This window comes from Petromyzon marinus, chromosome 56, assembly GCF_048934315.1.
Source record: "Petromyzon marinus isolate PM22_M1 ecotype Great Lakes invasive population chromosome 56, UKy_Petmar_22M1.pri1.0, whole genome shotgun sequence".
NCBI classification, from domain to species: domain Eukaryota; kingdom Metazoa; phylum Chordata; class Hyperoartia; order Petromyzontiformes; family Petromyzontidae; genus Petromyzon; species Petromyzon marinus.
The window spans coordinates 7,261,318-7,838,033 of record NC_133722.1 but is presented as its reverse complement, the minus strand read 5'-3'; the positions used below and the strand labels follow the sequence as shown (position 1 = coordinate 7,838,033).

The 576,716-nt window shown below is 50.5% G+C and overlaps 7 protein-coding genes across 16 annotated transcripts; 4 read left to right on the top strand and 3 right to left on the bottom strand.

Moving 5' to 3' along the window:
- Nucleotides 1-109,766: 109,766 nt before the first annotated feature.
- Nucleotides 109,767-344,189, bottom strand: LOC116954816 (growth/differentiation factor 8-like). The gene is made up of 3 exons (XM_032975654.2): nt 343,256-344,189; nt 122,102-122,475; nt 109,767-110,158 (listed from the first exon to the last, which is right to left on the bottom strand). Exons 1-3 carry the CDS (start codon nt 343,701-343,703, stop codon nt 109,778-109,780), a joined length of 1,203 nt encoding a protein of 400 aa, XP_032831545.2. The 5' UTR covers nt 343,704-344,189; the 3' UTR covers nt 109,767-109,777.
- A 15,492-nt stretch (nt 344,190-359,681) lies between these two features.
- On the top strand, nt 359,682-379,361 carry LOC116954814 (lariat debranching enzyme A-like). The gene is made up of 11 exons (XM_076052530.1): nt 359,682-359,888; nt 361,619-361,892; nt 363,129-363,253; nt 363,394-363,474; nt 368,647-368,732; nt 369,950-370,174; nt 371,942-372,022; nt 373,660-373,805; nt 376,363-376,620; nt 377,078-377,337; nt 378,527-379,361. Exons 2-11 carry the CDS (start codon nt 361,696-361,698, stop codon nt 378,766-378,768), a joined length of 1,701 nt encoding a protein of 566 aa, XP_075908645.1. The 5' UTR covers nt 359,682-359,888; nt 361,619-361,695; the 3' UTR covers nt 378,769-379,361.
- A 6,002-nt stretch (nt 379,362-385,363) lies between these two features.
- Nucleotides 385,364-419,942, bottom strand: LOC116954673 (melanocyte protein PMEL-like). Of its 2 annotated transcripts, none has more exons than XM_032975371.2 (12): nt 419,756-419,942; nt 402,201-402,353; nt 401,025-401,171; nt 400,193-400,333; nt 399,132-399,293; nt 398,314-398,808; nt 397,213-397,324; nt 395,767-396,158; nt 395,162-395,261; nt 393,116-393,327; nt 392,101-392,194; nt 385,364-388,557 (listed from the first exon to the last, which is right to left on the bottom strand). In XM_032975371.2, the coding sequence occupies exons 1-12, from the start codon at nt 419,835-419,837 to the stop codon at nt 388,386-388,388; spliced, it is 2,262 nt and encodes a 753-aa protein (XP_032831262.2). In that variant the 5' UTR covers nt 419,838-419,942; the 3' UTR covers nt 385,364-388,385. The 2 variants fall into 2 exon arrangements, with proteins under 2 accessions (XP_032831262.2, XP_075908644.1); XM_076052529.1 differs by lacking the exon at nt 419,756-419,942 and adding an exon at nt 407,713-407,804.
- Nucleotides 419,943-434,613: 14,671 nt separating this feature from the next.
- Nucleotides 434,614-521,594, top strand: LOC116954674 (voltage-gated delayed rectifier potassium channel KCNH8-like). The gene is made up of 18 exons (XM_032975373.2): nt 434,614-435,685; nt 455,804-456,037; nt 458,603-458,737; nt 466,310-466,449; nt 468,475-468,568; nt 473,933-474,082; nt 477,916-478,073; nt 481,091-481,298; nt 483,061-483,258; nt 485,411-485,610; nt 486,495-486,647; nt 489,070-489,166; nt 489,770-489,984; nt 496,441-496,599; nt 497,814-498,289; nt 514,270-514,379; nt 518,763-518,848; nt 520,515-521,594. The coding sequence occupies exons 1-18, from the start codon at nt 435,610-435,612 to the stop codon at nt 521,319-521,321; spliced, it is 3,696 nt and encodes a 1,231-aa protein (XP_032831264.2). The 5' UTR covers nt 434,614-435,609; the 3' UTR covers nt 521,322-521,594.
- A 9,693-nt stretch (nt 521,595-531,287) lies between these two features.
- LOC116954815 (uncharacterized) lies at nt 531,288-543,370 on the top strand. Of its 2 annotated transcripts, none has more exons than XM_032975653.2 (9): nt 531,288-531,571; nt 533,259-533,408; nt 534,661-534,837; nt 535,264-535,380; nt 535,663-535,821; nt 536,882-536,985; nt 538,730-538,888; nt 540,335-540,396; nt 542,705-543,370. In XM_032975653.2, the coding sequence occupies exons 1-9, from the start codon at nt 531,464-531,466 to the stop codon at nt 542,809-542,811; spliced, it is 1,143 nt and encodes a 380-aa protein (XP_032831544.1). In that variant the 5' UTR covers nt 531,288-531,463; the 3' UTR covers nt 542,812-543,370. The 2 variants fall into 2 exon arrangements, with proteins under 2 accessions (XP_032831544.1, XP_032831541.1); XM_032975650.2 differs by having other exon boundaries at nt 531,289-531,571; nt 540,248-540,396.
- Nucleotides 543,023-556,233, bottom strand: LOC116954811 (zona pellucida-binding protein 2-like). Of its 7 annotated transcripts, none has more exons than XM_076052523.1 (10): nt 555,934-556,233; nt 550,842-551,345; nt 550,203-550,319; nt 549,935-550,078; nt 548,436-548,669; nt 547,772-547,860; nt 547,422-547,596; nt 546,615-546,776; nt 544,980-545,064; nt 543,023-544,709 (listed from the first exon to the last, which is right to left on the bottom strand). In XM_076052523.1, exons 1-10 carry the CDS (start codon nt 555,983-555,985, stop codon nt 544,481-544,483), a joined length of 1,791 nt encoding a protein of 596 aa, XP_075908638.1. In that variant the 5' UTR covers nt 555,986-556,233; the 3' UTR covers nt 543,023-544,480. The 7 variants fall into 7 exon arrangements, with proteins under 7 accessions (XP_075908638.1, XP_075908641.1, XP_075908640.1 ...); XM_076052526.1 differs by lacking the exon at nt 555,934-556,233 and adding an exon at nt 555,873-555,892; XM_076052525.1 differs by lacking the exon at nt 555,934-556,233 and adding an exon at nt 554,846-555,032.
- A 1,355-nt stretch (nt 556,234-557,588) lies between these two features.
- On the top strand, nt 557,589-576,359 carry RAB18 (RAB18, member RAS oncogene family). 2 transcript variants are annotated; one of them, XM_032975658.2, is made up of 7 exons: nt 557,589-557,962; nt 563,973-564,028; nt 565,340-565,401; nt 566,152-566,224; nt 571,115-571,233; nt 573,138-573,204; nt 574,270-576,359. In XM_032975658.2, the coding sequence occupies exons 1-7, from the start codon at nt 557,895-557,897 to the stop codon at nt 574,452-574,454; spliced, it is 630 nt and encodes a 209-aa protein (XP_032831549.1). In that variant the 5' UTR covers nt 557,589-557,894; the 3' UTR covers nt 574,455-576,359. The 2 variants fall into 2 exon arrangements, with proteins under 2 accessions (XP_032831549.1, XP_075908643.1); XM_076052528.1 differs by lacking the exons at nt 557,589-557,962; nt 563,973-564,028 and adding an exon at nt 564,087-564,577.
- The last annotated feature ends 357 nt before the right edge of the window (nt 576,360-576,716 follow it).

Sequence of the window (576,716 nt, the reverse complement as noted above, 5' to 3'; positions counted from 1 at the left end):
CACAGAGACCAACAGAGACCCACGGAGACCACAGAGACCCACAGAGACCCCAGAGCCCCACAGAGATCCAGCGAAACCCACAGAGACCCATAAAGACCGCAGACAACCACAGAGACCCAAAGAGACCCACTAAGATGCCAGAGAACAAGAGAGACCCATAGAGACCGACAGAGACCCCAGAGATCCAAAGAGACCCCAGTGATCCACAGAGATTCCAGAGACCCACAGAGACCCACAGAGACCCACAGAGACATCAGATACCCTCAGAGACCCACAGACACCGCAGAAACGCACAGAAACCCCGGAGACCCCAGAGACCCCAGAGACCCACAGAGACCTCAAATACCCACAGAGACCCATAGAGATCCACAGAGACCCCAGAGAACCCAGAGACCCACAGAGACCCCAAAGCCCCACAGAGACCCAAAGTGACCGACAGAGACCCACAGAGACCCACAGAGACCCACAGAGACCCCCGATAACCCAGAGACCAACAGAGACCCCCAAAACCCAAAGAGACCCACAGTGACTGACAGAGACCCACAGAGACCTACAGAGACCCCAGAGACCCACAGAGACCCACAAAGACCCCAGAGAACCCACAGAAGCCTTAGAGACCCCAGAGACCCAAGAGACCCACAGAGACCCACAGAGACCCCAGAGACCCCCGATACCACAGAGACCCACAGAGACCCCAGAGACCCAAGAGACCCCAGAGACCCACAGAGACCCCAGAGACCCCAGAGACACCAGAGACCCCAGAAACCCACAGAGACCCCAGAGACCCCAGAGACCCCAGATAACACAGAGACCCACAGAGACTCCAGAGACCCCAGAGACCCCAGAGACACACAGATACCAACAGAAACCCACAGAGACCCAGAGACCCACAGAGACCCACAAAGACCCCAGAAAACCCACAGAGACCCTAGAGACCACAGAGAACCAAGAGACCCACAGAGACCCACATAGACCCACAGAGACCCCAGAGACCACAGAGACCCCAGATCCCCACAGAGATCCCGCGAAACCCACAGAGACCATAAAGACCGGAGAGAACCACAGACACCCACAGAGACCCCAGATATCCACCGAGACCCCAGGGACCCACAGAGACCCACTAAGACGCCAGAGAACAAGAGAGACCCATAGAGACCAACAGAGACCCCAGAGTTCCACAGAGACCCCAGTGATCCACAGAGATCCCAGTGACCCCAGATACCCACAGAGACACACAGAGACCCACAGAGACATCAGATACCCACAGAGATCCGCAGAGACCGCAGAAATGCACAGAGACCCCAGAGACCTACATTGACCCCAGAGACCCAGAGAGACCCCAGAGACCCACAGAGACCCCAGAGACCTACATAGACCCCAGAGACCCACAGAGACCCCAGAGACCACAGAGACCCCAGAGACCTACATAGATCCCAGAGACCTACAGAGACCCCAGAGACCCAAAGAGAGCCACAGCCCCATAGAGACCCATAGAGACCCACAGAGACCCACAGAGACCCACGGAGACCACAGTGACCCACACAGACCCACATAGACCCACAGAGATTCCAGAAACCCACAGAGAACCCAGGAACCCAAAGAGAACCCAGAGACCCCAGAGACCCACAGAGACCCACAGAGACCCAAAAAGACCTCAGATACCCCCAGAGACCCACAGAGACCGCAGAGACCCACAGAAACCCCGGAGACCCCAGAGACCCCAGAGACCCCTTAGACCTACAGAGACCCCAAAGACCCACAGAGACCCCAGAGACCCCAGACATCCCAGAGCCCTACAGAGACCCACAGAGACCCCAGAGACCCCTTAGACCTACAGAGACCCCAAAGATCCACAGAGACCCCAGAGACCCCAGAGATCCCAGAGCCCTACAGAGACCCACAGAGACCCCAGAGACCCACGGAGACCCAGGGAGATCCCAGAGACCCACAGAGACCCACAGAGACCCACAGAGGTTACAAAGAACCACAGAGACCCACAGAGACCCACAGAGACTCTAGAGACCACGGAGACCCCAGAGACCCACAGATACGAACAGAAACCCACAGAGACCCAGAGAACAACAGAGACCCACAAAGACCCCAGATAATCCACAGAGCCCCACAGAGACCCCAGAGACCACAGAGACCCCAGAGACCTACATAAACCCCAGAGACCCACAGAGACCCCAGAGACCTACATAGACCCCAGAGACCCAGAGAGACCCCAGAGACCCACAGAGACCCCAGAGACCTACATAGATCCCAGAGACCCACAGAGACCCCAGAGACCACAGAGACCCCAGAGACCTACATAGATCCCAGAGACCTACAGAGACCCCAGAGACCCAAAGAGAGCCACAGCCCCATAGAGACCCATGGAGACCCACAGAGACCCACAGAGACCTACGGAGACCACAGGGATCCACAGAGATTCCAGAAACCCACAGAGACCCCAGAAACCCAAACAGAACCCAGAGACCCCAGAGACCCACAGAGACCCACAGAGACCCAAAAAGACCTCAGATACCCCCAGAGACCCACAGAGACCGCAGAGACCCACAGAGTCCCCGGAGACCGCAGAGACCCCAGAGACCCACAGAGACCTCAGACACGCTCAGAGAACCATAGAAAACCACAGAGACCCCATAGAACCCAGAGAACCACAGAGACCCCAAAGACCCACAGAGACCCACAGTGACCGACAGAGACCCACAGAGACCCACAGAGACCCCAGAGACCCACAGAGACCCACAAAGACCCCAGAAAACCCACAGAGACCCTAGAGACCCCAGAGACCCAAGAGACCCACAGAGACCCACAGAGACCCCAGAGACCACAGAGACCCCAGAGACCCACAGAGACCCACATAGACCCACAGAGACCCCAGAGACCACAGAGACCCCAGAGACCCACATAGACACAAAGAGACCACAGAGACCTCAGAGAGGCACGGAGACCCACGGAGACCACAGAGACCAACAGAGACCCACGGAGACCACAGAGACCCACAGAGACCCCAGAGCCCCACAGAGATCCAGCGAAACCCACAGAGACCCATAAAGACCGCAGACAACCACAGAGACCCAAAGAGACCCACTAAGATGCCAGAGAACAAGAGAGACCCATAGAGACCGACAGAGACCCCAGAGATCCAAAGAGACCCCAGTGATCCACAGAGATTCCAGAGACCCACAGAGACCCACAGAGACCCACAGAGACATCAGATACCCTCAGAGACCCACAGACACCGCAGAAACGCACAGAAACCCCGGAGACCCCAGAGACCCCAGAGACCCACAGAGACCTCAAATACCCACAGAGACCCATAGAGATCCACAGAGACCCCAGAGAACCCAGAGACCCACAGAGACCCCAAAGCCCCACAGAGACCCAAAGTGACCGACAGAGACCCACAGAGACCCACAGAGACCCCCGATAACCCAGAGACCAACAGAGACCCCCAAAACCCAAAGAGACCCACAGTGACTGACAGAGACCCACAGAGACCTACAGAGACCCCAGAGACCCACAGAGACCCACAAAGACCCCAGAGAACCCACAGAAGCCTTAGAGACCCCAGAGACCCAAGAGACCCACAGAGACCCACAGAGACCCCAGAGACCCCCGATACCACAGAGACCCACAGAGACCCCAGAGACCCAAGAGACCCCAGAGACCCACAGAGACCCCAGAGACCCCAGAGACACCAGAGACCCCAGAAACCCACAGAGACCCCAGAGACCCCAGAGACCCCAGATAACACAGAGACCCACAGAGACTCCAGAGACCCCAGAGACCCCAGAGACACACAGATACCAACAGAAACCCACAGAGACCCAGAGACCCACAGAGACCCACAAAGACCCCAGAAAACCCACAGAGACCCTAGAGACCACAGAGAACCAAGAGACCCACAGAGACCCACATAGACCCACAGAGACCCCAGAGACCACAGAGACCCCAGATCCCCACAGAGATCCCGCGAAACCCACAGAGACCATAAAGACCGGAGAGAACCACAGACACCCACAGAGACCCCAGATATCCACCGAGACCCCAGGGACCCACAGAGACCCACTAAGACGCCAGAGAACAAGAGAGACCCATAGAGACCAACAGAGACCCCAGAGTTCCACAGAGACCCCAGTGATCCACAGAGATCCCAGTGACCCCAGATACCCACAGAGACACACAGAGACCCACAGAGACATCAGATACCCACAGAGATCCGCAGAGACCGCAGAAATGCACAGAGACCCCAGAGACCTACATTGACCCCAGAGACCCAGAGAGACCCCAGAGACCCACAGAGACCCCAGAGACCTACATAGACCCCAGAGACCCACAGAGACCCCAGAGACCACAGAGACCCCAGAGACCTACATAGATCCCAGAGACCTACAGAGACCCCAGAGACCCAAAGAGAGCCACAGCCCCATAGAGACCCATAGAGACCCACAGAGACCCACAGAGACCCACGGAGACCACAGTGACCCACACAGACCCACATAGACCCACAGAGATTCCAGAAACCCACAGAGAACCCAGGAACCCAAAGAGAACCCAGAGACCCCAGAGACCCACAGAGACCCACAGAGACCCAAAAAGACCTCAGATACCCCCAGAGACCCACAGAGACCGCAGAGACCCACAGAAACCCCGGAGACCCCAGAGACCCCAGAGACCCCTTAGACCTACAGAGACCCCAAAGACCCACAGAGACCCCAGAGACCCCAGACATCCCAGAGCCCTACAGAGACCCACAGAGACCCCAGAGACCCCTTAGACCTACAGAGACCCCAAAGACCCACAGAGACCCCAGAGACCCCAGAGATCCCAGAGCCCTACAGAGACCCACAGAGACCCCAGAGACCCACGGAGACCCAGGGAGATCCCAGAGACCCACAGAGACCCACAGAGACCCACAGAGGTTACAAAGAACCACAGAGACCCACAGAGACCCACAGAGACTCTAGAGACCACGGAGACCCCAGAGACCCACAGATACGAACAGAAACCCACAGAGACCCAGAGAACAACAGAGACCCACAAAGACCCCAGATAATCCACAGAGCCCCACAGAGACCCCAGAGACCACAGAGACCCCAGAGACCTACATAAACCCCAGAGACCCACAGAGACCCCAGAGACCTACATAGACCCCAGAGACCCAGAGAGACCCCAGAGACCCACAGAGACCCCAGATACCTACATAGATCCCAGAGACCCACAGAGACCCCAGAGACCACAGAGACCCCAGAGACCTACATAGATCCCAGAGACCTACAGAGACCCCAGAGACCCAAAGAGAGCCACAGCCCCATAGAGACCCATGGAGACCCACAGAGACCCACAGAGACCTACGGAGACCACAGGGATCCACAGAGATTCCAGAAACCCACAGAGACCCCAGAAACCCAAACAGAACCCAGAGACCCCAGAGACCCACAGAGACCCACAGAGACCCAAAAAGACCTCAGATACCCCCAGAGACCCACAGAGACCGCAGAGACCCACAGAGTCCCCGGAGACCGCAGAGACCCCAGAGACCCACAGAGACCTCAGACACGCTCAGAGAACCATAGAAAACCACAGAGACCCCATAGAACCCAGAGAACCACAGAGACCCCAAAGACCCACAGAGACCCACAGTGACCGACAGAGACCCACAGAGACCCACAGAGACCCCAGAGACCCACAGAGACCCACAAAACCCCAGAAAACCCACAGAGACCCTAGAGACCCCAGAGACCCAAGAGACCCACAGAGACCCACAGAGACCCCAGAGACCACAGAGACCCCAGAGACCCACAGAGACCCACATAGACCCACAGAGACCCCAGAGACCACAGAGACCCCAGAGACCCACATAGACACAAAGAGACCACAGAGACCTCAGAGAGGCACGGAGACCCACGGAGACCACAGAGACCAACAGAGACCCACGGAGACCACAGAGACCCACAGAGACCCCAGAGCCCCACAGAGATCCAGCGAAACCCACAGAGACCCATAAAGACCGCAGACAACCACAGAGACCCAAAGAGACCCACTAAGATGCCAGAGAACAAGAGAGACCCATAGAGACCGACAGAGACCCCAGAGATCCAAAGAGACCCCAGTGATCCACAGAGATTCCAGAGACCCACAGAGACCCACAGAGACCCACAGAGACATCAGATACCCTCAGAGACCCACAGACACCGCAGAAACGCACAGAAACCCCGGAGACCCCAGAGACCCCAGAGACCCACAGAGACCTCAAATACCCACAGAGACCCATAGAGATCCACAGAGACCCCAGAGAACCCAGAGACCCACAGAGACCCCAAAGCCCCACAGAGACCCAAAGTGACCGACAGAGACCCACAGAGACCCACAGAGACCCCAGATAACCCAGAGACCAACAGAGACCCCAAAAACCCAAAGAGACCCACAGTGACTGACAGAGACCCACAGAGACCTACAGAGACCCCAGAGACCCACAGAGACCCACAAAGACCCCAGAGAACCCACAGAAGCCTTAGAGACCCCAGAGACCCAAGAGACCCACAGAGACCCACAGAGACCCCAGAGACCCCCGATACCACAGAGACCCACAGAGACCCCAGAGACCCAAGAGACCCCAGAGACCCACAGAGACCCCAGAGACCCCAGAGACCCCAGAGACCCCAGAAACCCACAGAGACCCCAGAGACCCCAGAGACCCCAGATAACACAGAGACCCACAGAGACTCCAGAGACCCCAGAGACCCCAGAGACACACAGATACCAACAGAAACCCACAGAGACCCAGAGACCCACAGAGACCCACAAAGACCCCAGAAAACCCACAGAGACCCTAGAGACCACAGAGAACCAAGAGACCCACAGAGACCCACATAGACCCACAGAGACCCCAGAGACCACAGAGACCCCAGATCCCCACAGAGATCCCGCGAAACCCACAGAGACCATAAAGACCGCAGAGAACCACAGACACCCACAGAGACCCCAGATATTCACCGAGACCCCAGGGACCCACAGAGACCCACTAAGACGCCAGAGAACAAGAGAGACCCATAGAGACCAACAGAGACCCCAGAGTTCCACAGAGACCCCAGTGATCCACAGAGATCCCAGTGACCCCAGATACCCACAGAGACACACAGAGACCCACAGAGACATCAGATACCCACAGAGACCCGCAGAGACCGCAGAAATGCACAGAGACCCCGGAGACCCCAGAGACCCCAGAGACCCACAGAGACCCCAGAGACCTACATTGACCCCAGAGACCCAGAGAGACCCCAGAGACCCACAGAGCCCCCAGAGACCTACATAGACCCCAGAGACCCACAGAGACCCCAGAGACCACAGAGACCCCAGAGAGCTACATAGATCCCAGAGACCTACAGAGACCCCAGAGACCCCAGAGACCCAAAGAGAGCCACAGCCCCATAGAGACCCATAGAGACCCACAGAGACCCACAGAGACCCACGGAGACCACAGTGACCCACACAGACCCACATAGACCCACAGAGATTCCAGAAACCCACAGAGAACCCAGGAACCCAAAGAGAACCCAGAGACCCCAGAGACCTACAGAGACCCACAGAGACCCAAAAAGACCTCAGATACCCCCAGAGACCCACAGAGACCGCAGAGACCCACAGAGTCCCCGGAGACCGCAGAGACCCACAGAGACCTCAGACACGCTCAGAGAACCATAGAAACCCACAGAGACACCATAGAACCCAGAGAACCACAGAGACCAAAAAAGACCCACAGAGACCCACAGTGACCGACAGAGACCCACAGAGACCCACAGAGACCCCAGAAAACCCACAGAGACCCACAGAGACCCCAGAGACCACAGAGACCCCAGAGACCCACAGAGACCCACATAGACACACAGAGACCCCAGAGACCACAGAGACCCCAGAGACCCACAGAGACACAAAGAGACCACAGAGACCTCAGAGACGCACGGAGACCCACGGAGACCACAGAGACCAACAGAGACCCACGGAGACCACAGAGACCCACAGAGACCCCAGAGCCCCACAGAGATCCAGCGAAACCCAAAGAGACCCATAAAGACCGCAGAGAACCACAGAGACCCACAGAGACCCACAGAGACCCACAGAGACCCCAGACATCCACAGAGACCCCAGGGACACAAAGAGACCCACTAAGACGCCAGAGAACAAGAGAGACCCATAGAGACCGACAGAGACCCCAGAGATCCAAAGAGACCACAGTGATCCACAGAGATTCCAGAGACCCCAGAGACCCACAGAGACCCACAGAGACCCACAGAGACATCAGATACCCACAGAGACCCACAGAGACCGCAGAAATGCACAGAAACCCCGGAGACCCCAGAGACCCCAGAGACCCACAGAGACCTCAAATACCCACAGAGACCTATAGAGTTCCACAGAGACCCCAGAGAACCCAGAGACCCACAGAGACCCCAAAGCCCCACAGAGACCCAAAGTGACCGACAGAGACCCACAGAGACCCACAGATACCCCAGAGAACCCAGAGACCAACAGAGACCCCAAAAACCCAAAGAGACCCACAGTGACTGACAGAGACCCACAGAGACCTACAGAGACCCCAGAGACCCACAGAGACCCACAAAGACCCCAGAGAACTCACAGAAACCTTAGAGACCCCAGAGACTCAAGAGACCCACAGAGACCCACAGAGACCCCAGAGACCCCAGATACCACAGATACCCACAGAGACCCCAGAGACCCAAGAGACCCCAGAGACCCACAGAGACCCCAGAGACCCCAGTGACCCCAGAGCCCCACAGAGATCCAGCGAAACCCAAAGAGACCCATAAAGACCGCAGAGAACCACAGAGACCCACAGAGACCCACAGAGACCCCAGACATCCACAGAGACCCCAGGGACCCACAGAGACCCACTAAGACGCCAGAGAACAAGAGAGACCCATAGAGACCGACAGAGACCCCAGAGATCCAAAGAGACCCCAGTGATCCACAGAGATTCCAGAGACCCCAGAGAACCATAGAGACGCACAGAGACCCACAGAGACCTCAGATAACCACACAGACCCAGAGAGATCACAGAGACCCACAGAGACCCCGGAGACCCCAGAGACCCCAGAGACCCACAGAGACCTCAGATACGCACAGAGAACCATAGAGACCCACAGAGACCCCAGAGAACCCAGAGAACCACAGAGTCCCCAAAGACCCACAGAGACCCACAGTGACCGACAGAGACCCACACAGACCGACAGAGACCCCAGAGACCCACAGAGACCCACAAAGACCCCGGAAAACCCACAGAGACCCTAGAGACCCCAGAGACCCAAGAGACCTACAGAGACCCACAGAGCCCCACAGAGACCCCAGAGACCCACACAGACCCACATAGACCCACAGAGACCCACAGAGCCCCACAGAGACCCCAGAGACCCACACAGACCCACATAGACCCACAGAGACCCCAGAGACCACAGAGACCCCAGAGACCCACAGAGACCCCAAAGCCCCACAGAGACCCAAAGTGACCGACCGAGACCCACAGAGACCCACAGAGACCCCAGAGAACCCAGAGACCAACAGAGACCCCAAAAACCCAAAAAGACCCACAGTGACTGACAGAGACCCACATAGACCTACAGAGACCCCAGAGACCCACAAAGACCCACAAAGACCCCAGAGAACCCACAGAAACCTTAGAGACCCCAGAGACCCAAGAGACCCACACAGACCCACAGAGACCCCAGAGACCCCAGATACCACAGAGACCCACAGAGACCTCAGAGACCCAAGAGACCCACAGAGACCCACAGATACCCCAGAGACCCCAGAGACCCCAGAAACCCACAGAGACCCCAGAGACCCCAGAGACCCTAGATAACACAGAGACCCGCATAGACCCCAGAGACCCGAGAGACCCACATAGACCCACAGAGACCCCAGAGACAACACAGACCCACAGAGACCCCAGAGACCAACAGAGACCCACAGAGACCCCAGAGACCCCTTAGACCTACAGAGACCCCCTAGACCCACAGAGACCCCAGAGACACACGGAGATCCCAAAGACCCACGGAGACCCCAGAGACCCCAGAGACCCCAGAGCCCTACAGAGACCCACAGAGACCCCAGAGACCCACGGAGACCCCAGAGACCCCAGAGACCCCAGAGACCCCAGAGACCCACAGAGACCCACAGAGACCCACAGAGATCCCAAAGACCCACAGAGACCCACAGAGACCCACAGAGACTCTAGAGACCACGGAGACCCCAGAGACGCACAGATACGAACAGAAACCCACAGAGACCCAGAGACCCACAGAGACCCACAAAGACCCCAGATAATCCACAGAGCCCCACAGAGACCCCAGAGACCACAGAGACCCCATAGACCTACATAGACCCCAGAGACCCACAGAGACCCCAGAGACCTACATAGACCCCAGAGACCCAGAGAGACCCCAGAGACCCACAGAGACCCGAGAGACCTACATAGACCCCAGAGACCCACAGAGACCCCAGAGACCACAGAGACCCCAGAGACCTACATAGATCCCAGAGACCCACAGAGACCCCAGAGACCCACAGAGAGCCACAGCCCCATAGAGAACAATGGAGACCCACAGAGACCCACAGAGACCCACGGAGACCACAGAGACCCACAGAGACCCACATAGACCCACAGAGACCCCAGAGACCACAGTGAACCCAGAGACCCAGAGAGACACACAGAGACCACAGAGACCCCAGAGACCCACGAAGACCCACGGAGACCACAGAGACCAACAGAGACCCCAGAGACCCACAGAGATCCCAGAAACCCACAGAGACCCCAGAGACCCAAACATACCCCAGAGACCCCAGAGACCCACAGAGACGCACAGAGACCCACAGAGACCTCAGATACCCACAAAGACCCACAGAGATCACAGAGACCCACAGAGACCCCGGAGACCCCAGAGACCCCAGAGACCCACAGAGACCTCAGATACGCACAGAGAACCATAGAGACCCACAGAGACCCCAGAGAACCCAGAGAACCACACAGTCCCCAAAGACCCACAGAGACCCACAGTGACCGACAGAGACCCACACAGACAGACAGAGACCCCAGAGACCCACAGAGACCCACAAAGACCCCAGAAAACCCACAGAGACCCCAGAGACCCCAGAGACCCACAGAGACCTCAGATACGCACAGAGAACCATAGAGACCCACAGAGACCCCAGAGAACCCAGAGAACCACACAGTCCCCAAAGACCCACAGAGACCCACAGTGACCGACAGAGACCCACACAGACCGACAGAGACCCCAGAGACCCACAGAGACCCACAAAGACCCCAGAAAACCCACAGAGCCCCACAGAGACCCCAGAGACCCACACAGACCCACATAGACCCACAGAGACCCCAGAGACCACAGAGACCCCAGAGACCCACAGAGACCCCAAAGCCCCACAGAGTCCCAAAGTGACCGACAGAGACCCACAGAGACCCACAGAGACCCCAGAGAACCCAGAGACCAACAGAGACCCCAAAAACCCAAAAAGACCCACAGTGACTGACAGAGACCCACATAGACCTACAAAGACACCAGAGACCCACAGAGACCCACAAAGACCCCAGAGAACCCACAGAAACCTTAGAGACCCCAGAGACCCAAGAGACCCACACAGACCCACAGAGACCCCAGAGACCCCAGATACCACAGAGACCCACAGAGACCTCAGAGACCCAAGAGACCCACAGAGACCCACAGAGACCCCAGAGACCCCAGAGACCCCAGAAACCCACAGAGACCCCAGAGACCCCAGAGACCCCAGATAACACAGAGACCTACAGAGACCCCAGAGACCCAAGAGACCCACAGAGACCCGCATAGACCCCAGAGACCCGAGAGACCCACATATACCCACAGAGACCCCAGAGACCACACAGACCCACAGAGACCCCAGAGACCAACAGAGACCCACAGAGACCCCAGAGACCCCTTAGACCTACAGAGACCCCAAAGACCCACAGAGACCCCAGAGACCCCAGAGATCCCAGAGCCCTACAGAGACCCACAGAGACCCCAGAGACCCACGGAGACCCAGGGAGATCCCAGAGACCCACAGAGACCCACAGAGACCCACAGAGATCCCAAAGACCCACAGAGACCCACAGAGACCCACAGAGACTCTAGAGACCACGGAGACCCCAGAGACCCACAGATACGAACAGAAACCCACAGAGACCCAGAGAACAACAGAGACCCACAAAGACCCCAGATAATCCACAGAGCCCCACAGAGACCCCAGAGACCACAGAGACCCCAGAGACCTACATAGACCCCAGAGACCCACAGAGACCCCAGAGACCTACATAGACCCCAGAGACCCAGAGAGACCCCAGAGACCCACAAAGACCCCAGAGACCTACATAGACGCACATAGACCCACAGAGACCCCAGAGACCACAGAGACCCCAGAGACCCACAGAGACCCCAAAGCCCCACAGAGTCCCAAAGTGACCGACAGAGACCCACAGAGACCCACAGAGACCCCAGAGAACCCAGAGACCAACAGAGACCCCAAAAACCCAAAAAGACCCACAGTGACTGACAGAGACCCACATAGACCTACAGAGACATCAGAGACCCACAGAGACCCACAAAGACCCCAGAGAACCCACAGAAACCTTAGAGACCCCAGAGACCCAAGAGACCCACACAGACCCACAGAGACCCCAGAGACCCCAGATACCACAGAGACCCACAGAGACCTCAGAGACCCAAGAGACCCACAGAGACCCACAGAGACCCCAGAGACCCCAGAGACCTCAGAAACCCACAGAGACCCCAGAGACCCCAGAGACCCCAGATAACACACAGACCTACAGAGACCCCAGAGACCCAAGAGACCCACAGAGACCCGCATAGACCCCAGAGACCCGAGAGACCCACATATACCCACAGAGACCCCAGAGACCACACAGACCCACAGAGACCCCAGAGACCAACAGAGACCCACAGAGACCCCAGAGACCCCTTAGACCTACAGAGACCCCAAAGACCCACAGAGACCCCAGAGACCCCAGAGATCCCAGAGCCCTACAGAGACCCACAGAGACCCCAGAGACCCACGGAGACCCAGGGAGATCCCAGAGACCCACAGAGACCCACAGAGACCCACAGAGATCCCAAAGACCCACAGAGACCCACAGAGACCCACAGAGACTCTAGAGACCACGGAGACCCCAGAGACCCACAGATACGAACAGAAACCCACAGAGACCCAGAGAACAACAGAGACCCACAAAGACCCCAGATAATACACAGAGCCCCACAGAGACCCCAGAGACCACAGAGACCCCAGAGACCTACATAGACCCCAGAGACCCACAGAGACCCCAGAGACCTACATAGACCCCAGAGACCCAGAGAGACCCCAGAGACCCACAAAGACCCCAGAGACCTACATAGACCCCAGAGACCCACAGAGACCCCAGAGACCACAGAGACCCCAGAGACCTACATAGATCCCAGAGACCTACAGAGACCCCAGAGACCCAAAGAGAGCCACAGCCCCATAGAGACCCATGGAGACCCACAGAGACCCACAGAGACCTACGGAGACCACAGGGATCCACAGAGATTCCAGAAACCCACAGAGACCCCAGAAACCCAAACAGAACCCAGAGACCCCAGAGACCCACAGAGACCCACAGAGACCCAAAAAGACCTCAGATACCCCCAGAGACCCACAGAGACCGCAGAGACCCACAGAGTCCCCGGAGACCGCAGAGACCCCAGAGACCCACAGAGACCTCAGACACGCTCAGAGAACCATAGAAACCCACAGAGACCCCATAGAACCCAGAGAACCACAGAGACCCCAAAGACCCACAGAGACCCACAGTGACCGACAGAGACCCACAGAGACCCCAGAGACCACAGAGACCCCAGAGACCCACATAGACACAAAGAGACCACAGAGACCTCAGAGAGGCACGGAGACCCACGGAGACCACAGAGACCAACAGAGACCCACGGAGACCACAGAGACCCACAGAGACCCCAGAGCCCCACAGAGATCCAGCGAAACCCACAGAGACCCATAAAGACCGCAGACAACCACAGAGACCCAAAGAGACCCACTAAGATGCCAGAGAACAAGAGAGACCCATAGAGACCGACAGAGACCCCAGAGATCCAAAGAGACCCCAGTGATCCACAGAGATTCCAGAGACCCACAGAGACCCACAGAGACCCACAGAGACATCAGATACCCTCAGAGACCCACAGACACCGCAGAAACGCACAGAAACCCCGGAGACCCCAGAGACCCCAGAGACCCACAGAGACCTCAAATACCCACAGAGACCCATAGAGATCCACAGAGACCCCAGAGAACCCAGAGACCCACAGAGACCCCAAAGCCCCACAGAGACCCAAAGTGACCGACAGAGACCCACAGAGACCCACAGAGACCCCCGATAACCCAGAGACCAACAGAGACCCCCAAAACCCAAAGAGACCCACAGTGACTGACAGAGACCCACAGAGACCTACAGAGACCCCAGAGACCCACAGAGACCCACAAAGACCCCAGAGAACCCACAGAAGCCTTAGAGACCCCAGAGACCCAAGAGACCCACAGAGACCCACAGAGACCCCAGAGACCCCCGATACCACAGAGACCCACAGAGACCCCAGAGACCCAAGAGACCCCAGAGACCCACAGAGACCCCAGAGACCCCAGAGACACCAGAGACCCCAGAAACCCACAGAGACCCCAGAGACCCCAGAGACCCCAGATAACACAGAGACCCACAGAGACTCCAGAGACCCCAGAGACCCCAGAGACACACAGATACCAACAGAAACCCACAGAGACCCAGAGACCCACAGAGACCCACAAAGACCCCAGAAAACCCACAGAGACCCTAGAGACCACAGAGAACCAAGAGACCCACAGAGACCCACATAGACCCACAGAGACCCCAGAGACCACAGAGACCCCAGATCCCCACAGAGATCCCGCGAAACCCACAGAGACCATAAAGACCGGAGAGAACCACAGACACCCACAGAGACCCCAGATATCCACCGAGACCCCAGGGACCCACAGAGACCCACTAAGACGCCAGAGAACAAGAGAGACCCATAGAGACCAACAGAGACCCCAGAGTTCCACAGAGACCCCAGTGATCCACAGAGATCCCAGTGACCCCAGATACCCACAGAGACACACAGAGACCCACAGAGACATCAGATACCCACAGAGATCCGCAGAGACCGCAGAAATGCACAGAGACCCCAGAGACCTACATTGACCCCAGCGACCCAGAGAGACCCCAGAGACCCACAGAGACCCCAGAGACCTACATAGACCCCAGAGACCCACAGAGACCCCAGAGACCACAGAGACCCCAGAGACCTACATAGATCCCAGAGACCTACAGAGACCCCAGAGACCCAAAGAGAGCCACAGCCCCATAGAGACCCATAGAGACCCACAGAGACCCACAGAGACCCACAGAGACCACAGTGACCCACACAGACCCACATAGACCCACAGAGATTCCAGAAACCCACAGAGAACCCAGGAACCCAAAGAGAACCCAGAGACCCCAGAGACCCACAGAGACCCACAGAGACCCAAAAAGACCTCAGATACCCCCAGAGACCCACAGAGACCGCAGAGACCCACAGAAACCCCGGAGACCCCAGAGACCCCAGAGACCCCTTAGACCTACAGAGACCCCAAAGACCCACAGAGACCCCAGAGACCCCAGACATCCCAGAGCCCTACAGAGACCCACAGAGACCCCAGAGACCCCTTAGACCTACAGAGACCCCAAAGACCCACAGAGACCCCAGAGACCCCAGAGATCCCAGAGCCCTACAGAGACCCACAGAGACCCCAGAGACCCACGGAGACCCAGGGAGATCCCAGAGACCCACAGAGACCCACAGAGACCCACAGAGGTTACAAAGACCCACAGAGACCCACAGAGACCCACAGAGACTCTAGAGACCACGGAGACCCCAGAGACCCACAGATACGAACAGAAACCCACAGAGACCCAGAGAACAACAGAGACCCACAAAGACCCCAGATAATCCACAGAGCCCCACAGAGACCCCAGAGACCACAGAGACCCCAGAGACCTACATAAACCCCAGAGACCCACAGAGACCCCAGAGACCTACATAGACCCCAGAGACCCAGAGAGACCCCAGAGACCCACAGAGACCCCAGAGACCTACATAGACCCCAGAGACCCACAGAGACCCCAGAGACCACAGAGACCCCAGAGACCTACATAGATCCCAGAGACCTACAGAGACCCCAGAGACCCAAAGAGAGCCACAGCCCCATAGAGACCCATGGAGACCCACAGAGACCCACAGAGACCTACGGAGACCACAGGGATCCACAGAGATTCCAGAAACCCACAGAGACCCCAGAAACCCAAACAGAACCCAGAGACCCCAGAGACCCACAGAGACCCACAGAGACCCAAAAAGACCTCAGATACCCCCAGAGACCCACAGAGACCGCAGAGACCCACAGAGTCCCCGGAGACCGCAGAGACCCCAGAGACCCACAGAGACCTCAGACACGCTCAGAGAACCATAGAAAACCACAGAGACCCCATAGAACCCAGAGAACCACAGAGACCCCAAAGACCCACAGAGACCCACAGTGACCGACAGAGACCCACAGAGACCCACAGAGACCCCAGAGACCCACAGAGACCCACAAAACCCCAGAAAACCCACAGAGACCCTAGAGACCCCAGAGACCCAAGAGACCCACAGAGACCCACAGAGACCCCAGAGACCACAGAGACCCCAGAGACCCACAGAGACCCACATAGACCCACAGAGACCCCAGAGACCACAGAGACCCCAAAGACCCACATAGACACAAAGAGACCACAGAGACCTCAGAGAGGCACGGAGACCCACGGAGACCACAGAGACCAACAGAGACCCACGGAGACCACAGAGACCCACAGAGACCCCAGAGCCCCACAGAGATCCAGCGAAACCCACAGAGACCCATAAAGACCGCAGACAACCACAGAGACCCAAAGAGACCCACTAAGATGCCAGAGAACAAGAGAGACCCATAGAGACCGACAGAGACCCCAGAGATCCAAAGAGACCCCAGTGATCCACAGAGATTCCAGAGACCCACAGAGACCCACAGAGACCCACAGAGACATCAGATACCCTCAGAGACCCACAGACACCGCAGAAACGCACAGAAACCCCGGAGACCCCAGAGACCCCAGAGACCCACAGAGACCTCAAATACCCACAGAGACCCATAGAGATCCACAGAGACCCCAGAGAACCCAGAGACCCACAGAGACCCCAAAGCCCCACAGAGACCCAAAGTGACCGACAGAGACCCACAGAGACCCACAGAGACCCCAGATAACCCAGAGACCAACAGAGACCCCAAAAACCCAAAGAGACCCACAGTGACTGACAGAGACCCACAGAGACCTACAGAGACCCCAGAGACCCACAGAGACCCACAAAGACCCCAGAGAACCCACAGAAGCCTTAGAGACCCCAGAGACCCAAGAGACCCACAGAGACCCACAGAGACCCCAGAGACCCCCGATACCACAGAGACCCACAGAGACCCCAGAGACCCAAGAGACCCCAGAGACCCACAGAGACCCCAGAGACCCCAGAGACCCCAGAGACCCCAGAAACCCACAGAGACCCCAGAGACCCCAGAGACCCCAGATAACACAGAGACCCACAGAGACTCCAGAGACCCCAGAGACCCCAGAGACACACAGATACCAACAGAAACCCACAGAGACCCAGAGACCCACAGAGACCCACAAAGACCCCAGAAAACCCACAGAGACCCTAGAGACCACAGAGAACCAAGAGACCCACAGAGACCCACATAGACCCACAGAGACCCCAGAGACCACAGAGACCCCAGATCCCCACAGAGATCCCGCGAAACCCACAGAGACCATAAAGACCGGAGAGAACCACAGACACCCACAGAGACCCCAGATATCCACCGAGACCCCAGGGACCCACAGAGACCCACTAAGACGCCAGAGAACAAGAGAGACCCATAGAGACCAACAGAGACCCCAGAGTTCCACAGAGACCCCAGTGATCCACAGAGATCCCAGTGACCCCAGATACCCACAGAGACACACAGAGACCCACAGAGACATCAGATACCCACAGAGACCCGCAGAGACCGCAGAAATGCACAGAGACCCCGGAGACCCCAGAGACCCCAGAGACCCACAGAGACCCCAGAGACCTACATTGACCCCAGAGACCCAGAGAGACCCCAGAGACCCACAGAGACCCCAGAGACCTACATAGACCCCAGAGACCCACAGAGACCCCAGAGACCACAGAGACCCCAGAGAGCTACATAGATCCCAGAGACCTACAGAGACCCCAGAGACCCCAGAGACCCAAAGAGAGCCACAGCCCCATAGAGACCCATAGAGACCCACAGAGACCCACAGAGACCCACGGAGACCACAGTGACCCACACAGACCCACATAGACCCACAGAGATTCCAGAAACCCACAGAGAACCCAGGAACCCAAAGAGAACCCAGAGACCCCAGAGACCCACAGAGACCCACAGAGACCCAAAAAGACCTCAGATACCCCCAGAGACCCACAGAGACCGCAGAGACCCACAGAGTCCCCGGAGACCGCAGAGACCCACAGAGACCTCAGACACGCTCAGAGAACCATAGAAACCCACAGAGACACCATAGAACCCAGAGAACCACAGAGACCAAAAAAGACCCACAGAGACCCACAGTGACCGACAGAGACCCACAGAGACCCACAGAGACCCCAGAAAACCCACAGAGACCCACAGAGACCCCAGAGACCACAGAGACCCCAGAGACCCACAGAGACCCACATAGACACACAGAGACCCCAGAGACCACAGAGACCCCAGAGACCCACAGAGACACAAAGAGACCACAGAGACCTCAGAGACGCACGGAGACCCACGGAGACCACAGAGACCAACAGAGACCCACGGAGACCACAGAGACCCACAGAGACCCCAGAGCCCCACAGAGATCCAGCGAAACCCAAAGAGACCCATAAAGACCGCAGAGAACCACAGAGACCCACAGAGACCCACAGAGACCCACAGAGACCCCAGACATCCACAGAGACCCCAGGGACACAAAGAGACCCACTAAGACGCCAGAGAACAAGAGAGACCCATAGAGACCGACAGAGACCCCAGAGATCCAAAGAGACCACAGTGATCCACAGAGATTCCAGAGACCCCAGAGACCCACAGAGACCCACAGAGACCCACAGAGACATCAGATACCCACAGAGACCCACAGAGACCTCAGAAATGCACAGAAACCCCGGAGACCCCAGAGACCCCAGAGACCCACAGAGACCTCAAATACCCACAGAGACCCATAGAGTTCCACAGAGACCCCAGAGAACCCAGAGACCCACAGAGACCCCAAAGCCCCACAGAGACCCAAAGTGACCGACAGAGACCCACAGAGACCCACAGATACCCCAGAGAACCCAGAGACCAACAGAGACCCCAAAAACCCAAAGAGACCCACAGTGACTGACAGAGACCCACAGAGACCTACAGAGACCCCAGAGACCCACAGAGACCCACAAAGACCCCAGAGAACCCACAGAAACCTTAGAGACCCCAGAGACTCAAGAGACCCACAGAGACCCACAGAGACCCCAGAGACCCCAGATACCACAGATACCCACAGAGACCCCAGAGACCCAAGAGACCCCAGAGACCCACAGAGACCCCAGAGACCCCAGTGACCCCAGAGCCCCACAGAGATCCAGCGAAACCCAAAGAGACCCATAAAGACCGCAGAGAACCACAGAGACCCACAGAGACCCACAGAGACCCCAGACATCCACAGAGACCCCAGGGACCCACAGAGACCCACTAAGACGCCAGAGAACAAGAGAGACCCATAGAGACCGACAGAGACCCCAGAGATCCAAAGAGACCCCAGTGATCCACAGAGATTCCAGAGACCCCAGAGACCCACAGAGACCCACAGAGACCCACAGAGACATCAGATACCCACAGAGACCCACAGAGACCGCAGAAACGCACAGAAACCCCGGAGACCCCAGAGACCCCAGAGACCCACAGAGACCCCAAAAACCCAAAGAGACCCACAGTGACTGACAGAGACCCACAGAGACCTACAGAGACCCCAGAGACCCACAAAGACCCCAGAGAACCCACAGAAACCTTAGAGACCCCAGAGACCCAAAAGACCCACAGAGACCCACAGAGACCCCAGATACCCCAGATACCACAGAGACCCACAGAGACAACAGAGACCCAAGAGACGCCAGAGACCCCAGAGACCCCAGAGACCCCAGAAACCCACAGAGACCCCAGAGACCCCAGAGACCCCAGGTAACACAGAGACCCACAGAGACCCCAGAGACCGAAGAGACTCACAGAGACCCACATAGACCCCAGAGACCCCAGAGACGCACAGAGACCCCAGAGACCCCAGATACCACAGAGACCCACAGAGACTCACAGAGGCCCAAAGGGACCCCAGAGACCCACAGAGACCCAAGAGAGCCCAGAGACCCAGAAAGACCCACAGAGACCCCAGAGACCCACAGAGACCCACAGAGACCGCAGAGACCCACAGAGACCCCAGAGACCCACAGAGACCCCAAAGACCCCAGAGACCTACTGAGACCCACAGAGACCCCAGAGACCCACGGAGACCCAGGAAGATCCCAGAGACCCACAGGGACCCACAGAGACCCACAGAGATCCCAAAGACTCACAGAAACCCACAGAGACCCACATAGACTGTAGAGACCCCGGAGACCCCAGAGACACACAGATACGAACAGAAACCCACAGAGACCCAGAGACCCACAGAAACGCACAGAGACCCACAGAGACCTCAGATACCCACAGAGACCCACAGAGACCGCAGAGACCCACAGAGACCCCGGAGACCCCAGAGACCCCAGAGACCCACAGAGACCTCAGATACGCAAAGAGAACCATAGAGACCCACAGAGACCCCAGAGAACCCAGAGAACCACAGAGACCCCAAAGACCCACAGAGACCCACAGTGACCGACAGAGACCCAGACAGACCGACAGAGACCCCAGAGACCCACAGAGACCCACAAAGACCCCAGAAAACCCACAGAGACCCTAGAGACCCCAGAGACCCAAGAGACCCACAGAGACCCACATAGACCCACAGAGACCCCAGAGACCACAAAGACCCCAGAGACCCACAGAGACCCCAAAGCCCCACAGAGACCCAAAGTGACCGACAGAGACCCACAGAGACCCACAGAGACCCCAGAGAACACAGAGACCAACAGAGACCCCAAGAACCCAAAAAGACCCACAGTGACTGACAGAGACCCACAGAGACCTACAGAGACCCCAGAGACCCACAGAGACCCACAAAGACCCCAGAGAACCCACAGAAACCTTAGAGACCCCAGAGACCCAAGAGACCCACAGAGACCCACAGAGACCCCAGAGACCCCAGAGACCCCAGAAACCCACAGAGACCCCAGAGACCCCAGATAACACAGAGACCTACAGAGACCCCAGAGACCCAAGAGACCCACAGAGACCCACATAGACCCCAGAGACCCCAGAGACCCACAGAGACCCCAGAGACCCCAGATACCACAGAGACCCACAGAGACCCACAGAGGCCCAAAGGGACCCCAGAGACCCACAGACCCCAAGAGAGCCCAGAGACCCACAAAGACCCACAGAGACCCCAAAGACCCACAGAGACCCACAGAGACCGCAGAGACCCACAGAGACCCCAGAAACCCACAGAGAACCCAGAGACCCCAGAGACCTACTGAGACCCACAGAGACCCCAGAGACCCACGGAGACCCAGGAAGATCCCAGAGACCCACAGGGACCCACAGAGACCCACAGAGATCCCAAAGACCCACAGAAACCCACAGAGACCCACATAGACTCTAGAGACCCCGGAAACCCCAGAGACACACAGATACGAACAGAAACCCACAGAGACCCAGAGACCCACAGAGACCCACAAAGACCCCAGATAATCCACAGAGCCCCAAAGAGACCCCAGAGACCACAGAGACCCCATAGACCTACATAGACCCTAGACACCCACAGAGACCCCAGAGACCTACATAGACCCCAGAGACCCAGAGAGACCCCAGAGAACCACAGAGACCCCAGAGACCTACATAGACCCCAGAGACCCCAGAGACCTACATAGATCCCAGAGACCCACAGAGACCCCAGAGACCCACAGAGAGCCACAGCCCCATAGAGACCAATGGAGACCCACGGAGACCCACAGAGACCCACGGAGACCACAGAGACCCACATAGACCCACAGAGAAACCAGAGACCACAGAGAACCCAGAGACCCAGAGAGACACACAGAGACCACAGAGACCCCAGAGACCCCCGAAGACCCACGGAGACCACAGAGACCAACAGAGACCCCAGAGACCCACAGAGATCCCAGAAACCCACAGAGACCCCATAGACCCAAACAGACCCCAGAAACCCCAGAGACCCACAGAGACGCACAGAGACCCACAGAGAGCTCAGATACCCACAGAGACCCACAGATACCGCAGAGACCCACAGAGACCCCAGAGACCCCAGAGACCCACAGAGACCTCAGTTATGCACAGAGAACCATAGAGACCCACGGAAACCCCAGAGAACCCAGAGAACCACAGAGACCCCAAAGAACCACAGAGACCCACAGTGAACGACAGAGACCCACACAGACCGACAGAGACCCCAGAGACCCACAGAGACCCACAAAGACCCAGAAAACCCACAGAGACCCTAGAGACCCCAGAGACCCAAGAGACACACAGAGACCCACAGAGACCCACAGAGACCCCAGAGACCACAGAGACCCCAGAGACCCACAGAGACCCACATAGACCCACAGATACCCCAGAGACCACAGAGACCCCAGAGACCCACAGAGACACACATAGACCACAGAGACCCCAGAGACGCACGGAAACCCACCGAGACCACAGAGACCAACAGAGACCCACGGAGACCACAGAGACCCACAGAGACCAAAGAGACCCACAGAGATCCAGCGAAACCCACAGAGACCCATAAAGACCCGAGAGAACCACAGAGACCCACAGAGAACCACAGAGACCACAGACATCCACAGAGACCCCAGCGACCCACAGAGACCCACAAAGACCCCAGAGAACAAGAGAGACCCATAGAGACCGACAGAGATTCCAGAGATGCACAGAGACCCCAGTGATCCACAGAAACGTAGAGAGACACCAGAAACCCACAGAGACCCCAGAAACCCACAGAGACCCCAGAGACGCAAAGAGACCCCAGAGACCCCAGAGACCCACAGAGACCCACAGAGACCCACAGAGACATCAGATACCCACAGAGACCCACAGAGACCGCAGAGACGCACAGAGACCCCGGAGACCCCAAAGACCCCAGAGACCTACAGAGACCCACAGAGACCCCAGAGACCCACGGAGACCCAGGGAGACCCCAGAGACCCACAGAGACCCACAGAGACGCAAAGAGACCCCAAAGACCCACAGAGACCCACAGTGACTGACAGAGACCCACAGAGACCTACAGAGACCCCAGAGACCCACAGAGACTCACAAAGACCCCAAGAAACCACAGAGACCTTTGAGACCCCAGCGACCCAAGAAACCCACAAAGACCCACAGAGACCCCAGAGACCACAGATACCACAGAGACCCAGAGAGACCCCAGAGACCCACAGAGACCCACAGAGACCCACAGAGACCCCAGATACCCCAGAAACCCACAGAGACCCACAGAGACACCAGAGACCAAAGAGACCCACAGAGACCCACAGAGACCCAGAGGGACCCCAGAGACCCACAGAGACCCAAGAGAGCCCAGAGACCCACAGACACCCACAGAGACCCCAGAGACCCACAGAGACCCACAGAGACCGCAGAGACCCACAGAAACCCCAGAGACCCATAGAGACCCCAGAGACCCCAGAGACCCCAGAGACCTACAGAGACCCACAGAGACCCCAGAGACCCACGGAGACCCAGGGGGACCCCAGAGACCCACAGAGACCCATAGAGACGCACAGAGACCCCAAAGACCCACAGAAACCCACAGAGACTCTAGAGACCCGGAGACCCCAGAGACCCACAGATACTAACAGAAACCCACAGAGACCCAGAGACCCATAGAGACCCACAAAGACCCCCGATAATCCACAGAGCCCCACAGAGACCCCAGACACCACAGAGACCCCAGAGACCTACATAGACCCCAGAGACCCACAGAGACCCCAGAGACCTACATAGACCCCAGAGACCCAGAGAGACCCCAGAGACCCACAGAGACCCCAGAGACCCACAGAGACCCCAGAGACCCACTGAGAGCCACAGCCCCATAGAGACCCATGGAGATCCACAGAGACCCACAGAGACCCACATAGACCCACAGAGACCCCAGAGACCACAGAGACCCCAGAGACCCACGGAGACCCACGGAGACCCACGGAGACCACAGAGACCAACAGAGACCCCAGAGACCCACAGAGATCCCAGAAACCCACAGAGACCCCAGAGACCCAAACAGACCCCAGAGACCCCAGAGACCCACAGAGACGCACAGAGACCCACAGAGAGCTCAGATACCCACAGAGACCCACAGAGACCCCAGAGACCCACAGAGACCTCAGATACGCACAGAGAACCATAGAGACCCACAGAGAGCCCAGAGAACCCAGAGAACCACAGAGACCCCAAAGACCCACAGAGACCCACAGTGACCGACAGAGACCCACACAGACCGACAGAGACCCCAGAGACCCACAGAGACCCACAAAGACCCCAGAAAACCCACAGAGACCCTAGGGACCCCAGAGACCCAAGAGACCCACAGAGACCCACAGACACCCACAGAGACCCCGGAGACCACAGAGACCCCAGAGACCCACAGAGACCCACATAGACCCACAGATACCCCAGAGACCACAGAGACCCCAGAGACCCAAAGAGACACACAGAGACCACAGAGACCCCAGAGATGCATGGAGACCCACGGAGACCACAGAGACCAACAGAGACCCACGGAGACCACAGAGACCCACATAGACCCACAGAGAAACCAGAGACCACAGAGAACCGAGAGACCCAGAGAGACACATAGAGACCACAGAGACCCCAGAGACCCCCGAAGACCCACGGAGACCACAGAGACCAACAGAGACCCCAGAGACCCACAGAGATCCCAGAAACCCACAGAGACCCCATAGACCCAAACAGACCCCAGAGACCCCAAAGACCCACAGAGACGCACAGACACCCACAGAGAGCTCAGATACCCACAGAGACCCACAGATACCGCAGAGACCCACAGAGACCCCAGAGACCCCAGAGACCCACAGAGACCTCAGTTACGCACAGAGAACCATAGAGACCCACGGAGAACCCAGAGAACCCAGAGAACCACAGAGACCCCAAAGACCCACAGAGACCCACAGTGACCGACAGAGACCCACACAGACCGACAGAGACCCCAGAGACCCACAGAGACCCACAAAGACCCAGAAAACCGACAGAGACCCTACACACCCCAGAGACCCAAGAGACCCACAGAGACCCACAGAGACCCACAGAGACCCCAGAGACCACAGAGACCCCAGAGACCCACAGAGACCCACATAGACCCACAGATACCCCAGAGACCACAGAGACCCCAGAGACCCACAGAGACACACAGAGACCACAGAGACCCCAGAGACGCACGGAAACCCACCGAGACCACAGAGACCAACAGAGACCCACGGAGACCACAGAGACCCACAGAGACCAAAGAGACCCACAGAGATCCAGCGAAACCCACAGAGACCCATAAAGACCCGAGAGAACCACAGAGACCCACAGAGAACCACAGAAACCACAGACATCAACAGAGACCCCAGCGACCCACAGAGACCCACAAAGACCCCAGAGAACAAGAGAGACCCATAGAGACCGACAGAGATTCCAGAGATCCACAGAGACCCCAGTGATCCACAGAGACGTACAGAGACCCCAGAAACCCACAGAGACCCCAGAGATGCAAAGAGACCCCAGAGACCCCAGAGACCCACAGAGACCCACAGAGACCCACAAAGACATCAGATACCCACAGAGACCCACAGAGACCGCAGAGACGCACAGAGACCCCGGAGACCCCAGAGACCCCAGAGACCTACAGAGACCCACAGAGACCCCAGAGACCCACGGAGACCCAGGGAGACCCCAGAGACCCACAGAGACCCACAGAGAAGCAAAGAGACCCCGAAGACCCACAGAGACCCACAGTGACTGACAGAGACCCACAGAGACCTACAGAGACCCCAGAGACCCACAGAGACTCACAAAGACCCCAAGAAACCACAGAGACCTTTGAGACCCCAGCGACCCAAGAGACCCACAAAGACCCACAGAGACCCCAGAGACCACAGATACCACAGAGACTCAGAGAGACCCCAGAGACCCAAGAGACCCACAGAGACCCACAGAGACCCCAGATACCCCAGAAACCCACAGAGACCCACAGAGACACCAGAGACCAAAGAGACCCACAGAGACCCACAGAGACCCCAGAGACCCCAGAGACCCACAGAGACCCCAGAGACTCCAGATACCACAGAGACCCACAGAGACCCACAGAGACCCAGAGGGACCCCAGAGACCCACAGAGACCCAAGAGAGCCCAGAGACCCACAGACACCCACAGAGACCCCAGAGACCCAAAGAGACCCACAGAGACCGCAGAGACCCACAGAGACCCCAGAGACCCATAGAGACCCCAGAGACCCCAGAGACCCCAGAGACCTACAGAGACCCACAGAGACCCCAGAGACCCACGGAGACCCAGGGGGACCCCAGAGACCCACAGAGACCCACAGAGACGCACAGAGACCCCAAAGACCCACAGAAACCCACAGAGACTCTAGAGACCCGGAGACCCCAGAGACCCACAGATACGAACAGAAACCCACAGAGACCCAGAGACCCATAGAGACCCACAAAGACCCCCGATAATCCACAGAGCCCCACAGAGACCCCAGACAACAGAGAGACCCCAGAGACCTACATAGACCCCAGAGACCCACAGAGACCCCAGAGACCTACATAGACCCCAGAGACCCAGAGAGACCCCAGAGACCCACAGAGACCCCAGAGACCCACAGAGACCCCAGAGACCCACTGAGAGCCACAGCCCCATAGAGACCCATGGAGATCCACAGAGACCCACAGAGACCCACATAGACCCACAGAGACCCCAGAGACCACAGAGACCCCAGAGACCCACGGAGACCCACGGAGACCCACGGAGACCACAGAGACCAACAGAGACCCCAGAGACCCACAGAGATCCCAGAAACCCACAGAGACCCCAGAGACCCAAACAGACCCCAGAGACCACAGAGACCCACAGAGACGCACAGAGACCCACAGAGAGCTCAGATACCCACAGAGACCCACAGAGACCCCAGAGACCCACAGAGACCTCAGATACGCACAGAGAACCATAGAGACCCACAGAGACCCCAGAGAACCCAGAGAACCACAGAGACCCCAAAGACCCACAGAGACCCACAGTGACGGACAGAGACCCACACAGACCGACAGAGAGCCCAGAGACCCACAGAGACCCACAAAGACCCCAGAAAACCCACAGAGACCCTAGGGACCCCAGAGACCCAAGAGACCCACAGAGACCCACAGACACCCACAGAGACCCCAGAGACCACAGAGACCCCAGAGACCCACAGAGACCCACATAGACCCACAGATACCCCAGAGACCACAGAGACCCTAGAGACCCAAAGAGACACACAGAGACCACAGAGACCCCAGAGATGCACGGAGACCCACGGAGACCACAGAGACCAACAGAGACCCACGGAGACCACAGAGACCCACATAGACCCACGGAGAAACCAGAGACCACAGAGAACCGAGAGACCCAGAGAGACACATAGAGACCACAGAGACCGCAGAGACCACCGAAGACCCACGGAGACCACAGAGACCAACAGAGACCCCAGAGACCCACAGAGATCCCAGAAACCCACAGAGACCCCATAGACCCAAACAGACCCCAGAGATCCCAGATACCCACAGAGACGCACAGAGACCCACAGAGACCCACATAGACCCACAGATACCCCAGAGACCACAGAGACCCCAGAGACCCACAGAGACACACAGAGACCACAGAGACCCCAGAGACGCACGGAAACCCACCGAGACCACAGAGACCAACAGAGACCCACGGAGACCACAGAGACCCACAGAGACCAAAGAGACCCACAGAGATCCAGCGAAACCCACAGAGACCCATAAAGACCCGAGAGAACCACAGAGACCCACAGAGAACCACAGAAACCACAGACATCAACAGAGACCCCAGCGACCCACAGAGACCCACAAAGACCCCAGAGAACAAGAGAGACCCATAGAGACCGACAGAGATTCCAGAGATCCACAGAGACCCCAGTGATCCACAGAGACGTACAGAGACCCCAGAAACCCACAGAGACCCCAGAAACCCACAGAGACCCCAGAGACGCAAAGAGACCCCAGAGACCCCAGAGACCCACAGAGACCCACAGAGACCCACAAAGACATCAGATACCCACAGAGACCCACAGAGACCGCAGAGACGCACAGAGACCCCGGAGACCCCAGAGACCCCAGAGACCTACAGAGACCCACAGAGACCCCAGAGACCCACGGAGACCCAGGGAGACCCCAGAGACCCACAGAGACCCACAGAGAAGCAAAGAGACCCCGAAAACCCACAGAGACCCACAGTGACTGACAGAGACCCACAGAGACCTACAGAGACCCCAGAGACCCACAGAGACTCACAAAGACCCCAAGAAACCACAGAGACCTTTGAGACCCCAGCGACCCAAGAGACCCACAAAGACCCACAGAGACCCCAGAGACCACAGATACCACAGAGACTCAGAGAGACCCCAGAGACCCAAGAGACCCACAGAGACCCACAGAGACCCCAGATACCCCAGAAACCCACAGAGACCCACAGAGACACCAGAGACCAAAGAGACCCACAGAGACCCACAGAGACCCCAGAGACCCCAGAGACCCACAGAGACCCCAGAGACTCCAGATACCACAGAGACCCACAGAGACCCACAGAGACCCAGAGGGACCCCAGAGACCCACAGAGACCCAAGAGAGCCCAGAGACCCACAGACACCCACAGAGACCCCAGAGACCCAAAGAGACCCACAGAGACCGCAGAGACCCACAGAGACCCCAGAGACCCATAGAGACCCCAGAGACCCCAGAGACCCCAGAGACCTACAGAGACCCACAGAGACCCCAGAGACCCACGGAGACCCAGGGGGACCCCAGAGACCCACAGAGACCCACAGAGACGCACAGAGACCCCAAAGACCCACATAAACCCACAGAGACTCTAGAGACCCGGAGACCCCAGAGACCCACAGATACGAACAGAAACCCACAGAGACCCAGAGACCCATAGAGACCCACAAAGACCCCCGATAATCCACAGAGCCCCACAGAGACCCCAGACAACAGAGAGACTCCAGAGACCTACATAGACCCCAGAGACCCACAGAGACCCCAGAGACCTACATAGACCCCAGAGACCCAGAGAGACCCCAGAGACCCACAGAGACCCCAGAGAACCACAGAGACCCCAGAGACCCACTGAGAGCCACAGCCCCATAGAGACCCATGGAGATCCACAGAGACCCACAGAGACCCACATAGACCCACAGAGACCCCAGAGACCACAGAGACCCCAGAGACCCACGGAGACCCACGGAGACCCACGGAGACCACAGAGACCAACAGAGACCCCAGAGACCCACAGAGATCCCAGAAACCCACAGAGACCCCAGAGACCCAAACAGACCCCAGAGACCACAGAGACCCACAGAGACGCACAGAGACCCACAGAGAGCTCAGATACCCACAGAGACCCACAGAGACCCCAGAGACCCACAGAGACCTCAGATACGCACAGAGAACCATAGAGACCCACAGAGACCCCAGAGAACCCAGAGAACCACAGAGACCCCAAAGACCCACAGAGACCCACAGTGACGGACAGAGACCCACACAGACCGACAGAGAGCCCAGAGACTCACAGAGACCCACAAAGACCCCAGAAAACCCACAGAGACCCTAGGGACCCCAGAGACCCAAGAGACCCACAGAGACCCACAGACACCCACAGAGACCCCAGAGACCACAGAGACCCCAGAGACCCACAGAGACCCACATAGACCCACAGATACCCCAGAGACCACAGAGACCCCAGAGACCCAAAGAGACACAGAGACCACAGAGACCCCAGAGATGCACGGAGACCCACGGAGAACACAGAGACCAACAGAGACCCACGGAGACCACAGAGACCCACATAGACCCACGGAGAAACCAGAGACCACAGAGAACCGAGAGACCCAGAGAGACACATAGAGACCACAGAGACTCCAGAGACCACCGAAGACCAACGGAGACCACAGAGACCAACAGAGACCCCAGAGACCCACAGAGATCCCAGAAACCCACAGAGACCCCATAGACCCAAACAGACCCCAGAGATCCCAGAGACCCACAGAGACGCACAGAGACCCACAGAGAGCTCAGATACCCACAGAGACCCACAGATACCGCAGAGACCCACAGAGACCCCAGAGACCCCAGAGACGCACAGAGACCTCAGTTACGCACAGAGAACCATAGAGACTCACGGAGAACCCAGAGAACCCAGAGAACCACAGAGACCCCAAAGACCCACAGAGACCCACAGTGACCGACAGAGACCCACACAGACCGACAGAGACCCCAGAGACCCACAGAGACCCACAAAGACCCAGAAAACCGACAGAGACCCTACAGACCCCAGAGACCTAAGAGACCCACAGAGACCCACAGAGACCCACAGAGACCCCAGAGACCACAGAGACCTCAGAGACCCACAGAGACCCACATAGACCCACAGATACCCCAGAGACCACAGAGACCCCAGAGACCCACAGAGACACACAGAGACCACAGAGACCCCAGAGACGCACGGAAACCCACTGAGACCACAGAGACCAACAGAGACCCACGGAGACCACAGAGACCCACAGAGACCAAAGAGACCCACAGAGATCCAGCGAAACCCACAGAGACCCATAAAGACCCGAGAGAACCACAGAGACCCACAGAGAACCACAGAGACCACAGACATCCACAGAGACCCCAGCGACCCACAGAGACCCATAAAGACCCCAGAGAACAAGAGAGACCCATAGAGACCGACAGAGATTCCAGAGATCCACAGAGAACCCAGTGATCCACAGAGACGTTCAGAGACCCTAGAAACCCACAGAGACCCCAGAAACCCACAGAGACCCCAGAGACGCAAAGAGACCCCAGAGACCCCAGAGACCCACAGAGACCCACAGAGATCCACAAAGACATCAGATACCCACAGAGACCCACAGAGACCGCAGAGACGCACAGAGACCCCGGAGACCCCAGAGACCCCAGAGACCTACAGAGACCCACAGAGACCACAGAGACCCACGGAGAACCAGGGAGACCCCAGAGACCCACAGAGACCCACAGAGAAGCAAAGAGACCCCAAAGACCCACAGAGACCCACAGTGACTGACAGAGACCCACAGAGACCTACAGAGACCCCAGAGACCCACAGAGACTCACAAAGACCCCAAGAAACCACAGAGACCTTTGAGACCCCAGCGACCCAAGAGACCCACAAAGACCCACAGAGACCCCAGAGACCACAGATACCACAGAGACTCAGAGAGACTCCAGAGACCCAAGAGACCCACAGAGACCCACAGAGACCCCAGATACCCCAGAAACCCACAGAGACCCACAGAGACACCAGAGACCAAAGAGACCCACAGAGACCCACAGAGACCCCAGAGACCCCAGAGACCCACAGAGACCCCAGAGACTCCAGATACCACAGAGACCCACAGAGACCCACAGAGACCCAGAGGGACCCCAGAGACCCACAGAGACCCAAGAGAGCCCAGAGACCCACAGACACCCACAGAGACCCCAGAAACCCAAAGAGACCCACAGAGACCGCAGAGACCCACAGAGACCCCAGAGACCCATAGAGACCCCAGAGACCCCAGAGACCCCAGAGACCTACAGAGACCCACAGAGACCCCAGAGACCCACGGAGACCCAGGGGGACCCCAGAGACCCACAGAGACCCACAGAGACGCACAGAGACCCCAAAGACCCACAGAAACCCACAGAGACTCTAGAGACCCGGAGACCCCAGAGACCCACAGATACGAACAGAAACCCACAGAGACCCAGAGACCCATAGAGACCCACAAAGACCCCCGATAATCCACAGAGCCCCACAGAGACCCCAGACAACAGAGAGACCCCAGAGACCTACATAGACCCCAGAGACCCACAGAGACCCCAGAGACCTACATAGACCCCAGAGACCCAGAGAGACCCCAGAGACCCACAGAGACCCCAGAGACCCACAGAGACCCCAGAGACCCACTGAGAGCCACAGCCCCATAGAGACCCATGGAGATCCACAGAGACCCACAGAGACCCACATAGACCCACAGAGACCCCAGAGACCACAGAGACCCCAGAGACCCACGGAGACCCACGGAGACCACAGAAACCAACAGAGACCCCAGAGACCCACAGAGATCCTAGAAACCCACAGAGACCCCAGAGACCCAAACAGACCCCAGAGACCCCAGAGACCCACAGAGACGCACAGAGACCCACAGAGAACTCAGATACCCACAGAGACCCACAGAGACCGCAGAGACCCACAGAGACCCCGGAGACCCCAAAGACCCCGGAGACCCACAGAGACCTCAGATACGCACAGAGAACCATAGAGACCCACAGAGACCCCAGAGAACCCAGAGAACCACAGAGACCCCAAAGACCCACAGAGACCCACAGTGACCGACAGAGACCCACACAGACCGACAGAGACCCCAGAGACCCACAGAGACCCACAAAGACCCCAGAAAACCCACAGAAACCCTAGGGACCCCAGAGACCCAAGAGACCCACAGAGACCCACAGAGACCCACAGAGACCCCAGAGACTACAGAGACCCCAGAGACCCACAGAGACCCACATAGACCCACAGATACCCCAGAGACCACAGAGACCCCAGAGACCCAAAGAGACACACAGAGACCACAGAGACCCCAGAGATGCACGGAGACCCACGGAGACCACAGAGACGAACAGAGACCCACGGAGACCACAGAGACCCACAGAGACCCAAGAGACCCACAGAGATCCAGCGAAACCCACAGAGCCCCATAAAGACCCGAGAGAACCACAGAGACCCACAGAGAACCACAGAGACCCCAGACATCCACAGAGACGCCAGCGACCCACAAAGACCCACAAAGACCCCAGAGAACAAGAGAGACCCATAGAGACCGACAGAGAACCCAGAGATCCACAGAGACCCCAGTGATCCACAGAGACGCACAGAGACCCCAGAAACCCACAGAGAACCGAGAAACCCACAGAGACCCCAGAGACGCAAAGAGACCCCAGAGACCCCAGAGACCCACAGAGACCCACAGAGACCCACAGAGATGCACAGAGACCCCGGAGACCCCAGAGACCCACAGAGACCTCATATACCCACAGAGACCCAAAGTGACCGACAGAGACCCACAGAGACCCACAGAGACCCCAAAGAACCCAGAGACCAACAGATACCCCAAAGACCCACAGAGACCCACAGTGACTGACAGAGACCCACAGAGACCTACAGAGACCCCAGAGACCCACAGAGACTCACAAAGACCCCAAGAACCCACAGAGACCTTTGAGATCCCAGAGACCCAAGAGACCCACAGAGACCCACAGAGACCCCAGATACCACATAGACCCACAGAGACCCCAGAGACCCAAGAGACCCACAGAGACCCACAGAGACCCACAGAGACCCCAGATACCCAAGAAACCCACAGAGACCCACAGAGACACCAGAGACCAAAGAGACCCACAGAGACCCACAGAGACCCCAGGGACCCCAGAGACCCACAGAGACCCCAGAGACCCCAGATACCACAGAGACCCACAGAGACCCACAGAGACCCACAGGGACCCCAGAGACCCACAGAGACCCAAGAGAGCCCAAAGACCCACAGACACCCACAGAGACCCCAGAGACCCACAGAGACCTACAGAGACCGCAGAGACCCACAGAGACCCCAGAGACCCACAGAGATCCCAGAGACCCCAGAGACCCCAGAGACCTACAGAGACCAACAGAGACCCCAGAGACCCACGGAGACCCAGGGAGACCCCAGAGACCCACAGAGACCCACAGAGACGCAAAGAGACCCCAAAGACCCACAGAGACCCACAGAGACTCTAGAGAGCCGGATACCCCAGAGACCCACAGATACGAACAGAAAGCCACAGAGACCCAGAGACCAATAGAGACCCACAAAGACCCCCGATAATCCACAGAGCCCCACAGAGACCCCAGAGACCACAGAGACCCCATAGACCTACATAGACCCCAGAGACCCACAGAGACCCCAGAGACCTACATAGACCCCAGAGACCCACAGAGACCCCAGAGACCCACAGAGACCTCAGAGACCTACATAGACCCCAGAGACCCACAGAGACCCCAGAGACCCACAGAGAGCCACAGCCCCATAGAGACCCATGCGACCCACAGAGATCCACAGAGACCCACGTAGACCCACAGAGACCCCAGAGACAACAGAGACCCCAGAGACCCACAGAGACCCACGGAGACCACAGAGACCAACAGAGACCCCAGAGACCCACAGAGATCCCAGAAACCAACAGAGACCCCAGGGACCCAAACAGACCCCAGAGACCCCAGAGACCCACAGAGACCCCAGAGACCCCAGAGACCCACAGAGACCCCAGAGACCCCATAGACACACAAAGACCCCACAGACCCCAGCGACCCACAGAAACCCACAGAGACCCCAGAGACCCACAGAGACCCCATAGAACCCAGAGACCCCAGAGACCCCAGAGACCCACAGAGACTCCAGAGACCCAAAGAGACTCCAGAGACCCACGGAGACCCAGGGAGATCCCAGAGACCCCAGAGACGCACAGAAACGCTAAAGACCCACAGAGACCCACAGAGACCCACAGAGACTCCAGAGACCCCAGAGACCCCAGAGACCCCAGAGACCCACAGATACGAACAGAGACCCACAGACACCCAGAGACCCACAGAGAACCACAAGGACCCCAGATAATCCACAGAGACCCACAGAGACCCCAGAAACCACACAGACCCCAGAGACCCACAGAGACCCCAGAGACTCCAAAGACCCCAGAGACCCACAGAGACCCAAAGAGACCCCAGAGACCCACAGAGACCCCAGAGAACACAGAGACTCCAAAGACTCACAGAGACCCACAGAGACCGACAGAGATTCCAGAGACCCCAGAGACCCCAGAGACCCACAGATACGAACAGAGACCCACAGAGACCCAGAGACCCACAGAGAACCACAAAGACTCCAGATAATCCCAAAAGACCCACAGAGACCCCAGAGACCACGGAGACCCCAGAGAACCACAGAGAGCCACAGCCCCATAGAGACCCATGGAGACCCACAGAGACCCACAGAGACCCACGTACACCCACAGAGACCCCACAGACCACAGAGACCTCAGAGAACCACAGAGGCACACAGAGACCACAGAGACCCCAGAGACCCACGGAGACCCACGGAGACCACAGAGACCAACAGAGACCCCAGAGACCCACAGAGACCCACAGAGACCCACAGAAACCTTAAAAACCCACAGAGACCCACAGAGACTCCAGAGACCCCAGAGACCCCAGAGACCCACATATACGAACAGAGACCCACAGACACCCAGAGACCCACAGAGAACCACAAAGACCCCAGATAATCCACAGAGACCCACAGAGACCCCAGAGACCACACAGACCCCAGAGACCCACAGAGACTCCAAAGACCCCAGAGACCCACAGAGACCCACAGAGACCCCAGAGACCCACAGAGACCCCAGAGAACACAGAGACCCCAAAAACCCACAGAGACCCACAGAGACCGACAGCGATTCCAGAGACCCCAGAGACCCCAGAGACCCACAGATACGAACAGAGACCCACAGAGACCCACAGAGAACCACAAAGACTCCAGATAATCCAAAGAGACCCACAGAGACCCCAGAGACCACAGAGACCCCAGAGACCTACAGAGAACCACAGCCCCTTAGAGACCCATGGAGACCCACAGAGACCCACAGAGACCCACGGAGACCACAGAGAGCCACAGCCCATAGAGAACCATGGAGACCCACAGAGACCCACAGAGACCCACAGAGACCACAGAGACCCACAGAGACCCAAATAGACCCACAGAGACCCCACAGACCACAGAGACCTCAGAGAACCACAGAGGCACACAGAGACCACAGAGACCCCAGAGACCCACGGAGACCCCCGGAGACCACAGAGACCAACAGAGACCCCAGAGACCCACAGAGACCCACAGAGACCCACGGAGACCCACAGAGACCCACAGAGAAACATAGAGACCCACAGAGACCCACGGAGACCCCAGAGACCCACAGAGATCCACAGAGACCCACAAAGACCCCAGAGAACCCACAGAGACCAATAGAGACCACGGAGACCAACAGAGACCCATCGAGACCCACAGAGACCCACAGAGACCCACGGAGACCACAGAGACCACAGAGACGCCAGAGACCCACAGAGACACACAGAGACCACAGAGACCCCAGAGACCCACGGAGACCCACGCAGACAACAGAGACCAACAGAGACCCACGGAGACCACAGAGACCCACAGAGACCCCAGAGACCCAGAGAGATGCATAGAAACCCACAAAGACCCATAAAGACCCAAGAGAACCAAAGAGACCCATAGAGACCCACAGAGACCCCAGAGATCCACAGAGACCCCAGAAACCCACAGACGCCCACAGAGACCCCAGAGACCCATTGAGACCCCATAGACCCACAGAGAACCCAGAGACCCACAGAGACCCCAGAGACCCACAGATACCAACAGAAACCCACAGAGACCCACAGAGACCCACGGAGACCACAGAGAGCCACAGCCCCATAGAGACCCATGGAGACCCACAGAGACCCACAGAGACCCACGGAGACCACAGAGACCCACAGAGACCCACATAGACCCACAGAGACCCCACAGACCACAGAGACCTCAGAGAACCACAGAGGCACACAGAGACCACAGAGACCCCAGAGACCCACGGAGACCCCCGGAGACCACAGAGACCAACAGAGACCCCAGAGACCCACAGAGACCCACAGAGACCCACGGAGACCCACAGAGACCCACAGAGACACATAGAGACCCACAGAGACCCACGGAGACCCCAGAGACCCACAGAGATCCACAGAGACCCACAAAGACCCCAGAGAACGCACAGAGACCAATAGAGACCATAGAGACCACAGAGACCAACAGAGATCCATCGAGACCCACAGAGACCCACAGAGACCCACGGAGACCACAGAGACCACAGAGACCCCAGAGACCCACAGAGACACACAGAGACCACAGAGACCCCAGAGACCCACGGAGACCCACGCAGACAACAGAGACCAACAGAGACCCACGGAGACCACAGAGACCCACAGAGACCCCAGAGACCCAGAGAGATGCATAGAAACCCACAAAGACCCATAAAGACCCAAGAGAACCAAAGAGACCCATAGAGACCCACAGAGACCCCAGAGATCCACAGAGACCCCAGAAACCCACAGACACCCACAGAGACCCCAGAGACCCATTGAGACCCCATAGACCCACAGAGAACCCAGAGACCCACAGAGACCCCAGAGACCCACAGATTCCAACAGAAACCCACAGAGACCCACAAAGACCCCAGATAATCCACAGAGACCCACAGAGACCCCAAATACCACAGAGACCCCAGAGACCCACAGAGACCTCAGAGATCCCAGAGACTCGAGAGACCCCAGAGACCTACAGAGACCCCAGAGACCACAGATACCACAGAGACTCAGAGAGACTCCAGAGACCCAAGAGACCCACAGAGACCCACAGAGACCCCAGATACCCCAGAAACCCACAGAGACCCACAGAGACACCAGAGACCAAAGAGACCCACAGAGACCCACAGAGACCCCAGAGACCCCAGAGACCCACAGAGACCCCAGAGACTCCAGATACCACAGAGACCCACAGAGACCCACAGAGACCCAGAGGGACCCCAGAGACCCACAGAGACCCAAGAGAGCCCAGAGACCCACAGACACCCACAGAGACCCCAGAAACCCAAAGAGACCCACAGAGACCGCAGAGACCCACAGAGACCCCAGAGACCCATAGAGACCCCAGAGACCCCAGAGACCCCAGAGACCTACAGAGACCCACAGAGACCCCAGAGACCCACGGAGACCCAGGGGGACCCCAGAGACCCACAGAGACCCACAGAGACGCACAGAGACCCCAAAGACCCACAGAAACCCACAGAGACTCTAGAGACCCGGAGACCCCAGAGACCCACAGATACGAACAGAAACCCACAGAGACCCATAGAGACCCACAAAGACCCCCGATAATCCACAGAGCCCCACAGAGACCCCAGACAACAGAGAGACCCCAGAAACCTACATAGACCCCAGAGACCCACAGAGACCCCAGAGACCTACATAGACCCCAGAGACCCAGAGAGACCCCAGAGACCCACAGAGACCCCAGAGACCCACAGAGACCCCAGAGACCCACTGAGAGCCACAGCCCCATAGAGACCCATGGAGATCCACAGAGACCCACAGAGACCCACATAGACCCACAGAGACCCCAGAGACCACAGAGACCCCCGAGACCCACGGAGACCACAGAAACCAACAGAGACCCCAGAGACCCACAGAGATCCTAGAAACCCACAGAGACCCCAGAGACCCAAACAGACCCCAGCGACCCCAGAGACCCACAGAGACGCACAGAGACCCACAGAGAGCTCAGATACCCACAGAGACCCACAGAGACCGCAGAGACCCACAGAGACCCCGGAGACCCCAAAGACCCCAGAGACCCACAGAGACCTCAGATACGCACAGAGAACCATAGAGACCCACAGAGACCCCAGAGAACCCAGAGAACCACAGAGACCCCAAAGACCCACAGAGACCCACAGTGACCGACAGAGACCCACACAGACCGACAGAGACCCCAGAGACCCACAGAGACCCACAAAGACCCCAGAAAATCCACAGAAACCCTAGGGACCCCAGAGACCCAAGAGACCCACAGAGACCCACAGAGACCCACAGAGACCCCAGAGACTACAGAGACCCTAGAGACCCACAGAGACCCACATAGACCCACAGATTCCCCAGAGACCACAGAGACCCCAGAGACCCAAAGAGACACACAGAGACCACAGAGACCCCAGAGATGCACGGAGACCCACGGAGACCACAGAGACGAACAGAGACCCACGGAGACCACAGAGACCCACAGAGACCCAAGAGACCCACAGAGATCCAGCGAAACCCACAGAGCCCCATAAAGACCCGAGAGAACCACAGAGACCCACAGAGAACCACAGAGACCCCAGACATCCACAGAGACGCCAGCGACCCACAGAGACCCACAAAGACCCCAGAGAACAAGAGAGACCCATAGAGACCGACAGAGAACCCAGAGATCCACAGAGACCCCAGTGATCCACAGAGACGCACAGAGACCCCAGAAACCCACAGAGACCCGAGAAACCCACAGAGACCCCAGAGACGCAAAGAGACCCCAGAGACCCCAGAGACCCACAGAGACCCACAGAGACCCACAGAGACGCACAGAGACCCCGGAGACCCCAGAGACCCCAGAGACCCACAGAGACCTCATATACCCACAGAGACCCAAAGTGACCGACAGAGACCCACAGAGACCCACAGAGACCCCAAAGAACCCAGAGACCAACAGATACCCCAAAGACCCACAGAGACCCACAGTGACTGACAGAGACCCACAGAGACCTACAGAGTCCCCAGAGACCCACAGAGACTCACAAAGACCCCAAGAACCCACAGAGACCTTTGAGATCCCAGAGACCCAAGAGACCCACAGAGACCCACAGAGACCCCAGATACCACATAGACCCACAGAGACCCCAGAGACCCAAGAGACCCACAGAGACCCACAGAGACCCCAGATACCCAAGAAACCCACAGAGACCCACAGAGACACCAGAGACCAAAGAGACCCACAGAGACCCACAGAGACCCCAGGGACCCCAGAGACCCACAGAGACCCCAGAGACCCCAGATACCACAGAGACCCACAGAGACCCACAGAGACCCACAGGGACCCCAGAGACCCACAGAGACCCAAGAGAGCCCAAAGACCCACAGACACCCACAGAGACCCCAGAGACCCACAGAGACCTACAGAGACCGCAGAGACCCACAGAGACCCCAGAGACCCACAGAGATCCCAGAGACCCCAGAGACCCCAGAGACCTACAGAGACCAACAGAGACCCCAGAGACCCACGGAGACCCAGGGAGACCCCAGAGACCCACAGAGACCCACAGAGATGCAAAGAGACCCCAAAGACCCACAGAGACCCACAGAGACTCTAGAGAGCCGGATACCCCAGAGACCCACAGATACGAACAGAAAGCCACAGAGACCCAGAGACCAATAGAGACCCACAAAGACCCCCGATAATCCACAGAGCCCCACAGAGACCCCAGAGACCACAGAGACCCCATAGACCTACATAGACCCCAGAGACCCACAGAGACCCCAGAGACCTACATAGACCCCAGTGACCCACAGAGACCCCAGAGACCCACAGAGACCTCAGAGACCTACATAGACCCCAGAGACCCACAGAGACCCCAGAGACCCACAAAGAGCCACAGCCCCATAGAGACCCATGCGACCCACAGAGATCCACAGAGACCCACGTAGACCCACAGAGACCCCAGAGACCACAGAGACCCCAGAGACCCACAGAGACCCACGGAGACCACAGAGACCAACAGAGACCCCAGAGACCCACAGAGATCCCAGAAACCAACAGAGACCCCAGGGACCCAAACAGACCCCAGAGACCCCAGAGACCCACAGAGACCCCAGAGACCCCAGAGACCCACAGAGACCCCAGAGACCCCATAGACACACAAAGACCCCACAGACCCCAGCGACCCACAGAAACCCACAGAGACCCCAGAGACCCACAGAGACCCCATAGAACCCAGAGACCCCAGAGACCCCAGAGACCCACAGAGACTCCAGAGACCCAAAGAGACTCCAGAGAGCCACAGAGACCCACAGAGACCCACAGAGACTCCAGAGACCCCAGAGACCCCAGAGACCCCAGAGACCCACAGATACGAACAGAGACCCACAGACACCCAGAGACCCACAGAGAACCACAAGGACCCCAGATAATCCACAGAGACCCACAGAGACCCCAGAAACCACACAGACCCCAGAGACCCACAGAGACCCCAGAGACTCCAAAGACCCCAGAGACCCACAGAGACCCAAAGAGACCCCAGAGACCCACAGAGACCCCAGAGAACACAGAGACTCCAAAGACTCACAGAGACCCACAGAGACCGACAGAGATTCCAGAGACCCCAGAGACCCCAGAGACCCACAGATACGAACAGAGACCCACAGAGACCCAGAGACCCACAGAGAACCACAAAGACTCCAGATAATCCAAAAAGACCCACAGAGACCCCAGAGACCACGGAGACCCCAGAGAACCACAGAGAGCCACAGCCCCATAGAGACCCATGGAGACCCACAGAGACCCACAGAGACCCACGGAGACCACAGAGACCCACAGAGATCCACGTACACCCACAGAGACCCCACAGACCACAGAGACCTCAGAGAACCACAGAGGCACACAGAGACCACAGAGACCCCAGAGACCCACGGAGACCCACGGAGACCACAGAGACCAACAGAGACCCCAGAGACCCACAGAGACCCACAGAGACCCACAGAAACCCTAAAAACCCACAGAGACCCACAGAGACTCCAGAGACCCCAGAGACCCCAGAGACCCACATATACGAACAGAGACCCACAGACACCCAGAGACCCACAGAGAACCACAAAGACCCCAGATAATCCACAGAGACCCACAGAGACCCCAGAGACCACACAGACCCCAGAGACCCACAGAGACTCCAAAGACCCCAGAGACCCACAGAGACCCACAGAGACCCCAGAGACCCACAGAGACCCCAGAGAACACAGAGACCCCAAAAACCCACAGAGACCCACAGAGACCGACAGCGATTCCAGAGACCCCAGAGACCCCAGAGACCCACAGATACGAACAGAGACCCACAGAGACCCACAGAGAACCACAAAGACTCCAGATAATCCAAAGAGACCCACAGAGACCCCAGAGACCACAGAGACCCCAGAAACCTACAGAGAGCCACAGCCCCTTAGAGACCCATGGAGACCCACAGAGACCCACAGAGACCCACGGAGACCACAGAGAGCCACAGCCCATAGAGAACCATGGAGACCCACAGAGACCCACAGAGACCCACAGAGACCACAGAGACCCACAGAGACCCAAATAGACCCACAGAGACCCCACAGACCACAGGGACCTCAGAGAACCACAGAGGAACACAGAGACCACAGAGACCCCAGAGACCCACGGAGACCCCCGGAGACCACAGAGACCAACAGAGACTCCAGAGACCCACAGAGACCCACAGAGACCCACGGAGACCCACAGAGACCCACAGAGACACATAGAGACCCACAGAGACCCACGGAGACCCCAGAGACCCACAGAGATCCACAGAGACCCACAAAGACCCCAGAGAACCCACAGAGACCAATAGAGACCACGGAGACCAACAGAGACCCATCGAGACCCACAGAGACCCACAGAGACCCACGGAGACCACAGAGACCACAGAGACGCCAGAGACCCACAGAGACACACAGAGACCACAGAGACCCCAGAGACCCACGGAGACCCACGCAGATAACAGAGACCAACAGAGACCCACGGAGACCACAGAGACCCACAGAGACCCCAGAGACCCAGAGAGATGCATAGAAACCCACAAAGACCCATAAAGACCCAAGAGAACCAAAGAGACCCATAGAGACCCACAGAGACCCCAGAGATCCACAGAGACCCCAGAAACCCACAGACGCCCACAGAGACCCCAGAGACCCATTGAGACCCCATAGACCCACAGAGAACCCAGAGACCCACAGAGACCCCAGAGACCCACAGATACCAACAGAAACCCACAGAGACCCACAGAGACCCACGGAGACCACAGAGAGCCACAGCCCCATAGAGACCCATGGAGACCCACAGAGACCCACAGAGACCCACGGAGACCACAGAGACCCACAGAGACCCACATAGACCCACAGAGATCCCACAGACCACAGAGACCTCAGAGAACCACAGAGGCACACAGAGACCCACAGAGACCCACAAAGACCCCAGATAATCCACAGAGACCCACAGAGACCCCAAATACCACAGAGACCCCAGAGACCCACAGAGACCTCAGAGATCCCAGAGACTCGAGAGACCCCAGAGACCTACAGAGACCCCAGAGACCACGGAGACCCCACAGACCCACAGAGAGCCACAGACCCATAGAGAGCCACAGACCCATAGAGACCCACATAGACCCACAGAGACCCCAGAGACCACAGAGACCCCAGAGACCCACAGAGACACACAGAGACCACAGAGACCCCTGAGACCCACGGAGACCACAGAGACCCACAGATACCAACAGAAACCCACAGAGACCCAGAGACCCACAGAGACCCACAGAGACCCACGGAGACCCACAGAGACCCACAGAGGCCCCAGAGACCCACAGAGACCCACAGAGACCCCTCAGACCCACAGAGACCCAGAGACCCACAGAGACCACAGAGACCCACATAGACCAAAACTCATATGTAAGTATTTTGAACTTTCTTTCGCACCATACGCAGACAAACCGTTCGAATCGAAGGTGTGGGGGAGAAGGAGAACAAACTAAACACACAGAAAGCAGTGTCTGAAAGAAATGAGTTCGTCAATCGAGATCATTTCAAAGTTCGTGGCTCGCAGTTGCTTCCTAATATCGGAAGGGGAAATAAAGAAGCAACCTCCTTGTGGCGTGAGGTCAAAGGTCACTTCCTTTATCACGATGGCTGAGCACAGTTGCCCAGAGGTGCAATACGCCGAGCCGGCCAGCAACAAGCAGCACCATTCAAGTTGTAACGGATGAAAGTCGACACGTTTCTGGAATTGATAAAGGTTGTTCGTAGTTTGAGAGTGGGTGGGGGGGAAGAGACGACGGTGATGATGGCGATGATGATGGGTGGAGGAAATTCCATAGTGGAGCGGTGAGGTGATCTGCAGTGTGGTGAGTGAGTGGGTGAGTGGGTGGGTGTGTTATTATGACCTGCAATGTGGTGAGTGGGTGAGTGGGTGGGTGTGTTGTTGTGACCTGCAATGTGGTGAGTGGGTGAGTGGGTGGGTTGTTGTGACCTGAAGTGTGGTTAGTGGGTGGGTGTGTTGTTGTGACCTGCAGTGTGGTGAGTGGGTGGATGGGTGTGTTGTTGTGACCTGCAGTGTGGTGAGTGGGTGGGTGGGTGTGTTGTTGTGACCTGCAGTGTGGTGAGTGGGTGGGTGGGTGTGTTGGGGCAGTTGTGGAGAGAGTGGAGAGTTTCCCATACCTGGGCAGTGTGCTTATGACCGGCTCCAGTTTAACAGCAGAGGTCTCACTCCGAATCAGTCGAGCGGCAATATCTTTTCATCGGTTGCGTAACGCTTTGTGGAAGCTACCTGGTCTGTCGCTCCGCACTAAGCTTCATGTCTTCTCGGCCATGGTCATTCCCTCCCTCCTCTACGCCTGCGAAACGTGGACCCCCCTAATGGAACATCTTCGCCGGTTGGAAACACTTAGGCTAGCCTGCCTAGATCCATCCTGGGTTTAACCAGGCTGGATTGTGTGAGGAGCTCACAAATCCTTGACAGATCTGGGCAAGGTCCCATTGGTGAACTCCTCCGACAGGCAAGGCTTCGTTGGCCGGGTCATGTAGCCTGCATGCCCAGCCACCGCATGCCGAAATAGCTTTTGTACGGCCGGATCGAGGGGGCTAAACGGGCGCGGCACGGGCTAGAGAAGAGATGGAGTGATGTGGTACAGGAGGACGTGGAGCTGAGTGGACTTGCCGATGACCGGTACCAGCGGTGTCAAGATCGGCTTCTGTGGAGCAGGCTCGTGAAGGATGCTACTGGGAAGTTGGAGGCAGTCGCCCTCCAACAACAACGGAGGAGCGACGCTCACAACAACGAGCGGAGCGCCGGGTGGCTAAAGCACAGCAGGTTGCCACAGTAGGGGGCACAGGTGGTGCATCAGCCAGTCATCTCAGTCATCTCAGTCATCTTAGTCAGTCGACCCGTGGCACTTGGGTCTGCCCGTGACCTCCTACCAGCGGGCGTTCGACACTTCAAGTGGCTTCAAGGTGCACATGGCCTGGCACAAGCGTCGTGGTGACGTCACCGCCACTTAGTGGCGAATGGCGGTTGTTGTTGTTGTAACCTGCAGTGTGGTGAGTGGGTGGGTGGGTGTGTTGTTGTAACCTGCAGTGTGGTGAGTGTGTGGGCGCATTAGTGAGTTGTGACCTGCAGTGTGGTGAGTGAGTGAGTGAGCGGGTGGGTTAGTGAGTTGTTGTAACTTGCAGTGTGGTGAGTGGGTGGGTGAGTGAGTGGGTGGGCGCGTTATTGAGTTGTGACCTGCAGTGTGGTGGTTATGGTTAGACGCGGTGTGGATCCGATGAAACAGTTTGGCAGACGGAGTCGTCAACACGTGCTGAAGAACCCGCATGCGAAGTTCACGGCGATGATGATGGAAGGGAAGGCGGGTCGGAGCGGTGAATTCGTTCTGTAATATCCGCTTCTGCAGGCAGACCTTTAAACTCGGTGTGGGGGAGGTGGGGGGGGAAGAGGTGGTGCATCGCTCCGATTGGACGCTTTCATCTCATGACATATCGCCGACGGCGCAATTGGAATTTGAAAAATTCGGAAAATAAAAATAATAATTGTAAAAAACAAATCACGCCGAACGTATTTCTTCTCTTTCCCCCCTTTTTGGTGTTAGCCGGTGAGTGAACTTTCACGATATTCCCCCGCGTGGGTGTGCAATTACGTGCACCCCCCCACCACACACACACACAACCAAATCAATCTGAAGTTTTTCGCCAGTGTGGCAGGAACTTGATATTTCAGACGGTAACATATCGCGCAACGCGCGTCGCCCGGTGGTGGTGTGTGAACCCCCCCTCCCACCACCCCCCCGGTGGAGGAATGTTAACGAGCTTAAGTGAAATGTGCCGCCGAACGCGCACTGGAGCCTGAAAACAAACACCGTGCGCTGGGCCATTGGTTTAAAAGGTGACCTTCCCACTGGCACGGCTGGTGGAGCATCGCTTTCGTGGGGTGACTCGCGGCCTCCCTCACCCGCCACGGTGGTTAGGAGATGTTAACTACCTCGCCTGGTATGGAGGAGATTCGGCGGGTTCGATCCCGGCCCCTGACGATGCCTGTTGTATATTTGGAGGGTTTTTTTTCTCTCTCTCTCACCGTGGCTGCTGTAAATGTCCACGTGGCGAGCGATCATTTGTGAGAGCCACGTCGCTTCTGAAAAATAGCTGTACAGCTCAGTGGGCCTCACTTGGTAGAATAAAATTGTTCATAGTTTTAGCTTTCAGGTTGTACCTCGTTCTGTATATGACCCACACAGCAAAGCCACTGCGGTCTGCGCTCATTCAACAGAGGAGGAGGAACAGCGACACGACACGAACTCTCTCTGCTGAAGCCCTCTCGTCGTGGCCAGCAGCAGCAACAGCAGCAGGACCTCGACATTGGCAGCGAGCTCCTGAGTGACATTGCCGCTGCCATCGTGACGCACGATGTCCGACGTTCCGCTGCACCCGCCCGAGAGCTTCTTCCAGGAGAAACCTCCTTGGAGGAAGTGAATCGTTCCTGAAGAAGCTTCCCGTTGCGCTCCCACCCCCCCCCCCCCAAGCGGACCGCACGTGACATCAACGAACCGAATTTCTCTGGCGCACGGGAGACCGAAACGTCGGAACGTCGCGGCACGACCCGGGAGCAGAAGGCACGCGTAGGGAGAGAGCGTGGTAGAGCGAGAGGGAGCGAGCGAGAGAGCCGGAGAGTGAGAGAGAGAGCAGCAGAGTGCTGCCGCCTCCGCCGTGGACATAAGATACGTTGCCGGCACGAGGAACCCCTTTTCTGAATTTCCATCACGTTCGTGCGGGCAGGCGGGGGGTGGGTGGGTGGGGGGCTGTTTTTCTCCTCCTCCTCCTCGCCTTCCCCTCCACCGCCACCCCCCCCACCACCAAACCGCTCCCCACTTAATCCCGACGAGCGGCCGTAAATTGAGACCGAGTCAAAGTGGGCCCGGCGCTGAATGTGGAGCGAGGGCTCACGGTATGCAAATAACGCCCGCCGCTCCCTCACCGTGGGACACCCGCGGGCCCGACTCTGCGCCCGCGGGCTTCGCGTGGCTATTGAGAACGATCTCTCCTATCTCCCTCTCCTCTCCCTATCTCCCTCTCCTCTCCCTATCTCCCTCTCCTCTCTGCTCTCCCTATCTCATCTCCCTCTGCTCTCCCTCTACTCTCCGCTCTCCCTATCTCCTACTCTCCTATCTCCTCTCCCTATCTCCCTCTCCTCTCTATTCTCCCTATCTCCCTCTCCTCTCCCTCTCTGCTATCCCTATTTCCCTCTCCTCTCTGCTCTCCCTATCTCATCTCCCTCTCCTCTCCCTATCTCCCTCTCCTCTCCCTATCTCCCTCTCCTCTCCCTCTTCTCCCTGCTCTCCCTATTTCCCTCTCCTCTCTGCTCTCACTATCTCATCTCCCTCTGCTTTCCCTCTACTCTCCGCTCTCCCTATCTCCTACTCTCCTATCTCCTCTCCCTATCTCCCTCTCCTCTCCCTATCTCCCTCTCCTCTCCCTCTCCTCTCTGCTCTCCCTATCTCCCCCTCCTCTCTGCTCTCCCTATCTCTCTCTCCTTTCTGCTCTCCCTATCTCCCTCTCTTCTCCCCCTCGTCTCTCCCTCTCCTCTCTCACCCCTCTCTCTCTCTCTCTCAGCAGCTCTTGTCGCACACGTGGCCCCGACCATCACCACCGGTTCCGCAATATCGCAGCGAAAGTTCGTAACTTAATTGGCGGGGCATGAATGCCGGCCGAGTGGGGTGGGGGGGCAACGGCCAGCCGACGAGGAGGACGAGGAGGTGGGGGGGGGGGTGCGTGGGTGGTCGAGGTTCAGTAGGGGGCAGGGGGGGGGGCGTAAATTAGCGGGCGCGTCCCGAGCGAACTGACCGAGGTGGACTCCTTGGGACGGCGTTCGACGTCCCTCGTTGTTGTTGTTGTGACATCGGCTCGCACAGTCCGGTGTATTTTGGTGCGTCACGGTGGCCAGAAAATGTTAACTACCCATTCTGGTATGCAGGGGGTCGTGTGTTCGATCCCGACCCTGACGCCTGCTGACAAAAAGAAGATCCGCACAGCTAATTCAGTGGGGACTTACCCTGGTAAAATAAAAATAAGTAAATGAAATAGTTCGGTTTAGAACTTTTTATAGTTTCGATCCTGGAGGAGGATTCGAACCGGCTAGCCGCCGCATGCAGCTTCCCCGTTACGAGCGTTGTGGCCGCACTTTGTGACTTAAAGAAATTATAAGTTGGGGCTGTTGGTGGTGGGGGCGTTGTGTGGGGGTCCAGCTGTGTCCACTCGTACTCGCTCGCCCTTTGTTCCGTCCGCCCGTCCGTCCGCTCGTACGTTCGTCCGTCCGTCCGTCGGCTCACGTGCCGCGCGGGGAATCCGCGTAATTGGCTTACAAATATGACCGCGGCGCGCACAGACTCAATGGGGAGGGAGGGGGCCAGGGGGGGGGTAACGCAGAGTTGAGTCTTGAACCGTAATGTCGAACATTCGGGTGAACAGAACGGGGGGGGGGCGGTAGGGAGGGGGGGTGGCTGCGGTAAATAAAATAACGGAATGCAATTGGCGTAAATCTGCAACGCGACGCCGCGTGAAACATCAAACCCGATATCACACATTCCCGCTCCGGGGGATTAATCTCCCCTCCATAATTTCGTTTCAACACTCTGCTCGCTCTTGATGCGAAGCTTTCGTGACTGCAGGAATCCACACTCTATGGTTCTTTCGGTAGAGTCACGTAGGTACAAAAATAATAATAATAGATCACGACGTTTAGATCGCAACGCAAGCAAATCGTCATCAGGCGGGACAAACGACAGCAATAAAAAAGAAACTGCTGAAGTTTTTGTCACTCTGCTCGCCGTATATACACACTGTGTGTGTGTGTGTCCGTCGCTTTAACGATATCCAAGTATCTGTCGCCCGCCGCACTTGCACACTTTGCATTGCGCTTGTCCTCGAATCCCACGAATACAAAACGTTATTTTTAGATCCAGTTGTTGTGTGTGTGTGTTATGGCCAGCTCTCGGCCACGGTCATTCCCTCCCTTCTCTACGCTTGCGAAACGTGGACCCCCCTAATGGAACATCTTCGCCGGTTAGAAACATTTAGGCTGGCCTGCCTACGATCCATCCTGGGTTTAACCAGACTGGATTGTGTGAGGAGCTCACAAATCCTTGAAAGATCTGGGCAGGGTCCCATCGGTGAGCTCCTCCGGCAGGCAAGGCTGCGATGGCTGGGTCATGTAGCCCGCATGCCCAGCCACCGCATGCCGAAACAGCTTTTGTTTGGCCGGATTGAGGGGGCTAAGCGGGCGCGGCACGGGCTAGAGAAGAGATGGAGTGATGTGGTACAGGAGGACGTGGAGCTGAGTGGACTTGCCGATGACTGGTACCAGCGGTGTCAAGATCGGCCTCTGTGGAGGAGGCTCGTGAAGGATGCTACTGGGCAGTTGGAGGCAGTCGCCCTCCAACAACAACGGAGGGCGGAGGAGCGACGCTCACAGCAGCGAGCGGAGCGCCGGGTGGCTAAAGCACAACAGGTTGGCACAGTAGGGGCCACAGGTGGTGCATCAGCCAGTCATCTCAGTCAGTCGACCCGTGGCACCTGGGTCTGCCCCGTGACCTCCTGCCAGCGGGCGTTCGACACTTCACGTGGCCTCAGGGTGCACATAGCCTGGCACAAGCGTCGTGGTGACGTCACCGCCACTTAGTGGCGAATGGCGGTTGTTGTTGTTGTTGTTATGGCCAGCTATAAACGAATTGCGCCGTACTGCTGGCAGTGGTGTGACCCGGGCATTGCATGGCTGCGCCTTTACTCCCCCCCACCCCATCCCTTTTTCACCTGTCCAGGTGTGAGCAGTCCACGTTGATGGATTTTCAGGTTCGGTTCGTTTGAATCGCGTCCACGTGACGGTTAATTTCACGCAGTCAACGATGAAGGGCTTTGTATGTGTGTCTGTTGAACTTCTTTCGCACCGTACGTAGCTGACCATGCTCATCGGAGGAGCGGGGGGAAAGACAACAAACTAAACACAAAAAGCAGTTCTAAAGGAATTAGTTTTCAATCTAGATGATGATTTAAAAGTGCAAAAACTCCCAGTGGCTTTCTAATATCAGAAGAAAGAGACCCATAGAGAGCCACAGAGATCCAGAGACTCATATAGACCCATAGAGACCCACAGAGATCTAGAGACTCATATAGACTCATAGAGACCCACATAGATCTAGAGACTCATATAGACCCATAGAGACCCACAGAGATCTAGAGACTCATATAGACCCATAGAGACCCACAGAGACGGAGAGACTCATATAGACCCATAGAGGTCCCACATAGATCCAGAGACTCATATAGACCCATAGAGATCCACAGAGACCCAGAGACTCATATAGACCCATATAGAACCACAGAGACCCAGAGACTCATATAGACCCATAGAGACCCACAGAGACGGAGAGACTCATATAGACTCATAGAGGTCCCACAGAGATCTAGAGACTCATATAGACCCATAGAGACCCACAGAGACGGAGAGACTCATATAGACTCATAGAGGTCCCACATAGATCCAGAGACTCATATAGACCCATAGAGATCTACAGAGATCCAGAGACTCATATAGACCCCTCCCCCACGCTGTCGTTTGTTTTGTTTGATAATACTTCAACACGTTGGCAATGTGGTGTTAGTGGTAAAGAAGGGGGTGGGCGGGTGGGGGGTGAGTCGTGGGGGGAGGGGAGGTGGGAGGTGCCCAGACTGAGAACCGGGCGACCGAAATTTCGATTCCCAACCACGGCGACCACGAGGCTTCACCGACCGGCATTGACCGGCGCAGCGAAGTATGGTCAAAACAAGCGGCACTGACTGACACGGCTCAGGGAGGGAGTCCCCTCATCCATCAGTGGCTGGAGACAGGGCCGGTCATTATTAATATGATTAATTCATTAATTCATTCATCGGCGTCCCCTTTAGCGGTACTGCCCCAGCGATCCTATTCAAGCCTGACGTTCGGTCTGACACCTTTCCTTTGTGTTGGCTTTTTGTGTTTTTTTCCTGCTCTCGAAATTTTTGGGACTTTCACAGTTCCCATGGTATGGAAGCCTAGAGCGAGAGCGTCGCGGCCTTGGGTCCGGACGGTAGAATGGGCACGCGCGTGGGCAGGCCTGCCACCTGTTCCATCGACACAATTTTGACCAAAGAATCGCTCCTTCCAAGCCGTCGAATGGAAAACTATTTGAAAAAAAAAGAAACATTGACACTTTCTTTTTTCGTTACCAGGTGAGGCCCGCTGAGTCTAGCTCCGCAGCACTTTTTTTTCAGAAGCTACCTGGCCATCACAAACGGTAGCTCTACGAAGTGGCACATCATCACGTGGAAACGTGTTGCAGCCAAATGACTCTAGACGCGTGGTCATGTTGATTCTGAATGTGGAGAAAAAACAAAACCGGAGGACCCGGAGAAAAATCCACGTGACCACAAGGAGAGGGAGAGACACGCAGACTCCAAATATACAGCAGCAGCAGGCGTCAGGGTCGGGAACGAACCCACGCCCGCCTGCAAACCAGGCGAGGTAGTTAACATTTCCTAGCCACCGTGATGATGATAAGAGAGAGAGACACGCAGACTCCAAATATACAGCAGCAGGCGTGAGGGTCGGGATCGAACCCACGACCCCCTGCATAGCAGGAGAGGTAGCTAACATCTCCTAACCACCGTGATGATGATGAGAGAGAGACATGCTAACTCCAAATATACAGCAGGCGTCAGCATCGGGATCGAATCCACGACCTCCTCCATACCAGGAGAGGTAGCTAACATCTCCTAGTCAATGTGGTGCCGTGTGTCCCGTGCGTCAGTACGTAAATGCGGCGAAGTTTTCTCACTGCCCGTCAAAACACACAAATAATATTACATCAACTTTTAAATTTTATCTATGGTTATAATATGTTGAGGTGGCATCGGGCACCTGGTAAGGATGCCCCCCCTCTCCCCCATGGACTCCCCCCTGGAACTCTACCGGGCAGCAGCAGCAATGTCCCACTGGACGAAGACCCCGGGGCCGGCCCAGGACTGCGCTACTGGCGGGACAACGTCGCTCGGTTGGCCTGGAAACGTCGTGTAGTGTATAGTGTAGTCTATAGTCTAGTGTATAGTAGTGTATAGTGTAGTGTATAGTGTAGTGTATAATAGTGTATAGTAGTGTATAGTGTAGTGTATAGTGTAGCGTATAGTAGTGTATAGTGTAGTGTATAGTGTATAGTAGTGTAGTGTATAGTAGTGTATAGTGTAGTGTATAGTGTACTGTATTGTAGTGTATAGTGTAGTGTATAGTGTAGTGTATAGTGTATAGTAGTGTATAGTGTATAGTAGTGTAGTGTATAGTAGTGTATAGTGTAGTGTATAGCAGTGTACAGTGTAGTGTATAGTGTAGTGTATAGTGTAATGTATAGTGTAGTGTATAGTGTAGTGTATAGTAGTGTGTAGTGTATTGTATTTTAACACGTAGGCTTTCTTGACCAATATTATTCATAATAAAGGTTTTTGGGTTAGAGCACGTTATTTATAAATGTGTCGTAACCCTCCACCACCCGACACGGCCAATCAGCAAAAAAGTGTCACGTTGACAAAAGACAATTAGTTCACTACTTTAGCCCACCGGTGTGTTGAAGAGTGAATCCACAACATTTACAGTTTGAATACGACGTTTCGCTGGCAATTACATCGGGCGATGAAGGCCACTTGTGTTGTGGCCGAAACGTCGTGAATTTGTTTTATTTTTTATTTTTTTTATTTTTGTTGTTTTTTACGTCACTTTACCGAATAGGACCAAAGAGTATGGGGTCCTTGCAGTCACGAAAGCTTCAAATCTAGAATTAGTAGTGTAGTGTATAGTAGTGTATAGTGTAGTGTATATTAGTGTAGTGTATAGTAATTATTGTAGTGCATTGTAGTGTCGTGTATAGTAGTGTATAGTGTAGTGTATAGTAGTGTATAGTGTAGTGTATAATAGTGTAGTATATAGTAATTATTGTAGTGCATAGTAGTGTAGTGTATAGTAGTGTATAGTGTAGTGTATAGTATATAGTGTAGTGCATAGTAGTGTCGTGTATAGTAGTGTATAGTGTAGTGTATAGTAATGTATAGTGTAGTGTATAATAGTGTAGTGTATAGTAATTATTGTAGTGCATAGTAGTGTAGTGTATAGTAGTGTATAGTGTAGTATATAGTATATAGTGTAGTGCATAGTAGTGTCGTGTATAGTAGTGTATAGTGTAGTGTATAGTAGTGTAGTGTATAGTAATTATTGTAGTGCATAGTAGTGTAGTGTATAGTAGTGTATAGTGTAGTGTATATTAGTGTAGTGTATAGTAATTATTGTAGTGCATAGTAGTGTAGTGAATAGTAGTGTATAGTGTAGTGTATAGTATATAGTGTAGTGTATAGTAGTGTAGTGTATAGTAGTGTATAGTGTAGTGTATAGTAGTGTATTGTGTAGTGTATAGAAAGGGAGGTCTGGACCGCCCTACTCAGCACGCTGCTGCCACCGTGACCCACACCAGGACAAGCGGACTGAGAAACGAACGAACGGAATGAATATCTACGGTGACCTTTCATGCTATATTATATCTACGGTGACCTTTCATGCTATATTATATCTATGGTGACCTTTCATGTTATGTTATATCTATGGTGACCTTTCATGTTATATTATATTTACGGTGACCTTTCATGTTATATTATATCTACGGTGACCTTTCATGCTATATTATAGCTACGGTGACCTTTAATGTTATATTATATCTATGGTGACTTTTCATGCTATATTATATCTATGGTGACCTTTCATGCTATATTATAGCTACGGTGACCTTTAATGTTATATTATATCTATGGTGACTTTTCATGCTATATTATATCTATGGTGACCTTTCATGCTATATTATATCTACGGTGACCTTTCATGTTATATTATATCTACGGTGACCTTCAATGTTATATTTTATCTACGGTAACCTTTTTTTGCCGCTATCAAAAAATGATGAAAAGTAAGAATTTGGTGTTCGCCAAGAAACAGGCGGTGTGTTAAGATGTCCAAACACCCACAATCAGATACCTGCATGAACCGCACAGCACTTGGGGCAAACACATGCAGACGAAACGCACGCTCCGATGATATAACGAGGAAATCTATTTGGGTGTTTGAACATCACCAACACCACTCGTGTCTCATTGCCGGAATAGGCGGTGTGCACCTATCCAGCGCAACTATTGACATTCCTGGCAAGCGCTCAACCCCCCGTTGGCGGGCGACTTTCCTCCGGCTCACGGCTCCTGCGGTGGCTCACGCCACATGCCTACGGCGGAAGACAATCTCCGCCAGGGACGGCCACCGTTGGTGCCACCTTCCGAATGAAGCGGTACACAACTTTATCGACCCGCCAACCCATCCCCCGCGGGGAGGGATGATGGGTTGAGTCAACTCCCCCGCCCGCTCCCTGCACTCCCCCCGCCCCCAAGCCTGCTAAGCGGGATCTGAACTCGCATCCTTCCTACTTGGGAGGACACCCCCCGCCGATCCTCCCTCCGTTCGGCTCTCGTGCGGCTCGTGGAGCCCCACCTGGTGGCACCCTGCGCCCTCGTGCAGCAGGGAAACGGAGGAGGTGGCGTGCCGGTGGCTGGGCGCTTGAACGTCGACAAAACAAAAGTACGCGGCGGAGAGGAGGGTTGATCTATATTTATTTATATATATATATATCTCCCCCCCCACTCCCCCCCCCCGAAATAGGGAACAGATGGCAACCCGAATGTTCAATGTGCCATGCCACCCTCTTCGCTTTTGTGCATAGAAACGGTGGAGGGGGCCTCCTTTCTTCTTCCCCCCCCCACCACCACCACCCTTCTGCCCCCCCCCCCCCCCACCTTCCAGCTCTTCGTTAGCTATCCCGCTCGCCTGCCTATTTATTTATTTATTCGCCGGGGACAATCCGCGACGAGGTCGAGTGGGTGGTGGTCTCCTCGCTCTCTCCCTCCTCGCTCTCTGTCCGTGCGTGTGCGGACGTTCTCATGCGCCGCCGCTGTCAACGGCTTAGCAATGACGGGCAGTCAGCGGTGTCATTCTTGGAAAACAAGCAGCGAGCGCCGGCTGCCCCTTGCACCCGACGGGCGTACTTCAAGCCGTCACTGAAAAGGGGGGGGGGAGGGTGGGGGATAGGGGGGGCGCTTTTTTTCTTTGGCTGCCCCCCCCACTCCACCCCCCCCCAGCTTTTTAGTGTGGGAGCGTGCGCCCATACTCCAGCCGCGTTGGATGCGTGCCAAAGCGCCCGGGGTGGGGTTTGCCTCTCTCCCGCCATCAATTCACGGCGGACGATCGCGTCCGTCGCCCGGTGTCGCGTGGGGGGGACGGCGGTGGCGACGGTGGTGGTGGTGGAGCTCGTGGGGTGATGGGGTGTGGGTGGGGGGGTAGTGGCAGCTGTGGCGGTTGTTCGACGCTCGCCGGTTCGCAAATGCCGCACATCTGTGTCGGCCCGCACGCACGCACGCACGCACGCGCGAATCTCTCTCGACTGCCCGCCCGCTCGCCCGCCCGGTGTTGTTGATTCCGTCGGCCCTACCACTCGAAATGCTTCGCGTTTCACGAAACCAGGGGTGGAAGGGAGAGCTCCCGGGGGGGGGGGGGTGGGTAAGGGGGTGGCGCTTTGGGGTGGGCTGCAGCCTTTTCTCTTCGAAATGAATAAATACACGACTCCAGCGGCTAACAGCGGCCAAGCCCCACCGCACGTTGGCGCCCTCGATTGCCGCCCAGCGCCCCCCTCCCGTCGGGGGCTCGCAGTGCCAACGGGCGAACTGGGGTGGGGGGGGTGTCGCGCGTGACGTTGCCAAAGAATTTGAAAGTATGAAAAGTAAGAATAGGTTTTTACCCTCTCTGGCCATGAAACGAGCGTTGTTCATGTTCGAACTCCCAAGGAATCGACTTAATAGGTCTTCTTATTTTGTGTCCTTTGATACTGTCGCACAAAAAAAAGGTTCCCGTGATATTAAGTTCAACGTAGATTACGTACTTTAGCTGATGTCCAAACCGGGGCCCTACACCCAGCCACGGCGTGTCCTGCCCCAAGCCCAACTTACATTTCTTCAACAGCCAGTCAGTGCGGTGTCTCTAACTGGCGTGCGTTATTCGCGTGACTGCGGTTCTTCCTTCTATGTATGTACGTTGTATGTACGTCGAACTTCTTACGTACGTCTGTCCAGCACTTGCTGGCGGGAAAAAAAAAACGGGGTGGGGAGTGGTGGTGCAGCGGTTAGCGCGCTGCTGCGCTAACTAACCCGGCGACCCGAGTTCGATTCCCGCTCGTGGCCAACACCACCAGTGACGATTATCTCAACCGGTTCGGCGTCTGCGGTGTGTACAAACATCGCCCACTGGGGAGACAAAGGCGGCCCGGAGTGGTGTTGGCCACCCACTCCCTCGTGTGCCGTTTCTGGCCTTCATAGGTGGTGCTACTCGCTACAGGCTATACGGGCATCTTTGTCTTTGGGGTGGGAAGGGCCGGGATAAGAACGGTAATCAGCGTCAGAATATTAATTGAGACTGGAGGTGGAGGAAATCCGATGACCTATGAAGCTCTTGTTCACAGATGTTCAGTATGGGGGCACGGGGTCAGCCGCGCGTTGATGCCCGGTAGGACCGCAGATGAATCAACCAAAAAACAAAGCGACAAAAGTTCAAAATAGAGAAAATGGCCAAGCGAGTCGCTAAATATTCATGCGTAAATGTGCTTTTTTATAATCCCGTTCCGTCAACGGAAACCATCCTCGCTGAGTTTCCAAATCCGCACCTCCGATTCGCACGTTTGGCTACATACGGTGCGAAAGAAGAATTCCAACATACGCACGTATGCACGTGCACACACACACAATCACGCACATAATCGCCAACGGTCATGCCCTGTTGGTGCACCGCATCAGCCTTCAGATTCCGCTCCTCCTCGGCGTCGGCCTAAGGAGCGGCCGAGCCGTCGAATGTCGACAACCACAGGGTGGGGGGACCCACGGTGGATTTCTTTGGAACGATCCCATTCCACGCCGCACAGCACGGCCAAACGTCCAGGTCCCACCGAGGCCGCGGGCGGCCAAGGCGAATGTCGCAAACGGAGGTGTCTTAATAACGCAGCTCTTTTCAGAGTTGTTACGACGACGACGACGACGGTGGCAGGCCAGCGAATAGCCGCAAATTCGGAAGGAGCCCCTCCCGACTGCGTCCGCTTTTCAAAGCCTCCCGCGCGCGATCAAAATTTTTTTTTCTTCTCTCTCTGAAGCAACCTCACGTATACAGAGCGTGTTGGATTTGCTCTCCAACACACAAGCGGTGGTGCTGTACTAGTGACGAATTGGCCACGTTCTGTTTACGTGACACAACCTCACTAATTGGCTGTGCCGGGCGGTGGAGGGTTTGACGACACATTTACAGTACATTTGCGCGATTTCACCCAAAAGGCCTGCGTTATGGATGATATTGGTCGCGAAAGTTCCTACGTGTTAAACGGAGGTTGATTCAGAGAGAAAAAAACTAATAATAGGGTTTTTCCCCTTTTTTCTGAGAACAAAACTGAAACCTTTTTTTTACTAGGATTCATGTCTGCATTAACCATAATACCTGCAGTCAAAATGTAAACAAAACACACACTATGATAATATATGCATTGTCCTTGAAACTGATTGGTCCACACCAAGGGACAGCTTTCTTTTGAGCCTCGGCCCAATTGGTGCTCGACCCGATTGACGCCAAAAAAAGGGGAAAAACCCTATTATTTTTCGATTTAAAGCTTTCGTGACTGCAAGGATTCATCTTCTTTGGTTCTTTCGAGTTCTGTCGTCCCGATAGTTTTCTTGTTCTTTCACCTGAAAGAAGGCCGCTTGTGTTGTGGCCGAAACGTCGTGAGAATTGTATTGTTTCATTTTATTATTTTATTCTCATTCTACGTGACTTTACCGAAAGAACCAAAGAAGATGAACCCTATTATTACATTTTGGTACTGGCAAAGGAGGTCTAATGATGTGGAAAAAGTAAGTTTTACCGCGCGCGGGAGGCTTTGAAGTGCGGACGCAGTTGGCAGGGGCTCCTTCCAAAATTGTGGCTATTCGCTGGCCTGCCGACATCGTAAACCGCCAGCGTAAATGTCACACACGGAACCCGAGTTGCCTAAAGTTTGTTGCCGGTGGGTTTGACTCGCCGACGCGCAGCCGGTGTGCTGCTGAAGTAGTTGACCGAGTGGCCACGTTTTGTTAACGCGACAAACCCTGGCAAAATTAGGTCGGGTGGCGGTGGCGGGTTTAAAGACACATTTATGCGATCTGACCCCCCCCCAAAAAATATATATATTTATAATGGATAATATCGGTCGCGAAAGCCGGTATACGTGTTAAACTGACCTGTGACCTCCGTTCGACAACTGCCTTGTTGTTATGAAACACTTGTCTAATTTCCAGAAAGGGGTAATTACCTCTTAGCTTCTTCTTCCTTTTCCTTCATTTTGATACTGGCAGCAACAACGACAACGGGGGGAGAGAGAGGGAGAGGGGAGAGCGAGAGAGAGGAGAGAAAAAAAAGATGAGATCGTAAAAACAAAGTATGGATTTTTTTTTTTAATCCGTGTTTGTTCGGAGCACTTTGCACAGCGGACGCCAAATCCGCAGTCAGCGGAATCGAGCCGCGCTCCCTCTGCCCCTCCCCCCCTCCCCCCTCCCCTTGCGCGTACGTCTGGACACGTGCGTGGCAAGTGTCGCTGAGTACTCCTGCAGGTGGACGCTCGTAGCTGGACCCAAGGCGGAGGAGGACGCGCGAATGGCACCCCCCGTGCAAGACGCTGACTCTGTGAGCTTGAAGAGCACTCCTCCGACCCTTTCCACCGCTGCGGATTCTCTATGGATCTCCCTGTTCTATCTCTATGGGCCTCTGTTGCATCTCTAGCGGTCTCTCTGTCCTATCTCTATGAGTCTCTCTGTTCTATCTCTATGAGTCTCTCTGTTCTATCTCTATGGATTCACTATGTGGGTCCAAATTTTGGGTTGAATGGCCACAGTCGCACCGCGGCCCTACCGGGCATCAACGGCGGCCCTCACCACCACGCCGTGAACCACGAGCACACCCCCCCTCTCACCCATCCCCCGAAGGATCAGCGTCCCCCCCCACGGCCCGGCCCGGCCCCTACCAGCACCCCCCCCCCCCCACTTTTAATTCCTCACAGTCAAACCACGAAGTACAGCCACAACGCTCGTAACCGGGACGCGCACCGCAGGGCTCGCGGCGCCGAGGCCGCCGGTTCGAATCCACCTCCGTGCCAGGCAGCGGCTTGACACAACAGAAACGTGGGGGGGGGGGGGTGGGGGGCAAGGTTTCTTAAATCCACCCCCGCCGCGCCCACGGCCTCTGTGAGCCGTAGCAGCGATGTCTTCGTCCACCGTCACCAACCTCATCCTCTCCCCCCCACAAAGACAATCAAACATCCCCCGTATAGACTGCAGGGGCAAGTGCGGCGAGCGAGCATCTATGAAGGCCAGCAACGGCACACGAAGGGGTGGGTGGCCAGCACCACGCCCGGCCGCCTTTGTCTCCCCAGTGGCGACGTTTACACACCGCACCAAGTACTTATTTGAGGCTGAGTCGACTTAGGGGAGGCCCAGGACCGGTTCAGATAATCGTCACCGGTTTTGGCCGTGAGCGGGAATCGAACTCGGGAGACAAGGTTTGTAGTGCTGCGAGCTAACCGGTACACCACACACCCATACACACACAACAACAACAACCGCCATTCGCCACTAAGTGGCGGTGACGTCACCACGACGCTTGTGCCAGGCTATGTGCACCCTGAGGCCACGTGAAGTGTCGAACGCCCGCTGGCAGGAGGTCACGGGGCAGACCCAGGTGCCACGGGTCGACTGACTGAGATGACTGGCTGATGCACCACCTGTGCCCCCTACTGTGCCAACCTGCTGTGCTTTAGCCACCCGGCGCTCCGCTCGCTGTTGTGAGCGTCGCTCCTCCGCCCTCCGTTGTTGTTGGAGGGCGACTGCCTCCAACTGCCCAGTAGCATCCTTCACGAGCCTCCTCCACAGAGGCCGATCTTGACACCGCTGGTACCAGTCATCGGCAAGTCCACTCAGCTCCACGTCCTCCTGTACCACATCACTCCATCTCTTCTCTAGCCCGTGCCGCGCCCGCTTAGCCCCCTCAATCCGGCCAAACAAAAGCTGTTTCGGCATGCGGTGGCTGGGCATGCGGGCTACATGACCCAGCCATCGCAGCCTTGCCTGCCGGAGGAGCTCACCGATGGGACCCTGCCCAGATCTTTCAAGGATTTGTGAGCTCCTCACACAATCCAGTCTGGTTAAACCCAGGATGGATCGTAGGCAGGCCAGCCTAAATGTTTCTAACCGGCGAAGATGTTCCATTAGGGGGGTCCACGTTTCGCAAGCGTAGAGAAGGGAGGGAATGACCGTGGCCGAGAAGACCTGAAGCTTAGTGCGGAGCGACAGACCAGGTAGCTTCCACACAGCGTTACGCAACCGATGAAAAGATATTGCCGCTCGACTGATTCGGAGTGAGACCTCTGCTGTTAAACTGGAGCCAGTCATAAGCACACTGCCCAGGTATGGGAAACTCTCCACTCTCTCCACAACTGCCCCATCACCGATTGGGAGTTGTGGGGGTGGAGTGTCCGATGGTACAAAATACCCAGGCAGGTGCTTAGTTTTGGTGGGGCTGATGGTAAGGCCCCACCTCTTAGTGGCACGCTCCAATCTCAGCAGCAGCGTCTCCAACTCCTCCTCTGACTGAGCAGCTATTACCAAGTCATCAGCATACATAACGTGGTTGAGCAATAGGGAGCCATCCCTTGACCGCACCCGGGCATCGATTAGCCTCCCATTATATCTGTACCATATGGAGATTCCCCCGGTACAGCTATTGAAGGCTTCACGAACTACGTGGTCAAAATAGATGTTAAATAATGTGGGAGCCAGAGGACATCCCTGTCGCACCCCAAGGTGTACAGGGAATGGCTCTGACTCCCGGCCACGTAGTTTTACCCGGGCCCGCTCACCATCATGAAGGTCCTTAATGATCGTGAGCAGAGGGTCAGGTACTCCAAAAGCACGAAGAACGACCCAGAGCCCAGGCCTACTGATGGTATCATAGGCCTTGACCAGGTCAATAAAGCAGAGATGTAGGTCTTGTTGGAATTCCCTACACCTCTGCTGTAGCAGACGGACAGAAAATATGGCATCTGTGCAGGACCGCCCTTTCCTGAAACCGCATTGGGGCTCCGCAAGCCTCTCCTCAGCGTGCCTGGCAAGGCGATGCTGAATAATCCTTGCCAGGACCTTTCCCGGCACACTGAGGAGTGAGATGCCCCTGTAGTTGTTACAGTCTGTGCGGTCCCCCTTCTTAAAAAGGGGGACCACACACACACACAGACACACACACAGACACACACACACACAGACACACGCACACACAGACACACACACACACACACAGACACACACATACACATACACACACGCACAGACACACACACAGACACACACACACTGAAATTCCGCAGCCCCTCCTGCCACGGTGGCGAGATGTTAACTTCCTCGCCTGGTATGCAGGAGGTCGTGGGTTCAGTCCCGAATCTGATGCCTGCTGTATATTTGGAGTTTGCGTGTCTGTCTCCACTTGGTCGCGAGGATTTTTCTCCGGGTCCTGCGTTCGTAGAGTATTTAGCTGCTATAGATGCCTACGTGATTATCCACTGTATTGGGCTATCATTTGTGGCCAGAGCTATGTAGCTTAGTAGGCCTTACCTGGTAAAAAAAAAATAGTTTTAATAGAATACATTCCGAATCCTACAAACCCGATGACAGCCGTGCGTCTTTTATGGTGCCACTCGTGGTAATGTCACCGATCGCAATCTCTGGTGGTGAAAGAAGCTCAAAATACACGCATGCAATCGGAAGCCACTGGAGCTTTTTTTAAACTTATATTCAAAACGTATTTTCTTTTGGAACTTTGCGTGTGTTTAGTTTGTTGTCCTTCCCCAGGCAACCCCCGAATCAGCGCGCTTGGCTTCGTCACGGCGGGACGAAAGGTCAACAGGCAGCCGGGGGGTCGCGCATGGTTTAACCGGGGGCGCTGGTACTAGTAACGCATTGTGGCACGTTCTTGTTGGTGACACAACCCTAGCGTGTATGGTGGTTGAGTTAACGACCCAAGAGAAACGCAGAACGAACAGAGAGAACGGAAAGAAAGAAAGAAAGAAAGACAGCCTCCCTCCCTCCCCTCCCTCCCTCCCTCCTCTCCCTCCCTCCTCCCTCCCTCCCTCCTCCCTCCCTCCCTCCCTCCTCCCTCCCTCCCTCCCTCCCTCCTCCCTCCCTCCCTCCCTCCCTCCCTCCCTCCCTCCCCTCCCTCCTCCCTCCCTCCCTCCCCTCCCTCCCCTCCCTCCCCCTCCCTCCCTCCCTCCCTCCCTCCCTCCCTCCCTCCCTCCCTCCCTCCCTCCCTCCCTCCCTCCCTCCCTCCCTCCCTCCCTCCCTCCCTCCCTCCCTCCCTCCCTCCCTCCCTCCCTCCCTCCCTCCTCCCTCCCTCCCTCCCTCCCTCCCTCCCTCCCTCCCTCCCTCCTCCCTCCCTCCCCTCCTCTCCCTCCCTCCCTCCCTCCCTCCCTCCCTCCCCCCCCTCCCTCCCTCCCTCCCTCCCTCCCTCCCTCCCTCCCTCCCTCCCTCCCTCCCTCCCTTCCCTCCCTCCCTCCCTCCCTCCCTCCCTCCCTCCCTCCCTCCCTCCTCCCCCTCCTCCTCCCGCCAAGCAGACAGAAAGAAAAGCCTCCCTCCCTCCCTCCCTCCCTCCCTCCCTCCCTCCCTCCCCCCCTCTCCCTCCCTCCCTCCCTCCCTCCCTCCCTCCCTCCCTTCCCTCCCTCCTCTCCTACCCCCAACCACAGCCCTCGCCCTCCCTCCCTCCCTCCCTCCCTCCCTCCCTCCCTCCCTCCCTCCCTCCCTCCCTCCCTCCCTCCCTCCCTCCCTCCCTCCCTCCCTCCCTCCCTCCCTCCCTCCCTCCCTCCCTCCCTCCCTCCCTCCCTCCCTCCCTCCCTCCCTCCCTCCCTCCCTCCCTCCCTCCCTCCCTCCCTCCCTCCCTCCCTCCCTCCCTCCCTCCCTCCCTCCCTCCCTCCCTCCCTCCCTCCCTCCCTCCCTCCCTCCCTCCCTCCCTCCCTCCCTCCCTCCCTCCCTCCCTCCCTCCCTCCCTCCCTCCCTCCCTCCCTCCCTCCCTCCCTCCCTCCCTCCCTCCCTCCCTCCCTCCCTCCCTCCCTCCCTCCCTCCCTCCCTCCCTCCCTCCCTCCCTCCCTCCCTCCCTCCCTCCCTCCCTCCCTCCCTCCCTCCCTCCCTCCCTCCCTCCCTCCCTCCCTCCCTCCCTCCCTCCCTCCCTCCCTCCCTCCCTCCCTCCCTCCCTCCCTCCCTCCCTCCCTCCCTCCCTCCCTCCCTCCCTCCCTCCCTCCCTCCCTCCCTCCCTCCCTCCCTCCCTCCCTCCCTCCCTCCCTCCCTCCCTCCCTCCCTCCCTCCCTCCCTCCCTCCCTCCCTCCCTCCCTCCCTCCCTCCCTCCCTCCCTCCCTCCCTCCCTCCCTCCCTCCCTCCCTCCCTCCCTCCCTCCCTCCCTCCCTCCCTCCCTCCCTCCCTCCCTCCCTCCCTCCCTCCCTCCCTCCCTCCCTCCCTCCCTCCCTCCCTCCCTCCCTCCCTCCCTCCCTCCCTCCCTCCCTCCCTCCCTCCCTCCCTCCCTCCCTCCCTCCCTCCCTCCCTCCCTCCCTCCCTCCCTCCCTCCCTCCCTCCCTCCCTCCCTCCCTCCCTCCCTCCCTCCCTCCCTCCCTCCCTCCCTCCCTCCCTCCCTCCCTCCCTCCCTCCCTCCCTCCCTCCCTCCCTCCCTCCCTCCCTCCCTCCCTCCCCTCAAACAAACCTCTTATGGACAACATCCACACACACAACCGACCCACCCCGTGGGTTCCAACCTACAACGGACAGCTTGGGACAGCACCTCGACACCTTCTGGAAGACACAGGGCCCAGGTTCAAGGAGATTGTGGCCACCTGCCGCCAGATCGTGATCGTGGCCGTGGCCACCCGCTCAGAATTGGACGACGGTCGCCCCACGTGCCACCGAACTCTCGGGCGAGTGGAAGTTGGTGGGGGGTTGGGGGGGGGGCTGTACGATAAAATCGGTATCCGTTCGTGGGAGAAGTCCAATCAAGCGGGCTTTCCCACGGATGTACTCGCCCCGCCACCGCCACCGCAACGTGGAATTCCCACCAAACCGCCGGAAGGGGGTCGTGAACGGTTGAGCCGAGCGAGCTCCGCCTTCGAATGCTCACTTTGGTGCGAAGGGGGCCCGCTAAATTATGACATTGAGTGCATTACACGCCGCTTAAATGGCATTATTAATGAAGTGAGAGCGGCATTAAAACTCCTTACAACATAATCCGCGGAATTTCTATCCCTCTCTCTCTCTGCACCCCACCCCCCCCTTCCCCTCCTAAGCCCTGCGTGCGCGCGCGCGCGCGCTCACACCCACACACGAAGACAAAGATCCCGCGTGTAGTCTTAACAGACTGTTGGGGCAAGTGCTGTTAGCGAGCAGCACCTACGAAGTCCGGCACGGCGCACGAGGGGGTGGGTGGCCAGCGACCACGCCCGGCCGCCTTTGTCTCTACAGTGGTAATGGGGGGAGATAAAATACCAGGTACTTATTTGAGGCTGAGTCGACCTAGGGGAAGCCCAGGACCGGTTATTGAACTTGCTGCGCTGGATTTGTAGCGCAAAGCGCGAACCACGACAAAAATTGCTCCAAACTCAGCATATCTCACGCGCACACAAAAAGACAAAGATCCCCCATATAGCCTGTAACAGACTGTAGGGGCAAGTGCTGTTAGCGAGCACCTATGAAGGCCGGAACGGTACACGAGGGGGTGGGTGGCCAGCACCACGCCCGACCGCCTTTGTCTCCCTAGTGGCGATGTTTACACACCGCACCAGGTACTCATTTGAGGCTGAGTCGACCTAGGGGAGGCCCGGGACCGGTTCAGATAATCGTCACTGGTGTTGGCCGTGAGCGGGAATCGAACCCGGGTCGCCAGGTTCATAGCGCAGCGCGCTAACCGCTACACTACACAGACACACAGACACACAGACACACACACAGACACACAGACACACACACAGACACACAGACACACACAGACACAAAGACAAAGACAAAGATCCCCCATATAGCCTGTAACAGACTGTAGGGGCAAGTGCTGTTAGCGAGCACCTATGAAGGCCGGAACGGTACACGAGGGGGTGGGTGGCCAGCACCACGCCCGACCGCCTTTGTCTCCCTAGTGGCGATGTTTACACACCGCACCAGGTACTCATTTGAGGCTGAGTCGACCTAGGGGAGGCCCGGGACCGGTTCAGATAATCGTCACTGGTGTTGGCCGTGAGCGGGAATCGAACCCGGGTCGCCAGGTTCATAGCGCAGCGCGCTAACCGCTACACTACACAGACACACAGACACACAGACACACACACAGACACACAGACACACACACAGACACACAGACACACACAGACACACACACAGACACACACACAGCCACATACACGCACGCAGGCGCTGGGGTACTCCCCTCTCGCCGTCCTCCTCGCCTCGCATGCCCCGTGCACACAGCCCCCAGATCTGATCCACGTTTACCAGCACACAAAGCAGAGGCGATTGCCGCGCGGGTGCAGCTCACAGCAGGTGACTGGCGAGCCGGAGAAAGAAGGTGGCAGAGGGGAGGGGCGGAGAGAAGTTGAGGGGGGGGGGGGGTTGGGGCGCGCGCGTCGTGGTGGCTATGAGATGTTAACTACCTCGCCTGGTATACAGGAGGTCGTGGGTCCGAATATGACCCTGACGGCTGCTGTATATTTGGAGTTTGTGTGTCTCTCTCTCCATGGTGAGCTGTTAACTACCTCGCCTTGTATATGGGAGGTCGAGGGTTCGATCCCGACCCTGACACCTGCTGCTGTATATTTGGAGTTTGCGTGTCTCTCTCTCTCTCTCATCATCATCACGGTGGCTAGGAGATGTTAACTACCTCGCCTGGTATACAGGAGGTCATGGGTTCGATCCCGACCCTGACGCGTGCTGCTGTATATTTGGAGTTTGTGTGTGTCTCTCTCTCTCTCCGTGGTGAGATGTTAACTACCTCGCCAGGTATACAGGAGGTGGTGGGCTCGATCCCGACCCTGACGCGTGCTGTATATTTGGGGTCTGCGTGTCTCTCTCTCTCCCCGTGGTCGCGTGGATTTTTCTCGGGGTCCTCCGGTTCCCCCCCCCCCACCCCCTCCACATTTAGAATCAACATCACCCATTTTGATTATTTGGCCACTTCTGAATGTCCACGCGACGATGATGAGCGGCTGCGTTGAGCTATCATTTGTCAGAGCCAGGTTGCTTCTGAAAATAGAGCGACGTAGCAGCTCAGTGGCGCGTTACCTGATCAAATAAAACTATCGTTTATAGGGCACTCAAGTTGAAGTGAGCTGAATGGTTTCAGCCCAATTGGCTCTCGCGATGTTTTTTCACCAATTTTTTTTAGGGTCACGAAATTCCGACCACGGCGGAATTAAAATATTTCAAACGCGACGTGACGGAAGCAACACTTTGTGTGCACGGGAGGTCTCTCACTCGCGGGATGTATAAACTGTAAATATCGGCTTTGACTGCCCCATAAGCGAAACGCTGATCTTACCGGAGAGAGTTGTGGGAACGCATCGCATCCTGTCGCGTCAAGGTTGAACACAACATGGAATCGCACCCTTCGAAGGGGTGGGTGGGGGGTGTTTCTCCAGAAGAGCTTCTGGGAAAATGTGCCTCGCGCGGCCGCGCAAGATTTCCCCGAATGGATGTTCGTTCCTGGTCTATCGTGAGATAACGCCGGGTGATAATTAAATTTCGGTCGAAAGACTTCGACGTCGCAACGGCAATAACGAAATGCAACGGCGGGGGACGGTGAGGCCCCTGGCAGGCTGCGGCGTCTAACGAGAGTCGATGAACGGTCGGAACGCGCCCGTCTGGAACGCTCTTCCTTTCCTATGTAAGGATGCGACTACGAGCTATGCACTTTCAAATCGTCTCGGTTGTAAACTCATGTCTTTGCAACTGCTTTTTGTGTTTCGTTTGTTGTCCTACCCCTCCTACCCCTCGCAAACCGATTAGTTGGCTACGTACGGTGCGTAAGGAGTTCAACTTGCATGCATATGAGTATGGGTCTCTGTGGGTTCCTGTTGGTTTCTGTGGGTCTCCGTGGTTCTCTATGAGTCTCTGGATCTATGTGGGTCTCTATGGGTCTATATGAGTCTCTGGGTCTCTGTGGGTCTCTATGAGTCTATATGAGCCTCTAGATCTCTATGGGTCTATATGAGTCTCTAGATCTCTATGGGTCTATATGGGTCTATATGAGTCTCTAGATCTCTGTGGGTCTCTATGGGTCTATATGAGTCTCTGTGGGTCTCTATGGGTCTATATGAGTCTCTAAATCTCTGTGGGTCTCTATGGGTCTATATGAGTCTCTAGATCTCTGTGGGTCTCTATGGGTCTATATGAGTCTCTAGATCTCTGTGGGTCTCTATGGGTCTATATGAGTCTCTGTGGGTCTCTATGGGTCTATATGAGTCTCTAAATCTCTGTGGGTCTCTATGGGTCTATATGAGTCTCTAGATCTCTGTGGGTCTCTATGGGTCTATATGAGTCTCTAGATCTCTGTGGGTCTCTATGGGTCTATATGAGTCTCTAGATCTCTGTGGGTCTATATGAGTCTCTAGATCTCTGTGGGTCTCATTGGGTCTATATGAGTCTCTAGATCTCTGTGGGTCTCTATGAGTCTCTAGATCTCTGTGGGTATCTATGGGTCTATATGAGTATCTGGATCTCTGTGGGTCTATTTGAGTCTCTAGATCTCTGTGGGTCTCTGTGGGTCTATATGAGTCTCGAGATCTCTATGGGTCTATATGAGTCTTTGGATCTCTGTGAGTCTCTATGGGTCTCTATGGGTCTATATGAGTCTCTGGGTCTCTATGGGTCTCTATGGGTCTATATGAGTCTCTAGATCTCCGTGGGTCTCTATGGGTCTATATGAGTCTCTAGATCTCTGTGGGTCTCTATGGGTCTATATGAGTCTCTGGGTCTCTGTGAGTCTCTATGGGTCTATATAAGTCTCTAGATCTATGTGGGTCTCTATGGGTCTCGATGGGTCTATATGAGTCTCTAGATCTCCGTGGGTCTCTATGGGTCTATATGAGTCTCTAGATCTCTGTGGGTCTCTATGGGTCTATATAAGTCTCTAGATCTATGTGGGTCTCTATGGGTCTCTATGGGTCTATATGAGTCTCTGGATCTCTGTGGGTCTCTATGGGTCTATATGAGTCTCTGAATCTCTATGGGTCTCTATGGGTCTATATGAGTCTCTGGATCTCTATGGGTCTCTATGTGTCTATATGAGTCTCTGGATCTCTATGGGTCTCTATGGGTCTATATGAGTCTCGAGATCTCTGTGGGTCTCTATGGGTCTATATGAGTCTCTAGATCTTTGTGGGCTCTATGCGTCTATATGAGTCTCTGGATCTCTATGGGTCTCTATGAGTCTATATGAGTCTCTAGATCTCTATGGGTCTCTATGGGTCTATATGAGTCTCTAGATCTCTGTGGGTCTCTATGGGTCTATATGAGTCTCTAGATCTTTGTGGGCTCTATGCGTCTATATGAGTATCTGGATCTCTGTGGGTCTATATGAGTCTCTGTGGGTCTCTATGGGTCTATATGAGTCTCTAGATCTCTGTGGGTCTATATGAGTCTCTAGATCTCTGTGGGTCTCTATGGGTCTCTTCCTTCTGATATCAGGAAGCCGCTGGGAGCAATGCACTTTTAAATCATCCAGATTGACAAACGCATTCTTTTAGAACTGCTTTTCGTGTTTAGTTTGGTATCCTTCTGCTCCCCGCTCAGCATATCTCACGCGCACAAAAAAGACAAAACCCCCCGTATAGCCTGTAACAGACTGTTGGGGCAAGTGCTGTTTGAGAGTAGCTCTTATGAAGGCTGGAACGGCACACGAGGGGGTGGGGTGGCCAGAACCATCCCCGGCTGCCTTTGTCTCCCTCGTGACGATGTTTGCACACCGCACCAGGTACTCATTTGAGGCTGAGTCGACCTAGGGGAGGAGGCCCAGGACCGCTTCAGATAATCGTCACTGGTGTTGGCCAGTGGTGAGCGGGAATCGGGTGGTCGGGTTCGTAGCGCAGCGCGCTAATTGCTACACTACCAGTGACTATTACACACACACACAGGCACACACACACACACACCTACGTACGGTGATAACGAAGTTCAACGTACGTACATACACACAGACACACGTACGTCGGCCGTGGAAATTAATCTCGTGTTATTTTTTTTCCCCAGTTAAACGCCAGCCGCTGCATTCGCCCTTAATATTTGTTGATACAGAAACCCACGTGTCTGGATCGCTCCGCGGCCGGTTTGCATACATTGGCCCGCTTTGGCATTTGCCATCTTTTACTCGGCGCCAGCCGATTCGTGCGGTTACGCTTGGATCGGCACAATATGAGAGGCTTGTCGTGACTTGTTCCAAGAACGGCACCGAACGCTGACGCTCCGCAGACTGCGCGGGCAGTCGCTGCTTTGTGTCAGCGGAGAGAGCGGTGGACTTATCGCTCGCTCTCTCTCTCTCACTCGCCCTCTCACTAGCTCGCTCTCTCTCTCACCCTCTCACTAGCTCGCTCTCTCACTCACTCTCGCTCTCTCACTCACTCTCGCTCTCTCACTCACTCTCGCTCTCTCACTCGCCATTTCACTCACTCGCCCTCTCACTCACTCTCGCTCTCTCTCTCACTCTCACTCACTCGCCCTCTCACTAGCTCGCTCTCTCTCTCACGCTCTCACTAGCTCGCTCTCTCACTCGCTCTCCCTCTCACTCTCGCCCTCTCACTCACTCGCCCTCTCACTCACTCGCTCTCTCATTCACTCTCGCTCTCTCTCTCACTAGCTTGCTCTCTCACTCACTCTCGCTCTCTCACTCACCCTCGCACTCTCACTCACCCTCGCCCTCTCACTATCTCGCTCTCTCACTCACTCTCGCCCTCTCACTCACTCTCGCTCTCTCACTCACTCGCCATCTCACTCACACTTGCTCTCTCACTAGCTCGCTCACTCTCGCTCTCTCACTCATTCTTGCTTTCTCACTAGCTCGCCATCTCACTCACTCGCTCTCTCATTCACTCTCGTTCTCTCACTAGCTCGCTCTCTCACTTACTCTCACTCTCTCACTAGCTTGCTCTCTCACTCACTCGCCCTCACTCACTCTCGCTCTCTCACTCACTCTCGCTCTCTCACTCACTATCGCTCTCACTCACTCGCCATCTCACTCACTCTCGCTCTCTCACTCACTCTCGCCCTCTCACTCACTCTCGCACGCTCACTCGCTCTCTCACTCACTCTCGCTCTCTCACTCACCCTCGCTCTCTCACTCACTCGCTATCTCACTCTCTCTCGCTCTCTCACTCACTCTCCATCTCACTCACTCTCGCTCTCTCACTCACTCTCCATCTTACTCTCTCACTCGCTCACTCACTCTCGCTCTCTCACTCACTCTCCATCTCACTCACTCTTGCTCTCTCACTCACTCTCGCCCTCGCACTAGTTCGCTCGCTCACTCGCTCTCTCACTAGCTCGCTCTCTCACTAGCTCGCTCGCTCACTCACTCTCGCTCGCTCACTCACTCTCGCTCGCTCACTCACTCTTGCCCTCTCACTCATTCTCGCTCTCTCCCTCACTCGCCATCTCACTCGCTCTCACACTAGCTCGCCAGTGGAAACAAATGTACAAGTCTCCCGTAGCCAAACGCTGCGGTGACCTCCAGTGGAGATTGGCATACTCCACGTTGCCATCGGCCGTGTGGCTCAGCCGAATCTCGCCGGGGGTAACAGACTTGTGCATTTCCTGCGGTGCCAGGGAGGATCTGCCCCACCAGTACTTACGCTGCCAGCGGCTCAAACCAATGTTCTGCCTTTTGGGGGACATTTTCAGGAAACTGGGGGTACCCTTCTACAACAGCAGCTTCGTATATGGGGTGGTGCCTTACCTGGCTAACAAGCGCCATGACCTCGCCAACTTCGCCTGTGCTCAGGCGAAGTTGGCGGTGTACAGAACAAGGAAAAAGATGCTGCAAGGTGACACTGACGGCTGATCTGTGCTGCTTCCAGTGTTAAGAGACCTGCTCAAGGCGCGGCTCCGGCTGGAGCACGCCACGTACCACACACGTGTCGGTGATGTGCAGCGCGTCTTCTTCGAACGCTGGGGAGCCGGACAAGCCCCTCTCTGGACCAGCGTGCACGGCACCCTCCACGTGTTCACCTTCTGAAGCGCTCGTTCGTCACCTTAGCGTGCACGATGACCACCACCACCACCACCACGTGACTTTTCTTTCGTGTTGTGCGTGGTGCATTTAGCGCCACAGCGCGTGGATTTATAGCGTTTGTTTTATGTATTTGCGGTGACTTTGTGTGTTTGATATCGGAATCGCCTCCAGTGCTGTTGCTGCTGTTGGAAATAAAAGTTGCTTAAAAGTCAAAAAGTCTCTCTCTCACTCACTCTCTAGCTGTTTCGCTCTCTCACTCGCTCGCTCTCTCACTAGCTCGCTCTCTGTCACTCTCGCTAGCTCTCTGTCTCTCACTCGCTCTCTAGCTGTTTTCGCTCTCTCACTTTCTCGTCCTCTCACTCTCCCGCTCGCTCTCTGCCTCTCTCCCGCTCGCTCTCTCTCACGGGGCTTGAAATGAAAAGTTCAACCGTGCTTAAGCAAGCTTCTGCCCCCCCCCTTTCGCTCTACTTCTCACAAAGTGACGGTGTAGGGCAATGGTCCTCGCATTCTAAGGGGCCACTGGCGGGCCCGTTTTGGCCTTTAGTGCTGCCCCTGACATGCAGGCCCCCTCCGACAACACACAAACAGTGACAACACCCCACCCCATCATCATCATCGTGCTGCTGTCAAACCCCAACAATGGTTTCAAACGGTGTGGCCCTTCAGCCAGCGGTGGCGTGCGCGGGTAACCGCTGCAGGGCTGCCCCCCTCTGCCTCGTCAACGACAACTCCGGAATGGTCTGTCAGCGTGGGCCCCGTGTTGGTCATCGCAAGGCCCCCGCGGGGCCACTAGCGGGCCCCTGGTGGCCCCTTAAGTGAGGCCTCCCACCCCCCCCCCCCCCGACAATACACAAAAGGTGACAACACCTCCCATCATCATCATCACCGTGGTGGTGCTGCTGCTGCTGTCACAAACCCCGCAATGGTTTCAAATAATGCGTGGCTGGGCCCTCCTCACTCGCACTGACGAGGTCTCATCGCGGGGCAAGTGGCACCACCCCCGATCTCCTCTGGCGCCCTTCGCCCTCTGAATACTAGTGAAGATCACCAGGTGAGGGACATGTCTCTCTCTCTCTCTTTGTCTCTGCCTCCTCCCTCCTGTCGCCACCTCCGGAGCGGCGCCTCATTCGTTTCTCTTTCCCTTAACCGACCGTACCGCGCGCACGCATGCGGTGTCACTGGCGTTCATCAGTAAAGATGCATTTCATTTTTTTTTGTTACGGATATGAAGTCGTCGATGGCACCAATTGTTTGAATTCCTTCGCAGCCGAGGAAACTGTTCTCAGCCAGTGTCGGTAATCGATTCCTGCAAAAGCTGCCCGCGTTGTTGCTGAACCACGGTGGCTATGAGATGTTAACTCCCTCACCTGGTATACAGGAGGTCGTGGGTCCGAACCTGACCCTGACGCCTGCTGTATATTTGGAGTTTGCGTGTCTCTCTCTCATCATCATCACGGTGGCTAGGAGATGTTAACTACCTCGCCTGGTATGCAGGAGGTCGTGGGTTCGATCCCGACCCTGACGCCTGCTTTATATTTGGAGTCGGCGTGTCTCTCTCTCTAACCATCATCACGGTGGCTAGGAGATGTTAACTACCTCGCCTGGTATACAACAGATCGTGGGTCCGATCTAGACCATGACCCTTGCTGTATTATTGGAGTTAGCGAGTCTCTCTCTCTCCCCCCGTGGTCGTGTGGATTTATCTTTGGGTCCTCTGTTTATCCCCCTCTCCACATATAGAATCAACATCACGGGTTTAGAGTATTTGGCTGCTCCCATAAATTGCCAAGTGATACGCTATCTGTGATAGCCAGGTCGCTTCTAAAAAATAAAAGGGCTACATAGCTCAGTGGGCTTTACCTGCATGGTGAAATAGAATACAATTGTTGAGCTCCGTTGATAATACTCCAGAGGCAACAAAGACAAAGATCCCCCGAGTAGCCCGAACAGACGTTTGGGGCAAGTGCTGTCAGCGAGTAGCACCTTTGAAGGTCGGAACAGCAAACGACGGGGTGGGTGGCCAGCACCACGCTGAACCGCCTTTGTCCCCACGGTGGTAAAGGGGGGGGGGGGGGGTAAAGGCACCAGGTACTTATTTGAGGCCGAGTCGACCTAGGGGTAGCCCAGGACCGGTTACTGAAGTTGGCCACGAGTGGAAATTGAACTTTGCTGGGCCGCGACGATCACCGCTCTCAACTCGGCACCGCTCACACACACAGACAGAGACTCCCCCCGTGTAGCCGGAACAGACTGTAGGGGCAAGTGCTTTTAGCGAGTTAGCACCTATGAAGGCCGGAATGACACACGACGGGGGGGGGGAGGGGTGACCAGAACCACGCCCGGCCGCCTTTGTCTCCTGAGTAGCGATGTTCACACACCGTACCAGGTACTCAGTTGAGGCTGAGTTGACCTAGGGGAGGCACAGGACCGGTTCAGACGATCGTCGCTGGTGTTGGCAGTGAGCGGGAATCGAACCCAGGCCGCCGGGTTTGTTTCGCAGCGCACTAATAGCTACACTACCGCTGCACACACACGCGCGTGCACACACGCGTACACACATCCACACACGCGTGTACACACACGCTTACACACACTCGCATACATACACACACGCTTACACACGCGCGCGTACACACACGCTTAGACACACTCGCGTACACACACGCTTACACACACTCGCGTACACACACACGCGCGAACACACACACACACGTGCGTACACACACATACACGTACACACCCGCGTGTACACACACGCTTACACACACGCGCGTACACACACGCACGTACACACACACACGTGCGTACACACACATGCACGTACACACACGCGCGTACACACACGCTTACACACACGCGCGTACACACACGCACGTACACACACGCTTACACACACGCGCGTACACACACGCACGTACACACACACGTGCGTACACACACGCTTAAAGACACACGTCCACACACGCGCGTACACACACACACGCGCGTACAAACACGGACGTACACACGCACACGTACACACACACGCACACGTACACACGCACGCGCGTTTCGCACACACTGACGCGCGCGGTTGAAGAAGCAAAGTGGGGAGCGTCCAAGCAGACATCGCTCTGCCATCTCCTCGTACGCCGGGCGGAATGCGCGGCGCAACGAACCCTGTTGGCATTCACCCCGAGTGGATGATCCACTGTGGTGAGATCTCTGTACCCCCTTCGTGGGGGGGGGGGGGGGCAGTCTGGCATCGAGCCAAACCATCACTCTGCCAAACCGAACCGCTGCGTTTCACACCTCCTGATGAATCGCCACTTCGCCCATTGTGCGTCTTTGCATTCCTCATTTTCTCAAATTCCACCTCATTTTCAATGGGCGTTTGAGGATAGAGAGGAACGGGGGGGGGGGGGCTGGGGAGAGCTTGGGAGGGGAGAGGGTGGGGGAGAAGAGAGAGAGAGGAGAGAGACGAGAGAGTAGGGCGAACACGTTTTTTTTTGTGTGTCTGTGTGTGTGTCCTGTCACGCTATCACACTATTGAGACGACACACATGCACAATAAGGTGGGGAGCGTTGAGAGCGCGGGCGAGCGTTGAAGTGGGATGACGTCCGTGAAGCTTTCCCTCCCGGTCTAGTTAAAGACTTCGCCGCGATGTTTGGAAACACTGGCGGCAAATTTGCGTTGGCCTGGCCGCACCGAGCCCACGTCTGTTAACTCGCGCCCCCCCCCCCTCACCCCCACGCTCCCCCCCTCTCGAAGCGGCCGCTAAGAAGGTGCCGGGTGGCGAGTTGGGAGCCTCGCTAGGGTGGCGGTGGTGGGAAATTAAAACCAGAGACAACAAATCGCCCCCACCCCCCCCCCCTCGACATTGAGCAAAATTAATCGATAGAGCAAGCGAGCAATGGAACTGTTCACCTTGCGTCAACTGCCTTTGCTGTGAGCTCGCTAACCACTTTGCTATCAGAAAAACAAAGACCACCCTCCTACCCCGTGTAGCCTGTAAAATACTGTAGGGGCAAGTGCTGTTAGCGAGCAGCACCTATGAAGGCAGGCACGGCACACGAGGGGGTGGGTGGCCAGCACCACGGCCGACCGCCTTTGTCTCCCCGGTGGCGATGTTTAACACACCGCACCAGGTATACCCGTTTGAGGTCGAGTCGACCTAGGGGAGGCCCAGGACCTGTTCAGCTAATCGTCACCGGTGCTGGCCGTGAGCGGGAATCGAACCTGTGTAGCCAGATTCGAAGTGCAACGCGCTAACCGCTACACTACCGCTCCCCACTTGGCTGTCCACACACACACACAGACGTAAATCGCAGGCACAGTCGCCTGGGCAGTAATGTCGTAAAACACATTTGTATTTTGCCGCTTTTGCTCTTGAAAAATATTACCGATGCAAGCAAATCGCTGCCCGAGAGACCTCGTGCCTGGCAGCAGCGATGCCGCGGATGGCGAGATGTTAACTGGCTCGCCTGGTATACAGGAGGTCGTGGGTTTCATCGCAATGCTGACGCCTGCTAATATATTTGGAGTTTCCACGTTCTCTCTTTCTCCCCGTGGTCGCGTGGATTTTTCTCCGGGTCCTCCGGTTTTTCACCTCCACATTTGGAATCGACATCGTGCGTTCAGAGTGTTAGGCTGCTGAAACATTTCCACACGACGATGACAATGATGATAAGCTTACTTCGTTGAGCTCTCACTTGTGATGGCCATTTCCCATTCTGAAAAAAAGAGCTACGCATAGCAGCTCAGTGGGTCCTTGCCTGGTAAAATAAAACAAAATAGTTTATTTTTTTAAATGTTTATTTTTTTAATCTGCCGTCGAACTGCGGCACCCACGGTGAGATGGCAGCCCCCCGCCCATGGCCGCTCCTCTCTCGCGAGAGTTCAACGCTGGCCCTCGCACCCCATCGGCAGTGACGTCCGTGGAAGGTGTGGGACACACTTCCAAACATAGAATGGAAAATTACCGAGAGTCTAGTTTGCGACTGGCGGTGGTGGCGTCGGTGGTGGCGCGGCATCCCGGACCGTGCAACGCATTGCGAACGGGCTGCCCAAATTGGATCATTCAGCGGCGATCGGAAAACAAAATCCACGGTCCCCCCCAAAAATGCCATGCGAAAGAAGAAGAAACGACGTCAAATATTAATGGATGTGATATCAGATCCCAACAAACCTCAACAGAACGTGCGACTCAATCTAAAACTAAACTTTTCTTTTTTTTTACCGGGTAAGGCGCACGTGGCAGCTCCATAGCTCTGTTTCAGAAGCGACCTGGCTATCACGAGTGATAGCTCAACGAAGTGGGCTTATCACCACGTGTAAAGATAAAACAGCCAAATACTCTAAAACGCGTGATGTTGATTCTAAATGTGGAGAGGAAAAACCGGAGGAACCGGACAAAAATCCACGCAACCACGGGGAGAGAGAGACACACGCAAACTCCAAATATACAGCAGCAGGCGTCAGGGTCGAACCCACGACCTCCTGCATACCAGGCGAGGGAGTTAACATCTCCTAGCCACCGTGATGATGATGAGAGAGACACGCAAAATCCACATATACAGCAGGGGTAAGGGTCACGATCGAACCCACTATCTATATGTACCAGGCGAGAGAGTTAACATCAATCGCATCTGCCTAACCCACAATGCCAGCGACGGTAGCCCCTTTTCGTCTGCGGGAAATCAAAGGATGCCCCGAATGTGGCCACGGGAGACCGTCGCCAAACCGTAGAGTGCAATGTGAACTGCCATCGGTTACGAGTCAGCATGTGGCCCCAGCTGTGGCATGAAAGGTAATGCCACTGACTGCCTGCTGCATGCATTTGATTCTGTTTTTTTATTACTTGAACTCAACAGGAAAGTTCAAATCTCTGTAGGCTTAACTACTTCCTCTTTAGGCCCCATCCCTTCCTCTTTAGACTCCACTCCCTTTATATTTATACCCCGCCCCATTCATCTTTAGGCCCCACCTCTTCCTGAATAGGCCCCCCACTCTTTTCATGATTATAGTAGAACACCTCTTAACGACCACCCTTGTTAACGGCTAATTGCTTAATGATGGGCCTCTATAGAGCCCAATGTGTAGTGTATAGGGTAGTGTATAGTAGTGTAGTGTATAGTGCAGTGTAGTGCCTCCATAGAGCCCAATGTGTTCGCTTACCGACCATTCCCCTGTTAATGACGGGCTGTTGCAGGCGCAGTAAATATTAGTGCATTGATTAACCGTGTTTATTTTAATACAGAGTGCTTAAAAAAATTTCAGTCCTGACAATTTGCAAGAAAACCACAAGAAATGATGGCGAACAAGTGGGAGACTCTTTTACTTTTTGAAGCTATTAACATTACACTTGTTATCGTGTTGCAGTGTATTATTCGTTCTTTTTCTATTAAAAAAAACGATAGTCCCATGTAAGTATTAACATTAAGCCTTTTAACGTGCATTTTCTATATTCGTTTCACGACCAAATCGCTTAGCGACCGGTTTTGCGGAACAACTTACCGTCGTTAAGAGCTGGGGTTCTACTCTATGCCCATCTTCCTCTTCCGGTTTTGCACCTTTCCTTTTAGGCCCCGCCCCCTTATTCTCCAGGCCCCGCCCCTTTCTGTTTAAGCCCCCTCCCTTTCTGTTTAAACCCCGCCCCTCCCTCCGGACAACCGTGGTGGGGCTGGATTTGGGCAGTGATGGGGGTTATATAAGGTGGTGGGGGGGAGTGTCCCTGTGGTAGTAACGTATGGAGAGCGGTGGTGCAACGGTTATCGCTGTGCTGCCCCGCGCGAAACAATAACAACAATAACTAAATTCCAAATCCTAAATGTCCTTAATCCTGAATCCGCATCAGTGATACTACAATACATTATTCTTTATCGAGTCAAAAAGAAGGGGGTGGTTGTTGGTGTTTGGTGGTGGTGTTGGTTGTGTTGGTGGTGGGGTTGGTGGTGGTGTGGGTGGTGTTGTTGGTGGTATTGGTGGTGTTGGTGGTGGTGTTGGTGGTGAGGTTGGTCGTGGTGTTGGTGGTGGTGTTGTGATGTCCTGGGGGAGGGGAAATCACACAGCCTGGACAACATCTTGGGACAAAGTGGGGATGACCCTGCTGAGGCTGCGGTCCCTCAAATATTGGAAGAAGAAGTCACCCCCTATGAGTGGCTGGCTGAGGTGCCATCTGTTGAGGAAGTACTGAAGGCGATCCAGAGTCTGAGACCAGGAAACGCACCGGGCAGAGATGACCTCCCAAACGAAATGCGGAGGGTTGGTGGCGTTTCTGCACAGACTGCCCTACATGGCATCATAACAACAGTCTGGACCACTGGACGGGTTCCGTAGGACTGGAAGGATGCCCTAGTGGCCCCCCTCTGTAAGAAGGGGGACCACACAGACTGTAACAACTACCGGGGCAATCTCACTCCTCAGTGTGCCGGGAAAGGTCCTGGCAAGGATTATTCAACATCGCCTTGCCAGGCACGCTGAGGAGAGGCTTGCAGAGCCCCAATGCGGTTTCAGGAAAGGGTGGTCCTGCCCAGATGCCGTACTTTCTGTCCGTCTGCTATAGTAGAGGTATAGAGAATTGCAACAAGATCTACATCTCTGCTTTATTGACCTGGTCAAGGCCTATGATACCATCAGTAGGCCTGGGCTCTGGTTTGTTCTTCGTGCTTTCGGAGTCCCTGACCCTCTGCTCACGATCATTAAGGACCTTCATGATGGTGAGCGGGCCCGGGTAAAACTACATGGCGGGGAGTCAGAGCCATTCCCTATTCACCTTGGGGTGTGACAGGGATGTCCTCTGGCTCCCACATTATTTAACATCTTTTTCAACCACGAAGTTCGTGAAGCCTTCGATGGCTGTACAATGGGCGGCTGATCGATGCCCGGGTGCGGTCAAGGGATAGCTCCCAATTGGTCAACTATGTTACGTATGCCAATGATCTGGTAATTGCTGCTCCCTCAAAGGAGGAGTTGGAGGCGCTGCTACTGAACCTTGAGCTTGCCACTAAGAGGTGGGGCCTTACCCCCACCTCTTAGTGGAAAAACTAAGCACCTGCCTGGGTATTTTGTACCATCGAAGACTCCACCCCCACCACTCCCAATTGGTGATAGGACAGTTGTGGAGAGAGTGGAGAGTTTCCCATACCTGGGCAGTGTGCTCATGACCGGCTCCTGTTTGACAACAGAGGTCTCACTCCGAATCAGTCGAGCGGCATTATCTTTTCATCGGTTGAGTAGCGCTGTGTGGAAGCTACCTGGTCTGTCGCTTCGCACGAAGCTTCAGGTCTTCTCGGCCAGTCATTCCCTCCATTCTCTACGCTTGCGAAAAGTGGACCCCTCTAATGGAACATCTTCGCCGGTTAGAAACATTTAGGCTGGCCTTCCTACGATCCATCCGGGGTTTAACCAGGCTGGATTGTGTGAGGAGCTCACATATCCTTGAAAGATCTGGACAAAGTCCCATCGGTGAGCTCCTCCGGCAGGCAAGGCTGCGTTGTCTGGGTCATGTAGCCCGCATTCCCAGCCACCGCATGCCTAAACAGCTTTTGTTCGGCCGGATCGAGGGGGCTAAACGGGCGCGGCACGGGCTAGAGAAGAGATGAAGTGATGTGGTACAGGAGGACGTGGAGCTGAGTGGACTTGCCGATTATTGGTATCAACGGTGTCAAGATCGGCCTCTGTGGAGGAGACTCGTGAAGGACGCTACTGTTCAGTTGGAGGCAGTCGCCCTCCAACAACAGAGGGCGAAGGAGCGACGCTCACAACAACGAGTGGAGCGCCGGGTGGCTAAAGCAGAGCAAGTTGGCACACTAGGGGGCACAGGTGGTCCATCAGCCACTCATCTCAGTCATCTCAGTCAGTCGACCCGTGGCACCTGGGTCTGCCCCGTGACCTCCTGCCAGTGGGCGTTCGACACTTCACGTGACCGCAACGTGCACCTAGCCTGGCACAAGCGCCGTGGTGACGTTACCACCACTTAGTGGTGAATGGCGGTTGTTGTTGGTGGTGGTGTTGTTGGTGGTGGTGTTGGTGGTGGTGGTGTTGGTGGTGGGGTTGGTGGTGGTGTTGGTGGTGTTGGTGGTGGTGTTGTTAGTGGTGTTGCTGGTGGCGTTGTTGGTGCTGTCAATCTCAACAGTTTCAATAATTGAGTTCCCCGTGCCCCGCAATAGCCTCGCCGGCCATCCGGGGCGGAGTCGGTTCAGTCGACGGATACATTTCGTCCCATCGAGGCGACCTTCGGAGGCTTAGCTGTTTGGCAGATTCCCCCACCCGGGGATCATCCCTCGCCGCAAAACGGTCTTCATTCCGAGCCGCCCCCCCCCCCAAACAAATAAAATGGCACCGTGCCAGGGAAACAGCTGCACGCACAAAGATTTGCATCAGTAATTTCTATCCCTCCGCCCGCCCGCTGCACAATAACAACCCTAAACGCATCCCAGCTCCCTTGTTTTGTGCACGCGGAGGAGATGGTGGTGGAGTGAGAAATTTACACCACCACCAACCACCCAAACCGCCCATTTCTTAACTTTACAAAACAGCTACGCGATTAGAACACATTTATTTTGGCGATGATAATTCATATATATTCACACGTGGGTTACGTGTGTATTTATCACAGTAGCTGAGCATAGGACCCGATAGCATCAATTAAAACAAGCAGCCAACGATTATGAATGACATATACTGCTGAGGCTATAGATGGCTACACAATTATAACAGTTTCTTTGGTGGTGGCTAGGAGATGTTAACTACCTAGCCTGGTATACAGAAGGTTGTGGGTTCGATCCCGACCCTGACGCCTTTGGGTCATTGGTTAAGTGATTTTTGTTGTGACCTGCAGTGTGGTAAGGAGGTGAGTGAGTGGGTGAGTGAGTGAGCGAGTGGGTAGGTCAGTGGGTGGGTGGGTTAGTGCTGTTGTGACTTGCAGCGTGGTGAGTGAGTGAGTGGATCGGTGAGTGGGTGAGCGAGTAGATACGTGAGTGGGTGAGTGAGTGTCGTAGTGACCTGCAGCGTGGTGAGTGAGTGGGTAGGTGAATGAGTGAGCGAGTGGATAAGTGAGTGAGTTAGTGAGTGTTGTGACCTATGGCGTGGTCAGTGAGTGAGCGAGTGGGTCGGTGAGTGGGTGAGCAAGTGTTATTGTGACCTGCAGCGTGGTGAGTGAGTGAGCGAGTGGGTCGGTGAGTGGCTGAGCAAGTGTTATTGTGACCTGCAGCGTGGTAAGTGAGTGAGCGAGTGGGTAGGTGAGTCGGTGAGTGAGTGTCATAGTGACCTGCAGTGTGGTCGTGGTTGACCACGGTGTGCAGGACGAGACTGAGTCCTGAACACGGATGGAGGAATCGGAGAGTGAGGCTCATGGCAGTAGCGATCTAAGAGTGATACGGAGGTGACTGGCCACTGGTGAGTGCTGGATCGTCTTGGTGACGGCGTGAAGTATGCACATTCTGCACACCGCAATTAGACGCGTTCATACAGGGCAAACGAGCTGCGTGTGTGTTTATGAGCGTAGCGTAGCGGATAGCGTATTGCACCCGCAAACCCGAATTCGAATCCCACTCACGGCCAACATCGTGACGATTATCTGAACCGGTCCAGGGTCTCCTTTCGGTCGACTCGGCCCCAAATGAGTACCTGGTGCGGTGTGTAAACATCGCCACTGGGGAGACAAAGGCGGCCGGGCGTGACCAACCGACCGTCTAACTGTGGTTGTTTTTCCCTGCCGTGCCGCTTGGATGGAACGGAGGCGGTGACCTCTGGGTTGCAAGCCCACAGCAGCTGCATGCAGAGATAAACCCTAATTGGTGCCACGATGTTAACTACCTCGCCTGGTGTACAGGAGGTCGTGGGCTCGATCTCGACCCTGACGGCTGCTGCTGTATATTTGGAGTTTGCGTGTCTCTCTCTCTCATCATCACGGTGGCTGGAAGATGTTAACTCCCTCGCTGGTATACAGGAAGTCGTGGGTTCATTCCCGACCCTGACGCCTGCTGCTGTATATTTGGAGTTTGCGTGTCTCTCTCTCTCATCATTATCACGGTGGCTAGGAGATGTTAACTACCTCGCCTGGTATACAGGAGGTCGTGGGTTCAATCCCGACCCTGACGCCTGCTGCTGCTGTATATTTGGAGTTTGCGTGTCTCTCTCTCTCTCTCATAATCACGGTGGCTAGGAGATGTTGACTGCCTCGCCTGGTATACAGGAGGTCGTGGGTTCGAGCCCTAACGCCTGCTGCTCCTGTATATTTTGAGTTTGCGGTGTCTCTCTCTCTCATCATCACGGTGGCTAGGAGATGTTAACTACCTCGCCTGGTATACAGGAGGTCGTGGGTTCGAGCCCTAACGCCTGCTGCTGCTGCTGTATATTTGGAGTTTGCGGTGTCTCTCTCGCCGTGGTCGCGTGGATTTTTCTCCGTCCACATTTAGAATCGAGTATTTGGCTGCTTAGAAATGCCCACGCGATAATCCTGACAATAGGCCGTAAAACTTCGTTGAGCTATCGTTTGTGATGGCCAGGTCGCTTACTGAAATATAGCTACATAGCAGCAAAGATTTTTTTTTTTTGGGGGGGGTCCTTACCCTGGTACTTTTTTGTTAAATTAAATAGTTTAGTTTAATAATAATTGGGTGACGAAGGATGTCGAGGGTTAAAAGCACGGATTCATCTTCCGCCGCCGCCGCCTTCTGCGAAGGCAATGCCCCGTGGCCGGTTTCTAATCCCCCCACGGCTCGATGCCCTCCGTTAAAATTTATCGCCGCAAATGTCTCGTGCGTTATTGTTCGCATCACGGGGGTGGGGGGCTGTGGGGGGGGGGGGGGGGCTGGAGGGGAGGCCTCCTCAATTGCTTAAATTGTCACCGTCTCCCCCGGCCACTCACCACCTCCCCCCCCCCCCCCGTTTCACGAGCACCCAAGTTACGGACCGTCGCCTGCGCTCTTGATAGATTCGCTCGGCGGTCATCCCGGTGGTGGTGAAATACGAGGCCATTGATACTTCATCGCGGAATATTTAACCCGCTCCAATTTGCATACCCTCATTGAGACGGATCGCTGCGTATCTCTTGATAGGAGGGGGGAGGAGGGAGATTAATTCACCCCCCTCCCGTGCTCCCCCCTCACCCCCCCACACATAACCGACCCCCCCCCCACCCCTGCGGGTTTGATGTTTTGTTGTTGTGGATATCGCCGTCGTCCAGCAAGCACCGGAGCGGCGCTGAAGCAGTGCGGGTGGCGGAGGGGTGTGCAACACAGAGGTTGTTGTTGTTGTTGTTTGAGAGGTGGGGGGGGGGGGGTGGTGCCCCCCCCCCCCCACCTCGCAGAGCTCAAATTCAGTTCAGTTGCGGTTGATTTTGAAGTTCCTTGTGAGCTTTGAAGCTCTCTCTCTCTCTTGAGTCGGGTTTCATCGGTAAAGAAACACACCGTTTGTGGACACAACGGACGTCAGAGAAACGTTAATGACCAGCACAAAATGAAGCACAACAACAAACTTGGCACTGCGTCTTTTGTTTGGTTTTAAAATATTTTTTTTTATTTCTCCCCCCCCCCCCCCCCCCCCACCAAGCAGAGGGAGGTTCACCGTTCCCGGTTGTCCAGGGATCAATGCGCAGAGTGGACGGAGCGAGTCCCTCTCTTCCACACCCCCCCCCACCCCCAGCCAGCCAGCCCCCCCCCCCCGTCATCAAAAATCTATTCAAACATCAGCTACCCGCGACGTGGAAACGTATCAGACGTGAAACCGGAGAGAACAAACGCGACACCTCGCCGAAGGCAGAGAGGGCCGAGAAGCGATTCGCCGTTGCGCGTTGCCCTGCTCTCGTACGCCACGCTCTCGATCTTCTTTCTTTCGCCAAGCGCGCTGATCGGAGGCACGCGCGGGAGAGCGCTTTCGCATGTCGTGCGTTCCGTGTCGGGCTTTCACACAGCCATCTCTGTGACCAGTCACAAACTAATCACTGAGCTATTTCAATGCTGAATTGTATGCTAATTCCTTTGTCAAGGCGCTCTGTTTCTTCTCTCACAGCTTAAAGGTCGCGATCTGAGCTTGGCTGTGTTCGCTCCAGCGCTGTCCTCCAGACAGTCTCGTCCCTTCACCTGATGAAGGCCGCTTGTGTTGTGGCCGAAACGTCCTGAGAATTTTATTGCGTTATTTTATTTTATCAATTTATTATTTTATTCTCATTCTACGTGACTTTACCGAAAGAACTAAAGAAAGTGGCAGACCGTTAAGGTTTTCGGGGGGCGGGGGGGGGGAGCAAAGGCTCAGCGCTCCTGACAAGCTTGAAGCGGTCCCGGGTTCGTGAATACTGTACAATGCTGTACAATGTGGGTGCGTCAATAGCGGCCTTTTTGGGTTGGAGAGCGTGAATACATCAATGTGTCGTTAAACCCGCCACCACCCGACACAGCCGAAACTAGTAAGGGGTTGTCACGTGAACAGAACGTGGCCAATTCGTCACTAGTACAGCGCCACCGGTGTGCGAGAGAGTAAATCCGCAACATTTACTAGTAACGAATTGGCCGCGTTCGGTTTACGTGACAAACCTTACTAATTGGCTGTGCCGGGTGGTGGCGGGTTTAACGACACATTCACGCTCTCTAACTCAACAAACCTCTGTTATTGGATAATATTGGTCGCGAAAGCCTGCCACGTGTTAGTTAAATTGACTAACCTCAATGTGGGTGCGTCTCGAAATTTGCCATCCTGATGAGCACCAAAGCTGATTAGTTCGCATACAACGGGCAGTTTGGCCGCTCTCTCGTCGCTGCTCTGCACCACTGGCAGGCGATCGCAATTATTTTGTAAACACGTACACGGCGTCCCAACTCTTATCGAGCACTCTGCCCTCTCGACTGGCCTCTCCACGTGCTCTGAAGAGCGGCACTCGTCCCAGCAGTCTGTCAAGGCCGTACGTGGGGGGGGGGGGGGGGAGATCCTCGTCCATGCATTTTTGCATTGGCCTCGAACGAGCACTGCGGTGTGCAATAAGCACTGGGGGAGACAAAGGCGGCCGGGCGAGGTGCTGGCCACCCCACCCCCTCGCCGCACCTACCTTCGTGGGCGCTGCTACACGTTTGCGGCACTTGCCCTGCATTCAGTCGAAGGCTATGGGGTGGTGGTGGTGGTGGGGTGGGATCTTTGTCTTTGTGCGAGTCGGCAGGCGGAACGCACGCGGGCGCACGCGCTCTCTCTCTCTCTCGCTACCCGCGCCTTCGCCATAGAATTGCTCGAGAAGCCCCTTGAAGAAGGGCCGATTGTGGCAGCGACACAAACGGGGCTCTTGACTCCGAAGCACTTCACACCACGCCGGCGAAGTGGCGCAACGGAGAGGGACTGGAGGAGGATCTTTCGACAATTTACAGCCGTCGCCTGCCGAGGCCGGTTGTGGTTGTTGTGGATGTGGTTGTTGTTGTAATTGGGTTTACCAAGGCCGTAGCCATGGAGTCAACATTGGGGGCGGGGGGGACTAAATCTTCCAGAAGGTCTAGGGGTCCCAACCCCCAGAAAAAATCTAAATTTTAAAACTAATTTCCTGCCTAAAATATTAAAAAATTCACTAACACATGGGATGGACTTTTCATTTATTTTTTACAATAATGTCTAATAGTGTGTTATATTTACATTGCTCGTTTTTAAAAATCTTTTCTTGTTTCATTGTATGTAATGGCAGAGATTAGGGATTAATAAAGTACAACCATAACCACAATCATATAAACAGACATTTGTGCATTGTTATATGAAGACAAGTCCAGATATTGTGGCCAAGGTTTAGCAAATTGTTATTTTTATTTACATAGCTTAGCAATTATATATATTTTTTATATTGTTTATAGCAATATTTGAATATTGGGGGGGATGTGTCCCCCCTAATATATATTACAATTATGGCCTTGGGGTTTACTCTCCAACACACTGCTGTGCTGATCTAGTCACGAATTGGCATGTTTTGTTACGTGGCAAACCTTACTAATTGGCTGTGTCGGGTGGTGGCGGGTTTAACGACGTATTTATATATTTACACCACTACTACTACTGTGTGTTAAACTGACGGAGAGAAAATCCGATTGAGGAATTCTGCGCGGTTGCGTCAGTCAGGGTGAGCAATCCTCGCGTCCGACGGACGGGGGTGGCTTGGGGTGGCACTTCATCCAGCAGTGGATTGAGATGTTGACTGCCTCGCCTCATGTGAAGGAGGTTGAGGGTTTAATCCCGACCCTGACGCCTGCTGTATATTTGGAGTTTCTCTCTCTCTCTCTACCCCCCCGTGGCCTCGTGGATTTTTATACGGGTCTTCCGGTTCCCCCCCACCCCCCCCAGACAAATAACGGTCCTGAAAAACATCCCCTTATGAATGGTTCTGAAATATAAAAATCAGAGAACCTTTCCCGGACGAGGTAAACCGGGACGCCGCCCAAGGTACCAGGCCTGGGGGTGGTGTTCACGGGAAAGCGCCTGGTGGCCGGGTGACCAACGTAGCCCAGTCCGAAATGGCAACGTGGCACCGTCCTGTGGGCCCTCCACCCGCAGGACGAAGGGTGAGGGGCGGGTGCGATGGCAACATGGCAGGGAGAGGGACGGACTGAACCTTGGCAATGGACAATCGCTATTGGGGCACGTGATGTCACGTCACTGGGGGGGAGGTGTTGTATATGCCGGGTATTGAATTTTTTAAAAAAAATTATAAAAATTAAATGATTTTTTTTTTAAATGCGTAATTATCCGAAATTATGTTATTTGGTGTCATTATGCGCATGAATTATGCTAATTGTGGAGGTGTAATCGTATAAAGTTATGTAAATGTATGTGAATAGGCTAATGTACGCAGTTATGACAATTAGGCTCAACCTCGTTGTCGAGGGTAGTATTATCAATCGGGATCATACAATTAATTATATGAAGTTATGCAGGTGTGGTGTAAGTATGCTAGATTAAGCTCGGCTTCGTTATGCTAGATTAAGCTCGGCTTCGTTGTCGTATTATCAATCGGTATAATACAATTATTCTCGCTTTAACATTTACTGATTATGTCTTAGTGTTTTATATCAGGTCTCCGATTTCAAATCTCACCGCAGGATACAGTTCTTATAATTAAGATTATTATGCATGAACTTAGGAAGGCACCACTCAGACACTTCTGTGTTAAGCAATTTTAATTTCTAAACAAAACTTTAACACTCTAATATGCGAACTCTTATGCTTGGAATTGTCAACACAGTACTCCTGGAGATGTTCCCATCATTGATCCATAGATTTAACCTTCAATGATCACGTTTGTTAAACTGGGTAACAGAATAATCGATTAATTCCTTAGAGTAACGCGAGCATATACGGTGATAGGAAAAAGTCCTTAAAAATCCATGCAACGATATTCATACGAAGGGCAAGAAAGAAACATGTCCCGAAGGCAAGAGTAGCTATCAATTAATTCATTGGCAAGATTATGCAATTAACAAAAACGAATGACTAAAATACTTCTACAATCGTATTCATGTAACTCGACGGGCAGCAATGTTCTTCACGATCAGTTGATATTTAACGCACCACCTTGGAATGGCAACCCTTCTTGAAACACAAAGATAACTTTTTGTAACAATCTTATTTGTCCCGATATGCGTGTTGTGTGTGTGTGTGTGCCTTCTTTGCCACTTGTTCAATTCTTTGCGTAAAGCAAACGCCGAGGTTGGGCATCTCTTGTATCAAAAATGTGTTTGTTCCCTGCGGAGCGGTGGGGGGTGTAAGGGTGTGTGTATCATACGGTCAGCTTGGCACTCCCTCTTTCACACGGGCGGCCACAGTTTCTATCCACAGCTGGCTGGAAGAGTCGGCACGACGCTCGCCGTCGGTGCGCGATGATCCGTCGTCAGATAGCGCCCGCAGCTTATCCACTGGCAGCTGGCACCCTTGCTTGGTGACGCTGGTGTGAGTGTGGGTCGAACCCACGGCGCTCTCGCCGGCGCTCTCTTCCTCACGGGCGGCTGGTCAGGCTCTTTCCCCTGCTGGATGAGCCGAGTCGGCACAGCGCTTGTCCGCTGGCAGCTGACACCCTTGTTTGGTGGCGCTGCTGTGCGCTCTCTCCGGCTCCGTGCTCTTTGGCGATGCTCGATTGCGCGTGCAGCTCGTTCGCTGGTGGCTGACACCGTTGCTCGGTGGAGCTGGTTCTCTGTGATGTTGGCTTGGTCGATGCTTGGCGCTTTCCGCCCTTTATCCAGGTTGATTGCTTGTCATCGCTCGGCACTCTCTAATTTATCTTGCTCTCTCCTTGATCGTGCAGCTGCCAGCTTCACACGGACACCCGCCCTTACTTCAGGGCTGCGCTTTGTCGTTGCTCAACTTTCGTGCTCTTCTCCCTTCTTCCAGGAGGGCTCTTGCTGTGAGCTGCTCGTCGCTGGCTGGATCACTCACTCTCAAAACTTGAAAATTGTATTTGCACACCTCTTACACAACTCTGATAGCTTAGTACAATACAGCTTATCGCAATCCTCGATTCTGCAAGCGGCTCAAAACATCAGGATGAATGTAGAATCAATGAGACTTCGGGTCTCAGAAAGGTAGTGGGTTGGAGGGAGTTTTATTTATTTATTTTATCTATTATTATTTTTATTATTATTAAACAAATGGCAGAATCATTCTTAATATTTTTTTTTGGAAAAGGCCTATATATGCAACAGAGGGGAGGAGCTGGAGCTGGTGGAAAGGTGTAGTCTAGATATAGTCGGTCTCACCTCCACCCAAAGCATTGACACTGGAACCAAACTTCTCCATCGGGGGTGGTCTCTCTCCTATTCCGGAGTAACCTCTGGTGAGAGGCCCCGGGCGGATGTGGGGATACTCACAAGCCCCGGGCTGGGTGTGGTCCAGTTGGAGTTTGTCCCAGTTGATGAGAAGGTTGCCTCAATGAGACTTCGGGTCTCAGAAAGGAAAACTCTGACTCTTATCTGTGCTTATGCACCAAACAGCAGTACAGCGTTTGCAGACTTCTTGGAGATGGCGGGCTGAGTGCTAGACAGAGTGCTGCCTTACTGACTCCAACGTCTGACTGGGCGACTTGAAGGCTCACGTGGGAAGCGATGGACATACCTGGAGAGGCATCATTGGGAGGGATGACCCCCCCCCCCCCGACCTGAACCCGAATGGTGATATTATTTGAATTCTGCGCTAGTCACGGCATATCAATTAAAAACACCATCGCGACCAATATTATTCATAATAAAGGTTTTTGGGTTAGGTCGCGTTATTTATAAATGTGTTGCAACCCTCCACCACCCGACACGGCCAATCAGTAAAAAAAATGTGTCACGTTGACGAAAGACAAATAGTTCACTACTATAGCCCACCGGTGTGTTGAAGAGTGAATCCACAACATTCACTACAAATTTGTGGATTCACTCTTCAACACACCGGTGGGCTAAAGTAGTGAACTATTTGTCTTTTGTCAACGTGACACATTTTTTACTGATTGGCCGTGTCGGGTGGTGGGGGGTTGTGACACATTTATAAATAACGCGATCTAACCCAAAAACCTTTATTATGAAAAAAACACCACGTTCGAACACAAGGATGCTAATAAGTGTACTTGGAACCAGAGCACCTTGTGCTGAAGGTCAATGATTTGCTTTATAGATGTATTATCGGACCTAAGGCCGTATGTTCTGGACACTCAGGTGAAGCGAGTGGCAGAGTTGTCAACGGACCACCACCTGGTGGTAAGTTGAATCTGAGGCTTGGAGCACTGAACAGGCAGACATGGAAGGGCCAACGAATAGTGCGGGTTTTCTCGGATTCTCTGGAGGAAGACCCAGTGCAGAAAGATTTAAACTCCCACCTCTGGGAAAATTTCTCCTACACTCCAGGGGAGGTAATGCACATTAAGTCCGAGTGGATGGTGTTCAGGACCTCAATTGTCGATGCAGCTGCAAAAGGCTGTGGCCTGACGGCAGTTGGTGCCTGTCATGGCGGCAACCCCAGGAGCCGCTGGTTGACACCAGTGGTGAGGGAAGCTGTCAAGTTTAAGAAAGAGGCTTTCCAGGTCATGCTTGGAAAAAGGTCTCCCGACTCGATTTAGAGGGACCGGCTTGCCAAGAGGGCGGCAGCGGTTGCAGCCGCTGAAGCGAAAGCTCCCGGGCATGGGAGGAGTTTGGAGATTCCATGGAGAGGGACTACCTTCCTAAGACGTCGGATGGCAAACCATCCGACGTCTTAGGAAGGGTACAGATGGGATGTAGCCCAGGCAGTTCTCAGTAAGGGTGGGTGTCGTGATATTTACCTCAACTAAGGAGATAGTCGAGAGGTGGAAGGAAAATTTTGAGGTGCTCCTTAGCCCGGCGGACATGCCCTGGGGGGGGGGGGGGGGTCGGATCCGTCACGGCTGCTGAAGTCGCTGCAGAATCGAGGACCTTCGTAGTGGTAGAGCTGCTGGGGATGACGAGTTTCGCCCAGAATTGTTGAAAGCGCTGAACAGCCTAGGAGTGCCGTGGTTAACACGCCTCTTAAATTTTGCATGGAAGGCGGGTCAGTATCTCTGGAAAGGTGACCAGAGGGTTCGCTCCAACTACAGAAGGATCACACTCCTCAGCGTCTCAGGTAAAGCCGATGCCAGAGCGCTGGAGAGGAGGCTCTGCCCAGTGGTCGAGCCTCAGATTCAGGAGGAACAATGCGGATTCCGTCATGGTCGTGTAACAATGTACCAACTTTTTTCCTCCTCACAGATATTTGAGCGGTCATGGGAGTGCTTCTCAAGTCTACCTCTGCTCTGTAGACTTAGACAAGGCACGTGACCGTGTTCCCCACAATGTCTTGTGGGAGGTGCTGCGGGAGTAAGGATGTTCCGGTGCCTGCTTTTGTGTGCTATCCGGTCCCTCTAATTCCGGAGTGAGAGCTGTGTCCGTATTTTTGGTGTTAAATCAACGTCGTTCACTGTGGGTGTTGGATTCCGCCGAGGGTGTTTCTCGTCTCCACTCCTGTTTGTGATTTTCATGGACAGGATATCAAGGCACAGCCGAGGTATGGAGAGTATCCGGAGGTGGCATCGGGGCTTTTTGCAGATGAAGTTGTCCTCTTTGCCTCGTCAGTCTGTGATCTCCAGCGTGCACTTGAACGGTTTGATGCCGAGTGTGAAGCGGCTGGGATGAGGATCAGCACCTCCAAATCTGAGGTCATGGTTCACTGCCGGGAGATGGTCGATTGTGCTTTCCGGATGAGGGGGGAACAGCAGCCCTTAGTGGGGGAGTTTAAGCTCCTCGGGGTCTCTTTCACGAGGAATGGCAGGTGGGGGCGGGCGGATCGGTGCAGTGTCCACAGCGCTGCGGGTGCTGTACCATTCAATGGCAGTGAAACGGGAGCCGAGTTCTCGAACAAAGCTCTCGGTTTACAGGTCGACCTATGTTCCCACTCTCAGCTATGATGGCCATGAGCTTTGGGTAACTCAACATGCTGCCACCGTGACCCTCAACAGAACAAGCGGATTCAAAGACGAACGGACATTTAGAATCAACGTCACACGTTCAGAGATTTTGGCTGCTATATATTTCCACATGATGAAGATAAGCCAGTTCATTGGGCTATCATTTGTCATAACCAGGTCGGTGTGGAACTCTACCTTGGTGTGGAACTCTCCCGTGGTGTGGAACTTTACCCCTTTGCACAACCGCAACATCAAATGCACTCTGACTTTCAAGAAACATCTAAAGGCCTCGATCTGTTCGGGTCAGGGCTTTCGAGCAGCCCCGAACTTGGCTCTTGAGTTGTTGACTTGTCCGCAAAAATGTGGCGCGTTATAAATGCCATTATTATATGAGTAATAAAAACATATAAAACGTAAAAACAACAAAGCCAGTGGTGCTGCTGAAGCAGTATTACATTTGGCCGCGTTTGAGTTGCGTATGACACTTTTATTAACTGGCCTCTGTGTCGGGTGGTGGAGGGGTTTACAACATGCGTATTTACACGGTGACCGAGTTCCAAAAAAGGAACCAATGGCGAATCGTAATATTGGTCGTGAAAGGCCTTCGTTTAAAATCCAGTCGAGTTCCTTTAAGGCAGTGGTTCTTAACCTTTACTGCAGCCTTGTATCTATTTAGTTCTCAACCGTATTTTTATATGTTCATAAACACATTGGGTTTGATGAACCAAAGTAGTTACACTTACGTGCCCATGCTCAATTTGTGTCTTCGATTATATACCTTCTAAACAAATCTGGCCATGTCTCGCACCCCCGAAAGGGCATCTTGCACCCCCAGGGGGTGCTGCGTGCACCCCAGGTCTAGAACCACTGCTTTAAGGCTACGTACGGGTGCAAAAGAAGTCCAGCGTACATACATACAAGAACAAAAAAAACTCCTCCGAGCACGTGGAGTGAAACGCCTGACACATCGTAAAAGCCGATGCGTGGTGCGATCCAATAGGGCATCGGAGAATTCGCCACCGATGTTTCTCGCGAAGGGTTTTCCCTCCAGACTCGAGCTGAGGCTGGGAATCCAACTGGGGCCACCCAGGCTTTGTGGTGCAGTGGTGGCGCTCACTGCAGTGGCACTGCAGACACTGGCCACCAGCACGCGCCCACCCCAACTTCCCATCGACGACACGATCAACGCAAGTACAGAGAGATTCATCACTTTTATTACATTTGTACATACAACATTTCGAGAGAGAGAGACTTTTACTCTGTCCACACATAGGACTATAAAATGTACAGATAAGTACAATAGTTTGATTTATTTTAAGTTGTATCGCCGTGCTTTACATTTTTTTTTTACTTATTTGTTCGTTTCAACTCTAAGACATTGTTCCCGCTCCCCCCTCCCCCCCAATAGTGCTTCTATAGTGCAAACAACAATTTCGTAACGGAACAATGTATCGGCGCGAACGGCAGCCGTCGCTTAACGTGAGTTGAAAAGTCTTAAAATCGCGCGCGGCCCTTTTAAAATGCCACGCCACATCCGGAAACTGCCGTCCATTGACAATGCGCGCGCGCAAACAAAATTTTACAAACCCCCCCCCCCCGCCACCACGTTAACCGATGTACCATGCGATGCGGGGATGGCGTTCAACATTGACAAGTAAATGCTTTGTAAATAATAATGTGAGAGAATATGCGTTGACTATTAGTTAGAGACACCGCCCGCCCGCCCGCCCACCCCCCCCCCCTCCCCAAGAGATCAACGTGATGCTTTCTGGCAATGTCGAAGTGGACGATGCAAGTGCAGCTCGTGTCTTGTCATCATTCAAAGGACAGAGCGGTGGCTAAGAGTGTGGTTTGGATATTAATGTGTGTGTGTGTATGTGAGAACGAGCCCATGAACAAAAAATAACTCAGCAATTCATAAAAATTAAACACTTACGCATTCGAACTATATTTCATTTTTTGACGAAAAGCTGCTCAATTAAATGAACCGAGTCTTAATGTTAAACAAGGCGAACGAATTTTCAGGCAGGCTCAACCCTCAACACGTGGTGAGGCTCGTAGCCCCTCCCCCTCTATGCCAGCCCCGCCCACTGCCAATGTAGCCGCCGCCCACTGCTCAGGTAGCCCCCCCCCCCACTATTCAGGTAACCCCGCCCCACTGTTCAGGTCCGGTGACTCCGCCCCACTGTTCAGGTGGCCCCCGCCCATTATTCATTCAACCCCCCGCCCACTGTTCAGGTGACTCCGCTCCACTGTTCAGGTAGCCCCGCCCCACTATTCAGGTCAGGTGACTCCGCCCCACTGTTCAGGTAGCCCCCGCCCATTATTCATTCAACCCCCCGCCCACTGTTCAGGTATCTCTGCCGCAACTGTTCAGGTAGCCCCGCCCATTATTCAGGTTCCCCCACCCACTATTCTGGTAGCCCCGACCACTATTCATGCGACTCCGCCCACTGTTCAGGTAGCTCCTGAACATTGGCTAGAGTTTCGGCGACAGCGGCGCCGACTTCCTGAATCCAACCGGATCTGTCCCCTTCGATCCCAGGACGTTTGGTAGCCTTGGATCGGCGATATTCAAGGGCCACTGGGTTGATTTTGTTTGAGCTTTGCCTGGTAGGATTGGGATGATTTAGTTTAAGTTGTCTGTGTTTGTGTGATCTGTTGACCTTTCTTGCACTTTGCACTACTGCCGTATTTTTGTTTCTGTTTGTTGGTGTAACGTTCATAGCCCGTGCCCCTAACTGGACATCGGTGAAAAAAGAGCTTCATGGCTCATCGGATTCCTCCTCCAGTATGAATAAATATTCTGATTCCTGATTCAGACTGCAACGGGAGCATTCCATTGTGGCCGTTACGAAGATTTTTTTTATTGGTGGCTTCGCCCTTGTACCGTACTGCAACAATGTCCCGCATCAATGTCCATAGGATAAGCCGCTTCCGTTGAACCATCATATCATTTGTGATGGCCAGGTTGCTTCTGAAAAAAGAGCTGTATGGGGACTCCTCTATTTTCAAGAGAGTTAGGTTCCAGAGGTTTGTTCATAAGTCGATTTGTTCGTAAGTCCAACTTCACTGCTGTCCATTTCAAACACGTTGTAATGGCGTGTACACTAAACACGGGGAATGAGCTTTTTAAAGTTGTATTAGCCCCTGCAGGTGTAGATGCCACTAGTTCTTCACGTTCTGCAAATGTAGATGCCACCACCGCGGTCTAACTCGCGGTGGTTGAACTTACGACTCTCGGTCCGAACGGTCAACCAGACGGGTTTTGTTGGTATCTCTGAAAGTTCGTAAGTCGAATTTTCCTAAGTAGAGGAGTTCCTGCAAATATATAGCTCGGTGGGGGCCTTATCTGGGTTAAATTAAAAAATAAAAATTAGTGAGGAGCTTCACAAATCGAGAGTTCCCAAAGAAGCTGCGAGGTAGCGCGGAGAGCGAAACGTCGGACATTGTACCGAACACAACGCGCGGGCACAACCCCCCCCCCCCCCCTCCGGAAGGCGCGCATCCAAAGGGCTGCATACGGCACAACCGCAAAAAAACAAAGTTACGCAGAGCGGTGAAATGTCCTGTTGAGCTGCTAAAGCCTGCCGAGGATTCCTGCGGCCTTGAAGCCGGTCGCTCCGTTGTGATTCAACGAATCGTTTTTTTGGAGATTTTACTGAATAATAATCTTGTTGTTTTAACATAAGGTACATTATACTACTGGATTTTCCGACCTCTAGCCCTCATCGCACCAGCCCCCCCCCCCCACCCCACCCACTGCCTCCCGTGAACATTTGCCCGATGTATTCGTCGATGTTATCGGATTATTAGATTAATTTTTACTTCCCCCCCCCCACCCAAAGAAAGGAAAACGTGAGGGTAATTCGACGTTTCAATAAATATCTTTTCCAACGTGAAAATGTGCTCGGTCTAACCCGGGCCTGTCATTCGTCGCCTTTTTGTTATTGTTGTTGTTGTTCTTGCAAAATGTGTCCAGGAGCGTTTTATAAGCGAGCAAGCAAAATCACCCTCGGTGTCACCAACCCTGCAGGGTCTCATCAGCAAAAGTCGGACTGGTCCAACAACCGAGGCTGGGTTTAAAACCACCAGACCCACGTGGCGAAGACGAATGTGACGCCAACGGCGTCCAGAGGTGACGAAATAAATAACAAACTAACGGTTAGCCGACGGCATCTGCGGAGACGCGGTGGGCCTCGCTTGCTATCATTCTCAACGGCGATAGTTATTGCTACAACAAAAGACGCTTAACAGATATCGCAATGCAAAGAAGTGCCGCAAGAGTACACGCACGCACACACACACACACGTAGGTAGTATCAAAGTCAAGGGGTCATCATCAGCCATCGCTGTTGGTGCCACCGCACCACCGGCAATTGCTTCGCCCCTTTCGCGAGATGCCGGAACGTCAATTAGCCCACAACCTTCGAGAGACCACTTGCACAGTCCTATCAGCACCACCAACACCACCACCAAAGCCAGCAGCAGCAGCAGCAGCGTCTGGCCGTAGGTCTTCTCTTTCCTTTGGTCGTTGATCCTCCGATGCTTGTCTCAGTAACCTACCCCCGCCTCCTCCTCCTCCTCCTCCACGCTGCCCACGTGTATCCACCACCCATCGCATCTCGACTTCCTTTCTGGTTCAATCTAACACAGACTTCCATGTCACCTCCAAGTCACTTCCCAGACAGCAACACGGACGTCACCGCCACCTAAACCCATCGACCCGTCCACCCCAACAGCGACGTTGAACAATCTCCACTCATTCCAAAGCCGGCTTCTGCGTAGTCCGTGCGAAAATAGAAACCCGCCCCGATCGGGCTCGCATCACTCTCCGCACTTCTCCACACTTGACCTCTCCACACTTGGCCTCTCCGCACTTGACCTCTCCACACTTGACCTCTCCACACTTGGCCTCTCCGCACTTGACCTCTCCACACTTGACCTCTCTACACTTGACCTCTCCGCACTTGACCTCTCCACACTTGACTTCTCTGCACCGCACCTCTCCACACTTGACGTCTCCACACTTCTCCACACTTGACCTCTCCACACTTGACCTCTCCACACTTGACCTCTCCGCACCGCACCTCTCCACACTTGACCTCTCCACACCTCTCCACACTTGACCTCTCCACACTTGACCTCTCCGAACTTGACCTCTCCACACTTGACCTCTCCACACTTGACCTCTCCGCACTTGACCTCTCTACACTTGACCTCTCCGCACTTGACCTCTCCACACTTGACCTCTCCGCACTTGACCTCTCTACACTTGACCTCTCCGCACTTGACCTCTCCGCACTTCTCCGCTCCGCACCGCCGTGATACGCAGCCACCCCCCCCCCCCCCCTTGTACCGCACATTCGACGGCTGTACACAAAATACAAAACAAAAGTTATCTCGCTACGGCCGCATGCCGCTGCCTTTCCGCCGGCACCTGTGGCAAAGGTTTGCACGGGGGGGGTGCCGTCTCGTCACCGCTGTCAGCCACTGTTATTATTATTAGTATTATTTTTGGGGGAAAGCTCCTGTTAAGGCCTTAAAGTGTCCAGCCTCAAAACCGTCGAAGCTCGCGAGATCCTCGCCCAGGCAGTGTTCCTCACTCGTTTTCAGAGATGGGGGTGGGCAACTCTTGCCGACGAGACATCATCGGGTGTGAGTGAGCAGGGCACCGCCACACCGTTGTGAAACCATTGCTGGGGTTTGACAGCAGCACGACGAGGACGATGATGATGGGGATGATGATGGGGATGATGATGTGGTGTTGTCGCTGTTTGTCTATCGCAGGTGGGGGGGGGGGGGGGGAGGGGGGGGAGCGCACGTCAGGGGCCACACTCAAGGCCACCAGGGAGCCCGCCACTGGCCACCAGAGACCCGCCAGTGGCCCCCGCGAGGCCTTGCAGTGAAGCCCACCGCTAATCGCCAGCGTGGGCGGCGGGGGCTACTCTGCACGTGGCCTGTAATCCGTCAAAGGTTGGTGGGTCACCGCACAGATGTTCCGAGATTTCATTTTCCCCGTTGGGCAGGCGTCGAGGAGGAGGTGCCCGTGCCCCCTGGCTCGGCAGGAGAAGGCGGGGGAGCAAAGTGTGGACTAATATCCATCTGTTCCACACTTCCTGTGGGTGTCAAGGAGGTGCCCGTGCCCCCTGGCATTGGTTCCCAGGACAATGTGGGGTCCCGTGCTGCTGCTGACAGGCGTACGAGGCGTTAAAAGGCCTCGCGCGGCTTTACATTCAACAGCTGATGCGCCGCACGCACGCGCGCACCGTCACGGCCCTTGCCGTCTGTCCAGGACTCGACTCTGTTACCTGGGGTGACCGAGGGTGAGTGAGTGGTAGAGTGAGTGAGTGAGTGGGTGGGTGAGTGGGTGAGTGGGTGAGTGGGTGAGTGAGTGAGTGGGTGAGTGAGTGGGTGAGTGAGTGAGTTGGTGAGTGAGTGGGTGAGTGAGTGGGTGGGTGCGTAAGTGAGTGGGTTCTTGAGTGAGTGGGTGAGTGGGTGAGTGAGTGAGTGAGTGGGTGAGTGAGTGAGTGCCTGAGTGAGTGGGTGCGTAAGTGAGTGGGTGCGTGAGTGAGTGGGTGAGTGAGTGAGGGGGTGCGTGAGTGGGTGGGTGAGTGGGTGCGTGAGTGAGTGGGTGCTTGAGTGAGTGGGTGAGTGAGTGAGTGGGTGCGTGAGTTAATGGGTTCTTGAGTGAGTGGGTGAGTGGGTGAGTGGGTGCGTAAGTGAGTGGGTGAGTGAGTGGGTGCGTGAGTGGGTGAGTGAGTGAGTGGGTGCGTGGATGAGTGGGTACGTGAGTGAGTGGGTGAGTGAGTGGATGAGTGAGTGAGTGGGTGAGTGAGTGAGTGGGTGAGTGAGTGGGTGAGTGAGTGGGTGAGTGAGTGAGTGAGTGGGTGCGTGAGTGAGTGGGTGCGTAAGTGAGTGGGTGCGTGAGTGAGTGGGTGAGTGAGTGGGTGAGTGAGTGGGTGCGTGGATGATTGGGTGGGTGAATGAGTGGGTGAGTGAGTGAGTGGATGAGTGGGTGACCGAGTGGGTGAGTGAGTGAGTGAGTGGGTGAATGAGTGAGTGAGTGGATGAGTGGGTAGGTGAATGAGTGGGTCACTGAGTAGGTGAGTGAGTGGGTTAATCGGTGAGTGAGTGGATGAGTGGGTGGGTGAATGAGTGGGTGACTGATTAGGTGAGTGAGTGAGTGTATGAGTGGCGCGAGCGAGGAATTGCAAGGGCTGCCACCTTTTACAATTACTTCTACACACACACTATTTATATAAAACTAATTTACCACCACGAGGCAGACATTCTTTCCCCGCGCACAGGCGGTTAATTGGGCCCCGGGGCGGACACGCTGACGATGAAGTCCTGCTGGCCGATGTGTGCGTGGGGAGCGGTGGCTTAGCGGTCAGCGCTGCACTGCGCTACAAACCCGGCGACCCGAGTTCGATTCCCGCTCAAGGCCACCACCGGTGACGATTATCCGAACCGGTCCTGGGCCTCCCCTAGGTCGACTCGACCTCAAATGAGAACCTGGTGCGGTGTGTGGTAAACCTCGCTACTGGGGAGACAAAGGCGGCCGTGGCGTGGTTGCTGGCCACCCACCACCTCGTGTGACTCTTCCTGCCTGCATAGGTGCTGCTCGCTAACAGCACTTGCCCCAACAGTCCGTTAAGGCTGTACGGGGGATTTTTGTCTTTTGCGGGGGGATATCGCAGCTGATGCGTGTCTCCACGAAGCACTTGGCGGTGGTGTTGGGTGGGGGTGTGGAGATTCAGGCCATAGACTTGCGGACGTCTCACACGAGGCCCACCAATCGATCGGGTCACCTCCGTCCGTGTCTGTCCCGTCCACAGCAACCCCGCGAGCTACGGGGGCCAGAGCAAGGAGTCCCTCGACAGGGGCCAACGTCTATCGAAGAAGTACATCTTCATCCTCATCACCACCACCACCACCAACACCACCAGCACGTGGGAGACGCCATGTCACAGGATCGCCGCGGATGGAGGCAGTTCCACGCACGTACGTGCGTTGAACTTCTTTCGCGCCGTACGTAGACGACCGCGCCAATCGGGGAGTGTGGGGGAGAAGGACAAACAAACTACAAATTAAACAACAATAATCTATCGGCGCTCCAGAGATCTCGTCGCTTCGAGAAGCTCACGGCCCACGACGACAGGAGGATGTGGAGGAGGATGAGGATGAGGAGGAGGATGAGGAGGATGAAGAGGAGGATGAGGAGAAGGATGAGGAGGAGGATGAGGATGAGGAGGAGGATGAGGAGGAGGATGAGGAGGAGGATGAGGAGGATGAGGAGGAGGATGAGGAGGAGGATGAGGAGGAGGATGAGGAGGATGAGGAGGAGGATGAGGAGGATGAGGAGGATGAGGATGAGAATGAGGAGGAGGATGAGGAGAATAGAGAGGAGGATGAGGAGGAGGATGAGGAGAATAGGGAGGAGGATGAGGAGGATGAGGAGGATGAGGAGGAGGAACCGTGTGGAGTTGCAGACGCAGCAGCGCGTGCCGCTGACCGTTTTAGAGTCAGGGGCCATCCATTAAGCGCGTACACATGGAGGGGGGAGTGGGGGGTTAACCCAAACGCGTACACTTGCCTATGGGGGGGTCTCCTGACAATGTGCGTGCGCATAGGAAACGGGGGGGGGGGTGAAGCCTCGATAATAATTAATTTGTCTACATTGGCCTTCAAATGAGTTAGATAGTCCGGCGGTGGACTATCTGTTTGCTTAAACACGTTCATATTATTAATCCTTTATCGCTTCTGCGTTGATTAAATATCGGCCGTTATATAGGATTGGGGTGGGGGGCGTGGGGTGTAAAAAGTCCGCGTGCGTACAGGGAGCGGGGGGGGGGGGATGGGTCAAGTTTTGACAGATTTTTGCGTACCCACTAAATGTATGTCGCCTCATTTGACCGCGCTGCTACTAGCCACTTCGTCGAGTCATCGTTTGCGACGGGCAGGGTCGCTTCTGCAAAACAAAAGAGGGGCGACGTGGCTACTCGGTGGGGCCTTGCACCTGGTAAAAATTAAATACTCAGCAGTTTAGTGTAGAATCAATAACCCCGGGCACCACCCATCATCTCTCCAAACCTCGCAAACACTCTGCGCCCGAGCCGGTACGGCGGAGCCGAGTCGATCCCGGATCATCTTCGGAGCCCGACCGGGGTGATGGGAGACATCGACGGCAGCGGACGAGTCCTCTCTTACGGAGCCAACCTCGTCTGGGGGCGCGTGATCGCCGTGTCGACGGGAGGGCGGCGCAACGTTGGGCAATCGATGGGGCGTCGGGAGCGCGTGCGGCGACGGCGGTGGAGCACGTGAGCGGAGAGCAATGCGGGCCCGATGGTGGGCCTGCTGCCACCGCCACCGCTGCCACTGCTGCCGCCACCACTGCTGCCACCACCACTGTCACTGCTGCCTCCACCACTGCCACTGCTGCCACCACCACTGTCACTGCTGCCACCACCACTGCCACTGCTGCCACCACCACTGCTGCCACCACCACTGTCACTGCTGCCACCACCACTGTCACTGCTGCCACCACCACTGCCACTGCTGCCACCACCACTGCCACTGCTGCCACCGCCACCGCTGCCACTGCTGCCACCACCACTGTCACTGCTGTCACTGCTGCCACCACCACCACTGCCACTGCTGCCACCACCACTGTCACTGCTGCCACCACCACTGTCACTGCTGCCACCATCACTGCCACTGCTGCCACCACCACTGTCACTTCTGCCACTGCTGCCACCACCACTGTCACTGCTGCCACCACCACTGTCACTGCTGCCACTGCTGCCACCATCACTGTCACTGCTGCCACCACTGCCACCAGCACTGTCACTGCTGCCACCACCACTGTCACTGCTGCCACCACCACTGTCACTGCTGCCACCACCACTGTCACTGCTGCCTCCACCACTGTCACTGCTGCCACCACCACTGTCACTGCTGCCACCACCACTGTCACTGCTGCCTCCACCACTGCCACTGCTGCCACCGCCACCGCTGCCACTGCTGCCACCACCGTCACTGTCACTGCTGCCACCACCACTGTCACTGCTGCCACCACCACTGTCACTGCTGCCACCACCACTGCCACTGCTGATGCCACCACCACTGTCACTGCTGCCACCACCACTGTCACTGCTGCCACCACCACTGTCACTGCTGCCCCCACCACCACTGTCACTGCTGCCACCACCACTGTCACTGCTGCCACCACCACTGCCCCTGCTGCCACCACCACTGTTACTGCTGCCACCACTGTCACTGCTGCCACTGCTGCCACCACCACTGTCACTGCTGCCCCCACCACTGCCTCTGCTGCCACTGCTGCCACCACCACTGTCACTGCTGCCACCACCACTGTCACTGCTGCCACCACCACTGTCACTGCTGCCACCACTGCTGCCACCACCACTGTCACTGCTGCCACCATCACTGTCGCTGCTGCCACCACCACTGTCACTGCTGCCACCACTGCCACTGCTGCCACCACCACTGTCACTGCTGCCACCACCACTGTCACTGCTGCCACCACTGCCACTGCTGCCACCACTACTGTCACTGCTGCCACCACCACTGTCACTGCTGCCACTGCTGCCACCATCACTGTCACTGCTGCCACCATCACTGTCACTGCTGCCACCACCACTGTCACTGCTGCCACCACCACTGTCACTGCTGCCACCACCACTGTCACTGCTGCCTCCACCACTGTCACTGCTGCCACCACCACTGTCACTGCTGCCACCACCACTGTCACTGCTGCCTCCACCACTGCCACTGCTGCCACCGCCACCGCTGCCACTGCTGCCACCACCGTCACTGTCACTGCTGCCACCACCACTGTCACTGCTGCCACCACCACTGTCACTGCTGCCACCACCACTGCCACTGCTGATGCCACCACCACTGTCACTGCTGCCACCACCACTGTCACTGCTGCCACCACCACTGTCACTGCTGCCCCCACCACCACTGTCACTGCTGCCACCACCACTGTCACTGCTGCCACCACCACTGCCCTGCTGCCACCACCACTGTTACTGCTGCCACCACTGTCACTGCTGCCACTGCTGCCACCACCACTGTCACTGCTGCCCCCACCACTGCCTCTGCTGCCACTGCTGCCACCACCACTGTCACTGCTGCCACCACCACTGTCACTGCTGCCACCACCACTGTCACTGCTGCCACCACCACTGTCACTGCTGCCACCATCACTGTCGCTGCTGCCACCACCACTGTCACTGCTGCCACCACTGCCACTGCTGCCACCACCACTGTCACTGCTGCCACCACCACTGTCACTGCTGCCACCACTGCCACTGCTGCCACCACCACTGTCACTGCTGCCACTACCACTGTCACTGCTGCCACCATCACTGCCACTGCTGCCACCACCACTGTCACTGCTGCCACTGCTGCCCCCACCACTGCCACTGCTGCCACCACCACTGTCACTGCTGCCACCACTGCCACTGCTGCCACCACCACTGTCACTGCTGACACCACCACTGTCACTGCTGCCACTGCTGCCACCACCACTGTCACTGCTGCCCCCACCACTGCCCCTGCTGCCCAGCGTGCTCCGCTGTGCTAGGGTGACCCTGCCAGAAGAACCGTCCACGAGTTCCGAGTTGCGTGCCGCGCGGGAACGCTGTGGCCAAAGTTCGGCTCGCCAACCCCCCCCCCTCTTCCCCTCCCCCGCCTCCACGGGGGGATCGCATAGCGGCTTGGCGATACTCGTGGCGACGGTTCGCGGCCGTGGGCCGTGGCAGGCATCTGCGCTCATAGGCCCCGCGGGGGGGGGCGGGGGGGCTCGGCTAGAAGCTCTACCCCCGGAGGAGGCAGCGCGGGCTCAGCCCCCCCCCCCCCTGGTCGATGGCGTGCCCGGTGGGTCGGTGTCTGGCGGGTCCTACGATCTCGACGCCGCACGTCGACACTCAAGCGGCTGCTCGTAGTTGTTTCAGCTTCACAGGATGCGTCGTGGCCCTGCCCGTACCCCCTCCCCCTCTCCCCTCCGCGCTACCTCGTCACAGGCAGGCAGTGCCAATGCGTAACCCCTTCGTGGTTAAAGCGTTCAACAGCAACACCAGAACACATGGCAACATTCTCTTCTTCTTCTTCTTCGGCTTGTAACAGGAAGCAGCAACTTCACTCGCTCGATTCCTCCACCCACGTTGAGGACACCACGAGCACCACCACCACCACCACCACCCACCAACACCCACCACCACTAACCAACACACTGCAGGTCACAACACTGCGCTCGACGATTCCGCATCACCCTGTGCAGGGCCTCGATCCACCAGACTCGCCTGCACTGCTCAACCGCTGCAATCCACCCCAACCATCGTCGTGTCTTCACGCAAACTCCGGTTGTCTTCGCATCATCATCATCAGCAGCAGCAGCGACAGCTTTTGGCTCGGCCATCGAACAAAGACGGTGGTCGCCGCATCGCACGGCGCTTTCAGATGCGCTTCCTGTGGCCGTCTGGAACGCTCTCTTCCTTCTGAGTTTAAGAAGCCACTGGGTGCCTATGCACTTTTGAATCAGCAAGGTTGAAAACTCATTTCTTTAGAACTGCTTTTCGTGTTTAGTTTGTTGTCCTTCCCCCCCCGCGCACCTCCGATTATCACGGTTGGCTACGTACGGTGCGAAAGAAGTTCAACGTACAATCTCCCCCCCCCCCCCCCCACCGCCGTCGCCACCCACCCTCACCCACAAATTCTATAAATCGTGGCTCGATTCAAGGCGCTCCTCAGCTCTCTAAGCAGCCGACGAGCAACAGCGCTCTATTGGCAGCTACTGCGGGCCTCTGGGGTGAGGGGTACAGTGATTACGTAGGCAATGCGGTCTTGCCGTAACGTGCCAGCTTGTGGTATTATTATAATATATATTTTTTTGTACAGAGCATTTCCTCGCAAAAGCGAACGCGTTTGGGCAAAGATGTCCGCGTCGTTTTTATTTTTATTTTCATTTTTTTGTTGTTGTTTTAGTTTTAGTCCAGCCGACCAAGCCAGTCATAATTTGGCGCAAATTTTGTGGGTCTCTGCGAAAAAAAAAAGGAAAAGAGAAGTAGAGTCGACCGATGGTAGCGCTCGCTCCCTCGCACGCTCGCACGCACGCCCTCGAGAGATTGCTGATGGCACGGAATCATCTGGCGCGCTCAAATAACCGTCGACATGAAACGCGACAGTTGCAGCAAACAGAACAAATACCAAAATAAAAAATAAAAAACTTGCGCTCCCCTCTGGAAGAACTTCAACAAAAAAATTGTCAGCCCTTTTTTGTGTTTGCGGTACAGGGGGACGGGCAACTTTAATTCTGAGCGACGAGACGACGTTCCGGGGTCGGATTCTCCTTGCGGTGGCGGCCAAAATTCCCGCCAACCTCACATGGCACCCCTGGGAATTTTCTAGTGGCCGTGTTGGTGCGACTACGTATGGGGAATCGTCGCGGGCAGACGCTCTGCGTGACTCTCGCTGTTAGGCGTCCTAGCTTGGCCGGGGCCAGCCCACGAGGGAGGAACATTATCCCACGGTGGTGAGGAGTGAATTTTCTCGCACACCACTACGGGTGGCGTCACTAGCGAGGGATGGTCTTTAATATTTTCTCATCGTCACCGTATTCCCCTTCATTATAAGACACTCCGGTGGAAGGTGTTGTCGCAGCCTCAAACGTTGGTTGGGTCATTTCGCCTTATCGTCGGGGGAGAATACGCTGCGATGGGAAGCCTTCCCCCATCGATCCGTCGATGATTACGATATCCTCTGGAAGAACGATTCTGAGCAATTGAATGGAAGTAAATAGTGGAGATGCACGCCCGACTTTTTGTTTTAAAATACAAAGGGGGCGGGCGATGGGGGGGGGGGTGGAAGAAGCAAAACTGAAACTCCTCGGCATCTTATAATCCGGAGAACACGCGGTAAAAATGCTGTCCGTGGATCGGTTGGGTGGGTGGGTGGCGTCGGTGTCTCGAGAATCGGTGGGCAGCTCTCAAATCCTCTTGGCTCACCGTCGGCTCAATTGGGCGCGATCGCCAAAAAATTTTGACGTCTGCCCATGGACACCGAATCATCGTCGTAGTAGACCCAATGTTATCGACAACAGCGCGAATATAAACGCGTCGTTAAAACCCGACACCACCGCCCTTGACCTACGCGGAGTTGGGAAGCCTTCGTCCAGCAGTGTATTGACAAAGGCTGCAAACTAATTATTTATTTCCATAATACAGGTTTTTTTTCGGTTCAAACCCGCCTCCACCACCCGACACAGCCAATTCGTAATGGTTTGTCACGTGAACAAAACGTGCCAATTCGTGACCAGTTCAGCACTCACCGGGTTGTTGTGCGTTGGAGAGTAGACCCCCACGCCAGCATCTACATTTCGAGCGCCGTGGCGTTTCGCCGCTCATTCGCTTTTGCTTACTTGCGATGGGGTTTTTTTTTTTTCCACCGCCACCGCCGTTACGTCCTGAGCGCGGATTCATCGAGGCGACTCATCTGTCGCTCCTTTTGTTGTTGTTGCTGTTGTGTTTTGTTTGTTTTGTCGTCGGAACCTCCGCTGAGCGGGTCACGTCACGTGCGTTACGCCACGCGAGACGGCGCACCTCCCGCTCTCTCCGAGGCCGCGTTTTTTGCCACGATGCCACCCTCGAGACGTCTTACACCCCGGGACGGAAATGATGTGAAGGCAAGACGGAGGGAGGGGGGGGGGGGTGCTGGGCAAGGGGCAAGGGTTCCTCTTCTAAGGATGCTCGAGCACTAGGCAAAACACGTGCACGTGCTTCCAAGGGCACGAGTCGACGTGCCGAGGCTCCCACAAGGCCATGCGGGCGGGCGGCACAACTCGGCACCAGCCATCGTAGAGTGGCGCGGCGGTCGTGTCGCTTACGGTTCTGAGCGGCGAGTAACGACGCCTTTGAAACGCAACGGCTGCTGCTTGCTGCTGCTTGCTGCTGCTGCTTGCTGCTGCTGCATGCTGCTGCTTGCTGCTGCTACTTGCTGCTTGCTGCTGCTGCTTGCTGCTGCTGCTGCTGCTTGCTGCTGCTTGCTGCTGCTGCTTGCTGCTGCTGCTGCTTGCTGCTGCTGCATGCTGCTGCTTGCTGCTGCTGCTGCTGCTGCTGCTTGCTGCTGCTGCTGCTTGCTGCTGCTGCTTGCTGCTTGCTGCTGCTGCTTGCTGCTGCTTGCTGCTGCTGCTGCTTGCTGCTGCTGCTTGCTGCTGCTGCTTGCTGCTTGCGGCTGCTTGCTGCTGCTGCTGCTTGCTGCTGCTGCTTGCTGCTGCTGCTGCTTGCTGCTGCTGCTTGCTGCTTGCTGCTGCTGCTTGCTGCTGCTGCTTGCTGCTGCTGCTTGCTGCTTGCTGCTGCTGCTTGCTGCTGCTGCTGCTTGCTGCTTGCTGCTGCTGCTGCTTGCTGCTTGCTTCTGCTTGCTGCTGCTACACCTCTCTGAATAAAAAAAAAGGTCGCTAGGCTGCTCGCGCGCGTTTCCGAGATTCGGCGGCGAACGGCTGCACACGACCTGCCAAGCTGCGGACGTCATCGGAACGGGACCAGGGGTTAACATTGACTGCGTTGTCGTGCTCCCCCACCCCCACCCCCTCCATCTCTCCCCCAGCCTCGCCCCTCCTGAGTTTTTATTTACTCCCTCCCCCAGGCGCCAAGGTCACGCTACAGGGCCACATTGCGTGCGGTTAAGGGTGCGAACAGACCGGACTTTGGATTTGTTTCATGTGAGCGGGGAAGGCAGGGGTCAGCCTTCCCCACGCCCGTCGATTTGAGGAGTCGCTGCCGCCGCCGCCGTCGTAAGCCGCTCCGGGAGGACGCGGAACGTCGTGTCGCACCCACCCCCAGCGCCGGAGTCGTCAAGAGTCGTCGAGAGCCGCGGACTCGCCCGCCGTCCGTCGACGTGGGAGGTGCCCGATCAGGAGTCTGGACGTCCTCTAACGTCTCACGTCTCACTTGGCCGTTTTGCGGACGATCGCAACACGCACGCCAGCGCAGTTCGGCAAATTGGTGCAAGCTGCACCGTTATTTTGTGTGTGTGTGGTTTAAGTTTCCCCCCCCCCATGATCCCCCCATTATGCCCACATTCAGCCACTGCCAGGGCCTACAGAGTGGCCAAAGCAGGCTTATTATTTTAAGCACAATTGTGTATTGTGTATGTATGCGTGTGTCTGTTTTTTTCTTTAAAAAATCCCAAACAACGGCCGCGATTTACTGGACATTGTGAAAAAAAAAAGAAGCTCAGAGGCTCGTCGAAAATTCCTCCCGTCTCAATAAGGACACTCTCCTTTCTGAAAGGTTCTGAATCTGAATAAATGCCAGGCCACGTTGCCTCTGCGGGAGACGGATCGAGAAGGAATCTGGAGCCTCTCCCCCCCCCCCCAAAAAAAAATCGGCCGGCATTTTCATCGCACCTCTGCCCCCAAACGACGAGCGCAGGCTGTTCGAAAAGAACAGCGAAATGGAAACGCCTAAAAAAAAACCCCAACAAAATACGAAATTTGAATTCTCGTGTCGTAGTCGTCGGAGGTCCACGCCCGGTTGAATTGGGCACCGCGACCTCGAGAGTGGGCGCCCGGCGTACACTTCGCAGCAGTAGCAGCAGACGATGCCGCTTCGAAAAGAAAAGATATATATATATATATAAGCTCCCCCCCCCCACCCCGTGCCACCCATCCCGCAAGAAATAGCAGTCGAAGGGGAGGTTGGGGAGATCCGGGGGCACCACGAGAGCTCGTTACAATCCGCCGAGCCTGCCGCCGTTTGGTGGCGGGCCAGCTGACCCGGCGAAAAGAGTTCGGGGCTGACCGGCCACCTCCGCTTCAACAAATTAAAACAACAACAACAATGTACAAAATTAAACAAACAGCCCCCCCCGCCCTGCCCCGCCCTGCCCCGCCTCCCCCCCACCAAAAAAAACCCCCACCAAAACTAACCACCTCCTTTACATCTTCTTTGCATACCAGCTAACATCGTCATCGCCGTGTCACCCGGTGCCGGGCGACAAAAATTTAGCGGCGTGGGGGGAGAAAATAACCATCGCGACCCCCCTCCCCACCAATCCCCCCACGCCGGCCCCCCACTCGCACCCCCCCCCCCAACCCACCACCACCACCTCATTCCCATCTCTCAGTCTCGGCGGTGGCGTCTTTCGTTCCCCCCCCCCCCCCCATTTTTTCTCTCCTCCTCCTCTCTCCTCCTCCTCCTCCCTCCTCCTCCTCCTCTCTCATGAGCACCCGCAGCGCTCCACCACCATGTCGGGGATCTTGCCGAAGATGATCTGCTGCTGGTCGTTGAAGTAGAGCATGGAGATGGCCGACATCTTGGTGGGCGCGCAGCAGGGCCCCGCGGAGCCTCGCGGGTTCGCCTTCTGCACGAGGTGCGTGTGCGGGTACTTCTGCAGAAACATGTTCTCGCACTGGCCCGAGCAGTAGTTGGCCTTGTAGCGCTTGGGCGCGATGATCCAGTCCCAGCCGAACGCCTCGAAGTCGACGATGAGCTGGTAGCGACAGCAGCGCGACTCGTTGGACGCCTCGCTGCAGTCGAGGCCCGGGGCACGGCGCGAGCGACGGAGCGTGTCGCTCAGCTTCAGCTCCAGGAAGGGTTTCTGTGGCCGGCGGGGAAAGTCGGCGGCGGGCACGCGCACGGACGGGTGGACGTGACGCGCACGAGACCAGATGGACGGACACGTGGACCCACAGGTGGACGAGTGGACGTGACACGCACGAGACCAGATGGACGGACACGTGGACCCACAGGTGGACGTTACGCACACGAGACGAGATGGACGGACACGTTGACCCACAGGTGGACGGGTGGACGTAACGCACACGAGACCAGATGGACGGACACGTGGACCCACAGGTGGTCGTGACACGCACGAGACCAGATGGATGGACACGTGGACGCACAGGTGGACGGGTGGACGTGACGCACACGAGACGAGATAGACGGACACGTGGACCCACAGGTGGACGGGTGGACGTTACGCACACGAGACGAGATTGACGGACACGTTGACCCACAGGTGGACGGGTAGACGTGACGCACACAAGACCAGACGGACACGTGGGTGAACGGACGAACGCACGGACGGACGTGGCGGATTGGTGAGGGAATGGATGGATGGACTCACACACACACACACAGACGGACACACAGATAGACGGACACGCAGGCAGATGGACGCACGGATAGACACGAGGAAACGTGGATGGATGAACACACACAGACACGTTGTAAAACGGACACGCGGACACAGGGACAGACGCACGGACAGACGTGGTGATAGGTAAGCGCATGGACGGACGAACACACGGACGGATGGTCGCACACGGGCAGACACACGTGGAAGAAGGGACAGGTGGACAGACGGGTACATGGATTGACATGGCGGTAGGTAGGCCAACGGATGTCCACACCGTGTGTGTGTGTGTGGACAAATGGATGGACAGACACGGACACACAGACACAGACACACGTGGTGAGTGGGACAGTCACTGGCGACCAACGGACAGACTTAAAAACATTCATCATTACTATTTACTACGACTAAGCAGTGTTGTGTTTTTTTATTTTACCAGGTAAGGCCAACTGAGCTGTGTCGCTCTTTTTCGGAAGGACATTTGTTTTTTTTTAAATCAACCAAATACTACGAACGCGTGACGTTGACTCTAAATGTGGAGGGAAACCAAATCCACGCGACCACCGGAAGAGAGAGAGAGAGAGAGACACGCAAACTCCAAATATACAGCAGCAGGCGTCAGGGTCGGGATCAAACCCACGACCTCCTGTAAACCAGGCAAGGTAGTTAACATCTCCTGGCCACCGCGAACTCGGCTCGCCGGGTTTACAGTTCGGTGCGCTAACCGCTGCGCCACCACTCTCTCAGCAAAAGCGGTGGCGGTGGCAGCCTCGCGCGTGACATTCGAATTGTTGGCTGATGGGCGGCGTGCGGCATGTCGTGAAATCCCCCAGTAATTCCACGTTTTCGCTGTAATTGATATAATGGCACGGTGGCGACTCGCTTGTTTTTCCCGAACAAAAAAATGTGTTGGGTGGGGGTGGTGGTGGGTGGTGGTGGGGATGGTGGTGGGTGGGTGGGGGGTGGTGGGTGGATGGGGGGTGGTGGTGGGTGGATGTGGGTGGTGGTGGGTGAATGGGGAGGGGTGGGTGGATGTGGGTAGTGGTGGGTGAATGGGGAGTGGTGGGTGAATGGGTAGTGGTGGGTGAATGGGTAGTGGTGGGTGGATGTGGGTGGTGGTGGGGGGAGGGGGACCTCCCCCACCTTCGCGCGTACCGAGGAGGAGGAAGCGCGCGTCCGTGATGAACACCGCCAGAGCGAGCGAGCGAGCGCTTAACCCCACGCGAATTAAAGGATTTCTCGCGACATCATTTGTAAATTCCAGCGCGGAGAGCGATAACATCGGCGGGCCGGCGTGGGGGGTGGTATGTGTGTGTGGTGTGTGTGTGTGGTGTGTGCGTGTGTGTGTGTGGTGTGTGTGTGGGGTGTGTGTGTGGTGTGTGTGTGGGTAGTGTGTGTGTGTGTGGTGTGTGTGTGGGTGGTGTGTGTGTGTGGGGGTGGTATGTGTGTGTGTGGTATGTGTGTGTGTGTGGTATGTGTGTGTGTGATGTGTGTGTGTGTGGTATGTGTGTGTGTGGTATGTGTGTGTGTATGGTATGTGTGTGTGTGTGTGGTGTGTGTGTGGTATGTGTGTGTGTGGTATGTGTGTGTGTGGTATGTGTGTGTGGTATGTGTGTGTGTGGTGTGTGTGTTATGTGTTTGTGTGTGGTATGTGTGTGTGTGTGGTATGTGTGTGTGTGTGTGGTATGTGTGTGGTGTATTTGTGTGTGTGGTATGTGTGTGTGTTTGGTGTGTGTGTTATATGTGTGTGTGTGGTATGTGTGTGTGATGTCTGTGTGTGTGGTATGTGTGTGTGTGTGCGGTGTGTGTGTGTGGTATGTGTGTGGTGTATGTGTGTGTGTTGTATGTGTGTGGTGTATGTGTGTGTGTGTGGTATGTGTGTGTGGTGTGTGTGTGGTATGTGTGTGTGTGGTGTGTGTGTGGTATGTGTGTGCGTGTGGGAGGGGACGGCGGTAGGTTCCGGGGGACCACCCCCACCAACTCACTGCTGCTAAGCCTGACACCTTAATGAGGTTGGCTAATGGCAGGCTGCTGCTGCTGCTGTGACGACGGCGAGATACAATGACGGCCCCAGGCAATTTTCTCCCCCCCCCCCCCTTGGATGACCCCCAAAAACAAAGACAAAGATCCCCCGTATAGCCTGCAACAGGCTGTAGGAGCAAGTGCTGTTTACGAGCACCTATGAAAGCCGGAACGGCAAGCGATGGGGTGGGTGGGCAGCACCACGCCCGGCCGCCTTTGTCTCCCCGGTGGCGATGTCTATTACACACCGCACCAGGTACTCATTTGAGGCTGAGTCGACCTAGAGGATGCCCAGGACCGGTTCCGATATTCGTCGCCGATGTTAGCCGTGAGCGGGAATCGAACTCGGGTCACCGGGCTTGTAGCGCAGCGTAGCGCTAACCACTACACCCACCGCTCCCCGCTTGGATGACCCTCACCACCGCCACACACGCTTATGTACGTGCGTGTGTGTGCGTGTGTACGTTCAGCGGGGAGCGGTGATGTCGTGGTTAGCGCTACGCCGCGCCACAAACCCGGCGGACCCGAGTTCGATTCCCGCTCAACGTCCAACGCCGGGTGACGAACCATGATCCCGGGCATCCCCTAGGTCGACTCAGCCTCAGAATGCGTACCTGGTGCGGTGTATAAACATCGCCACTGGGGGAGACAAAGGCGGCCGGGCGTGGTGTTGGCCACCCACCCCCTCGTGTGCCACAGTGCCGGCCTTCATAGGTGTTGCTACTCGCTAACAGCACTTGCCCCTAACACTCTGTTAAGGCTACACGGGGGGAATTTTTGTATTTGTCCAGGTTGAACCCTCGGAATTCGTCGTGCCTCTGTTCAAATTCCTCACCCTCCCGGTCTACAAATCCCGTCGCCGTCTTTACCCCACCGTGATGATGATGATGATGAGAGAGAGAGACGCGCAAACTCCAAACATACAGCATGCGTCAGGGTCGGGATCGAACCCATTTCCTCCTGCATACCAGGCGAGGTAGTTAACATCTCCTAGCCACCGTGGCGTCTTGGAAGACGTGGGAATGCCCACGCTTTACCCCACCACAACCACCAACAGCACGACACGTGACCTGCCGATCTACTCGCCGCTTGTTACCCATTCATACGGCCGTGTTACTGAACACGTGACACGGCACGTGTTGTCGTCCTTGCTGGCATCGACGGATGGGCAGGGGGCTTGTGCCGCATTCGCGCTCTCACCGTAGCGCAGCGGAATCACAGCTGAACTCGCCCTTCCTCTCGCTCCGCGAGCCGCAAGCGTTAACACTGAACCCACCTAATCCCAAAGGTGCATTAGTCTGGCTTTTCAGAGCCACGGGCGTTAACACTTCCTCCAGAATCCTACCGGTGCCTTAGTCTGCCTCTATGAGCCTCAGGTATTAAGACCTAACCCTAGGGATCCCTAAAGGATTAGTCCCAATACAATACCTCACTTTTCTCTAAACAGCCACTTGCTATACACATGGGGTTAGCGTGCATGCCTCCTACTCACGTACCTACGTGCATACTCCAGTCTACCCGTGACCTGAAACATATTTTCCCTATCCAGCACACCACATCCAGTATACATCTCGTTTCTACTAGTCATGGCTGTTTCTACTAGTCACGTGCCAGCTACTCCAGTCTTGCAGTGACCCAGCCAATATATATGTCCAGCCCCAGTACGCCACCGCCAGTATTCATCTCACTTTCGATGTAGCTACACGTAATGCACCACAAACTTGAGTCTTTCAGCGACCCAGCTAATATATATCCACTCCCGGCACACCACATCCAGTATGCACATCGCTATGGCTGTAGCTACGAGTCACGTGCGAGCTATTCCAGTCTATCAGCGACCCAGTTAATATATATCCACCCCCAGACCACCACATCCATGGATTTGGCTCATAGCTTGTCAACCCCTTATCAGTGCCCTACCAGACCGATTCAGACCTCATTGGTCACACCTTGCCCCTTATACATCTCAACGTTCATCCTACAAAGTCCCGTCACAAGGCAGAAACAAATAAGACAAATATTTGTGTTGCCCTATTAAAACGGCTGTACGCTGTATTGACCTGAAAACTAAATTTTTCCTGTACAAAAATACGGGTAACCCGTATGGGTTGACAGGTATATACTAGTTTAGTGTATAGTAGTGCATAGTGTAGTGTATAGTAGTGTAGTGTTTTGTAGTGTATAGTGTAGTGTATAGCAGTGTAGTGTATAGTAGTGTAGTGTATAGTAGTGTATAGTGTAGTGTATAGTAGTGTAGTGTATAGTAGTGTATAGTAGTGTAGTGTATAGTAGTGTATAGTGTAGTGTATAGTAGCGTAGTGTATAGTAGTGTAGTGTATAGTGTAGTGTAGTGTATAGTGTAGTGTATAGTATTGTATAGTGTAGTGTATAGTAGTGTAGTGTATAGTAGTGTAGTGTATAGTATAGTGTATAGTAATGTATAGTAGTGTATAGTGTAGTGTATAGTAGTGTATAGTACTGTAGTGTATAGTGTAGTGTATAGTAGTGTAGTGTATAGTAGTGTAGTGTATAGTAGTGTATAGTGTAGTAGTGTAGTGTAGTGTATAGTAGTGTATAGTGTAGTGTATAGTAGTGTAGTGTATAGTGTAGTGTATAGTAGTGTAGTGTATACAAGTGTAGTGTATAGTAGTGTAGTGTATAGTAGTGTATAGTAGCAGACCTGTCAACCCCTTATCAGTGCCTACATTATTAAGGACCAAACTCAGACCTCACTGGTCACGCCGTGCCCTTATAAATCTCAACGTTCATCCTACAAAGTCCCAGCACAAGGAAGACACACAAACAAATAGACATTTCTTTCTACCCGTATTGAAACGGCTGTATGCCGTATATGGACCTGAAAACTCAATTTCCCTGTACAAAAATAAATGGTAACCCGTATGGCTTCACATGCGCCACCCACTCCAGTAGTAAATGGGAAGTCATCGCCTTCAAATTGCCGACACACTCGTACTTTTAAGGAATACCCTGCAGCGTTGTCCCTTACAAAATGCGCGTTAACAAATCGTTGCGCTGACCGATGAATAAATGAATCGGTAATTTAAAAAAAAAATCGCATGCTCTTTGCTGGACGGTGCCTGCTGCTGCTTTGCCACATTTGTTGGGGCGCGCGGGGTTAATTGACCATACTTCACCACGCCGGTCAGTATGGGCTGGTAACAGTCTGGGTAGGGAGGGGAGGAGGGTTGGGATGGATTGATTATCGCTCTCCGCTGACTTTTTTTTAGGGACGTTAACCACCTTGTTGATCAGTTTCACATGTAGGCTTTCGTAACCAATATCTCCATAATATAGTTTTTTTTTTAATTACCCACTTCGCGCAAGAAGAGCGCACAGACGTTGTCATCACATCTACCCTTCTATTTAATGAATGAAACAGGTGGAGTTCTGCACAAATCTGCCTCTCGCCTGATGAAGCTGTTTGTAATTACTTGCGAAACGTCGTACTCAGATTGTAAATGTCGTGGCTTGGCTCTCCAACACACAACCGGTGGTGCTCTACTAGTATACTACACTATACACTACTATACACTACACTATACACTACACTACTATACACTACACTACAATACACTACACTATACACTACACTTTACACTACACACTAGTGCTGTACTAGTGACGAATTGGCCACGTTCTGTTCACGTGACAACCCCTTGCTAGTTGGGCTGTGTCGGGTGGTGGCGGGTTTTAACGACAACATCGATCTATTTACAGCTTGTTGATGTCCACCTGAACCCCGTAATGCGGTGGCGTATCGCCGGAATCCTCGAGTCGACCGCCAACACCCTGGCTGCTTCGTGTCGTCACCCCACATCACTTCACCCCACCGATCCGCCGCGACAGGCAATCGGAGTCGGCTGATATATTAAAGTCTGCTTTGAAAACCACATCCTCTCTGTCTTGCTGCCTCCCCTCTTTAGTCGAGTCGGTTGCCCCTGGTTCTGTTATTTTTTCCTGATTTTCATGCTTTGCGTATTGGGATCCTAGGATGGAATGCCGCATTATACATTTGCATTATTATTATAATTAGATGCAGGTAACCTGGTGCACAAATGAAAATTAAAAAAAAAACTCCTGTAGTAGTTGATGGTGTGCGGAAAAGTTTGTTTTATAATATTACTTATGTATCCCTCCACGTGCGTGTTCGGTGGAGTGTTCGCCTGCCGCTAGTAGACACGGGGACGTGATGCACGACGAAGCCGCTCCGTTGGCCTGGTGTGATCATTTGTGGCCAGGCCGCTTCTGAAAGAGAGAGCTGTTTATCTTCTTTGGTTCTTTCGGTAAAGTCACGTAGAATGAGAATAAAATAATAAATTGATAAAATAAAATAACACAATAAAATTCTCACGACGTGAGAAATTTATTGAGTTATTTCTCATTCGTTATTTCTCATTCTACGTGACTTTACCGAAAGAACCAAAGAAGATGAATCCTTGCAGTCACGAAAGCTTTAAATCGAAAAGAGAGCTGTTTAGCTCAAAGGGCCTTCTGGTTGCCGAACGAAACATGTTTGGGAGGTCGGCACTCATTGCGCACGCACAAAGCAGCCTGCCACAAATGAATGGCAATACCGCGCTCATCTCGTCAAGGAGCATTAAGCGTCATCACGCGAGCTCCGTTCCTCCTCGCAGCGGCTCTTGGCTCAACCGTCGGACAAAGGGGGTAACCGCATCGCGAGGCGCTTTTTAGATTCGCTTCCGCAGCCGCCTGGAACGCTCTTCCGTCTGATAATAGGAAGCCATTGGAGCTACGCACTTTGAAATCATCTAGATTGAAACAATAATTTCTTCAAAACTGCTTTTTGTGTTAAGTTTGTTCCCCACTCCCCCGCACCACAGATTAGCAAGGTTGGCGAAGTACGGTGCGAAAGGAGCTCAACATACATCCATAAATAGGCTCAAACAGAGACCCTTAGACTCCTCACACAGAGACCCATAGACTCACAAGGAGACCCAAAGACTCACACAGAGGCCCATAGACTCCTCACACAGAGACCCATAGACTCCTCACACAGAGACTCGTAGACTAACACAGAGACCCATAGACTCACACAGAGACCCATAGACTCCTCACACAGAGACCCATAGATTCCTCACACAGAGACCCATAGACTCACACAGAGACCCATAGACTCCTCACACAGAGACCCATAGACTCACACAGAGACCCATAGACTCCTCACACAGAGACCCATAGATTCCTCACACAGAGACCCATAGACTCCTCACACAGAGACCCATAGACTCCTCACACAGAGACCCAAAGACTCACACAGAGACCCATAGACTCCTCACACAGAGAACCATAGACTCCTCACACAGAGACCCAAGGACTCACACAGAGACCCATAGACTCACAAGGAGACCCAAAGACTCACACAGAGGCCCATAGACTCCTCACACAGAGACCCATAGACTCCTCACACAGAGACTCGTAGACTAACACAGAGACCCATAGACTCACACAGAGACCCATAGACTCCTCACACAGAGACCCATAGATTCCTCACACACAGAGACCCATAGACTCACACAGAGACCCATAGACTCCTCACACAGAGACCCATAGACTCACACAGAGACCCATAGACTCCTCACACAGAGACCCATAGATTCCTCACACAGAGACCCATAGACTCCTCACACAGAGACCCATAGACTCCTCACACAGAGACCCAAAGACTCACACAGAGACCCATAGACTCCTCACACAGAGAACCATAGACTCCTCACACAGAGACCCAAGGACTCACACAGAGACCCATAGACTCCTCACACAGAGATCCATAGACTCCTCACACAGAGACCCATAGACTCCTCACACAGAGACCCATAGACTCCTCACACAGAGACCCATAGACTCATCTTCTTTGGTTCTTTCGGTAAAGTCACGTAGAATGAGAATAAAATAATAAATTGATAAAATAAAATAACACAATAATATTCTTACGACGTTTCGGCCACAACACAAGCGGCCTTCATCAGGTGAAGGGGACGAGACTGTCTGGAGGACAGCGCTCCTCACACAGAGACCCATAGACTCCTCACACAGAGACCCATAGACTCCTCACACAGAGACCCATAGACTCCTCACACAGAGACCCATAGACTCCTCACACAGAGACCCATAGACTCCTCACACAGAGACCCATAGACTCCTCACACAGAGACCCATAGACACCTCACACAGAGACCCATAGACTCCTCACACAGAGACGCATAGACTCCTCACACAAAGACCCAAAGACTCACACAGAGACCCATAGACTCACACAGAGACCCAAAGATTCACACAGAGAACCATAGACTCCTCACACAGAGACCCATAGACTCACACAGAGACCCATAGACTCACACAGAGACCCAAAGACTCACACAGAGACCCATAGACTCCTCACACAGAGACCCATAGACTCACACAGAGACCCATAGACTCCTCACACAGAGACCCATAGACTCACACAGAGACCCATATACTCACACAGAGACCCATAGACTCACACAGAGACCCATAGACTCCTCACACAGAGACCCATAGACTCACACAGAGACCCATATACTCACACAGAGACCCATAGACTCACACAGAGACCCATAGACTCACCCCCCTTCGCGATCGCTCAGCCCTAGACACATCGTTCACCCACGAGGGGCCGACACGCGCGGTGTCGTCACGTGCGCGCGTTCGCCGTAACGACAGTGAACGTTTACTGAACTTCCATTCCTCCTGAACCCTCATTCCTACTGAACCCTCATTCCTACTGAACCTTCATTCCTACTGAACCGTTATCCGTGGCCAATAAAACCCAAAATGCTCATTCACATCGTTAATAATGGCTTTGACCCTTTCTGGCAAACGAAACATTTGCGTTCAGAAGCACACTAACAAATGCAATGCAAGTATGAAAGTATTAATATCTCGGGATGAGCAGTCATATCTATCTGGCAACAAAAAATAAAAAGGTCCCGTAGATATGGCGGCCGCTCGTGCCGTGACGCTGTGGCGGTGGAGAGACTTTGGTGTGCCCCAAAGTCGCCACCCGAGAGAGCCGCAGTCGGTGGGAGCTTCGGGCTCCTGGCAGGTTTAACCCTCCCGGATTGGTTTCAGGCGAGAGGCCAGACGAAGGCCAGAGGCACGGGACCTCCCAAGTTTGGGGGGGATTGAAGTGTGGCGCGAACATCAGCCACCCCGTAAAACTAAAAAAAACTACGGAAAGTTACAGAAACTGCAAATAAAAGTTGTATCGCCAGAAAAGGGTAAAAACAAAGCATTGTTATTTTTCATGTCGTGATAATAATAATAATTTATCACGGGGCCTTTTTTTGCCAGCATCAAAAAGTAAGAATAGGTTTTACTCTTTCTGGCAATGAAAAACAGGAGTTGTTTTCAAATGTTCGAACACCAAACAGAAACCTTTTGCAAAGAATCAAGTTACTTAATTTACCGAAAACGGTACTTTGTGGTGAACATGCAAACAGAACATGCTCTGATAATATGAGAACAGGGTTTACCCTTTCTGGCAATGAGACACGTGTTAAGATGTTCAAACAGAAAACATTAGCAAGGAATCATGTCTGCATTAACCACGCATGTTCACCACATGTTCACCGCATGTTCACCACAAGTGTGTGTGGTTAATGCAGACAGGATTCCTTGCTAAAGTTTTCTGTTTGGTATTTGAACACCTTAACACCTCTTCTTTGGTTCTTTCGGTAAAGTCACGTAGAATGAGAATAAAATAATAAATTGATAAAATAAAATAACACAATAATATTCTCACGACGTTTCGGCCACAACACAAGCGGCCTTCATCAGGTGAAGGGACGAGACTGTCTGGTATTTTATCAATTTATTATTTTATTCTCATTCTACGTGACTTTACCGAAAGAACCAAATAAGATGAATCCTTGCAGTCACGAAAGCTTTAAATCGAAACCTTAACACCTATATATTCTTGGTTCTTTCGGTAAAGTCACGTATTATTTTATTGTTTCCCTTCTACGTGACTCTACCGAAAGAATCAAGAATATGAATCCCTGCAGTCACGAAAGCTTTAAATCAAAATTTAACATACCTTAACACCTGTTTTATTTCCAGAAGGGTAAAACCTATTCGTATACTTTTAACCTTGCAAGAAAAGTGCCATGTTGATGCTCTGATAATATTTGCATTGTCTTTTAAACCGATTGGCCTTACAGTTCTCGATGGCCTAGTCTCACTAATCACTTACCAACAACAAGGACAAAAATTGCACGCAACTCGAACTTTCTCCTGCGTCTCCGCGAAGGGATTTGTGTGCGTGTGCCTTCATCGTGGGCTCTTATCCACGCGCCCTCTCATCATCTCCTCCTCTCTCGTGGTAGCTCCCGAGCGCGGCGAAATCCATTCGTGTGCCTCCCCGCGCCCCTTTCAAGATCTTTTCCTAATCGTGCGACTGGAGTTAACGCGCCGGTCTAAATACTCGACTTCGAAAAGGAGACCAAAATAACGATGAATCGTAATGATAGTAATAATATGCCGATGGACGAAAAACTCAAAATCGCATCGCAACAAAAATATCCGCGCTCATTTAAAAAAAAAAAATTGCCCTCCCCATCGCCAATTTCTTTCTTAGTTTGGCATAATTCGTAATCGGCGTCATTTTTTTTTTTGCCGGTGCACCAGAAGAGGTGTCTTAGCAGCGTACATCGCAGCACGCCGGCCGATCAAATGAAAACCTCGGCTACTGCCAAGCAAAAATGAAAAAAAAAAAGCGATCGAGCAAATCAAGAGATGGCACAAAATCCATCTCCACGCCTGCACGGTAAGCGAGGTCTGCGTTTGACGTCTCCTCCACGGGGTGGTATTCGTCTGTCCTTGACTAACTCGCCCAGGAGGTAGAGCCACACAGGGTCACGGCGCGGACTCTTGATCGAGCGATAATCCTGGCGTTGCATTGGCGGCTTGTTTTTTTTGTAACGATTTAACTTGAACTCACTCAATTCTAGATTTGAAGCTTTCGTGACTGCAAGGATCCATACTCTTTGGTTCTATTCGGTGAAGTCACGTAGGTAAGAAAAATAAAACAACAAAAATCACGACGTTTCGGCCACTTGTGTTGTGGCCGAAACGTCGTGATTTTTGTTGTTTTATTTTTTTTACCTACGTGACTTCACCGAATAGAACCAAAGAGTATTGAACTCAATCAGCCAGGAGGAGAGCCAATCGCCCTCCCGATCGCCCTCCCGATCGCCCGCCCGATCACCCACCCGCCCAATCGCCCGCCCGATCGCCCGCCCAATCGCCCGCCCGATCGCCCTCCCGATCGACCTCCCGCCCGATCGCCCTCCCAATCGCCCTCCCGATCACCCGCCCGCTTACCAGGCCGTCCTCGGCGGCGTCGGGCGACGTGACGGCGTAGTCGTTGCCTTCGGCGTCGAGGCCGTTGATCTCGACGCCCCAGTTGGCGTCGGGCTGCCTGAACCAGTTGTGCACCACGCGCCTGAAGTCGATCTCCTCCCAGCGGCCGCTGCGCGCGTCCACGCTCACGTTGCGCGAGCACATGTGCACGTGGCGCGGGGCGGCGCCCGCCACGGGCTGCAGGCGCGAGATCTTCACGATGACCGAGGTGGACTTCTTGGCCGGTCGCAGGTACACCCAGAGGCGCGCCTTGATCACCTGGTTCTGCATGCTGCGCGGCGTGAACTTGAAGAAGCAGCACTTGGGACGCCCGTTCGACTGCACCTTCTTGTCGGCTTTGGGGGTGCAGAGGGGGGAGAACACGCACGGGCAGACAAAGGGATCGGAGTGTTTGCTTTATAGTGCAGGAGGAGGAATCGGTAGAGCTATGAAGCTCTTTGGGGCCGTCCATAAATGACGGCATGCGATTTTGGACGATTTTTGACCCCCCCCCCCTCCTTCGTCACACGACGTCACAATAAATCAGACTCATCCTCAAATATGACGTCACAAAGCTCTGCCCCCCCTCCCCCCCAAAAAATAAATAAAAGAAACATGCTTCAAATCGCTTTAAACTATTGTCATTGTAGTGCGTATTTAATGTGGCGCTGCACTCTGATGTTGTAGGAGACAACATTTATGAAAAAGTTGTAGGAGATAACATTTATTAAAAAGTCTATTTAATTAAGTAGAACGTCTTGATTTAAAGCTTTCGTGACTGCAGGGATTCATATTCTTGGTTCTTTCTGTAAAGTCACGTAGAAGGGAACCAAGAATATAAGTAGAACGTGTTGTCTATATTTATTTAAAGTTGCGCATTTTTACGTGACGTCACATTTCTCAAACACCCCCCCTCCCCGTCTTCACACATCGTCACAATGTCTGACCCCTCCCCCCCCTAGGTGCGTGACGTCATTTATGGACGGCCCCTGTTGTCCCAGTGAGGGGCCACGGGGTAAGAACGTTACAACGACAAACGGTACAAAAAAAAAACACCACAAGAGTGGAAAGTATAAAGAAGGTAAATAAATCACCCATAATCAATCGAGATTTGAAGTTTTCGTGACTACAGGCATCCATACTCTTTGGTTCTCTCGGTAGAGTCACGTAGGTATAAAAATAAAATAAATTAGAACATGACGTTTCGGAAGCAACACAAGCGTCCGTCATCAGGTGGAACAGCCACAACAAGAAACAAATTTGATGTAGTGTACCCAGACATGTACAGATACAACTGAACCATCCGCATCCTGCCGGGTATGGCTCACTGAGCTGATATACAGCTCTTTTTCAGAAGCGACCTGGCCACAAATGATAGCTTGACAAAGTGGCTTATCACCTGGACATTAATAGCAGCAAAAATATCTAAATAGTCGAAACGCATGTTTATAAATGTGGAGGGATCGCCCGCTTAGCCTGAACACTGTTGGGACATGTATTGTTAGCGAGCAGCACCTATGAATGCAGGCATGGTACACGAGGCGGTGGGTGGCCGGCACCACGCCCGGCCGCCTTTGTATCCCCGGTGACGATGTCTCACGCATCGCACCAGGTACTCATTTAAGGCTGAGTCGACCTAGGGAAGGCCCAGGACCGGATGAATCGTCACTTATGTTGGTGTTCGTGAGTGGGAATTGAGCTCGGGTCGCTGGGTTCGTAGCGCAGAGTGCTGACCGTTACATTACCGCTCCCAATTCGCACGCACACGCGCACACAAAGACAAAGACCCCCCCGTATAGCCTGAACAGACTGTTGGGGCAAGTGCTGTTAGCGAGTAGCACCTATGAATCCAGGCATGGCACACGAGGAGGTGGGTGGCCGGCACCACGCCCGGCCGCCTTTGTCTCCCCAGTGGCAATGTTTTTACACACCCCACCAGACACTCATTTGAGGCTGAGTCGACCTAGGGGAGGCCCAGCACCGGTTCAGATAATCGTCACCGGTGTTGGCCGTAAGCAGGAATCGACCTCGGGTGACCGGGTTCATAGCACAGCGTAGCGCTAACCACTACACTACCGCTCCCACCAACACACACACACAGGCATACACACACACGAATACCCGGTTCGATTCCCCGTGGTGCAAGTTCCTTCAACCATGGCCCTACTACCTTCCACCCCTACTACCCCCCCACCCCCACTAGCTTCCACCCCGACTACCCTCCAGCCCTACTACCCCCCACCACTACTACCCTCCACGCCTACTACCCCCCACCCCTACTACCCCCCACCCCTACTACCCCCCACCCCTACTATCCTCCACCCCGACTACCCTCTACTCCGACTACCCTCCACGCCTACTACCCCCCACCCCTACTACCCCCCACCCCTACTATCCTCCACCCCGACTACCCCCCACCCCTACTACCCCCCACCCCTACTACCCCCCACCCCTACTATCCTCCACCCCGACTACCCTCTACTCCGACTACCCTCCAGCCCTACTACCCCCCACCCCTACTACCCCGCACCCCTACTACCCCCCACCCCCACTACCCCCCACCCCTACTACCCTCCACCATCCCCCCCCGAACCTCCGTCCACCCAACAGCCACAACTGGGACTTGTGGAGGCTCCACGTTCAATTGCATCTCCCGGCACGGTGATCTAAAAAGATCTAAAGAGCTTCGCAACAAGTTTTCCTGAATCTCCTTCCCGAGCCTCTTGTCCACCCACCCAGTAAATTTCGATTTGAAGCTTTCGTGACCGCAGGGATTCATATTCTTGGTTCTTTCGGTAAAGTCACCACGTAGAAGGGAAACAATAAAATGCTCGTGGTGGGCGAGTGGGTCGGGGTGGGGGTCGGGGTGGGGGGTGGTGGAATCCAAGCGGGGTGCCCCGAGATGAAGCTGGTCTTGCCAAGCTTCCGAGGCCGAATGTTTACGGCTCGACGTTGATTTTCGCCAGGACGGATGGGCGCCGCCGCCGCCGCCGCGCGCGCGCGCGAGAGTTACTAAGCCAACGCTGTGTGTCATGCACCCCCTCCCCCCACCACTCCGCCACACAACACGGCCAAATAGATAAAGTTGTCACGTGGTGAGCAAACCCGTGCGAGTTGTTTCTGCTTCAGCGAAGCGACAAACCCGGTGCATTGCTGTAGAGCGTTCTCACAAGCCGCGGTTGATAGGGGATGTTAACTACCTCGCCTGGTATCCAGGAGGTCGTGGGTTCGATCCCGACCCTGACGATGCCTGCTGCAGTATATTTGGAGTTTGCGTCTCTCTCTCTCTCTTTCATCATGATCACGGTGGCTAGGAGATGTTAACTCCCTCGTCTGGTATGCAGGAGGTCGCGGGTTGGATTCCGACCCTGACGCCTGCTACTGTATATTTGGAGTTTGCGTCTCTCTCTCTCTCTCTCTCTTTCATCATGATCACGGTGGCTAGGAGATGTTAAATACCTCGCCTGGAATGGAGGAAGTCGTGGGTTGGATATCGACCCTGACGCCTGCTGCTGCTGTATATTTGGAGTTTGCGTGTCTCTCGCTTTCCACCGTGGTCGAGTGGATTTTTCTCCGGGATCTCCGCTTTTTCCCTCCACATGTAGAATCGACGTCACGCGTTCGAGGTGATTTGGCCGCTATTAATGTCTAAGTGATAACGATAAGCCCACTTCGTTGAGCTATCACTTGCGACGGCCAGGGTCGCTTCTAAAAAAAAAAAACTACGTAGCAGCTGAGTCGGGGGGGGGGGGGGAGGGGGGGCTTACCTGGTTAAAATAAAACAGTTTAACATTAAATCTAGAATCTAGTTGAGTAACTACGAGCGGAGATGTCCCTGCGTGTTAGACGCCTGCAGGTTGCTGTCCATGGGGCCCGTGGTGCTGAAGCAGCTGTAGGCTGGCGTGATCGCTCACGTGACGACTCTTATCTAAATCTTGACTTAAAGCTTTCGTGGCTGCAGGAATGCATGTTGTTTGGGTCTTTCGGTAAAGTCACGCAGATAGGTTCAAAGAACAACAAAACATTTAACAAAAATTTAACAAAAATATTTTATTTTTATTTTTTATTTTTATTTAATTTTTTGTTGTTTTTTTTAAGTGACTTTACCGAATAGAATCAAAGAGTATGGATCCTTGCAGTCACGAAAGCTTTAAATCTAGGAAGGTTCAAAGAAAATAACCAAAAAATGCGACGTTTCGATTGCAACACATGCAATCGTCATCAGGTGGAAAAATGGCGATTGCTTGTGTTGTAATCGATGAGTCGTAGTCTTTGTTATTTTCTTTTAACCTATCTACGTGACTTTACCGAAAGACCAAAACAATATGACTCGTATCTATTCATCCGTGTCGGGTGGAAGGAGGGTGTCATGACACGCACCTGCTTTGGCGATCGGAGCCTTACAATCGATAAGTGGATCACATTTGCGTCTCCTCGGCTGTTTGGCCAGGGTCTGTTGCGTGTCGCCAATTCGATTTCCGCCAAAAGGAAATGACACAGGAAGCATTGACAGTGTGTTGATATGGATCTAGTAAGGACAGGGGTTTTTTTGGTATTGTTGTTGCACAGATTGTAACATCTAGATGAATGAATAATAGTTTAATTCGTAGGCTTTTGCGACAAATATCATCCATAATACAGGTGTTTGGGTGGTTAGATCGCGTAAATATATAAATATGTCGTTAAACCCGCCACCACCCGACGCAGCCAATTAGTAAGGTTTGTCGCGTAAACAGAACGTGGCCAATTCGTTACTAGTGGGTCCGCAGTGCAGTGTGCTAACCGCTGCGCCACCACTCCCCCTGAGCTGTTTCCCCCAAACCTGAAATTATCGTTGTTTAATTCTCAAAATATTCGTCAGCAACGCTGCCCGAAAAGAAATGTAAATATATATAATCAGCGACCGTTTCGGGCAATGGCCCTCCTTCAGAGCAGAAGTGATTTCTGCTATGAAGGTGGTGATTTTTTTTAAATCTTATGATGATGCATCACTGGCGAATAGAAAATCACGGAAAATTAATAAAATGTTTGATTCTTATCATTTGAATCTGCTTCGAAGAGGGGGACATTAGACTCTTACGAGACCTTTTGAGCATATTGCATGTACGTATGTGTATTGAACTTTTTTTGCACCATACGTTGCCAACCATGCTAATCGGAGGTGCGGGGGGAATGAAAACAAACTAAATACAAAAAGTAATTCTAAAGAAACGCGTTTTCAATCTCGATGATTCAAAAGTGCATAGTTCCATTGGCCTCCTAATGTATGCACGTATGAATGTTGAACTTATTTCACACCGTGCGTAGCCAACCGCGCTAATCGGAGGTGCAGGGGCAGAACAACAAATTAAACGCACACAAAAGCAGTGCTAAAGAAAAGAGTTTTCAATCTGTTCTCTGAGCTTTACCTGGGAGCCGGTCTTGCTCTCTCCGTCTCCCCAACCTCACCATCGTGGTGAAGTATTGTCAAAATCATCGTGGTAAAGTATGGTCAAAATCATCGTGGTGAAGTATGGTCAAAATCATCGTGGTGAAGTATGGTCAAAATCATCGTGGTGAAGTATGCTCGAAATCATCGTGGTGAAGTATGGTCAAAATCATCGTGGTGAAGTATTCTCGAAAACATCGTGGTGAAGTATGGTCAAAACCATCGTGGTGAAGTATGGTCAAAACCATCGTGGTGAAGTATGGTCAAAATTATCGTGGTGAAGTATGGTCAAAATCATCGTGGTGAAGTATGGTCAAAATCATCGTGGTGAAGTATCCTCGAAATCATCGTGGTGAAGTATGGTCAAAATCATCGTGGTGAAGTATGCTCGAAATCATCGTGGTGAAGTATGGTCAAAATCATCGTGGTGAAGTATGCTCGAAATCATAGTGGTGAAGTATGCTCGAAATCATCACCCATGGCACGGGATGGGCTACTTTCACCAGTAGGTGGATTGGCTGTAATTTAGTCATCACGATGATTCAAGTTGTTCAATTTACCAGGCAAAGCCTCCCACTGTCCATTTTTGTATTTATTTATTTTATTTATTTATTAGGTATAGCCCTGTGAGCAATTCGGCTCTTGAATCGGGTGCAACCGCAACAAAAAACAACATGAACAAGAGAACTGCTGTGTAGCTCTTTACCCAGAAGCGAACTGGCCGTCGCAAATGATAGCTCAACGAAGTGGCTTATGGTCATCGCGTGCAAACGTGTAGCAGGCAAATGCTCTTACAACCGTGCTCGATTCAAGAAACGTATTACTCGACCTTCTTACCTAACTCTTAACGGTGCTGTATGCTGCTGTCTGCTTGGCATTATGAGTGACTAATACACAATCTTATGATATATTCCAAAAAAAAGACTTTCAACTACTTTCTGCCCACTTAACCACCGATGAGTGCAATAGTTTGCCAGTAAATGTCAATGACTCCCATCGTCGTCATCATCATCAATCAGTCATTGCCTATCCACTGCTGGATGACTGCCACGTTAACCGATTAAATTGCCCGGGCGGGCGGGGCGGGGCGCGTGGGTTGGGTGGGTGGGGTGGACGGGGTTGGTTGGGGGGGCGGGATGGGTGGGGTGGGTTGGGTTAGGTGGGTGGGTTGGGGTGGGGTGGGTGGGGTGGGTGGGTGGGGTGGGTGGGATGGGTGGGGCGGGTTGGGTGGGTGGGGTGGGTGGGGTGGGGTGGGGTTGATGGGTGGGGTGGGTGGGGTGGGTGGGGTGTGTGAGGTGAGTTCGGTGGGTGGAGTGGGTGGATGGGGTGGGGTTGGTGAGGTGGGGTCGGTGGGTGGGGTGGGTGGGTTGGGGTGGGTGGGTGGGGTGGGTGGGGTGGGTGAGGTGGGGTGGGGTTGGTGGGTAGGGTGCGTGGGGTTGGTGGGGTGGGTGGGGTGGGGTGGGTGGGTGGGGTGGGTGGGGTGGGTGGGTGGAGTTGGTTTCGGCCTTCCTCTGGGCTGCCATCGCGTTACCGGTTCATTTCGCCAGTAAACAAAATTAGTTTTAAGCGAAGAGAACTTCCGTTTTGCCACGGGTAATTTGTGATTAATGCAGACTTCATGCCTTGAAAAGGGTATCCATTTGGGTATTTGAACATCATAACACCTGTTTTATGTCAATTCTCATTTTTTCACACTTTTGACACGAGCAAAAGGTGTTCCATAGAGTCTTATTGCATGATACGTAGCTATTTTCCGAAACTGTACTTATATTAAATACCCCTAGCTACTGGGCAAGCACTGAGCCTGCTGCTCGTGCGCTGATGTGCACCAAAAGGTTCCATCATCAGGACGATCGGCACCTTGTCGAAGGGAGATAAACGTTGCAAAATACCGGCTCTTTTGTTGTTATTTTTTATCCAAAATATTGCGGGTGTCTCTTAGCCACATCTCGCACTCGTTACACGCACACACACACACATGCAAGTGCTCGCCACAATTGAACCAGAAATACTTCGCTGCTGATCTCGTCTAGGAGCTACACAACCATCACCACGCCACACTCAGCTGATCATCCTGGCAGCAGCAGCAGCAATGGGCAGCGGCGGCTTTTGGCTGCCAAGCCATCGAACAAACAGGGAGATCACCGCACGGCGCGGCGCTTTCACATGCGCTGCTTCCGCGGCCGTCTGGAACGCTCCTCCATCTGATGTTCGGAAGCGACTGAGAGCTATGCGCATCATCATCTGGATTGTCAAACTCATTTCTTTAGAACTGCTTTTTGTACTCTTTGGTTCTATTCGGTAAAGTCACGTAGGTAAAAAATAAAACAACAAAAATCACGACGTTTCGGCCACAACACAAGTGGCCTTCATCGTGACAGTACGGTCCCTTCACCTGATGAAGGCCACTTATGTTGTGGGCGAAAAGTCGTGATTTTTGTTGTTTTATTTTTTACCTACGTGACTTTACTGAATAGAACCAAAGAGTATGGATCCTTGCAGTCACGAAAGCTTCAAATCTAGAACTGCTTTTGTGTTTGGTTTGTTCTCCATCCCCCGCACCTCCGATCAGCACGGTTGGCTACGTACGGTGCGAAAGAAGTTCAACGTACATAAAACATAAATAGACTCACACATACACCCATACATACATCCATAGTGTATAGGTTCTCGCTTTGGCCCATAGACTCACATAGAGACCCATAGACTCGCATAAAGACCCATAGACTCCGCGAAGAAAACCATAACTTCTACAAAAAGGAGGGGTGGGGGTGTTCAAGCACTCACTGTGTCTGTGCACCCCTTGTGTTCATCACAGGAACCTCAACAACCACCATTTGACCCCCCCCCCCCCAACCGAAGCTTGGGAATTGATGATGCACTTTGAACTGATATACTTTATTAATGTATTTAAGAGGCGAAACGGTGGTGGTGATGTTATCTTCCTCGCGTGGAAATGCAGGAGGTCATGGGTTCGATCCCGACCCTGACACCTGCTGTATAGTTGGAGTTTGCATGTCTCTCTCTCATCATCACGGTGGCTAGGGGATGTTAACTACTTCGCCTGGTATTCAGGAGGTCGTGGGTTCGATCCCGACCCTGACGCCTGCTGCTGTATATTTGAAGTTTGCGTGTCTCTCTCTCATCATCATCATCACGGTGGCTAGGAGATGTTAACTACCTCGCCTGGTATACAGGAGGTCGTGGGTTCGATCCCGACCCTGACGCCTGCTGCTGTATATTTTAAGTTTGCGGTGTCTCTCTCCCCGTGGTCGTGTGGATTTTTCTCCGGGTCCTCTGGTTTTTTTTCAACTCCATATTTAGAACCAACATCACCACGCGTTTTTGAGTTTTTGGCTACTATAACTTCCCACGTGGTGATGATAATAAGCCCACTTCGTTCAAGGCCGCTTCTGAAAAAGAGCCTCAAAGCAGCTCGGCGCGTCCTTACCTGGTAAAATAGATCCCGACCCTGACGCCTGTTGTATATTTGGAGTTTGTGTGCCTCTCATTCTCATCACAAGGGTGGCTAGGAGATGTTAACTACCTCGCCAGGTATACAGGAGGTCGTGGGTTCGATCCTGACCCTGACGCCTGCTGTTGTATATTTGGAGTTTGCGTCTCTCTCCCCCCGTGGTTCGCGTGGATTTTTCTCCAGGTCCTTTGGGTTTTTCCCCCTCCACATTTAGAATCAACATCACGCGTTTAAATATTTGGCCGCGATACATTTCCACATACTGATGATGATGACGATAAGCCCACTTTGTTGAGCTATCATTTGTGGCCAGGTCGCTCATGAAAGAGAGCTACATTGCAGTTCAGTGAGCCTTACCTCCTAACGTAAAAATAGTAAATAAAAAAAATTGCTGTGGTTTTCCCACCTGATGATGATTGCTTGTGTTGCAATCGAAACGTGATTTATTTTATTTTATTTCTAACTACGTGACTTTACCGAAAGAACCAAAGAGTATGGATTCCTGCAGTCACAAAAGCTTCAAATCAAGATAGTAAATAGTTTTAAGAGTATCGTACGAGACCGCTGGGCGGACGGAATGATTTAAATTGGAAACGCGGGGAGTAAATTTCAAACAAATGTTTTAAATAGTTGTAATTAGTTTCAACTCCAGCGCAGCGTCCTGGTTGTGTGTGCAGGGACTTCATCTCAGCCTGGGTCTGTAACAAACGAAACAATTTTTTTTTTTAACCAGGTAAGGGCACAGTGAGCTGCTATGTCGCTCTTTTTCAGTAGTGACCTTGCTATCGCAAATGATCGCTCAACGAAGTGGCGGCTTTTCATCATCACGTGGAAAGTTACAGCAGCCCAAAAACTCGAAACGCGTGACGTTGATTCTCAATGTGGAGTTTAAAAACACCAGAGGACCCGGAGAAAATTCCACTTCAAATATACAGCAGCAGCAGGCGTCAGGGTCGGGATCGAACTCACGACCTCCTGTACACCAGGCGAGGTAGTTAACATCTCATAGCCACCGTGATGATGATGAGAGAGAGACACGGAAATTCCAAATATACAGCAGGCGTCAGGGTCGGGATCGATCCCACGACCTCCTGTAGACCAGGCGAGGTAGTTAACATATTCTAGCCACCGTGATGATGATGATGAGAGAGAGAGACACGAAAACTCCAAATATACAGCAGACGTCAGGGTCGGGATCGAAACCACGACCTCCTGTATACCAGGCGAGGTAGTTAACATCTCCTAGCCACCTTGCCGATTGATCAGCTGTGCCGGCTTCTTACTGCCCGGTGGACAAAGGTGGTGGTGGGTGGTGGTGGTTGTTGGTGGGTGGGTGGTGGTAGGCGGTGTTGTGGGTGTTGGTGGGTGGTGGTGGGTGGTGGTGGGTGTTGGTGGGTGGGTGGTGGTGTTGTGGGTGGGTGGTGGTGTTGTGGGTGGGTGGTGGGTGGGTGCTGGGTGTTGGGTGAGTAGTGGTGGGTGGGTGAATGGTGAGTGGGTAGTGGTGGGTGGTGGTGTTGTGGGTGGTGTGGGTGGTGGTGGGTGGTGGGTTTTGGTGGGTGGGTGTTGGTGGGTGATTGGGTGGGAAACTTGCTCCATCATTTCGACTGTGGAAAAGGGCATCAGAAATGAATGATGAAGTGATAATCAAAACAATTTTCATGCGGCAGATACTGACCCCGCTAAAATTTCAAAATTTTTCGATTATTGTGTTTGTTTGTTTCCCCCCCCGCTACCCCAGTGCGTGCCAAGGCCAAACTTAATTTAATTAAACAAACAAAAATAAATCGTGGAATGTTGAAACAGTTCAGGTCATAGGCCAACCCCCGTGGATAAACGCATCGAATATCCGTTGGTTGGGTCGGCTACGTACGGTGCCGAAGAAGTTCAACACACGCGCGTGCACGCACACGTGGGTTGTGAAGGAATTGGCGGCCTTTAGCGGTGGGCCGCAGCTATCGCTGATGCGTTGGGCACATTTACGTTGTCCGTCACGTGGTTCAACGCGACACGTGTGATGGTGTTGGTGTCATGTGGTTAGGCGGTGGTGGTATGAGGTGATTGGGTGGTGGTCGGTTGGGTGGATGGTGGTGGTGGTGGTTGAGTGGTGGTGCTAGGTGGGTGGTGGTGGTTGGGTGGTGGTGGTTTAGTGATGGTGGTGCCAGGTAGTTGGGTTGTGGTGGTGGTAGTTGGGTGGTGGTGCCAGGTGGTTGGGTGGTGGTGGTATCAGGTGGTTGGGTGGTGGTTGGGTGGATGGTGGTGGTGGTGGTTGAGTGGTGGTGGTGCCAGGTGGGTGGGTGGTGGTGGTTGGGTTGTGGTTGAGTGATGGTGGTGGTGCCAGGTGGTTAGGTTGTGGTGGTAGTGGTGGTGGTTGGGTGGATGGTGGTGGTGGCTACGCTGCTGCACGTGGCTTCGCTGTCATCCAGCGCTGCGCAGGACCGCAGCAGCAGCAGCAGCGAGGGGTGGTGGATCACCGCAGCGCGCACAACAGACGGTGGTGTCAAAACTCGCGCTTCCTCTCCGTGGGCGTCGAGAAAGCTGTCCATGGTGACCCCCCCCCCCCCCCCCCGGGCTCTGCCACGAGAATCGCGGTACTGAAGAAGAGGGAAAAAAATGGACTAATCCCCGCCTGTTCCATCCCGTATGGGATCCGGTATCTGCCCGCATGTGTCGCTGCGTTGCGTTGCGGCACTCTCATTGTCAAGTTGCCGTTGTGACTTAGAGACAGATGATTGTGTAGGAGTTGTACTCAAGCGAGAAGCCTGCAGGCGGGTGGAGTCTGGAGAGAGGTACGAGAGAGAGAGAGAGCCAGCGGTCGATGTATCTAAGAACATAAGTCACGTGTTCCAGTACTTACATCATTTCCCCAAGCTGCACAAATACTAGCCTGGTAAGATGACAAAAAAAACAATAGTTTCGTTTTATTTGTATGTGTTTTAAAAATATTTATATTTGTTAACTTTCCGAAAATTTGCGCTCCGATCGTGGTTTTTTGTACCGTTTGTTGTTCTAACGGTCTTACCCCGTGACCCTAATGGACATCTGTGAGAAAAGAGCTTCATAGCTTATCGTATTCCTCCCGCAGTCTAAATATTCTGATTCTGGTAACCACCCCCACCCATACCCATACCCCCATGTCTCACGTCACTCCAGAAACCACGTGCCGAGGATGACGGCTCACTTCACGCGTCACCCGTGAAATCGATAGATAAAAAAAATAACCAACGGCGCCATCCTTGTTGAATGTAACTTGACAGCAAGGCGGGGTTGGGCGTCTCTCCGCTTTCTAATCCACCGTTCTTGTCCAAAAGGGGCACCTTTGAGCGAAGACGCTCGAGAAATATCAACGACGTCGACGCTGACGTGGGGAGTTGATGTCATGAGTTTGCCACCGCGCTGGAGATTAAAGCCCTCGGCCCGCGCGCGGCTCTGCCGCACGCGGGGAAAGCAGCGCACGCCACGTGCTCCTGAGCCGTTTGCGGAAATTCCACATTACTGTGGCGAGGGACTGTATCGACAAAGAATATCTGTTGATGTGATATTTTTTGGGACCATGTGTCTTCTCCTTTTCACAACAAGAGGCCTCTTAGCCGCTTGTGGAAATTCCACATTACTATGGCATGGACCAGAATCAATAAAGAACATCTGTTGATGATGTGCTATTTTTTTGGGACCATGTATCTTCCCCTTTTCACAACAAGAGACCCCTGAGTCGCTTGCGGAAATTTCATATTGCTATGGCAGGGGCCACTCTCAAACGGAAGGGACGATTCGATGGATTGTCAGGAAATGGAGATTCTTCGATTTTTATTTTAAAAAAATTCGACGTTTGTTCGACCGTTGCAGTGAATATAGTGACATCCGGTGTCTGCAGTGATCATCGTCACCCGATTGTAACACTCAAATGAAAAACGTGGATTTGTGTTGTTGATGTTGACACGAGCAATTCGATGAATGTGTCACGGGTGAGCTGGAATAATCCGATGAGCTATGAAGCTCTTCGACCAGAGATGTCCAGACGACAAGCTGGGGTCGTACATATGAACTCAGTCGTACGTGAACTCAGTCCTACTTTAATAATCTCAACAACAATAACAATAAACCCCAGCTGGACAATAAACAGGAAGGAAAATATCAGCAATAGTTGTAAAAATAAATAAAAAGGAAAAAAAATCGCACTTGTCCACTCATAGCTGAAAATAATCCCCCGAATATATAGCCTGTAACAGACTGTAGGGGCAAGTGCTGTTAGCGAGCACCTATGAGGGCCGGCACGGCACACGAGGGGGTGGGAGGCCAGTACCAAGGCCGGTCGCCTCATTTGAGGCTGAGTCGACCTAGGGGGGCCCAAGACCGATTCAGATAACAATAAATACACACAGAGACGCATAGACTCACACAGAGACCCGTAGGCTCACAGAGACCCATAGACTCACACAGAAACCCGTAGACTCACACAGAGGCCCGTAGACTCACACAGACCCATAGACGCACACAGAGACCCCTAGACTCACAGAGACCCATAGACTCACACAGAGACCCGTAGACTCACACGGAGACCCGTATACTCACGCAGAGACCCATAGACTCACACAGAGATCCGTAGACTCACACAGACCTATATACGCACACATAAACCCATATACTCACATAGACACCCATAGACTCACACAGAGGTCCGTAGATTCACAGAGAGGCCAATAGACTCACACAGAGACCCATAGACTCACACATACCTATATACTCACACAGAAACACATATACTTACACAGACACCCATAGACTCACACAGAGACCCATAGACTCACACAGAGACCCATAGATTCACACAAAGACCCATAGACTCACACAGAGACCCATAGACTCACACAGAGACCCATAGACTCACAACGAGACCCACAGACTCACACAGAGACCCATAGACTCACACAGAGCCCCATAGTTTGTTGTCCTTCCCCCGCACCTCCGCATAACACGGTTGGCTACGTACGGTGCGAAAGAAGTTCAACATACACACATACATAAATACTGACAACAGCAAGGCACACCTCAACGAGTTGAGCCATATCTGTGGGTAACGACCACGGTTAGCCGATGGGCAGTTCTCGGCTGGTGGGGTAAAGTGTGTGTCACCCTCTCCGGCGACGCCTGGCGAGCGTGGAAGAGTGGGGCCACCACGCATGGAGCGCGTTGATTGAGTAGATTCGGCGTTACGATTCAAATGAAAGCTTCAGCTATTATTATTATTGTAGTTTCATTCTGGAATCCAAATAACAGGAGTCACGGAGGGGATAGATTCCGCGCGTGCACAACATACTCGGTCCGCATCAATTATTATTCTAAAAATATTTGTAATAGAGAATTGGCAGTGCTGGGTCATGTGGTACAAATTCCACATTTCCTGCGGCGGGTGTTAGTTTGCCCGTAAGAAATCCACGCGCTCGAGTCTTTTTTGAGTGAGATCGTTATTTTTTTTTGCTGGCTGGCAGCACCCCATACTTTACCCCACCACGCGCGGGTAGCACAGGGGGTTTTACCACCGTGGTGGACAGGCAAGAGACCCAGCTGAGTGGCGGATTTAAGAAACTTGCACCACAATATTTTTCAGCTGGCACGCCGAGAGTGGGAGTCGAACCGTTTGCCCTGCGCATTGCAAGTCCGGCGTTGCTATCGTTTACAAGGCAGTGGCATTCTGCTGTAGTGGTGTATATATATACACACAGGGTGCTACGAAAAAACGTTAACACGTATATGACATTATCTTTGTGAATGAAAAAAAGAACGATTAATAATAATACACTCTAACATGATAAGACATTTTTATTTAAAGCTTTCGTGACTGCAGTGATTCATATTCTTGGTTCTTTCGGTAAAGTCACGTTGAAGGGAAACAATAAAATAATAAAATATATATAAAACAATAAAATTCTCACGACGTTTCGACTGCAACACAAGCAGTCATCATCAGGTGTTTTCACACCTGATGATGACTGCTTGTGTTGCTTGTGTTGCAGTCGAAACAATTTTATTGTTTTATATAAATATTTTATTATTTTATTGTTTCCCTTCAACGTGACTTTACCGAAAGAACCAAGAATATGATAACAAATGTTTCTTAATAGCTTCGAAGAGTCAAAGAGTCTCCCAATTGTTCGCCAGCGTCGTCAACGCGTGGCGCCTGGAATCTTGTCCACGTGGTCCTCCAGAGCCCGGAGGCGGCGGCACATTTCTAGTGGCGTCGTTGCAAAATTCTCCAAAGTGTTCACATTTTTTTGAAGCAGCCCATATTATGTTGTAAAATGTTTTCTTTACCTTCCCTATACTTTGCACTCCTGTCGTGTTTTTATGTTGCTTGTTGTTGCGACGTTCTGACCCCCCCCCCCCCACCTGCCCCCGACTGGACATCTGTGAAACGAAGAGCTTTATAGCTCATCGGATTCCTCCACCCCCAGTATAAATAAAAGATTCTTATTTGCTGGACTCGTGACACCGTGATAACGTTGAACGTGATAATGTTGAACGTGATAATGTTGAACGTGATAAAGTTGAACGTGATAAAGTTGAACGTGATAATGTTGAACGTGATAAAGTTGAACGTGATAATGTTGGACGTGATAATGTTGAACGTGATAAAGTTGAACGTAATAAAGTTGAACGTGATAATGTTGAACGTGATAATGTTGGACGTGATAATGTTGAACGTGATAATGTTGAACGTGATCAAGTTGAACGTGATAACATTGAACGCGATAATGTTGAACGTGATAATGTCGAACGTGATAATGTTGAACGTGATAACGTTCAACGTGATAACATTGAACGCGATAATGTTGAACGTGATAATGTTGAACGCGATAACGTTGAACGTGATAATGTTGAACGTGATAATGTCGAAGGTGATAATGTCGAACGTGACAATGTTGAACGTGATAATGTTGAACGTGATAATGTTGAACATGATAATGTTGAACGCGATAATTTTGAACGTGATAATGTTGAACGCGATAATGTTGAACGTCATACTGTCGAATGTGATAATGTTGAACGTGATAATGTTGAACGTGATAACGTTGAACGTGATAATGTTGAACGTCATACTGTCGAATGTGATCATATTGAACGTGATAGTGTTGAACGTGATAAAGTCGAACGTGATAATGTTGAACGTGATAATGTTGAACGTGATAATGTTGAACGTGATAATGTTGAACGTGATAATGTTGAACGCGATAACGTTGAACGTGATAATGTTGAACGTGATAATGTCGAAGGTGATAATGTCGAACGTGACAATGTTGAACGTGATAATGTTGAACGTGATAATGTTGAACATGATAATGTTGAACGCGATAATTTTGAACGCGATAATGTTGAACGCGATAATGTTGAACGTCATACTGTCGAATGTGATAATGTTGAACGTGATAATGTTGAACGTGATAACGTTGAACGTGATAATGTTGAACGTCATACTGTCGAATGTGATCATATTGAACGTGATAGTGTTGAACGTGATAAAGTCGAACGTGATAATGTTGAACGTGATAATGTTGAACGTGATAATGTTGAACGTGATAATGTTGAACGTGATAATGTTGAACGTGATAATGTCGAACGTGATAAATTTGAACGTGATAATGTCGAACGTGATAATGTTGAATGTGATAATGTTGAACATGATAATGTTGCACGTGATAATGTTGAACGTGATAATGTTGCACGTGATAATGTTGAACGTGATAAAGTTGAACGTGATAATGTTGGACGTGATAATGTTGAACGTGATAAAGTTGAACGTAATAAAGTTGAACGTGATAATGTTGAACGTGATAATGTTGGACGTGATAATGTTGAACGTGATAATGTTGAACGTGATCAAGTTGAACGTGATAACATTGAACGCGATAATGTTGAACGTGATAATGTCGAACGTGATAATGTTGAACGTGATAACGTTGAACGTGATAATGTTGAACGTGATAATGTTGAACGTGATAATGTTGAACATGATAATGTTGAACGCGATAATTTTGAACGCGATAATGTTGAACGCGATAATGTTGAACGTCATACTGTCGAATGTGATAATGTTGAACGTGATAATGTTGAACGTGATAACGTTGAACGTGATAATGTTGAACGTCATACTGTCGAATGTGATCATATTGAACGTGATAGTGTTGAACGCGATAATTTTGAACGCGATAATGTTGAACGCGATAATGTTAAACGTCATACTGTCGAATGTGATAATGTTGAACGTGATAATGTTGAACGTGATAACGTTGAACGTGATAATGTTGAACGTCATACTGTCGAATGTGATCATATTGAACGTGATAGTGTTGAACGTGATAAAGTCGAACGTGATAATGTTGAACGTGATAATGTTGAACGTGATAATGTTGAACGTGATAATGTTGAACGTGATAATGTTGAACGTGATAATGTTGAACGCGATAACGTTGAACGTGATAATGTTGAACGTGAGAATGTCGAAGGTGATAATGTCGAACGTGACAATGTTGAACGTGATAATGTTGAACGTGATAATGTTGAACATGATAATGTTGAACGCGATAATTTTGAACGCGATAATGTTGAACGCGATAATGTTGAACGTCATACTGTCGAATGTGATAATGTTGAACGTGATAATGTTGAACGTGATAACGTTGAACGTGATAATGTTGAACGTCATACTGTCGAATGTGATCATATTGAACGTGATAGTGTTGAACGTGATAAAGTCGAACGTGATAATGTTGAACGTGATAATGTTGAACGTGATAATGTTGAACGTGATAATGTTGAACGTGATAATGTTGAACGTGATCATGTTGAACCTGATAATGTTGCACGTGATAATGTTGAACGTGATAATGTTGAACGTGATAATGTTGAACGTGATAATGTTGAACGGGCAAGGCAAGCAGCTATATTGGGGGGCCGAGCTCACTCAGCCAAGAGAGCAGCAGGGGTCATGACAGACATGATTTGTAGATAATTAATAAAAGGGTCCGTTAGCTTTGCCTCTCTCTCTCGTCCAAAATAATTGGAGGGTGATGATGGCTGGATTGCTTAAGGCGTCGATTACAAAAAAAAAAGCCAGCGACCTCCGGATGATTACGGGTCCCGTGGGTGTTTCTGTGGGTGTGTGTGTGGGTGTGTGCTGTGGGTGTGCTCGCAATGAACTTGACACCAAACGGCAGCGACCCACGATCCCAAGATTTCCTAACCCTAACCAAAAGCACCCTCAAGTGCAGCGGCAGTGGGGGCGGCAGCCCGCAGCGCTGTGGCGTCATAGACTGAGTGGGTTACAGCACTGGGTCGAGCATGGGACTCCGGGTGTCGTGGGGCTTGAGCATGAGATCTAGTGTAGGGTCGAGCATGGGATCGAGCATGGGGTCGAGCATGGGGTCGAGCATGCGATCGAGCATGGGGTCGAGCATTGGGTCGGGCATGGGGTCGGGCATGGGGTCGAGCTTGGGGTTGAGCATGAGATAGAGCATGGGATCGAGCATGGGGTCGAGCATTTGGTCGAGCATGGGATCGAGCTTGGCGTTGAGCATGAGATAGAGCATGGGATCGAGCATGGAGTCGAGCATTGGGTCGGGCATGGGGTCGAGCTTGGCGTTGAGCATGAGATAGAGCATGGGGTCGTGCATGGGGTCCAGCATGGGGTCGAGCATGGGGTCGAGCATGGGATTGAGCATGGGGTCGTGCATGGGGTCGAGCATGGGATCGAGCATGAGATAGAGCATGGGGTCGTGCATGGGGTCCAGCATGTGGTCGAGCATGGAGTCGAGCATGGGGTCGAGCATGGGGTCGAGCATGGAAATCGCGATTACTTCTCTCCATTCCTGTTCCACAACCCCTCTTGTGTGGCCAAGCACACGCCCAGGCGCGACCTTATATGGAGGCACGACACACTCACACACACTCACTCACACACTCACACACAACAACAACAACAACCGTCATTCGCCAATACGTGGCGGTGACGTCACCACGACGCTTGTGCCAGGCCATGTGCACCTTGAGGCCACGTGAAGTGTCGAACGCCCGCTGGCAGGAGGTCACGGGGCAGACCCAAGTGCCATGGGTCGACTGACTAAGATGACTGAGATGACTGGCTGATGCACCACCTGTGCCCCCTACTGTGCCAACCTGCTGTGCTTTAGACACACGGCGCTCCGCTCGTTGTTGTGAGCGTCGCTCCTCCGTCCTCCGTTGTTGTTGGAGGGCGACTGCCTCCAACTGCCCAGTAGCATCCTTCACGAGCCTCCTCCACAGAGGGCGATCTTGACACCGCTGGTACCAGTCATCGGCAAGTCCACTCAGCTCCACGTCCTCCTGTACCACATCACTCCATCTCTTCTCTAGCCCGTTCCGCGCCCGTTTAGCCCCCTCGATCCGGCCGAACAAAAGCTGTTGCGGCATGCGGTGGCTGGGCATTCGGGCTACATGACCCAGCCAACGCAGCCTTGCCTGCGGAAGGAGCTCACCGATGGGACCTTGCCCAGATCTTTCAAGGATTTGTGAGCTCCTCACACAATCCAGCCTGGTTAAACCCAGGATGGATCGTAGGCAGGCTAGCCTAAATGTTTCTAACCGGCGAAGATGTTCCATTAGGGGGGTCCACGTTTCGCAAGCGTAGAGAAGGGAGGGAATGACCGTGGCCGAGAAGACCTGAAGCTTCGTGCAGAGTGACAGACCAGGTAGCTTCCACCATGCAGCGTCACGCAACCAATGAAAAGACATTACCGCTCGACTGATTCGGAGTGAGACCTCTGCTGTTAAACTGGAGCCGGTCATAAGCACACTGCCCTTGTATGGGAAACTCTCCACTCTCTCCACAACTGCCCCATCACAGATTGGGAGTTGTGGGGGTGGAGTGTCCGATGGTACAAAATACCCAGGCAGGTGCTTAGTTTTGGTGGGGCTGATGGTAAGGCCCCATCTCTTAGTGGCATGCTCCAGTCTCAGCAGCAGCGTCTCCAACTCCCCCTCTGAATGAGCAGCTATTACCAAATCATCAGCATACATAACGTGGTTGAGCAATAGGGAGCCATCCCTTGACCGCACCCGGGCATCGATCAGCTTCCCATTATATCTGTACCAAATGGAGATTCCCCCGGAACAGCTTTTGAAGGCTTCACGAACTACGTGGTCAAAATAGATGTTAAATAATGTGGGAGCCAGAGGACATCCCTGTCGCACCCCAAGGTGTACAGGGAATGGCTCCGACTCCCGGCCACGTAGTTTTACCCAGGCCCACTCACCATCATGAAGGTTCTTAATGATCGTGAGCAGGGGATCAGGTACTCCAAAAGCACGAAGAACAACCCAGAGCACAGGCCTACACGCACGCTCACGCGCGCTCACTCGCGCTTACAAAGATCAAAGACAAAGATCCCCCGTATAGCCTTAACAGACTGTAGGGGCAAGTGCTGTTCGCAAGCACCTATGAAGGCCGGAACGGTACACGAGGGGGTGGGTGACCAGCACCACACCCGACCGCATTTGTCTCCCTAGTGGCAATGTTTACACACTGCACCAGGTACTCATTTGCGTCTGAGTCGACCTAGGGGAGGTCCGGGACCGGTTCAGATAATCGTCACTGGTGTTGGCCGTGAGTGGAAATCGAACCCGTGTCGCCGGGTTCATAGCGCAGCGAGCTAACCGCTACACTACACTCACACACACTCACACACTCACACTCACGCACTCACACACACTCACACAATCACACAATCACGCATACTCACTCACACACACTCACACACACTCACACACTCACACACACTAACTCACGCACACTCACGCACACTCACGCACACACACACTCACTCACGCACACTCACGCACTCACACAATCACACAATCACGCATACTCACTCACTCACACACACTCACACACTAACGCACACACACTCACACACTCACACACACACTCACACACACTCACACACCGACTTTCACATTGTCATCATGTAAGCCCTCCAACACTTCACAGACCTCCAATCTATCGCTGAACAGCCCCCTCTTGATTACCCCTCCTTGCTCCAGGGCCCACTCTGAGACCCGCGTGCCACCGCTGCTGTTGCTGCTAGCCCCTACTGCTGCTGCCCCTACTGCTGCTGCCCCTACTACTGCTGCTGTTGCTGCTGCCCCTACTACTGCTGCTGCTGCCCCTACAGCTGCTGCCACCGCTGCTGTTGCTGTTGCCCTACTGCTGCTACTGCCCCTACTGCTGTTGCTGCCACCGCTGCTGCCCCTACTACTGCTGCCCCTACTATTGCTGCCCCTACTGCTGCCCCTACTGCTGCTGCTGCCCCTACTGCTGCGGCTGCCACCGCTGCTGTTGCCACCGCTGCTGCCCCTACTGCTGCCCCTACTGCTGCTGCTGCCCCTACTGCTCCTGCTGCCCCTACTGCTGCGGCTGCCACCGCTGCTGTTGCCACCGCTGCTGCCCCTACTGCTGCCCCTACTGCTGCCCCTACTGCTGCTGCTGCCACTACTGCTGCTGCTGCAACCGCTGCTGTTGCCACCGCTGCTGCCCCTACTATTGCTGCCCCTGCTGCTGCTGCCCCTACTGCTGCTGCCGCCGCTGCTGATGCAAGGGCCCTGGTTGAAATTAGTGCACAGCGCGGTCCCCTCATTACAATCACAAAGGCCCTGCTGAAAAGCGAGGTCTGGTAGAGCCACCACATTTATAAAAGGTGGGGGGGGGGGGGGGTTGGTGGTGGTGATGGGGGGGGCACCTCCTGGCGTCGTCTTCTCGATACGTGGCCCCTACCTTCATCACAATGCTCGCGTGCTCTGCAAGGCCGCGATTAATGAAATGCTTCCAGATAACAAAAAAGGTGGGTGGTGGGGGGGTGGGGGGAGAGAGACCCCCCCCCTAAGCATTTTAGGAGACCAATAAAAGACAAAGATCACCCGTATAGCATTCACAGCTTGCTGGGGGGCTGGGGCAAGTGCTGTTAGCGAGGGGCAGCGCCACCTATGAAGGCTACCGGCACTGTGGCACACGAGGGGGTGGGTGGCCGGCAACCACGCCCGGCCGCCTTTGTCTCCCCGAGTGACGATGTTTACTACGCGCCGCACCAGGGTGCTCATTTGAGGCTGAGTCGACTTAGACCGGTTCCAGATAATCGTCACTGGGAGTTTGGAGGCCGTGAGCGGTTATCGAACTCGGGTCGTCGGGTTCTGTAGCGCAGCATAGCGCTAACCACTACACGACCGCTCCACCCCACACACACACACAGAGATATGTGTGTGTGTACATAAAGTATTTGTTCGATGATTCCGTGTTGCACACACAAACAACAAAAAACTCAATACACTCGTCGACGCTATTCCTATTCTTGCGGAATGATAGCAGCAGCAGCAGCATCTTGAGCAAGATGTTCACGAGCTCGGTGCCAATGTGGAAGGTTCTGCTGCTGCTACTGCTGCTGCTGGCCACGACGAGAGGGCTTCAGCAGAGAGAGAGAGTTCGTGTCGTGTCGCTGTTCCCCTTCCTCCTACTCCGTTGAAGAAGCGCAGACCACAGTGGGTTTACTGTGTGGTCTGTATGGGTCTTTATGGGTCTCTATTGATCTCTTAATGTATCTGTATGTATCTATAAGTTTACTCTGTGGGTCCATAGTTTAGGTTGTGTGGTCACAATCGCACTGCTGTGGCTTAATGGGTCTGTATGAGTCTATATGGGTCTCTATGAGTCTACATGGGTCTCTGTGTATCTCTGTGGGTCTCTATTGATCTCTTTATGTATCTCTATGTATCTGTAGGTTTACTCTGTGGGTCTCTATGGGTCTCTATTGATCTCTTTATGTATCTCTATGTATCTGTAGGTTTACTCTGTGGGTCTCTATGGGTCTCTATTGATCTCTTTATGTATCTCTATGTATCTGTAGGTTTACTCTGTGGGTCTCTATGGGTCTCTATTGATCTCTTTATGTATCTCTATGTATCTGTAGGTTTACTCTGTGGGTCTCTATGGGTCTCTTTTGATCTCTTTATGTATCTCTATGTATCTGTAGGTTTACTCTGTGGGTCTCTATTGGTCTCTATTGATCTCTTTATGTATCTCTATGTATCTGTAGGTTTACTCTGTGGGTCTCTATGGGTCTCTATTGATCTCTTTATGTATCTCTGTGTATCTGTAGGTTTACTCTGTGGGTCTCTAGTTTGGGTTGTGTGGTCACAATCGCACTGATGTGGCTTGTGTATTCAATGCATCTTTGTGGGTCTCTATGGGTTTCTATGTGTCAGTGGGATTACTAAGTGGGTCAATAGTGTGTGTTGCACGGGCACAATCGCACCGCAAGTGGGCTCTGGCTTGTCTCTAACTTTCAATTCATGAAGGAGTTGTGTGCACGTCTGACTGAAGACAAAGTGTCGACAGTAATAGGCGACGTTTCGAGCATTGGCCCAACGTGAGGCCACAGACGGAGAGTCTATTGACCGTAAAAAGCGGTCGCTACGCGATTTGTTCGTTAAGCGAGTCAAATGAAATGCACGTGAAAAATAATTAATTCGTTCCGACAGCAACGAAAGTTACCATTTGTAGCCCAAAAAGTGCACTTGATAATATTTAATGCAATGGATATGAATACGTAAAGATACCGACAACATTATGAACACATAAAATTTAAGAAAACATGGTTAATCAATGTATGAATTAATATTTACTGTACCTACAACAGCCCGTCATTAACAGGGGGATGTTCGGTAAGCAAACACATTGGGCTCTATGGAGGCACTACACTACACTATACACTACTATACACTACACTATACACTACACTACTATACACTACTATACACTACACTACTATACGCTACTATACACTACACTATACGCTACTATACACTACACTACTATACACTACACTATACACTACACTATACACTACACTATACACTATACTATACACTACACTATACACTACACTTCTATACACTACACTTCTATACACTACACACTACAATACACTACAAGACACTATACAATACACTACTGTACACTACACTACTATACACTATACACTACACTAATATACACTATACACTACACTATTATACACTACACTTTACACGAATTTACACTACAATACAATACACTACACTATACACTACTATACACTACACTACACACTACAATATACTGTACACTACTATACACTACACTATACACTACACTACTATACACTACACTATACACTACTATACACTACACACTACACTATACTGTACACTACTACACTTCTATATACTACACTATACACTACAATACACTACAAGACACTATACAATACACGACTATACACTACACTACTATACACTACACTATACACTACACATTGGGCTCTATGGAGGACTGTCGCTAAGCAATTTGTCGTTAACAGGGGTAGTCGTTAGGAGGCGTTCTACTATACATATAGACAAAGTTTAAAAACAAAGTCAAAGATTTCCGCCTCAATTTAATATCGAAACGTTGCTCATCTGCTGTTTACAACCCAGAGCTAGCCATTGGTGGACATTCCACATTCACATGACCGGGGCGAGTGTATCCATAGAACATCCACTGCTGGTACGCGTACGCACTGTATAGTAGTAGACTTAGCCGTAAGTGCGTAACGCTGTTTGTGAATAAATTGTGGGTAAATATCCCCACCTGATTAATTGCACTTCCGCCTCCATCTCACCGCCTTAATTTGGTCCTCCAATTATAATCTAAATCTCTTACTATGATTGCAGGAATGTCGTGAACAATAATACAGCGCTGCATCGTTGTGGATAGGTGTTACCACCCTGTCGCCTAATCTAGTGGTAGTGCCTTGTGCCGATAATCCTCAACTCCAAAGCCCAGCCTTAGCTGCGTTCTGGAAAATATCGCGTGAGAAATATATCCCCGTGTACATATACAAACACGTGTGTTCTACGTGTATGGACGTGTTTATCCACTGCTGGATGGATTACACTCTCCCCCCCCCCTCTCCACACCACCCCATCCGCTCTGCACCAATGACCGTTCGTGTCGGTCATCAGCGCGAGTTGATAACAGAGCGACCAAGGATGGAATGGAGGGGGGGGGGCAGGGTGGGGTGGAGCATTTGGTGGGACAGAATCGGTTCAAATATCACTCGCCACTGATGAGTGGCAGTGGCCTGGAATGGCAACCCAGGTGGCCGAGGTTTTAGAGTGCAGCGCGCTAACCACCGCTCCACCGCACCAACACCAATGCCCACTAAGTGACGGCGTTTGTGCCAGGCCGGGTGCACTTCCAGGCCACGTGGAGTGTCAAAGACCTCGCTGACAGGTGGAGGTCACAGGACAGAGCCTGGCAGGTGCCATGACTCGACTGAGTGAGATGACCGGCGGACGCACCACCAGCTGTGACCCCCTACTGTGCCAACTTGACGCATTTTATCCGCCCGCCGTCCGGCTCGTTGTTGTGAGAGCGTCGCTAACCTCCGCCCACCGTGGTCGATGCCGGAGGGGCGACTGCCTCCAACTGCCCAGCAGCAGCGTCCTTCAAGTGCCTCCTCATGCCACCACTCCACACCCATCACACCATCAACACTCCTCCTCCTCCCCCCAATATACTCGACATGTCGTATTTACCCATCGGGCCCATTGTTTATAGAGACTCTCTCCCCCGCCCCACACAAACACAAAAGGGAGCCCCCCCCCCCCCCTCCGATCTCGCGTGTACTACTTCTGCCCCCTCATCCGCAGCCTTTAGCTGCTGCGGGCAAAGTGCCACGGTGGCTAGGAGATGTTAACTACCTCGCCTGGTATACAGGAGGTCGTGGGCTCGATCCCGACCTTGACGCCTGCTGTATATTTGGAGTTTGCGTGTCTCTTTCTCTCTCTCTTACCGTGGTCGTGTGGATTTTTCTCTGGGTCCTTGATTCCAGATTTAGAATCGACGTAACGCATTTTAGAACATTTGGCTGCTATAAATGTCAACGTGATAATGATGATGATGATAAGCCCACTTCGCTGAGCTATCATTTTTAATATAGCCAGGTCGCTTCTGAAAAGGAGTTATGTAGCTCAGTGGTAGGATAGGGATGGTTTCGTTTGATTTGTGTGTTTAACACGTGGTCGGCTTTCGCGAACAATGTAATCTATAATAGAGGGTTTGTTTTGGGTTAGATCGCGTAAATATAATAGTGTGTCGTTAAACCCGCCGCCACCCGACAACACATCTACGCCTCTATATAAAAAAACAAAACAGGTGGACTTCTCCACAAATCTGATGAAGCTGGTTGTAATTACAGGCGAAACGTCGTACTCAAGATTGTAAATGTCGTGGCTTGGCTCTCCAACACACAACCGGTGGTGCTGTACTAGTATACTACACTATACACTACACTATACACTACACTATACACTACACACTAGTGCTGTACTAGTGACGAATTGGCCGCGTTCTGTTTACGTGACAGACAGCCTCTTACTAGTTGGCTGTGTCGTGTGGTGGCGGGTTTAACGACACACCATTTATATATTTACGCGATCTGGATTTATTTGTGTGTGTGTTTTTTGGAGCGATTTGTTTACCTTTCATGCACCTTGCACTACTAGCATGTGTTTCGTATTGTTTGTTGTGGCGATGTTTACCATGCACTGTACCCAGGGGCGGATTAAGGCACGAGGGCTTTAGGGCCTGCAGCCAAGGGGGCCTTCGCCAGCTGGAGGGCCTCCAGAGATGAAGTGAAAAAGTTATTTCATTTGTGAACGGTGAATCAGGCCCTGACTTTACCAGGTACTCATGTGAGGCCGAGCCGACCTAGGGGAGTCCCAGGACCGAATCAGACAATCACTGGTGGTGGTGTTCGAGGGCGGGAATCGAACACAATGAGGCTATTTAGATTACTATGCTGCTATAAATGTCCAAATAATGGGTCACTTTGTTGAACTATCATTTGTGGTGGCCGGGTCGCTTTTGAAATAGCAAGTTTGTTGTCGCAAAGAGCTTTATAGCTCATCGGATTCCTCCTGCAGTACGAATACATATTTAGATTCTAAGGTGCCGTTGCGGGGTGGAGTGGGCCAAGCCATAATCCCCGGCCACCGTTGTCTCTCTCTGTCTCTCTCTCTCTCACTCGCTCTCTCTCTCTCTCTTCCCCAGTGGGGTGAATGTTTACACACCCGCATTCAGGCGCTCATTATGTAAGGCTGAGTTGGGGGGGGGGGTTACAGGGGGCAGATGCCCACAGATAGATGAATGAGGACACCTCCCTTGCCACTGATGTTAGCCGTGAGCGAATTTCTAACCCAGGTGGCTGGGTGGGTTGGCAGCGCAGTTTCGCGAACCGCTGCACCACCGCTCCCACGCACGTGAACACAAGATAAAGGTCCCCCGTATAGACTCTACATACTTTTGGGGCAAGTGCTGTTAGCGAGCACCTATGAAGGCCGGCACGGCACACGAGGTGACGGGGGAGGGAGGGGGAGCGGTTGGCTGGACAGCACCACGCCCGACCGCCTTTGTTTCCCCATTGCTGAGGCTTATACACCGCACAAGGTACTCATTTAAGGCTGAGTCGACCTACGTGAACACCGCACCAGCTACACCACCACCATCGACAACAACAGTAGCCGCCATTCGCCGCCACTGCGTGACGTGGCGTCGCGGCAGCACTTCGTGCCAGGCTAGGTGCCCCTACCCCCAGTATTTCAAGGGCCTCAATGCACGGTGGGTAAGTGAATATGAGAGGGTGGTGAGTGACGTCACGACGCAGTCCCTGAGTGAGCCCCATGCGGCTTCGGAGCCGCAGTTATTTTGACCCCTGCCCATGGTGAATTGGACTCCCATGGTGAACTGGACTTCCATGGTAAACTGGACTCCCATGGTAAACTGGACTTCCATGGTAAACTGGACTTCCATCGTGAATTGGACTCCCATGGTGAACTGGACTCCCATGGTAAACTGGACTCCCATGGTGAACTGGACTTCCATGGTGAATTGGACTCCTATGGTAAACAGGACTCCCATGGTGAATTGGACTCCTATGGTGAACTGGACTTCCATGGTAAACTGGACTTCCATCGTGAATTGGACTCCGATGGTGAACTGGACTCCCATGGTGAATTGGACTCCCATGGTAAATTGGACTCCTATGGTGAACTGGACTTCCATGGTAAACTGAACTTCCATGGTGAATTGGACCACCATGGTAAACTGGACTCTCATGGTAAACAGGAATCCCATGGTGAATTGAGCCGACACTGCCGACCCACGTGGCCCAGACGCTCTCACGTGAAGTGTGGAACGGCTGGCCCGCTGACAGGAAGAGGTCGCGGGGCAGACCCCCGCAGGTGCTTGGAGTAATCTGACTGAGGATGACTGTGCCAGATGCATCCACCACCTGTGCTCCACGCGGTGCCATCTGTGCCACCTGTGCCAGCCAGTTACACCGTAGACAAAGATCCCGCCTGTTGTAGCCTTAGATTGTTGGGGCGAGTGCTGTTTGCGATCAGCTATTGAGGCCGGGGCTGCACACGAGGGGGTGATGTGGCCAGCACCACGCCCGGCCGCCTTTGTCTCCCCAGTGGCGATCTTTACACACCGCACCAGGCACTCATTTTAGGAGGCAGAGTCGACCTAGGGGAGTCCCAGAACCGGTTCAGACAACCGCTATCACCGATGGTCGTTGGTGGCCGTGTGCGGGAATCAAACTCAGGACAGACTGCCAGGGCAAGTCCTGTTAGCGAGTAGCAGCAGCAGCAGCACCTTTACAGGCCGGCAAGGCACACGAGGCTGAGTCGACCTAGGAGAGGCCCAGGACCGGTTCAGATAATCGTCACCGGTGTTGGCCGTGAGCGGGAATCGAACTCGGGTGGCTGGGTTCGTAGCGGCAGCGCGCTAACCGCTACCCTACCGCTCCCCACTTGTGAAACACAAAACAGACAAAGATCCCCCGTATAGCCTTAACAGACTGTTGAGGCAAGTGCTGTTAGCGAACACTTATGAAGGCCGGCACGGCACACGAGGGGGTGGGTGGCCAACACCACGCCCGGGCCACCTTTGTCTCCCTCGTGGCGATGTTTTACACACCGCACCAGGTACTCATTTGAGGCTGAGTCGACCTAGGGGAGGCCCAGGACCGGTTCAGATAATCGTCACCGGTGTTGGCTACGAGCAGGAAGCGAACTGGGGCGGCCGGGTTCATAGCGCGGCGCGCTAACCGCTACACCACCGCTCCCCACTACACACGTTCATTTTGCAATGCAAACTTACAACACCGCTGTGGATGTTCTGTATCGAGCGTACATCGACGGGCAGACGCGGTCACAGCCACTGCACGAGTGGAAGGGGATCGTGGGCTCTGATGTACGCACGAGCGATTCACTTCTTTCGCACGCGCCGCGCGTGGCCAAACCCGTGGCAAGCGCTCATCGATGAATTGACGAGTAATGGCGAAGCTTGGGGGAGTTCGCACGGAGTCGCAAACACACACCTACTCCTTCTCCTCCTTCTCGTCGTCGTGAAGGACGCGATGGCGCAGAAGATACCCCTGGCTTTAGATCTCCACCCTAAAGCTCATGGACCACGACACCCTGAACCGCATTGTCCACTGCACGAAGCATGGCAGCAGCAGCAGTAGCTGATGGGGACACTCGACGATGACGATGATGATGACGACGACGACGACGACGATGATGACGATGGCGACGATGATGATGAAAATGATGACGACGTTGATGATGACGACGATGATGACGATGATGATGACGATGATGCACAAATGGGAAATTACAAACTCACTATGCAGTGTGCGGCGAATGTGGTCACCACCGAGAACGAGCGTGGGATAGAGAACGACTCAACGGCAGGGTCACACACACGGAGCAGCAAGAGGGGGAGGCATCATCATCGTCAGGGCAGCGATGATTCACCACCCATCGCTGCTATCAACATCTACCAAGAGGACAGAGATCTGTCGACTCGCATAGAGACCCACAGACTCGCACCGAGACCCAGACTCACACAAAGACTCATAGACTCACAAAGAGACCCATACTCTCACACCGAGCCTCATAGACTCACATAGAGATATATTGACACACACTGAGACCGATAGATTCACAATGCGACCCATAGACTCAAACCGAGATATCTATAGACTAACACCGACACCCAGACTCACATTGAGACCCATAGACTCACAGCAGCGATGGTTCACCACTCCGCTACTCCTCCTGACGCAATCATCTGGACTCACTGAATCACCTCGATGTCAAACAAAAAATAATCCACAGCTGCTGCCCTCCAACAACAGCAGCAGCAACATCACCGAGGGTGCGCAGAAGACGGAGAAGAAGCTCAGAATCAGAGCATCATTATTTATTTATACTGGAGGAATCCGATGAGCCACAAAGCTCCCCCCCCCCACAGATGGCCAGAGGCGATAATAACGCGAGACTCAATGCGTATCCGGGACCATTGTGACGTGTCACCCTCCCACACGCCACCGCGTGCCGTGCGTGTGTGTGCGCGTGTGTGTGTGCGTGCGTGTGTGTGTACCGTGTGTGCGTGCGTGCCGTGCGTGTGTTTGTGTGCGTGTGTGCGTGTGTGTGTGCGTGTGTTTGTGTGCGTGTGTGTGCGTGCGTTTGTTGCGTGAATGTGTGTGCGTGTATGTGTGTGGGGAGCGATAGTGAAGCGGTTAGCGCGCTGCGCTATGAACCCGGCGACACGGGTTCGATGCCCGCTCACGGCCAACGCCAGTGACGATTATCTTAACCGGTCCCGGTCCTCCCCTAGGTCGACTCAGCCTCAAATGAGTACCTGGTGCAGTATGTAAACATCGCCACTAGGGAGACAAAGGCGGTCGTGCGTGGTGTTGGCCACCCACCCCCTCGTGTACCGTTCCGGCCTTCATAGGTGCTCGCTAAAAGCACTTGCCCCTACAGTCTGTTAAGGCTACACGGGGAGGTCTTTGTTTTCGAGCCTTACCCAACAAGGTGAGTGGGAACTTCACTCTACAACCTCCACTGTGCCCTCTGTGATGCCGCCCAAACCTTGAGTCAATGTGAGTCAATGACTAAATGTGTCAATGTGAGTCAATTAATCAATGTGTGTTATTGAGTCAACGTGTCAATGAGTCAATAAATCAATGAGTCAATTTGAGTCAATGTGTGTCAATGAGTCAATTTGACAACGAGTCAACGGATCAATGAATCAATGTGTGGCAATTAGTCAATGATGTTAATGAGTCAATGCATCAATGTGAGTCAATGTGAGTCAATGTGAGTCAATGCCCAGATGCTAGAGAGTGGATTGCTGCAGTAAACGTGAATTGTGACTCCAATCCAGCAGTGGATTGACCATGGATGATGACACAATCTGCTTGACCGCTCCGTATTGGGGTCAGTGTGAGTCACCTATTAGATTCATCTATAACATCTATCTATTATATAAATCTTTTAGATCGATCTATGAGATATGTCAATCTATTAGATAAATATATTAGATGGATTTATGACGTATCCATCGATTAGATATATATTAGATCTATGATATATATTATATCTATCTATGACATATATAGCTATGACATACATCTATTGGATCTATCTATTCGATATATCTATTCGATTTCATGATGAGATCTATCGATCTATTATATATCTATTGGATCTATCTACAGTATCAATTACATCCATCTATTTATTCTATTAGATCACTCTGTAGTATCTATTAGATCGATCTCTCAATTAGACCAGTGGTTCTAAACATTCACTGCAGCCTTGCCACCCCCCATTGGTTCTCAAGCTTTCTAAAAATGTATAATATTAATAAATAAATACCTCGGGTTTGATTAAACAAAGTAAGTTGTACGTATGTGCACTACGTAATTTGTATTTTCGTTGATTTAACTTACAGAAAAAAAAATGCCCAATGTCTCACACCCACAGAAAGGGCATCTTGCACCCCATGCACCCCCACGGTGCCATAGATCCTCGCTGCCATAGACTCTCAGTGCCCTAGACTCTCACTGCCCATAGACTCACACTGTCCATAGACTCACACTGCCCATAGACTCTCATTGCCATAGACTCACACTGCCATAGACTCACACTGCCATAGACTCTCACTGCCCATAGACACTCACTGCCCATAGACTTACACTGCCATATACTCTCACTGCCATAGACACTCACTGCCATAGACTCACACTGCCATAGACACTCACTGCCATAGACTCACACTGCCATAGACACTCACTGCCATAGATTCACACTGCCATAGACTCTCACTGCCCATAGACTCTCACTGCCATAGACTCTCACTGCCATAGACTCTCACTGCCCATAGGCCAGGGGGTGGGCAAATTTTTTGACTCGCGGGCCACAATGGGTTCTAAAGTTTGACAGAGGGGCCGGGCCAGGAACAGATGGATGGAGTGTTTGTGTGAACTAATATAAATGACATGTAAAAATCATTACATGAAAGGATTTGGCCTTTAACAGGTAGCAAAGCATTTATTTGCAAGGCAATTTAACACATTGCACGAACATGAACAATACAAAAACATGTCGTAACGTGACTGATCAAACATCATGGAAACATCTGAGACCTGCGCCCAAACCAATTACCTCACTTGAACTTACTACTGAGCTGCCGTTTTGTATGTATAAGATGTGCGTGTTTGAGCTGCCGCTCTCGCTCTGGCCCCTCCAACCTTATTTACTATTTAAGCTTCTGTTCATCCCTCCGGCACCCCCCTCTCTCTCTCTGCCTCCCTGTCCGTCTTTCCTCCCTCCTTACCTCTTGGTGGACTTGTATATGTATTTCTACTGACCGTGTACCTCGTATGTTTTCATTCTATCTATGCTGGTATGTGCAATCCAAAGGTTGAACACGAAATTTAACACTCTTCTGAAATTCGTGGTCCGCCAGGAAGTGTCTAACTGTGTTGTTGGCCTGACTGGATGTGCTTCACATAATGTTTTTTCAGGTTTGTTGAATTCTCGTCTCTCATCTTTTTGTTGTATTTACCTCCGTGATTTGTCCTTGACACCTGATGAAGATCGCTTGCGTTGTGATCGAAACGTCGTGATTGTTTTAATATCATTTTATTGTATTTCTACATACGTGACTCTACAGGAAAAAAAACAGCGAGTAATTTTACGCAGTCACGAAAGCTTTAATACTTTATTATCACTTGAACTTCTTTATTATCTACATTAACAGGTTAGAGCAGCCACGCAGGCTGTCTGTGTCGGAGATTTGGCTCCAACCTCGCTGCAGCAACACATCATCACTTTCAGTTCCAGTGGGAACAGTGTTGTTGATCTCCCATTTTGGCCAGTGCATCCAAGTCTGGAGTTATTTTGGTTGTGGCAATTCTCAGGACAGATCTGAGGTGCTGATCCGTTAACTTTGATCTGTGACGGGCTTTGTTGGCGTTCATGACGCTGAATGTCTGCTCACACACATAAGTCGAGCCAAACAAAGTCAGCATCTTCTGTGCAGTCCTCCGGAGGTTTGGAAACGTGGCTCTGTTAAGTGAAGCATAAAAGTCATTCAGTTTAACAGAGTTGAACTTCTCCTTTAGGACGGAGTCAGACTGAAGATCTATCAGTTCCAACTGCAGCTCCTGTGGTGATGTTTCAGAGTCTTGTGACAGGGGACAGGACACCAGCTGAAGTGACTGTTCAATGTTTTCGAAATCAGAGAACCTACGGCAGAATTCTCCGTGCAGGTCCTCAAGTGATTTGCTGTATTTTTTGCGTTTCGCGGTGCCTCTTCCTGCATGGCAAGTGTGGGGAAATGAGCGAAAGATTTGTTCGCAATTTGTCTGGAGAACAAAGTGAGCTTAGATTTGAAGGCTTTCTTATGTTTGTACATGTCGTGAACAAACTGATCTTTCCCCTGCAGTTTCACATTCAGCTCATTCATGTGTGAAAATATGTCCACAGCAAACGCAAAGTCACTAAGCCATCTTCTTTAGTTCTTTCGGTAAAGTCACGGAGAATGAGAATACAATAATAAATTGATAAAATAAAATAACACAATAAGCCAGTTCTTGTCGCTTAGCTCAGTTCTTGTCGCTTAGCTCAGGGAATTCGTCAGATTTCTCCATCAACTCCAAAAATACGATGATGTCCTCTTTCAGCTCCCACACTCGTTGTAACGCTTTCCCCAAACTTAACCAGCGGACACGAGAGTGGTACAGCAAGTCCTGATGATCCGCATCAGTTTCCTCCAGGAACGTAATAAACTGACGGTGCTGAAGTCCCCTTGCTCGTATAAAGTTACCAAGTTTTACGCCTGGATTCACGACATGATTAAGCTGAAAAACAGACTTACACAGGGATTCTTGATGGATGATGCAGTGAAGGAAAATCAGATCCTGGTCAGGGTTTTCCTCTTTCACTTTATTCTGGATTCTTTTCAGCAGCCCAACATGTTTTCCAGTTAAATTTGGCGATCCATCCGTTGTGACATTGACAAGTTTACTCCAAGGTAGCTTCATTCTTTCAATGACAGCAGACACCTGGTTAAACAAGTCCTCTCCCCGCGTTGTTACTTTCAGGGACTCCATGGTCAAAAACTCCTCTGTTATCGCAAAACTGTCGTCAATGCCTCGGATAAAAATGAGGAGCTGAGCATTGTCTTTTACGTCCGTACTTTCATCCAGTGCTAGTGAATATAACTCAAAGGAATCAGACTTTTCTTTAATTGGCTGGCTATATTTTCATCAATCAGTTACCCACGGCGAGTCACAGTCCTGCGTGATGAACTGACTTTTTAAAATTTGCTTTTGATCTCCGGACACAAAATGTCTGCTGTCTGTACCATGCATTCTTTTACAAACTCGCCTTCGGAGAAACCCTTGCTAGCCTTTGCTATTTCGAATGCCACCAAAAAACTTGCCTTGGTAGTTGACTCTTGAATCGCAGTTTGTCGGTGCAAAAAATGTTGCTGAGTCTGTAAATTATCCGCCAACCTCTGAGCCGTAGCCGCCCGTTCTTGCGTTGACTGCTTGCTAGCGTAGTTAGCATGCTTCGTAGCAAAGTGACAGCTGATGTTGTACTCCTTGAAAACTGCGACAGTTTCTCGGAATATCAGGCATACAGCCTTCGATTGGACTTCAGTGAAAAAGTATTTTGTTGTCCACTCCGTGTTAAACACTCGCCACTCATTTTCCACTTTTCGTTTCCTTGATCCGCTCATTTTACAGAAGGGCTCAAAGGGCAAAGCGAAAAAGTGAAGGGAGCACCGTATATAACTCATCAATGTAAACAAATCCTGAAAATGGCGCTGACGGCCCACAATGCATTGCGAGATCATGTGCCCTTTCGAGCCCTATACACCACACTCCCGGTAAAAGTGCGCCATCAAATGGGGAAATGGGGGCATTACAGGAGAAAAATAAATTTTTATTTAATTATAAAAATATTTGGACAAGTTCAGCGGGCCGGATTAAAAAGCCCAACGGGCCGTGTACGGCCCGAGGGCCGTACTTTGGCCATGTCTGCCATAGACTATAACTGCCATATACTCTCACTGCTATTGACTCTCATTGCCCATAGACTCACACTGCCATAGACTCACACTGCCCATAGACTCTCACTGACCATAGACTCTCACTGACCATAGACTCTCATTGCCCATAGACTCACACTGCCCATAGACTCTCACTGTCATAGACTCACACTGCCCATAGACTCACAATGCCCAAAGACTCTCACTGCCATAAACTCACACTGCCCATAGATTCTCACTGACCATAGACGCTCACTGACCATAGACACTCACTGACCATAGACACTCACTGCCCATAGACTCTCACTGCCATAGACTCACACTGCCCATATACTCTCACAGCCCATAGACTCTCACTGGCCATAGACTCCCACTGCCCATAGACTCTCACTGACCATAGACTCTCACTGCCCATAGACTCATACGGCCCATAGAATTTCACTGCCCATAGACTCTCACTGCCATAGACTTTAACTGACCATATACTTACACTGCCCATAGACTCACATTGCCCATAGACACTCACTGCCCATAGACTCACACTGCGCATATACTCTCACTGACCATATACACTCACTGACTATAGACCATTACTGCCCATAGACACTCACTGCCCATAGACTCTCACTGCCCATAGACTCTCACTGCCCATAGACTCACACTGCCCATAGACTCACACTGCACATAGACTCACACTGCACATAGACTCACACTGCTCATAGACTCGCAATGCCCACAAGACGCTCCCAGCTCTAGACACAAAATGCACATAGACTCACACTGTCCATAGATTCACACTGCCGACAGACGCACACTGCCCATAGACGCACATTGCCCATAGACTCACGCTGCCCATCGACTCACACTGCCCATAGACTCACACTGCCCATAGACTCACACTGCACATAGACTCTCACTACCCGTAGACTCTCACTGCCACAGACCCTCACTGCCCATAGACTCACACTGCCCATAGACTCACACTGCCCATAGACTTACACTGCCCATAGACGCACATTGCCCATAGACTCACACTGCCCATAGACTTACACTGCCCATAGACTCCCACTGCACATAGACTCACACTGCACATAGACGCTTACTGCACAAAGACTTACACTGCCCATAGACTCACACTACCCACAGACTCATACTGCCCATAGACACTCCCTACTATAGACTCACACTGCCCATCGAAACTGCCCACGGACGCACACTGCCCATAGATTCACACTGCCCACAGACGCACACTGCCCATAGACTCACACTGCCCACAGACGTCAATTGCCCATAGACTCACATTGCCCAAAGACTCAACACTGCCCATCGATTCCCACCACCCATAGACTCGCACTGCACATAGACTCTAACTGCCCATAGACTCACACGGCACATAGACTCACACTGCCCATAGACTCACACTGCACATAGACTCACACTGCCCATAGACTCACACTGCCCACAGACGCACATTGCCCATAGACTCACACTACCCATAAAGTCACATTGCCCATAGACTCTCACTGCCATAGACTCTCACTGCCCAAAGATTCACGCTGCCCATAGACTCTCAATGACCAGAGACTCTTTCTGATATAGACTATCACTGCACATTGACTTTCGCAGCCATAGACTCTCACTGATCATATACTCTCACTGCCCATAGACTCTCACTGCCATTGACTTTAACTGACCGTATTCTTACACTGCCCATAGTCTCACATTTCCCATAGACACTCACTGCCCATAGACTCACACTGCTCATAGGATCTCACTGACCATATACACTCACTGACTATAGACTCTTACTGCCATAGACTGTCACTGCCCATAGACTCACAATGCCAATAGACTCACACTGCACATAAACTCACACTGCTCATAGACTCGCACTGCCCATTGACTTTCACTAACCGTAGACTTTCACTGCCATACAATCAGACTGCCCATAGACTCGCATTGCCCGTAGACTCTCACTGCCATAGACTCTCACTGCCCATAGACTCGCACTGCCCATAGACTCTCACTGCCCATAGACTCACACTGCCATAGACCCTCACTGCCCATAGACTCAAACTGCCCATAGACTCAAACTGCCCATAGATTCTGACTGCCCAAAGACTCACACTGCACATAGACAAACACTGCCCATAGACTCACACTGCCTATAGATTCACACTGTCCACAGACGCACATTGCCCATAGACTCAAACTGCCCATAGACGCACACTGCCCATCGACTCCCACTGCACATAGACTTACACTGCACATAGACTTTCACTGCACATAGACTCACACTGCCCACAGACTCACACTGCCCCATAGACGCTCCCTACTATAGACTCACACTGCCCATCGATACTGCCCATGGACGCACACTGCCCATAGACTCTCACTGCCCATAGACTCGCATTGCCCGTAGACTCTCACTGCCACAGATTCTCACGGCCCATAGCCTCGCACTGCCCATAGACTCTCACTGTCCATAGACTCAAACAGCCCATAGATTCACACTGCCCATAGACTCAAACTGCACATAGACTGACACTGCCCATAGACTCACAGTGCCCACAGACGCACATTGCCCATATACTCACGCTGCCCATAGACTCACACTGCCCATAGACTCCCACTGCACATAGACTCTCACTGCCCATAGAATCTCACTACCCGTAGACTCTCACTGCAATAGACTCACACTGCCAATAGACTCGCATTGCCCGTAGACTCTCGCTGCCATAGACTCTTACTGCCCATAGACTCGCACTGCCCATAGACTCAAACTGCCCATAGATTCACAATGCCCATAGACCACACTGCACAGAGACAAACACTGCCCATAGACTCACACTGCCCACAGACGCACATTGCCCATAGACTCACACGGCGCATAGACTTACACTGCCGATAGACTCACACTGCACATAGACTCACACTGCCCAGAGACTCACACTACCCACAGACGCACATTGCCCATAGACTCGCACTGCACATAGACTCACACTGCCCATAGACTCACACTGCCCACAGACGCGCATTGCCCATAGACTCACACTGCCCATAGACGCTCACTGCCCATAGACTCCCACTGCACATAGACTCACACTGCCCATAGACTCACACTGCCCACAGACGCACATTGCCCATAGACTCACACTGCACATAGACTCACACTGCCCATAGACTCACACTGCCCACAGACGCACATTGCCCATCGATTCACACTGCCCATAGACCCACACTGCCCATAGACTCCCATTGCACATAGACTCACTCTGCACATAGACTCTCACTACACATAGACTCACACTGCCCATAGACTCGCACAGCCCATAGATTCACACTGCCCATAGACGCTTACTGCACAAAGACTTACACTGCCCATAGACTCACACTACCCACAGACTCACACTGCCCATAGACGCTCCCAACTATAGACTCACACTGCCCATCAAAACTGCCCACGGACCCACACTGCCCATAGACTCTCACTGCCCATAGACTCGCATTGCCCGTAGACTCTCACTGCCACAGATTCTCACTGCCCATAGACTCGCACTGCCCATAGACTCTAACTGCCCATAGACTCAAACTGCCCATAGATTCACAGTGCCCATAGACTCTACCTGCACATAGACTCACACTGCCCATAGACTCACACTGCCCACAGACGCACATTGCCCATAGACTCACGCTGCCCATAGACTCACACTGCCCATAGACTCCCACTGCACATAGACTCACACTGCACATAGACTCTCACTGCACATAGACTCTCACTGCCCATAGACTCTCACTACCCACATACTCGCATTGCCCATAGACTCTCACTGCCCATATCCTCACACTGCCATAGACTCTCACTGCCCATAGACTCACACTGCCCACAGACGCACATTGCCCATAGACTCATACTGCACATAGACTCACACTGCCCATAGACACACACTGCCCATAGACTCACACTGCCCATAGACTCACACTGCCCACAGACGCATATTGCCCATAGACTCACACTGCACATAGACTCACACTGCCCATAGACTAACACTGCCCATAGACGCACATTGCCCATAGACACACAATGCCAATAGACGCACACTGCCCATAGGCTCCCCCTGCACATAGACTCACACTGCACATAGACTCCCATTGCCCATGTACTCACACAGCCCACAGACGCACATTGCCCATAGACACACACTGCCCATAGACTCACACTGCCGATAGACTCAAAGTGCCCATAGATTCACAGTGCCCATAGACTCAAACTGCACATAGACTCACACTGCCCATAGACTCACACTGCCCACAGATGCATATTGCCCATAGACTTACGCTGCCCATAGACTCACACTGCCCACAGACTACCACTGCACAAAGACGGACACTGCCCATAGACTCCCTCTTCACATAGACTCACACTGCACATAGACTCTCACTGCACATAGACTCTCACTGCCATAGACTCACACTGCCCATAGACACGCATTGCCCGTAGACTCTCACTGCCATAGACTCTCACTGCCCATAGACTCGCACTGCCCATAGACTCTCACTGCCCATAGACTCACACTGACATAGACCCTCACTGCCCATAGACTTAAACTGGCCATATATTCAGACTGCCGAAAGACTCACACTGCAGATAGACAAACACTGCCCATAGACTCACACTGCCCACAGACGCACATTGCGCATAGACTCACACTGCCCATAGACTCACAATGCCCATAGACTCACACTGCACATAGACTTATACTGCCCATAGACTCAAACTGCCCATAGATGCACATTGCCCATATACTCACAGGGCCCATAGACGCACACTGCCCATAGACTCCCACTGCAAAAAGACTCGCACTGCCCATAGACTCGCACTGCCCATAGATTCACACTGCCCATAGACGCTTAGTGCACAAAGACATACACTGCCCATAGACTCACACTACCCACAGACTCACACTGCCCATAGACGCTCCCTACTATAGACTCACACTGCCCATCGAAACTGCCCACGGACCCACACTGCCCTTAGACTTACTCTGCCCATAGACTCTCACTGCCCATAGACTCGCATTGCCCGTAGACTCTCACTGCCACAGATTCTCACTGCCCATAGACTCGCACTGCCCATAGACTCTAACTGCCCATAGACTTAAAGGGCCCATAGATTCACAGTGCCCATAGACTCAAACTGCACATAGACTCACACTGCCCATAGACTCACACTGCCCACAGACGCATATTGCCCATAGACTTACGCTGCCCATAGACTACCACTGCACAAAGACTCTCACTGCACATTGATTCTCAATATCCATAGACTCACACTGCCATAGACTCCCACTGTCCATAGACTCAAACTGCCCATAGATTCACACTGCACATAGACTCACACTGCACATAGACTCACACTGCCCATAGACTCAGACTGCCCATAGACTCACACTGCCCAAAAACTCACACTGCCCATAGACTCCCACTGCACATAGACTCATACTGCACATAGACTCTCACTGCACATAGACTCTCACTGCCCTTAGACTCTCACTACCCGTAGACTCTCACTGCCATAGACCCACACTGCCCATAGACACGCATTGCCCATAGACTCCCACTGCCATAGACTATCACTGCCTATAGACTCGCACTGCCCATAGACTCACACTGCCATAGACTCTGACTGCGGAAAGACTCACACTGCAAATACACAAACACTGCCCATAGACTTACACTGCCCATAGACGCACACTGCCCATAGACTCCCACTGCACATAGACTCACGCTGCACATAGACTCTCACTGCACAATGACTCACACTGCCCATAGACGCTTACTGCACAAAGATTTACACAACCCATATACTCACACTCCCCACGGACCCACTCTGCCCATAGACTTACACTGCCCATAGACTCTCACTGCCCATAGACTCGCATTGCCCGTAGACTCTCACTGCCACAGATTCTCACTGCCCATAGACTCACACTGCCCATAGACTCAAAGTGCCCATAGATTCACAGAGCCCATAGACTCAAACTGCACATAGACTCACACTGCCCATAGACTCACACTGCCCACAGACGCATATTGCCCATAGACTCACACTGCCCATAGACTCACACTGCCCATAGACTACCACTGCACAAAGACTCACACTGCACATAGACTCTCACTGCACATAGACTCTCACTGCCCATAGACTCACACTGCCATAGACTCTCAGTGCCCATAGACTCAAACTGCCCGTAGATTCACACTGCCCATTGACTCACACTGCACATAGACTCACAATGCCCATAGACTCAGACTGCCCATAGACTCACACTGCCATAGACTCCCACTGTCCATAGACTCAAACTGCCCATAGATTCACACTGCACATAGACTCACACTGCACATAGACTCACACTGCCCATAGACTCAGACTGCCCATAGACTCACACTGCCCAAAGACTCACACTGCCCATAGACTCCCACTGCACATAGACTCATACTGCACATAGACTCTCACTGCACATAGACTCTCACTGCCCTTAGACTCTCACTACCCGTAGACTCTCACTGCCATAGACCCACACTGCCCATAGACACGCATTGCCCATAGACTCCCACTGCCATAGACTATCACTGCCTATAGACTCGCACTGCCCATAGACTCACACTGCCATAGACTCTGACTGCGGAAAGACTCACACTGCAAAAACACAACACTGCCCATAGACTTACACTGCCCATAGACGCACACTGCCCATAGACTCCCACTGCACATAGACTCACACTGCACATAGACTCTCACTGCACAATGACTCACACTGCCCATAGACGCTTACTGCACAAAGATTTACACAACCCATATACTCACACTCCCCACGGACCCACTCTGCCCATAGACTTACACTGCCCATAGACTCTCACTGCCCATAGACTCGCATTGCCCGTAGACTCTCACTGCCACAGATTCTCACTGCCCATAGACTCGCACTGCCCATAGACTCAAAGTGCCCATAGATTCACAGTGCCCATAGACTCAAACTGCACATAGACTCACACTGCCCATAGACTCACACTGCCCACAGACGCATATTGCCCATAGACTCACACTGCCCATAGACTCACACTGCCCATAGACTACCACTGCACAAAGACTCACACTGCACATAGACTCTCACTGCACATAGACTCTCACTGCCCATAGACTCACACTGCCATAGACTCTCAGTGCCCATAGACTCAAACTGCCCGTAGATTCACACTGCCCATTGACTCACACTGCACATAGACTCACAATGCCCATAGACTCAGACTGCCCATAGACTCACACTGCCCAAAGACTCACACTGCCCATAGACTCCCACTACACATAGACTCTTACTGCACATAGACTCTCACTGCACATAGACTCTCACTGCCCTTAGACTCTCACTACCCGTAGACTCTCACTGCCATAGACTCACACTGCCCATAGACACGCATTGCCCATAGACTCCCACTGCCATAGACTATCACTGCCCATAGACTCGCACTGCCCATAGACTCACACTGCCATAGACTCTGACTGCGGAAAGACTCACACTGCAAATACACAAACACTGCCCATAGACTTACACTGCCCATAGACGCACACTGCCCATAGACTCCCACTGCACATAGACTCACACTGCACATAGACTCTCACTGCACAATGACTCACACTGCCCATAGACGCTTACTGCACAAAGATTTACACAACCCATAGACTCACACTCCCCACGGACCCACTCTGCCCATAGACTTACACTGCCCATAGACTCTCACTGCCCATAGACTCGCATTGCCCGTAGACTCTCACTGCCACAGATTCTCACTGCCCATAGACTCGCACTGCCCATAGACTCAAAGTGCCCATAGATTCACAGTGCCCATAGACTAAAACTGCACATAGACTCACACTGCCCATAGACTCACACTGCCCACAGAAGCATATTGCCCATAGACTCACACTGCCCATAGACTCACACTGCCCATAGACTACCACTGCACAAAGACTCACACTGCACATAGACTCTCACTGCACATATACTCTCACTGCCCATAGACTCACACTGCCATAGACTCTCACTGCCCATAGACTCAAACTGCCCGTAGATTCACACTTCCCATTGACTCACACTGCAGATAGACTCACAATGCCCATAGACTCAGACTGCCCATAGACTCACACTGCCCAAAGACTCACACTGCCCATAGACTCCCACTGCACATAGCCTCATACTGCACATAGACACTCACTGCACATAGACTCTCACTGCCCATAGACCCTCACTACCCGTAGACTCTCACTGCCATAGACTCACACTGACCATAGACACGCATTGCCCATAGACTCTCACTGCCAGAGACCCTCACTGCCCATAGACTCGCACTGCCCATACACTCTCACTGCCCATAGACTCACACTGCCATAGACTCTCACTGCCCACAGACGCACATTGCCCATAGACTCACACTGCCCATAGACGCATACTGCCCATAGACTCCCACTGCACACAGACTCACACTGCACATAGACTCTCACTGCACATAGACTCACACTGCCCATAGATGCTTACTGCACAAAGATTTACACTGCCCATAGACTCACATTACCCACAGACTCAACCTGCCCATAGACGCTTCCTATTATAGACTCACACTGCCCATCGAAACTGCCCATGGACGCACACTGCCCATAGACTTACACTGCCCATAGACTCTCACTGCCCATAGACTCAAACTGCCCATAGACTCACACTGCCCACAGACGCACATTGCCCTTAGACTCACACTGCCCATAGACGCACACTGCCTATAGACTCCCCCTGCACGTAGACTCACACTGCGCATAGACTCACATTGCCCATAGACTCTCACTGCCATAGACTATCACTGCCCATAGACTCGCACTGCCCATAGACTCACACTGCTATAGACTCTCACTGCCCATAGACTCAAACTGCCCGTAGATTCAGACTGCCGAAAGACTCACACTGCAAATAGACAAACACTGCCCATAGACTTACACTGCCCATAGACGCACATTGCCCATATACTCACGCTGCCCATAGACTCACACTGCCCATAGACTCTCACTGCACATAGACTCACACTGCCCATAGACTCGCACAGCCCATAGATTCACACTGCCCATAGACGCTTACTGCACAAAGACTTACACTGCCCATAGACTCACACTACCCACAGACTCACACTGCCCATAGACGCTCCCTACTATAGACTCACACTGCCCATCGAAACTGCCCACGGACCCACACTGCCCATAGACTCTCACTGCCCATAGACTCGCATTGCCCGTAGACTCTCACTGCCACAGATGCTCACTGCCCATAGACTCGCACTGCCCATAGACTCTAACTGCCCATAGACTCAAACTGCCCATAGATTCACAGTGCCCATAGACTCTACCTGCACATAGACTCACACTGCCCATAGACTCACACTGCCCACAGACGCACATTGCCCATAGACTCACGCTGCCCATAGACTCACACTGCCCATAGACTCACACTGCCATAGACTCTCACTGCCCATAGACTCACACTGCCCACAGACGCACATTGCCCATAGACTCATACTGCACATAGACTCACACTGCCCATAGACGCACACTGCCCATAGACTCTCCCTGCACATAGACTCACACTGCACATAGACTCACATTACCCATAGACTCACACTGCCCAAAGACGCACATTGCCCATAGACACACACTGCCCATAGACTCACACTGCCCATAGACTCACACTGCCCACAGACGCATATTGCCCATAGACTCACACTGCACATAGACTCACACTGCCCATAGACTAACACTGCCCACAGACGCACATTGCCCATAGACACCCACTGCACACAGACTCACACTGCACATAGACTCTCACTGCACATAGACTCACACTGCCCATAGACTCACACTGCCCACAGACGCATATTGCCCATAGACTCTCACTGCCCACAGACGCACATTGCCCATAGACTCACACTGCCCATAGACGCATACTGCCCATAGACTCCCACTGCACACAGACTCACACTGCACATAGACTCTCACTGCACATAGACTCACACTGCCCATAGATGCTTACTGCACAAAGATTTACACTGCCCATAGACTCACATTACCCACAGACTCAACCTGCCCATAGACGCTTCCTATTATAGACTCACACTGCCCATTGAAACTGCCCATGGACGCACACTGCCCATAGACTTACACTGCCCATAGACTCTCACTGCCCATAGACTCAAACTGCCCATAGACTCACACTGCCCACAGACGCATATTGCCCTTAGACTCACACTGCCCATAGACGCACACTGCCTATAGACTCCCCCTGCACGTAGACTCACACTGCGCATAGACTCACATTGCCCATAGACTCTCACTGCCATAGACTATCACTGCCCATAGACTCGCACTGCCCATAGACTCACACTGCTATAGACTCTCACTGCCCATAGACTCAAACTGCCCGTAGATTCAGACTGCCGAAAGACTCACACTGCAAATAGACAAACACTGCCCATAGACTTACACTGCCCATAGACGCACATTGCCCATATACTCACGCTGCCCATAGACTCACACTGCCCATAGACTCTCACTGCACATAGACTCACACTGCCGATAGACTCGCACAGCCCATAGATTCACACTGCCCATAGACGCTTACTGCACAAAGACTTACACTGCCCATAGACTCACACTACCCACAGACTCACACTGCCCATAGACGCTCCCTACTATAGACTCACACTGCCCATCGAAACTGCCCACGGACCCACACTGCCCATAGACTCTCACTGCCCATAGACTCGCATTGCCCGTAGACTCTCACTGCCACAGATGCTCACTGCCCATAGACTCGCACTGCCCATAGACTCTAACTGCCCATAGACTCAAACTGCCCATAGATTCACAGTGCCCATAGACTCTACCTGCACATAGACTCACACTGCCCATAGACTCACACTGCCCACAGACGCACATTGCCCATAGACTCACGCTGCCCATAGACTCACACTGCCCATAGACTCCCACTGCACATAGACTCACACTGCACATAGACTCTCACTGCACATAGACTCTCAATGCCCATAGACTCTCACTACCCATATACTCGCATTGCCCATAGACTCTCACTGCCCATAGCCTCACACTGCCATAGACTCTCACTGCCCATAGACTCACACTGCCCACAGACGCACATTGCCCATAGACTCATACTGCACATAGACTCACACTGCCCATAGACGCACACTGCCCATAGACTCTCCCTGCACATAGACTCACACTGCACATAGACTCACATTACCCATAGACTCACACTGCCCAAAGACGCACATTGCCCATAGACACACACTGCCCATAGACTCACACTGCCCATAGACTCACACTGCCCACAGACGCATATTGCCCATAGACTCACACTGCACATAGACTCACACTGCCCATAGACTAACACTGCCCACAGACGCACATTGCCCATAGACACACAATGCCCATAGACGCACACTGCCCATAGACTCCCCCTGCACATAGACTCACACTGCACATAGACTCCCATTGCCCATGTACTCACACAGCCCACAGATGCACATTGCCCATAGACACACACTGCCCATAGACTCACACTGCCCATAGACTCAAAGTGCCCATAGATTCACAGTGCCCATAGACTCAAACTGCACATAGACTCACACTGCCCATAGACTCACACTGCCCACAGACGCATATTGCCCATAGACTTACGCTGCCCATAGACTCACACAGCCCACAGACTACCACTGCACAAAGACGGACACTGCCCATAGACTCCCTCTGCACATAGACTCACACTGCACATAGACTCTCACTGCACATGGACTCTCACTGATCATAGACTCTCACTACCCGTAGACTCTCACTGCCATAGACTCACACTGCCCATAGACACGCATTGCCCGTAGACTCTCACTGCCATAGACTCTCACTGCCCATAGACTCGCACTGCCCATAGACTCTCACTGCCCATAGACTCACACTGACATAGACCCTCACTGCCCATAGACTAAAACTGGCCATATATTCAGACTGCCGAAAGACTCACACTGCACATAGACAAACACTGCCCATAGACTCACACAGCCCACAGATGCACATTGCCCATAGACACACACTGCCCATAGACTCACACTGCCCATAGACTCAAAGTGCCCATAGATTCACAGTGTCCATAGACTCAAACTGCACATAGACTCACACTGCCCATGGACTCACACTGCCCACAGACGCATATTGCCCATAGACTTACGCTGCCCATAGACTCACACTGCCCACAGACTCCCACTGCACATAGACTCACACTGCACATAGACTCTCACTGCAAAAAGACTCGCACTGCCCATAGACTCGCACTGCCCATAGATTCACACTGCCCGTAGACGCTTAGTGCACAAAGACATACACTGCCCATAGACTCACACTACCCACAGACTCACACTGCCCATAGACGCTCCCTACTATAGACTCACACTGCCCATCGAAACTGCCCACGGACCCACACTGCCCTTAGACTTACTCTGCCCATAGACTCTCACTGCCCATAGACTCGCATTGCCCGTAGACTCTCACTGCCACAGATTCTCACTGCCCATAGACTCGCACTGCCCATAGACTCTAACTGCCCATAGACTTAAAGTGCCCATAGATTCACAGTGCCCATAGACTCAAACTGCACATAGACTCACACTGCCCATAGACTCACACTGCCCACAGACGCATATTGCCCATAGACTCACACTGCCCATAGACTCACACTGCCCATAGACTACCACTGCACAAAGACTCACACTGCACATAGACTCTCACTGCACATAGACTCTCACTGCCCATAGACTCACACTGCCATAGACTCTCACTGCCCATAGACTCAAACTGCCCGTAGATTCACACTGCCCATTGACTCACACTGCACAAAGACTCACAATGCCCATAGACTCAGACTGCCCATAGACTCACACTGCCCATAGACTCAAACTGCCCGTAGATTCACACTGCCCATTGACTCACACTGCACAAAGACTCACAATGCCCATAGACTCAGACTGCCCATAGACTCACACTGCCCAAAGACTCACACTGCCCATAGACTCCCAATGCACATAGCCTCATACTGCACATAGACTCTCACTGCACATAGACTCTCACTGCCCATAGACTCTCACTACCCGTAGACTCTCACTGCCATAGACTCACACTGACCATCGACACGCATTGCCCGTAGACTCTCACTGCCAGAGACCCTCACTGCCCATAGACTCGCACTGCCCATACACTCTCACTGCCCTTAGACTCACACTGCACATAGACTCTCACTGCACATAGACTCACACTGCCCATAGATGCTTACTGCACAAAGATTTACACTGCCCATAGACTCACATTACCCACAGACTCACACTGCCCATAGACGCTTCCTATTATAGACTCACACTGCCCATCGAAACTGCCCATGGACGCACACTGCCCATAGACTTACACTGCCCATAGACTCTCACTGCCCATAGACTCAAACTGCCCATAGACTCACACTGCCCACAGACCCACATTGCCCTTAGACTCACACTGCCCATAGACGCACACTGCCTATAGACTCCCCCTGCACATAGACTCACACTGCGCATAGACTCACATTGCCCATAGACTCTCACTGCCATAGACTATCACTGCCCATAGACTCGCACTGCCCATAGACTCACACTGCTATAGACTCTCACTGCCCATAGACTCAAACTGCCCGTAGATTCAGACTGCCGAAAGACTCACACTGCAAATAGACAAACACTGCCCATAGACTTACACTGCCCATAGACGCACACTGCCCATAGACTCCCACTGCACATAGACTCACACTGCACATAGACTCTCACTGCAAAAAGACTCGCACTGCCCATAGACTCGCACTGCCCATAGATTCACACTGCCCATAGACGCTTAGTGCACAAAGACATACACTGCCCATAGACTCACACTACCCACAGACTCACACTGCCCATAGACGCTCCCTACTATAGACTCACACTGCCCATCGAAACTGCCCACGGACCCACACTGCCCATAGACTTACTCTGCCCAAAGACTCTCACTGCCCATAGACTCGCATTGCCCGTAGACTCTCACTGCCACAGATTCTCACTGCCCATAGACTCGCACTGCCCATAGACTCTAACTGCCCATAGAATTAAAGTGCCCATAGATTCACAGTGCCCATAGATTCAAACTGCACATAGACTCACACTGCCCATAGACTCACACTGCCGACAGACGCATATTGCCCATAGACTTACGCTGCCCATAGACTCACACTGCCCATAGACAACCACTGCACAAAGACTCACACTGCACATAGACTCTCACTGCACATAGCCTCTCACTATCCATAGACTCACACTGCCATAGACTCCCACTGTCCATAGACTCAAAGTGCCCATAGATTCACAGTGCCCATAGACTCAAACTGCACATAGACTCACACTGCCCATAGACTCACACTGCCCACAGACGCATATTGCCCATAGACTTACGCTGCCCATAGACTCACACTGCCCATAGACTACGACTGCACAAAGACTCACACTGCACATAGACTCTCACTGCACATAGACACTCACTGCCCATAGACTCACACTGCCATAGACTCTCACTGCCCATAGACTCAAACTGCCCGTAGATTCACACTGCCCATTGACTCACACTGCACATAGACTCACAATGCCCATAGACTCAGACTGCCCATAGACTCACACTGCCCAAAGACTCACACTGCCCATAGACTCCGACTGCACATAGCCTCATACTGCACATAGACTCTCACTGCACATAGACTCTCACTGCCCATTGACTCTCACTACCCGTAGACTCTCACTGCCATAGACTCACACTGCCCATAGACACGCATTGCCCGTAGACTCTCACTGCCAGAGACTCTCACTGCCCATAGACTCGCACTGCCCATAGACTCTCACTGCCCATAGACTCACACTGCCATAGACTCTCACTGCCCACAGACGCACATTGCCCATAAATTCACACTGCCCATAGACGCACACTGCCCATAGACTCCCACTGCACATAAACTCACACTGCACATAGACTCTCACTGCACATAGACTCACACCGCCATAGACTTACACTGCCATAGACCCTCACTGCCCATAGATTCTCACTGCCCATAGACTCTCACTGCCCATAGACTATCACTGCCATAGACACTCACTGCCTATAGACTCTGAATGCCATAATCTCACACTGCCATAGACTCACACTGCCATATACTCTCACTGCCATAGACTCTCACTGCCATAGACTGTCACTGCCATAGGCTCTCACTGGACATATACACTCACTGACCATTGACTCACACTGCCCATAGACTCTTATTGTCCATAGACTCACACTGGCCATAGACCCTCACTGCCCATAGTCTCACATTGCCATAGACTCTCACTGCCCATAGACTCAAACTGCCCATAGATTCACACTGCACATAGACTCACACTGCACAAAGACTCACACTGCCCATATACTCACACTGCCCACAGACGCACATTGCCCATAGACTCACACTGCCCATAAACTCACACTGCCCATAGACTCACACTGCCCATAGACTCTCACTGCCCATAGACTCACACTACCATTGACTCTCACTGCCCATAGACTCAAACTGCCCATAGACGTACACTGCACATAGACTCACACTGCCCATAGAGTTGCAATGCCCATAGATTCACACTGCCCATAGACGCTCCCTGAATAGACTCACACTGTCCATCGAACAGCCCACGGACGCACACTACCCATAGACTTACAATGCCCACAGACGCAAATTGCCCATAGACTCACACTGCCCATCGATTCACACCGCCCATAGACTCACACTGCAGATAGACTCACACTGCCCATAGACTCACACTGCCATAGACTCTCACTGCCCACAGACGCACATTGCCCATAGACTCACACTGCCCATAGACGCACACTGCCCATAGACTCCCACTGCACATAGACTCACACTGCACATAGACTCTCACTGCACATAGACTCACACTGCCCATTGATGCTTACTGCACAAAGATTTACACTGCCCATAGACTCACACTACCCACAGACTCACACTGCCCATAGACGCTTCCTACTATAGACTCACACTGCCCATCGAAACTGCCCATGGACGCACACTGCCCATAGACTCTCACTGCTCATAGACTCGCATTGCCCGTAGACTCTCACTGCCACAGATTCTCACGGCCCATAGACTCACACTGCCCATAGACTCTCACTGCCCATAGACTCAAACTGCACATAGACTGACACTGCCCATAGACTCACACTGCGCACAGACGCACATTGCCCATAGACTCACGCTGCCCATAGACTCACACTGCCCATAGACTCCTACTGCACATAGACACTCAATGCACATAGACTCTCACTGCACATAGACACTCACTGCCCATAGACTTCCACTGCACATAGACTCATACTGCACATAGACTCTCACTGCACATAGACTCTCACTGCCCATAGACTCTCACTACTCGTAGACTCTCACTGCCATAGACTCACACTGCCCATAGACACGCATTGCCCGTAGACTCTCACTGCCATAGACCCTCACAGCCCATAGACTCGCTCTGCCCATAGACTGTCACTGCCATAGGCTTTCACTGGACATATACACTCACTGACCATTGACTCACACTGCCCATAGACTCTTATTGTCCATAGACTCACACTGGCCATAGCCTCTCACTGCCCATAGCCTCACATTGCCATGGACTCTCATTGCCCATAGACTCAAACTGCCCATAGATTCACAATACACATAGACTCCAACTGCCCATAGACTCACACTGCCCATAGACTCACACTGCAAATAGACTCAACACTGCCCATATATTCACACTGCCCATAGATTCACACTGCACATAGACTCACACTGCCCATAGACTCTCACTGCCCGTAGACTCACACTGCCCATAGACACACACTATCAGTAGACTCGCACTGCCTATAGATTCACTCTGCACATAGACTCACACTGCCCATAGACTTACAATGCCCATAGACTCAGACTGCCCATAGACTCACACTGCCCAAAGACTCACACTGCCCATAGACTCCCACTGCACATAGACTCACACTGCACATAGACTCTCACTGCACATAGACTGACACTGCCCATTGACGCTTACTGCACAAAGATTTACACTGTCCATAGACTCACACTACCCACAGACTCACACTGCCCATAGACGCTTCCTACTATAGACTCACACTGCCCATCGAAACTGCCCATGGACGCACACTGCCCATAGACTTACACTGCCCATAGACTCACACTGCCCATAGACACTCATTGCCCGTAGACCCTCACTGCCATAGACTCTCACTGCCCATAGACTCGCACTGCCCATAGACTCTCACTGCCCATAGACTCTCACTGCCACAGATTCTCATGGCCCATAGACTCACACTGCCCCATAGACCCTCACTGTCCATAGACTCAAACTGCACATAGACTGACACTGCCCATAGACTCACACTGCCCACAGACGCACATTGCCCATAGACTCACGCTGCCCATAGACTCACACTGCCCATAGACTCCTACTGCACATAGACTCACAATGCACATAGACACTCACTGCACATAGACCCTCACTGCCCATAGACTTCCACTGCACATAGACTCATACTGCACATAGACTCTCACTGCACATAGACTCTCAATGCCCATAGACTCTCACTACCCGTAGACTCTCACTGCCATAGACTCACACTGTCCATAGACACGCTCTGCCCATAGACTCTCACAGCCCATAGACTCACACTGCCATAGACTCTCACTGCCGATAGACTCAAACTGCCCATAGATTCAGACTGCCGAAAGACTCACACTGCAAATAGACAAACACTGCCCATAGACTCACACTGCCCATAGACTCACACTGCCCACAGACGCACACTTCCCATAGACTCACACTGCCCATAGACGCACACTGCCCATAGAATCCCACTGCACATAGACTCACACTGCCATAGACTCTCAATGCCCATAGACTCAAACTGCCCATAAATTCAGACTGCTGAAAGACTCACACTGCAAATAGACAAACACTGCCCATAGACTCACACTGCCCATAGACTCACACTGCCCACAGACGCACATTGCCCATAGACTCACACTGCCCATAGACACACACTGCCCATAGACTCCCAATGCACATAGACTCACACTGCACATAGACTCTCACTGCACATAGACGCACACTGCCCATAGACGCTTACTGCACAAAGATTTACACTGCCCATAGACTCACACTACCCACAGACTCACACTTTCCATTGACGCTTCCTACTATAGACTCACACTGCCCATCGAAACTGCCCATGGCCGTACACTGCCCATAGACTTACACTGCCCATAGACTCTCACTGCCCATTGACTCGCATTGGCCGTAGACTCTCACTGCCAGAGATTCTCACGGCCCATAGACTCGCACTGCCCATAGACTGTCACTGCCCATAGACTCACGCTGCCCATAGACTCACACTGCCCATAGACTCCTACTGCACATAGACTCACAATGCACATAGACTCTCACTGCACATAGACTCTCACTGCCCATAGACTCTCACTACCCGTAGACGCTTACTGCCATAGACTCACACTGCCCATAGACACGCATTGCCCGTAGACTTTCACTGCCATAGACTCTCACTGCCCATAGACTCGCACTGCCCATAGACGCTCAATGCCCATAGACTCACACTGCCATAGACTATCACTGCCCATAGACTCAAACTGCCCATAGATTCAGACTGTCGAAAGACTCACACTGCAAATAAACAAACACTGCCCATAGACTCACACTGCCCATAGACTCACACTGCCCATAGACGCACACTGCCCATAGACTCCCACTGCACATAGACTCACACTGCACATAGATTCTCACTGCACATAGACTCACACTGCCCATAGACGCTTACTGCACAAAGATTTACACTGCCCATAGACTCACACTACCCACAGACTCTCACTGCCCATAGACTCTCACTACCCGTAGACTCTCACTGCCATAGACTCACACTGCCCATAGACACGCATTGCCCGTAGACTCTCACTGCCATAGACTCTCACTGCCCATAGACTCGCACTGCCCATAGACTCTCACTGCCCATAGACTCACACTGCCATAGACCCTCACTGCCCACAGACGCAAATTGCCCATAAATTCACACTGCCAATAGACGCACACTGCCCATAGACTCCCACTGCACATAGACTCACACTGCACATAGACTCTCACTGCACATAGACTCACACTGCCATAGACTTACACTGCCATATACTCTCACTGCCATAGACTCTCACTGCCATAGACTGTCACTGCCATAGGCTCTCACTGGACATATACACTCACTGACCATTGACTCACACTGCCCATAGACTCTTATTGTCCATAGACTCACACTGGCCATAGACTCTCACTGCCCATAGCCTCACATTGCCATAGACTCTCACTGCCCATAGACTCAAACTGCCCATAGATTCACACTGCGCATAGACTCACACTGCACAAAGACTCACACTGCCCATATACTCACACTGCCCACAGACGCACATTGCCCATAGAACTCACACTGCCCATAAACTCACACTGCCCATAGACTCACACTGCCCATAGACTCTCACTGCCCATAGACTCACAATACCATTGACTCTCACTGCACATAGATTCACACTGCCCATAGACGCTCCCTGAATAGACTCACACTGTCCATCGAACTGCCCACGGACGCACACTACCCATAGACTTACAATGCCCACAGACGCAAATTGCCCATAGACTCACACTGCCCATCGATTCACACCGCCCATAGACTCACACTGCACATAGACTCACACTGCCCATAGACTCACACTGCCTATAGACTCACACTGCACATAGCCTCAACACTGCCCACAGATTCACACTGCCCATAGACTCACACTGCACATCGACGCTCCCTGCTATAGACTCACACTGCCCATCGAAACTGCCCATGGACGCACACTGCCCATAGACATACACTGCCCATAGACTCTCACTGCCCATAGACTCTCACTGCCCATAGACTCGCATTGCCCGTAGACTCTCACTGCCACAGATTCTCACGGCCCATAGACTCACACTGCCCATAGACTCTCACTGTCCATAGACTCAAACTGCACATAGACTGACACTGCCCATAGACTCACACTGCGCACAGACGCACATTGCCCATAGACTCACTCTGCCCATAGACTCACACTGCCCATAGACTCCGACTGCACATAGACACTCAATGCACATAGACTCTCACTGCACGTAGACTCTCACTGCCCATAGACTTCCACTGCACATAGACTCATACTGCACATAGACTCTCACTGCACATAGACTCTCACTCCCCATAGACTCTCACTACCCGTAGACTCTCACTGCCATAGACTCACACTGCCCATAGACATGCATTGCCCGTAGACTCTCACTGCCATAGACCCTCACAGCCCATAGACTCGCTCTGCCCATAGACTGTCACTGCCATAGGCTCTCACTGGACATATACACTCACTGACCATTGACTCACACTGCCCATAGACTCTTATTGTCCATAGACTCACACTGGCCATAGCCTCTCACTGCCCATAGATTCACACTGCCCATACTCACACTGCACATCGACGCTCCCTGCTATAGACTCACACTGCCCATCGAAACTGCCCATGGACGCACACTGCCCATAGACTTACACTGCCCATAGACTCTCACTGCTCATAGACTCGCATTGCCCGTAGACTCTCACTGCCACAGATTCTCACGGCCCATAGACTCACACTGCCCATAGACTCTCACTGCCCATAGACTCAAACTGCACATAGACTGACACTGCCCATAGACTCACACTGCGCACAGACGCACATTGCCCATAGACTCACGCTGCCCATAGACTCACACTGCCCATAGACTCCTACTGCACATAGACATTCAATGCACATAGACTCTCACTGCACATAGAGACTCACTGCCCATAGACTTTCACTGCACATAGACTCATACTGCACATAAACTCTCACTGCACATAGACTCTCACTGCCCATAGACTCTCACTACCCGTAGACTCTCACTGCCATAGACTCACACTGCCCATAGACACGCATTGCCCGTAGACTCTCACTGCCATAGACCCTCACAGCCCATAGACTCGCTCTGCCCATAGACTGTCACTGCCATAGGCTTTCACTGGACATATACACTCACTGACCATTGACTCACACTGCCCATAGACTCTTATTGTCCATAGACTCACACTGGCCATAGCCTCTCACTGCCCATAGGCTCACATTGCCATGGACTCTCATTGCCCATAGACTCAAACTGCCCATAGATTCACAATACACATAGACTCCCACTGCCCATAGACTCACACTGCCCATAGACTCACACTGCAAATAGACTCAACACTGCCCATATATTCACACTGCCCATAGATTCACACTGCACATAGACTCACACTGCCCATAGACTCTCACTGCCCGTAGACTCACACTGCCCATAGACACACACTATCAGGAGACTCGCACTGCCTATAGATTCACTCTGCACATAGACTCACACTGCACATAGACTCACACTGCCCATAGACTCTCACTGCCCGTAGACTCACACTGCCCATAGACACACACTATCAGGAGACTCGCACTGCCTATAGATTCACTCTGCACATAGACTCACACTGCCCATAGACTCACAATGCCCATAGACTCAGACTGCCCATAGACTCACACTGCCCAAAGACTCACACTGCCCATAGACTCCCACTGCACATAGCCTCATACTGCACAGAGACTCTCACTGCACATAGACTCTCACTGCCCATAGACTCCCACTGCCATAGACTCTCACTGCCCACAGACGCACATTGCCCATAGACTCACACTGCCCATAGACGCACACTGCCCATAGACTCCCACTGCACATAGACTCACACTGCACATAGACTCTCACTGCACATAGACTCACACTGCCCATTGACGCTTACTGCACAAAGATTTACACTGCCCATAGACTCACACTACCCACAGACTCACACTGCCCATAGACGCTTCCTACTATAGACTCACACTGCCCATCGAAACTGCCCATGAACGCACACTGCCCATAGACTTACACTGCCCATAGACTCACACTGCCCATAGACACGCATTGCCCGTAGACCCTCACTGCCATAGACTCTCACTGCCCATAGACTCGCACTGCCCATAGACTCTCACTGCCCATAGACTCTCACTGCCACAGATTCTCATGGCCCATAGACTCACACTGCCCCATAGACCCTCACTGTCCATAGACTCAAACTGCACATAGACTGACACTGCCCATAGACTCACACTGCCCACAGACGCACATTGCCCATAGACTCACGCTGCCCATAGACTCACACTGCCCATAGACTCCTACTGCACATAGACTCACAATGCACATAGACTCTCACTGCACATAGACTCTCACTGCCCATAGACTTCCACTGCACATAGACTCATACTGCACATAGACTCTCACTGCACATAGACTCTCAATGCCCATAGACTCTCACTACCCGTAGACTCTCACTGCCATAGACTCACACTGCCCATAGACACGCTCTGCCCATAGACTCTCACAGCCCATAGACTCACACTGCCATAGACTCTCACTGCCCATAGACTCAAACTGCCCATAGATTCAGACTGCCGAAAGACTCACACTGCAAATAGACAAACACTGCCCATAGACTCACACTGCCCATAGACTCACACTGCCCACAGACGCACACTTCCCATAGACTCACACTGCCCATAGACGCACACTGCCCATAGACTCCCACTGCACATAGACTCACACTGCCATAGACTCTCAATGCCCATAGACTCAAACTGCCCATAAATTCAGACTGCTGAAAGACTCACACTGCAAATAGACAAACACTGCCCATAGACTCACACTGCCCATAGACTCACACTGCCCACAGACGCACATTGCCCATAGACTCACACTGCCCATAGACACACACTGCCCATAGACTCCCAATGCACATAGACTCACACTGCACATAGACTCTCACTGCACATAGACTCACACTGCCCATAGACGCTTACTGCACAAAGATTTACACTGCCCATAGACTCACACTACCCACAGACTCACACTTTCCATTGACGCTTCCTACTATAGACTCACACTGCCCATCGAAACTGCCCATGGCCGTACACTGCCCATAGACTTACACTGCCCATAGACTCTCACTGCCCATTGACTCGCATTGGCCGTAGACTCTCACTGCCAGAGATTCTCACGGCCCATAGACTCGCACTGCCCATAGACTGTCACTGCCCATAGACTCACGCTGCCCATAGACTCACACTGCCCATAGACTCCTACTGCACATAGACTCACAATGCACATAGACTCTCACTGCACATAGACTCTCACTGCCCATAGACTCTCACTACCCGTAGACGCTTACTGCCATAGACTCACACTGCCCATAGACACGCATTGCCCGTAGACTTTCACTGCCATAGACTCTCACTGCCCATAGACTCGCACTGCCCATAGACGCTCAATGCCCATAGACTCACACTGCCATAGACTCTCACTGCCCATAGACTCAAACTGCCCATAGATTCAGACTGTCGAAAGACTCACACTGCAAATAGACAAACACTGCCCATAGACTCACACTGCCCATAGACTCACTCTGCCCATAGACGCACACTGCCCATAGACTCCCACTGCACATAGACTCACACTGCACATAGACTCTCACTGCACATGGACTTACACTGCCCATAGACGCTTACTGCACAAAGATTTACACTGCCCATAGACTCACACTACCCACAGACTCTCACTGCCCATAGACTCTCACTACCCGTAGACTCTCACTGCCATAGACTCACACTGCCCATAGACACGCATTGCCCGTAGACTCTCACTGCCATAGACTCTCACTGCCCATAGACTCGCACTGCCCATAGACTCTCACTGCCCATAGACTCACACTGCCATAGACCCTCATTGCCCACAGACGCAAATTGCCCATAAATTCACACTGCCCATAGACGCACACTGCCCATAGACTCCCACTGCACATAGACTCACACTGCACATAGACTCTCACTGCACATAGACTCACACTGCCATAGACTTACACTGCCAGAGACTCTCACTGCCCATAGATTTTCTCACTGCCCATAGACTCTCACTGCCCATAGACTCACACTGCCATAGACTCTCACTGCCCATAGACTCAAACTGCCCATAGATTCAGACTGCCGAAAGACTCACACTGCAAATAGACAAACACTGCCCATAGACTCACACTGCCCATAGACTCACACTGCCCACATACGCACACTTCCCATAGACTCACACTGCCCATAGACGCACACTGCCCATAGACTCCCACTGCACATAGACTCACACTGCCATAGACTCTCAATGCCCATAGACTCAAACTGCCCATAAATTCAGACTGCTGAAAGACTCACACTGCAAATAGACAAACACTGCCCATAGACTCACACTGCCCATAGACTCACACTGCCCACAGACGCACATTGCCCATAGACTCACACTGCCCATAGACACACACTGCCCATAGACTCCCAATGCACATAGACTCACACTGCACATAGACTCTCACTGCACATAGACTCACACTGCCCATAGACGCTTACTGCACAAAGATTTACACTGCCCATAGACTCACACTACCCACAGACTCACACTTTCCATTGACGCTTCCTACTATAGACTCACACTGCCCATCGAAACTGCCCATGGCCGTACACTGCCCATAGACTTACACTGCCCATAGACACTCACTGCCCATTGACTCGCATTGGCCGTAGACTCTCACTGCCAGAGATTCTCACGGCCCATAGACTCGCACTGCCCATAGACTGTCACTGCCCATAGACTCACGCTGCCCATAGACTCACACTGCCCATAGACTCCTACTGCACATAGACTCACAATGCACATAGACTCTCACTGCACATAGACTCTCACTGCCCATAGACTCTCACTACCCGTAGACGCTTACTGCCATAGACTCACACTGCCCATAGACACGCATTGCCCGTAGACTTTCACTGCCATAGACTCTCACTGCCCATAGACTCGCACTGCCCATAGACGCTCAATGCCCATAGACTCACACTGCCATAGACTCTCACTGCCCATAGACTCAAACTGCCCATAGATTCAGACTGTCGAAAGACTCACACTGCAAATAGACAAACACTGCCCATAGACTCACACTGCCCATAGACTCACACTGCCCATAGACGCACACTGCCCATAGACTCCCACTGCACATAGACTCACACTGCACATAGACTCTCACTGCACATGGACTTACACTGCCCATAGACGCTTACTGCACAAAGATTTACACTGCCCATAGACTCACACTACCCACAGACTCTCACTGCCCATAGACTCTCACTACCCGTAGACTCTCACTGCCATAGACTCACACTGCCCATAGACACGCATTGCCCGTAGACTCTCACTGCCATAGACTCTCACTGCCCATAGACTCGCACTGCCCATAGACTCTCACTGCCCATAGACTCACACTGCCATAGACCCTCATTGCCCACAGACGCAAATTGCCCATAAATTCACACTGCCCATAGACGCACACTGCCCATAGACTCCCACTGCACATAGACTCACACTGCACATAGATGCTCACTGCACATAGACTCACACTGCCATAGACTTACACTGCCAGAGACTCTCACTGCCCATAGATTTTCTCACTGCCCATAGACTCTCACTGCCCATAGACTATCACTGCTATAGACACTCACTGCCTATAGACTCTTAATGCCATAGTCTCACACTGCCATAGACTCACACTGCCATATACTCTCACTGCCATAGACTCTCACTGCCATAGACTGTCACTGCCATAGGCTCTCACTGGACATATACACTCCCTGACCATTGACTCACACTGCCCATAGACTCTTATTGTCCATAGACTCACACTGGCCATAGACTCTCACTGCCCATAGCCTCACATTGCCATAGACTCTCACTGCCCATAGACTCAAACTGCCCATAGATTCACACTGCGCATAGACTCACACTGCACAAAGACTCACACTGCCCATATACTCACACTGCCCACAGACGCACATTGCCCATAGAACTCACACTGCCCATAAACTCACACTGCCCATAGACTCACACTGCCCATAGACTCTCACTGCCCATAGACTCACAATACCATTGACTCTCACTGCCCATAGACTCAAACTGCCCATAGACTTACACTGCACATAGATTCACACTGCCCATAGACGCTCCCTGAATAGACTCACACTGTCCATCGAACTGCCCACGGACACTCACTACCCATAGACTTACAATGCCCACAGACGCAAATTGCCCATAGACTCACACTGCCCATCGATTCACACCGCCCATAGACTCACACTGCACATAGACTCACACTGCCCATAGACTCACACTGCCTATAGACTCACACTGCACATAGCCTCAACACTGCCCATAGATTCACACTGCCCATAGACTCACACTGCACATCGACGCTCCCTGCTATAGACTCACACTGCCCATCGAAACTGCCCATGGACGCACACTGCCCATAGACATACACTGCCCATAGACTCTCACTGCCCATAGACTCTCACTGCCCATAGACTCGCATTGCCCGTAGACTCTCACTGCCACAGATTCTCACGGCCCATAGACTCACACTGCCCATAGACTCTCACTGTCCATAGACTCAAACTGCACATAGACTGACACTGCCCATAGACTCACACTGCGCACAGACGCACATTGCCCATAGACTCACGCTGCCCATAGACTCACACTGCCATAGACTCACACAGCCCATAGACTCGCTCTGCCCATAGACTGTCACTGCCATAGGCTTTCACTGGACATATACACTCACTGACCATTGACTCACACTGCCCATAGACTCTTATTGTCCATAGACTCACACTGGCCATAGCCTCTCACTGCCCATAGCCTCACATTGCCATGGACTCTCATTGCCCATAGACTCAAACTGCCCATAGATTCACAATACACATAGACTCCCACTGCCCATAGACTCACACTGCCCATAGACTCACACTGCAAATAGACTCAACACTGCCCATATATTCACACTGCCCATAGATTCACACTGCACACAGACTCACACTGCCCATAGACACACACTATCAGTAGACTCGCACTGCCTATAGATTCACTCTGCACATAGACTCACACTGCCCATAGACTCACAATGCCCATAGACTCAGACTGCCCATAGACTCACACTGCCCAAAGACTCACACTGCCCATAGACTCCCACTGCACATAGCCTCATACTGCACAGAGACTCTCACTGCACATAGACTCTCACTGCCCATAGACTCACACTGCCATAGACTCTCACTGCCCAAAGACTCACACTGCCCATAGACTCCCACTGCACATAGCCTCATACTGCACAGAGACTCTCACTGCACATAGACTCTCACTGCCCATAGACTCACACTGCCATAGACTCTCACTGCCCACAGACGCACATTGCCCATAGACTCACACTGCCCATAGACGCACACTGCCCATAGACTCCCACTGCACATAGACTCACACTGCACATAGACTCTCACTGCACATAGACTCACACTGCCCATTGACGCTTACTGCACAAAGATTTACACTGCCCATAGACTCACACTACCCACAGACTCACACTGCCCATAGACGCTTCCTACTATAGACTCACACTGCCCATCGAAACTGCCCATGGACGCACACTGCCCATAGACTTACACTGCCCATAGACTCACACTGCCCATAGACACGCATTGCCCGTAGACCCTCACTGCCATAGACTCTCACTGCCCATAGACTCGCACTGCCCATAGACTCTCACTGCCCATAGACTCTCACTGCCACAGATTCTCATGGCCCATAGACTCACACTGCCCATAGACCCTCACTGTCCATAGACTCAAACTGCACATAGACTGACACTGCCCATAGACTCACACTGCCCACAGACGCACATTGCCCATAGACTCACGCTGCCCATAGACTCACACTGCCCATAGACTCCTACTGCACATAGACTCACAAAGCACATAGACTCTCACTGCACATAGACTCTCACTGCCCATAGACTTCCACTGCCCATAGACTCAAACTGCCCATAGACTTACACTGCACATAGATTCACACTGCCCATAGACGCTCCCTGAATAGACTCACACTGTCCATCGAACTGCCCACGGACGCTCACTACCCATAGACTTACAATGCCCACAGACGCAAATTGCCCATAGACTCACACTGCCCATCGATTCACACCGCCCATAGACTCACACTGCACATAGACTCACACTGCCCATAGACTCACACTGCCTATAGACTCACACTGCACATAGCCTCAACACTGCCCATAGATTCACACTGCCCATAGACTCACACTGCACATCGACGCTCCCTGCTATAGACTCACACTGCCCATCGAAACTGCCCATGGACGCACACTGCCCATAGACATACACTGCCCATAGACTCTCACTGCCCATAGACTCTCACTGCCCATAGACTCGCATTGCCCGTAGACTCTCACTGCCACAGATTGTAACGGCCCATAGACTCACACTGCCCATAGACTCTCACTGTCCATAGACTCAAACTGCACATAGACTGACACTGCCCATAGACTCACACTGCGCACAGACGCACATTGCCCATAGACTCACGCTGCCCATAGACTCACACTGCCATAGACTCACACTGCCCATAGACACGCATTGCCCGTAGACTCTCACTGCCATAGACCCTCACGGCCCATAGACTCGCTCTGCCCATAGACTGTCACTGCCATAGGCTTTCACTGGACATATACACTCACTGACCATTGACTCACACTGCCCATAGACTCTTATTGTCCATAGACTCACACTGGCCATAGCCTCTCACTGCCCATAGCCTCACATTGCCATGGACTCTCATTGCCCATAGACTCAAACTGCCCATAGATTCACAATACACATAGACTCCCACTGCCCATAGACTCACACTGCCCATAGACTCACACTGCAAATAGACTCAACACTGCCCATATATTCACACTGCCCATAGATTCACACTGCACATAGACTCACACTGCCCATAGACACACACTATCAGTAGACTCGCACTGCCTATAGATTCACTCTGCACATAGACTCACACTGCCCATAGACTCACAATGCCCATAGACTCAGACTGCCCATAGACTCACACTGCCCAAAGACTCACACTGCCCATAGACTCCCACTGCACATAGCCTCATACTGCACAGAGACTCTCACTGCACATAGACTCTCACTGCCCATAGACTCACACTGCCATAGACTCTCACTGCCCAAAGACTCACACTGCCCATAGACTCCCACTGCACATAGCCTCATACTGCACAGAGACTCTCACTGCACATAGACTCTCACTGCCCATAGACTCACACTGCCATAGACTCTCACTGCCCACAGACGCACATTGCCCATAGACTCACACTGCCCATAGACGCACACTGCCCATAGACTCCCACTGCACATAGACTCACACTGCACATAGACTCTCACTGCACATAGACTCACACTGCCCATTGACGCTTACTGCACAAAGATTTACACTGCCCATAGACTCACACTACCCACAGACTCACACTGCCCATAGACGCTTCCTACTATAGACTCACACTGCCCATCGAAACTGCCCATGGACGCACACTGCCCATAGACTTACACTGCCCATAGACTCACACTGCCCATAGACACGCATTGCCCGTAGACCCTCACTGCCATAGACTCTCACTGCCCATAGACTCGCACTGCCCATAGACTCTCACTGCCCATAGACTCTCACTGCCACAGATTCTCATGGCCCATAGACTCACACTGCCCCATAGACCCTCACTGTCCATAGACTCAAACTGCACATAGACTGACACTGCCCATAGACTCACACTGCCCACAGACGCACATTGCCCATAGACTCACGCTGCCCATAGACTCACACTGCCCATAGACTCCTACTGCACATAGACTCACAATGCACATAGACTCTCACTGCACATAGACTCTCACTGCCCATAGACTTCCACTGCACATAGACTCAAACTGCACATAGACTCTCACTGCACAAAGACTCTCAATGCCCATAGACTCTCACTACCCGTAGACTCTCACTGCCATAGACTCACACTGCCCATAGACACGCTCTGCCCATAGACCCTCACAGCCCATAGACTCACACTGCCATAGACTCTCACTGCCCATAGACTCACACTGCCCATAGACTCACACTGCCCACAGACGCACACTTCCCATAGACTCACACTGTCCATAGACGCACACTGCCCATAGACTCCCACTGCACATAGACTCACACTGCCATAGACTCTCAATGCCCATAGACTCAAACTGCCCATAAATTCAGACTGCTGAAAGACTCACACTGCAAATAGACAAACACTGCCCATAGACTCACACTGCCCATAGACTCACACTGCCCACAGACGCACATTGCCCATTGACTCACACTGCCCATAGACACACACTGCCCATAGACTCCCAATGCACATAGACTCACACTGCACATAGACTCTCACTGCACATAGACTCACACTGCCCATAGACGCTTACTGCACAAAGATTTACACTGCCCATAGACTCACACTACCCACAGACTCACACTTTCCATTGACGCTTCCTACTATAGACTCACACTGCCCATCGAAACTGCCCATGGCCGTACACTGCCCATAGACTTACACTGCCCATAGACTCTCACTGCCCATTGACTCGCATTGGCCGTAGACTCTCACTGCCAGAGATTCTCACGGCCCATGGACTCGCACTGCCCATAGACTGTCACTGCCCATAGACTCACGCTGCCCATAGACTCACACTGCCCATAGACTCCTACTGCACATAGACTCACAATGCACATAGACTCTCACTGCACATAGACTCTCACTGCCCATAGGCTCTCACTACCCGTAGACGCTTACTGCCATAGACTCACACTGCCCATAGACACGCATTGCCCGTAGACTTTCACTGCCATAGACTCTCACTGCCCATAGACTCGCACTGCCCATAGACGCTCAATGCCCATAGACTCACACTGCCATAGACTCTCACTGCCCATAGACTCAAACTGCCCATAGATTCAGACTGTCGAAAGACTCACACTGCAAATAGACAAACACTGCCCATAGACTCACACTGCCCATAGACTCACACTGCCCATAGACGCACACTGCCCATAGACTCCCACAGCACATAGACTCACACTGCACATAGACTCTCACTGCACATGGACTCACACTGCCCATAGACGCATACTGCACAAAGATTTACACTGCCCATAGACTCACACTACCCACAGACTCTCACTGCCCATAGACTCTCACTACCCGTAGACTCTCACTGCCATAGACTCACACTGCCCATAGACACGCATTGCCCGTAGACTCTCACTGCCATAGACTCTCACTGCCCATAGACTCGCACTGCCCATAGACTCTCACTGCCCATAGACTCACACTGCCATAGACCCTCACTGCCCACAGACGCAAATTGCCCATAAATTCACACTGCCCATAGACGCACACTGCCCATAGACTCCCACTGCACATAGACTCACACTGCACATAGACTCTCACTGCACATAGACTCACACTGCCATAGACTTACACTGCCAGAGACTCTCACTGCCCATAGATTTTCTCACTGCCCATAGACTCTCACTGCCCATAGACTATCACTGCTATAGACACTCACTGCCTATAGACTCTTAATGCCATAGTCTCACACTGCCATAGACTCACACTGCCATATACCCTCACTGCCATAGACTCTCACTGCCATAGACTGTCACTGCCATAGGCTCTCACTGGACATATACACTCACTGACCATTGACTCACACTGCCCATAGACTCTTATTGTCCATAGACTCACACTGGCCATAGACTCTCACTGCCCATAGCCTCACATTGCCATAGACTCTCACTGCCCATAGACTCAAACTGCCCATAGATTCACACTGCGCATAGACTCACACTGCACAAAGACTCACACTGCCCATATACTCACACTGCCCACAGACGCACATTGCCCATAGAACTCACACTGCCCATAAACTCACACTGCCCATAGACTCACACTGCCCATAGACTCTCACTGCCCATAGACTCACAATACCATTGACTCTCACTGCCCATAGACTCAAACTGCCCATAGACTTACACTGCACATAGATTCACACTGCCCATAGACGCTCCCTGAATAGACTCACACTGTCCATCGAACTGCCCACGGACGCTCACTACCCATAGACTTACAATGCCCACAGACGCAAATTGCCCATAGACTCACACTGCCCATCGATTCACACCGCCCATAGACTCACACTGCACATAGACTCACACTGCCCATAGACTCACACTGCCTATAGACTCACACTGCACATAGCCTCAACACTGCCCATAGATTCACACTGCCCATAGACTCACACTGCACATCGACGCTCCCTGCTATAGACTCACACTGCCCATCGAAACTGCCCATGGACGCACAGTGCCCATAGACATACACTGCCCATAGACTCTCACTGCCCATAGACTCTCACTGCCCATAGACTCGCATTGCCCGTAGACTCTCACTGCCACAGATTCTCACGGCCCATAGACTCACACTGCCCATAGACTCTCACTGTCCATAGACTCAAACTGCACATAGACTGACACTGCCCATAGACTCACACTGCGCACAGACGCACATTGCCCATAGACTCACGCTGCCCATAGACTCACACTGCCATAGACTCACACTGCCCATAGACACGCATTGCCCGTAGACTCTCACTGCCATAGACCCTCACAGCCCATAGACTCGCTCTGCCCATAGACTGTCACTGCCATAGGCTTTCACTGGACATATACACTCACTGACCATTGACTCACACTGCCCATAGACTCTTATTGTCCATAGACTCACACTGGCCATAGCCTCTCACTGCCCATAGCCTCACATTGCCATGGACTCTCATTGCCCATAGACTCAAACTGCCCATAGATTCACAATACACATAGACTCCCACTGCCCATAGACTCACACTGCCCATAGACTCACACTGCAAATAGACTCAACACTGCCCATATATTCACACTGCCCATAGATTCACACTGCACATAGACTCACACTGCCCATAGACTCTCACTGCCCGTAGACTCACACTGCCCATAGACACACACTATCAGTAGACTCGCACTGCCTATAGATTCACTCTGCACATAGACTCACACTGCCCATAGACTCACAATGCCCATAGACTCAGACTGCCCATAGACTCACACTGCCCAAAGACTCACACTGCCCATAGACTCCCACTGCACATAGCCTCATACTGCACAGAGACTCTCACTGCACATAGACTCTCACTGCCCATAGACTCACACTGCCATAGACTCTCACTGCCCACAGACGCACATTGCCCATAGACTCACGCTGCCCATAGACTCACACTGCCATAGACTCACACTGCCCATAGACACGCATTGCCCGTAGACTCTCACTGCCATAGACCCTCACAGCCCATAGACTCGCTCTGCCCATAGACTGTCACTGCCATAGGCTTTCACTGGACATATACACTCACTGACCATTGACTCACACTGCCCATAGACTCTTATTGTCCATAGACTCACACTGGCCATAGCCTCTCACTGCCCATAGCCTCACATTGCCATGGACTCTCATTGCCCATAGACTCAAACTGCCCATAGATTCACAATACACATAGACTCCCACTGCCCATAGACTCACACTGCCCATAGACTCACACTGCAAATAGACTCAACACTGCCCATATATTCACACTGCCCATAGATTCACACTGCACATAGACTCACACTGCCCATAGACACACACTATCAGTAGACTCGCACTGCCTATAGATTCACTCTGCACATAGACTCACACTGCCCATAGACTCACAATGCCCATAGACTCAGACTGCCCAGAGACTCACACTGCCCAAAGACTCACACTGCCCATAGACTCCCACTGCACATAGCCTCATACTGCACAGAGACTCTCACTGCACATAGACTCTCACTGCCCATAGACTCACACTGCCATAGACTCTCACTGCCCACAGACGCACATTGCCCATAGACTCACACTGCCCATAGACGCACACTGCCCATAGACTCCCACTGCACATAGACTCACACTGCACATAGACTCTCACTGCACATAGACTCACACTGCCCATTGATGCTTACTGCACAAAGATTTACACTGCCCATAGACTCACACTACCCACAGACTCACACTGCCCATAGACGCTTCCTACTATAGACTCACACTGCCCATCGAAACTGCCCATGGACGCACACTGCCCATAGACTTACACTGCCCATAGACTCACACTGCCCATAGACACGCATTGCCCGTAGACCCTCACTGCCATAGACTCTCACTGCCCATAGACTCGCACTGCCCATAGACTCTCACTGCCCATAGACTCTCACTGCCACAGATTCTCATGGCCCATAGACTCACACTGCCCCATAGACCCTCACTGTCCATAGACTCAAACTGCACATAGACTGACACTGCCCATAGACTCACACTGCCCACAGACGCACATTGCCCATAGACTCACGCTGCCCATAGACTCACACTGCACATAGCCTCAACACTGCCCATAGATTCACACTGCCCATAGACTCACACTGCACATCGACGCTCCCTGCTATAGACTCACACTGCCCATCGAAACTGCCCATGGACGCACACTGCCCATAGACATACACTGCCCATAGACTCTCACTGCCCATAGACTCTCACTGCCCATAGACTCGCATTGCCCGTAGACTCTCACTGCCACAGATTCTCACGGCCCATAGACTCACACTGCCCATAGACTCTCACTGTCCATAGACTAAAACTGCACATAGACTGACACTGCCCATAGACTCACACTGCGCACAGACGCACATTGCCCATAGACTCACGCTGCCCATAGACTCACACTGCCATAGACTCACACTGCCCATAGACACGCATTGCCCGTAGACTCTCACTGCCATAGACCCTCACAGCCCATAGACTCGCTCTGCCCATAGACTGTCACTGCCATAGGCTTTCACTGGACATATACACTCACTGACCATTGACTCACACTGCCCATAGACTCTTATTGTCCATAGACTCACACTGGCCATAGCCTCTCACTGCCCATAGCCTCACATTGCCATGGACTCTCATTGCCCATAGACTCAAACTGCCCATAGATTCACAATACACATAGACTCCCACTGCCCATAGACTCACACTGCCCATAGACTCACACTGCAAATAGACTCAACACTTCCCATATATTCACACTGCCCATAGATTCACACTGCACATAGACTCACACTGCCCATAGACTCTCACTGCCCGTAGACTCACACTGCCCATAGACACACACTATCAGTAGACTCGCACTGCCTATAGATTCACTCTGCACATAGACTCACACTGCCCATAGACTCACAATGCCCATAGACTCAGACTGCCCATAGACTCACACTGCCCAAAGACTCACACTGCCCATAGACTCCCACTGCACATAGCCTCATACTGCACAGAGACTCTCACTGCACATAGACTCTCACTGCCCATAGACTCACACTGCCATAGACTCTCACTGCCCACAGACGCACATTGCCCATAGACTCACACTGCCCATAGACGCACACTGCCCATAGACTCCCACTGCACATAGACTCACACTGCACATAGACTCTCACTGCACATAGACTCACACTGCCCATTGATGCTTACTGCACAAAGATTTACACTGCCCATAGACTCACACTACCCACAGACTCACACTGCCCATAGACGCTTCCTACTATAGACTCACACTGCCCATCGAAACTGCCCATGGACGCACACTGCCCATAGACTTACACTGCCCATAGACTCACACTGCCCATAGACACGCATTGCCCGTAGACCCTCACTGCCATAGACTCTCACTGCCCATAGACTCGCACTGCCCATAGACTCGCACTGCCCATAGACTCTCACTGCCACAGATTCTCATGGCCCATAGACTCACACTGCCCCATAGACCCTCACTGTCCATAGACTCAAACTGCACATAGACTGACACTGCCCATAGACTCACACTGCCCACAGACGCACATTGCCCATAGACTCACGCTGCCCATAGACTCACACTGCACATAGTCTCAACACTGCCCATAGATTCACACTGCCCATAGACTCACACTGCACATCGACGCTCCCTGCTATAGACTCACACTGCCCATCGAAACTGCCCATGGACGCACACTGCCCATAGACATACACTGCCCATAGACTCTCACTGCCCATAGACTCTCACTGCCCATAGACTCGCATTGCCCGTAGACTCTCACTGCCACAGATTCTCACGGCCCATAGACTCACACTGCCCATAGACTCTCACTGTCCATAGACTAAAACTGCACATAGACTGACACTGCCCATAGACTCACACTGCGCACAGACGCACATTGCCCATAGACTCACGCTGCCCATAGACTCACACTGCCATAGACTCACACTGCCCATAGACACGCATTGCCCGTAGACTCTCACTGCCATAGACCCTCACAGCCCATAGACTCGCTCTGCCCATAGACTGTCACTGCCATAGGCTTTCACTGGACATATACACTCACTGACCATTGACTCACACTGCCCATAGACTCTTATTGTCCATAGACTCACACTGGCCATAGCCTCTCACTGCCCATAGCCTCACATTGTCATGGACTCTCATTGCCCATAGACTCAAACTGCCCATAGATTCACAATACACATAGACTCCCACTGCCCATAGACTCACACTGCCCATAGACTCACACTGCAAATAGACTCAACACTGCCCATATATTCACACTGCCCATAGATTCACACTGCACATAGACTCACACTGCCCATAGACACACACTATCAGTAGACTCGCACTGCCTATAGATTCACTCTGCACATAGACTCACACTGCCCATAGACTCACAATGCCCATAGACTCAGACTGCCCAGAGACTCACACTGCCCAAAGACTCACACTGCCCATAGACTCCCACTGCACATAGCCTCATACTGCACAGAGACTCTCACTGCACATAGACTCTCACTGCCCATAGACTCACACTGCCATAGACTCTCACTGCCCACAGACGCACATTGCCCATAGACTCACACTGCCCATAGACGCACACTGCCCATAGACTCCCACTGCACATAGACTCACACTGCACATAGACTCTCACTGCACATAGACTCACACTGCCCATTGATGCTTACTGCACAAAGATTTACACTGCCCATAGACTCACACTACCCACAGACTCACACTGCCCATAGACGCTTCCTACTATAGACTCACACTGCCCATCAAAACTGCCCATGGACGCACACTGCCCATAGACTTACACTGCCCATAGACTCACACTGCCCATAGACACGCATTGCCCGTAGACCCTCACTGCCATAGACTCTCACTGCCCATAGACTCGCACTGCCCATAGACTCTCACTGCCCATAGACTCTCACTGCCACAGATTCTCATGGCCCATAGACTCACACTGCCCCATAGACCCTCACTGTCCATAGACTCAAACTGCACATAGACTGACACTGCCCATAGACTCACACTGCCCACAGACGCACATTGCCCATAGACTCACGCTGCCCATAGACTCACACTGCACATAGCCTCAACACTGCCCATAGATTCACACTGCCCATAGACTCACACTGCACATCGACGCTCCCTGCTATAGACTCACACTGCCCATCGAAACTGCCCATGGACGCACACTGCCCATAGACATACACTGCCCATAGACTCTCACTGCCCATAGACTCTCACTGCCCATAGACTCGCATTGCCCGTAGACTCTCACTGCCACAGATTCTCACGGCCCATAGACTCACACTGCCCATAGACTCTCACTGTCCATAGACTAAAACTGCACATAGACTGACACTGCCCATAGACTCACACTGCGCACAGACGCACATTGCCCATAGACTCACGCTGCCCATAGACTCACACTGCCATAGACTCACACTGCCCATAGACACGCATTGCCCGTAGACTCTCACTGCCATAGACCCTCACAGCCCATAGACTCGCTCTGCCCATAGACTGTCACTGCCATAGGCTTTCACTGGACATATACACTCACTGACCATTGACTCACACTGCCCATAGACTCTTATTGTCCATAGACTCACACTGGCCATAGCCTCTCACTGCCCATAGCCTCACATTGCCATGGACTCTCATTGCCCATAGACTCAAACTGCCCATAGATTCACAATACACATAGACTCCCACTGCCCATAGACTCACACTGCCCATAGACTCACACTGCAAATAGACTCAACACTTCCCATATATTCACACTGCCCATAGATTCACACTGCACATAGACTCACACTGCCCATAGACTCTCACTGCCCGTAGACTCACACTGCCCATAGACACACACTATCAGTAGACTCGCACTGCCTATAGATTCACTCTGCACATAGACTCACACTGCCCATAGACTCACAATGCCCATAGACTCAGACTGCCCATAGACTCACACTGCCCAAAGACTCACACTGCCCATAGACTCCCACTGCACATAGCCTCATACTGCACAGAGACTCTCACTGCACATAGACTCTCACTGCCCATAGACTCACACTGCCATAGACTCTCACTGCCCACAGACGCACATTGCCCATAGACTCACACTGCCCATAGACGCACACTGCCCATAGACTCCCACTGCACATAGACTCACACTGCACATAGACTCTCACTGCACATAGACTCACACTGCCCATTGATGCTTACTGCACAAAGATTTACACTGCCCATAGACTCACACTACCCACAGACTCACACTGCCCATAGACGCTTCCTACTATAGACTCACACTGCCCATCGAAACTGCCCATGGACGCACACTGCCCATAGACTTACACTGCCCATAGACTCACACTGCCCATAGACAAGCATTGCCCGTAGACCCTCACTGCCATAGACTCTCACTGCCCATAGACTCGCACTGCCCATAGACTCGCACTGCCCATAGACTCTCACTGCCACAGATTCTCATGGCCCATAGACTCACACTGCCCCATAGACCCTCACTGTCCATAGACTCAAACTGCACATAGACTGACACTGCCCATAGACTCACACTGCCCACAGACGCACATTGCCCATAGACTCACGCTGCCCATAGACTCACACTGCACATAGCCTCAACACTGCCCATAGATTCACACTGCCCATAGACTCACACTGCACATCGACGCTCCCTGCTATAGACTCACACTGCCCATCGAAACTGCCCATGGACGCACACTGCCCATAGACATACACTGCCCATAGACTCTCACTGCCCATAGACTCTCACTGCCCATAGACTCGCATTGCCCGTAGACTCTCACTGCCACAGATTCTCACGGCCCATAGACTCACACTGCCCATAGACTCTCACTGTCCATAGACTAAAACTGCACATAGACTGACACTGCCCATAGACTCACACTGCGCACAGACGCACATTGCCCATAGACTCACGCTGCCCATAGACTCACACTGCCATAGACTCACACTGCCCATAGACACGCATTGCCCGTAGACTCTCACTGCCATAGACCCTCACAGCCCATAGACTCGCTCTGCCCATAGACTGTCACTGCCATAGGCTTTCACTGGACATATACACTCACTGACCATTGACTCACACTGCCCATAGACTCTTATTGTCCATAGACTCACACTGGCCATAGCCTCTCACTGCCCATAGCCTCACATTGCCATGGACTCTCATTGCCCATAGACTCAAACTGCCCATAGATTCACAATACACATAGACTCCCACTGCCCATAGACTCACACTGCCCATAGACTCACACTGCAAATAGACTCAACACTGCCCATATATTCACACTGCCCATAGATTCACACTGCACATAGACTCACACTGCCCATAGACTCTCACTGCCCGTAGACTCACACTGCCCATAGACACACACTATCAGTAGACTCGCACTGCCTATAGATTCACTCTGCACATAGACTCACACTGCCCATAGACTCACAATGCCCATAGACTCAGACTGCCCATAGACTCACACTGCCCAAAGACTCACACTGCCCATAGACTCCCACTGCACATAGCCTCATACTGCACAGAGACTCTCACTGCACATAGACTCTCACTGCCCATAGACTCACACTGCCATAGACTCTCACTGCCCACAGACGCACATTGCCCATAGACTCACACTGCCCATAGACGCACACTGCCCATAGACTCCCACTGCACATAGACTCACACTGCACATAGACTCTCACTGCACATAGACTCACACTGCCCATTGATGCTTACTGCACAAAGATTTACACTGCCCATAGACTCACACTACCCACAGACTCACACTGCCCATAGACGCTTCCTACTATAGACTCACACTGCCCATCGAAACTGCCCATGGACGCACACTGCCCATAGACTTACACTGCCCATAGACTCACACTGCCCATAGACACGCATTGCCCGTAGACCCTCACTGCCATAGACTCTCACTGCCCATAGACTCGCACTGCCCATAGACTCTCACTGCCCATAGACTCTCACTGCCACAGATTCTCATGGCCCATAGACTCACACTGCCCCATAGACCCTCACTGTCCATAGACTCAAACTGCACATAGACTGACACTGCCCATAGACTCACACTGCCCACAGACGCACATTGCCCATAGACTCACGCTGCCCATAGACTCACACTGCACATAGCCTCAACACTGCCCATAGATTCACACTGCCCATAGACTCACACTGCACATCGACGCTCCCTGCTATAGACTCACACTGCCCATCGAAACTGCCCATGGACGCACACTGCCCATAGACATACACTGCCCATAGACTCTCACTGCCCATAGACTCTCACTGCCCATAGACTCGCATTGCCCGTAGACTCTCACTGCCACAGATTCTCACGGCCCATAGACTCACACTGCCCATAGACTCTCACTGTCCATAGACTAAAACTGCACATAGACTGACACTGCCCATAGACTCACACTGCGCACAGACGCACATTGCCCATAGACTCACGCTGCCCATAGACTCACACTGCCATAGACTCACACTGCCCATAGACACGCATTGCCCGTAGACTCTCACTGCCATAGACCCTCACAGCCCATAGACTCGCTCTGCCCATAGACTGTCACTGCCATAGGCTTTCACTGGACATATACACACACTGACCATTGACTCACACTGCCCATAGACGCTTATTGTCCATAGACTCACACTGGCCATAGCCTCTCACTGCCCATAGCCTCACATTGCCATGGACTCTCATTGCCCATAGACTCAAACTGCCCATAGATTCACAATACACATAGACTCCCACTGCCCAAAGACTCACACTGCCCATAGACTCACACTGCAAATAGACTCAACACTGCCCATATATTCACACTGCCCATAGATTCACACTGCACATAGACTCAGACTGCCCATAGACTCTCACTGCCCGTAGACTCACACTGCCCATAGACTCACACTGCCCAAAGACTCACACTGCCCATAGACTCCCACTGCACATAGCCTCATACTGCACAGAGACTCTCACTGCACATAGACTCTCACTGCCCATAGACTCACACTGCCATAGACTCTCACTGCCCACAGACGCACATTGCCCATAGACTCACACTGCCCATAGACGCACACTGCCCATAGACTCCCACTGCACATAGACTCACACTGCACATAGACTCTCACTGCACATAGACTCACACTGCCCATTGATGCTTACTGCACAAAGATTTACACTGCCCATAGACTCACACTACCCACAGACTCACACTGCCCATAGACGCTTCCTACTATAGACTCACACTGCCCATCGAAACTGCCCATGGACGCACACTGCCCATAGACTTACACTGCCCATAGACTCACACTGCCCATAGACACGCATTGCCCGTAGACCCTCACTGCCATAGACTCTCACTGCCCATAGACTCGCACTGCCCATAGACTCTCACTGCCCATAGACTCTCACTGCCACAGATTCTCATGGCCCATAGACTCACACTGCCCCATAGACCCTCACTGTCCATAGACTCAAACTGCACATAGACTGACACTGCCCATAGACTCACACTGCCCACAGACGCACATTGCCCATAGACTCACGCTGCCCATAGACTCACACTGCCCATAGACTCCTACTGCACATAGACTCACAATGCACATAGACTCTCACTGCACATAGACTCTCACTGCCCATAGACTTCCACTGCACATAGACTCATACTGCACATAGACTCTCACTGCACATAGACTCTCAATGCCCATAGACTCTCACTACCCGTAGACTCTCACTGCCATAGACTCACACTGCCCATAGACACGCTCTGCCCATAGACTCTCACAGCCCATAGACTCACACTGCCATAGACTCTCACTGCCCATAGACTCAAACTGCCCATAGATTCAGACTGCCGAAAGACTCACACTGCAAATAGACAAACACTGCCCATAGACTCACACTGCCCATAGACTCACACTGCCCACAGACGCACACTTCCCATAGACTCACACTTCCCATAGACGCACACTGCCCATAGACTCCCACTGCACATAGACTCACACTGCCATAGACTCTCAATGCCCATAGACTCAAACTGCCCATAAATTCAGACTGCTGAAAGACTCACACTGCAAATAGACAAACACTGCCCATAGACTCACACTGCCCATAGACTCACACTGCCCACAGACGCACATTGCCCATAGACTCACACTGCCCATAGACACACACTGCCCATAGACTCCCAATGCACATAGACTCACACTGCACATAGACTCTCACTGCACATAGACTCACACTGCCCATAGACGCTTACTGCACGAAGATTTACACTGCCTATAGACTCACACTACCCACAGACTCACACTTTCCATTGACGCTTCCTACTATAGACTCACACTGCCCATCGAAACTGCCCATGGCCGTACACTGCCCATAGACTTACACTGCCCATAGACTCTCACTGCCCATTGACTCGCATTGGCCGTAGACTCTCACTGCCAGAGATTCTCACGGCCCATAGACTCGCACTGCCCATAGACTGTCACTGCCCATAGACTCACGCTGCCCATAGACTAACACTGCCCATAGACTCCTACTGCACATAGACTCACAATGCACATAGACTCTCACTGCACATAGACTCTCACTACCCGTAGACGCTTACTGCCATAGACTCACACTGCCCATAGACACGCATTGCCCGTAGACTTTCACTGCCATAGACTCTCACTGCCCATAGACTCGCACTGCCCATAGACGCTCAATGCCCATAGACGTCCACTGCCATAGACTCTCACTGCCCATAGACTCAAACTGCCCATAGATTCAGACTGTCGAAAGACTCACACTGCAAATAGACTCCCACTGCACATAGACTCACACTGCACATAGACTCTCACTGCACATAGACTCACACTGCCCATTGATGCTTACTGCACAAAGATTTACACTGCCCATAGACTCACACTACCCACAGACTCACACTGCCCATAGACGCTTCCTACTATAGACTCACACTGCCCATCGAAACTGCCCATGGACGCACACTGCCCATAGACTTACACTGCCCATAGACTCACACTGCCCATAGACACGCATTGCCCGTAGACCCTCACTGCCATAGACTCTCACTGCCCATAGACTCGCACTGCCCATAGACTCTCACTGCCCATAGACTCTCACTGCCACAGATTCTCATGGCCCATAGACTCACACTGCCCCATAGACCCTCACTGTCCATAGACTCAAACTGCACATAGACTGACACTGCCCATAGACTCACACTGCCCACAGACGCACATTGCCCATAGACTCACGCTGCCCATAGACTCACACTGCACATAGCCTCAACACTGCCCATAGATTCACACTGCCCATAGACTCACACTGCACATCGACGCTCCCTGCTATAGACTCACACTGCCCATCGAAACTGCCCATGGACGCACACTGCCCATAGACATACACTGCCCATAGACTCTCACTGCCCATAGACTCTCACTGCCCATAGACTCGCATTGCCCGTAGACTCTCACTGCCACAGATTCTCACGGCCCATAGACTCACACTGCCCATAGACTCTCACTGTCCATAGACTAAAACTGCACATAGACTGACACTGCCCATAGACTCACACTGCGCACAGACGCACATTGCCCATAGACTCACGCTGCCCATAGACTCACACTGCCATAGACTCACACTGCCCATAGACACGCATTGCCCGTAGACTCTCACTGCCATAGACCCTCACAGCCCATAGACTCGCTCTGCCCATAGACTGTCACTGCCATAGGCTTTCACTGGACATATACACACACTGACCATTGACTCACACTGCCCATAGACTCTTATTGTCCATAGACTCACACTGGCCATAGCCTCTCACTGCCCATAGCCTCACATTGCCATGGACTCTCATTGCCCATAGACTCAAACTGCCCATAGATTCACAATACACATAGACTCCCACTGCCCAAAGACTCACACTGCCCATAGACTCACACTGCAAATAGACTCAACACTGCCCATATATTCACACTGCCCATAGATTCACACTGCACATAGACTCAGACTGCCCATAGACTCTCACTGCCCGTAGACTCACACTGCCCATAGACTCACACTGCCCAAAGACTCACACTGCCCATAGACTCCCACTGCACATAGCCTCATACTGCACAGAGACTCTCACTGCACATAGACTCTCACTGCCCATAGACTCACACTGCCATAGACTCTCACTGCCCACAGACGCACATTGCCCATAGACTCACACTGCCCATAGACGCACACTGCCCATAGACTCCCACTGCACATAGACTCACACTGCACATAGACTCTCACTGCACATAGACTCACACTGCCCATTGATGCTTACTGCACAAAGATTTACACTGCCCATAGACTCACACTACCCACAGACTCACACTGCCCATAGACGCTTCCTACTATAGACTCACACTGCCCATCGAAACTGCCCATGGACGCACACTGCCCATAGACTTACACTGCCCATAGACTCACACTGCCCATAGACACGCATTGCCCGTAGACCCTCACTGCCATAGACTCTCACTGCCCATAGACTCGCACTGCCCATAGACTCTCACTGCCCATAGACTCTCACTGCCACAGATTCTCATGGCCCATAGACTCACACTGCCCCATAGACCCTCACTGTCCATAGACTCAAACTGCACATAGACTGACACTGCCCATAGACTCACACTGCCCACAGACGCACATTGCCCATAGACTCACGCTGCCCATAGACTCACACTGCCCATAGACTCCTACTGCACATAGACTCACAATGCACATAGACTCTCACTGCACATAGACTCTCACTGCCCATAGACTTCCACTGCACATAGACTCATACTGCACATAGACTCTCACTGCACATAGACTCTCAATGCCCATAGACTCTCACTACCCGTAGACTCTCACTGCCATAGACTCACACTGCCCATAGACACGCTCTGCCCATAGACTCTCACAGCCCATAGACTCACACTGCCATAGACTCTCACTGCCCATAGACTCAAACTGCCCATAGATTCAGACTGCCGAAAGACTCACACTGCAAATAGACAAACACTGCCCATAGACTCACACTGCCCATAGACTCACACTGCCCACAGACGCACACTTCCCATAGACTCACACTTCCCATAGACGCACACTGCCCATAGACTCCCACTGCACATAGACTCACACTGCCATAGACTCTCAATGCCCATAGACTCAAACTGCCCATAAATTCAGACTGCTGAAAGACTCACACTGCAAATAGACAAACACTGCCCATAGACTCACACTGCCCATAGACTCACACTGCCCACAGACGCACATTGCCCATAGACTCACACTGCCCATAGACACACACTGCCCATAGACTCCCAATGCACATAGACTCACACTGCACATAGACTCTCACTGCACATAGACTCACACTGCCCATAGACGCTTACTGCACGAAGATTTACACTGCCTATAGACTCACACTACCCACAGACTCACACTTTCCATTGACGCTTCCTACTATAGACTCACACTGCCCATCGAAACTGCCCATGGCCGTACACTGCCCATAGACTTACACTGCCCATAGACTCTCACTGCCCATTGACTCGCATTGGCCGTAGACTCTCACTGCCAGAGATTCTCACGGCCCATAGACTCGCACTGCCCATAGACTGTCACTGCCCATAGACTCACGCTGCCCATAGACTAACACTGCCCATAGACTCCTACTGCACATAGACTCACAATGCACATAGACTCTCACTGCACATAGACTCTCACTACCCGTAGACGCTTACTGCCATAGACTCACACTGCCCATAGACACGCATTGCCCGTAGACTTTCACTGCCATAGACTCTCACTGCCCATAGACTCGCACTGCCCATAGACGCTCAATGCCCATAGACGTCCACTGCCATAGACTCTCACTGCCCATAGACTCAAACTGCCCATAGATTCAGACTGTCGAAAGACTCACACTGCAAATAGACAAACACTGCCCATAGACTCACACTGCCCATAGACTCACACTGCCAATAGACGCACACTGCCCATAGACTCCCACTGCACATAGACTCACACTGCACATAGACTCTCACTGCACATAGACTCACACTGCCCATAGACGCTTACTGCACAAAGATTTACACTGCCCATAGACTCACACTACCCACAGACTCTCACTGCCCATAGACTCTCACTACCCGTAGACTCTCACTGCCATAGACTCACACTGCCCATAGACACGCATTGCCCGTAGACTCAAACTGCCATAGACTCTCACTGCCCATAGACTCGCACTGCCCATAGACTCTCACTGCCCATAGACTCTCACTGCCCATAGACTTCCACTGCACATAGACTCATACTGCACATAGACTCTCACTGCCCATAGACTCGCACTGCCCATAGACCCTCACTGCCCACAGACGCAAATTGCCCATAAATTCACACTGCCCATAGACGCACACTGCCCATAGACTCCCACTGCACATAGACTCACACTGCACATAGACTCTCACTGCACATAGACTCACACTGCCATAGACTTACACTGCCAGAGACTCTCACTGCCCATAGATCTTCTCACTGCCCATAGACTCTCACTGCCCATAGACTATCACTGCTATAGACACTCACTGCCTATAGACTCTTAATGCCATAGTCTCACACTGCCATAGACTCACACTGCCATATACTCTCACTGCCATAGACTCTCACTGCCATAGACTGTCACTGCCATAGGCTCTCACTGGACATATACACTCACTGACCATTGACTCACACTGCCCATAGACTCTTATTGTCCATAGACTCACACTGGCCATAGACTCTCACTGCCCATAGCCTCACATTGCCATAGACTCTCACTGCCCATAGACTCAAACTGCCCATAGATTCACACTGCGCATAGACTCACACTGCACAAAGACTCACACTGCCCATATACTCACACTGCCCACAGACGCACATTGCCCATAGAACTCACACTGCCCATAAACTCACACTGCCCATAGACTCACACTGCCCATAGACTCTCACTGCCCATAGACTCACAATACCATTGACTCTCACTGCCAATAGACTCAAACTGCCCATAGACTTACACTGCACATAGATTCACACTGCCCATAGACGCTCCCTGAATAGAATCACACTGTCCATCGAACTGCCCACGGACGCTCACTACCCATAGACTTACAATGCCCACAGACGCAAATTGCCCATAGACTCACACTGCCCATCGATTCACACCGCCCATAGACTCACACTGCACATAGACTCACACTGCCCATAGACTCACACTGCCTATAGACTCACACTGCACATAGCCTCAACACTGCCCATAGATTCACACTGCCCATAGACTCACACTGCACATCGACGCTCCCTGCTATAGACTCACACTGCCCATCGAAACTGCCCATGGACGCACACTGCCCATAGACATACACTGCCCATAGACTCTCACTGCCCATAGACTCTCACTTCCCATAGACTCGCATTGCCCGTAGACTCTCACTGCCACAGATTCTCACGGCCCATAGACTCACACTGCCCATAGACTCTCACTGTCCATAGACTCAAACTGCACATAGACTGACACTGCCCATAGACTCACACTGCGCACAGACGCACATTGCCCATAGACTCACGCTGCCCATAGACTCACACTGCCCATAGACTCCGACTGCACATAGACACTCAATGCACATAGACTCTCACTGCACGTAGACTCTCACTGCCCACAGACTTCCACTGCACATAGACTCATACTGCACATAGACTCTCACTGCACATAGACTCTCACTGCCCATAGACTCTCACTACCCGTAGACTCTCACTGCCATAGACTCACACTGCCCATAGACACGCATTGCCCGTAGACTCTCACTGCCATAGACCCTCACAGCCCATAGACTCGCTCTGCCCATAGACTGTCACTGCCATAGGCTCTCACTGGACATATACACTCACTGACCATTGACTCACACTGCCCATAGACTTTTATTGTCCATAGACTCACACTGGCCATAGACTCTCACTGCCCATTGCCTCACATTGCCATAGACTCTCACTGCCCATAGACTCAAACTGCCCATTAGATTCACAATACACATAGACTCCCACTGCCCATAGACTCACACTGCCCATAGACTCAAACTGCACATAGACTCAACACTGCCCATATATTCACACTGCCCATAGATTCACACTGCACATAGACTCACAATGCCCATAGACTCTCACTGCCCATAGACTCACACTGCCCATAGACACACACTATCCGTAGACTCGCACTGCCTATAGATTCACTCTGCACATAGACTCACACTGCCCATAAACTCACAATGCCCATAGACTCAGACTGCACATAGACTCACACTGCCCAAAGACTCACACTACCCATAGACTCCCACTGCACATAGACTCTCACTACCCGTAGACTCTCACTGCAATAGACTCACACTGCCCATAGACACGCATTGCCCGTAGACCCTCACTGCCATAGACTCTCACTGCCCATAGACTCGCACTGCCCATAGACTCTCACTGCCCATAGACTCACACTGCCATAGACTCTCACTGCCCACAGACGCACATTGCCCATAGACTCACACTGCCCATAGACGCACACTGCCCATAGACTCCCACTGCACATAGACTCACACTGCACATAGACTCTCACTGCACATAGACTCACACTGCACATAGACGCTTACTGCACAAAGATTTACACTGCCCATAGACTCACACTACCCACAGACTCACACTGCCCATAGACGCTTCCTACTATAGACTCACAATGCCCATCGAAACTGCGCATGGACGCACACTGCCCATAGACTTACACTGCCCATAGACTCTCACTGCCCATAGACTCGCATTGCCCGTAGACTCTCACTGCCACAGATTCTCACGGCCCATAGACTCACACTGCCCATAGACCCTCACTGTCTATAGACTCAAACTGCACATAGACTGACACTGCCCATAGACTCACACTGCCCACAGACGCACATTGCCCATAGACTCACGCTGCCCATAGACTCACACTGCCCATAGACTCCTACTGCACATAGACTCACAATGCACATAGACTCTCACTGCACGTAGACTCTCACTGCCCATAGACTTCCACTGCACATAGACTCATACTGCACATAGACTCTCACTGCACATAGACTCTCAATGCCCATAGACTCTCACTACCCGTAGACTCTCACTGCCATAGACTCACACTGCCCATAGATTCAGACTGCCGAAAGACTCACACTGCAAATAGACAAACACTGCCCATAGACTCACACTGCCCATAGACTCACACTGCCCACAGACGCACACTTCCCATAGACTCACACTGCCCATAGACACACACTATCCGTAGACTCGCACTGCCTATAGATTCACTCTGCCCATAGACACGCATTGCCCGTAGACCCTCACTGCCATAGACTCTCACTGCCCATAGACTCGCACTGCCCATAGACACTCACTGCCCATAGACTCACACTGCCATAGACTCTCACTGCCCACAGACGTACATTGCCCATAGACTCCCACTGCACATAGACTCACACTGCACATAGACTCTCACTGCACATAGACTCACACTGCACATATACGCTTCCTACTATAGACTCACAATGCCCATCGAAACTGCCCATGGACGCACACTGCCCATAGACTTACACTGCCCATAGACTCTCACTGCCCATAGACTCGCATTGCCCATAGACTCTCACTGCCACAGATTCTCACGGCCCATAGACTCACACTGCCCATAGACCCTCACTGTCCATAGACTCAAACTGCACAAAGACTGACACTGCCCATAGACTCACACTGCCCACAGACGCACATTGCCCATAGACTCACGCTGCCCATAGACTCACACTGACCATAGACTCCTACTGCACATAGACTCACAATGCACATAGACTCTCACTGCACATAGACTCTCACTGCCCATAGACTTCCACTGCACATAGACTCATACTGCACATAGACGCTCACTGCACATAGACTCTCACAGCCCATAGACTCACACTGCCATAGACTCTCACTGCCCATAGAATCAAACTGCCCATAGATTCAGACTGCCGAAAGACTCACACTGCAAATAGACAAACACTGCCCATAGACTCACACTGCCCATAGACTCACACTGCCCACAGACGCACACTTCCCATAGACTCATACTGCCCATAGACGCACACTGCCCATAGACTCCCACTGCACATAGACTCACACTGCCATAGACTCTCAATGCCCATAGACTCAAACTGCCCATAAATTCAGACTGCCCATAGACTCGCACTGCCCATAGACACTCACTGCCCATAGACTCACACTGCCCATAGACTCACACTGCCAATAGACGCACACTGCCCATAGACTCCCACTGCACATAGACTCACACTGCACATAGACTCTCACTGCACATAGACTCACACTGCCCATAGACGCTTACTGCACAAAGATTTACACTGCCCATAGACTCACACTACCCACAGACTCTCACTGCCCATAGACTCTCACTACCCGTAGACTCTCACTGCCATAGACTCACACTGCCCATAGACACGCATTGCCCGTAGACTCAAACTGCCATAGACTCTCACTGCCCATAGACTCGCACTGCCCATAGACTCTCACTGCCCATAGACTCTCACTGCCCATAGACTTCCACTGCACATAGACTCATACTGCACATAGACTCTCACTGCCCATAGACTCGCACTGCCCATAGACCCTCACTGCCCACAGACGCAAATTGCCCATAAATTCACACTGCCCATAGACGCACACTGCCCATAGACTCCCACTGCACATAGACTCACACTGCACATAGACTCTCACTGCACATAGACTCACACTGCCATAGACTTACACTGCCAGAGACGCTCACTGCCCATAGATCTTCTCACTGCCCATAGACTCTCACTGCCCATAGACTATCACTGCTATAGACACTCACTGCCTATAGACTCTTAATGCCATAGTCTCACACTGCCATAGACTCACACTGCCATATACTCTCACTGCCATAGACTCTCACTGCCATAGACTGTCACTGCCATAGGCTCTCACTGGACATATACACTCACTGACCATTGACTCACACTGCCCATAGACTCTTATTGTCCATAGACTCACACTGGCCATAGACTCTCACTGCCCATAGCCTCACATTGCCATAGACTCTCACTGCCCATAGACTCAAACTGCCCATAGATTCACACTGCGCATAGACTCACACTGCACAAAGACTCACACTGCCCATATACTCACACTGCCCACAGACGCACATTGCCCATAGAACTCACACTGCCCATAAACTCACACTGCCCATAGACTCACACTGCCCATAGACTCTCACTGCCCATAGACTCACAATACCATTGACTCTCACTGCCAATAGACTCAAACTGCCCATAGACTTACACTGCACATAGATTCACACTGCCCATAGACGCTCCCTGAATAGACTCACACTGTCCATCGAACTGCCCACGGACGCTCACTACCCATAGACTTACAATGCCCACAGACGCAAATTGCCCATAGACTCACACTGCCCATCGATTCACACCGCCCATAGACTCACACTGCACATAGACTCACACTGCCCATAGACTCACACTGCCTATAGACTCACACTGCACATAGCCTCAACACTGCCCATAGATTCACACTGCCCATAGACTCACACTGCACATCGACGCTCCCTGCTATAGACTCACACTGCCCATCGAAACTGCCCATGGACGCACACTGCCCATAGACATACACTGCCCATAGACTCTCACTGCCCATAGACTCTCACTTCCCATAGACTCGCATTGCCCGTAGACTCTCACTGCCACAGATTCTCACGGCCCATAGACTCACACTGCCCATAGACTCTCACTGTCCATAGACTCAAACTGCACATAGACTGACACTGCCCATAGACTCACACTGCGCACAGACGCACATTGCCCATAGACTCACGCTGCCCATAGACTCACACTGCCCATAGACTCCGACTGCACATAGACACTCAATGCACATAGACTCTCACTGCACGTAGACTCTCACTGCCCATAGACTTCCACTGCACATAGACTCATACTGCACATAGACTCTCACTGCACATAGACTCTCACTGCCCATAGACTCTCACTACCCGTAGACTCTCACTGCCATAGACTCACACTGCCCATAGACACGCATTGCCCGTAGACTCTCACTGCCATAGACCCTCACAGCCCATAGACTCGCTCTGCCCATAGACTGTCACTGCCATAGGCTCTCACTGGACATATACACTCACTGACCATTGACTCACACTGCCCATAGACTTTTATTGTCCATAGACTCACACTGGCCATAGACTCTCACTGCCCATTGCCTCACATTGCCATAGACTCTCACTGCCCATAGACTCAAACTGCCCATTAGATTCACAATACACATAGACTCCCACTGCCCATAGACTCACACTGCCCATAGACTCAAACTGCACATAGACTCAACACTGCCCATATATTCACACTGCCCATAGATTCACACTGCACATAGACTCACAATGCCCATAGACTCTCACTGCCCATAGACTCACACTGCCCATAGACACACACTATCCGTAGACTCGCACTGCCTATAGATTCACTCTGCACATAGACTCACACTGCCCATAAACTCACAATGCCCATAGACTCAGACTGCACATAGACTCACACTGCCCAAAGACTCACACTACCCATAGACTCCCACTGCACATAGACTCTCACTACCCGTAGACTCTCACTGCAATAGACTCACACTGCCCATAGACACGCATTGCCCGTAGACCCTCACTGCCATAGACTCTCACTGCCCATAGACTCTCACTGCCCATAGACTCACACTGCCATAGACTCTCACTGCCCACAGACGCACATTGCCCATAGACTCACACTGCCCATAGACGCACACTGCCCATAGACTCCCACTGCACATAGACTCACACTGCACATAGACTCTCACTGCACATAGACTCACACTGCACATAGACGCTTACTGCACAAAGATTTACACTGCCCATAGACTCACACTACCCACAGACTCACACTGCCCATAGACGCTTCCTACTATAGACTCACAATGCCCATCGAAACTGCGCATGGACGCACACTGCCCATAGACTTACACTGCCCATAGACTCTCACTGCCCATAGACTCGCATTGCCCGTAGACTCTCACTGCCACAGATTCTCACGGCCCATAGACTCACACTGCCCATAGACCCTCACTGTCTATAGACTCAAACTGCACATAGACTGACACTGCCCATAGACTCACACTGCCCACAGACGCACATTGCCCATAGACTCACGCTGCCCATAGACTCACACTGCCCATAGACTCCTACTGCACATAGACTCACAATGCACATAGACTCTCACTGCACGTAGACTCTCACTGCCCATAGACTTCCACTGCACATAGACTCATACTGCACATAGACTCTCACTGCACATAGACTCTCAATGCCCATAGACTCTCACTACCCGTAGACTCTCACTGCCATAGACTCACACTGCCCATAGATTCAGACTGCCGAAAGACTCACACTGCAAATAGACAAACACTGCCCATAGACTCACACTGCCCATAGACTCACACTGCCCACAGACGCACACTTCCCATAGACTCACACTGCCCATAGACACACACTATCCGTAGACTCGCACTGCCTATAGATTCACTCTGCCCATAGACACGCATTGCCCGTAGACCCTCACTGCCATAGACTCTCACTGCCCATAGACTCGCACTGCCCATAGACACTCACTGCCCATAGACTCACACTGCCATAGACTCTCACTGCCCACAGACGTACATTGCCCATAGACTCCCACTGCACATAGACTCACACTGCACATAGACTCTCACTGCACATAGACTCACACTGCACATATACGCTTCCTACTATAGACTCACAATGCCCATCGAAACTGCCCATGGACGCACACTGCCCATAGACTTACACTGCCCATAGACTCTCACTGCCCATAGACGCGCATTGCCCATAGACTCTCACTGCCACAGATTCTCACGGCCCATAGACTCACACTGCCCATAGACCCTCACTGTCCATAGACTCAAACTGCACAAAGACTGACACTGCCCATAGACTCACACTGCCCACAGACGCACATTGCCCATAGACTCACGCTGCCCATAGACTCACACTGACCATAGACTCCTACTGCACATAGACTCACAATGCACATAGACTCTCACTGCACATAGACTCTCACTGCCCATAGACTTCCACTGCACATAGACTCATACTGCACATAGACGCTCACTGCACATAGACTCTCACAGCCCATAGACTCACACTGCCATAGACTCTCACTGCCCATAGAATCAAACTGCCCATAGATTCAGACTGCCGAAAGACTCACACTGCAAATAGACAAACACTGCCCATAGACTCACACTGCCCATAGACTCACACTGCCCACAGACGCACACTTCCCATAGACTCATACTGCCCATAGACGCACACTGCCCATAGACTCCCACTGCACATAGACTCACACTGCCATAGACTCTCAATGCCCATAGACTCAAACTGCCCATACATTCAGACTGCCCATAGACTCGCACTGCCCATAGACACTCACTGCCCATAGACTCACACTGCCATAGACTCTCACTGCCCACAGACGTACATTGCCCATAGACTCCCACTGCACATAGACTCACACTGCACATAGACTCTCACTGCACATAGACTCACACTGCACATAGACGCTTCCTACTATAGACTCACAATGCCCATCGAAACTGCCCATGGACGCACACTGCCCATAGACTTACACTGCCCATAGACTCTCACTGCCCATAGACTCGCATTGCCCATAGACTCTCACTGCCACAGATTCTCACGGCCCATAGACTCACACTGCCCATAGACCCTCACTGTCCATAGACTCAAACTGCACAAAGACTGACACTGCCCATAGACTCACACTGCCCACAGACGCACATTGCCCATAGACTCACGCTGCCCATAGACTCACACTGACCATAGACTCCTACTGCACATAGACTCACAATGCACATAGACTCTCACTGCACATAGACTCTCACTGCCCATAGACTTCCACTGCACATAGACTCATACTGCACATAGACGCTCACTGCACATAGACTCTCACAGCCCATAGACTCACACTGCCATAGACTCTCACTGCCCATAGAATCAAACTGCCCATAGATTCAGACTGCCGAAAGACTCACACTGCAAATAGACAAACACTGCCCATAGACTCACACTGCCCATAGACTCACACTGCCCACAGACGCACACTTCCCATAGACTCATACTGCCCATAGACGCACACTGCCCATAGACTCCCACTGCACATAGACTCACACTGCCATAGACTCTCAATGCCCATAGACTCAAACTGCCCATAAATTCAGACTGCCGAAAGACTCACACTGCAAATAGACAAACACTGTCCATAGACTCACACTGCCCATAGACTCACACTGCCCACAGACGCACATTGCCCATAGACTCACACTGCCCATAGACACACACTGCCCATAGACTCCCAATGCACATAGACTCACACTGCACATAGACTCTTACTGCACATAGACTCACACTGCCCATAGACGCTTACTGCACAAAGATTTACACTGCCCATAGACTCACACTACCCACAGACTCACACTGCCCATAGACGCTTCCTACTATAGACTCACACTGCCCATCGAAACTGCCCATGGACGTACACTGCCCATAGACTTACACTGCCCATAGACACTCACTGCCCATTGACTCGCATGGGCCGTATACTCTCACTGCCAGAGATTCTCACGGCCCATAGACTCGCACTGCCCATAGACTGTCACTGTCCATAGACTCAAACTGCCCATAGATTCACACTGCCCATAGACTCAAACTGCACATAGACTGACACTGCCCATAGACTCACACTGCCCACAGACGCACATTGCCCATAGACTCACGCTGCCCATAGACTCACACTGACCATAGACTCCTACTGCACATAGACTCACAATGCACATAGACTCTCACTGCACATAGACTCTCACTGCCCATAGACTTCCACTGCACATAGACTCATACTGCACATAGACGCTCACTGCACATAGACTCTCACAGCCCATAGACTCACACTGCCATAGACTCTCACTGCCCATAGAATCAAACTGCCCATAGATTCAGACTGCCGAAAGACTCACACTGCAAATAGACAAACACTGCCCATAGACTCACACTGCCCATAGACTCACACTGCCCACAGACGCACACTTCCCATAGACTCATACTGCCCATAGACGCACACTGCCCATAGACTCCCATTGCACATAGACTCACACTGCCATAGACTCTCAATGCCCATAGACTCAAACTGCCCATAAATTCAGACTGCCGAAAGACTCACACTGCAAATAGACAAACACTGTCCATAGACTCACACTGCCCGTAGACTCACACTGCCCACAGACGCACATTGCCCATAGACTCACACTGCCCATAGACACACACTGCCCATAGACTCCCAATGCACATAGACTCACAATGCACATAGACTCTCACTGCACATAGACTCACACTGCCCATAGACGCTTACTGCACAAAGATTTACACTGCCCATAGACTCACACTACCCACAGACTCACACTGCCCATAGACGCTTCCTACTATAGACTCACACTGCCCATCGAAACTGCCCATGGACGTACACTGCCCATAGACTTACACTGCCCATAGACACTCACTGCCCATTGACTCGCATTGGCCGTATACTCTCACTGCCAGAGATTCTCACGGCCCATAGACTCGCACTGCCCATAGACTGTCACTGTCCATAGACTCAAACTGCCCATAGATTCACACTGCCCATAGACTCAAACTGCACATAGACTGACACTGCCCATAGACTCACACTGCCCACAGACTTACATTGCCCATAGACTCAAGCTGCCCATAGACTCACACTGCCCATAGACTCCTACTGCACATAGACTCACAATGCACATAGACTCTCACTGCACATAGACTCTCACTGCCCATAGACTCTCACTACCCGTAGACGCTCACTGCCATAGACTCTCACTGCCCATAGACTCGCACTGCCCATAGACGCTCAATGCCCATAGACTCACACTGCCATAGACTCTCACTGCCCATAGACTCAAACTGCCCATAGAATCAGACTGTCGAAAGACTCACACTGCAAATAGACAAACACTGCCCATAGACTCACACTGCCCATAGACTCACACTGCCCATAGACGCACATTGCCCATAGACTCCCACTGCACATAGACTCACACTGCACATAGACTCTCACTGCACATAGACTCACACTGCCCATAGACGCTTACTGCACAAAGATTTACACTGCCCATAGACTCACACTACCCACAGACTCACACTGCCCATAGACGCTCCCTACTATAGACTCACACTGCCCATCGAAACAGCCCATGGACGCACACTGCCATAGACTTACACTGCCCAAAGACGCTCACTGCCCATAGACTCACACTGCCCATAGACTCCCACTGCACATAGACTCTCACTGCACATAGACTCACACTGCCCATAGACGCTTACTGCACAAAGATTTACACTGCCCATAGACTCACACTACCCACAGACTCACACTGCCCATAGACGCTTCCTACTATAGACTCACACTCCCCATCGAAACTGCCCATGGACGCACACTGCCCATAGACTTACACTGCCCATAGACTCTCACTGCCCATAGACTCGCATTGCCCGTAGACGCTCACTGCCACAGATTCTCACGGCCCATAGACTCGCACTGCCCATAGACTCTCACTGTCCATAGACTCAAACTGCCCATAGATTCACACTGCCCTTAGACTCAAACTGCACATAGACTGACACTGCCCATAGACTCACACTGCCCACATATGCACATTGCCCATAGACTCACGCTGCCCATAGACTCACACTGCCCATAGACTCCTACTGCACATAGACTCACAATGCACATAGATTCTCACTGCACATAGATTCTCAATGCCCATAGACTCTCACTGCACATAGATTCTCAATGCCCATAGACTCTCACTACCCGTAGACTCTCACTGCCATAGACGCACACTGCCCCTAGACACGCATTGCCCGTAGACTCTCACTGCCATAGACTCTGACTGCCCATAGACTCGCACTGCCCATAGATCTCACTGCCCATAGACTCACACTGCCATAGACTCTCACTGCCCACAGACGCACATTGCCCATAGACTCACACTGCCCATAGACGCACACTGCACAGACTCCCACTGCACATAGACTCACACTGCACATAGACTCTCACTGCACATAGACTCACACTGCCCATAGACGCTTACTGCACAAGATTTACACTGCCCATAGACTCACACTACCCACAGACTCACACTGCCCATAGACGCTTCCAACTATAGACTCACACTGCCCATCGAAACTGCCCATGGACGCACACTGCCCATAGACTTACACTGCCCATAGACTCTCACTGCCCATAGACTCGCATTGCCCGTAGACTCTCACTGCCACAGATCCTCACGGCCCATAGACTCACACTGCCCATAGACTCTCACTGTCCATAGACTCAAACTGCACATAGACTGACACTGCCCATAGACTCACACTGCCCACAGACGCACATTGCCCATAGACTCACGCTGCCCATAGACTCACACTGCCCATAGACTCCTACTGCACTTAGACTCACAATGCACATAGACTCTGACTGCACATAGACTCTCACTGCCCATAGACTTCCACTGCACATAGACTCATACTGCACATAGACTCTCACTGCACATAGACTCTCACTGCCCATAGACTCTCACTACCCGTAGACTCTCACTGCCATAGACTCACACTGCCCATAGACTCGCTCTGCCCATAGACTCTCACTGCCCATAGACTCACACTGCCATAGACTCTCACTGCCCATAGACTCAAACTGTCCATAGATTCAGACTGCCGAAAGACTCACACTGCAAATAGACAAACACTGCCCATAGACTCACACTGCCCATAGACTCACACTGCCCACAGACGCACACTGCCCATAGACTCACACTGCCCATAGACGCACACTGCCCATAGACTCCCACTGCACATAGACTCACACTGCCATAGACTCTCAATGCCCATAGACTCAAACTGCCCAAAAATTCAGACTGCCAAAAGACTCACACTGCAAATAGACAAACACTGCCCATAGACTCACACTGCCCATAGACTCACACTGCCCACAGACGCACATTGCCCATAGACTCACACTGCCCATAGACGCACACTTCCCATAGACTCCCAATGCACATAGACTCACACTGCACATAGTCTCTCACTGCACATAGACTCACACTGCCCATAGACGCTTACTGTATAAAGATTTACATTGCCCATAGACTCACACTACCCACAGACTCACACTTCCCATAGACGCTTCCTACTATAGACTCACACTGGCCATCGAAACTGCCCATGGACGTACACTGCCCATAGACTTACACTGCCCATAGACTCTCACTGCCCATTGAATCGCATTGGCCGTAGACTCTCACTGCCACAGATTCTCACGGCCCATAGACTCTCACTGTCCATAGACTCAAACTGCCCATAGATTCACACTGCCCATAGACTCAAACTGCACATAGACTGACACTGCCCATAGACTCACACTGCCCATAGACGCACATTGCCCATAGACTCACGCTGCCCATAGACTCATACTGCACATAGACTCTCACTGCACATAGACCCTCACTGCCCATAGACTCTCACTACCCGTAGACGCTCACTGCCATAGACTCACACTGCCCATAGACACGCATTGCCCATAGACTCTCACTGCCATAGACTCTCACTGCCCATAGACTCGCACTGCCCATAGACTCTCAATGCCCATAGACTCACACTGCCATAGACTCTCACTGCTCATAGACTCAAACTGCCCATAGATTCAGACTGCCGAAAGACTCACACTGCAAATAGACAAACACTGCCCATAGACTCACACTGCCCATAGACTCACACTGCCCACAGACGAACATTGCCCATAGACTCACACTGCCTATAGACGCACACTGCCCATAGACTCCCACTGCACATAGACTCACACTGCACATAGACTCTCACTGCACGTAGACTCACACTGCCCATAGACGCTTACTGCACAAAGATTTACACTGCCCATAGACTCACACTACCCACAGACTCACACTGCCCATAGACGCTCCCTACTATAGACTCACACTGCCCATCGAAACAGCCCATGCACGCACACTGCCCATAGACTTACACTGCCCATAGACTCTCACTGCCCATAGACTCACACTGCCCATAGACACGCATTGCCCGTAGACTCTAAGTGCCATAGACTCTCACTGCCCATAGACTCGCTCTGCCCATAGACTCTCACTCCCCATAGACTCACACTGCCATAGACTCTCACTGCCCATAGACTCAAACTTCCCATAGATTCAGACTGCCGAAAGACTCACACTGCAAATAGACAAACACTGCACATAGACTCAAACTGCCCATAGACTCACACTGCCCACAGACGCACACTGCCCATATACTCACACTGCCCATAGACGCACACTGCCCATAGACTCCCACTGCACATAGACTCACACTGCCATAGACTCTCAATTCCCATAGACTCAAACTGCCCATAAATTCAGACTGCCGAAAGACTCACACTGCCCATAGACGCACACTGCCCATAGACTCCCACTGCACATAGACTCACACTGCCATAGACCCTCACTGCCCATAGACTCAAACTGCCCATAGATTCAGACTACCGAAAGACTCACATTGCAAATAGACAAACACTGCCCATAGACTCACAATGCCCATAGACTCACACTGCCCACAGACGAACATTGCCCATAGACTCACACTGCCCATAGACGCACACTGCCCATAGACTCCCACTGCACATAGACTCACACTGCACATAGACTCTCACTGCCCATAGACTCTCACTACCCGTAGACGCTCACTGCCATAGACTCACACTGCCCATCGACACGCATTGCCCATAGACTCTCACTGCCATAGACTCTCACTGCCCATAGACTCGCACTGCCCATAGACCCTCACTGCCCATAGACTCAAACTGCCCATAGATTCAGACAGCCGAAAGACTCACACTGCACATAGACTCACACTGCCCATAGACGCTTACTGCACAAAGATTTACACTGCCCATAGACTCACACTATCCACAGACTCACACTGCCCATAGACGCTCCCTACTATAGACTCACACTGCCCATCGAAACTGCTCATGCACGCACACTGCCCATAGACTTACACTGCCCATAGACTCTCACTGCCCATAGACTCACACTGCCCATAGACACGCATTGCCCGTAGACACTCACTGCCATATACTCTCACTGCCCATAGACTCGCTCTGCCCATAGACTCTCACTGCCCATAGACTCACACTGCCATAGACTCTCACTGCCCATAGACTCAAACTTCCCATAGATTCAGACTGCCGAAAGACTCACACTGCAAATAGACAAACACTGCACATAGACTCACACTGCCCATAGACTCACACTGCCCACAGACGCACACTGCCCATAGACTCACACTGCCCATTGACTCGCATTGGCCTTAGACTCTCACTGCCACAGATTCTCACGGCCCATAGACTCGCAATGCCCATAGACTCTCACTGTCCATAGACTCCAACTGCCCATAGATTCACACTGCCCATAGACTCAAACTGCACATAGACTGACACTGCCCATAGACTCACACTGCCCACAGACGCACATTGCCCATAGACTCACGCTGCCCATAGACTCACACTGTCCATAGACTCCTACTGCACATAGACTCACATTGCACTGAGACTCATACTGCACATAGACTCTCACTGCACATAGACTCTCACTGCCCATAGACTCTCACTACCCGTAGACGCTCACTGCCATAGACCCACACTGCCCATAAACTCGCACTGCCCATAGACTCTCACTGCCCATAGACTCAAACTGCCCATAGATTCAGACTGCCGAAAGACTCACACTGCACATAGACAAACACTGCCCATAGACTCACACTGCCCATAGACTCACACTGCCCACAGACGAACATTGCCCATAGACTCACACTGCCCATAGACGCACACTGCCCATAGACTCCCACTGCACATAGACTCACACTGCACATAGACTCTCACTGCACATAGACTCACACTGCCCATAGACGCTTACTGCACAAAGATTTACACTGCCCATAGACTCACACTACCCACACACTCACACTGCCCATAGACACTCCCTACTATAGACTCACACTGCCCATCGAAACAGCCCATGGACGCACACTGCCCATAGACTTACACTGCCCATAGACTCTCACTGCCCATAGACTCGCACTGCCCATAGACTCTCACTGCCCATAGACTCACACTGCCATAAACTCTCACTGCCCATAGACTCAAACTGCCCATAGATTCAGACTGCCGAAAGACTCACACTGCAAATAGACAAACACTGCCCATAGACTCACACTGCCCATAGACTCACTCTGCCCACAGACGCACATTGCCCATAGACTCACATTGCCCATAGACGCACAAAGCCCATAGACTCCTACTGCACATAAACTCACACTGCACATAGACTCTCACTGCACATAGACTCACACTGCCCATAGACGCTTACTGCACAAAGATTTACACTGCCCATAGACTCACACTACCCACAGACTCACACTGCCCATAGACTTACACTGCCCATAGACACTCACTGCCCATAGACTCGCACTGCCCATAGACTCACACTGCCATAGACTAACACTGCCATAGACTGACACTGCCATAGACTTACACTGCCATAGACTCTCTCTGCCCATAGATTTTCACTGCCCATAGACTCTCACTGTCCATAGACTATCACTGCCATAGACACTCACTGCCTATAGACTCTTAATGCCATAGTCTCACACTGCCATAGACTCACACTGCGATATACTCTCACTGCCATAGACTCTCACTGCCATAGACTGTCACTGCCATAGGCTCTCACTGGACATATACACTCACTGACCATTGACTCACACTGCCCATAGACTCTTATTGTCCATAGACTCACAGTGGCCATAGACCCTCACTGCCCATAGCCTCACATTGCCATAGACTCTCCCTGCCCATAGACTCAAACTGCCCATAGATTCACACTGCACATAGACTCACACTGCACAAAGACTCACACTGCCCATATACTCACACTGCCCACAGACGCACATTGCCCATAGACTCACACTGCCCATAAACTCACACTGCCCATAGACTCACACTCCCCATAGACTCTCACTGCCCATAGACTCACACTACCATTGACTCTCACTGCCCATAGACACAAACTGCCCATAGACGTACACTGCACATAGACTCACACTGCCGATAGTGTTGCACTGCCCATAGATTCACACTGCCCATAGACTCACACTGCCCACAGACGCACATTGCCCATAGACTCACACTGCCCATCGATTCACACCGCCCATAGACTCACATTGCACATAGACTCACACTGCCCATAGACTCACACTGCCTATAGACTCACACTGCACATAGACTCACACTGCCCATAGATTCACACTGCCCATAGACTCACACTGCACATCGACGCACCCTGCTATAGACTCACACTGCCCATCGAAACTGCCCACGCACGCACATTGCCCATAGACTCACACTGCCCATAGACTCACACTGCCCACAGACGCAAATTGCCCATAGACTCACACTGCCCATCGATTCACACCGCCCATAGATTCACAATACACATAGACTCCCACTGCCCATAGACTCACACTGCCCATAGACTCACACTGCCCATAGAAACACACTATCCGTAGACTCTCACTGCCTATAGATTCACTATGCACATAGACTCACACTGCCCATAGACTCACAATGCCCATAGACTCAGACTGCCCATAGACTCACACTGCCCAAAGACTCACACTGTCCATAGACTCCCACTGCACATAGCCTCATACTGCACATAGACTCTCACTGCACATAGACCCTCACTGCCTATAGACTCTCACTACCCGTAGACTCTCACTGCCATAGACTCACACTGCCCATAGACACGCATTGCCCGTAGACTCTCAATGCCATAGATTCTCACTGCCCATAGACTCGCACTGCCCATAGACTCTCACTGCCCATAGACTCACACTGCCATAGACTCTCACTGCCCACAGACGCACATTGCCCATAGACGCACACTGCCCATAGACTCCCACTGCACATAGACTCACACTGCACATAGACTCTCACTGCACACAGACTCACACTGCCCATAGACGCTTACTGCACAAAGATTTACACTGCCCATAGACTCACACTACCCACAGACTCACACTGCCCATAGACGCTTCCTACTATAGACTCACACTGCCCATCGAAACTGCCCATGGTCGCACACTGCCCATAGACTTACACTGGCCATAGACTCTCACTGCCCATAGACTCGCATTGCCCGTAGACTCTCACTGCCCATAGACTCGCATTGCCCGTAGACTCTCACTGCCACAGATTCTCACGGCCCATAGACTCGCACTGCCCATAGAATCTCACTGTCCATAGACTCAAACTGCACATAGACTGACACTGCCCATAGACTCACACTGCCCACAGACGCACATTGCCCATTGACTCACGCTGCCCATAGACTCACACTGCCCATAGACTCCTACTGCACATAGACTCACAATGCACATAGACTCTCACTGCACATAGACTCTCACTGCCCATAGACTTCCACTGCACATAGACTCATACTGCACATAGACTCTCACTGCACATAGACTCTCACTGCCCATAGACTCTCACTACCCGTAGACTCTCACTGCCATAGACTCACACTGCCCATAGACACGCAATGCCCGTAGACTCTCACTGCCATAGACTCTCACTGCCCATAGACTCGCTCTGCCCATAGACTCTCACTGCTCATAGACTCACACTGCCATAGACTCTCACTGCCCACAGACGCACATTGCCCATAGTCTCACATTGCCATAGACTCTCACTGCCCATAGACTCAAACTGCCAAAAGATTCACACTGCACATAGACTCACACTGCACAAAGACTCACACTGCCCATATACTCACACTGCCCACAGACGCACATTGCCCATAGACTCACACTGCCCATAAACTCACACTGCCCATAGACTCACACTGCCCATAGACTCTCACTGCCCATAGACTCACACTACCATTGACTCTCACTGCCCATAGACTCAAACTGCCCATAGAGTTGCACTGCCCTTAGACTCAAACTGCCCATAGAGTTACACTGCCCATAGATTCACACTGCCCATAGACGCTCCCTGAATAGACTCACACTGTCAATCGAACTGCCCAAGGACGCACACTACCCATAGACTTACAATGCCCACAGACGCAAATTGCCCATAGACTCACACTGCACATAGACTCACACTGCCCATAGACTCACACTGCACATAGACTCACACTGCCCATAGAATCACACTGCCTATCGATTCACACCGCCCATAGACTCACACTGCCCATCGATTCACACCGCCCATAGACTCACACTGCACACAGACTCACACTGCCCATAGACTCACACTGCCTATAGACTCACACTGCACATAGCCTCAACACTGCCCATGGATTCACACTGCCCATAGACTCACGCTGCACATCGACGCTCCCTGCTATAGACTCACACTGCCCATCGAAACTGCCCACGCACGCACACTGCCCATAGACTCACACTGCCCATAGACTCACACTGCCCAAAGACGCAAATTGCCCATAGACTCACACTGCCCATCGATTCACACCACCCATAGATTCACAATACACATAGACTCCCACTGCCCATAGACTCCCACTGCCCATAGACTCACACTGCACATAGACTCAACACTGCCCATATATTCACACTGCCCATAGATTCACACTGCACATAGACTCACACTGCCCAGAGACTCTCACTGCCCATAGACTCACACTGCCCATAGACACACACTATCCGTAGACTCTCACTGCCCATAGATTCACACTGCCCATAGACTCAAACTGCACATAGACTGACACTGCCCATAGACTCACACTGCCCACAGACGCACATTGCCCATAGACTCACGCTGCCCATAGACTCACACTGCCCATAGACTCCTACTGCACATAGACTCTCACTACCCGTAGACGCTCACTGCCATAGACTCACACTGCCCATAGACACGCATTGCCCGTAGACACTCACTACCATAGACTCTCACTGCCCATAGACTCGCACTGCCCATAGACTTTCACTGCCAATAGACTCACACTGCCATAAACTTTCACTGCCCATAGACTCAAACTGCCCATAGATTCAGACTGCCGAAAGACTCACACTGCAAATAGACAAACACTGCCCATAGACTCACACTTCCCATAGACTCACACTGCCCACAGACGCACATTGCCCATAGACTCACACTGCCCATAGACGCACAAAGCCCATAGACTCCTACTTCACATAAACTCACACTGCACATAGACTCTCACTGCACATAGACTCACACTGCCCATAGACGCTTACTGCACAAAGATTTACACTGCCCATAGACTCACACTACCCACAGACTCACACTGCCCAAAGACTTACACTGCCCATAGACACTCACTGCCCATAGACTCAAACTGCCCATAGGCTCAACACTGCCCATAGATTCACACTGCCCATAGACCCACACGGCCCATAGACTCACACTAGAAATAGACTCTCACTGCCCATAAATTCACACTGCACATATATTCACACTGCCCATAGATTCACACTGCACATAGACTCACACTGCCCAGAGACTCTCACTGCCCATAGACTCACACTGCCCATAGACACACACTATCCGTAGACTCTCACTGCCCATAGATTCACACTGCCCATAGACTCAAACTGCACATAGACTGACACTGCCCATAGACTCACACTGCCCACAGACGCACATTGCCCATAGACTCACGCTGCCCATAGACTCACACTGCCCATAGACTCCTACTGCACATAGACTCACAATGCACATAGACTCATACTGCACATAGACTCTCACTACCCGTAGACGCTCACTGCCATAGACTCACACTGCCCATAGACACGCATTGCCCGTAGACACTCACTACCATAGACTCTCACTGCCCATAGACTCGCACTGCCCATAGACTTTCACTGCCAATAGACTCACACTGCCATAAACTTTCACTGCCCATAGACTCAAACTGCCCATAGATTCAGACTGCCGAAAGACTCACACTGCAAATAGACAAACACTGCCCATAGACTCACACTTCCCATAGACTCACACTGCCCACAGACGCACATTGCCCATAGACTCACACTGCCCATAGACGCACAAAGCCCATAGACTCCTACTGCACATAAACTCACACTGCACATAGACTCTCACTGCACATAGACTCACACTGCCCATAGACGTTTACTGCACAAAGATTTACACTGCCCATAGACTCACACTACCCACAGACTCACACTGCCCAAAGACTTACACTGCCCATAGACACTCACTGTCCATAGACTCACACTGCCCATAGGCTCAACACTGCCCATAGATTCACACTGCCCATAGACCCACACGGCCCATAGACTCACACTAGAAATAGACTCTCACTGCCCATAAATTCACACTGCACATATATTCACACTGCCCATAGATTCACACTGCACATAGACTCACACTGCCCAGAGACTCTCACTGCCCATAGACTCACACTGCCCATAGACACACACTATCCGTAGACTCTCACTGCCCATAGATTCACACTGCCCATAGACTCAAACTGCACATAGACTGACACTGCCCATAGACTCACACTGCCCACAGACGCACATTGCCCATAGACTCACGCTGCCCATAGACTCACACTGCCCATAGACTCCTACTGCACATAGACTCACAATGCACATAGACTCATACTGCACATAGACTCTCACTACCCGTAGACGCTCACTGCCATAGACTCACACTGCCCATAGACACGCATTGCCCGTAGACACTCACTGCCATAGACTCTCACTGCCCATAGACTCGCACTGCCCATAGACTCTCACTGCCAATAGACTCACACTGCCATAAACTTTCACTGCCCATAGACTCACACTGCCATAGACCCACACTGCCCACAGACGCACATTGCCCATAGACTCACACTGCCCATAGACGCACAAAGCCCATAGACTCCTACTGCACATAAACTCACACTGCACATAGACTCTCACTGCACATAGACTCACACTGCCCATAGACGCTTACTGCACAAAGATTAACACTGCCCATAGACTCACACTACCCACAGACTCACACTGCCCATAGACTTACACTGCCCATAGACCCTCACTGCCCATAGACTCAAACTGCCCATAGGCTCAACACTGCCCATAGATTCACACTGCCCATAGACCCACACGGCCCATAGACTCACACTAGAAATAGACTCTCACTGCCCATAAATTCACACTGCACATAGACGCACACTGCCCATAGACTCACACTTCACATAGACTGACACTGCCCATAGACTCACACTGCCCACAGACGCACATTGCCCATAGACTCACACTGCCCATAGACTCCTACTGCACCGAGACTCACAATGCACATAGACTCATACTGCACATAGACACTCACTGCACATAGACTCTCACTGCCCATAGACTCCCACTGCACATAGACTCATACTCCACATAGACTCTCACTGCCCATAGACTCTCACTACCCGTAGACGCTCACTGCCATAGACTCACACTGCCCATAGACGCTTACTGCAAAAAGATTTACACTGCCCATAGACTCACACTACCCACAGACTCACACTGCCCATAGACTTACACTGCCCATAGACACTCACTGCCCATAGACTCAAACTGCCCATAGGCTCAACACTGCCCATAGATTCACACTGCCCATAGATTCACACTGCACATAGACTCACACTGCACATAGACTCAACACTGCCCATATATTCCCACTGCCCATAGATTCACACTGCACATAGACTCACACTGCCCATAGACTCTCACTGCCCATAGACTCACACTGCCCATAGACACACACTATCCGTAGACCCTCACTGCCTATAGATGCTCTCTGCACATAGACTCACACTGCCCATAGACTCACACTGCCAATAGACCCTCACTGCCCATATATTCACACTGCCCATAGACTCACACTGCCCATAGACTCTCACTTCCCATAGACTAACACTGCCCATAGACTCTCACTGCCCATAGACTCACACTGCACATAGACTCACACTGCACATAGACTCACACTGCCCATAGATTCTCACTGCCATAGACTCTTACTGTCCATAGACTCACACTGCCGTATACTCTCAATGCCCATAGACTCACACTGCCCATAGACTCTCACTGCCATAGACTCTCACTGCCCATAGACTCATACTGCCCATAGACTCACACTGCCCAGAGACGCACATTTTTACATAGACTCACACTGCCCATAGACCCACACTGCCCACAGACGCACATTGCCCATAGACTCACACTGCACATATACTCACAGTGCCCAATGACTCACACTCCCCATACACTCGCACTGCCCATAGATTCACACTGCCCATATACTCAAACTGCCCATAGATTCACACTGCACAGAGACTCACACTGCAAACACACTTACACTGCCCATAGATTCATACTGTCCATAGACTCACACTGCACACAGACTCTCACTGCCCATAAACCCACACTAACCATAGACTCACACTACCCACAGACGCACATTGCCCATAGGCTCACCATGCACATAGACAATCACTAACCATAGACTCAAACTGCCCATAGACTCAACACTGCCCATAGATTCACACTGCCCATAGACCCACACGCCCATAGACTCACACTAGAAATAGACTCTCACTGCCCATAAATTCACACTGCACATAGACTCACACTGCCCATAGACTCACACTGCACATAGACTCACACTGCCCATAGACTCCCACTGCACACAGACAAACACTGTCCATAGACTCTCATTGCACATAGACTCCCACTGCCCATAGACTCCCACTGCCCATAGACTCACACTGCACATAGACTCAACACTGCCCATATATTCACACTGCCCATAGATTCACACTGCCCATAGACCCACACGGCCCATAGACTCACACTAGAAATAGACTCTCACTGCCCATAAATTCACACTGCACATAGACTCACTGCCCATAGACTCACACTGCACATAGACTCACACTGCCCATAGACTCCCACTGCACATAGACAAACACTGTCCATAGACTCTCATTGCCCATAGACTTACACTGCCCATAGACACTCACTGCCCATAGACTCGCACTGCCCATAGACTCACACTGCCATAGATTAACACTGCCATAGACTCACACTGCCATAGACTTACATTGCCATAGACTCTCACTGCCCATAGACATTCACTGCCCATAGACTCTCACTGCCCATAGTCTATCACTGCCATAGACACTCACTGTCTATAGACTCTTAATGCCATAGACTCACACTGCCATAGACTCACACTGCCATATACCCTCACTGCCATAGAAGTCTCACTGCCATAGACTGTCACTGCCATAGGCTCTCACTGGATATATACACTCACTGACCATTGACACACACTGCCCATAGACTCTTATTGTCCATAGACTCACACTGGCCATAGACTCTCACTGCCCATAGCCTCACATTGCCATAGACTCTCACTGCCCATAGACTCAAACTGCCAAAAGATTCACACTGCACATAGACTCACACTGCACAAAGACTCACACTGCCCATATACTCACACTGCCCACAGACGCACATTGCCGATAAGCTCACACTGCCCATAAACTCAAACTGCCCATAGACTCACACTGCCCATTGACTCTCACTGCCCATAGACTCAAACTGCCCATAGAGTTGCACTGCCCATAGATTCACACTGCCCATAGACGCGCCCTGAATAGACTCACACTGTCCATCGAACTGCCCAAGGACGCACGCTACCCATAGACTTACAATGCCCACAGACGCAAATTGCCCATAGACTCACACTGCACATAGACTCACACTGCCCATAGACTCACACTGCCTATAGACTCCCACTGCCCATAGACTCACACTGCCCATAGACTCACACTGCACATAGACTCAACACTGCCCATATATTCACACTGCCCATAGATTCACACTGCACATAGACTCACACTGCCCATAGACCCTCACTGCCCATAGACTCACACTGCCCATAGACACACACTATACGTAGACTCTCACTGCCTAGAGATGCACTCTGCACATAGACTCACACTGCCCATAGACTCACACTGCCAATAGACTCTCACTGCCCATAGATTCACACTGGCCATAGACTCACACTGCCCATAGACTCTCACTTACCATAAACTAACACTGCCCATAGACTCTCACTGCCAATAGACTCACACTGCACATAGACTCACACTGCACATAGACTCACACTGCCCATAGATTCTCACTGCCATAGACTCTTACTGTCCATAGACTCATACTGCCCATAGACTCACACTGCCCTGAGACGCAAATTTTTACATAGACTCACACTGCCCATAGACCCACACTGCCCACAGACGCACATTGCCCATAGACTCACACTGCACATATACTCACAGTGCCCATTGACTCAAACTCCCCATACACTCGCACTGCCCATAGATTCACACTGCCCATATACTCAAACTGCCCGTAGATTCACACTGCGCAGAGACTCACACTGCCCACACACTTACACTGCCCATAGATTCATACTGCCCATAGACTCACACTGCACACAGACTCTCACTGCCCATAAATCCACACAAACCATAGACTCACACTACCCACAGACGCACATTGCCCATAGGCTCACCATGCACATAGACAAACACTACCCATAGACTCTCACTGCCCATAAATTCACACTGCACATAGACTCACACTGCCCATAGACTCACTCTGCACATAGACTCACACTGCCAATAGACTCTCACTGCCCATAGATTCACACTGCCCATAGACTCACACTGCCCATAGACTCTCACTTCCCATATACTAACACTGCCCATAGACTCTCACTGCCCATAGACTCACACTGCACATAGACTCACACTGCACAAAGACTCACACTGCCCATAGATTCTCACTGCCATATACTCTTACTGTCCATAGACTCACACTGCCATATACTCTCAATGCACATAGACTCACAATGCCCATAGACTCTCACTGCCATAGACTCTCACTGCCCATAGACTCAAACTGCCCATAGAGTTGCACTGCCCATAGATTCACACTGCCCATAGACGCTCCCTGAATAGACTCACACTGTCCATCGAACTGCCCACGGACGCACACTACCCATAGACTTACAATGCCCACAGACGCAAATTGACCATAGACTCACACTACCCATCGATTCACACCGCCCATAGACTCACACTGCACATAGACTCACACTGCCCATAGACTCACACTGCCTATAGACTCCCACTGCCCATAGACTCACACTGCCCATAGACTCACACTGCACATAGACTCAACTCTGCCCATATATTCACACTGCCCATAGATTCACACTGAACATAGACTCACACTGCCCATAGACTCTCACTGCCCATAGACTCACACTGCCCATAGACACACACTATCCGTAGACTCTCACTGCCTATAGATGCTCTCTGCACATAGACTCACACTGCCCATAGACTCACACTGCCAATAGACTCTCACTGCCCATAGATTCACACTGCCCATAGACTCACACTGCCCATAGACTCTCACTTCCCATAGACTAACACTGCCCATAGACTCTCACTGCCCATAGACTCACACTGCACATAGACTCACACTGCACATAGACTCACACTGCCCATAGATTCTCACTGCCATAGACTCTTACTGTCCATAGACTCACACTGCCATATACTCTCAATGCCCATAGACTCACACTGCCCATAGACTCTCACTGCCATAGACTCTCACTGCCCATAGACTCATACTGCACATAGACTGACACTGCCCATAGACTCACACTGCCCACAGACGCACATTGCCCATAGACTCACGCTGCCCATAGACTCTCACTGCCATAGACTCTCACTGCCCATAGACTCATACTGCCCATAGACTCACACTGCCCAGAGACGCAAATTTTTACATAGACTCACACTGCCCATAGACCCACACTGCCCACAGACGCACATTGCCCATAGACTCACACTGCACATATACTCACAGTGCCCATTGACTCAAACTCCCCATACACTCGCACTGCCCATAGATTCACACTGCCCATATACTCAAACTGCCCGTAGATTCACACTGCGCAGAGACTCACACTGCCCACACACTTACACTGCCCATAGATTCATACTGCCCATAGACTCACACTGCACACAGACTCTCACTGCCCATAAATCCACACTAACCATAGACTCACACTACCCACAGATGCACATTGCCCATAGGCTCACCATGCACATAGACAAACACTACCCATAGACTCTCACTGCCCATAAATTCACACTGCACATAGACTCACACTGCCCATAGACTCACACTGCACATAGACTCACACTGCCAATAGACTCTCACTGCCCATAGATTCACACTGCCCATAGACTCACACTGCCCATAGACTCTCACTTCCCATATACTAACACTGCCCATAGACGCTCACTGCCCGTAGACTCACACTGCACATAGACTCACACTGCACAAAGACTCACACTGCCCATAGATTCTCACTGCCATATACTCTTACTGTCCATAGACTCACACTGCCATATACTCTCAATGCACATAGACTCACAATGCCCATAGACTCTCACTGCCATAGACTCTCACTGCCCATAGACTCAAACTGCCCATAGAGTTGCACTGCCCATAGATTCACACTGCCCATAGACGCTCCCTGAATAGACTCACACTGTCCATCGATCTGCCCACGGACGCACACTACCCATAGACTTACAATACCCACAGATGCAAATTGACCATAGACTCACACTACACATAGACTCACACTGCCCATAGACTCACACTCCCTATAGACTCCCACTGCCCATAGACTCACACTGCCCATAGACTCACACTGCACATAGACTCAACTCTGCCCATATATTCACACTGCCCATAGATTCACACTGAACATAGACTCACACTGCCCATAGACTCTCACTGCCCATAGACTCACACTGCCCATAGACACACACTATCCGTAGACTCTCACTGCCTATAGATGCTCTCTGCACATAGACTCACACTGCCCATAGACTCACACTGCCAATAGACTCTCACTGCCCATAGATTCACACTGCCCATAGACTCACACTGCCCATAGACTCTCACTTCCCATAGACTAACACTGCCCATAGACTCTCACTGCCCATAGACTCACACTGCACATAGACTCACACTGCACATAGACTCACACTGCCCATAGATTCTCACTGCCATAGACTCTTACTGTCCATAGACTCACACTGCCATATACTCTCAATGCCCATAGACTCACACTGCCCATAGACTCTCACTGCCATAGACTCTCACTGCCCATAGACTCATACTGCCCATAGACTCACATTGCCCAGAGACGCAAATTTTTACATAGACCCACACTGCCCACAGACGCACATTGCCCATAGACTCACACTGCACATATACTCACAATGCCCATTGACTCAAACTCCCCATACACTCCCACTGCCCATAGATTCACACTGCCGATATACTCAAACTGCCCGTAGATTCACACTGCGCAGAGACTCACACTGCCCACACACTTACACTGCCCATAGGCTCACCATGCACATAGACAAACACTACCCATAGACTCTCACTGCCCATAAATTCACACTGCACATAGACTCACACTGCCCATAGACTCACACTGCACAAAGACTCACACTGCCCATAGATTCTCACTGCCATATACTCTTACTGTCCATAGACTCACACTGCCATATACTCTCAATGCACATAGACTCACAATGCCCATAGACTCTCACTGCCATAGACCCTCACTGCCCATAGACTCAAACTGCCCATAGAGTTGCACTGCCCATAGATTCACACTGCCCATAGACGCTCCCTGAATAGACTCACACTGTCCATCGAACTGCCCACGGACGCACACTACCCATAGACTTACAATGCCCACAGACGCAAATTGACCATAGACTCACACTACCCATCGATTCACACCGCCCATAGACTCACACTGCACATAGACTCACACTGCCCATAGACTCACACTGCCTATAGACTCCCACTGCCCATAGACTCACACTGCCCATAGACTCACACTGCACATAGACTCAACTCTGCCCATATATTCACACTGCCCATAGATTCACACTGAACATAGACTCACACTGCCCATAGACTCTCACTGCCCATAGACTCACACTGCCATATACTCTCAATGCCCATAGACTCACACTGCCCATAGACTCTCACTGCCATAGACTCTCACTGCCCATAGACTCATACTGCCCATAGACTCACACTGCCCAGAGACGCAAATTTTTACATAGACTCACACTGCCCATACACCCACACTGCCCACAGACGCACATTGCCCATAGACTCACACTGCACATATACTCACAGTACCCATTGACTCACACTCCCCATACACTCGCACTGCCCATAGATTCACACTGCCCATATAACCAAACTGCCCGTAGATTCACACTGCGCAGAGACTCACACTGCAAACACACTTACACTGCCCATAGATTCATACTGCCCATAGACTCACACTGCACACAGACTCTCACTGCCCATAAACCAACACTAACCATAGACTCACACTACCCACAGACGCACATTGCCCATAGGCTCACCATGCACATAGACAATCACTAACCATAGACTCAAACTGCCCATAGACTCAACACTGCCCATAGATTCACACTGCCCATAGACCCACACGGCCCATAGACTCACACTAGAAATAGACTCTCACTGCCCATAAATTCACACTGCACATAGACTCACACTGCCCATAGACTCACACTGCACATAGAGTCACACTGCCCATAGACTCCCAATGCACATAGACAAACACTGTCCAAAGACTCTCATTGCCCATAGACTTTCACTGCCATAGGCTCTCACAGCCCATAGACTCACACTGCACATAGACAAACACTGTCCATACACTCTCACTGCCATAGACTTACACTGCCCATAAACACTCAATGCCCATAGACTCACACTGCCCATGGATTCACACCGCCCATAGATTCACAATACACATAGACTCCCACTGCCCATAGACTCCCACTGACCATAGACTCACACTGCACATAGACTCAACACTGCCCATATATTCACACTGCCCATATATTCACACTGCACATACACTCACACTGCCCATAGACTCTCACTGCCCATAGACTCACACTGCCCATAGACAGACACTATCCGTAGACTCTCACTGCCCATAGATTCACACTGCCCATAGACTCAAACTGCATATAGACTGACACTACCCATAGACTCACACTGCCCACAGATGCACATTGCCCATAGACTCACGCTGCCCATAGACTCACACTGCCCATAGACTCCTACTGCACATAGACTCACAATGCACAGAGACTCTCACTGCACATAGACTCTCACTGCCCATAGACTCCCACTGCACATAGACTCATACTGCACATAGACTCTCACTGCACATAGACTCTCACTGCCCATAGACTCTCACTACCCGGAAACGCTCACAGCCATAGACTCACACTGCCCATAGACATGCATTGCCCGTAGACTCTCACTGCCATAGACTCTCACTGCCCATAGACTCGCACTGCCCATAGACTCTCAATGCCCATAGACTCACACTGCCATAGATCCTCACTGCCCATAGACTCAAACTGCCCATAGATTCAGACTGCCGAAAGACTCACACTGCAAATAGACAAACACTGCCCATAGACTCACACTGCCCATAGACTCACACTGCCCACAGACGAACATTGCCCATAGACTCACACTGCCCATAGACGCACACTGCCCATAGACTCCCACTGCACATAGACTCACACTGCACATAGACTCTCACTGCACATAGACTCACACTGCCCATAGACGCTTACTGCACAAAGATTTACACTGCCCATAGACTCACACTACCCACAGACTCACACTGCCCATAGACGCTCACTGCCCATAGACTTACACTGCCCATAGACTCTCACTGCCCATAGACTCACACTGCCCATAGACACGCATTGCCCGTAGACACTCACTGCCATAGACTCTCACTGCCCATAGACTCAAACTGCCCATAGATTCAGACTGCCGAAAGACTCACACTGCAAATAGACAAACACTGCCCATAGACTCACACTGCCCACAGACGCACATTGCCCATAGACTCACACTGCCCATAGACGCACAAAGCCCATAGACTCCTACTGCACATAAACTCACACTGCACATAGACTCTCACTGCACATAGACTCACACTGCCCATAGACGCTTACTGCACAAAGATTTACACTGCCATAGACTAACACTGCCATAGACTCACACTGCCATAGACTTACATTGCCATAGACTCTCACTGCCCATAGACTCTCACTGCCTATAGACTCTTAATGCCATAGACTCACACTGCCATAGACTCACACTGCCATATACTCTCACTGCCATAGAAGTCTCACTGCCATAGACTGTCACTGCCATAGGCTCTCACTGGACATATACACTCACTGACCATTGACTCACACTGCCCATAGACTCTTATTGTCCATAGACTCACACTGGCCATAGCCTCTCACTGCCCACAGCCTCACATTGCCATAGACTCTCACTGCCCATAGACTCAAACTGCCAAAAGATTCACACTGCACATAGTCTCACACTGCACAAAGACTCACACTGCCCATATACTCACACTGCCCATAAACTCACACTGCCCATAGACTCAACCTGCCCACAGACGCACATTGCCCATAGACTCACACTGCCCATAAACTCACACTGCCCATAGACTCACACTGCCCATAGACTCTCACTGCCCATAGACTCACACTACCATTGACTCTCACTGCCCATAGACTCAAACTGCCCATAGAGTTGCACTGACCATAGATTCACACTGCCCATAGACGCTCCCTGAATAGACTCACACTGTCCATCGAACTGCCCAAGGACGCACACTACCCATAGACTTACAATGCCCACAGACGCAAATTGCCCATAGACTCACACTGCCCATCGATTCACACCGCCCATAGACACACACTGCACATAGACTCACACTGCCCATAGACTCACACTGCCAATAGACTCCCACTGCCCATAGACTCACACTGCCCATAGACTCACACTGCACATAGACTCAACACTGCCCATATATTCACACTGCCCATAGATTCACACTGCACATAGACTCACACTGCCCATAGACTCTCACTGCCCATAGACTCACACTGCCCATAGACACACACTATCCGTAGACTCTCACTGCCTATAGATGCTCTGTGCACATAGACTCACACTGCCCATAGACTCACACTGCCAATAGACTCTCACTGCCCATAGATTCACACTGCACATAGACTTACACTGCCCATAGACTCTCACTTCCCATAGACTAACACTGCCCATAGACTCTCACTGCCCATAGACTCACACTGCACATAGACTCACACTGCACATAGACTCACACTGCCCATAGATTCTCACTGCCATAGACTCTTACTGTCCATAGACTCACACTGCCATATACTCTCAATGTCCATAGACTCACACTGCCCATAGACTCTCACTGCCATAGACTCTCACTGCCCATAAATTCACACTGCACATAGACTCACATTGCCCATAGACTCACACTGCACATAGACAAACACTGTCCATATACTCTCACTGCCATGGACTTACACTGCCCATAAACACTCACTGCCCATAGACTCACACTGCCCATCGATTCACACCGCCCATAGATTCACAATACACAGACTCCCACTGCCCATAGACTCCCACTGCCCATAGACTCACACTGCACATAGACTCAACACTGCCCATATATTCACACTGCCCATAGATTCACACTGCACATAGACTCACACTGCCCATAGACTCACACTGCCCATAGACAGACACTATCCGTAGACTCTCACTGCCCATAGATTCACACTGCCCATAGACACAAACTGCACATAGACTGACACTGCCCATAGACTCACACTGCCCACAGACGCACATTGCCCATAGACTCACGCTGCGCATAGACTCACACTGCCCATAGACTCCTACTGCACATAGACTCACAATGCACATAGACTCTCACTGCACATAGACTCTCACTGCCCATAGACTCCCACTGCACATAGACTCATACTGCACATAGATTCTCACTGCACATAGACTCTCACTGCCCATAGACTCTCACTACCCGGAAACGCTCACTGCCATAGACTCACACTGCCCATAGACACGCATTGCCCGTAGACTCTCACTGCCATAGACTCTCACTGCCCATAGACTCGCACTGCCCATAGACTCTCAATGCCCATAGACTCACACTGCCATAGACCCTCACTGCCCTTAGACTCAAACTGCCCATAGATTCAGACTGCCGAAAGTCTCACACTGCAAATAGACAAACACTGCCCATAGACTCACACTGCCCATAGACTCACACTGCCCACAGACGAACATTGCCCATAGACTCACACTGCCCATAGACGCACACTGCCCATAGACTCCCACTGCACATAGACTCACACTGCACATAGACTCTCACTGCACATAGACTCACACTGCCCATAGACGCTTACTGCACAAATATTTACACTGCCCATAGACTCACACTACCCACAGACTCACACTGCCCATAGACGCTCACTACTATAGACTCACACTGCCCATCGAAACAGCCCATGGACGCACAATGCCCATAGACTTACACTGCCCATAGACTCTCACTGCCCATAGACTCACACTGCCCATAGACACGCATTGCCCGTAGACACTCACTGCCATAGACTCTCACTGCCCATAGACTCAAACTGCCCATAGATTCAGACTGCCGAAAGACTCACACTGCAAATAAACAAACACTGCCCATAGACTCAAACTGCCCATAGACTCATACTGCCCACAGACGCGCATTGCCCATAGACTCACACTGCCCATAGACGAACAAAGCCCATAGACTCCTACTGCACATAAACTCACACTGCACATAGACTCTCACTGCACATAAACTCACACTGCCCATAGACGCTTACTGCACAAAGATTTACACTGCCCATAGACTCACACTACCCACAGACTCACACTGCCTATAGACTTATACTGCCCATAGACACTCACTGCCCATAGACTCGCACTGCCCATAGATTCACACAGCCATAGACTAACACTGCCATAGACTCACACTGCCATAGACTTACATTGCCATAGAATCTCACTGCCCATAGACTCTCACTGCCCATAGACTCTCACTGCCCATAGACTATCACTGCCATAGACACTCACTGCCTATAGACTCTTAATGCCATAGACTTACACTGCCATAGACTCACACTGCCATATACTCTCACTGCCATAGACTCTCACTGCCATAGACTGTCACTGCCATAGCCTCTCACTGGACATATACACTCACTGACCATTGACTCAAACTGCCCATAGACTCTTATTGTCCATAGACTCACACTGGCCATATACTCTCACTGCCCATAGCCTCACATTGCCATAGACTCTCACTGCCCATAGACTCAAACTGCCAAAAGATTCACACTGCACATAGACTCACAATGCACAAAGACTCACACTGCCCATATACTCACACTGCCCACAGACGCACATTGCCCATAGACTCACACTGCCCATAAACTCACACTGCCCATAGACTCACACTACCATTGACTCGCACTGCTCATAGACTCGAACTGCCCATAGAGTTGCACTGCCCATAGATTCACACTGCCCATAGACGCGCCCTGAATAGACTCACACTGTCCATCGAACTGCCCACGGACGCACACTACCCATAGACTTACAATGCCCACAGACGCAAATTGCCCATAGACTCACACTGCCCATCGATTCACACCGCCCATAGACTCACACTGCACATAGACTCACACTGCCCATAGACTCACACTGCCTATAGACTCACACTGCACATAGCCTCAACACTGCCCATAGATGCACACTGTCCATAGACTCACACTGCACATCGACGCTCCCTGCTATAGACTCACACTGCCCATCGAAACTGCCCACGCACGCACACTGTCCATAGACTCACACTGCCCATATACTCACACTGCCCACAGACGCAAATTGCCCATAGACTCACACTGCCCATCGATTCACACCGCCCATAGACTCACACTGCACATAGACTCACACTGCCCATAGACTCACACTGCCTATAGACTCACACTGCACATAGCCTCAACACTGCCCATAGATGCACACTGTCCATAGACTCACACTGCACATCGACGCTCCCTGCTATAGACTCACACTGCCCATCGAAACTGCCCACGCACGCACACTGTCCATAGACTCACACTGCCCATATACTCACACTGCCCACAGACGCAAATTGCCCATAGACTCAGACTGCCCATCGATTCACACCGCCCATAGATTCACAATACACATAGACTCCCACTGCCCATAGACTCAAACTGCCTATAGACTCCCACTGCCCATAGACTCACACTGCCCATAGACTCACACTGCACATAGACTCAACACTGCCCATATATTCACACTGCCCATAGATTCACACTGCACATAGACTCACACTGCCCATAGACCCTCACTGCCCATTGACTCACACTGCCCATAGACACACACTATCCGTAGACCCTCACTGCCTATAGATGCTCTGTGCACATAGACTCACACTGCCCATAGACTCACACTGCCAATAGACTCTCACTGCCCATAGATTCACACTGCCCATAGACTCACACTGCCCATAGACTCTCACTTCCCATAGACTAACACTGCCCATAGACTCTCACTGCCCATAGACTCACACTGCACATAGACTCACACTGCACATAGACTCACACTGCCCATAGATTCTCACTGCCATAGACTCTTACTGTCCATAGACTCACACTGCCATATACTCTCAATGCCCATAGACTCACACTGCCCATAGACTCTCACCGCCATAGACTCTCACTGCCCATAGACTCATACTGCCCATAGACTCACATTGCCCAGAGACGCAAATTTTTGCATAGACCCACACTGCCCACAGACGCACATTGCCCATAGACTCACACTGCACATATACTCACAGTGCCCATTGACTCAAACTCCCCATACACTCCCACTGCCCATAGATTCACACTGCCCATATACTCAAACTGCCCGTAGATTCACACTGCGCAGAGACTCACACTGCCCACACACTTACACTGCCCATAGGCTCACCATGCACATAGACAAACACTACCCATAGACTCTCACTGCCCATAAATTCACACTGCACATAGACTCACACTGCCCATAGACTCACACTGCACATAGACAAACACTGTACATATACTCTCACTGCCATGGACTTACACTGCCCATAAACACTCACTGCCCATATACTCACACTGCCCATCGATTCACACCGCCCATAGATTCACAATACACATAGACTCCCACTTCCCATAGACTCCCACTGCCCATAGACTCACACTGCACATAGACTCAACACTGCCCATAGATTCACACTGCACATAGACTCACACTGCCCATAGACTCACACTGCCCGTAGACAGACACTATCCGTAGACTCTCACTGCCCATAGATTCACACTGCCCATAGACTCAAACTGCACATAGACTGACACTGCCCATAGACTCACACTGCCCACAGACGCACATTGCCCATAGACTCACGCTGCACATAGACTCACACTGCCCATAGACTCCTACTGCACATAGACTCACAATGCACATAGACTCTCACTGCACATAGACTCTCACTGCCCATAGACTCCCACTGCACATAGACTCATACTGCACATAGACTCTCACTGCACATAGACTCTCACTGCCCATAGACTCTCACTACCCGGAAACGCTCACTGCCATAGACTCACACTGCCCATAGACACGCATTGCCCGTAGACTCTCACTGCCATAGACTCTCACTGCCCATAAACTCGCACTGCCCATAGACTCTCAATGCCCATAGAATCATACTGCCATAGACCCTCACTGCCCATAGTCTCAAACTGCCCATAGATTCAGACTGCCGAAAGTCTCACACTGCACATAGACTCACACTGCACATAGACTCTCACTGCACATAGACTCACACTGCCCATAGACGCTTACTGCACAAATATTTACACTGCCCATAGACTCACACTACCCACAGACTCACACTGCCCATATATGCTCACTATTATAGACTCACACTGCCCATCGAAACAGCCCATGGACGCACAATGCCCATAGACTTACACTGCCCATAGACTCTCACTGCCCATAGACTCACACTCCCCATAGACACGCATTGCCCATAGACACTCACTGCCATAGACTCTCACTGCCCATAGACTCAAACTGCCCATAGATTCAGACTTCCGAAAGACTCACACTGCAAATAGACAAACACTGCCCATAGACTCAAACTGCCCATAGACTCATACTGCCCACAGACGCGCATTGCCCATAGACTCACACTGCCCATAGACGAACAAAGCCCATAGACTCCTACTGCACATAAACTCACACTGCACATAGACTCTCACTGCACATAAACTCACACTGCCCATAGACGCTTACTGCACAAAGATTTACACTGCCCATAGACTCACACTACCCACAGTCTCACACTGCCTATAGACTTATACTGCCCATAGACACTCACTGCCCATAGACTCACACTGCCCATAGACGCTTACTGCACAAATATTTACACTGCCCATAGACTCACACTACCCACAGACTCACACTGCCCATAGACGCTCACTACTATAGACTCACACTGCCCATCGAAACAGCCCATGGACGCACAATGCCCATAGACTTACACTGCCCATAGACTCTCACTGCCCATAGACTCACACTGCCCATAGACACGCATTGCCCATAGACACTCACTGCCATAGACTCTCACTGCCCAGAGACTCAAACTGCCCATAGATTCAGACTGCCGAAAGACTCACACTGCAAATAGACAAACACTGCCCATAGACTCAAACTGCCCATAGACTCTCACTACCCGGAAACGCTCACTGCCATAGACTCACACTGCCCATAGACACGCATTGCCCGTAGACTCTCACTGCCATAGACTCTCACTGCCCATAAACTCGCACTGCCCATAGACTCTCAATGCCCATAGACTCATACTGCCATAGACCCTCACTGCCCATAGTCTCAAACTGCCCATAGATTCAGACTGCCGAAAGTCTCACACTGCACATAGACTCACACTGCACATAGACTCTCACTGCACATAGACTCACACTGCCCATAGACGCTTACTGCACAAATATTTACACTGCCCATAGACTCACACTACCCACAGACTCACACTGCCCATAGATGCTCACTATTATAGACTCACACTGCCCATCGAAACAGCCCATGGACGCACAATGCCCATAGACTTACACTGCCCATAGACTCTCACTGCCCATAGACTCACACTGCCCATAGACACGCATTGCCCATAGACACTCACTGCCATAGACTCTCACTGCCCATAGACTCAAACTGCCCATAGATTCAGACTTCCAAAAGACTCACACTGCAAATAGACAAACACTGCCCATAGACTCAAACTGCCCATAGACTCATACTGCCCACAGACGCGCATTGCCCATAGACTCACACTGCCCATAGACGAACAAAGCCCATAGACTCCTACTGCACATAAACTCACACTGCACATAGACTCTCACTGCACATAAACTCACACTGCCCATAGACGCTTACTGCACAAAGATTTACACTGCCCATAGACTCACACTACCCACAGTCTCACACTGCCTATAGACTTATACTGCCCATAGACACTCACTGCCCATAGACTCACACTGCCCATAGACGCTTACTGCACAAATATTTACACTGCCCATAGACTCACACTACCCACAGACTCACACTGCCCATAGACGCTCACTACTATAGACTCACACTGCCCATCGAAACAGCCCATGGACGCACAATGCCCATAGACTTACACTGCCCATAGACTCTCACTGCCCATAGACTCACACTGCCCATAGACACGCATTGCCCATAGACACTCACTGCCATAGACTCTCACTGCCCAGAGACTCAAACTGCCCATAGATTCAGACTGCCGAAAGACTCACACTGCAAATAGACAAACACTGCCCATAGACTCAAACTGCCCATAGACTCATACTGCCCACAGACGCGCATTGCCCATAGACTCACACTGCCCATAGACAAACAAAGCCCATAGACTCCTACTGCACATAAACTCACACTGCACATAGACTCTCACTGCACATAAACTCACACTGCCCATAGACGCTTACTGCACAAAGATTTACACTGCCCATAGACTCACACTACCCACAGTCTCACACTGCCTATAGACTTATACTGCCCATAGACACTCACTGCCCATAGACTCGCACTGCCCATAGACTCACACTGCCATAGACTAACACTGCCATAGACTCACACTGCCATAGACTTACATTGCCATAGAATCTCACTGCCCATAGACTCTCACTGCCCATAGACTCTCACTGTCCATAGACTATCACTGCCATAGACACTCACTGCCTATAGACTCTTAATGCCATAGACTTACACTGCCATAGACTCACACTGCCATATACTCTCACTGCCATAGACTCTCAATGCCATAGACTGTCACTGCCATAGCCACTCACTGGACATATACACTCACTGACCATTGACTCAAACTGCCCATAGACTCTTATTGTCCATAGACTCACACTGGCCATAGACTCTCACTGCCCATAGCCTCACATTGCCATAGACTCTCACTGCCCATAGACTCAAACTGCCAAAAGATTCACACTGCACATAGACTCACACTGCACAAAGACTCACACTGCCCATATACTCACACTGCCCACAGACGCACATTGCCCATAGACTCACACTGCCCATAAACTCACACTGCCCATAGACTCACACTGCCCATAGACTCTCACTGCCCATAGACTCACACTACCATTGACTCGCACTGCCCATAGACTCAAACTGCCCATAGTGTTGCACTGCCCATAGATTCACACTGCCCATAGACGCGCCCTGAATAGACTCACACTGTCCATCGAACTGCCCACGGACGCACACTACCCATAGACTTACAATGCCCACAGACGCAAATTGCCCATAGACTCACACTGCCCATCGATTCACACCGCCCATAGACTCACACTGCACATAGACTCACACTGCCCATAGACTCACACTGCCTATAGACTCACACTGCACATAGCCTCAACACTGCCCATAGATGCACACTGTCCATAGACTCACACTGCACATCGACGCTCCCTGCTATAGACTCACACTGCCCATCGAAACTGCCCACGCACGCACACTGCCCATAGACTCACACTGCCCATATACTCACACTGCCCAGAGACGCAAATTGCCCATAGACTCACACTGCCCATCGATTCACACCGCCCATAGATTCACAATACACATAGACTCCCACTGCCCATAGACTCACACTGCCCATAGACTCACACTGCACATAGACTCAACACTGCCCATATATTCACACTGCCCATAGATTCACACTGCACATAGACTCACACTGCCCATAGACACTCACTGCCCATAGACTCACACTGCCCATAGACACACACTATCCGTAGACTCTCACTGCCTATAGATGCTCTCTACACATAGACTCACACTGCCCATAGACTCACACTGCCAATAGACTCTCACTGCCCATAGATTCACACTGCCCATAGACTCACACTGCCAATAGACTCTCACTTCCCATAGACTAACACTGCCCATAGACTCTCACTCCCCATAGACTCACACTGCACAAAGACTCACACTGCACATAGACTCACACTGCCCATAGAATCTCACTGCCATAGACTCTTACTGTCCATAGACTCACACTGCCATATAATCTCAATACCCATAGACTCACACTGCCCATAGACTCTCACTGCCATAGACTCTCACTGCCCATAGACTCATACTGCCCATAGACCCACACTGCCCACAGACGCACATTGCCCATAGACTCACACTGCACATATACTCACAGTGCCCATTGACTCACACTCCCCATACACTCGCACTGCCCATAGATTCACACTGCCCATATACTCAAACTGCCCGTAGATTCACACTGTGCAGAGACTCACACTCCCCGTAGACTTACACAGCCCATAGATTCACACTGCGCATAGACTCACACTGCCCACACACTTCACTGCCCATAGATTCATACTGCCCATAGACTCACACTGCACACAGACTCTCACTGCCCATAAACCCACACTAACCATAGACTCACACTACCCACAGACGCACATTGCGCTTAGGCTGACCATGCACATAGACAAACACTGCCCATAGATTCACACTGCCCATAGACCCACAAGGCCCATAGACTCAAACTAGAAATAGACTCTCACTGCCCATAAATTCACACTGCACATAGACTCACACTGCCCATAGACTCACACTGCACATAGACTCACACTGCCCATAGACTCCCACTGCACATAGACAAACACTGTCCATAGACTCTCATTGCCCATAGACTTTCACTGCCATAGGCTCTCACTGCCCATAGACTCACACTGCCATAGACTCTCACTGAGCATAGACTCGCACTGCCCATAGACTCACACTGCCATAGACTAACACTGCCATAGACTCACACTGCCATAGACTTACTTTGCCATAGACTGTCACTGCCCATAGACTCTCACTGCCCATATACTCTCACTGCCCATAGACTATCACTGCCATAGACACTCACTGCCTATAGACTCTTAATGCCATAGACTCACACTGCCATAGACTCACACTGCCATATACTCTCACTGCCATAGACTCTCACTGCCATAGACTGTCACTGCCATAGGCTCTCACTGGACATATACACTCATTGACCATTGACTCAAACTGCCCATAGACTCTTATTGTCCATAGACTCACACTGGCCATAGACTCTCACTGCCCATAGCCTCACATTGCCATAGACTCTCACTGCCCATAAACTCAAACTGCCAAAAGATTCACACTGCACATAGACTCACACTGCACAAAGACTCACACTGCCCATATACTCACACTGCCCACAGACGCACATTGCCCATAGACTCACACTGCCCATAAACTCACACTGCCCATAGACTCACACTGCCCATAGACTCTCACTGCCCATAGACTCACACTACCATTGACTCTCACTGCCCATAGACTCAAACTGCCCATAGAGTTGCACTGCCCATAGATTCACACTGCCCATAGAAACGCCCTGAATATACTCACACTGTCCATCGAACTGCCCACGGACGCACACTACCCATAGACTTACAATGCCCACAGACGCAAATTGCCCATAGACTCACACTGCCCATCGATTCACACCGCCCATAGACTCACACTGCACATAGACTCACACTGCCCATAGACTCACACTGCCTATAGATTCACACTGCACATAGCCTCAACACTGCCCATAGATGCACACTGTCCATAGACTCACACTGCACATCGATGCTCCCTGCTATAGACTCACACTGCCCATCGAAACTGCCCACGCACGCACACTGCCCATAGACTCACATTGCCCATATACTCACACTGCCCACAGACGCAAATTGCCCATAGACTCACACAGCCCATCGATTCACACCGCCCATAGATTCACAATACACATAGACTCCCACTGCCCATAGACTCACACTGCCCATAGACTCACACTGCACATAGACTCAACACTGCCCATATATTCACACTTCCCATAGATTCACACTGCACATAGACTCACACTGCCCATAGACTCTCACTGCCCATAGACTCACACTGCCCATAGACACACACTATCCGTAGACTCTCACTGCCTATAGATGCTCTCTGCACATAGACTCACACTGCCCATAGACTCACACTGCCAATAGACTCTCACTGCCCATAGATTCACACTGCCCATAGACTCACACTGCCAATAGACTCTCACTTCCCATAGACTAACACTGCCCATAGACTCTCACTCCCCATAGACTCACACTGCACAAAGACTCACACTGCACATAGACTCACACTGCCCATAGATTCTCACTGCCATAGACTCTTACTGTCCATAGACTCACACTGCCATATACTCTCAATGCCCATAGACTCACACTGCCCATAGACTCTCACTGCCATAGACTCTCACTGCCCATAGACTCATACTGCCCATAGACCCACACTGCCCACAGACGCACATTGCCCATAGACTCACACTGCCCAGAGACCCACACTGCCCACAGATGCACATTGCCCATAGACTCACACTGCACATATACTCACAGTGCCCATTAACTCACACTCCCCATACACTCGCACTGCCCATAGATTCACACTGCCCATATACTCAAACTGCCCGTAGATTCACACTGCGCAGAGACTCACACTCCCCATAGACTTACACAGCCCATAGATTCACACTGCGCATAGACTCACACTGCCCACACACTTCACTGCCCATAGATTCATACTGCCCATAGACTCACACTGCACACAGACTCTCACTGCCCATAAACCCACACTAACCATAGACTCACACTACCCACAGACGCACATTGCGCTTAGGCTGACCATGCACATAGACAAACACTACCCATAGACTCAAACTGCCCATAGACTCAACACTGCCCATAGATTCACACTGCCCATAGACCCACAAGGCCCATAGACTCACACTAGAAATAGACTATCACTGCCCATAAATTCACACTGCACATAGACTCACACTGCCCATAGACTCACACTGCACATAGACTCACACTGCCCATAGACTCCCACTGCACATAGACAAACACTGTCCATAGACTCTCATTGCCCATAGACTTTCACTGCCATAGGCTCTCACTGCCATAGACTCACACTGCCATAGACTCTCACTGCCCATAGACTCGCACTGCCCATACACTCACACTGCCATAGACTAACACTGCCATAGACTCACACTGCCATAGACTTACTTTGCCATAGACTCTCACTGCCCATAGACTCTCACTGCCCATAGACTCTCACTGCCATAGACTGTCACTGCCATAGGCTCTCACTGGACATATACACTCATTGACCATTGACTCAAACTGCCCATAGACTCTTATTGTCCATAGACTCACACTGGCCATAGACTCTCACTGCCCATAACATCACATTGCCATAGACTCTCACTGCCCATAGACTCAAACTGCCAAAAGATTCACACTGCACATAGACTCACACTGCACAAAGACTCACACTGCCCATATACTCACACTGCCCACAGACGCACATTGCCCATAGACTCACACTGCCCATAAACTCACACTGCCCATAGACTCACACTGCCCATAGACTCTCACTGCCCATAGACTCACACTACCATTGACTCTCACTGCCCATAGACTCAAACTGCCCATAGAGTTGCACTGCCCATAGATTCACACTGCCCATAGACGCGCCCTGAATAGACTCACACTGTCCATCGAACTGCCCACGGACGCACACTACCCATAGACTTACAATGCCCACAGACGCAAATTGCCCATAGACTCACACTGCCCATCGATTCACACCGCCCATAGACTCACACTGCACATAGACTCACACTGCCCATAGACTAACACTGCCTATAGACTCACACTGCACATAGCTTCAACACTGCCCATAGATGCACACTGTCCATAGACTCACACTGCACATCGACGCTCCCTGCTATAGACTCACACTGCCCATCGAAACTGCCCACGCACGCACACTGCCCATAGACTCACACTGCCCATATACTCACACTGCCCACAGACGCAAATTGCCCATAGACTCACACTGCCCATCGATTCACACTGCCCATAGACTCACACTGCCAATAGACTCTCACTTCCCATAGACTAACACTGCCCATAGACTCTCACTCCCCATAGACTCACACTGCACAAAGACTCACACTGCACATAGACTCACACTGCCCATAGATTCTCACTGCCATAGACTCTTACTGCCCATAGACTCTCACTGCCATAGACTCTCACTGCCCATAAACTCATACTGCCCATAGACCCACACTGCCCACAGACGCACATTGCCCATAAACTCACACTGCCCAGAGACGCACATTTTTCCATAGACTCACACTGCCCATAGACCCACACTGCCCACAGACGCACATTGCACATAGACTCACACTGCACATATACTCACAGTGCCCATTGACTCACACTCCCCATACACTCGCACTGCCCATAGATTCACACTGCCAATATACTCAAACTGCCCGTAGATTCAAACTGCGCAGAGACTCACACTCCCATAGACTTACACAGCCCATAGATTCACACTGCGCATAGACTCACACTGCCCACACACTTCACTGCCTATAGATTCATACTGCCCATAGACTCACACTGCACACAGACTCTCACTGCCCATAAACCCACACTAACCATAGACTCACACTACCCACAGACGCACATTGCGCTTAGGCTCACCATGCACATAGACAAACACTACCCATAGACTCAAACTGCCCATAGACTCAACACTGCCCATAGATTCACACTGCCCAAAGACCCACAAGGCCCATAGACTCACACTAGAAATAGACTCTCACTGCCCATAAATTCACACTGCACATAGACTCACACTGCCCATAGACTCACACTGCACATAGACTCACACTGCCCATAGACTCCCACTGCACATAGACAAACACTGTCCATAGACTCTCATTGCCCATAGACTTTCACTGCCATAGGCTCTCACTGCCCATAGACTCACACTGCCATAGACTCTCACTGAGCATAGACTCGCACTGCCCATAGACTCACACTGCCATAGACTAACACTGCCATAGACTCACACTGCCATAGACTTACTTTGCCATAGACTCTCACTGCCCATAGACTCTCACTGCCCATATACTCTCACTGCCCATAGACTATCACTGCCATAGACACTCACTGCCTATAGACTCTTAATGCCATAGACTCACACTGCCATAGACTCACACTGCCATATACTCTCACTGCCATAGACTCTCACTGCCATAGACTGTCACTGCCATAGGCTCTCACTGGACATATACACTCATTGACCATTGACTCAAACTGCCCATAGACTCTTATTGTCCATAGACTCACACTGGCCATAGACTCTCACTGCCCATAGCCTCACATTGCCATAGACTCTCACTGCCCATAAACTCAAACTGCCAAAAGATTCACACTGCACATAGACTCACACTGCACAAAGACTCACACTGCCCATATACTCACACTGCCCACAGACGCACATTGCCCATAGACTCACACTGCCCATAAACTCACACTGCCCATAGACTCACACTGCCCATAGACTCTCACTGCCCATAGACTCACACTACCATTGACTCTCACTGCCCATAGACTCAAACTGCCCATAGAGTTGCACTGCCCATAGATTCACACTGCCCATAGAAACGCCCTGAATATACTCACACTGTCCATCGAACTGCCCACGGACGCACACTACCCATAGACTTACAATGCCCACAGACGCAAATTGCCCATAGACTCACACTGCCCATCGATTCACACCGCCCATAGACTCACACTGCACATAGACTAACACTGCCCATAGACTCACACTGCCTATAGACTCACAGTGCACATAGCCTCAACACTGCCCATAGATGCACACTGTCCATAGACTCACACTGCACATCGACGCTCCCTGCTATAGACTCACACTGCCCATCGAAACTGCCCACGCACGCACACTGCCCATAGACTCACATTGCCCATATACTCACACTGCCCACAGACGCAAATTGCCCATAGACTCACACAGCCCATCGATTCACACCGCCCATAGATTCACAATACACATAGACTCCCACTGCCCATAGACTCACACTGCCCATAGACTCACACTGCACATAGACTCAACACTGCCCATATATTCACACTTCCCATAGATTCACACTGCACATAGACTCACACTGCCCATAGACTCTCACTACCCATAGACTCACACTGCCCATAGACACACACTATCCGTAGACTCTCACTGCCTATAGATGCTCTCTGCACATAGACTCACACTGCCCATAGACTCACACTGCCAATAGACTCTCACTGCCCATAGATTCACACTGCCCATAGACTCACACTGCCAATAGACTCTCACTTCCCATAGACTAACACTGCCCATAGACTCTCACTCCCCATAGACTCACACTGCACAAAGACTCACACTGCACATAGACTCACACTGCCCATAGATTCTCACTGCCATAGACTCTTACTGTCCATAGACTCACACTGCCATATACTCTCAATGCCCATAGACTCACACTGCCCATAGACTCTCACTGCCATAGACTCTCACTGCCCATAGACTCATACTGCCCATAGACCCACACTGCCCACAGACGCACATTGCCCATAGACTCACACTGCCCAGAGACCCACACTGCCCACAGACGCACATTGCCCATAGACTCACACTGCACATATACTCACAGTGCCCATTAACTCACACTCCCCATACACTCGCACTGCCCATAGATTCACACTGCCCATATACTCAAACTGCCCGTAGATTCACACTGCGCAGAGACTCACACTCCCCATAGACTTACACAGCCTATAGATTCACACTGCGCATAGACTCACACTGCCCACACACTTCACTGCCCATAGATTCATACTGCCCATAGACTCACACTGCACACAGACTCTCACTGCCCATAAACCCACACTAACCATAGACTCACACTACCCACAGACGCACATTGCGCTTAGGCTGACCATGCACATAGACAAACACTACCCATAGACTCAAACTGCCCATAGACTCAACACTGCCCATAGATTCACACTGCCCATAGACCCACAAGGCCCATAGACTCACACTAGAAATAGACTATCACTGCCCATAAATTCACACTGCACATAGACTCACACTGCCCATAGACTCACACTGCACATAGACTCCCACTGCACATAGACAAACACTGTCCATAGACTCTCATTGCCCATAGACTCTCATTGCCCATAGACTTTCACTGCCATAGGCTCTCACTGCCATAGACTCACACTGCCATAGACTCTCACTGCCCATAGACTCGCACTGCCCATACACTCACACTGCCATAGACTAACACTGCCATAGACTCACACTGCCATAGACTTACTTTGCCATAGACTCTCACTGCCCATAGACTCTCACTGCCCATAGACTCTCACTGCCATAGACTGTCACTGCCATAGGCTCTCACTGGACATATACACTCATTGACCATTGACTCAAACTGCCCATAGACTCTTATTGTCCATAGACTCACACTGGCCATAGACTCTCACTGCCCATAACATCACATTGCCATAGACTCTCACTGCCCATAGACTCAAACTGCCAAAAGATTCACACTGCACATAGACTCACACTGCACAAAGACTCACACTGCCCATATACTCACACTGCCCACAGACGCACATTGCCCATAGACTCACACTGCCCATAAACTCACACTGCCCATAGACTCACACTGCCCATAGACTCTCACTGCCCATAGACTCACACTACCATTGACTCTCACTGCCCATAGACTCAAACTGCCCATAGAGTTGCACTGCCCATAGATTCACACTGCCCATAGACGCGCCCTGAATAGACTCACACTGTCCATCGAACTGCCCACGGACGCACACTACCCATAGACTTACAATGCCCACAGACGCAAATTGCCCATAGACTCACACTGCCCATCGATTCACACCGCCCATAGACTCACACTGCACATAGACTCACACTGCCCATAGACTAACACTGCCTATAGACTCACACTGCACATAGCTTCAACACTGCCCATAGATGCACACTGTCCATAGACTCACACTGCACATCGACGCTCCCTGCTATAGACTCACACTGCCCATCGAAACTGCCCACGCACGCACACTGCCCATAGACTCACACTGCCCATATACTCACACTGCCCACAGACGCAAATTGCCCATAGACTCACACTGCCCATCGATTCACACTGCCCATAGACTCACACTGCCAATAGACTCTCACTTCCCATAGACTAACACTGCCCATAGACTCTCACTCCCCATAGACTCACACTGCACAAAGACTCACACTGCACATAGACTCACACTGCCCATAGATTCTCACTGCCCATAGACTCATACTGCCCATAGACCCACACTGCCCACAGACGCACATTGCCCATAGACTCACACTGCCCAGAGACCCACACTGCCCACAGACGCACATTGCCCATAGACTCACACTGCACATATACTCACAGTGCCCATTAACTCACACTCCCCATACACTCGCACTGCCCATAGATTCACACTGCCCATATACTCAAACTGCCCGTAGATTCACACTGCGCAGAGACTCACACTCCCCATAGACTTACACAGCCTATAGATTCACACTGCGCATAGACTCACACTGCCCACACACTTCACTGCCCATAGATTCATACTGCCCATAGACTCACACTGCACACAGACTCTCACTGCCCATAAACCCACACTAACCATAGACTCACACTACCCACAGACGCACATTGCGCTTAGGCTGACCATGCACATAGACAAACACTACCCATAGACTCAAACTGCCCATAGACTCAACACTGCCCATAGATTCACACTGCCCATAGACCCACAAGGCCCATAGACTCACACTAGAAATAGACTATCACTGCCCATAAATTCACACTGCACATAGACTCACACTGCCCATAGACTCACACTGCACATAGACTCCCACTGCACATAGACAAACACTGTCCATAGACTCTCATTGCCCATAGACTCTCATTGCCCATAGACTTTCACTGCCATAGGCTCTCACTGCCATAGACTCACACTGCCATAGACTCTCACTGCCCATAGACTCGCACTGCCCATACACTCACACTGCCATAGACTAACACTGCCATAGACTCACACTGCCATAGACTTACTTTGCCATAGACTCTCACTGCCCATAGACTCTCACTGCCCATAGACTCTCACTGCCATAGACTGTCACTGCCATAGGCTCTCACTGGACATATACACTCATTGACCATTGACTCAAACTGCCCATAGACTCTTATTGTCCATAGACTCACACTGGCCATAGACTCTCACTGCCCATAACATCACATTGCCATAGACTCTCACTGCCCATAGACTCAAACTGCCAAAAGATTCACACTGCACATAGACTCACACTGCACAAAGACTCACACTGCCCATATACTCACACTGCCCACAGACGCACATTGCCCATAGACTCACACTGCCCATAGATTCACACTGCCCATAGACGCGCCCTGAATAGACTCACACTGTCCATCGAACTGCCCACGGACGCACACTACCCATAGACTTACAATGCCCACAGACGCAAATTGCCCATAGACTCACACTGCCCATCGATTCACACCGCCCATAGACTCACACTGCACATAGACTCACACTGCCCATAGACTAACACTGCCTATAGACTCACACTGCACATAGCTTCAACACTGCCCATAGATGCACACTGTCCATAGACTCACACTGCACATCGACGCTCCCTGCTATAGACTCACACTGCCCATCGAAACTGCCCACGCACGCACACTGCCCATAGACTCACACTGCCCATATACTCACACTGCCCACAGACGCAAATTGCCCATAGACTCACACTGCCCATCGATTCACACTGCCCATAGACTCACACTGCCAATAGACTCTCACTTCCCATAGACTAACACTGCCCATAGACTCTCACTCCCCATAGACTCACACTGCACAAAGACTCACACTGCACATAGACTCACACTGCCCATAGATTCTCACTGCCATAGACTCTTACTGTCCATAGACTCACACTGCCTTATACTCTCAATGCCCATAGACTCACACTGCCCATAGACTCTCACTGACATAGACTCTCACTGCCCATAAACTCATACTGCCCATAGACCCACACTGCCCACAGACGCACATTGCCCATAGACTCACACTGCCCAGAGACGCACATTTTTCCATAGACTCACACTGCCCATAGACCCACACTGCCCACAGACGCACATTGCACATAGACTCACACTGCACATATACTCACAGTGCCCATTGACTCACACTCCCCATACACTCGCACTGCCCATAGATTCACACTGCCAATATACTCAAACTGCCCGTAGATTCAAACTGCGCAGAGACTCACACTCCCATAGACTTACACAGCCCATAGATTCACACTGTGCATAGACTCACACTGCCCACACACTTCACTGCCTATAGATTCATACTGCCCATAGACTCACACTGCACACAGACTCTCACTGCCCATAAACCCACACTAACCATAGACTCACACTACCCACAGACGCACATTGCGCTTAGGCTCACCATGCACATAGACAAACACTACCCATAGACTCAAACTGCCCATAGACTCAACACTGCCCATAGATTCACACTGCCCAAAGACCCACAAGGCCCATAGACTCACACTAGAAATAGACTCTCACTGCCCATAAATTCACACTGCACATAGACTCACACTGCCCATAGACTCACACTGCACATAGACTCACACTGCCCATAGACTCCCACTGCACATAGACAAACACTGTCCATAGACTCTCATTGCCCATAGACTTTCACTGCCATAGGCTCTCACTGCCCATAGACTCACACTGCCATAGACTCTCACTGCCCATAGACTCTCACTGCCCATAGACTCTCACTGCCATATACACTCACTGCCCATAGAATCACACTGCCATAGACTCACACTGCCATATACCCTCGCTGCCATAGACTCTCACTGTCATAGACTCTCACTGGACATATACACTCACTGACCATTGACTCACACTGCCCATAGACTCTTATTGCCCATAGACTCACACTGGCCATAGACTCTCACTGCCCATAGCCTCAATTTGGCATAGACTCTCACTGCCCATAGACTCAAACTGCCCATAGATTCACACTGCACATAGACTCACACTGCACAAAGAATCACACTGCCCATATACTCACACTGCCCACAGACGCACATTGCCCATAGACTCACACTGCCCATAAACTTACACTGCCCATAGACTCACACTGCCCATAGACTCTCACTGCCCATAGACTCACACTACCATTGACTCTCACTGCCTATAGACTCAAACTGCCCATAGACTTACACTGCACATAGTCTCATACTGCCCATAGACTTGCACTGTCCATAGATCCACACTGCCCATAGACGCTCCCTGAATAGATTCACACTGCCCATCGAAATGCCCACGGACGCACACTACCCATAGTCTTACAATGCCCACAGACGCAAATTGCCCATAGACTCACATTGCCCATAGACTAAACACTGCCCATCGATTCACACCGCCCATAGACTCACACTGCACATAGACTCACACTGCCCATAGACTCACACTGCCCATAGACTCACACTGCACATAGACTCAACACTGCCCATGGATTCACACTGCCCATAGACTCACACTGCACATAGACTCACACTGCCCAAAGACTCACACTGCCCACAGACGCCCATTGCCCATAGACTCACTCTGCCCATAGACTCTCACTGCACATATACTCACACTGCCATAAGATTCACACCGCCCATAGACTCACACTGCACATAGACTCACACTGCCCATAGACTCACACTGCCCATAGACTCACACTGCACATAGACGCAACACTGCCCATAGTTTTCACACTGCCCTAGACTCTCACTGCACATAGACCCACACTGCCCATAGACTCACACCGCGCAAAGACGCGCATTAACCATAGACTCACACTGCCCATAGACGCTCACTGCCACAAACTCTCACTGCCCATAGATTCACACTGCACATAGACTCACACTGGCCATAGACTCACACTGGCTATAGACTCACACTGCCATAGACTCTTACTGCCCAGGACTCACAATGCCATAGACTCTCACTGCCCATAGACTCTCACTCCCCATAGACTCTCACTGCCCGTAGACTCTCACTGCCATAGACTCTCACTGCCCATAGACTCACACTGCCCAGAGACGCAAATTGCCCATAGACTAACACGGCCCATAGACTCACACTGCCCACAGACGCACATTGCTCATAGGCTCACACTGCACATAGACTCACAGTGCTCATTGACTCACACTCCCCCTACACTCGCACTGCCCATAGATTCACACGGCCCATATACTCAAACTGCCCATAGATTGACACTGCGCAGAGACTCAAACTCCCCAAAGACTTACACAGCCCATAGATTAACACTACCCGTAGACTCACACTGCCCATACACTTACACTGCCCATAGATTCATACTGCCCATAGACTCACAATGCACATAAACTCAAACTGCCCTCAGACTCTCCCTGCCCACAAACTCACACTAACCACACACTCACACAACCCACAGACGCACATTGCCCATAGGCTCACCGTGCACATAGACAAACACTACCCATAGACTCAAACTGCCCATAGACTCAACACTGCCCATAGATTCACACTGCCCAAAGACCCACAAGGCCCATAGACTCACACTAGAAATAGACTCTCACTGCCCATAAATTCACACTGCACATAGACTCACACTGCCCATAGACTCACACTGCACATAGACTCACACTGCCCATAGACTCCCACTGCACTTAGACAAACACTGTCCATAGACTCTCATTGCCCATAGACTTTCACTGCCATAGGCTCTCACTGCCCATAGACTCACACTGCCATAGACTCTCACTGCCCATAGACTCTCACTGCCCATAGACTCTCACTGCCATATACACTCACTGCCCATAGACTCACACTGCCATAGACTCACACTGGCATATACCCTCGCTGCCATAGACTCTCACTGTCATAGACTCTCACTGGACATATACACTCACTGACCATTGACTCACACTGCCCATATACTCTTATTGCCCATAGACTCACACTGGCCATAGACTCTCACTGCCCATAGCCTCAATTTGGCATAGACTCTCACTGCCCATAGACTCAAACTGCCCATAGATTCACACTGCACATAGACTCACACTGCACAAAGAATCACACTGCCCATATACTCACACTGCCCACAGACGCACATTGCCCATAGACTCACACTGCCCATAAACTTACACTGCCCATAGACTCACACTGCCCATAGACTCTCACTGCCCATAGACTCACACTACCATTGACTCTCACTGCCCATAGACTCAAACTGCCCATAGACTTACACTGCACATAGTCTCATACTGCCCATAGACTTGCACTGTCCATAGATCCACACTGCCCATAGACGCTCCCTGAATAGATTCACACTGCCCATCGAAATGCCCACGGACGCACACTACCCATAGTCTTACAATGCCCACAGACGCAAATTGCCCATAGACTCACTCTGCCCATAGACTCTCACTGCACATATACTCACACTGCCATAAGATTCACACCGCCAATAGACTCACACTGCACATAGACTCACACTGCCCATAGACTCACACTGCCCATAGACTCACACTGCACATAGACTCACACTGCCCAAAGACTCACACTGCCCACAGACACCCATTGCCCATAGACTCACTCTGCCCATAGACTCTCACTGCACATATACTCACACTGCCATAAGATTCACACCGCCCATAGACTCACACTGCACATAGACTCACACTGCCCATAGACTCACACTGCCCATAGACTCACACTGCACATAGACGCAACACTGCCCATAGTTTTCACACTGCCCTAGACTCTCACTGCACATAGACCCACACTGTCCATAGACTCACACCGCGCAGACGCGCATTAACCATAGACTCACACTGCCCATAGACGCTCACTGCCACAAACTCTCACTGCCCATAGATTCACACTGCACATAGACTCAAACTGGCCATAGACTCACACTGGCTATAGACTCACACTGCCATAGACTCTTACTGCCCAGGACTCACAATGCCATAGACTCTCATTGCCCATAGACTCTCACTCCCCATAGACTCTCACTGCCCGTAGACTCTCACTGCCATAGACTCTCACTGCCCATAGACTCACACTGCCCAGAGACGCAAATTGCCCATAGACTCACACGGCCCATAGACTCACACTGCCCACAGACGCACATTGCTCATAGGCTCACACTGCACATAGACTCACAGTGCTCATTGACTCACACTCCCCATACACTCGCACTGCCCATAGATTCACACGGCCCATATACTCAAACTGCCCATAGATTGACACTGCGCAGAGACTCAAACTCCCCAAAGACTTACACAGCCCATAGATTAACACTACCCGTAGACTCACACTGCCCATACACTTACACTGCCCATAGATTCATACTGCCCATAGACTCACAATGCACATAAACTCAAACTGCCCTCAGACTCTCCCTGCCCACAAACTCACACTAACCACACACTCACACAACCCACAGACGCACATTGCCCATAGGCTCACCGTGCACATAGACAAACACTACCCATAGACTCAAACTGCCCATAGACTCAACACTGCCCATAGATTCACACTGCCCAAAGACCCACAAGGCCCATAGACTCATACTAGAAATAGACTCTCACTGCCCATAAATTCACACTGCACATAGACTCACACTGCCCATAGACTCACACTGCACATAGACTCACACTGCCCATAGACTCCCACTGCACATAGACAAACACTGTCCATAGACTCTCATTGCCCATAGACTTTCACTGCCATAGGCTCTCACTGCCCATAGACTCACACTGCCATAGACTCTCACTGCCCATAGACTCTCACTGCCCATAGACTCTCACTGCCATATACACTCACTGCCCATAGACTCACACTGCCATAGACTCACACTGCCATATACCCTCGCTGCCATAGACTCTCACTGTCATAGACTCTCACTGGACATATACACTCACTGACCATTGACTCACACTGCCCATAGACGCTTATTGCCCATAGACTCACACTGGCCATAGACTCTCACTGCCCATAGCCTCAATTTGGCATAGACTCTCACTGCCCATAGACTCAAACTGCCCATAGATTCACACTGCACATAGACTCACACTGCACAAAGAATCACACTGCCCATATACTCACACTGCCCACAGACGCACATTGCCCATAGACTCACACTGCCCATAAACTTGCACTGCCCATAGACTCACACTGCCCATAGACTCTCACTGCCCATAGACTCACACTACCATTGACTCTCACTGCCCATAGACTCAAACTGCCCATAGACTTACACTGCACATAGTCTCATACTGCCCATAGACTTGCACTGTCCATAGATCCACACTGCCCATAGACGCTCCCTGAATAGATTCACACTGCCCATCGAAATGCCCACGGACGCACACTACCCATAGTCTTACAATGCCCACAGACGCAAATTGCCCATAGACTCACTCTGCCCATAGACTCTCACTGCACATATACTCACACTGCCATAAGATTCACACCGCCCATAGACTCACACTGCACATAGACTCACACTGCCCATAGACTCACACTGCCCATAGACTCACACTGCACATAGACTCACACTGCCCAAAGACTCACACTGCCCACAGACGCCCATTGCCCATAGACTCACTCTGCCCATAGCCTCTCACTGCACATATACTCACACTGCCATAAGATTCACACCGCCCATAGACTCACACTGCACATAGACTCACACTGCCCATAGACTCACACTGCCCATAGACTCACACTGCACATAGACGCAACACTGCCCATAGTTTTCACACTGCCCTAGGCTCTCACTGCACATAGACCCACACTGCCCATAGACTCACACCGCGCAAAGACGCGCATTAACCATAGACTCACACTGCCCATAGACGCTCACTGCCACAAACCCTCACTGCCCATAGATTCACACTGCACATAGACTCACACTGGCCATAGACTCACACTGGCTATAGACTCACACTGCCATAGACTCTTACTGCCCAGGACTCACACTGCCATAGACTCTCACTGCCCATAGACTCTCACTCTCCATAGACTCTCACTGCCCGTAGACTCTCACTGCCATAGACTCTCACTGCCCATAGACTCACACTGCCCAGAGACGCAAATTGCCCATAGACTCACACGGCCCATAGACTCACACTGCCATAGACTCTCACTGCCCGTAGACTCAAACTGCCCATAGATTCACACTGCACATAGAATAACACTGCACAAAGACTCACACTGCCCATATACTCACACTGCCCACAGACGCACATTGCCCATAGACTCACACTGCCCATACACTTACACTGCCGATAGATTCATACTGCCCATAGACTCACACTGCACATACACACAAACTCCCCACAGACTCTCACTGCCCATAAACTCACACTAACCATAAACTCACACTACCCACAGACGCACATTGCCCATAGGCTCACCATGCAGATAGACAAACACTGCCCATAGACTCCCACTGCCCATAGACTTTCACTGCCATAGGCTCTCACTGCCCATATACTCTCACTGACATAGACTTACACTGCCCATAGACTCTCACTGCCCATAGACTATCACTGCCATAGACACTCACTGCCCATAGACTCTTAATGCCATAGGCTTACAATGCCATAGAGTCACACTGCCTTAGACTCACACTGCCATAAATTCTCGCTGCCATAGACTCTCAATGCCATAAACCATCACTGCCCATAGACACTCACTGTCCATAGACGCTTATTGCTCATAGACTCACACTGGCCATAGACTCTCATTAACCATAGACTCACACTGCCATAGATGCTCACTGCTCATAGACTCAAACTGCAGATAGATTCACACTGCACATAGAATAACACTGCAAAAAGACTCACACTGCCCATATACTCACACTGCCCACAGACGCACATTGCCCATTGACTCACACTGCCCATAGACTCACCCTGCCCATAGACTCACACTGCCCATAGACTCTCATTACCCATAGACTCACACTACCATTGACCCTCACTGCCCATAGACTCAAACTGCCTATAGACTCACACTGCACATAGACTCACACTGCCCATAGACCCTCACTACCCATAGACTCACACTACCATTGACTCTCACTGCCCATAGACTCAAACTGCCCATAGACTCACACTGCACATAGACTCACACTGCCCATAGACTTGCACTGCCCATAGATTCACACTGCCCATAAACTCAAACTGCCCATAGATTCACACTGCACATAGACGCCCCCTGCTATAGACTCACATTGCCCATCGAACTGCCCACGGACGCACACTACCCATAGACGTATAATGCCCACAGACGCAAATTGCCCATAGACTCACACTGCCCATAGACTCACACGGCACATAGACTCAACACTGCCCATAGATTCACACTGCCCATAGACTCACACTGCACATAGACTCACACTGCCCATAGACTCACACTGCCCACAGACGCACATTGCCCATAGACTCATACTGCCCATAGACTCTCACTGCAATAAACTCTCACTGCCCATAGATTCACACTGCACATAGACTCACACTGGCCATAGACTCTCACTCCCCATAGATTCACACTGCACATAGACTCACAATGCCCATAGACTCACACTGCCCATAGACTCTCACTGCCAATACATTAACACTGCCCATAGACTCAAACTGCCCATAGACTCTGTCTGCCCATAGACAAACACTGCCCATAGACTCTCACTGCCCACAGACTAACACTGCACATAAACTCACACTGCACATAGACTCACACTGCCCATAGACTCTCTCTGTCATCGACTCTCACTGCCTATAGACTCACACTGCTCATATACTCTCACTGCCATAGACTCACACTCCCCATAGACTTACACAGCCCATAGATTCACACTGCCCATACACTTACACTGCCCATAGATTCATACTGCCCATAGACTCACAATGCATATAAAATAAAACTGCCCACAGACTCTCCCTGCCCACAAACTCACACTAACCATGAACTCGAACAACCCACAGACGCACATTGCCCATAGGCTCACTGTGCACATAGACAAACACTACCCATAGACTCAAACTGCCCAAATACTCAACACTGCACATAGACTCAAACTGCCCATAGACTCACACTGCACATAGACAAACACTGCCCTTAGACACTCACTGCCCATATACTCTCACTGCCATAGACTTACACTGCCATAGACTCTGACTGCCCATAGACTCTCACTGCCATATACTCTCACTGCCATAGACTTACAATGCCATAGACTCTCACTGCCCATAGACTATCACTGCCATAGACACTCACTGCCCATAGACTCTTAATGCCATAGGCTCACAATGCCATAGACTCACACTGCCATAGACTCTCACTGCCCATAGACTCTTATTGCCCATAGACTCACACTGGCCATAGACTCTCACTACCCATAGACTCACACTGCCGTAGACTCTCACTGCCCTTAGACTCAAACTGCCCATAGATTCACACTGCACATAGAATAACACTGCACAAAGACTCACACTGCCCATATACTCACATTGCCCACAGACGCACTTTGCCCATAGACTCACACTGCCCATAGACTCACACAGCCCATAGACTCACACTGCAGATAGACTCACACTGCCCATAGACTCACACTGCCCATAGACTCGCACTGCCCATAGATTCACACTGCGCATAGACTCACACTGCCCATACACTTACACTGCCTTTAGATTCATACTGCCCATAGACTCACACTGCACATAGACAAACACTGCCCATAGACTCTCACTGCCCATAGACGTTCACTGCCATAGGCTCTCACTGCCCATATACTCTCACTGCCAAAGACTTACAATGCCCATAGACTCGCACTGCCCATAGATTCACACTGCGATTAGACTCACACTGCCCATACACTTACACTGCCCATAGATGCATACTGCCCATAGACTCACACTGCACATAAACTCAAACTGCCCACAGACTCTCATTTTCCATGAACTCACACTAACCATAAACTCACACAACCCACAGACGCACATTGCCCATAGGCTCACCGTGCACATTAACAAACACTGTCCATAGACCCACACGGCCCATAGACTCACACCAGAAATAGACTGTCACTGCCCATAAATTCACACTGCACATAGACTCACACTGCCCACAGACTCACACTGCCCATAGTTTCACACTGCCCATAGACTCACACTGCAGATAGACCCTCGCTGCCCATAGACTCACACTGCCCATATACCCTCGCTGCCCATAGACTCACACTGCCCATACACTTACACTGCCGATAGATTCATACTGCCCAAAGACTCACACTGCACATAAACACAAACTGCCCACAGACTCTCACTGCCCATAAACTCACACTAACCATAGACTCACACTGCCCAGAGACGCAAATTGCCCATAGACTCACACTGCCCATAGACTCACACAGCCCACAGACGCCCATTGCTCATAGACTCACACTGCACAGACTCACAGTGCCCATTAACTCACACTCCCCATAGACTCGCACTGCCCATAGATTTATACTGCGCATAGACTCACACTGCCCATAGACTTACACTGCCCATAGATTCACACTGCCCATAGACTCACACTGCCCAAAGATTCACACTGCACATAGACTCACACTGCCCACAGACTAACACTGCACATAAACTCACACTGCACATAGACTCACACTGCCCATAGACTCTCTCTGTCATCGACTCTCACTGCCTATAGACTCACACTGCTCATATACTCTCACTGCCATAGACTCACACTCCCCATAGACTTACACAGCCCATAGATTCACACTGCCCATACACTTACACTGCCCATAGATTCATACTGCCCATAGACTCACAATGCATATAAAATAAAACTGCCCACAGACTCTCCCTGCCCACAAACTCACACTAACCATGAACTCGAACAACCCACAGACGCACATTGCCCATAGGCTCACTGTGCACATAGACAAACACTACCCATAGACTCAAACTGCCCAAATACTCAACACTGCACATAGACTCAAACTGCCCATAGACTCACACTGCACATAGACAAACACTGCCCTTAGACACTCACTGCCCATATACTCTCACTGCCATAGACTTACACTGCCATAGACTCTGACTGCCCATAGACTCTCACTGCCATATACTCTCACTGCCATAGACTTACAATGCCATAGACTCTCACTGCCCATAGACTATCACTGCCATAGACACTCACTGCCCATAGACTCTTAATGCCATAGGCTCACAATGCCATAGACTCACACTGCCATAGACTCTCACTGCCCATAGACTCTTATTGCCCATAGACTCACACTGGCCATAGACTCTCACTACCCATAGACTCACAATGCCGTAGACTCTCACTGCCCTTAGACTCAAACTGCCCATAGATTCACACTGCACATAGAATAACACTGCACAAAGACTCACACTGCCCATATACTCACATTGCCCACAGACGCACTTTGCCCATAGACTCACACTGCCCATAGACTCACACAGCCCATAGACTCACACTGCAGATAGACTCACACTGCCCATAGACTCACACTGCCCATAGACTCGCACTGCCCATAGATTCACACTGCGCATAGACTCACACTGCCCATACACTTACACTGCCTTTAGATTCATACTGCCCATAGACTCACACTGCACATAGACAAACACTGCCCATAGACTCTCACTGCCCATAGACGTTCACTGCCATAGGCTCTCACTGCCCATATACTCTCACTGCCAAAGACTTACAATGCCCATAGACTCGCACTGCCCATAGATTCACACTGCGATTAGACTCACACTGCCCATACACTTACACTGCCCATAGATGCATACTGCCCATAGACTCACACTGCACATAAACTCAAACTGCCCACAGACTCTCATTTTCCATGAACTCACACTAACCATAAACTCACACAACCCACAGACGCACATTGCCCATAGGCTCACCGTGCACATTAACAAACACTGTCCATAGACCCACACGGCCCATAGACTCACACCAGAAATAGACTGTCACTGCCCATAAATTCACACTGCACATAGACTCACACTGCCCACAGACTCACACTGCCCATAGTTTCACACTGCCCATAGACTCACACTGCAGATAGACCCTCGCTGCCCATAGACTCACACTGCCCATATACCCTCGCTGCCCATAGACTCACACTGCCCATACACTTACACTGCCGATAGATTCATACTGCCCAAAGACTCACACTGCACATAAACACAAACTGCCCACAGACTCTCACTGCCCATAAACTCACACTAACCATAGACTCACACTGCCCAGAGACGCAAATTGCCCATAGACTCACACTGCCCATAGACTCACACAGCCCACAGACGCCCATTGCTCATAGACTCACACTGCACAGACTCACAGTGCCCATTAACTCACACTCCCCATAGACTCGCACTGCCCATAGATTTATACTGCGCATAGACTCACACTGCCCATAGACTTACACTGCCCATAGATTCACACTGCCCATAGACTCACACTGCCCAAAGATTCACACTGCACATAGACTCACACTGCCCACAGACGAACATTGCCTATACACTCACACTGCACATAGACTCACAGTGCCCATTGACTCACACTGCCCATAGACTCGCAATGCCCATAGATTCACATTGCCCATAGACTCACACTGCCCATAGATTTACACTGCCCATAGATTTACATTGCCCATAGACTCACACTACCCATAGAATCACACTGCACATAAACTCAAACTGCACATAGACCCTCACTGCCCACACGCTCAAACTGCCCATAGCCACCCTCACTGACATGGACTCACACTGCCCGTAGACTCTCACTGCCCATTGACTCACTGCACATAAATTCAAACTGTTCATAGACTCTCACTGCCCATAGACTCTCACTGCCCATAGCTTCACACTAAGCATAGACTCTCAATGCCATTGGCTCACAATGCCAGAGACTCAAACTGCAAAAGACTCACACTGCCATATACTCACACTGCCATAGACTCTCACTGCCCATAGATTATCACTGCACATAGACTCTCAATGCGATAGGCTCACAATGCCATAGACTCACACTGCCATATACTCACACTGCTATAGACTCTCAATGCCCATAGCCTCTCACTGCCATAGACTCTCACTGCCATAGACCCTCACTGCCATAGACTCTCACTGCCCATAGACTATCACTGCCATAGACTCTCAATGCCATAGACTCTCACTGCTCATAGACTCACACTGCCCATAGACTCTCACTGCCATAGACTCTCACTGCCCATAGACTCTCACTGCCCATAGAGTCACACTGCCCATAGATTCACACTACCCATAGAATCACACTGCCCACAGACGCACACTGCCCATAGACTGACACTGCCCACAGACTCACACTGCCCATAGATTCACACTGCCCATAGACTCACACTGCCCATAGATTCACACTGCCCATAGACTCACACTGCCGATAGACTCTCGCTGCCCATAGACTCACACTGCCCATAGACTCGCACTGCCCATGGATTCACACTACCCATAGAATCACACTGCCCACAGATGCACACTGCCCATAGACTCACACTGCCCACACATGCAAATTGCCCAAAGACTCACACTGCCCATAGACTCACACTGCCCACAGACGCACATTGCCTATACACTCACACTTCACATAGACTCACAGTGCCCATTGACTCACACTGCCCATAGACTCGCACTGCCCATAGATTCACATTGCCCATACACTCACACTGCCCATAGATTTACAATGCCCATAGATTTAAATTGCCCATAGACTCACACTGCCCATAGAATCACACTGCACATAAACTCAAACTGCCCATAGTCTCTCACTGCCCATAGACTCACACTAACCATAGACTCACACTGCCCACAGACGCACATTGCCAATAGACTCACCATGCACATAAACTCAAACTGCCCATAGCCTCTCACTGCCCATAGACACACACTGCCCATAGACTCTCAATGCCATAGCCTCACAATGCCATAGACTCACACTGCCATACACTCACACTGCCATATATCCTCGCTGCCATAGACTCTCAATGCCATAGATTTTCACTGCCCATAGACTCTCACTGCCATAGACTCTCACTGCCATAGACTCTCACTGACCATAGCCTCTCACTGCCATAGACTCTCACTGCCATAGACTCTCACTGCCATAGACTCTCACTGCCCATAGACTATCACTGCCATAGACTCACACTCCCCATAGACTTACACAGCCCATAGATTCACACTGCCCATAGACTCACACTGCCCATAGACTCGCATTACCCATAGCTTCACACTGAGATTAGACTCACACTGCCCATACACTTACACTGCCCATAGATTCATACTGCCCATAGACTCACAATGCACATAAAATAAAACTGCCCACAGACTCACCCTGCCCACAAACTCACACTAACCATGAACTCGAACAACCCACAGACGCACATTCCCCATAGGCTCACTGTGCACATAGACAAACACTACCCATAGACTCAAACTGCCCAAATACTCAACACTGCACATAGACTCACACTGCCCATAGACTCACACTGCACATAGACAAATACTGCCCTTAGACACTCACTGCCCATATACTCTCACTGCCATAGACTTACACTGCCATAGACTCTGACTGCCCATAGACTCTCAGTGCCATATACTCTCACTGCCATAGACTTACAATGCCATAGACTCTCACTGCCCATAGACTATCACTGCCATAGACACTCACTGCCCATAGACTCTTAATGCCATAGGCTCACAATGCCATAGACTCACACTGCCATAGACTATCACTGCCCATAGACTCTTATTGCCCATAGACTCACACTGGCCATAGACTCTCACTACCCATAGACTCACACTGCCGTAGACTCTCACTGCCCATAGACTCAAACTGCCCATAGATTCACACTGCACATAGAATAACACTGCACAAAGACTCACACTTCCCATATACTCACACTGCCCACAGAGGCACTTTGCCCATAGACTCACACTGCCCATAGACTCACACAGCCCATAGACTCACACTGCAGATAGACTCACACTGCCCATAGACTCACACTGCCCATAGACTCGCACTGCCCATAGATTCACACTGCGCATAGACTCACACTGCCCATACACTTACACTGCCTTTAGATTCATACTGCCCATAGACTCTTACTGCACATAGACAAACACTGCCCATAGACTCTCACTGCCCATAGACGTTCACTGCCATAGGCTCTCACTGCCCATATACTCTCACTGCCAAAGACTTACACTGCCCATAGACTCGCACTGCCCATAGATTCACACTGCGATTAGACTCACACTGCACATACACTTACACTGCCCATAGATGCATACTGCCCATAGACTCACACTGCACATAAACTCAAACTGCCCACAGACTCTCATTTTCCATGAACTCACACTAACCATAAACTCACACAACCCACAGACGCACATTGCCCATAGGCTCACCGTGCACATTAACAAACACTGTCCATAGACCCACACGGCCATTAGACTCACACCAGAAATAGACTGTCACTGCCCATAAATTCACACTGCACATAGACTCACACTGCCCACAGACTCACACTGTCCATAGTTTCACACTGCCCATAGACTCACACTGCAGATAGACCCTCTCTGCCCATAGACTCACACTGCCCATAGACCCTCGCTGCCCATAGACTCACACTGCCCATACACTTACACTGCCGATAGATTCATGCTGCCCATAGACTCACACTGCACATAAACACAAACTGCCCACAGACTCTCACTGCCCATAAACTCACACTAACCATAGACTCACACTGCCCAGAGACGCAAATTGCCCATAGACTCACACTGCCCATAGACTCACACAGCCCACAGACGCCCATTGCTCATAGACTCACACTGCACAGACTCACAGTGCCCATTAACTCACACTCCCCATAGACTCGCACTGCCCATAGATTTATACTGCGCATAGACTCACACTGCCCATAGACTTACACTGCCAATAGATTCACACTGCCCATAGACTCACACTGCCCAAAGATTCACACTGCACATAGACTCACACTGCACATAGACTCACACTGCCCATAGACTCACACTGCACATAGATTCACACTGCACGTAGACTCACACTGCCCATAGACTCACACTGCACATAGACTCACACTGCACGTAGACTCACATTGCCCATAGACACTCACTGCCATAGACTCTCACTGCCCATAGACTTTCACTGCCCATAGACTCACACTGCCCATAGACTCACACTACCCATAGAATCACACTGCCCACAGACGCACACTGCCCATAGACTCACACTGCCCACAGACGCAAATTGCCCAAAGACTCACACTGCCCATAGACTCACACTGCCCACAGACGAACATTGCCTAGACACTCACACTGCACATAGACTCACAGTGCCCATTGACTCACACTGCCCATAGACTCGCAATGCCCATAGATTCACATTGCCCATAGACTCACACTGCCCATAGATTTACACTGCCCATAGACTCGCAATGCCCATAGATTCACATTGCCCATAGACTCACACTACCCATAGAATCACACTGCACATAAACTCAAACTGCCCATAGACTCTCACTGCCCAGAGACTCACACTGCACATAGACCCTCACTGCCCACACACTCAAACTGCCCATAGACACCCTCACTGACATGGACTCACACTGCCCGTAGACTCTCACTGCCCATTGACTCACTGCACATAAATTCAAACTGCACATAGACTCTCACTGCCCATAGACTCTCACTGCCCATAGCTTCACACTAAGCATAGACTCTCAATGCCATTGGCTCACAATGCCAGAGACTCAAACTGCAAAAGACTCACACTGCCATATACTCACACTGCCATAGACTCTCACTGCCCATAGATTATCACTGCCCATAGACTCTCAATGCGATAGGCTCACAATGCCATAGACTCACACTGCCATATACTCACACTGCTATAGACGCTCAGTGCCCATAGACTATCACTTCCATAGACTCTCAATGCCATAGACTCTCACTGCTCATAGACTCACACTGCCCATAGACTCGCACTGCCCATAGATTCACACTGCGCATAGACTCACACGGCCCATACACTTACACTGCCTTTAGATTCATACTGCCCATAGACTCACACTGCACATAGACAAACACTGCCCATAGACTCTCACTGCCCATAGACGTTCACTGCCATAGGCTCTCACTGCCCATATACTCTCACTGCCAAAGACTTACACTGCCCATAGACTCGCACTGCCCATAGATTCACACTGCGATTAGACTCACACTGCCCATACACTTACACTGCCCATAGATGCATACTGCCCATAGACTCACACTGCACATAAACTCAAACTGCCCACAGACTCTCATTTTCCATGAACTCACACTAACCATAAACTCACACAACCCACAGACGCACATTGCCCATAGGCTCACCGTGCACATTAACAAACACTGTCCATAGACCTACACGGCCCATAGACTCACACCAGAAATAGACTACACTGCCCATAGATGCATACTGCCCATAGACTCACACTGCACATAAACTCAAACTGCCCACAGACTCTCATTTTCCATGAACTCACACTAACCATAAACTCACACAACCCACAGACGCACATTGCCCATAGGCTCACCGTGCACATTAACAAACACTGTCCATAGACCCACACGGCCCATAGACTCACACCAGAAATAGACTGTCACTGCCCACAGACTCACACTGCCCATAGTTTCACACTGCCCATAGACTCACACTGCAGATAGACCCTCGCTGCCCATAGACTCACACTGCCCATAGACCCTCGCTGCCCATAGACTCACACTGCCCATACACTTACACTGCCGATAGATTCATACTGCCCATAGACTCACACTGCACATAAACACAAACTGCCCACAGACTCTCACTGCCCATAAACTCACACTAACCATAGACTCACACTGCCCAGAGACGCAAATTGCCCATAGACTCACACTGCCCATAGACTCACACAGCCCACAGACGCCCATTGCTCATAGACTCACACTGCACAGACTCACAGTGCCCATTAACTCACACTCCCCATAGACTTGCACTGCCCATAGATTTATACTGCGCATAGACTCACACTGCCCATAGACTTACACTGCCCATAGATTCACACTGCCCATAGACTCACACTGCCCAAAGATTCACACTGCACATAGACTCACACTGCACATAGACTCACACTGCCCATAGACTCACACTGCACATAGATTCACACTGCACGTAGACTCACACTGCCCATAGACTCACACTGCACATAGACTCACACTGCACGTAGACTCACATTGCCCATAGACACTCACTGCCATAGACTCTCACTGCCCATAGACTTTCACTGCCCATAGACTCACACTGCCCATAGACTCACACTACCCATAGAATCACACTGCCCACAGACGCACACTGCCCATAGACTCACACTGCCCACAGACGCAAATTGCCCAAAGACTCACACTGCCCATAGACTCACACTGCTAACAGACGAACATTGCCTATACACTCACACTGCACATAGACTCACAGTGCCCATTGACTCACAGTGCCCATAGACTCGCAATGCCCATAGATTCACATTGCCCATAGACTCACACTGCCCATAGATTTACACTGCCCATAGATTTACATTGCCCATAGACTCACACTACCCATAGAATCACACTGCACATAAACTCAAACTGCCCATAGACTCTCACTGCCCAGAGACTCACACTGCACATAGACCCTCACTGCCCACACACTCAAACTGCCCATAGACACCCTCACTGACATGGACTCACACTGCCCGTAGACTCTCACTGCCCATTGACTCACTGCACATAAATTCAAACTGCTCATAGACTCTCACTGCCCATAGACTCTCACTGCCCATAGCTTCACACTAAGCATAGACTCTCAATGCCATTGGCTCACAATGCCAGAGACTCAAACTGCAAAAGACTCACACTGCCATATACTCACACTGCCATAGACTCTCACTGCCCATAGATTATCACTGCCCATAGACTCTCAATGCGATAGGCTCACAATGCCATATACTCACACTGCCATATACTCACACTGCTATAGACTCTCAGTGCCCATAGCCTCTCACTGCCATAGACTCTCACTGCCATAGACCCTCACTGCCATAGACTCTCACTGCCCAAAGACTATCACTGCCATAGACTCTCAATGCCATAGACTCTCACTGCTCATAGACTCACACTGCCCATAGACTCTCACTGCCATAGACTCTCACTGCCCATAGACTCTCACTGCCCATAGAGTCACACTGCCCATAGATTCACACTACCCATAGAATCACACTGCCCACAGACGCACACTGCCCATAGACTGACACTGCCCACAGACTCACACTGCCCATAGATTCACACTGCCCATAGATTCACACTGCCCATAGACTCACACTGCCGATAGACTCTCGCTGCCCATAGACTCACACTGCCCATAGACTCGCACTGCCCATGGATTCACACTACCCACACACGCAAATTGCCCAAAGACTCACACTGCCCATAGACTCACACTGCCCACAGACGCACATTGCCTATACACTCACACTGCACATAGACTCACAGTGCCCATTGACTCACACTGCCCATAGACTCGCACTGCCCATAGATTCACATTGCCCATACACTCACACTGCCCATAGATTTACAATGCCCATAGATTTAAATTGCCCATAGACTCACACTGCCCATAGAATCACACTGCACATAAACTCAAACTGCCCATAGTCTCTCACTGCCCATAGACTCACACTAACCATAGACTCACACTGCCCACAGACGCACATTGCCAATAGACTCACCATGCACATAAACTCAAACTGCCCATAGTCTCTCACTGCCCATAGACACACACTGCCCATAGACTCTCAATGCCATAGCCTCACAATGCCATAGACTCACACTGCCATACACTCACACTGCCATATATTCTCGCTGCCATAGACTCTCAATGCCATAGATTTTCACTGCCCATAGACACTCACTGCCATAGACTCTCACTGCCATAGACTCTCACTGCCATAGACTCTCACTGCCCATAGCCTCTCACTGCCATAGACTCTCACTGCCATAGACTCTCACTGCCATAGACTCTCACTGCCCATAGACTATCACTGCCATAGGCTCTCAATGCCATAGACTCTCACGGCTCATAGACTCACACTGCCCATAGACTCTCACTGCCATAGACCTCTCACTGCCCATAGACTGTCACTGCCCATAGACTCACACTGCCCATAGACTAACACTACCCATAGAATCACACTGTCCACAGACACACACTGCCCATAGACTCACACTGCCCACAAATGCAAATTGCCCAAAGACTCACACTGCCCACAGACTCACACTGCCCATAGACTCACACTGCACATAAACTCAAACTGCCCATAGACTCACACTAACCATAGACTCACACTGCCCACAGACGCACATTGCCAATAGACTCACCATGCACATAGACAAACACTACACATAGACTCAAACTGCACATAGGCTCACTCTGCCCACATACGCACAATGACCATAGAATCACACTGACCATAGCCACTCACTGCTTTCAGCTCACAATGCCCATAGACTCACACACACCAAAGCCTATCACTGCCCAGAGACTCACACAGCACATAGACTCTCACTGCCCACACACTCACACTGCCCATAGACACCCTTACTGACATGGACTCACACTGCCCGTAGACTCTCACTGCCCATTGACTCACACTAACCATAGACTCTCAACCCCATAGGCTCACAATGCCAGAGAATCAAACTGCAAAAGACTCACACTGCCATATACTCACACTGCCATAGACTCTCACTGCCTATAGGCTATCACTGCCCATAGACTCTCAATGCGATAGGCTCATAATGCCATAGACTCACACTGTCCATATACTCACACTGCCATAGACCCTCACTGCCCATAGTCTCTCACTGCCATAGACCCTCACTGCCATAGACTCTCACTGCCCATAGACTATCACTGCCATAGGCTCTCAATGCCATAGACTCTCACTGCTCATAGACTCTCACTGCCATAGACTCTCACTGCCCATAGACTCTCAATGCCATAGGCTCATAATGCCATAGACTCACACTGCCATAGACTCACACTGCTATATACTCTCACTACCATAGACTCTCAATGCCATAGACTCTCAATGCCATTTTCCAGATTTAAAGCTTTCGTGACTGTTGTTTTATTTTTTACCTACATGACTTTACCGAATAGAAACAAAGAGTATGGATCCTTAAATTTTGATTTAAAGCTTTCGTGACTGCAGTAATTCATATTCTTAGTTTTTTCGGTAAAGTCACGTTGAAGAGAAACAACAAAATAACAAAATATATATAAAACAATAAAAAATTCTCACGACGTTTCGACCATAACTCAAACGGTCATCATCAGGTGTGTCGGTTTGCATAAATTTATTTTGAAAACGGCATATTTATTTATTTATTTATATATAAAAAATAACGTTTGCGTCACGCGCAACGATTGGCTGTTTGCCAGGACTAGTCCATCTATTTTTTGAAAAGAGGAGGGGGGAGACGAAATTTGTTTTTATGTATGCTGTCTGAAAGCCACTGTAAGCGTGAACAATCAATCAAGAACTGAAATGATTTATCAAATCTTTCCAATGATTGCTAAGATAGAATCCATCTTCTCGGTTGAAATTGTCTCTGTGTTTGCATATGTGGATAGCCTCATGAACGAATCTCTCATGGAAGCCAGATGGCTTACAAAGAACCTCCGTCTTGGAAAAGTCAATGGCATGTGAGCCTACTGAATTAGAACAATGATCTGCTACGGCCGAGGTGTTGGTCCTACCGTGTTTAAGGTCTGCTTTATGTTCACGAATGCGGTCCGAGATATGGCGTTTGGTTTCTCCAATGTAACTACTACCACAGAGGCAACTTAGTTTGTAGACACCAGGGTATTGTATGTCCGGAATCACATCTTTTACAGACGGAACCAGATCACGGATTTTATGTAATGTGTTGAAACGGACCTGGATCTTGTGTTTATTCAAGATTTTGGAGATCTTTTTTGTGATCCCAGCAATGTAGGGTAAAGTGATGGTTTTGAAAGGCTCCTCAAGAGGGTTCTTCTTCATGGTTTGAGTGATAGCTTTGCGGATTGTATAGTCGGAGTAACCATTAGCCCTAAGAGCTTGGTGTACGTGCTTGAGTTCACTGCTTATGTGTTCCTGGTCGGATATGCATTGGGCTCTATGATACAGAGTCTTGATGAGAGAATTCTTCTGTGATGGATGGTGGTGGGAATCCGGTTTCAGATAAGCATCCGTATGGGTAGCTTTCCTGTAGACAGAGTGGCTCATTGAACCATCAGGTCTCTTTTTAATTAGGACATCCAAAAAAGGTATCTTGCCATCTATTTCGACTTCCATGGTAAATCTGATGGCTGGGTGTATGGAATTGATGTGGTCGAAGAATTGGTCTAGAGCAGGCCGGCCATGTGGCCAGATGACAAAAGTGTCATCCACGTACCTCTTCCATAAGGTTGGGCGCAGAGTGGCAGTCTGGATGGCGTCAGTCTCAAATTTCTCCATGAAAATGTTAGCTATAACTGGAGAAAGGGGGGAGCCCATTGGGGTGCCCTCAGTTTGTTTGTAGAAAGTTCCATTCCAAGTGAAGTATGTATTGGTTAAACAGTGTCTCACCAGGGGGGGTACCTCAGTGTTTAGTCCTTGATGAACCAAGTCTTCAATGATTGCAATGGTGTCAGGTACAGGAACCTTGGTGAATAAGGAAACTACATCAAAACTGACAAGCAGGTCGTCTGGGGACAGGGAAATACCCTTGATTGTTGATACCAGGTGAGTAGAATTTTGTACCGCAGAGGTGGTCTTTCCAGTGAAAGGACGCAGGATTTCAGACAAAAAACGAGCTAGTTTGTAGGTGGGGGAGCTGATAGTAGAGACTATGGGACGAAGAGGTGTATCAACTTTATGTATTTTTGGTAAGCCGTATAATCTTGGTGGCCTGGCAGCAGAAGGTTTCAACGAAAACTGTTTAGATTGATCAATTAATGCGGTTGAATCAGAAATTATTTTGTTGGTTTGTGTGACGAGGCTGTTGGTGGGATCTCTTTTTATTTTTGTATAACTACCATCGTCGAGTAATTCTTTAATTTTGTTGTTGTATTCTATTTTATCCATGATAACAGTAGCATTGCCTTTGTCAGCTGAGAGAACTACAATATCATTCCTCTTTTTTAATTTATATAATTCAAAACGCTCATCTTTGCTGAGGTTGCTAGCTGGCATCTTAGCGTTTTTGAGGGTTGCAGCGATTTCAGATCTTGCTACGTCTGCAGCGATGTGACCCAGGCCCCTGAGAGCAACGTCTACTTGGGCAATTATATCATTAACTGGTATGTGTTTAGGTGTGACTGCAAAGTTTAGACCTTTAGCTAAAACGGATTTCAGACCATCGGAAATAGAACTGTTACTGCGATTAATTACGACTTTATTAACGTCTAACTTTTTGGTGTGTGGGTCCGGTCTTTTGTTGAAGAGGAGGTTAAATTTGGAAATCAGGTTTTCCTTACATTTGGTCGACATAGTAGCAGCTGAAGAGGCAGTCATATTGTCTGCATGTTCCCAATCCGATGTGGACATTATTGCCGTCAATGATAAGTGTGATTTGTAGAGTGTCTTGTCTAACTGATCTAGTTCTGTGCGTATAAGTCTGATTTTTTCTGAGATAAGAGCTAAGCTAGTTTTGAAAAGAATTCGTTTCGCATTAGAAGAAGTTACAGTAGCAGAGGTGAGTGTAAATGCGATTGGTATTACCCCAGAGTTGCGGCATCTCTTCAGGAAGGTGAGAGACTCGTAGCAGATCATTGTTCTAATTCAGTAGGCTCACATGCCATTGACTTTTCCAAGACGGAGGTTCTTTGTAAGCCATCTGGCTTCCATGAGAGATTCGTTCATGAGGCTATCCACATATACAAACACAGAGACAATTTCAACCGAGAAGATGGATTCTATCTTAGCAATCATTGGAAAGATTTGATAAATCATTTCAGTTCTTGATTGATTGTTCACGCTTACAGTGGCTTTCAGACAGCATACATAAAAACAAATTTCGTCTCCCCCCTCCTCTTTTCAAAAAATAGATGGACTAGTCCTGGCAAACAGCCAATCGTTGCGCGTGACGCAAACGTTATTTTTATATATATATAAATAAATATGCCGTTTTCAAAATAAATTTATGCAAACCGACACACCTGATGATGACCGTTTGAGTTATGGTCGAAACGTCGTGAGAATTTTTTATTGTTTTATATATATTTTGTTATTTTGTTGTTTCTCTTCAACGTGACTTTACCGAAAAAACTAAGAATAAGTATGGATCCTTGTTATTTTTGTTGTTTTATTTTTTACCTACATGACTTTACCGAATAGAAACAAAGAGTATGGATCCTTGTTATTTTTGTTGTTTTATTTTTTACCTACGTGACTTTACCGAATAGAAACAAAGAGTATGGATCTCAATGCCATAGGCTCACAATGCCATAGACTCACACTGCCATGGACTCACACTGCCATATACTCACACTGACCATAGACTCTCACTGCCATAGACTCTCACTGCCATAGACACACACTGACCATTGACTCACACTGCCCATACAATCTCACTGCCATAGACTCTCACTGCGATAGACTCTCACTGCCCATAGACTCACACTGCCTATAGATTCACACTGTCCATAGACTCACACTGCCCATAGACGCACAGTGCACATAGATTCAACACTGCCCATAGATTCACACTGCCCATAGACTCACACTGCACATAGACTCACACTGCCCATAGACACTCACTGCCCATAGATTCACACTGCCCATAGACTCACACTGCCCATAGACTCACACTGCCCATAGACTCTCACTGCCCATAGATTCACACTGCACAGAGACTCACACTGCCCATAGACTCTCACTGCCCATATAGTCACACTGCCTATAAATTGATAATTGTTTTTTTACCATTTTATCTGGCAACAAAACTGACACCTTTTTTTACAAGGAGTCATGTTTACATTGCCCACAATACCTGCGGTCGGAACGCAAACAAAAACAACAACTCTGATAATGTATGCACTGTCCTTGAAATTGATTGGTCCACACCCGAGAAAGCTTTTTTTAGAGCCTCGTCTCACATGGTGTTGGACCAGAAGACGCCAAAAGGCGCACAACTCAAAGACAATGCACCATCAGAGTCTGAGAGCTCGGGGTAAGCATTTACACCATTGGAAACCTCATTTGCCAGTAACAAAATATGATAATTGGTTTGTTACCCTTTTATCTGGCAACAAAACTGACACCTTTTTTTTACAAGGAGTCATGTTTACATTGACCACAATACCTGCGGTCGGAACGCAAACAAAAAACAACTCTGATAATGTATGCACTGTCATTGAAATTGGTTGGTCAACACCCGAGACAGCTTTCCTTAGAGCCTCGTCTCACATGGTGTTGGACCAGAAGACGCCAAAAGGTGCACAACTCAAAGACAATGCACCATCAGAGTATGAGAGCTCGGGGTAAGCATTTAGACCATTGGAAACCTAATTTGCCAGTAACAAAATATGATAATTGTTTTTTAACCCTTTTATCTGGCAACAAAACTGACACCTTTTTTACAAGCAGTCATGTTTACATTGACCACAATACCTGCGGTCGGAACGCAAACAAAAAACAACTCTGATAATGTATGCACTGTCATTGAAATTGATTGGTCCACACCCGAGACAGTTTTCCTTAGAGCCTCGTCTTACATGGTGTTGGACCAGAAGATGCCAAAAGGCGCACAACTCAAATGAGGTTTCCAATGGTGTAAATGCTTACCCCGAGCTCTCATACTCTGATGGTACATTGTCTTTGAGCTGTGCTCTTTTTGGCGTATTCTGGTCCAACACCATGTGAGACGAGGCTCTAAAGAAAGCTGTCTCGGGTGTGGACCAATCAATTTCAAGGACAGTGCATACATTGTTAGAGTTACGTAGGTAAAAAATTAAAACAACAAAAATCACGACGTTTCGGCCACAACACAAGCAACCTTCATCAGGTGAAGGGATCAGGCTGTCTCGAGTACAGCGCTGGAGTGAAACACAGCCACGCTCAGACCGCGACCTTTAAGTTGTGTGCGGGGAAACAAGGTGCCTTGACAACGGAATTAGCATAAAAATTAGCATTTGATTGGCCGACTTAGCATAGAGGTGTTGTATGGGTTCACATGCCGGTTGGCGCCGGGGGGCAGGGGGAGTTTACATCTTGATGGTGTGAAAGGGGAATTTCAGAGCTGCGAAAGTTTGGGGTACCACTACTTGAAAAATATACTGTACCATTGAAATTAGTTTAATGTTTGGTTCGATTTAGAACATCTTTACAATGGTTGCTTAATTTGAAACCCTCTGCTCGGTTGAAATTGTGTCTGTGCTTGTAGATCTGAATTGCCTCGTGAACAAATCTCTGATAAAAATCCGTGGGTTTGCAAAGAACCTTGGTATCGGAGAAAATTATATCGTGATCACCCACAGCGTTGTAACAATGATCAGCTACGGCAGAAGAATTCGTTTTGCCGTGTTTCATATCTGATTTGTGCTCGCGAATTCGGTCAGAGACATGTCGCTTTGTCTCCCCGATATAGCAATCACCGCAGGTACAACTCAATTTGTAAACCCCGGGGTACTGTAAGTCAGGAATGACATCCTTTACGGATGGGATCAGATCACGAATTTTGTGTACTGTATTGAACCGAACCTGGATCTTGTGTTCGTTTAGGATTTTGGAAATACTTTTAGTAACGCCTGCTATATATGGTAGTGTGATGGTTTTGACCGGAGTATCAAGTGGTTGTTTCTGAATGGAGGGAGAAACAGCTTGGCGGATGGTACGGTCAGAGTATCCATTCCTTTTGAGGGCCAGGTGTACATGTTTTAATTCACTGGTCAGGTGGTGTTGGTCCGAAATGCAATGAGCCCTATGGTATAAAGTTTTGATGAGAGAATTCTTCTGGGCTGGGTGGTGGTGGGAATCAGGCTTCAAGTAGGAATCCATGTGGGTGGTTTTCCTGTAGACAGAATGCCCCAATGAGCCATCAGGTCTCCTCTCAAACAGAACATCCAAGAATGGTAGCTTGCCATCTTTCTCCATCTCCATGGTGAATTTGATGGCGGGATGTCTGGAATTGATCTGGTGTAGGAAAACGTTCAGAGCTGGGAGGCCATGTGGCCAAATGACGAAAGTGTCATCCACATATCTCTTCCACAGGGAAGGTCTGAGGGTGGAAGTCTGGATGGCGTCTGATTCAAATTTCTCCATGAAAATATTGGCTATCACTGGTGACAAGGGGGATCCCATGGGGGTACCCTCATTTTGTTTGTAAAAGGAGCCATTCCAAGTAAAGTAGGTATTGTTGAGGCAGTGCCTAACCAGTGCAGGTGTATCGGGGTCTAGTCCATGTTGGACCAAATTGTATCAGGTACTGGGACCTTGGGGGAACAAAGAGACCACATCGAAGCTGACAAGGATATCGTCAGGGGACAGTACAACGTCTTTGACCATAGAGACCAATCGGGCTGAGCTAAGTACTGCTGAGGCGGTCTTGCCAGTGAAAGGCAGCAAGGTATCTGACAGAAAACGGGCCAGTCTATAGGTAGGGGAGTTGATCGTGGATACGATGGGTCGTAGTGGGGTGCCTTCATAATGAATCTTGGGAAGACCATAGAATCTAGGGGGTCTTGCAGCAGAAGGTTTTAGGGAGGGACGTTTTGTTGGGTCGATTAGGGAGGTCGAACTTGTGATGATCTTGTTGGTTGTTATCGTTAGGCTATTGGTCGGGTCATTTTTAATTTTTGAGTAACTTCCATCGTTGAGCAGATTCTGGATTTTGTTGTTGTATGAATCTTTATCCATAATTGCAGTAGCGTTGCCTTTATCGGCTGAGAGGATGACTATATCACTTCGGTTTTTTAAAATTCGCGAGTTCAGAGCGTTCTAAACAAACACAAGATCCAGGTCCGGTTCAATACAGTACACAAAATTCGTGATCTGATCCCATCCGTGAAGGATGTCATTCCTGACTTACAGTACCCTGCGGTTTACAAATTGAGTTGTACCTGCGGTGATTGCTATATCGGGGAGACAAAGCGACATGTCTCTGACCGAATTCGCGAGCACAAATCAGATTTGAAACACGGCAAAAACGAAATCTTCTGCCGTAGCTGATCATTGTTACAACGCTGTGGGTGATCACGATATAATTTTCTCCGATACCAAGGTTCTTTACAAACCCAGGGGTTTTTATTAGAGATTTGTTCACGAGGCAATTCAGATCTAAAAGCACAGACACAATTTCAACCGAGAAGATGGTTGCAAATTAAGCAGCCATTGGAAAGATGTTCTAAATCGAACCAAACATTAAACTAATTTCAATGGTACAGTATATTTTTCAAGTAGTGGTACCCCAAACTTTCGCAGCTCTTAAATTCCCCTTACACACCATCAAGATGTAAACTCGCCCCCCCCCCCGCACCAACCGGCATGTGCACCCGTACAACACCTCTATGCTAAGTCGGCCAATCAAATGCCAATTTTTATGCTAATCCCTTTGTCAAGGCAACTTGTTTCCCCGCACACAGCTTAAAGGTCGTGGTCTGAGCGTGGCTGTGTTTCACTCCAGCGCTGTACTCGAGAGAGCCTGATCCCTTCACCTGATGAACGCCGCTTGTGTTGTGGCCGAAACGTTGTGATTTTTGTTGTTTTATTTTTTACCTACGTGACTTTACCGAATAGAACCAAAGACTCACACTGTACATAAATTCAAACTGCTCAGACTCTCACTGCACATAAACTCTCACTGCCCATACACTCACACTGCCCATAGACCCTCACTGACATGGAATCACACTGCCCGTAGATTATCACTGCCCATAGACTCACACTAAACAAAAATTCTCACTGCCATAGACCCTCAATGCCATAAACTCTCACTCCCCATAGACTATCACTGTCCATAGACTCTCATTGCCATAGGCTCACAATGCTATAGACTCACACTGCCTATAGATTCACACTTCCCATTGACTTTCACTGCCCATAGACTCATACTAACCATAAACTCTCACTGCCATAGACCCTCACTGCCATAGACTCTAATTGCCCATAGATTATCACTGCCCATAGAATCTCAATGCCATAGGCTCACAATGCCATATACTCACACTGCCATAGACTCTCACTGCCCATAGACTCTCACTGCCCATAGACTATCATTGCCATAGACTCTCAATGCCCATTGATTCACACTGCCCATGGATTGACACTGCCCATAGACTCACACTGCCCATAGACTCGCACTGTACATAAATTCAAACTGCTCATAGACTCTCACTGCCCATAGACTCACACTAACCATAAACTCTCACTGCCATAGACCCTCACTGCCATAGACTCTCACTGCCCATAGACAATCACTGCCCATAGACTCTCAATGCCATAGACTCACAATGCGATAGACTCACACTGCCATATACTCACACTGCCATAAACTCTAATTGCCCATAGTCTCTCACTGCCATACACTCTCACTGCCATAGACCCTCACTGCCATATACTCTCACTGCCCATAGACTCTCACTGCCATAGACTCTCACTGCCATAGACTCACACTGCCCATAGACTCGCACTGCCCATAGATTCACACTGCCCATTTACTCAAACTGCCCATAGATTCACACTGCGCATAGACTCACACTGCCCATAGAGTCACACTGCCCACAGACGCACATTACCAGAGACTCACACTGCACATAGACTTACAGTGCCCATTGACTTACACAGCCCATAGACTCATACTAACCATACACTCTCACCAACATAGACCCTCACTGCCATAGACTCTCACTGCCCATAGACTATCACTGCCCATAGACTCTCAATGCCAAAGGTTCACAATGCCATAGACTCACACTGACATAGACTCACACTGCAATAGACTCTCACTGCCCATAGACTCTCACTGCTATAGACTCTCACTGCCATATACCCTCACTGCCATAGACCCTCACTGCCCATAGACTATCACTGCCATAGATTCTCAATGCCCATTGACTCACACTGTCCATGGATTGACACTGCCCATAGACTAACACTGCCCATAGACTCGCACTGCACATAAATTCAAACTGCTCATAGATTCTCACTGCCCATAGACTCACACTAACCATAGACTCTCACTGCAATAGACCCTCACTGCCATATACTCTCTCTGCCCATAGACCATCACTGCTCATAGACTCTCAATGCCATATACTCACACTGGCATAGACTCTAATTGCCCATAGTTTCTCACTGCCATACACTCTCACTGCCATATACTCACACTGCCCATGTACTCAAACTGCCCATAGATTCACACTGCGCATAGACTCACACTGCCCATAGACTCACACTGCCCACAGACGTACATTGACAAGAGACTCACACTGCACATAGACTCACAGTGCCCATTGACTTACACTGCTCATAGACTCTCACTGCCATATACACGAACTGCCATAGACTCTCACTGCCATAGACCCTCACTGCCCATAGACTAACACTGCCATAGACTCTCAATGCCCATTGACTCACACTGCCAATAGATTCACACTGCCCATAGACTCACACTGCCCATAGACTCACACTGCATGTAAATTCAAACTGCTCTTAGACTCTCACTGCTCATAGACTCACACTAACCATAGACTCTCACTGCCATAGACCCTCACTGCCATAGACTCTCACTGCCCATAGACTATCACTGCCCATAGATTCACACTGCCAATAGACTCACACTGCCCATAGACTCACACTACACATAAACTCAAACTGCCCATAGACTCTCACTGCCTTAAAACTCACATTAACTACAGACTCACACTGCCCACCGACGCACATTGCCCATAGACTCACACTGCACATAGACAAACACTGCCCATAGTCTTACACTGCCCAAAGCCTGTCACGGCACATAGACTCACACTGCCCATAGACCCTCACTGACATGGACTCATACTGACCGTAGATTCTCACTGCCCATAGACTCACACTAACCATAGACTCTCACTGCCATAGACCCTCAATGCCATAGGCTCTCACTACCCATAGACTATGACTATCCATAGACTCTCAATGCCATCGGCTCACAATGCTATAGACTCACACTGCCCATAGATTCACACTTCCCATTGACTCACACTACCCATAGACTCACACTGCACATAAATTAAAACGGTTCAGACTCTCACTGCACATAGACTCTCACTGCCCATACACTCACACTGCCCAAAGACCCTCACTGACATGGACTCACACGGCCCGTAGATTCTCACTGCCCATAGACTCACACTAACCATAGACTCTCACTCCCATAGACCTTCATTGCCATAGACTCTCACTCCCCATAGACTATCACTGCCCATAGACTCACCATGCACAAAGACAAACACTACCCATAGACTCCAACTGCCCATAGACTCAACACTGCCCATAGACTCACACTGCCCATAGACTCACACTGCCCATAGACTCACACTGCCAATAGACTCTCAATGCCCATAGATTCAGACTGCACATAGAATCACACTGCCCATAAACTCACACTGAACATAGACTCTCACTGCACATAGATTCACACTGCCCATAGACTCAAACTGCACATAGACTCACACTGCCCATAGACTCACATTGCCCACAGACGCACATTGCCCATAGACTCACACTGACCATTGACTCACACTGCCCGTAGACTAGCACTGTCCATAGATTCACACTGCCCATATACTCAAACTGCCCATAGATTCACACTGCGCATAGACTCACACTGCCCATAGACTTACACTGCCCATAGATTCACACTGCCCATAGATTCACACTGCCTATAGACTCACACTGCACATAGACTCTCACTGCCCTAAGACTCACACTAACTACAGACTCACACTGCACTTAAAGCACATTGTCCATAGACTCACACTGCACATAGACAAACAATACCCAAAGGCTCAAACAGCACATAGACTCACACTGCCCATAGACTCAATCTGCCCACAGACACACACTGACCATAGAATCACACTGCCCAAAGACGCTCACTGCTTTCAACTCACACTGCCCATAGATTCACACTGCCCATAGACTAACACTGCCCATAGTCTCACACTGCCCGAAGCCTGTCACTGCCCATAGACTCACACTGCCCAAACACTCTCACTGCACATAGACTCTCACTGCCCATGCACTCACACTGCCCGTAGAATCTCACTGCCCATAGACTCACACTAACCATAGACGTCACACTGCCCATAGACTCACACTGCCCATAGATTCACACTTCCCATTGACTTCACACTGCCCAAAGACTCACACTGCATATAAATTCAAACTGCTCAGACTATCACTGGACATAGACTATCACTGCCTATACACTCACACTGCCCATAGACCCTCACTGAAATGGACTCACACTGCCCGTAGATTCTCACTGCCCATGGACTCACACTAACCATAGACTCTCACTGCCATAGACCCTCAATTCCATAGACTCTCACTCCCCATAGACTATCACTGTCCATAGACTATCACTGCCATAAACTCTCAATGCCCATTGACTCACACTGCCCATGGATTCACACTGCCCATAGACTCACACTGCCCATAGACTCACACTGCACGTAAATTCAAACTGCTCATAGACCCTTACTGCTCATAGACTCACACTAACCATAGACTCTCACTGCCATAGACTCTCACTGCCATAGACTCTCACTGCCCATAGACTATCACTACCCATAGAGTCTCAATGCCATAGGTTCACAATGCCATAGACTGACACTCCCATAGACTCACACTGCGATATACTCACACTGCTATAGACCCTCACTGACATAGACTCTCACTGCCCAGAGACTCTCACTGCCATAGACTCTCACTGCCCAGAGACTCTCACTGCCATAGACTCTCACTACCCATAGACATTCAATGCCATAGACTCTCAATCCCATAGGCTCAAAATGCCATAGACTCACACTGCAATAGACTCAAACTGCCATATACTCTCACGGCCATAGACTCTCACTGCAATAGACTCACACTGCCCATAGACTCGCACTGCCCATAGATTCACCTTGCGCATAGACTCACATTGCCCATAGACTCACACTGCCCACAGACGCACATTGACCAAAGACTCACACTGCACATAGACTCACAGTGCCCATTGACTCACACTGCCCGTTGACTCACACTTCCCATAGACTCACACTCCCCAAAGACTCGCACTGCCCATAGATTCACACTGCCCATGTACTCAAACTGCCCATAGATTCACCCGGCGCTTAGACTCACACTGCCCATAGACTTACACTGCTCATAGATGGACACTGCCCATAGACTCACACTGCCCATAAACTCACACTGCACATAAACTCAAACTGCCCATAGACTCTCACTGCCCTAAAATTCACACTAACCATAGACTCACACTGCCCCCAGACGCACATTGCCCATAGACTCACACTGCCATAGACTCTCACTGCCCAAAGACTATCACTACCCATAGACTCTCAATGCCATAGGCTCACAATGCCATAGACTCACAATGTCATGGACTCACACTGCGATATACTCACACTGCCATAGACTCTCACTGCCATAAACCCTCACTGCCCAGAGACTCTTACTGCCATAGACTATCACTGCCATAGACTCTCAATGCCATAGACTCTCACTGCCCAGAGACTCTTACTGCCATAGACTATCACTGCCATAGACTCTCAATGCCCATTGACTCACACTGCCCATAGATTCACACTGCCCTTAGACTCACACTGCCCATAGACTCACACTAACCATAGACTATCGCTGCAATAGACCCTCACTGCCATAGACTCTCACTGCCCATAGACTTTAACTGCCCATAGACTCTCAATGCCAAAGGCTCACAACGCCATACACTCACACTGCCATAGACTCAGACTGCCCATAGTCTCTCACTGCCATACACTTTCACTGACATAGATTCTCACTGCCCATAGACTTTCACTGCCATAGACTCTCACTGCCCAGAGACTTTCACTGCCATAGACTCTCAATGTCATAGGCTCACAATGCCATAGACTCACACTGCCATTAACTCTCACGGCCATAGACTCTCACTGCCATAAACTCACACTGCCCATAGACGCGCACTACCCATAGATACACACTGCCCATGTACTCAAACTGCCCATAGATTCACCCTGCGCATAGTCTCACACTGCCCATAGACTCACACTGCCCACAGACGCACATTGACCATAGACTCACATTGCACATAGACTCACAGTGCCCATTGACTCACACTGCCCATTGAGTCACACTGCTCATAGACTCACACTCCCCAAAGACTCACACTGCCCATAGACTCACACTGCACATAAACTCAAACTGCCCATAGACTCTCACTGCCCTAAGACTCACACTAACCATAGACTCACACTGCCCACAGACGCACATTGCCCATAGACTCACACTGCACTTAGACAAACACTACCCATAGACTCAAACTGCACATAGACTCACACTGCCCAAAGCCTGTCATGGCCCATAGACTCACACACCCATAGACTCTTACTGCCCATAGACTCTCACTGCACATAGACTCTCACTGCCCATACACTCACGCTGCCCATAGACTCACTCTGCCCACAGACGCACACTGACAATAGAATCACACTGCCTGTAGACGCTCACTGCTTTCAACTCACACTGCCCGTAGTTTCACAGTGCCCAAATCCTGTCACTGCCCATAGGCTCACAATGCTATAGACCCACATTGACATAGACTCACACTGCCCATAGATTCACACTTCCCATAGACTCACACCGCCCATAGACTCATACTAACCATATACTCTCACTGACATAGACCCTCACTGCCATAGACTCTCACTGCCCATAGACTATCACTGCCCATAGACTCTGAATGCCAAAGGCTCACAATGCCATAGACTCACTCTGCCATAGACTCTCACTGCCATAGACCCTCACTGCCGTAGACTCTCACTGCCCATAGAATATCACTGCCATAGACTCTCAATGCCCATTGACTCACACTGCCCATAGAATCACACTGCCCATAGACTCACACTGCCAATAGACTCACACTGCACATAAATTCAAACTGCTCATAGACTCTCAAAGCTCGTAGACTCACACTAACCATAGACCCTCACTGACATATACTCACACTGCCATAGACCCTCACTGACATTGACTCTCACTGCCCATACACTCTCACTGCCATAGACCCTCACTGACATATACTCACACTGCCATAGACCCTCACTGACATAGACTATCACTGCCCAGAGACTCTCACTGCCATAGACGCTCACTGCACATAGACTTTCGATGCCATATACCCTCACTGCCATAGACTCTCAATGCCATATACTCAAACTGCCCTTAGATTCACACTGCGCATAGACTCACACTGCCCATAGACTTACACTGCCCATACATTCACACTGCCCATAGACTCACACTGCACATAAACTCAAACTGCCCATAGACTCTCACTGCCCTATGACTCACACTAAGTACAGACTCGCACTGCCCACAGACGCACATTGCCTATAGACTCACCATGCACATAGACATACACTACCCATAGACTCAAACTGCCCATAGACTCAACACTGCCCATAGACTCACACTGCCTATAGAAGTACACTGCCAATAGACTCTCACTGCCCATAGATTCAGACTGCACATAGAATCACACTGCCCATAGACTCACACTGCACAAAGACTCACACTGCACATAGATTCACACTGCCCAAAGACAAACACTCCCCATAGACCCAAACTGCCCATAGACGCACACTGCCCATAGAATCACACTGCCCACAGACGCACACTCCCCATAGACTCACACGTCCCACAAACGCAAATTGCCCATTGACTCACACTGCCCATAGACTCACACTGCCCGTAGACTGGCACTGCCCATATATTCACACTGCCCAAATACTCAAACTGCCCTTAGATTCACACTGCGCATAGACTCACACTGCCCATACACTCACACTGCACATAAACTCAACTGCCCATTGACTCTCACTGCCCTAAGACTCACACTAACTAGAGAATCACACTGCCCACAGACGCACATTGCCCATAGACTCACACTGCACATAGACTCACACTGACCATAGAATCAAACTGCCATTAGACGCTCACTGCTTTCAACTCACACTGCCCGTAGATTCACACTGCCCATAGACTAACACTGCCCATAGTCTCACACTGCCCAAAGCCTGTCACGGCCCATAGACTCACACTGCCCAAAGACTCTCACTGCACATAGACTCTCACTGCCCATACACTCATATTGCCCATAGACCCTCACTGACATGGACTCACACTGCCCGTAGATGCTCACTGCCGATAGACTCACACTAACCATAGACCCTCACTGCCATAGACTCTCAATGCCATAGACACTCACTCCCCATAGGCTATCACTGCCCATAGACTCACCATGCACATAGACAAACACTACCCATAGACTCCAACTGCCCATAGACTCAACACTGCCCATAGACTCACACTGCCCATAGAATCACACTGCAAATAGACTCTCACTGCCCATAGATTCAGACTGCACGTAGAATCACACTGCCAATAGACTCACACTGCCCACAGACGCAAATTGCCCATAGACTCACACTGCCATAGACTCTCACTGCCCATAGACTATCACTACCCATAGACTCTCAATGCCATAGGCTCACAATGCCATAGACTGACAATCTCATGGACTCACACTGCGATACACTCACACTGCCATAGACTCTCACTGCCATAAACCCTCACTGCCATATAATCTCACTGCCATAGACTCTCAATGCCCATAGACTATCACTGACATAGACTCTCAATGCCATAGACTCTCACTGCCCAGACACTCTCACTGCCATAGACTATCACTGCCAGAGACTCTCAATGCCCATTGACTCACACTGCCCATAGATTCACACTGCCCTTAGACTCACACTGCCCATAGACTCACACTGCATGTAAATTCAAACTGCGCATAGACTCTCACTGCTCATAGACTCACACTAACCATAGACTCTCACTGCCATAGACCCTCACTGCCATAGACTCTCACTGCCCATAGACTTTAACTACCCATAGACTCTCAATGCCATAGGCTCACAACGCCATACACTCTCACTGCCATAGACTCTCACTGCCATAGACGCTCACTGCCCATAGACGCGCACTGCCCATAGATACACACTGCACATGTACTGAAACTGCCCATAGATTCACCCTGCCCATAGACTCACACTGCCCACAGACGCACATTGACCATAGATTCACACTGCACATAGACCCACAGTGTCCATTGACTCACACTGCCCATTGACTCACACTGCCCATAGACTCACACTCCACAAAGACTAGCACTGCCCATAGATTCACACTGCCCATGTACTCAAACTGCCCATAGATTCACACTGCCCATAGACTCACACTGCCCATAGACTCACACTGCACATAAACTCAAACTGCCCATAGACTCTCACTGCCCTAAGACTCACACTAACCATAGACTCACACTGCCCACAGACGCACATTGCCCATAGACTCACACTGCACTTAGACAAACACTACCCATAGACTCAAACTGCACGTAGACTCACACTGACAATAGAATCACTCTGCCTGTAGATGCTCACTGCTTTCAACTAACACTGCCCGTAGTTTCACAGTGCCCAAATCCTGTCACTGCCCATAGCCTCACAATGCTATAGACTCACATTGCCATTGACTCACACTGCCCATAGATTCACACTTACCATAGACTCACACCGCCCATAGACTCATACTAACCATATGCTCTCACTGACATAGACCCTCACTGCCATAGACTCTCACTGCCCATAGACTATCACTGCCCATAGACTCTCAATGCCAAAGGCTCACAATGCCATAGACTCACTCTGCCATAGACCCTAACTGCCATAGACCCTCACTGCCGTAGACTCTCACTGCCCATAGAATATCACTGCCATAGACTCTCAATGCCCATTGACTCACACTGCCCATAGAATCACACTGCCCATAGACTCACACTGCCAATAGACTCACACTGCACATAAATTCAAACTGCTCATAGACTCTCAAAGCTCGTAGACTCACACTAACCATAGACTCTCACTGCCATATACTCACACTGCCAAAGACTCAGACTGCCCATAGACTCTCACTGCCATACACTCTCACAGCCATAGACCCTCACTGACATTGACGCTCACTGCCCATACACTCTCACTGCCATAGACCCTCACTGACATATACTCACACTGCCATAGACCCTCACTGACATAGACTATCACTGCCCAGAGACTCTCACTGCCATAGACGCTCACTGCACATAGACTTTCGATGCCATATACTCTCACTGCCATAGACTCTCAATGCCATATACTCAAACTGCCTAGATTCACACTGCGCATAGACTCACACTGCCCATAGACTTACACTGCCCATAAATTCACACTGCCCATAGACTCACACTGCCCATAGACTCACACTGCACATAAACTCAAACTGCCCATAGACTCTCACTGCCCTATGACTCACACTAAGTACAGACTCGCACTGCCCACAGACTCACATTGCCTATAGACTCACCATGCACATAGACATACACTACCCATAGACTCAAACTGCCCATAGACTCAACACTGCCCATAGACTCACACTGCCTATAGAAGTACACTGCCAATAGACTCTCACTGCCCATAGATTCAGACTGCACATAGAATCACACTGCCCATAGACTCACACTGCACAAAGACTCACACTGCCCATAGACTCACACTGCCCAAAGACAAACACTCCCCAGAGACCCAAACTGCCCATAGACGCACACTGCCCATAGAATCACACTGCCCACAGACGCACACTGCCCATAGAATCACACTGCCCACAGACGCACACTGCCCATAGACTCACACTGCCCGTAGACTGGCACAGCCCATATATTCACACTGCCCATATACTCAAACTGCCCTTAGATTCACACTACGCATAGACTCACACTGCACATAGACTCACACTGCACATAAACTCAACTGCCCATTGACTCTCACTGCCCTAAGACTCACACTAACTAGAGAATCACACTGCCCACAGACGCACATTGCCCATAGACTCACACTGCACATAGACTCACACTGACCATAGAATCAAACTGCCATTAGACGCTCACTGCTTTCAACTCACACTGCCCGTAGATTCACACTGCCCATAGACTAACACTGCCCATAGTCTCACACTGCCCAAAGCCTGTCACGGCCCATAGACTCACACTGCCCAAACACTCTCACTGCACATAGACTCACACTGCCCAAAGACTCTCACTGCACATAGACTCTCACTGCCCATACACTCATATTGCCCATAGACCCTCACTGACATGGACTCACACTGCCCGTAGATGCTCACTGCCGATAGACTCACACTAACCATAAACTCTCACTGCCATAGACCCTCAATGCCAAAGACTCTCACTCCCCATAGACTATCACTGCCCATAGACTCACCATGCACATAGACAAACACTACCCATAGAATCCAACTGCCCATAGACTCAACACTGCCCATAGACTCACACTGCCCATAGAATCACACTGCAAATAGACTCTCACTGCCCATAGATTCAGACTGCACGTAGAATCACACTGCCCATAGACTCACACTGACCACAGACTCTCACTGCACATAGATTCACACTGCCCATAGACTCACACTGCACATAGACTCACACTGCCCATAGTCTCACACTGCTCATAGACAAACGCTGCCCATAGACTCAAACTGCCCATAGACTCACACTGCCCAAAGCCTGTCACTGCCGAAAGACTCTCACTGCCCATACACTCACACTAACTATAGACTCTCACTGCCAAAGACCCTCAATGCCATAGACTCTCACTCCCCATAGACTATCACTGCCCATAGACTCACCATGCACATAGACAAACACTACCCATAGACTCCAACTGCCCATAGATTCAGACTGCACATAGAATCACACTGCCCATAGACTCACACTTCCCACACACGCAAATTGCCCATAGACTCACACTGCCCATAGACTCACACTGTACACAGACGCACATTGCCCATAGACTCACACTGCCCATTGACTTACACTGCCCGTAGACTAGCACTGTCCATAGATTCAGACTGCCATATACTCAAACTGCCCATAGATTCACACTGCACATAAACTCACACTGCCCATAGACTCTCACTGCTCTAAGACTCACACTAACTACAGACTAACACTGCCCTTAGACGCACATTGCCCATAGACTCACACTGCCCATAGAATTACACTGCCAATAGACGCTCACTGCTTTCAACTCACACTGACCATAGATTCACACTGCCCATAGACTAACACTGCCCATCGTCTCACACTGCCCAAAGCCTGTCACCGCCCATAGACTCACCCTGCCCAAAGACTCTCACTGCACATAGAGTCTCACTGCCTATGCACTCACACTGCCCATAGACCCTCACTGTCACACTGCCCGTAGATTCTCACTGCCCATAGACTCACACTAACCTTAGTCTCTCACTGCTATTGACCCTCAACGCCATAGACTCACACTGCCATAGAGTCTCACTGCCGATAAACTCTCACTGTCATAGACTCTCACTGCCATAGACCCTCACTGCCATAGACTCTCACTGCCATAGACTCTCAATGCCCATTGACTCACACTGCCCATGAATTCACACTGCGCATAGACTGAAACTGCCCAAAGGCTCACACTGCACTTAAATTCAAAATGCTCATAGACTCTCACTGCCCATAGACTCACACAAACCATAGACTCTCACTGCCATAGACCCTCACTGCCATAGACTCTCACTGCAAATAAACTATCACTCCCCATAGACTCACACTGCCCATATACTCGCACTGACCATAGATTCACACTGCCCATGTACTTAAACTGCCCATAGGTTCACACTGCCCATAGACTCCCACTGACCACAGACACACATTGCCCATAGACTCACACTGCCCATTAACTCACACTGCCCATCGACTCGCACTGCCCTTAGATTCACACTGACCATGTACTCAAACTGCCCATAGATTCACACTGCGCATAGACTCACACTGCCCATAGACTTACACTGCCCATAGATTCACATTGCCCATATACTCACACTGCACATGAACTCAAACTGCCCATAGACTCTCACTGCCCTAAGACTCACACTAACCACATACTCACACTGCCCACAGACGCACATTGCCCATCGACTCAAACTGCACAACGACTCACACTGACCATGGAATCACACTGCCCATAGACGCTTACTGCATTCACCTCATACTGCCCGTAGAATCACACTGCCCATAGACTTTCACTGCCCATTGACTCACACTGCACATAAATTCAAACTGTTCAGGCTCTCACTGCCCATAGACTCACGCTAACCATATACTCTCACTGCCATAGACCCTCACTGCCCTAGACTCTCACTGCCATAGACTCTCACTGCCCATAGACTATCACTGCCAATAGACTCTCAATGCCATAGGCTCACAGTGACATAGACTCACACTGCCATAGACTCACACTGCCCTATACTCACACTGCCATAGACTCTCACTGCCCATAGACTCTCACTGCCATAGACTCTCACTGCCATAGACTCGCAATGCCCATTGCTTTACACTGCCCATAGATTCACACTGCACATAAATTCAAACTGCTCATAGACTCTCCCTGCCCATAGACTCACACTAACCATAGACTCTCACTGCCATAGACCCTCACTGAAATAGACTCTCACTGCCCATCGACTATCACTGCCCATAGATTCTCAATGCCATAGGCTCACAATGCCATAGACCCACACTGCCATAGACACACACTGCCATATGCTTACACTGCCATAGACCCTCACTGCCAATGACTCTAACTGCCCATAGACTCTCACTGCCATAGACTCTCACTGCCCAAAGACTCTCACTGCCATAGACGCTCACTCTCATAGACTCACACTGCCCAGAGACTCTCACTGCCATATACTCTCACTACCCATAGACTCTCAATGCCATAGACTCTCATTGGCATATGCTCACAATGCCATAGACTCACACTGCCACATAATTTCACGGCCATAGACTCTCAATGCCATCGACTTACACTGCCATAGACTCTCAATTTCATAGGCTCACACTGCCAATAGGCTTACACTGCCGATTGTTTCACACTGCCCGTAGACTCAAACTGACCATAGACTCACATTGCACATAAACTCAAACTGCCTATAGAGTCTCACTGCCCAAAGCCTGTCACTGCCCATAAACTCTCACTGCCCATAGCACCTCACTGACATGGACTCACACTGCCCGTAGATTCACACTGCACATAAATTCAAACTGCTCAGACTCTCACTGCCCATAGACTCATGCTAACCGTTTACTCTCACTGCCATAGACCCTCACCGCCATAGACTCACACTGCCATAGACTCTCACTGCCCATAGACTCATACTGCCATAGAATCTCACTGCCGTAGACCCTCACTGCCATAAACTCTCACTGCCATAGACTCTCAATGCCCATGACTCACACTGCCCATAAATTCACACTGCGCATAGACTCAAACTGCCCATAGGCTCGCACTGCACTTAAATTCAAACTGCTCATAGACTCTCACTGCCCATAGACTCACACTAACCATAGACTCTCACTACCATAGACCCTCACTGCCATAGACTCTCACTGCATATAAACTATCACTCCCCATAGACTCACACTGCCCATAGACTCCCACTGACCACAGACACACATTGCCCATAGACTCACACTGCCCATTGACTCACACTGCCCATCGATTCGCACTGCCCTTAGATTCTCAATGACCATGCACTCAAACTGCCCATCGATTCACACTGCCAATGACTCTAACTGCCCATAGAGTCTCACTGCCATAGACTTTCACTGCCCAGAGACTCTCACTGCCATAGACTCTCACTCTCAAAGACTCACACTGCCCAGAGACTCTCACTGCCATAGACTCTCACTACCCATAGACTCTCAATGCCATAGACTCTCAATGGCATAGGCACACAATGCCATTGACTCACACTGCCATACAATCACACTGCCATAGACTCACACTGCCACATAATTTCACGGCCATAGACTCTCAATGCCATCGACTCACACTGCCATTGACTCTCAATGTCATAGGCTCACACTGCCAATAGTCTTACACTGCCGATTGTTTCACACTGCCCGTAGACTCAAACTGACCATAGACTCACATTGCACATAAACTCAAACTGCCAATAGAGAGTCTCACTGCCCATAGACTCACACTAACCTGAGACTCACACTGCCCACAGACGTACATTGTCCATAGACTCACCATGCACATAGACAAACACTAGCCATAGACTCAAACTGCCCATAGACTCAACACTGCCCATAGACTCACACTGCCCATAGACTCACACTGCCCATGGACTCACACTGCACATAGACACACACTGCCCATAGACTCAAACTGCCCATAGACTCACACTTCCCACAGACGCAAATTGCCCATAGACTCACACTGCCCATAGACTCATGCGGCCCACAGATGCACATTGCCCATAGACTCACACTGCACATAGACTCACAGTGCCCATTGACTCACACTGCCCGTAGACTCGCACTGCCCATAGATTCACACTCCCTATATACTCAAACTCCCCATAGATTCACACTGCGCATAGACTCACATTGCCCATAGACTTACACTGCCCATAGATTCACATTGCCCATAGACTCACACTGCCCATAGTCTCAAACTGCCCATAGACTCACAATGCCCATAGAATCACACTGCCCACAGATGCACACTTCCCACAAACGCAAATTGCCCATTGACTGACACTGCCCATAGATTACCACTGCCCATAGACGCATACTGCCCATAGACTCACACCGCAAATAAACTCAAACTGCCCATAGACGCTCACTGCATTCAACTAACACTGCCCATAGATTCACACTACCCAAAGACTAACACTGCCCATAGAATCTCACTGCCCAAAGCCTGTCAAGGCCCATAGACTCACACTGCACATAGACTCACAGTGCCCATTGACTCTCACTGCCCATATACTCACAATGCCCTTAGACCCTCAGTGACATGGACTCACAATGCCCGTAGATGCTCACTGCCCATTGACTCACACTGCCCATAGACTATCACTGCCCATAGACTCTCAATGCCATAGGCTCACAATGCCATAGACTCACATTGCCTTAGACCCTCACTGCCATAGATCCTCACTGCCCATAGACTCTCACTGCCATAGACTCACACTTCCCAAAGCCTGTCACGGCCCATAGATTCACACTTCACATAGACGCTCACTGCCCATAGACTCTCAATGCACATAGACTCTCATTGGTCATCCAATCACACTGCCCATAGACGCACACTGCCCAGAGACTCTCAATGCCATAGAATCTCACTACCCATAGACTCTCAATGCCATAGACTCACACTGCCATAGACTCTCAATGTCATAGGCTCACACTGACAATAGACTTACACTGCCGAATGATTCACACTGCCCATAGACTCACACTGACCATAGACTCACACTGCACATAAACTCAAACTGCCCATAGACTCACGCTAACCTGAGACTCACACTGCCCACAGAGGCACAATGCCCATAGACTCTCACTGCACAAAGACAAACACTACCCATAGACTCAAACTGCACATAGACTCACACTGCCCATACACTCACACTGCCCATAGACCCTCACTGACATGGATTCACACTGCCCGTAGACTCTCACTGCCATAGACCCTCAATGCCATAGAATCACACTGCCTACAGATTCACACTTTTCATAGACTCACACTGCCCATAGACTAAAACTGCACATAAATTAAAACTGCTCAGACTCTCACTGCGCATAGACTCACGCTAACCATATACTCTCACTGCCATAGACCCTTACTGCTATAGACTCACAATGCCTTAGACTCTCAATGCCCATAGACTCACACTGCCCATAGACTCACACTGCACAGAAATTCAAACTGCTAATAGACTCTCACTTCCCATAGACTCACACTAACCATTGACTCACACTGCCATAGACCCTCACTGCCATAGACTCTCACTGCATATAGACGATCACTGCCCATAGACTCTCAATGCCATAGGCTCACAATGCCATAGACACACACTGCCATAGACTTACTCTACCATATACTCACACTGCCATAGACCCTCACTGCCATTGACTCTCACTGCCCATGGACAGTCACTGCCATATACAATCACTGCCACAGACTCACACTGACCAGAGACTCTCACTGCCATAGACTCTCACTACCCATAGACTCTCAATGCCATAGACTATCAATGCCATAGGCTCTCAAAACCATCGACTCAAACTGCACGTAGAGTCACACTGCCATAGACTATCACTGCCCATAGACTCACACTGCCAAAAGCCTGTCACGGCCCATAGATTCACACTGCGCTTAGATTCTCACTGCCCATAGACTCTCACTGCACAAAGACTCTCACTCTCCATACACTCACATTGCCCATAAACCCTCACTGACATGGACTCACACTGCCCGTAGACTCTCACTGCATATTGACTCACACTGCCCATAGACTCACACTGCCCACAGACGCACATTGCCCATAGACTCACACTGCCCATAGACTCGCACTGCCCATAGATGCACACTGCGCATGTACTCAAACTGCCCATAGATTCAGACTGCGCATAGACTCACACTGCCCATAGACATACACTGCAGATAGATTCACACTGCCCATAGACTCACACTGCACATTAACTCAAACTGCCCATAGACCCTCACTGCCCATAGACTCAAACTCCACATAGACTCACACTGCCCATAGACTCACTCTGCCCACAGACGCACACTGACCATGGAATCACACTGCCCATAGACGCCCACTGCTTTCACCTCATACTGCCCGTAGAATAACACTGCCCATAGACTTTCACTGCCCATTGACTCACACTGCCCATAGACTTTCAATGCCATAGGCTCATAATGATATAGACTCACGCTGCCATAGATTCACACTTCCCATAGACTCACACTGCCCATAGACTCACACTGCACATAAATTCAAACTGCTCAGACTCTCACTGCCCATAGACTCACGCTAACCATATACTCTCACTGCCATAGACTCACACTGCCATATACTCACACTGCCATAGACTCTCACTGCCCATAAAAACTCACTGCCATAGACTCTCACTGCCATAGACCCTCACTGCCATAGACTCTCACTGCCATAGACTCGCAATGCCCATTGCCTCACACTGCCCATAGATTCACTCTGCACATAAATTCAAACTGCTCATAGTCTCTCCCTGCCCATAGACTCACACTAACCTTAGACTCTCACTGCCATAGAACCTCACGGCCTTAGACTCTCACTGCCCATCGACTATCATTGCCCATAGACTCTCAATGCCATAGGCTCACAATGCCATAGACTCACACTGCCATAGACACACACTGCCATATACTCACACTGCCATAGACCCTCACTGCCATAGACGCTCACTGACCATAGGCTCTCACTGCCATAGACTCTCACTGCCCAGAGACTCTCACTGCCATAGACTATCACTGACCAAAGACTCTCACTGCCATAGACTCTCACTACCCATAGACTCTCAATGCCATAGACTCTCAATGCCATAGGCTCACAATGCCATAGACTCACACTGACATATACTTTCACGGCCATAGACTCTCAATGCCATAGAAACACACTGCCATAGACTCTCAATGTCATAGGCTCACACTGCCAATAGACTTACACTGCCGATTGTTTCACAATGCCCATAGACTCACACTGACCATAGACTCACACTGCACATAAACTCAAACTGCCCATAGAGTCTCACTGCCCATAGACTCACACTAACCTGAGACTGACACTGCCCACAAACGCACATTGCCCATAGACTCACCATGCACAGAGACAAACACTACTCAGACTCAAACTGCCCATAGACTCAACACTGCCCATAGACTCACACTGGCCATAGACTCAAACTGCCCATAGACTCACACTTCCCACAGACGCAAATTGCCTATAGACTCACACTGCCCATAGACTCACACTGACCACAGACGCACATTGCCCATAGACTCACACTGCACATAGACTCACAGTGCCCATTGACTCACACTGCCCGTAGACCCGCCCTGCCCATAGATTCACACTGCGCATAGACTCAAACTGCCCATAGACTCACACTGCCCATAGAATCACACTGCCCACAGACGCACACTGCCCATAGACTCACACTTCCCACAGACGCACACTGCCCATAGACTCACACTTCCCACAGACGCAAATTGCCCATTGACTCACACTTCCCATAGACGCACACTGCCCATAGACTCACACTGCACATATACTCAAACTGCCCATAGACTCTCACTGCCCTAAGACTCACACTAACCACAGAATCACACTGCCCACAGACGAACGTTGCCCATAGACTCACACTGCACATAGACAAATACTACCCATAGACTCAAACTGCACGTAGACTCACATTTCCCATAGACTCAATCTGCCTACAGATGCACACTCACCATAGAATCACACTGCCCATAGACGCTCACTGCTTTCAACTCATACTGCCCATATATTTACACTGCCCATAGACTAACACTGCCCATAAACTCACACTGCCCAAAGCCTGTCTCGGCCCATAGACTCACACTGCCCATAGACTCTCACTGACCATTGACTCTCACTGCACATAGACTCTCACTGCCCATACACTCACACTGCCCATAGACTCTCACTGCCCATACACTCACACTCCCCATAGACCCTCACTGACATGGACTCACACTGCCCGTAGACTCTCACTGCCATAGACCCTCTCTGCCATAGACCCTCACTGCCATAGACTCTCACTGCCATAGACTCTCAATGCCAAATCACTCACACTGCCCATAGACGCACATTGCCCATAGACTCACACTGCATATAGACTCATAGTGCCCATTGACTCACACTGACCATAGACTCGCACTGCCCATAGACTCACACTGCCCATAGACTCGCACTGCCCATAGATTCACACTGCCCATGTACTCAAACTGCCCATAGATTCACACTGCACATGAACTCAAACTGCCCACAGAGTCTCACTGCCCATAGACTCACACTAACATTATACTCACACTGTCCACAGACGCACATTGTCCATAGACTCACCATGCACATAGACAAACACTGCCCATAGACTCACACGGCCCATAGACTCACACTGCCAATAGACTCTCACTGCCCATAGATTCAAACTGCACATATGCTCACACTGCCCATAGACTCACACTGACTATAGACTCTCACTGCCCATAGATTCACACTGCCCATAGACTCACACTGTACATAGACTCACACTGCCCATAGACTCACACTGCACATAGACAAACACTGCCCATAGACTCAAACTGCCCATAGACTCACACTGCCCACAGACGCACATTGCCCATAGACTCACCATGCACATAGACAAACAATACCCATAGATTTTGATTTAAAGCTTTCGTGAGACACTGTTTAACCAATACATACTTCACTTGGAATGGAACTTTCTACAAACAAACTGAGGGCACCCCAATGGGCTCCCCCCTATCTCCGGTTATAGGTAACATTTTCATGGAGAAATTTGAGACTGACGCCATCCAGACTGCCACTCTGCGCCCAACCTTATGGAAGAGGTACGTGGATGACACTTTTGTCATCTGGCCACATGGCCGGCCTGCTCTAGACCAATTCTTCGACCACATCAATTCCATACACCCAGCCATCAGATTTACCATGGAAGTCGAATAAATGGCAAGCTACCTCTTTTGGATGTCTTAATAACAAAGAGACCTGATGGTTCAATGAGCCAATCTGTCTACAGGAAAGCTACCAATACGGATGCTTATCTGAACCCGGATTCCCACCACCATCCATCACAGAAGAATTATCTCATGAAGACTCTGTACCATAGAGCCCAATTCATATCCGACCAGGAACACATAGACAGTGAACTCAAGAACGTACACCAAGCTCTTAAGGCTAAAGGTTACTCCGACTATACAATCCGCAAAGCTATCACTCAAACCATGAAGAAAGACCGTCTTGAGGAGCCTTTCAAAGCCATCACTTTACCCTACATTGCGGGGATCACAAAAAAGATCTCCAAAATTATGAATAAACACAAGATCCAGGTCCGTTTCAACACATTACATAAAATCCGTGATCTGGTTCTATCTGTAAAATATGTGATTCCGGACATACAGTTCCCTGGTGTCTACAAACAAGTTGCCTCTGTGGTAATAGTTACATTGGAGAAACCAAACGCCATATCTCGGACCGCATTCGTGAACACAAAGCAGACCTTAAACACGGTAGGACCAACACCTCGGCCGTGGCAGATCATTGTTATAATTCAGTAGGCTCACATGACATTGACTTTTCCAAGACAGAGGTTTTTTGTAAGCCATCTGGCTACCATGAGAGATTCGTTCATGAGGCTATCCACATATACAAGCACAGAGACAATTTCAACCGAGAAGATGGAGTCTGGCTTAGCAATCATTGGAAAGATTTGATTAAACATTTCAGGTCTTAATTGATTGTTCACGCTCACAGTGGCTTTCAGACAGCATACATTAATTTTTCGTCTCCCCCCTCCTCTTTTCAGAAAATAGATGGACTAGTCCTTCTAAATAAACTGCCAAATCGCTGCGCGTGGCGCTGACGTTTTTGATAAATAAACACACCGTTAAAAAATAAATTAATGAATGCAAACCCACACACCTGATGACGACCGTTTGTGTTATGGTCGAAACGTCGTGAGAATTGTATTGTTTTATATATATTATTATTATTTTAATGTTTCCCTTCAACGTGACTTTACCGAAAGAGCTAAGAATATGAATACTCATAGACTCACACGGCCCATAGACTCACACTGACCATAGACTCAACACTGACCATAGACTTACACTGCCCATAGACTGACACTGCCCATAGACTCACACTGACCATAGACTCAACACTGCCCATAGACTTACACTGCCCATAGACTGACACTGCCCATAGACTTACATTGCCCATAGATTCACACTGCCCATAGACTCACACTGCCCATAGACTCAAATTGCCCATAGACTGACACTGCCCAGAAAATCACACTGCCCACAGACGCACACTGCCCATAGACTCACACTTCCCATAGATGCAAATTGCCCACTAACTCACACTGCCCATAGATTCACACTGCCCATAGACGCACACTGTCCATAGACTCACACTGCACATAAACTCAAACTGCCCATAGACCCTCACAGCACATAAACTCACACTGCCCATAGGCTCACACTGCGCACAGACGCACATTGCCCATAGACTCACACTGAGACTCACACTGCCCATAGACTCACACTGCATATAGACTCATAGTGCTCATTTACTCACACTGCCCATAGACTCGCACTGCCCATAGACTCACACTGCCCATAGACTCACACTGCATATAGACTCATAGTGCCCATTGACTCACACTGACCATAGACTCGCACTGCCCATAGACTCACACTGCCCATAGACTCGCACTGCTCATAGATTCATACTGCCCATGTACTCAAACTGCCCATAGATTCACACTGCAAATAAACTAAAACTGCCCATAGAATCTCACTGCCCATCGACTCACACTAACATTAGACTCACACTGCCCACAGACGCACATTGCCCATAGACGCACCATGCACGTAGACAAACACTACCCATAGACTCAAACTGCCCATAGACTCAACACTGCACATAGACTCACACTGCCAATAGACTCTCACTGCCCATAGATTCAGAATGCACATAGGCTCACACTGCCCATAGATTCACACTGCCCATAGACTCACACTACACATAGACAAACACTGCCCATAGACTCAAACTGCCCATAGACTCAAACTAACATTAGACTCACACTGCCCACAGATGCACATTCCCCATAGACTCACCATGCACATAAACAAACAATACCCATAGATTTTGATTTAAAGCTTTCGTGAGACACTGTTTAACCAATACATACTTCACTTGGAATGGAACTTTCTACAAACAAACTGAGGGCACCCCAATGGGCTCCCCCCTATCTCCGGTTATAGATAACATTTTCATGGAGAAATTTGAGACTGACGCCATCCAGACTGCCACTCTGCGCCCAACCTTATGGAAGAGGTACGTGGATGACACTTTTGTCATCTGGCCACATGGCCGGCCTGCTCTAGACCAATTCTTCGACCACATCAATTCCATACACCCAGCCATCAGATTTACCATGGAAGTCGAATAAATGGCAAGCTACCTCTTTTGGATGTCTTAATAACAAAGAGACCTGATGGTTCAATGAGCCAATCTGTCTACAGGAAAGCTACCAATACGGATGCTTATCTGAAACCGGATTCCCACCACCATCCATCACAGAAGAATTCTCTCATGAAGACTCTGTACCATAGAGCCCAATTCATATCCGACCAGGAACACATAGACAGTGAACTCAAGAACGTACACCAAGCTCTTAAGGCTAAAGGTTACTCCGACTATACAATCCGCAAAGCTATCACTCAATCCATGAAGAAAGACTGTCTTGAGGAGCCTTTCAAAGCCATCACCTTACCCTACATTGCGGGGATCACAAAAAAGATCTCCAAAATTATGAATAAACACAAGATCCAGGTCCGTTTCAACACATTACATAAAATCCGTGATCTGGTTCTATCTGTAAAATATGTGATTCCGGACATACAGTTCCCTGGTGTCTACAAACAAGTTGCCTCTGTGGTAGTAGTTACATTGGAGAAACCAAACGCCATATCTCGGACCGCATTCGTGAACACAAAGCAGACCTTAAACACGGTAGGACCAACACCTCGGCCGTGGCAGATCATTGTTATAATTCAGTAAGCTCACATGACATTGACTTTTCCAAGACAGAGGTTTTTTGTAAGCCATCTGGCTACCATGAGAGATTCGTTCATGAGGCTATCCACATATACAAGCACAGAGACAATTTCAACCGAGAAGATGGAGTCTGTCTTAGCAATCATTGGAAAGATTTGATTAAACATTTCAGGTCTTAATTGATTGTTCACGCTCACAGTGGCTTTCAGACAGCATACATTAATTTTTCGTCTCCCCCCTCCTCTTTTCAGAAAATAGATGGACTAGTCCTTCTAAATAAACTGCCAAATCGCTGCGCGTGGCGCTGACGTTTTTGATAAATAAATACACCGTTAAAAAATAAATTAATGAATGCAAACCCACACACCTGATGACGACCGTTTGTGTTATGGTCGAAACGTCGTGAGAATTGTATTGTTTTATATATATTATTATTTTAATGTTTCCCTTCAACGTGACTTTACCGAAAGAGCTAAGAATATGAATACCCATAGACTCACACGGCCCATAGACTCACACTGACCATAGACTCAACACTGACCATAGACTTACACTGCCCATAGACTGACACTGCCCATAAACTCACACTGACCATAGACTCAACACTGCCCATAGACTTACACTGCCCATAGACTGACACTGCCCATAGACTTACATTGCCCATAGATTCACACTGCCCATAGACTCACACTGCCCATAGACTCAAATTGCCCATAGACTCACACTGCCCATAAAATCACACTGCCCACAGACGCACACTGCCCATAGACTCACACTTCCCATAGACGCAAATTGCCCATTAACTCACACTGCCCATAGATTCACACTGCCCATAGACGCACACTGCCCATAGACTCACACTGCACATAAACTCAAACTGCCCATAGACCCTCACAGCACATAAACTCACACTGCCCATAGACTCACACTGCGCACAGACGCACATTGCCCATAGACTCACACTGAGACTCACACTGCCCATAGACTCACACTGCATATAGACTCATAGTGCTCATTTACTCACACTGCCCATAGACTCGCACTGCCCATAGACTCACACTGCCCATAGACTCACACTGCATATAGACTCATAGTGCCCATTGACTCACACTGACCATAGACTCGCACTGCCCATAGACTCACACTGCCCATAGACTCGCACTGCTCATAGATTCATACTGCCCATGTACTCAAACTGCCCATAGATTCACACTGCAAATAAACTAAAACTGCCCATAGAATCTCACTGCCCATCGACTCACACTAACACTAGACTCACACTGCCCACAGACGCACATTGCCCATAGACTCACCATGCACGTAGACAAACACTACCCATAGACTCAAACTGCCCATAGACTCAACACTGCACATAGACTCACACTGCCAATAGACTCTCACTGCCCATAGATTCAGAATGCACATAGGCTCACACTGCCCATAGATTCACACTGCCCATAGACTCACACTACACATAGACAAACACTGCCCATAGACTCAAACTGCCCATAGAGTCACACTTCCCACAGACGCAACATGCCCATAGACTCACACTGCCCATAGATTAACTCTGCCCACTGACGCACATTGCCCATAGACTCACACTGCACATAGATTCACAGTGCGCATTGACTCACCATGCCCGTATACTCGCACTGCCCATAGATTCACACTGCCCATATACTCAAACTGCCCATAGATTCACACTGCGCATAGACTCACACTGCCCATAGACTCGCACTGCCCATAGACTCACACTGCCCATAGACTCACACTGCATATAGACTCATAGTGCTCATTGACTCACACTGACCATAGACTCGCACTGCCAAATAGACTCACACTGCCCATAGACTCGCACTGTTCATAGAATAATACTGCCCATGTACTCAAACTGCCCATAGATTCACACTGCACAATAACTAAAACTGCACATAAAATCTCACTGCCCATCGATTCACACTAACATTAGACTCACACTGCCCACAGACACACATTGCCCATAGACTCACCATGCACATAGACAAACACTACCCATAGACTCAAACTGCCCATAAACTCACACTTCCCACAGACTCAACATGCCCATAGACTCACACTGCCCATAGACTCACTCTGCCCACAGACGCACATTGCCCATAGACTCACACTGCCCATAGACTCACACTGCATATAGACTCATAGTGCCCATTGACTCACACTGACCATAGACTCGCACTGCCCATAGACTCACACTGCCCATAGACTCGCACTGCTCATAGATTCATACTGCCCATGTACTCAAACTGCCCATAGATTCACACTGCAAATAAACTAAAACTGCCCATAGAATCTCACTGCCCATCGACTCACACTAACATTAGACTCACACTGCCCACAGACGCACATTGCCCATAGACTCACCATGCACGTAGACAAACACTACCCATAGACTCAAACTGCCCATAGACTCAACACTGCACATAGACTCACACTGCCAATAGACTCTCACTGCCCATAGATTCAGAATGCACATAGGCTCACACTGCCCATAGATTCACACTGCCCATAGACTCACACTACACATAGACAAACACTGCCCATAGACTCAAACTGCCCATAGACTCACACTTCCCACAGACGCAACATGCCCATAGACTCACACTGCCCATAGATTCACTCTGCCCACAGACGCACATTGCCCATAGACTCACACTGCACATAGACTCACAGTGCGCATTGACTCACCATGCCCGTATACTCGCACTGCCCATAGACTCACACTGCCCATAGACTCGCACTGCCCATAGACTCACACTGCCCATAGACTCACTCTGCATATAGACTCATAGTGCCCATTGACTCACACTGACCATAGACTCGCACTGCCCATAGACTCACACTGCCCATAGACTCGCAGTGCTCATAGATTCATACTGCCCATGTACTCAAACTGCCCATAGATTCACACTGCAAATAAACTAAAACTGCCCATAGAATCTCACTGCCCATCGACTCACACTAACATTAGACTCACACTGCCCACAGACGCACATTGCCCATAGACTCACCATGCACGTAGACAAACACTACCCATAGACTCAAACTGCCCATAGACTCAACACTGCACATAGACTCACACTGCCAATAGACTCTCACTGCCCATAGATTCAGAATGCACATAGGCTCACACTGCCCATAGATTCACACTGCCCATAGACTCACACTACACATAGACAAACACTGCCCATAGACTCAAACTGCCCATAGACTCACACTTCCCACAGACGCAACATGCCCATAGACTCACACTGTCCATAGATTCACTCTGCCCACAGACGCACATTGCCCATAGACTCACACTGCACATAGACTCACAGTGCGCATTGACTCACCATGCCCGTATACTCGCACTGCCCAGAGACTCACACTGCCCATAGCCTCGCACTGCCCATAGACTCACACTGCCCATAGACTCACACTGCATATAGACTCATAGTGCCCATTGACTCACACTGACCATAGACTCGCACTGCCCATAGACTCACACTGCCCATAGACTCGCACTGCTCATAGATTCATACTGCCCATGTACTCAAACTGCCCATAGATTCACACTGCAAATAAACTAAAACTGCCCATAGAATCTCACTGCCCATCGACTCACACTAACATTAGACTCACACTGCCCACAGACGCCCATAGACTCACCATGCACGTAGACAAACACTACCCATAGACTCAAACTGCCCATAGACTCAACACTGCACATAGACTCACACTGCCAATAGACTCTCACTGCCCATAGATTCAGAATGCACATAGGCTCACACTGCCCATAGATTCACACTGCCCATAGACTCACACTACACATAGACAAACACTGCCCATAGACTCAAACTGCCCATAGACTCACACTTCCCACAGACGCAACATGCCCATAGACTCACACTGCCCATAGATTCACTCTGCCCACAGACGCACATTGCCCATAGACTCACACTGCACATAGACTCACAGTGCGCATTGACTCACCATGCCCGTATACTCGCACTGCCCATAGACTCACACTGCCCATAGACTCGCACTGCCCATAGACTCACACTGCCCATAGACTCACACTGCATATAGACTCATAGTGCTCATTGACTCACACTGACCATAGACTCGCACTGTTCATAGAATAATACTGCCCATGTACTCAAACTGCCCATAGATTCACACTGCACAATAACTAAAACTGCACATAGAATCTCACTGCACATCGATTCACACTAACATTAGACTCACACTGCCCACAGACGCACATTGCCCATAGACTCACCATGCACATAGACAAACACTACCCATAGACTCAAACTGCCCATAAACTCACACTTCCCACAGACTCAACATGCCCATAGACTCACACTGCCCATAGACTCACTCTGCCCACAGACGCACATTGCCCATAGACTCACACTGCACATTGACTCACAGTGCCCATTGACTCACACTGCCCATAGATTCACACTGCCCATAGACTCACACCGCCCATAGACTCAAACTGCCCATAGACTCACACTGCCCATAGAATCACACTGCCCACAGACGCACACTGCCCATAGACTCACACATCCCAAAGATGCAAATTGCCCATTGACGCACATTGCCCATAGACTCACACTGCACGTGAACTCAAACTGCCCATAGACTCACACTAACCACAGACTCACACTGCACACAGACGCACATTGCCCGTAGACTCACGCTGCACGTAGACAAACACTGTCCATAGAATCAAACTGCACGTAGACTCACACTGCCCATAGACTCTCACTGCTTTCAACTCACACTGTCCATAGATTCACACTGCCCATAGACTAACACTGCCCATAGACTCCCACTGTCATGGACTCACACTGCCCGTAGACTCTCACTGCCCATTTACTCACACTGCCCATAGACTCACAATGCCTAGAGAATCACACTGCCCATAGACTCAAACTGCCCATAGATTCACACTGCGCATAGACTCAAACTGCCCATAGACAAACACTGCCCATAGACTCACACTGCCCAAAGCCTGCCACGGCCCATAGACTCACACTGCCCAAAGACTCTTACTCCCCAGAGACTCTCACTGCACATAGACTCACACTGCCCATAGACTGTCACTGACATGGACTCACACTGACCATAGACTCGCACTGCCCATTGACTCACATTGCCCATAGACTCGCAATGCCCATAGATTCACACTGCCCATGTACTCAAACTGCCTATAGATTCACACTGCGCATAGACTCACACTGCCCATAGACTCACACTGCCCACAGACGCACATTGCCCATAGACTCACACTGCCCATAGACTCACACTGCCCGTATACTCTCACTGCCATAGACTCTCAAGGCCAATTCACTCACACTGCCCATAGACTCACACTGCCCACAGACGCAAATTGCCCATAGACTCACACTGCCCATAGAATCACACTGCTCATAGACGCACATTGCCCATAGACTCACACAGCATATAGACTCATAGTGCCCATTGACTCACACTGACCATAGACTCGCACTGCCCATAGACTCACACTGCCCATAGACTCGCACTGCCCATATATTCACACTGCCCATGTACTCAAACTGCCCATAGATTCACACTGCACATAAACTCAAACTGTCCATAGAGTCTCACTGCCCAAAGACTCACACTAACATTAGACTCACACTGCCCACAGACGCACATTGCCCATAGAATCACCATGCACATAGACAAACACTGCCCATAGACTCAACACTGCCCATAGACTCACACGGCCCATAGACTCACACTGCCAATAGACTCTCACTGCCCATAGATTCAGAATGCACATAGGCTCACACTGCACATAGACTCACACTGCCCATAGACTCACACTGCACATAGACAAACACTGCCCATAGACTCAAACTGCCAATAGACTCACACTTCCCACATATGCAAATTGCCCATAGACTCTCACTGCCCATAGACTCAAACTAACATTAGACTCACACTGCCCACAGATGCACATTCCCCATAGACTCACCATGCACATAGACAAACAATACCCATAGATTTTGATTTAAAGCTTTCGTGAGACACTGTTTAACCAATACATACTTCACTTGGAATGGAACTTTCTACAAATAAACTGAGGGCACCCCAATGGGCTCCCCCCTATCTCCGGTTAGAGGTAACATTATCATGGAGAAATTTGAGACTTACGCCATCCAGACTGCCACTCTGCGCCCAACCTTATGGAAGAGGTACGTGGATGACACTTTTGTCATCTGGCCACATGGCAGGCCTGCTCTAGACCAATTTTTCGACCACATCAATTCCATACACCCAGCCATCAGATTTACCATGGAAGTCGAAAAAGATGGCAAGCTACCTTTTTTGGATGTCTTAATAAAAAAGAGACCTGATGGTTCAATGTGCCACTCTGTCTACAGGAAAGCTACCCATACGGATGCTTATCTGAAACCGGATTCCCACCACCATCCATCATAGAAGAATGCTCTCATCAAAACTCTGTAACATAGAGCCCAATGCATATCCGACCAGGAACACATAGACAGTGAACTCAAGCACGTACACCAAGCTCTTAAGGATAAAGGTTACTCCGACTATACAATCTGCAAAGCTATCACTCAAACCATGAAGAAGGACCCTCTTGAGGAGCCTTTCAAAGCCATCACTTTAACCTACATTGCGGGGAACACAAAAAAGATCTCCAAAATCTTGAATAAACACAAGATCCAGGTCCGTTTCAACACATTACATAAAATCCGTGATCTGGTTCCGTCTGTAAAAGATGTGATTCCGGACATACAGTACCCTGGTGTCTACAAACTATGTTGCCTCTGTGGTAGTAGTTACATTGGAGAAACCAAACGCCATGTCTCGGACCGCATTAGTGAACACAAAGCAGACCTTAAACACGGTAGGACCAACACCTCAGCCGTGGCAGATCATTGTTATAATTCAGTAGGCTCACATGACATTGACTTTTCCAAGACAGAGGTTCTTTGTAAGCCATCTGGCTACCATGAGAGATTCGTTCATGAGGCTATCCACATATACAAGCACAGAGACAATTTCAACCGAGAAGATGGATTCTGGCTTAGCAATCATTGGAAAGATTTGATTAACCATTTCAGGTCTTAATTGATTGTTCACGCTTACAGTGGCTTTCAGACAGCATACATTACATTTTCGTCTCCCCCCTCCTCTTTTCAGAACATAGATGGACTAGTCCTTCTAAATAAACTGCCAAATCGCTGCACGTGGCGATGAAGTTTTTTTTTATAAATAAATACACCGTTTAAAAATAAATAAATTAATGCAAACCGACACAGCTGATGACGACCGTTTGTGTTATGGACGAAACGTCGTGAGAATGTTATTGTTTTATGTATATTTTATTATTATTTTACTGTTTCCCTTCAACGTGACTTTACCGAAATAACTAATAATATGAATACACATAGACTCTCACAGCCCATAGATTCAGACTGCACATAGGCTCTCACTGCCCATAGACTCACACTGACCAAAGACCCTCACTGCCCATAGATTCACACTGCCCATAGACTCACACTTCACATAGACTCACACTGCCCAAAGACTCACACTGCACATAGACAAAAACTGCCCATAGACTCAAACTGCCCATAGACTCACACTTCCCACAGACGCAAATTGCCCATAGACTCACACTGCCCATATATTCACACTGCCCACAGATGCACATTGCCCATAGACTCACACTGCACATAGACTCACAGTGCCCATTGACACACACTGCCCATAGACTCGCACTGCCCATAGATTCACACTGCCCATATACTCAAACAGCCCATATATTCACACTGCGCATAGACTCAAACTGCCCATAGACTCAACACTGCACATAGACTCACACTGCCAATAGACTCTCACTGCCCATAGATTCAGAATGCACATAGGTTCACACTGCCCATAGATTCACACTGCCCATAGACTCACGCTGCACATAGACAAACACTGCCCATAGACTCAAACCGCCCATAGACTTACACTTCCCACAGACGCAACATGCCCATAAACTCACACTGCCCATAGACTCATTCTGCCCACAGACGCACATTGCCCATAGACTCACACTGCACATAGACTCACAGTGCCCATTGACTCAGACTGCCCGTAGACTCGCACTGCCCATAGATTCACACTGCCCATATACTCAAACTGCCCATAGATTCACACTGCACATAGATTCACACTGCCCACAGACGCACACTGCCCATAGACTCACACTTCTCATTGACGCAAATTGCCCATTGACACACACTGCCCATAGATTCACACTGCCCATAGACGCACACTGCCCATAGACTCACACTGCACGTAAACTCAAACTGCCCATAGACTCTCACTGCACATAGACTCTCACTGCTCATACACTCACAATGCCCATAGACCCTCACTGACATGGACTCACACTGCCCGTAGACTCTCACTGCCCATTGACTAACACTGCCCATAGACTCACAATGCCCATAGAATCACACTGCCCATAGACTCGCACTGCCCATAGACTCACACTGCCCATAGACTCGCACTGCCCATAGATTCAGACTGCCCATGTAATCAAACTGCACATAGAGTCACACTGCACATAAACTAAAACTGCCCACAGAGTTTCACTGCCCATAGACTCACACTAACATTAGACTCCCACTGCCCACAGACGCACATTGCGCATAGACTCACCATGCACATACACAAACAATACCCATAGACTCAAACTGCCCATAGACTCAACACTGCACATAGACAAACACTGCCCATAGACTCAAACTGCCCATAGACTCACACTTCCCACAGACGCAAAATGCCCATAGACTCACACTGCCCATAGACTCACACTGCCCACAGACGCACATTGCCCATAGACTGACACTGCACATAGACTCACAGTGCCCATTGACTCACACTGCCCGTAGACTCGAACTGCCCATAGATTCACACTGTCCATCTACTCAAACTGCCCATGGATTCACACTGAGCATAGACTCACACTGCCCATAGACTTACACTGCCCATAGATTCACACTGCCCATAGACTCACACCGCCCATAGACTCAAACTGCCCATAAACTCACACTGCCCATAGAATCACACTGCCCACAGACGCACACTCCCCATAGACTCACACATCCCACAGACGCAAATTGCCCATTGACTCACACTGGCCATAGTTTCACACAGCCCATAGACGCACACTGCCCATAGACTCACACTGCACATAAACTCAAACTGCCCATAGACTTTCACTGCCCTAAGACTCACACTAACCACAGTCTCACACTGCCCACAGACGTACATTGCCCATAGACTCAAACTGCCCATAGACTCAACACTGCCCATAGACTCACACGGCCCATAGACTCACACTGCCAATAGACTCTCACTGCCCATAGATTCAGACTGCACATAGGCTCACACTGCCCATAGACTCACACTGACCATAGACTCTCACAGCCCATAGATTCACACTGCCCATAGACTCACACTGCACATAGACTCACACTGCCCATAGACTCACACTGCACATAGACAAACACTGCCCATAGACTCAAACTACCAATAGACTCACACTTCCCACAAATGCAAATTGCCCATAGACTCTCACTGCCCATAGACTCAAACTAACATTAGACTCACACTGCCCACAGATGCACATTCCCCATAGACTCACCATGCACATAGACAAACAATACCCATAGATTTTGATTTAAAGCTTTCGTGAGACACTGTTTAACCAATACATACTTCACTTGGAATAGAACTTTCTACAAACAAACTGAGGGCACCCCAATGGGCTCCCCCCTATCTCCGGTTATAGGTAATATTATCATGGAGAAATTTGAGACTGACGCCATCCAGACTGCCACTCTGCGCCCAACCTTATGGAAGAGGTACGTGGATGACACTTTTGTCATCTGGCCACATGGCCGGCCTGCTCTAGACCAATTCTTCGACCACATCAATTCCATACACCCAGCCATCAGATTTACAATGGAAGTCGAAAAAGATGGCAAGCTACCTTTTATTGATGTCTTAATAAAAAAGAGACTTGATGGTTCAATGAGCCACTCTGTCTACAGGAAAGCTACCCATACGGATGCTTATCTGAAACCGGATTCCTACCACCATCCATCACAGAAGAATTCTCTCATCAAGACTCTGTACCATAGAGCCCAATGCATATCCGACCAGGAACACATAGACAGTGAACTCAAGCACGTACACCAAGCTCTTAAGGCTAAAGGTTACTCCGACTATACAATCCGCAATGCTATCACTCAAACCATGAAGAAGGACCCTCTTGAGGAGCCTTTCAAAGCCAACACTTTACCCTACATTGCTGGGATCACAAAAAAGATCTCCAAAATCTTGAATAAACACAAGATCCAGGTCCGTTTCAAAACATTACATAAAATCCGTGATCTGGTTCCGTCTGTAAAAGATGTGATTCCGGACATACAGTACCCTAGTGTCTACAAACTAAATTGCCTCTGTGGTAGTAGTTACATTGGAGAAACCAAACACCATGTCTCGGACCGCATTCGTGAACACAAAGCAGACCTTAAACACGGTAGGACCAACACCTCGGCCGTGGCAGATCATTGTTATAATTCAGTAGGCTCACATGACATTGACTTTTCCAAGACAGAGGTTCTTGGTAAGCCATGTGGCTACCATGAGAGATTCGTTCATGAGGCTATCCACATATACAAGCACAGAGACAATTTCAACCGAGAAGATGGATTCTGGCTTAGCAATCATTGGAAAGATTTGATTAACCATTTCAGGTCTTAATTGATTGTTCACGCTTACAGTGGCTTTGAGACAGCATACATTAAATTTTCGTCTCCCCCCTCCTCTTTTCAGAACATAGATGGACTAGTCCTTCTAAATAAACTGCCAAATCGATGCGCATGGCGCTGACGTTTTTTAATAAATAAATACACCGTTTAAAAATAAATAAATTAATGCAAACCGACACACCTGATGACGACCGTTTGTGTTATGGTCGAAACGTCGTGAGAATGTTATTGTTTTATGTATTTTTTATTATTTTATTGTTTCCCTTCAACGTGACTTTACCGAAAGAGCTGAGAAAATGAATACCCATAGACTCACACGGCCCATAGACTCACACTGTCAATAGACTCTCACTGCCCATAGATTCAGACTGCACATAGGCTCACACTGCCCATAGACTCACACTGACCATAGACTCTCACTGCCCATAGATTCACACTGCCCATAGACAACACACTTCACATAAACTCACACTGCCCAAAGACTCACACTGCCCATAGACGCACATTGCCCATAGACTCACACTGCACATAGACTCACAGTGCCCATTGACACACACTGCCCATAGACTCGCACTGCCCATACATTCACACTGCCCATATACTCAAACAGCCCATAGATTCACACTGCGCATAGACTCACACTGCCCATAGACTTACACTGCCCATAGATTCACACTGCCCATAGACTCAAACTGCCCATAGACTCACACTGCCCATAGACTCACACTTCTCATAGACGCAAATTGCCCATTGACTCACACTGCCCATAGATTCACACTGCCCATAGACGCATACTGCCCATAGACTCACACTGCACATACACTCAAACTGCCCGTATACTCTCACTGCACATAGACTCTCACTGCTCATACACTCACACTGCCCATAGACCCTCACTGACATGGACTCACACTGCCCGTAGACTCTCACTGCCCATTGACTAACACTGCCCATAGACTCACAATGCCCCATTGAATCACACTGCCCATAGACTCGCACTAACATTAGACTCGCACTGCCCACAGACGCACATTGCCCATAGACACACCATGCACATAGACAAACAATACCCATAGACTCAAACTGCCCATAGACGCAACACTGCCCATAGACTCACACGGCCCATAGACTCGCACTGCCCGTAGACTCACACTGCACATAGACAAACACTGCCCATAGACTCAAACTGCCCATAGACTCACACTTCCCACAAACGCAAAATGCCCATAGACTCACACTGCCCATAGACTCACACTGCCCACAGACACACATTGCCCATAGACTCACACTGCACATAGACTCACAGTGCCCATTGACTCACACTGCCCGTAGACTCGCACTGCCCATAGATTCACACTGCCCATATACTCAAATTGCCCATAGATTCACACTGCGCATAGACTCACACTGCCCATAGACTTACACTGCCCATAGATTCACAATGTCCATAGACTCACACCGCCCATAGAATCACACTGCCCACAGACGCACACTGCCCATAGACTCACACATCCGACAGACGCAAATTTCCCATTGACTCACACTGCCCATAGTTTCACACTGCCCATAGACGCACACTGCCCATAGCCTCACACTGCACATAAACTCAAACTGCCCATAGACTTTCACTGCCCTAAGACTCACACTAACCACAGATTCACACTGCCCACAGACGCACATTGCCCATAGACTCACACTGCCCATAGACGCTCACTGCTTTCAACTCACACTGTCCATAGACTCACACTGTCCATAGACTTACACTGCCCATAGACTCTCACTGCCCAGAGACTCTCACTGCACATAGACTCTCACTGCCCATACACTCACACTGCCCATAGACCCTCACTGACATGGACTAACACTGACCATAGACTCGCAGTGCCCATTGACTCACATTGCCCATAGACTCGCACTGCACATAGACTCACAATGCCCTTGACTCACACTATCCATTGACTCACACTGCCCATAGACTCACACTGCCGATACACTCGCACTGCCCATAGATTCACACTGCCCATGTACTCAAACTGCACATAGATTCACACTGCCCATAGAATCACACTGCCCATAGACTCACAATGCCCATAGATTCACACATTGCTCATATACTCACCATGCACATAGACAAACACTACCCATAGACTCAAACTGCCGATAGACTCACACTGCCCATAGACTAACACTGCCCATAGACTCACACTGCCCAAAGCCTGTCACGGCCCATAGACTCACACTGCCCATAGACTCTCACTGCCCATTGACCCTCACTGCACATAGACTCTCAATGCCCATAGATTGACACTCCCCATAGACTCACACTGACTATAGACTCAAACTGCCCATAGACTCACACTGCCCATAGAATCACACTGCCCACAGACGCACACTGCCCATAGACTCACACGTCCCACAGACGCAAATTGCCCATTGACTGACATTGCCCATAGATTACCACTGCCCATAGACGCACACTGCACATAGACTCACACCGCACATAAACTCAAACTGCCCATAGACTCTCACTGCCCTAAGACTCACACTAACCACAGACTCACACTGCCCACAGACGAATATTGTCCATAGACTCACACTGCACATAGATAAATACTACCCATAGACTCAAACTGCACGTAGACTCAAATTGCACGTAGACTCAATCTGCCCACAGACGCACACTTACCATAGAATCATACTGCCCATAGACACTCACTGCTTTCAACTAACACTGCCGATAGATTCACACTGCCCATAGACTAACACTGCCAATAGTCCATCACTGCCATAGACTCACACTAACCATAGACTCTCACTGCGATAGACCCTCACTGCCATAGACTCTCACTGCCCATAGACTCTAACTGCCATAGATTCTAACTGCCCAGAGACTCTCACTGCCATAGACACTCACTGCCCAGACACTCTCACTGCCATAGACTCTCACTGCCCTAGACTCTCACTACCCATAGACTCTCAATGCCATAGACTCTCAATGCCAAAGGCACACAATGCCATAGACTCACACTGCCATAGACTCACACTGCCATATACTTTCACGGCCATAGACTCTCAATGCCATAGACTCAAACTGCCGATAGACTCACACTGCCCATAGACTAACACTGCCCATAGACTCACACTGCCCAAAGCCTGTCACGGCCCATAGACTCACACTGCCCATAGACTCTCACTGCCCATTGACTCTCACTGCACATAGACTCTCAATGCCCATAGATTGACACTCCCCATAGACTCACACTGACTATAGACTCAAACTGCCCATAGACTCACACTGCCCATAGAATCACACTGCCCACAGACGCACACTGCCCATAGACTCACACGTCCCACAGACGCAAATTACCCATTGACTGACATTGCCCATAGTTTACCACTGCCCATAGACGCACACTGCACATAGACTCACACCGCACATAAACTCAAACTGCCCATAGACTCTCACTGCCCTAAGACTCACACTAACCACAGACTCACACTGCCCACAGCCGAATATTGTCCATAGACTCACACTGCACATAGACAAATACTACCCATAGACTCAAACTGCACGTAGACTCAAATTGCACGTAGACTCAATCTGCCCACAGACGCACACTTACCATAGAATCACACTGCCCATAGACACTCACTGCTTTCAACTAACACTGCCGATAGATTCACACTGCCCATAGACTAACACTGCCAATAGTCCATCACTGCCATAGACTCACACTAACCATAGACTCTCACTGCGATAGACCCTCACTGCCATAGACTCTCACTGCCCATAGACTCTAACTGCCATAGATTCTAACTGCCCAGAGACTCTCACTGCCATAGACACTCACTGCCCAGACACTCTCACTGCCATAGACTCTCACTGCCCTAGACTCTCACTACCCATAGACTCTCAATGCCATAGACTCTCAATGCCAAAGGCTCACAATGCCATAGACTCACACTGCCATAGACTCACACTGCCATATACTTTCACGGCCATAGACTCTCAATGCCATAGACTCACACTGCCATAGACTCACAGTGCCCATTGACTCACACTGCCCGTAGACTTGCACTGCCGGTAGATTCACATTGCCCATAGACTCACACTGACCATATACTCACACTGCACATAAACTCAAACTGCCCATAGACTCACACTGCCCATAGACTTACACTTCCCATAGATTCACACTGCCCATAGACTCACACTGCACATAAACACAAACTGCCCATATACTCTCACTGCCCTAAGACTCACACTAACCATAGAATTACACTGCCCCTAGGCGCCCACTGCTTTCAACTCATACTACCCGTAGATTCACCCTGCCCATAGACTAACACTGCCCATAGGCTCTCACTGCCCAAAGCCTGTCGCTGCCCATAGACTCACACTGCCCATAGACCCTCACTGACATGGACTCACACTGCCTGTAGATTCTCACTGCCCATAGACTCACACTAACCATAGACTCTCACTGCCATAGGCCCTCAATACCATAGACTTTCACTGCCGATAGACTATCACTGCCCATGGAATCTCAATGCCATAGGCTCACAATGCTATAGATTAACACTGCCATAGAATCACACTGCCCATAGATTCACACTTCCCATAGACTCACACTGCCCATAGACTCACACTGCATATAAATTCAAACTGCTCAGACTCTCACTGCCCATAGACTCACACTAACCATATACTCTCACTGCCATAAACCCTCACTGCCAAAAACTCTCACTGCCCATAGACTTTCACTGCCCATAGACTCTCAATGCCATAGGTTCACAATGCCATAGACTCACACTGCCATAGACTCACACTGCCATATACTCAAACTGCCATAGACTCTCACTGCCCATAGCCTCTCAATGCCATACACGCTCACTGCCATAGACCGTCACTGCCATAGACTCTCACTGCCCATAGACCCTCACTGCCATAGACTCTCACAGCCCAGAGACGTTCACTGCCAGAGACTCTCACTGCCCAGAGACTCTCAATGCCATATAGTCTCACTACCCATAGACTCTCAATGCCATAGACTCTCAATGCCATAGGCTCACAATGCCATAGACTCACACAGCCATAGACTCACACTGCCATATACTCTCACGGCCATAGACTCTCAATGCCATAGACTCACACTGCACATAAACTCAAACTGCCCGTAGAGTCTCATTGCCCATAGACTCACACTAACCATAGACCCACACTGTCCACAGACGCACATTGCCCATAGACTCACCGTGCACATAGACAAACACTACCCATAACTCACACTGCAAAAGGACTTACACTGCCCATAGACTCACTATGCACATAGAATCACACTGCCCACAGACACACACTGCCCATAGACTCACACTGCCCACAGACGAACATTGCCCATAGATTCACACTGCACATATACTCAAACTGCCCATAGATTCACACTGCGCATAGACTCACACTGCCCATAGACTTACACTGCCCATTGATTCACATTGCCCATAGACTCACACTGCCCATAGACTCAAATTGCCCATAGACTCACACTGCCCATAGACTCAATATGCCCACAGACTCATACTGACCATTGAATCACACTGCCCATAGACGCTCACTGCTTTCAACTCACACTGCCGATTTATTCACACTGCCCATAGACAAACAATGCCCATAGACTCACACTGCCCAAAGCATGTCACCGCCCATAGACTCACATCTGCCCAAAGACTCTCACTGCCCATAGACTCTCACTGCACATAGACTCTCACTGCCCATGCACTCACACTGCCCATAGACCCTCACTGACTTGGACTCACACTGGCCGTAAACCCTCACTGCCCATTGACTCACACTGCCCATAGACTCACACTGCCCATAGACTCACACTGCACAATAATTCAAACTGCTCATAGACCCTCACTGCCAATAGACTCACACTAATCATAGACTCTCACTGCCATTGACCCTCACTGCCGTAGACTCTCACTGCCCATAGATTCACACGGCCCATAGACTCACACTGCCCATAGACTCACACAGCACATAAATTCAAACTGCTCATAGACTCTAACTGCCCATAGACTCACACTAACCATATACTCTCACTGCCATAGACCCTCACTGCTATAGACTATCACGGCCCATAGACTCTCAATGCCATAGGCTCACAATGCCATAGACTCACACTGCCATAGACTCACAATGCCATATGCTCACACTGCCATAGACTCTCTCTGCCCATTGTGTATCACTCCCCATAGACTCTCATTGCCCATAGACTCTCACTGCCAATAGACGCTCAATGCCATAGGCTCTCACTGACCATAGACTATCACTGCCATAGATTCTCACTGCCCATAGACTCTCACTGCCAAAGACTCTCATTGCCCATAGACTCACACTGCCCATAGACTCTCACTGCCATAGACTGTCACTGCCCATAGACTCTCACTGCCCATAGACTCTCATTGCCCATAGACTCACAGTGCCCATAGACTCTCACTGCCCATAGACTCACACTTCCCATAGACTCTCACTGCCATAGATTCTCACTGCCCATAGACTCTCACTGCCAAAGACTCTCACTGCCCATAGACGCTCACTGCCCATAGACTCTTGTTGCCCATAGACTCACACGGCCCATAGACTCACACTGCTCATAGACTCTCACTGCCATTGACTCACACTGCCCATACTCTCACTGACCATCGACTCGCACTGACCATTGACTCTCATTGCCATTGACTCACACTGCCCATAGTCTCTCACTGCCAATAGACTCTCACTGCACATAGAACCTCACTGCCCATACACTCACACGGCCCATATACCCTCACTGACATGGGCTTACACTGCCCGTAGATTCTCACTGCCCATAAACTCACACTGCCCATAGACGCTCACTGCCCATACCCTCAAACTGCCATAGACTCTCAAGGCCATAGACTCTCACTGCCATAGACTCACACTGCAATAGACTCCCACTGCCCATAGACACTCAATGCCATAGACTCTCACTGCAATAGACTCTCACTGCCCATAGACTCTCAAGGCCCAAAGACGCTCACTGACCATAGACTATCACTGCCCATAGACTCTTAATGCCATAGGCTCACAATGCCATAGACTCTCCCTGCCATATACTCTCACTGCCATGGACTCTCAATGCCATAGACTCTCACTGCCCATAGACACTCACTGCCCATAGACTCTCACTGCCATAGACTCTCAATGCCATAGACTCACACTGCCCATAGACACACACTGATCATAGACTCTCACTGACCATAGACACTCACTGCCATATACTCTCACTGCCCATAGTCGCTCACTGCCCATAGCACTCTCACTGCCCATAGACTCACACTGCCCATAGACCCTCACTGACCATAGACACTCACTAACTATAGACTCTTACTGCCCATAGACACTCACTGCCCATAAGCTCTCACTGCCATAGACTCTTACTGCCCATCGACTCTCACTGCCCATAGACTCACACTGCTCATAGATTCACACTGCCCACAGACGCACACTGCCCATAGACTCACACTGCCCATAGAATCTCACTGCCCATAGACTCACACTAACCACAGACTCACACTGCCCACAGCCGAATATTGTCCATAGACTCACACTGCACATAGACAAATACTACCCATAGACTCAAACTGCACGTAGACTCAAATTGCACGTAGACTCAATCTGCCCACAGACGCACACTTACCATAGAATCACACTGCCCATAGACACTCACTGCTTTCAACTAACACTGCCGATAGATTCACACTGCCCATAGACTAACACTGCCAATAGTCCATCACTGCCATAGACTCACACTAACCATAGACTCTCACTGCGATAGACCCTCACTGCCATAGACTCTCACTGCCCATAGACTCTAACTGCCATAGATTCTAACTGCCCAGAGACTCTCACTGCCATAGACACTCACTGCCCAGACACTCTCACTGCCATAGACTCTCACTGCCCTAGACTCTCACTACCCATAGACTCTCAATGCCATAGACTCTCAATGCCAAAGGCTCACAATGCCATAGACTCACACTGCCATAGACTCACACTGCCATATACTTTCACGGCCATAGACTCTCAATGCCATAGACTCACACTGCCATAGACTCACAGTGCCCATTGACTCACACTGCCCGTAGACTTGCACTGCCGGTAGATTCACATTGCCCATAGACTCACACTGACCATATACTCACACTGCACATAAACTCAAACTGCCCATAGACTCACACTGCCCATAGACTTACACTTCCCATAGATTCACACTGCCCATAGACTCACACTGCACATAAACACAAACTGCCCATATACTCTCACTGCCCTAAGACTCACACTAACCATAGAATTACACTGCCCCTAGGCGCCCACTGCTTTCAACTCATACTACCCGTAGATTCACCCTGCCCATAGACTAACACTGCCCATAGGCTCTCACTGCCCAAAGCCTGTCGCTGCCCATAGACTCACACTGCCCATAGACCCTCACTGACATGGACTCACACTGCCTGTAGATTCTCACTGCCCATAGACTCACACTAACCATAGACTCTCACTGCCATAGGCCCTCAATACCATAGACTTTCACTGCCGATAGACTATCACTGCCCATGGAATCTCAATGCCATAGGCTCACAATGCTATAGATTAACACTGCCATAGAATCACACTGCCCATAGATTCACACTTCCCATAGACTCACACTGCCCATAGACTCACACTGCATATAAATTCAAACTGCTCAGACTCTCACTGCCCATAGACTCACACTAACCATATACTCTCACTGCCATAAACCCTCACTGCCAAAAACTCTCACTGCCCATAGACTTTCACTGCCCATAGACTCTCAATGCCATAGGTTCACAATGCCATAGACTCACACTGCCATAGACTCACACTGCCATATACTCAAACTGCCATAGACTCTCACTGCCCATAGCCTCTCAATGCCATACACGCTCACTGCCATAGACCGTCACTGCCATAGACTCTCACTGCCCATAGACCCTCACTGCCATAGACTCTCACAGCCCAGAGACGTTCACTGCCAGAGACTCTCACTGCCCAGAGACTCTCAATGCCATATAGTCTCACTACCCATAGACTCTCAATGCCATAGACTCTCAATGCCATAGGCTCACAATGCCATAGACTCACACAGCCATAGACTCACACTGCCATATACTCTCACGGCCATAGACTCTCAATGCCATAGACTCACACTGCACATAAACTCAAACTGCCCGTAGAGTCTCATTGCCCATAGACTCACACTAACCATAGACCCACACTGTCCACAGACGCACATTGCCCATAGACTCACCGTGCACATAGACAAACACTACCCATAACTCACACTGCAAAAGGACTTACACTGCCCATAGACTCACTATGCACATAGAATCACACTGCCCACAGACACACACTGCCCATAGACTCACACTGCCCACAGACGAACATTGCCCATAGATTCACACTGCACATATACTCAAACTGCCCATAGATTCACACTGCGCATAGACTCACACTGCCCATAGACTTACACTGCCCATTGATTCACATTGCCCATAGACTCACACTGCCCATAGACTCAAACTGCCCATAGACTCACACTGCCCATAGACTCAATATGCCCACAGACTCATACTGACCATTGAATCACACTGCCCATAGACGCTCACTGCTTTCAACTCACACTGCCGATTTATTCACACTGCCCATAGACAAACAATGCCCATAGACTCACACTGCCCAAAGCATGTCACCGCCCATAGACTCACATCTGCCCAAAGACTCTCACTGCCCATAGACTCTCACTGCACATAGACTCTCACTGCCCATGCACTCACACTGCCCATAGACCCTCACTGACTTGGACTCACACTGGCCGTAAACCCTCACTGCCCATTGACTCACACTGCCCATAGACTCACACTGCCCATAGACTCACACTGCACAATAATTCAAACTGCTCATAGACCCTCACTGCCAATAGACTCACACTAATCATAGACTCTCACTGCCATTGACCCTCACTGCCGTAGACTCTCACTGCCCATAGATTCACACGGCCCATAGACTCACACTGCCCATAGACTCACACAGCACATAAATTCAAACTGCTCATAGACTCTAACTGCCCATAGACTCACACTAACCATATACTCTCACTGCCATAGACCCTCACTGCTATAGACTATCACGGCCCATAGACTCTCAATGCCATAGGCTCACAATGCCATAGACTCACACTGCCATAGACTCACAATGCCATATGCTCACACTGCCATAGACTCTCTCTGCCCATTGTGTATCACTCCCCATAGACTCTCATTGCCCATAGACTCTCACTGCCAATAGACGCTCAATGCCATAGGCTCTCACTGACCATAGACTATCACTGCCATAGATTCTCACTGCCCATAGACTCTCACTGCCAAAGACTCTCATTGCCCATAGACTCACACTGCCCATAGACTCTCACTGCCATAGACTGTCACTGCCCATAGACTCTCACTGCCCATAGACTCTCATTGCCCATAGACTCACAGTGCCCATAGACTCTCACTGCCCATAGACTCACACTTCCCATAGACTCTCACTGCCATAGATTCTCACTGCCCATAGACTCTCACTGCCAAAGACTCTCACTGCCCATAGACGCTCACTGCCCATAGACTCTTGTTGCCCATAGACTCACACGGCCCATAGACTCACACTGCTCATAGACTCTCACTGCCATTGACTCACACTGCCCATACTCTCACTGACCATCGACTCGCACTGACCATTGACTCTCATTGCCATTGACTCACACTGCCCATAGTCTCTCACTGCCAATAGACTCTCACTGCACATAGAACCTCACTGCCCATACACTCACACGGCCCATATACCCTCACTGACATGGGCTTACACTGCCCGTAGATTCTCACTGCCCATAAACTCACACTGCCCATAGACGCTCACTGCCCATACCCTCAAACTGCCATAGACTCTCAAGGCCATAGACTCTCACTGCCATAGACTCACACTGCAATAGACTCCCACTGCCCATAGACACTCAATGCCATAGACTCTCACTGCAATAGACTCTCACTGCCCATAGACTCTCAAGGCCCAAAGACGCTCACTGACCATAGACTATCACTGCCCATAGACTCTTAATGCCATAGGCTCACAATGCCATAGACTCTCCCTGCCATATACTCTCACTGCCATGGACTCTCAATGCCATAGACTCTCACTGCCCATAGACACTCACTGCCCATAGACTCTCACTGCCATAGACTCTCAATGCCATAGACTCACACTGCCCATAGACACACACTGATCATAGACTCTCACTGACCATAGACACTCACTGCCATATACTCTCACTGCCCATAGTCGCTCACTGCCCATAGCACTCTCACTGCCCATAGACTCACACTGCCCATAGACCCTCACTGACCATAGACACTCACTAACTATAGACTCTTACTGCCCATAGACACTCACTGCCCATAAGCTCTCACTGCCATAGACTCTTACTGCCCATCGACTCTCACTGCCCATAGACTCACACTGCTCATAGATTCACACTGCCCACAGACGCACACTGCCCATAGACTCACACTGCCCATAGAATCTCACTGCCCATAGACTCACTACCCGTCGACTCTAACTGCCAGTGACGCTCACTGCCCATAGACTCACACTACCCATAGAACCTCACGGCTTTAGACTAACACTGCCCGTAGACTCACACTGCCCACAACACTCACACGGCTCATAGACTAATACTGCCCATAGACTCACACTACCCATAGACCCTCACTGCCACCGACTCAAACTGCCCGTAGACGCTCAATGCTTTCAAGTCACACTGCACATAGATTGGCACTGCCCATAGCCTCAAACTGCCATAAGACGCACACTGCCCATAGACCCTCACTGACCATAAACTCAAACTGCCCATAGAGTTTCACTGCCAATAGATTCACACTGCCCATAGACTCAAACTGCCCATAGATTCACACTGCCCTTACATTCTAGATTTAAAGCTTTCGTGACTGCTACGATCCATACTCTTTGGTTCTATTGGGTAAAGTCACGTAGGTGAAAATAAACTGACTATACCTAATAGAACCAAAGAGTATACTGCCCATGGACTCACACTACCCACAGACGCATACTGCCCATAGACTACCACTGCACATAAACTCACACTGCCCATAGACTCTCAATGCCAAAAGACTCACACTGTCCATATACTCACACTGCCCAAAGCCTGTCAATGTCCATAGACTCACACTGTACTAGAATCACACTGGCCATAGACTCTCACTGCACATAGATTCACACTGCTCATAGACTCAAACTGCCCATAGACCCTCACTGCCCGTAAACTCACACTGCCCATAGACTTACACTGCCCACAGACGCACACTGCAAATAGACTCACACTGCACAAAAATAAACAGAGCCCATAGACACTCACTGTCCATAGACTCACTACCCGTCGACCCTCGCTGCCATAGACTCACACTAACCATAGACTCGCATTGCCCGTAGACTCTAACTGCCATAGACGCTCACTGCCCATAGACTCACACTGCCCATAGACTCTCACTGACCATAGACACTCACTAACTATAGACTCTTACTGCCCATAGACACTCACTGCCCATAGACTCTCCCTGCCATAGACTCTTACTGCCCATAGACACTCACTGCCCATAGACTCACACTACCCATAGACTCACACTGCACATAGACTCTCACTGCCCATAGACTCACACTGCTCATAAATTCACACTGCCCACAGACGCACACTGCCGATAGACTCACACTGCCCATAGACTCTCACTGCCCATAGACTCACTACCCGTCGACTCTCACCGCCATAGACTCACACTGTCCGTAGACTCACACTGCCCATAGACTCACACTGCTAATAGACTCACACTGCCCATAGACTCTCACTGCCCATAGATTCACACTGCTCATAGACTCACACTGCCAATAGACTCGCACTGCCCAAAGACTCACACTGCTAATAGATTCACACTGCCCATAGACTCTCACTGCCCATAGATTCACACTGCTCATAGACTCACACTGCCCATAGACTCGCACTGCCCATGGAATCACACTGCCCAAAACCTGTCACTGCCCACACACTCACACTGCTCATAGACTAATACTGCCCATAGACTCACACTACCCATAGACCCTCACTGCCACCGACTCAAACTGCCCGTAGACGCTCACTGCTTTCAAGTCACACTGCCCATAGATTGGCACTGCCCATAGCCTCAAACTGCCATAAGACGCACACTGCCATAGACCCTCACTGACCATAAACTCAAACTGCCCATAGAGTTTCACTGCCCATAGATTCACACTCCCCTTAGACTCAAACTGCCCATAGATTCACACTGCCCATAGATTCACACTGCCCTTAGACTCAAACTGCCCATAGAATCCCTCTGCACATAAACTCAGACTGCCCAAAGCCTGTCAATGCCCATAGACTCACACTGTACTAGACTCACACTGGCCATAGACTCTCACTGCACATAGACTCACCCTGCTCATAGACCCTCATTGCCATGGACTCACACTGCCCGTAGACTCTCACTGCCCATAGACTCACACTGCTCATAGACTCACACTGAACATAGAAAAACACTGCCCATAGACTCACAGTACACATAAACTCACACTGCCCATACTCTCACACTGCCCATAGACTCTCACTGCCCAAAGACTCACACTGCCCATACACTCTCACTGCCCACAAACGCACACTGCCCATAGACCCTCACTGCCCAAAGACTCTCGTGCCCATAGACTCACACTGCCCACAGACTCACACCATCACAAACTCACACTGCCCAAAAACTGTCACTGCCCATAGACGCACACTGCCCATAGACTAACACTACCCATAGACTCACACAGCCCGTAGACTCAACACTACCCATAGAATCACACTGCCCACAGACTCTTACTGCCCATAGACTAACACTTCCCATAGACTCACACAGCGCATAGACTCAACACTACCCATAGACTCACCCTGCCCATAGACCTCACTGACAATAGACTCAAACTGCCCATAGGCTCTCACTGCCCATAGATTCACACTGCCCATAGACTCAAACTGCCCATAGATTCACACTGCCCATAGACTCAAACTGCCCATAGATTCACACTGCCCAAAGACTCACACTGCCCACAGAAGCACTGCCCATAGACTCACACTGCCCATAGACTCTCACTGTCCATAGACTCACACTGCCCATAGATTATCATTGCCCATAGACTCACACTGCCCATAGACTCTCACTGCCCATAGACTCACATTGCCCATATACTCACACTATCGATTGATTCACACTGCCCACAGACGCAAACTGCCCACAGACTCACACTGCACGTAGACTCACAGTGCCCATAAACTCACATTGCCCACAGATTCTCACTGCCCATAGACTCACACTGACATGGACTCACACTGCCCATTGATTCTCACTGCCCATAGACTATCACTGCCCATAGACTCACACTGCCAATAAACCCTCATTGTCCATCGACTCAAACTGCCCATAGACTCTTACTGCCCATCGATTCACACTGCTCGTTGCCTCAGACTACCTATAGAACCTCACGGCTATAGACTCACACTGCCCGTAGACGCACACTGCCCATAGACTCACACTGCACATAGACAAACATTGCCCATAGACTCACACTGCCCATTGACTCAGACTGCCCATAGATTCACACTGCCCACAGACGCACATTGCCCATAGACTCACACTGTATATAGACTCACACTGACCATAGACTCACACTGCCCATAGACCCTCACTGCCAATAGACTCACAAAACCCATAGAACCTCACTGCTATAGACTCACACTGCCCGTAGACTCACACTGCCCATAGACTTACCCATCCCACAGATGCACAATACCCAAATACTCACAATGCACATAGATAAACACTGCCCATAGACTCAAACTGCCCATAGACTCTCACTGCCCATATATTCACACTGCCCACAGACGCCCACTGCCCATAGACTCACACTGCACATAGACAAACACTGCTCATAGACTCAAACTGCCCACAGACTCACACTGCTGTTGTATATGAGCCTTTTCCAAAATTGATATTAACAATATTTGCGTTATATAATATATATTTTTTTAACAAACGAAAAAAAATAATCAATAAAACCCGTAAGCCAGGCACACGAAAAACCAGATGTCGATCACAAACAGACCATTAAAAAATAAAGAAATAATAAAACTCTCGAGGCGAGTATGTTAGCAGCTATCTGCGAAGATCTCCAGATGAACAAGAGTTTGATGTGCCCTATGGGAGGTCACGCAGAGGGAAGCCCCCCGCAATTCAGAAACGAGGACGCCCACGGGTTAAACCATATATATGTTTTTCCCTTTGTCATTAAAACAACGGTTCAAATTTAAAATGCAATAACAAGAATAAGCTAAAGTTAGCGGTCCTCGTGCTCACTCCAATCAAGACCAGGCCACCAGATACATCAGTGAATTATTATCCAATAATTAATTCGCTATCAAATGATTTTCACCTTTAATACTTTTACTGTTAAAACAAAGCTTGGAGACAAAATACCGAGTCACATCAAAGGTTATCGAGAAGGAATGAGGCGAACGGGCAAACTTACGAAAGAGTTTAAACAATATCCCAAGCAACCCCGACCACCTTTGTCTCTCTCACAGCGCAGAGATGCAGGAATTACACCTTATCACAAGGGGCCATCTGGAAAAGCCAGCCGGGTTTGATGAGGAGACACACCCCACCCCACACACGGCAACCAGGCAAACAAAGTTTTAAAGAAATTGCAATATAACATTAATAATAACGTATTCACCTTACACGACATTCCATTATAGAACCTTACAGAACCAAGGGATATGGATTCCAACAATCAAGAAACGGACCTCTTAAACTCAGGATGATAATTATTTTTCTTTTTAATAATTCCATCATAACAATTCGAACCTCGGTAAAACCGAGAGGTGTCGGGAGGACGTAGTTACAAACACGAGTCTTGGCGAACATGGGACCAAATGGTATTTGAGAAATATAAGTCGAAAGTATAAAGAGATAGGTGCTCCCGACCACCTTTGTCTCTCCCGAAGAGCGCGAGAGAGGAATTTCACGCCAGGGCAAACAGATCGTTATCGCAGGAGCCATCTGTACACACACACGAACTCACACACACAGACCCCGCCTCCCTTTCCACTGCGCAGAGAGAATTGTCTTTGAATATAACGGTCAGCCGCATTTTCAAAAGTCAGTGAAGTTAAGTCAAGAGTCAAGACAGATCAGCGAGTCAAGACGTCCACAGGACTAGCAGTCGCATGGAGCGGCTGACTCCGAGCCTCGCTGAGTAGCGAGGATCGCTGAGTCGCGATGTATCAACAAAAGTGAGTCATACAGCAGTGGAGGAAACCTGCTGTCAGCGAACCAGCACGGGCGCGTTCGCGCACTTCAACAGAGAGAGCACGTGCGACTCAACTCACTCAACTGAAGAAAAAGCTTGGCCAGCCGCCAACAAAGTATCAGCGAATCAGCGCTGAGAGCGCTCGAGCATCTCCACAAAGCAAGCACGTGCAACGTGGCTCAACCAGCAGCGGAAAAGCACGAGCAGCCGCCAACAACTTCAGCAAACCAGTGACCAAGCGCGTGCGACTTGAGTCATACAGCAGTGGAGGAAACCTGCTGTCAGAGAGCCGCCAACAACCTCAACAAAGAGAGCGCGTGCGACTCGGCTCACTCAGCAGAAGAAAAACTTGACCTGTCGCCCGCGAGCGCAGCGTCAGATACTACAGCAGCGGAAAGAGCGCGCGCCGGCGTAGCTCATCCAGCAGTGGAGGAAACTGCTGTCAGCGAACCAGCACAGGCGCGTTCGCGCATCTTCAAGGAGAAAGAGCGCGGCCAACAACGCCAAGCAAGAGCGTGCAGCAGCTCAGCCAGCAGTGGAGAGAAACTGCTATCAGCGAACCAGCACGGGCGCGTTCGTGCATCTTCAAGGAGAGGGAGCGCGCGCCACCAGCGTGCAATCAGCACCAGCATCAGCACCAGCGCGTGCCAGCAGCGTGCCACCAGCGTGCCACAGTGCGCAACTTCGCATCACCAGCGATGAGAGGGCAGCGGCCCCGCACTCAACACCCATCGGCGCGACGACGGCGAGCGTCGTGCTGACTCATCCAGCCAGCGGTGGACAGAAACTGGCAGCCGGTCGTATGCAACCCCTCCTCCACACTCTCCCCCTCACTCCCCCACCGCGCCGCAACACACAGGAAACACATTTTGGACACAAGAGATGCTAACCTCGGCGTCTGCTTTACGCAAGGAATTGAACCAGTGATAAAGAAGACACACGATACGCATATCGGGATAATCAAGAAGGGTTGCCACTCCAAGGTGGTGCATTAAAAATCAATTCATAAAGGAAAATACTGCTGTCATTGAGTTGCATAATAACCAATCGTCCTGTTAACAACGTGATAAGAATTGACTTGAAGGTCTATGAATGGATGTGGTACTGTGTGGGCAATGTTTAAACACGAATTTACATATTATAAGGTTAAGGTTTTGATAGAATAGTTCGCTTGTTTTTAATCTCTCTCTCAACAACCGATCGATTGCGTTACGCGTCGGGAATTAACCACATGTGCCGCTATCGAGGTGAAACGACGCAATCGTGATGGTATCATGTTAACGCTGTGTTGAAATTCCAAGGTCGAGAGTTTTCATATTATCCAAAAATTAAAGTTAGCTAGAGAATAAAATTGATTAAAGCATAAAGGTTGTGTGTGATTCTTCCTGAAATTCTGCATAATATTGTTCTGCGTATGAGATCTGAATCCTGGGGACCTATCATAAGCACACTATCACCACACATAATCCATAACACAGAAAATTCGTAATGTTCAATCGAGAGTAATCGTATCCTTATCGATAATACGGAATTAAAGAACAGAGTCGAATCGACTCTCTCTCATTCACGCTCACAACGCCTGCGTCGCTGCATACGATTAATTGCGTTATTCCAATTCATAACACAATCCTCGTCACCGAGGCTCGACTTTATAATCCACAACGACCTGCATTATCATAACCACGCCCACTCGCATAAATTAATACGATTATCTCTCGTTATCAGCAGAATTTATGCGCATAATTAATTAACATAATTTCGGATAAATTATGCAAATATCAAATTTAATTTAATTTTCATTATTTTCATCAATTTTCATAACACCTATATATACAACACTGCCCACAGACTCACACTGCCCATAGATTGGCACTGTCCATTGACTCAAACTTCCGTAGACTCAAACTGCCAATAGACTCTCACTGCCCATAGATTCACACTGCCCATAGACTCACACTGCACATAGACTCACACTGCCCATAGATTCACATTGCGCATAGACTCACACTGCACATAGGCTCTCACTGCCCATAGACTCACACTGCACATAGACTCACACTATCCATAGACCCTCACTGACATGAACTCACACTGCCCATAGATTCACATGGCCCATAGACTCAAACTGCCCATAGACTCACACTGCACATAGGCTCTCACTGACTAAAGACTCTCACTGTCCATATACTCGCACTGCCCATAGACTCTCACTGCCCATAGACTCACACTGCACATAGACTCACACTACCCAAAGACCCTCCCTGCCCATAGACTCACACTGCCCACAGATGCACACTGCTCATAGACTCTCAGTGCCCATATACCATCACTGACCATAGCCTCAAACTGCCCAAAGACTCCCACTGCCCATAGACTCACAATGCCCAAATACTCAAACTGCCCATAGACTTTCACTGCCCATAGATTCACACTGCCCACAGACGCACATTGCCCACAGACTCACACAGCACATAGACAAACACTGCCCATAGACTCACAGTGCCCATAGACCCTCACTGCCAATAGACTCACACAACCCATAGAACCGCACTGCTATAGACTCACACTGCCCGTAGACTCACACTGCCCATAGACTTACACTGCCCACAGACGCACATTGCCCATAGACTCACACTGCACATAGACAAACACTGCCCATAGACTCACACTGCCCATAGACCCTGACTGCCAATAGACTCACACTACCCATAGAACCACACTGCTATAGACTCATACTGCCCGTAGTCTCACACTGCCCATAGATTCACACTGCCCATAGACTCACAATTCACGTAGACGCTCACTGCTTTCAACTCACACTGCCCATAGACTCACACTGCACATAGGCTCTCACTGACTAAAGACTCTCACTGCCCATATACTCACACTGCCGATAGACTCACACTGCCCAAAGACTCACACTGCCCACAGACTCACACTGCCCACAGACTCACACTGCCCAAAGACTATCACTGTCCATAGACTAACATTGTCCAAACACTGTCACTGCCCATAGACTCAAACTGCCATCCACTCACACTGCCCACAGACGCACACTGCTCATAGACTCACACTGCCCATATACTATCACTGACCATAGACTAAAACTGCCCAAAGACTCCCACTGCCCGTAGACTCACACTGCCCATAGACTTACACTGCCCACAGACGCACAATGCCCATACACTCACACTGCACATAGACAAACACTGCCCATAGACTCACACTGCCCATAGACCCTCACTGCCAATAGACTCACACTGCCCATAGAACCTCACTGCTATAGACTCACACTGCACGTAGACTCACACTGCCCATAGACTTACACTGCCCGTAGACTCACACTGCCCATAGACCCTCACTGCCAATAGACTCAATCTACCCATAGAACCACACTGCTATAGACTCACACTGCCCGTAGACTCACACTGCCCATAGATTCACACTGCCCATAGACTCACACTGCCCGTAGACTCACACTGCCCATAGATTCACACTGCCCACAGACTCACAATTCCCGTCGACGCTCACTGCTTTCAACTCACACTGCCCATAGACTCAAACTGCCCATAGACTCTCACTGGTGTCGCGTGATGATGGGTCTCTGCTCCTTGACGAGATCCGCGAGGTATTGTGGTTCATTCGTGGCAAGCTCCTTGGGGGCCGTCTATAAATGACGTCACACGATTTTGGACGATTTTTGAACCCCCCCACCTACGTCACACGACGTCACAAAAAGTCAGACCTCCCCCTCAAATATGACGTCATATTTGAGGGGGAGGTCTCAAATATGACGTCATATTTCTGCCCCCCCAAAAAAATATATATATAAAACATGCTTCAAATCGCTTTAAACTATTGTCATTGTAGTGCGTATTTAATGCGGCGCTGCACTCTGATGTTGTAGGAGAAAACATTTATTAAAAAGTATATTTCATTAGGCAGAACGTGTTGTCTATATTTATTCAAAGTTGCGCATTTTGATGTGACGTCACATTACTCAAACCCCCTCCCCCCCTCGTCACACATCGTCACAATGTCCGACACCCCCCCCCCCCCAGGTGCGTGACGTCATTTATGGACGGCCCCTTGTGTGTCTGTGTGTGTCACGAGCGCGGCCTCACAGTGGATTCGTTCGGCAATCGGAAGCCAACGCAGCTCGGCGAGCAACGGACGGTCACGGGGTCGGATCTTGCAGGAACCCGTCACGACCACGTGCCAGGGAATTCTGTACACGCCGCAGCCTGCAAGTGGCTTTTTTTTGTTTGCCAGACGTCCCGTAGAGCAGCGAGTTGCAATGACAGAGCCTTGTCGATGCACTACGCAACACGCCGCCGTTAAAACCACTCACTCTACCGAGTCACAAGATTCGGTTTTCACGAGGGTGATGCTGCTACATCTTGGCTACGTACGGCGCGAAAGAAGTTCAATACACATGCACACACCGCACCTCCGATTAGCGCGGTTGGCTACGTATGGTGCGAAAGAAGTTCAACATACATATGTACATAGACTCACCCAGAGACCCACAGTTTGTTGTCCTTCCCCCCGCACCTCCGATTGGCACGGTTGGCTACGTACGGTGCGAAAGAAGTTCAACATCTATATGGTCGAGGTGGTGGAGGGGGAGGGGGGGTTGCCAATCGAAACTCCGCGCAGGATGGATTCAAGAATCTGTTCAATTGCAGTGTGAACGACAAGCCTACGTACGTACAGTGAGGGAAAAAAGTATTTGATACCCTGCTGATTTTGTACGTTTGCCCACTGACAAAGAAATGAGCAGTCTATCATTTTAATGGTAGGTTTATTTGAACAGTGAGAGACAGAATAACAACAACAAAAATCCAGAAAAACGCATGTCAAAAATGTTATAAATTCATTTGCATTTTAATGACGGAAATCAGTATTTGACCCCCTCTAAATCAGAAAGATTTCTGGCTCCCAGGTGTCTTTTATACAGGTAACGAGCTGAGATTAGAAGCACACTCTTAAAGGGAGTGCTCCTAATCTCAGCTTGTTACCTGTATAAAAGAGACCTGTCCACAGAAGCAATCAATCAGATTCCAAACTCTCCACCATCGCCAAGACCAAAGATCTCTCCAAGGATGTCAGGGACAAGATTGTAGACCTACACAAGGCTGGAATGGGCTACAAGACCATTGCCAAGCAGCTTGGTGAGAAGGTGACAACAGTTGGTGCGATTATTCGCAAATGGAAGAAACACAAAATAACTGTCATTCTCCCTCGGCCTGGGGCTCCATGCAAGATCTCACCTCGTGGAGTTGCAATGATCATGAGAACGGTGAGGAATCAGCCCAGAACTACACGGGAGGATTTTGTCAATGATCTCAAGGCAGCTGGGACCATAGTCACAAAGAAAACAATTGGTAACACACTACGCTGTGAAGGACTGAAATCCTGCAGCGCCTGCAAGGTCCCCCTGCTCAAAAAAGCAAAGATACATGCCCGTCTGAAGTTTGCTAATGAAAATCTGAATGATTCAGAGGGCAACTGGGTGAAAGTGTTGTGGTGAGATGAGACCAAAATTGAGCTCTTTGGCATCAACTCAACTCGCCGTGTTTGGAGGAGGAGGAGGAATGCTGCCTATTACCCAAGAACACCATCCCCACCGTAAAACATGGAGGTGGAAACATTATGCTTTGGGGGTGTTTTTCTGCTAAGGGGATAGGACAACTTCACCGCATCAAAGGGACGATGGACGGGGCCATGTACCGTCAAATCTTGGGTGAGAACCTCCTTCCCTCAGCCAGGGCATTGAAAATGGGTCGTGGATGGGTATTCCAGCATGACAATGACCCAAAACACAAGGCCAATGCAACAAAGGAGTGGCTCAAGAAGAAGCACATGAAGGTCCTGGAGTGGCCTAGCCAGTCTCCAGACCTTAATCCCATAGAAAATCTGTGGAGGGAGCTGAAGATTCGAGTTGCCAAACGTCAGCCTCGAAACCATAATGACTTGGAGAAGATCTGCAAATAGGAGTGGGACAAAATTCCTCCTGAGATGTGTTCAAACCTGGTGGCCAACTACAAGAAACGTCTGACCTCTGTGATTGCCAACAAGGGTTTTGCCACCAAGTACTAAGTCATGTTTTGCAGAGGGGTCAAATACTTATTTCCCTCATTAAAAGTACATATAAATGTATAACATTTTGACATGCGTTTTTCTGGATTTTTGTTGTTGTTATTCTGTCTCTCACTGTTCAAATAAACATACCATTAAAATTATAGACTGATCATTTCTTTGTCAGTGGGCAAACGTACAAAATCAGCAAGGGATCAAATACTTTTTCCCCTCACTGTACAGGCGCCTGTTTATTCACAGTCACTTCCCCCCCCCCCCAAATCCGAGTAACTAACCAGGCCAACAACAACAACAACAAACAACAACGAAAACCTCGTTCAGCCTCCCAGATCGGGCGCGTATCATGCCCGGGCCATTTGGTGTGGTGGTGGACGCGGGGGTGAGACTCGTGATGCACCCAGGGGTGTCCGCCGGGAGTGGAGATGACAACTCCAGCGGTGCCCCCCCCCCCTCCCCCGGACTCCGTTCAAAGTAAGAAAGAAATCCACGCGTTCAATGCAGGCGATACCCCTCTCCCCACCCCACCTCTCCCTTCCCCTACCCATGTCTCCCCGAAGCCGAGGGACCATCCGAGACGATGCTCACAACACGCACGGAGAGGCTCTTCGAGGACGGCGGGCGACGGGAGCGAGCGAGTAAGCGAGGTAGGGGGGGGCACAGCGCGAAGGGATTCATAGTAAAAGGTTTCCATGGGAGTGAGATCACGAAAGTAAAAATGCGTCGAAGCCCTCCGCCACCCGACACGGCCAAATCGGCCGGGGATTTGTCACGTAAACAAAAGGCCAAATAGTTTACAACTTCAGCCCACCGGAGCGTCGAAGAACGAATCCACAACATTTACAATCTGAGTATCGACGTTTTCGCCGCTAATTACATCCAGCGTCATCGGGCGATTTGCCAGAATTCCATGAATAATATTGGTCGCGAAAGCCTCCGCGTTGGACTGAGCACGATGGGAGTCTGCAGCGTGGCCTTGTTTAAAGGGGGGAGCTCGGGGGGGGGGGGGTGGTGGAGAGAGGAGCGGGGGTTGGTGCATTGACAGACTCGGGCTGGGTGGCGGGGGGCATGCACGACACGCGGCGGACGTTACCGATGTGAGTCGAATACGAAACGCTTTAAAACGCCGCGTGTACGAGGTGGAACGGCTGCGACGCCCAACGATGATCTTATTTCGCGTTGCTTTTTGTCCACCAGCCCGCCCGCCCGCCCACAACATTCAGGTAAAGACGTTGTTGAAATGATTTAGAAAGGGGTTTGGGGGTGCGAGGGAGATCAGCTGCCTCCCAGCCCCCCTCGACGCCACGGAGGGCTGCTTGGAAGAAACGCTTTGGTCGTGCACGGCAGAGAGACACACACAGAGATAGAGAGAGACACACACAGAGGAGATGGAGAGAGACAGAGAGAGACAGAGAGAGATGGAGAGAGACAGAGACAGACACACACAAAGAGATGCAGAGAGACAGAGATAGAGACAGAGAGAGACACAGAGAGATGGAGAGAGGCAGGGAGAGACACACAGAGACAGAGAAAGAGACACACAAAGACAGAGAGAGACACAGAGAGATGGAGAGAGACAGAGAGAGACACACAGAGACAGAGATAGTAACACACAGAGACAGAGAGACACAGAGAGATGGAGAGAAACAGAAAGAGAGAGACACACAGAGAGATGGAGAGAGACAGAGAGACACACACAGAGACAGAGAGAGACACAGAGAGATGGAGAGAGACAGAGAGAGAGAGACACACACAGAGATGGAGAGACACACACACACAGAGATGGAGAGAGACAGAGAGAGACACACACAGAGAGATGGAGAGAGACAGAGAGAGACAGAGGAGATGGAGAGAGACAGATGAGATGGAGAGAGACAGAGAGAGAGACACACAGAGAGATGGAGAGAGATAGAGACACACAGAGAGATGGAGAGAGACCGAGAGAGACACACAGGGAGATGTAGAGAGATAGAGACACACACAGAGAGATGGAGAGATATAGAGACACAGAGAGATGGAGAGAGACAGAGAGACACACAGAGAGATGGAGAGAGATAGAGACACACAGATAAATTGAGAGAAATAGAGAGAGACACACAGATGAAGAGAAACACATAGAGAAAGATGGAGAGAGACAGAGAGAGACACACAGAGATATGGAGATAGACACACAGAGAGAGATGGAGAGAGATAGAGACACACAGAGAGATAGAGAGAGACAGAGAGAGACACACACAGAGAGATGGAGAGAGATAGAGACACACAGAGAGATGGAGAGAGACACAGAGAGACACACAGAGAGATGGAGAGAGACAGAGAGAGACACACACAGAGAGATAGAGACGGAGAGATGTAGAGGAGGAAAGATAGACGGAGGAAGAAAGGAAGATGTGAAGATAGGGAGAGTTGGAGGAGAGGAAAGATAGAAGAGAGATGGGAAGGTAGTGAGAGATGGATGGATAGTTTGATACATAGTAAAACACCTAAATACAGAGGTGGAGAGAGAGACAGACAGACAGACACCTACAGAGAAAGAGGCATTGGGATGTAGAGACAGAGATAGAGAGACAGCGATGGAGAGACAGCGATGGAGAGACGGACGGACGCATCTAGAGACGCCAAAGGCTACACGAAGAGTTAGAGAGAGAGGAGGGGGATGCGACCGGAGGGCATGCACAGCCGACACTGCGACTCACTTCCAGTCGCGACGTTGATGATGGTCTCGGTGGTGGCAAGATTATCTCTGTCCAGTTTGCGAGCCTCCAGCACATCCTGGTATCCGTAATGGTCCAGCAGCTGCTGCAAAGGCGGCGCCTTGGGCAGGAGCCTGTTGACAGTGTCTCGACTGATGTTGGGCGCCTGCTTGAGCCTCAGCTCGCTCAGGATCTGCGACCTGATGGACTCGAGGCGCCAGACCTTGCTGTGTTCTCTCCTAGAGCACACCGAACAGTTGCCGTCCAGGTCCAGTAGCGACAGATCGCTGGTGCCTGCTTCCACGCCGTCGTGCGTGGCATTGTGGTGGCCGCTGCTACTGCTGCTGCTACTGCTGCTGCTACTGCTGCTGCTCCCAAGTTTGCTTTGACTCTGCATGAGGCCAATCGTCAGCGCGCAGAGAAGGTTTGAGATGAAAAGTAGCGAATGCATTGCTGTTGTTGTTGTTGTTGACGCTTAAACTTTGTTTTCACTGTTGCCTGCTAGTGATGATGCTGCTGATGATGATGAGTCTGCTGTTGCTGCTGCTGTTGTTGCTGCTGGTGCTGATGATGATGATGATGAAGCTGATGCTCCTGCTGATGATGATGATGATAATGCTGCTGTTGCTGCTGCTGCTGGTGATGATGATGCTGATGAGAGCTAAGTCCCCCTCGCCTCTTTGCAACAACAACAACAACACACACACAAACCGCTGCTGCGCTGTTGCACCGAGCTCCACTGGACATCTAAATGACACGCATGCTACCCATGAGGTCTCTTATATATCATCAGCTGCTCTTCATTATCGCGAGAGAGCGTGCCAGCCATTGGCTGATGTTCCCACAAAGGACTGCGCCCGCAATGTTAATAGCGTTGCCAATCTAAAAAACCGGACGCCTTCCACGAGCCGACGTTTATTACTCCGTCAAAAAATATTAAAATGTACGCGCGCACGGCGCCCCCCCCACTCCCCCCTACTGTTGTCAATCCACTGCTGGATGGAAGGGCTGCAACACCGCCCCCCCCCACTCCCTTCTACTCCACGTTCATCAAACAACAAAACAACTCCTATGGCTTTGTTAGTCATTGGAGGGGGGCGGTGGGGAGCGGTGGGGGAGAGGGGGGGCTTGACCATACTTCACCACGATGGTTTAGAGGTTTGGAGACAGGGGGGATGGGGTGGGGGGGAACGAACCCAGGACCGGTTCTGACAGAATATCGCTCGCCACCAATGTTAGCCGCGGCTGGGAATCGAACTCCGGGGTCGTCCGTCGGATCTGGCCCGTAGCGCTAACCGCAGCGCCACCGCTCCTCACGAATAACGCACGGACAACGTCCACACCACCTCCCACCACCACCACCCACCCACCACCACCTCTCCCCACCACCACCACCACCCACCACCACCACCCACCCACCACCCACCCACCCACCACCACCAACAACCAACACCCACCACCCACCACCACCACCAACCAACACCCACCACCCACCCACCACCACCACCAACCAACACCCACCACCCACCCACCACCCACCCACCACCACCACCAACCACCACCACCCACCAACCACCCACCCACCAACCACCACCCACCAACACCACCCACCACCACCACCGGTGCGCTTCGATGCTTTTGTGTTTGTTTGCGTAAAACGACCGAGAGAAGGGGGCGAGGTGCGCACACATCGACTGCGCCTCTGCACCTCTGCACCGCCCTCCGTGCCCAGGAGGAGTTCGGCTTCTTTCTATCTTCGCGCGCGTTTCCTTCGAAACGCTCTCGCAGCGCAAGACGCTTTGCGCGGCGTTTCCTTTGTCCGCGTGCTGTCGCCCCACGCTCGTCATCCAGCAGTGGAGCGACAGGGCGCGCGCACGGCACACGCGCATGTTCACTTGCATGACGCGCATGTTCACTTGCATGTTTACTGCATGTTCAGTGCGTGTTCAGTCCACGCGCGTGCAGCCTGCGTTGTGTCAATCCACTTGCTGAATGAGGGGCATCATCCCCCTCCACACGCGCGCCTTGCGTGGCAAGCTAGGGGGAGAGAGAGAGAGAGAGGGAGACACCTTGACCATACTTCACCGCTGTGGTCAGTGCGGGTTGGTGAAGAAGGCGTTGTTTATTGGATGGGGGAGGTGTGGTACATTTAGATTTTGCAGCACTGCTCTCTGCTGGCCAGAGTGGCTCCTACAGTCCACAGGGACTCCTCTGCGTACGAACGTTCGACTGGCGAACTTTCAGAGATTACGAACAAACCAGTCCGTATGTCCAGTTGCCCGTCATTAAGTTAAAGAGTCGTTAAGTTCAACCTCCGCGCAATAGATGGCGGTGGTGGCATCTACATCTGCAGAACGTGAAGAACCAGTGGCATCTACATCTGCAGAACGTGAAGAACCAGTGGCATCTAAATCCGCAAAACGTGAAGAACCAGTGGCATCTACATCTATAGAACGTGAAGAACCATTGGCATCTACATCTGTAGACGTGACGAACCAGTGGCATCTACATCTGCAGAACGTGACGAATCAGTGGCATCTACATCGCAGACCGTGAAGAACCAGTGGCATCTACATCTGCAGAACGTGAAGAACCAATGGCATCTACATCTGCAGAACGTGAAGAACCAGTGGCATCTACATCTGCAGAACGTGAAGAACCAGTGGCATCTACATCTGCAGAACGTGAAGAACCAGTGGCATCAACATCTGCAGAACGTGAAGAATCAGTGGCATCTACATCTGCAGAACGTGAAGAACCAGTGGCATCTACATCTGCAGAACGTGAAGAACCAGTGGCATCTACATCTGCAGAATGTGATGAACCAGTGGCATCTACATCTGCAGAATGTGAAGAATCAGTGGCATCTGCAGAACGTGAAGAACCAGTGGCATCTACATCTATAGAACGTGAAGAACCAGTGGCATCTACATCTGTAGACGTGAAGAACCAGTGGCATCTACATCTGCAGAACGTGAAGAACCAGTGGCATCTACATCTGCAGAATATGGAGAACCAGTAGTAGTGTAGTAGTAAATAGTAGCTTCGTATTTTATGCAGTATAGTAGTCTATAACGTATAGTAGTACTGTACATGCCGTACAACACGTTTGGAATCGACGGGAGTAAAGTTGGACCTTAGGAACAAATGGACTTACGAACAAAGTACCTCTGGAACCGTGCTCGTTCGTAAGTAGAGGCAGTCGCTATAACACCTATCGTTTTGGGCACAGCGGCAGTCACCCATCCAAGGCGTTATATATCCAGGCTAGTAACCTGCTGAGCTTGCTACCTCTGGCGTGATGGAGCGTGCGCATTGCGGGTGATTGGTTCGGGGTTTTCGGGGTTCGCAGCGTCGCCGCGTGTCCGTCCCATTTGAAACGGCAGCACGCCTGTGAAATGATTCGCTTCTTGTCGATGGTTGCGCGTGCGTGTGTGTGCTTTCTCTCTCTCACTCACTCCACTGCTGGATGAAAGGCCCTCGTGCATACGTGTCGCGTGACCCACGCAGCCACTAGAGGCCGCTACATCGCCACGATTTTACGAGTCGAGGTGGGGTGAATTTCATATCCAACCAAGCTCAAATCCCGCTTAGCTTAGCTTATTTTACCTTTTCAAATCATATTCATCAGCGAGATGGTTCGAAGATGAGCTCTTCTGAATATGCCCGTGCATTGTGATTTATATGGTTTTATACTGGTAGGAACCTCCTGGTTACACCAGCCCACAGGGGATTATTGTGTTCGTACGTCCGTCGTGCATCCAAAAATGGGAGGGGTGGGGCTGGGTGGGGAGTGGAGGGTGGGGAGGGGCTGGGTGGGGAGGGGCTGGGTGGGAAGGGTGGGGCTGGGTGGGGAGTGGAGGGTGGGGAGGGGCTGGGTGGGGAGGGTGGGGAGGGGCTGGGTGGGGAGGGTGGGGAGGGGCTGGGTGGGGGGTAGGAGGGGTGGGGTGGGGTGGGTGGGGAGGGGCTGGTCACCCCGTGGTGCCCTTATAAAACTCAACGTTTAACCTACTCACGCCGGCTTGTGCCCGCCCTCACAGTCGGGCATATTGTGCGGAATGCACCACGTGGTGCCGCCATTGACCCTGGCCATTGACCGAGCAATCCAACGTTCCTACCAGCTCCCTCCGCAGGAATGTGTTTTTATTTTGTAGAATTTCAAGATATGTACTCTACAAAAAGGATATATATCTACAGTACAGAGGGTAGGCATAGCGAGAGAACGGCGGAACAGGTTTACTTTACGCTTACTTCAGCATTTGTGTCTTGCTGTGGTTGTTCCACCTGATGAAGATCGCTTGTGTTGCGATCAAAACGTCGTGATTCGTTTCATTCTATTTTATTTCTACCTACGTGACTTTACCGAAAGAACCAAAGAGTATGGAACAGGTTTGTCAAGATGATCTTAATAATAAACAGTAATGTGGCGATCTTCTTCTTCCTCCTACAGGCTGATGATGTTAATGGCCAGAGCAGCATCTGTACATCGAGGTAGTTGATGGGCCAAATGATTGCGTCAGGAGTGGTGGATGGTGATGAATTGTCGCGGCTGTGATGATGGTGGTGATGCATCCTGCATGTAGATCTCGATGTGAGTCCGTGGGTCTCTATGTGAGTCTATTGTTCTGTATGTACATCTATAGATCTCTGTATATGCCTATGGGTCTCTGTGAATCTATGGGTCTCTATGTGAGTCTATGGGTCTCTTTGTGAGTCTTTGGGTCTCTGTGTGAGTCTATGGTTCTGTATGTGCATCTATAGATCTCTGTATATGCCTATGGGTCTCTGTGAATCTATGGGTCTCTATGTCAGTCTATGGGTCTCTTTGTGAGTCAATGGATCTCTGTGTGAGTGTATGGTTCTGTATGTGCATCTATATAGATCTCTAGATGCGTCGATGGGTATGCGTGGATCTGTGGGACTCAGTGTTAATCTTTAGATCTATATGTGAGTCTATGGGTCTCTGTGTGAGTCTATGGGTATATGCAAGTCTATGGGTCTCTGTGTGAGTCTATGGTTCTATGCAAGTATATGGGTCTCTGTGTGAGTCTATGGGTCTCTTTGTGAGTCTATGGGTCTCTGTGTGAGTCTATGGGTCCCTGTGTGAGTCTGTAGATCTCTGCCTTCTCCGTGTGGCTGATGTTCATGTAGAGCAGCGGCTGTGACGTAACACCGAGCTGGTTGATGAGCCAGATGATTGCGTCAGGGGTGGCGGATGGTGGTGAACCATCGCGATCGTGATGACCCGTCCGCCTCCTCCCCCTTCGTATTCGTGAATGGGGCCTTCAGTCGTTCATTGTCCCACGGCAGTGTCCAGGCCGGTTGACCACACGTCTCCCTCCGCACACTGCCCGAAGAGATTTTAATTTCCTAAAGTGTCCATCGTCATCATCGTCATCGTCGAGTATCCACATGCTGATGGGGGTCCGCCGCCCCCCCCCCCCCCCACCCACCCACACCTCCTCGTCGAGCAGCAGATAGATCATGGCTGATGGCGATTATGGTGGTGGTGTCTGTAACGGTGCTGTAGTCATTATCACAATTATCCTTCTCTCCGTCATTGTCACTCATGCGCGTAATATAGGCGAAGCTCGTTTGAATGGGATGGTTGTTTCAGTGACACGATTGCGCGCGTACTCTCGCTCACTCTCTCTCTCTTTTGCAATACGTGAAATGAAATTAAATGTCTAAGCGTAATAACGTGAATGATGTCATCGCAACGCCCAGCGCGAATGTTCGTGGACACGGACGGCTACATCACCGATCAAGGGGCGAATTTGCTCAGAAGAAGAGGAAGAAAATACACACACAGACTGCGTAAGACGGTGGTTCATCACCTTTAGTGCAGCCTTGCAACCCTGTGATGACCCCAGAGAACGACTGAAGGGGCCTTCGGTCGTTCTCTGTCCCACGGCGGTGTCTAGGTCGGTGAACCACACATCCCCCTACGCACACTGCCCGGAGAGATTTCAATTTCCTAACGTGTTCATCGTCGTCAGCGATAGGTTGTTATTTTATTTCAACCTATCTACGTGACTTTACCGAAAGACCCAAGAATACTAAATGTGTAATGTTGATAAATGCGTCGAGGGTTTGATGACACAAGGTAAGTTCAAACTTGCGTGCCCCGTGCTGATTTTTTTTGCTTACGATGATATCACTGTGTAACAAAAAAAATTGATCCTGGGTAGGAAGTGTTATTTCCTTACTTGCTCACGCCTCAAAAGTACAGAAAATGGCTGTTTATTCCCCACAAACTTTGCTTTTGTGACCAGGACATTGATATTTTTAAATGTACATATTTTCAATGAGAAAACGTGGTGTGCATTTGCGTCATTCCTTCACGTAAAGTCCTGGTCACAAAAGCAAAGTTTGTGGGGAACAATAGCCATTTTCTGTACTTTTGAGGCATAAGCAATTAGAAAATAACACTACCCAGGGACAAAAAAAATCGTGTAACATAATGTTACACTACACTACCAGCTCAGACCCCGCTTGCTTGCCCATCACCACATATTTAACCTTGTTGTAGCTGCTCTCTCGCTGGTTCAGCAGTTCCACTGCTGGGTTATATATTTTTTTCCGCCTGAGGACGACCGCTTGTCTTGTGATCGAAACGTCGTGATCTATTTTATTTCATACCTACGTGACTTTACCGAAAAAAACAACGAGTATAGTGTTATGTACCCTCTATCAAAAAACATGGTCATGTTTAGCTACTCCCAATAAAGGGCATCTCGCACACCCAGGGGTGCGTCCACCCCAGGTTAAGAAGAACCATTGCCCATAGACTCACACTGCCCATAGACTCGCACTGCCCATAGACTCACACTCCCCATAGACTCACACTGCCCATAGACTCACACTGCCCATAGACTCATACTGCCCATAGACTCACACTGCCCATAGACCCTCACTGCCCATAGACTCACACCCAGCCCATAGACTCTCACTGACCATAGACTCACACCCAGCCCATAGACTCACACTGCCCATAGACTCTCACTGACCATAGACTCACACTGCCCATAGACTCACACTGCCCATAGACTCACACTGCCCATATACTCGCACTGCCCATAGACTCACACTACCCATACACGCTCACTGCCCATAGAGTCTCACTGCCCATAGACTCACACTGCCCATAGACTCACACTACCCATACACTCTCACTGCTCATAGAGCCTCACTGCCCATAGAATCTCACTGCCCATAGACTCACACTGCCCATAGACTCACACTGCCCATAGACTCTCATTGCCCATAGACTCTGGCCATGTCTCGCCACCCCGGGAGTGGTGCTGGCCCACCCATCCCCTCGTGTGCCGTGCCTACCTTCACAGGTGCTCGCTAATGGCACTTGCCCCAACATTATGTTAAGGCTTCATGGGGGATCTTTTTTCTTTGTGCATGTAAATATACACGTGTGTATGTATGTGTCTCTCTCTGTGTGCACGGCGCTTGTAATCCATCACTTTTGGAGGCATGGGTCTCTAAGGTCACAGAGATTTGCGTGCACCCCAGGTTAAGAAGAACCACTGATTCATTAAAGAAAAAACGCACTCACGCACACACACCATTTCATTGAGCCTATAAGCATCACGACATTACTTTGCACCCCCCAAAATAATAAATATTTTTAAGATCCTGCAGGTGTAAATAAAGGTGAACGTAGCACAACTGCAATGACACTGGTAAAAATTCCATAACCAGGCACGGCATGTGTTAGAGTGGTTCAAGTTTGAAATGTTGTAAACACCCCCCCCCCCCCACGCACTTTTTTATTTTTGCTAATTTGCCAGGTTGCCTTCGCAAAAAGAGGTTTTTGACCTCAAGGTTTTTTTTTTACCTGGTTAAATAAAAGGTGACGTAAATAACTAAAAATGAATAGAATGGTACCTCACTGCGCAGTTTACACCACATTCCGTTGCGAGCAGCAGGTCTCCCGTGCGGCGGGCTGAGGCACGGGGTTCTCCCCGCGTCTTCCAAGACGTCTGGCCGCCGTGGAGGAGCAGGGCAAATGAGAACGGCCTCCCTCTGGTGTTGGCTACGTACGGTGCGAAAGAAGTTCAACATACGTACAAAGTGTCGGCTCTACCACCAGTTAAACACGTGGCAGGCTTTCGCGACCAATATCGTCCATAGTAGAGGTTTTGTTGGGGGGGTTAGATTGTGTAAATATATAAATGTGTCGTAAAAGCCGCCACCACCCGACACAGCCAACAAGTAAGGTTTGTCACGTAAATAGAACGTGGCTAATTCGTTACTAGTACAGCACCACCGGTTGTGTGTTGGAGAGCAAAGCCAAAACATTTCACAATCTGAGTACGACGTTTCGCCAGTAATCACACCTAGCATCATCAGGCGACAGCCAGATTTGTGGAGAAATCCCCCTGTTTTGCTCCTTATATAGATGGGGTAGATGTGATGACGTCGCATGTCAGCCCTTCTTGAGTGAGGTGGTGGGGAGAGGGGGGGGGGTCATTGAATGTGCAATGACGACTCGACACACTTCTCTTGAGATGGCACTTTATTGAAGATGCGTTCACTTGACATCAGGCGGAGATCCCCACCGCAACAGCCCCGAGTCTCCCGCGCATCTCCCTTTTATATTCCAACACGAGGCCACGCCCCCCTTCTCCATCATTCTCGTGGACTAGGGCTGAACGATTAATCGATTTCAAATCGAAATAGCAATTTGAAACAATGCAATTAGCAAATCGCAAAGGCTGCGATTTTTTTGCGATTTGAAAAGTCCGAGTACTTTCTTATTGGAATGGTTTTATTTTGTATTATAGCTTGATTAATTTTACTTAACAATTGTTCTATGTTTCATTGTTCACGCTCCCTTCTCGAACATTCCCGTAGCCACTGGTCCCTTCGCACTCACAACTGACTACCCTGTCATTACCTCCCGTGCCCACCAAGACCCTTCACACTCGCAACTGACTCCCCTGTCATTACTTCCCGTAACCACCAGTCCTTTCGCACTCACAACTGACTCCCCTGTCATTACCTCCCGTAGCCACCAGTCCCTTCACACTCACAGCTGACTCCCCTGTCATTACCTCCCGTGGCCACCAGTCCCTTCGCACTCACAACTGACTCCCCTGTCATTACCTCCCGTGGCCACTAGTCCACTCACACCGCATGCAGCCTCTATTATCGTTACACATGCATATAACCCACAGTGGCATTGGCATGATATTTCAGGGCTGCACCTATAGCTACCTATTTGTGCGGGATATCAAATGTGTGTCTAAGGTTAACACGTGTGTTTAGTTACACACACGCATGCAGTCAAGCACATGTAAACAACTACACCCGTGAAGTATTTAGACCTCTGGAGCGATGGCACAGCGGTTAGCGCACTGGACGACGAGACCGGCCCAGCAAGAGTTCGATTCCGGACCACGGTTAAACATAATTTTTAGCCGATGTAAGTTGAACTTCTTTCGCACAATACGTAGCCAACCGTGTGAGGTTCGAATCAGCTGGATGATAGCACACTGGTGCCTAATCGGTCTTGGTGGTGGTGGTTCTTTGCCCATACTTCCCCATTCGGGTCGCCGGGTTTGTAGCGCAGTGCGCTACCTGCTACACTACACACAAACACTCTTAGTAGGCATTTCATGTGTCTGTGACGGGTGAGTGATGTAACTCGCCCTCGAATGTTATCGGGGTCGGCCAATCAGTGACCTCAGTGAATATTTTTTTAAAAACAATACAGACGGGAGGTTGGTGGGTGGGTGGGTGGGTGAATGGATGGGTGCGTTCATATATAATCATTCGCCACTGATGTTAGCCGTGGTTCGGCATTAAACGCGGGTGGCACGAGGTTCGTAGCGCAGTGCTGCCATCTGCAGCCGTGCCGGGTTGGTAGCGCGGTGCTGCGTTAAAAGTGGCCGTGTGTGTACCCGTGTTCTGTGTGTAGGTCGACTCAGCCTCAAATGAGTACCTGGTGCAATGCGCAAACATCGACACTGGGGAGACAAAGGCGGCGTGGTGCTGGCCACCCACCCCATCGTGTGCCGTGCCGGCCTTCATAGGTGCTCGCTAGCAGCACTTGCCCCAATATTATGTCAAGGCTATACGGGAGGGGGGGGGGGGATCTTTCAGCTTTATGCATGTAAATATACACGTGAGTCTGTGTGTCCATCTGTGTGCACGGCGCTTGTAATTCATCAACATGCATACGTACTACCCGCTGGGTTATGCGAGATGGTCAGACACACAGTACGGCATACGTACAAATATTACCTTTTAAACATTTCCCAATCTTGGCATGAATAATACCTTGGGAAAGATTGCCCATCCCCATCCGGTGCCATGGTGGCAAGATGTTAACTACCTCGCCTAGTACGCAGGAGGTCATGGGTTCGATCACGACCATGACGCCCGCTGTATATTTGGAGTTTGCGTGTCTCTCTCCCCGTGGCCGCATGGATTTTTCTCCAGGTCGTCCGGTTTTATCCCTCCACATTTAGAATCAACATCACTGGCTGAGAGTTTTTGGCTGCTGTAAATATCCACGTGATGATGATGAACTCACTTCGTCGAGTTATCATTTGTGACAACCAGGTCGCTTCTGAAAAAAAATTCTATAAAGCTCAGTGGGCCTTATTTGGTAAAAAAAAATTGTGTAAAAAAAAGTTTCCCAAGGGCAAGGCGTGATCTCACTTGTGCCCATGCATCACGTGACATGGTGATTACGAGAGACATTATCGGCAGGCAGCCTTGAAGCTTACAGCTGTCTCAACCTGGGCACATTCACGCCGCACCTCTGAATTGCGAACTTCCACGATCCCCGACTCAATGGAGTGATGTGAATTTGCCAGGTTGTGAACCCGCACAAGAAGACCCAGCTGAGTGATGTGAATTTGCCAGGTTGTGAACCCGCACAATAAGACCCAGCTGAGTGATGGGAATTTGCCAGGCTGTGAACCCGCACAATAAGACTCAACTGAGTGATGTGAATTTGCCAGGCTGTGAACCCGCACAAGAATACTCAGCTGAGTGATGTGAATTTTGCCAGGCTGTGAACCCGTACAATAAGACTCAGCTGAGTGATGTGAATTTGCCAGGCTGTGAACCCGCACAAGAAGACTCAGCTGAGTGATGTGAATTTGCCAGGCTGTGAACCCGCACAAGAAGACTCAATGGAATGATGTGAATTTGCCAGGCTGTGAACCCGCACAAGAAGACTCAACTGAGTGATGTGAATTTGCCAGGCTGTGAACCCGCACAAGAAGACTCAATGGAATGATGTGAATTTGCCAGGCTGTGAACCCGCACAAGAAGACTCAGCTGAGTGATGTGAATGTGCCAGGCTGTGAACCCGCACAAGAAGACTCAATGGAATGATGTGAATTTGCCAGGCTGTAAACCCGCACAAGAAGACTCAGCGGAATGATGTGAATTTGCCAGGCTGTGAACCCGCACAAAAAGACTCAGCTGAGTGATGTGAATGTGCCAGGCTGTGAATCCGTACAATACGACTCAGCTGAGTGATGGGAATGTGCCAGGTTGTGAACCCGCACAAGAACACTCAGCTGAGTGATGTGAATTTGCCAGGCTGTGAACCCGTACAATAAAACTCAATGGAGTGATGTGAATTTGCCAGGCTGTGAACCAGCACAAGAAGACTCAATGGAGTGATGTGAATGTGCCAGGCTGTGAACCCGCACAAGAAGACTCAGCTGAGTGATGTGAATGTGCCAGGCTGTGAACCAGCACACGAAGACTCAATGGAATGATGTGAATTTGCCAGGCTGTGAACCCGCACAAGAAGACTCAGTGGAGTGATGTAAATTTGCCAGGCTGTGAACCCGCACAAGAAGATTCAGCTGAGTGATGTGAATTTGCCAGGCTGTGAACCCGTACAATAAGACTCAGCTGAGTGATGTGAATGTGCCAGGCTGTGAATCCGTACAATAAGACCCAGTTGAGTGATGGGAATTTGCCAAGCTGTGAACCCGCACAAGAAGACTCAGCGGAGTGATGTGAATTTGCCAGGCTGTGAACCCGCACAAGAAGATTCAGCTGAGTGATGTGAATGTGCCAAGCTGTGAATTCGTACAATAAGACTCAATGGAGTGATGTGAATTTGCCAGGCTGTGAACCCGTACAATAAGACTCAGCTGAGTGATGTGAATGTGCCAGGCTGTGAATCCGTACAATAAGACCCAACTGAGTGATGGGAATTTGCCAGGCTGTGAACCCGCACAATAAGACTCAGCTGAGTGATGTGAATTTGCCAGGCGGGAAACCTGCACAATATGACTCAGTGGAATGATGTGAATTTGCCAGGCTGTGAACCCGCACAAGAAGACTCAATGGAGTGATGTGAATGTGCCAGGCTGTGAACCCGTACAAGAAGACTTAGCTGAGTGATGTGAATTTGCCAGGCTGTGAATCCGTAAAATAAGAAGACTCAATGGAGTGATGTGAATTTGCCAGGCTGTGAACCCGCACAAAAAGACTCAGCTGAGTGATGTGAATGTGCCAGGCTGTGAACCAGCACACGAAGACTCAATGGAATGATGTGAATGTGCCAGGCTGTGAACCCGTACAAGAAGACTCAATGGAGTGATGTGAATGTGCCAGGCTGTGAACCCGCACAAGAAGACTTTTTGTTCTCTCACAAAATGCATGACCCCTGCGCGCGTGCGCCTGTGATCACACAGAATGCCGACTGATTGGGGCAATTACACACGTGCTTGAACACTCTCCATTTGCGCAAAAACACACACACACAAACAACAAGGCTCTCAAATTTCGATTTAAAGCTTTCGTGACTGCAATGATTCATCTTCTTTGGTTCTTTTGGTAAAGTCACGTAGAATGAGAATAAAATAATAAATTATTATTGTGTTATTTTATTTTATCAACTTATTATTTTATTCTCATTCTACGTGACTTTACCGAAAGAACCAAAGAAGATGAACAAGGCTCTCCTTCATTTTCAACTCCCGTGGAATTCATTTATTGATACCAAACCAAACAAAAATTACCATTCGCATTTCCTTTGCTTCTTTTCGGTCGGAGATTTTGGCGTTGACGCTGCTCATCTGTTGACGTGTCGCGATTGACATTCGGGTAGGTTCGTTCGAGAATCAGAATATTTTTTTTTTTACGCCGGAGGAATCTGATGAGCTGCACGGCTCTTTTTGTCCACAGATGTCCAGTAGGAGCGGATCGGAACCTTAGAACAACAATGCAAAAAACAATCAATAGCAGTGTAAAGGATAGAAAATCGCTTGAAAATATATGAAAATAAAACTAAACGATGTTTTTTTTTATCTTAAAAGGTAAAACCCACTGAGCAATTGGCTTATTTATCAGAGGCGACCTGGCCATCGCAAATGATAGTTCAACGAAGTGGCTCATCATCATCACGTGGCAATTTATAGGAGCTAAATAATGCAAATAATATAGACGCCTATTTCTAAATGTGGAGGGACTAACTGGAGCACCCGGAGAAAGACAAAAAAATCCACGCGACCATTTGGGGGCGTGCTAAGCGAGGGCAATTTTCCCGCAGGACCCCTAACCTTGCGCGCAAACTCATTGTTTGGTGCTGTGAATCATTGCGGGTAAACGTCAATATTACATTGGTCTGTGCTAACGTACGAATTCTGTACACGTGGAAACACGGAGAACGGAGTTCTGCGTGTATTTACTTTCGTCCGTTACGCTCCATAGCAACTCGCAATTGATTTGTGCGCAATAGAAGCATTGTTTTTTGAGTGTTGAACAGAACCTCCATTGAGTGGACTTCCCAATATCATGAGATAATCTAGCAGCGTATTGTCTAACGGGCGCTAAACTGCTGATGACACCCAGAAGGTCAAAACCGGCCCAGAGTTGGTTGTGTAAATAAATACAAACTCAACACGTATATAATAGGCGACGTTTCAGGCAACGGTCCTTCTTCATAGAACTTAAAAAGTGGGTGACGTGACGTCGTCAGCACCCCCGGCACAGGTGAGTGGGAATCAGCAGGTGAATGCATCTGCATAAATTATGTTAATGACAGCGTGCAATATTATATTAAAGAACGTTACGTGTGTTCGCATGAATGCATTTTATATGGTGATGAATTAGGTCATAAAATTACCTAACAATGTGTGGTATCGATCAATCAATTATTTATTTAACGTGTCAATAGGCATCGGGGCACATTTCAGCAGAACGGAACCCGTAAGTTGCTGGTTTATTAATCATAATTAAGTTAATGAAGACGAACGAGTTTAAGTACCTGGGTTCAACGATGTGGTGCTGATGGATCACTCGAAGGAGAGATTGTGAACAAGAACAAGGACTGGATGGCTGAAATGGCGAGAGGTGACTGGTGTGGTGTGCGATAAGAGGGTCCCATTATTGATTTGAAGCTTTCGTGACTGCAGGAATCCATACTCGTTGGTTCTTTCGGTAAAATAAAATAATGATTCATTTTATTTTATACCTACGTGACTTCACCGAAAGAACCGAAGAGGGTCCCAGTTTGGTTGAAGGGAAAAGTGTATAGTGTATAGTGTAGTGTATAGTAGTGTCTAGTGTAGTGTATAGTGTAGTGTATAGTGCAGTGTATAGTGTAGTGTTTAGTGTAGTGTATAGTGCAGTGTATAGTAGTGTCTAGTGTAGTGTATAGTGTAGTGTATAGTAGTGTAGTGTATAGTGTAGTGTCTAGTGTAGTGTATAGTGCAGTGTATAGTAGTGTCTAGTGTAGTGTATAGTGTAGTGTATAGTGTAGTGTATAGTAGAAGACGGTGGTGAGGCCGATGCCGTTGTATGGGGCCGAGTGTTGGGGCACAAGAGAGAGGGAGGACAGTAACAGAGACGAGGATATTTCCGTGGATGTTGGGTTTGACAAGGAAAGACAGCGTGATAAATTAAGAAGTAAGAGGAAGACTCAAGGTGGTAGAAAGCACAGCGAAGATGAGAGAGAGAGATTAGAGGCCGGTATGGTTCTATCACGTTCAGAGACGCCAGGGAAATGATATTGGGTCAGAAGGTGGCGAGCGATGCAAGCGGAAGGAAAGAGATGAAGAGGAAGGCAGAAGAGGAAGAGGTGGTGGGGGTGATGTGGTGCGGTCAGACCGTGGTGGCCAGCGGAGCTGAAAGGGAGATGGCGCAGGACAGGGCAGCGTGGAGACAGGGCAGCCTGGAGACAGGGCAGCCTGGAGACAGGTCAGCGTGGAGATAGGGCAGTGTGGAGACAGGGAGAGCGTGGAGACAGGGCAGTGTGGAGACAGGGCAGTGTGGAGATAGGGCAGCGTGGAGACAGGGCTGCGTGGAGACAGGGCAGCGTGGAGACAGGGCAGCGTGGAGACAGGGCAGCGTGGAGACAGGGCAGCCTGGAGACAGGGCAGCGTGGAGACAGGGCAGCGTGGAGACAGGGCAGCGTGGAGACAGGGCAGCGTGGAGACAGGGCAGCCTGGAGACAGGGCAGCGTGGAGATAGGGCAGCGTGGAGACAGGGCAGCGTGGAGACAGGGCTGCGTGGAGACAGGGAGAGCGTGGAGACAGGGCAGCGTGGAGACAGGGCAGCCTGGAGACAGGGCAGCCTGGTGACAGGGCAGCCTGGAGACAGGGCAGCGTGGAGACAGGGTAGCGTGGAGAAGATTGGCGAGGAGACAGGGCAGCGTGGAGACAGGGCAGCGTGGAGAAGATTGGCGGGGAGAGTGGGAACACCTCCACATCACTGGAAAGGAGAAGACGAATCATCACCAAAATTACACAAGTTAACAGTCTAAAAAAAAAGTCACTTTTTTCAAATTTTCTTGCTGTGGTTTTCACACCTGATGATGATTGCTTGTGTTGCAGTCGAAACGTCGTGAGAATTTTATTGTTTTATATTTTTATTATTTATTGTTTCCCTTCTACGTGACTTTACCGAAAGAACCAAGAATATAAGTTAACAGTAATTAAACTCAGTTAACAAAATACAATTAGTTAACAATAATGACACTTAGTTAACAAAATACAATTAGTTAACAATAATTACACTTAGTTAACAATAATTCAACTTGGTTAGCAAAAAATGCAATAAGTTAACAATAATTACACTCAGTTAACAAAATACAATTAGTTAACAATAATTACACTTAGTTAACAATACTTACACTAGTTAACAAAAATACAATTAGTTAACAATTACACTTAGTTAACAATAATCACGCTTAGTTAAAATAATAATATTCTTGGTTCTTTTGGTAAAGTCACGTAGAAGGGAAAGAATAAAATAATAAAAATACAAAACAACGTTATTATTTTATTGTTTCCCTTCTACGTGACTTTACCGAAAGAACCAAGAATATTAATCCTGCAGTCACGAAAGCTTTAAATTAAATAGAATAATGATAAAGCGTCTGGGTTCGCGCCGTGCCTCCAACCAATGGGAGGCCGTCGCTCGCGGTGACGTCACCGGCGGGGGCGGGACGGGTCAGAGGTCACGCTTGGCGCGCGGGGCAAGAGACCCACGCGATCGAGGCGGAGAATTGAAGGCCTCACGATTCTCTTTTTTTATTTTTTTTTATTTAAAAAAAAATAATTGTCTCCCTTACCCCTCGCCCTCACACTCTCTCTCAACCTCTCACACCGCTTCATCGACTCCTCCTCGACCCCCCTCGGTATCTTCCCCCGGCCCCCGCGGCTCCTGCAGTGGTGGTGGTAGTAGCGGGTAGCGTTGCGCTGCGCTATGAACCCGGCGTGCCGAATTCGATTCCCGCTCACGGCCAACACCCGGTGACGAATTATTTGAACCGGTCCTGGGTTCTACCCTAGGTCGACTCAGCCTGAAATGAGTACCTGGTGCGGTGTGTAAACATCGCCACTGGGAGAGACAAAGGCGTTCGGGCGTGGTGCTGGCCACCCACCCCCTCGTGTACCATTCCGGCCTTCATAGGTGCTGCTCGCTAACAGCACTTGCCCCGACAGTCTGTTACAGGCTATACGGGGGATCTTTGTATTTTTGGTGGTGTGGGTGGTGGTTGGGTGGATGGTGGTGGTGTGGGTGGTGGTGGTGGTGTGGATGTGGGTGTTCGTGGTGTGGATGGTGGTTATGGTGGTGTGGGTGGTGGTGGTGGTGGTGTGGGTGGTGGTGGTGTGGGTGGTGGTGGTGTGGGTGGTGGTGGTGTGGGTGGTGGTGGTGGTCGGGGTGGTGGTAGTGGGTCTTTCCTGTTGCCGGTCAGTATCGGGGGCCTTAAGTCAGGCCTCGTTCGGGCACTTGCAGGAACGGCGCTCCACCTGCTCTTATCAAAGTTAGTTTTTCTTTCCCGTACTGCACTGCTATTGTTGGGTGGGTGGGGGTTAGATCGTGTGCGTGTAAACGTGTCGTAAGCCTCCGTCACCCGACAGCCGTAGCAAGATGTGAACGCCCTCGCCTGGTATGCAGCAGGTCGTGGGTGCGATCCCCGACCCTGACGCCTGCTGTGTGTTTGGAGTTTGCGTGTCTCCCCCCGTGGTCGCGTGGATTTTTCTCCGGGTCCTCCGGTTCTTACCCCCCCCCCCCCCCGCTGACCCCCACCACATTTAGAAACACGCGTTTAGATTATTTGGATGCTATACATTTACACACGACGATTAGCCACTAAGTTGAGCTATCATTTGTGATAGCCAGGTCGCTTCTGAAAAAAAATGCTATTTTGCTCAGTGGGCCTTACTTGGTAAAACCTTTGTGTGTGTCTCCTGTTCGGCATACAATGTCATACTCCTCTGATACAACTGCCAGGATGTCAGGTTTGGCCTGTGAGTATCCTATGTCAATTGAGAGGATTGACAGTGCGGGCTGTTTTAGTCTACACGCCTCTTGGGTAGACACGGTTGGTTTATGAGTGGTTAATGGATTTTACCTTCCGAGGAATAACCCTCCAAAAGTTACCGGGATGCACAACGAGGAGATATAATGCATCCTCTGTCTCTCGTGAAATCACAGGGCTTCTGACCAATCCGTCCAAGATGGTCGTCAGGAAAAGCAAACCACATGGATCGTCTCCTGAGATGCCCTGCAGCACCACCATGCTACTCAAGACTTGGCTTTGCCAACACTAGAAGCGGTAGCCTGTGCAGAATATTGGGAAAGGGCCGTCCGCATAGGTTGGACGGGAGACACGACGCACAAGAAGAAGAACCTGGTAAAAAAAAAATGGTTGAGTTAGTTGAGAAACTTAGAAACTTTTTTTTTATTTTACCGGGTAAGGCCCATTGAGCTGTATATATCTTTTTCATAAGTGATCCTGACAATCACAAATGAAAGCACGACGAAGCGGCTTACCACGTGGAAACGTATTGTCAGTCGCCAAATGCTCCAAAAAGGCACGTTGGAAAAACTCCTCTCTCTTCCACCGTGTGGCACTTGCAGACCCTCCCCGGCCCTTCATCCTCCCCCCCCCCCCACCACCTCCGATCTCCCCCGGCGCTGCCCTCAAGTCGCCGACCATGAAGATCGCCGTGGAAGGCTGTTGCCACGGCGAGCTTGACCGCATCTACGAGACGATCGCCTACCTGGAGAACCGCGAGGGCATCACCGTCGACCTGCTCCTCTGCTGTGGCGACTTCCAGGCCGTGCGCAACGAGGCCGACCTCAAATGCGTCGCCGTGCCACCCAAGTACAGGCAAATGCAGACCTTCTACAAGTAAGCCTCGCCCCATTCGCCCGTCCCGTCAGTTCTTCTCGGGCGTGGGGCCAGAGCGGAATTCGGTTGCCCGACTGGACGTGGCCAGTGTTCTAGCTGGTCGCACCCCCGACTGGCGCCGTCGGCTACGTGCGGTGCGAAAGATGTTCAACATCTGTGCATGCACGCGTCAGTTTGTGTATACGGCTCGTACAAGTGCATTATGTTAAGACAATGATTGTTCAATAAGGTGGATGCGGCATTCGTTTTCGTAGATTTGATGAAATTTGTAGAATTGCTAAGGTTTCGGTTGGTACCAGCAAGTAAAGTATTTGATGTGGGCCTTTGCCCGAAACGTTGACCCTTTTTAGCCGGTCTTATTGTTAACTGTGTTGAAATGTTTTGTTATGTATGCTTGTAAACCACTGCCAATGCAGCGTCACCAAATAATTTACTCTGAAGTGGGGTCATTGCTTGAAACGTCATCTTTGGTATGTTTTTTTTAATGCAGCGTTAATGATGAATGGTGATTTATGATGCTGTTGTTATTGCGGTGGCTTATTTATTTTATTCAAGCAACGCATTCATACCTGTCATTTGAGTTTGTGTAACACGTAGGCTTTCGCGACCAATATTATCTATAATAGAGGTTTTTGGGTTACATTGTGTAATTTTAAATGTGTCGTTAAACCCGCCACGACCCGACACAGCCAATTAGCCATGTTTGTGTCGTAAAGAAAACGTGCCAATTCGCTTCTAGTTCAGCACCACCGGTGTGTTGGAGAGTAAACCGACAACATTTACATTTCGAGTACGACATGCATCATCAGCCAGTTGTTGCATGTTTTATTTACGTGACAAATCTTACTAATTGGCTGTGTTGGGTGGTGCCGGATTTAACAACGCATTTATATTTCCCCAATCCATCCCAAAAGCCTCTTATGGATTATTTGAGTTTGCTTGCCACTCATAGCACTTTCCCCTAGCTTGCATTGCTCCAAAGTTGCTATGCAAGTGTTTGGTGGCAAGAATATGTGGATCAGGGTGACGTTTGTGACACTTCCACGCCACTTACCTGGTGAATAAATAAAGGCTCTCTCTTAACCACTGTTCCTACGAACTACTAGTCTGTCTTAATCGCGTGTCTCCCGCACAGACTCCAGGCCGTCAGCACTTGCCAATGTTTAATACAGGTCCACCCCGCCGTCTTTAACGCGTTCGCTGAAGTGCTGCGGTCGTCTGCCTGTCGCTGTGCAGGTACTACTCTGGAGAAAAGAAAGCCCCGATCTTAACCGTATTTATTGGCGGAAACCACGAGGCCGCCAATCACTTGCAAGAGTTGTCTTACGGAGGCTGGGTCGCTCCGAACATATTCTATATGGGTAAGCTCGCATTGACCTCCGCGCTAATGAGCATGCATTGGGTTGTCTTTTTTATACTGAGTGGGTGTGTGGGTTTTCAAATTGCCAAGAAGAGCTCGGGTAAACCACGTGCTCCTTCGTTGTGTTGTGTTCCATTGCAGGCTACGCAGGCGTGGTGCGCTATGGTGGTTTGAGGATTGGTGGCCTCTCAGGGATTTACAAGCAGCACGATTACTGGAAAGGTGCGGTGGGGGTCACTTGCCTGCGGTAACCCGCGGTAACCCGTTGCGGCTGCAGCGATTTTCGCGTTTAAACGCCAAAACGTGAAACATCCTGCAAACTACATGAAGGATTTTCCGATCCGGTAACTCCGTTGTTGACCAGGACTGACACGTTAGTTTGTTGTAACACTCATTTTTAAGGATTATTACAGTTGCTTGTGGTTTTATCATTTTTATGCATATTTTTTTTAAGCGATGTGCGCTCTCACTTTTTCACACTCTCACCTGGTTCAGGCGCTCACCTGTCCAGACTCTCACCTGTCGAGGCTTTGGCCTGTCCAGGCTCTCACCTGTTTCAGTCTCTCACCTGTCCAGGCTCTCACCTGGTCCAGGCTCTCACCTGGTCCAGGCTCTCACCTGGTCCAGGCTCTCAGCTGGTCCAGGCTCTCACCTGTCCAGGCTCTCACCTGTCCAGGCTCTCACCTGGTCCAGGCTCTCACCTGTCCAGGCTCTCACCTGGTTCAGTCTCTCACCTGGTTCAGTCTCTCACCTGGTTCAGTCTCTCACCTGTCCAGGCTCGCACCTGTCCAGGCTCTCACCTGGTCCAGGCTCTCACCTGTCAAGGCTCTCACCTGGTCCAGGCTCTCACCTGGTCCAGGCTCTCACCTGTCCAGGCTCTCACCTGTCCAGGCTCTCACCTGGTCCAGGCTCTCACCTGTCCAGGCTCTCACTTGGTCCAGGCTCTCACCTGTCCAGGCTCTCACCTGGTCCAGGCTCTCACCTGTCCAGGTCTCTCACCTGGTTCAGTCTCTCACCTGGTTCAGTCTCTCACCTGTCCAGTCTCTCACCTGTCCAGGACTCTCACCTGTCCAGGGCTCTCACCTGTCCAGGTCTCTCACCTGTCCAGTCTCTCACCTGTCCAGTCTCTCAACTGTTCAGTCTCTCACCTGTCCAGATTCTCACCTGTCCAGTCTCTCACCTGTCCAGGCTCTCACCTGTCCAGGTCTCTCACCTGGTTCAGTCTCTCACCTGTCCAGTCTCTCACCTGGTTCAGTCCCTCACCTGGTTCAGTCTCTCACCTGTCCAGTCTCTCACCTGTCCAGGCTCTCACCTGGTCCAGGCTCTCACCTGTCCAGGCTCTCACCTGTCCAGGTCTCTCACCTGTCCAGGCTCTCACCTGTCCAGGCTCTCACCTGGTCCAGTCTCTCACCTGGTTCAGTCTCTCACCTGGTTCAGGCTCTCACCTGGTTCAGGCTCTCACTTGGTCCAGGCACTCACCTGTCCAGGCTCTCACCTGTCCAGGCTCTCACCTGGTTCAGTCTCTCACCTGTCCAGGCTCTCACCTGGTCCAGGCTCTCACCTGTCCAGGCTCTCATCTATCCAGACTCTCACCTGTCCAGACTCTCACCTGGTTCAGTCTCTCACCTGTCCAGGTCTCTCGCCTGTCCAGACTCTCACCTGTCCAGGCTCTCACCTGTCCAGACTCTCACCCGTCCAGGCTCTCACCTGGTCCAGGCTCTCACCTGTCCAGGTCCCCCACCTGTCCAGGCTCTCACCTGGTCCAGGCTCTCACCTGTCCAGGCTCTCACTTGGTCCAGGCTCTCACCTGTCCAGGCTCTCACCTGTCCAGGCTCTCACCTGTCCAGACTCTCACCTGTCCAGGCTCTCACCTGTCCAGGATCTCACCTGTCCAGGCTCTCACCTGGTTCAGCTTCTCACCTGGTTCAGTCTCTCACCTGTCCAGGCTCTCACCTGTCCAGGCTCTCACCTGTCCAGACTCTCACCTGTCCAGGACCTCACCTGTCCAGGCTCTCACCTGGTTCAGTCTGTCACCTGTTCAGTCTCTCACCTGGTTCAGTCTCTCACCTGTCCAGGCTCTCACCTGTCCAGACTCTCACCTGTCCAGGCTCTCACCTGTCCAGGGCTCTCACCTGTCCAGTCTCTCACCTGTCCAGGCTCTCACCTGTCCAGGGCTCTCACCTGTCCAGACTCTCACCTGTCCAGACTCTCACCTGTCCAGGCACTCACCTGTCCAGACTCTCACCTGTCCAGGCTCTCACTTGGTCCAGGCTCTCACCTGTCCATGCTCTCACCTGTCCAGACTCTCACCTTGTTCAGTCTCTCACCTGGTTCAGTCTCTCACCTGGTCCAGGCTCTCACCTGGTCCAGGCTCTCACCTGTCCAGGCTCTCACCTGTCCAGGCTCTCACCTGGTCCAGGCTCTCACCTGTCCAGGCTCTCACTTGGTCCAGGCTCTCACCTGTCCAGGCTCTCACCTGGTCCAGGCTCTCACCTGTCCAGGTCTCTCACCTGGTTCAGTCTCTCACCTGGTTCAGACTCTCACCTGTCCAGTCTCTCACCTGTCCAGGACTCTCACCTGTCCAGGGCTCACACCTGTCCAGGTCTCTCACCTGTCCAGTCTCTCACCTGTCCAGTCTCTCAACTGTTCAGTCTCTCACCTGTCCAGATTCTCACCTGTCCAGTCTCTCACCTGTCCAGGCTCTCACCTGTCCAGGTCTCTCACCTGGTTCAGTCTCTCACCTGTCCAGTCTCTCACCTGGTTCAGTCCCTCACCTGGTTCAGTCTCTCACCTGTCCAGTCTCTCACCTGTCCAGGCTCACACCTGGTCCAGGCTCTCACCTGTCCAGGCTCTCACCTGTCCAGGTCTCTCACCTGTCCAGGCTCTCACCTGTCCAGGCTCTCACCTGGTCCAGTCTCTCACCTGGTTCAGTCTCTCACCTGGTTCAGGCTCTCACCTGGTTCAGGCTCTCACTTGGTCCAGGCTCTCACCTGTCCAGGCTCTCACCTGTCCAGGCTCTCACCTGGTTCAGTCTCTCACCTGTCCAGGCTCTCACCTGGTCCAGGCTCTCACCTGTCCAGTCTCTCATCTATCCAGACTCTCACCTGTCCAGACTCTCACCTGGTTCAGTCTCTCACCTGTCCAGGTCTCTCGCCTGTCCAGACTCTCACCTGTCCAGGCTCTCACCTGTCCAGACTCTCACCCGTCCAGGCTCTCACCTGGTCCAGGCTGTCACCTGTCCAGGTCCCTCACCTGTCCAGGCTCTCACCTGGTCCAGGCTCTCACCTGTCCAGGTGCTCACTTGGTCCAGGCTCTCACCTGTCCAGGCTCTCACCTGTCCAGGCCCTCACCTGTCCAGACTCTCACCTGTCCAGGCTCTCACCTGTCCAGGATCTCACCTGTCCAGGCTCTCACCTGGTTCAGCTTCTCACCTGGTTCAGTCTCTCACCTGTCCAGGCTCTCACCTGTCCAGGCTCTCACCTGTCCAGACTCTCACCTGTCCAGGACCTCACCTGTCCAGGCTCTCACCTGGTTCAGCCTCTCACCTGTTCAGTCTCTCACCTGGTTCAGTCTCTCACCTGTCCAGGCTCTCACCTGTCCAGACTCTCACCTGTCCAGGCTCTCACCTGTCCAGGGCTCTCACCTGTCCAGTCTCTCACCTGTCCAGGCTCTCACCTGTCCAGGGCTCTCACCTGTCCAGACTCTCACCTGTCCAGACTCTCACCTGTCCAGGCACTCACCTGTCCAGACTCTCACCTGTCCAGGCTCTCACTTGGTCCAGGCTCTCACCTGTCCATGCTCTCACCTGTCCAGACTCTCACCTTGTTCAGTCTCTCACCTGGTTCAGTCTCTCACTTGGTCCAGGCTCTCACCTGGTTCAGTCTCTCACCTGGTTCAGTCTCTCACCTGTCCAGGTCTCTCACCTGGTCCAGGCTCTCACCTGGTCCAGGCTGGCACACAAGGATATTTGAGGCTGTGGTTGACCTCACCCCGAGTCCACAATCAAACATTGCGTCCGATTCATGAAATCCGCGCGCGTTGTAGATTGTATTTACTATGAACGTAGAGCTTCACAACTCTCCCTCCCCTCCTCCGATGATATTGTCACGTTCATGGTAAGTCGCGCGTTATTGTAAACCAGTTTTTGCTGACGTTTGCTGCGAACGGGGAGAAACTCATCGGACACGCAGGTGCATGCGGACCGGTTTTAGACCCAACAAAAAGTCAGTTTGACACGTAGTAGGCTTTCACGACCAATATTTTCTTAAAGGTTTTTGGGTTAGATCGCGTAAGTGTAAATGTGTCGTAATCTTCCACAGCCAGTAAGGTCTGTCACGTAAGCAAAATGCTCCAATTAGTTACCACTTCAGCCCACCGGTGTGTTGGAGAGTAAATCCAGTGCTGACGTTTTGAGTACGACGTTTCGCCAGTAATTACATCCAGCATCGTAGGGCCAGAATAGCGAAGCAATCGCCACGTTATTTTAATTCGCAAAATAGGACGGTGGTAAAACTCGGGCAGAAATTGGTACGATTCGTTTGTCATCCTTCGGCAGTGCCTAAGGCTAACAGGTTACCCCCTGACGGCACTAGACGGGAGTAGGCGGTCATGGCTCTACCGTACTGGTGATTTTTAATAAGGGTGAAACCGGTATCCATTTGCCTCTTTGTCCCGATGCTCCGTATAGTAACGCGGCCACAATTTCCACTCTGTGAGTTGACCTGTGAAACGAGGATGAGTGCAGGCGTTACAGATGCGGTTTGGTGATATCACACGGACAACACAGGGGCCCGCTCGGAAGTGTACTTATACAGTAAAAGCTTGGATTGCGAGTAACTTGGTCTGCGAGTGTTTTGCAAGACGAGCAAAATTTTTAAACAAATATAAATTTGATAAACGAGCGAGGGTCTTGCAATACGAGTAGTGTACGTATACGCTTTGTACTGCCGAGCATCACCTGATCACAACTGATATACGAGTGCTTTGATATACGAGTGCTTTGGATTACAAACACGTTTCCGGAACGAATTATGCTCGCAATCCAAGGTTTTACTGTACTTTGTAAATTTGTATTCGTGTTTAGCGACCTGCTTACCTTTTCCTCCACTTTTCACTGCCTATCGTGGTTTGCGTTGTTGTCGTTGTAATTTTCTGACCCGTTGCCCCGACTGGACATCTGTGAAAAATAAAAAGCTTCATAGCCCATCGGATTCCTCCTCCGGTCCAAATAAAGATTCTTGATTCTGATTCAACCCACCGTTCATTCGCACCTGCCGCGGTCTGGAAACCACCTTTTTTCCTGCGCATTATGACGCTTTCTTGGAGTTTGTCGTGCGCTAACCCCTTACGCCCGCCCCCCACGTATTATCTCACCCGCCCCTGTTTGCGCTGTAGGTCACTTTGAAAGTCCTCCCTACAACCAGAACACTTTGCGGAGCGCCTACCACGTGCGCAGCTTTGACGTCTTCAGGTTAAAGCAGGCAAGTGCCTACTTGTGCACGCTGTGCCGCGACGTTGGGCTGTGACGCACCGCGGAGCGCCGTGACTCCGCGCTGTGTCACCGTGCACACGCCGTGACACGGAGCGCCGTGACACCGCTCTGTGTCACCGTGCACATGCCGTGACACCGCTCTGTGTCACCGTGCACACGCCGTGACACCGCGCTGTGTCACCGTGCACACGCCGTGACACGGAGCGCCGTGACACCGCGCTGTGTCACCGTGCACACGCCGTGACACGGAGCGCCGTAACACCGCGCTGTTTCACCGCGCACACGCCGTGACTCCGCTCTGTGTCACCGCGCACACGCAGTGACGCCGCGCTGTGTAACCGCCCCCACGCCGTCACACGCAGCGCCGTGACACCGCGCTCCCGTCAACACTGGCCGTTCAACAGCGAGTTCTGAAACGTCAATCGAAATCGCTTCCCAAAGTGTCGCGGTACGCGCGTCTAATGGCGGGCGTGCTGCGGCTTCGCTGTAATACCGAAATCCAACGGCCTCGCTGATCTCGCTGTCAAGGAGCTATAAACCATCATCACGCGAACTCCGGTCATCCCCGTGGCGGCGGCGGCTTTTGGCTCGGGCATCGAACAAAGGTGGTGGTCACTGCATCGCACGCTTTCAGATGCGCTTCCAGATGCGCTTCCAGATGCGCTTCCAGATGCGCTTCCAGATGTGCTTCCAGATGCGCTTCCAGATGCGCTTCCAGATGCGCTTCCAGATGCGCTTCCAGATGCGCTTCCAGATGCGCTTCCGCGGCCGTCTGGAACCCTCTTCCTTCCGATATTAGGAAGCCGCCAGAGCTCTGCACTTTTCTTTAGAACTGCTTTTCGTGTTTTTAGTTTGTTGTCCTTCGCCCGCACCTCCGGTTAGCGTGGTTGACTGCGTCGCGCTCAAAAGAATTTGCAACGTACGCACATACACGCATATATCAGGATGAGAATATTAACGTCCAGTATAAATGTGCAGTATTTCACAGGTGTCCAGTAACATGCAACAGCGCATCCGAAACGTCGATCGAAATCGCTTCCAAATGCCCACCGCGTCGCTCGCCCGTATAATTGCGGCACAGTGTTTTTACGACCGCTCAAGTCGACCGCCCGTCCTCGCCTCGCGGTTTGGAGCGCAGCCTTCAGCCGCCCGTCGCGTTTAGAGAACCCCCTTGGCTCGCCCTCCTCCCGTCTCGCCCCAGCGCAGCTGCGTCTCCCGCTCGACGTCTTCATGTCGCACGACTGGCCGCGCGGCATCTACCGCTACGGCCGCTCCGAGGAGCTGGTGCGGCGCAAGCGCCACTTCCAGAACGAGGTGGAGACCAACACGCTGGGCAGCCCCGCGGCCGCCGAGCTGCTGCACCACCTGCGGCCCACGTACTGGTTCTCGGCCCACCTCCACGTCAAGTTCGCCGCCTTCGTGGAGCACAAGGTGCGTCGCGCCCAATTTCATTCGTAGGCCGGCCGGCATACTGCGCCGCGTGATTTTCGCGAGAGTTAAGTGGTCGTTCATCTTACGGGCAAACCCGCTGTTGCCTGTGTCCCGTGCTTGACGCGTCTGTCGATGGACTGGTTTGCGCCCGATGAACTTGGAAGCGTTCCTCTCGGTCGAGTGAAGTGCCCCGTAAGATTTTCCCGGTTAAAGCCGTGGTTATTCACCTTTACTGCGGCCTTGCAGTAAAGGTGAAGAACCACTCTCACTGCCCATAGACTCTCACTGTCCATAGACTCTCACTGCTCATAGACTCTCACTGCCCATAGACTCTCACTGCCCACAGATTCTCACTACCCATAGACTCACACTGCCCATAGACTCACACTGCCCATAGACACTCACTGCCCATAGACTCTCACTGCCCATAGACTCTCACTGCCCATAGACTCACACTGCCCATAGACTCTCACTGCCCATAGACTCTCACTGCCCATAGACTCACACTGCCCATAGACTCACACTGCCCATAGACACTCACTGCTCATAGACTCACACTGCCCATAGACTCACACTGTCCATGTACCCTCACTGCCCATAGACTCACACTGCCCATAGACTCACACTGCCCATAGACTCTCACTGCCCATAGACTCTCACTGCCCATAGACTCTCACTGCCCATAGACTCACACTGCCCATAGACTCACACTGCCCATGGACTCTCACTGCCCATAGACTCTCACTGCCCATAGACTCACACTGACCATAGACTCTCACTGCCCATAGACTCTCACTGCCCATAGACTCTCACTGCCCATAGACTCTCACTGCCCATAGACTCTCACTGCCCATAGACTCACACTGGCCAAAGACTCTCACTGCCCATAGACTCTCACTGCCCATAGACTCACACTGCCCATAGACTCACACTGCCCATAGACTCTCACTGGCCATAGACTCACACTGCCCATAGACTCTCACTGGCCATGTACTCTCACTGCCCATAGACTCACACTGCCCATAGACTCACACTGCCCATAGACTCACACTGCCCATAGACTCACACTGCCCATAGACTCACACTGGCCAAAGACTCTCACTGCCCATAGACTCACACTGCCCATAGACTCGCACTGCCCATAGACTCACACTACCCATGTACTCTCACTGCCCATGTACTCTCACTGCCCATAGACTCACACTGCCCATAGACTCACACTGCCCATAGACTCTCACTTCCCATAGACTCTCACTTCCCATAGACTCCACTGCCCATAGACTCTCACTGCTCATAGACTCACACTGCCCATAGACTCTCACTGCCCATAGACTCACACTGCCCATAGACTCTCACTGCCCATAGACTCTCACTGCCCATAGACTCACACTGCCCATAGACTCACACTGCCCATAGACTCTCACTTCCCATAGACTCTCACTTCCCATAGACTCCACTGCCCATAGACTCTCACTGCCCATAGACTAGCGGTGCTTAAACTTTACTGCAAGCTTGCACCCCATTGGTTCTCAATTATAAAAAAATGGAATGTTAATAAATACGTAGGGTTTGATGAAACAAAGTAATTGTACTTGCGTGCCCCGCGCTTAATTTGTGCTTTCGATAATTTACCTTCTAAAACTAAGAATCTGGCCATGCCTCGCTACCCCCCCCGAAAGGGGCATCTCGGCACCCCGTGGTTAAGAGCCCCTGGGTTTCAAAGTGACGTTCACAGATCCTCTTTTTATTCCCCCCCACCCCTTCCAGAAAAAGGAAGGGGAGGACGCCGTGAAGACGACACGCTTCCTGGCGCTGGACAAATGCCTTCCTCAGCGGGAGTTTTTACAGGTGGGGTCCCCCCCCCCCCGCCGTCCTCCGCCCTTCCCTCGTGACGAGATTCTACGGCGAGACAGCTGGGCGGCAGCGTCGGCTGCTGTTGTTGAGTGACGTTGAACTTTTATAATTTATTTATTTAAGGGGTGCCGTGGTGGCGAGACGTTAACTTCCTCGGCTGGTATGCAGATGGCCGGGCGTTCGATCACGTCCCTGACGCCTGTTGTTATATTTGGAGTTTGCGTGGATTTTGGCTCCGGGTCCTCTCGTTTTTCCCTCCACATTTTGAATCAAGGTGCGTTTAGACGGTTTAGATTATGTTGCTGCTATAAATGTCCAAGTGATGGGCCACTTTGTTGACTCTATCATTTGTGGCCAGGTCGCTTTTGAACAATAGGTTCATAAATTTTTATTTAAAGCTTTCGTGACTGCAGGGATTCATATTCTTGGTTCTTTCGGTAAAGTCGCGCAGAAGGGAAACGATAAAATAATGAAAATATAAAACAATACAATTCTGACGATGTTTCGACTGCAACACAAGCAATCATCATCAGGTGTGAAAACCACAGCAAGAAAATTAGAAAAAGTGGAGTTTTTTTTTGTGGTGCTAATGTTAAAAAAACCGCCACTTTTTCAAATTTTCTTGCTGTGGTTTTCACACCTGATGATGATTGCTTGTGTTGCAGTCGAAACGTCGTGCACATTTTATTGTTTAATATTTTTATTATTTTATTGTTTCCCTTCGTCGTGACTTTACCGAAATAACTAATAAGTTGATAGTTCAGTGGGGCTTTGTCTGTTCCTGTGGGGATGGTTCAGTGTTGTATTTATTTGTGTTTGGGTGATTTATTTACCTTGTACTTTGCACTCCTATCGTGTTGTTGTACTGTTTGTTGTTGTAACGTTCTTACCCAACCCCACCTGGCATATGTGAACATTATAGCTCATTGGATTCCTTCTGTTTAAATAAATATTATGATCTGATTTTGATTGGCGGCGGCAAAAAAATATATATTTGTGTTTCTCTCCTTGTGATGGGCCTTTATAGGATGAACGTTGAGATTTATAAGGCACACGGGGTGACCAATAAGGTCTGAATTGGGCTGTAATAAGGTAGGGTAGGGCCCTGATAAGGGGTTGACAGCTCCGGGGTTTGAGTTGTGGCATGGCTGGCAGTGCCAGATGGCAGATTTTTTACCTCTAGATGTGGAGGACGACCGCGATGTCAGAAATATTAGACGCTCCCAATTATAAGACGCGGCGGATTATAAGACGCGCCGGATTGTAAGACGCGCCTACTGCTTGTGCCCTGTTGTCAATAACGGTGCAAAGGCAAAGGTCCGTTCCACCCCCCCCCCACCCCCCGTATAGCCTTAACAGACTATTGGGGCAATTGCTGAATAGTGGCTAGCGCCTTTTTAAGTCTCATCGGATTACCCCCAGAATAAATGCCTATCCTTGATTCTGATGCAACCACGCGTGCGTCACGCAGACGCGCGCAGACGTGCGCAGCAAAAGGGTACAAAAAAAATCAACCCGTTTTTTTTTAAGCGACTTTGCACGCAGGGAAAAGCTCATACCGGCGTCGCAAGAACAACAACAACGAAAAACCTAAAGCCGCCCCCCCCGCCCCCCCCCCCCCTTTCACTCAGGTGCTGGACGTCCCCCACTCCGGGGAGGGTCCCTTGCAGCTGGAGTGGGACCCCGAGTGGTTGGCCATCCTGCAGGCCACCAACCACCTAGTGAGCGCGTCGCCGGAAAAGCAACACGTGCCTGAGAACAAGAGTTTGCACGAACGGTACGCCCATAGGGGGATGGGGTGGGGTGGGACGGGCGGGGGGGGGTGGAGTATCCCGTTATCTGCAGTAGGACTCCTCTTGACGAGCACCCCTAGTAGTGTATAGAGCACTCCTGTTAACGACGAATTGCTTAACGACGAGCCTCCATAGAGCCCAGTGTGTAGTGTAGTGTATAGTGGTGTAGTGTATAGTGGTGTAGTGTATAGTGGTGTAGTGTATAGTAGTGTATAGTGGTGTAGTGTATAGTGTAGTGTATAGTGGTGTAGTGTATAGTGGTGTAGTGTATAATAGTGTATAGTGGTGTAGTGTATAGTGGTGTAGTATATAGTGTAGTGTATAGTGGTGTAGTGTATAGAGGTGTAGTGTATAGTGTAGTGTATAGTGGTGTAGTGTATAGTGGTGTAGTGTATAGTCGTGTAGTGTATAGTTGTGTAGTGTATATTCGTGTAGTGTATAGTGGTGTAGTGTATAGAGGTGTAGTGTATAGTGGTGTGGTGTATAGTGGTGTAGTGTATAGTGGTGTAGTGTACAGTGGTGTAGTGTACAGTGGTGTAGTGTACAGTGGTGTAGTGTATAGTGGTGTAGTGTAGTGTATAGTGGTGTGGTGTAAGTAGTGTAGTGTACGCTGGTGTAGTGTATAGTAGTGTAGTGTATAGTGGTGTAGTATATAGTGGTGTAGTGTATAGTCGTGAAGTGTATAGTAGTGTATTGTATAGTAGTGTAGTGTATAGTGTAGTGTATAATGATATAATGTATAGTCGTGTAGTGTATAGTGGTGTAGTGTACACTGGTGTGGTGTATAGTAGTGTAGTGTATAGTGGTGTAGTGTATAGTGGTGTAGTGTACAGTGGTGTAGTGTATAGTCGTGGAGTGTATAGTGGTGTAGTGTATAGTAGTGTATAGTGTAGTGTATAGTGGTGTAGTGTATAGTAGTGTAGTGTGTAGTGTAGAGTATTGTGGTGTAGTGTATAGTAGGGTATAGTGTAGTGTACAGTGGTGTAGTGTATAGTAATGTAGTGTACAGTGGTGTAGTGTATAGTAATGTAGTGTATAGTGGTATAGTGTATTGTGGTGTAGTGTATAGTAGTGTAGTGTATAGTAATGTAGTGTACTGTGGTGTAGTGTATAGTAGTGTAGTGTATAGTGTATTGTGGTGTAGTGTATGGTGCAATGTTTTTGCTTACCGACCATTCCCATGGTAACGACGGCCTATTGTAGGTACAGTAAATATTAATGAATGCATTTATTAACCATATTTCATTTAACATGTGTTTATAATGTTGTTAGTATCTTTGTGTATTAATATCCATTGTTTAAATATTCTAAAGCAGGTTTTTTCCGGTGCTATTGGAACGAATTAAGCCTTTAACGTGCATTTCCTATACTCACTTAACGATCAAACCAGTTTCGTGGAACCAATTACCGTCGTTAAGGGGAGTTCTACTGTACTTTAAAAAAAAAACAATTATTTCACCAGGCAAGGCCCCACTAAGCTGCTATGTAGCTATTTTTTCAGAAGCGACCTGGCCATCACAAATGACGGCTCAACAGAGTGGGCTTATCGCCACGTGGAAATTTGTCGCAGACAACTAACTCTTTAAGTACGCGACGTCGCTTCTAAATGTGGGGGGGGGGAAAATCGGGAGGACCTGCGGAAAAATCCACCCGGCCACGGGGAGAGCACGCAAACTCAAAGTACACAGCACGCGCCAGGGTCGCAGTCGAACCCACGACCTCCTGTGTGTGCCAGCGAGGTAATTAACATCTCGCCACCGCATCTCGCCACTGCGTAGCGTGCTGCGAGGGCAAGTATTGTTTTGCGGCAAGTCCTCACATAACGCGTCGGTGTTCTCGCCACGCGGTGTTCACACTAACAATGCATTTTCGCAACGACGCGGGTTCTAGCATGACGCGGGACGCGTGCCGCGATGACGCGGCTTCTGAGCGGTCGGCGACGAACTTCTTTTCTCGAGCTGGGCGGCACCGTGATGCAGTACGCGGAATGATACAGTAACGCGGCGGGGATACCCTCGGGTTACCCGTCCCACCATCTCACTTTAGCGTGCGTGCGTAGTAGTGGCGGTGCGTCGCATCGCGCCAAAACTTTATCGTAAACGTTACGGTGAAATCGTTTTCGCTCATAATACAGGTTATTTCGGGTAAGATCGTGTAAATATATATAAAATGTGTCGTTAAACCCGCCACCACCCGACACAGCCAATTAGTGAGGTTTGTCACGTAAACAGAACGTGGCCAATTCGTCACTAGCACAGCAACACCGGTTGTGTGTTGGAGAGCCAAGCCACGACATTTACAATCTGAGTACGACGTTTCGCCGGTAATTACAGCCAGCTTCGTCAGGCGGACAGCCAGATTTGTGGAGTAGTCCTCCTGTTACGCTTTGCGCGTTTTTCCGCTTGACGGCGGCACTTTTCGGGAACGCATCTGCTGCTGCTACTACTACCGGCGTGTTAAACGACTACCTACCACAGCAAAAACGCACGCTTCCGATCTCTATCCTCCCCGCTGCCGCCGTCGTCGCCACCGCGACGCCAGCTGGGACTACAGCGTGTCGGAGGAGGAGGTGAGGATGTTGGCGGAGAGTCTCGGCGACGGCCTTCGGGTCGCCGAGAACTTCCTGCCGACCGTGCCGGCCTACGACCCGCAGCGGCCCGACAACGGCCGCGAGGCCGCCCACAGCCCCAACCCGCAGACCACGGAGCTGTGCGGCCGCCTGGGCCTTGTCGACCCTTACGCGATGGTGGGCGCCGGCGGCGGGGACGAGGGCAGCCCCTTCAGCAGCACGCCCAAGCGGTGAGAGGCACTGCGCGCCACGAGTGGGACGGACAAAACCGACTGCCCCCTCCAGCCCGCCCCGGCGCCGTGCTGTTTGGGTGCCGCGCTCGCGAGGTGTCGACTACCGAGCCTGGCGCACAGGAGGCCGTGGGTTCGATCCCGACCCCTGACGACGCCCGTTGCGTATTTGCTCGAGGTTTGCGTGTCTCTCTCTCTCTCTCTCACTCTCTCCCCGTGGTCACGTGGACTTTTCTCCCAGTCCTTCGTTTTAGTTTTTTCCCTCCACATTTAGAGGATCGTGGGTTCGATCCCGACCTCTGACGAAGCCCGTTGTGTATTTCCATGAGATTCGCGCGTTCTCTCTCTCAGCCCATGGCCGCGTGGATTTTTCTTCCGGCTCTCGTGCGGCGACTGTTTGGTCGTCAATCAAGAGGCGCTTTGCTGACACCCTTCACGTGGGAATTGCCGTCCCTAGGCCCAGCACTTCGTGGCGCCAAGAGGACGCCGCCTTCTCCCCGGACCCGCCGAGCGACTACTCGACGGACACGTCCGGCCTCTCCTCCTCATCGGTGAACCCCGACGAGATTCCGCTCGACGACGACGACGACGACGATGAAGACGACGAGGAGGACGACGACAACGAGGAGGAGAAGGAGGAGGATGACTGTCGCGCGCGAGTCCATCACGGCCACAGTGACGGTGACGGCGGCGGTTCGAGGAACCCCGGGGAAGACGGTGAGCCCCGCCGGGGGATTGCGTCGTCTTTGGAGGCGAGGCCCCCCAAACTTGTCCGGCGCGTCACGTTGGGCCGCGCGTGCCGACGCTGCGGGGGGCCTGCGCTCCGACGTTTTGGGGACCCGGGGGTTGGTGGATCGCGCGAGCGTGCGTGGCCCACGAGGTGGATTCTACACCGAGCGGTGTCCCTGGGACTCGTGTGGACGAGGGCGTTCGCCCCAGGTGTTTTGCGTTGAGATTGACTCTCAAACTGAGAGCATTAAATAAGCAAATAAAGCTCGAGGCGCAGGAGAGACGGGAAATGCATCTTGACGGAGGTGATGTTTCAAAAGACATCTAAGACGTTGGAATCTTATGATTATAAATTTTAATTAAAGGAGCTGTATTCAGAATAGATGAGGGAGCCAAGAGGTCTCACTCGGAGGAGCGCGATCAGAACGATAAGAGGGCATCATAAAGCGTCGTTTGGCATCGTACACATCGCTGTAGGGAGCCCACGGACGAGCAAGGAAAGCCAGCCGGACGGATAGCCAGCACTTCAAGAGTTGCCCAAGCTCTGGGGTCCTCTGTTAAAATTAACAGTAGAACCCTCCTCTTAACGACCACCCCTGTTAACGACTAATCGCTTAACGACGGGCATCAGTAGAGCCCAATGTGTAGTGTAGAGTGTAGTGGTGTAGAGTATAGTGGTGTAGAGTATAGTGGTGTAGAGTATAGTGGTGTATTGTATAGTGGTGTAGTGTATAGTGGTGTAGTGTATAGTGGTGTAGAGTATAGTGGTGTAGAGTATAGTGGTGTAGTGTATAGAGTGTAGTGTATAGTGGTGTAGTGTATAGTGGTGTAGAGTATAGTGGTGTAGAGTATAGTAGTGTAGTGTATAGAGTGTAGTGTATAGTGGTGTAGTGTATAGTGGTGTAGTGTATAGTGGTGTAGTGTATAGTAGTGTAGTGTATAGTAGTGTAGTGTATAGTAGTGTATAGTGGTGTAGTGTATAGTCTAGTGTATAGTGGAGTATAATAGTGTAGCCTGAAACACTCCATGTGCGTTGCCTGAAACACTCAGTGTGCGTTGCCTGAAACACTCAGTGTGCGTTGCCTGAAACACTCAGTGTGCGTTGCCTGAAACACTCCGTGCGTTGCCCCCCCCTCCCCCCCCCCCCCCCGCTGCCATCCTCTCATCTCAAAAAAAGGGGACAACAAAGATGAGGCTGCGGCGGAGACGAAGCAGCAGGGCACCCAGGGGGACGTGACCCCCACGACCTCCCCGGCCGACAGCCAGACCTCGTCGTGCAAGCGGACGCCCGAGCAGGCCGAAGCGCCGACGGCGGCTGCCGCCGCCGCCGCCGAGGGTGCGAGCGGCGTGAAAAAGATCAAGCGGCGGAACCAAAGTATTTACACGGCCGGGGACGAGGACGCCGACGGCAAGAACTGATTTTCCCGCCGGTTGCGCTGACCCACCGCCACTGCCGCCGCCATCGCCGCGGCCGCCACCGGTCGGTCGCCGGCCGCGTGTTTTTGGCGTCCAGTGGTGCGTCGTTCTTTTTTTTTTAAATCCTCTTTTGGGACGTTTCTTCGGCGGTCGTTGGTCTCGTGTTTACGTACGACGTCCCCGGCCGTGTGGCGTGCCCGCCGTACGGAAGAAACATTTTTTTACTGCGTTAACCACGCCGCACGGTGTTACCGTGTGCGTGTGCGGTGGGGGAATGGGGGGGGGGTGGGGGGTTCTGTAGTTGGTTAGCACGCTGCGCCTCAAACCCAAGCGACCCGAGTTCGATTCCCGCTCTCACGGCCACCAACGTCCCACCGGTGACGATTGTCTGAACTGGTTCTGGGCCTCCACCTAGGTCGACTCGGCCTCAAATGAGTACCTTGGCGCGGTGTGCAGTCAACATCGCCGCTCGGGAGGTGAAAAGGCGGCCTTGCGTGGTGCTGGGCACTCCCTTCGTGTGCCGTGCCGGGCTTCTTGGGTGCTACACGCTAACAGCACTTGCCCCATGAGTCTGTTTAGGCTATACGGGGGGTGGGGAGAGGGGAGAGGGGAGAGGGGTGGTCTTGGTGGGGGGTAGTGGGGGTGAAGAGGGAGGACGGCGTTTTATTTGACACGCGGCACGGCGTTCTCGTGACATTCGCGTCAGGCCACGGAGTGTGTCCTGGGTCTCGGTGTGAGAATTGGCCGCGCGACTCCTGATTAAAAAGCGCACCCCCAGCTTTTCTATAGTTTTACTTGTGGATCCACCAGCAAATTGTGTCTCGTGTCTGCAACACACAAGACAAGCGACTATGCCACGTAGTCTGCAGGTATTTTTATTTTTTAACCAGGCGGTTCTTGTGCCGGGGCGTGAGATGATCACAATCTTTTATTTAAAATTATTGTCCTGGAGAAAGCCGACGATGAACTTTTGAAGCTTTTTCTTTTTCCGCAGATGGTTCAGCTTTCATTTGCGACCTGAATATCGCAAATGAAAGCCCAACGAAGTGGCGTGGAAATTTATAAGCAGCCAAATACTCTTGAACGCGCGTTGTTGATGCTTGATGTTGGAAGGGAAAAACTGGAGGACCCCAGAGAAAAATCGACATATATACAATCGTCAGGGTCGGGATCGAACCCACGACCTCCTGTATACCAGGCGAGGTAGTTAACATCTCCTAGCCACCGTGTTGGACATTTAAAGTAGCGGCCAAATTCTCTGAACGCTTCCAATTTAAAGCGGCATGCCGCGATAGAACATGATCGCTGACATTTCACGTGTGGGGCCCTTCCCTCATGGTTCATCGGCCCGATGAATTCAAATTTCGAAATTGTGGTGAACAATCGTGGAAATGAGTAATAAAGGTGAGACAAAGGCGGACACAGGTCACGGGGAGCGCACGTCATGAGTGTGGCCTCATCACGTACGTTGAACTCCAACAACTTACTGACAGTTTTGTTTGACATGGTGCATTTTTAAAGAATATTGACCCGTTGTGAAGACGCAAAAACCCGGGGCCTTTAATCGACATCTCCCGTTCAGAATGAAACGCCTGACGTTTGAAAAAGTCCAATTGACGTTCGGCAGATGTGCAATGATCAGAAACGTCAAGTCTCAGCCGCCCCCCTCGCCTGGTAGACAGGATCCCGACCCTGACCCCTGCTGCTGTATATTTGGAGTTTGCGTGTCTCTCTCTCTCTCCCCGTGGTCGTGTGGATTTTTCCCCCAGGTCCTCCGGTTTTTCCCTCCACGTTTCGAATCGGCGTCACGCTCATAGATTTATTTGTCCAGCTATACATTTCCACATGATGATAGGCCCGCTTTCGTTGATCTATCCCTTTGCGATGGCCAGCGTCGCTTCTGAAATAGAGCTACGCAGCTCAGTGGTCCCTTACCTGGTAACAATTAGTTTGGAACCACACCTGATAATTGATTCAATTCCCGAACCGAGGAGTAGTCGGGGGGGGGGGGGGTGGGGTGGGGTGTGTGGTGTGGGGTCGCCTGTTGCGATGTGCGAGCGACTGGACGAAGTTCACCGCGCGCACAGACACGCAATATACAAATGTTGAATGGAATCGTGAAAGTGCCAAGCTCTGCGAATGTCGCTCGCGAGAGGGCTCCTCAGCTCCGCTAATTCGATGATGTACATAGCCCCCGACGGTTCACGGGTCAGCTGCGACTTCGTCGCCCGTGACGACTGCCCCGTGACTTGTCGCCAGGCAGTGCGGGAGAGGGGGTGGGGGGGGGGGATCAGCGACTCGATGGCGCCGACTTCCACAAAACGCTCGCCGAAGTCTCGGCCACGTAAGGTGGCGCGCGGAATGCTCGTTTGGCACGCCTATTCGACCCCTGTAAAATACAGCACATCTATTAAATGCCCTCGCTCGTACAAAACACAGGCGTATTGAACCCGCAGCTTGTTTTGTTACCTTTTTAATGGAAATCCTCTTTATAAGTGGCGACGTGGGTCATGGGGGGGGGGGGCCGTACCTCGCCAAGGCTTGCAGGTCGGCGATTCCTTGATTTTTTTTTTTCCCCCCACTTAATTTTTTTTGCGCGTACGGCTGACGATGTTGATGCAGCGAGCAGCAGCTGTTATTTTAGATCAGGGGTGGGGAACCTTTTTTCTGCCAAGGGCCATTTGGATATTTTTATAACATCGTTCGCGGGCCATACAAAATGATCAACTTAAAAATTAGCCCGTTATATTCGGTCAGACATTAAATTAACTCGCCCACTAATGCGATGGGCTGGAACTGCTTCTCTTTGGTGAGGCGTGTGGTGATGTTAGCTGGTATTGATGATGTTGCTGCTACTCGCAACTGCTTTGCCAGGTTTGCTCCTAGATCTGTTGAATTTCGAGTCCCGCCTGCGGTTGCCTTGGCAGGGCCAGAGACCCAAATGATGTCACGGGGCCTCATACGGCCCGCGGGCCGGACGTTTCCCCACCCCTGTTTTAGATGAAGGCAGTTCCGTGAGACAAATTATTGCGTCACACGTTAGCGGCGGAGTGGTGTATCGTCGCTGCTCCGATGATGATGCCTCCTTCATATAGAAGATCTCTATGCGAGTTTGTGGGTCTCCGTGTGAGTCTATAGATCTATATGAGAGTCTGTAAGTCTCTATGCGAGTCTATAGATCTCTGTCTGCGAGTATGTGTATGTGAGCCTATGGGTCTCTGTCCTCTGCACGTGGCTGATGTTCATGTAGAGCAGCAGCTGTGACGTTACACCGAGCTGGTTGATGAGCCAGATGATTGCGTGAGGAGTAGTGGATGGTGGTGAATCGTCGCTGCTGGGCATTGAATGTGTGTTCGATGTTCCACGATTTTGTTAAGGATGGTGACCGCGATCTCCGCACACTGCCCGGAGGGTTTTTAAATTCCCATTTGTTCATCATCATCATCATTAATGATCTGTATTACCCTCAGCTGCTGCTGCTGCTGCTACCATGGTCTCTGCAGTGGATGATGTGGTTCAGGGATTTTGGCCAAGAAGCTTCACGGGTGGAGATGGAAGCCAATGGGATCTTCTGCATCATCGCGTCTCTCATGCCGTGGAGGCGTTTGTGGTTTGCGACTTCCTTGCAAACTCCATTTGGCCTTCCAAGCTTCGCCGTCACCGTGATCATCATTAATTGATGACGCTTCGCACGGGTTGGCTACGCACGGAGCGTGCGAAAGAAGTTCATGAGAGTCGAAGTTGCAACCCCGATTCCCCCACTCGTGCAGTGGCTGTGACCGCATCTGCCGGGCGATGCACGCTGGATACGTTATGGTCCGGTGGCCCCAGCCGTCTTTTCATTAACAGCAAACAATACAAATAAATACATTTCGACAATTGAATTGCGCCAGTTGGAATCGCGGACGCGAGAACGTGCGCTCTGCGACGCTTTGACCCGTAGGTCAAAAAACCCCACTCGCGATTCTTTGAAATCGCCGCGATGGTTTTTTTACGATGGTGCGGTGAACACAGCGTGCTTTAACCCAGGTGTGCGCGTGTGTGTGTGTGTGTGATACGCACCGTTGCGTACGTTTTTAACGAAGTTTGAGTTGGTTTGTTTTTAGCCGAACGTTTTAAATCTCGAAGCACACGTGCATATGGTGGAAGGGCTCCTCCCTCCACAGCGCGCAGAGCTTATCGCTAAACTGTCCGCTTGCAAGTCACAACGAGCTCTTCGTTTGACATTTTACCCATGTACATTCAAATTCATAATAAAGCCATTGAAACGTGACGTCGCGTTGTTTTGATGGTCTACTCCTGGCTTTGTGCGCTTCCGTATTCGTTGAAAGTGTAGAGGACTAGTTGCGGACATGACGTCACACTCGCCTCCAGGGGCGATGACGTCACGGGAGGTGGCGTCATGCGCTCCTGCGGGCGGGATGACGTCATGTCCCGCAAGGGGGGTCGTAGCTGGAGACCAAGGGACTGAGCAGGGTGGAATGGAGGGCCGGGGGCAAGGGGATAGGGATCTGTGTTAGCGCAGCGTAAGGAGCTAGGTGTGGCCACGCTCCTCGGTCGGCCGTTGTTGGCTGAACCCACGGCCGGTGCAGAGGAGGCAGCACGGGGCAGCCTGCTGTGGAGGGAACGGATAGAACTGAGCCTAGGGCCCTCTACCCTTGTGGGGAAGTGTATCCCCCGTGTTATTGGCAATAGCCCTTAATAAACTACTGGCGCAAGTCCTTAACTTCGTCTCCGAGTCGTCAGGAGCTTCTCAACAAAAGTATCAATTGTATAGAGCGCCAAAACATGCAGATTTACAACTGGGGACGCCAGTTCATTCAATCATCTCCCAGAACCGGGTCCCAACTATTGCCCAAGTTCTGTGGTCCTATAGAGGAGGAGTACCCATTAAAACAAAAAAAGTGAAAATAAATTGGAGGGCTTAATTCATACTCGGACCCTGTTGCAACTTTCTAGAGAGCGCACATTTACGTTTGGGAAGATGTTCGTCCAAATCTTGTTTGGGAGGCTTTGACAGTCTTATAATTTCTTCACAATACAATTCCTACCACTCTGTGGTGGGTCAATAGGGCACCGCAGTGGCGAGATGTTAACTACCTCGCCTGGTATGCAGGAGGTTGTGAGTTCGATCCCTACCCTGACGCCTCCTGCTGTATATTTGGAGTTTGCTTGTCTCTCTTTCCCCATGGCCGCGTGGATTTTGCTCCACATTTAGAATCAACGTCGCGCGTTCAGAGTCTTTGGCAGCTGTGAATTTCCACACGACGCTAAGCCACTTGGTTGAGCGATCGTTTGTGGTGGCCAGGTCGCTTTTGACAAAAAGCTACATAGCTCAGTGGGCCTTACCTGGTAACAATAAAAAAAATAGTTTAGTTTTAATTCAGACAATGCCATTGTAATGTATAATTTCCTCCACTGTATGAGTTGAGACTTCAGAAATTATTATCATCGAAGGCTGTGGGTCCCCAATGTGTCACCTTACTTTCATTCAATACAGGTGGGAGCCGACCTGGACGTGTGCAGAGGTGGCAGCAGTACACTTTTGCATCGAATTCTCTTATTTTATTTATGTTGACTCGCGCAGGGCCGCATCGAAGACTCTTTGCAAGAGCTTCCTGCCGTGTTATCCTGCACTCAATTTCAGTCGAGTAACTTGCAGGTACAGCATGCTCTCCTGTAACGCCGCGTGTTGCTTTCGTAACGCGATTTGGACATGACGGCGATCAAAATTATAAAGGAAACACGTCTTTTTTTAATGGCGCGGATGCGAATTGGACATACAACGCGATCGAGCCAACGGAACTACGGCGCAGCGCGAGTCGGAATAAGTGGTCGTACATACGGCTGCTTCAGCGTCATCCACAAGGCGTTGGGATGCTGCTGGATGCTTCGAGGCGTTACCCACCACGCGCGTCGGTCTTTGTTTGGCCTGCGTACGCATCTCACGTGCTAACGCGGCCTGTGCTTTACCCAAGTATATATTCTTTATTATCACGTGTTCTTCAGGAACGCAACAACTACCGCCACGTTATAGGAGAGCAGACTGTCCTGTAATTGTTCAGCATTGGGATGTTTTGGCCAATATCAGTTGCGTTGGTTTTTTTTTAGCTATGGGAGGACATGGGGAAACCCCAAAAGAAGAAGCCCATGCAGAAGAGGGGGAGGGAGAGAACCAGACAGAATTCCCAAGTTGGGTATTGAACCCAGGCAGGTTTTGGTGTTGGGCAGGAGTGTTACCGTGTTGGAGATTGGTAAATGCAATATCAGTCACTTGCCGGAGACTCTTGCACCGTACTTACCAGATTTTAAGATGCCCAGTGTCAATAAAGTTATACAGATCTGGGCTCATTCACACACACCTTGACCCTGTTTAATAACTTCCCTTGAAAGTCACTTTTAAGTTAAATTCACCTGGTTCATTTAAATAAAGTTACATTCTCACTTTTAAAAAATGCACGAAAATTGAATGTACAATATTCTTTAAGTGATCAATAATTAATGGGCAGCCTGATCCGCTTTCTTTCAAACGTGACTCTCCCATTTCCGTTTCACGCACGCACATGCACAGTCAGAAGGTGAAATCGGCGCGGAAATGAACATTGTCCCGATGTCATTTTATTGTTACGTTCGGTAAACAAGCTACGCCGTTGGCACAGGTCAAAAAAAGCACCATTTTATGGCCAAAATACTGAATGCATGTGGGTACAAAACACTCAACTCAGGCCGGCTCACACTACACCTAACAGCGCTTTTAGGCCAAAATCAGCCAATTGGCAGTACAATGCATTTAAAAGTCAAAGGTGCGGCCCTGCAACTGTTTGCCCTGCCCGCACAACCTGCTGCCAGAAAGGGGCCCTCGCACACGAAGAGGGCACTTGGCCTACTCGTCCACGCCGGCAAGACGTCGGCGCAAAAAAAGAAAAAATGCGTGTCGCGGGAGCTACCCCACACTCTGCCCCGCCGCGCAAGTGACTTTGCCCGAGCGGCGACAATTGTGCCGGTGGGACGGAGGTGGCGGTCGTTGATTTCAGGAGAGGCGCAACCCACCGTTTCAACAACTGAGATGGAGCCCAGCCGGAGAACCTCTCTCGGTTGCAAGTCTGGTCACGGGCTTGAGTGACTTAACTCTAAATAAGCATGAAAAATAAGAAAAGGTTTTTTTTTTACCCTTTCTGGCAATAGAACAGGAGTTGTGTGAAGATGTTCAAACACCGAATGGATACCTTTTGCAAGGAATCAAATTACTGCATTAACCACACACGCTACTTGTGGTGAACATTCAAACAAACATGCTCTGATAATAATATTTGCATTGTCTTTGAAACTGACTGGCATACGCCAGAGAGACGGCAGCCTTCTTTGTGGCCTCGTCTCGCGAGTTTCAGACCAGAAAAGGCCAAACGGCGAACCGTACCAGGTATCAGAGGATTTATTAGCTCGGGGTGATTTTTGGTAACCATTAAGGACATTGCACATCAATGTGCTACGTATCTGTGCTAAATTGGATATATTATTCTCCTACAATATAAGTAACTCAAGCCACCAATCCCATCGGTGGTTATAAGAACCGGTGGCAGAATACGCGGTTAAATGAAGTGGGGGGGGGGTAAAAGCAAATGTTCAGCTACGGGGAATGTCCCAAAGCTGATCAGATTGTCTCTCTCGGTTGTCATAAATGCGCCAACTAACATCGGATACATTCACCTCCACCGCTCCACGGACGATGAGAATGAACAAAAATATTAGAGGAATTTAGCCCCGCAATTGCAGGCTCAGGCCACTGCGTACGATAAACACAACGGTCGATAATAATTTACAGGCCGCGGGCTATGCCGCTGCTGGATGAGAGAGCCTCTCCCCGCGTTGTGGTTGTTGTTTGACCACATCTCTTTCACTGGTCTGTGTTGGTTGGTGGTGGTTATTGGTGCTGACGGTGGCTGGTTGTTGTGGAAACACTCGATCGGATTATCGCACGCACAGCCAATGGTCCTAAAGCACCGTTAAATTACCGTGCGCGGTGAGGTTGGTGTGGGGGGGAGGGGGGGGGGCAGGCTATGGCTAAGGCCCCCCACAAACAGACGTCAGTGGTCTGCCCACGTTGGTACGATGGGCGAGATACGGCGACGGCCGCCACTCTGCGTCAGGTAAACCAATGAACAATCTTGATTTGAAGCTTTCGTGACTGCAGGAATCCATCCTCTTTGGTTCCTTTGGTATAGTCGCGTAGGTAGAAATAGAATTAAACAAATCACGACGTTTCGATCGCAACACAAGCGGTCGTCATCAGGCAAAGGAGTCGGCTTCTAAAGGCAAACTGTTTATAACGGTCTGGGGATGGGCGTTGTTCCATCATATCTACCGGGTACAAGTTAATTTCCCTCCGCATCCCCAGCATTTGTCATTGCTGCTGCATTGGGATTGCTGCTTCATTGGCATTGTTGCTGCATTGACACTCGTGCACCGCCCGTGCTCCTGGTGCTGTTGGTGCACTTGGGCTACGCCCATCCCCAAACCCTTAAAAACAGTTTGCCTTTAGAGGCTGACTCCTATGCCTGATGACGACCGCTTGTGTTGCGATCAAAACGTCGTGAGTTAACCGAAAGAACCAAAGAGTATGTAAAAAAAATGAATTTGTTTTTTTTTATCGCCTAAATTTATCGAATCACTCACGGATTACTTAAATTGCGAAAAAGAAGAAGCAAAAAAACGCTGGCCAGACACATGCCCCGCAGTCGCGCCTCGCTGCGACGTTTCGCCGCGGTGCCACACAGGGACAGCTGCCACTAGGGGGGGTGGGGGGGGGGCCGTGGCCAGACTGCAGCAGGACCATCAGGACGGCCGAGACGAGGATTTGCGTGTTCATTGGGTAAACGCTCCAGTGTCTCAGAGCACCTCAACATCGCATCTCATCTCCATCATCCCAATGCCCCGGCAGCTGTCGTGTCGTTCATTTTTTTTTTGCATAGGGGTACCCCCCCCCCTACCCCCATGGTTGTGGGCAGCTGCCAATGTGTCGCACACACGTGACGACACACATGACGACACAAGGGTAGTTTCATTTGTTCCAATGCATTTCAGAGTGCCAAATCAACACAAACCAACTACCACCCCCACCCCATCATTTCCTTAAAACCTTCATCTATTTTTTTTGTTATGGTCAATTGTTTTTAGTGTACAGGGACGCCTCTACTCACGAACATTCGACTTAAGAACTTTCAGAGATACGAACAAACCTGGTCCGTATGTCCAGTTGCCTGTCTGGACCCGAGAGTCGTAAGCTCAACCGCCGCGCAATATATGGCGGTGGTGGCATCTACATCTGCAGAACGTGAAGGACCAGTGGCATCTACATCTACAGGAGATTACACAACTTTTAAAGCCATTACCCGTGTTTAGTGTACACGCCGTACAACGTGTCTGGAATCGACAGTAGTAAAGTTGAACTCACGAACAAATCGACGTACGAACAAATCGACTTACGAACAGTACCTCTGGAACTTAACTCGTTCGTAAGTACAGGCGTCCCTGTAACGTGTATATTATCGAGGGTTGACTTGCAGCTCACAGACAGCCGTAGGCCGCCTGGTGACCGGCCGCCTTGCCAGAGATGGCTCGGCTCAGACGATGCGCCCAGTGGCCGCCGTTGTCGTCGCGAGCAGCGGGCTGGCCTCTTCGTTTCTGCCCAGGCCCAGGAGCCTCCGCATCCCGGCGTAAGAGGCCCACGATCCGCCGGCAGCCGCTCCGTTCTCCGCCACGTGCTGGTAGACGGGCGAGTATTCTTTGAATCGCCTGTGGGTGGGTGGCGGGGGGGGGGAAGAAACATTGAAGTTCTTTCGCACCGTACGTAGCCAACCGTGCCAACGGAGGTGCGGTGTATGTACGGTTCTATACAAGTTTCTGGACCTCTGTGGGTCTCTATGGATCTCTTCCTACCAATATTAGGAAGCCACTGGAGCTATGCACTTTTAAATAATCTAGATTGAAAACATTTCTTTAGAACTGCGTTTTTGTGTTTAGTTTGTGTGTCCTCCCCACACCTCCGATTAGCACGATTGACTATGTACGGTGCGAAATAAGTTCAATCAAACACACAAATCGCTTTGCGTTATTCTACGAACGAAACTGAAACTGCAACGGTTCAAATCGAGCCCGGACGCCGAAATTGTGCACGACACGTTACGTCCAGCTTTTATGTACGTATGTTGAACTTCTTTCACACCGTACGTAGCCAACTGTGCTAGTCGGAGGTGCGGCGGGGGAAGGACAACAACGTAACACCTGGGGACGTTGATACTGTACTGCGGTGGGATTGGGTGAGCCGCCCCAAACAGGATTAAACCGTTCCAACCAGGTTTGAGCTGCCCCAAACAGGATTGAGCCACTCCAAAGGGAATTGAACTGCCCCAAACAGGATTGAACCGCCCCAAACAGAATTTAACCGTTCCAAACAAGTCTGAGCTACCCCAAACAGAACTGAACCACCCCAAACAGAATTGAACCACCCCAAACAGGATTGAACTGCTCCAAACAATATTGAGCCACTCCAATCAGGAATGAACCAGTTCCCAACTGTTGTATAAAAAGGGGGACGACTGATAGAGAAGTGGGGAGTGCGGGGTGTGTGCCTCAGGATGCAAGGGGACACAATCGACAACTGCCATCGCTGGAGGTCTGGGAGGAAATTCAACCAACCGGACGAAGCCACGAGCCCCTGGGTGATTATTACTTTTAAACTGCAAGATTGCGGCGTTTGTTCAAAGGTCAGCTCGATAATTCGCATTTGTGAGGTCAATATTGCTTTCCGTCATCTGTCTGTGTGCCGTGGCGGTCAGCTGAGAGAGTGAGAGAATGGCATTGAGACACATTGGCGGTGCACCGGTGCAGCCTAACGCAGCGGTCCTCATTAAAGTCTGATGTCGTCGCTTGCTGTTGACCCCTTGAGTGAGCTACAGGCCTCTCCGTCAGAAGTTGCACTCAGACATTCAGCGGCTCCTCTCCCATTCGAACGTGCGGCGGTGACACCACCACGGGTCGTGATCTTTTGATGCCACCGTCGGCCAAGGAATTATTTCGGAAACTAATCGAGGGACCGTCCGACCGAGTCTGGGTAGGGCACGAGGAGTCAAATATTGCCTTTGGAACACGGAGCCAGCCAATCGTCAGGGTTGGGTGCTGCTATACGGCAACGTGTTCAGCTGTTCATATAACCGTTCGACTGCTTCGACATCACGCGAACTGATTTTGACGCACCACCACCCCGCAAGATTTTCTGACCGGGGGTTGCGAAATAAATCATTATTGCGAAATATTTTATTTTTTTATACTCCATAATAGAGGTTTTTGGGTTAAATTGCGTAAATATAAATGTCATTAAACCCGCCACCATCCACAAAACGTGCCAATCCATTACTAGTTCAGCACACTGGTTGTGTGTTGGAGAGTAAACCCACTACAACTTTTACAATTCGAGTAGCCCGATGTTTCGCTGGTAATCACAACAAGCAGCATCGTCAGGCGACAGCCACGGAGTTGTGGAGAAATCCTCCTCCTGTTTTGGTCTCAAATATACAGAGGGGGATAAATGTGACGTCGTCACTTGTGAGCCATTCGGGATGCGATGTCCAGAGGCGGGGAGGGCGGGGGGGGGTTAATGTACATGGCCAACGTTGTGATTGCAAACCACACCTCACCCACAGATACCGGACCTCACGTCAGACCCTGCAGCTGATGGGGGGGTTGCAACACGCCACCTCCACCAAGATCTGCCCTCACGGTCTGCCCACCACCGCAATGTTGCGGTGGTGGGGTCTCCCCTGCCCTCTGTTGTGTTTTTTTGAGAGCGATGAAATATTATTTTGAGCACGTAACAGCTGGAAGCAATCCGAACTATATGGAAACTTATCTACAGGGACTCCTGTGCTTATGAACGAGTTAGTTCCAGAGGTCTGTGTTCGTAAGTCGATTTGTTCGTGAGCCTGTCGATTCCAAATATGGTGTACGGCGTGTACACTAAACACGGGGAATGGCTTAAAAAGTTTTATAATCTCCTGTAGACGTAGATGCCACTGGTTCTTCATGTTCTGCAGATGTAGATGCCACTGGTTCTTCATGTTCTGCAGATGTAGATGCCACTGGTTCTTCATGTTCTGCAGATGTAGATGCCACTGGTTCTTCATGCTCTGCAGATATAGATGCTACTGGTTCTTTATGTTCTTCAGATGTAGATGCAACTGGTTCTTCATGTTCTGCAGATGTAGATGCCACTGGTTCTTCATGTTCTGCAGATGTAGATGCCACTGGTTCTTCATGTTCTGCATATGTAGATGCCAATGATTCTTCATGTTTTGCAGATGTAGATGCCAACGTTTCTTCATGTTCTGCAGATGTAGATGCTACTGGTTCTTCATGTTCTGCAGATGTAGATGCCAACGATTCTTCACGTTCTGCAGATGTTGATGCCACCACCGCCATCAATTGCACGGCGGTTGAACTTAATGATTATCGGTCCGAACAGGCAACTGAACGCACCGAACTGGGTTTGTTCGCATCTCTAAAAGTTTGTAAGTTGAACGTTCGTAAGTAGAGGAATCCCTGCACTTTATCGATTTAACATATTCATTTGTATTGATTTGCCTTCCTTTAGTACACCATGCACCCCTATCGTGTTTTTGTATTTTTTGTTGTTGTAACTTTCTGACCCTGTGCCCCTTACTGGGCATCTGTGAATAAGAGCTTCATAGCTCATCGGATTTCTCCAGAATAAACGAAGAGTCTGGTTCTGATTCTGAAAGACACCGAAATTTAACGCAAAGTTGTTTTGTTGTGTGCGTACGGTATTCACTCGCTATTCACAAATTTGCTATCCGCGATTTGCATCTCGAACTCTACACGGCTATACTGCAGTAGCCAAAGACTAAACGAGCGATGTCGATTTTAAATGTTGGAAGAGGAAAACCGGAGGACCTCGGAGAAAAATCCGCGCGACCACGGGGAGGCGTTGGGGTTTGGGATCGAACCCACAACCTCCTGCATACCAGGCGAGGTAGTTAACATCTCACCGCTGGGGTGGCTGAGACGTGACGTGAGCGTTCGTCCTCTGAGTCACCTGACAATTGGACAACTACCGGACGTCAATTGGACGTGTGTGACAACTGGACGTCTACCAAACCTCAATTGGTCGTTTATGACAACTGGACGTCTACCGAACGCCAATTGGACGTTTCTGACAACTGGACGTCTACCGAACGTCAATTGGACGTTTTGCAAAGTCAGCCGTTTCATTCTGAACGTCGTCGCCGTATTTTTCTTGCGCCGATGGGGCCGCAAACTCACCGATTAACGTAGACGGCAGCTCCGGCGATGGCGATGGCCAGAAAGACGCCGGCAACGATGGCCGACTTCAGGGCCGAAGATGAGCCAGATCCATCTGCGGGCGTGAGAACCAGCAAAGTAAAAAAAAAAGTCAACATGCAACAACGCCGTATGTGTAACCGCCCCTACCCCCCCCCCACCGTAAATCCACTGCTGGATGATGGCGGCCCCAGTTTGAGCGACTTTCCCCGCTGTATATGCGGCGGCTACGTGGTGGGACATGTGACAACATTGTGTTCTACGTGTGTAGTGTGTGTTCTGTGTGTGTGCTGTATGTGTACTGTGTATGTCCTGTCTGTGGACTATGTGTTCTGTGTGTGTACTGTGTTCTGTGTGTGTACTGTATGTTCTGTGTGTGGTATGTACTGTATGTTCTGTGTGTGGTATGTACTGTGTGTTCTGTGTGTGTACTGTATGTTCTGTGTGTGGTATGTGCTGTATGTTCTGTGTGTGCTGTGTGTGTTGTTTGCGTACTGTATGTTCTGTGTGTACTGTGTGTGTACTGTGCGTGTACTGTGTGTGTTCTCTGTGTGTACTGTGTTGTTTTTTTCTCTGTGTGTACTGTTTGTGTTGTAAGTGTGTGTTCTGGGTGTTCTGTGTGTGTTCTGTGTGTGTACTGTTTGTGTTGTGTGTGTGTGTGTACTGCGTGTGTTCTGTGTGTACCGTGTGTGTACTGCGTGTGTTCTGTGTGTACCGTGTGTGTACTGCGTGTGTTCTGTGTGTACCGTGTGAATAAGCGGTCGTACGGCCCCGGATCCATTGCAGGACAGACACCGGGGGGCCCGGCTATTCCTGTCAGGTTCACCGCGCGCGACGCGTCGGCGGCACGGCACGGTGGGGGGGAAAAAAAACGAACGCCGGCACGGCACGGCACGGCACGGCCCTGGCACGGTTCGGTTGTGCCAGTGGGAAAAAAAAAAATCCGTACGCGAGACGCGGACGGGCGGCGAAAGGGGCGGTCGCCGTGCTCACGCACCTAGGCCGACGGTGACCTGCGTGCTGGACACGGCGAGGCTGACGTCGTCCGAGAGCGTCACGTTGAGGCAGTAGGTGCCGCTCGCGTTGAAGCTCTCCTGCACGGCGACCTCGCAGCCGCCCCCGGCGGCACCGCTCACGTTGCGGCACGCGGAGCTCTGCGCCCTGACGCACGCCGCGTCGGACACCACCGTGCACACCTGCGTGGGCAGGCTGCGCGGTGTGGGGGGGGGAGGGGGGATGGGGCAACGGGGAAAGTCAGAATGGGAATGTTTTACTCGGTGCGCCGTCCATAAATGACGTCACGCACCTACGGGGCTGTGTGTGTGGGGGGGGGGGGGTGGTCAGACATTTGTGACGATGCGTGACGAGGGGCAGGAGAGGAGGGGGGGGGAGGTTTGAGAAATGTGACGTCACGTAAAAATGCGCAACTTTAAATAAATATAGACAACACGTTCTACTACTTTATTAAATATACTTTTCAATAAATGTTTTCTCCTACAACATCAGAGTGCAGCGCCGCATTAAATACGCACTACAATGACAATATTTCGATTTAAAGCTTTCGTGACTGCAAGGATTCATCTTCTTTGGTTCTTTCGGTAAAGTCTTTACCGAAAGAACCAAAGTACAATGACAATAGTTTAAAGCGATTTGAAGCGTGTTTTTTTCTTTCAAAATGGAAATATTGTTTTTTTTTTTGGGGGGGGGGAAGAGCTTTGTGACGTCATATTTGAGGGGGGTCTGACTTTTTGTGACGCCCGTGTGACGAGTGGGTGGGTAGGTGGGGGGGTCAAAAATCGTCCAAAATCGCGTGACGTCATTTATGGGCGGCCCCTTAGAGATGCAGCAAACTCCCACGAAGTCCCGCAGGCTAACACGGCTTTGACGAAACGCCAACAATAAGGTTGTCCGTCGTCTCGAAACAAACGTGTGGAGCGTGCACGTCCACTAACGGTGGCTCCGCGTGAATAATGTAAGGATGAGATCGGGAGTGAACTCGGGAGTATGGGAGGAGGGGTTGATGCACACGCAATGACGAACGTAAAGGCTTCCCCCGGGGGGGTAGATTTCTTAGGGTTAGGATTTTTCACACCACTGGGGAGACAAAGGCGGCCGGGCGTGGTCGCTGGCCACCCACCCCCTCGTGTGCCGTGCCGGCCTTCATAGGGTGCTGCTCGCTAACAGCACTTGCCCGTACAGTCTGTGAAGGCTACACGGGGGATCTTTGTCTTAGTTTTTTTTTTAAACGAGGCTTGCCATAACGTCAGGGGACCGTGGTGATTTACAGCCAAAGTGAGTTGAGCGTGAACAATTAGACCCAAGGCGAAACATAACATAAAAAATATATGGTTAATTTTTTTTTGTTTTTAATGATAGAATACAAGTGTCGTCATCAGTATGACATACGTATACCAAGTTTGCAGTCGATACCACATTGGGAAGTGGGTTAACATTGAGTTGCAAGATTTGACGACAGAGAGTGAGCGAAATAAAATCGTGTAACAATAATAATCATAATTAAAAAGTGATGTAATTTCACGTGTGATACATCGACGATGATGATGTGTGTGTGTGTGCGCGCGTGTTGAACGCAGCGCTAACAACCGGGGGAGAAGCGGGTGCTGCGGGTTAGGGGCCGTCCATAAATGACGTCACGCGATTTTGGACGATTTTTGACCCCCCCCCCTATCGTCACACGGCGTCACAAAAAGTCCCCCCTCAAATATGACGTCACAAAGCTCTGCCCCCACCCCCCAAAAAAATATAAAAAAAACGCTTCAAATCGCTTTAAACTATTGTCATTGTAGTGCGTATTTAATGTGGCGCTGCACTCTGATGTTGTAGGAGAAAACATTTATTAAAACGTCTATTTAATTAAGTAGAACGTGTTGCCCATATTTATTTAAAGTTGCGCATTTTTACGTGACGTCACATTTCTCAAACCTCCCCCCCCCCTCGTCACACATCGTCGCAAATGTCTGACCCCCCCACCCCCCCCCCAGGTGCGTGACGTCATTTATGGGCATCCCCTTAGATCGCTCACCTGCCCTCGCAGGTAACCATGAAGTTCACGAGGCCCGGCAGGGTGCTACCGCCAGCTTGAGCGCTGGTCAGCGCCACCACCTTGACACTCTGGATCTCAGCTGGGGGGGGGGAGGGGAGATAGCCACAGGGCAGCGTCAACTTAGCCGCCGGGTTTTGTCTCAGTCGAAGGCACGGGCCCCTGGCTTCCTCTCTGACCAGACGGCAGCGGTGGGGGTGGGGGTGAGGGGGGGGGGGCCGCTCCCAACTGCGCCTGAAAATTCGCGTGGAGGAAGATGAAGAAGACGACGACGTGGAGATTCCCTCGATGAATGGAACGGTTGAGGACTTCCACCGATTTGCGAATGCGACGCGGTGTAAACCATTGGGGCGTGTATCACTCGTACTCTGGTGGAATGAGCCGACTGCTGCACTCGGCTACCCCAATACAACCACGCGTGCTCCGAGTTGTCTTAGCGAGAGAGAGAGAGAGACGCTACCCTGGTGTTTCTCGTCGACTTCTCTGATGCGGTTAAACTAAGACCACGACCGCCGCCACCGGCGTGCGCGAGCGAGCAGGGCACGGGGACCGCCGGGTGACCGCGGGGTGCGGCGAGCGGCACGCACGGACTACGGTGATGTGCGTGCTGAAGCTGCCGTAGCGGTGAACTTGGCAGTGCGGGGGTCTCCACGCGACAGCCTGCCGCTTGACGAGACGCAGCGCCGCCACCGCCGCCTCGCTGGGAGCCGCCGGAGACGCCGCAGACGCCGGAGCCGCCGTAGACGCCGGAGCCGCCGCAGACGCCGGAGCTGCCGGAGACGCCGCAGACGACGGAGACGCCGCAGACGCCGGAGCCGCCGGAGCCGCCGCAGACGACGAAGACGCCGGAGACGACGGAGACGCTGCCGTGGCCACGTCGGCCTCATCGCTGACGGTGGCTGCGGGGACGACGCTGCTGCTGCTGCCCTCCACCGTCGGCTCCGAGGCTGAGAGGGTGACCACCACCGCCTCCTCCTGGCTGTGAAGACAGAGGGGGCAGGGCGGGGGAAGGTGGGGGGGAGGGGCAGCTCGGGTTCGTTCGCTGCCACTGCTCCTGCTTTTTGTGTGGTGTTGAACTTATTAACGCAAAACTGTTTTATTGCCAGAAAAGGGTAAAAACCCAGCTCAGCCCAAGCTTTGTGCTTGTACTGTTCACCTTTTACCCCCCGCCCCTTCAACTTCATTTAACCGCGTATTCTGCCACCGGTTTTTATAACCACCGATGGGATTGGCGGCTTGAGTTACTTGTATTGTGGTAGAATAATACATCCCGTTAAGCGCAGATACGTCGCACATTGATGTTATTATTAAGAGTCAACAAACATCACCCCCGAGCTATGAATGCTCTGATACGTGCATTGTCCTGGTGCTGCTCGCCTTTTGGCCTCCTCTGGTCTGACACTGGTGAGACGTGGCCATAAAGAAGGCCGTCTCTCTCAGGTGCAGGCCAATCAGTTTCAGAGACGATGCCATTTAATATCAGAGTTCGTTTGCATGTTGAACACAAGGACCTTGTGTGCTTAATGCAGTCACTTGACTCCTCGCAAAAGGTTCCTATTTTGGCGTTTGAACATCTTAACACCTCTCCTGTTTAATCGCTACAAAGGGTAAAACACCTCTTCTTATTCATAATAAAGGTTTTTGGGTTAGATCGCGTTATTTATAAATGTGTCGTAACCCTCCACCACCCGACACGGCCAAACAGTAAAAAAATGTGTCACGTTTACAAAGGACAAATAGTTCAATACTTCAGCCCACCGGTGTGTTAAGAGCGAATCAACATCATTTAAAATTTGAGTACGACGTTTCGCTGGCAATTACATCCCGCATCTTACTTGTTCAAGGGACCTCCCGCTTTCCGCTCTTCCCTTTAACCTCGACGATGTCAAACTGCGACTTTCCCACCGGAGCAAGGCCTCTCTCCTTGTTCGGAATATGGAATTTCCACCACACCCCTCTCTCCGGGAGGGGCCCCCAGGGCCACCCCCCCGCCCCTGCCCTCGTTCTCACGATAGGCCGTCGTTTGGCCTCACCTGACCGGAGCCGCCGTCGATGGTGGCGGCGTCGTCTGCCCGTCGGGTTCAGCGGGCAGCTGAGACGCCGCGGTCAGCATCAGCAAGGCGGCCGGGTTTGGCGTGGCTGGCACTGCCAGGGAAATGGGGTGGAGGGTTTCGGAGGGGATAGACACGGGAGGGGGGGGGGGTCGGAGCTATCGATCGACAAATCCATGCTGACCAGCACAGGTAGAGAGAGAGAGACACAGGCAAGCTCCAAATAGACAGCAGCAGGCGTCGTCAGGGCCGGGATCGAAACCACGACCTGCTGCATGCCTGGCGAGGCAGTGAACATCTCCTAGGCGCCCCAAATTGGTAGCACGGAGTGCCGGTGTTTCGGTGTTAATACTGGGGTACTGGCTTTATCATCCAATCAGATGAGTCACAAGTTCATCTGCTTGTTCAGCAGCAGCAGCAGCATCGTCAATGATCATTTCACTGCTGGATGACGTCCGTTCAAGATGTTGACTTCTTCGCTTGGTATACAGGAGGGCGTGGGTTCGATCCCGACCCTGACGCCCGCTGCTGTATATTTGGAGTTTGCGTGTCTCTCTCTCATTATCATCACGGTGGCTAGGAGATGTTAACTACATCGCCTGGTATACAGGAGGTCGTAGGTTCGATCCCGACCCTGACGCCTGCTGCTGTATATTTGGAGTTTGCGTGTCTCTCTCCGTGGTCGCGTGGATTTCCATACGGGTCCTCCGGTTTGTCCCTCCACATTAATAAACACGCGTTTAGATCATTCGTCTGCTGTATATGTCCACGTGATGATAAGCCACTTCGTTGGGCTATCATTTGTCACAGCCAGTCCCCTTCTAAAAAGAAGAGCGACATAGCTCAGCGGGGCTCACCTGCTCAAATAAAATTAGTTGAGTTGTCTCAAATCGATACCATCGCCATCGCACGTGTTCCAGCGATGCCAGAATCCGGAATCAGACGAATTCCGTCCTTTGGCCACGATGTGACCCGCCCTAGAGGGCAAATCTTCGTTGTGAACCCAGGACGGCCGGGAACCCCTTCCCTGACCAATGGTCGACTATTCCCCGCCCGCCCGCCCGCCCGCGCATCGTTCCTTACCTTCGGTGGTGACCGTCCGTGCAGACGCAGCAGCTGGAGTGGTGGGTCCACCAGGAGCGGACGGGGTGGTGGCAGCGCCGGCGGCGGCGGTCGTGGCCGCGGTGGCGGCGGTGGTGACGGCGACGGTGGTGGTGGTGGTCGTGGTGGCGGTGGTCGTGGTGGTGGTGGTGGTGGTGGTGCGCGTGGTCTCGTCGGGAATGACGGTGGCGTTGAGGGTGCCGCACTCGGTGGGGATGATCGCGCTCAGCACCAGCTGCGGGCGGTAGTTGCCCGCGGCCGGGTACGCGTGACGGCACGTGGGCATCTGCGTGATGAGCGAGCCGCTCTCGTCGCCGAAGTTCCAGGTGTAGGTGAGCTCCGCGATGCTGTCGCGCAGGTAGCCGCTCGGGTCGTTCACCAGGGCCGTGAAGATGACGTCGCGGTTTTCCACGAAGCGGTTGTCCAGGTAGTTCTGGTCGTCGAGCTGGCTGATCTCCACGCTGAACGGGATTTGGTCTGGGCGGTGGGGGGGTTTAGATGGCGAGGGACGCGGGTAGGTGCGGAGGGAGGGGAGGGGAATTTTTGTCAATCGTAAATGTTCGGTTTAAATTTGTCATCTATGGTGATATGTTCAGCAGCTCAATGGCATTGTCGAGGTCTGCTGGCCACTCTGCGTACCGGTGACGGTGTACCTCGTGTACCGGTGATGGTGTACCCCGCGTACCGGTGACGGTGTACCCCGTGTACCAGTGACGTTGTACCCCGCGTACCGGTGACGGTGTACCCCGCGTACCGGTGACGGTGTACCCCGCGTACCGGTGACGTTGTACCCCGCGTACCGGTGACGGTGTACTCTGCGGTGGCGTTGCCGAGAGGGATGAACTGGTTGTTGTGGCGCTCCTGGTAGACGAGCAGCTGCACCACGTGGACGCCCAGGGGGATGTCCTTCGTGTCGATGGTCACCGTCGCCGTCACCTGAGATCCGATCTCCCAGAATCGACCTGCAAGCGTCGGGGCAGTGGGAGGGGGGGGGGTTGTCGTAGTGGCAAAAATAACTACATATGTAGTAGCTGCTACTATATGTGTAGTGTGATGGTGTACCCCGTGTACCGGTGACGGTGTACCCCGCGTACCGGTGACGGTGTACTACTACATATGTAGTAGCTGCTACTACTACACGTGTAGTAGTAGTAGCTACTACTTATGTAGTTATGTAGTAGCTACTACTTATGTAGTTATGTAGTAGCTACTACTACTTATGTAGTAGTAGCTACTACTTATGTAGTTATGTAGTAGCTACTACTACTTATGTAGTAGTAGCTACTACTTATGTGGTTATATAGTAGCTACTACTACATATGTAGTAGCTACTACATATGTACTACATATATAGTAGCTACTGCTACTACACGTGTAGTAGTAGCAGCTACTACATATGTACTACATATATAGTAGCTACTACTACATATGTAGTAGCTACGGGCCCCGCACTTTCAAGGGTAAACTCTTCCAAGCTATCAATTCCAGTTCAGTGATTCTGCACTTGCTCTATTACTATAGTACTATACCGCCTTCAACTTTTATGAACGACTGGGAGTTTAAGGTTAGCGATTTGCCGTAGGGGTGGGGGGTGAGGGGGGCGTAAGGTGGGGGGTGAGGGGGGCAGGGTGGGGGGTGAGGGAGGTGAGAGGGGCGGGGGGTGAGGGGGATGAGAGGGGCGGCGTGGGGGGTGAAGAGGGCGAGAGGGGTGGGGTGGGGTGGGGGTGAGGGAGGGGTGGGGTGTGAGGGTGGTGAGAGGGGCGAGGTGGGGGGTGAGGGGGGCGTGGGGTGTGGGGTGAGGAGGGCTAGAGGGGCGGGCTGGAGGGGGGGGGCGAGGGGGGCGGGGTGGGGGTGCCCCCACCCCTGGTGTAGAACACGTAGACGTAGTCCTCGTCCCGCCGGCCCCTCTTCATGGGGCGCCCGTCGGGGAACGAGCGGCGGCCTCCCGGGCCCTTCTCGCTCAGCTCCGGGTACACCTCGTCACCAGCACTCACGGGGCTCCCTGGAACACGCGGGGACGTCAGAATCTTTGTTTAGACTGGGGGTGAGGAGGAGGAGGGAGGGAGGGAGGAGGAAGAGGAGGAGGGAAAAGGAGGAAGTGGGAGGGTGGAGGAGGGAGGAGCGAGGGGGTGGGAAGGGGTGGGAGGGAGGAGGAGGGAGGAAGGGGTTGGAGGAATCCGAAGAGCTAGGAAGCTCTTTTTTTCGCAGACGTCCGTGCGGTAAGTGGCACCGGGTGGCCAGAAAGTTACAACAACAAACAACGCGAACACCAATAGGCGTGCAACGTATAAAAAAGGAAAACATTTAAACAATCTAACCCAAAATACCTCCATTATGCATGATATTGGTCGCGAAAGCATACCACGTGATAAACTATTAAAAAGGTAAACAAGTCAATAAACAATTTACAAATAATATCACTTCCTGCCGATTATTCAATACTAAATTCAAGCTTGGGCAAGGCAGCGAAAAAACAACAACAGTCCCAGACCACACCAAGACAACAACAACAGTCCCAGACCACACCAAGACAACAACAACAACAACAGTCCCAGACCACTCCAAGACAACAACAACAGTCCCAGACCACACCAAGACAACAACAACAACAGTCCCAGACCACACCAAGACAACAACAGGCAAGGAGGCGGTGTGGCACACGAAGCCAAGAGGCGAGCTGACGCCGCTGGTACCGTCGACGGTGCCGTTCTGGGCCCAGGCGGCGCGGCCGTTGGGCTGTGCCCGCTGTCCGCGGGGGAAGTGCAGCTGCGAGTAGAATGTGATGCGAGAGCCCACCAGGGCCGGCCCGTCGCTGGTCAGCATCACCTTCATGCGGCCGCCTGCACAGCAGCCACGGCATAACCGGGGTCAGTCGATGGGATTTGGGACGGTGGATGGGATTGGGACGGTGGATGGGATTGGGACGGTTGGATGGGATTGGGATGGCGATGGGAATGGGATGGTGATGGGATCGGGATGGTGTTGGGATTGGGACGGTGGATGGGATTGGGACGGTGGGTGGGATTGGGACGGTTGGATGGGATTGGGATGGTGATGGGAATGGGATCGGGATGGTGTTGGGATCAGGATGGTGTTGGGATCGGGATGGTGGTGGGATTGGGACGGTGGATGGGATCGGAAGTGAAGCTGCGAGTAAAATGTGATGTGAGAGCCCCACCAGGAACGGGCCATCGCTGGTCAGCATCACCTTCATGCGGCCACCTGCGCAGCGGCCACGCGAACCGGGGTCAGTCGATGGGATTTGGGACGGTGGATGGGATTGGGACGGTGGATGAGATCGGGATAGAGATGGGATCAGGACAGCGATGGGATCTGGATAGCGATGAGATCGGGGCAGTAGTGGGATCGGGATCGTGATGGGATTGGGACAGTAATGGGATCGGGATCGCGATGGGTTCGGGACAATTATTGGATGGGGACAGTGAATGTCAGCTGTTGCCTCGGTCTTACGTTCACACCTGGGGCAAGTGTCTAAAACTTCAGCACTGGAGAGGCGGAGGCAGCCGTGCGTGGTGCTGGCCACCCACCCCCTCATGAACCGTGTCGGCCTTTAATAGGGGGGTTCGCTAACAGCACTTGCCCCAGCAGTCTGTTAAAGGCTATGTGGGGGACCTTTGCCTAATTCACCAGGTAAGGTCCACTGAGCTGTAACTCTTTTTTTTTCAGAAGTGACCTGGCAAGCACAAATGATAGCAAGCTCCAAATATACAGCAGCAGGTGCCAGGGTCGAGATCGAACCCACGACCTCCTGCATACCAGGCGAGGCAGTTAACATCTCCTAGCCACCGTGAGATGTTTACCACCTCGCCGAGGGCCGTGTGTGGCGTGTGCGAGGCCCGCGGGAGCACCTCGCCAGTTGCTCTCCCAGCGCGTGTCGTTGGGGGGCCACACGGGGTACGCGGTGTCGTTCCAAGCGGCGGAGGCCTGCTGCCAGCCGTGGGGGGCCGAGCCTCCCGCCCCTGAGAGATAATCTTTCCCAGGCGCCAAGACATCCTCGAATCCTGTGGAAAACGGCACCGGGGGAGGGGGAGGGGGGGCAGGACGTGGGGACGCCGTGCTATTTATTTGTTTTGTTTAAACCTTTCCCGTTCCCGATGACGTACGTGTGCACATCATCGTTTGTTCTTCCGATCCCGTTCCAATGACGTACACACGTATATTCCGATGACGTACGTGTGCACATCATCGTTTGTTCTTCCAATCCCATGCCAATGACGTACACACGTACGTTCCGATGACGTACGTGTGCACATCATCATTTATTCTTCCAATCCCATTCTGATGACGTACACACGTACATTCCGATGACGTACGTGTGCACATCATCGGTTGTTCTTCCGATCCCATTCCAATGATGTGCAAGTGTACGTACGTCATCAAACAGAGACCAGGAAGATAAACGAACATGAAATAACTTCATCGGTACAGAAGCTTCCCACTTGGCCACGCGGAAGGGAGGGCCGTGTGGTACAGATTTGGCGCCGGCTATCGTAGAATGGCTGTGGTCGTGTCGCTACGGATCTCCGCGGTGAGTAACAACGCCTTTAAAACCAACGGCGCTACTGCGCCTCTTTTAGTAAAATGAACGCTGAACATACTCGTGCGTTCCAAGACTCGGCGGTGAACGGGACACCCAAACCCCTGCAACTTGGCAGATGTCTCGGAACGGGAAAGGGATTAACAAGGTGAGGATTACAGAGACCAGGAGGAGTCTCGTTTGCAAGAGTGACCTGCGCCACCAATGACAAGACGCCACGCTGGCTAGGAGATGTTAACTACCTCGCCTGGTATGCAGGAGGTCGTGGGTTCGATCCCGACCCTGACGCCTGCTGCTGCTGTGTATTTGGAGTCTGCGTGTCTCTCTCTCTCCCAGTGGAGGCATGGATTTTTCTCCGAGTCCTCCGGGTTTTTGCCTCAATATTTAAAATCAACGTCACGCGTTTAGAGGTTGATGAAAATGTCCACGTGATGATGATGATGAGCCACTTCGTTGGGCTATCATTTGTGATAGACGGGTCGCTTCTGAAAATGAGCCGTTACCTGGTTACAAATAAAAAAAAGTTTATTCAAAACAATGTGTTTGTTTAATAGCAATCAAGGCAAGTGAAGTGCTGTTCAGCGATGACACGTGGAAATGGCAAAACTCAAGAAAATAACATCACTCAATATTGCGCATACAAATCAATGGTAACGATACATTGTTATTGTCAGCTCGGGCAGATTCTTTTTTAGAGACTGACCCTCGTAGTGTACTCATTGCAAACGACGTTAAACGAGACATTAAACGTATGCAGGTGGTGACTATTGTACGAATCTAGATTTGAAGCTTTCGTGACTGCAAGGATCCATACTCTTTGGTTCTATTCGGTAAAGTCACGTAGGTAAAAATAAAATAACAAAAATCACGACGTGGCCTTCATCAGGTGAAGGGACCGGACTGTCCAGAGGACAGCGTTGGAGTGAAGACAAGGACGCGATCTGGGCTTGGCTGTCTTCACTCCAACGCTGTCCTCTGGACAGTCCAGTCCCTTCACCTGATGAAGGCCACGTGTGTTGTGGCCGAAACGTCGTGATTTTTTGCTATTTTATTTTTACCTACGTGACTTTACCGAATAGAACCAAAGAGTATTGTACGAATCAATTTGTTGAGGGTACAGTTTCGGGTTACGGGGCTGTCCGCCTCCATCGATGGCGTGAATTGGCGGAACTCCGAGAGAACCCGAAGCCAAAATCCCTCCAACGGGGGATCCAGGGGTCAGGCAGCAAAGAGCCACCGGGTGGGCAGGAGTCACGGCACGGTGAAGTGACGAGCGTCGTTTGGGCGATCGTGGTGAAGAAACGACTCTCCACAGACACCCAAAAAGGTCATCAGGAAAGAGGCGAGAGAATACCCACACGTGACCCCACCACGCGCACGCGGCTTGCGGATAGACTGACTGCGGTGTACCCACCGCACCCACCCCCCCCCCCCCCCCCCCATTTATACACGATGTATGTGGAAGTTATTTCGCGCCGTACGTAAGCCGAGCGTGCTAATCGGAGATACTGCTGGGTGGACAGGAGGGCGGGGGGGGGTACAATTTAAGAATCTTGCCCCATTGATCCTGGAGATAGATTTAAAAATAACGAACCCAGAGACATCTGGATCGCAAGTTCAATTTTTTTTTTATCCACCACGATTATCAGCTAACGTTTCGGACGTGCAAAGGACAAAGATCCCCCGTATAGCCTCAACGGACTGCTGGGGCAAGTGCTGTTCGCGAGCACGAGGTCGGTGGCCAGCACCACGCCCGACCGCCTTTGTCTCCCCAGTGGCGATGTTTACTATGCACCGCACCGGGTACTCGTTTGAGGCCGAATCGACCTAGGGGAGGCGCGGGACCGGTTCAGATAATCGTCACCCGTGAGCGGGAAGCAAACTCGGCTCGCCGGGTTCGTAGCGCAGCAGCGCGCTCGCCGCTACACAGCCGCTGGAAGCCAAGGGACCAGGTGTCAACTTGTTTAATTAGCAAGACGTTAAACTGAAGAGAAGATTCTAGATTTAAAGCTTTCGTGGCTGCAAGGATCCATACTCTTTGGTTCTATTGGGTAAAGTCACGTAGGTAAAAAATAAAATAACAAAAATCACGACGTTTCGGCCACAACACAAGCGGCCTTCATCAGGTGAAGGGACGAGACTGTCTGGAGGACAGCGCTGGAGTGAATAAAGCCACGCTCAGATCATAGCCATTTCTGTGACCAGTCACTAGCTAATCACTCAGCCATTTCAATGCTAAATTCTATGCTAATTCCTTTGTCAAGGCGCTTTGTTTCTTCTCACACAGCTTAAAGGTCGTGATCTGAGCGTGGCTTTTTTCACTCCAGCGCTGTCCTCCAGACAGTCTCGTCCCTTCACCTGATGAAGGCCGCTTGTGTTGTGGCCGAAACGTCGTGATTTTTGTTATTTTATTTTTTACCTACGTGACTTTACCCAATAGAACCAAAGAGTATGAAGAGGAGATCATTGCACATGTCTGCGCGCGCGCGCGTCTGTGTGTGTGTGTATGTGTGTAAAAAGAGTTGTCAATAGGGAAGGTGGATATGAGGGGGGGGATTGAGGGGGTCGTGGGGGTGGGCTCGAGGTAACAAGAAGTGAGTCTTCAGTGAGGAGCGGAAACTCATGAGTGAAGGTGGTAATGATAATAACGATGATTTACATCAATTTGTCATTCGCCTTCCACTAAATGTCTCAAGGTTTCCCGCTTAATGTCGAGGGGGAAGTTTGTTTTAGTGAAGGTGGCTAGAGTGATGAGAGAGGGAGCGAAAGCGCGTGTAAAGCAGCAAGGAGATGGAGGAACAGCGAGAGAGAGAGAGATGATAGATGAGAGAGAGAGAGATGAGAGACGGCAAAGATTGAGGGCGAGAAGGCGACGGGCCGAAGGCTACAAGCGTGGCGAGCTACACGGTGGGGGAAAGACGGCGCCGGGATTTGTAGGCGAGCAGGGTGAGGAATTTGGGCAGGCAGCGGTAGTACACAGGGAGCCGATGCAGTCTGCTTTGAAAGTGCCAGAAGGCTGCCACCAAGATCCCCTCAACGCGAAGCTCTTATACCCCACGAGCGGGGTGACCTCCGAGGTGACCTCCGGGGTGACCTCCGTGGTGACCTCCGGGGTGACCTCCGAGGTGACCTCCGGGGTGCCCTCCTGGGTGACCTCCGTGGTGACCTCCGGGATGCCCTCCTGGGTGACCTCCGGGGTTCCCTGCTTCCTGCCCGTAGTTTTGTTTTACAAAGTTCCAGACCGGTGCCTCTTCGGAATTTTTGTTGTATCATTTTTTTAGTCGCCGGCTCGAACACCTTCCCCCCCCCCCCCCCCCCCGTGGAACTTGACTCGACGCTCGCAGTTCCCGAGTGGATTTCGTCCGGCCGGTGTCTCCGTTCGCTCGGTGCCGGCCGTGTCGAGCCGTCGATGCGGCCCAAGCTGTTGCCGTCCATTCGGAGGCACTTCAGCCAGGCAGCCGACGACGGCAATCTGCGGGATTTTTTTTTTTTGGGATCGAGTCTCAGCGTGCGGATTTTTATTCGGCTAAGGGAGTTGACGTCTCGCCCACCGCGGCGGCGGCGTCCCACTACGTAGCACGCACACCAGGCGGCTCACGTCGGCCGCGGCTTTGGAATTGAACTGGGCCCGCGCCGCTCGGAGCGTGACTGTTTTCCCCTGCTTAGCCGCCGCACCGCCGCTTGCCCGGCGGCGATGTTTTTTGCAGCACGCATTAGCTGTCGCTTTCGTTGTGCAAACATCTGCCTGTTGGCTTGGACTTGCTCAGATTTGAGTGAAACGAAAAAAAAAGGTTAAATTAAAAGTGTACGGTCACTTTTTTTTTAAGCTCACAGTTTTGTTTTTCTTCCGTGAGACTCAGAGACGTGGGGGGGGGGGGGGGGACCACAGACAAGTGACGCCAACGATTGCCCAAGCTCTGTGGTCCTACATTTATTGGGCTATTTGACCAACTCCGTAGATTTCCATGAACGCTCGTTATTCGCGAACCTTGCTCTCTGCGATGTTAAAATTACGAGAAAAGTGATGAGAGATAAAGTGATGAGAGATAAAGTGACGAGAGATAAAGTGACGAGAGATAAAGTGATGAGAGATAAATTGATGAGAGATAAAGTGATGAGAGATAAAGTGATGAGAGATACATTGATGAGAGATAAAGTGACGAGAGATAAAGTGACGAGAGATAAAGTGACGAGAGATAAAGTGATGAGAGATATAGTTATGAGAGATAAAGTGACGAGAGATAAAGTGACGAGATATAAAGTGACGAGAGATAAAGTGATGAGAGATAAAGTGATGAGAGATAAAGTGATGAGAGATAAAGTGATGAGAGATAAAGTGATGAGAGATAATGTGATGAGAGATAAAGTGATGAGAGATAAAGTGATGAGAGATAAAGTGACGAGAGATAAAGTGACGAGAGATAAAGTGACGAGAGATAAAGTGACGAGAGATAAAGTGACGCGATATAAAGTGACGAGATATAAAGTGACGAGAGATAAAGTGATGAGAGATAAAGTGATGAGAGATAAAGTGATGAGAGATAAAGTGATGAGAGATAAAGTGACGAGAGATAAAGTGATGAGAGATAAAGTGATGAGAGATAAAGTGATGAGAGATAAAGTGATGTGTTATCGTAATTGTCACATATGTAACAGCCTATTCCCGTATTTAGTTAAGGCAATGCATTACAACTATATATACACACATACTTTTTTTTCTCGGACAATATCATCCGCGAAATGTACCATTCACGAGCATCTCAGAAACGCATTCCTCGTCGCGAATAACGGGGAATCGGCAAGTCGTAGCAGCAGCAGCTCACCCATCGCCACAACTCCCACCGCTCTGTACACGCAGAGACAACGCGACTCGGCCGAGGACTATTTGCTGTTGACAGCGCGCGCGCGCGCGCGCTCTCGCCTCTCGGTCATGTGAGCGGATCCAGAGAAAGGGCTGCATTCGTTACGCACCCTCCCCGCAACCTCCCTGCAACCTCCACCCCCACCTCTTCTACATCCTCCTCGTGCCTTTTTCCCTTCCCCCACTCCCCCACCGCTAATCTTTTTCATGTGACTCTTCCATGGGACCGAGCGCGAGTGCAGCTTTGTGATCCGCGGCTCGCCGTTTGCCCCGCGAAATGTGCAGACTCGGCCACTTCTGTACAGATGGGCCTATTATGTAACGACGCAAATTTATGAGTGTGGGGGGGGGGGGGGAGAGACGGGGGCATTTGGCACCGTGCCCCCCACCCATCCCCCCTCCCCCCCCCCACAATTTGTGGCGGCATAGAAATATCGTGAATGCGCCCACACAATGCATTAATCGAGTCAAAGATAGATTTTGACGACGGGATATTTGCGTCGCTCGCCCGGCGCAAGGAGATGATGCTTTTCGCGGCGGTTTGTGAGATGGTTGCGCGCAGGCCTCGGAGGGTCGATATGTAATAATTTTTCGTAGGATTAGAACAACAAACTTCTTTTTTAAAAAAAGGGGTGGGGGGCAGGTGGGGGGGGGCGGGTGTTAAACAAAGTTCCTACAATGATGGAGATATCGTGGTCGGGTTTTCAACCGCTCGTTTTCTTACGAGAGCGGCGGACGAAAATTGCGAGTTGCCGAACGGGACTTCGACACCACAGTTGCAGGACAGCCTTTGCCGTGGATAGTATTCAGAAAGCATGATCTTTGCAAGGAGGAATCTGATGAGCTATAAAGCGTTTTGTTTTTACAGATGTCCAGTAGGGGCACGTGGTAAGAAACGTTACAACTAAACCATCCCCAAACACAAACAAATACAACAACTAAACCATCCCCAAACACAAACAAATACAACAACTAAACCATCCCCAAACACAAACAAATACAACAACTAAACCATCCCCATACTAACCAGGCAAAGCCCACTGAAGCATTCACCTATTTTTCAGAAGCAACCTGGCCACAAATTACAGCAGCTCAACAGAGCGGCTCATTATTTCGACATTTATAGCATCACGGTAATCTAAATAGTCTAGTATCGTCAATACACCCCGCAGTTCATCAATCTGAGTCGAAAGCAAAGGCGTGTTATACTCGGCTAGCGTGTGAACAACCCCAAATGCAGTTGACACGAAAAATAGTACTTTCGCTCTTCGCTACTGTTTATTGTCATGTGCTGTGCGTGCTGCCGGCGCGGTATTTCTTGTTGCATTTAACGTGTCTCTGATGCATTGCTTTCCACCGCCGTATTTGGCCCGTGATCGCTTCATTGTTGCTGTGCAGTCATGTCGGACGTGTTAAATCGCTCGGATTCAGCATATCCCAAGTCGACCCAGGGGGGCGCGTTAATCAAAATAATAATAAATTTCGATTTAAAGCTTTCGTGACTGCAAGGATTCATCTTCTTTGGTTCTTTCGGTAAAGTCACCACGTAGAATGAGAATGAAATAATAAATTAATAAAATAAAATAACACAATGAAATTAACGTCGTGAGAATTTAATTGTGTTATTTTATTTTATTAATGTATTATTTCATTCTTATTCTACGTGACTTTACCGAAAGAACCAAAGAATAAAAATAATAAATATTACCTTTTTGTTCTTTCGGTAAAGTCACGTAGAAAGAACATAAATTAAATATGATTTCATATATAATAGTATAAATATGATTTAATAGTCATAATATTATAAATATTATTTAAATATTTTTTACTTTATTTATTTCTACGTGACTTTATCGAATGAACCAAAAAGTAATTCCTGCAGTCACGAAAGCTCCAAACCAAATAATAATAATAAGAAGATAACGCAAAAAAATGTTTCTAAAGAAATTTTAAAATGTACCACAACGTACACCACAGTGGGCATGAGACAAAGCGGTCGGTCTGGGGGAGCCAAATGGCTCGACACGGGGCGTGAGAGCCTCGACCGGCAAGTCGTGGGGATTACTGAACCTTTGGTAGTTCATTACGCAGCAGTAGTAATAGTAGACTTTAGCGACCAATATCATCCATAGATGAGGTTTTTTTTTGGGGTTTGATCGCGAAAATATATAAATGTGCCGTTAACCCCTGCCACCACCCGACACAGCCAATTAGTGAGGTTTGTCACATAAAACAGAACGTGCCAATTGTTCGTAACGAATTGTAAGTAACGAATTTTAGACCGCGTAAATATATCAATGTGTCGTTAACCCCGCCACCACCCGACACTGCCAATTAGCAAGAGTTTGTCACGTAAACATAGCAGGCGAGGGAGTCTTGGTAAGCCGGAGAACTCGGAGAAATCCCATTCCAAACGAGGGTGATGACCCCGGGAACAGGGCCCCCTCCTGCCCACTGTGCAGCCCCGCGGCTACAACATGTGGCAAGCCATAGTGGTGGTGGCGGTAGCGGTGGTGGTAGCGGTGGTGGTGGTGCTAGCGGTGGTGGTGGCGGTGGTGGCGATGGTGGTGGTGGTGGTGGCGGTGGTGGTGGCGGTGGTGGTGGTGGTGGTGGCGGTGGCAGTGGTGGCGGTGGCGGTGGTGGTAGCGGTGGTGGTGGTGGTGGTGGCGGTGGCGGTGGTGGTGGCGGTGGTGGCGGTGGCGGTGGTGGCGGTGGTGGCGGTGGTGGTGGCGGTGGTGGCGGTGGTGGCGGTGGTGGTGGTGGCGGTGGTGGCGGTGGTGGCGGTGGTGGTGGTGGCGGTGATGGTGGTGGCGGTGGTGGTGGCGGTGGTGGTGGTGGCGGTGGTGGTGGTGGTGGCGGTGGTGGCGGTGGCGGTGGTGGCGGTGGTGGCGGTGGTGGTGGTGGCGGTGGTGGCGTTGGTGGCGGTGGCGGTGGTGGTGGTGGCGGTGGTGGTGGTGGTGGTGGTGGTTGTGGCGGTGGTGGTGGTGGCGGTTCGTGCAACGCTGCGCTACGAACCCCGCCACCCGAGTTCGATTCCCGCTCGCGGCCAACTCCGGTGACGATAATCGGAACCGGTTCCGGGCTTCCCCTAGGTCGACTCAGCCTTAAACGAGTACCTGGTGCGGTGTGTAAGCATCGCCACTGGGGAGACAAAGGCGGCCGGGCGTGGCTGCTGGCCACCCACCCCCTCGTGTGCCGTTCCGGCCTTCGTAGGTGCTGCTCGCTAACAGCGCTTGCCCCGACAGTCTGCTAAGGCTACACGGGGGGTGATCTTTGTCCGGTGGTGGTGGATATCCATCCAAGTCCTAAACCAGACTCGAACCCTGCGTTGCTTCCAAGATCTGACGAGACGGACGGAAGCGCATTCAAGGGGAGCGTGCGATCGTAGAGCGGCGATTTTAGTTTTCTTTTTCTTCTTTCTTTTCGTTACCCACGATGCACCGTCTCACCACGTCTATCGCACGCTGAGCGAGACCGCAAGTCGGCCGCGGGACATTCGCCGTGGACGTCTTCGACAGCGCCGACTTGTGAAACGCCGGGGGGTTCGGATTCTCGCGGTGGTCGAGAGACGTCTTGAGCGTAGCTCGGGAGGGGAGAGACGTCTTGAGCTTAGCTCGGGAGGGGAGAGACGTCTTGAGCTTAGCTCGGGAGGGGAGAGACGTCTTGAGCTTAGCTCGGGAGGGGAGAGACGTCTTGAGCTTAGCTCGGGAGGGGAGAGACGTCTTGAGCGTAGCTCGGGAGGGGAGAGACGTCTTGAGCTTAGTTCGGGAGGGGAGAGACGTCTTGAGCGTAGCTCGAGACGGGAGAGACGTCTTGAGCTTAGCTCGGGAGGGGAGAAACGTCTTGAGCGTAGCTCGGGAGGGGATAGACGTCTTGAGCTTAGCTCGAGAGGGGAGAGACGTCTTGAGCGTAGCTCGAGACGCCTTGAGCGTAGCTCGAGACGGGAGAGACGTCTTGAGCTTAGCTCGGGAGGGGAGAGACGTCTTGAGCGTAGCTCGGGAGGGGAGAGACGTCGCTACCGCCGCTCTGTGGACGCCCACGCGTCTTTACCCGGGGTCTCGGTGCGCAACAACAACCACAACAACAACAACCACAACTACAACAACAACCACAATAACAACAACCACAACAACAACCACAACAACAACCACAACAACAACCACAACAACAACCACAACAACCACAACAACAACCACAACAACCACAACAACAACAACCACAACAACAACCACAACAACAACCACAACCACAACAACCACAACAACAACAGCAAATTGCGGTCGCTTCAGTTCGACGTTCGATGCGCGAGAGACTGCGACCACTCCATGTCAGCGGGCGCTTCGTCACCTTCACTTGCAGCCTTGCAACAAAACTATTTACAACGTTAATACACACGTATTAATACACACGTATTAATACACACGTATTAATACACACGTATTAATGCACACGTATTAATACACACGTATTAATACACACGTATTAATACACACGTATTAATACACACGTATGAATACACACGTATTAATACACACGTATTAACGTCGTGTGCCCCGTGCTGAATTTGTGTTTTTGATGATTTACCTTCTAAATAAAAATGTTAAAATCTGGCTCTGTGTCGCTACCCTACTAGAAAGGGGGCATCTCGCACCTTAAGGGGGTACAGCGTGGACCCCCCAGGTTAAGAAGAAGAATGAGCAAGACCACTTCCATAAACTCTCACTGCCCGGAGACCGGCGGTTCTGTACCTTCACTGTAGCCTTGCATCCCTTTGGTTCTCAATTATATATATGTTTTAAAGTGCAATGTTAATAACGACGTAGAGTTTGATGAAACAAAGTAAGTTGTGTGAGAATACGTTTTTCCCCTTTTATCTGGCAACAAAACAGCTGTGTTAAGTTGTTAAAACACCAAACTGAAACCTTTTACAAGGAATCATGTCTGCATTAACCACAATACTTGTAGTCAAAATGCAAAAAAAAACTCTGATAATATATGCATTGTCTTTTAAACTGATTGGTCCACACCAGAGACGGCTTTCTTTTGAGCCTCGTCTCAAAACGGTGTTAGACCAGAGGACGCCACAAGGCGTCCTCTGGTCTAACGCCACAAGGCGTCCTCTGGTCTAACACCGTCAGTTTCAAAGACAATGCATATATTATCAGAGTATGTTTTTTGCTTGCATTTTGACCACAAGTATTGTGGTTAATGCACACATGATTCCTTGTAAAAGTTTCAGTTTGGTCTTTTAACAACTTAACACAACTGTTTTGTTGCCAGATAAAAGGGGGACAAAGTTACTCTCATATTTTGGAATTGGCAAAGGAGGCCCCATAAAGTAAGTTGTCACTTACCAGCCCGTGCTTCATTTAAATTTTCGATTATTTACCTCCTACAAAGAAGATCTGGCCATGTCTCGCTACCCCACCCCCCCCCCCCCCAGAAAGGGGGCATCTCGCACCCCCAGCGGGTACAGCGTGAACCCCCACGTTAAGAAGAAGGACAACTGATTAAAAGGAATGTCGCCGCACCCCGTAGTCACCACCCTTCCTCCCCCACCGTGATCCGTGGGATCAAAACCAAGAACTCGAGACAGCCAAGAGCAGTGCATGCGGACGCTGACGCAGGCGCAGGATGGTCACGCGCTTGGCCCTCCGCTGACCCGCGGGTGATGGATGCATGCGTGAATGAATGAACGCCTGAATGTCATTGCAACCGAGTGCTCAGATCCGCGCAAGTTCGTGGGCGTCTAGCCTGGGCACCACGTTGGCTCTCAGGCAACAGAAGGGGTCACTTACTTTTTTGTGGAAGAGCGAGCGGGGAAATGGTGCCCCTCCGCTATGAACGTATGTTGAACTTCTTTCGCGCCGTACGTAGCCAACAGTGCTAAGTGATTGTGGACCCAGGGGTCGCTTTAAAGCAGTGGTTCTTCTTATTCTTAACCTGGGGTGCACGCTGCACCCCCTGGGATACGAGATGCCCCCCCCCCCCTTTCTGGGGGTGCGAGACATGGCCAGATTTTTTTTCTAGAAAGTAAATCATCGAAGGCAACAAATTAAGCACGGCGCACGTACGTTACAACCAAATTCGTTTAATTAAACACCCACGTATTTATTTCATTATCGTTTCTTTTTAACGGGTGAGAACCGAAGGGGTGTGAGGCTGCAGCAAAGGTTAAGAACCACTGCTTTAGAGGGACCTCGGTTGCAGCTCTGTAATATCCACTTCCGTGAGCCGCCTTCGAACGCGGAGCGCTCACACTCACTGCTCTCCGTAATGAATTTCTCGTCTCGTGACATTGCACCGATTGAACAATTGGGATCAAATTAGAGGGAGATGTAATTGGTGTGAAGAGTGCCGATAATTGGTGTGAAGAGTGCCGATAATTGGTGTGAAGAGTGGGATGTATGAGCCAGTGTTTGGTGCGTGGCCGTGATGGCTTGCTTGGATAATTTCCCGATTGTGTGAGCATTTCTGAAACGTTTTTTTTTAAATAAAAATAGTGTAAAATAAAAAATAGTGTAAAATAACAGGCTGTCTTGTGTGCGACTGCAGCCGTGAACTCCAAATCACGGAATGCGTAACTTCACACTGCCCCAAATATAAACTTGAAGGTGGTGGGTGGGTGGGTGAGTGGGTGGGTGGATGGGTTGGTGCGTGAGTGGGTGGGGGAGTGAATGGTGGATCGGTTGGTAGGTGAGTGAGTGGGTAAGTGGGTTGGTGGGTGGGTGAGTTGGTGGATGGGTTAGTGGGTGAGTGGGTGGATGAGTGGGTGGATGGGTTGGTGGGTGAGTGGGTGGGTGAGTGAATGGGTGGATCGGTTGGTAGGTGAGTGAGTGGGTAAGTGGGTTGGTGGGTGGGTGAGTTGGTGGATGGGTTAGTGGGTGAGTGGGTGGATGAGTGGGTGGATGGGTTGGTGGGTGAGTGGGTGGGTGAGTGAATGGGTGGATCGGTTGGTGGGTGAGTGAGTGGGTGGATGGGTTGGTGGGTGGGTGAGTTGGTGGATGGGTTTGTGGGTGAGTGGGTGGGTGAGTGAGTGGGTGGATGGGTTGGTGGGTGAGTGGGTTGATGGATGAGTGAGTGGATGAGTTGGTGAGTGAGTGGGTGGATGGGTTAGTGGATGGGTTGGTGGGTGAGTGAGTGGGTGAGTGTATGGATTGGTTGGTGGGTGAGTGAGTTGATGGATGAATAAGTGGATGGGTTGGTGAGTGAGTGGGTGGATAGGTGAGTAAGTGGGTGGATGGATTGGTGGGTGGGTGAGTGGGTGGATGGGTTGATGGGTGAATGGGCGGGTGGGTGAGTGAGTGGGTGAATGGGTTGATGGGTGAGTGAGTGGGTGGGTGAGTGAGTGAGTGGGTGGATGGTTTGATGAGTGAGTGAGTGGGTGAATGCGTTGATGGGTGAGTGAGTAGGTGAGTGGGTGAGTGGTGACATTTCAGGTAATGGCCCGGAATCTGACTGAACAAACATCACTGCCAAAAACCATCGCCTCGTTTAAAACTAAAACACGTTTTTTGTTTTACCAGGTCAGGCCCACTGAGCTGATATAGAGGTCTTTTTCAGAAACGACCCTGGCTATTACAATCGATAACACAACGACGTGGCTTATCATGACGTGGAAATGTATTGCAGCCATATACTCTAAACGATTGTGTTTATTTAATTTGGGGAGGGAAAAACCGGAGGACCCGGAGAAAAATCCACGCGACTATGCAAACTCCAAATATACAGCAGGCGTTAGGGTTGGAATCGAACCCACGACCTCCTGTATACCAGGCGAGGTAGTTAACATCTCAGTACTGAGAGAGAGAGAGAGACACGAAAACTCCAAATATACAGCAGGCGTTAGGGTTGGAATCGAACCCACGACCTCCTGTATACCAGGCGAGGTAGTTAACATCTCAGCACTGAGAGCGAGAGAGACACGAAAACTCCAAATATACAGCAGGCGTTAGGGTTGGAATCGAACCCACGACCTCCTGTATATCAGGCGAGGTAGTTAACATCTCAGCACAGAGAGAGAGAGACACGAAAACTCCAAATATACAGCGGGCGTTAGGGTTGGGATCGATCCCACGACTCTTGTATACCAGGCGAGGTAGTTAACATCTCAGCACTGAGAGAGAGACGCAAACTCCAAATATACAGCAGGCGTTAGGGTTGGAATCAAACCCACGACCTCCTGTATACCAGGCGAGGTAGTTAACATCTCAGCACTGAGAGAGAGAGACACGAAAACTGCAAATATACAGCAGGCGTTAGGGTTGGAATCGAACCCACGACCTTCTGTATACCAGGCGAGGTAGTTAACATCTCAGTACTGAGAGCGAGAGACACGCAAACTCCAAATATACAGCAGCAGGCGTTAGGGTTGGAATCGAACCCACGACCTCCTGTGCACCAGGCGAGGTAGTTAACATCTCGCCACCGTGGCTTCCCTGCGTGCTGTCTTTCCCCTCGCATCTCCGATCAGCACGGTTGGCTACGTACGGCGTAAAAGAAGTTCAACATACGTACACATTCACACATTCGGAAGCCACTTGAGCTAAGCACTTTTAAATCAGCTAGATTGAACACTCATTGCTTGAGAACTGCCTGTTGTGTTTAATTTTTGCACTTACCCCGCACCTCTGATTAACACGGTCGGCTGCGTACGGTGCGAAATAAGATCAACAAACGTGCATCTTTTCGATACACCGCACGTATAAATATTAGTTTCGGGTCGTAGTGTTGTTGACGAATTTGTCGAATTCGCACTTTAGGCTGGACACTTGCACGCGATTTGGCCAGAGGCAAAAATAAACCAGCACATGAACTGGCCGTGTTCTAGCGCCCCATCCCATTCAGAAACTCGCACCAAAAGTAACTGACGGCGCGGGATGAAATAATTAGAGAAACGAACGATGCCATCCACCCACCTGTACCGTCACGACACCTACACTCACCTGGCACGTAGGGTCAACCACCCGACCTGAGAATATGCACGGTCACATAATGACGGAGTGTGACCCCATTTGCGTCCTACGCTTTGATAAGAATCGCGCTCGGCTGAACCGAAGCAATGGTTTAAAAAAAACAACAACCCCGACCGCTGTTGCCGGGTCTGTCACGACTTCTCCGTCAACGGGACCCCGACTACAATCTGCGGGGGAGGGGGTGGTACATTCCCCCCCCAATGATCCGATCGAAATCCTTAATTTCGATCGGATCATTGGGGTTTATTAGTAATAAATCGACATTTTGCGACCCCCACTGCCACTGTGTAGCATATTATCACGTGCCAGGGACTCTGAGATGATCGGACAATAGTCTGAGTCCATAATTGGAAATAAGTAACGGCAAAGCAGTTTTAAGTGACTCAGAATTGTGCGCAGTCGCGTCTACAGAGTCCACGACTCCCCTGAAGGCATCGACACCTTCAGCGAGCGCGATGGCGATCACACAACGCGGTTCCAATTCGACTCTCGATCGATGGCTGCGTCATCGCCGCACACGCGTCAAATAAAAAGCAAGGGACAACTCCTTACTTACTAACAACTCCTTACTTACTAACAACTCCTTACTTAGTAACAACTCCTTACTAACAACTCCTTACTTACTAACAACGCCTTACTTACTAACAACTCCTTACTAACAACTCCTTACTAGCAACTCCTTACTTACTAATAACTCCTTACTTACTAACAACTTCTTACTTACTAACTCCTTACTTACTAACAACTCCTTACTTACTAACAACTCCTTACTTACTAACAACTTCTTATTTACTAACAACTCCTTACTTACTAACAACTCCTTACATACGAACAACTCTTTACTCACTAACAACTCCTTACTTACTAACAACTCCTTACTTACTAACAACTCCTTTACTTACTAACAACTCCTTACTAACAACTCCTTACTAACAACTCCTTACTCACTAACAACTCCTTACTTACTAACAACTCCTTACTTACTAACAACTCCTTACTCACTAACAACTCCTTACTCACTAACAACTCCTTACTCACTAACAACTCCTTACTTACTAACAACTCCTTGCTTACTAACAACTCCTTACTTACTAACAACTCTTTACTTACTAACAACTCTATCATTTTTCATTGCTGGAGGGGTTGCCTACCCCCCCCCCCCCGCAGCACGACCCGGAGCACTTTGCAGGGGTTACCTCCGGCCCTCCGAGACCTGGCCCACACGCTACCACGCTCGTGGGTTCGGGAAGCCAGTTTTCAGCGACAGACTCAAAAACGGCGTCGGTGTTGTTGTTGTTGTTTCAGAGAGCCTCCGCTCTGACGCGTGATGAACGCGCGTTCGTGATGGACTGCACTCGTTGAAAGCGCGCGGCTAGAAACGTTCTCGCCCGCCCGCTCGCTCGCTCGCTCTAACCATTGCAAGCGCAGCGTAATTCGCTTTACGCGGGTTCGACGCAGGAGACGCGAACTCTGCCGACGAGCTCGGAACCGCTCCGACGAAATATGAACTCTTGAATAAATTCGGCTGAAAAAAAATGACGTAGAAGGGAAACAATAAAATAATAAAAATATAAAGCAATAAAATTCTCACGACGTTTCGACTGCAACACAAGCATTCATCATCAGGTGTGAAAACCACAACAAGAAGATTTGAAAAAAGTCACGCACCTTCAGCGAGCGTGATGCCGATCACACAAAAAAATTTCAAATTTTCTTGTTGTGGTTTTCACATCTGATGATGATTGCTTGTGTTGCAGTCGAAACGTCGTGAGAATTTTATTGTTTCATTTTTTAATTATTTTATAGTTTCCCTTCTACGTGACTTTACCGAAAGAACCAAGAGTATGAATCCCTGCAGTCACGAATGCTTTAAATCAAAATTACCAAAAAATGTTTTTGGAATCAATGTAGCGATCACGCAATGGGACACATGTAGCCTGGTCTAACACCGGTGAAACTAGGCCATAAAGCTGGCTGTGCCGTCTCTGCTGTAGGCCAATCAGTTTCAAACACAATGCGTATATTATAATATTATTATTATCAGAGGGTGTTTGTTTGCATGTTTTGCCACGAGTATGAGTGACTCATGCAGACTTGATACCTTGCAAAAGGTGTCTATTTGGTGTTGGAACATCTTAACACCTCCTGTTTCATTGCCAGAAAGGGTGAAGCACATTTTTTTGTATCACTGTTATCCTGGCAACAAAATAATTGGGTAAATATGTTTAGTTTTTCAACGCACACACATTTCATCTGCACTCAAAAGTAGAAAATAAATGATATTGACCCCAGAAATAATCAAATTCGATGTGCTGAATAAAAGTTGGTGGTTTTCTTTCGATGTGTTTAATTTTCTTCGTGCGAGCCACCCACATTTATGCGGCGCATCAAATTTGATTAATTCTGGGAGTCAAAAGAAAGTATGTTCTACTTTTGAGGGCAAATAAAAGTGCGTGCCCATGGAATGTCTTTGTTTAGTTTTTTTTTTTACTAATTTATCGTCATACATTTGAAACAGTGCAATAAAAAATTAAGTTTAACAAAAAAAAACACGAAGAGAGGTCCCCCCCCCCAAGGATCTGCAGGGGACCTGGAACCGGTAACTTTATATGAAATCTTTCACTTGTCACGGGAGTCAACGACGAGTCTGCGTGTGCAACATTTCAGATTCCAAGATAAAACAGCGCTCAGATTGTAAATGTCGTAGTGGGTCTACTCCCCAACACACAACCGGCGGTGCTCTACTAGTTACGAATTGGCGCGTTCTGTTGAATTGACGCAATCTTACTAATTGGCTGTGTCGGATGGTGGCGGGGCTAACGACGCTTTTATATTTACACGATCTAACCCCTGCAACAACAAAAAAACCCCCATCGATATTATCGAAGACACACACATATATATACAAGCGTCAGAGATTTGAAAGAATATGAACAGACAAACTGGTCCAAGTTCGATAAAAGTGTGTAACAAAAGGCCGATGGTGGTGGTGGTGGGATCTTCTCGTTAGGACGACAGCGGTGGACTCACGTTTGAGGCAGGTCACCTGCATGGGTATTGCCCACAGGACGACGGCGAGGCTCGCCAACTTGGACACGCCGGCTTGCTCCATCGGCGACTGAAACGGACGGACGGACGAGCTGAAAAACCCCAAAAAGAGATGCCACCTTTTAACCCTCTCGCCGTGCCACCAAACCTTCGCTCCGTTGACACCGCCTTATATAACGCGAGCGCTCTCCCTGCGAGGGTGAGAGAGAGAGCGAACCTGCCCCCCAACCCACCCCCCCCCCCAGCTCTCCCTCTCTGCATCTTTCGCTTGTTACTCCCAGGGCAAGGCTCGGCAGCTGACAGGCGCGCGGCTCTCCGTCATGTGACCGACGTCTCGAGTCCCAGCAGCAGCAGCTCACCCCGGCACCCCCACCCACCCACCCAGTCATCAACTTTCTCGAACTTGTAAAAGAAGAGGTTTTTGTACGTCTCGTTAAGCACGAGGTACTCCAGTCGTCTCCTTTCGACGAGTGTGTTACCAACGCGTGATTGCATGTGCTGCTATTATTTGAATCGCTGCTGGCTACGCCACCTCCCCTCCCCTCCCCCCTAGGTCGACTCGGCCTCAAATGAGTTCCTTGCGCGGTGTGTAAGCATCGCTACTGGGGAGACAAAGGCGGTCGGGCGTGGTGTTGGTCACCTAGCCCTGGCGTGTGCTCGCTAACAGCACTTGCCCCAACAGTTTGTTAAGGTCACACCGGGGGTCTTTTTTTATGAATTAGGGAGCGGTGGTGCAGCGGTTAGCGCTACGCTGCGCTACGAATTCGGTGGCCCTAGTTCGATTCCCGCTCACGGCCACAAACACCGGTGACGATTACCTGAACCGGTCCTGGGCCTCCTCTAGGTCGACTCGGCCTCAAATGAGTACCCGGTGCGGTGTGGGTAAAATTCAACGTCACTGGGGAGATAAAGGTGGGCGGGCGTGGTGCTGGCCCGCCCACCCCCCTCGTGTGCCGTGCCGGCCTTCGTAGGTGCTCGCGAACAGCACTTGCTCCAACAGTCTGTTAAAGGCTATACGGGGGATCTTTGTCTTTAGCTTTGCTGTAGTGTGGCCGGCTCGTGTTGAGTGGCAAGGCGGCTCAGCTTGTCGAGCGAGCGGCTCTGGTGGTTGAACATCTTTTGGCTCGGCCATCGAACAAGGGACGGTGGCGCTCACCGCATCGCGCTGCGCTTTCAGATGCGCTTCTGCGGAACGTCTGGAACGCTCCTCCTCCTACTGATGAAAGGGAGCCGTTGGAGCTACGCGCTCTTAATCTCGATTGAAAACTCGCTTCTTTCGAAGCGCTTGTTGTGCTTCGCGTGTCGTTCTTCCGCCCCGCCTCCGAGCGGCGCGGTTGGCTGCGTACGTACGGTGCGAAAGAAGTTCAACACACAATACACACAAGGTCGACGTAGCGTATCGTGCGCAATTTCGTCGGCGCCCGGGCTCGCTTCTGAATCGTCGCAGTCTCAGGATCGTTCGTGGAATGACGCAAAGCGATTTGTGAGTTTGTCCAACTTCTTTTTCGCACCCGTACGTGCGGGGGGAGAGAAGGACACACAAACCAACCACAAAAACGCAGTTCTCAAGAAGTGAGTTTTCCAATCGGGCTTTAAAAAGTGCACAGCTTCCAGTGGCTTCCGGAAGCCACTGGTGCGTTCCAGACGTCCTCGGATGGCCGTCCGGAAGCGCCGCTCTCGGCGCCCGCGAAAGCAACGGCGGAGCCGACGCATCAGCCGCCGGCGAATTCATTCATCGCCCTTGGGAACTGCGCAGCCTCCGCTACGCCTGGCGAAACGCCGTCCTCGAGTTCGTCGATTCACCGCGCGGGGCGCCGACAATTGCCACGTTTGGGGACTTCAGGGGAGGGCAACCGCGTGGCTCTGGATGAGTCGAGAGGACTGAGATGGGCCACCCCACCCACCCGGCGCCGGATGAAGCGAAGTGCGGGGCCTGTAGCATGTGATGATGTTATAAGGGGCCCGAAATAATATTTTTTTTAAAAAAACACGTAAATATTAAAACACAATTTTTTTACTTGCATAGTAAAGTAATTGTTTTTTTTCATTTGCTGTACAGCTCAGATAACCCGACAAATCGCTAACCTTAAACACCCGGTGGTTCATAAAAGTGGTAAAGTACTATAGTAATAGAGCACGTGCAGAATCACTGAACCGGAATTGATAGCTTGAAAGCATTTAGCGCGGGGCCCTTGCAAGCACGGGGCCCATAGCTACTACACATGTAGTGGCTCTTAATCTCGATTGAAAACTGAGTGTAGTAACTAGTAGTAACTACTACTACTACTACATATGTAGCTACTTGTGCTACTACGATTATCCGGCACTGCTCCAACGCTCAGCAGCACATTTTTTTTGCCACGTGTTTCCCCCCCCCCCCCTCCATTTCGTGCGAGTGTTTCGATCTCGCGCGCTGAACATCGCAGACGATCGGTGGGGTAAAGTCTGGGCGCTCTCATCTCCTCCAAGACGTCTGCCCAGCCGGGAAGAGTAGGCCAAATACGCCAGTTGCCAGGACCTTCCCGGAGCGGTGACGTGTGCCAGCAATTTCACGGCTGCGTCCTTACTTTGTATAACCCTGATTAAGGATGCTATATATATGCTAATGCTCATATAATTAAAACTGCTAATTTGGCGATGTATTTTCCATAATTTGTATTGTATGACGTGTGGCAATGTTGTGAGGTGAAGCCGCATGGGACAGATGCAGGAATGCGTCTAGGACAGGGGTAAGGAGAGGTCTTTTGCCAATACTGAGGCTTTCATAGGACCTTAGCTTGTCGGAAAACTACACATTAACCCCCACCTAAATGTTGTTCGATAATTAAAAATATATATTTGACGGAGCTCAAAGTTCAAAATGTATTTTGGGTATAGCATTGTTGAGTGAGAACTCAAGAGAGCAGGAGGAGTCTCGTTTTCAAGAGTGGCCCGCGCAACACATTCAAGACGCCACGATGGCTATGAGATGTTAACTACCTCGCCTGGTATACAGGAGGTCGTGGGTTCAATCCCAGCTCTGACGCCTGCTGCTGCATATTTAGAGTCAGCGTGTCTCTCTCGCATCATCATCACGGTGGCTATTAGATGTTAACTACCTCGCCTGGTATACAGGAGGTCGTGGGTTCAATCCCGACCCTGACGCCTGCTGTATATTTGGAGTCAGCGTGTCTCTCTCTCATCATCATCGCGGTGGCTATGAGATGTTAACTACCTCGCCTGGTATACAGGAGGTCGTGGGTTCGATCCCAACCCTGAGGCCTGCTGCTGTATATTTGGAGTTTGGACGCATGTATTGTTCTCCGAATCAACGTCACGCGTTTCGAGGCTGCTGTAAATGTCCACGTGATGATGATGATGAACCACTTTGTTGAGCTATAATTTGTGATAGCCGGGTCGCTTCTGAAAACGAGCTACCATAGCTCGGTGTGCCCTTACCTGGTTACAAATAAAAAAAACGTTTAATCAAAACAATGCGTTTGTTCAAAAGCAATTAAGGCAAATGAAGTGCTGCTCAGCGATTACATCGCAAAAAAACCTAGCAAAGCAGAGATCAGGGCAAGCACAACTACTTAAAAAAAAACTGTACGAACAAAAAATACATATTTAAGAAAATTAATATCCCGTAACGACGATTTGTTGGTTTGGACAATTTACTTTGAATTGAAGAGGTTTCGAGTGATGATAATTTTTCAAGTGACGTCAAGTCACAGAAGAGTTTGAGCGTCAGACCGCGGGAACGCGTGGTGCGCGATGATGGGCTGGTTCCTCTCACGCCCCAAAGACAAAGAAGCCCCGTGTAGCCTTAACAGACTGTAGGGGCAAGTGCTGTTAGCGAGCAGCACCTATGAAGGCCGGAACGGCGCACGAGGGGGTGGGTGGCCAGCACCACGCCCGGCCGCCTTTGTCTCCCCAGTGGCGATGTTTACACACCGCACAAGTTACCGATTTGAGGCTGAGACGACCTAGGGGAGGCCCTGGATTGGTTCAGATAATCGTCATTGGCGTTGGCCGTGAGCGGGAATCGAACTCGGGGTGCCGGGTCCGTAGCGCAGCGCTAACCGCCACCCCACCACTCCGCACATACACAACAACAACAACCGCCATTCGCCACTAAGTGGCGGTGACGTCACCACGACGCTTGTGCCAGGCTATGTGCACCTTGAGGCCACGTGAAGTGTCGAACGCCCGCTGGAAGGTCACGGGGCAGACCCAGGTGCCACGCGTCGACTGACTGAGATGACTGGCTGGTGCACCACCTGTGCCCCCTACAGTACCAACTTGCTGTGCTTTAGCCACCCGGCGCTCCGCTCGTTGTTGTGAGCGTCGCTCCTCCGCCCTCCGTTGTTGTTGGAAGGCGACTGCCTCCAACTGCCCAGTAGCGTCCTTCACGAGCCTCCTCCACAGAGGCCGATCTTGACACCGCTGGTACCAGTCATCGGCAAGTCCACTCAGCTCCACCTCCTCCTGTACCACATCACTCCATCTCTTCTCTAGCCCGTGCCGCGCCCGTTTAGCCCCCTCGATCCGGCCGAACAAAAGCTGTTTCGGCATGCGGTGGCTGGGCATGCGGGCTACATGACCCAGCCAACGCAGCCTTGCCTGCCGGAGGAGCTCACCGATGGGACCTTGCCCAGATCTGTGAGCTCCTCACACAATCCAGCCTGGTTAAACCCAGGATGGTTCGTAGGCAGGCCAGCCTAAATGTTTCTAATCGGCGAAGATGTTCCATTAGGGGGGGGTCCACGTTTCGCAAGCGTAGAGAAGGGAGGGAATGACCGTGGCCGAGAAGACCCAAAGCTTCGTGCGGAGCGACAGACCAGGTAGCTTCCACCACACAGCGTTATGCAACCGATGAAAAGATATTGCCGCTCGACTGATTCGGAGTGAGACCTCTGCTGTTAAACTGGAGCCGGTCATAAGCACACTGCCCACACGTACATGTGTAGTGTAGCACAAGTCGGAGACGAGGTAATTGCTGGAGCCACCTTCTTTATAGTAAAACTCTTCAGGTTCACGCAGGCTCGCCTCCTTCCTTCTAGTTGACGTTCAGCCCAGCCTAGACACAATCCTAAAGGGCCGGCCATAAATGACATCACGCGATTTTGGACGATTTTTGACCCCCCCCCCCATCGTCACACGGCGTCACAAAAAGTCAGACGCCCCCCTCAAATATGACGTCACAAAGCTCTGCCCCCCCCCGCCCCCCCCCCAAAAAAAATATAAAACATGCTTCAAATCGCTTTAAACTATTGTCATTGTTTGTGCGTATTTAATGTGCCGCTGCACTCTGATGTTGTAGGAGAAAGCATTTATTAAAAAGTCTATTTAATGAAGTAGAACGTGTTGTCTATATTTATTTAAAGTTGCGCATTTTGATGTGATGTCACATTTTTCACCCCCCCCCCCTTCGTCACACATCGTCACAAATGTCTGACCCCCACCCCCCACCCCCCCCCCCCCCCCCGGTAGGTGCGTGACGTCATTTATAGACAGCCAACAACTGTCCGGCCGTGCAATTATCGACACGACTCCACTCCCAGAACCGGCAGCCCGGAGCTCTCGCTCCCCGCTGCTTTTATTCACCCTCCCTTCTCGAACCCTCTCGAGGTTTCCAGGGGCTTCCGCACGAGGCCTATCGTGACCCTTGCCCCGGTTCCCACTCCCTGCCTGCACACCCAATGTGTACATGCCCTACGGCGTCTGCGCCAACTGCCCACCGCAGTTGCGGCTGCTGGACAGCGGTCGGCGCTGTGTCACTACAGATGCGTGCACATGTACGGAGTGCGTGCGTGCATCCGCAGAAATTCTTACCTCCCCCCCCTCCCCCCCCCACCTTGCAATGTTTTTTTTCGTCTTCTTCTAGCGCAGCAGTGAAGCTCTGCAAGACTCGAGGCGTGACTCGCGATCGCAATGGCGGAGCCAGGATTTTCAGGTAGTAGGGGGGGGGGGGGCAACCCCTCCAGCAGTGAAAAATTGATAGAGGAGTTGTTAGTAAGTAAAGGGACTTGTCCCTTGATTTTTATTCGACGCGTAGTGCGGCGATGGCGCGGCCATCGATCGAGGTGTCGAATTGGAACCGCGTTTGTGTGATCGGCATCGCGCTCGCTGAAGGTGTCGATGTCTTCAGGGAAGTCGTGGACTCTGTAGACGCAACTGCGCACAATTCTGTGAGTCACTTATAACCGCTTTGCCGTTACGTATTGGCAATTATGGAATCAGACTATTGTCCTATCATCTCATAGAGTCCCTGGCACGTAATTATATGCTACACAGTGGCAGTGGGGGGGTCGCAAAATGCCAATTTATTACTAATAAACCCCAATGATCCAATCGAAATTGGGATTTCGATCGGAACATCGGAGGGCACGTGCCACCCCCTTCCCCCCCCCCCCCCCCCCCCACTGCCCATGCGCATTCATATTGCACTGGAGCAAAGTGGAGAGCAAACAAACAAAAAGTGGAACCTGCGTGTGTGGCGAGAGTCTGTGAGCATGAGTAGTTCACCAGAACCTCGAAATACTTTTCGACACACGTGCCCATCGGTGACCTCCTCCAGCAGGCGAGGAGGCTGCGTTTGGCTGGGTCACGGTCGCCCTCTCCTGCCTAGCCACCGCTTGCCCAAGCAACTTCTGTTCCGCCGGATAAAGGAGGGGGTCAAACGAGCGTGGCATGGGCTTGAGAAGGGTTGGAGCTGATGCGGCAATGGGAGGATGTGGAGATGAGTGGATTTGCCGATGACTGGTGCCAGCGGTGTCAAGATCGGCCTCTGTGAAGGAGGCTCGTGAAGGACGCTACTGGGCAGTTGGAGGCAGTCGTCCTCCAGCAACAATGGGGGGCGGAGGAGCGACGCTCACAACAACGAGCGGTGCGCCGGGCGGATAAAACGAAAGCGAGTTGGCACAGTAGGGGGGCACAGATGGTGCGTTGGTCAGTAAACTCCGGCAATGAACCTATAAATACTCTACCTGGGTCTGACCGTCCCGTGACCTCCTATCAGCGAGCCTTCGACACGTCACATGGCCTCAAACGTGCGCCTAGCCTGGGAAAAGGGCCGTTGTGACGTCACAGAAACTGAGTGGCCAATGGTGGCTGTTCTTGTTGAGCGTGGAGAGTGGTGGAGGGGGCAGTGATTCTTGCACAGGGCTATGATCCAGGCCATCTGGATTTGACTCCTGGCCATGGCATACGTTCGTGACGTGTTGGCATCTGAACCTTTCTTGGGCCCTTGCCTAGCTCGCCTTAGGCTTCAAATAATAAACATCTCTGCGTTATTTGAAGCCTCACCAGGCCTCTGTGTGTGTACTCCACCATCTCGTCACGTTTAGTTTAACACCCAGTAGGATTTAGCGACCATTATCATCCGTAGGAGAGGTTGTTTTTAGGTTAGACCGCGTAATTTCATGAATGTGTCGTTAAACCCACTAACCACCCGACGCAGCCGATCAGTCAGGCTTGTCACGTAAAAAAGAACGTGCCAATTAGTTAGCTACTTCAGCACACGGGCTATGTGTTCGAGAGTAAAACCACTACAACGTTTACAATTCCAGTACTCGGTTTACTCTCCAACACGCGACCGGTGTGATGGAGAGTAAACCCACTACAACATTTACAATTATAGTGCAGCGATACTTTCACTTTCGTCCACTTGACTTTCGTCGCTTCGCTCTTTCGGCCGTTTTCAACCATAACCACGTTTCAGATTTCGTCCACGAGGCTCTCCTCTTTCGTCCGATTTCATCCCCAAACCTTCCGCGACGTTTGTGCCACGCGCCGTCTTTTTTCGTCCGGTCTTTGAATAGAAGTCGTTCAGTGAGCATCTCTTATATTTGTGTTTATTTATATATTATTAATACTGTACTTATTTCCGTGATTGTACTGCAATCAAATTGATAGTTTATTTTTTTGTGATAACAGATGAATGCTAGAGTGTTCATAGTTAAATTTCGATTTAAAGCTTTCGTGACTGCAAGGATTCATCTTCTTTGGTTCTTTCGGTAAAGTCACGTAGAATGAGAATAAAATAATAAATTGATAAAATAAAATAACACAATAATATTCTCACGACGTTTCGGCCACAACACCAGGGGCCTTCATCAGGTGAAGGGACGACACTATCTGGAGGACAGCGCTTCAACGTGACTTTACCGAAAGAGCTAAAAATATGAATTATTGCAGTCACGAAAGCTTTAAATCAAAATTTAACCAAAGAAGATGTTCATAGTTATTTTCGTGATTGTGAAACGCGTGTGCAGTATTCACACTGTGCCTATTTTCTTTATGATTACTGTTATGTGCATGCACGTTTTTCGCGGGCCAAACTAAGTGTGCGCGCTAAATGAAGGCGCTGCTTTGACATTCGTCCATTTCATTTAACATTCGTCCATGCTCTGGTCCGTAACCAGACGGAAGTGCGAGGTATTACCGCGGCGTTTCGCCGGTAATCACAACAACAACAGCAACAGCAAAGCGGCATCGTCAGGCAGCAGCCACGGAGTTGCGGAGAAATCCTCCTTCTGTTTCGGTCCCCGGAAAATCAACAATTCGGTGGAATTGTAAATGTTGTCGGGCGTTTGCTCTCACACACACACACAACCGGTGCGCTGAACAAGTAACGAATCGGCAGGTTTTTTTTTTGTTTTACGTGACAACCCCTTAAGGAGCCGTCCATAAATGACGTCACGCGGTTTTGGACGATTTTTTACTCCCCCCCCCCACCCTCGTCACACGGCGTCACAAAAAGTCAGACCCCCCCTCAACTATGACGTCACAAAGCTCAGCCCCTCTCCACCCCCAAAAACAATATTTCCATTTTGAAAATAAATCATGCTTCAAATCGCTTTAAACTATTGTAATCGTAGCGCGCATTTAATGTGGCACTGCACTCTGATGTTGTAGGAGAAAACATTTATTTAAAAAGTATATTTAAGTAAGTAGAACGTGTTGTCTATATTTATTTAAAGCTGCGCATTTTGATGTGACGTCACATTTCTCAAACACCCCCCCTCCCCCCTCGTCACACATCGTCACAAATGTCTGACCACCCCTCCCCCCCTCTAGGTGTGTGACGTCATTTATGGACGGCCCCTTACTAATTGGCTGTGTCGGGTGGTGGCGGGTTTAACGACACGTTTGCGTTTACGCGATCTCACCCAAAAAGCTCCATTATGGACCTACGCCACGTTTCGCATTGGGTACAGTTCCGCACTTTCGCCGCTAGGGGACGCACCACTCAGTGATAAATTATTTACTGAAACATTTCAGTTTGCTTGGCTGCTGGTGTGAGTTTATTTTTCTGTGTGTGTGCGTGTTGTGTACACCATCGAGAGCAGTGGTTTTGGGGGTGCACGCTGCACCCCCTGGGGGTGCGAGATGCCCTTTCTGGGGGGTAGCGAGACATGGCCAGATTTTTTTAATTAAGGTAAATCATCGAAAACACAAATTAAGAGCGGGGCACGTTCGCTACAACTGCCTTCGTTTCATTTAACCCTACGTATGTATTAACATTATACATTTTATTACCACTTTATTAACATTATTTTGTTAGCATTATACATTCTATTAACATTATACATTTTATAATCGCTTTATTAACGTTATTTTGTTAGCGTTATACATTCTATTAACATTATACATTTTTATTACCACTGTATTAACATTATTTTGTTAGCATTATGCATTCTATTAACATTATACATTTATTATCACTGTATTAACATTATTTTGTTAGCATTATACATTCTATTAACATTAAATATTTTATTACCACTTTATCAACATTATTTTGTTAGCATTATACATTCTATTAACATTATACATTTTATTACCACTTTATTAACATTATTTTGTTATCATTATACATTCTATTAACATTATACATGTTATTACCACTTTATTAACATTATTTTGTTAGCATTATACATTATATTAACATTATACATGTTATTATCACTGTATTAACATTATTTTGTTAGCATTGTACATTCTATTAACATTATACATTTTATTATCACTTTATTAACATTATTTTGTTAGCATTATACATTATATTAACAATATACATTTTATTACCACTTTATTAACATTATTGTGTTAGCATTATACATTCTATTAACATTATACATGTTATTATCACTTTATTAACATTATTTTGTTAGCATTATACATTCTATTAACATTATATATTTTATTATCACTTTATTAACATTATTTTGTTAGCATTATACATTCTATTAACATTATACATTTTATTACCACTTTATTAACATTTTTTTGTTAGCATTATACATTCTATTAACATTATACATGTTATTATCACTTTATTAACATTATTTTGTTAGCATTATACATTCTATTAACATTATATATTTTATTATCACTTTATTAACATTATTTTGTTAGCATTATACATTCTATTAACATTATACATTTTATTACCACTTTATTAACATTTTTTTGTTAGCATTATACATTCTATTAACATTATACATTTTATTACCATTTTATTAACATTATTTTGTTAGCGTTATACATTCTATTAACATTATACATTTTATTATCACTTTATTAACATTAATTTGTTAGCGTTATACATTCTCTTAACATTATACATTTTATTAAATATTATACATTTTATGAACACGCATTTTATTAACATTGCATTCACATTATTTATTGACATTAAGCCCTATGTATTTATGAGCATTGTAATTTTTCCGACCGATTGGGAGCCAAAGGGTGCAAAGCTGCAGTGAAGGTGAAGAACCACTGGACGAGGTCAACGGGACCATGCGAAAAACCCACTGCAGGCTGCGCTTCCTTCCAACACAGGGAGAAAAGGAACAGCGACACGACACGAAGCCTCCTCCTCCTCCTCTCTCTGCTGAAGCCCTCCCGCCGTGGCCAGCAGCAAGACCTCCACATTGGCACCAATCCTTTGATGTCCTTCCCGCGCACCTCCGATTTAACACGGTTGGCTACGTACGGTGCGAAAGAAGTGCAACATGCGTACATGCACAGACTCGCACAGAGACCCATAGACTCACACAGAGACCCATAGACTCACACAGAGACCCATAGACTTACACAGAGACCCACAGACTCACAGAGACCCGTAGACTCACACAGAGACCCATAGACTCACACAGAGACCCATAGACTTACACAGAGACCCACAGACTCACAGAGACCCGTAGACTCACACAGAGACCCATAGACTCACACAGAGACACATAGACTCACACAGAGACCCATAAACCCACACAGAGACCCACAGACTCACTCAGAGACCCATAGACTCACACAGAGGCCCATAGACTTACACAGAGACCCACAGACTCACAGAGACCCGTAGACTCACACAGAGACCCATAAACTCACACAGAGACACATAGACTCACACAGAGACCCATAAACCCACACAGAGACCCACAGACTCACTCAGAGACCCATAGACTCACACAGAGACACATAGATTCGCACAGAGACCCACAGACTTACACAGAGACCTGCAGACTCACACAGAGACCCATAGACTCACACATAGACACATAGACTCACACAGAGACCCATAGACTCGCACAGAGACACATAGACTGAAACAGAGACCCATAGACTCACACAGAGACCCGTAGACTCGCACAGAGACACATAGACTGAAACAGAGACCCATAGACTCACACAGAGGCCCGTAGACTCACACAGAGACCCGTAGACTCACACAGAGACTCATAGACTCACACAGAGACCCGTAGACTCACACAGAGGCCCACAGACTCACACAGAGACCCGTAGACTCACACAGAGACCCATAGACCCTCACAGAGACTCATAGACTTACACAGAGACCCATAGACTTACACAGAGACCCATAGACTCACACAGAGACCCATAGACTCACACAGAGACCCGTAAACTCACACAGAGACTCATAGACTCACACAGAGACCCGTAGACTCACACAGGGACCCACAGACTCACACAGAGACCCATAGACTCACACAGAGACCCATAGACTCACACAGAGACTCATAGACTCACACAGAGACCCACAGACTCTCACAGAGACCCATAGACTCACACAGAGACCCATAGACTCTCACAGAGACCCATAGACCCTCACAGAGACCCATAGTTTGTTGCCCTTCCTCCGCACCTCCGATTAGCACGGCTGGCTACGTACGGCACGATAGATGTTCAACACACGTACACACATACATGATAGTGCCTAGGTCCAAGGTCAGAGGCTGCACAGAGGTCACCGATCTTCTGGACGTGTGCGAAAGAGAGCTTCGTAGCTCATCGGATTCCTCCGGTACAAATAGATGTTGTGAATGCATTGGTTCTCATTGTCCCCAGGGGTGGGGGAGGGGGCCTGACTTTGCATACGATGAAAACACAACTCGCTCGAGAGCATTGCTACGACTGACACACACACACACTATGTCTCGTTTGTTGTTGTTGGATACAAATGTCAAGGCGCAGCCCCTGCAATGTCGCGCTCAGGCCACTGCCGGCGAAAGGGCCTCCCACCCACACTTGACGGAGCTCTGGAGAGAACCCCTCGAACAACAACAACAGCAACAACAGCAACAACAACAACAGCAGCAGCGACAACAATAGCAACAACAACGTAGCGTGGCAAGGGGTTCCGAGGGGCGCTGATGCACGCAACAGGAGCAGTAAAAACACTCGTCACTCATGGACTCAGCCGGGCAACAGCGAGGGTTGGTGGATCACGGCACACACTGAGGGTGTGGGTGCCGATGAGGAGGGGGTGGGGTGGGGGCAGAACTTGAAAAGCCACCGCTCCGTTGGGCGATCATTTGCGATGGCCAGGCCAGGTGCGCTTCTGAGTAAGAAGCTGCTAGCTAAGTGGGCCTTTTTATTTTCCATTTTGAAAATAAAAACATGCTTCAAATCGCTTTAAACTATTGTCATTGTAGTGCGTATTTTAACGTGGAGCTGCACTCTGATGCTGTAGGAGTGTTTGTTATAACGATGTTATAGCAATTCGATATTTTTGGTTCTTTCGGTAGAGTCACTTAGAACCAAAAATGTGAACCCCTGCAGTCACGAAAGCTTAAAATCGAAATTTAATTATATACTTATTTAAATTTGCGCATTTTGATGTGACGTCACGTTTCTCAACCCCCCCCCCCCCATCGTCACACATCGTCACAAATATCTGACCCCCCCCCGCCCCCTCCAGGTGTGTAACGTCATTTATGGACGGCCCCTAAGTGGACCTTTCCCGATAAGACAAAAAAAGAGTTTAGTTTGAACTAAAGTTCCTTCCCGTAGGCGTCGATCGGGTAGCGTAACCGCGGCTGGCCAGGACAAGGCAGCACAGCAGACGCGTGGACGAATCTCCACCCTTTCGGTCTGCGCGGGATCGAGGGTTTCCCCCTCGCGCGCGCGGGTTTTCCTCCCGCTGCCCCGGTGTCTCTGCCCACGTGCAAACACTCAGTCGTCGATAGAGAAGTCAGCACGCGAACACGCAGAGAGACGCGCAGGTAATCCGGTCACTCAAGAACGTGCGCACACGCCTGTGCAGTAGCACCGATGGAAAGTATGAACGGCACCCGAGGTGAGTGGGTGGCATGCCCTGGCAACCCATCGCGATGTACCCCGCATTCTTGTACAGGGACATTGAGTTTGCAGGTCCACGCGACGTACAGCCGTTTCACTACGGGCGAAAAACGTGTTTTTTTTGTTGCTATTTTTTTGTGTGTCTCCCTTGTGATGGGACTTTGTAGGATGAACGTTGAGATTTATAAGGAGCACGGGGTGACCAGTGAGGTCTGAATTGGGTCTGTAATAAGGTAGGGCACTGATAAGGGGGTTGACAGGTATGTAATAGTGTAGTGTATAGTAATGTAGTGTATAGTAGAGTAGTGTATAGTGACTTTGTAGGATGAACGGTGAGATTTATAAGGAGCACGGGGTGACCAGTGAGGTCTGACTTGGTCTGTGATAAGGTAGGGCACTGATAAGGGGTTGACAGGTATGTAATAGTGTAGTGTATAGTGTAGTGTATAGTAGAGTAGTGTATAGTAGAGTAGTGTATAGTGACTTTGTAGGATGAACGGTGAGATTTATAAGGGCCACGGAGTGACCAGTGAGGTCTGACTTGGTCTGTAACAAGGTAGGGCACTGATAAGGGGGTTGACAGCTATGGGGTGACAAGCATCGCCCCCAGGAAACTTTACTCGAGGCTGAGTCACTCGCTGGGTTCGTAGCGCAGCGCGTAAACCACTCACCCCACACACAGGCACACTCGTACCCGCCAACACGCAAACAACACGCCCGAACACTCCGCGTAGCCTACACAGCTTCGTGGGGCAAGCGCTGTTAGCGATCTCGTGTTAAAGCGGGCGCCGCCTTTGTCTCCCCGGGCACAGATGTTTTACACACCGCGACAGACGCTCATCGTTGCGGCCGAGTAGACCTAAGGGGGTGGCCCAGGACCGGGCTCAGATAACCACCTCTGTTGTCGGCCGTGAGCGGCAAGGTTCGGGGTGGGGGTGGGGAGGCGCGCACCGCGCTAACCACTGCCCCACCGCTCCACTCCCACGATGTACACCACCTGTCCCGTTCTATAGCGATGCGATGAAGCGCCGCAAGCCGCCCCTCGTGACTCTCTGCAGATCGCACTTCTGCGGTGCGCCGCGGACAACGTCGAAGCGTGATTTATAGCGCAAAGACAAAGGTTCACCCCACCCACCCCGCCCACGCCCCGTGTAGCCTGCACAGGCTGCTGGGGCAAGTGCTGCTTGCGAGCGCCACGGAGGGAGGGGGTGGGTGGAGCGGCGGCGGCGGGGGAGGGGGGAGGTGCCGTGAGCGGGAACCGAACTCGCGTCGCCGGGTTCGTAGCGCAGCGCAGCGCTGACCGCTACACTCACGCACAAAGACAAATATCCCCCGTATAACCTTACCCAGAGTGTTAGGGCAAGTGCTTTTAGCGAGTAGCACCTATGAAGGCCGACACGGTGCACGAGGGAGTGGGTGGCCGGCACCGCGCCCGGCCGCCTTTGTCTCCCCAGTGGCGATCATATTACGCACAGCACCAGCTGCTCATTCGAGGTCCGAATCGATGTATCGGGGGGAGCTACACAGCGCGCTAACCGCTGCGCCACCGCTCCCCACCCACCACCACCACCACGACCAACCCCATACACAACGCACAACGACATATTCATAGACAGACGAAAGCACCCTCTGCCTGCGCGGTGTCCATGGAGGCTGCGAGCAGAGTGCGGCGCGAGAGGACTGCCGTCTAATTAACGCCTCGGAATCTGCGCCTCGGAGGCGTGAGAGGAGAGAGAGGAGAGAGCAGAGAGAGGAGAGAGGAGGAGAGACGCGAAGGCAGAGAGAGAGAGAGCCGCCGAGTTGGAGTGGCTGGTGGTGCTTGGTTCGCGGTGGCCGTGGTGGTGGTGGTGGTGAAGGGGGGAGGCGAACCAAGGCGCCGCGAAGCCGGAGGGCCGAGTTCGATTCCAGCTCGCTGGCGATTGTTTGAAACGCGGGGTCGACTGGTTCCAGAAAGAAAACGAGTACCATGCGCGGTGCGTGAACATCGCCACCGGGGAGACAAAGGCGGCCGGGCGGTGGTGCTGGCCACACGCCCAAGCACCTCGCGCGCCGTTCCGACCTTCATCGGACGCGACTCGTTCGCAGCACTTGCCCCAACGGTCCGTCGCAGGCTACACGGGGGATCTTTGTCTTTGTGGTGGCAGTGGCGGAGGCGAAGGGGTGATGGTTACGGCTCGCGACCACCACCGCCTCTCTCGTGCGTGCGCGTGAGGAGTAGGCGAACCACCATCATCATCAGCATCATCATGCCTGTAATGAAGGGGCTGTTGGCTCCACAGAACACTTTCCTTGATACGATCGCCACAAGATTCGATGGCACCCGTGAGTATGAGTACACCTACACCTGTGACTACACATACACCTGTGACTACACCTACACCTGTGACTACACTTACACCTGTGACTACACCTACACCTGTGACTACACCTACACCTGTGAGTACACCTACACCTGTGAGTACACCTACACCTGTGACTACACCTACACCTGTGACTACACTTACACCTGTGACTACACTTACACCTGTGACTACACTTACACCTGTGACTACACCTACACCTGTGAGTACACCTGTGACTACACCTACACCTGTGACTACACTTACACCTGTGAGTACACCTACACCTGTGACTACACCTACACCTGTGAGTACACCTACACCAGTGACTACACTTACACCTGTGAGTACACCTACACCTGTGACTACATCTACACCAGTGACTACACTTACACCTGTGAGTACACCTACACCTGTGACTATACCTACACCTGTGACTACACCTGTGAGTACACCTACACCTGTGACTACACCTACACCTGTGACTAAACTTACACCTGTGACTACACCTGTGACTACACCTGTGACTACACCTACACCTGTGACTACACCTGTGACTATACCTACACCTGTGACTACACCTGTGACTACACCTACACCTGTGACTACACCTGTGACTACACTTACACCTGTGACTACATTTACACATGTGACTACACCTGTGACTAGACCTGTGACTACACTTACACCTGTGACTACACCTGTGACTACACCTACACCTGTGACTACACCTGTGAGTACACCTGTGACTACACCTGTGACTACACTTACACCTGTGAATACACCTACACCTGTGACTACACCTGTAACTACACTTACACCTGTAACTACACCTGTGACTAGACTTACACCTGTGACTACACCTGTGACTACACTTACACCTGTGAGTACACCTTCACCTGTGACTACACCTGTGACTACACCTGTGACTACACCTACACCTGTGAGTACATTTACACCTGTGACTACACCTGTAACTACATCTGTGACTACACCTACACCTGTGACTACACCTGTGAGTACACCTACACCTATGACTACACCTACACCTGTGACTACACCTGTGATTACACCTACACCTGCGACTGCACCTACACCTGTGACTACACCTGTGACTACACCTATACCTGTGACTACACCTGTGACTACACCGACACCTGTGACTACATCTGTGACTACACCTGTGACTACACCTACACCTGTGACTACACCTGTGACTACACCTATACCTGTGACTACACCTGTGATTACACCTACACCTGCGACTGCACCTACACCTGTGACTACACCTGTGACTACACCTATACCTGTGACTACACCTGTGACTACACCGACACCTGTGACTACATCTGTGACTACACCTGTGACTACACCTACACCTGTGACTACACCTGTGACTACACCTATACCTGTGACTACACCTGTGACTACACCGACACCTGTGACTACACCTGTGACTACACCTGTGACTACACCTACACCTGTGACTACATATGTGACTACACCAGTGACTACACCTACACCTGTGACTACACCTGTGACTACACCTGTGACTACTCCTGTGACTACACCTGTGACTACACCGACACCTGTGACTACACCTACACCTGTGCCACAGCTGTTGTTATTCCTGCTCCTCCACCATCCATGGAGTTGCACGCCTCGCTCTGCTCCTCGACTCTCTCTCTGTCTTTGTGTGTGTGCGTCTCTCTCTGTGTGTCTCTCACTCTCTCTGTGTTTCTGTGTGTATCTCTCTCTGTGTGTCTCTCTGTGTGTGTGTCTCTCTCTCTGTGTGTCTCTGTGTGTGCGTCTCTCTCTCTGTGTGTATATGTATGTGTATCTCTCTGTGTGTCTCTCTGTGTGCGTCTCTCTCTGTATGTCTCTCTCTATGTCTGTGTGTGTGTCTCTCTCTGTGTGCCTCTGTGTGTGTGCGTCTCTCTCTCTGTGTCTCTGTGTGTGTGTCTGTGTGTGTGTCTCTGTGTGTGCGTCTCTCTGTGTGTGTCTCTGTGTGTGTGTGTCCTCTGTGTGTGCGTCTCTCTCTGTGTGTGTCTCTGTGTGTGTGTCTCTCTCTCTGTGTCTCTGTGTGTGCGTCTCTCTGTGTGTGCGTTTCTCTGTGTGTGTGTGTGTGTGCGTCTCTCTCTCTCTCTCTGTCTCTGTGTGTGTCTCTCTCTGTGTGCCTCTGTGTGTGTGCGTCTCTCTCTCTGTCTCTGTGTGTGTCTCTCTGTGTGTGTGTCTGTGTGTGTGTGTCCTCTGTGTGTGTGCGTCTCTCTGTGTGTGTGTGTCTCTGTGTGTGCGTCTCTCTCTGTGTGTGTGTCTCTGTGTGTGTGTCTCTCTGTGTCTCTGTGTGTGTCTCTCTCTCTCTATCTCTGTGCCTCTGTGTGTGTCTGTGTGTGTGTGTGTCTCTGTGTGTGCCTCTGTGTGTGTGTGTGTGTCTCTCTGTGTGTGTCTCTCTCTGTGTGTGTGTCTCTCTCTCTGTGTGTGTCTCTCTCTGTGTGTTTCTGTGTGTGTGTGTATCTCTCTCTGCGTGTGTGCCACTTCCTCTGTACCGCTGCCGATGTAGATGGCAGGGCCCAGACAGCCGCTGTCAGTCGTAGCGGGGAGCAGTGTTTCGTCGCTGTGATGTCTGCATCGACATTTGTGCAACTGTGGGCAGGGGGTGCGAGTTGCCCTTTCTGAGAACCAAAGGTGTTGGTGGGGGGGGGGGGGTTGCAGGTTACAGGTTAAGAACCAGTGGCTTAGTGGATCTGGATCATTGCGTCGTTCCACGTTGCACTGCTGCCACGGTCTGTCCTACAGGACGATAATCGCCACACCGCCACCGCTACTAATACTACTGCTGGGCTCCCGTAATGCACATGCATCATGTACGTTGCCTCAGTAATACCCCTCTCCACACATTGTGCAAGAGCGCAGAAGCGTGGTCATCTACGCATCTATATAAGGAACGAAACAGGCGGACTTCTCCACAAATGTGGCTGTCGCCTGATGAAGCTGGTTGTAATTACTGGCGAAACGTCGTACTCAAGATTGTAAACGTTGTGGCTTGGTTCTCCGACACACAACAGACGGTGCTGTGCGAGTGACGAATTGGCCACGTTCTGTTTACGTGACGACCCTTAGCAGTTGGGCTGTGTCGGGTGGTGGAGGGTTTTACCAACACATTTATTATATTTTAAATCTTCCATCCGCGCATCGAGGTATCCGCATCTACCGCTGCCGTGGGTCTGTTGCGGTGGATGCGTTTCTGGGTGGATCACGGCCAGCTTCGCGGTGACTCGAACCCCCGATGGGTATTCTAACTTCTGCACGTTGAGCGGGCCCCGTTAGTCGAAAGGACAGCTATCGAGTGACTTCAATGAATTGAACGTTTTAATTATTAAATCGTGAAAGGGCTGGAATGAATGGGGGCGGATCGCTGAACGTTCATATAAAAACGACTCCGAACGCGATTCGCGAATGACAACGTGGACCTTAAAAGTGGGAAACGCATATGATAGGCGACGTTTCGACACTTTGACCCTTCTTCAGAGCAAAATAAAGAGGCGAGAGAGATGGGAGTGGACACTAGGAGTTGGGAGACTGCACCCGTAGAACGTGGAGCTTGAGAATAATTGCACTTCAATCAAAAGCGTCCTGATAAAACCGAAGACATGGCGTTGCCCCGCTGCATCAAAGACTCTTGCATGATTGAACGCATTGCGCGCGGAGTGATGGGCTATTTGCAAGCATAATAATTCGATTGCTCTCTCGAAAAAATGAATTACCTGTTGAATAAATTGCCGCATGCTGGGCGGCTGTGTCGCCTAAAGGGCAACTATTAAATAAGCGCATGAATGGGCGTACTGTATGCGGGGGTGGGAATTTTGTGGTTGATATATTGTACCAAGGCCATAATTATAACATATATTGGGGGGGGGAGGACACGTTCAAATTTGCTCAAAATGTCCCTCCCCCCCCCAATATATTGCTATAAAATAGATTTATGTTTATATGATTGCGGTTATGGTTGTACTTTATTAATCCCTAATCTCTGCCATTACATACAATGAAACAAGAAAAGGTAAAATTAATATAAAAAAACAGAGCAATGTAATACAAAACACTATTAGACATTATTGTATAAAAAAGTCCATCTTATGTGTTAGTGAATTTAAATATTTTAGGCAGGAAATGGCAGAAAATTCGTTTTCAAATTGAGATTTTGTTTCAGGGGAGGGGGGGGGGACCCCCAGACCCCCTGAAAGATTTGGTCCCCCTCCAATGTTGACTCCATGGCTATGGCCTTGCATTGTACAGGGTATGAAACTGCTGTCTCGATATCTCATCCACTCTCGCCTCGATGCGCTGTGAAGAAGGAACCAGTGGCCGAAACGTCGCCTGTTTGATATCTTTACATTTGTTTCTATTCATGACCACGGTGTTATTAACGGGTGCGTTGAGCGGGGTGTGCTTTTGTTGTAAATGTCGAGTGATCAGCTGTTGAAAGGACACCTGTTGAACGAATGGCTGGGCGTGATGAATGTTGAAGGATTCATTGTTGGGAGAGTGGCTCGTCCAGTGAATGAATGAATGCGTTGCATCATCGTCTCTTGAAACGACACCTGTTGAACGAATGGCTGGGCGTGATGACTGTTGAAGGATTCATTGTTGGGAGAGTGGCTCGTCCAGTGAATGAATGAATGCGTTGCATCATCGTCTCTTGAAACGACACCTGTTTAACGAATGGCTGGACGTGATGAATGTTGAAGGATTCATTGTTGGGAGAGTGGCTCGTCCAGTGAATGAATGAATGCGTTGCATCATCGTCTCTTGAAACGACACCTGTTGAACGAATGGCTGGACGTGATGAATGTTGAAGGATTCATTGTTGGGAGAGTGGCTCGTCCAGTGAATGAATGAATGCGTTGCATCATCGTCTCTTGAAACGGCACCTGTTGAACGAATGGCTGGGCGTGATGAATGTTGAAGGATTCATTGTTGGGAGAGTGGCTCGTTCAGTGAATGAATGAATGCGTTGCATCATCGTCTCTTGAAACGACACCTGTTGAACGAATGGCTGGTCGTGATGAATGTTGAAGGATTCATTGATGGGAGAGTGACTCTTCGGACGAACAAATGAATGAGTGAATGCGTTGCTTAATAGGCTGTTGAAATGACATCTGTCGAACGAATGGCCGGACGCGACGAAAGTTGAAGGATTCATTGTTGGGAGAGTCTCTCGTCCGACGAACGAATGAATGAGTGCGCCCATTCATTCGTCATTCTGAACGATCACTTACTGATGGAGCCGCCGATCAACGACTGCACGCGTAAGTTATGCCTGCTGTGTTGCTGTGTGTTGAACGGTCGCCTATTGAAACAACAGCTGTCGAATGACTAAATAACGCATGAACGTTTAATTATTAATCGTTCAAAGAGCAGCCGTCGAGCGAGCGAGGTGCAGAAGGTTGATTTAAAGCGGGAGGAGCTGTCGAAAGCTGCCTGAAGGGTCGCCGAAAGAGCCTGTTAGATGAATTAGCATGAACTGAAGGATCAATTGCTGAAAGAACAGCCGTCGCATTAAATGTAAATTAAATGTTCGCTTTTTGCTCCGAGGACTCGAATATGTATGAGCTCAATTGTGGAATGTGAGAAGAATGCGTGGCCAATTTATACTCACAATGTACTAATATGGGGCACATCCTTATACTTGCTCGTGTTAAGGGGCCGTCCATAAATGACGTCACGCACCTGGGGGGGGGGGGGTCAGACATTTGTGACGATATGTGACGAGAGGGGGGGGTGGTTGAGAAATGTGACGCAACTTTAAATAAATATAGACAACACGTTTTACTTAATGAAATAGACGTTTTAATAAATGTTTTCTCCTACAACATCAGAGTGCAGCGCCGTATTAAATACGCACTACAATGACAATAGTTTAATGCGATTTGAAGCATGGTTTCTTTTCAAAATGGAAATATGCTTTTGGAGGGGGGGGGGCAGAGCTTTGTGACGTCATATTTGAGGGGGGGGGGTCTGAATTTTTGTGACGCCGTGTGACGAGGGGGGGGTCAAAATTCGTCCAAAATCGCGTGACGTCATTTATGGACGCCCCCTGAGTAGTCACGCGCCGGGTAGTCAATGCGTACCCAATTATCACGTGCATCGGTAATACAGTAGAGGGCTTTTTCTGTGGCGGGGCGGGGGGGGGTATGTTAGATCGCGTAAATAGAAATGTGTCGTTAAACCCGCCACCACCCGACACAGCCAACCGGTAACGGTTTTGTCACGTAAACAAGAGACGTGACCAATTCGTTGGCAGTACAGCACCACCGGTTGAGTTGTTGGAGGGTAAAGCCCACATCCATTTACAATTGGACGCGACAAAGCCGCCCTCGACGTGTTAAACAATCGCATGCGTGTCTGGACTACGGCCCAAATCAGTCGCAATCCGTCCGGGGGCATGCGAATCTCGGAAGCTAAGCAGGGATTTTGTATGTGAGCCTGGAAAACGCAGTGCTCGCCCATGGAGGCGCACGAAAGAGAGACCACCATGCGTGGTTGTAGGGAGAAAAAAAAATTGTTGTACCGTACTTTTCCCCAGCGTCTATGCTCCCCGCTTTCACCAAGCACCCCACCCCCCTACCCGCACTGACAAGCGTGGGTTGGAGGTCTTCATCCAGCAGTGGATTTGTACAAGGGATGACCCCCCCACACACACACACCCCTTCCCCACCACTTACGTGAGTGATGACGGATAGTGCTGCTCAGTGTGGAAACCACGTGGGGAATGGTTCCGGCTGAAACGAAGCGGTGGTGGTGGCGGTGGGGACCGTGGTGGTGTCGGTGGTGATGGTAGTGGTGGTGGTGGTAGTGGTGGTGGTGGTAGTGGTGGTGGTGGTAGTGGTGATGGTGGTAGTGGTGGTGGTGGTAGTGGTGGTGGTAGTGGTAGTGGTGATGGTGGTAGTGGTGGTGGCGGTGGGGACCGTGATGGTATCGGTGGTGATGGTGGTAGTGGTGGTGGTGGTGGTGGTAGTGGTGGTGGTGGCGGCGGCGGCGGTGGTAAGAGCAGTGGTGGTGACGGTGGGGACCGTGGTGGTATCGGTGGTGGTAGTGGTGATGGTGACAGCGGCGGCGTAGGTGGTGGTAAGAGCAGTGTTGGTGGTGGTGGTGGCGGTCGTGGCGGACGTGGTAGCCGTGGTGGCAGTGGCGGTGGTGGTGGTGGTGGCGGCGGTCGTGGCGGACGTGGTAGCCGTGGTGGTGGTGGTAGTGGCGTGGACCGTGAGAGCGAGCGTGGTCGGTGTGCGAGACGAGACGGGAAGGAAGCGGGGAGCGAGCGCGCGCGTTTCCGACAGCCGCGTTCATCCCCTCTGCCCGTGGGGGGCCTCAGCGAGGACACAAAGCGCACGCAGGTGCCACTTAGGGGGCCGCGGGGTGACTGATGAGCAGATAGTGGTGGGGAGGCTGGGGAGGATGGGATGGCAACCTTGGTGGTCCCAGGGGCGAGGGGAAACGAGTTTGAGGGATTATAATGAGTGGCGGTGCAGAGAACAGGGGGACACTTCGCCTATTACTGTGCATTGCAAGGGACGTGGCTCTGTGCTGCGATGGATAGCGCCGGGTGTGGGGGGTGGGGGGGTGGGGGGGTGGGGGTGGAATAAAAACAAAAACTGGAATTGCCATCCAGAGGCTGTCGGTTCGGTTCAACCTCCAGGAGCGGCAGTCTGAACTTCATGTTTCTCATGGTATCTTGTTTTTGGAGGTTAGGTCGCGTAAATGCGCATGTGTCGTTACGGGATCTAGCACCACCACCCCCACTGGCTGGGGTGGAGTGGCACGTGCCCCCCCCCCCCCCCCACCAATAATCCGATCTAAATCCATAATTTCGATCGGATCATTGGGGTTTATTAGCAATAAATCGGCAGTTTGCGACCCCCACTGCCACTGTGTAGCATATTATCACGTGCCAGGGACTCTGTGAGATGATAGGACAATAGTCTGAGTCCATAATTGGCGATAAGTAACGGCAAAGCGGTTATTAGTAACTCACAGAATTGTGCGCAGTTGCGTATACAGTACACGACTTCCATGAAGGCATTCACCTTCAGCGAGCGCGATGGCGATCACACAACGCGGTTCGAATTCGACACCTCGATCGATGGCTGCGTCATCGTCGCACACGCGTCAAATAAAAAGGCAATGGACAAGTCCTTACTTGCTAACAACCTCCACTATAATTTTTAATTGCTGGAGGGGTTGCCCCCTCTACCTGAAAATCCTGGCTCCGCCATTGCCCCCCCCTCCCTCCCCACCTCCTAGAAAAACAAACAATACCTTGATTATGGACGTTGGTCGTGGAAGCTGACTCCTGCCACGTGTCATTCTTACACCCTATAGCCACCCGTTCCTGTCCTCCCCGCATGTACTCTGGTGCGTTACTTTCTCGATCGAAATGTAGGCTGCCTTTGTGGTGTTGGAATTAACTGCGCTAAGGCACTGCCAGGAGAGAACACGATACGTGCATCCACAGTTATCCTCAATTAGTGTACCCTATAATTCCCATGATCCTCTGCGGACATGGTGTCACGAAAATGAAGCACTTGTCGAACACCAAAGTTAGGTGATCGGCATGTCGTGTTTGGTGGGTGGTGGTGGCGGCGGTCGGGTAAAGTGTGGGTCCACGCCATTTCTTCCAAGACGTCTTTCCACCGTGGAAGAGTAGACCAAATTCGAACAGCTCACTGGAGCTCCCTCCTTAGCGGGAGACCCTTCCACCAGCAAGCGACGCGAACGAGCGGAGCAATTGCAGGGGCTGCGCCTTTCACCCGTTACCTACAGCGAGCGAAATTGCCGCGAGGATGTTTCTGGGTTTTGTTTTTTTCCCCCTTCTTATTTACACCGCCTCCACCCACGCACCCACCACGGAAGAGAATCATTAGATCCTGGTGCCAATTACAAAGGCAGCAAGCTCCATTCTCCCCAATACTCCCCCCCCCCCCACCCCCGTGTGTGTGCGGAGGAATGAGCCCATCAGCGGCAGGGGATGGGCCACGCGATGAGGCTCTCACAACGCAGAGACGCGACGCGGTGTCGTCTTCACATGCGAAGCATTCTGTCCGTTGCCATTACGGTGGCTAGGAGATGTTAACTACTTCGCCTGGTGTGCAGGAGGTCGTGGGTTCCTTCCCGACCCTGACGCCTGATGTATATTTGGAGTTTGCGTGTCTCTCTCTCTCTCTCATCATCATCGCGGTGGCTATGAGATGTTAACTACCTCGCCTGGTATACAGGAGGTCGTGGGTTCCTTCCCGACCCTGACGCCTGCTGCTGTATAGTTGGAGTTTGCGTGTCTCTCTCTCTCTCTTCGTGGTCGCTTGGATTTTTCTCCGGGTTCGTCGGGGATTTCCCTCCACATTTATAATCGACATTACGCGTTTTTAGGGTATTTCGCTGCTGCGATACATTTCCACGTGATGAGGATGATGACGATGACGATAATCCCACTTCGTTGAGCTATCATTTGTGATGGTCAATATCGCTTTTGAAAAAGAGCTGTGTAGCAGCTTACCTGGTAAAATAAAATATAAATCGCTCAATTATTCATTGTGCAGGGCACCTTCTTCGTGAAATATCTTAACAACATTCTATGCTGCCGCTTGTGATGGACTGCAGTGGTTCAGCAAGCCCTGGACCTGTGCGCATATTTAGAGATGACAAGTTCGATCCGAATGTCCCGGCGCTGCAGTTCAAAGTTCAGCATTCTAATGGGGGTCACCGCAGTCGAGCGACGAGCAGGCTAGCCGTGTGTGGTGGGGTAAAGCGTGGGTACGCTTCACGTTTCATCCCTCGAGAGGGCCTCTCTCTCTCTCTCTCTCTCGAACTCCCTCGACGTCCACCGGCAGTAGCGTGACCACGCAGTTGCAGGGCCGCCCCTTTGTCTTCAACAGGATGCGTAATCTCGTGCGTCGCGTTAACTTAAATGAAATGTGTAGAAAACATCTCACTATGTGTGTGTGTGTGTACATTAAACTTTGATTTGAAGCTTTCGTGCCTGCAGGAATCCATACTCTTTGGTTCATTCGGTAAAATCATCACGTAGGTAGAAAAATAATAGATCAGGACGTTTCTATCGCAACACAAGCAATCGTAATCAGGTGGGACAACCACAGCCAGTTTGTTTCTTGCTGTGGCTGTCCCACCTGATGACGATTGCTTGTGTTGCGATCGAAACGTCGTGATCTATTAATTTTCTACCTACATGATGATTTTACCGAAGGAACCAGAGTGTGCGTACATTCATTTTGGAATTATAACGATCATGTAAATACGTTGAAAGGTTATATTCGTGTTTAATGTTTGTTTAATGATCATCATCAGCAGCAGCAGCAGTCATGGTCGATCCACTGCTGTATGTAGGCTCCCTAAAGCCGCCGCCACCTCTACACGAGCTGATTTCATCACTCCACCTCACTGAGCTGACGTCCGTGCTGCTGCGCTCCTCGGCTAAATTTGTGGTCGAACAGCGGTTCATACCAAAAGATAAAAATACATCTTTAGGAATGGAAATATAATAATAAGCAACAGTCAGTGGAAAACACTGAGCGCATATGATTGACGTGTTAATCTGGGAATTAATTCTACACGCTCGTGGTGTTTATTGTATATATTAGCAAAGCGTGAATATGATTTATGCGTGGACTAATGACGACGAAAGAAGACGCGACCGTACGTAAACAATTACATTTTAATGTCTCCGTTGGTGATGCAATAACCGGCAGTCGGAAGGTTTCGAATTCAAATCCTGGATGGCGGTTCACCCAGCCCACCACCTTCATCATCATCCCTCTGGGATCGATAAAATCACTATCACTTTGCGGAGAAGTCAACAGTGGTTGTCCGACGGGGGAGGCTCGCTCTTGCCACGAGAATGTGGAATTTCCACGACTGGCTCAGGGCTGTGAAAAAAAAGCACGCGTGGGTACCGACCACATCAATGCTCAAGTGGGCAGATAATAACGTCTTTGTTGATGCTATAATCATATTAATTTCAACTTGTAACGCACTACTGCACCATTATCCGCTTGCTCTTGGAGAGAGAGCGAGCGAGCGAGAGAGCCACAGCGACTCAGAGACGCGAGGAGGAACCACTGACAAACGGGGAGGCAGCAAGCCACGCAATAAGCCGGTGCCAACATTTGCCAGAGCTCGGCGGTCCTCTATGTATCGTGGTGTTATCGGCCAATGGCCGAGTGTTGACGCCTCGGAGGAAACATGGAGCAGCCGCAGAAAAAACCCTCCGCTGCGTGCGAGGGTGAAACGCTCTATCCCGCGCAGACAAAGGTGCGGCCCTGGAACTGCGTGGTCGCGCCACTGCTGGTGGACGTAGCGGGAGCTCGAGAGAGGATAGAAATGGAGTTTCACAAACATTTCTGCGGTGATCCACCAATTCCCCATCGCTGCTCCTGCCTCCGCACCGCTGGATTACAGGCAACAACGTATAGCGGCGTAGCCACCACCACCACCACCAACAACAACAAAAACCGCCATTCCCCACGAAGTGACGGTGACGTCGCCACGGCGCTTGTGCCAGGCTAGGTGCACTTTAAAGTCGCGTGAAGTATCGAACGCCCGCTGGCAGGAGGTCATGGGACTAGATCCAGGTGCTATGGGTAGACTGACTGAGATAACTGACCTGGGCCGCTACTGTGCCAACTATCTGCGTTTTATCCGCCGGGCGCTCCCCCCGTTGTTGTGAGAGCGTCGCTACTCTGCCACTCCCTTGTTGTCGGAGGGCGAATGCCTTGCAAACTGCCCAGTAGCAGCGTCCTTCACGAGCCTCCTCCACCTCCACGGAGGTCGATGTTGACACCGCTGGTACCCGGTCATCGGCAATTCCACTCAGCACCGCCATCACCGTCGTCTCGCGGGCTACGAGAAGAAACGGGTTCCCTTATATCTGTCGCTGCCCAAAGAGACGAACGGCGATCACCGGGGTGGGGGGGGCATCTCCACCCCCCCCCCCCCCGTGTGCTAAAAGTGCACTCGGCCTCTTTCAGCGTTGCCTGGCAAAGGTTTTGCCAACTAACCCCCATCGCCATAGAGATGGAACGCGATGCACATTTTTAGTTTTTTTTTACACTGGCAGTCAACGATCACCGAGACCCCTCCTCCACCCCCCCCCCCCCTCCGTGACACCGTCTCGCGGCTAGCCAAGCCCAGGGTCACGCTCAGCCGCGTCGGGCATCTCGAAAAGATGTTGGGGCGGGCTGGTGGTGGTGGTGGTGGGGTGGCTGCGGGGCTAGAGAAACACAAATATAAACGGAGGCGTAACGCGCAGGTTACAGAACGCATGTGCCATCCTACGTTCGACGATTCCACGGTCGCATCGCATTCATCGTCATCATCATCATCATCAACGTCAATCAGCCGTGGTCAATCCACTGCTGGACCGAAGGCCGCCGATTGCAAACGAGCCACCACCGAGATGCGCGTCCCGTGGGAATGTCGGCGTATCTGACGTGCCTCCCCCAAGGTCAGCTCAGCCTCAAATGATGACCTTGTTCAGAATGTCAATCGGCGAAATTGACCCCCCCCCCCCCTAGTGGAGAGCAAGCCCCGGCCTGACATTCTTTCACGTTGGGGGATAGACTCCGTGTGTCGTCGTCAGCCTTGGTTCTTAACATTTACTGCAGCCTTACACTCCTTTGGTTCTCAATCGTAATTGTTTTTTTTTTTACAATGTTAATAACTACGTAGGGTTTGATGACACTAAGGAAGTTGTAACTCACGTGCCCCTTGCTTAATTTGTGTTTTCGATTATTTTTGCCATCTAAAAAAAAAAAAATCTGCCCGTGTCTCGCCACCCCCCCCCCTCCCCCCCCCAGAAAGGGCATTTCGTAACCCCCTGGGGGTGCAGCGTGCACCCCCAGCTTAAGAAGAACCACTGACTACGAGGCAGCACCAGACGGTGCCTTGGCGTTCTCTGCCACGTTGACCAGACATGTTGCGACGTGCGAACGTAGCCACGCTTTACCCCACCGCGTGTGACCAGCTGATCGAATGACAGCAGGGCATCATCCGCACTGCCTGGGTGGACAGAGGAATTAAAAACGAAACGTGCCCATTGAATCAAATGCCGCGCTGGGAGATGGAATCCAGCAAACGGCCGCTGGATTATTTCAAGACCCAGTGAGCTGCTGGCCATCACACCACCTGCAGTACCCGGTTTATTTGTTTGTATTACGCTGTCCCCGAGAATGGGAAATTAAAATGGGATGAGAGAAATGAGAACACAAGACGGAAACTCTGTTTAACACGTGGGGAGATTTCGTGACCAATATAATCCATAATAGAGGTTTTTTTTTTACGACACGTTTATATGTACGCGATCTAACCTCCAAAAAAAACAATTATGGATCAGTAACTCTATTGGTCCTGATTATCATTTCCTTTCGAACCTGTTTTTTTTCATTTATATTTCTTCTTATTATTATTCTGTCTGTTGATTCGCCTCTTCAGCTCAGAAGAGAGAGAGTGAGTTTGGATTCGTGAGGAGACAACGATTGTGGCCATACCGAGGCGATGCAATCAGAAATGGAATAAAGAGTTAAGAGGGAAGGGGGTGAATCTAGGACATAAAAAAACGACCGCTCTTATGTACGAGGCCACGGAGATGCAGGAACGGGCGATGCCCGAGTCCCATTGGGACACACCATGCTTCTAAACTAAACGTTAAACAAATACTCTTTGGTTCTTTCGGTAAAGTCACGTAGAAAGAAAATAAATTAAATAATAGAGTACGACGTTTCGATTGCAACGCAAGCAGTCGTCATCAGGTCGAACTGAATTTGAGAGAGAGACAAAACACAGACACGGAGACACACATACAGACACACAAGCAGAGAGAGACAACACAGACACACAGATAGAGACACGCACAGACACACAGAGAGAGACACAACACAGACACACAGAGAGAGACACACAACATATACACACAGAGAGAGACACACAACATAGACACACACAGAGAGACAACACAGAGACACACACAGAGAGAGACACACAACATAGACACAGACAGACACACAAGCAGAGAGAGACAACACAGAGACACACACACAGAGAGACACACAACATAGACACACAAGCAGAGAGAGACAACACAGAGACACACAGAGAGAGAAACACACAACATAGACACACAGACAGAAACACAAGCAGAGTTAGACAACACAGAGACACACAGAGAGAGAGACACACAACATAGACACACAGACAGACACACAAGCAGAGAGAGACAACACAGACACACAGATAGAGACACACACAGACACACAGAGAGAGACACAACACAGACACACAGAGAGAGACACACAACATAGACACACAGAGAGAGACACACAACATAGACACACACAGAGAGACAACACAGAGACACACACAGAGAGAGACACACAACATAGACACACAAGCAGAGAGAGACAACACAGAGACACACACAGAGAGACACACAACATAGACACACAAGCAGAGAGAGACAACACAGAGACACACAGAGAGAGAAACACACAACATAGACACACAGACAGAAACACAAGCAGAGTTAGACAACACAGAGACACACAGAGAGAGAGACACACAACATAGACACACAGACAGACACACAAGCAGAGAGAGACAACAAAGACACACAGATAGAGACACACACAGACACACAGAGAGAGACACAACACAGACACACAGAGAGAGACACACAACATAGACACACAGAGAGAGACACACAACATAGACACACACAGAGAGACAACACAGAGACACACACAGAGAGAGACACACAACATAGACACACAAGCAGAGAGAGACAACACAGAGACACACACAGAGAGAGACACACAACATAGACACACAAGCAGAGAGAGACAACACAGAGACACAGAGAGAGAGAGACACAACATAGACACACAGACAGACACACAAGCAGAGAGAGACAACACAGACACACAGATAGAGACACACACAGACACACAGAGAGAGACACAACACAGACACACAGAGAGAGACACACAACATAGACACACAGAGAGACACAACACAGAGACACACAGAGAGACACAACACAGACACACAGAAAGAGAGACACACAACATAGACACACAGACAGAAACACAAGCAGAGAGAGACAACACAGAGACACAGAGAGAGAGAGACACAACATAGACACACAGACAGACACACAAGCAGAGAGAGACAACACAGACACACAGATAGAGACACACACAGACACACAGAGAGACACAACACAGACACACAGAGAGAGACAACACAGAAACACACAGGGAGAGACACAACACAGACACACTGAGAGAGACACACAACACAGACACACAGAAAGAGAGACACACAACATAGACACACAGAGACGCAATGTGTCTGTTTCGAGGTCTTAAATAGAGAGAGAGATGGGGGGGGGGGGCAGAGAGAGAGGTGGGATTGGCAGAGAGAGAGAGAGGTGGGTCTGCTGGTCTTCCTTACCAGGTAAGAGCTACATCGCAGTTCAGTGGGGTCTTCCTGAGCTGCGATGTAGCTCTGTTTTTCAGAAGCCACCTCGCTTAAACAAATGATAGCTCAACGAAGTGGTGGCGTATCGTCGTCGTCATCATCGTCATCACCACGTGGAAATGTTATAAGCGGCAGGCAGCCAAATGCTCTGAACGCGCGATGTTGATTTTAAAATGTGGAGGGGGACAAAAGACGCAGGACCCATGGAGAAAAATCCACGCGACCACAGGGGGAGAGACAAAGAGAGACACGCAAACTCCAAATATACAGCAGGCGTCAGGGTCGGGATAGAACCCACGACCTCCTGTAGATATGGCAAGGTAGTTACCATCTCCTAGCCACCGTGATGATGAGAGAGAGACGCAAACTCCAAATATACAGCAGGCGTCAGGGTAGGGATCGAACCCACGGCCTCCTGTATACCAGGCGAGGTAGTTAACATCTCCTAGCCACCGTGATGATGATGATGAGAGAGAGAGAGAGAGACACGCAAACTCCAAATATACAGCAGGCGTCAGGGTCGGGTTCGAACCCACGATCTCATATATACGTGGCGAGGTAGTTAACATCTCCTAGCCACCGTGATGATGATGAGAAAGAGACGCAAACTCCAAATATACAGCAGCAGGCGTCAGAGTCGGGTTCAAACCCACGGCCTCCTGTATACCAGGCGAGGTAGTGAACATCTCCTAGCCACCGTGATGATGATGAGAGAGAGACACACGCAAACCCTAAATATACAGCAGCAGGCGTCAGGGTCGGGATCGAACCCACGACCTCCTGTATACCAGGCGAGGTAGTGAACATCTCCTAGCCACCGTGATGATGATGAGATAGAGAGAGAGACACGCAAACTCTAAATATACAGCAGGCGTCAGGACCGGGTTCGAACCCACGACCTCCTGTAGACGTGGCGAGGTAGTTATCATCTCCTAGCCAGCGTGATAATGAGAGAGAGAGAGAGACGCAAACTCTAAATATACAGCAGCAGGCGTCAGGGTAGGGTTCGAACCCACGGCCTCCTGTATACCAGGCGAGGTAGTGAACATCTCCTAGCCACCGTGATGATGATGAGAGAGAGAGAGAGACACGCAAACCCCAAATATATAGCAGCAGGCGTCAGGGTCGGGATCGTTCCCACGGCCTCCTGCATACCAGGCGAGGTAGTTAACATCTCCTAGCCCCCCCCCCCCTCTCCATGATATGTCCACGTGCTTGAATCAAGCCGCGGCACCAATGCGTGGCAATTCATTACCGAATGGCTGGGAGTGTGAATCAACGCGTTCCTCTCGCTCATTGAGACTGCCCGTGTGTTCACACAATTCGTCCGATCATTTGCCCCACGCTCCACCGGTGTGTGTGTGTGTTTACAAAGGCTATTGTGTTGGATTGCATTGTGCTTGAAGCTGGCTCCCGTGCAAAACAACCACCGCCTGATTGCACGAGAGAGGGGAAAGTGATGGAGGCCAATCGGTGTCCGTGTTTGAGATGTTTACCCACCTGACGTCACTCGCCGTGGCCTTTGTATCTACGGGGAATATTTTTGTTTGCTGGTATAACAATGAGATGGAAAAAAAAGTTGTTCAATGCACGCACTTTTATTTGCACTCAAAAGTAGAAAATACGTTCTTTTCACCCCAGTGTTTGCGAACACTTTTCGTCAGCACATTAAATGCTATTCATTTCTGGGGGAGCGGGATAATTTGCATACTTTTGAGTAAAAATAAAAGTTTGTGTGCATTTCAAAACTATAATTTTTTACCTTTTTTTTTGGCCAGGATAACAATGATTTAAAAAAAAATGCTTTACCCTTACTGGTAAAATATTAAAAACACCCAATGGATGCCTATTATTTAGGTATCAAGTCTGCATGAGCCACACACACTCGTGGCAAAACATGCAAACAAACACGTTCTGATAATTAGATGAAAAATAGACGCATTGTCTTTGAAACTGATTGGCCTACACCAGAGACGACACAGACAGCTGCATGGCCCTGTCTTACCGGTGTTAGACAAGAATAGGCTTCATGTGTCCCATTGCGTTCGCTACACTAATCAATTTTAATTTACAGGCCTCGCTCAATCCACCGCTGGATAAAGGCCATGCCACGTATTCCGCGGTGATTGTATGTATGTTGAACTTTTGTCGCACCGTACGTAGCCAACCGTGCGTGCCGCTGTTGTGATATACTTCACCGCGATGGTCAGTGGCGGAGGGTCGGGGGGTGGAGGACGTGCCCGCTACTTCCCACAGATGTTAGTCGTAGGGCGCCAGGAATTTAACTCAGGCACGTGGTGGTGGCATGTTAGCGCGTACATGTCGCGCTGGAAGGGATAAGTGGCACCAGCCACTCAGGGGAACGTCCATAAATGACGTCACGCACCTGGGGGGGGGGGGGGGAAGGCGTTTCAGACATTTGTGACGATGTGTGACGAGGGGGAGGGGGGGTTTGAGAAATGTGACGTCACATAAAAATGCGCAACTTTAAATAAATATAGAATTGTTATAACAACACTAATTGTTATGACAACACTCCTACAACATCAGAGTGCAGCGCAACATTAAATACGCACTCCAATGACAATAGTTTGAAGCGATTTGAAGCATGTTTTATTTTTCAAAATGGAAATATGGTTTTGGGGGGGGGGGCGGGGGCAGAGCTTTGTGACGTCATATTTGAGGGGGGGTCTGACTTTTTGTGACGCCCCAAAATCGTGTGACGTCATTTATGGACAGCCACTCAGAGGGAGTTCGAGTGAGCTCCTGGAAGAGGGTATTTTGGCCCCCCATTCTGCCACGTCGGCCCAGACATCGCGGGACATTAATTATCGTGGCCATGCAGCCCAAACTATGGACCCATATAGTACAGGGTGCTCCAGGTGTCTTGTGACCCCCCCAATTATTTGAACCCTAGCATTTCCCCCCCACTTTGCACATTCATTAATATCTTAAATAAATCTTACTTTTTAAAAGATAAACATATTACGTTTTAGAGAATTAAATGTAGTCTCACAAGACATCTGGACCACCCTGTAAGTCCGCTGTTGTCTGCGCTCCTTCAACGGAGTAGGAGGAAGGGGAACAGCGACACGACACGAACTCTCTCTCTCTCTCTCTGCTGAAGCCCTCTCGTCGTGGCGAGCAATGAACACGTCGCCAGCGCCACATGCAACACGGGCACCACGTGCACACACTGAGATCTCAATATCAGTGAGATCCCATGGCCGTTATCAGCGGCGCCGTTCCGACATTCCCCGGCGAACACAGCGGGTGCAGTTGAACCCTGCCCAGTCTCCACACCTCTCCGTGTCTTTGCCCGTGCTGCGTACAGTTGATGTGGGTAGATGTGATTGGCTTCATTGGAGCCAAAGAGCCCGAGGGAGCTCAGCGGGGAAGCAATGATGGTGGCTTTAATAGACCCACATCACAGAGTGTGGACTACTTCACTGACATTATTGCTTGAGCAATGACAGTGGCTTTAATAGACCCACAGCACAGAACTTGGACTGCAACTTCACTGGCATTATTGTTCGGATATCGTAAATGAAAAAAGGATAAAGGCGCAGCCGTGCAATGTCGTGCTCACGCCACTGCTGGTGGAAGGGCTCACACTAGACGGAGCTCTGGATTTTTGTCGACTCGTTCACGCTGGTATTCTGGGGGTCTCGAGCTGAAGATTTAATGTGATTGAGGGAGGGGAGCTCGAACCATGGACCTGCCATTGGGGAGAGAACTTGAGTGAGGCAGAGAGAGAGAGAGAGGGATTTTTTTTAATGAATTCATCCAGGAAATCCACACTGAGTCTGAAGACTCAGGAAGCTCCTGCCTTGGTATGTGCGGCCAATTGCCTTTGTTTCATGAGTGTTGTGTGCATGGCATCGAACTGGAGTAAAATGTAAAGGTTTCAGCCCTGCAGTTTCTTGCTCACGTCACTGCTGGCCGATGAGCGTCCACTCAGAGGCACCTTGGTAAAAGATGATAACCTTGGAAACGTTTCCCGAATAGCTACACCAAGCGCCAGTTTGCGGTGTCTCTCTCCCTGCCGTCGAGTGGATTTTTTTCCCCGTGTCGTCCGGTTTTTCCCCTCCACGTTTAGAATCGACGTCACGTGTTCAATGTATTTAGCTGCTGCTATAAATGTCCACGTGATGATGATAAGCCACCTCGTCGAGTTATAATTTCAAAGAGCTTCATAGCTGAGTGGGGCCTTACTTGGTAAAAAAAATAAATGTAAACATGTAAAAAAAATGGCCAAAAATTTTCAACGAATGGAAAAAATTGCCACAAAATGGTGAATTTTGTTTTCAATTCAAACGTGCACTTTTTTTTAAGTACACAAATGTACGAACATTTCGAAAATGCAAGAGGTAAAATTGTAAACATTTGATTTAAAATGTTTACAAATTTACTTTCGCATAAAACCCTTTTGGAAAACAATAAATTACACGACATTTGGAAACAAAAAATGTGGTCACTTTCTCTTCTCTTTCTTGGGCCCCACCTTGCTCCGACCCCCCCTTTCCCAACTTGCCCCCGCCGCCGCTTGCCCCTACAGACAGCAACTTCGTGCTGGGCAACGCGCAGGTTCCGCGCGAGTACCCCATCGTGTACTGCTCGGACGGATTCTGCGAGCTCAGTGGCTTTTCGCGCACCGAGGTGATGCAGCGTGGATGCGCGTGCCGCTTCCTGCACGGGCCACAGACGGCCGAGTACGCCGCGGGCCTCATCCAGAAGGGGTTGGTGGAGCAGCGAGAGACCAAGGCCGAGATGCTCTTCTACAAGAAGGACGGTGAGCGGGGCGTGGCGGTGTGGCGGTGACCGCCGGTGGAATTCCTCCATAGCGTGAGCTTTGTTCAAATGAATGTTTCTTCTTGATGAATAATTTCTCTACGCACCCCCACCCCCCTCTCTCTCTCTCTCTCTGCCCCCCTCCTCTCTCTCTCTCTCTATTTAAGGCCTCGACACAGAGGCGTTGTTTCTCTGTGTGCCTATGTGTGTGTCTATCTCTCTGGGTGTGTCTCTGTGTTATCTCTCTCTCTCTCTCTGCTTATGTGTCTGTCTGTGTGTCTCCGTGTCCTTGTGTTGTCTCTCTCTCTCAAATTTAGCAATCTTTGGAAGAACGTTAATCAACCAGGTCGGGTGTTGACTGTTATGTTAGCCGACTCTCTGTGTTGTATTGCATTATATTTCTAAGTTAACTAGATTTAATAATAGGTTTTTCCCCAGATGACGCCTTTTGGCGTCAAAAGGCGTCATCTGGGGAAAGACCCTATTAGGTCGAGGCTCAAAAGAAAGCCGTCCCTTGGTGTGGACCAATCAGTTTCAAGGACAATGCATCATATATTATCATTGTACGTTTTTTGTTTGCATTTTGACTGCAGGTATTGTGGTTAATGCAGACATGCATCCTTGTAAAAAAAAGGTTTCAGTTTTGTTGCCAGAAAACAGGGGAAAAACCCTATTATTACTTTTTGGTACTGGCAAAGGAGGTCTAATGATGATTTACTAGATTTGTTTTCTCTTACATTTGTACCTGATGACGATTGCTATCGAAACGTGGTATGCTATTATTTATTTTATTTATTCTTTCCACGTCACTTCACCGAAAGAACCGAAGAGAAATTCTTCGTGAATGTTTCTTTCGTTGTTTTTTTGTTTTTGCGAGCCGTGCAATTGTGACCATGCAGCCAGAACCTATGGGACCGTATTGTGGGTGCCGAGGTGCCGAGATGTTAACTTCCTCGCCTGGTATATGGGAGGTTGTCGTGGGTTCAATCCCGACCCTGACGTCTGCTGTATACTTGGAGTGTGTGTGTGTGTCTCTCTCTCTCTCCCCGTGATCGCGTGGATGTTTCTCCGGGTCCTCCGGTTTTTCCCACCGTATTAAGAAACACGCGTTTAAAGTATCCAGCTGCAATGAATGTCCACTTCGCTGAGCTATCTTTTGTGGCCGGGTGGCTTCTGAAAAGGAGCTATAGAGCTCAGTGGACCTTACCTGGTAAAATAAAAAAAAATAGTTTAGTCTATATAGTGAAGACTTCTTCACAATTTCTGTCAAATCGCCTAATGAAGCTGGTTGTAATCACCAGCGAAATGTCGTACTCAAATTGTAAATGTTTGTGGGTTTACTCCCTAACACACTGTTGTGCTGGAGTAGTAACTAATTGGCACATTTTATTTACGTGACAAACCTTACTAATTGCCTCTGTCGTGTGGTGGCGGGTTAATGACCCATTTATTTTTACGCGATCTAACCCATAAAACCTTTATTACTATGAATAAACCACCGGAGTCTGCTTAGCAGTCTCACACACAGACACACACACAGATAATAACAACAACAACAACAACCGCCATTCGCCACTAAGTGGCGGTGACGTCACCACGACGCTTGTGCCAGGCCATGTGCACCTTGAGGCCACGTGAAGTGTCGAAGGCCTCGCTGGCAGGAGGTCACGGGGCAGACCCAGCAGGTGTCACGGGTCGACTGACTGAGATGAGTGGCTGATGCACCACCTGTGCCCGCTACTGTGCCAACCTGCTGTGCTTTAGCCACAGATATACATACACGCACAGACACACACCGAGATGCATACCGTACACAGAGATGCACACAGATGCGTACGGAGATATGTGCAGAGATGAGCAGAGGTATGAATGGGTTACAACGCAGTCAGTCGATCGGCAGGTCCCGTTAGGTGGGGTAAAGTGTGGGTACATCCGACATCCACTGAGAATTTTTCGCAGCGTGGAGGAGATCTCTGGGGGGGGGGGGAGGGGGGAGGAGAGGGATTTATTAGAGTGGAGCCCCCACCCATCCTCCCCGCCAGCAGCGGCATAAACACGCAGTTGCAGGGCTGCACCACTATCTGTTTTTTTGTTCGCGTTGGCAGTGCCGGATTATCCTCTACTACATATAGCACAAGTAGCTACTATGTAGTAGCTATGCAGCTACTAGATAGTAGCTACTGTGTAGTACTATGTAGTAGCTACTACACATAGCTACTACACAGTAGCTACTACATAGCTACTATGTAGTAGCTACGGGCCCCGTACTTTCAATGGCCCCGCGCTAAACGCTTTCAAGCTATCAATTCCGGTTCAGTGATTCTGCACTAGCTCTTTCACTATAGTACTACACTGCTTTCAACTTTTAATGAACGACCGGGTTTGTCGTATTATCTGGCTGTATAGCAAATGCAAAAATACAATTACTTTACTATGCAATTTTAAAATGTTTTTAATATTTATGTTTTTTTTTATAATTTAGGGCCCCTTTATAACATCATATGCTACAGGCCCCGCACTTAGCTTCATCCGGAACTGCGGGTTGGTCGCGTTCTGTCACCCGCAGGGTCGACGTTCTGGTGTCTGCTCGACATCGTCCCCATCAAGAATGAGAAACGGGAGGTGGTGCTCTTCCTCGCGTCCTTCAAGGACATCACGGAGGCCAAACTTCTGGCCGTGCCAGGGGAGAGGCCCCATCCCGGTGAGACATCGGTGTGGGATTGTGAGATATTAGGCAGCCACTTGAGCTACGCATTTTAAAATCTCGATTTAAAAGATTTCTTTTTGAACTGCTTTTTTGGGTGTGTTTAGTTTGTTGTCCTTCCCCTGCACCTCAGATTAGCACGGTTGGCTGCGTATGGTGCGAAAGAAGTTCAACATACATATGTACATAGACTCACACAGAGCCCCATAGACTTGCACAGAGACCCATAGACTCACACAGAGACCCGTGGACTCACACAGAGACCCATAGACTCACACAGAAACACATAGACTCACACAGAGACCCATAGACTCACACAGAGACTCATAGACTCACACAGAGACCCATAGGCTCAAACAGACACATAAACTCACACAGAGACACATAGACTCACACAGAGACCCATAGACTCACACAGAGATCCATAGACTCACACAGAGACCCATAGACTCACACAGAGACCCATAGACTCACACAGAGATTAATATACTCACACAGAGACCCATAGACTCACACAGAGACCCATAGGCTCACACAGACACATAAACTCACACAGAGACACATAGACTCACACAGAGACTCGTAGACTCAGACAGAGACCCATAGACTCACACAGAGACCCATAGACTCACACAGAGATCCATAGACTCACACAGAGACCCATAGACTCACACAGCGACCCGTAGACTCACACAGAGACCCGTAGACTCACACAGATACCCATAGTCTCACACAGAGACCCGTAGACTCACACAGAGACCCATAGACTCACACAGAGACCCGTAGACTCACACAGAGACCCGTAGACTCACACAGAGACCCATAGACTTACACAGAGACCCATAGACTCACACGGAGATCCATCCACTCACACGGAGATCCATAGACTCACACAGAGACCCATAGGCTCACACAGACACATAAACTCAAACAGAGACACAATGACTCACACAGAGACCCATAGACTCACACAGAGACCCGTAGACTCACACAGAGAACCATAGACTCACACAGAGACCCATAGACTCACACACGAACCCATAGACTCACACAGAGACCCATAAAATCACACAGAGATCTATAGACTTACACAGACACCCATAGACTCACACAGAGACCCATAGACTCACACAGAGACCCATAGACTCACACAGAGACCCATAGACTCACACAGAGACCCATAGACTCACACAGAGACCCATAAACTCACACAGAGACCCGTAGACTCACACAGAGACCCATAGACTCACATATGGACCCATAGACTCACACAGAGACCCGTAGACTCACACAGAGACCCACAGACTCACACAGAGACCCACAGACTCACACAAAGACCCATAGACTCACACAGAGACCCATAGACTAACACAGAGACCCATAGACTCACACAGAGACCCATAGACTTACACAGAGACCCATAGACTCACACAGGGACCCATAGACTCACACATGGATCCATAGACTCACACAGAGACCCGTAGACTCACACAGAGACCCACAGACTCACACAGAGACCCACAGACTCACACAGAGACCCACAGACTCACACAGAGACCCACAGACTCACACAGAGACCCATAGACTCACACAGAGACCCATAGACTCACACAGAAACCCACAGTTTGTTGTCCTTCCCGCCCGCACCTACGATCAGCATGGTTGTCTCCGTACGGCGAGAAAGAAGTTCATCATACGTAATGGACGTCCACACTGGACTGCCGGCCCTATGTGCGACCCCGACGCTCGCGGTGATGGAGGCGGGGTGGGGGGTGCATGGTGGAGAGGGGGTTTTGGAGATTCGTTCCGCCCGTGAAGTGCAATAGTTTTATTTAATTCCTCTCTTATTACGCGCAAAGTGAAAATGGTTTTGAAATGGCCCAGCAGGGGGGCGGGGTGGGTGGGCGGGTTGCGTAAATGCGTTTTTTTTTCTGGTCGTGTCAACCGCGCTCCTCGCGTTATTTCGATTTTTTGTTCGACGGCATTTAGCCGTCGACGAAAATATAATCCGCCCCCCCCCCTCCCTCCTCCGTGGATAATTGTCATCGAATTGATTGGCTTGGCTGTTGTAGTTGTTGTAATCGTTGCAGGTTTCTTTTGTTGCATCGCACCGACTCGGCCGATCCGATTGTCGTCGAGCCGCCCGGCTGCCTGGGCCACGCAAAATATATGTTTAAAAAAAAATCACGATAATTGTTTACTTGGCAGCGATTCGCTGAAAGCCTCAGGTCAGGAAATCTGCGCGTTCGCGAAGGAAAATTCGCCGCAAAAATTCAGAAAGCATCGCGTTGGGTCGATTTTGTCACGATTTTAAAAAAAAATCAGACGTTGTGGAAAAGCGTGAAGCAGTAAAGGTGGCAACATTTAAGGCGGCAGGCTGGCGCTGTTGGTTAATACACGCGCCTCGCAAGCAATAGGGGCCTCGGTTCGATTCACCGAATTGGGGCGCCTTTGAACGTGGACTTTGTGCGCTCTCTCCCCTATTCTGCAATGCGGTTTTCTCCGTGTACTCCAATTTCCTCCCACAGATAAAACAAACAACAGCAACCGTCATTCGCCACTCGGTTAGCGGTGACATCACCGCGGCGCTCGCGCCAGGCTACGTGCACTTTAAGGCCACTTGAAGTGTCAAAACGCCCGCTGGCAGGAGGTCACGGGACAGACCCAGCAGGTGCCACGGGTCGACTGGCTGAGGTTGACTGACTGAAATAAAAACAGAACACACACACACCGTAACTTAACCGGTACCGGCAAAACATTCCAATGCGGGAAAAATGTCGCCGCAATGTTTACTCGATTGGGATTTACGCACGGAGCCTCACTCCCCTGAGAAAAAAAACCTTGGCAGGACCCTCCTGAAAATGAGTCTTGAGACTCGGTGACGCTTCTCTCGGGTAAACAATCCTTCTAACTAAAAAAAAAAGACATTTTATTCAACGTAACAAAGTCTTCTGTTTCCACCTCCGCTCTATAATGAATTCGGTGTAATGTGCACAGCACGGTCCCGTCAGTGAGTCACGCGCAAAATTGCAAACCTCTCGGCGTCTTAATTGCACGGCAATTTGAATTCGAATCGCCCGCTCGTCTTCACCGAGGTTCCGCAAACGTCGCAATTGTTGGTGTGATGGGAGTTGAAAGTTCCCGCAAGGGGGTGATGGTTCGAGGGAAACTCTGGTGAGTCGGCAGAAGGCATCTGGCGAGAGATGGTGTCACAGCAGCGCCGCAGTGGCGAGATGTTAACGACCTCGCCTGGTATACAGGAGGTCATCATGGGTTCGATCCCGACCCTGACACCTGTCGCATACTTGAAGTTTGCATGTCTCTCTCTCTCTCTCCGTGGTGAGATGTTAACTACCTTGTCCGGTATACAGGAGGTCATGGCTTCGATCCTAACCCCTGACGCATGTTGCTTATTTGGAGTTTGCGTGTCTCTCTCTCTCTCTCGCGCTCTCATTATCACAGTGGCCAGGAGATGTTAACTACCTCGCCTGGTATACAGGAGGTCATCATGGGTTCGATCCCGACCCTGACACCTGTCGTATACTTGAAGTTTGCATGTCTCTCTCTCTCCGTGGTGAGATGTTAACTACCTTGTCTAGTATACAGGAGGTCGTGGCTTAGATCCTAACCCCTGACGCCTGCTGTTTATTTGGAGTTTGCGTGTCTCTCCCTCTCTCGCGCTCTCATTATCACAGTGGCCAGGAGATGTTAACTACCTCGCCTGGTATCGAGGAGGTCGTGGCTTCGATCCCCACCCTGATACCTGTACATTTAGACTTCGCATGCTCTCCATGCAGTCGCGTGGATTTTTCTCCAGGTCCTCCAGTTTGTCCCTCTACATTTATAATCAACATGTGTTTATCGTATTTGGCAGCTTTTAAATTTTCCGCGTGATAAGCCGCTTCCTTGAGCAATAATTTGTGAAGGCCAGGTCGCTTCTGGAAAGAAAAAAAAAGAGCTACTGTATGTAGGAGCTCAGTGGGCCCTACTTGGTAAAATAAAATAATCGAGTTTTAGTTTCACAGATGTAAACGGTGGGACATCGCATTGAATCGAATTCTTTTTGACGCCATGAACTAGAAAGATTTCGTTTTTTTCACGGCCGCGCAGCTCTCCGGGTCGTCTCTGCGGTGTGCACCGTCCACGTCTCGTCCTGAACAGCTCCATCCTCCCGGAAGGAGCTCCCAGAGCGTCGAGAGAGACAACGCGGACATCAACTCGCGCCACGACCTGAGAGCGCACCCGGGGATACATTCCTTTACGAATGTATATCGGCGGCGCGATTTCAGTGATTTAAAAATAAAAAAAATTACATTTTTAAACACAAAGCGTGGACTGGCAGCAAATGTACCTACCTCGTAGCGCGCGCGAGACATTCAATTGGAGAAAAAAAAAACGCACCAAAATAGAATTCGCTTACTTCCCCGCAACGGAATCAATTAAAGCAATTGCTCATTCGTCCGTGGGGGGGGTGCTGGAAATTAACACGAAGATTTCGTACCCGGTTGGAATTTTTGTTCAAACATTTATTCGATGTTATATTTTTTTACATTCAGCAAAGTGGCGAGGAACACGTCGGGAGCCGGAATAGAGGGGCGACGTGGGCGTCGAGGGGGCGTGCGGACATCGCTTCAATGCTTGTCTCGAACACCAGGCAGTGGGGGGGGGTGCATCGGTAGGCGTGAATGACGGAGCGACAAGCGAGGAGAGTGGGGAACGCGTTTCTCGGGGCGCGTCCGTCGAGGGGGGACGGAGCGATGGGAATGAAAGTGGCTCGCGCGTGCTGAGCGGGTTAATGCATCGTGAAATCGTAGGGGGGTAGGGGGGGGAGGTGGGCGACGGCCTTGGGAAAGTCCTTCATCCAGCAGTGGATTGATCATGGCTGCTGATGATGATGATGACAGTGGCGAAGAGAGCACATAATGTTCTCTCGTGAACTGTTTTTTTTTAGATTTAAAGCTTTCGTGACTGCAAGGATCCATACTCTTTGGTTCTATTCGGTAAAGTCACGTAGGTTTTATTTTTTACCTACGTGACTTTACCGAATAGAACCAAAGAGTATGATTTTTTTGGTGAACAAAAATATTTCTCAGCTGGGTAATGGTCGAGTTTGTTTTCATTATTTAATGGATAACATTTGCCGATGACAAATGAAGAATCGCACGTTTTCACGAATGTGTTATGTTTCCATGGCAACGTAGCAGCAACGGATACCTTATTGATGTCCGTATTTTTATACGTGTTGGTTTAGTTTCAGTCGTGTTGCTATTTTGTGCTCGGCCTTTGACGACACGCCGATTCATCGATTGAAATCGCCTGCTATGCCCCGTGCTGCACCCATCAAATCGCATTTCGTGCCAGTCGACTTTCCCCCTACTCTACAGCCTGCGGGAGAGTAGGCTGCGATATCCAGACTGGCCACAGTAGACCCAAACATCAACCAGAGGAGCTCTCATTCCCTTCCCTCCACTCGCCCCTCCACTCCATCCCATCCCTCGCGAGCGCCACGGTGGTTAGGAGATGTCAACTACCTCGCCTGGTATACAGGAGGTCGTGGATTCGATCCGGACCCTGACGCCTGCTGCTGTATATTTGGAGTTTGCGTGTCTCTCTCTCTCTCTCATCATCATCACGGTGGCTAGGAGATATTAACTACCTTGCCTGGTATACAGGAGGGCGTGGGTTCGATCCCAACCCTGACGCCTCACGGAAATTTGGAGTTTGCGTGTCTCTCTCTCTCTCTTTCATAATCATCACGGTGGCTAGGATATTTCAACTACCTCGCCTGGTGTACAGGAGGGCGTGGGCTCGATCCCGACCCTGACGCCTGCTGCTGCTGTATATTTGGAGTTTGCGTGTCTCTCTCTCATCATCATCATCACTGTGGCTAGGAGATGTTAACTACCTCGCTCGGTATACAGGAGGGCGTGGGTACGATCCCGACCCTGACGCCTGCTGCTGTATATTTGGAGTTTGCGGTGTCTCTCTCTCTCTCTCCCCGTGGTCGCGTGGATTTTTCTCCGGGTCCTCCAGGTTTTTCCCTCCACGTTTAGAATCGACATCGCGCGCTGAGGGTATTCGGGCGCCATAAATCTCCACATGGTGATGATGATGACCCACTTTGTTGAGCTGCCGTCATTTGCCATGGCCAGGGTCGCGTCTGGAAAAAGAGCCACGTAGCAGCTCAGCGGGGCTTTTACCTGGTTAAGATAACAAAAATACAAATAGTTAAGGCGGGGAGGTGGAGAATATGTGGGCTCCCTGTCCCTGATTAGGTGGGGACGGCGAGCCCGAGAGTTTCTATGGGGGGAAAGGGAGTGGGGGATAACAATAGTAAGGGAGGATATAGAGACGGGGGAACGAGGGAGGAGGGAAGGGAGGGGTAGGGGAAGAACTTGATAAGCCACCTCTTCGTATAGATATCATTTGTGGTGGCCACGTGGCTTCTGAAAAAGAAGCTGATAGCTCAGTGGGCCTTATCTGTCTTCTTTGGTTCTTTCGGTAAAGTCACGTAGAATGAGAATAAAATAATAAATTGATAAAATAAAATAACACAATAAAATTCTCACGACGTTTCGGCCACAACACAAGCGGCCTTCATCAGCTCCAGCGCTGTCCTCCAGACAGTCTCGTCCCTTCACCTGATGAAGGCCGCTTGTGTTGTGGCCGAAACGTCGTGAGAATTTTATTGTGTTATTTTATTTTATCAATTTATTATTTTATTCTCATTCTACGTGACTTTACCGAAAGAACCAAAGAAGATGAATCCTTGCAGTCACGAAAGCTTTAAATCGGGCCTTATCTGGTAATAAAAAAAAAAGTTTAGTTTTATATGTACATATTTTGTAAGTGATGTTTACATACTCTTTGGTTCTTTCGGTAAAGTCACGTAGGTAAAAATAAAAAAATAAACTTAATCAAATCACGACGTTTCACTTTAACTTTTGATTAACTTTATTTTTTTATTTTTACCTACGTGACTTTACCGAAAGAACCAAAGAGTATGTATCATCGCAGTCACGAAAACTTCAAATTTATAACTGATGTTTACATTTTCCTCGATACTTTGCACTCATATAGTTGTCACGTTCTCACAACGTGACCCTACTGGAGATATCTGTGAAAATAGAGAGCTTCATAGCCCATCAGATTCCTCCTCCCGCATGAATAAAGATTCTCAAATCTTGACTGAAAGCTTTCGTGACTGCAGGAATTCATTCTCGGCAAAGTCACATTTCGGTGAAGTCACGTACATAGAAAAAAAACACGTTATTATTTCATTATTTTTCCATCTACGTGACTTTACCGAAAGACCCAAAGGTGTCTAAAGATTCTCAGTCTGAACTTCCGAACCTTCTAACCCTCTGACCACCGGGCCCGCCAACCCCGTCTGAGCCCGTGACGTGCGCTGGCCAAGCCCCCTGCTGTCCTTCATCACCGCGCACCGCTTTGCCCGCGATGTGCCCACCGCTGTTTGTGCGTTACGTGACCGCCCCCCCCCCCCCAACCGCCTCCGCTGCCCCCCGCTGCCCCCCCCACCCCCCTCCCCGCCCCCTGCCGCATGTCCAGAAGACGCTAGCCGACGGAAGAAGCGCCGGGCAGTTCGCCCGGCGTTCATGTCAAGCCGGCGTAGGAGCCGCGCCGTGCTCTACCACCTGTCGGGCCACCTGCAGAACAAGGAGAGCAAGGGCAAGCTGAAGATCAACAACGTGAGTGTGAAGGGGTCGCCGAACGCCAGTGTGTGTGTGTGTGTGGCGGGGAGGGCCGTCCACCCACGGGTTACGCGTACGAGAAGGCGGCGGAGCGGACGCTCTGATTTACACCGTGCGGGTGTTGGGTGGGGGGGGGGGCAAGGGGAATTGTTGCAGCCGCAACGCTTGCCGCGGACGGACCACGATAACCTCGCTGATCGCGTCAAGGAGCGTTGGGCCATCACGGGAACTCCGATCGTCCTTCCCCTCCCCCCCCCCCCCGCCGCGCACCTCCGATTAGCACGCCTGGCCACGTACGGCGCGAAAGAAGTTCGACGTCTATCCTCGCAGCGGCTTTTGGCTGACCGTCGCACAGAGGCGGGCGCCGCATCACGCGCTTTCAGACGCGCTTCTGCGGCCGTCTGGAACGCTCTTCCGTCTGATATTAGGAGGCCGCTGGAGCGATGCAACTTTTAAATCATCGTCGAGATTGAGAACTCATTTTCTCTAGAACTCTCCTTTTTTAATGCTCGGTGTGTTGCCCTTCCCCCGCACCTCCGATGACCGCGGGTTGGCTAAGTACGGCGCGACAGAAGTTCAACACGCGCGCGTTTGGTTTGCAGTCCCAAATAAAATAAAACGCCATCTCCTCCCGCTGCACCTCCTCCCCACATCTGTCTCTCCACGGAAATGCTTTTTCGTCGTTGTCTCAGCTATATTTACACGCAGCCCGTCAACCGCACTGGCAGCGGCGTTGTTTCAGCGACGAGCAAACCGTGCGCCGGCTTCGACATCCGTCGCCTGAATCACCACTGGTGTTGTGTGTGTGTGTTTGCGATCCGCTCGGTGTTCGAAGGCACTGGGGATCTGTAAGAATGACAAATTCGCTCAATGCGCGCGTGTGTGTTATTTTATCTTTTGCTGTTCTGTTTGGGTACATTCTCCCAACCCCACCTGCTCTCTCCCGCCCTCTCGCCGCCCCTTAAAAACGCCGCGTTCCCGATCGTCGCCCCTACGAGGGGAGGTAGGGAGCAGTGAGCCCAGTCACCTTTGGCTGGTCCCTATCCCGAGGGAACCTGGCCCCTGGGTTTATTGCTCGCAGGGGGCTGTGTGTATGTTTGTGTTTTTCCACATTCTAAAATCGGGCTCTTGTATGTAAAAAAATATATATATACATGTCAACCCCTTATCAGCACCTTACCTTATTACAGACCATTTCAGACCGTATTGGTCACACCGTGTCCCTTATAAATCCCAACGTTCCTCCTACAAAATCCCATCACAAGGGAGAAACACAAACAAATTGGAAAAAAATGTTTGCCCGTATTGAAACGGCTGTACGCCGTGTGGACCTGAAAACCCAATTTCCCTGTACAAGAATACGAGTTAAACCGTATGCACTGGCGGAGCCAGAGGGGGGTGGGGTGGCACGTGCCCCCCCCCCCCCCCCCCCAATGATCCGATCGAAATTCCTAATTTCGATCGAAATTCCTAATTTCGATCGGATCATTGGGGTTTATTAGTAATAAATCGGCATTTTGCGACCCCCACTGCCACTGTGTAGCATATTATTACGTGCCAGGGACTCTATGAGATGATAGAACAATTATCTGAGTCAATAATTGGCAATAAGTAACGGCAAAGCAGTTATAAGTGGCTCAGAATTGTGCGCAGTTTCGTATACAGTACACGACTTCCCTGAAGGCAAACACCTTCAGCGAGCGCGATGCCGATCACACAACGCGGTTCGAATTCGACCCTTACTAACAACTCCTCTATCATTTTTCATTGCTGGAGGGATTGCCCGCCCTACCTGAAAATCCTGGCTCTGCCAGTGACCGTATGGGTTCTTTCGCGCGCGAGAGAGAGAGAGAGACAAGGAGACGCTCTGCGAGATTTTTTTAACAAGCCGTTTCTGGAATCGGCACCAGAATCCTAATTTTGACTGGAGGAATCCGATGAGCTGTAAAGCTCTTTCTCGCAGAAGTCCAGTAGGCGCTCGGTCAGCAAGTTCAGCAAGTTCTGCTTTCTCTTTTCCCGCAGAGGGTGCTACGCGAGCAGCTGGTCTTGCCGGAGTACAAGGTGGCGACGGTGCAGAAGTCCAGATTCATCCTGCTTCACTATGCCACCTTCAAGGGTAACCCAGCGCCTCACCAGCTGCCCCCTGCCGACACGTTGGGCAGAGGTAGACTGGAGTGCGCTAGCCAATCAGGCGCTAGCGCGACTGCTAGCCCAAACAAACTAGCCAACCAGACGCCAGCCCTACTGCTAGCCCAAACAAACTAGCCAACCAGACGTTAGCCCTACTGCTAACCCCAATTAACTAGCCAACCAGACGCGAGCGCGACCGCTAGCCCAATTAAAACCAGCTAACCAGACGTTAGCTCTATCGCTAACCCGAACAATCTAGCCAACGAGACGCAAGCTCTATCACTAGCCCTAACAGACTGGCCAATCAGAAGATAACTGAACACAAAGCCCTATCGCTGGCCCTAACAAACTGGCCAATCAGAGGTTAACTAGACACAGTGCTATCACTAGCCCTAACTAGCCAATCAGACACTGTGGCCCTGCATCTATTCCTAACAGCCGACCGGAGCATCCTCCGGTGCTTTGCTATTGTTATTTATTTGTCTTCTTCCCCCGATCACTTGTAATTCTGATGCTTCTTGAAAAGACGTTCCAGGCTTGGGAGATTCCATTGGGCGGTTCGCGCTGCCTGGAGTGAAGGTCATCTCTCTATGAGTGGTAAATTTAGCCAGCGGTTTAAATTGTAGCCAAGAGGCTTAGTCCGGTCGACTCGAACCGTCAAGAGTTTAGTCAAACGCGCGCAGCGATTCAGTGTTTTCCATTGAGGGGTGTGTAATTCTCCCCACCAGTATTGTCAGGTCGGCCAATCGGTGACCTCGGTTAATCTTGTTATGTAGACATGGATAGCCAATTCACATACCGCGTCAACCCATACGGTTTACCCCGTATTCTTGTACTGTGCAGGGATATCGAGTTTCCAGGTCCATACGGTGTACAGCCGTTTCAATACGGGCAACAAAAATGTTTGTCCATTTGTTTGTGTTTCTCCATTGTGATGGGACTTTGCAGGATGAACGTTGAGATATAAAAGGGCACAGGCTTACGATTACGGTCTGCATTGGTCTGTAATAAGGGTTGACAGGTATGAATTAAGTACCATGTTGGGTGTTTCTCAGTGCACTGCTTTAACAGCGGTACCAAATTATTGTAGCCAGAATCTTAATTCACACTCGTTAATTAAATTTTGTCTCGTCAGTCAGCCGCGTTTTTGGTGTGCAGCCATAGTCTAGTGGTGATGGCGGTGACGATGGTGGTGATTGTAGTTGTGGTGGTGGTGGGTTGCGGTGGTGTGGTGGATAGCGTGCTGCGCTATGAACCCGGCGACCCGAGCTTAATTCCAGCCCACGGCCAACCCCAGTGACATTCAATAGAACCGGTTCCTGGGCCTCTCCTAGGTCGACTCAGCCTCAAATGAGTACCTGGTGTGGTGTGTAAACATCGCCACTGGCGGTCGGGCGTGGTGCTGGCCACCCACTCCGTCGTGTGCCGTTCCGGCCTTCATATGTGCTACTTCCTAACAGCACTTGCCCCGACAGTCTGCCGAGGTTATACAGGGGATCTTTGTTGTTTGTTGGTGGTCGTGGTATTGGTGCGCAGTCATGGTCTATTGGTGGTGGTGGTGCTGCTGCTGGTGATGCTGGTGGTATTGGGGGGGGGGGAAGAAGTCAAAGTCTTCATTACGATTGGTGATCTTCATCCTCTCGCGGCCACCGTTGGCGAAAAAAACAAAAACCCCCTTAAGCTGACGAATAATTTTCGGGGCTAATTTCAATCAACGGAAATTAACACCTCGATCCTCACACTTGACGGCAGTTTCTCAGGAACACAGGCGGAATGATAATGAGGTCGATCTTATTTTTAACTCTACTAGAAAAGTGTCCAATTTTGTTTTTCCTTTTAGAGCACCAACGTAGCAATGTAGCAGCCTGAGAATGCCTATAATCAACTGCTGTGCGGGACCCATTTTCAAGATAAATTCGTGGTCGGTGCGGCAAATGCCTGCTCCGCTTAGGACAAGATAAACTCCATAGGCAGTCGACCACTCGACTCATTTGTCAATCACACCGTGGCCTTAAAAGGTAAAATATATATAAAAGGTGACATATTGAGCTAGTGCCCTTACTCATAGCACACGTATAGGGGAGGCCTTTCTGTCAGAGAGGCCTATGAAAGCCTCTCTATGTGTAAGATAAGAGGGTAAATGAAGGAGTGAAACTGCCTAGGGTTGGGAAACGCACCACGTTCGCCACCAACGATGTCCCAACCCGCTCTGCATAAAACAGTGTGCTGTGAAGGGCCATTGCCCGAAACGTTGTCTATTATGTTTTCTTTTCAGGTCACAGTGTTATTGACGATTGTGTATAACGTGCCGTGGTGGCAAGATGTTATCTCCCTCGCCCGGTATACAAGAGGTCGTGGGTTCGAACCCGACCCCTGACCCCCGAGCCCTGACGCCTGTATATTTGGAGTTCACATGTTCTCCCCGTGGTCGCAAGGATTTTTCTCCGTGTCCTCCGGCTTTCCCCTCCACATTTTGAATTGTGCGTCTAGAGTATTTGGCTGATTTAAATGTCCACACGATAAGCCGCTTCGTTGAGCTACAATTTGTAATGGCCAGGTCGCTTCTGCAAAAGAGCTACGTAGCTCAGTGGGCCTTACCTGGTAGAATCATAATAGTTTGGTTTATTATCGAGTTTATGGTAATAATTCAGGTTCTACAACCACATAAATATCCATTACAAGGCATCAAGAAGACTGCCAGAGAGGCTAAAGCCTTTTGATTTTTTTCATCACCTTGATACTGACACAGATAGTCCCAAAGATACGTGTTGTCGTAGTATAGAGTTGTTGTTGTTGTCTGTGCTTTTGCACCACTGCCATCGCAGCAGCAGCATCGCCAACTACTATGCAGAGTAAGGGTGTTATTTTGCTTTTTTTGGGTGGGAGCGTGAACGTGTTGCTGTGCAAAATAGAGTTTTTTGGGTTAGATCACGTACATATAAATGCGTGGTTAAACCCGCCACTATCACCGACACATCCCAAATAGTGAGGTTTGTCACGTAAACAAAACGTGCCGATTCGTTACTATAGTTCAGCACAGCGGTTGTGCGTTGTAGAGTAAACCCACTACAACATTTACAATTCGAGCGCCGTGACGTTTCGCTGGTAATTGCGACCAGCATCATCAGGATGGCAGCCGGAGCTGTGGAGGAATGCTGGTGCAGCGTGGCGGTTGAACACAGCGTGACGGTTGAGACGCGACAGTCGCTTTGCTCCAGACCGAGCCCTCTCAACAAGGAGAGGAATAATGAATGAGCGCTAGTAGCGATACAAGAGTGACAAGGAGGTGACTGAAGGTGATGAGTTACCGGAATGATATTAGTGCTGCACCGTCAATCAACCCAAATGTCGAGTGGTGGCGCAGTGGTTAGCGCGCTGCACTGTGGACCTGGTGGCCTGAGTTTCATTCCCGGCCACGCTGACATCGGTGACAGGCGATATGTGAACTGGTCCTGGGCACTCACCACAAAGACAAAAGATCCCCAGTATAGCCTTTAACAGACTGTAGGGGCAAGTGCTGTTAGCGAGAACCTGAGAAGGCCGGCACTGTGGCACACGAGAGGGGTGGGTGGGCCAGCACCACGCCCGGCCGCCTTTGTCTCCCCAGTGGCGGCGATGTTTACTACGCACCGCACCCATCCCACCCCTCCCGCAAAACCAGCATCTTTGCTCGGGCCTGCATCGAGCAGTGGATTAACAGCAACAGACATCTACGGAGAATATGAAAGGCATGCACAACGATTGCTTGCTTCTGCTTTTCAAACGAATCTCAAATCGGAGCAATTGCTCGATGTGTCTTTCCTTCTGGAACACGTGGTCTGTCCCGGTGGACAATTGCAGAAATCCGCGAGCGATAAAGGCAGGGCACGTTTTTTTAAAAACAAAACAAAAATTCACGATCAACATAATTGGATTGAACAAAAAAAGAGAAGCCACCCACCTGCTGTGACGTATCACGACGCATTAATTGAATGCCTTTAAAAAAATTAAAATGTATTCTGATAAATAATTATTTGCCGGGTCTGCAGAGGCGGGGGAGCGCCAATCTGCGACAGGTGAACTGCACGGATCAAGAGGGAAGATTAACAAACAAACATATATATAGACAGGATGTAAAGGCGTTAGGGTGAGCATCAAAGTCAGTGCCTCTAGGCCAGCGTTATTCATTGCAATCCCCACGGGCCGCTGACGGCCTCTGGTGGCCTTTAGTGCAGCCCCTGACGTGCGGTCTCCCTCCTATACACAAACAGTGACAACACCCACCACCACCATCACCATCATCGTGCTGTTAAACCCAAACAATGGTTCCAAGTGGCGTGGCGGTCCTCATACTGGCGATGTTTTATCGGCCAAAATGCCCCCCCCCCCCCCCCACTCTGACAATTAAATGAAGAGCAACGCTCTAGGCCAAGTCCTGGGTCCTGGGTCCTGTTTATGTGTCGGGTGGTGGAGGGTTACGACACATTTACACTTACGCGATCTAACACAAACGCCTTTATTACGGGGTGGGATGGGGGGGTGGTGGTCTTTGTATTTTGTTCTCGGTGAGCGCGCTTAGCTAAGAACCCGGCGGACACCCAAGAGTTCGATCCCCGCACACGACGCCGGTGGCGATGATCTGGAACCGCTCCTGGGTCTCCCATGGGTCGGATCAGCCTCAAATGAGTACCCGGTGCGGTGTGTAAACATTGCCACTGGGGAGACAAAGGCGGTCGGGCGTGGTGCTGGCCACCCACCCCCTCGTGTACCGTTACGGCCTTCATAGGTGCTCGCTAACAGCACTTGCCCCTACAATCTGTTAAGGCTATACGGGGGATCTTTGTGTGTATGTGTGTCTATCTGTGTGTGTGTGGGGGGGGGGGGGGGGAGCGATAGTGTAGCGGTTAGCGCTACGAACCTGGGGACCCGGGTTCGATTCCCGCTCACGGCCAACACCGGTGACGATTATTTGAACCGATCCATGGGCCTCCCCTAGGTCGACTCGGCCTCAAATGAGTACCTGGTGCGGTGTGCAGTAAACGTCGCCACTAGGGAGACAAAGGCGGCCGGGCGTGGTGCTGGCCACCCCACCCCTTCGTAGTGCCGTGCCGGCCTTCATAGTTGCTCGCTAACAGCACTTGCCCCTACAGTCCGTCGCAGGCTACACGGGGGATCTTTGCCTTTATCTTTGCGGCTGGCGTTGAACGCTGCGACGCCTCTCTGGCCGAGGTCGCGCAGCTCGCACCGCTACTCGTTTCGGGGGTCCGCGGGGGCGGTCGTGGCGCGGGCAGGACAATGGTGTGTCGTCTCTCCCCTCCACCACCCAACCCGCCAATGCGCGCCTGTACCACCACCCCCATGCCCGCCTCAGCCGGCTGGGACTGGCTGACCCTGCTGGCGACCTTCTACGTGGCCCTCACCGTGCCCTACAACGTCTGCTTCGTGGGCAAGGAGGACAAGCCCGTGCCGTCGCGCATCACCATCGTCAGCGACATCGCCGTCGAGTTCCTCTTCATCACGGGTCCGTCGATGCACTTCGACCCTCTCCCATCCACCCCGTCACCTCCCGACTGCTGCTGCTGCTGGCTGCTGCTGCTGCTGGCTGCTGCTGGCTGCTGGCTGCTGCTGGCTGGCTGCTGCTGGCTGCTGGCTGCTGCTGGCTGCTGGCTGCTGCTGGCTGGCTGCTGCTGCTGCTGGCTGCTGCTGCTGCTGGCTGCTGCTGGCTGCTGGCTGCTGCTGGCTGGCTGCTGCCTGCTGCTGCTGCTGGCTGCTGCTGGCTGCTGCTGGCTGCTGGCTGCTGCTGGCTGCTGCTGCTGCTGGCTGCTGGCTGCGGCTGCTGCTGGCTGCTGCTGGCTGCTGCTGGCTGCTGCTGCTGCTGCTGGCTGCTGCTGGCTGCTGGCTGCTGCTGCTGGCTGCTGCTGCTGGCTGCTGGCTGCTGCTGCTGCTAGCTGCTGGCTGCTGCTGCTGGCTGCTGCTGCTGCTGGCTGCTGCTGCTGGCTGCTGCTACTGCTGCTGGCTGCTGCTGGCTGCTGCTACTGCTGCTGCTGGCTGCTGGCTGCTGCTGCTGCTGGCTGCTGCTGCTGCTGCTGGCTGCTGCTGGCTGCTGCTGCGGCTGCTGCTGGCTGCTGGCTGCTGCTGCTGCTGCTGGCTGCTGCTGCTGCTGCTGGCTGCTGCTGCTGCTGCTGGCTGCTGCTGCTGGCTGCTGCTGGCTGCTGCTGCTGCTGGCTGCTGTTGCGGCTGCTGCTGGCTGCTGCTGCTGCTGCTGCTGGCTGCTGTTGCGGCTGCTGCTGGCTGCTGCTGCTGCTGCTGGCTGCTGCTGCTGGCTGCTGCTGCTGCTGCTGCTGGCTGCTGCTGGCTGCTGCTGCTGGCTGCTGCTGCTGGCTGCTGCTGCCGCTGCTGCTGCTCGAATACAACAACAAATATATATTCTGTCTTATTTGTTTGTGTGTTTCTCTCTTGTGCATGGGACTTTGTAGGATGAGCGTTGAGATTCATAAGGGGCACGGGGTGGCCAATAATGTCTGAATTGGTCTGTTCTAAGGTGGGGCACTGATAAGGGGTTGACATGTATTCACTATACACTGCACTACTGTACACTATTATACAATACACTATACACTACTCTACCTTACACTATACACTACACGACCATACCAACCCATACGGTTTAACCCGTATTCTTGTAGAGGCAATTTGAGTTTTCAGGTCCAGCCGTTTCTATAGGGCAATACAAATGTGTCTAATTTATGTTTTTCCCTTGTGATGGGATGAACGTTGAGATTTATAATGGAACGTGGTGGCCAATAAAGTTTGACTTGGTCTGTAATAAGGTAGGGCACTGATAAGGGGTTGATAGCTACTGTATGGCTTTAACCTTACCGCCTGAATGTAAAATTGTAGGTGGTGAGATGTTGACTACCTCGCCTGGTATGCAGCAGGCCAGGTGTTCGATCCCGACCCTGATGCCTGCTGTATGTTTGGAGTTTGCGTGTCTCTCAATCTCCACCGTGGATCACGTGGATTTTTGTCTCCAGGTCCTCCGGTATTTCCCTCCACATTTAGAATCAAGGTGCGTTTAGACTGTTTAGATGATGTCGCTGCTATAAATGTCCAAGTGATGGGCCACTTTGTTGAGCTATCATTTGTGGCCAGGTCGCTTTTTGAACAGTAAGTTAATAGCTCAGTGGGCTTTGTCTGGTAGGGTGGCGATGGTTAAGTTGTTGTATTTGTTTGGGTGGTTTGTTTACCTTTATTATACTTTGCACTACTATCGTGTGTTGTACTGTTTGTTGTTGTAACGTTTTTACACGCCCCCAACTGGACATCTGTGAAAAAGAGCTTCATAGCTCATCGGATTCCTCAAGTATAAATACATGTTCTGATTTTTGCCAATAACCCTTTTCGGAAGCACCTAATAAATACATTTTTGCATTAACCACACGTACTCGTGGCAAAAAACATTCAAAACAAGCGTGCTCTGATAATAATAATATTTGCGTTGGCTTTGAAACTCGATTGGCCGACACCAAGGACGGCCCTCTTTGTGGCATAACCTCACCCACAAGTCTTAGACGACCAGAGAATGCCAAAAGTCAAACAGTAAAAAAGGCAATGCAAGTATCAAAGCATCAAAAGCTCGGGTTGAGCAGTCGTATCTATCTGGCAAAAAAATAAATAAAAAGGGTCCCAGCGATATGCCACCTGTTGTATTGCCAGAAAGGAGAAAAGCCTTTTCTTTATTTTTTCCGTCAATTTGGCCGTGGCTTGGCGACATCATTACCGTCGGCACCAGGACAAAAGGAGGGATATTTACATCACGTGAGCCTCTTCGCCCACCCGGCCATAAGTGCATATGCGGCGAAACCAAATTTGGCATTCACATGGAAATGTTGCCATTTAACACATAAACGCAATGATAATTAAATACATAAAAGATTTTATTTCGATTTAAAGCTTTCGTGACTGCAGGGATTCATCTTCTTGGTTCTTTCGGTAAAGTCACGTAGAAGGGAAATAATAAAATAATAAAATAAAATTCCCACGACGTTTCGGCCACAACACAAGTAGCCTTCCTCAGGTGAAGAAACATAACTGTCGGGAAGACAGCGCTCCAAATTTGGCCGAAACGTCGTGAGAATTTTATTTAATTATGTTGTTTTTTTATTATTTTATTATTTCCCTTCTACGTGACTTCACATAAAAGATACCGAATGTTTTGGGCCAAAGCAGAGTCGTACGCAGTTAAAATTCACACGCGCTGACCTGGTATGTCTGGTACGATGGACTTGCAATCCAGGGGGGGGGGGCAGTTGGAACAATAGTGCAAAAGTTTTACAAATGCCCCCCCCCCCCACCACATCGCCACCACCTCCTCCTCGCTCCTCTGTCCACACGAGCACCATAAACGAGTTCACCACACAGAAGGGCAGAGCTGCGATTGAGGTCGAAGAAGGTCCAGTTCATGTGTGCTGGGTAAAGTGTCGGCACTAAACATATCTATCGAAGACACCTGGTCAGTGTGTAAGAGTTGAGGATGGCCGCAAAAATAACCCTCGAGAACAGCGGTTCTGAACCTTTACTGCAGCCTGCACCACTTTGGTTCTCAGAAAGGGCATCTCGCAACCCCAGGGAGTGCGTGCACCCCCAGTTAAGAACCGCTGATCGAGAGCTCTAGAGCAGGGGTTCTCAACCAGGGTAACGCGCACCCCTGCGAGGGGGTTACATGGGCGATGTCCCAGGGCGAAACGGGAGGTGATGTATCAATGTGTGAAATTAAATCATGCACGAGAGTCATTGGTGAACAATCGCGTACGAATCCGCCGATATAAAATGACGGCGATGAAATGCAAAACCATATGGTAACCGAGCAAGACACAAAAAATACATTTATAAACTCACTGATTGTCAACAATGTGGTTTGCAAGAGTAACCAGCAAACGCGAACAAATAACATCACACGCGCAGAACGTTCGTTTAAAAGAAAATTGTATTCTTTTGCGGTTACTTAGCTAAGTTGGGATATACCTCACAAAATGGACAATTGGTTCAATTATTGATGTTCCTTGTTCATACGTTCGTTTCTCAGGACCACGTTGGGTCAGCCAAGGGGGTTACTCGGTTGAAAACTAAAATCAGCAATGGGGGTACAGGAGTAGCCAAGCAAGGTTCAGAACCACTGCTCTCGAGGGGCTCTTTAGCGATCCCTTCTCCCTGCAGTGGCGTAAGCAGAGGAGGAATCCGATGAGCTACAAAGCTCTTTTTCACAGATTTCCAGTAAGCAAGCAACTGCAGGGCGGCGCCTTTGCGTGCCAATCCGTCGTGAACACACGTTGCCATGCGCGTGTCCCCGTGCAGACATCATCCTGAATTTTCGCACCACGTTCGTCAGCAAGTCTGGCCAAGTGGTGTACGACTCACGGCTCATCTGCATGCACTACTCCACCACGTGGTTCTTCATCGACCTCATCGCAGCCCTGCCCTTCGACCTCCTCTTCGCGCTCAACATCACCGTGGTAATGCCTCCCGAGGCTTGCCCGCCAACAAAAAAAAACACATTCTGTAACGCTCGAGAGAGAGATAGCCCTCGAGGGCATTCTTCTTCGCCTTCCGAGCGACGACGGGGTTGACGGCGATGGGTTTTTATTTTTTTTTAATCGGCCAAATAATGTGTTTTGGGCAGACCTTCGATACATTCGGCCAGAGTCCGCGCGTCGAGTTAGTTGCCGGTAGCAACGCAGCGTCCCGCATCGCATGCGAGGCAAATGACGTGGCGAGCGACGGCGAAAAAATTTCGTCTGCGTGGAAATTACGGGTATCTTGTTTTTTTTGGAGGGAAAATTCATTTCGCGGTGCGCCGCCACCTCTGATATATTCTCTGGTGCACCACGCGTTGCAATACTCGTCAAGTTATTTTGTAAAAAAAAAAAAGTTTTCCTCTCTCGCGGCCAGTCCCGAAAAAGGGGTCTCGCCGCTCACTGAATCGTTCGGCATTTTTTTCGAACGCGTCCCCCTCTCGGCGCGGCGTTAATGATCACGGCGGTGGAAATTTGTCAACGTTAAATAATGCGGGCGGCTACAAGTCGGGTAATAGCGCCGTTAATAAATGATGCACAGCGTGCGTTTACATGTGTTCATGTATGCGTTGTGAATGGGATGCGTACGCATTTCGTAAGACGCTGATTTCACTCAACCGCACAACGCAACACAATTCTCGCGGGACACCTCCTCGGGGTCGCCTTCTATCATGACCCCGCGCTGTGTTTGCGCTGGTCTTGCCCTGCCGAATCAATGTTGACGGTGGGATCAAAAAGCTCTCTGCGCTGCAGAGGCAACTGTATTTGAAGTGATACTGAGAATGAGTTTTTTTTTTACCGAAAAGTTGAAATTTGGTCTCTTGCAATTTCTTTTCGTTTTTTTATTTCCCCTCCAACATACAGTGAGGGAAAAAAAGTATTTGATCCCCTGCTGCTTTTGTACGTTTGCCCACTGACAAAGAAATGATCAGTCTATAATTTTAATGGTAGGTTGATTTTAACAGTGAGAGACAGAATAACAACAAAACAATCCAGAAAAACGCATGTCAAAAATGTTGTAAATTGATTGGCATTTTAATGAGGGAAATAAGTATTAGACCCCTCTGCAAAACATGACTTAGTACTTGGTGGCAAAACCCTTGTTGGCAATCACAGAGGCCAGACGTTTCTTGTAGTTGGCCACCAGGTTTGCACACATCTCAAGAGGTATTTTGTCCAACTCCTCTTTGCAGATCTTCTCCAAGTCATTAAGGTTTCGAAGCTGAAGTTTGGCAACTCGAACCTTCAGCACCCTCCACAGATTTTCTATGGGATTAAGGTCTGGAGACTGGCTAGGCCACTCCATGACCTTAATGTGCTTCTTCTTGAGCCACTCCTTTGTTGCCTTAAAATGCAAATCAATTTATAACATTTTTGACATGCGTTTTTCTGGATTTTTTTGTTGTTATTCTGTCTATCACTGTTCAAATAAACCTGCCATTAAAATTATAGGCTGATCATTTCTTTGTCAGTGGGCAAACGTACAAAATCAGCAGGGGGTCAAATACTTTTTTCCCTCACTGTACAAGAACAGTGGACGAAATGAAGAGTTAGCCAAAAAAGGAGGCATCTGTTGTGTTGACCACAGCGTTTCGGAACGCCTTGCCCATCAATGTTATTTGCGCGCCCACAATTCTTCATTGTGAGACTACATTAAAAAGATTATAGTCACATGATGTGTGCATAACTCAAATCACGTGGGCACTAGAGAGGGCGATCTCGAGCACAGTATAGCGTGTCATCTGTTTGCTTTTGTGTGTATAACGGATAGTTTGTGAAACATTGTTTTTGGTTTGCGATCACCTCCTTGCTGAGTAATTATCTCAATCACCGCTTTCTACTGGTGCTTCTTGATTGCAACTCTGTACTGTAGACCATGCAGCCCGTGCAGCAGCTGCGCCACATTCGGCAGCAGCAGTCCATTCAGCAGCAGCAGTCCATGCAGCAGCAGCAGCACCAGTCTATGCAGCAGCAGCAGTCCATGCAGCAGCACCAGTCCATTCAGCAGCAGTAGTCCATGCAGCAGAAGCAGTCCATTCAGCAGTACCAGTCCATGCAGCAGTAGCAGCAGTCCATGCAGCAGCAGCACCAGTCAATGCAGCAGCACCAGTCCATGCAGCACCAGTCCATGCAGCACCAGTCCATGCAGCACCAGTCCATGCAGCAGCACCAGTCCATGCAGCACCAGTCCATGCAGCACCAGTCCATGCAACAGCACCAGTCCATGCAGCACCAGTCCATGCAGCACCAGTCCATGCAACAGCACCAGTCCATGCAGCACCAGTCCATGCAACAGCACCAGTCCATGCAGCACCAGTCCATGCAGCACCAGTCCATGCAACAGCACCAGTCCATGCAGCACCAGTCCATGCAACAGCACCAGTCCATGCAGCACCAGTCCATGCAGCACCAGTCCATGCAGCAGCACCAGTCCATGCAGCACCAGTCCATGCAGCACCAGTCCATGCAGCAGCACCAGTCCATGCAGCAGCAGTCCATGCAACAGCACCAGTCCATGCAGCACCAGTCCATGCAGCACCACCAGTCCATGCAGCACCAGTCCATGCAACAGCACCAGTCCATGCAGCACCAGTCCATGCAGCACCAGTCCATGCAGGAGCACCAGTCCATGCAGCAGCGACACCAGTCCATGCAGCAGCACCAGTCCATGCAGCAGCACCAGCACCAGTCTATGCAGCAGCAGCACCAGTCTATGCAGCAGCAGCAGCACCAGTCCATGCAGCAGCAGCAGTCTATGCAGCAGCAGCACCAGTCCATGCAGCAGCACCAGTCCTTTCAGCAGCAGCACCCCATTTGGCTGCACCAGTCCATTCAACAGCAACAGCCTATGCAGCAGCAGCAGCGCCAGTCCATTCAACAGCAGCAGCAGCAGCCTATGCAACAGCAGCCCATGCAGCAGTTCCTCTCTCTCTCTCTCTCCCTCGATGCGAGCGCAGACGTCGCTGGTGCACCTGCTGAAGACGGTGCGTCTGCTGCGGCTGCTGCGTCTCCGCCAGAAGCTGGAGCGCTACTCGCAGTACAGCGCCGTCGTGCTGGCAATGCTCATGTGCACGTTCGCCCTGCTCGCCCACTGGATGGCCTGCGTGTGGTTCGTCATCGGACGCAAGGAGATGGCCGCCAACGACCCGGAGACTTGGGACATCGGTGAGAGCTTCCCCGATCCCCCTGGACCTCCGTCTGCCGCCTGCCTCTGCCACCACCCGCCCCTCCCCCCCCCCACCGGGTGCCCACGAGCAGGGCACCTCCGATTAGCACGGTTGGCCACGTACGGTGCGAAAGAAGCTCAACATACATACGAGTATGGGGTCTCAATGGGTTTTCTGTGGGTCTCTGTCGGTCATTGTGGTTCTGTACGAGTCTCTGGATCTATGTGGGTCTCTGTGAGTCTCTATCTGTCCGAGGTGAGGAAGCCACTGGAGCTATGCACTCTTTAAATAATCTATAGATGGAAAACTAATTTCTTTAGAACCGCTTTTGCCTGATTGGTTTGTTGTTTCTACCCCCGCAGCTCTGATTAGCACGGTTGGCTTCGTACGGTGCGAAAGAAGTTCGACATACACACAAACACAGCACCTCCTATTAGCATGATTGGCCACGTACGGTGCGAAAGAAGCTCAACATACATACGAGTATGGGGTCTCGAAGGGTTTTCTGTGGGTCTCTGTCGGTCATTGTGGTTCTGTACGAGTCTCTGGATCTATGTGGGTCTCTGTGAGTCTCTATCTATCCGAAATGAGGAAGCCACTGAAGCTATGCACTCTTTAAATCATCTATAGATGGAAAACTAATTTCTTTAGAACCGCTTTTGCCTGATTGGTTTGTTGTTTCTACCCCCGCAGCTCTGATTAGCACAGTTGGCTACGTACGGTGCGAAAGAAGTTCGACATACACACAAACACAGCACCTCCTATTAGCACGGTTGGCTACGTACGGTGCGAAAGAAGTTCAACATAAATACGTGCATGCTCAGTCCCGGCTAGCAGTTGTAAATTAGGATGCCAGTAGGGGACCGGTGTTTGCGATGTGGTTGGTGGGTGTCTCTTTTCTTTACGATTTGCAGGTGATTTGTGAAGTGAGGACAATTTGGAACTTGATGCTGACACACATCGCCCACAAGATATTGGCTTTGGTGGAAGGATTCAAGGGGGGCCACCCCTGACCCCCCCCCTGCCCTCACCCCCTGCCCCCCCCCACTGCCCAATTTCCCCCTATCTTCACAGCCCGGCGCGGAGGTCACAGAGGCCACAGTGGCCACGGAAATTGTGAATTTTCGACTGCGTGTATTTATGTGCGCGAGCGTGTTAGAGCGGAGCGGCTGGCGCGCTGCGCTGCGAACCCCGGCAAGCAAAGTTTGATTCCCGCTCACGGCCACCAACAGCGGTGACGATTACCGGAATCGGTCCTGGGCTCCTCCTAGGTCGACTCGGCCTCGACTCAGTACTATGGCGCAGTGTGTAAACATCGCCACGGGGGAGACAAAGGCGGCCGGGCGCGGTGTTGGCCACCCACCCCTTGTGCGTGCTGTGCCAGCCTTCACAGGTGCTTGCTAACAGCACTTGCCCCAACGGTCGCTCAAAGGCTATACAGGTATTTTTTTTTTGGTAATTGGGGTGAGGCGCCCAGGACCAGTTCAGACGCCGCTTGCCACCGCTGTTAGCCACCGCCCGGAATCAAACCAGGGCTACTGAGTCCCAAGGCGCGCTAACCACCGCGCCACCACTCCGCCCACTTTTACAGTTCGGCCAATTGACGATCCAGCGCTACTCACTAACAGCCCTTGCATAAATAAATTAAAAAAAAATCCATCAGGGCTATACAGGAGAGTTGTGGGGTGGGGGGGGGTGGCGGATCTGCGTGTTTCGTCGAGCGCGTGAACCGCGTGCCGTCCACCGCGTGCCCGCCCAAGGTTGGCTGCACGAACTGGGCAAGCGGCTGGACCGTCCGTACTACGCGAACAACACCCGCGGAGGACCCAACCTACGCAGCGCGTACATCGCGTCACTCTACTTCGCGCTGAGCAGCCTCACCAGCGTCGGCTTCGGCAACGTGTCGGCCAACACGGACGCCGAGAAGATCTTCTCCATATGCGCCATGCTCACCGGGGGTGAGCCGGTCGCCGCTTCGCCCTGGCTGATTTTTGCTGATGGGACGGAATTCGGGGGGACAGCGCTGGCGGGCGAGGAAGGGGGGGGGGGTGGTCGCGTGCCGCGTGTTGTTCGATGCGATGTCCGGCGTTCCGCGCCATGTGCCACGAGCTTCTTCAGGGATTCAATTCGTGTTATGTTATCGAGTGACCCCGTGGTATTTGTAATTGTGGGTCACTTTTTTTTAATCTTAGCTATGAGAGTTTTATTTTTTTTGGGGGGGAGTTAGAAAGCGTAGATAACAAATGTGTCGTTAAACCCGTTGAAATCCGCCACCACCACCCGACACGGCCAATTAGTCGGGGGTTCGTCACGTGAACAAAACGTGCCAATTCGTTACGAGTTCAGCACAGCGGTTGCGTCGTGACGTCTCGCCGGTAAATCCAACAAGCGGCATCATCAGGGGACAGCCAAGGAGTTGTTCGAATTGTCTAAGATTCACTTCTCGTTACGAAGGAATATTCCTGGAAACTTCTTTCACTTTCACTCACCCCTAAGGCAGCGATCAATGTTGCGATGCCGAGATGCATATGCGGCGCATGCTGTCCATTATGCAAGACATAATTAAATCGTTACCAAAAAAAGTCCAAATTGATAACATCATGTAATAAATGTCTTTGTTCTAATTTACCTACGAAACAAAACTATTGACAAAAACACAACGCAATAGTTAATCGCTGTTTTAATTTCGACTTTAATCATTCATTGAATGTGATATCCGTCAAGATGAAAGTGAGCAGTGGTTATCGCGATATTTTCCAAAACAAAATTATTCGGCCCTGCTGCTGCCTTGCACGTGATGCAGACGCACAGCTAACAACAAAAACAACAACAACTCACACTGTGGCATAAATAAAAATATATTTATGAAATCGACGACGTTTCAGGCAATGGCCCCTTCTCCATAGCACATGACACATCGCCGATTCTATATATATATTTTTTAGTTCTTTCAAGGCAGTGTTGTGTTGATAGAGCGAGTTGAGTGTTTGATTTTCCATACCGAACGCTACCATCACCTTGGACCCTGCAGGGCCGCGTCGCCGCTTCGCGGCAACCTTGGCACGCGCGCTCGGTGTTGACGACGGCGTTGACGACGGCGTTGACGACGGCATTGACGACGGCGTTGACGACGGCGTTTACAACGGAGTTGACGACGGCGTTGACGACGGCGTTGACGACGGCGTTGACGACGGCGTTGCCGATGGTGACAGCGTTGACGACGGCGTTGATGACGGCGTTGACGACGGCGTTCACAACGGAGTTGACGACGGCGTTGACGACGGCGTTGACGACGGCGTTGACGACGGCGACGGCGTTGACGACGGCGTTGACGACGGCGTTGACGACGGCGTTGACGACGGCGTTGACGACGGCGTTTACAACGGAGTTGACGACGGCGTTGACGACGGCGTTGACGACGGCGTTGACAACGGCGTTGCCGATGGTGACGGCGTTGACGACGGCGTTGATGACGGCGTTGACGACGGCGTTCACAACGGAGTTGACGACGGCGTTGACGACGGCGTTGACGACGGCGTTGACGACGGCGTTGACGACGGCGACGGCGTTGACGACGGCGTTGACGACGGCGTTGACGACGGCGTTGACGACGGTGACGGCATTGACGACGGCGTTGACGACGGCGTTGACGACGGCGTTGACGACGGCGTTGACGACGGCGTTGACGACGGCGACGGCGTTGACGACGGCGTTGACGACGGCGTTGACGATGGCGTTGACGACGACGTTGCCGATGGCGACGGCGTTGACGACGGCATTGACGACGGCGTTGACGACGACGTTGCCGACGGCGTAGACGACGGTGTTGACGACGGCGTTCACAACGGAGTTGACGACGGCGTTGCCGACGGCGTTGACGACGGCGTTGCCGACGGCAGTTGCCGCCGACGACGACGACCAGCGTTGACGGCGGCGACGGCGTTGATGACGGAGTTGATGACAGCATTGACGACGGCGTTGACGACGGCGTTGACGACAGCAGTTGCCGCCGACGACGACGACCGGCGTTGATGACGGCGTTGACGGCGTTGACGACGGCGTTGACGACGGCGTTGACGACGGCGTTGTCTCGCGCTGTCCGTCCCGCAGCCCTGATGCACGCCGTGGTGTTCGGAAACGTGACGGCCATAATCCAGAGGATGTACTCTCGCTGGTCCCTCTACCACACCAAGACCAAGGACCTCAAGGACTTCATCCGCATCCACCGACTGCCCAAGCAGCTCAAGCAGCGCATGCTCGAGTACTTCCAGACCACGTGGGCCCTCAACAACGGCATCGACACGCACGAGGTCCAGTGCCCTTTTTAATTTTTATAGATAGAAGGGTGCTTCGAAAAAATGTGAACACTTCGGAGAATTTGCAACAATGAGGATATTCCAGTGGAGAATCTTTGACTTTTTTTTAGCTAATAACATGTATTTGTTATGGTACAGTGTACAGTATTAGTATCTATTTTTTTTCCCCAGTAAAAAAACGATAGTCCCATGTGCGTGTTAACATTTTTTTTGAAGCACCCTGTATTTCAGTCAGAATATTCATTGACCCTCGAGAAATCCGACGATGAACTGTGGGCAGGCTCGTGCACCCCGCTTGTGCGTTGCCCGAAGGGCCAGGCGCTGCCGAGCTGCGTTTGTGCCTCACAGGGACAGCTGCTGCTGGGGGTGCCCCTTTCAAATGCGCTGAGATGAAATTCGTACGCAGAGCGCTTATCGCGTGTACAGGCGCCGCTAAGACCCCCTGGCGTGAAGGGAGTTCTGTAACAACAACAAAAAAACGTATTAGATTAATAACATTACGTAATATCAACATAATTTTAGTAAATATAATATCGTCATATAATATCATCGGCAACTGAACAAACCGATCAGTTTAAAAAAAAAAAATTATTCCCGGGATGCGGACGCATTTCCTCGGTACCCTAGGCGCGTGCTAGCCCTATTATGATAATGATTAGTATCATAGTTGCTATTACTATGATTATTTCGGCCACCGACTCAAAACATGACAACTGAAAGTGTGGCCAGTCCCCTTCAAGCAAACCTCCTCCTTCCCCTCCCCCCTCCCCACCGCCGCGATTCCAAACCTCCCGTCGCGCCGCGAGCCCCATGCCACCCGCGGCTGACGCGACGGCCGACCGCCGCAAACTTGCGGCCGTGGTGTCCCGCTCGCGCAGCTGCTGCGCTACTTCCCGGAGGAGCTGCAGGCCGACGTGGCGCTGCACCTCAACAAGGAGATGCTGCGACTGCCCCTCTTCCAGTCGGCGTCGCGCGGGTGCCTGCGCTCACTCTCGCTGCGCGTCAAGCCATCGTTCTGCGTGCCCGGAGAGGTGAGCAAGAGGGCCAGAACCCCACCCCTCCTCCTCCTGGTATACAGGAGGTCGTCGGGATCGATCGCAGTGTTGGTGGCAGTGAGCGGAAATTGAAAGTCTGCTCGCCGGGTTCGTAGTGCAGCGCGCCGACCGCGACGCTTCCACTTGCACTTATCGGCATTCGCGTGTTCTCCCCGTGGTCGCGAGAGAAGATGATTCTTCTCGGGGACCTCCGGTTTGCATACGTAACGTACACCAATTCGCGACATGATACACGTGCCGTGCAAAGGGGCCGTCCGTACATGACGTCACGCGGTTTTGGACGATTTTTGACCGCCACCCCCCCTCCCACCTCGTCACACGGCGTCACAAAAAGTCACAAGGCTCTGCCCCCCCCCTCCCAAAAAAATTAAAACGTGCTTCAAATCGCTTTAAACTATTGTCATTGTAGTGCGTATTTAATGCGGCGCTGCACTCTGATGTTGTAGGAGAAAACATTTATTGAAAAGGCTATCTAATTAAGTAGAACGTGTTGTCTATATTTATCTAAAGTTGCGCATTTTGATGTGACGTCACATTTCTCAACCCCCCCACCCCCCTCCCTCGTCACGCATCGTCACAAATGTCTGACCCCCCACCCCACCCCCAGGTGCGTGACGTCATTTATGAACGGCCCCAAACGCAAAACACCCCGATACGCAAAGTGAAATCAAATTCCTTACTGATGCTTCGTCGACCAGAGGACACGTGGTCTCCCTGTCTGTCGTGGCCTTCATAGCCGGTGGAGCGGCCGGGCGTGGTGTTTCTCCACCCCTCCGACCCTATCGTGCGTCATGCCGGCCTTAATGGGTGCTGCTGGCTAACAGCTTTCGCCCCAACAGTCTATCATAGGCTACGTGGGCGAGATCTTTGTCTTTGTGCACAGTGGTTTTTACATGTCGGCTTTCGCGGCCAATATTATTCATAATGAAGGTTATTGGGTTAGATTGCGTGTTTGTGTGTAGCGAATGGGTAGCGGTTAGCGCTACGAATCTGGCGACCCGAGTTTTGATTCCCGCTCACGGCACAACACGGGCGGCGATTATCTGAACCGGTCCCGGGCCTCCCCTAGGTCGACTCAGTCTCAAATGAGTACCTGGTGCGCTGTGTAAACGTCGTCGCTAGGGAGACAAAGGCGGCCGGGCGTGGTGCTAACCACCCACCCCCTCGTGTGCTGTGCCGGCCTTCATAGGTGTCACGCTAACAGCACTTGCCCCAACAGTCTGTTACAAGCTATGCGGGGGAGTCTTTGTTTTGTAGGTGTATATCCGAGCTAAATGAAATGTGAGCACCTCGGATTGTCTAAAGACTAGATGGCGTGGGAAAATTATCTTGGTGATAGTCGTCGTCGTTTTGCGGTGGCTTGGAGTGGTAATGTTTACAGCCGGTAAATCCTGTTGGTGGTTTTGTAAACTTGGGTTTTTTTGGTTTAATACGTAAGCTTTCGCGACCAATATTATTCATAATAAACGTTTTTTTTTTAGGTTAGATCACGTTATTTGTAAATGTGTCATAACCCTCCACCACCCGACACGGCAAATCAGCAAAAAAGTGTCACGTTGACACACCGGTGGGCCAAAGTAGCAAACTATTTTGTCTTTTGTCAACGTGACACATTTTTTGCTGATTGGCCGTGTCGGGTGGTGGAGGGTTACGACACATTTATAAATAACGCGATCTAACCCAAAAACCTTTATTATGAATTGGGATTTTTTTTCTGCCTTTGTTTGTGTGTGACGGTTGTGAGGAGCCGTGGCTCAGCGGTTCGATTCCCGCTCACTGGTGACGATCATACAACCTGGTCCTGGGCCTCCCCTAGGTCGACCCAGCCTCAAACGGGTACCTGGTGCGTTGTGTATCGATCACCAGGTGCTGGCCACTCGCTGCTGCGCGTGCCGTGCCGGCCTTCATAGTTCGCTTGCCCCAAAAGTCCGTGAAGGCTATGGGGCCGTCCATAAATGACGTCACGCACCTGGGGGGGGGGGGGTGTCAGACATTTGTAACGATGTGTGACGAGGGGGGGGGGGGGTTAGAAATGTGACGTCACGTAAAATTGCGCAACTATAAATAAATATATAATTGTTATAACAACACTAATTGTTATATTGTTATAACAACACTCCTACAACATCAGAGTGCAGCGCCACATTAAACACGCACTACAATGACAATAGTTTAAAGCGATTTGAAGCATGTTTTTTTTTTTCAAAATGGAAATATGGTTTTGGGGGGGGTGGGGGGGGCAGAGCTTTGTGACGTCATATTTAAGGAGGGGTCTGACTTTTTGTGACGCCGTGTGACGAGTGGGTGGGGGGGGGTCAAAAATCGTCCAGAATCGCGTGACGTCATTTATGGACGGCCCCGGTACGGTGTTGGGCACCTTTGTCTTTGTGCGTGGCAGGTGCTGCTCCGGCAAGGCGACGCTCTTCAGGCTCTTTACTTTGTGTGCTCGGGCTCCATGGAGGTGCTCAAGGACGGCACGGTGCTCGCCATCCTCGGTAACGAGCGTGCCCCACCCTCCACCCCAACCTCCCACACCGCGTTATAGGAGAGCAGGCTGTAGGATATATTGGGGGGGGGGGGCAGGGGGTGATCCTTGTCTCTCTCTCTCTCGGCTGGGGAGCCGGACAAGCCCCTCTCTGTACCAGCGTGGACGGCACACCCCACGTGTTCACCATCTGAAGCGTTCGCTCGTCACCGTGACGTGCGCGATGAACACCACCACCATCACCACCACGTGACTTTTCTTTCGTGTTGTGCGCGGTGCATTAAGCGCCACAGCGCGTGGATGTACAGTAAACACCTTGGATTGCGAGTAACTTGGTCTGCGAGTGCTTTGCAAGACGAGCAAATTTTTTTTAAAATAAATATTAATTTGATAAACGAGCGAGGGTCTTGCAATACGAGTAGTAGTACGTGTACACGCTTTGTACTGCCGAGCGTCACGTGATCACAACTGATACACGAGCGCTTTGATATACGAGTGCTTTGGATCGCAGACACGTTTTCGGAACGAATTATGCTCCCAATCCAAGGCTTTACCGTATTATGCTTGTTCATCTGTGTTGTTTTTAAAAGGCAAAGTCTCTCGGTTGCCACAGGGAAGGGAGACCTCATCGGCTCGGACCTGACCGTCATTGATGAGGTGGTGAAGACCAACGCCGACGTGAAGGCCCTCACGTACTGCGCCCTGCAGTGCATCGGCCTGCGAGGCCTCTACAACGTCCTGTCGCTCTACCCCGAGTATGCGTGCCACTTCCTCAGGGACCTTCAGAACGACCTCACCTACAACCTGCGGCTGGGACACTTCCACCCGGTGAGTCACGCCCGGCGTTTTCGTTTGCTTTGCTTTTTTTTGTGGTCCTCCTGAAATTATTTGTTAAATTTTCCCGTTATTTTCTGGTTGCACACCAAGCAACCGCTACCACCACCACGACGACGACGAAACGCAGCGTCGTCAAATACCTCTCGCTCCATACGAAACTTGAAGCTCGCTTGCTCGCTCGCTCGCTCGCTCTCTCTATCTCAAGCCTGCAGCTTCATTCAAGATGTTTAGTTTTTTTTTGTAATTCTCCCCGTTCACCTGTGGTCCTGCAGCGTCCTTCAAGAGGTTTTGTTGCCATAAAAAAGGCGAAAAAACCTATTGTCATATTTTGGTACTGGCAAAAAGGAGGACCCGTGATGTGGATGCTCGACCCGAGCTCTCATTACTCTGATAGTGGCGTTGTGTTTTGTGCTGTGTTCGCCTTTTGGCGTCCACTTGGTCTAACACCGTTTGAGACGAGGCTCAAAAGAAAGCTGTCGCTGGTGCGGACCAATCAGTTTCAAAGACAATGCATTTATTATCAGAGTGGTTTTTTTTTGCATTCTGACCACAAGCAGTGGTTAATGCAAACATGATTCCTTGTAAAAAGTTTCAGTTTGGTGTTTTAACATCTTAACGCCTAAATTTTGATTTAAAGCTTTCGTGACTGCAGGGATTCATATTCTTGGTTCTTTCGGTAAAGTCACGTAGAAGGGAAACAATAAAATAATTAAATTAAATTAAAAATTCTAATTCTCTTGCTGTGGTTTTCACACCTGATGATGATTGCTTGTGTTGCAGTCGAAACGTCGTGAGAATTTTATTGTTTCACATTTTTATTATCGTAACACCTGTTTTGTTGCCAGAAAAAAGGGGAAAACCCTATTAACAAGTTTAGTTGCCTTTGATATTTTTTTTTTAATTCCTCCCCTCGCCCTTTCATTGTTTTTCTTCTCGTTATCCCGTTCACCTGGGGTCCTGCAACGTCTTGAAGAAAAATAGAATTCAAAGCAACGCGAGGAGAACTTAAAAAAAAAACTTATTGAAAGGAGCTGAAGGCTTGCGAGCGAGCCAGCTCCAGGTTTCCGTATGAAGCGAAAGGTATTTCGCGACGTTTCTTTGGCGGTGGCGGCGGCGGTGGTGGTGGTGACGCGTAAGCTGAATGCCGAAGTCGAGGTCTGCTGCTGCTCCTGCTGCTGCTGCTGCTGGCCACGACGAGAGGGCTTCAGCAGAGGGAGTTGAGAGAATTTGGCTGCTATAAATGTCCGCGTGATGAGCCACTTTGTTTGAGTGATCATTTGTAACGAACAAAAAATTCGGACCGCGAAAACCAGCGCCAACGGCCGACTCTTTTTTCATTTCAAACGACGTCCACTGCGGAGCAGACGGTGCGCACGTCGCGAGCAACACAGCGGAGATGTTAACTACCTCGCCTGGTATACAGGAGGTCGTGCGTTCGATCCCGACCCTGACGCCTGCTGCTGTATATTTTAAGTTTGCGAGTTTCTCTCTCTCTCATCATCATCACGGTGGCCAGGAGATGTTAACTACCTCGCCTGGTATACAGGAGGTCGTGGGTTCGATCCCGACCCTGACGCCTGCTGCTGTATATTTTAAGTTTGCGAGTTTCTCTCTCTCTCATCATCATCACGGTGGCCAGGAGATGTTAACTACCTCGCCTGGTATACAGGAGGTCGTGCGTTCGATCCCGACCCTGACGCCTGCTGCTGTATATTTTAAGTTTGCGAGTTTCTCTCTCTCTCATCATCATCACGGTGGCCAGGAGATGTTAACTACCTCGCCTGGTATACAGGAGGTCGTGGGTTCGATCCCGACCCTGACGCCTGCTGTATATTTGAAGTTTGCGTGTCTCTCTCTCTCTCTCATCATCATCACGGTGGCTAGGAGATGTTAACTACCTCGCTCGGTATACAGGAGGTCGTGCGTTCGATCCCGACCCTGACGCCTGCTGTATATTTGTAGTCTGCGTGTCTCTCTATCTCTCTCCCCGTGGTGGCGTGGATTTTTCTCCGGGTCCTCCCGGTTTTTCCTTCCACATTTTAGAATCGGCGTCGCGCGTTTTAGAATGTTTGGCTGCTATACATTTCCACGTGATGATGATGATGATAAGCCCACCTCGTTGAGCTATCATTTGTGATAGCCACGTCGCTTCTTACACAAATAGATATTTATAACTCAGTGGGCCCTTTCCTGGTAAAGTAAAAAAAAAACAATGTGTTGGTTTAATAGTGAAGCAAAACCTAGCCGCTGTTTTCTTCCCCTGGTGCTGGCGGAGGTGGGGGCCTGTGGGGAGGGGCGGGTGGGGGGTTGGGTTACACGCGATGGGGGAATGGGGGGGGGGCTGTACATGTAATGAGAACGTCGCTTCCCATCGCTAACAACCGCCCCCACCTCCTTCCCCCCACCACCCTCCCCGCTTCCCCCCACCACCCCGTCCACCCCCACCTACTCGCTCCCTGCCTATCTCCCCCCCACCTCCCCGCTCCCCCTACCTCCCTGATCCCCCCAACCGCCCCCCCCACCTCCCCCCCACACCTCCCTGCTCCCCCCCCCCACCGCCCTCCTCCCCCCGCCTCCCTGCTCTCGCTGCTACTGCTCAATGCAGTTTCCTTCAGCCGGTTTTGGTGATCCGATGGGACTCGCCCTGGAACGCGCGCGATTCGCTCAGCGTGCGTGCGTGCGTGCCGGTACACGAGCCGTGAACCTATTGTAGGGCGTGCGGAGGTTGGCGGCTTTGTCATTTGATGAATTTGGCTCAGTCGATCGCCTTCATATCTCTCTCTCTCTATCTCTCTTTTTATTTTTTTTATTTTCTGCGATCAGAGGAAACAAGAAGATGCTCGGTGTAGTCGGCACTTTGCTTCGTTCATCATTTCGGGGTTTTTTTTCGGTTTTTTATGCTTTGCTTTATGTAACCCCCCCCCCCCCCTCCCCACCCCTTTCAAATGAAAGATTTCACGAAAGATTTCACGTTCTGCTCTCCTTACCCCTTCCCTCTCTCTCTACCCCCCTCTCTGCCCCCTCCCCTCGCTCTCTCTACCCCCTCTCTCCCTACTCTATGTCGCTCTCTCTCTTGCTCTCTCTCTCGCATCTCTCTCTCTCTCGCATCTCTCTCTCGCTCTCTCTCTCGCTCTCTCTCGCATCTCTCTTGCTCTCTCTCTCGCATCTCTCTCTCGCATCTCTCGCATCTCGCTCTCTCTCGCTCTCTCTCTCTTGCTCTCTCTTGCTCTCTCTCTCTCGCATCTCTCTCCCCCCGCGCGTCTCATGTGTGAGCGCTCTGATATCGTTCGAGGAACGCTCGCGCGATTAATGCGCGTGCTCTGCGTGTGTGTCCCGTGCCGTGCCGTGCCGGCCTTTGAAGGTGCTACTCGCCAACGGCGCTTGCCCCAACAGTGGGTTAGCGCGCCGGGCTACCAGCCCGATCACCCCGGTTCGATTCCCGCTCACGGCCACCACCAGTCACGATTTCATCTGAACGGTCCCCTGAGCCTTTCCTAGGTCGACTCAGCCCACATGAGTACCTGGTGCGGTGTGTAAACTTCGCCACTGGGGAGAAAAAGGCGGCCGGGCGCGTGACACTGAGCATAAATGCATACACGCTCATCCGCATGCATACAAAGACAAATACCCCCCGTATAACCTTAACAAACTTTTGGGGGTAAGTGCTGTTAGCGAGCACTTACGAAGGCCGGCACGGCACACGAGGGGGTGGGTGGCCAGCACCACGCTCGGCTGCCTTTGTCTACCCATTGGCGATGTTTACACACCGCACCAGGTACTCATTTGAGGCTGAGTCGACCTAGGGGAGGCCCAGAACCGGTTCAAATAATCGTCACTGGTGTTGCCCGTGAGTGGCAAATTTTACTCATAGCGCAGTGCGCTAACCGCCACACAAACGCATGCACATGCATGCACACACACACACATATACAAGCACACGCAAGCACAGAAACACATGCACCCCCAAATATATGCACACATGCACAGGCATGCACACGAACTCACACACGCAAACAGATGTGCACTTACATGCACATGCATGCACACACGCACACAGATGTTCACACCTACGCACATGCATGCAGGCTCACACGCGCATACACACACACGCAAACAGATGTGCACTTACACGCACGTGCATGCACACACGCACACAGATGTTCACACCTACGCACATGCATGGAGGCTCACACGCGCATACACACACACACACACGCAAACAGATGTGCACTTACACGCACGTGCATGCACACACGCACACAGATGTTCACACCTACGCACATGCATGCAGGCTCATACGCGCATACACACACACACGCAAACAGATGTGCACTTACACGCACGTGCATGCACACACGCACACAGATGTTCACACCTACGCACACGCATGCAGGCTCACACGCGCATACACACACACACGCAAACAGATGTGCACTTACACGCACGTGCATGCACACACGCACACAGATGTTCACACCTACGCACATGCATGCAGGCTCACACGCGCATACACACACACACGCAAACAGATGTGCACTTACACGCACGTGCATGCACACACGCACACAGATGTTCACACCTACGCACATGCATGCATGCACACACACACACGCATGCACGCACACATTTGCAATCACGCACGTACAAAGATGTAATCTTTTTTTTTTACAATGTTTCATAAATCTCAAACATAATTTCCCATTCCAAGATCTGCTCGTCTTTCGCTCGTCTCCGCCAGCCCGCACGCACATCGTGCAGATAATAATTGGCTTAGAATGCGGGCGTTAATTGCCTGATGTGGAAACGCAAACCGTGTAAGGGTGCAACCTTCCCTCCCTTCCCAACCCAACCCAAACCACCCGGGCGAGATTTAAAATCCAGTGCCGCGGAGCTGAAATGACGTTGTTGGGGAGAATTTCAAGATGAGTCGACAGAGACCGTTACGGACGAGAAAAAATGCCGTCGGTTGACATCGGTTTGAGAGGGCGCGCACTCCCCCTCGTTTCACTCGTCGAGGTGTACAGTATAAGAAACCACAGCGAACGATCACGTTAAATGTATTCGTTTTTTTTAATCATCGCTCTTCGCGTGAAATAATTTCTACACGGAGAATTACGGAAAATGTTTGGCACGTAAACAATTTACGTCTGTGAGCATTGTATAATTGGCATCCGATTTATTTATTTATTTATTTATTTTGCGCTGCCAAATGCAAACTGGGAAGTGAAATGTGAAAAAAAAACATCAAATGTTCAGATTTGATTTCAGATTTTTTTTTAATCCCCCTTTTAATTAGTGCCTCCATTTCAGACGGAACAGTCCGGAACATTATTCCATTGGCTCTCCACATCCATCTATCAGTGGGTCTATCATGCATCCAATATTTGTTGTGTAAACCTGTGCATAGGATTAGCGGCAGATGGGACGCTCTTCCATTCCATTATTAGAAAGCCACAGGCGCTATGCGCACTTTTTAATCAACTGGATTGAAAACGAATTTCTTTACGGCTGCTTTTTGTGTTTAGTTCGTTGTCCTTCCACCGTGCCTCCGATTAGCATAGTTGACTACGTACGGTGCGAAAGAAGTTCAACATACATACATACATAGACTCACACAGAGACGCATAGACTCACACAGAGACGCATAGACTCACACAGAGACCCATAGACTCACACAGAGACCCATAGACTCACACAGAGACCCATAGACTCACACAGAGACCCATAGACTCACACAGAGACCCATAGACTCACACAGAGACGCATAGACTCACACAGAGACCCATAGACTCACACAGAGACCCATAGACTCACACAGAGACCCATAGACTCACACAGAGACCGATAGTTCGTTGTCCTTCCCCCCGCTCCTCGTATTAGCACGGGTCGCTACATACACTGTGAAAGAAGTTCAACATACGTACACATACAGAGTGAAAAACAACAACAGTATCGGGTATTTTTCTTCCAAGCCAGCTTGGATGAGGGAATAGCGTGCTGGTGAGATGTTAACCCACTCGCCTGGTATGCAAGAGGTCGTGGGTTCTATTCCAACCCTGACGCCTGTACATTTGGAGTTTGCGTGTCTCTCTCTCCCCGCGGTCACGTAGGTTTTTTTTCTCCGTGTCCTCCGGTTTTCCCCTCCACATTTTTAGAAATACGCGCTTAGGCTGTTCCTCCGCCATACATTTCCACGCGATAAGACACCACTTCGTTGAGCTAATCATTTGTGATGGCCAGGTCGCTTCCGAGAAAGAGCTACGTAGCCGCTCAGCGGTGGGGCATTTACCTGGTCAAAGTAAAGTAAAATAAAATAGTTGTTAGTTTTTAGCTTGGTGGCGAGTGTTGCTGACATTAATCGAGACGAGCGGAGAACCGAGCGCCTGCTGAGTTACCCGCGAGGGACTTTGACGCGGCGCGCGTTCGGATGCCGCCCTCTCGCCACAGCACAACGATGACCGGGGCGCCTCGATGCACGCGAAGCTACCCTCCATCGTGGAGGACGAGGAGGAGGATCTGGACGACGCGGAACTCTCCCTGCTCACACCGGACTCGTCTTTCTCCAGGGAGAAGACCCTGAACGGTCAATCGTCGGCCTCCCTCCAGGTCGGAGTCAAAAGCGGCTCGGCAGCTAACCGCACGGCGGTGACGCAGCCGAGTGTTTACCGCTCGAAGTAGAGGGTTTGTGGTTCAAGGCCCTGGCCGCCCTGGTTAATACTTCCGATGTATGTATGTTGAATTTATTTCGTACCGTACATAGCCAACCATGCAAATCAGAGGTGTGGGAAATACAGTATATTAAATTAAACTAAACAATTGTTTTTGCACCAGGTAAGGCCCACTGACCTATCTAGAAGTGACCTGACAATCACAAATGATAGCTCAACGAAGTGGCTTATCATAACGTGGAAAATTATAGCAGTAGCCAAAGACTCTAAACTCACGTAGATTCTAAATGCAGAGGGAAAAAACGGAGGACCCGGAGAAAAAACATATACGCCACCTTGGGGGGAGAGAGAGAGAGAGGCACGCAAACTCCAAATATACAGCAGCAGGCGTCAGGGTCTGGATCGAACCCACGACCTCCTGTATACCTGGCGAGGTGGTCAACATCTCCTAGCCGCCGTGTTAACCGTGACGCGCGGCACAGTCATCTTCTTCAGCAGACGTCGTTCGGGGAAGAGCGTTGGCGCCGGTCGTCGTGGTCCCGAATTGGGAAAAAAATAATGACTTGCACATTTACTTAATTGGAACAACCGAGAACGTCATCGCCCTCTACTGGCAGACGAGGCCAACTTGTATACGGGGCTCAAGCGAACGTTTCGCGGTGTGTACCCAGAGCTCCCTTGGGAACGTGTGGTGCAGGATCCCCTCGCTATTCGCGATGAGGGACACGTTCCGGAGATCCTCGTGAATAGCAAATTTCGTGGGTAATGTTATTGGCCTACGAATAAATAAATAAATAAAAATGCGCGAGTGAGCGATTAAACACGTGACAATTATAATAACGCGAAAAAATTGTTGATAACATTCAAGCAAATACAAATACATTCTTGAAGTATTGAATATTACTTTAAATTTAAATTTTATCTCGTCGCTTTCTCGCATCACTCCCCCTCGCTCGCGACGCAGTCACGTAGACTCCCAGACGCGATTCGCGGGTAGCCAAAATCGCCGACGTAGCAAGCTCGCGAACGACGCGGCGAACGCCGAATCGTCGCGGCAATTCAACCGCCGGTCGACAGCAGTCGCCGCGGCCCCGCAGAGCTCGTCGGGAGGTGCCACGACCCAGGCGAACTTTGCCCCCTCCCTCCCCGCAGGTGCCGCCGACGTTCCCCGGCCCGCTGAGCTACGGCCGACCTCCCGTCGCCTCGCCGCCCCTCCGCTCGCACGTGTGGGGCTCCCGCCATCCGCCCGCCGCGGGCGACGGCGTTGCCCCCACTCCTCATTCTCCGACGCCGCGGACGCTCCGGCCGCCCTCCGACCCCCAGACGGAACCGGCCCAGGCCGGCTGCTCCGGCCCGCGCTGGGACGCGCGACGCCCGTCGCTCGAGCAGCCCTTCGCGCCGGCGCGGGAGCCCACGGGTGGCGGCGGCGGCGGCAGCGGCGACGCGTGGCTTTGCCAGAAGCGGAGCCCGTGCCTCCTGGAGCCGACGCGCCAGTGGCCTCCGCACGGGGCGCAGCAGCAGCAGCTGATGCCAGGCGGTTACCTCGGCGATGCCGAAGCGTGGAGGAAGCCGTGCCACCTGCAGATCCCCGTGCCGACGTCGCCGGCGCTCTCCGATCTCAGCCCACGGTGAGCGGTTGCGCCGGCGTCGCTCGATCGCTCTCGATCGATCGGTCGACTCGTTCGATTTTTGTTTTTTTTTATCCGCACGGATAGATCGAAGAGGTCGTTGTCGTACCGCCACCGGCTGTCCTGTCCACACCACAGCATGAAGCCTACGGCACATGACAATCCCGCGGAGTCTCCCATCCGGGTGTAACCAGGCTCGGCTTTTGAGACCCGGCGAGATGGGGAGCACTCAGTGTGGTTCTGGTAGTGTGGTGGTGGGTGCACGTCCAAAAGACATTCGTCGTCATCGTCATCGGCCGTGGTCAGTCCACTGCTGTATGAAGGCCTTCCCCGAAGCCGCCGCCACCCCTCGCAAGTCCGTGACGCAATAATCTACGAGTTCATCACTCCATCTCCTCGGTAGACGTCCCCTCTGCTGATGCCCTTCACCACAGTTATTTTTTTTTTACATTGAATCAATTCTTAAACCACAGCAATTAATTGAATCGGCACGAACCTTTTTTGCTTCTCTTTTTTTTAAATCCCCAAAAATCTGCAAAGGTGATTGAATTATAGACCGTTTGCAGCCCACTCGAATGAAAGAAGCATTAACATTTGGTTGCATGCACGGTTTGGACTAGAAAGTGACGTGCAAATTCACATAACAAGCCCCTTATTCATCATAGTATTATTATGATTATGAACATAGCTTGGCGCTAAATATAATTTTAATGAAACACCGTGGTGTGTGATTTGCCGCTGGCAGATGTTGTGTTGTTAAACGCGAGCTGTTACTCCTGGCACGTGTGGCTGGATAATTGCTCGCGTGCTGTGCCGTGCACGACGTGGCTGGCACGGTGGTGAGATGTTAACTACCTCGCCCGCTATACAGGAGGTCGTGGGTTGGATTCCGACCCTGACATCTGTTGTTTTCTTGGAGTTTGCGTGTTTTCCCCGTCATCGCGTGGATTTTCCTCCGGGCCCTGTGGTTTTTCCCTCCACGTTTATAACCAACGCGCGTGTTTAGAGTATTTGGCTGCTATAAATGTCCACGCGATGATAAGCCACTTCGTTGAGCTATCATTTGTGATAGCCAGGTCGATTCTGAAGAAGTGCCATATAGCTCAGTGGGACCTTAAACCTGGTAAAATAAAAAAAATAGTTTAGTTTTAGTTTAATCACCTGTCCTATCATCCGTTCAGATGGTGGTCTCACGATGCGTTCCCTGGCTAAAAAATAATAACATGGGTTGCAATTCATATCCTCCCCTTAATGCCCCCGATATCAATAGATCCTCGCAGCGGCTTTTGGCGGCTGGCCGTCGTACAAAGAACGGTGGTCACCGCATCGCGCGGCGCTTTCAGATGCGCTCCTGGAACGCTCTTCCGTCCGATAGCAGGAAGCGGCTGGTAGCTGTGCACTTTTAAATCGTCATCTAGATTGAGAACTCATTTCGTTCGAACTGCTTTTTGTGTGTTAGTTCGCTGTCCTTCCCCCCCCCGCCGTCCCACACCTCCGATTAGCACGGTCGGCTACGTACCGTGGCAAATAAGTTCAGCGCACGTGCGCGTTACTGTAACGAAGTGAACCGTTGATCTTTTCTCTCTCCTTGAAGAAGATGTTGTGAAGTTGTTCTCAGCGAAGGCGACGCCCCGTCCGTAGGATATTGAATTTGGGAGACAGCGGAAAAGGAAGCGCGCTTTTGGCGACGCTCTCCGTTCTTACGACCAATTATGCATTAGCGCGACGCCATATCAAGGCTAAACGTGTTATCGTACGTGCTGTAGGTGCTCGCCACAATTCATCGTGATTTCGCAATTAAATTATTACGCGTTAAATCGTGGAGGGGTAACATTACACATGTTAGGCACACAGTTTTTCTTGCTTTTAGACGTTCTGATTCGCTGAAAAACCCTAAGAAATCGGCGAATTTTCACCATGGCGTTGACAACTTTATTTGTTTTGCCGGCTCCTGTCAGGTGGTGGAGGGTTCTCGTGAAATCTGCATTTCACCTCCTTACGATCTTACTCGAAAATTAATTATACATTTTTGTCAATCAATTCCGTGAGCAAACCAGACACCGCTTTAGATCCCTCCACCACCCCCCCCCCCCTAAAGAAATCTTCCTGATGTAACGTAATACGGGATGGATCGCTGCACGATGCGTAAGCGCTGGGTCAATTTTGTAATGAGCCGAGCGAGCCGTTTAAAATGTCTCCGAGCACAGTCTGACATTTGAGAAATGGCAGACTGATCTTCTTTCTCACCCTATATAATCGTGTCGGTACCTAGATGTAATAGTAGTAATAATAATAATAAAAATGAAAATGTATGAAGCGGTCCTTATACGATCGTTCTCAAGGCGCTATGCCATGGAATTTGGGCAGAAAATAGTTTAACGTCATCCGACGAAAGAAGAGGTGAGAAAGACGTTAGAAATTAACTAAAGAGAGAGAGAAAAACATTTTAACCAGATACGTTTATAGTCGAGATTTGAAGATTTGTAAGTGCTTTGGAAGTCGTGGCCTCGAATGGGGCAACGAGTTACAGAGTTAAGGGGCCGTCCATAAATGACGTCACGCACTTGGGGGGGGGGGGTCAGAGATTTGTGACGATGTGTGACAAGGAGGGGGGGAGTTGAGAAATGTGACGTCACATCAAAATGCGCAACTTTAAATAAATATAGACAACACGTTCTACATAATTAAATTGACTTTTTAAATAAATGTTTTCTCCTACAACATCAGAGTGCAGCGCCACATTAAATACGCACTACAATGACAATAGTTTAAAGCGATTTGAAGCATGTTTTTTTTTTGGGGGGGGGGAGCAGAGCTTTGTGACGTCATATTTGACGGGGGGGGGTCTGACTTTTTGTGACGCCGTGTGACGAACGGGGGGGGGGGGGTGGTCATAAATCGTCCAAAATCTCGTGACGTCATTTATGGACGGCCCCTAAGGCGCCGTCCACCACCCCGAGTACGAGGCCTAAAGGCCGTGGTGACAGTGAGCGACGCACAGTCTGAGGATCTTCACGATCTTGATGGAACATACGTGGCCGAAAGGGAGTCCAAGAATGTAGGGAGGGGCAAGTCCATTTAAGGCCTTGAATACCGGCAAGAGAATCTTAAAACCAATGCGGGTCCAGGCAGGGAGCCAGTATTACCAAAAATGCTCGTGATTTAACACGTCGATTTGTGAAGATTCATGCGGAAATTAATTTGTGATTCTTACAGGATAGCACAATTGTTTACAGTGTGGAGGGGTGTGTGTGTATGGGGCCCTGGGGAATGGTCGTGCAAGCGGTGAGCGCACTGCACTACAAGCGCAGTGACCCGAGTTTGATTCCCGCTCTCAGCCAACACCAGTGACGATTATCTGAACGGGTCCTGGGCCTCCCCTAGGTCGACTCAACCCTCAAATAAGTGGTGTTTGAACATCGCCACTCGGGAGACAAAGGCAGCCGGGCGTGGTGCTGGCCACCCACCCCCTCGTGTACCGTGCCGGCTTTCTAGGTGCTCGCTAACAGCACTTGCCCCAACAGTCTCTTACAGGCTATACGGGGGATCTTTGTGTGTGTGTTTGGCCCTGAGCGAGGTGTACGTGTGCGCGCCGTAGTGTTAGCAGTTATGAACCCGGCGTGCCCCGAGTTCGATTCCCGTTCACGGCTAACACCAGTGGCGGACATCCTGGGCCCTCCCTACGTCGACTCAACATGGCCGTGCGCAACACATCAGCCCATGGGGAGACAAAGACGGCCAAGCACGGCACTGTAGGCCAGCGGTCCCCAACCTTTTGGGCACCAGGGACCGGTTTCGTGGAAGACAATTTTTTTCACGGACCGGGGGGGGGGGGGGGGGGCGGGGGTCATCATTGGGTCTTTACCCCTTTTCAAAGAAGCTCTCTGGCGACGGTTTGTTCATTACTCATTGTGGCTACTAGGGGTCAGCTTGTGTGCTTGCTCATTGTGGCTACTAGGGGTTAGCTTGTGGGCTTACTCATTGTGGCTACTAGGGGTTAGCTTGTGGGCTTACTCATTGTGGCTACTAGGGGTTAGTTTGTTGGCTTACTCATTGTGGCTACTAGGGGTTAGCTTGTGGGCTTACTCATTGTGGCTACTAGGGGTCAGCTTGTGGGCTTACTCATTGTGGCTACTAGGGGTCAGCTTGTGGGCTTACTCATTGTGGCTACTAGGGGTTAGCTTGTGGGCTTACTCATTGTGGCTACTAGGGGTTAGCTTGTGGGCTTACTCATTGTGGCTACTAGGGGGTTAGCTTGTGGGCTTACTCATTGTGCTACTAGGGGTTAGAGCTTGTGGGCTTACTCATTGTGGCTACTAGGGGTTAGCTTGTGGGCTTACTCCTTGTGGCTACTAGGGGTTAGAGCTTGTGGGCTTACTCATTGTGGCTACTAGGGGTTAGCTTGTAGGCTTACTCATTGTGGCTACTAGGGGTTAGAGCTTGTGGGCTTACTCATTGTGGCTACTAGGGGTTAGCTTGTGGGCTTACTCATTGTGGCTACTAGGGGTTAACTTGTTGGGCTTACTGTGGCTACTAGGGGTTAGCTTGTGGGTTACTCATTGTGGCTACTAGGGGTTAGCTTATGGGCTTACTCATTGTTGCTACTAGGGGTTAGCAGCTTGTGGGCTTACTCATTGTGGCTACTAGGGGTTAGAGCTTGTGGGCTTACTCATTGTGGCTACTAGGGGTTAGAGCTTGTGGGCTTACCAACACCACGTGACTGAGACAAGTTTCGCAGTGTGGGAAAGAGGCGCGGACGGAAGTGGTAAATAATAAAATAATGGGGGCGGGCCACGCGCGGACTCACCGCTCTCACCTCCTGCTGCTGTGCGGCCCGGCTCCTAACAGGCCACGGACCGGTATCGGTTGGGGACACCTGCTGTCGGCCACATCGCACCCCTCTCCACGTACTCGTACCACCGCACCGGCCATGGATAGGTGCTCGCAGACAGCCTGCTGTGGGCTATATGCCTTTGCCCCGTGTCCAATCGTTGCTTGCGCCACACATTTTTTAACGAGGACCCGTGGGAATTCAGTAAAAACCGCAGTCGCCGCTCGGGAGGTTTATGTCCTCTCCTCTGTGTTGTTGTTCTCTACTGGCGACATGAAAATTTATATATCTTTTTTTTTTAAATGAAGTCATTGTGTTGGCTTATTCCCTTTCACAGGACTACTGGTGTGAAACCTGGGTGGCCAACATCACAATGTGGGGTTTGCAATAAATAAATATTTAAAGAAATAGATATAATCCGCTCCATATATATATAAAATTGATGTGAGAATCCAGTCAGATCTCTCTGTTGTTGTTGTTGTGCTATTTATTAATTATATACTGGGGGGGGGGGCGAAGGGGTGACGACGCATGGCCTCTCGCGTTCTCAAAATTCCGAGCGTCGGCGTGACGGCTGCCACCAGGATCCTGAAGCCGTCGTCATCGAGGGAGCGCCTCTGATCGAGCCTCTGAAGCTTTGGCCCTGTGTGGTGCCCCCCCCCACCCCCCCCCCCGCTTACCCACCCACCTACCCCCCTTAGAATGATGCCTGCTGCTGTATATTTTGAGTTTGGATGTCTCTCTCTCTCTCTCTGTCCGTGGTCGCGTGGACTTCTTTTTTTGCTTCGAGCCCCTCCGGTTTTTCTCTCCACGTTTAGAATCGAGTGGTTGGCTACTGCCCACTGCATTTCCACGTGATGGTGGTGATGGTGGTGGTGATGATGAGCCACTCCGTTGAGCTGCCATCATCTGTGATAGCCAGGTCGGCTTTTGCAAAGGAGAGATTTTTCAGGGTGTTTTAAAAACATGGACCCGATTTCAAAGCAGTGCTGCTTTTTAATCGGGTCCATCTTTTTAAAACACCCTGTATTAATAGCAGCTCAGTGGGGGCCTTCACCTGGTCACAATAGAAAATAGGAATAGAATACAGTACAACCCTCAGCATGGGCTGGCACCGCATCAGGTAACTAGCCCCACCCATCAGCGCACCCTCCGCTACCAATCTAAGCGAATTTGTTTAAAAACTAGGTTTATTTTTGTTACCAGGTAAGGCCCACTGAGCTGTATAGCTCTTCTTTTTGTTGTTGTTGCAGAAGCGGGCTTATAGCAGCGGCCAAATACTCTCAAGGCACGGCGACTTTAAATGTGAAGGGAAAGACCGGAGGACCCTGAGAACAATCCACGCGACCACGAGGAGAGAACGCAAACTCCAAATAGACAGCAGGCGTCAGGGTCGGGATGAAACCCACAACCTCCTGTATACCAGGCGAGGTAGTTAACATCTCCTAGCCACCGTGATGATAATGAGAGAGAGAGAGAGACACGCAAACTCCAAATATACAGCAGCAGGCATCGTCAGGGTCGGGATCGAACCCACGAACTCCTGTATACCAGGCGAGGTAGTTAACATCTAGCCACCATGCAGACTCCAAATATACAGGGGTTAGGGTCGGGATCGAACATTTATTGGTGAAATATGGTCGTCAATGTTACGTGTTAGTGGGGCGTCAGCCCCTTACCTAGCCACAGGGCCGTGCGACAGCCTTCTCCTGCTCCAGCACGTGGAGGGCAACCGGTCCACCCGGCACGCCCGGACGCACTTCGCAGCCGTAGACGATGGGGCGCCACGGTCTCCTGGCTCCCCGCATTCGCACGTAGCGGGGTCTGTCGCGTGGTACTACGACGATGCCCCATCGATATTCGGAAGTGGCACACCCACACACACCCCCCCCCCACACCCCTGGTCACACCAGAAGCGGTGCCGTACGTTCGTTCACGTAAATTCATAATCCTCGTGCCTTTATCAATCCACTGCCGGTTGAAGGACCGCCATGCGTTGGTCACGAGGGCTCTTTGACCATACTTCACCACGATGGTCAGAGGAGCGAGTTTGGTGAAGGAGCAAGGGGGCAGGCTGTGCCACTGCGCGGGTTTTTTTCGCGATCACGCCACGGTGCAGCTCCTCCGATGCGCGTGGTTCTTCGGCGTGACGTCCGACGTTTCACTCTAGAGGCCGACCGAAATTCGGTTTCGGCAAATGGCCTCTTTCGGCATACTTTCGGTTTCGGCCGAAAGTAAATTTTTAACTTTCGGTCTGGTTTCGTTTACCGGCCGAAACCAGAAATTCAGTTTCGGGCTGGCCTCGATTTCACTCCACGTGCTGGGAAGCTTCTTCGGCAACTGAGTTCAAAGGATGAGGACTCGGGGTCAGATGTCGCTCCCCACTGATGTTCGCCACTGTTGGGAATCCAACTCGGTTGTAAGCGTTGATCTTTTAGGCACCACACCAGGAACTCGCATGAGGCTATGTCAGCCCAGTGGAAACCGAGGATAAGCTCTGATGATTACCACTCGCCACTGACTGTTAGCTGTGCTTGGAAATTGCACTCGGGTCTGCAGGTTCACAGCACGGCGCTCAAAACCACTGCAACAACCATTTCAGATGCAGGAGAATCAGTTTGATAGACAATGCATATATTACCAGGTCATGTTTTTTTTTTATTTGCAGGTTCACCACATGAACTGCGTGTGGTTAATTGCAGACTGGATTCCTTGCAAAAGCCTTATACGGGTGTAGTCTTAACGGACTGATGCAATCGGATCATGTGCAGGTCTTCGGTGAATTATTACAAGCGTGGGTCTCGGGCATATGGCAGCGGTTTTTGGGGAGGCCATCATCCAGTGGGAGATCGACCGTGGCTGACGACGATGATGAAACCGTGGGAGTGAATGGAGCGGCGCGTGGCAGCTGGGCTGAGATTAGTGGGCAAATTTTACAGCGGACAAAGGGGGTGGGTTTTTTTTTTAACATCAGCTGCACGTCTCGGATATCACAGATGGCGTGGAGCGCTGCAATATATAAAGGCAATGTTTTTTTTTCTCTTTCACGACACAACAGAGGGTAGGGGTCGAAGGGCGCGGCGGCGGGGGGGAGGAACGGTGGCACGGTAGTTTAATAGCAATAATATTATGAATAATAATATTAAAGGGAAATTTGTGAATGTGTGTGTCTGTTCGAAATGTTTAGCATACTTCCGACATGCAACAAACGTGACATTCGGCATGTGGGTAGCTTCCAGACTGTACACAATGCAAAAAGTATAAAAATAAACTTTCGTATTTTGGGGGGGGGGGGGGGGCGCAATAATGGATATAATTTGCACGGCAAGTGAGCAGTGACGTCACATCTGTAATGTCACCCGCATGCGGCAGCGTCACGCAGTGTGCCTGCTGACGTCACGCACCCCCCCCCCCCCACACCCTCCGCGTAGGCCGTGTATTAATCAAGACAAGAATCCAAGTCCCGGGCGAAGCCGGGTAGTAAAGCTAGTTCATAATAATTGTAACTTTGCTGCACGGTACTCGCTCGCTCGCTCGCTCTCGTAGAGAGAGAGGACGACCCAGGGGCTCAAGGAGGGAGCCACAGACGGGCGGGGGCGAAGGAACGCCACGTGGTTAGCCGGCGTCAACGATTGCCCGAGCTCTGCGGTCCTCAACGTATATAGACATTGAGGTGTTACCGGCCGATTCAGAATGGGTGTTTGCACGTGGGAGAAAAGCGGAGCACACGGAGAAAACCCACAAGTATTATGGGGCAACACTCAATCCCACACAGAGGGTTTAGGACGCGTATTTTACTTACACGACCTGATATCCACCCCGCCACTAAATAAATAATTACAAAGCCTAATATTGGTCGCTAAAGCCTTAACACTTGTTAAATCGTCGGTCGTGGGTGTTGCTCGACCATACTTCACCATGCCTTGTCAGCGCGTATTGGCATATAGGTAGGGTAGCATGGGACTGGTTCATATAATACTCGCAGCTGTATTGGCCGTGGGCTGGAATTTTAATTTAGTCCACTGGATTATCAGCGCAGTGGTGCTAAACATAATTCCACACCACTACTCCCTCCCTCTCCCTCCCCCCCCCCCCCCTGAGATTTGGCACATACATTAAATAATGACGTTTTAAAATAAATATAGTTTATATATTTTTTTAAATAAATATAGTTTAATGCTAATGAATCATTGCAATATGCATGTTTTGTTATTTTGCACATCTTGGCAATTCTCGGCTCACCACTGCTGTTTCGCTGCAACTGTAAGTTGTAATAAGCAGCAGCGGCGGCGGCGGCGGCAAGAGGGCTTTTGATGCCACATTGTCTGACATCAAATAAAGTGCTCGCGTGCTTATTTACGCGTGGTACATGATCGTGTTCTACCGGATAACATCCGGACATTTTGCTTCACAATAAAGTGGCGAGCGTGGGAGAGTTAATTGTCTAATCCGGATAATGTTTTACAAACGACAATGTCATCCGTGGCACGGATATTGCATGCGCAGCCTGGCGCCTGTTGCTGTTCTTACACTCCCCAACCAATACCAGAAAGCGCTTTCCAAAAAAAACCGCAGCTACGAGAGAGCTTTGCATTCAAGGTAATTGTAATTGTCATTACGATTAATGTGTTGAGCAAGTTTCCGCCGTGCAAAACGACACGCGCCCACAACCTAACAAAAACGCATCAGAGGGAGCTGCTCATTTAACGCTTCTCGCAACGCACGGGGGGGGGGGGCGGGGGGGGGGGCCTGGTTTAAACACAGGTGGCTGGGAGCTGGGTTCAATCCGAGGTCCTCAGCAGTGCTGGCCAGCCGTTTGCCTCTGTTTCTTAATTCCCACGGGGCAAGCCAGACCCACGACAGGGCACTAATTGGAGGGCTACTGGCCAGGTGTCTGCTCATCCAGTCTGCCAATCGGTGTGAAATTAATCCATGGGCACACCACGTCCAGTATACCTCTTGACGCTATGGCTATGGCTTTGGCTACGAGCCACGTGCCTGCTTGCAGTCTGCCAGCCACCCAATAAAATATTCGGTGTGAAATTCATCCCTGGGCACACATTCATTCCGCCGTGGCTGTGGATGATCATCTTCAAACCACGCTGGTATCACACGTGTGGTGTGTGTCTGTGTGCACTGGGGAGACAAAGGCAGCCGGGCGAGGTGTTGGCCACCCACCCCCTCGTGTGCCGTGCTGGCCTTCATTGGTGTTCGCTAACAGCACTTGCCCCAACAGTCTGTTCAGGCTATATGGGGGATCATTGTAGGCGTGTGTGTGTGTGTGTCTTTGTAGAGCGGTCATGCAACGGTGAGCACGCTGCGCTACGAACCCGGCGACCCGAGTTCGATTCCCGCTCACGGCCACCAACAGCCAGTGGCGATTTATCTGAACCGGTCCTGGGCCTCGTGTAGGTCGACTCAGCCTCAAATGAGTGCCCGGTGCAGTGTGTAAAATCGTCGCCGCTGGAGAGACAAAAGCTGAGGAGTCGGGCATGTTGCTGACCACACCAGCCACTCGTGTGCCATTAAAGCCTTAACATGAGCTCATTAACAGCACTCCTACCCCAAGGCTACATGGGGCATCTTTACCTGTGTTGTGTTTGTCCGTGCGTGCGTGCGTATGAATGCATTGGGCTGTGAATCAGAGCGCCCTGTGAGTCAAAAGCACGTTTCATTCGCACAAAAAAATAAACCCGAGCAAAAAAAAACTTGTTTTCAACACCTCTTCCAATTGAACAAACTATGGTTGCCACCTGTCCCGGTTTTCCCAGGATGGTCCTCTCGTTAAGGTATCTTTCCTGGGACATCTGTCCTCCCAGGACATTCAAATCCCCAGTGTTTGTCATTTGCGTGATCGTCTACCACTCAAGGCCATGCGTTTACGTGAAGTTCTCTCTTCTTCTGGTGTTGTGAGAGATTCTTCGTCTTCCTGTGATGTGTCTGGGTTTTTGTGTACCTCAATAAGTGGCAACATTATTACATTATAAGCTCACACTCATTACACACACACACACACGCAAAGGTGCTTGCCACAAATGAACCACAATACCTTGCTGATCTCGTTAAGGAGCATAAACCATCACGTGACACTCCGGTCATCCTCGCAGCAGCAGCAGCAGCGGCTTTTGGCAAAGCCGTCGAACAAAGGCGGCGGTCACCGCATCGCGCTGCGCTTTCAGATGCACTTGTACGGCCGTCTGGAACGCTCTCCCTTCCGATATTAGGAAGCCACTGGAGCTATGCACTTTTAAATCATCATCTAGATTGACACACTCATTTCTTTGAAACTGCTTTGTGTGTTTTGATTTAAAGCTTTCGTGACTGCAGGGATTCATATTCTTGGTTCTTTCGGTAAAGTCACGTAGAAGAGAAACAATGAAATAATGAAAATATAAAAACAATAAAATCATCGACTGCAATACAAGCAATCATCATCAGATGATGATTGCTTGTGTTGCAGTCGAAACGTCGTGAAAATTGTATTGTTTTTATATTTTTATTACTTTATTTGTTTCCCTTCTACGTGACTTTACCGAAAGAACCAAGAATATGCTTTGTGTGTGTTTTGTTTGCTGTGCTTCCCTGCGCACCTCCGATGAGCACGGTTGGCTTACGTCCGGTGTGAAAGAGGTTCAACATACATACGCACAAACCCTGGCACGGACACACTTGTACGACAAGTGACAGCTTTTGTAAAATGTACTCGATTGGAAAAACACTCAACAACATCATCATCATCACCCCATCCTGCGAGACTTAGCAGGACTGTGATGAATAAAAAAAGGGTTCTTGAGACTCAGGGAGCCTTTGCTGGGTGAATAATTGACGTCATTATCGTTTTTATTTTATTGAAATGAAAACGGTCCATGACTCTGCATGGGCGATGGACAAAAGCAACCTTTGTGCTCACAACGTGCCCGTAAGGGCCGTGCGAGTGGAGCACCTGCGGTTCTCCGGCAGTGACGTCCTCGCTTAACGCGTCGCGGTGTTCACAATCACGTGGTTCTTCCATTGGGGGGGGGGGCGGGGGTGGGGGGCACGGTCCGCACAACGCGGGACGCATGCACCGCTATAACGCGGGACGCATGCACCGTTATAACGTGGGATGCATGCACCGTTATAACGTGCGACGCATGCACCGCTATAACGTGGGACGCATGCACCGCTATAACGTGGGACGCATGCACCGCTATAACGTGCGACGCATGTACCACGTTATAACGCGGGACGCATGTACCACGTTATAACGCGGGACGCATGTACCGTTATAACGCGGGACGCGCTTACCGTCATAACGCAGAAAGTGCACCGTTATACAGTAACGCGCTTTCGACGACGAACTACTTTCTTGAGCTGTGCGGCTGAGCGGTGCAGTGATACGTTGCGCCGAATGATTCAGTAGCGGTGCAGTGATACGTTACGCCGAATGATTCAGTAGCGGTGCAGTGATACGTTGCGCCGAATGATTCAGTAGCGGTGCAGTGATACGTTACGCTGAATGATTCAGTAGCGGGGCGGCGTACGCTCAGTTACTTGTCCCGCCGTCTCCCCTGCGCGTGTGCGTAGTAGCGGAGGCGCGTTGTAACTCGCCAAACGTTATCGTCGTGACGTTATCTGCGGGGGTTCTTTTTTGGCTTTCCGCTCGAAAGGCGTTTTCCAGCTTAGCGCGCGGCACTCTTCGGGAACAACGTCGTTCGTCTACTTGCTACGTCACAGAGGCCCCGCAAAAAATTATTTGGGTCTGGCCCTGCCAAGGCAGCCGCAGGCGGGACTCGAAATTCAACAAATCTAGGGAGCAAACACCTGGAAAAGCAGTTGCGAGTAGCAGCAACATCATCAATACCAGCTGACATCATCACACGCCTCACCAAAGAGAAGCAGTTCCAGCCCATCGCATTAGTGGGCGAGTTCATTAAAAATGTTTGACCGAATATAACGGGCTAATTTTTTTTTTTACGTTGATCATTTTGTAATGGCCCGCGAACGATGTTATATAAATATCCAAATGGCCCTTTGGCAGAAAAAAAAAGGTTCCCCCACCCCTGCGCTATGACGACGACGACGACGACGAGCGGGTGAAACGGAGGGGCTCGCTCCGCGCGTGAAACGCGAATCGCTGCGACAGTCGCCAACGTCCACGCGCTTGGCGTTGCGTCGAGAGACGGAAGGAGGAAAGTAACGCGGGGACTTGCTGAACGCGAGCACCGCCCGCGCAAATGCGTGGGCATCACAACAACAACAACAAACAACAGTCGCCAGCCGCCACTAAGTGGCGGTCGACGTTACCGTGGCTCTTGTGCCAGGCTACGTGCACCCTGGGGCCACGTGAAGTGTGGAATGCTTGTTGCTGACAGGTCACCAGACAGACCCAGGTGCCGCGGGTTTGACTTAATGAGATGACCGGCAGATGCACCGCCTGTACTATGCCCACTGCGTCTTATCCGCCCGGCGCTCCACTCGCTGTTTGTGAGCGTTACCCCTCTGCCCTCCGTTGTTGTTGGAGTGCCTCCAACTCCCCAATGGCGGTCCACAGAGGCCGATCTTGATACCACTGGCACCGCTCATCGACAAACCGCCACGTCCTCCCGTACCGCGTCAGTCCGCTGTTTGGGAGGGAGACTTACTCGGGTTATGGACACCATTCAAACAAAAGACCGAAGTGGGCCTTAGAGGAGAATGACGGGGACAGCAGGCGAGAGCCCATCCTCCAGGGAGATGGAGCGATGGCATCATCTTGCGTGCAGGTGCTACGCACATGGCTGCTGCTGCTGATGATGAATGTATTTAGACGTTCACCCGTCTGACCAAACCACCCTGAATGCGCCCCAACCTCGCTGGGTCTCAAAGCCTAGCCGGGTATTGAGCCACGGCTACGCTCGGATGAGAGGTAGTCGTAGGCTTGGCCTGCGAAGTGGACTTGGCAGCATGTGGCTCGTACGGCGATGATTTCTCGAATCTATCTGCGCGGATCTTTGGAGCGTCATCCCCTCGTGTGTTCACGGTGGGGTTTTCTCCGGGTCCTCGGGTGTTTTTGCCGGTACGTGCCAACCAACCAACCACACCCACCCATTCATTCATTCATAAAATCCCTTCGTTCCTCCTGAACGTAGACACAGGCCATCGTCATTATTATTACTCCCGACTAATGCTGGTGGTGCAGTGGTTGTTGGCACGTTGGCGCTGTGAACCCGACGATCGGAGTTGGATTCCCAGCCACGGCCCGACGTCAGCGGCAAGTGATGAGTCGACCGCCCCCTGACCCTCGGCCCTTCACCAAACACGCACGGTCAAACAATAACGCGCTCCGTCCAACACGCGCGCCGGTCAGCAGCAGCGGAAGAGTAGACCAAACGCGTCCGCTCCGGTCGCAGGCCCTTCCGCCAACCCCGTGGCTCGAGCGGGTGGCTTTGCGGGGCCGCTCCTGTACCTCTTCGTTTTAATTGAAGGTGCTGCGGGAGGGAGGGAGGGGTGGGTGGGTGGGTGGTGGGGGGGGTCAAAGCGGGTGACTGGAAATAACGATGTTAATCGAGCAAACAAGGAGCAGCGCCTCCCGCGTGAAGACCGTCCATCGTCCACGCGCGGGTGACCTTTATCCGCCGCCCCTGAATGGTGGCTAACGAACGCACACTTTTTTTATTTTATCTCTGAGCGCTTTCCGCGACCTTTGGAGGCAATAGGCAAGCTCCGTTGCCTCCCACCACTGGCGTGCTACTTTTATTGGATCAAAAAAAAAACACAGTTCCTGCAAAATCGTGACCGCGCTGTTATGATGTCCACGACATTATATATATGTAGTCACGATGCAACAAAACGTTCTGAATAATATCGGTCGCGAATGCCGCACGCGTTAGAGCGCGCGGCCGTTATAATTACAGCAGATGCCAAAGCCGCTCTGAAACAATCACCTCGTCGTAAATTGTCCTCGTCGTTGTCATCAGAATCGTCGATCCTGAATCACGGCCGGATGAAAAAAGTCTTCGCACGGCGTTGCCACTTGCGCACTGCCACAAAATTACTCCCCCACCCCCCTCCCCCCCCATGCACCCGATCTTCATTAGATATCGCAATCTAAGCTGGTGTTGAACCTGGTTAGTGCGGCTACTTGGGCGGGAGACTGCCTGGGAATTGGAGGCTGAAAGGTTTGCCAGGAGGTGGCGGCAGCAGCAGCAATGGATCCTTGACCTCCATCTGTGCGGGACATCGACTGTGATGAGATGTCACAAGTTAGGGGCTGCGTTTATATGTCAAAGAATGAATGATCACTCTCTCTCTCGTCTCGTTTTGACCATGTCGTCTTATTATGATTTCCCCTTCCCCCATCATTTTTAGACACGCGACGTACTTACTGCAGTGTATTGTTGCCGCGGCGTTAACGGTCAGCACACCGGACTTGCAATCCAGAGGTGTAAAGGTTTCGGTCCCATCTAGCGGCGCGGCAGTTGAATCATCGGCGCAAGTTTTCTTAAATCCCTGCCGCCACCACCTCTGTCCAGCCTGCAGGATACGCGGGGAACGCCGTGGTTTCGTTGACAGTGTGCGGTGGGGTAAAGCGAGGGTAGACCTCTTCCAAGACGTCTGCTCCGCGTTGAGTTGTAGGCAAAAAAAAAAATCGGGGGCCCTCTGGAGCCCCGTCTAGAGGAGGGCTCATTCCTCCAGCTGTGTACACGAGCACAGCAATTGCACGGGGCTGCACTTTTTGCCTTGTTTCGCTGCTCGGAGGCCGGTGAAACTGTTTGGTGCGATGGTGGAGAGATGTTAACTACCTCGCCTGGTATGCAGGAGGTCGTGGGTGCGATCCCGACCCTCACGTCTGTGTACTTGGAGTTCGCGTGTCTCTCTCTCTCTCTCATCATCATCACGGTGGCTAGGAGATGTTAACTACCTCGCCTGGTATACAGGAGGTCGTGGGTGCGATCCCGACCCTCACGTCTGTGTACTTGGAGTTTGCGTGTTCTCCCCGTGATCGCGTGGAATTTTCTCCGTGGCCCTCCGGCTTTTCCCTCCACATTTATAATAATGCGTGCAGAGTATTTGGCTGCGAATGAATAGCTGCAGAGCAGCTCAGCCTTACCTGGTAAAAAATATATATATTTTGTTACATTTAGAAACACGACCGGTAAACGTGCGCTACTTTCCGACTTCCCGCCAGATTCGTGGACGGGATTGAGGACGACGGCTCCGAGTCGACAGGGGTCAAGTTTGAATTCAACCTGCAGCTCGCCGGGACCCAGAGCAGCCCGGTCAAGTCCCACGTGCAAGGTGGATGCGCGCACGTACGCGCGTACGCACACGCACACACGCACGCGCATACGCACACACGTACGCACGCGTACACACGTACGCGCGGATGCACACGCACACTTTCACGCGCTCCGCAACGCTTAGTGATAACCTGATTTAGGAAAAAAAAATCCAACCAGTATTTACACGAAGCAAAGCCGACGGATAACAATTTCCTCGAATTCCTAATAAAAATAAGTTTATCTTGAACGTGTGGCGGCGTTTCACGAGCGTCACAATTATCACCTCAGTTGTAAAACTATTAAACTATCTTTCTTTGGGGCCTTTCGGTAAAGCCACGTAGATAGAAAAAATAATTTTAAAACAATATATGAATCCCTGCAGTCACGAAAGCTTTAAGTCAACATTTAAACCATTTTATTTTTTTATTGTTTTATATTTTTATTGTTTTATTGTTTCCCTTCTACGTGACTTTACCGAAAGAACCAAGAATATTTAAACCATCTTTATTATTTTTTACCAGGTAAGGCCCCGCTGAGCTGCTTTGGAGCTCATTTTCGGGAAGCGACCCCGGCTATCACAAACGATAGCTCACCGAAGTTAGCGGATTATCATCGCGTGGTAATTTATAGGAGCAGCCAAATATTCTGAATGCACGTCGATTCTAAATGCGGAGGGGAAAATCGGAGGACCGGGAGAAAAATCCACGTGACCACGGGGAGAGAGAGAGAGACATGCAAACTCCAAATATTACAGCAGCAGGCGTCAGGGTCGGGATCGAACCCACGACCTCCTGTACACCAGCCGAGGTAGTTAACATCTCCTAGCCACCGTGGTGATGATGATGATGAGAGAGAGAGACACGCAAACTCCAAATATACAGCAGGCGTCAGGGTCGGGATCGAATCTACGACCTCCTGTACACCAGGCGAGGGAGTTAACATCTCATAGCCACCGTGGCGCCCCGATTAATGTAGTGGGAGTGCTGGCCCATTTGGGATCCAGAGCAGAAATAACTTCTGCCCCCCCTTGCAAGATGACAGAAGAGATGTAGACATAGATGCAGATGCGGCGAGGTGAGATGAGCCATGATATGACGAGAGAGATTAATATTCACGTTAAGTGAGCTTGTCACGTTTATGAGGATATCGAGTCGAGTTTAACATTTGATGAACTTATATATTTTTGTCCGTAAATCCGGCGTCCCCGTGAACTACTTGGGGCTCTGACCTTTTGACTTGATTTTGCTTAATGCCTGGCCCCCACCACTGATCAAATGTAGTAGATGCATTAGAATAGACTTTACCCTTTCTGGCAATAAAGCAGGTGTTAAGATGTTCAAACGCCAAACAGATACATTTTGCAAGCAATAAAGTCTGCATTAACCATGCGTACTTGTGGTGAACATGCAGACAAACATCTATTTTAATTTTGATTTAAAGCTTTCGTGACTGCAGGGATTCATATTCTTGGTTCTTTCGGTAAAGTCACCACGTAGGAGGGAAACAATAAAATAATAAAAATTATTGCTTTATATTTTTATTATTTTATTGTTTCCCTTCTACGTGACTTTACCGAAAGAACCAAGAATATCTATTATAATATATACATTGTCTTTGAAACTGATTGGCCTATACTGGTCTCATCATTGTCAGCCCAGAGAACGCCATAAAGCGAACAGTACAAAGACAGTGCACGTATCAGAGCATTTATAGCTGGGGGTGAGCAGCTTTATCATGGGACCTTTTTTGCCAGTATCAAAACATGTAAAATTAGAATCGGGTTTACCCTTTCTGGCATATAAAACAGGTGTTCAAATGCCAATTAGATACCCTATTAGATGGCTTAAAGAAAGTTATATTGTTGGTTCTTTCGGTAAAGTCACGTAGAAGGGAAACACAATTTCTTGCTGTGGTTTTCACACCTGATGATGGTTGCTTGTGTTGCAGTCGAAACGTCGTGAGAATTTTATTGTTTTATATCTTTATTATTTTATTGTTTTTCCCTTCTACGTGACTTTACCGAAAGAACCAAGAATATTAATCCCTGCAGTCACGAAAGTGTTAAATCAAAATTTATAGAAAGTTGTTACCACTTACCATTTAGTGAGGTGCACTTTTGACGCTGGCTTCCCGTGCGAGCAATTTAAGAATGTTGAAAATACCATACTCTTTGGTTCCTTCGGTAAAGTCACGTAGGTAAAAATAAATTTTAAAAAATCACGACGTTTCGGGCGCGACACAAGCGTCCGTCATCGGGTGAGAAAGCGTGGTCTGCTGCTGAGGCAGACTCTTTACCGAAATAATCAAAGAGTATGGATTCCTGCAGTCACGAAAGCTTCAAATCAAGGTTGAAAATACCGTTCCACGAAGCCGAGGGGGCGGCTGGGTGGCTCAGAGGTCAGAGTTCAGAGCCTCGATTGCACACCGCTGAGAACCTGAGGTCGAATCTGGGCTTCAACCTGCACGCGATTAAAGCCGATGCTCAGTTGCAGCGATGTGACGGTCTCAGCCTGGTTACCAATGACTGAAGGGAAAAAAAACATCACGCATAAAATTTCAAATCTAGATTAAATCATGCATAAGGTTTCGTGGAACGTGGGAAAGTGCGCCCCCTGTAGTGTAAAGTAAAAAAAAGGCCACTTGAAGATACATTTTCGGAGTCGGACCAATTACATTCCATTCAAGCAGGTCCCCATGCCAATCAGAATCAGAATGTTTATTTGTACTGGAGGAATCCGATGAGTTATGAAAGCTCTTTTTCGCAAGATTCCCAGTGGTTTCGCAAGATGTCCAGTGGATCACGCTACGCCACTGAGTGCCGCTTGCGGTCGGTTTCCACTTCGGCAGAATTACCGCAAGGGACATAGAGCCCCACCACAACATTTGATGTATGCAGCGTTTTGCCTTCCGTAGTTTCAAAACGTTCTCACACAGCAGGCAGGCGTGATCCGCGAACGATCCCGTTTAACGCCGCAGCCTAATGTGTGTCCATCTTATTCTTAGCTCTTTCGGTAAAGTCACGTAGAAGGGAAATAATAAAAGAATAAAAATAAAACATAATAAAAATATTATTATTTCCCCTCTACATGGTGACTTTACCGAAAGAACCAAGACGATGAATCCCTGCAGTCACGAAAGCTTTAAATCGAAATTTTATTTGTATCCGTTCTAATTCCCATACGTAAATGACCCCGCTATTATGGGTTATGGACATTGAGCCGATGTCATTTTAATGGAATGACCCAGATTATTAGTGATTATTACCTGCTAAACTTGCACGAGATTTACACTTCCTGCCAAATGTTATTTTTAGCTTTAATTCTAAAGCTACCTGCAATGTCTTGGCCTGGCCCCGTGTCCTGCAGCGTTGGCGATAGTTGGGATTTTTGACCCGCCGGTTCAAGATTATTCAGGCCATGAACTTGCGTGACTCGTGGTACAGGTGAAGAGAGTGGCGCTGGCAGAGGAGTGGGGGCAAGGCCTTTGTGCTGTGCGGGCGTGGCCGAGAGGCCACTCCCTCGCGTGGGCGGAGCTAGTGGCCCGGTGGGCGTGGCTACGTGAAAGTGGGCCGGCTCCCTCCCCCCCAAACAATGGCAGGAATAGGCCAATAAATTGTCTAAAAATTGCCGCTCCAGAGCATCTAAGTTGCAAAACTAAGGGGTAAGGGAGGAAGCTTACCACCAAACATTGAACCCCCTTCACTACATCTCCTTTTTCCTCTTCTCCTTCTAGGGTATGAGAGCTTAGGGGCCGTCCATAAATGACGTCACGCACATAGGAGGGGGGGGGGGTCAGACATTTGTGACGGTGTGTGACGAGGGGGGGGTTTGAGAAATGTGACGTCACATCAAAATGCGCAACTTTAAATAAATATAGACAACACGTTCTACTTAATTAAATATACTTTTTAATTAATGTTTTCTCCTACAACACCAGAGTGCAGCGCCACATTAAATACGCACTACAATGACAATAGTTTAAAGCGATTTGAAGCGTGTTTTTTTTTGGGGGGGGGGCAGAGCTTTGTGACGTCATATTTAAAGGGGGGGGGTCTGATTTTTCGTGACGCCGTGTGACGAGGGGGGGGTCAAAAATCGTCCAAAATCGCGTGACGTCATTTATGGACGCCCCCTTAGGAAGACAGCAGGGAGCTGTACAGTTTATTGAAACCGGTTCATTGAAACGTGCACTTTAAGGCAGGTTTCCATCAACTCCCTGTTCATATCCTGCTCGTTTTCTTGATTTAAAAAAAAAATACTTTTGAAGAAGAAGAAACAAAAGTCAAAGTGGGCCAGCTCACCACGTGGCCTCTGGTGGAGCATCTCAGACAGAAATGTGCTGCAAATTTATTGAATGCCCCCCACCCCCCCACGCCCTCCTCGGTTTGACGACTTCCCAGAAGGCGCGCTGGTGTTCCCGGGCTGTCCATCCAGTGACTCGACAGAATGCGACAACCGCCAGAACATCTGCAAGCTCAACCAGGAGGTGAGAGGCGAATACCCTGTCAACCCATCACGGTTTTTCCACGTGTTCTTGTGCACGGGAAATTGAGTGTTTCAGGTCCATACGGCGTACAGCCGTTTTAATACGGGCAAAACGGTTTTTTTTTGTTTGTGTCAATTTGTTTGTGTTTCTCCCATTGTGATGGGACTATGCAGGATGAACGTTGAGATTTATAAGGGGCACGGGGGGTGACCGATAAGGTCTGAATTGGTCTGTAATAAGATTGGGCACTGACAAGGGGTTGACAGCGAGCACAGTTAAAAGCGTGGGTACGAGTCGTGCAGTGCTTTCCGGCGTGTTCGCGTGCGTGCAAGGATGTTTTATTTTGTATTTTTCTTGTCAACGATCCGAGGTCCTAAATCCACCCGATGTCTTCGGATCTCGGATGCCAAGCAGGGTTCAATCTGGTTGGATAGCAGGGCACTGGGGCTTGTCAGGTGGTGTAGTCACAGGCTGCGAGGCATTCACGAGATGGCAGGAGAATGCTGCATTCTGGAATCTTGTTTTAGGGCCGCGAGTATGTTCAAGAATTGACCATTTGTTTGTCCCGGTCTTACCGTCTTTATTGTATTGTTTGTCCCAGTCTCTCTCTCTCTCTCATCTGGTTGGGCTTCCTTCTTCGCACACAATAAACGTAACATCACCTGCAGGCGCGTGCTGCTCACAAAGAGCAGCAGAGCACGGCTCGTACCATGTGTGACATGCATGTCATGTGACCGCAACATGACAAGTATAGCGGTGTCAGCCCTGTCCAGAGATCTGTTAGATTAGGACAATGTTGTTTTTTTATTCTTCTTATTCTAAAGGCTTAAGAAGTAAATATGCAGTCCAGACTCACCACTTTTAGAAATGGCCTGACATTGCAATGCAAATACTCCACTCTCGTAATCTGTGAATCGCACGACGCGAAAGTACAATTTGTGAACGATTTTTTTTGTTATTTGTTTCAAATCGCTCCTTGCCAATGCCGTCCCATAATTAAAAAGTTGGGAGCGCATGCTCCCCTTATTAGCGGCGATCCTCCCGTGACAACGCGAGACAATTGACCCCCGAAACAATTGGGAGCTTCGTGACATTTCGCGCAAAGTTGACGCGTCGCTTGCCGTTCAACGCAAACCCGAAGTGCAATTCGCTGCGTCATGGGCTGGTTAACCACCGCTGTGGGTTTGTGAAACACTCAAAACCCGCTGGGCTACGAGTGTGGCGAGTCGGTGGCAGTACAGCAAATGGGATTGTGGCCGATGTGGGTTGATTTTTTTGCACGGTTGCCGAAGCACGGTGCGAAAGAAGTTCAACATACGTATAGAAACATTTAAAAGCCACTGGATATAGATTGAAAACTCATTTCTTTAGAAACCGCTTTTTGTGTGTTAGTTTGTTGTCCTTCCTCCGCATCTCCGATCAGCACGGTTGTCTACATTCGGTGTGAACGTCCAACATACATACATTCACAGCTCCACGTCTACAACGCCTGGCGACTAGCCCTGATGGTCACCCTTCTTCTCCAAGTACACACTAACCAGACTCAACCCCCATTCGGCTTCTGAGATCTGACGAGATGGGCCACGTTTTGGCTCATCTGTTCGACGGCGTCAGACACCTTAAGCGGCTTTGCGTGCTGTGCGTGCTTCGCTCGCTCTGCGTGCAGATGTCCACGCTGACTCGGGAAGTCTCTCAGCTGAGCCAGGACCTGCGCAGCGTCATGCTGCTCCTCAAGATGTTCCTGCCGGCCCAGCCCAAACCCGCGGCGGGCGCTGAACCGGGCAGCTCGTGTCTCGCGCAGGCGCCGGCGCCGCCCGGCGACGATCGTTTCGGGGCGCGGCCCCCCGCCTTCGCCGCGTGCGACGACGCGGGCGGCACGCCCGCCGACGGCCGCTCCGCGGGGCCCGGCGCGAGGCCTCCCGCCGGTTCGACGGCAGCGGCCGCGGCGGCGGCATCCCGCGCGACGAACAATCCCGCGGCGCGCCGCTGCGGCCGCGCCCGGACGTGCTTCTGCAGAGGCGGGCGCGACGCGAGCCTCCTCAACTCCAATTTCAACTGCCTGCCGTGCAACCGCGGGCCGAGCGGCGACGCCCGGCCCGCGGTCGGCCGCGGCCGGGCCGAGCCGCCCGTCGGTTTCCACGACGACGACGCCGCCGCCGCCGCGAGCCCCGACCCCCGCGGCCCGAGGGGATTCATTCCGGAGGCGGCGCCGGACGCGCGGGGTTCCGCTGCGGGGGACGGCGGGTGGCACGATCTGGCCGAGAGGGGGGCGGTCGGGTGTCGCGGTGCCGAGCGCGTCGCGATGGAGCGGGCGCGTCCGCCGGGGACGCGCCGCGCCGACGACGCCGGCGCCGGCGGCCCCGCGCCGTCTCGCGGGGCCGACGTTCCGGAGCTCATGGCCCTCGAGCTGCTCAGGACGTCGGCGGCGAACGCCTACCACGGCGGCACGGAGCTTGTCGATAACAAAGTGTAGGGCGGGAACGGCACCGGGCCGTTTTAAAAACGAGTCTTTTGAAAAGAGCGTAGGGGGCACGGTCTTCGCCCCCGTGGGATGGGGCGAGCGAATGTGCGTGCATGTTGAACTTCTTTCGTCAACGTACATAGCCAAACGCGTGAATCGGAGATGCGGGGGAAGGACAATAAACTAAACACGAAAAGCAGTTCTCAAGGAAAAAGCTTTCAATTCAGATTTAAAAGTGCATAGAGGCCGTCCATAAATGACGTCACGCACCTGGGGGGGGGGGGGGGGGGGAGGGGGTCAGATATTTGTGACGATGTGTGACGCGGAGGGGGGCAGGGGGTTTGAGAAATGTGACGTCACATCAAAATGCGCAACTTTAAATAAATATAGAATTGTTATAACAACACTAATTGTTATAACAACACTCCTTACAACACCAGAGTGCAGCGCCAGATTAAATACGCACTACGATGACAATAGTTTAAAGCGATTTTCAAAATGGAAATATGGTTTTGGGGGGGGGGGGGGGTTAGAGCTTTGTGACGTCATATTTGAGGGGGGGGGTTAAAAATCGTCCAAAATCGCGTGACATCATTTATGGACGGCCCCATAGCTCCAGTGGCTTCCTAATATCGGAAAAAAGGGAATCCACACAGACCCATACATGCTCAACTGACTCTGCTGATGAGACAATTAGCGTCAAAACCGGTCCAAATGATGCACTCCCAAAGGCCGTGCAGCCAATATGCTGAGCAGACACGCAACTTTTGTATTTTATATGGAAAGGATAAATGTGGGAAGGAGGCATTATTTATATTTAGATATAAATACGTCAATTATAGTCATGTCAGCCGAAATTGCACAGGAATGCTGCGTGCATTTTGAACCGCTTTCACACCGTACGTAGCCAACCGGAGGTGCGGTGTATGTGTGTTGAACTTTTTTCACACCGTACGTAGCCAACCGGAGGTGCGGTGTACGTGTTGAACTTCTATCGCACCGTACATAGCCAACCGTGCTAATCGGAGGGAGGCGGGAATTAACAATAAACTAACCACACACGAAGCACTTCTGCCTGGTAATGAAATGACGTCACGCGATTTTGGACGATTTTTTATCCCCCCCCCCTCGTCACACGGCGTCAACACAAAAAGTCAGACCACCCCTCAAATATGACGTCACAAAGCTCTGCCCCCCCCCCCCCCCCAAAAAAAATATAAAACACGCTTCAAATCGCTTTAAACTATTGTCATTGTAGTGCGTATTTAATGTGGCGCTGCACTCTGATGTTGTAGGAGTGTTGATATAACAATTAGTGTTGTTATAACAATTTAAAGTTGCGCATTGTGATGTGACGTCACATTTCTCAACCCCCCCCCGCTTCTCGTCACAATAGTTTTACCCCCCCCCCCCCAGGTGCGTGACGTCATTTATGGACGGCCCCTTAACTCTGTAACTCGTTTATTTGTGTGCACCCAGTGGACTGGGTGCGTAACGGCCTGGCCAGAGACGTGTCTCTCACCAAATGGAACACGTGGGCATGGTACAGTTACAACATCATCGTTCACTTACAACATCGTTCACTTACAATATCGTTCACTTACAACATCGTTCACTTACATCATCATTGTTCACTTACAACATCATCGTTCACTTACATTATCGTTCACTTACAACATCGTTCACTTACACCATCATCGTTCACTTACAACATCGTTGTTCACTTACAACATAGTTCACTTACAATATCGTTCACTTACATCATCGTTCACTTACATCATCGTTCACTTACAACATCGTTCACTTACACCATCATCGTTCACTTACAACATCGTCGTTCACTTACATCATCGTGCACTTACAACATCGTCGTTCACTTACATCATCGTTGTTCACTTACAACATAGTTCACTTACATCATCGTTCACTTACATCATCATCGTTAAGTTACAACATCATCGTCCACTTACATCATCGTCCACTTTCAACATCATCGTTCATTTACATCATCATTGTTCACTTACAACATTGTCGTTAACTTACAATATCGTTCACTTACATCATCATCGTTCACTTACATCGTAGTTCACTTACAACATCGTCGTCCACTTACATCGTTCAATTACAACATCATCGTTCACTTACATCATCATCGTTCACTTACATCATCATCGTTCACTTACAACATCGTTCACTTACATCATCGTCGTTCACTTACATCATCGTCGTTCACTTACAACATCGTCCACTTACAACATCGTTCACTTACATCATCGTCGTTCACTTACATCATCATCGTTCACTTACAACATCGTCCACTTACAACATCGTTCACTTACATCATCGTCGTTCACTTACATCATCGTCGTTCACTTACAACATCGTTCAATTACAACATCATCGTTCACTTACAACATCGTTCAATTACATCATCGTCCACTTACAACATTTTCGTTCACTTACATCATCATCGTTCACTTACATCATCATCGTTCACTTACATCATCGTTCACTTACAACATCATCGTTCACTTACATCATCGTCGTTCACTTACACCATCGTCGTTCACTTACAACATCATTGTTCACTTACAACATCATCGTTCACTTACATCATCGTTCACTTACAACATCGTCGTTCACTTACAACATCGTTCAATTACAACACCATCGTTCACTTACAACATCGTCGTTCACTTACATCATTGTTCACTTACATCATTCATTGTTCACTTACATCATCATTGTTCACTTACAACATCGTCGTTCAACAACGCGCGTCGCTTCGGCTTTCATCGGCTAACCGCCTCGGACAGCGGCTCTGGTTGCCGGGCGACGTTTTCCTTCCCCCCATCCCCCGTCACCCCCACGCGGTTTTACTAAAAGGACCGGGGAGAGTTTCGACGGCGGGTTGTGAGAACCGAGCGCCTGGGGAATGAAGCGACGAGGTGGCAACGGAGCCGGAGCCGGTTGCTGTGGAGTTTAAAACAACAACAACACGGTCGCGTTTTGTGGGGCCCACCGAGCACGGGATATCTGCCCGTGCGGGGACCCCCTTGCGAGTGACACTTGGAAGAACGATCTTACAGTTACATCATGCTAATTTCTCACGTTAGCAGCAAGCTAATTTCTCACGTTAACATCATGCTAATTTCTCACGTTAACATCATGCTAATTGCTCACGTTAACATCGTGCTATTTTCTCACGTTAACATCATGCTAATTTCTCACGTTAACATCGTGCTAATTTCACACGTTAACATCATGCTATTTTCATGTTAACATCATACTAATTTCTCACGTTAACATGTTAATTTCTCACATTAACATCATGCTAATTTCTCACGTTTACATCATGCTATATTCTCACGTTAACATCATGCTAATCCCTCACATTAACATAGCCACTTCCGTGCCCTCGTCCAAGAGGCCGCTCTCCTAGCTTGCTTTCACATGCTAATTTCTCACATTAACATCATGCTAATTTCTCACATTAACATCATGCTAATTTCTCACATTAACATCATGCTAATTTATCACACGAGCATCATGCTAATTTCTCATATTAACATCATGCTAATTTCTCACGCGAACATCATGCTAATTTCTCACATTAACATCATGCTAATCATGCTAATTTCTCACATTAACATCATGCTAATCATGCTAATTTATCGCATTAACATCATGGCAATCCCTCACATTAACATAGCCACTTCCGTGACCTCGTTTAGGAGGCCGCTCTCCTTCTATCTGACAGTTACATGCTAATTTATCACATCAACATCATGCTAATCATGCTAATTTCTCACATTAACATCATGCTAATTTATCACGTTAACATCACTAGCCCCGGCCACTTCTTTATGACCCTTGGGCTACAGCCATTTCACACCTTTTTAAAACAGTCTGCCTCAGCAGCAGACCAAGGCTTTCCCGCTTGTGTTGCGCCCGAAACGTCGTGATTTATTTTATTTTATACCAAAAGAACCAAAGAGTATGGATTCCTGCAGTCACGAAAGCTTCAAATCAAGGATTGATTTCATCCTGTGCTCAAAGGGGCCCGCCAGGAATTGTCAATGGGTTTGAGAGAATTTAAAAAAAAAACTAATTTTATTACGACGGATTTTTTTGGTGCGTAAGCGCCAGTTAAAGAAAAAAAACTCGCCACCTCCGTCGTTGACGCTGCATTTATAACAGAGATCTTCTTCATGCGTCATCTTCCTTGGTATGACAGCGCGGCTAGCAACGTTGTGCGCTGTAGTGGAAGGCCGGTGAGCCAGGAGCGACGTTGGTGAGCCAAGTTGTATGTAGGTATGTTGAACTTCTTTCACACCGTCCGTAGCCAACCGCGCTCATCAGGGGCGCGGGATTAAGGACAGCAAACTGAACACACAAAAAGCAGTTCTAAAGAAGTGGGTTTTCAATCTAGACGATTTAAAAGTGCGTTTCTCGAGTGGATTCCTAACATCGTGAATGCGGTTCGATCGGTGAGCCAAAAATCCGCTGCTGCGAGGAGAACCGGAGCTCGCGTGATGATGGTGTGCTGATCCTTGACGAGGTCGGCGAGCAAAGTTGATGGCGGCCATGTCAGCGATGTCTCGAATTTCTTGCGACGCTGCCTGCGAACAAGCGAAACTTCGGGTGACCGCCGGATGGCGTGTCCCACCGCGGTGCGGCTTCGATGGCCACGGTTTGCGGGGGAAAGGTGGGGACCGCTTCTCCTCTTTCCAAGTTATAGTTAGTTTCATAGTTCCATTTATTTGGTATAGGCCCTGTGAGCCATTCGGCTCTTGAATCGGGTGCAACCGCAACAAACAAAAAACATGAACAAGAAAAACATCTTAAAGTGATTATGTGACTGTGCAAACAGAAAATACAGGAACAAAAATATCAAAATATTCCTGAAATAGCACCGTACACCAACGCTGTGTGCAAAAATCCCAGTGGGATGCAAGTCAAATAACAACAACAACCACAAGACAACTAAGATTAAGCCCATCAGTCTAACTCCGTACTACAATAAACAAAAACATGGCCAAAACAAAAAAAAACTTTTCGAAATCACCAAAATAAAAGCCATAAATCCAATGTAACAGTGATCATAGGGACTGTGACCGATTTTTTTTTTTACAATAAACTACATAAATAAATTATAACACCAAAATCTAGAGCCATATTTTTTCACCGGTGGCGTGGGGGCAGCCGCCGCACGCTGCGATATTTGGGATTTCGGTTCAGATCCCGGGCCACGGCTTCCCCGGTAGGTCCATCCCCGAGTGGGTTTCCGTGGTGGGATCGGCGGTCAGGCTCTTCTTGTTTGGGAATTAGCCATTGCCTCCCCCCCCCCCGTTGGTCTCAGCTACGACGTTAAGAGATTTCGCCTGGTCCTGGAACAGCAGGGGGCACCACGGTGGCGAGGTGTTGACTCCCTCGCCTGGTATGCAGGAGGTCGGGGGTTTGATCCCGACTCTGCCGCCTGCTGCTGTATATTTGGAATTTGTGTGCGTGTGTCTCTCTCTCTCTCTCTCTCCCCCCGTGTTCGCGTGGATTTTTTTCACCGGGTCCTCCGGTTTTTCCCTCCACATTTAGAAAACACGCGTTTCGGAGTGTTTGGCTACCGTACATTTCCATGCCTCTGGATAGCGATCCCTGCCTGCGGCTTTGCATAGCAGCTCGTACGTCCACGTCCTCTGCTCCGAAAGCCAAATGACAGCCTCGGAGGGAAAAGCTGAGCGGATGCCTTCAATGCCTCTGCCGGCCGTGTGATCACGGTCCACCTTCACCGTCGGTCACATGCCACCGACCTGTGATTTTCCAAACGCCAGGCAGGAATGCGTGCCAACATCCGCCAGGTGCGATCACCGCCTATAACCGAATTAATATAATAGTTAATTTAGAGGGCACGAAGTTGGCTTACATTTTAAAGCCGTGGCCAGTCAATTTTTTTCTGCCCTCTTTCCGCTCCCAGAAAGGTTCTTTGCCCGAAACGTCAGCCTACTATATGCAAGATTGTTTCCGTTATGAGGCAGCAGTTTTTTTTATGAATAAAGATGAGCAGCCGTTCCAACTGACAAGTATATTTATATAACAGTGCATCGATTTTAAATGTTATTTTGGAGGTATTGGTTAAAATGTTTTACGCACTCTGAATTAACTATTGCGCGTTACATTTTCCGCTTTGTGCTCTGAAATTAAAACAGCTCGTTCGATTGGCTTCTCGTGTGCAGTGCAACGTCGCATATCAGACGGATAATTGAACATCCGTCGAAAATGTGAACGTCTAAGTCGGCAACATCGGGGCACCGCGTGCGACTATCGATCAAGGACCGGCCTCTTGTATTCACCACCACGATGCATTGCGGCTCTTAAAAGTATTTAGGTTTTTTTGTTGTTGTGCCGACCCCTGATCTACGTGAATATACGTTACCTTATATGTGGACATATGTGAACACATGTAAGCACCTATGATAACATCTATGTGAACATATGGAAGCATACTCTTTGGTTCTATTCGGTAAAGTCACGTAGGTAAAAAATAAAACAACAAAAATCACGACGTTTCGGCCACAATCACGACACGTCGTGATTTTTGTTGTTTTATTTTTGACCTACGTGACTTTACCGAATAGAACCAAAGAGTATGGATCCTTGCAGTCACGAAAGCTTCAAATCTAGAATATGTAAGCATCTTTGTGAACATGTAAGCATCTATGTGAACATGTAAGCATCTATGTGAACATCTGTGTGAACATACGTGAACATCTATGTGACCATATGTGAACATCGACGTGAAAATCTATCTACAATGACGGTTATTTTATTTGTATTTATTTTTATTTTATGTTTTCTTTTTATTATTTTATTATTTCCCTTCTACGTGACTTTACCAAAAGAACCAAGAATTGGGTCAGGGCGGATATGCGACGTTGCGCTGTAGTTCATCTTTGAACACGTGTGCGTGTGTGTATGTGTGGGGGGAGCGGTAGTGTGGCCCGAGTTCGATTGGCCAACACAGGTGACCATTATCTGAACCGCTCTTGGACCTCCCCAAGGTCAACTCAGCCTCAAATGAGTACCTGGTGCGGTGTGTAGTAAACATCGTCACCGGGGAGACAAAGGCGGCCGGGCGTGGTTCTGGCCCACCCACCCTCCTCGTGTGCCACAGTGCCGGGTAAGCCTTCATAGGTGCTGCCCGCTAACTCACAGCACTTGCCCCTACAGTCTGTTAAGACTATTTGGGAGGAGGATCTTTGTTTTGTAGGTGTATACCCGAGCTAAATGAAATGTGAGCACCTCGGATTGTCTAAAGACTAGATGGCGTGGGAAAATTCTCTTGATGATAGTCGTCGTCGTCATCGTATCGCTGTGGCTTGGAGTGGTAATGTTTACAGCCGGTAAATCCTGTTGGTGGTTTTGTAAACTGGGGAGGGGGGGTGGTTTTTTGTTCCTTTTTTGTCGTCGACAGTAAATAAACGAAGCGCCTGGTTAACTCGATCGGTGTGATCTGCCTGTTGATGTAAACGGAACGTGTGTACACATTTTGAAGTTTGGCGTTTAAAGTATGATACGTGCGTTTTACGATTTTTATTGCGGGTAAAAACAATTTTTTTGTTTGGCGTGCGTGAACAATCCCAAGTTTTGCGATGGCATTAAAGTCCCGCAGGCGTGGTGGTGGGAGAAATGTTCAGAGATCTATTCTATATTTTGCGGGGAAAAGTTATAAATCATAAACCGTGGACAGTAATGGGTGTGTGTGACGATGCATCAATCAATCCACCGATTAATAGTAATAGGTTTTAGCCTTTCTGGCAATACAATAGGAGTTGTGTTAAAATGTTGAAACACAAAATAGATACCGATTTTTGCAAGGAATCAAGTTGCTGCATTGACCACACACACACACGGTACTGGTTGTAAAACATGCAAACAAACACGGCTCTGATATTTGCATTGCCTTTGAAACTGACTGACCTACACCAGAGACAGCGGCCTTCTTGATGGCCTTAGTCTCACCACCAGTGTCAGACCAGAGGACAACGCCAAAAGGCGAACAGTGCAAATACAATGTCTGGTGTAGGCCAATAAGTTTCGAAGACAATGCATATACAATCACTTTTAAAAACAATGCATATAAATTTTGATTTAAAGCTTTCGTGACTGCAGTAATTCATATTCTTAGTTCTTTCGGTAAAGTTACGTTGAAGGGAAACAACAAAATAATAAAATATATATAAAATAATAAATATTCTCACGACGTTTCGACCATAACACAAACGGTCGTCTTCAGGTGTGTTGGTTAGCAGAAATTTATTTATTTTTAAACGGTTTATTTATTAATTAAGAACGTTAGCGCCACGCGCAGCGATTTGGCAGTTTATTTAGGACTAGTCCATCTATGTTCTGAAAAGAGGAGGGGGGAGACGAATTTTTTTTTTATAATGTATGCTGTCTGAAAGCCACTGTAAGCGTGAACAATCAATTTAGACCTGACATGGTTTATCAAATCTTTCCAATGATTGCTAAGATAGAATCCATCTTCTCGGTTGAAATTGTCTCTATGCTTGTATATGTGGATAGCCTCATGAACGAATCTCTCATGGTAGCCAGATGGCTTACAAAGAACCTGTCTTGGAAAAGTCAATGTCATGTGAGCCTACTGAATTATAAGAATGATCTGCCACGGCCGAGGTGTTGGTCCTACCGTGTTTAAGGTCTGCTTTGTGTTCACAATCATTGGAAAGATTTGATAAACCATTTCAGGTCTTAATTGATTGTTCACGCTTACAGTGGCTTTCAGACAGCATACATTAAAAAAAATTCGTCTCCCCCCTCCTCTTTTCAGAATATAGATGGACTAGTCCTAAATAAACTGCCAAATCGCTGCGCGTGGTGCTGACGTTTTTTATTTAAAAAAATACACCGTTTAAATTAAATAAATGTATGCAAACCAACACACCTGAAGACGACCGTTTGTGTTATGGTCGAAACGTCGTGAGAATTTTTATTGTTTTATATATATTTTATTATTTTGTTGTTTCCCTTCAACGTGACTTTACCGAAAGAACTAAGAATAACAATGCATATATTATCAGTTTCAAAAGAATGCAAATTTTATCAATTTCAACGAAAATGCATATATTACCAGTTTAAAAGACAATGCATATATTATCAGCGCATGAAAACGCGTTGCGTGAACACGCGTTAAGCGAGGACTTACGGTAACATTGCATTATCAATCGTAGTGAGGACGCTTATAGGGACGCTTCCCTTTATCAATATGGCGACACTCAGCCGCACGCCATTGCGTAATCCTCATCCAAGATGGACGCTCTGTACTCGCATGGCTGCCATCTTAGGCGAGGGAACAGCGCCATCTCTCCCTCTGGAACGCCATCCCCTACCAAGATGGCGACACCCAGCATCAACCATCACGTCATTGCGTAATCCTTACCCAATATGAACGCTATGTACTCGGATTTCTGCCATCTTAGGCGGGAGAATAGCGCCATCTCCCTCCATGCTTCATCCCCTACCAAGATGGCGACACCAGCATCAACCAATCTCACGCTATTCCTCACCCAAAATGGACGTTATGTACTCGGATTTCTGCCACCTTAGGTGAGAGAATAGCGCCATCGCTAACTCCATCCCCTACCAAGATGGCGACACCCCCGCATCAACCAATCGCACGCCATTGCGTAATCTTCACCCAAGATGGACGCCTCTGCACTATGATGGCTGCCATCTTAGGTGGGGGAACAGCGTCATCTCTCCCTCTAACTCCATCCCCGACAAGATGGCGACACCCCAGCCATCAACTAATCGCACGCCATTGAGTAAACTCTCACCCAAGATGGACGCCTCCGCACTCGAACGGCTGCCATCTTAGATAGGGGACACAGCGCCGGACTCCACATCCCCTACCAAGGTGGACGTTGATTGGTTGTTTGGAGGGGGTGGGGTGTGTGGCGTGTGGCGTCACATCCTCCACCCCCGCACGCCGTTGCCATGGACCGCGGCGGGAAATTTTGGCGCTCGCTGTGGCCGCGCGAGATCGCGCGTCGGCCCCGTCGGTGCCGAGCCGCCGGAGAAGAGAAAGCAAGAGAGGTAGAGAGAGGGAGAGAGAGAGAGGCAAGTGAAGGGGTAAACCCATGAGGGGTGCCCGTGCCTCGTTGGGCCGCAGGGCCCGTGAGGTGGCACCGGTCGGCGTGTGGCTGGAGGGGGCCGGCGATCGGGGGGAGCCTCTGAACGCGGCTGCGGTGAGTTGTTGTTTTGTTAAAGTCTTTATTTTTTTTAGTATCAATCCGCCGCTAGATGAAGCTCCTCCTCACGCCGTATCAATAAACACAATAGACAGGAAGGACAAGTTCAAAGGGATCCCATAATGCACATGCATAATGCAGCGTTGGTGTACGGTGCTATTTCAGGAATATTTTGATGTGTTTTTTTTCCTGGATTTTCTGTTCGCGCAGTCACACACAGTCACTTTAAGATGTTTTCTTTGTTCATGTTTTTGTTTGTTGTGCTTGCACCCGATTCAAGAGCCGAATGGCTCGCAGGGCTATACCAAATAAATGGAACTATGAACGTTGCCTCAGTAATACCCCCCCCACATTGTGCAAGAGCGCAGAAGCGTGGTCATCTACGCATCTATATAAGGAACGAAACAGGAGGACTTCTCCACAAATGTGGCTGTCGCCTGATGAAGCTGGCTGTAATTACCGGCGAAACGTCGTACTCAAGATTGTAAATGTTGTAGCTTGGCTCTCCAACACACAACCGGTGGTGGTGTACTAGTGACGAATTGGCCACGTTCTGTTTACGTGACAATCCCTTACTATTTTTTTTATTTAAAGCTTTCGTGACTGCAGGGATTCATATTCTTGGTTCTTTCGGTAAAGTCACCACGTAGAAGGGAAACAATAAAATAATAAAAAATATAAAACAATAAAATTCTCACGACGTTTCGACTAATGATTGCTTGTGTTGCAGTCGAAACGTCGTGAGAATTTTATTGTTTTATATTTTTATTATTTCCCTTCTCCGTGACTTTACCGAAAGAACCAAGAATATGAACCCCTTACTAGTTGGCTGTGTCGGGTGGTGGCGGGGTTTAACGACACATTCACGCGATCTCAACTCCAAAAACCTCTTATGTAGTCTATTTTTTCTCGGAAACGTAAAAATAAACCCCTCCGTAACTTTACCACGCCCCTGCAGTGTGTGGCGGCTTGACTGACGGGGTTTAGACTCAGGACAATGCTGTTGATGTTTTATAACACAATCATATGTCCCCATTTAACTGATCTCTTACCAAGGCCGTAGTTATAATATATTGGGGGGGGGGGACACACATATCCCCCCCCCAATATTCAAATATGCTCAAAATGCCCCCCCCCCCCCCATATATTGCTATAAAAATATTTTAAGAAGTAATAATTGCTATGCTATGTAAATAAAATAAAACAATTTGCTAAACCTTGGCCACAATATCTGAACTTGTCTTCATATAAATCAATGCATAGATTTCTGTTTATATGATTGTGGTTGTGGTTGTACTTTATTAATCCCTAATCTCAATCATACAATGAAACAAGAAATGGTAAAATAAAGTAAAAACAGAGCAATGTAATACAATACACTATTAGACATTATTGTGAAAAATAAATTAAAAGTCCATCCCATGCGTGAGTGAATTTTTTTTATATTTTAGGCAGGAAATGGCAGGAAATGAGTTTTCAAATTTAAATTTTTTTTTCTGGGTTGGGACCCCCAGACCCCCTGGAAGATTTGGTCCCCCCCCCCAATGTTGACTCCATGGCTACGGCCTTGGTTTATAACACCATCATGTGTCCCCATTTAACCGATCTCTTACTAAACCCTCTGGACGGCTGAACGATTATTCTGATTCTCCGTGGGTCCCCGTTTGCCGCCTTTGTTTTGCAGGTGGCAGCGGAGCTGGAGGAGGAGAGGCTGAGTGAACTCTTCAAGGAGAAGAGGGAGAGGTTGAGGAGGTTCCAGCAGGAGGTGCAGAGGAGGGTGACTGAGCAGGCGCGGCTCAAGAGAGACCAGCAGCTACAGAGCGCCGTGCACGAAGTACACCATTCCCTCGTTTTTCGCGACGAGGGATACATTTGGGATGAGGGATACGAGAGGCTGAGTGAACTCCCCAAGGAGAGGAGGGGAGAGGTTGAGGAGGTTCCAGCAGGAGGTGCAGAGGAGGTTGACAGCAGGCGCGGCAAAAGAGAGACCAGCAGCTACAGAGCGCTGTGCACGAAGTACACCATTCCCTCGTTATTCGTGACTAGGGATACATTATTCGATTTGAGGGAACGTTGTTACGGGATAAGGCAACGTTATTTTATTCACCCCGAACGTTATTCGGGATCAGGGATACATTTGGGATACGTTGTGGAGATGCTCGTGTTGTAGAAAATTTCGCGGATAATGATGTTGGCCTACGAAGATTGGAACGCGTGCAACGTCTGTAGATGCTTCTAAAGCTTGGAGGAGTTCTCTCTCATCCCGCTCATCTCTTTTTCTCGTCACTTTCTCTCTCTAGATGCAGTCGTGTATGTTGCATATATTTTTTTTATATTGTTGCACATTTGATTTAGTACACGTATCTTGAGCTTAAGAATTGTTATTAATCGACGGATCAATTTATTATTACATCCCTGGTAGGTTTCCTAAATATAGCATTAAATGTTTTGTGCAGAATATCGCCGACTGGCAGTTCTTCTAGAAGTCCAGCTAGCAGATTTCTTTGTGCATAGTTACATAAAAGTACAATTGATAAAAACAAGTTATTATGGTGGAAAAACCTTCCAGTGACTGTTGAAGGCGATTATAGGCAGTTTCAATATTTAAATTTGAAATTAGCAACCAATATGTGTTTTTTAAAAATGTGTCAAACAAATGTTTAAACTATGTAAAAAAAAAATATCAGGTAAGGCCCACTGAGTTACATAGCTTTTTGTCAGAAGGGTCCTGGCCACAAACGATAGCTCAACGAAGTGGCTTATCACATGTATGTATGTTGAACTTCTTTCGCACCATACGTAGCCAACTGCTAATCGGAGGTGCAGAAAATGTATAGTAGCCAAATACTCTTCACGGACGATTCTAAATGTGGAGGGAGAAAAATCCACGCGACTATGGGGAGAACATGCAAACTCCAGACATCCAGGCATCAGGGTCAGGATTGATCCCATGACCTCCTGTGTACCAGGTGAGGTAGATAACATCTCGCCACCGTGGCGCCCAGTTTAGATGAGGCGTTGAAGCAAATATAATAATTTGCCATCGTGTCTCACTGAACATTTGTCTTCTTTCTGACTGTGCACAGTTTGAAAAGATAAGTCACGCGGCCAGTTTGGCAGATGGCTTCCTGTCTAAGAGGGACACGTGCCTTTTTCGAGATGCACCCGGCCTTCAAATCTGCAGTCCACAGAGGAAGGGCGTCCGTATTGCAGCTGCAGGCCATGACCAAGAGGAGTTTGGCGAGAGAAAGCATCCCCTCGAGGTACGTTATTCGCAACTAATGTTGCGCAAAAATTCGCAAGCGAAAAATGCTAAGCGATCGAGGAACGGCGAAGACAAAGGTACATTAAAGTCGTCGCGAGCGATAATATGGCAGTTAATAACTCGTGAAAATCACGGAGCAGTCGGTTAAAAAAAACACTTGCAGAGAAATTGTTTGAGACTGTATCAGGAGTATATGTTTTAAAGGACACTGAATAGTTAATTTATGTGTGACTATCCAAGGTGTGGCATGACTTCAAAAAAGTGTATTTGTTTAAATCTAGATGAAAATGCAACTGCATTTTAGCACACTAACGATTATTTCAGTCACAAACATGCATGTTGTGTTCACATCGTTGCCAAATGCTTATTGAGCATCGTGCTTTAAGCAAGTAAATGTTACAAGAACCACTGTACTTTGTCCCAGGTGCCCACGTTTCGAAGACAAGCGATGGATAAGCTGGCAACGCGGAAAATCGAGCCGGGTGGAAGTGCGACATCTGATCTGCCTGGCGATTTCTGGAAAGTGGCCGCTTTTAAAGATGTACGCAGAATGAAGTGTCTGCATGGTAGTACACCATTAAAAACATATATATAGATACAATGCCTTGTGACCAGCAGAGTGAAGTAAAATAATAGTTTATTTGTCATGCGCACAGGATACAGTGACGTGTACGCGGTACACAAGTGCAACAACATCTATCGTTGTACTCTACAAATATGCTCCCATGTATGATGACTGCATATCGGGACGTTGAATAAACCAGCGTCTCTCCAATTGCTAAGCGTGCCACGTGTTGCCTGCTCGTTTTTTTTTCACGTTTAGAATCACACCTCAAGGCAAATGCCCGTCGTACCCAGAGAGCCGGAGAGTCGTGCTGGGGATGAGTCAGAGGATGATTGGACGGAGCCCGTGGATGTGCAGGACCCTCAGGAGAAACGCGTACAGGGACCCTTGCCAAACGGCGTGACCTCTACTATGCAGGTAGGAAGCTGTCCTGCTCCCATATTCTCCGGATTATAAGAAACTTCGGAAAGTGTGTATGTATGTATGTTGAACTTCTTTCACACCGTACTCGGCCAATCATCCTAATCGGGGGAGATGCTCCTCAAACATGTGGCAGGTATTTTTTTATTTTTTGTAGGAACGTTCTGATCCCGTGCCCCTACTGGACATCTGTGAAAAAGAGCTTTAGAGCTCATTGGATTCCTCCAGTATAAATATGCTGTTTCTGAATAACGTAATTAAAATCTGGTCCCACACACATAGTTTAATGAAAAATATAAGAATAGGCTTCACCCATTCCAGCATTAATACAGGTGTTAACATACTCCTTGGTTCTTTCGGTAAAGGCACGTGGTTAGAAATAAAATAATAAAATTATTTCTAACTACGTGACTTTACCAAAAGAACCAAAGAGTATGGATTCCTGCAGTCACTAAAACTTCAAATCAATGTGTTAACATGTTCAAGTCTTGATTTAAAGCTTTCGTGACTGCATGGATTCATTTTATTGGTTCTTTCGGTAAAGTCACGCAGAAGGGAAACAAAATAATTTAAATATAAAACAATAAAATTCTCACGACGTTTCGACTGCAACACAAGCAATCATTATCAGGTGTGAAAACCACAGCTTTTTTCAAATTTTCTTGCTGTGGTTTTCACACCTGATGATGATTGCTTGTGTTGCAGTCGAAACGTCGTGATAATTTTATTGTTTTATATTTTTATTGTTTCCCTTCTACGTGACTTTACCGAAAGAACCAGTAATATTAATACAGGTGTTAACATGTTCAAGTCTGCATGAACCACACGTATGCAAACAAACATGTTCTGATGATATATGCACTTTCTTTTAATCTGATTGCCCTACACCAGAGACGGCCTTCTTTATGGCCTTGTCTCACCAGTGTTAGACCAGAAAACGACAAAAGGCGAACTGTACAAAGGAAACGCATGTGCCAGTATTAATAGTTTGGATTGAGCAATTTATAAGGCAAAATGGGGGGGGATCTTTTTTTTTTGGTCTTGTCTGTGTGTGCAGAAACAGACTCGGTACTCAACGTTGCGGAGAGTTTTTCAGGACCTTGAGAGAGAGCGAGTGAAGGAGCACTGCAGGCAAAAGGAACACCAGAAGAGAATGGCCAGGTGATGAGTCTCCAGGATTAGTAAGACGTACCCCAGACTTGTGTCCAGTTGTCAGTAAAGAGTTACACAAATCTGGTGACACACAAACACCCAATTGTAAGATGCTCCGGAGAGTAAGGGGCCATCCATAATTGACGTCACGCGATTTTGGACGATTTTTGACCCCCCTCCCCCCCCTCGTCACACGGCATCACAAAAAGTCAGACCCCCCCTCAAATATGACGTCACAAAGCTCTGCCCCCCCCCCCAATAGTGTGTATTTAATGTGGAGCTGCACTCTGATGTTGTAGGAGAAAAAACATTTTTTTAAAAGTCTAATTCAGTAGAACGTGTTGTCTATATTTATTTAAAGGTGCGCATTTTGATGTGACGTCACATTTCTCAAACCCCCCCCCCCATCACACATCGTCACAAATGACTGACCCCCCCCCGCCCCGGGTGCGTGACGTCATTTATGGACGGCCCCTAAGATGTTCCCAAAACGTGTGTCGATAATGTTACACAAATTCTGGTCACACACAAAGCACCTCTGCTTTGAAAATGCACGGAAAAAAGTCCATCTGAAAATCCGTAGAATATGGTAGCTGACAGGTCGTCCAGGTCCACATTACAAACCTGTCAACCCCTTATCAGTGCCCTACCTTATTACGGACCAATTCAGACCTTATTGGTCACCCTGTGCCCTTATACATCTCAACGTTCATCCCACAAAGTCCCATCACAAGGGAGAAACACAAACAAATGTATCATTTTTTTCCCGTATGGAAACGGCAGTACGCCGTATGGACCTGAATACTCAATTTCTTTGTACAAGAATATGGGTAAACCGTATGAGTTGACAGGTGTGACATTACGTGAATCACCCAATCATGTACAAATATGTAAGGTCTAAACATTAGACATGAAGTAAATGCATTGATTCATCAATTAAAATAGATTCTGATGCTCATGAATACATGCATACAATCCTGCTTGTGACGAACAATTATTTTGCCTATGCAATAATATACATGTATTGCTCTGTCAATCCACTTGTGCATGAGGGCCTCCCTCTGCCATGCAGGCAATGGGGGTTATTTGACGATAATTCACATCGCTGGTCAGTGTGCGTTGGTGAGGTGAATAGATGTGGGAGCATATTATCGCAGTACACCAGTGGATTTTACTGCATTGCCCTTTGCTGATCACCACGTAGCCCTGCATCCGAGCATTATCCAATTTTATACCTGCTTAGCTTCGAAGATCTGACAAGATCTAGTGGTTTTCTGGGTGATTTTGTCATTTGTTTGTGGGATATTACTTTGCTATGATGTCATCTGTCATTTAACTCGTTTCCGGTGACGTACGTACGTACGTGTTCGTCATAAGTTTTTCTTCAGGTTCCGTTCCGAATACGTTTGTTTACGTCATTGGGACGGAATCGATTCCTAACGGAATCGGAAGTAAAAGGCCGTGCGGGAGGGGGTGTGTGTGCACAGTTTGGCGCCGTCTATCGTAGAGTAGCGGTCATGTCGCCACAGTTCTATGCGGGTGAGTACAGTGCAAAGTCTTTAAAAAAAAACCGGCAGCACTACGCCTCTCTGAATACAATTAACACTCGGCCGCCTGCGCGTTCCGAAATTCAGAGGTGAACACGACGCCCAACCCTGCAACTTGCAGATGTCCCGGAACAGGAACGAACGGGTTCACGTGCGTGCTTTTGAAGTTTGCCTTAAACTCACTCTCTTTTGTTGTGCCAACCCAGGATCAGAGCTGCGAAGGAAAAAGCAAGGCAGATTGAAGAACGGAAGATCGTGTCGGCTCTTGAGGAGGAGCGGGAGAGGAAACGAATTATTCGGTCAAAGGACGAGCAACAAAAGGTGACGGTGACGAGGGAACTGCAGCGAAATAAAGAAACCGTCAGGTACGAGCGACGTTCACCGTAGTTTATTGAGTACACCTTTAACACATCCACTCTCAAGCAGGACGGCGCACATATTTTGGTTCGTGCACCAGCAAATGTCAACCACCAGGGGTTATAAACCGCGAACCTTCGTGACTAGCGGGAAATAACGCCAACGCTCGGTCACGTTACAAAACGGTTTGGATGCGTCTTAGATGCGACACGCATATCCACCCCCCCCCCCCTCCTCTTCCTACTCCCGTCCCCTACTCCCTGTTCTTCCTCCCTTATCGTCCCCTCCCCAGGTTTAGTGATGTGTGTTGTGTGTGTGTCGCTATTGTAAACTTTTAATCACATTTGTTGGGAAAACTGTTTTAACGTTGTTTAGATAGCATTGTTTTAGTAAGTTTTAGAGGGGCTTGGTTTGGCCCGATTTTTTTTTACTTAGTATAGATTTATATTTTGATTTAAAGCTTTCGTGACTGCAGTAATTCATATTCTTAGCTCTTTCGGTAAAGTCACGTTGACTTTACAGTGACTTTACAGAAAGAGATAAGAATATAGATTTATACTTAAAATGTTGATCTGTATTGTATTATGATTGTTATTGGGATGAAACATAGAAATGGAATTTTTTGTACGCAGCATGGAACGGGTGATGCTTTTTCCGTAGGATTTTATTATGTATGTGATGTTTAGATTTGTGTATAATGACTTTTAGGTGTATCTTGTAATTTTATTGTTTGTTGCGGTTGCACCCAAATCAAGAGCCGAATGGCTCACAGGGTAAATCCTAATAAATGAAACTGAAAACTGAAAATATAAAAGTACCCTGCTCACAGTGAGCCCAATTTGTTCCCTCACTAAACCCAGGAGCACAGAGTTTGGGGGACTTCTGTCCATGGAGTTTCTGTGGCTCCCCCCCCCTTCCCCACGTCGCGGTTTGTGCTCAGTAGCGAGCTTGTGTTGAAATCCAATTTAAAATAAAAATGTGCCACGCGCGTATTACGATACTGTACAAAATCGGGATAGAAAAATGTGCACAGACTTAAGAGTTTGAAGAAGACAGCGTTTTGGTCATGAATAAATCATGGTTGATCCATAAATTGTATGTTCTAGCTCTCCGATGTGCTTTTGGTTTGTACCGCGTGTTCGGCATGATGTCCGACGGTTTCCTCCACGTGCTGGGAGAGCTGCTTTTTGAGGTCCTGAAGAAGGCCCCCGTCGCGTAGAGCGGAACATCGGGGACGTCGTGCAGAACAATGCGGCGTACAAACCCAAAAAAAACACTGGAGAGTTTGGCACCATCGCGAATACCTTCGCGTGAGAAATCGTGACCTGGCTGCCATGGTTTTGTTTCTTCAAATTCATTGTTGCCAGGTTTATCGAGGCGCTGAGAATGCAAACGTTGAAAGAAATAGAGAAGAAAAATATCCTGCTGCCCCCCATGTGCTTCTGTGGCGACAGCTTCTGGGATTCGCACCCCGACAGCTGCGCCAACAACTGTGCATTCTACAAGAATGAGAAGGGTATGCAGCGAATGGTACACCCACAATGCATAATTCCATTACACTCGTGGTCCGGGATCAAGGAGTGCTCAATGAGTTATTGGACGATAGACGTGAAGCTTGAAACGATTCACCACGTCGAAGGCAGCAAGTAGCTAATCTTTAAAATCAGATCTCTTTCAACCTGTGAATACACTAAACAATCTTCAAATATCCACTAAAAACGTCTCTTTCTAAAATGGCTTTCTCTCTTTTTAGTTATTTTCAAACGTCTTTCTCGCCTCTTCTTTCCTCGGTTGATGTTAAACTATTTCCGCCTCTCCATGCATAGCGCCCTGAGAATGTTTTTTTTTAAGAGCGCTTTATACATTTTCATTATAATTATTATCTCAGTATTACTCGTAAACCACAATATCTACAATAACCGAAAACGACATTTTAGATGACACAATTCTAAGGTGGGGGTGGCTGAAGAGTCTCAAAGCATCGAGAATACTTGATTTGATGCATTGTTGCATGCTGAATGAAAATATGTCAACACGTACAAATTAAATTCATTTGAGCTCTAACAGTGATGACTATGCATGTAGCAGTACATTCATTCATTCACTTATTGAATGAAACTGTTTCTTATACTCGCTACACGTGCATCAAGTTGTGCGTATATTTATTTTTGTTGTCAATGGTTCACGTGACACCACCCCCTGCATCCGGCTAGAGACGCTACATTCACCACGATGTTCGTATATATTATTGATTCTTGACTCAAATCATGACCTGGAATCGTACCAATTCATTGAAACACATTCCTGCGGAGGGAGTTGGTAGGAGCGTTGGGTTGCTCGGTCAATGGCCAGGGTCAACGGCACCACGTGGTGTATTCCGCAAATATGTCCGACTGTGAGGGTGGGCACAAGCCAGCGTGAGTAGGTTAAACGTTGAGTTTTATAAGGGCACCACGGGGTGACCAGCCCCTCCCCACCCAGCCCCACCCCCCACCCAGCCCCTCCCCACCCAGCCCCACCCCTCCCACCCAGCCCCTCCCCACCCACCCAGCCCCCCCCCCACCTAGCCCCTCCCCACCCAGCCCCTCCCCACCCTCCCCTCTCCACCCAGCCCCACCCCTCCCATTTTTGGATGCACGATGGACAGACACAATCCCCTGTGGGCTGGTGGTGTAACCATGAGGTTCCTACCAGTATTAAAAGGGAGGTGAATCTATGCGCCTAATGATGTAACGTGTTGGTGAGCTCTCTTAAACCAATTTTGTTCGTAAAAAAAAAAACACTTTCGTCAGTAATACTGCCTTAAAAGGAAACATACAATAGGTGACGTTTTGGGCCATGGTCCTTCTGCAGAGCATATCGGTTGACATGTGCATGACGAACATGTTGAGTTTTTTTGTCGTGTGTGTGTGCGCGTTTGTGTACCACTGCCAACGCATTAACGCAAATTCTCTTTGTCACTTATACCACGTGCTGTTTGCAAACTTGAAGCCTTGATACCCTTGCTATTCGTGCTGCCTGCCACATGCGTTTGAGGAGGAGATACAGATGACACTGAAATATGATGAATCGAGTGATTTGGACAAAAGACAGATGTGGTCAGATGAGAGAAGAGAACTGCAGACAGGATTGGAATATTAACTCGCTTATATAATTCATAATAAAGGTTTTTGGGTTAGATCGCGTTTATTTATAAATGTGTCGTAACCCTCCACCACCCGACACGGCCAATCAGCAAAAAAAGTGTCACGTTGACAAAAGACAAATAATTCACTACTTTAGCCCACCGGTGTGTTGAAGAGTGAATCCACATTTACAGTTTGAGTACGACGTTTCGCTGGTAAATACATCCAGCATCATCGGGCAATTCGCCAGAATGGTAAAGCCCCCACTTGCTCCCGGTTTTATATAGAGCAGCAGGGTGACGTCATCACTTAACTCATATCAGGTGCAGTGATTAGAGGCAGAGGGGGGGTATTGTAATTATATAATCGATTAGTAATCAGTCATTGGTTATGATTAGTAATGAGTTGTAGATTAGTAATTCTTTAAATCAAAATGTAATGTGTATTATTTAATAATACGCTTCCAGGCCGCATTAAGCCTGTAGCTGTCAGAGCGATTAAAGTTATTCCTCTCAATTTCAATATAAGTTGTATTTTTTTACCAAATGATTTCTAGCGGACGTTTGATGCATCCATTTTTTTCTCTCGCATGAACCTGGGGGCCCCTTGGGCTGCTCAGCTTTTGCTCCGTTTGGCTATGTCTCGCACCACCGCTGCACGCTTCCCGTGTAGCGCCCGACCTTGTGTTCCTCTGCGAAGCTTATGCCCAGGCGCTGCGGTCCGTGCTGGCCTCCTGCAACATGAGAAGTGGACGCACTCGCAGCCGGATGATTGCAAGCACGACAGCTTCGCTTGGATGCAATTGATCGCGCAAGAAGATTGGAACGCATCTGAGAGTACCGTCCACCGAGGAGTCGGAGCGATGAAATGAGTTCGTGGGCCGGTGCTTGGTTGTATTATTACATCGCAGGATCGTGGAAGGTGGTGGAGGGCTTGGATAGACCGTGGCCAATGATGATGATGGTCACCACACACACAGCTGGCAGATATAGACCGAATTCACAGCCACGTGGAACATGTCTTAAAATAAGTCATTTATTTAAAATGCACACGTTTTATTTGTTTCAATTGCATGTCCGTTGGAATATTTCGCTGCAGAGCAAGAACAAGTGTTAAACCTCGATTTAAAGCTTTCGTGACTGCAGGGATTCATCTTCTCGGTTCTTTCGGTAAAGTCACGTAGAAGGAAAATAATAAAAATATAACTTTTATTATTTCCCTTCTACGTGACTTTACCGAAAGAACCAAGAAGAAGTGTTAAACCCATCGCGGTAATCAATTTAAACAAATACAAATTGCAGTCAACGCATACATGTTTTAAAGTTAGACATTTTTTGTTCCGAATAAACGTTTGTTGCTACTGGACACATTTTTATACTCCCTTTATTTTACGATTACATTTGTACAATTACAATGCCTTCCTGGTGTTGCAGCGGTCGAATGAGCGGCTCGTAAACGGGATGGTTGCGAGTTCAAATCCTGATCGGCCGTTAACTCGGCCCCTAATTCCTCCAGGGTTGATAACATGACTACTGCATTGTGGAGAAGCCAAGAGTGGTTGTCCTACATTATGACCCACCCCCACCGTAGGAATGAGGAATTTTCACCACTGGCTCTGGGCTGTAAACAGGAGATGAACACCAAATCAATGCTCATTTGAGCAGGAAATCGCTACTTGTGTGCGTCGACAACGTGGATGAATAGAACCACAGCTGCCAAGACAATGTGGTATGGCAACACCACAATCTTGGCAAAAGAAACCAGGTGACACAATTTCATTATCAATGTCCTGATGGCCCGTGGTCGAGACCAGTGGACCGAGTACAAGCCGGAGGATTGAACATGCCAGAGATTGAGCAATGAAATCAGCTCGTGTGTCGGTGCTGGATGAACCATGAGTGATGGTGACATTTTTGGGAGGCCTTAATCCAGTAGTGGCTTTATGATGGCTGATAATGTCTCTCCGCACGATATGTATGTTAGTATCTACACCTTAATCGCTCTGGGTATGTCAAAATCGCTAAAAATATCAAAATAAAATGCATTTCCTGGAAGATATACATCGCTCTCAAGTTATGAAAATATTGAATTAAATGTTGGCATCTGTATGCCATGCATTTACTAGGAATATAAACACTTAACTCGGCAATACCACTGCACTGACACCTATTCTTTATAGCAACAGACACTGGAGTTTGAAAATGTCAGTTGTATAACAACATGTAAGCTGCTCTTCTTATTTGGAAGAAGTCCGTGCAACATCTAACATTAGAGACTTTGTCTTACACTAGATGCTTTCACAGAATTGTTAAGTATGTAACAGTATTACAAGTTTTTCTTGCCATAGCTTTGTGAGATTGGCTGCAATATTTTACAGGTGATATTGGACTCGGTGTATCTAAAGGATGTAATTCTTGTCAAAGGATTTGAATACTGATGAATTTGAGCCCTTCCTCTTGGTCCTGAGCGCAGCCTTTAATAGCTGTGGTCCGACTCGTATGAGATGGAGGTTTCTTCACTGTCATATTCGGTGCTTTCCTCCTGTTTGGTCAGAATGGGGCAAGGTTTTAACCTTCTCTTGGCTTTTACCAAATCCACATTGCGTATGAATTCGTGCAGCGCTTGAATTTTCTTCTGCATCTTTTTCTCCATGCAAGCCAGAGCCATAATGTCATGTGGCTCTGTGCAGCAGCATTTCACGATTCTAAAAAAAAAAACCGAACATCATGCACATGCCTGGATTTTGTAATTCTTTCAAATCACCCCTCCTTTAAATCGCATCTTTATGAGGGTTATTGTAACCCCCAACACCACTACTCTCCACCTCAGATCAGACAAGGCTGGGTGGATGAAGCATGATTTGGTCATCATGTAGAGTACGGTAGTGGGATGAGGTGAGGTCAATAGCATTAACGCAAAATAGCACTTTAATTCAGCTGAAATTATGTTTTTAAATAGTTTATGAAATACTTACATGGCAAATAGAATGGCAAACAACAGGACCCCACCCAATGTTGCACCGACGGTTATTCCAATCAGCCTGCGCAGAGATTGTGGCACTGCAATCATAGACGGACAGCATTTCTGTTAAACAACGTACTGATGCATACACAGTATATAGCAGCCAGTATGCATCAGTACACAGTATGCATCAGTACGGAATATTTAGCTGCATGTGTTGAGCCACTATTTTTAGTGAACAACAGCCAGTTAAGCTCCAACCATTATGCTCGTATATTCGATGCAGAACACGTGAGTAGCACTCATGTTTCCGTGCAGGCAAAAAGTGGCACCAATTTAAATTAATGTAAATTAAATAATCAATTATAATTTCCTTAAGTGTAATTATGGCAAATTGCAAGGCACTCACATTATTATTCCGGTTTGTGTTAAGACCGGATATGAGTTGATATTTAAATTATTGACTGTGCAGGAGTTTAAACATTGACTTTTACATTGGATATTGAACATTCAGTATTTCCATATTCTCTGGATATGACGCAGCCCAAGCTTTGGGGACATTTCGAACAAAAATCCAACTTTTATGGAAAATACAATGCCCGAGAAAGTGAGAAACAAGGGTGGAATACAGAAAATTATTAAAACAGACTGGACACTGGAAAAAAAATCCTTATAATCGGGAAAATACAAAATAAAGAGAATACAGTAAAACCTTGGATTGCGAGCATAATTCGTTCCGGAAACGTGTCTGTAATCCAAAGCACTCGTATATCAAAGCACTCGTATATCAGTTGTGATCACGTGACGCTCGGCAAAGCGTATGCGTACTACTTGTATTGCAAGACCTCGCTCGTTTATCAAATTAATATTTATTTACAATGTTTTGCTCTTCTTGCAAAACACTTGCAGACCAAGTAACTCGCAATCCAAGGTTTTACTGTACAGTGGAAGTGGCTGTGTGGCAAGAAAGTTGTTGACTGTATCCTGTGCCAGTAAAGTTATTTAATCCTCGTCCCACATATAATCTTAAACTAGATTTTTATTTTACCAGGTAAGGCCTACAGAGCCATTAGCTCTTTTTCAGAAGCGACCTGGCCACAAATGATCGCTCAACGAAGTGGCTTATGTGGACATTTATAGCAGCCAAATGCTCTTAAATGCATGTTTATAAATGTGGAGGGAAAATCCGGAGGGCCCGTAGAAAAATCCAAGTGATCACGGGGAGAGAGAGACCACACAAACTCCAAATATACAGGTGTTGGAATCGAACCCACGACCTCCTGTATACCAGGTGAGGTAGTTCACATCTAGCCACCGTGGCGATGGTGACAATAAACGCCACAACGCCAGATTAATTAGGAACACCTTCAGTGATCGCAAACCAAAGCACAAAATCACATTCACAATATTTACGGATTGTACGACGGTAAACCAAAAGCCGCACCCCAAAATTTTGTGGGGGTGGAAATTAAGTCACAATTTTGGTCACGCAAGCTGAAGCCACCTACTGGATTATTAGATATACCACCTTCACTTTAAAATACAGGGCGGGGGGGGGGGGGATAGGAAATGTGCATCTAATAATCCTGATAATTTGGTAAATAGTCATTTTTTTTTTTAAATCACTCGCCAGGTTACCTGTACTCACATACACAATCTTTGGGGGATGTGCTGCCCCTTTTAAGGGTCACGTAATCTTGCGGGCAATCGATGCAGATGGCTGCTCCATAGTGCGGATTGTAGGAACCAATAAGGCACGAGTGGCAGAAGGTGTTGGCTGTGGATGTGAACTTCCCAGGATCGCAAACAACTGTGTAAAGTACATTCAAAAGACACGCACGTGCGCGTTAGGGTTTGTATGTTTATTTCTAGAATGGCATTGAGGGAAAGGGACTCGGCTCCTGTTTGCAGCCGAGCCAATGGTGGAAGCGAGTCTCTCCACTGTTGGCTTTCCCATAAAGTGCGACTCATTTGATCAACCCCAGAGAGATGGTGAACCGAGTCATACCCCAACCGGGATTTGAAATCGTAACTTTCTGATTGGAAGCCGCTCGCTTTTTCCGCAAGGCATCTGTCCAACCTGAACATCGAGGATGAGTTTCGAATCTAAAATGTTCAGGTATTGAAAGATAATTTTGGATATATTTCAGGTATTCAGATCATTAAAATGTAATGCTTTAACGTGACTTCGTTCTGTCAAAAGTAGTGTCACCTGATGTCACGTGACACATCAGAATCAAAATATTTATACTGGAGGAATCCGATGAGCTATAGAGCTCTTTTTCACAGATTTCCAGTCGGGGCACGGGGTAAGAACGTTACAACAAAAACTAAAACAATACAACAGGCGCCAAGGATCGGAATCGAACCCACGACATCCTGTATACCAGCCCAATTCTCCAACACGGACGAAGACTTTAGCCTGAAGCATTAAATAATACTGTCATGTTCTTACCGCAGCATTGGTCACACATGTATCTTGTGTAGTTCTTCCCGAAACCTGGCTTGCAGTGGCTTATCCTCAACGCTTGCATTGAGCCTTTCATGTAAAAGAGCAATGGAGCCAAGCTTTGATCGGAAAATGCCCCATTCGTCTGTTTTTTTAAGAACGCTTGTATTAAACTGTAGGCCTGCACAGACACACAAGGGCAAACATGCAAAGCACAGGTGTATACTTATATGTCCTATCGATTCAAAAGTGAACGATGCAAAACTTATCAAATGAAATGTGCATTTAACAAATGTATGCTAGAATTAAAATGTCACATCGCTGGTACCGTCGCTGTGCACGCAAAGAGTTGTCACCTTTTGTAGGCGCATGTTCGTTTTAGTTTGGCAGGATATAGAGTCATCAGAAGTGCAATACTTGTTCCAGCCATCACCGTAGGGATAGACTGTCGGATAAACAAAAGATCAATAAAAATAAATGCAATACGTAAACGATCATGCTCACCAGCCCCGCCTTGCTACGTTTGTGTCAATACTTAGCCAATGGCTACCACGTGGGCATAAGCTGTGGTTGAGACTCAACAGCTGGATATGAGTGGCAAAATCAGCGATGTAGCATAGTTAGTATGGGCCCTGGTGGAATGGGTCTGTCCACCTTTATTCAAACAATCGCTGTTCTGACATATCCTGACCACCTCATACGGAAAGCCTATCACTCCTGGCACTCCCCCGGAAGTCTCGCAACAGAGTACCAACCAAGCTTCAACCTGCTTAGCTTCATAGATTTTTTTTTTTATATTGGTCTCAATTTAGTGTCATTTTGGGGGGATTTGGTTGTAAGCAGGCCTCCTAGTCCCAACACATCGGCTTAGGCAACAAATACATCCTGCATTTGTATTTATCGGCCTAACTCCCACGTGGAATTGGCCATTTCAGAGGCTATTTGATCTTTCAAGACTAAAGCTTCTCGATTTTCTCGCGCAGATCAGCACTGTCGTCAACCACACCGCGGCAGCCTTACCCATGAAGGAAAAATGAGCAACGTACTCCACTGTCAGCTTCCAACCCACGGCTTCGGGTTTGCCTATTTCGTAGCATTGCCATGTGGGATTCTGGACGATGCAGTTTGTGCTGACAAGGAGAGAGTTCAGCTCATAGCGGATCCACTGTTCACGCTTTACTATGTCCTTGGAGCTGCAAGCATTGGCCCGGTATTTGGCGTGGATGTACATCGTCTGGTACGGCGGGTGGTACACTGAAACAGAACGCCAGTTTTGTCAAGTTGCTGAATAACAGGCGCAGATGTTCACGTGGCATGTGTTATAGTTAGCTGCGGCTTAGACGTGGTTACATTCACGTTGAAGAGTAAAGTCATCCCTTTCCCACCATGTAGAGCTACTCGTATACAATTGTCTGATGTTGACTCACAAGGGACGTTATTGGCATTGGGCAGGACACATCGCTCGCATGGATGTTGGCCGATGGGCGAGACTGGCGATGCAATAGCAGCCAAAGGAGGGAACCGCAGCTACCGCAGACATGGAGCATTGAGATCGGCTTGCAAGCCGGAGCAAGGTGCAATGTGGCATCGCAGGATGGTGAAGGATAGCGAAGGCATGGGGAGGCTTTTTCCAGCAGTGGCTAGACCACGGCTGGTGATACCTTAAGTAATGTGACGGCACCGTAGGCTTACGATAGCACTTTAAGCTGTGCGCAGTGAGCGCGTGTATATTCGATGCAAAGGAGACATTTTAAGTAAGCTGTCATGGTCTTAAAACATCAACAATGACATCAATTTCCTGTTTCACCATAGGTCTCACCCCTGAGATACTCACACACTGTTCCAGTGGTCAGGTCTGGGAGATTCATTCAAGCACTAATGTGTACTGGCTCACAGGACATGACTTATCGATCCCTTTTAAGTAATTCGATGTGAAATGCCTTGAATAAGCTTCATGCAAAGGCCTGTAAGATGTATACCAAATACGCCATTCCAGGTCTCTTGGACACAGTACTGCCTCCCCCCTCAGGTTAAGATCTCATGTTAACATAGCACGCATTACATTGTGGCGTTAAAACTTTGAATACTGTTTTGTGAATGCACGACTGCGTGTATTTAATGGGATCCTGCCACTGTGTAACGGTTCATTGCGCTGGAATTGCAAGCCAGAGGTTGCCAGGGCCATCTCCCGGCATGGCATTCGAAACTCCTGCAAATATCTTAAAGCCCCCTGCCTCTGTCCAACCGGCAGTATAAATGGTTGTACCGCAGTTGGTTGATTGGCAGGCAGCGTGTAGTTGGGTAGGAGATGTCGAGCCAGCGTGGAAGGCTCTGTGCTCTCAAGAGCTCACGCTAGGAGAGGTCCTTTCGCCAGCAGTGACGTGAGCAAGCAATTGAATTGCTGCATCTTTACCCTTTATGTGTATTTAATAATGTTTCAGATCACTATTTTAGGCTGCTTTGTGACGACATGCACCTTAATAGCTTTTGCTAGGATGATGCGCAGTATTTATACTTACCGTAGACCATATACTTTGTGTGAAATGCATAATTCAAATCGGCATTTGCGTATTTAAGGACGCAGGTGTAAACGCCAGCTGTCCGCGGGGTAACCGTCTTGAATATTAGATCTCCATCGCTTGTAACACTCATCTCGGTACTACCTGCAAACAGCAGAGTGTTAAGACGGAGAAAGCCAAGGGCCTAGAAGAGACCGACAATGTAATTTGTCGGGAGAAAAGTGACAACAAAATGAGAACTCCGTGACAGATCAGGAACAATGATCACCTGTTATCTGATGGTCATTTTGGTCAAGCCACAGGTACTCTGGCTCAGCGGTCATTTCGAGGGCAGAAACCCCACAGGGTAACGACTCCTTCGAATGCAGATGGAAATAGACAGGAACTGTAAACAGAACCAAAACATACGTAGCGTTACCGTCGTTCGTGGCTAAATGATGCACCAACTACAACTGTTCTTGAACTCCTCAGCGGCCAGATAGGGTAAAGCTAATTTTTTTTAATATATATAACATTTGAAACTGCCAAAAAAAGGTTCCCTTAGATATGAATTGCTTATGTTGAGTTTGAGTCTTGGAACTGAAATGCTCTCTATTCAGTTACAGTGGTATACAGGGCAATTTAAAAAAATGTTAACACTTACATGGGACTATCGTTTTTAATGTAAAAAAGAATGGATAATACACTGTAACATGAAAACAAATGTATGTCAATAGCTTCAAAAAGTCAAAGAGTCTCCACTTGTTCGCCATCATTGTCAACGCGTGCCTTTAATCTTCTCCAGGTGGTCTCCACAGCCCGGAGGCAGCACAGTTCTTGTGGCGTTGTTGCAAATTCTCAGAAGCGTTCACATTTTTTTAAAGCACGCTGTATTTCACGAGAAAAGTATTTTTTTAAATGATTTTACCTTCATTTGTTTGCTTGGGAAAGTCAAAAGGACTGGCCATTGGCACAATCCTGAACTGTGATCCAGAAGGTGGCACAGCCGCAGGAGGAAAACCGCTGGCAGGCTCCCAGTCAGAACTCATGGCAGACTGAGCATCAGCAGCAGACATCACAACTTGTGAATAGTCATCACCGTCGCCGGCGAGCTCCGATCCGTGCGGCGAATCGACGTCTCCGGCATGGGATTTCAGAATGTCCTTCTGCACCACGACTGAGCGTCTCGCGGAACGTTCAGACACGTGAGATGGCGTGAAGACTGTTTCACGTTCGTTATCATCATACGTATGCCGAGTCAATGTCAACCCGGCAGGTTCTTCGCCAGTCGAAGGGGCCGGTAGATGTATTTGGGGAGACCCCTGCTTGCCTCTAATAAGACTGGGGGAGTCGTCAGTGTTCAAAGATGCGTGGCTGTTTTTATTATTCTCATTATCCAGTAAATCCGATTCAAAATCTTGCTCCAATCTAGCTGAAAAAAGCAAGTGATAACAGCATCTGGTCAATGGTTTTTGTTTTGTTTCCCCCCATAGAGCACATTGATTAAATTCACAATCAATATTTGTTTGTCAAATTTCAAACGTATACGTAAATCCTCCTGCTTGCATAAATGTGTAACACTCGTGTGGTCTATCCGTACGTGGTGTGGTGGGGTAAAGTGTGGGTACTCTAGCCAGGGTGGAAGAGTAGACCTAAATGAGGCAACATCTACAGGGGCCCTCTGGAGCTGCCCGCAAAAGTGTAAGAACTTTCAGGGCTGCACCTTTAACCTTTAATATTCCGTGGCGTACATAAGGTCATCGACGTGCCCAGAATGAACCGGATCGATAATTAAGCTAAGGGGCCGTCCATAAATGACGTCACGCGATTTTGGACGATTTTTGACTCCCCCCCCCCCCCTTCGTCACACGGCGTCACAAAAAGTCAGACCCCCCCCCCCTCAAATATGACGTCACAAGGCTCTGCCCCCCCCAAAAAAAAATATATAAAGCATGCTTCAAATCGCTTTAAACTATTGTCATTGTAGTGCGTATTTAACGTGGCGCTGCACTCTGATGTTGTAGGAGAAAACATCAAAAAGTATATCTAATTAAGTAGAACGTGTTGTCTACATTCATTTAAAGTTGCGCATTTTGATGTGACGTCACATTTCTCACCCCCCCCCCCTCGTCGCACATCGTCACAAATGTCTGACCCCCCCCCCCAGGTGCGTGACGTCATTTATGGACGGGCCCTAAATTAAATCAGCAGTTAGAGTATTTAATCACGTAACTGGCGACGCCTATGGGCGGTTGTGGTGGCGGTTAAACTCGACAATAGGATTACCGTACCCGCCTTTTAAATTTATAACTACGTCTGTACGTATCTGACCGGTCACTTGTTGATTGGATGATCTGTCCACATGCGAAGCTGAATCGTAAGCATGGTGATAATCTTGTACGTGCCTCATTAATATTCACTAATTATAATAATAAAATTCTTGTCAATCCCTTATCATTGCCCTGCTTTATTACACACCGATTCAGAACTTATTGGTCACCCCCGTGCCCATTATAATTATTCAACGTTCATCACAAGGGAGAAACACAAATGTAATATATATTTTTGCCCGTATTGAAACGACTGTAAGCATATATAGACATAAACACTCAATCTCACTGAACAAGAATACGGGGTAAACCGTGATAGGTTGACGGCTGTGTATATCTTCTTTGGTTCTTTCGGTAAAGTCACGTAGAATGAGAATAAAATAATAAATTGATAAAATAAAATAACACAATAATATTCTCACGACGTTTCGGCCACAACACAAGCGGCCTTCATCAGGTGACAGCGCTGTCCTACCAGACAGTCTCGTCCCTTCACCTGATGAAGGCCGCTTGTGTTGTGGCCGAAACGTCGTGAGAATATTATTGTGTTATTTTATTTTATCAATTTATTATTTTATTCTCATTCTACGTGACTTTACCGAAAGAACCAAAGAAGATTAATCCTTGCAGTCACGAAGGCTGTGTATATATTGTTTTTTTTTGTAAAGTCACGTAGAAGCGAAATAATACAATAATAAAAAATATATTCTGACGATGTTTCGATCGCAACACAAGCAATCATCATCAGGTGTGAAAACCACAGCAAGAAAATGTTGTGGTTTTCACACCTGATGATGATTGCTTGTGTTGCAATCGAAACGTCGTGAGAATTTTATTGTTAGATTTTTATTATTTCCCTTCTACGTGACTTTACCGAAAGAACCAAAAATATGAATCCCCTGCAGTCATTGAAGCTTTAAAAGGTTGTGTGTATATATTTTATACCCGAAAAAAGAAGGCGAGTTGAGTCTCAACTGCAATATTTCGGCAGGGGTCCTGCTGCTGCTGCGTTGGCGTTTTAATATTAATAAAGTATTAAAGCTTTCGTGACTGCATACCGAAAAAAACAATGAGTATTTTTAATATTATTTCGTGCGTTGCAGGAACTCGACCAAGACAATTTTTTTTTACACGCTGCGATAGCTCCGTCGGCCTACTTGCTGTACTTGAAACCTTTACTGACGCAACGGGACAGCCCAAACTTAAGTTCGAACGTCGTACGTCGGTTCGCATTTACACATTTTTACCTTTAGGCCGTGACAGTGGTTTTATTCATACGGATGTGTGTGGCTGCCCAGGATAGCGTGTATAGCTTCGTTGTTGTGAGCAGGCAGCTCCTAAACCAGTGCTGTTCACTGCCACTGGCGGGCCCCTGGTTGGCCTTTAGTGCGGCTGGCGGGCCCCTGGTTGGCCTTTAGTGCGGCTGGCGGGCCCCTGGTTGGCCTTAGTGCGGCTGGCGGGCCCCTGGTTGGCCTTTAATACGGCTGGCGGGCCCCTGGTTGGCCTTAGTGCGGCCCCTGACATGCAGGCCCCCTCCGATAACACACAAACAGTGACAACACCCCACCCCATCATCATCATCACCGTCGTGCTGCTGTCAAACCCCAACAATGGTTTCAAACGGTGTGGCCCTTCAGCCAGCGGTGACGTGCGCGGGTAACCGCTGCAGGGCTGCCCCCCTTTGCCTCGTCAACGACAACTCCGGAATGGTCTGTCAGCGTGGGCCCCGTGTTCGTCATCGCAAGGCCCCTGCGGGGCCACTAGCAGGCCCCTGGTGGCCCCTTAAGTGAGGCCTCCCACCGCCCACCCCCCCCGACAATACACAAAATGTGACAACACCTCCCATCATCACCGTGGTGCTGCTGCTGTCACAAACCCCGCAATGGTTTCAAATAATGCGTGGCTGGGCCCTCCTCACTCGCACTGACGAGGTCTCATCGCGGGGCAAGTGGCACCACCAACCCCCCGTCTGAAAGTGTGTGTTAAAAAAAAAACCACGGCCCTACATCACAATCCGGCACTGACCTTCCGACGGGACCACCAGGCGACATCAGTAGCAGCACGAGCAGAAGCAATACGCAAGGCGACTTCGCCATCACCATCACCACCACCAACAACAAACAACAACAACCGCCATTCGCCACCCGAGTGGCGGTGACGTCACCGCGGCGCCTGTGCCAGGCTGGGTGCACGTTGGGGCTACCACGTGAAGTGTCCAACGCCCGCTGGCTGGCAAGGTCACGGGGCAGACCCAGCAGGTGCCACGGGTCGACTGAGATGACCGGCCGATGCACCGCATATGCCCCCCCACCCCCTTACTGTGCCAACTCGCTGCGTTTTATCCACCCGGCGCTCCGCTCGTTGTTGTGAGAGCGTCGCTCCTCTGCCCTTCGTTGTTGATGCTGGGAGGGCGTCTGCCTCCAACTGCCCAGTCGCAGCAGCGTCCTTCACGAGCCTCCTCCACATCATCAACCACAGCCACCACCAGCACACTCCACCCCGCACCGGCCACGCAGCCGCAACGTACACTCAGTGGGCTTTGCCTGGTAGCATGGGGAATGGTTTAGTGTTGTATTTGTAGGCGTTTGGGTGATTTGTTTACCTTTCTCGTACTATGCACTCCTATCGTGATTTTGTATTGTTTGTTGTTACGTTCTTACCCCGTGCCACTACTGGGGACACCCGTGAAAAAAGAGCTTTATAGCTCATCCGATTCCTCCTGCAGTATAATTACACATTCTGAACATCCTCGTTGGGAGACGCTCAACCGGCAACACGTTGGGCCAAACTGACAAGCCCCTCCCATTTTTACAAAACCACGCCTACCTGTAAGCTAGCCCCGCCCCCCACTGCAAACCCCCGCCCCTACTCACAACACCCGCCCCCCACTCTCAACCCCCGCCCCCCATTACCGACCCCCGCCCCCCATTGCTGACCCCCGCCCCCCCACTCTCAACCCCCGCCCCCCACTGCCAACCCTCGCCCCCTACTCTCAACCCCCGCCCCCCACTGCCAACCCCCGCCCCCCACTCCCAATCACCCCCCGCACCCAACCACACCTCACTGAATGACGTAATGTCGTCGAGTCCAACAATCCACGCCCACGTGCCCGCGTCCGAGTAAGCAATTACGTCACCCGTGGCCGCCGCGCTAAATTCCAATAGCGATTCAACACGTGGTAGTAGTAGTTGTGATTGTGCGACCAATATTCATAGTAGAGAGTTTTTGGGGAAAGATCGAGTAAATAATATATTATTTTATTTAAGGCCGTCCATAAATGACGTCACGCGATTTTGGACGATTTTTGACCCCCCCCCCCGTCACAAATCGCTTTAAACTATTGTCATTGTAGCGCGTATTTAATGCGCCGCTGTACTCTGATGTTGTAGGAGAAAACATTTATCAAAAAGTCTAATTAAGGAGAACGTATTGTCTATATTTATTTAAAGTTGCGCATTTTGATGTGACGTCACATTTCTAACCCCCCCCCTCCCCCGTTACAAATCGTCACAAATGTCTGACCCCCCCCAGGTGCGTGACGTCATTAATAGACGGCTCCATAGACTCATACAAAGACACATAGACTCACAGATGTACTCATAGACTCACACAGAGACCCATATACTCACACAGAGGTGCATAGACTCACACACAGCTGCATAGATCCACATAGACCCAGTATGGAGTTACCAAGAAGATGACACTTCCTAGATGGTTCCAAACACTTTGGTTGCAACCACATTGCACGCCTTCGATCCAAATTGCATGCGAAATCTGTTGACTATCGCTGGCTCGTGTTTTAATATTCCATGAATATCGTTGTGTGTCTCTCCTCCGCCAGGTCTAATGAGACGTCTCCCGTGATCCAGGCGGCCTCCAGCTGAACACGAGGGCGAAGAGGGGAGGATGGGGTGCTAGTGGTTGGATGTCTCAACAACAGCGTTACGGAGATCACGTGACGTGAGGGTTGTAAGTTGACGCCGAGGAGGGGGGAGGAGGCGCCTCCCCCCACAATGTGGAGTGACGTCAGCCGCTAATTATTATTATTGGCGGGGGGGGGTCCTTTTGGATGACGTCATCTCTTCATGCTTATTAATTAGGAGGGTTGTTCGATGTGGAGTAACGTCACCTGCTCATGATTATTAATGAGGGGGGGTTCTCCATGCGGAGTGACGCCAACTGCTCATGATTATTAATGAGGAGGGGGAGGGGTCCATGTGAAGGACGTAACCTGTTCATGATTAAATCTTGACTTAAAGGTTTTCGTGACTGCAGGAATTCATATTCTTGGGTCTTTCGGTAAAGTCACGTCGATAGGTTCAAAGAAAATTTAAATTTTATTTTTGTTACTTTGAACCTATATACGTGACTTTACCGAAAGACCCAAGAATATACTGTGGTTTTCACACCTGATGATGATTGCTTGTGTTGCAGTCGAAACGTCGTGAGAATTGTATTGTTTTACATTTTTCTTATTTTATTGTTTCCCTTCTACGTGACTTTACCGAAAGCACCAAGAATATACTGTACTGTTCATGATTATTAATGAGGGGGGCTGGTCGACGTGGAGTGACGTCACGCGCAGAACAGACATTCTTGGTATTCATACTCTTAGTTCTTTCGGTAAAGTCACGTTGAAGGGAAACAATAAAATAATAATATATATATAAAACAATAAAAATTCTCACGACGTTTCGACCATAACACAAACGGTCGTCATCAGGTGTGTCGGTTTTCATGAATTGGCTCGTTATAGTAGTTAATTATCCAATATAGTATTAAATCTAATATTATTTATAAATTACAATTTAATATATTATGTAATGTTATTCAATTTTGATTTAAAGCTTTCGTGACTGCAGGGATTCATATTCTTGGTTCTTTCGGTAAAGTCACGTATAAGGGAAACAATAAAATAATAAAACAATTCTTGCTGTGGTTTTCACACCTGATGATGATTGCATGTGTTGCAGTCGAAACGTCGTGAGAATTTTATTGTTTTATATTTGTATTATTTTATTGTTTCCCTTCTACGTGACTTTACCGAAAGAACCAAGAATGTTATTCAATATTTGTAATTTTAAAATATATTATTAAATAATATACTCCGCGTATGATAATTTCATATATGATTTAAATATAACTAAATATAATTTGATTTAATACATTATATAATATAGCCTTATTTGACATATGCTCTAACCCAAATTCACGATGTTGTTGAGCCACCGGAAGTGCAAAAACAAAAAAACGACAGCGCACGTGACCGGACGTGACGTAGAAGAAGAAGGCGCCGACAGGGATTTTTTTTAAAATCCGGGACCGGAAGCTAACACCGACCGGCGCACGTAACCGGACGTGACGCGCAACGCCACACGCCCAACTTCCTGTGCGTGGAAGCTCTCCCGGCATGCCGCGCGCCGCCCTCTGTTGATCGACACCGCCCGCGCCGATCGCCTCCAGGGAGGGAGATTCACGGCCTCGCTTCGTTCCCACAGACGCCCGGGACTCCGTCGGCTGCTGTTGCCGTGCCTCCCTCTCAACCCCCACCCACCTCGCCGTCGAGTGGATTACGGCGAGCGGAGTGATTGAGCGCGAGCTCTATAACATCAGGCGACTTTGAGGCGTGAGCGCCAGTGAGCGACTGCGCTATGGAGGAGGACATCCTCACGACGCTCAAGATTCTCATCATCGGAGAGAGCGGCGTTGGCAAGTCCAGGTGAGGTGGCGGCGGCGGTGGTGGCGGTGGTGCTTTGGTTGTCGTGGTTTTGTTGGCTTAGGCCTGCGGTGTTCATTGCAAGGCCCGCCGGGCCCATGGTGGTCTTCAGTGCGGGTTCCCGACAATACACAAACAGTGACAACCCCCCCCTCCCCTTCATCATCACCATCGTCGTGTTGCTGTCACACCCCAATGGTTTCGAATGGTATGGCGGATCTCACACTGGTGATGTCTTGTAGGTGAAAGTGCCACCACCCCCCCCCCTCTGAAAATTAGTGAAGAACACACTGGCTTTCTTTATTATGTCTCTCGGGTCAATAAACATGAGTGCTGATTTGTGGGGCAATCATCAGTGGTCGCCGCCGCCGCCGCCATGCGAATGTGGAATTTGCTTCAATGGCTCATTCGAGTAAGAAATCACTTTTGACATAAGTTTTTTTTTTAGAGCGGGGAGCTTAGTTGATACAATCTGCCGGTCATCTCGCTTAACCCCGTCAACACCTGTGTCTGCCCCGTGACCTGTCACCCGAGCATTCTGCACTTGGGTGAAAATGAAAGTGCGTCTCGCCTGGCAACAAGCCCTGTGGTGACGCCATCGTCACCCGTCGTGGTCCTTCTGTCGATGTCGCCGGGTTTACGGAGGCCTAGCAGGGTCGCAGTTCGACTCGTAGCGGCGTACAAAGAGTGTTGTTGCTAAAGGCTTACGAGTTGTGACCATTGGTATCTGTAGAGTAAAGATTGCAGGAAGAACTCGTGCCGATGGTACTGATGATGAGAGGTGGCGACGGCGGCGGCTTCTAGAGACGTTCGTACACCAGTGGATCGATGACAAAGGGCCGAAGAGGATTGTTGGTGGTGTAATATCAATCGCAGAAATGCCACAATTGACGATAACTGGGATAATTGAAACAACGCCCCGTATCAATGACAAGAATAATACATACGACTATCGCTAATATTAACAACTAATACGCTCCACTTATGTCCGTAACAATCGCAATAAACATTAACAGCATTGGTAACATTAACAAGAATATCAATAACAAGGATAATGTCAACGAATTATAACAATATTCAGCGCATTCATGGTTCTTTCGGTAAAGTCACGTATAAGGGAAACAAAATATATTTTTTATATTTTTATTATTTCCCTTCTACGTGACTTTACCGAAAGATCCACGAAATGAATCCCTGCAGTCAAGAAAGCTTTACATCAAAATATTTATCATCTGAAAATGATATTATTCACAATCGGAACACTCAATAACAGTGATACTCTGATCATTATAATAAGTGGTGTAACAATTGCAACATAATACATTTGCGATTATAACGCAAACGTATGCAGGAAAGCTTCACTGAGTCTCAAGATTAGTTTTCAGGAGGAGGTCCAACTGCACAGTCTGGGATTTCTGATCGATTCCCTTTGTGAGGATTTGTCTGGTTATAAAACCGAAGATTATTGGACAAATGCCCACCTCGCTGCATTCGAGAGAGAACGACACTCAAAATATCGGGGGCAGATTGGTTCGCTCTACAAACTCAGTCCAGTGAGTGGACCAAATCTTAAACGGCGTTATAACACTCATGATGTGTAACAACAAGCATGACAAGCAACAGTGGTTATAGCAATGTTAATGGTGACAAAACAAGACGTGGATAAGAGAATACCAACAACTCTTTTAACATTAATCAAAACGCTGCTAATGAGTTATAACGGTGACGAGTATCATACTTAAGTATTTACAATTACTGTATAACGATGGTAACACAGTAACAGGCGAAAGAAACCATCAGATAATATAACAGCAACAAGTAAAACCAATAACGGTAAGAATACCGTAATAACAAATATAATGATAACGGATTAATAATGATCACAAGAAGAGTAAAAGCTACAAGGATTATGATGCGAACAAAGATAACATGGGATAATAACAATAACTACACGGAGTATATGTAAATAGCATTAACAATGATCATTTGTGGCCAGGTCGCTTTTGAAAAATTAAGTGAATACCTCAGTGGGCTTTGGCTAGTGGGATGGGGATGGTTTAGTATTATATTTGTAGGTGTTGGGGTGATTTACTTACCTGTGCTGTCCTTTGCAGTCCTATCGTGTTTTTTTGTAGTGTTTGTTGTTGTAGCGTTCTTACCTACCCCGACTGGGGACACCACGGAAAAAGAGCTTCATAGCTCATCGGATTCCTCCAGTATAAATATTCTGAACATCAAGTACGACAATGACGGGAGTGGCAGTTAACGAACGAAACGCGTCATAGAGGATATAATTTTAGGAGATGGAGCGTTGTAATCAAGTCATGTACAAGGTGCGAGGTGGATTTTTACATCGCATTGTCGTGAAAGATGGGAAAGGCTTGGTGGGAGGGCTGCAGCCAGCAGTGGATTGACCGTGGCTGGTGGTGATGAAGATAACACTACGAACGAGTAAAATATTTGTAACAAGGATAACAGCGAATGGGAGACGCTTATCCCTGTCTTTACAGTCTAAGAGTCTTAAGACACAAGGCTGGTGAGATAAACACATTTTGTGTTAGTTTTATTTGTATGTACTTTTGTAAGTGATTTATTTACATTTCCTACACTTTGCACTTATATTGTGTTTTTGTATTGTTGGTTATCGTGACGTTTTGACCCGGTGCCCCTCCTGGACATCTGTGAAAAAGAGCTTTACAGCTCAACGGATTCCTGCTGCAGTATAAATACATTTTCTGATTCTGACTTGCTCCAAGCAGTACCGTACTTGTGTTTATCGACCTCGAAAGGACGATGGGAGTAGAGTCGAGCCCGGGACAAGTAATTGAATTCACACTCTGACTACAACAACAGCAGTAGCAAGAATATGCATGTATGTATGTTGAACTTCTTTTGCACCTAATGTCACCAAACCGTGCTAATCAGAGGTGTGGGATAGTAACACAAACAAGGGTGGTCGTCATCCAGCTTTGAATTGACCACGACTGATGACAAGAGGATATACAAAATCCATGGCATTTATAACGAGGATAACATTAACGACGAGTTTGTGGGAAGAACTTATCCCCCTGAGTATACAGCCCTGGGCCAGTAGTGAAGGCGGCGAGTCTGTTTGACTGCACATTTTAACGTGGGCCGAATCGGATACTCAATTTTTGTTTAACCCATAGAGATGATGGGAGAGTCAATGCCTGACCAGAAATTACACTAAACACATTTTTTCGTTTCACCAGGTAAAGAAAAAAAGCTATATAGCCCTTTTTCAGAAGCGACCTGGCTATCGTAAATGATCGCTCAACGATGTGGAAATGTATAGCAGCAGTCAAATATTCTGAACGTGTGTTTCTAAATGTGGAGGGAAAAAGCGGAGGACGTGGAGAAAAATACACACGACCGCGGGGACAACGTGCAAACCCGACATGCAGCAGGCATCAGCATCATGATCGAACCCATGACCTGTATACCAGGCGAGGTAGTTAACATCTCGCCACCGCGGCGCCCCTCTGACCAGCATGACGAAGTATAGTAAACAAAACCTCTCCATGACCGACAAGGCGTAGGAAGGGCCTTCATCCAGGCGATGGAATTAAGCGCGAGATGTAAAATCAAACTTATATAAAACATTATTAATATGTTGTTACGAAGTATTTATAGGCAGTCAATGTTTACCACGATGATGGTGACAGTGTGTTCTGCTCACATGCCTATGCCTGTCAACCTAGCCCCCGTTTAATTTTAGATGCTCGGAGTCATAGAGTGTATATCGGTGTTGTTTATGAGTCTCATGCGCTCATACAATTCAGTCTCTCTAAGTTTGGGTTGGTTTAACCCAAGTCGTGGATGCGAGTCTTGCTCTTGACAACACACACTCGTGACAACACAGGTGCGCGCAACATAAACAATCTAATCCTTAAGCTTGTTTGAGATGCTTCAGTAATGTTAGCACATATGGCGTACAGGCGTGGCAAGATGTACAGTAATGATCAGAACAAAATAAAGCTTTGCCAGAAGGATGTGATTGTTGGGTGAGTAGTGTGTCGGTGTGTTTTAATCACCGGCATGACTTACCTGGCAAACATATTGAGCCCTGTTGAATCATTGTCGACGTGGTGTGTTATGCAATCCCTTATTACGCAATCATCGTTGTCGTCGTCATCATCGTCTATTACTCACTACACAGAGCCGTGTTGAATTGCAATGCAATGCCACGATGTTGTGCCCAGTGTGATCGTCACACTACCTTCTTCTGATAAGTCGAGATAATTGCAGTATTTTCTGACACAATCGGCCCACCACCTCTCTCACGTCTCACTTTTCGGGCTTCCTAAACATGTGGTTGTAGCTCTCTACTTCTCGTAATTTACACAGCGTGTGGAGGTGAAAGACAAATACTGGCCAAAGAAATGCGTCTGCCCGTTTACACGTAGGGCAAGCGTGTGGTATGCATGCGTCTGCAAAACATACCACCCCGTGTAAGTAGGTGTGTGGAGTGCTGCCAAAGCTGAAGGTATTAACCTCTAACCTGCAGCCCACTGGGTCTTGACCCACGATGGTTATGTGTCTGTTGTTGGCTCAAAAGCATGCATGAGGTTTTGACGCTGTTGTGTAAAGTCAAGTCGTCGAGAGGACAGTCATTGGTACTTGTGTACAGTGTCTGTGGAGGGCCTTTTGAGAAGTGGCAGTGCCATGAGTTGACGGGGCGATTTTCGCGTGGATACAGCTCTCAATTCCATGAAGTGCCACTTAAGCTTCCAGTTGCATCATGTTCTGCGACATGCAAGGAAGTGACCTTTATCACGCGTTTTAAAGTTTACGTTTGATAAGAAGACGGTGTTGAGGTTTGTGTTAAAAACAAATAATAAAGTACATTGACCAAAGATGCACGGCGAGATTAATGCTCGTAATTTCATTGAGGGGCTGAAAGCGGAACACACGGATAAGATAAAATGCGCTGATTGATGACATTTTTTAACGGTTATTAAAACGTCAGTCTGCTGGGACGGCACTCGTCGCTAGAACGGACTGCCGATGGTCAGCAATGATGTCGGAGCAGCATCGCAGGAGCGGAACGTTTACAGGAGGATGCGTCCCGAGGAGGCGGAGCATTGGAATCGGTTCGTGCGCGACGTGGATTGTTGCGTCTCAGGATTGTGAGAGATGGGGACGTGAATAGCGGATTGACCATGGCCAGGCGTGGTGCTGGCCACCGCCCCCCCCTCGTGTGCCACAGTGCCGGCCTTCATAGGTGCTCGCTAACAGCAGTTGCTTCAACAGTCTGTTACAGGCTATACGGGGGGGCGGGATCTTTGTTTTGTCTTTTGGTAGTTGTGATAGTGGTCATCGTGGCGACTTGTGATGTTTGCAGTTGTAATGAGGGCAGCCAGAGTTACGCTGACTTGCAGATGGTGCCTTGAAAACACTGCTGGGTTGATAGTAGTGGTGGTGGTCGTGGCGATGGTAATTGTGGTAAAGGTTGCTGTGCTTTGACAGCAATCAGAACTTTGAAGAAAATTTCCATTTTATATGGACCTGTAAATTGACACGCGTTGAACATGGAATTGACTAAACAGTGCAACAATGCATTTTGCTGTACTGCCCTCTACCGACAACGCAGACGAGCAACAGTCTACAGCGTGGTCCAGATGTTTTGTGACCCCCCCCCCTCAAATTGTTGACGACCTCTACGTTTTTTTTTACCTTTGCTAATTAATTTCTGTTTTCACACCGATATGCAAACACATGAAGTTTTAGAGAATTAAACGGGGGTCACAAGACATCTAGACCACCGTGTACAACTATCAAGCATGGTGGCCACCCATCGAACAACACTCACGGACTCAAAAACACACCGATGAATTGCAACGAATTGATTTCCCTACGTGTCGTGAGAATTGTTTTTAATCGATGCAGTCATTACATGCCCCGATGCCTCGAGTTTTGTCTTAGTGGTGTCCTGTCGCACGCTGCCGTTGTGCATCACGTGTGAATGTTGTTGTTGTTGTTCTTCTTTCAGCCTGCTCTTGAGGTTTACAGATGACACGTTTGACCCCGAGCTGGCTGCGACAATCGGTAAGGAAATAAAAAGATTTAACATCAAGGAAGATAATAAACCATGCCTATTCACGTTTACCGCAACACTTTCCCGTATGTTTTTGCCCTCGGATGTATTTAATTCGAGATAACAGTGTGTTTTAAGGCTGTGGTTCTCAACCGAGGGTACGCGGACCCCTGGGTGTGCGTGAGGTGATTTATAAATGTGTAGCGCGATTATTAAAGCGCTACGTGAGAGTTAGCCGGCTACTACGCCGATAGCTCTACAGGGGACGGATGGGAGGCTTAGTAGGTTGAGTGGCAGTTAAGCCAAGGTAAACTCCCCCCCGTATCTCGTGACCGGAGGGGTGGACCCCGGCTAGTGGCGGAGTGAGCCCCGACTCGTGTTTAAAAGCCGGTCCTCACAACGGGACTGGCAGTTGTCGCCCACTCGAAGAACTGAAGACATCTCAAGCCCATGGGGGAGTAGGACACGCTAGCCGGATATCGGGTGGAAGGGGCCGTACCCCTTTGTTATGACGTTTATTGTTAATAGACGTGTTGCCTCCAAGAGGAAGTCTCCTACAAGTTTGTACCCACTACAAATGTGTGAAATTATTTCATACATTTGAATCATTGGTGAACAATCACGTTGTATGAATATGCCAATATAAAATAACTACGACAAATGTTTAATCATTACGGTAACCTAGAACGATTTAAATGATCTTTCTAAACTCATTGACCGTAAACATTGTGGTTTCCAAGAGTAACCAGCGAGCGTGAACAAATTGCATCACACGTGCAGAGCGTCGGTTGATTTATTTTTTATTCGTTTACAGTTACTTAGCTAAGTTAGGATATACCTCACGAAATGGACGATTGGTTCAAATATTGACGTTCATTAGTCGTACATTTATTTTTCAGAACCACGTTGGGTCAGGCAAAGGGGGGTGGTGGGGGGGGTGGTTACTCGGTTGAAACAAAATTCGCCAAAAACAAGGTTGAGAAACCGCTGTGTTGGGATATCCAAAGAGATGACATCACGGAATGACATCACGTGAATGGCATCATCGGGAAGGGGAGGGGGTGGGCACCATGACAACCGTAACGTGGCTGCCAAGGATCTCGTTGCCTTCAGCGCGGTCTTTTAATCGCCACGTTTTGGGCCCCCCCCCCCCAGACCCTTTGATCACTTTGGCTGGTTTGGTTGCCTGCATTTGGCTCGGGCACTCAAGCCATTACTTAGAACCCCCGAGACAAAGCCTTTGCCAGTGCAGACCTTGTGTTGAGTTCTGTGGGGTGGGGTGGGGGGGGTACTCAGTGTTTTGTGGGTCATTTTTCTTCCAGGTGTTGATTTTAAAGTGAAGACAATCGCTGTGGATGGAAACAAAGCAAAGCTCGCTATTTGGGTGAGTCGCCAGAGCGCTCGCTCAGCTCGTCGCACGCCATCCATTTGTGGAAATTAAGGGTTGATTTCTGTTCACGTTCAAAGCGTTGTGCTGTGCATGCAATTCGGTAATATCGTAGGTGATCTTACTGCACGGGTGTTCATGGTTGCGCTGTGTAGCTCTTGACGCATGTTTGTTTTCAGATTGTGCCGCGTGTTCATTTGGACATGATGCCTTTCGATTCCACGTGCTGGTAGCTTCTTCAGGACCTAAATAAAGTTGGTGGTGAAATTGGACAGTTCCTGATCAATCTCCCAGCACGTGGAACGGAATGTCAAGACATCGTGCCGAACGATGGCACGACGTCTTGACACGCAACCCAATAACAATTGAGAGAGCTATGTTACTTAATATACTGCTTGCTGGAACATTAATAAGGTACACTGACGTTGTTTTGCATATAAAAAAACTGGTCACAGTGGACATTATTTTGCATTGCAAAAATGTGCTTTGTCTTGCAGGCGAGTCTTGTTTACCCCCGGACGTGTTACAAATTTGTAGAGCTCAAATATACTTTAATCGGGTGAAACCACATGGCAAGATCACCTCCTGCTGGCAGAGTACATTCATCTGTGAAACAGTAGCGGCCTTTGCGATTAGCCTCGCGCAATTCAAAAGGGTCGAATATGAAATGTAAAAAAAAAAGGTGACGGTGCAGCCTTGTTTGCAATGGCTTGCTTTCGCGCGGCACTTTGAATTTCTCCCGCACAGGACACGGCTGGCCAAGAGCGCTTTCGCACCCTGACGCCGAGCTACTACAGAGGAGCGCAGGGCGTGATTCTCGGTGAGTCTCTGCTTCCGTGCTACACAATGTGTGTGGGCAAAGTAAGTCTGCAAACATTCGGCCCTCTTTTTTATCGTTCGACCGGCCGGATGAAGGTCCTCACCCCCTTGCCGTGTGGTTCGTGGTGGTGATTTTGATCAAATCTAACCGTGCTGCTCAATACGGTTATCTGAAGATTGACACCATAAACGTGGGTGCAAAGTACAATACAACAATTGATTTTGTTGCTGCGCTCCCCATCTGCCGTATGCATGTATGTTGGACTTCCACGCCATACGTGCTAATCGGAGGTGCGGAGGAAGGACAACAAACTATGGGTCTGTGTGAGTCTATGGGTCTGGTTCAGTGCGTATCTACGTATGTTGGACTTCTTTCGCATCGTACGCAGCCAACCGTGCCAATCGGAGGTGCGGTGTGTGTAATTAAGTTGCACTTCTTTCGTACCGCATGTACCAAAAAAACGTGCTCCTCCGAGGTGCTGCCCTGAATGTCATTCCGTAGCAGCCTTGTATATAGCGATCTCTGGGTATAAACTATCTTGTCAAGGAGCCATAAACCATCGCGCAAACTTCGGTCGTCCTCGCAGCAGCGGCTTTTGGCTAGCCACCGAACAAAGACGGTCACCGCATCGCGCTCTTTTCCGATGCGCTTCTGCGGCCGTCTGGAACGCTCTTCCTTCTGATATTAGGAAGCCACTGGAGCTTTGCACTCTGCAATCTAAATTGACAAACTCATCTCTTTAAAGCTACTTTTTTGTATTTACTTTTTTGTCCTTCCCCCACACCTCCGATGAGCACGGTTGGCTACGACTGGTGCGGAAAAAGTTGCACATACAACCTTAGATGGTTGCCCATCCAAGCGCCATCCACACCGAAACCCCGCTTAGCTCCAGAGATCTGATGAGGTTGGGCACATTCCTAGTGATTTGGTGATAATCTTTGGTGAAGGAACACGCAAGTTAAAAAAAAAATAGCTCTTTTCTTGTAGCTCCGTGGGCTAAACTGAATGAGTTTGGGAACATCAACAATGGTTATGTTATGGATCATAGCCTCAGATGGAGAAGAGGTGGCATCCCATTGCTTATGGCATGCCACATGTGGCGAGATGTTTTGCTCCTCGTCTGGTATGCGGGAAGTTGTGGGTTTGATAACGACCCTGACTCCTGCTGTATATTTTGAGTTTGCATGTTCTCCCCGTGGTCGCGTGGATTTTTCTCTCCTGGTCCTGCGGTTTTTCCCTCCACAATTAGGAAATCTTGCTTTTTAGAGTATTTGGCTGCGATAAATGTACACGTGAAAAGCCACTTCCTTGAGCTATAATTTTTAACCAAGTCGCTTCTGAAAAAGAACTATATACAGTGAGGGAAAAAAATATTTGATCCCCTGCTGATTTTATACGTTTGCCCACTGGCAAATAAATTATCAGTCTATAATTTTAGTGGTAGGTTTATTTGAACAGTGAGAGACAGAATAATAACAAAAAAATCCAGAAAAACGCATGTCAAAAATGTTATAAATTGATTTGCATTTTAATGAGGGAAATAAGTATATGACCCCTCTGCAAAACATGACTTAGTACTTGGTGGCAAAGCCCTTGTTGGCAATCACAGAGGTCAGACGTTTCTTGTAGTTGGCCACCAGGTTTGCACACATCTCAGGAGGAATTTTGTCCCACTCCTCTTTGCCGATCTTCTCTTAAGTCATTAAGGTTTCGAGGCTGACGTTTGGCAACTCGAACCTTCAGCTCCCTCCACAGATTTTCTATGGGATTAAGGTCTAGAGACTGGCTAGGCCACTCCAGGACGTTAATGTGCTTCTTCTTGAGCCACTCCTTTGTTGCCTTGGCTGTGTGTTTTGGGTCATTGTCATGTTGGAATACCCATCCACGACCCATTTTCAATTCCCTGGCTGAGGGAAGGAGGTTCTCACCCAAGATTTGACGGTACATGGCCCCGTCCATCATCCCTTTGACGCGGTGAAGTTGTCCTGTCCCCTTAGTAGAAAAACACTCCCAAAACATGTTTCCACCTCCATGTTTGACGGTGGGGATGGTGTTCTTGGGGTCATAGGCAGCATTCCTCCTCCTCCAAACACGGCGAGTTGAGTTGATGCCAAAGAGCTCTATTTTGGTCTCATCTGACCACAACACTTTCACCCAGTTGTCCTCTGAATCATTCAGATTTTCATTGGCAAACTTCAGATGGGCATTTATACGTGCTTTCTTGATCAGGGGGACCTTGCGGGCGCTGCAGGATTTCAGTCCTTCACGGCGTAGTGTGTTACCAATTGTTTTTTTGGTGACTATGGTCCCAGCTGCCTTGAGATCATTGACAAGATCCTCCCGTGTAGTTCTGGGCTGATTCCTCACCGTTCTCATGATCATTGCAACTCCACGAGGTGAGATCTTGCATGGAGCCCTAGGCCGAGGGAGATTGACAGTTCTTTTGTGTTTCTTCCATTTACGAATAATCGCACCAACTGTTGTCACCTTCGCACCAAGCTGTTTGGCAATGATCTTGTAGCCCATTCCAGCCTTGTGTAGGTCTACAATCTTGTCCCTGACATCCTTGGAGAGCTCTTTGGTCTTGGCCATGGTGGAGAGTTTGGAATCTGATTGATTGATTGCTTCTGTGGACAGGTGTCTTTTATACAGGTAACATGCTGAGATTAGGAGCACTCCCTTTAAGAGTGCTCCTAATCTCAGCTCGTTACCTGTATAAAAGACACCTGGGAGCCAGAAATCTTTCTGATTGAGAGGGAGTCAAATACTCATTTCCCTCATTAAAATGCAAATCAATTTATAACATTTTTGACATGCGTTTTTCTGGATTTTCTTGTTATTCTGTCTCTCACTGTTCAAATAAACCTACCATTAAAATGATAATTTCTTTGTCAGTGGGCAAACGTACAAAATCAGCAGGAGATCAAATACTTTTTTCCCTCACTGTAGATCCATGGGCCTTGCCTGGTCAAATAAAAAGTAGTTTAAATACTCTTTGGTTCTTTCGGTAAAGTCACGTAGGTATAAAATGATTTATTTCATTAAAATAATTTATTTTATTTTACACCTACGTGACTTTACCGTAGGAACCAATGATTATGGATCCCTGCAGTCACGAAAACTTCAAATTGAGTAGTTTAAATAGTTGAATTAAATTCGTGGTCAGGCATTGACTCTTCCCATCATCCGTATGGGATCGAAAAACTTGAGTGTCCGATTTGGCCCATGTCAACGTGTGCCGTCAAACAGACTCGTCGCCTTCACTACTGACCCAGGGCTGTACACACAGGGGGGTAAGCACTTCCCACCCACGTGTCGCTAATGTTATCCTCGTTATAAATGCCATGGATGTTGAACGTGCTCTTGTCATCAGTCGTGGTCAATCCACTGCTGGATGACGGCCACCCAAAACTGCTATCGTTGTTTGCGTTACCATCCCGCGCCTCCGATTAGCACGGTTGGCGACGTACGGTGCGAAAGAAGTTCAACATACACATTCTTGCTACTGCTGTTGTCGTTGTTGTAGTAAGAGTGTGAATTCAATTACCGGGTAAATAACAAATACAATAAAACCTTGGATTGCGAGCATAATTCGTTCCGGAAACGCGTTTGTAATCCAAAGCACTCGTATATCAAAGCACTCGTTTATCAGTTGTGATCAGGTGACGCTCGGCAGACAAAGCGTACTACACGTACTGCTCGTTTTTGCAAGACCTCGCTCGTTTATCAAATTAATATTTATTTACAAATTTTGCTCGTCTTGCAAAACACTCGTAGACCAAGTTACTCGCAATCCAAGGTTTTACTGTAGTTTAGTTTACTTACATGAGCAAGGTTGACGTACTGACTTTCGAGTTGTGGTTTGACTACAAAGCAACAAGTATTGCCACGTTATGTGTATGATCGGCTAGTATATGCGCGGTACATGCGCCTGCGAATATTTACGTTGGGGTCGCGTTCCAACCGTTATGGGTATTATTAATCGGTGAAACAGAGACGGACCTTTGTTACAAATACATTCCTGAAGCAGTGTAAAGCAATGGCAGCTTGTAAATTACGGTGGTGAAATGTTGGTGTTTGTTTAGAAGGGAACACGACTAAATATTATTTTGGAACGATGTGTTTTGCCCGAAGAAGAGTGTGCATGCACCCGTACAAGTCACAACTTCCATCTGTAATCAAAAACAAAAGTGTCTCTGTCCTCTAAACAAGCAACAACCTCGCACTCCTTTGGGTGTTGCCTTGAGTTGGTGGTGGGAATTCAACATTCCATTTTTGGGGGGGGGGGGGGTCCGAGCTTTAATATTCCATGATCATCCAAGATCTCTCCACTGCTGGATGGAGGCTTAGAAGCGCCGCAATCTCCCGCAGTCCTGTGATGTAGCAATCGCGTAGCACTTGCACGCGAGCTGGTTTTCTCGGGGCGGTTGTGAATCGTTAAACGCATAATATATACGTGTACCCGTTTTTCAGAATCATCGTGGGCATAACTAGATGCGTGACCACATCCTCCCAGTTGTGTCCACGTGGTGTTGTACAATCGGCAAATGACATTGCGCAGTCGCAATTAAATTGCAGGAGTGCTGACGCAAGTGGTGGTGGTGGTGGCGGCGGCGAAGTGAAATTGTTGTTTTCCCAGCAGTGGTGGTGGTGCTTGTTGTGCTGCTGCTGCCGCGTTGATGGTGAAGGTGGTGTTTGGGAAATGCTGTTGTTGTGCCCACGCCGAGTACGCTGCTCCCCCGTCAAGTTGGCGTTTCCGCGGCGAAGTAACTTGTCGCCTTCACCGTGCCCTCCAGCCATGCACCCCGCGCGCCATGCAGCGAGCGTCGTGGTAGAGTGCACCGACCAAAGAGCATTTTTTTTGTTACGTGCCCCTCGTGTTTTTGGCAGTGTACGATGTGACCAAGCGGGACACCTTCTTGAAGCTGGAGAACTGGCTGAGCGAGCTTGAGACGTACACCACACGCAGCGACATCGTCAAGATGCTGGTGGGAAACAAAATTGACAAGGTGAGCCTTGCACATCTCCCCCACCTCTGCGTGGTTCACATTCCACGAGGGCCCAAGTTAGTAGAACATCAAATCAATCATTTGGTGTTTGCACCATTCGTAAAGGAGCAAGTTGTTCTTCCCACGCACCTCCGATTAGCATGGTTGGCTACGTACGAAAGAAGTTCAACATACATACATATGAGTATGGGTCTCTGTGGTTCTATTTGAGTCTCTGAATCTCTCTGGGTGTCTGTGGGTCTCTGGTTCGATTTGAGTCTTGATCTCTGTGGGTCTCTATGAGTCTTTTCCTTCTGATATTACAAATCCACTGGAGCTATGCACTTTTAAATCATCTATATTTAAAACAAATTTCTTTAGAACAGCCTTTTGTATTTACTTATGTGTCCTTTCCCCGCGCCTCCGATGAGCACGGTTTGCTATGTACGGTGCGAAAGAGGTTCAACAAACACACATGCTACCATCGCGAAGGCACGCAATGTTCAACAGACATAGTGTGCAGTGGTTTTGCAGTAAGGGGCAATGTTGCTCCATGGTCATCCCAGTGGAGTACTTTGTGGGTGCACTTTAAAATTTGGCCAAGGCAGACCGTGACGCCCCCAGCACACAATGGGCTTACTCTTTTCTAATGACGTCACAGGATCCTTTTAAAGATGGAAAATGCACACCCACAGTATTAATCAGTATCAGAATATAGGGTAAGGTTTCCCAGCTAAAATGAGTACTCTCATAGCACAACAAGTTAACGCTAGCTAAATAAATAAAAAAAATACGAGCACACTTAACTGCCTGCTTGTTTGCAAGCGTTCCGCTGGAGAATGTTTCGTTTGGCCTCGTTAACCGTGCTGGGAAAATATTGTTAGCATTAAGATTGGATAATGAAACAGTTGTTGGCAGCTGGTGGGATGTTGTTACGTCACGCAGGAAACGAAAGGAAAGGAAAATAAATGAAATATTGCATTGAAACGGCGACCTGCAGATGTAGCTGCGCTTCCTGTATACTTTTTTTTGCACATGCATGCACTTCATCACGTGAACATGACAAACAGCCATAGATTACAGCGTACGCATGCGCGCGGTGTACTCTGCGCTTGAGTAAAAGGATAGTCCCCTGGGGAGTTAGCCTTGATGCAGTGCCCAACAAATGAGCTTGCTCTACACCATGTGCGCATGACTTCATGCTTTAAAAAAAAAATTGTGTCTCTAAGCGGCATTGGAGACGATGCAAAGCGTGGCTGAACATGTCACGGTTTAGCAGCCAGGCACGGGTTTCATCCCTGGCGACGTCGAGGCCCAGTTTCAGCAGTCGACGGCTGCAGTGGGGAGTAATCTTTTTACTTGTACTGAAAAGTACAGCGCACACACACAAAGCAACTCAAATGCTTGAACACAGTACGAAACAAGTATGGGGAATCGATCTTGCGATTAATAGTCGTATTGTGAAAATGTATATTTTAACCGATTGGCAACTGTTACGGATCGTAGGCAGCCGGCTTCAACGGAGGCTTTTATTTACATTTTGCAGTCCCAAACGTGTCAAAAAATGAACCTTTAGCAAGGCTCCTCCAAGTCGACCGAGCAGTGCCCCCTTCTTCAGAGCATTGCCCCAAGTGGTATATAACCTTTCTGACGTAAAACTTTCGCGACGGCGGGAATTCATGTTCTTTGGTTCCTTCGGTATGGTCACGCAGATGGAAAATAAAATGAATTTAAAAAAAAATAACAAACCAAAAAAACTCGCGACGTTTTGACGGCAACACGCGCGGTCGTCATCAGGCGGAGATGACAACCGCTTGTGTTGCCGTCGAAGCGTCGCGAGTTTTTTGTTTATGGTATAAGGCATTGTTTGGGGGGGGAGTCGTTTTAATTTGTGCGCACTGACACTTCCTGATTGCGCCTGCAAGGACGGTCGAGTTCTGGACCGGACAGAAGGTCTGAAGTTTGCCAGGAAACATTCCATGCTGTTCATCGGTAAGTCCATCTGTGTGCGCACGCTCTGACTTTATTCTCCGGATTGTAAGACGCGTTTGTTGTTTTTTTTTACTTACCCCCTGTATCTTAAAGCACCGGATAATCTTGGAGGTGTGTGTTTTCTAGATTTGTATAACTTTATTGACACCAGGCACAAGTATGGGGTGCATCTTACTTTCGGGAGCATAGTATAATCTTTAGAATGCAGTGCAAGTAACTGTCAGCAGCTTACACATTTACTTCTGCTTTTACCTAAATCCCTATGAGCCAGAATCAAATTGACACATTCTGACACTGTCAAATAATGCATGTGATAAGGATGAATGACACTGTTACTGTATTGGAATACCCCTAAGACAATGTAGTAAACGCATTTTATTTTATTTAACCAGATTTTTAGCACCGCAAACTAGCTTTATCGTATTTAAAACTTCCAACCATTTTGTCTTTCCATACCTGTGAACGTGAAAGGCCCTGTGATGTTATTTAAAAGGCGTTCGCCATCTGTGACGGCATCACGGTCCAGATTTCCCCTAAAAAAAAAGAAAATTACCCACAAATCACTGACATTTTACCCCTCCTGGCAGACAATATCAGTCTGCAAAGCAAAGTTCCTTTGCGATCGTATTTGTGTGATGAGAGGGGCACGAGTCCAAATAATCACGCATCCTGCTTTTGTCGCACAGCGCTTGACCCCTGTGTGTGTGGGATTAGGGGCGGTGGAGCGGTTAGCGCGCTGTGCTACGAACCGGGCAGACGCAATTTCTATTCCCGTTTACGACAAACACCGGTGACGATTATCTGAACCGGTCCCGGGCCTCCCCTGGGTCGACTCGGCCTCAAATGGGTACCTGGTGCTGCGTGTATAAATATCGCCACTGGGGAGACAGAGGTGGCCGGGCGTGGCGTTGGCCACCAACACCCCCTCCTCGCATGCCGTGCCGGCCTTCATGCTGCTCGCTTAACAGCACTTGCCCCTAACAGTCTATTAAAGGCTACACGGCGGGGGATCTTTGTGCGTGTGTGTGCGCGTGTTCCACCATCGCTTGCGTGCACGCTGCTCAGAGGCAAGCGCTAAGACGCGAGACGGAGTGCAGTGCGCCTTCGAGGAGCTGGTGGAAAAGATCATCCAGACGCCCGGCCTGTGGGAGAGCGAGGGTCAGGGCCAAAGCCGCTCCGGCGTGCATCTTGCGAAAGACGAAGCGGCACAGGGCGCTGGGAGCTGTGGGGGCTACTGCTCCCTCGCCTGAGCATCACGCAAAGTCCGTCGTGCCTTCTCGTCCCACGCCCCCAAAGCTCTCCGAACGTACAAAGCACGACGCCAACGGCGGCGGCACGCACTCCACTAAAGCCCGAGCCGAAGCTGACCCATTCATTCACTGACCAGCTCTTCCCCGCTCCTACCCCCCCCCCCCCCCCCCCCCGTGCGCACACACGCGCACACACACACCGACAGCAACCGCCGTTCGCCGCTAAGTGGAGGTGACGTCTCAACGGCGCTTGTGCCAGGCTACGTGCACACACACACACCACGCACCCACGGCGCTTGCTTAGTCACAGCGAATGCCCCCGGGGAGATTAGTTCGCTCGCGCAAGCTTTTGAAAAAACAGAGGTACAAATGTGTACCGCACTGTAATTTAGCGAAGGGCTTCCGCTAGAATGAGCTCCACAGCCGCTCCCCCGTTCTAGAGAGTATAATCTTACAAACAGGAAAACTTCTATTCAAGCCAGACTCTGGATCAATTACGATTGTAAATTGTGTCATCTGTACTCAATTCCGATCACCACGCAATTGCGGTCGTTGCTTGAGTTAACGAGGCTGCTGTAATTGTTCACTGTAATTGACCCCAGGTCTGATTCGACCTCTTTCACTTCGCCCGCCCCTCTGTCCTCCTGTGTGTGGCAGTCCGCTGCTTTTGTCTCTTTGGGTCTGTATCTGTCCTGTACTTTGTTGCTCTCGGCAATTCTCTCGTGTTTTCGTCATCAGTTTGATTGAAAAAAATAATAAGTCCTCTTTCAGGAGGTTCATATCATGTCGGACGATTTACGTGGCACTGCTGAGAATCCTGGTGTCGAATCTGGACGGTTAAAAACTGAGTTATCAAATTTAGCGAGTTGATGGGTCTGAGCCAAGTCACAAAATGTGACTGGACTGAGACCACCAAAGTAATTACATTTTGCATTTTCACTAAATTAAGACGGACCGCGTAAAAAAATTTAAAGCGATGTCCGTTTAGCTGATGTGTGGTGAACTTTGCTGGGCATAAAAAGGGTGTGATGGATGAAGGAGGCCTATTGAAGTGACTTCAGAAGTAGTTCTCTAACATCCTCTTCTGAGGCCTTCCTCTTGACGGGACAGTGTTTAAGCTGCTTGGCAAGGCTTGGCAAGAATTTCCAACGGGAAATGAATTTGTCATTTTGACAATGAAAAAAAATGTAACATTTAAAAAAAATATATCTAAGTAAATAAAAACGTGTAAAAATGTACGGGGAGACGGATGCTTTTTTTTTTTGGCACCATTCTCACTTGAGTGAAGCAAGCGCTTAACATGCAATAATAGCTCGTGTGTGAAAAACAAAAAAACAATTATAAACCCAAAACACTTGCCCGCCCTGCTTTGCGATGCCGTTCAGTGTCGGGTCACCGCAGCAGTTTTCTGTCGGCGTTTCGGGGAGCGCGACGTTCGTCCCACCCACGGCGACGCCAAACCTTCACCGACGCTGTCTATCCTGCGATGCATGCCGAGCATGCGAAGTCGGGAAAGATGTTTTTTCAAGCACACTTTTAATTTACCGGGCAACGCGGCATCACGGCGTTAGTGGCTAACCACCCGTAAACGCGGGGATTGCACACCCACGGAAAGAATAGTTGCCTCGTTAAGCTTTTGTCAAGCTCGCACGATATTGTTCACGCATTTGTACATTGTTCTTATCTGCTGTTGCACGCAAGTCATTGAGCCCGTTGTGGGTTGACGCCGTCTTTATATAACCCTTATCGCGCCTTTTGAAAGTCGCTTGAGAAACGCGTCTGTTATAATATTACCCTCGGCCACTGTTCTCTTACTGAAGGTATTACACGTTGTGCAGTCCATAATAATCCCTTTTGAAATTGGACCGGTACAAATGTATGAATAAAAGAGTTAAATATTGGAAACACTTTTCTGTTCCCCTCCTCCCTCCAAGCCGTTTTGTCTTTTGATTTTAGAAAACTGCATGTCTCGTAAGAGTCCCGTTCATTATTAACTACTAATGTTAAGTATTCATCATGGGACTCCTTGAGTATTCTTCATTGGGATGTGGACAAAAAGAGTGAATCCTTGCAGTCACGAAAACTTCAAATCTAGAATGTGGACAGTTTGTTTCATTAACATAAAAAATAATAGGTGTTTTACCCTTTCTGGCAATAAAACAGGAGGTGTTAAGATGTTCAAACACCATACAGAAACCTTTTGCAAGGAGTCAAGTTCCTGCATTAACCACACGCTACTTGTGGTGAACATGCAAACAAACA

What these genes read in the sequence shown, in the direction of transcription:
- LOC116954816 (XM_032975654.2), bottom strand. Translation starts at nt 343,703, where the DNA reads ATGCATTCGCTACTTTTCATCTCAAACCTTCTCTGCGCGCTGACGATT. An exon ending in CATCAACGTCGCGACTGGAA is followed by an intron (nt 122,476 to 343,255) that starts GTGAGTCGCAGT and finishes GCACCCCCAAAG; the next exon opens with CCGACAAGAAGGTGCAGTCG. An exon ending in ACGCCGCCGAGGACGGCCTG is followed by an intron (nt 110,159 to 122,101) that starts GTAAGCGGGCGG and finishes CGCCGGCCACAG; the next exon opens with AAACCCTTCCTGGAGCTGAA.
- LOC116954814 (XM_076052530.1), top strand. Translation starts at nt 361,696, where the DNA reads ATGAAGATCGCCGTGGAAGGCTGTTGCCACGGCGAGCTTGACCGCATC. An exon ending in GCAGCACGATTACTGGAAAG is followed by an intron (nt 363,475 to 368,646) that starts GTGCGGTGGGGG and finishes TTTGCGCTGTAG; the next exon opens with GTCACTTTGAAAGTCCTCCC. An exon ending in TTCAGCAGCACGCCCAAGCG is followed by an intron (nt 376,621 to 377,077) that starts GTGAGAGGCACT and finishes TGCCGTCCCTAG; the next exon opens with GCCCAGCACTTCGTGGCGCC.
- LOC116954673 (XM_032975371.2), bottom strand. Translation starts at nt 419,837, where the DNA reads ATGGAGCAAGCCGGCGTGTCCAAGTTGGCGAGCCTCGCCGTCGTCCTG. An exon ending in CGCAGAGTACACCGTCACCG is followed by an intron (nt 398,809 to 399,131) that starts GTACGCGGGGTA and finishes CCCACCGCCCAG; the next exon opens with ACCAAATCCCGTTCAGCGTG. An exon ending in ACGGACGGTCACCACCGAAG is followed by an intron (nt 397,325 to 398,313) that starts GTAAGGAACGAT and finishes TTTCCCTGGCAG; the next exon opens with TGCCAGCCACGCCAAACCCG.
- LOC116954674 (XM_032975373.2), top strand. Translation starts at nt 435,610, where the DNA reads ATGCCTGTAATGAAGGGGCTGTTGGCTCCACAGAACACTTTCCTTGAT. An exon ending in CCCGGAGACTTGGGACATCG is followed by an intron (nt 481,299 to 483,060) that starts GTGAGAGCTTCC and finishes TGCCCGCCCAAG; the next exon opens with GTTGGCTGCACGAACTGGGC. An exon ending in CACGGTGCTCGCCATCCTCG is followed by an intron (nt 489,167 to 489,769) that starts GTAACGAGCGTG and finishes CGGTTGCCACAG; the next exon opens with GGAAGGGAGACCTCATCGGC.
- LOC116954815 (XM_032975650.2), top strand. Translation starts at nt 531,464, where the DNA reads ATGAGGGGTGCCCGTGCCTCGTTGGGCCGCAGGGCCCGTGAGGTGGCA. An exon ending in AGAGAAAGCATCCCCTCGAG is followed by an intron (nt 534,838 to 535,263) that starts GTACGTTATTCG and finishes ACTTTGTCCCAG; the next exon opens with GTGCCCACGTTTCGAAGACA. An exon ending in CACCAGAAGAGAATGGCCAG is followed by an intron (nt 536,986 to 538,729) that starts GTGATGAGTCTC and finishes GTGCCAACCCAG; the next exon opens with GATCAGAGCTGCGAAGGAAA.
- LOC116954811 (XM_032975642.2), bottom strand. Translation starts at nt 554,345, where the DNA reads ATGGTGATGGCGAAGTCGCCTTGCGTATTGCTTCTGCTCGTGCTGCTA. An exon ending in CCTGGTGGTCCCGTCGGAAG is followed by an intron (nt 551,342 to 554,268) that starts GTCAGTGCCGGA and finishes TTTTTCAGCTAG; the next exon opens with ATTGGAGCAAGATTTTGAAT. An exon ending in CATGTGTGACCAATGCTGCG is followed by an intron (nt 546,777 to 547,421) that starts GTAAGAACATGA and finishes TACTTTACACAG; the next exon opens with TTGTTTGCGATCCTGGGAAG.
- RAB18 (XM_032975658.2), top strand. Translation starts at nt 557,895, where the DNA reads ATGGAGGAGGACATCCTCACGACGCTCAAGATTCTCATCATCGGAGAG. An exon ending in CGAGCTGGCTGCGACAATCG is followed by an intron (nt 564,029 to 565,339) that starts GTAAGGAAATAA and finishes TTTTTCTTCCAG; the next exon opens with GTGTTGATTTTAAAGTGAAG. An exon ending in TGGGAAACAAAATTGACAAG is followed by an intron (nt 571,234 to 573,137) that starts GTGAGCCTTGCA and finishes TGCGCCTGCAAG; the next exon opens with GACGGTCGAGTTCTGGACCG.